The sequence below is a fragment of the Schistocerca nitens genome, chromosome 1 (genome assembly GCF_023898315.1).
Source record: "Schistocerca nitens isolate TAMUIC-IGC-003100 chromosome 1, iqSchNite1.1, whole genome shotgun sequence".
NCBI classification, from domain to species: domain Eukaryota; kingdom Metazoa; phylum Arthropoda; class Insecta; order Orthoptera; family Acrididae; genus Schistocerca; species Schistocerca nitens.
Genome location: NC_064614.1, coordinates 955511964 through 956088679, shown reverse-complemented (window position 1 = coordinate 956088679; position 576716 = coordinate 955511964). Strand labels below are relative to the sequence as shown.

The 576716-nt window shown below is 42.5% G+C and overlaps 2 protein-coding genes and 1 non-coding gene across 5 annotated transcripts; 1 reads left to right on the top strand and 2 right to left on the bottom strand.

The window, feature by feature from the left end:
• The first annotated feature begins 149720 nt into the window (after nt 1-149720).
• Nucleotides 149721-469711, top strand: LOC126194729 (protein scarlet-like). 2 transcript variants are annotated; one of them, XM_049932994.1, is made up of 16 exons: nt 149721-149846; nt 319659-319720; nt 406211-406360; nt 413234-413282; nt 416499-416548; nt 416643-416776; nt 425101-425253; nt 447455-447693; nt 449349-449610; nt 449792-449823; nt 449907-450012; nt 456734-456958; nt 457319-457454; nt 457527-457632; nt 469254-469354; nt 469459-469711. In XM_049932994.1, exons 3-16 carry the CDS (start codon nt 406219-406221, stop codon nt 469638-469640), a joined length of 1917 nt encoding a protein of 638 aa, XP_049788951.1. In that variant the 5' UTR covers nt 149721-149846; nt 319659-319720; nt 406211-406218; the 3' UTR covers nt 469641-469711. The 2 variants fall into 2 exon arrangements, with proteins under 2 accessions (XP_049788951.1, XP_049788942.1); XM_049932985.1 differs by having other exon boundaries at nt 149722-149846; nt 406207-406360.
• On the bottom strand, nt 343170-343242 carry Trnas-aga (transfer RNA serine (anticodon AGA)). The gene has a single exon. It is a non-coding gene; the product is annotated as a tRNA-Ser (tRNA).
• A 29184-nt stretch (nt 469712-498895) lies between the features above and the next one.
• On the bottom strand, nt 498896-576470 carry LOC126194716 (fibrous sheath CABYR-binding protein-like). Of its 2 annotated transcripts, XM_049932973.1 has the most exons (6): nt 575166-576470; nt 574674-575132; nt 513143-513350; nt 510134-510315; nt 499961-500104; nt 498896-499843 (listed from the first exon to the last, which is right to left on the bottom strand). In XM_049932973.1, the coding sequence occupies exons 1-6, from the start codon at nt 576372-576374 to the stop codon at nt 499733-499735; spliced, it is 2313 nt and encodes a 770-aa protein (XP_049788930.1). In that variant the 5' UTR covers nt 576375-576470; the 3' UTR covers nt 498896-499732. The 2 variants fall into 2 exon arrangements, with proteins under 2 accessions (XP_049788930.1, XP_049788922.1); XM_049932965.1 differs by having other exon boundaries at nt 574674-576469.
• Between the last annotated feature and the right edge of the window lie 246 nt (nt 576471-576716).

Below are 576716 nucleotides of genomic sequence, written 5' to 3'. Positions count from 1 at the left end.
CACTACTTCTTCAAGACTGCATGGAAATCCACTACTTCTGTGTGCAATTTCTTTTACTAATGAGACTTTGTGAAAAAAAACTGTAATTACTATTATGATGAATGATCAGAACTATCTTTATGGACTGTGAGAAAATTTTAGCTTTTGACCAACATTGTATCAATAAGTGTGTGCATTTGATTTCTTTGTTATTGTAATTACGATTATGAAAAATTTTAACAAATATGTATTGCCCAGTGCCCAAAACAATTTGTAAAATTTTTTGTGGGGAGCATGGGGGCTATGTAAGTAGGTTGTTTAGGTTTTTTTATTGGTAACGCCACCTCTGTATAAAAATCACTGGCTGTGCTGTGTGCAGTCTGTGGCTAGTTTGCATTGTTGTCTGCCATTGTAGTGTTAGGCAGCTGGCTGTGAACAGCGCGTAGCGTTGCGCAGTTGGAGGTGAGCCGCCAGCAGTGGTGGATGTGGGGAGAGAGATGGCGGAGTTTTGAAATTTGTCATGAACTGCTATATATATTATGACTATTGAGGTAAATACATTGGTTGTTCTCTATCAAAATCTTTCATTTGCTAACTATGCCTATCAGTAGTTAGTGCCTTCAGTACTTTGAATCTTTTATTTAGCTGGCAGTAGTGGCGCTCGCTGTATTGCAGTAGCTTGAGTAGCGAAGATTTTTGTGAGGTAAGTGATTTGTGAAAGGTATAGTTTAATGTTAGTCAGGGCCCATTCTTTTGTAGGGATTATTGAAAGTCAGATTGCGTTACGCTAACAAAATATTGTGTGTCAGTTTAAGCACAGTCCTGTATAAATTGTTAAAAGGGGACGTTTCACGTTGTACATTACTGTGGGACAGCGCATTTGTGATCTATTGAACAAACAAACAATTAAACATCTTCTGTAATAACTTTACGGAATGCTGACCGGTAACATCGAAAACCACAGATAACTCGACTGGTAACCTCCCTTTCATTTTAAGGTATTTTCCAATTCGTGCCTTGAAATGACTGGAGTTTACTTGTCGAAGTATTGGAGTTTTTTAAGAATTTATCTGACCGCGTTCTCGCGAGTAATTAGAGCATACAACACGCTGAGGAAAGCTTAACTTCTTCTTGGGAAATGGATTGCATATTATAGTCTGAATACTTCACAGGCTACATGTTCCTAATCAACAAAAGGTAGGAAGTCCTCATGTACTATGTATGCAATTGGTATATTGACAAAAACATTTTTAAACCATTAAAGATGATTACTTTACTTTGTTTCAAAATCTACATTTTCATACCATCTGCTATCCGTGCGCATGTCCGAACCATCTGATCGTAAATTTAGGATAAGTCTAAGGCTTGTATCTATCTTCACCTCCCTGTTAAAGTCTTATTTCTGAAACTTTTCAGCGTGCCGAACATAGTGAGGCCACGCTGAAGGGGATGCTGTCCATTGCTTCAGGCACAAGCGTTTCAGTGTCTGTTATCTCGAACGTTTTCTTTTTTTCCCCACAGAACGTGTAACCTGCACTCAAATTAGTTCTATCGGATTATAAAGACAGTGGTACGTGGGTAAACGCAAAACTGTGTGACAACAGTCACATTCAAGAAAGTCAAATTTGTACATCCTATCGGCCGACTTTTATAAATTAACGAGGTTCAGGAGTTCATCACGAGTCTGGTTTATTTGTCCGGAATATTTTTATTTTTCAGCCAGAGCACAAGATCCCCTTTCCTGGAGTTCGTACTTGGACTTTTCTCCGTAACAGCTGAATGATAACTGGCATGGTACTTAGAATGCCCAGTGTGGCAAGAATTGTTTCAGTGAAACACTTCTTGAAAGTTACAGTGTTAATTTCCGAACGGTAGTCACTACCGTTTTTCTTAGACCTAAATACAAGTTTACTCTCAGAAACCAAATCAGAAGAAGCTCCAGCATGCAGTACACGTATCAGTGAACCTTCTCCTATGGGAACTTTAAAACCGACAGTATCATCACTGATTTTCAGTAGGTAATCATGGAATGATTCTGGTTCACCCATGTTTCATCTGGGTAATACACTGTAGAACTATCTCCTCCTCTCCTATCATGCATCTTTATAAGGTACGTGGTTCGTGCTGCTTCAATGTCACTTCTTTCAATTAAAAACTCGCGTCTTAATATTTTTGAAACCAATATCTTTTAAAACTCTTTGCATTGACAAAGCGCTACTTTTGAAGCCAATTTGCTCAAGCATAATTGTAACAAGATTTTGCGACGTCAGGTATCCTCTTGTTATATACATTTCAAACACGGAGCGCTTTAAATTGTCGTTGTCAAAAACATTTATTTATGTTACAGGTATCTTTCGATTTCGATGCTTTCCAGGCGACACGAAAACAAATTTTCCTGAGGTTTCTACAGCTACGACACTTTTGTTTACTATTCTCTGTCCTGTTCTCGTGCCGACTGGTGTTTCTACAGTTCGTTCTTGAGTCTTCAAAATGTCAAAAATACGCGTCTCGCTTTCAGGTTCACATTTGAAAACGTTATAAATGCGGGATGTGAACCTCCACAACTACTTGTTAAGCATCTACATCTAGATGATTAGTCTGCAATTCACAATTAAGCGTCTGGCACAGGGTCATCGAATTACTCTTAAGCCACTTCTCTACCTTACCATTCTCGAACAGCGCTCGGAAAACACGAGCACTTTAATCTTTCTGTATGAGCTCTAATTTCTCTTATTTTATTATGGCGATAGTTCCTCCCTGTGTAGGTGGACGCCAGCAAAGCATTTTCACGCTCTGAGGAGAATGCCGTCGACTGAAATTTCATGAGAAGAACCTGCCATAATGATAAACGCCTTTGTATTGATGATTGGCACCCCAATTCGCGTATCATATCCTTGGTAGTCTGCCCATTTCGAGAATACAAAACGAGCTGCCCTTCTTTGAAGTTTTTCGATCAGTCCTGTCTGCTATGAATCTGACACTAGACATCAATACTCCAGAAGAGGGTGGAAAAAATGGTTCAAATGGCTCTAAGCACTGTGGGATTTAACATCTGAGGTCATCGGGCCCCTAGACTTAGAACTAATTAAACCTAACTAACCTAAGGACATCACACACATCCATGCCCAAGGCAGGATTCGAACCTGCGATCGTAGCAGCAGCGTGGTTCCGGACTGAAGCTCCTAGACCCGCTCTGTGACAGCGGCCGGCAAGAGGGTGGAAAAGCGTGGTATATGTAATATTTAGCAGACCTGTTGCATTTTCTAAGTGTTCTACCAATAAATCGCAGTGTTTGGCTTGCTTTCCACGCAGCATTATCCACGTGATCGTTGTAATTCAAGTTATTCATAATTGCAATCCCTAACCATTTACTTGAATTAGCAGCCTTTTGTGTATTTTATCCTGCAAACCGAAATTTAGCGGATTCCTTTTAGTACTCATGTGGATGACTTCAGACTTTTCACTATTTAGAGTTAACTGACACTTTTCCCATCATACAGTTATCTTGTCTAAACCGTTTTGTAATTTGTTTTAATCATCTGATGATTTTATAAGACGGTAAGACACAGCATCATCTGCAAACCCTCTAAGAGAGCTGCTCAGATTTGTCTCCTAATCCGTTGATTAGGTCAGGAACAGAAGAAGGCCTACAACACTTTCTCGCATACGCCAGACATCATTCCTGTTTCACTTGATGATTTTCCGTCGATAATACTGTGACTTTTCTGACCGGAAATCACGGACCCAGTCGCACAACTAAGGTGATACTGCATAGGCACACAATTTAATTGAAATTGCTTGCGTGGAACTTCACGTTTATTGCCTGCACGTGACATATTCATTTGGAAATAACACTAAATCGTTTACTGATACATATTCGCAGATGTACTGATACAAGAAGGTAACATAGACATCTGATAGAATAATTCGCTCTCTCTGTGAATGAAAGTGCATTGTCACGAAATACGGCAACAGCGCAGGATGAGGGAGGGAAAGTCTCGCAGTCTAGTTTGTATCTCGCGGCTAGCCGCTCGGAGACAGAATCAATCTTGTTGGCTGCTAGCAGTTAAGGGTGGGCGATGCGCAGAACGGCTGAAAACAAGGCCACCTTCCTATACGATGCGAAATTTAGCTGTTAAATTGTAAGTTGAAGTGAAAAGCAGTAGAGCACTGGGAGGAATCGATAGCTTCTCATCCACCACATCAACACTCTGTCCTTGTAGTAACACTAGAATGTTCTGGGATAGCGCATACGTCCGACCCACACTGTGTAGTGCAGGGCCCCCTGCACAGTTCTTCTGACAGTCGGGGACTTGCTAGGTGTTTAAATCCATGAGCGGGATGGATAATAGCAGCTCACTGTCGTGCTCCTGCATGCTGGTCAGGTGCGTTACAGGATCCAACGGTTCTGCCACCGCTGCTGTTCCTGACAGGCCAGAGTTCGCTGCAAGTCCCAACGACGCGATGGTGGCTGCTGCTGGCTCAGACAGCCCAGAGGTCACTGAACAAAGAAGAAGAAGAAGAAACTATAAGAATCCAAAGGCGCGACATAGAGGTGAACAAAGAAAGGGGACTGCTTCATGCAGTAATAGTAGCAACGACATGTAATGAGTACTTACTTTTACGTTTCTTCTGCGATGGAGAGGCTGATGAGGATCTCGACTGCTGGTGAAGCTTCACGGTTCTTCTTCCTCTAGAGACTGACTGCGACTGGGAGTGGTGAGCTATCGCTCTCGCCTTATATCCCCTACATCATGATCACGTGACCAGAAATTCATTATTTATTGACTTCATCAGTATTTCTGGAAAAAATCCCAATCAGTTATTTGCCTTGGAAGGAGTTTCCACGTGCATAGGTATTGGCTCTGAGCACTATGGGACTCAACTGCTGAGGTCATTAGTCCCCTAGAACTTAGAACTAGTTAAACCTAACTAACCTAAGGACATCACAAACATCCATGCCCAAGGCAGGATTCGAACCTGCGACCGTAGCGGTCTTGCGGTTCCAGACTGCAGCGCCTTTAACCGCACGGCCACTTCTGCCGGCTGCATAGGTATTCTGCAGCAGTTTACCAGGTAAAGGCAGGTTTGTTTACTGTTCAGTCCGACCACGACCGACGGCGAGTGCAGACCCAGCAGTGGGGAACTACATGAGGAGATAGAGCGAGAGAGCTCTTCTTTCTACAGGAACTTCTCAGGTGCCCTTGGGCCAGGATTAGCATGACTTCCGGTCTGTCAGACGTGTGGCCTGAGTGGCCACCTCTTGGACACTGGTGTGTGGCACTGCCACTGATGGACACTTCGTTGCACTGGGGCTCCTGGTGCACCCCAACTCTGGGCAGTCTGCACAGGTGGTGTGAGCTGACTCTGGGTGCGGAACAGTGGATCGTGCATGCTTTGCGACGAAAGATTTTTAACAGTGTAAGTACATGTGATGGGTTTTTATGACGGTATTCCTTCCACAGTCAGGATAATGAAAGCGATCAATTTAATTACTTCTTTTTGATAACTTTTACAAGACCTGCTTCTTCCCAAACAGCACAGAATGATGAACAAGAGAACCCAATCCCTGGATTTTTTATAAATAATCAATATGCCCTCTGCTACGTAACTGAATTTCCTGTCGTGAGATCCTTCCTCTCCAGCACAGAACCGCTAATTTCCAGATATGGGAGGGGTAGACGGGAGGGCAGGATTGGGGGTTTACCAAGGGATTAATTAATTGATCAGTTTAATTAAGTAGTTAATCAAATTGATAGATTGGGAGTGGACTATTCGAATAACTCAGGCCTGAACGTGTACCTGTCGCAGTGAGGGGAAGGACGGGAGTTGGAGCCGGCCGGTGTGGCCGAGCGGTTCTAGGCGCTTCAGTCTGGAACCGCGCGACCGTTACGGTCGCAGGTTCGAATCCTGCCTCGGGCATGAATGTGTGTGATGTCCTTAGGTTAGTTAGGTTTAAGTAGTTCTAAGTTCTAGGGGACTGATGACCTCCGATGTTAAGTCCCATAGTGCTCAGAACCATTTGAATCATTTTGAGGGGAGTTGGAGGTTTCCTGTGGGGTTGGGAGGAGGAGGGAGAGGGGTGGGGGAACAATAGTTTAAGGACCTGTCAATCAAAAGGGAGGATTATTTCTAGGGGATCATAATCCTCTAAGCAAAACAAAAGGTTGAGGACCTGTCAGTCAAAGGAGAACAATAGGTTTGCCCATGAATGTATACTTGCCTCCGATGTAGGCAACTTGCACCAACAAAATGCACTGATGCCCCAGCTAATGCCATTTGGGTTCAACTTTACTAGGCACCTATCACTACTACAATGCTGTTTGTATCATTTGGCAGTTACTTCCCATATCCTTACCATGATAATTACAGTTGTATACCTTTTCATAGTACACTCAACAAGTATACTTACATACAAATACTACAGTACAACTTCACTAACAGGTTATCACACTTTATGAGCGTGGAATCACGGATCAATCCGAATGAGCACTACTGTTATGCAGCTCACTGTCCCCGTCATCTTCGAAAGTTCTTTGTTAGTCTCTAACAGATTACTGATTCCTTCTTCTAAGCCCCTTTTACTAGATTAAACACTCAGTTTCTCATTTATCTCGTGAATCTATTTGTGTCCGAGGTTCTCTTTTTGAGATGTTCACTTCGACCTTTGCCAGCGCTGATTGATCTCGCACCATTTTGTCCATTTTTATGCGCATCTCGTACTACTAGTCTGGCTGTTCTAGCCTCATGTCTGGACTCTACGACCACTTCTCGCGTCTCGTCTGACGTTTTGCTAATGTCTTCAACCTCTGGTTTTACGTCCTTAACTTCATTCCTGACCTGATTTACGTTTCTGACAACTCGGAAGTCCTCCTTCGAATTTCCGAAATTTCTTTCATTACTTCGTTCTGTCTCTTTTCCTCCTTGTCTTGCTCCTTCTGAATTTCCCCAATTTCCTTATTGAGGATCTCCTGTCTCTGGTCTTCTCTCTGCCGTCTCTTTTCTTCCCATTCCTTCCTCTGTCTTTCCTCCTCCTGTCGTCACTTTTCTTCCCATTCCTTGCTCTGTCTTTCCTCCTCCTGTCGTCTCTTTTCTTCCCATTCCTTCCTCTGTCTTTCCTCCTCCTGTCGTCTCTTTTCTTCCCATTCCTTCCTCTGTCTTTCCTCCTCCTGTCGTCTCTTTTCTTCCCATTCCTTCCTCTGTCTTTCCTCTTCCTGTCGTCTCTTTTCTTCCCATTCCTTCTTATGTTTTTCCTCCTCCTGTTGCCTCTTCTGTGCTTCTTACATAAACTGAATGATCGAGTCTAACTGCGTACTTCAATAACGTATCCTGGACTAGAAGCACGCGATTCAACTGCTTTATGACGCCTTGCCCGCGATATCGGAGCGTTACTTTGCCGTTCTGTGTTTACAGAACCCAAATGATCTGCCTCGACATCGTTTTCGCTTTCATTTCCTGAGTGAACCGAAACATCATCGCCGGAGTCTTCCGCATTTGACATTTGTTCTGTGTTTTCAGAGTGATTTAAATGAGCTTCTTCCGCCTTTATATCTTGTTGAGCAGCAATGGCTGCCTCGTGTTCCATTTAGGTCTTCATGAGTGCACAGCCTTTCTCACAACACGCACGAGCTTTGCTTCTCGTAAGAAATCAAATCTATTGCTACTTCCGCAAGTTTCCAACTCTAATGCATCACGCACTACGTCTCTGCTCCGGCCTTCTTTCAAATAACGCACACATTTATGTCGAAGCAGATGAAAGATATTCTAAAATGACGTACACATCCCCATAAACAAGTTAGCTCCACAAAAGCTTGCACAACACTGTTAGCAAGGCGCTTAAGTCTGGAACTGCGAAACCGCTACGGTCGCAGGTTCGAATCCTGCCTCAGGCATGGATATGTGTGATGTCCTTAGGTTGGTTAGGTTTAAATAATTCTAAGTTCTAGGGGACTGATGACCTCAGATGTTAAGTTCCATAGTGCTCAGAGCCATTTGAACCATTTGTTAGCAACGGCGCAAGATCAGACAAGAAGTGACACAGAGGTCACTGACAAGACACAATGAGAAACAAAAATAGATGACACAGACAATACATACACTTAATTAAAATGACTATAATATACTACAAAAAAAACGCTTAGAGCCAAACTGAAAAAACAAGCCTGTTCCGCAAGTTAACGCACTAACTACCTGACAAAAGTGCTGTGATTCGAGATCCTGGCCAAGGGGCGCCAATTGCAAGCCATCGCTTGCTTTAATGTCCGAGTGATACTAAATGTTATCATCTTTATATAGAATAGTATTATCTTTTCCATAACCGTCGAAACGTGAGCTACACCCTCAATTTTTGTATATGACATTAACGAATTTACTCACGGCACTTTTGTTGCCTAGGTCTGTGGTCACTTTCAGAACTCAAATTAATATTCATATTAACTAATTTAATAAGACTGAACCTTGAATTGCTGATGTACCTATGTATCACCACAGTGAAATAAAAACAGTGAATGGTTGGGAGAGCATGAATGAGAACAGTGGCGTATTTAAGTTTACAAAAATAATAAGTTTTTATTAATTCTTTTATAACGAAACGAGCTGATAAATTTACAAAAAAAAAGACATATCAGGAAAGGTATGGTGCTTGAGCGGCAAAGCATTCATTGGGGCAGAAGCTATGCAAATTCTCCCCTGCATTAATCCATTTTACAACGCAATCACACTTTGTTTACATAAATCCACTGTGAAGCCCAATTCTGTTCAAATGGAATCAACTATGACCAAGTACGCCACAATCCATGATTCACAGAGGAGGGAGAGCCGTGAGTATCATTTAATAATCCTACACCGGTGCAGCAATACTTTATCCTTTCACCTCAACTCAGGCGGCAGCAGAAATCGGGACGCTGTGGGCGAGGAGCGACGCGCTGCAGCAGCTGTAATGTTCTGACGCGTCCACGAAAATTTGCGAACTACGGGGACTGACGTTCTGATTATTAGAACGCAGGAAACTTCCCTTTCAGAGCCCTTGAAATTACGGCAAATTTCAGTGTGAGTTGCACCCACTCGCTGGTCTGGCCAAACCAATTTGTCTCACAGGCACAACGGTGCGTGCTGGTATTGTCAAACGTGAGAAGGTCAACTCAGGACGAATAAGTTCACAGTATGTCCGGGGTGATATGCAGTTCCACTGTCGGTACAGTTCGAAACTGTCACTGGCTCTCAGTCCACCACAAGTTGCAGACCACAAGTCCCACCCACCAGGGAAAGACGTGAAGTTCTCACCAGGGGAGGACAGAGGACGAAGAAGGCAAAGAATCACAACCACTTTCCACCAAGCCTCGGTACAGGAGCCGAATTACCAAAAACGAAACCGCCTCCACATTACACAAACCAATAGAAGTGTCCTTTACTCATCGAATATCCTCCGTGACTGTTTTGTTGGCCTGGTAGCCAATCAAGACACAGCACCGAGGTTCCCACGCAGGTGGAGCAATCCTTTATTTTGCTTTTCGTGAGATGAGACAATCAGCGACTCCAAATCTCTCTTGTCTGAAAAAAGATTTTAGACTAGGGAGGCGTCGTTCTCAAATTAAGCGTGGCCATATTTTGGCAAAAAACGTCTAACTGAACAGGACCACAGTCCCCCATTTATGGAGTGATGTAATCTTTCCGAACCCACCATTTCCAATTTCTGAAAGAAGACTGTTAAGCTTCGACTTTCTGACGTCAGGGGAGTTAGAGTCTCGCCTCCCTAAACACATACACTAGCTGCTCTCTCCATATCATCCAAACTTTTAACATGAGAATGCTCAGAGTTTATGACATGCCCACCGTTGGCTCAAAAGCTCAGATTACAGCAGTCTCTCTTCAATGGCTTCCTCCACCCGCTTTCCGTCAACTGGAAACCTTAGTTATGGACTGTAGCCTGGCCCAGGTAAAATGTTCACAAACCGTCATCCACCTGCTCCAACCCTAAGTGGAAACATAGTACAGTGGAACACCGAGATCATGATCTAAAATGTGAATATTAATCTGACTGACAGTGTTTTAAACTGAGAGAGTGGCGTTCCACCTCTCAGCTGCCGTTGTCAGAGAATATACGTCACCTTAGAATATCAGAAGCTTGAGTGAAATGGTGGCAGAAACTGCTTGACTCAGCGAGTATACTTCACATGAGAACAGTATCATCTGATGCAGAATGTTCTAAGCTTGGGTAATAGCATGACAGATGCTGCTTGAGTTGGAGTTTTGCCGAGAATAATCTCAGGTTGAGTAAAAGTGTGGGAGTAATTGGTCAAGCGGGTGAATATACTTCACCTGAGAATAATGTCACCATGAATATAAGGATGAGAGAACCTACAAACCAACAGCTCAATTCATGGAATCAATACTAGAAATAAGAATAATCTTCACAAGGATTTAAAGTCACTTAGTCTTGTACAAAAAGGTGTGCATTATTCAGGAACACACATTTTCAATAACTTGCCAGCAGCCACAAAAAGCTTAACAACCAATGAAATTCAGTTTAAGAGAAGCCTAAAGGATTTATTGGTGGCCAACTCCTTCTACTCCATTGATGAATTTCTTAGTAAAACCAACTGATTTGTATATAAGTACAACATAACTTCTGCACAATTTCAGTGCAGTAATGTGTTCATTGAAAATTTGTGTGTGTGTGTGTGTGTGTGTGTGTGTGTGTTAGTATAATCTAACTTCTGCACCATTTCAGTGCAGTAATGTGTTCATTGTAAATAAGTATTACAGTAGTTGTATTACCTTATAAATAAATAAAAAACTTTTTTATTTTAAATTCAGTCCATTAGTATTTGTAAAATGACTCTTAGTGTTCATTAAAAAATGACGATCATTCCACTTGGGACCTGTGGAATGGTACATTAGCTTATTTGTTTTAGTTGTAAATATTTGTCATGTATTGTTATTTTTCTGACATGTTCCACATCCTGGAGGACCTCCTCACTACGGATCAATTGGAATGAAAGTAAATCTAATCTAATCTAATCTAAACAATGCCGGCCGGAGTGGACGTGCGGTTCTAGGCGCTAGAGTCTGGAGCCGAGCGACCGCTACGGTCGCAGGTTCGAATCCTGCCTCGGTCACGGATGTGTGTGATGTCCTTAGGTTAGTTAGGTTTAATTAGTTCTAAGTTCTAGGCGACTGATGACCTCAGAAGTTAAGCCGCATAGTGCTCAGAGCCATTTGAACCATTTTTAGAACCTACAATAGTCTGAGAATATACTACACCAGAGTATATTCTCAGCTTGATGAACAAGGAAGGAGAAGCTGGTTGGGTCAAAGAATATACTTCACATGAGGATATCTTCAGCTTGACTAAAGGTGTGGGAGAAGTTACTCGATTTGGAGAATATACTTCTCCTGAGATTGTTCTCAGTTTGAGTAAAAGTGTGGTCGAAACTGCTCCATTCAGAGAATACAGTTCACCTGGGTGTATTCTCAGCTTGAGTAAAGTGTTGAGGGAAGTAGCTCGATTCGGAGGATGTACTTTATCTGAGAATGTTCTCAGCTTGAATCGAAGGGTGGAAGAAGCTGCTCAACTCAGTGAATATATCTTGCCTGCGAAAACAATCAGCGTGGGTAAAAGCATAGGAGAACTCGCCTGAAGAGCGGAATTTAAGTTATCAGAGAATTTTCTCAGGACTGAGTTCGGAGTGCTTCTTTGTATGTCTCAAATTTCAGCTGCTCAGTTGCCACTATGCTTAAGACAGAGAAACACAAATAGTTGTGGCAGTTATTAAATTACGATGTTCATTTTGCAGTCAATGCTCTAGTTCCTAAACGTAGTTACAGAAATAAAAACAAGACTCACTGACACATACTTTGGGTGTTCCAGCACTTGAAGGCGAAAGCTGTAGTCACTTCCTAGCTCACTCAAGGAACTCATAGACTTGTTGAGAGATGGCATGCCACTCTCTCACTTTAACAACAATGTCAGTCAGATGAACACTAATATTTTAGGCCATGATCTCACTGTCCCTCAGAATTATGTATGGTCTGTGACATTTTTACATGAGGAAATTGTGGGCAGTATGTTCTTATAGCTGCATCTGTAACCTGTAGAAAACGTGTACCCAAATTACCATAATGGAGGCGACAGGAACCGGGAGAGAGATGAATTGGGGCCATAAATGCTGAGTTCAGCGACCTGGCTGTGTGAGTGACTCTGGGCAGCAGCGCTCAGTGGATCTTCTTTGCAGAGGGACTTCTGGCCGGAACCCTCTCCTCCTTCCGCTTAGGGTTGGACAGAAGGGCGCCAGATCGCAAAACATATTATCTGGGGCAGGCGGCAGTCCATCGCAAAGGTGGCTGGATGGCGAAAAGTGGGTGGAGGAAGCCACTTAAGCGAGACTGTTGTAATCAGCTTTCGTGCAAATGGTGGGAAGGTCGTAAGACCGTGTGAATTCTCAAGCTAGAAGCTGGGATAATACGGACAGAGCAGCTGGTGTAGGTATTTAGTGGAAGCGAGACTGTATCTCCAGGAAGCCGCCAGGTTCTTTTAGCGAGCGCCAAAAACGAATATTTCATGGCAACGATTGTCTGGGAAAATTAATAGCCTTCCTTTAGAAACTGGAAATGGTCACATTTCTCCATTAAAGGGATCATGGACCTGATCAATTACATTTTTTTGCCAAAATATGCCCATGCTTATCGTGAGAACGACGCCTCCATAGTCTAAAATCTTCTTTTTTCAGACAGGGGAGATCTGGAGTCGCTGATTGGCTCCTGTCAGGATAAGCAAAGTAGAGGATTGCTCCCCCTGCGTGGGAACCCCGGTACTGTGTCTTGATTGGCTACCAGGCCAACGAATCTGTCAGAAGACGAGATTCAATGAGCAAAGGATAGTTCGATTGGTTTGTGCAATGTGGAGGCGGTTTCGTTTTTGATAATTCGGCTCCCGTACCGAGGCTTGGTGGAAAGTGATTGTGATTCTTTGCCGTCTTCGTCTTCTGGTCCTCCCCTGGGGTCTTTCCCTGGTGGGTGTGACTTGTGGTCTGCAGCTTGTGGTGGTCTAAGAACCAGTGACAGTTTCGAACTGTACCGACGGTGGAACTGCAAATGATCCCGGATATGAGAACTTATTCGTCCTGAGTCGGCCTTCTCACTTTTGACAAAACCAGCATGCGCCGTCGTGCCTGTGAGACGAATTGGTTTTCCCAGACCAGCGAGTGGGTGAAACTGAAATCTGCTGGGATCTCAAGGGCTCTGATACGGAAGTTTCCCGTGTTCTAATAATCAGAACGCCGGTCCCCGTAGTTCGAAAATTTTCGTGGACGCATCAGAACATTACAGCTGCTGCAACGCGTCGCTCCTCGCCCACAGCGTCCGATTTCTGATGCCGCCTGAATCGAGGTGAAAGCGTAAAAGTATTGCTGCACCGGCGTACGGTTGTTAAATGGTATTCAAAGCTCCCTGTTCTCGGGTAAACCATAGTTCGTGGTATAGTTGATGGCAGTTGATTCCATTTCAGTTGAGTTGGGAGTCACAGTGGTGCCATGTAAACAAAGTCAGATTGCTTTATAAAAGGGATTAATGCAGTGAATTAGTATAGCTTCCACCCCAATGTATGCTTTGGCTCTCAAACAGCATTCAGTAACTGTTTTGTGCTTGTTATTTTTGTGTAAGATTTATCAGCTGGTTCTCCAGAACTACTATTCGCTGTTTTTATTGTATTGTGGTGGTACAGGGGTACACCAACAATTCAAGATTCAATCTTATTAAATTACTTAATTTTATTATTAATTTCAGTTCTGAAAGAGTGCACAGGCAACAAATGTGCCATGAGTAAATTCACCAACTGATATAAATTAAGGATGTAGCTCACTATTTGAAAGTTACTGACAAGATAATATTTTTCTTTATGTTAAGATAATAATAACATTAGCTTCACTCAGTCATATATTTATGATTAAAGGAAGCAAGAGCTTGCATGGTATTCTTCCTGCTGGTAGAATAATTAAATCTTGGCAACAACGTCGGATAATACTGGCAATTCTTTGGGTGACAACTTACTTCTTGGATGACACAGAGTTACCCTGCTAAATTCATTTGATTTTTAGGGACATTTCCATTGAGTAAACGGAGAGATTTTAAATTAAAGTATAACAAAAGGTTATCAGTTCATGATTTCGAATATATGAAACTCATTCCTTGCGGAAATTGTAAATAATCTCGATTTGTCATTGCAGTTTATCTGTCCTAGCCGTCACGTGGAATAACAGAGGGACATATTCCGCAGTCCAACATTAACTTTGAGGTAATGTGGACCCTTGTAAAGTGAAGGCTGCTTTGGATCGGGGTTCCAGTCTCGTTGAAGACCAGATTTTTAGTCTTTCTGTGACAAAGATACAAGCAGCCATGTCTAAAATCAATAAGGAAGAACTAAGAACACTTCTCCATCAAAAGTCTTCTCGCTAATCCCAGCACACCGTAATGTAAGGGTGAAAACTCATAATGTTGCACAGTTGATAATGCCTGTTTCCGCTTCTACCGACATTACGTTTGGTAACTGTGATTACACAATTTTATTTATGGATTGCTACATTTCCATGCTACTTACGTATGACGCAGGACATCGAGTATATATAGACTGTCTCGAAGTCTAATGTGGGTAATATCTTCCTAAATCGTGCGGATATAGGCACACTCGTCATACAAATATTTTAAGTTTTATTGAAATAGCCTTTCGTTATATGGTTATCTAACTGGTTTTCAATTAAAGATGCCGGCCGCGGTGGTCTAGCGGTTCTGGCGCTGCAGTCCGGAGCCGCGGGACTGCTACGGTCGCGGGTTCGAATCCCGCCTCGGGCATGGGTGTGTGTGATGTCCTTAGGTTAGTTAGATTTAAGTAGTTCTAAGTTCTAGGGGACTTATGACCTAAGATGTTGAGTCCCATAGTGCTCAGAGCCATTTGAGCCATTTTTCAATTAAAGATGTCTCAAATCAAGTTTGAACTGGATTTTTGTCCAGAAAGGAGTTTTCTTGACTGTTGTTCGACAAGGAATGGGAAAGGTAAACATCTAACAAGGGGAGGCCGCCAATTGTGAAATTCAGATTCGATTCATACTGCGCATAATAAAAGCTCATGGCCAGAGGTGTAATGTGGCAAAGCACCAAGATGCACTTCTCAGCAGTTGTCGAGAAAATCGACAGTAAAAAGAAACCGTTGCGTGAAATACTCTCTACGATTAATAATTTTCTACAGCGTCGTGGCGCAGCGGTAAGCGCTCGGGTTCGTAATCCGAAGGTCGCCGGATCGAATCTCGCGCCATGCAACATTTTTTTATTATTAGTTTTTTTGTAATTCAAATATATATATATATATATATATATATATATATATATATATATACTATTACTGAATTGCTTATGCATGTTGGTGAAGGCGGATCGCTCTCCAATTGTACCGCCTCCATTTTTGCGTTTGTTTAACAGGGTGTACCAAAGCTCTCACGTCCGCACTGATTTTCGACGATGTTATAAGTTGCGCTAGGGACCGCATCTACCTTCTTTCGAAGTTAGCAGGCAACTACGCTGTTATGCGGCGGCTCGTTTCGGCCCATTCAACATCTGTCCTTCAAGTGTAACGAGCGAGTAACGGAGTTCATATTTCATACCTGCCACAGCAAATTTGTGTTCGTGGGGTTTCTATTCTAATTCGAACGTTTGACTTACGTTATACGTATTCGTTTCGGAATATCGTTTCTACGTCTTCCGTTAACTATACGTGGTTAACATTATGAAGACAATTAATAACATTTGTGAAATACAACTTTGTTTGCGGAAAACATAATGATGTTCGAAGACGCCAGTTTTTCCACGACAAACGACTTTCAACAACTTATTATATGCATAATTGTTGCAACTGATTGCCGGGAATTATATATATATATATATATATATATATATATATATGTGTGTGTGTGTGTGTGTGTGTGTGTGTGTGTGTGTGTATACACAAATTTGAATTGCAAAAAACAAATACTAAAAAAGAAAAAAGGTTGCATGGCGCGAGATTCGATCCGGCGACCTTCGGATTACGAACCCGAGCGCTTACCGCTGCGCCACGACGCTGTGGAAAATTATTAATCGTAGAGAGTATTTCACCGCAACGGTTTTTTTTAACCGTCGATTTTCTCGACAACGGCTGAGAAGTGCATCTTGGTGCTTTGCCACATTACACCTCTGGCCATGAGCTTTTATTATGCGCAGTATGAATTGAATCTGAATTTCACGATTGGCGGCCTCCCCTTGTAAGAAGAATAAGTGCGTGAGGAATGACTTCCCAAACAAGGTCCTGGACAGGTTTGTTTGTGAGCTCAGTAGACTACGCTATAGTATAGTAGCAACAAGTGATGCTGTTTTGTTCGTTGTTTCCTTACACTGTGACCGAACGGTGTGTCTGTTGTTGGCAACAAATACCAGCTGCGATGGACACACCCTTGAGGACTAATTCGTAGCCCAGAGCACCCTTTTTGAGGAACCGAATGTAAAATATTATTTTCGCTCTGCCCTTTGTCGGAGTATATGTCTTCTTTTGGGTTCAGCTTAAGAGGTGTGAACGCATCATAACCCGTCACCAGCAACTGTACAGTAAAGGGATGCTCAATGAGCGAACTGATGACGTTCAAGCAAATATACAGCAATATTCACCCAGTCAGTTTTTTGTTGCTTTGAGTTAGAGCATGCAGTACCCCTAAATCCTGCTTCTGAAACTTGCCTAATGAACACAAATGTCGCAGGAGGGTCAGATGGCCGTAGTTCATCACATATGGCAATTACCGAGGCTTCTTAAACGTTGAAAATCATTCGTGCCAAAACTATCTTTCTCGAAACAAGAAAATCCTTTTCTGACGTGTTTTGCCCAAGAGATCTCGAACCATACACAACAGAAAGGATTCGGCCTGTCACCTCTGCCTTCACCTCTCTGTTGAACTCGAAAGAAGAAATGTCGAAACTGCCGTAATTTTTTTTTTGACTTGTGACTATTTTACAACTACAAAAACGTTCATAAATTTGAAGTATGCAAAATCCGATACGTAAGTACAAGATAAATACCAGAACTTCAAACAAGAAAATGAGAGTTATTAAATAAACTTATAGCTCTGCGTCTCGTCCAGCTGTTCGGACGACTCTTGACATTCGTGCTGCCGGTAGCCGAGAGCCGATAATCGCAATAGGACGATCTTAACTCCCGAGAGCAAAATGTTCCGAACTTGACGCCGCTACGAGCTGGTTTGCAAGTTTTTGCTATTACTGAGGGATTAGAAGGTGAAATGTATTATCTTTGAAGTTTCACCAAATAACTTTACGAGACAGCCGAGGTTTAAAAAGTAGGGAAAGAAGAGGACTGGAAGTCATGACGCTGTGTCTAAACTACGCAACGTTTACCACTACCACGAACTAATACATCACTGTGACAGTTTGAGAACAAGACGACACTTGCTCCAGGCACTTCTGCATCCTGCGGTGTTGCCAGATCGTGCATATGGCTCGACTCAGAACTCTAAGGGTTGGCTGGGTTTATTGGGCGCCTTGAGTTAACGACTCTGACTTACTCTGCGGCGGCTATCTGGCGGTCAGGTTTTATGTCTAAGACTGTGAACTCTCAGAAATTTCTTCATCACATTGAAACCAACGTCTGACAGCAGCAGATTGCCCTGTTTGCCTAGGCTGTTCTGCCTTTTATGTTCTTGCTTTGTCTGTCGTGTGATATTTTGCTTCTGAAGTAGGAGAAGTCTTTCATCTTACCTAGTTTTTAGTCAATAACTATGATATTAATGCTAATCGCATTTCCGCTATTGTTCAATATTTTTGTCGTTGTTTAGTTTACCCTGAATCCATATTCACCTAAGCAGCCAAAATGCTACCGGAGATAGGCTACAACCCTGTCTCACTGCCTTCCCAACCCCTGCTTCCCTTTCATGCCCCTTGACTCTTACGACTGCCATCTGGTTTTGTACAAATTGTAAATAGCCTCTCGCTCCCTGTATTTTATCCCTGCCACCTTCATAATCTGAAACAGAGTACTCCAGTCAACGTTGTCAACAGCCTTCATAAGTTGAAAATGGCTCTGAGCACTATGGGACTTAACTTCTTATGTCATCAGTCCCCTAGAACTTAGAACTACTTAAACCTAACTAACCTAAGGACATCACACACATCCATGCCCGAGGCAGGATTCGAACCTGCGACCGTAGCGGTCGCGCGTTTCCAGACTGTAGCGCCTACAACCGCTCGACCACTCCGCCCAGCTGCTTTCATAAGTCTACAAATGCTTGAAAGATAGGTTTACCTTTCCTTATCCTATCTTCTAAGATATTTCGCAGGGTCAGTATTGCCTCACGTGTTCCATTTCTACGGAATCCAAACTGATCTTCCCTGAAGTCGGATTCTACCAGTTTTTGCATTCGTCTGCCATTGGGTAAGCAAGTCATCTTTGGTTCGCATATCGGGTAATCTGGACAATGAGCATTTACATTTCTGACGTTTTAAGGGAATATGGAAGTTTGGGTCTGGCAGTGAGTCGTGCTCGGATAGTCTAAGATCAGACGACCGCTCGCGATAAGCGGGAAATCCAGTTTCGAGCTCCGGTCTTGTACAAATTTTCACTGTCGTAATTCCATTACACAACTGATGGTTGTCCTTATTCGCCATTGCGAATACATTCCATGTATTTCATAAAGGCTGCGGTCACCGCAGTGCCTGTTCCTTTGGGCATGTATGCCCAAATGAACATTGCATCGTAATTCGGAATAACAAAGGCACTGCAATATCGCACGAAACGAAAACTCGTCGTGCGAGTCAAAGTACGGAAAGCAATAAGTCCGAACCCTCGTAGAGACCTGCTCGGGGGTAACTCACCACATCGCTGGCGCGGGCGGCTGTTGACTGAGATCTCGTTAGCAACAGTGGGCACGATGCGTAAGGCGAGGTCCGCTTCGGTTGAACTCTGCATAAGTATTGGCCCGTTCGGCTTCCCGCTGTCCGCAGGTAAACACCTCACACCACGCGCCACGTGTGCTCTCCGTGGCAGGCCTCTGCACTGTTCCACGGCGCTATGCTGGCCATTCCTCTGCCTCCAACGTGGTGTCCGCTGTCGGGGATTAATCTGTAACTTGTTCGGTGTGAGATGCCTTCTCGAGTTAATTCATCTCATTTAATCTCCTTTCTAATCTCCCTAAATCATTTGCCGGAAAGATTATGTCTGCTGTCAAGTATCTTGAAAATCTATTTTGTCAGCCTCTTATCATCCTTCTTTCCATAAATGTTTTGCGTGCTTTTTGTAGTCGACTCCGTTAATGTCACTTTCCTGGAACACTTCTCCTCGTAATCTGTACTGTCCATCTACGTTCTTTGACCAGTAACAATGGCAGTGATTTTGCGGAGGATTTTTCTCTATAATTTCTCGGCTTAATCCCGATTTACCTGTCATTCTGAGGCATTCACTACCATGCAGAAACCGGTTTTATCGAAGTGTTGTTACGGCTTAGTTTAGATAGTTTTGAGGTGAATTTTCTCTTGGATAAAGGAAGAGTCCTGCGAAAGGCATTGGCTATCTTCACTCATCTGGTGTTGTTTGCATCTCTTTCGTTAGTTTTCAATCTTCCGCGAAATATTTAAAGTTACTCTGCTCTGTCATCGCGTGATCAGGTACCTTTTTTCCAGTATAAATTTACATCTACAGAAGTTGTTCTGGAGCTTTCTCTCTCTTTCCTGTTGTTATTCCCGTATTTCTGCATATGATGGTTACTCACCAGTCTGATTCGTCGCCCTGCTAGCGTGATAGTACACTAAATTGCAACAGTTTATAAATAATATAAGAGGGTCGTCCATAAAGTAAGTTCCGTTTAGTTACATAAAACGTGTACAGATGCAGTAAAAATACTTATTGTACAAAAATCTGCAACTGTTAAACTACTTTTCTACATAGCTTCCGAAATTTTGTAGGCACTTGTCATATCGTGCCATAAGTTGTTTTAAGCCTCCTTCATAGAAGGTTGCTGCCTGTGTATTCAACCATGTGGCAACATGTTCTTTCAGCTCATCACCATAGTTGAGGTGTTGACCACCAAGGACAGATTTTAGGTGTAAGAAGAGTTGAAAGTCGCTAGGAGCGAGGTCAGGGCTGTACGGGGGATGAACAAACGAGTCCCAGTGAAATGCATGTAAGAGTTGTTTGGTCACATTCGTCGTGTGAGGTCGGGCAAAGTTTTCGAAATTTCAGTTTTTCAGTAACAATTTCATGAATTAGTGAGCGTGAGATTTGCGGAACTTCCATAGCAAGGGCACTAAGTGTAAACTTACGGTTGTGCTTAATCTTCAATTGTGTGAACCAGTTCATCAGTAACCACAGACGGGTGTCCTCTTCGTTCTTCATCGTGCACTAGATCACGTTATTCATTGAACAGTATGACCCACCTTCTAACCATTGAATCACTCATATAATTTTGTCCGTAAACCTCGCAGATTTTCCGGTGAAATTCCTTTGGTTTAACTTTCTTTGCATTTAGAAAACGAATCACAGATCTGATTTCACACGCAGCGACATTTTCAATTAAGGCTGACATTATAAAGAAGCACTACGAAGAACATATCGCCAGCAGCGATCTGAAAATGGCGCACATGCCTTTCCTTGAGTCAGAGTAACTGCCGCGCATGCTCGGAACTGCGATCGTAGCGCTGCCGCGGATAGAAATAGACCCTCGTAAATAATAATATTGCATCTGCGTGCGAGGATGAGAATACAGATCAGATAATTAATAATATTTCAAAGTATTAAGATTAAACAATATTATTCGCTCACACATTGTCTGGCGTGCGAACAATGGCATTGGTGTTTGAGGTCGTGCGTTAACAAAGTATTTTTGCATTACCGTGTGCCTTGCAAGTTCCCAAAACAAGATAGTGGACTTCTTGCAGTAAATTTGCCGTGAAGATTGACTTACGGTTCTTTTGTGCTAGGACTTTATAATTTTACATCAGATTTGCACACAAACCTCTCCCATGTTTCAGCCGCTTACATCATTGTTAAAACTACTAAAATGAATAAAAAAGACATAGAGATTAATGAAATATGTATTCAAGATCTCACATATGCACATAAATTATGAACAGACGCTTACATGTAAATAATAATTGTTGCCTGGCATTATATTAATATAAATGAGTATATCGATGCGCCTCTTTAAATCTGCCTATGTTCGGTATGTAGCAAAATGTCTGGAGTTACGGAGCAATCACAAAATGCGTCCATACAGAAACAGATTATTTCACCATTCTAAGTAGCGTGAGAAGAGTAAAGGCTGCAGTACTATATTAAAACATTTGTTGTTTTTTCACCGCAACTACATATTGTTTATCGATAGGGCTTCATATCATGTCTTTGACAGCGCGAAAAAAATTACATTATCGCTTTCGCGTGCAGATGAGCCCTTAAAAACTTCACTCGAATTTTCAGCCAAAAATGTAATGATGTGGCTTGGAGCATCGCAGCTGGACGTGTAAACGGTAGGTACACGTCGTTTAAGTTCTTTCCACTCACCTTGCGCCTCCTACAGCAGAAAATATCGCACTTTCGTAGGTCCGTTGATAGCACTCACCTTGACTGCTCTGAGGATCGCTGTACGTTTAATATGCTGCTTGGCTGTTGGCAAAGCGTATTTGAATATTCTTTAGTGATACTTTGATACTTATTATATATCACGAGCATTATCATTGTGCAATGTGTAGTTGTACTCAGAATCACATTGAGAAAAAACTCACCTTCATCTAAAGCACAATAACATCTGTACTGTTTCCAGCAAGCGTTCACACTATGTTGTTGTCCACGCACGTTCACTCCTACGCATCAGGCAATCATGGAATCTCTGCTCTCAAAAACTAGCCAATCAGAGACGAGGAAAAGTAACACTTCCTCATAACAGCTTGCACTGGATAGCCCTTGTGTAATGGGAAAATGTGTTTCTGAGTCGCATCAAGAAATCGACCGTGCACCCAGTGTCTGATCGCAATGCAATAATCATCTGTTGGCTGTTGTAGTTCTTGTTTTCTGTACTTGGTAAGAGAAACTGGAAAGCAATTGTGTCTTACGCAAGACACCATTTTATAGTTTTGTTGTTACCTAAACATGTTTCAGCATTTTATGTGCTATCTTCAGTGGGAATTTTTTGTTTACTTCTTTTCTCACACTATGGCGTTAGTTGCGTATAATGGTCGCTTTATATCTACCACACATTATAGTGCTTGTCATGGTTTATCTGATGCTGCAGTCGGGGTTCTCTCGTTTATGAGGCATTAAAGCATTTATTTCTTTTGCTGTTGCATTCCTTTCTGTTACACAAGCATTTCATATAATTTATCACCAAAACACAAGATTTCCATCACCATTTCACGTGTTGTTATAGCTACGCGAGTCGCACAGTTCAGTTTATCCCACATTCAACAATATTAATGCTGCCAAATACGCCATTATTTGCCTCGAAAAACAGTCTTACAATAAACAAACATCATATATCAAACTGGAAAATTTTCAGTACAGGGTCAATTATGCAAAAGAATTACGAAGTGTTAAGCCATGAGAATAGGTCACATGTCGTCCTGGAAAGGTTGGACAATTCGACGATAGATATCATCAGAAGCAAAGTTCAATGCACCGTTCATCACCTGCAAACTTATGGACAATTCCTGTGAACAGTTTTAGCATCAATGAAGGTAGCCACCTGATTAACATTTGTTCGGCTTTAAAAGTAATTAAAACGTGGAATTAAAATTGCCTTTTATGTGTTGTAGAGATCTGAAATCAAATGTATAAACTAAGTCGAATCATTTAGTGAGTTTGCTTGCACCACTGAAGATAATGTGTTTAAAAATATATTTTTACGCTTACACTTTATTGCAGCCCATATAGCATATGTTGTACAGTATGTCAGGCTGTAAACGTGGCAAAATGACGTTCAGGTAAAAACTAGAATTTACTTCGTATTAGTTTACGTAGGTAATACAGTCTCCTTTCATGTTGTAAAGTGTATGAGATGGCTAGTTGTCACCTCAGAGCTGTTATTAACAGTGATAAAAATTTTAAAACACCAAGTGAAACGTAAAAGATTGCAAGAAATTATATGACAAATAGATAATACAAATAGTAACATTCTATATAGTATGAAGCTTACCGAAACAATTGCTCTTGAAGTAAGGGAAAATAGCGCTTTACATTCACAGTATGTCACATTCTGGCGTGTCCTAACGTAGTATATAGGGAACTACGGGGTTACAGGTCAGCCTGAAATTCCCGAGCGATTAGGAGCAAATACAGAAACACAGACTTCCAGTGATGGCAGGTTGATTGCTCGGATCAGCGCCGCACACTGTGTCAGGGCACCTACAAGACGCACGGACATAGGACTCTATAGAATACTTGCAGCAGACCCAAGGGACTGGATAAACTTATTGATTCCTTTCCGATTAATCACTGCACTGTAGGCTAATTCTATGCACTAGAAGAGCAAAGGATGCAAATGGTTGGACAATAAAGATCAATGTCTGATTCCGCGGGGCGAAAGCTAACAGAAGTAGCAATTACTAGCAGTATTCTAAAGAACGAAAATTGAGTGCAGTACTCCAACTGAGAAAACAGACTTAATCAGAGCTTACCCAAGGCTAGCAACGAGCGACACGTAGTGTGTGTTCCAATGATCAGACTGAAACTATTGAACACAAAAATCATGGGTTTTAAAAGAGGGATGTAACGGAAAATGTCAACATTTATTTAAAAAATCATTGCAGCCATATTTGTTAATGTACAAATCTAAGATTTTGCATGTGTAAAGCTGTGTTTTAACGGGAAAATATAATAAAATATGCAGGGTTAATATTTTGCCAGAAATTTGGATTTTTAATTTTTTATTGTCTTTTTTTTATAAAAAGCCTTAACTCAAATTCTAATCATGCAATTAATCTGAAAATTATATTATAGTGTCCTGAGAAGGTTATAAAACTACTGAACTACATTTATTAATTTATGGTACAAACTGTATCATCAATAGAGTTTTTAATTTTGCACATCCAAAATTAACATTTTTTTCAACATACAATCACCTAAAAATCAGAATGTAATCGTAGGATTTCGTATTTTTTGGTTCCGGGGAGACAGAAACATGTTGCGAACAGTTCCTGAAAATTTCATAGCATTAGCGCACATACTTTTTGAGAAAAGACATCTAATAACGTAAAAAATGTAAAAATGAGAAAATGAGTGTTGTGTACATAGTTTCGCGTAGTCAGCGCGTACACAACTTTCCCATTAGAGCGCGTCCCGCTAAGCACAACAGCGCAGGCGCAGCGCTCGTCCGTCTCCGCACTACGAGATGGCGCTGCCATAGAGACGGACCAAATTCTGCTTCCGCCGATCTGCGTATTAATATGTAACGCAGCCAATGAGATTGCTGCTAATGTAGAACCTTTTCTCCTCGAGGATCACACTCGCGCAGTGATACATGAATGCGCGATGTATTATAACGAGTGTACAGACCTCCAATTAGTCAGTCTGCCTTTGTCTGCACCAGTCTGCATTAGGCTGTACCAGTCTGCACCAATCTGTACGAGTTCTACATTTGTCTGTACCAGTCTATAGTCAAGGTTCAGTCTGCGCCTAATAAGATTACCACATTCCTGTACATAGCCATGAAGATAAATGTATAGACACTTTTGTCAAGTATCAGAGATATATGTGACAATAAGATTAATGTACCAATACCAAAGGAACTTCAGATTGTCAATTGTAAATAGCAAACCAGAACCAAGTTAAGTAATTTTTAAGCTCGTTATTATTTTAATAAATGTGTGTGAAAATTAATCAAGTTCTGTTTAAAGTTGGTCGCCATCAATCTGCTACTCTAAGCGTGCAAGTGTCATTTCTATCTTCTGACCTAACGGCAGAAGATAAACACGCCACGATAAAACCACGAAACATATTGCTGACAGTCGCCTACTTTGTTAGAGCGACAAGTCAAATAATCTGATGGTGTGTGTACTGAAGGTCTTACAGTACGCACACCACAATGAGGTTCAAAGATTTTCTTCTCATGCTTCTACATGTGATGAACTTACTTCAATTTCAAAATCCTCCATACTGATACTCCTCATCCTCCAGGTTTCTCTTCTCTCCTCTTCGAATGTGCCTGGCCCGTATTTGCAGGTAAGACACTGATCTGTTAGCTTTCTTGACCTACTGGTGTACAATGCTTTTGTTGTAAACACACAAGGATCTATACCAACTCTCTTCAGCACTTCAATTCTGCCATTATTTCCGTTATTATAGCATGAAACTGCATCATAGACACCTATTTTGAGCACTTCAAGCTCACAGAATGTCCTTTTTGAGCATATATTTCAAATTAAATTATTGAGGCTTTCATTTGAATTTTGTGTGTTTTCGTGAAGACACTTCCTCAATAAATTAGGGTTTGCAAGAAACCTGAATGTGGGCTTAATTGCATTCATAACAAGTTCCGGTAATGAGTTTTATGTTACAATAACGGAAATAATGGGAGAATTGAAGCGTTGATATAGATCCTGGTGTGTTTACAACAAAAGCATTTTACACCATCGATGAGAGCAGGGTCAAGAAAGTTAACAGATCAGTGTCTTACCTGCAAATACAGGCCAGGCAGATTCGAAGAGGAGAGAAGAGAAACCTGGAGGATGAGTATCATGGAAGATTTTAAAATTGAGGTAAGCTTATTAGATGCAGAAGTATGAGAAGAAAATCTTTTGGACCTCATTTTCTCTGTTTCGAATCTTTTACGTTATTAGAAGCTAGAGATACATGTGTCAGCCAAAGATATCGAAAGAAAATAGCCTTCACACTGACAAAAATTCCGCTGAAGCAAGCAGTTTCCCAAAGGTCGGAAAAGGGTAGGAGTGACGGCAGTGCAGAGTTAATCAGGTTAACAATTTGATGGCATTTCTAAGGCTGCTATCACGATAAAATTCACACACAGCATGGATTAAACTGTGTGAATCAAGAAAATAATATTTTTGAAAAATCGATTTTTTTGACCAAAATCCATTACAGCCCCCCTTAAGGGACTGTGGCAGCACACTGTTTCTCCATATCTATGGTTAACCCGCCAATCCATCATCACTTACAGGCATCGTCCAATCGTCCGCTCCGATAGCCGAGTGCTCAGCGTGACGGATTGCCGTCCTACGGGCCCGGGTTCGATTCCCAGCTGGGTCGGAGATTTTCTCCGCTCAGGGACTGGGTGTTGTGTTGTCTTCATCATCATTTCATCCCCATCGGCGCGCAGGTCGCCAAATGTGGCGTCGAATGTAATAGGACCTGCACCAAGTCGGTCGGACCTGGCACGCACGGGGACTCCTGGTCAATGACGCCAAACGCTCATTTCCATTTCCATCGTCCAATGTGACATGTGGCTCTGCACCTCCCTGGTGCCTCAGGCCGACCATATTCTGGTCATTTCCCATCTAGTACTCTGCAGGTAGGAACGCTCCATGTCTCGTTCTAAATGGCTCTGAGAACTATGGGATTAACTTCTGAGGTCATCAGTCCCCTAGAACTTAGAACTACTTAAGCCTAACTAACTTAAAGACATCACAAACACCCATGCCCGAGGCAGTATTCGAACCTGTGACCGTAGCGGTCGCGCGGTTCCAGACTGAAGCGCCTAGAACCGCTCGGCCACATCGGCCGGCCCATGTCTGGTAGCAACAGCGTCCCGCTGAAAACTAAACGTCACCGTCTTCCCTATAACGGCCGGCAACAACAGCGTTTTGCGTCAACTGGTCCGCCCTGAGGGCTCTCGTAAGTGGCTGTTCCAGCAGTTTTACTCACTTCCTACTTCACTCTAACCTGTATGAATCCACTGGCGTTGTTGTTGTTTGGTGCAATTATCAGGCTTGCTGCCTGTGCTGAGATGTGCCTGCGTCCACCATCCATTGTGACACATTACAACAGCTTATAGACCGTGTTCGAAGTTACCAGTTAATTCTCTGAACTGAAATTACTATCCTGGAACAGGCGCCAGTAGCGTCTACAAGTTCGCAGAGCTCCACCGTTACTGTTTACCTCTGGTAGCTTAAATGTGACCACCGCTTCTGCTCTCTGCATTGTGTATCTCGTTACCTACCTTGGAGCGTCCTTACTGGCTTCCAACAGCCTTAAGCTTAACAATACATAAATCAACAACTCGTTAATACATGACCCCTCCATCCCATGGAAAAAAATCTGCAATCTGGCTTCTATTATGTTTGAAACATGTTGGTGCTAAAAATGACATTTTATACGTTCGTGGTTAATGACTTTAGTTCTCTCGACATTTTGCACTTTACATCCTGTATTTTAGTTCTAAAAAATGAGTTTAAAGGTTAAATCCATTTTATAGTTCCATCGCAGAACCAGTAACAAGCTACTGGAGTGAGTGCCGGGAACTCAGAGAACGAAACAAAAAGACGTATACAGGGTGGTACTTTGATAGTGACTGGGCCAAATATCTCACGAAATAAGCAGCAAACGAAAAAACTACAAAGAACGAAACTCGTCCAGCTCCAAGGGGGAAACCAGATGGCGCTATGGTTGGCCCGCTAGACGGCGCTGCCATAGGTCAAACGGATATCAATTGCGTTTTTTTAAATAGCAACCCCCATTTTTATTACATATTCGTGTACTACGTAAAGAAATATGAATGTTTTTGTTGGATCACTTTTTTCTCTTTGTGATAGATGGCGCTGCAATAGTCACAAACGTGTAAGTACGTGGTATCACGTAACATTCCGCCAGTGCGGACGGTATTTGCTTCGTGATACATTACCCGTGTTAAAATGGACCGTTTACCAGTTGCGGAAAAGGTCGATATTGTGTTGATGTACGGCTATTGTGATCAAAATGTCGAACGGGCGTGTGCTATGTATGCTGCTCGGTATCCTAGACGACATCATCCAAGTGTCCGGACCGTTCGCCGGATAGTTACGTTATTTAAGGAAACAGGAAATGTTCAGCCACATGTGAAACGTCAACCACGACCTGCAACAAATGATGATGCCAAAGTAGGTGTTTTAGCTGCTGTCGCGGCTAATCCGCACATCAGTAGCAGACAAATTGTGCGAGAATCGATGATCTCAAAAACACGAACATCGATTGCACCTGTACCATATTTCTATGCATCAGGAATTGCATGGCGACGACTTTGAACGGCGTGTACAGTTCTCAGTTCTGCCACTGGGCACTCGCGAAATTACAGGACGTTGACAGAACAACTATTAGGCAACGGAAAATCCACGATGGCTGCGACAAGTGGAACATCAGCGACCTTGGCGGGTTAATGTATGGTGCGGCATTATGGGAGGAAGGATAACTGGCCCCCATTTTATGGATAACAATCTAAATGGTGCAGTGTATGCTGATTTCCTACGTAATGTTATACCGATGTTACTACAAGATTTTTCACTGCATGACGGAATGGCGATGTCCTTCCAACATGTTGGATGTCCGGCACATAGCTCGCGTGCGGTTGAAACGGTATTTAATAGCATATTTCAAGACAGGTGGATTGGTCGTCGAAGCACCATACCATGAGCCGCACGTTCACAGGATCTGACGTCCCCGTATTTCTTTCTGTGGGGAAAGCTGAAGGATATTTGCTATCGTGATCCACCGACAACACCTGACAACATGCGTCAGCGCATTGTCAATGCATGTGCGAACATTGCGGAAGGCGAACTACTCGCTGTTGAGAGGAATGTCGTTACACGTACTGCCAAATGCATTGAGGTTGACGGAGATAATTTTGAGCATTTATTGCATTAATGTGGTATTTACAGGTAATCACGCTGTAACAGCATGTGTTCTCAGAAATGATAAGTTCACAAAGGTACATGTATCACATTGGAACAACCGAAATAAAATGTTCAAACGTACCTACGTTGTATATTTTAATTTAACAAACCTACCTGTTACCAACTGTTCGTCTAAAATTGTGAGCCATATGTTTGTGACTATTACAGCGCCATCTATCACAAAGCAAAAAAGTGGTACAACTAAAACATTAATATTTCTTTATATACTACACGAATATGCAATAAAAATGGGGGTTCCTATTTTAAAAAACGCAGTTGATATCCGTTTGACCTATGGCAGCGCCATCTAGTGGGCCAACCATAGCGCCATCTGGTTTGCCCCTTCAAGCTAGACAAGTTTCGTTCCTTGTAGTTTTTTCGTTTGACGCTTATTTCGTGAGACTTTTGTCCCGGTCACGATCAATGGACCACCCTGTATATGCAGACTGAAGAGACGAATGAAAATTCCTACTGAGGCTGGTATCGAACCCAGGTCTCCTGCTCACGTGACAGATCCCCTAGCCACTACGGCATCCTGGCTCAGCTGCTTTGCAAGAATTGCATGGACTAGTCGATCACGCATCCCTCCCCAGTTCATATTCCCAGTGACGCTTGGATTCGTCAGTTAACAAATAATATTGCCCTCTTGTATATAGATGAATAAATTTAAACTTCCGTCCATTTCGGAAGGTAGGGTAATATTCTGTACAAATTAAACAGTTCATTTTCCACTAATGGTACATTCAATACATAACTTAATACATGGCCAAGCATAACTGCAACATTGGTTATGCTTAGTAACTCATATCTGCTCTGTTCTGTGACAGAAATTGGAGACTTCTTGCCCTTAATATCATCTCGAATTCAATGCAAGTATTTAACTATTTGCACCGGATAAAATATTTGAGGTTCCAGTTTTCCTTTCTGTGCGTTTACTATGGCAGAAATTAACATCTCATTTTCGCTTTCTAACTCAGCGTGTATCGATACCAACTGTATTAAATATTCATTAACAACAGTGATCACAGCTAAGTGCTGTATTTTCTGATCAGTGCTGTTAGCATATTCATTCATGTAGCTATCTTAATAATCACGTCGTCATTACATGCAAGGCTAGTTACTGCGTGACTGATTGGTTAACGTTGCCTCGACTACTGATACTTGCTCGTTGGTCAGCTTAAGCAATTGCCCTCTTTCATTTTCAATAAAATCGATCTTTGATTTGAAACATGAGGCATCTTGTCCACCTAATGCCCCAAATAATATTTCAGTAATTTCTTTCACGAAATTTAAGACATCTCATTTCCTACGGGTCTCGTCTCATGTTAGTTATCCAATTACACCTAGCAACTTCTTAATCTATTTTACGTGCCATTGTAAGTCTTATTTTACAGTTGTACTTCTTCATTATTCTCAAACTTGTTAACTTTTTAAAAAAATATCCTTCAGATAAATGTGCCAGTCTCTCTGTCTCGTCAGCTTTTTCCTGAAATTCTCTAAAATGTATACAGCTAACAATTTTCCAAGTCACAATTTAGATTTGTACCTTACCAATACTATCACAATATAATTCCGGCTATAGAGGAAATTTCTCTATACTAAAATCTTGATAATTTTCAAGGGTGTACGGCTGCAATACAGCCCATCAGGAACAACATTCCCGCCAGTTTCCTTAGATAAATTTCAAGAAAACATTCTGTTTTAGTAGAACTCCTTTAACCTACTGGCACGCATCATTAAATTATGTTCGTCTTTGAACGAATGACCACATTTGGGCCTTTTGTTCTGACTGCAGTGTATGGACCACGCCACTGTATTTCTTGCTTATGGTTTCCGCCTCTTGTAACGCTTTCGTCTTATAATAGGACTCGATCACCAGTTTTAAAGTCTTTTGAGTCGTGGTTTCTGTCATAGTACTCCTTACTTTTTATTATAAACTCTGGCGCATTGGTCTGTCTCATTTTCTCTTGTAATTCGAGTACATAGACATCATAACTATAAGTACCAGCTGTGGAATCGCTTTGCAATATAGCCGGTATGTTGCATTCTCTCTAAAAAAACAACTCATGTGGTGTATAATTCCTGGGGCCATGGTGTGTATTATGCTCCACAAACGCCGTGAATTGAAGCTCTATTGAATCAGTGCCTCAGGAACTCCGTTATAGTGTGATCTCTCCAATTGTTGCCGCGCGGGTTAGCCGTGTGTTCTAGGGGCCTTGCTACGGTTCGCGTGGCTTCCCCCATCAGAAGTTCGAGCACTCCTTTGGGCATGGGTGTGTGTGTTGTCCTTAGTGTACAGTTAGTTTAAGATAGATTAAGTAGTGTGTAAGCCTAGGGACCGATGACTTCAGCAGTTTGGTCCCATAGGAACTTACCACCACCACCGTCCAATTGTCCATTTGAATGGGGATTGTAACAGGAGTTTTGCACCCTACCAATCCTTAACAATCGGCATGCTCTCTTTGATGTGTTACTCAAAAAATTGCTACCATTGTTACTCCGTACTACTAATGGTATTCCAAATTCCAGAATTATTCTTTACACCAGGACGCGAGCTATCTGCAACTTCCTGGCGCATTGGTGAATCTGTCTCATTTTCTCTTGTAATTCGAGTACATAGATGTCATAACTATAAGTATAGCTAAAAGTATAACTATAAGTAAGTATAATTCTGAAATATTAACATATACTTCTTATTTCTGTTATTGTCAAGGGACCGATGATATCAATATCACGCCTGTCAAAACACCCCTTCTGGTGTTTGTGCTATAATTAACGCCATTTTTGTCTTACTTACGTTATCTTGTTTTTTTGGCAACTAACACACTTCCCGGTATAGTTCTGAATATCTTTCTTCATACTGGAGCATGTTTGATACTTCCTGATTCGATCGTATTTGCTCACAATCCCTTGATGACCACCGATGGGTCGCGTCATGGAACAACCATAAAATTTCGTCTTTTTCTTCAGCAGTTATCTCCTGCCCTTGCTCGACTACTGGCTTTTCCTCATATTCATTTGCCCAGTTCTGCTATCCGTTGACTGTAGTTCCTTTATTCTCGACAGTCCTCAGCCACCTGGTTGTTTTTGCCCTCGTATACAATTTCGGAATCACACTCCTCTAATTTCAGTCTGAACTTCATTAAATGTGAGGACCGATTCCAAACATTTTCGATTCACTGTAGCAATTTGTGATCTGTACAAATAGTAAACTTACAGCCAAACAAATTCTGTCTGAAATGCTTTACCGCCATAACTACAGCCAGTAACTGTCCCTCAACTGTACAATCTACATTGTTCACAGTTCTGGACGTGTTACCGACCTCCCATTGGCTAAGAAACACGTCAATCGCATCCTGACTAGCGTCAGTCGTAATTATAGACTTTTTGGAAAAATTCTGGACCCTGTATTATAGAGGAATTGGACAGTTTTTATGTTAAAACTTGCAACACATTCTCTTGCTTGATGCCCTAGTCATATTTGTCACCTTGTTTCAATAAATCACGTAGTGGTTTTGCTACGTTACTTAAGGCACTAAGAAAACTTCTATAATACCAACAATTTGAGGGCTGGGGATATTCTACCACTGTTCTTTGGTTGCTTAGATCTAGCTTTAACCCATCTTCGGATAACACGTGTGCCGTGTACGTGACCTCTTTCTTTAAAAATTCACGTTTAACCACCTACAACTTGCCAGTAACTACTACATTATCCAAATAAATAATCTTTTTTTAACTGTAAACCCATTATTACTGAATTCATAAATTTTTCGAATGTGGAGGATGCAGGGCGGAGTTCCATTGCCATTCCTTTATCCATATAATGGGTGTACGGTCTACTAAAAGCTGTAGGCTCTCGCTCCTTTTCATCTAATAACACCTGATAGTACCCTTTAGCCAAGTCCAGCCTTGAAAAATATTTTGATTCGCAGAGTCCATCCAAAATTTCATCGATATGTGGGAGTGATAAGACTGTATTGACTTCAGTGTCATTTAGTTTCCTTTAATCAGCTACCACTCTCCATTTCTTTTTACCAGAAGCATCCATCTTTTCGAGAAACAGTATTAATGTAAAATTGCAGGGGCTAGTTGAGGGCACTGTTATATCAACCTGTAACATTTATCTCCTGTTGCAACGCTTCATCCTGCACTTCTGATACTCTGAAGAGCGAGAGCAAGTTACTCATTCATCTGCTTCGCGAAATAATCTCATTTGATGCCGAATTGTATCTGCATATGTAAACTTATCTCCTGGCAGATGACATATATTATTTTACGCAAAACATACCTCTATTATGGACAACTTCTCTACGGCATTTAAATGATCTGACTGTAACAAACCGATTATCGATTTTTTTCAACACTCAAGGTTTTTTTCCATCTTACAAGGGGAGGCCGCCAATTGTGAAATTCAGATTCGATTCATACTGCGCATAATAAAAGCTCATGGCCAGAGGTGTAATGTGGCAAAGCACCAAGATGCACTTCTCAGCCGTTGTCGAGAAAATCGACAGTTAAAAAAAACCGTTGCGGTGAAATACTCTCTACTATTAATAATTTTCTATAGTGTCGTGGCGCAGCGGTAAGCGCTCGGGTTCGAAATCCGAAGGTCGCCGGATCGAATCTCGCGCCATCCAATTTTTTTTATTATTAGTTTTTTGTAATTCAAATATATATATATATATATATATATATATATATATATATATATATATATATATATATATATATATATATATACTATTAATGAATTGCTTATGCATGTTGGTGAAGGCGGATCGCTCTCCAATTGTACCGACTCCATTTTTCCGTTTTTTTTAACAGGGTGTACCAAAGCTCTCCCGTCCGCACTGATTTTCGACGATGTTATAAGTTGCGCTAGGGACCGCATCTACCTTCTTTCGAAGTTAGCAGGCAACTACGCTGTTATGCGGCGGCTCGTTTCGGCCCATTCAACATCTGTCCTTCAAGTGTAACGAGCGAGTAACGGAGTTTATATTTCATACCTGCCGCAGCAAATTTGTGTTCGTGTGGTCTCTATTCTAATTCGAACGTTTGACTTGCGCTATACGTATTCGTTTCGGAATACCGTTTCTACGTCTTCCGTTAACTATACGTGGTTAACATTATGAAGACAATTAATAACGTTTGTGAAATACAACTTTGTTTGCAGAAAACATAATGATGTTCGAAGTCGCCAGTTTTTCCACGACAAACGACTTTCAACAACTTATTATATGCATAATTGTTGCAACTGATTGCCGGGAATTTATATATATATATATATATATATATATATATATATATATATATATATATTTGAATTACAAAAAACAAATACTAAAAAAAAGGTTGCATGGCGCGAGATTCGATCCGGCGACCTTCGGATTACGAACCCGAGTGCTTACCGCTGCCCCACGACGCTTTATCGTAGAGAGTATTTCACCGCAACGGTTTCATTTAACTGTCGATTTTCTCGACAACGGCTGAGAAGTGCACCTTGGTGCTTTGCCACATTACACCTCTGGCCATGAGCTTTTATTATGCGCAGTATGAATCGAATCTGAATTTCACAATTGGCGGCCTCCCCTTGTTACACACAGTCTGCTTTGGACTTGTTCCAAATTGCGGAGCTTCTTCCAATTTCATTTATGTAACTCATTAACTAAACAAGAGCTTCTCATACCCGCCGTCCTGAAACTCTTGTTTCTCAACAATGCTTTCTCTCAGATTAGTGTCTGCTACCTTTATCCTTAAAATCCTCTCCTCGCGAGGACCAAGCTTTATTTTGGTCACCTTGTCTGCCATAGGAGCTGTAGTTTCCTTTTGCCGTGGGTGACACATCTGGCTACCGGTGACATAGCCGTCTGCCAGTACCTTGTTTACGTCACCTTTTCTTCGGCTTACCTTAGTTTACTGGCTCCTCCGAGCATCTCAAAGAACTATGACCTCCACTGCACTCACACTTCACAGTTTCAGAACCTGTTTGTGGCTTTCTAGGCCTTTGCAACTGTGTATTTGGGTCTTGCACTTCTGTCTCCATGTACAGTTTAACTGGCCCACCCGCGATCCGCATGATTTTCTCTCGTAGTCAATTACTACACCATGCTTCGTAAATAAATATCTACCAATTAAACCTGCATAGTGAATATCCCATTCCTGTCCTGCCAGATGAAACTTAAGTGGATTCAGGGACAAGTTGACAACGTTTAGTGCTATTTTATGTCGATATAAAACAAAGTCAGTGATACTGACATTTTCTCAATAACAGGGAAACCACTTATTAGAGGTCTCCAGAATAAGATTTTCATTCTGCAGCGGAGTGTGCGATGATATGAAACTTTCTGGTAGATTAAAACTGTGTGCCGGACCGAGACTCTGACTCGAGACCTTTGCCTTTCGCGGGCAAGTACTCTACCATCTTTTTTTAATTTTATTTTTCTTATTTTTTTAAATCCCATTTTGTTTGCTTTCGTTCGTTGTATCTGCTCGGGGCGGACTTCGTAAGACACCTGTTTTAGTTCATTGTTGATCGGTGAACTCCGTTTTTTTTTTATTACAGAGGGCAGCTAACCCTCTGACCCAACACGCTGAGTTACTGTGCCGGCAACCATCTGAGCTACCCAAGCACGACTCACGCCCCGTTCTCACAGCTTTAATTCCACCAGTACCTCGTCTCCTACCTTCCAAACTTCACAGAAGCTCTCCTCCGAACCTGGTCCGGCACACAGTTCTACTCTGCCAGGAAGTTTCACTTATTAGAGGTTTCTTCTGACACAGAGCAGCTTTTCTGAAAATGAGAAATGGTTGACGTGGTTGTTCATACGAAATATACCGCACTTCGCAAATGAACATAATGTGAACGGATGTATCATATATCATAGAAAGGATCGCTAGAGGGTATGCTTATGGGGATCATCAACGGCAGTATGAGGCGGAACCTCCTCGCGAACACGAGTACAATCTTGTATTCGTTGTGAATGGAGGTAAACAGCCTCCAGATATCATTTTGAGAAATTTACTGTTACACCTGAAATACATGCTGTGTTAGTTGAAGATTTCTGGCTGGAGACTTGTATGAAAGCATACCTCTTCCCATCATGCCTCAGATGGCAATCTTTGGTGTGACGTCATAAGCGAGTGACTGCGTGTGAGATCGCTCTCTAAGTTTTTATCTATTTTTACGTTTCAGATACATATTTTAACGGTTTTTGTGATAATATTTACTATATAAGTGACTTATTAGTGGTTTCTTCATTCGCCTCTGCCTTTCTTGTGTTGTGACGTGATATTTGTGAGTGTTTCGTATCGAGCAACGTAACATCTTAGCTGTGTTTACATTCCGCGCTAACCAGTTGCAGCTGTAGCGGCGCATCGAAAGCTAAGTACTGATTAATTGTTTGTGTATAGTGGTTTATTTAGGAACTTAAGTAGTCTTGAACCAGTGTTTTTTGTGTTTTCTGGTGAAATAATTTCAGAAGAACCTTTTGGGAACTGGTTATCACTGTTAGCATTCAACGGCGATTCTTATACATATATTTTAACAACGCGTTTCGAGACAATGCTCTCATCATCAGGTTGTAAAGTCTATGTCATGAAATTAAACGGACTAAAAAGACAAAATACCATCACAAATAGTTGGAAAGTCCATAGAGTAAAACAGAATTAAAAGTATATTGGACTGTGGGTCCTCGTCTTACATTGAAGTTGTTGACACAAGTCGATGGCCGTCCCATAGCTACCAAATATGCTGTCGCACTGTGCCGGCTCGGGAGCTGTTGTGGACTGACGTGACTAGGTGTTGTGGCGTGGTTACAGCCGTGTGCTTGACGGTAACGCTATGCTATTGGGCGCCTTATTACCTTATTGTATTATTAGCTTCTCGCAACTCCGTCAGTGACATGCTACAAGTTTAAAATCCCATACCTACCCTTAAATAATTTTTAAAACCCCCTAAAAAATCTCATTTCTTTAAAATTATCTTGTGCATTTAGAATATTGCTTTGTTTCTTTTCATGGATAGCTATCTCGAATTCCTCTAGTAAATCAAGTTTCCTCCCTTTCTTTTCTACATGCAATATTTCTACGTTATCTTCTATGCTATTAAGGGGGTGGCCTGTTTCATATATATGGTTCGCAACAGCTGATTTGTTATAATTTCCTAACCTGAACGCATCTTTATGTTCTTTATACCGGATCGCGAATGATCTTCCTGTCTGCCCTATATATTTTGCATCACAAGTTCTGCACTGAATCTTATAAACTCCCGATCTTTCAAACTTTTTCTCTTCTCGACAATATCGTGCTTAAGGCTATACCTCACTAGGTTATTAGTCTGAAAAGCTATTTTAACATCGTATGGCTTAAAAATATTTGCTATCTTTTGTGAGACTGTTTCGTAGTATGGCATCGTGATAATTTTCACTTTCTCTCCATCAGGTTTTTTCTTTTTGCGATTATTACTTTTCCGCAACAGTTTTTTAACCATATCTATTCTGTAACCGTTATTCATCGCTATTCTCTTAACGGTATTAATGTCAGTCTCCCTATCTTTTTCGCTCATAGGTATATTGACTGCCCTATGCACGAGACTACGGAAAGCAGCTTTTTTATAAGCCTACGGATGGCATGAATCATTCGGGATCACGGCATCAGTCGTAGTTTGTTTTCTATAAACGGAGAACGCATGTTTGTTGCCCTGCTTTTTTATATTCAGGTCCGGGAACTGTAAACAATTGACAGTTTCATACTCCACAGTAAATTCTATTTTATTATGTGCGTCGTTGAACTTTTTTACTATTTCCTCAATGTCCTCACGGGAACCATCGACAAGTAACAGAGTGTCGTCAACATAACGTTTGTAATAAACAATTTTATCCATAATTTTATCGTCAGAATTTAGAACTTTATCTTCAAGGTCGTTGATAAAAATGTCCGCCATAGTTCCTGAAACACTGGACCCCATGGCTAACCCATCGTCCTGAATATAAAATTTGTTATTAAACATAAAATAATTAAAACTTGTAATGAGCTGTAGGAGTTCAATAAATTCAATTGTCTCTTGCGTTGAAATTTTACCGTATTTAAGGAAATTTCTCTTGATGATTTCTATAGTTTCGTTAACCGGAACACTGGAGTATAAGTTCTTAACATCCAACGAAACCAAACGGGAAGTGTCAGTGACTGGCGTATCTTTAATTTCACCTATCATGGTCATACTACCACGCACCGAATAGTTATTTTTATACACGTAAGTCTTTTTCAGAATTTGGTTCAACAATTTCGTTATTTTATATGCTGGACTATTTCGACCGTTAACAATCGGACGAACCGGATGCAGATCTTTATGTATCTTCACCTGTGATCTTAATTTGGGGGCCGTTGGATTCATGATAACACATCTTCTTTTTTCGGCTTCTGTCAGCAGGAAGTGTGTGCGTTCAAGAACATTTTTCAGTTTAATTTGGAAATTGGCTGTTATGTCTTTCGGAATTTCCGTAATGCTATTTTCGACAAAAAACGCTAAGGTCTTCGAAACGTACTCCTCCTCTTTTAATATTACGACCGTATTCCCCTTATCCGCTTTCGTGGCAATAGCTTTCACTTCATTAAGTTTTTTATTAATAGAATCGACAGTTAGTCGGTCTGCTCTAGTCTTATGATTAACACTATTTCGCTTATTTAGTTCATTTTTTACTATTTTATGTAGCTTATGACCGACATGCCCGGTTTCATTATTATTTAATTTGGCAATTTCTGTTGTCATTTTAGTGAGGGCAATTACTTCTGTCGCGATCTTCTTGTTAAATGACGGCTCAATATTAAGCTTTAATGCCTTATTTAACATTTCTACTTCTGTATTATCAAATACAATATCCGTTTTGTTAACCACCCGTGGATAAAAGTCTAAAGACGAAAGGCTTTGTTGTTGATCTTTTCCATCTTCGCGCGTGTTATTACTTAATGTACGAAGTTTTTTATCTTGTTTTCTTTTTTCTTTATAAACTCCTTCTGTAGTATTTTGTGAAGTCTACATGTAACCTCTTCCCATACGTTCACCGGTAATATTTCCTTGACCTTAGTCTCTGCTTGAACTATTTGTTTTTTAATTAAGTCTTTCTTTTTATACAGATATTTGATTTCTGCGCGTATCCAAAGCTTTTTTGCTTTTTCAACAGCTAGTCGTCCCGCCCATGACTTGCAATCACAAAGTTTCAACTTCACGTAATTCGGGATAACATGATTCGTCACACATTCTTTGTTAAAGTTTATGTTTGTGGCAGTTTTTAATAACTTACGTCTTAAATTTTTGTATTTATACACTAACCTCAATGTCTCGCCTGACACTAACGATTTAATATAATCCATTATGGATTATGGAAACGCGTTGTTAAAATATATGTATAAGAATCGCGGTTGAATGCTAACAGTGATAACCAGTATAACGACAACTGCTACCTCGACTCCATAATGGATTATATCAAATCTTTTGGGAACTGTTTTCAGCTTCGTTAATGTGTCATTAGACGTTTGATTCTCTTTCTGTAATAGTCTTTTTTTATATTCACATTTGTTGTTTATTAATACTGTTAATAATAGTAGTTACTTCCCTTGTAGAGTAAGTTTGTGATTATTGTAGTCAGGTTTTAACATCTTCTTATTGTAGTAGCGGAACTTAAAAAAAGTAAAATTTTACCATGAGTGAGAAGTGTGGGCTTTGCCGTAGGTTCCTGAGTAGTGGATTGCGGTGTGAGACTTGTTCGAAGTATTTTCACTGGGGGGAATGCAGTGGGGAAGCCAGTGGGCATTCTGGTGAGATCCTCTCCTGGAACTGCAGGTTATTTGTCAGAGTCTAGTGGAGAGGAATCTCTAGTAGCTGTAGATGCAGGAAGTATGCAGCAGACCTCAGTAGTTACGGTGGCTAGAACAGTTGCTAAGTCGAAGAGGAAGAAGAAGGTTCTGCTGTTAGGTAGTTCTCATGGCAGAGGTGTAGGCCAGCAGTTGCAGGAAGTGCTGGGGAGTGAGTACCAGGTCACCAGCATTGTGAAGCCTAATGCAGGATTGGCTCAGGTGACTGTTAACATAGGGGGGTTATGTAGGGATTTTAGTAAAGAGGATCAGGTAGTGATTGTGGGTGGGGCTGGTAATAGTATTGATAGGGATGGGGAGTATGACATAGATGGTGACCTGGAAAAGATAGCCACTCACACTGGCAACACGAATGTGCATTTCGTGGAACTGTTTCAGCGTCACGATCGGCCTCATCTTAATACAGCCGTCAGGCGTAATAACATGAGACTTGGGAGTGCGCTGATGACAGAAAGCATGGGTCACATTTCAGTGGTGTCGGTGGAGTCTATCAGCAGGACGGGTTTCACTAGACGTGGCCTGCACTTCAACTGGTATGGGAAGGGAAGGTTAGCAAAGCTTATAGGTGACAGCATAGGTGGGGTTGGTGGGATCACTCATGGGAAAATTCCTGCAGTAGTGGGTGTTAGAGCTGCACCTTATTTAGAATGAAGTCAGCTGATAGGTATTCCTGCTTAAGGGAAGTGTCTCTAACAAAGGAACCACTTTCGACAAAGCTTAGGTATCCGAGCAATGAGGGAATTAGTATATTTCATCAAAATATACAAGGTATTAGAGATAAAGTTAGTGAATTGCTTATAGATGTTGACTCTGAAATTATTGGTGTATCTGAACACTTCTTAAATAAGGAGATAATTCAGAGAGGCTTCCTTTACCAGGATACAGGTTGGCTGGCAGCTTTTCGAGGAGCTCTTTGCGGTGTGGGGGAGTAGCCATGTATGTGAAAAACGGAATCCCATTTGAGTCAATTGATGTTTCAAAGTACTGCACTGAAAAGGTGTTTGAATGTTGTGCAGGTGTGGTTAAATTTAGTGGATCTAAACTTACTGTTGTTATTTATAGATCCCCAGACTCCGATTTCACAATATTTTTACTAAAGCTAGAGGAGGTTCTTGGTTCACTTTATAGGAAATACAAAAAGTTAGTTATATGTGGTGACTTCAATATTAATTGTATAAGTGATTGTGCAAGGAAGAGAATGCTGGTAGACCTCTTTAATTCATATCATCTTATGCAAACCGTATTCTTTCCAACAAGAGTGCAACCACAGACAACATTTCTGTTCATTCCTCATTACTAGAAGGACATTCTGTTAGCAAAATGATTAATGGCCTTTCAGATCATGATGCACAAATTTTAACTCTAAAAGATTTTTGTGCTGCAACACGTGTTAAATATAGTCATCAGCTGTTTAGGAAAGCTGATCCAGTTGCTGTAGAGACCTTTGTAAACCTTATAAAGGAACAAGAGTGGCAAGATGTTTATAGCGCTGATACAGTAGACGATAAATGTAATGCTTTTCTCAAGACTTTTCTCGTGCTCTTTGAAAGTTGCTTTCCGTTAGAACGTTCAAAACAGGGTACTAGCACAAACAGGCAGCCTGGGTGGCTGACTAGAGGGATAAGAATATCTTGTAGAACAAAGTGGCAATTATATCAATACGTTAGAAACAGTCAAAATCTAAATGCAGCAGCCCATTACAAACAGTATTGTAAGGTGCTTAAAAATGTTGTTAGGAAGGCAAAAAGTATGTAGTATGCAGATAGAATAGCTAAGTCTCAGGATAAAATTAAAACCATATGGTCAGTCGTAAAGGAAGTGGCTGGTCTGCAGAGACAGGTCGAGGATATAGAATCAGTGCGTAGTGGGAATGTCCGTGTTACTGATAAGTCGCATATATGTACAGTATTTAATAATCACTTTCTGAATATAGCAGGTGAACTAAATAGAAACCTAGTCCCAACAGGGAATCATATAGCGCTCTTAGAAAAATGTGTTCCGTGACTGTTACCTGAAATGCTCCTCCATGATACTGACAAGAGGGAGACTGAGTTAATAATTAAATCACTAAAGACCAAGAACTCTTATGGATATGACAGGGTATCTAGCAGAATACTGAAGTATTGTTCTATGTATGTTAGCCCAGTACTTAGCCATATCTGTAACTTTTCCTTTAGGAGTGATCGGTTTCCTGACCGATTAAAGTACTCGGTAGTGAAGCCACTTTATAAAAAGGGAGACAGGGATAATATTGACAATTATAGACCTATTTCTATGCCATCGGTGTTTGCTAAAGTTATCGAGAAGGTTGTATATACAAGGTTACTGGAGCATTTAAAATCACATAATTTGCTGTCAAATGTTCAGTTTGGTTTTAGAAATGGTTTAACAACTGAAAATGCTATATTCTCTTTTCTCTGTGAGGTTTTGGACGGATTAAATAAAAGGTTGCGAACGCTAGGAGTTTTCTTTGATTTAACGAAGGCTTTTGACTGTGTTGATCACAAAATATTACTGCAGAAGTTGGACCATTATGGAGTAAGGGTAGTAGCTTACAATTAGTTCGCCTCTTACTTTAAGAACAGAAAGCAGAAGGTAATTCTCCGCAATATTGAGAGTGGTAGTGATGTTCAGTCTCAATGGGGCACTGTTAAGTGGGGCGTTCCCCAAGGGTCGGTGCTGGGGCCACTGCTGTTTCTTATTTATATAAATGATATGTCTTCTAGTATTACAGGTGATTCAAAAATATTTCTGTTTGCTGATGACACCAGCTTGATAGTGAAGGATCTTGTGTGTAATATTGTAACTGTATCAAATAATGTAGTTCATAAAATAAGTTCGTGGCTTGTGGAAAATAATTTGATGTTAAATCACAGTAAGACTCAGTTTTTACAGTTTCTAACTCACAATTCAACAAGAACCGATATTCTGATGAGACAGAATGGGCATATTATAAGCGAGACGGAACAGTTCAAGTTCCTAGGCGTTCGGATAGATAGTAAGCTGTTGTGGAAAGCCCATGTCCAGGATCTTGTTCAGAAACTAAATGCTGCTTTATTTACCATTAGAACAGTATCTGAAATAAGTGACACTTCAACACGAAAAGTAGTCTACTTCGCATATTTTCATACGCTTATGTCGTATGGTATTATTTTCTGGGGTAATTCTTCTGATTCAAAAAGGGTATTTTTGGCTCAAAAACGGGCTGTTAGAGCTATATGTGGTGTAAGTTCGAGAACGTCTTGTCGACCCCTATTCAATAGTCTGGGAATTCTGACATTGCCCTCACAGTATATATTTTTTTTAATGTCGTTTGTTGTTAGCAATATTAGCCTATTCCCAAGAGTTAGCAGCTTTCACTCAGTTAATACTAGGCATAAATCCAATCTGTATGTGGAATGCACTTCCTTGACTCTTGTGCAGAAAGGAGTGCAGTATTCTGCTGCATCCACTTTCAATAAGCTACCACAAGAACTCAAAAATCTTAGCAGTAGCCCAAACTCTTTTAAGTCTAAACTGAAGAGTTTCCTCATGGCTCACTCCTTCTATTCTGTCGAGGAGCTCCTGGAAGATCTAAAAAATTAAGCAAATTCCAGTGTTACATTGTTGATTTTCTTTATTTAAACTTACTTGTCACCTGAATATGTTTTTTATATCTCATTTTATCTGTTTCTACAATCGTGTTATAATTTCATGTATTGACTTGTTCCATGACCATGGAGACTTCTCCTTAATTTGGTCCCACGGAACAATAAATAAATAAATAAATAAAAATAAATGTGTTGTATGGGTGAGTAGTCAGGGGAGTAGACAAGCAAGTCAGGGATTCGTACATTCCGCAAGGCGGATTGTGGTGAGAACTGCAATGTGAGTGCATTACCCTATTGGTATATGCCATTTGGTGCCTCCGTCATAGAGGGTATGACGACAGGGTTTAACTTTCTTTTCACATACTAGTGAACAATCAACTACCCTTCAAAAATTACCCAATAAAGCATGTTGTCATATCCAATAGCTCTCCAAACCATGATTCTAGGCGTTTGAAAGGTGTATGTGTCGACAGTCGCTGCTTCCTTTGACCTTTCACAAAGTCGTCTGCGGGCACGTTGGCGTCGATCTGGACGCCACACACAGAATCGTCACTCATCGCCACAGAGTCCCATTCAATGTCGCACTTGACTCTGGATATACACAGTGTTAAGTGTACTAGCTGTGATATGGTGTCAGCGGTAAAGAACACATGGCAGCTCGAAATCTCAACCCAGTTCCAGTTGTCTGTTCCAGGCGGTTCGTGACGACACTCTGCCTTTAAACTCTGCCTGGATGTCAGCTGTGGCCATCCTTCTATTCGTCAGAGCCAGCCGGACAATCCTATGATCTCCTCGTGGTGTAGTCGTTATGGAAGACCTGTGCTTAATGTACTCGCCAAATTGTCAACTGAGGCCATCTCGTCACCACTCATTCTGCAGTCAGCTGTCTGTGTGATCTGTCGGTGTGATGCTCCCGTGTCTCTCTTGCCAGTGCTTCTCTCTCGCAGCGTCTCAAAGATGATGATAAGCTGAACTTTCACGTCCCTTAGGCATGCTGTGTTGCGATCTCCACCTATGAAGTTCGCGTCATGTGAGACACACGTAATGGCCACCGTGTACTCACAGCATTCTTCAACTGTTTGAAAAGTTTTTATGTGTAGTGAAAATAAGTTTGCATAAGGGTTAAATTTTAGCCAACGTATTTCACAGGCACTGTAGTTCTGGCATATAAGTTTGGTAGCGTTCGGTCAAGGTGTCCGCCGTGTAACACTATCGATTTCCGTCAGTGTAGTAACTCTCAAATGTAAAAAAAAAAGTGGTTAGGTGGACAAACTACCCCGATACTGTGTCAAAATGCCTCCTACTCCGCAGCCAGTAATTGAAGAAACATATCGAATATTTCATTGAATTCGAAAATTTGTACATCCATCTTTTCATTGCTAAAATTGAGAGCAGATATTTGCTGATAGAGTAGCCATTCTCGCGTTCAGTCAATTAAAACGCAGGATAATGATGTACACCAAAGCACCCTCTCCCCCACAGGAGGCGGTCTGCTATCTGCAAGTGGGTGAGAGGGACCTAATCTCGTCTCAGAGGCTGAAGGAAGCCACACGGTGGCCGAGCTTATGACTTCACCCACCGCAGCTTATTGTCCACCACCCAAACACTTTTTCTCAACTGTGCATCACTATATTCCTCAAAGGTGAGCTGATGGATTGTATGGGGCCTGCACGTAGAGCTACGGGACTTTTGGTAGTTGCTACCTTGGCTGCCACGTCAGTTAGTTCGAGCCGCTGAAGGCCAATGTCACCAGGTACCCGGAAGAATAACTTTCTCTCCCCATACTTTGTAGACAGAGATCAGTACCCTTTGCGCTATTTCATTATCACTACCTATTAAAATATGGAAAATATTCGCCCTTCCTTCTGCATACTTAATTTTATCGCGATGCACAGTTTACTCCAGTCATAGCTCAAAAGTACAGGTGTGTTTCGTGTTTTCCTTAAACAGCTATCAAGGCCTAAGCGTACCATTGTGCAATCACTGCTGTACAAGGATACACAATTTGCTAGAAATTGTCACACGTGGAACTATGCGATGCCTTGAAATTAGAGCAGTCAGTATCCGTTCTTCATCATGTAAAGCACCATGTCATTAACGTGCAGCACAGCTGCATTGCCCTTCTAGTTTATTACGCGTAATGCTAAAAAATCTAATGCTCTCCGTGTGCATAAAAGTGTTGAGAAGTGAGTCTCTCGTCACGTATGAACAATGTATTCCCTTTTATGCAAAACTGAAGTACCTACGGCAGAACAGATTACAGTGATTCATGTAATGCTACACAAAAAGTAGCTGGGACGGCGAGGAGGCAAAGCATGCTTTGAGAACTAACGACTTTCTGAATATAAAACATGCAGTATGAATAAAAGCAGTGAACAGCGTGTAAAGAATAACTTAACGCTGCCAGAGAGCCTCATTAACATTGTCGCATGATATGTCTCACTCGACGTAACAGCTGATGGTCTGATCTATGCCTATATTAACATAAATATTCCGGAATCTGCTGTACAGTGAATGCGATTCGGGTACAGGGCCACGGATGAATGACTGTCTGTATGACTCTGTATTTATCCAATTCTCTCTCAATCTTCCCTTCTAGAACCTACGCGAGATGTATGTCAGTGACAGCATAACTGTCGCACATTTACTTTCGAACATGAGTTCTCTAAGATTACGCAACAGGGTCTCAGGAGTGCGTTGTCTTTCCTCAAAGGATGTTCTCCGAGCATTTATGGTACATTATACTGACCTGTAACAATCCTAGCTGAAGGTCTCGGATTTCATCCGATGTCTGTTTCCATGCCTACTCGATAAGGACTCCAACCACTGGAACACTATTCTAGAATTGGTCGGACGACCGTGTTCTATGCGGTTTCCCTTACAGATCCACCGAACTTTCACAGAACCCTTCCAAGAAAACTACTATTTCATTCTCCATCTTATAACGATGTTATTTGATCGTTCCATTTCATGTCGCTTCTGAGTATTGCCTGTAAACACTTTTACTATGTGACGGGCTCAAGATGTTAACCACCAATTATATACTCATACGATGTTTATATGGTTCTTTCAGTTTGTTGTTGGCATTATCTTACATTTATCCACATTTGAAGACAACTTCCATTCACTAAATGACGTGGAAATTTTATTCTAATCTTCCTCCAATTCCTTACCATCGTCCAACGGTGATAGCTTCCTGTAGGTAAATTCAGCGTTAATGAACAATGTCTGTAGTGCTGCCGATATTGGCTGATAAATCGTCTATGCACTCGTATACTGAAAACGTTCTAGGTCCTATTACGATTCCTTGGAGCACACCCGATAGGACTTCCGTTTCTGTGTACCGCATTGGGTTCATTTGCCGTGGTCTTTAGTTCGAAAACTGATTTGATGCAGATCTCCATTCTGTTCTACCATGTGTAAACCTCTTCATCTCTGTACAACCATGTCAACATACATCCATTTAAATCTGCTTTCTATATTAAAACCGTGGTCTTCCTCTTCAGTTTTTAAGTCCTCAGTCGGCGGAGTGGCCGAGCGGTTCTAGGCACTACAGTCTGGAACCGCGCGACCGCTACGGTCACAGGTCCGAATCCTGCCTCGGGCATGGATGTGTGTGATGTCCTTAGGTTAGTTAGGTTTAAGTAGTTCTAAGTTCTAGGGGACTGATGACCTCAGAAGTTAAGTCCCATAGTACTCAGAGCCATTTGAACCACTTTTTTTTTAAATCCTCCCCTGAAACTTTTTTCCGTTGCTTTCTCTATTCTATGCTGTTGCCCAAGATGCGTTGGTTCATCCACCTGTAATGGCGATTTCTCGGCCCAAAGACAAAAGAATTTGACAGTTCCTTGATGCCTCACGATGTGTCCTATCAGCTGATCGCTTCTTTTACTCAAGTTGTGCTATAAATTCCTTTTTTCCCCAATTTTATTCAGTTCATCCACATTCCTCATTCGACCCAGCAGTCTAATTTTGAGCGTTCTTCTACACCACCAAATTACGAAAGCTTCTATTCTCTTCTTGTCTGAATTGCGTATCGGCCACTTTTCACTTCCATACAAGTCAACAGTCGATACAAATTCAAATCGGAATTCCTAGCACTTAATTTTTTTACAAGCTAACAAATTCCTCTCTTTCAGTAAAGCTTTTCTTACTATTCCCAGTCTGCATTTTATGTCTTCCTTACTGCGGCCTTCATCAGTTATCTTTCTGCCCAGAAAACAAAACTACTTTTATTGTATCATTTCCTAAACAAACGCCATCAGCTTCGCCTGATTTAATTCTACTACGTTCAATTACTATTGCCTTACTTTTGTTCATGGTTATCTTCTATTCTATTTTCAAGACTTATTAGGCAAGTGGTCGTCGAGGCAATCACAAATTTTCGGAGACACTTCGTATGATCATATCTTGGTGAGTACTCACGTACTCTCTAAGACAAAAAAGTACAGACAAATAAATTATTACAATCTCAGAAAAATTGGATGATTTATTCAGGGGAAAGAGATTCACAAACTGAGTAAGCCAATAACGCGTTGGTTCACCTCTGCCCGTCATGCAGGAATTTATTCCGCTTGGCGCTGATTGAACAGTTGTTGGGTGTCCTCCTGAGGGCTATCGTGCCAAATTCTGTCCAATTGGCGCCTTAAATAAATCCCGAGATGGTTGGACAAATCTGCCCATAATGCAATAAGGGCAGTTTCTGAAGCAGTTTCTCTTGAATAAATCATCCAAGTTCTTCTGAAATTGTAGTAACTTATTTGTCTGTATGTCTGCATCACATCTATCGATTTCCGCACCATTCGAATAATTCCTTCGTTGTGCGTTTTTTATTTAGATTGTATGTGATACAGTCGAGAGCCTTTTAGAAATCTATGAAGATAAAATCTACTTGCTCACCAACGATGATTGTTCACAACACTCACATGATACCCAGCTTGCGTTATTCATACACGACACCTTCTGAAACGACTTTCAGAAGATGTCGCGTATGAATAACTCAAGCGGGGTATCATATGAGTATTCTTTTTTTCTTTTACTGGAGCGCTGCTGATTCCTTGAAATAAGCTTGTTTTTCTCCACGAAAGTCATACTTACTTAGTTTAGAATATGCTCTAGTATTCTGCAATAGACGGAAGTCAGCGATATGAGGATCAGGATTGTTAACATATTAACATTTTGAAATCGTCACGGAACAAACTACAGGATTTTGAGAATATCCGTTTATAAGAAAACTAAATTAGATTCATTGTTACTTGCACTTATTTATGGGAGTTAAAACATATCAACATAACAAAAGTTCTTGAAATCAACGATTTATTTTGCAACTAATGGCCTCACACCGCAACCTATTTTCGGAAGACTGCTTTTATTTTTTTGCCGATAACGTGTAACTACGCGGTCCAAAATAAAAGAAAAATGAGGAATCAAAACGACTGAATATATTGCCAATGGTGGTAAGTTCCTACGGGACCAAACTGCTGGGGGCATCGGTCCCTAGGCTTACACACTACTTAATCTAACTTAAACTGTCATGCGCTAAAGACAACACACACACCCATGCGCGAGGGAGCACTCGAACCTCTGACGGTGGGCGGGAGCCGCGCGAACCGCGGCAAGGCGCCAACGACCGCGCGGCTACCCTGCGCGCCGAAAATATTACCAGTAGCGTATGCATTTTTCACGGAGATACGTGACAGCACATGAATTTGTCGAACGGTTAGATAAACATATTGCCTGAACAGTAACGGTATTCACTGGTATTTGGCTGCGTAGCAGTCCTAGATATACTGCCCATTGTTTCAACAAACTGACTGCCCGATGGAATAGGAAAACAGAAAGAACTGTCTTAATATCCAGTGGAGACATGATGCGCAGTTCTCATAAAAACCACGAATACACAACATTAAGGCATCTGTTGGTGAGAAATTGGATTATAGGGACAGTAACTTCATTATGATGTTTGAGGTTTTCCCGACATGATAACTGCTTAAATGGTTCACAGTCGTTATTTCAGATGGTGTTGTGTAAACTACACCATATTTCTACGCCACAGCTGCTCGTCATCTTCTGGTGCTATTGACGCACAATTTATGCGCTGGCTTGCTAGAAAAGCGCGATAACTGGGGAGCAGGGCTATAACGGGCCATAGTCTTTGCATGTGCGGCACGGTAAAGTAGGTCATAGTGTGTCAAACTAGCTTGTTCCATCGCCTTAAAACTATCACCTCAAGAAGATAAACTACTGTTTTTGATTTCACGGAAAAACCACTGAGTGGCGCTGGAATATCAGTGTTCGAAAAGGGACTAAAGTTTACGCCCACTCCAAAGACTGTGCCCATCAAAGATTTTATCAGCTCCGCTGAGCAGGGTGACTGCTGAAGAAATAAGGCAAGAGACTTGCAGGGCCATATCTAGAATGCTCGCACCGAAGCAAAAGATGAGCACCGAGAAAAGAAAAACACTGTGGTCTTTAATAGAAGACACAGAAACATTAAATTTACCCGCAGCCAGGGGAAAGCTTCCGTTTTACGGGCTGCAATGTCATATTTTGGGCCGGCCAGAGTGGCCGAGCGGTTCTAGGCGCTATAGTCTGGAACCGCGCGACCGCTGCGGTCGCAAGTTCGAATCTTGCCTCGGGCATGGATGTGTGTGAAGTCCTTAGGTTAGTTAGGTTTAAGTAGTTCTACGTTCTAGGGGACTGATGACCTCAGATGTTGAGTCCCATAGTGCTCAGAGCCATTTTTTGTCATATTTTGGCAAATGGATGGATTTACCGCAGGACTCAAATTCAGCCAATTTCCTGAGCGTCTCAAAAAGAACTTAAGCGTTCGAGCACCTGTTCTACCACGACTTTACGTTCTGCCAAAGTTGCATAACGGAGGAGTTCCGTCTCGTTCCATCGTGAGCAATATAGGAGCTCCAACATACTACCTAGAAAACATCTGGCTTCTCTTTTGAGCCGGTTGCTGGGGAAATATAAACATCATTTACGAAAGTCAGAAGATTTTGTACGGCGACTGAAAAACCTGCACCGTGAACCGACCGACGTGTTAGTGAATTTCGACGTGGTGTCTTTTTTCACACGAGTGCCTCTGGTAGATTAACTACAAGCCATAGGAGCTAAGCTGGAAGAGGACGTCTTATGTCTTTTCATACATGTTCTCACCTTGACTTACGTTTTATTTAACTACTAATATTTTGAGCAAACATACGGTGTTGCTATGTTGCTATGGCTAGCCCCCTGCCTCCCAAAACAGCAAACTTTTTTTTTTTTTTTTTTACCAAAGTCTTCACGACCAAGCACTTCATTCACCGGCTTTGGAAGTATACAGACCATAATTTTGTGGTGTGGTCAATCGCAAAGCAATGCTTCCTTCATTCTTGGAACATCTTAACTGTCTAAAACCGAGCATCTGTTTCACCTTGGGGGGGGGGGGGGGGAAATGGAAATGGAGACTTCTCGTTTCTGGAGGTCGTGGTTCGTAGAAAAAGACGCGTCTCAGTGAATTACAGTGCTTCGTATAACTACATGCACCGACCTGTATCTACGAGGTATAAACTGTATCATTCTTTCCAACGCAGTAATGTGATACAGACTCTTTTTCGTAGGACCTCAAATCCAGCTACCTCAGATCTAGAGAGCTTATCAACAGAGAGCTTAGTCACCTCCACTCTCTGTTTACACCGATTCGCAATGCGTTTCGACTAGCTCGCACTAAGCCTCAAGAGCAGCCAGAGGGAACGGAAAACCCCACGAGGATGGTTTTTCTAATTTATGTTGGTGGTGTGCCCTTTAAGTTCGACAGAATTTTCATGCAACTTCGAATAAAGTGTGTCTTCCGCCCTCTAGCGCGAGTGCAAACGGTGCTGGGCTCTGTCGGAGACGACCTAGGTATAAGGTGGCCAGGAAAATGTAAAATCCGGTCCCAGTGTGGGAAATCGTACATTGCCCAGGCGTGCCGCGCTGTTGAAGTCAGATGTAATAAACGTAGACTTCACAGCAGACTGCGTCAGCGAGGAAAATCAGCGGCTGCTAAACACTGTCTTGACATGGGACACGACGTGAAGTACGGAGAGACTAAGACCTTCTCATCCGCCTCCACCTAATGAGACGCTGTTACTAAAGAAGCAATCGAAATACGTAAAAGAAACGATCTGATTAACAGAGGTACGGGATTTCAGCTGAGCAATGCACGGGAACCAGCATTGTCGGCACTAAGACATCATCGGCCGCAGACGAACGAATGGTTCAAATGGCTCTGAGCACTATGGGACTTAAGATCAGAGGTCATCAGTCCCCTAGAACTTAGAACTACTTAAACCTAACTAAGCAAAGGACATAACACACATCCATGCCCGAGGCAGGATTCGAACCTGCGACCATAGCGATCGCGCGATTCCAGACTGAAGGGCCTAGAACCGCTCGGCCACAACGGCCGGCGACGAACAAATGCTGCGAGGCAATACAGATGCGGTATCGAAGGCAGGAGAGTTAAGACGTGCACCAACACTTCGCCCGCGCGCATGCGTTGGGGTCATCGGCTTGCGTTCGTGCTTTCCTGAGACGCGCCTGTGGAGATCGTGGCCTGTTTCTCCGACAGGGGGCTCTGGATGTCGGTGTCCTCTACGGTAACTTTGTAGCTCCACCCCTTGCCACCTATGCTTTTCTAGCAAACTAGTGCATAAATTGGCGAGCTACAACAGCAGTGCGGAAGCAACAACTGAAGATGGCGAGCAGCTGCCTCGTAGAATTATTATGCAATTTACTCAACACCATGCGACCTTACATCAGTGAAGGACTCAAGCTGTAATTTTATTGATTATTAAAAAACCCCGTGGCTATCAGAGCATTACTTTGAAAACCATTTCATGGTGGACTACATTTATAATAATCTTTCATGTGTTTTGTTTGCTAGTTGGACTATAAAGTGTGATGATGGCTCCAAGTTTTGATCCATGCCCACGAATCTAAGCATAACCTTTTTTGTTTAATTTGAAAATCGCCATATTATGTGTTGAAACGTCCTTCGTGCGTCAGGCTTTGATAAAATGTCAGCAACCTCGACTACCAACGGCGCATAGATTTTTTTAGAATGTTTCATGCAACAGCTAGTATATTCTTCTAATTGAGATACACAAGATACTAACAATCTCGCACTCGTTCGTTACTCGATCCTCCGCATTAGGAACTCCTACAGTTGTATCCTGAATCGTATCCTAAAACGGTTAGCCGAAATAAGTTTTATGTTCTATGATTCTCCAGCCACACTAATCTTCAGGCAAAACTCATGGGAAGGCAAGGGATGTTGCAGTGTTCGTCTACTGTTAGTACATTTATCTATGTACGCTCCCGACAGAAAAGGGATAGTGACAGCTGACACCCAATAAGGCGATTGCCCCGTATGGCTCTTCGGAGGTGACGTGGCGTCCGTTCGTAAAACAGATGTTGTCGTCCTGCGCGATTGTTTCCGGATGCGGAAACGTAGTCTCTGCGATACGTAACTTCCATCCTACTCTGCTGACCCCGGAAACTCGAATACTTACACAATTCTTAAATGCTATGACCTATGCATCTTGAACCGACTGCCGGCCGGGGTGGCCGAGCGGTTCTAGGCGCTACAGTCTGGAACCGCGCGACCGCTACGGTCGCAGGTTCGAATCCTGCCTCGGGCACGGATATGTGTGATGTCCTTAGGCTAGTTAGGTTTAAGTAGTTCTAAGTTCTAGCGGACTGATGACCTCAGAAGTTAAGTCCCACAGTGCTCAGAGCCATTTGAACAATTTTTGAACCGATTACCATCCCACATTCCAAGTCGATTGACTACCGGCGTTCTGCCACGTTCACTACAATCCTCTTTGTAAAGCGGTCCTCACACGGGACGTTTGTCTCATCACGAAACACGCCACATGTGGCTTCATTCCAGGTTGGTGCTCGCTGCGTGATGCGAACAGTCACGTCTCACGGAACGTAACGTGCTCCTCATCGTGATTTGCGGCCGCAGCATTCACGAGCGGCAGTTGGCTGCATCTAACGCAGTAGACAAAAAAATGGCTCTGAGCACTATGGGACTTAACTTCTAAGGTCATCAGTCCCCTAGAACTTAGAACTAAGTAAACCTAACTAACCTAAGGACATCACACACATTCATGCCCGAGGCAGGATTCGAACCTGGGACCGTAGCGATCGCGCGGTTCCAGACTGTAGCGCCTAGAACCGCTCGGCCACCCCGGCCGGCGCAGTAGACACACGGTACAAAAATGGACTCGCGTAAAATGGTTGAATTAGCTCTTTTAGCGACCGGCGGAGAAGAGCGAAGAAAACCGCGAAGAAGATTATGGACGCGCCGATGGTTTGAACAGCAAACGATCTGAGATACGTAGTAGCACAGTTTATTTTTCCGCATGCGTCATACTCACATTCTCGATATTGTATTGACTACCATCAGTATGGTGTAACGTACTCATCAGATAGGTTTCAAGATCGAGATTCGGTTCGTATCTTCATTCGAATGGAGGAGGAGATCTTTCCGAAGCTACTAGCCGTCGCTGAAAAAGACGTGGCAGTATATAAAACCAAGGGATCGGAATAAGTCTTTTACATAAAGTATATCAACAGAAACTTACAGCGTGCAACTTGTGTCTACTTTATGACACAGACTGGCAGACACGTTAAGATTTCTGGCCACTGGGGAAACATTCCAGTCGTTGGCCTATGTAACAGGAACTGTGGTAGGTACATTGTTTATAACACATAACCTCAATTATTACAGATAATACTTCCATTACGTTAGTAAAAAAAGTCTCATATTCCTTTAGAAAACAGCCGCCGGAGTGGCCGAGCGGTTCTAGGCGCTGGAGTCTGGAGCCGCGCGACCGCTACGGTCGCAGGTTCGAATCCTGCCTCGGGCATGGATGTGTGTGATATCCTTAGGTTAGTTAGGTTTAAGTAGTTCTAAGTTCTAGGGGACTGATGACCTCAGAAGTTAAGTCCCATAGTTCTTAGAGCCATTTGAACCTTAAGAAAACATAAGGTCAAATAATGGAAATTCAATAGGACAGTGAGTTTGAAGCGACTTTTGTGTCCGTTATGACGATACGAATGTAAGGACACACAACGCCCAGTCCCAAAGCGGAGGAGGGAATATCTCAGAGTCGGCCGAGGGCTCAGACTCGGCCGAGGGTAGAATCCCGGCCTCTTGAGTTAGCAATATGCTGTGCTGACTCCGCAGCTAGCGAGGAGGACATTCTCAACGTTCGCGACGCTATCTACACTCCTGGAAATTGAAATAAGAACACCGTGAATTCATTGTCCCAGGAAGGGGAAACTTTATTGACACATTCCTGGGGTCAGATACATCACATGATCACACTGACAGAACCACAGGCACATAGACACAGGCAACAGAGCATGCACAATGTCGGCACTAGTACAGTGTATATCCACCTTTCGCAGCAATGCAGGCTGCTATTCTCCCATGGAGACGATCGTAGAGATGCTGGATGTAGTCCTATGGAACGGCTTGCCATGCCATTTCCACCTGGCGCCTCAGTTGGACCAGCGGTCGTGCTGGACGTGCAGACCGCGTGAGACGACGCTTCATCCAGTCCCAAACATGCTCAATGGGGGACAGATCCGGAGATCTTGCTGGCCAGGGTAGTTGACTTACACCTTCTAGAGCACGTTGGGTGGCACGGGATACATGCGGACGTGCATTGTCCTGTTGGAACAGCAAGTTCCCTTGCCGGTCTAGGAATGATAGAACGATGGGTTCGATGACGGTTTGGATGTACCGTGCACTATTCAGTGTCCCCTCGACGATCACCAGTGGTGTACGGCCAGTGTAGGAGATCGCTCCCCACACCATGATGCCGGGTGTTGGCCCTGTGTGCCTCGGTCGTATGCAGTCCTGATTGTGGCGCTCACCTGCACGGCGCCAAACACGCATACGACCATCATTGGCACCAAGGCAGAAGCGACTCTCATCGCTGAAGACGACACGTCTCCATTCGTCCCTCCATTCACGCCTGTCGCGACACCACTGGAGGCGGGCTGCACGATGTTGGGGCGTGAGCGGAAGACGGCCTAACGGTGTGCGGGACAGTAGCCCAGCTTCATGGAGACGGTTGCGAATGGTCCTCGCCGATACCCCAGGAGCAACAGTGTCCCTAATTTGCTGGGCAGTGGCGGTGCGGTCCCCTGCGGCACTGCGTAGGATCCTACGGTCTTGGCGTGCATCCGTGCGTCGCTGCGGTCCGGTTCCAGGTTGACGGGCACGTGCACCTTCCGCCGACCACTGGCGACAACATCGATGTACTGTGGAGACCTCACGCCCCACGTGTTGAGCAATTCGGCGGTACGTCCACCCGGCCTCCCGCATGCCCACTATACGCCCTCGCTCAAAGTCCGTCAACTGCACATACGGTTCACGTCCACGCTGTCGCGGCATGCTACCAGTGTTAAAGACTGCGATGGAGCTCCGTATGCCACGGCAAACTGGCTGACACTGACGGCGGCGGTGCACAAATGCTGCGCAGCTAGCGCCATTCGACGGCCAACACCGCGGTTCCTGGTGTGTCCGCTGTGCCGTGCGTGTGATCATTGCTTGTACAGCCCTCTCGCAGTGTCCGGAGCAAGTATGGTGGGTCTGACACACCGGTGTCAATGTGTTCTTTTTTCCATTTCCAGGAGTGTATTACGCTACAGTATGTGCGAGCATAACGGCAGCGTCTTGGTTGCATGGTGTACAATTTCTATAAATGTCTGAAGGCTGTAGCCACACATGTCTTTATGTTATATTTAACTATGAAAAGATGCACCAAAAACGACGTTTTTGATAAGTCATCATTTTGCCTTGGAACTGAAACATCATATTCTCATAACATGCAAGTTATAATATGTAAATCATCAAATATGAGAAGCCTTTAACGACCAATAGACTGTTTCCTGTCATTTTAGTATTAGCAAAAACTACACGTTTTCGAGGGATCCTCAATGTGATCGTACTTTGAAACAGTTTATATTCATACCAAGTTCGCTGCAATTAAGTGTGGCTTAATGCAATACGGCTGCTTCTCATTGGTTGCTCAGATATCATGTCTACGCTCGCGTCGTACGCCGTATCTAACTGCAACATTCGACCGCCACTTAAATCACATTTTCAAATGAGACGAACGCTCTGAAGACACATCCCTGGCAGATTAAAAACTGTGTACCGAACCGAGACTAGAAAACGGGACCTTTGCCTTTCGTGTGCAAGTGCTCTACCATCTGAGCTACCCAAGTACGACTCACGCCCCGTCCTCACAGCCGTACTTCCGCCAGGACCTCGTCTCCTACCTTCCAAACTTCACAGAAGCTCTCCTGCGAGTCGTGCTTGGGTAGCTCAGATGGTAGAGCTCTCGCCGGCGAAAGGCAAAGGTCCCGAGTTTGAGTCTCAACTCGTCACACAGTTTTAATCTGCCAGTAAAGTTTCATAACAGCGCACACTTCGCTGCAGAGTGAAAATCTAATTCTAGAAACATCCCCCACGCTGTGGCTAAGGCATGTCTCCGCAATATCCTTTGTTCCCGGAGTGCTAGTTCTGCAACGCTTTGCAGGAGTGCTTCTGTGAAGTTTGGAGGGTAGGAGACGAGGTACTGGCGCAAGTACGGCTGTGAGGACGGGGCGTGAGTCGTACTTGGGTAGCTCAGATGGTAGAGCACTTGCCTCCGAAAGGCAAAGGTCCCGAGTTTGAATCTCGGTCTACATACAGTTTTTGTCTGCCAGGAAAGTTTCATAATAGCGCACACTCTGCTGCAGAGTGAAAATCTCATTCTGGCGTTCTCATGACGTTTGGCCATTCAGTCTAACATTCAATGCAGATGAAGAGCACAGACGAACTTAACTTACTTGATGATACAATGAATCTATCTCTATCGGAAATTTTGTGCAGTTACTGAAATGCCAGAATTAAATCGATCTTTTTACATAAATTACAGTATATACCTGTAATTCTTATCTGTAGATGTACGTATAGAGTTCCGACTGTCAAATACAATTTTTTGTCAATATATTTTGATTAATTATATATCGCTATATTAACAGGTCCGCAGCTCGTGGTCTTGCGGTAGCGTTCTCGTTTCGCCCGCACGGAGTCCCGGGTTCGTTTCCCGGCGAGTCAGGGATTTTTCCTACATCGAGATGACTAGGTGTTGTTGTGTCGTCTTCATCATCATCATTCATCCCCACTACGGTCGGAGGAAGGCAATGGCAAACCACCTCCACTAGGACCTTGTGTAGTACGGCGGTGCGGGTCTCCCGCATCGTCTCCTACGCTCCTCGGAGTATGGGACCTCATCATCATCATATTATCAGGTATTGATCTTACACCATGAAAATTAGTAGCTTCAGTTTTAAAACTAAATGAGCTGGAAAGAAGTCTACATTAAATATAACAATGTTTATTCTTCAATGTTATATGCAAACAAAATATCTATCTGCAATTATAACTTCATTAATTTCACTATAGATAATGAAGTTGGTTTAAAAAAAATAAAAGGACGTTTCTATTTTTCATATTTTCAAAATTTATAACCTTTGTAACTAACATTAGGCCTGCAAATCTTCATGTACACTCTTTGACATAAAACTTGACCGGCGGCCGGCCGCTTCAGAGGCTAAGTCCGCGCCGATCGCGACATGGGACAAAAAAACTGGCCAACTCGCTAATTCTCTAAGTCCGGTTATCTGCACAATCTGGCAACACTGTAGACTGCGGCACTTCCTGGAGGAAAACTTGTCCCATGATAGAGAAACTCTAGGCTGATTACGCCTGTGGTCTAGCGGTAGCGTGCGTTGTTTCTGTTCATAATGTCAGTGGATCGAGAGCAGCTGGCATAAAATATTTTTATAGCCTCTTCTGTCTGAATGCTGAAGACGTGAATGTAATGGTAGCGCAGATTCAATCTATTTCGCTTTGTGACACACCGATATCAAAATTTTATCCAGTAACGATTTTGCGGCAGATTTCCTGCAGACTGTCCTCCTCTGGACGCCGTATGCGGCAAAGCTCCGGGATCCATTTGCTGGCTACTGGCAGCGGCCGTGGCGGCAGCAGCGGCGCTGCACTCCACCGTTCTTTATCGAAAGCGCCTGCTACCGCTCATCGCTTTTGATGATTAAAAACGCTTTATTATTAAATGTTGCTCCACAGAAAATTTCTACAATTTCCATTCACGCTCAAAAGCAACGGAGACAGACGCCCTGATTAGTAGGCGGGTATTATATTACATTAATCGGCAAGAGCTGAGTATGGCCCGAAATTAATTTTATAGACTGGGACGAAATTAAACCACCTCACTACATTCGATGAATTTATAAATGCTTCATACCTCGTTTCTTTTCCTTTCAAACTCAATTATTTGTGCAACTTTTGGTCAATGTTTGGATGTTTTCGTCAAGCCAGAGTGAGCGTCTGTGGTGTAAAGTGTATTACAGTTCTTGTTTCATTCCTTATGGTAAGTCTATGCGATAAACTGTGTGAATACCTTGCAATGCATGCTCTGTAGCAGTGCAGGAACACTGCACATTTGGAGTTCCATGTATGGGTTCATGAAGTATTTATTGTTGATCGGAAGTGATAGTTAAGGTCATCAGATTTAAACCAGAAAAATTTGTCGTTTTGAAGGTTTCAGAGAACGGAAAGGAATTGCTAACGCCGGTGTTAGAAAACGTCTACAGTTAAATGCTATTGCAAAAATTTAGAAGAAGGGAACTATATTAATGAACATGTGCACCTCATAAACAACCTTCTGACATGTTAGACCTATATGACGAACAAAGCTCAAATTTATATCGTTGACAGTCGGTTTGAATCTTTTCAGGGTCTATTTTACAGTGAAGCACCTTGGAATTTGCAAAGCAGAAATCCATGATATTAACTTAATTTACTAAGTCGAAATCGGACGAAGATTGATGTTTAAAGGCATTCTTCAGATTTCGCATAAGAAATTTTTACTAGCAGTTTGCAACTCCATTAATTAAAATGGAAAATAAAAGGTTGTAGTCAGCGGCTTCTACCGTGATTCGAACTGCTATGTCTTATAGTACAAGCACTCCAACGCACAAGCGAACCTCTGAGCTAACGACACACTGGCGGCCAGAGGCGGAATATAGTCACTGCGATGTTGCCTGAGCCTCAAAACGCAACCTTAAACACACGAACAGAGGAGGTGGAGATTACTGTTTTAACGTCCCGTCGACAACGATGTCATTAGAGACGGAGCACAAGCTCGGATTAGGGAAGGATGGGGAAGGAAATCGGCCGTGCCCTTCCTAAGGAACCATCCCGGCATTTGCCTGAAGCGATTTAGGGAAATCATTGAAAACCTAAATCAGGATGGCCGGGCGCGGGATTGCACCGTCGTCCTCCCGAATGCACACACAAACAGGTGTTACTCATGTGAAGAACGCCGTTCTTGGAGTCCAGAAATTAAATATACTTTCTAATTGTGTCATCTTGCAGTGGATTATTTCGTACGAGTCTTCGATGTGGAAAACGAATGTCAAGTGAATTTAGCGAGGTAACGCTGACCTACACCCGGAAGTAATTGCACTATCAGAGTGTTGACAAATACTTGCTACGACGCTGCCATTTCTAGGCTCTCTGACGAGGCAGCTCTTCAGCGAAATGCTTGCCGTGATTCTCTGATACGGTTCTTCAGAGTGGAGACGCGCGCGCACGTTTGGTTTTTATGCGGCGTTCTCCCCTGACGGTTTCTGACGTCGCCTTGTGGGCTATGTATACATGTGAGACATTCAATTATCATTAATCCAGAATCATACAAGTTTCAGCTTCCGGCGTGGAAGAAGGCTGTTGACGCCGACATTATATCATTTCAACGTAGGGAAAGCAAAACGGATCATTCAATGTTTCTCATTCAACATAAAGCATGTGAGATAATTTTCCGTAACGTTCATAATCATCTAAAAATACAAACGAAGTAAAAATACACCGGAAGCTTATTCGAATTGAATAAAACGCTTTGCACCTCGATGTCGAATTTGTCCACTTGCAATCTTTTGCAGCATACACATAGAATGTCATGATTACCACGAGAATGAAGAAATATGTTGGTAAGGATGGAAGCAAGAAGAGACGCAGTCAACAAATATTCTATTCCTCATGGCATTCATTTCATTTGACACGTAAGAAGAGGTAAAGCGGGAATTTACTTTCGTTAACACGAAAGATATGCCGCACATATTGATAACGAGGAAGTCTGCGTCTTCATACGTTTCCTCCTTGAAATCTGTATGCTCTATTATATACTAAGTAGCCTGATCATTGTTTCATTAATGTTACCCTCTTGTTTGACCCCGTAACGATGAACAGATTCCAAATGCATGTCTCCCTTCCTGGGTTGTTTTTTGTGTTTTATTGCTTGGAATTCCTGAAGCAGACCACTGTGCCTTCCCCCCTCGTGGGTTAGGTCTCAAAACTAAACCGCTTTGTATCCAATGGTATAATTTATTCAGACAGCATCAGCATAAGACTATCAAACAAAGCCTTCCATTTACAGTTGCAGCACTCTAACCAGCACTGACCAAAGTGTAATCCACGGCCATGGTCCTAAATTACCAGCTGTCTGCTACTGTGGCAAAGTCCGTACTACACTTTCGATTCCGCAGCACCATTTTATCTGGTAACACTGTGTAGTTGCACAGTTGTGCTACCAGGTCTGTCCTCACACTGTCAACTTTATGTATCGCACTTCTCCTGTAGCGTAGATCACGAGGAGCCGAAGTAAATGAGTGTATTCTGCATGACGTAACATTCAGTATTCCCTTCTTTCATAGCCACTCTTCATGTGCATCGATACCAAATAGGAATGCGAAAACTCTTGCGAGTGAGAGAATGACAATAACAATCGTAACAAGAACAAGCAAATAATGAATGATGTTTATTCCAACGCAGAACGAGAATGGCTTTAAATATAAAAATCTGTATCTATATCTATATCCATATCTATTGATCTTTGAGTTGGCACAATGCAAATATATTCTTAGCATTTAGTTACTGAATTTAGTTCTGGATGTTTGCAGAGAAAAGGAAAAGTCGGTACTTCTCGCTAGTGTAATATAATGTGAACCAGCAACTACCCTTTCCTTAGAACACGACTCAAGCAGGTCCTCAAGTAGGTAGCAAGGTACTGCTGCATTCTGTTCCCTGACATTGCTCTGATGACGGTTAATGCAGATAGTTGCGATTATGAAATACAAAACGTATTGCAGGTTAGTTCCTAGGATAGTAACATTAAATTTGCGTTGTAGACGGCACATGAACGTGACGACTATCCATATTACTCATCAATATAAAAAGACAATATTTTGGGAATTTAGCAGGATTACTCAAAATGAATTCTGAAATTGGGTGACTGACTGCACAGGTGCTAAACGTCGTCAAGAGTATACGATGTCCTAATCGCATTAGGAATATGAAGATCGTCTTCGACAGCTCGCAACTTTCACATTGCTATCTCCACCCTACTCCAGACAGCCCTCGGTGGAGTTGCACTACGTTGCCGATGTTATGGAAGGCCTTCAAACCGACAACAGACCACATATTGAAAAATACAAGCGAATTCTCTTGCAGCGTTAGCTTATTGTAACTAATCTAAAAGTTATTGGAGAGGAACATTGTCCTATTCAAAGAAAGTAAAATGTTACACACTGTTGACGTCAAACGGACATTATCTATGTCCTGTCTTGTGCCCTACTCATCTATAATATCAAGTGTACTATGAAAATGATTATATATAATGGATGATAGGGTAATGCATTGATACCAGATGGCGGGGGCCGGCCGGTGTGGCCGTGCTGTTCTAGGCGCTTCAGTCTGGAACCGCGTGACCGCTACGGTCGCAGGTTCGAATCCTGCCTCGGACATGGATGTGAGTGATGTCCTTAGGTTAGTTAGGTTTAAGTAGTTCTAAGTTCTAGGGGACTGATGACCTTAGAAGTTAAGTCCCATAGTGCTCAGAGCCATTTGAACCATTTGAACTATTTAACACAAAATGACATTAAAAATTAAAGTTATTCACGAGCAGCTAGTTGAGAATATGTATGAACATTAAATGACACGACGAACTGAAATAATATGACGAAGAGTTCAGCGCTCACTGGGAATAGAGCCCCACACATATCGTTGTTGACTACACACAAAGAGACGTCAGCTACCGAATTTTTATCCACCAGCTGCTCAGAATAGCATCTTGAACTTACAGTCATCTCGCAAATAGTTCTGTGTCTCACTGGGAGTTAAAAACGTCAGATATCGTTAGTGTTGACAACGAATGAAAATACATTAAAAATCAAAATTATTATCCACCATCAGATAGGTGTTCTCGTGATAGAGCTTGATAATACATAATAAAACCTTTAGTGCCGGGCCAGGATTCGATCCCATTCACGCGTAATATGTGAAGGTGTTGAGGAATCTGCAGTTTTGAACAAACAACAAATTGTAGCCGAGCTGTATTGCCACGAAGGGATCAAATTCCGCGTTAAGGGCGGTCTGAGTTGCATTCCCAGTTTAGAACCAATTTTATCGACATACAGAAGCTCAAATAAAAGATGGAATAAGTGTCCTGTGACCATACATAGCGTTTGTGTCGTCACTTGAAATAAATAACTAGTATAAGAAAGGTTACTGGTGATAGAGTTTCTACATGTCGCCACTCCAGACTTTATTGTGGTTCAACCTACCGTCTACTTGGTAAAGAAGGAATATCATCTTTAATGTGAATTTTCAGACCACGCAGCCATTATATCTCCTTCACTTGGTGTAGCCAGGAGAGAATGGAATCTCTCTCTCCCTATCTAAAATCATTGACGGAAGTGGGAATCGAACCCAGGCCATAGGTATAACAACCTACCATCCGTCCAACAGACCACGAAATCCTCTTCTCTGCGAGTCATTTTTCAATCGTAACGCAGTTGCGCCACACTGGATGAGAATTCTGACACACAGGCTCCCTGTAGTAATTTGCAGCATGTTCAGTAAATTCATTTACTTGGTTGACCGAATCACCATGAACTAGCTGCCTCGGCTACCCAGTGCATACATTCGACTATTTTGTAATCACAGAAATAAAATCACGTAACTGCCACCTACACACAACTGCCAACAGTGTAGGATGCAGAAGTTTAAATAGGAAGTGTTCCTTTCCACTTGAGCTATTCTATTGCGCTATCTGTTACTAGAAAACGTCGTTCAGTCCAAAAGAAAAGCTGTAACTGTTTGTCTCTCAGAAGTCAAGACCTGGCCATATGCATAATCTCACAGTGCTGTGGAATCCAGAAGTTCTGGAGGAACAGTTGCCGAGCTCTGGAGCTGCTGTAGCTACGTGTCAGCTTGTAGCATAGATAAGATGTCGCGAGTTCGAATACATTCAGTGCTACATTTTTTAAAACGCAATTCTGCTCTCTGCTGAAGGTATCAATCTAATGGAACTTTGAACATAATTCCCTTCACTTCTCAACCCAAAGTAGTCGCATGTGGAAAAAGGGCTAACTACTGTGACATTTTGTTCTATTCAGGTTTAATAGACAGCAGGCAGCAGATGCATCTCGAAGATGTGCAGGGAGAGCGCATCGTGCCATAATATGTCAGAAAAGTATTTTCTACATTAGCCGTCGTGTGGTAGTGATATTTTATTCTTCTTCAAACTTTGTTTGACAGCTTTAACTCAGAACAAGTTTTCTACATGCATGTAATCAATAAACTGCATGTGCATTGTCAGACTGTCATAGGTAACATCAGAGAATTCGCATATATCGTTGATGCTTAATTTCTCTCTCATGTTTACTATTGTTTTAACAACACTAAAGGAAACCTTACGAAAATTGTGCACTGTATTATAAGAAATGAAATAAAACTAACCATGATAACCTTACGACGAAAGTATCTGTACACAAGCATGCCTCTATCGACACGAATTAGTAAAATACTACTCACTTAGATTTTGATTGGGTCTGTGTTTAATTGGTATGCTGTGTCATACTCAAGAGGTATGCAAATGTGGCATTTCATAAATATAGTTACGTATTTCTAGAAACCCAAAATTCGCTTGGCAGCAGCGGAAAGAGGCTTTACCTGTTGTGCAGCATTGTAAGTTTTTCAACATTGCACTATGAGCTGAAAGCATTTTCTTGCGATTTCCTTATTGATGTTTGATCTGACTGCTTGTAGCTCTTTCACAGAAGGGATAAAAACGTTTCAGTCAGTGATACTGGAACTGCGAACCGTAACAGACGCTTTTTCACAGGTCAGCACGTTACCACAGAGCTGGCGAGGAGGTATGGGTCTTAGCTTCCTATTACGAGAGCAATAGTAACTAGAACTCATAAACCGCTATTTGAAGGTCGAGATTAGTTGCGGTTTCCACCTGCAACGACTTTCCTGGGCTGAAAACCGTAAATTTTCAATCGTTTGTTACCCTTCAAGCGATAATAACTCAGATTATTCAATGGAAATGACAGGTAAAATCAAGTGAACTTTGAGGCTTAATTCCGTGCACACCAGGAAGTAACTCGTCGATCACAGAGTTGCCAAACATACGTTGCCTTGTTGCCAAATCTCAGTTACAGTACCAGCAGGAAGAAGACGAACCGATGTGATCCTACAGCGGTCTGGGAAGTGACCATAGCTGGTGTCTCCAAGTCGCGGCTGCTACGGCCTGGAATACGTAATGCGTCTGATTCGCTTTCTGTAACTAGGTTTAGGGACTGGAGCGTAGTTACTAATAATACTCAGAACTGACTGCAAACTGAGCATCATAAATCAGTAACTCTCATTGTTGTTTTTATATTTCTTTCGTAAGTGTACTCAAAACTAAGAAAGTCATTCACAGGCGTTTTCGTGCCTCGCCGATAGTCGAGCACAACATACAAATAAAAATAAAAAAGAATGTATGTGTGTGTGTGTGTGTGTGTGTGTTTGTGAGAGAGAGAGAGAGAGAGAGATAAATAAAAAGCAATGAGAGAGAGTGTAAAAAATTGTTGTAAAGAAATTGAATCATGGTATTTAAAGGAATCTTTCATTAAAATGACACGTTCCACATCATTACGAAATGTCGTATTCATGATCTATGGAACAAGAGTTAATCTAATGTAATCTAATCTAATCTACTCACATCATATTGATGATTAGCCATGAAGAGTTATGAATTACCGAAATTTTGGCCAATACCAGTAACCAAATCTAAACTTGAAAATAAAAGACGACAATTTTTGTAATAAACCGTGACTCCTATCAAGACCCTTTCGTCCCTGTTATCTAACCACGAAAGATGTCTGATATACCTCCATTCTGAAGTAACAAAGTGTGCATGCATTTAAAGATGAAGTGCATGATGTGAAGTTCTGTGACGGAGATACGAACCCAACACGTAATCCGATTGTTAACTAAGAAAAATCAAATGTTACGTATCGGTTTTTCTTACGAGCCGCTAGGTGTCTGAATCTAAAATAAGGATACAAACTTTTGTGCCTAAGCGACAATCGAACTGCACACCTACCGTGCATCCACGAATATAGCTTAAGTATCAGTTGCTTACTCATGAACAGTAAGATGTGTGCGTGTTTGACCAGAAATAACGACACCTGTTGCGATTGTTGGAAACACATGAACTGACATTGAAATTGCGCGTTAATTTTCACTAGCAGGTGGGTGTGCACTTGATAAAGCTAGAAATGAAATTATGAATATTTTTGTACTGGATCAGGTTTCAGACCCACATACTTGCCTTTGGAGGAGACCTAGAGAAGATTGCAGTCTTGGGAAAAGGAACGAAATGACTGAACTATACTGTTCCGAGAGATTCAGATCCTTGAAAGAGGAGATACGAATTCGAATCACAGTCCAGCACCAAATTTTTAAACGTCTCTAGTTCAATCAAGTACAAGTAAAATAAGAGCCCTGTCCCTTTAAATGGCTATCGGTTCATCAAATAAAATAAAATTTCCTAATGTAAGTAAGCTTACTGGCGACTGTATTTCTGTTTACCATGACTTCCGCTGTGTCATTTCCCAACGTAAACCGGCTCTGCCCAGTTGGTAATGAAGGAACGTGATGTTTAATGCGGATTCTGAATTATAACGTCTTTCTCTTGAGGTTACCAGAGGTAAAATAAATCTGTTTGTGCCTCTTAAAAGTAAATCCCTGAACCCACGCATTGCACCTGTGATAGCTCGTTCCACCAGACCATTGTGGCCACATTTCCCAGCCCCAAGAGTGTGCTGTAACGGATGATGTGCTTAGCTTACAAAATTAGTCACGGTGGAAAAAATGCGAGTCTATTAAATGGTCAAGTAGAAGCAAGCTTCTGTCGCAGAGATTATGCTATTCTCATGTCAGCAGGATGTAAAGACTCTTCTAGGCATCATAGGCTGGATGTGAAGCCATTTTGATTTTTCACAAATTCAGCAAATTTCTTAGTTCGAGAAAATCCACTGTGAAGTGTGAAGTCGCCGGATAATTCGATTATTACTGTTATTATTAATATCATTCTATTCATACCGCTGCTGTAACACAAGTGCTTGAACATCATTTAATGCCTTTTGGTTACTATAGATGTAGTTTCCCAAGAACAGGTTCTTTCCCTGTCTACGGAATCCTTTTCATTTTAATATCAAACACCAGCAATTACTCGTAGATTACTTTAAAACTAAAGTAATTGACGAAGACGTTACTTGGTAACAAAAACGCACTGCCTTTCTTCATTTACTTTCGCCTAGAAATGGCTATCGAGTACTGGCAAACCAAAAGGCAAGAGATCTTACTACCTTCCGATATACGTTGCTGTTAGTTCTTCCACATGATTTGGTCGACATGACCTGTTTCAAGTTGTGTATGACAGATAGTGTTTTAGAAAATCTATTGTTTCCCTTTGAAATAAACAGAAGTATTTTCTTTCTAAGCTGTCCAAGTACAAAATTTTCGCAAAAATTAGTTCAAATTTAATATTCGCTTCTATAATGTAGGAAAGTATTTCATAGTCGCAAAATTCGCATCCGAAACGTTGACCTTATACTTAGTCGCTGACCATACATTATAGCTCAGAGTGACACCAGTTTAAATAACCTAATGTAGCGAAGACTGTTCGCCAGTGCTCTTTCTCACCGGAAAATACGCAATTCACTCATTTGGCTCCATAAGTACACTGTAACAGTAATTTCTGTGTGAAATTTGTCAGTAAGCTTTTGCCTTCCAACCGGCAAAATACGGCAGAGTACGGCCGGTAAACAATTCACAAACCACGATTTAGTGCCAATAAGACGATTTCTTTAAACATTGTCGAAGCTGAGGGAATTTAGTTTCTGCTTAAATCGTCTTAAGCAGCAACGTTCACAGATATCTCAAATAGGAAAAAGCTGAATATCCAGGTACGAAGGTTGTAAAACAAACTTCCCACAGTTTGTGTCAGGTTGATCTTTTCGTCTGATAACACTGCTTAAGTATTTTGTCTAAGAGGTATCACAAGTAGTATCCCTGTAGCTGTGGGAATCATTGGTTGAAAACGAGTTTAACACCAATGGGTACAGTGCTGCTAAATTTTCACAATTATTATCAACCTAAGTCTGAGTTCATCCACAAACTGAGGCGTATTTATAATATTGGAGCTAGACTGTGTATCCTTGTCTTTCTTGAGTGGTCATTGGAAGGCGTTTACACACACGTATACAATACTATGAATACTTCGAACGCTATGGTTAACGTTGCTCTCATAAACTACTTTTCTTTAAAATTCTTCTGGGTCTTCAGCGTGCAATATGTGTTGTAGATACAGTCTCAGACCAAAAAATTGACCGCCGAGTCGTTCACGTAAGGTGGACAATACAGTCGTGCTCCTCTCAGAATTCTATGTCTGGCAGTATGCTCGATCTAGCAACATGTAGACTGCGGCACTTCCCAGAGGAAGTCTTGACTCCAGTCTTAGTACATTACTCTTGACTACGACCGTAGTCTTGAGGTAAAACGCGAGACCAGCTAATATGATATTGTAGATTCGCTTGAATTACACTCATAGCTTCAGCACCGAGAGGAAAGGGGCGATAAAAATTTTGTCGATATGTGCTTTCGGTCGCCAGACGTCATATTAGCTGGTCTCGCGTTTTACCTGAAGACTACGGTCGTGTTCCAGCAGCGGTATGAATAAAATGATAGTAATAATAACAGTAATAATCGAATTATCCGGCGACTTCACACTTCACAGTGGATTTTCTCGAACTAAGAAATTTGCTGAATTTGTGAAAAATCAAAATGGCTTCACATCCAGCCTATGATGCCTAGAAGAGTCTTTACATCCTGCTGACATGAGAATAGCATAATCTCTGCGTCAGAAGCTTGCTTCTACTTGACCATTTAATAGACTCGCATTTTTTCCACCGTGACTAATTTTGTAAGCTAAGCACATCATCCGTTACAGCACACTCTTGGGGCTGGGAAATGTGGCCACAATGGTCTGGTGGAACGAGCTATCACAGGTGCAATGCGTGGGTTCAGGGATTTACTTTTAAGAGGCACAAACAGATTTATTTTATCTCTGGTAACCTCAAGAGAAAGACGTTATAATCCAGAATCCGCATTAAACATCACGTTCCTTCATTACCAACTGGGCAGAGCCGGTTTACGTTGGGAAATGACACAGCGGAAGTCATGGTAAACAGAAATACAGTCGCCAGTAAGCTTACTTACATTAGGAAATTTTATTTTATTTGATGAACCGATAGCCATTTAAAGGGACAGGGCTCTTATTTTACTTGTACTTGATTGAACTAGAGACGTTTAAAAATTTGGTGCTGGACTGTGATTCGAATTCGTATCTCCTCTTTCAAGGATCTGAATCTCTCGGAACAGTATAGTTCAGTCATTTCGTTCCTTTTCCCAAGACTGCAATCTTCTCTAGGTCTCCTCCAAAGGCAAGTATGTGGGTCTGAAACCTGATCCAGTACAAAAATATTCATAATTTCATTTCTAGCTTTATCAAGTGCACACCCACCTGCTAGTGAAAATTAACGCGCAATTTCAATGTCAGTTCATGTGTTTCCAACAATCGCAACAGGTGTCGTTATTTCTGGTCAAACACGCACACATCTTACTGTTCATGAGTAAGCAACTGATACTTAAGCTATATTCGTGGATGCACGGTAGGTGTGCAGTTCGATTGTCGCTTAGGCACAAAAGTTTGTATCCTTATTTTAGATTCAGACACCTAGCGGCTCGTAAGAAAAACCGATACGTAACATTTGATTTTTCTTAGTTAACAATCGGATTACGTGTTGGGTTCGTATCTCCGTCACAGAACTTCACATCATGCACTTCATCTTTAAATGCATGCACACTTTGTTACTTCAGAATGGAGGTATATCAGACATCTTTCGTGGTTAGATAACAGGGACGAAAGGGTCTTGATAGGAGTCACGGTTTATTACAAAAATTGTCGTCTTTTATTTTCAAGTTTAGATTTGGTTACTGGTATTGGCCAAAATTTCGGTAATTCATGACTCTTCATGGCTAATCATCAATATGATGTGAGTAGATTAGATTAGATTACATTAGATTAACTCTTGTTCCATAGATCATGAATACGACATTTCGTAATGATGTGGAACGTGTCATTTTAATGAAAGATTCCTTTAAATACCATGATTCAATTTCTTTACAACAATTTTTTACACTCTCTCTCATTGCTTTTTATTTATCTCTCTCTCTCTCTCTCTCTCTCACAAACACACACACACACACACATTCTTTTTTATTTTTATTTGTATGTTGTGCTCGACTATCGGCGAGGCACGAAAACGCCTGTGAATGACTTTCTTAGTTTTGAGTACACTTACGAAAGAAATATAAAAACAACAATGAGAGTTACTGATTTATGATGCTCAGTTTGCAGTCAGTTCTGAGTATTATTAGTAACTACGCTCCAGTCCCTAAACCTAGTTACAGAAAGCGAATCAGACGCATTACGTATTCCAGGCCGTAGCAGCCGCGACTTGGAGACACCAGCTATGGTCACTTCCCAGACCGCTGTAGGATCACATCGGTTCGTCTTCTTCCTGCTGGTACTGTAACTGAGATTTGGCAACAAGGCAACGTATGTTTGGCAACTCTGTGATCGACGAGTTACTTCCTGGTGTGCACGGAATTAAGCCTCAAAGTTCACTTGATTTTACCTGTCATTTCCATTGAATAATCTGAGTTATTATCGCTTGAAGGGTAACAAACGATTGAAAATTTACGGTTTTCAGCCCAGTAAAGTCGTTGCAGGTGGAAACCGCAACTAATCTCGACCTTCAAATAGCGGTTTACGAGTTCTAGTTACTATTGCTTTCGTAATAGGAAGCTAAGACCCATACCTCCTCGCCAGCTCTGTGGTAACGTGCTGACCTGTGAAAAAGCGTCTGTTACGGTTCGCAGTTCCAGTATCACTGACTGAAACGTTTTTATCCCTTCTGTGAAAGAGCTACAAGCAGTCAGATCAAACATCAATAAGGAAATCGCAAGAAAATGCTTTCAGCTCATAGTGCAATGTTGAAAAACTTACAATGCTGCACAACAGGTAAAGCCTCTTTCCGCTGCTGCCAAGCGAATTTTGGGTTTCTAGAAATACGTAACTATATTTATGAAATGCCACATTTGCATACCTCTTGAGTATGACACAGCATACCAATTAAACACAGACCCAATCAAAATCTAAGTGAGTAGTATTTTACTAATTCGTGTCGATAGAGGCATGCTTGTGTACAGATACTTTCGTCGTAAGGTTATCATGGTTAGTTTTATTTCATTTCTTATAATACAGTGCACAATTTTCGTAAGGTTTCCTTTAGTGTTGTTAAAACAATAGTAAACATGAGAGAGAAATTAAACATCAACGATATATGCGAATTCTCTGATGTTACCTATGACAGTCTGACAATGCACATGCAGTTTATTGATTACATGCATGTAGAAAACTTGTTCTGAGTTAAAGCTGTCAAACAAAGTTTGAAGAAGAATAAAATATCACTACCACACGACGGCTAATGTAGAAAATACTTTTCTGACATATTATGGCACGATGCGCTCTCCCTGCACATCTTCGAGATGCATCTGCTGCCTGCTGTCTATTAAACCTGAATAGAACAAAATGTCACAGTAGTTAGCCCTTTTTCCACATGCGACTACTTTGGGTTGAGAAGTGAAGGGAATTATGTTCAAAGTTCCATTAGATTGATACCTTCAGCAGAGAGCAGAATTGCGTTTTAAAAAATGTAGCACTGAATGTATTCGAACTCGCGACATCTTATCTATGCTACAAGCTGACACGTAGCTACAGCAGCTCCAGAGCTCGGCAACTGTTCCTCCAGAACTTCTGGATTCCACAGCACTGTGAGATTATGCATATGGCCAGGTCTTGACTTCTGAGAGACAAACAGTTACAGCTTTTCTTTTGGACTGAACGACGTTTTCTAGTAACAGATAGCGCAATAGAATAGCTCAAGTGGAAAGGAACACTTCCTATTTAAACTTCTGCATCCTACACTGTTGGCAGTTGTGTGTAGGTGGCAGTTACGTGATTTTATTTCTGTGATTACAAAATAGTCGAATGTATGCACTGGGTAGCCGAGGCAGCTAGTTCATGGTGATTCGGTCAACCAAGTAAATGAATTTACTGAACATGCTGCAAATTACTACAGGGAGCCTGTGTGTCAGAATTCTCATCCAGTGTGGCGCAACTGCGTTACGATTGAAAAATGACTCGCAGAGAAGAGGATTTCGTGGTCTGTTGGACGGATGGTAGGTTGTTATACCTATGGCCTGGGTTCGATTCCCACTTCCGTCAATGATTTTAGATAGGGAGAGAGAGATTCCATTCTCTCCTGGCTACACCAAGTGAAGGAGATATAATGGCTGCGTGGTCTGAAAATTCACATTAAAGATGATATTCCTTCTTTACCAAGTAGACGGTAGGTTGAACCACAATAAAGTCTGGAGTGGCGACATGTAGAAACTCTATCACCAGTAACCTTTCTTATACTAGTTATTTATTTCAAGTGACGACACAAACGCTATGTATGGTCACAGGACACTTATTCCATCTTTTATTTGAGCTTCTGTATGTCGATAAAATTGGTTCTAAACTGGGAATGCAACTCAGACCGCCCTTAACGCGGAATTTGATCCCTTCGTGGCAATACAGCTCGGCTACAATTTGTTGTTTGTTCAAAACTGCAGATTCCTCAACACCTTCACATATTACGCGTGAATGGGATCGAATCCTGGCCCGGCACTAAAGGTTTTATTATGTATTATCAAGCTCTATCACGAGAACACCTATCTGATGGTGGATAATAATTTTGATTTTTAATGTATTTTCATTCGTTGTCAACACTAACGATATCTGACGTTTTTAACTCCCAGTGAGACACAGAACTATTTGCGAGATGACTGTAAGTTCAAGATGCTATTCTGAGCAGCTGGTGGATAAAAATTCGGTAGCTGACGTCTCTTTGTGTGTAGTCAACAACGATATGTGTGGGGCTCTATTCCCAGTGAGCGCTGAACTCTTCGTCATATTATTTCAGTTCGTCGTGTCATTTAATGTTCATACATATTCTCAACTAGCTGCTCGTGAATAACTTTAATTTTTAATGTCATTTTGTGTTAAATAGTTCAAATGGTTCAAATGGCTCTGAGCACTATGGGACTTAACTTCTAAGGTCATCAGTCCCCTAGAACTTAGAACTACTTAAACCTAACTAACCTAAGGACATCACTCACATCCATGTCCGAGGCAGGATTCGAACCTGCGACCGTAGCGGTCACGCGGTTCCAGACTGAAGCGCCTAGAACAGCACGGCCACACCGGCCGGCCCCCGCCATCTGGTATCAATGCATTACCCTATCATCCATTATATATAATCATTTTCATAGTACACTTGATATTATAGATGAGTAGGGCACAAGACAGGACATAGATAATGTCCGTTTGACGTCAACAGTGTGTAACATTTTACTTTCTTTGAATAGGACAATGTTCCCCTCCAATAACTTTTAGATTAGTTACAATAAGCTTACGCTGCAAGAGAATTCGCTTGTATTTTTCAATATGTGGTCTGTTGTCGGTTTGAAGGCCTTCCATAACATCGGCAACGTAGTGCAACTCCACCGAGGGCTGTCTGGAGTAGGGTGGAGATAGCAATGTGAAAGTTGCGAGCTGTCGAAGACGATCTTCATATTCCTAATGCGATTAGGACATCGTATACTCTTGACGACGTTTAGCACCTGTGCAGTCAGTCACCCAATTTCAGAATTCATTTTGAGTAATCCTGCTAAATTCCCAAAATATTGTCTTTTTATATTGATGAGTAATATGGATAGTCGTCACGTTCATGTGCCGTCTACAACGCAAATTTAATGTTACTATCCTAGGAACTAACCTGCAATACGTTTTGTATTTCATAATCGCAACTATCTGCATTAACCGTCATCAGAGCAATGTCAGGGAACAGAATGCAGCAGTGCCTTGCTACCTACTTGAGGACCTGCTTGAGTCGTGTTCTAAGGAAAGGGTAGTTGCTGGTTCACATTATATTACACTAGCGAGAAGTACCGACTTTTCCTTTTCTCTGCAAACATCCAGAACTAAATTCAGTAACTAAATGCTAAGAATATATTTGCATTGTGCCAACTCAAAGATCAATAGATATGGATATAGATATAGATACAGATTTTTATATTTAAAGCCATTCTCGTTCTGCGTTGGAATAAACATCATTCATTATTTGCTTGTTCTTGTTACGATTGTTATTGTCATTCTCTCACTCGCAAGAGTTTTCGCATTCCTATTTGGTATCGATGCACATGAAGAGTGGCTATGAAAGAATGGAATACTGAATGTTACGTCATGCAGAATACACTCATTTACTTCGGCTCCTCGTGATCTACGCTACAGGAGAAGTGCGATACATAAAGTTGACAGTGTGAGGACAGACCTGGTAGCACAACTGTGCAACTACACAGTGTTACCAGATAAAATGGTGCTGCGGAATCGAAAGTGTAGTACGGACTTTGCCACAGTAGCAGACAGTTGGTAATTTAGGACCACGGCCGTGGATTACACTTTGGTCAGTGCTGGTTAGAGTGCTGCAACTGTAAATGGAAGGCTTTGTTTGATAGTCTTATGCTGATGCTGTCTGAATAAATTATGCCATTGGATACAAAGCGGTTTAGTTTTGAGACCTAACCCACGAGGGGGGAAGGCACAGTGGTCTGCTTCAGGAATTCCAAGCAATAAAACACAAAAAACAACCCAGGAAGGGAGACATGCATTTGGAATCTGTTCATCGTTACGGGGTCAAACAAGAGGGTAACATTAATGAAACAATGATCAGGCTACTTAGTATATAATAGAGCATACAGATTTCAAGGAGGAAACGTATGAAGACGCAGACTTCCTCGTTATCAATATGTGCGGCATATCTTTCGTGTTAACGAAAGTAAATTCCCGCTTTACCTCTTCTTACGTGTCAAATGAAATGAATGCCATGAGGAATAGAATATTTGTTGACTGCGTCTCTTCTTGCTTCCATCCTTACCAACATATTTCTTCATTCTCGTGGTAATCATGACATTCTATGTGTATGCTGCAAAAGATTGCAAGTGGACAAATTCGACATCGAGGTGCAAAGCGTTTTATTCAATTCGAATAAGCTTCCGGTGTATTTTTACTTCGTTTGTATTTTTAGATGATTATGAACGTTACGGAAAATTATCTCACATGCTTTATGTTGAATGAGAAACATTGAATGATCCGTTTTGCTTTCCCTACGTTGAAATGATATAATGTCGGCGTCAACAGCCTTCTTCCACGCCGGAAGCTGAAACTTGTATGATTCTGGATTAATGATAATTGAATGTCTCACATGTATACATAGCCCACAAGGCGACGTCAGAAACCGTCAGGGGAGAACGCCGCATAAAAACCAAACGTGCGCGCGCGTCTCCACTCTGAAGAACCGTATCAGAGAATCACGGCAAGCATTTCGCTGAAGAGCTGCCTCGTCAGAGAGCCTAGAAATGGCAGCGTCGTAGCAAGTATTTGTCAACACTCTGATAGTGCAATTACTTCCGGGTGTAGGTCAGCGTTACCTCGCTAAATTCACTTGACATTCGTTTTCCACATCGAAGACTCGTACGAAATAATCCACTGCAAGATGACACAATTAGAAAGTATATTTAATTTCTGGACTCCAAGAACGGCGTTCTTCACATGAGTAACACCTGTTTGTGTGTGCATTCGGGAGGACGACGGTGCAATCCCGCGCCCGGCCATCCTGATTTAGGTTTTCAATGATTTCCCTAAATCGCTTCAGGCAAATGCCGGGATGGTTCCTTAGGAAGGGCACGGCCGATTTCCTTCCCCATCCTTCCCTAATCCGAGCTTGTGCTCCGTCTCTAATGACATCGTTGTCGACGGGACGTTAAAACAGTAATCTCCACCTCCTCTGTTCGTGTGTTTAAGGTTGCGTTTTGAGGCTCTGGCAACATCGCAGTGACTATATTCCGCCTCTGGCCGCCAGTGTGTCGTTAGCTCAGAGGTTCGCTTGTGCGTTGGAGTGCTTGTACTATAAGACATAGCAGTTCGAATCACGGTAGAAGCCGCTGACTACAACCTTTTATTTTCCATTTTAATTAATGGAGTTGCAAACTGCTAGTAAAAATTTCTTATGCGAAATCTGAAGAATGCCTTTAAACATCAATCTTCGTCCGATTTCGACTTAGTAAATTAAGTTAATATCATGGATTTCTGCTTTGCAAATTCCAAGGTGCTTCACTGTAAAATAGACCCTGAAAAGATTCAAACCGACTGTCAACGATATAAATTTGAGCTTTGTTCGTCATATAGGTCTAACATGTCAGAAGGTTGTTTATGAGGTGCACATGTTCATTAATATAGTTCCCTTCTTCTAAATTTTTGCAATAGCATTTAACTGTAGACGTTTTCTAACACCGGCGTTAGCAATTCCTTTCCGTTCTCTGAAACCTTCAAAACGACAAATTTTTCTGGTTTAAATCTGATGACCTTAACTATCACTTCCGATCAACAATAAATACTTCATGAACCCATACATGGAACTCCAAATGTGCAGTGTTCCTGCACTGCTACAGAGCATGCATTGCAAGGTATTCACACAGTTTATCGCATAGACTTACCATAAGGAATGAAACAAGAACTGTAATACACTTTACACCACAGACGCTCACTCTGGCTTGACGAAAACATCCAAACATTGACCAAAAGTTGCACAAATAATTGAGTTTGAAAGGAAAAGAAACGAGGTATGAAGCATTTATAAATTCATCGAATGTAGTGAGGTGGTTTAATTTCGTCCCAGTCTATAAAATTAATTTCGGGCCATACTCAGCTCTTGCCGATTAATGTAATATAATACCCGCCTACTAATCAGGGCGTCTGTCTCCGTTGCTTTTGAGCGTGAATGGAAATTGTAGAAATTTTCTGTGGAGCAACATTTAATAATAAAGCGTTTTTAATCATCAAAAGCGATGAGCGGTAGCAGGCGCTTTCGATAAAGAACGGTGGAGTGCAGCGCCGCTGCTGCCGCCACGGCCGCTGCCAGTAGCCAGCAAATGGATCCCGGAGCTTTGCCGCATACGGCGTCCAGAGGAGGACAGTCTGCAGGAAATCTGCCGCAAAATCGTTACTGGATAAAATTTTGATATCGGTGTGTCACAAAGCGAAATAGATTGAATCTGCGCTACCATTACATTCACGTCTTCAGCATTCAGACAGAAGAGGCTATAAAAATATTTTATGCCAGCTGCTCTCGATCCACTGACATTATGAACAGAAACAACGCACGCTACCGCTAGACCACAGGCGTAATCAGCCTAGAGTTTCTCTATCATGGGACAAGTTTTCCTCCAGGAAGTGCCGCAGTCTACAGTGTTGCCAGATTGTGCAGATAACCGGACTTAGAGAATTAGCGAGTTGGCCAGTTTTTTTGTCCCATGTCGCGATCGGCGCGGACTTAGCCTCTGAAGCGGCCGGCCGCCGGTCAAGTTTTATGTCAAAGAGTGTACATAATTATTTTCAGAAAACAATATGTAAATTAAAATTGATAGACAATTTCAATAACGAAAGTTATCTCAATATTAATTTGATTTACTACCAGTCCCAGAAGGTTCTCCAACATATATTCAGTATTTCTGGCCCCAAGTGCGTCAGAGTTGTGTTGGAGTTCACCAGAATGGGATTAGCATGCGTAGAGATTGTTCTGGATTTTGAAAGCCATTTTATTGTACGGAACATATACATTTTCTACGTTTTGTATTTGAAAAAGTGTGTTCAAAATGCTAAGACTCAATGTAGGTGCAATAGGGATCAATGAAGTGAAATAGAAAGAAGAAGATGATTTGTGGTAGGATGAGTATAGTGTAAAATCAGCAGCAGCAGAAAGGTCTATAATGGAGTATGAATCATTATGAATAGAAAGGTAGGGCAGAGAGTGAAGATTTTTCTCATCAGAATCGACAACAAACCATCACCAAGAACTATAGTTCCGGTATATATGCCAACGTCAAAAGCCAAAGCTGAAGATTCAGTACTTAAAGGGAGGTAAAAATCTAAAAGTCATGGGGTATTGGAAAGCGGTAGCAGGAGAAGGAGTAGAAGAAAGGGTTACGAGGCATTATGGGCTTGGTACTAGGAATGAGAGAGGACAGAGATTGAGTTCTGCAACAAATTTCAGCTAGTAACAGCGAATAATCTGTCCAAGAACCGCAATAGGAGGATATGTACTTGGAAAAGGCCAAGAGATACGGGAAGATTTCAATTAAATTACTTCATGGTCACACAGAAATTCAGAAATCAGATACTGGACTGCAAGGCATACCTAGAAGCAGATATAGACTCAGATCACAATTTAGTAATGATTAAGAGTAGGGTGAAGTTTAAGATATTAGTCAGGGAGAACCAGTGCACAAAGAAGTGGGTTACAGATGTACAGAGAAATGAAGAGATATGCTTAAAGTTCTCTGAGGCTATACGTACTGCGGAAATGAATAGCTCAGTAGGCAGTGCAGTTGAAGAGGAATGGAAAACGCTAGAAAGGGCAGTCACTGAAGTTGGGAAGAAAAACGTAGGTACAAGGAAGGCAACTGCGAAGGAACCATGGATAACAGAAGAAATACTAAAGTTGATCCACGAAAGAAGGAAGTACAAAAATGTTCAGGGAAATTCAGGAATACAGAAAAACAAGTCACTTAGGAATGAAATAAATAGGAAGTGCATGGAAGCTAAGGCGATATGGATGCATTGAGAAATGCGGAGAAATCGAAGAAGGAGTGATTGCTGGAAGAACTGACTCAGCATATAGAAAACTCAAAACAACCTTTGGTGAAATTAAAGGACTGTAGCATTAAGAGTGAAATCGGAATTCTGGTGTTAAACGCAGAGGAAAGAGCAGGTAGGTGGATAGAGTACACTGAACGCCTCTATGAGGTGGAAGACTTGTCTGATGACGTGATAGAGGAAGGAATAGGAGTCAATATAGAAGAGATAGGGGATCCAGTATTAAAATCAGGATTTAAAAGAGCTTTGGAAGACTTAACATTGAATAAGACAGAAGAGATAGATAAAATTTCACCAGAATTTCTAAAATAATTGGGGTAAGTGATAACAAAATCACTATTCACGTTGGTGCGTAGACTGTATCAGCCTGGTGATATACCATCTGACTTCTATAAAACAGCATCCACACAGTTCCGGAGATTAAAGAACCGACAAGTGCGAGAAAATCACACAATCAGTTTAACAGCTCATATATGCAAGTTGCTGACAAGAATAATATAAAAAAGAACAGAAAAGAAAATTGAGGATGTTTCAGATGATGAACAGTTCAGATTTAGGAAAGGTAAAGTCACCAGGGAGACAATTCTGATATACCTGTCACTGCCAAATGCAGATGTTGGCGTGCGGTGGAGGAATGTTGGACGTGGATGGTGGACGGAAACTGTCGGGATGCGCCGTATTAGAACTCGGGCGTGATCTTCAAGTGTTTTATTATTCCCAGCTACAGTGCCGCACTCCTCTCTGTGTGCGTCACAGGGTCCTGCGATGCCGAAGACGTCACTTCGCTGTCTGCAAAACAGCTTGGCATGGAAGGGCTACTTCAGCGACCCATACAACTTACTGCTGCGAGCTGGCCGTGTACAGCCGCGGTGTTTTGACGACGTCAGGATGCGCTGGCAGCCTATTCAGCGGCCTTTGTCCCTGTTGCCTCAGCGCCACTCACTGGAAGCCGCAGGGCAGCCTTCTGTGTGCTTCTTCGCCATTGTGGTTAAGATCACAGGCGACAACAAGCACCTGCGATCTGACAGCCAAATCTGCGTCCCTCACCTAGGGATGCCTCCGGCGTATGTTGGGAGCCAACAAGACTGCCCACGGAAGCGAGTCATCGAGTAGCCCGCCACTGTCTGACTACAGACCCTGCACTGGCCTCAGACAGTCGAACCAGCGGCCCACCGTGGACTGGAATGCTGGCGTCCCATCTGTTGCTGCATGTAGCCGGTGGTGTGACACGCCCCGCCATCCAGGAGAGCTGCCACACTTGAATCCCCCTCATTATAAAAACGGCATCTATTTATACGCGACTCTGCGCCTGTGTTTTGCTAACGTGCCGCTTCGAGCCATGTACTCATAACACCTAGGTTGGGCCAGATGGCCCCTGCTGCCTGTAACTTGCGCCATGCAAACCGCTGCGTTTACCCTTTCCAGCAGATCTATGGCCCTGTGGCCTCCATTCTACTTCGCAACCGCTGGTAAGCGTAACTTACTGTCAACAGGCCCGTGGCTGGTTGTAACTTGTGCGTTCAGAAATATTGCACTGAATCTAGCTTTTTCCTATCTTAAACAGTGGTGCCACTACACTGACGTTGCAGTTGATAATGGAAGCAAGGGTAAAGAAAAATCAAGACACGTCCATAGGATTTGTCGACCTGGAAAAAGGTTAGGCAATGTCAAATGGCGCAAGATATTCGAAATTCTGAGAAAAATAGGGGCAAGCAGTAGGGAAGGATGGGTGATACACAATATGTATAAGAGCTAAGGAGGGACAATAAGAGTGGAAGACAAAGTACAAAGTGCTCGGATTAATAAGGATGTAAGACAGTGATGCAGTCTTTCGCCCCTACTATTCAATCTATATATCGAAGAAATAATGATGGAAATAAAAGAAAGGTTCTGAGAACAGCGAGAAAATTAACATAAGTATTGTTGATCATGAAGTAGATGAAGTTAAGGATTTCTGCAACCTAGACAGTAAAATAACCTATGACAGATGGAGAAAGGAGGACATAAAAAACAGACTACAACTGGCAAAAAGGGCATTCCTGGTCGAGAGAAGTCTACAAGCATCAAACATAGGCCTTAATTTGAGGAAGAAGTCTCTGAGAATGTGCGTATGGAGTCCAACATTGTATGGTACTGAACACAGACTGTGCGAAAACCAGAAAAGAAGAGAATAGAAGCATTTGAGATGTGGTGCTACAAAAGACTGTTGAAAATTGAGTGGACTGATAAAATAAGGAATGAGGAGATCCTCTGGAGAATCGGCGAGGAAAGGAATATATGGAAAACACTGACAGTGAGAAGGGACAAGATGATAGGACATATGTTAATAAATCACAGAATAACGTCCATGATACTAGAGGGTCCTGTAAAGGGTAAAAACTGTAGAGGGAAACAGCGATTGGAATACATTCACCAAGAAGTTGAGGGTGTAGGTTGCAAGTGCTGCTCTAAGATGAAGAGATTGGCACAGGAGAAGAATTCGAATCATGAAAGCATGTGTTTTCAAATGGGAAGATACAAGTAAACAGTTATTGTGACCTGAAATTGTTTATTCTTCAGACGAAGTCAATGGTGACATCCAGGACCCATTTGTATAGAACACAATGTAGTAGGAGTAGAGACATAGATGTTGAAACCATACTAAAAAGATAAGTACAATTTCTCAAGTTAATGTAATGCAACCTGCATTTAACCGAGGAAATCATTACTACAACATGAGAGACATTACGCAGCAATGTGATTATGAAGAAATTGTGTTTGTGTAAGCTGATGCCAGCACACTATGCTGCATAACGGTTGCGGGAAGATATATCGAGACCAATGACACACTCTCAGGAAACGGGCCGCCAACGCCCTCACGGTCGCCAGTATTTAAGTAGTCGCCATGGACCGGAGGGCCAGTTAGTTCCAGTCCGTCGCAGTCTGTCACATAGAGTGAGTTCGAGTCTATCGTCAGTCAGCCGGCCGCTGTGGCCTAGCGGTTCTAGGCGCTTCAGTCAGGAAGGGGTCGACGAAGGGTCCGCTGATCCTCCTGCCCAGAAGGTAGAAGACCTGAGGGTCACCTCCTAGAGGGCTCGTATTTAGAAGCCATACCATACAGAATGCTGTGAAAAAATGGTTCAAATGGCTCTGAGCACTATGGGACTTAACTTCTGAGGTCATCAGTCCCCTAGAACTTAGAACTACTTAAACCTAGCTAACCTTGGGACATCACACACATCCATGCCCGAGGCAGGATTCGAACCTGCGACCGTAGCAGTCGCACGGTTCCGGACTGCGCGCCTAGAACCGCGAGACCACCGCGGCCGGCAGAATGCTGTGAACTGAGACGATCAGTGTTAAGAGTGCACAAGAAATAGATACACGTTGCAAAACCATGGAACGTGTATTAGATGTCGTTTCAGAACCATTTGATTATACATCAGAAACGAAACTTCCCACGATTATACAAAAATCAGTTAAAATTATCATAAGATTCCGTACACAAACTTCACGACTAAGAAGACTTTTTCCGAAAGAGTTCCCAACTTTATCATCGCTAAGATTAACTTCGTGTGTTTCGATAGCGTTATGTAAGACAATACTTCCTCCTTTTTCCAAAAGTTAAATTAATGAAGTATTATGTTGGGTTCCCTATGAGTCAGACACGATTGTCTAATTTACCAGTTAGTCAGTAAAAAATGGGCTGGCTAAAATATCGTTACTGATGAGACAATTTCAACATTTGCAGCCGAAAAATAAATAAAAAATTCTAAGCTACGTGCTAGTCACCTGCAACTGAGGAAATCTTCGGTTACTTGTTCTGCTTTCTTAATAATCAGTTAACTAGGTGTGTGTGTGTTTTACTTATTAGTTTTCATCCATAAAAAACTGTTTACGAAGTATCTAACATTATACTTGGATTATTTAATGACGCATACGAAAAAACTCATACATACAAATGTTGAATTTTATGCTTTTGTGAAGCTGGCAATTCGGGGGGATGGGGTGAAAAGTTAAATCTGAACCGGATACCAAACAACCTAGCTACGCCACTGCGTAAACGTCAGTCTGAACCGGAGTAAAATATTGGATGTGTAGGTAACCAAACAGGGAATTCTTTGTTCGGTTCTGCACAAGTTCGAAATTGATCGCAGCAAATATCGCCAAGACAGTTAAAAACATTTAAATAGCTCATGAGCCTTATCTCTACGTCATTCAAGTATGTGTGTGTTTTTTGGGGGCTTTATAACGTGAATGCCAATTTCACTCACAGAAACAAATATTACAGTCCACTGATTTTAGCACAGTATATCTTCACTCATCGTCATAAAAACTTAGCGAAGGCACATTTTGAGTATGGTGTTTCACTATCACGTCGACTGTTATTATTGTTAGAGATGTAGCTTTCAAACACATGTGAATTTTTTGTCTCACTTCTTCATTTTCTTTGTATTTATGAATAAGTCCTAGATCTCGCACTTTCTTCCAGAGTCTTTTCAGGTGGAAATAACATCCATGCACTTCGGCTGCCGGTAACATAACTTTCGTCGCTGAAATCGCCGCTTATTCAAAATCCACGGTCATTCTATTCAGGCATATTTTCCACCAAATTCCAGATAATACGGATGTATGTCTCTTTTCTTTTATTGGGCAATAATGCAAAGGCTACTGGGTTAATCCAGAATGAAATTTAACTCTGCAGCGGAGTTTGTACTGATATGAATCTTCCTGGCAGATTAAAACATTCATTCTGGAAACATCCCCCAGTCTGTGGCAAATCTGTCTCCACAATGTCCTTTCTTCCGTCAGCCTTCAGCGGCACAGCGTTTCGGACTGTGTTTACTTCAATGCTGCACCTGTGCGTGAGAGGGGTTTACATTAAATGTATAGCGGTGTGCCGCGGTAACATATACAACGAATCATGGCCTTTTTGTTTCGCAAATCAACACTGACATTTAGTTCTGATAACGAATATGCTCGACCGAAGGCTTACGAGATAGAACGTTATTTACGGAACCTGACTTTCTAGTTGGAATACACTTATCTATAGTCAGCAGCGTGGTCTGTGTCAAGCTCATCAGTGAAGCGGCATGTGACGCACTACCGCTGCGACTCTGACAAGGACTTAATTTCTGTCAATCGGACGGGAATGTTGGAGCGGTTACAGCCGAAAACGCCGGCATGGGACTACGCACGATCCGCGTCTTTGAGCTTCCATTCGAAGTGCCAGAAGAACTGGTGAGAGCCGGCCAGGGTGGCCGAGCGGTTCTAAACGCTACAGTCTGGAACCGCGCGACCGCTACGGTCGCAGGTTCGAATCCTGCCTCGGGCATGGATGTGTGTGATGTCCCTAGGTTAGCTAGGTTTAAGTAGTTCTAAGTTCTAGGGGATTGATGACCTCAGAAATTAAGTCCCATAGTGCTCAGAGCCATTCGAACCATTTGAACCTTATGGTACGGTCCTATCCCATGCGGCTGAAAAATGGGCGAGTTTCAAAACGTATCCTGTCCTCAATGTTGGAGCGGCTACAGCCGAAAACGCCGGCATGGGACTACGCACTATCCGCGTCTTTGAGCTTCCATTCGAAGTGCCAGAAGAACTGGTGAGAGCCGGCCAGGGTGGCCGAGCGGGCATGGATGGGTGTGATGTCCCTAGGTTAGCTAGATTTAAGTAGTTCTAAGTTCTAGGGGACTGATGACCTCAGAAATTAAGTCCCATAGTGCTCAGAGCCATTCGAACCATTTGAACCTTATGGTACGGTCCTATCCCATGCGGCTGAAAAATGGGAGAGTTTCAAAACGTATCCTGTCCTCAATGGCGTCAGAAAAATACGGATCGAACTCCGAAAGCATTTTCCGTCAAACTTGAACATCGCTGTTTGTAGGGCAATCGTCATCTACGACGGACAACCAAGGACGTTTCCAGAATGAGATTTTCACTCTGCAGCGGAGTGTGCGCTGATATGAAACTTCCTGGCAGATTAAAACTGTGTGCCCGACCGAGACTCGAACTCGGGACCTTTGCCTTTCGCGGGCAAGTGCTCTACCAACTGAGCTACCGAAGCACGACTCACGCCCGGTACTCACAGCTGTACTTCTGCCAGTACCTCGTCTCCTACCAGGAGAGCTTCTGTAAAGTTTGGAAGGTAGGAGACGAGGTACTGGCAGAAGTAAAGCTGTGAGTACCGGGCGTGAGTCGTGCTTCGGTAGCTCAGTTGGTAGAGCACTTGCCCGCGAAAGGCAAAGGTCCCGAGTTCGAGTCTCGGTCGGGCACACAGTTTTAATCTGCCAGGAAGTTTCAACCAAGGACGTGTTCTGGGTGTGGGAAGGAGGGATACGCACGTTGTGAGCGTACTCAACGAAGGTCGTTGCAGCTGCCATGGGATGACCCACCACTCACACCGCATCCTATTATGGTCCCCATGACCTACGTCGCCGCATTACGCGATGACGTAGGCCGCGCGACAGAAACGTACCGGGAAGTACAGACAGGCAGATCGTGGCGAGCCACGGGAGGACGACGTTTCGCTGGACCGCCTGCAGCTTGCGGTCCCTTCAGATAAGGCACTTACAGACGTCGATAATTCGACGGCGCACGATTCCGACGTCGCCTTCGAGCATCCAGAGGCCATGCTGCGATTCCTAGGCTCGGCAACGAAAACAGCGATCACCGAAATTTTCACCAACTGCGACATAATCGCGTACACACAGTGATCCAATACTGTCAAATGTTTTTTATTCCAGTCTCTTATCACAATATCAGTTCTTTAGACGATGACCGGTTTCAGTCCGTAATGACCATCCTCAGAACTTTTTTACACCATGTCCTAAAGCCATTACGGCATTATCACTTTAGGACATGGTGTAAAAAAGATCTGAGGATGGTCATTACGGACTGAAACCGGTCATCGTCTAAAGAATTGATATTGTGATCAGAGACTGGAATAAAAAACATTTGATCACCAAATTGCCGGAAGAGGCGCCGCCTCACGATGGAGAACGACCAACCACACCCAGCAGGCAGTGCTGACGCGTATTCGGTTATAGAACAAACGACCATGGGTATGGCAAGCGGGAAGGCGACACGATATTCCGATGACGATTCTCCAGAAAAAGTGGAGGAGTTCGATCGACGGCAACAGGCTGCTGAGGAGCCTACGGCGCCTACAATTCACGACAACCATGGGAAGCTAGGGCACTGGTGAGAAGACCCACCCCCATGGGGAACAGACGATGCTGGAGGAACTACTCCCACACACTCTCCCGGTATAAGATCGGAAGAGTGCACGGAATAACGGCAGACCATATGAGGGGACGGCGGGGGACGTGAGATAGAAAACAGCCTGTGAACGGAAGGATTACCGACCGTAAGATGTCCTGTCTACGTTGACAGCCATGCAACAAGCTTATCGGATAGGGTCTGTTAACATCAGTAACATTGGGACGCTGGTAAAAAGCAAGATCCTCAGTGACATGATAAAGGCGGCAGATTTAGACATAGCGCTGTTACAGGAAGTTCGGGTGCTTCCCACCTCGGACTTTTACTGTTACGATATTTACTGTTCCCCGTGTCAAGAGAGAGGCGTTGGCACTGCGGTACTATTGAAACAAGGGATACATGCAGACGAAGTAGAGTATTTGCCTTCTTCCATTGGTATGACCGTGACCATAGGTGGAATACGTTTGATCAGCTTATACGCACCGACAGGCTCGGATAAGAGAAGGTTAGAGCAGAGTTTTGCGCCCATGAGGTTACACCGTTGTTCCGGGGACGATACGATGCTTGCATACTCGGCGGAGACTTTAATTCTGTGCTCGACAGAAAGGACCAACATCCCAACTATACTCCTAGCCAAGAACTTCGGGAGCTGGTCAATGGAATGGAATTAGTCGATACATGGGACCTGGAGTATCGCAACCAACCAGGATATACACTACTGGCCATTAAAATTGCTACACCACGAAGATGACGTGCTACAGACGCGAAATTTAACCGACAGGAAGATGTTGTGATACGCAAATGATTAGCTTTTCAGAGCATTCACACAAGTTTGGCGACAGTGGCGACACCTACAACGTGCTGACGCGAAGAACGTTTCCAACCGATTTCTCATACACAAACAGCAGTTGACCGGCGTTCCCATTGAAACGTTGTTGTGGTGCCTTGTGTAAGGAGGAGAAATGCGTACCATCACGTTTCCGACTTTGATAAAGGTAGGATTGTAGCCTATCGCTATTGCGGTTCATCGTATCGCGACAATGCTGCTCGCGTTGGTCGAGATCCAATGACTATTAGTAGAATATGGAATCGGTGGGTTCAGGAGGGTCATATGGAACGCCGTCCTGGATCCCAACGGCCTCGTATGACTAGCAGTCGAGATGACAGGCATCTTATCCGCATGGCTGTAACGGATCGTGCAGCCGCGTCTCGATCCCTGAGTCAACAAATGGGGACGTTTGCAAGACAAGAACCATCTGCACGAACAGTTCGACGACGTTTGCAGCAGCATGGACTATCAGCTCGGAGACCATGGCTGCGGTTACCCTTGACGCTGCATCACAGACAGGAGCTCCTGCGATGGTGTACTCGACGACGAACCTGGGTGCACGAATGGCAAAACGTCACTTTTTCGGATGAATCCAGGTTCTGTTTACAGCATCATGATGGTCGCATCCGTGTTTGGCGACATCGCGGTGAACGCACATTGGAACCCTACTGGCGTATCACCCGGCGTGGTGGTATGGGTTGCCGTTGGTTACACGTCTCGGTCACCTCTTGTTCGCATTGACGGCACTTTGAAAAGTGGACGTTACATTTCAGATGTGTTACGACTCGTGGTTCAAAAAATGGTTCAAATGGCTCTGTGCACTATGGGACTTAACATCTGTGGTCATCAGTCCCCTAGAACTTAGAACTACTTAAACCTAACTAACCTAAGGACATCACACACATCCATGCCCGAGGCAGGATTCGAACCTGCGACCGTAGCGGTCACACGGTTCCACACTGAAGCGCCTAGAACCGCACGGAAACACCGGCCGGCACGACTCGTGGCTCTACCCTTCATTCGATCCCTGCCAAACCCTACATTTCAGCAGGATAATGCACGACCGCATGTTGTAGGTCCTGTACGGGCCTTTCTGGATACAGAAAATGTTCGATTGCTGCCCTGGCCAGCACTTTCTCCAGATCTCTCACCAAGTGAAAACGTCTGGTCAATGGTGGCCGAGCAACTGCCTCGTCAAAATACGCCAGTCACTACTCTTGATGAACTTTGGTATCGTGTTGAAGCTGCATTGGCAGCTGTACCTGTACACGCCTTCCGAGCTCTGTTTTACTCAATGCCCAGGCGTATGAAGGCCGTTATTACGGCCAGAGCTGGTTGTTCTGGGTACTGATTTCTCAGGATCTATCCACCCAAACTGCGAGAAAATGTAATCACATGTCAGTTCTAGTATAATATATTTGTTTTGTCCAATGAATAGCCGTTTATCATCTGCATTTCTTCTTGGTGTAGCAATTTTAATGGCCAGTAGTGTACATTTGTAACGAGCCACTCCACGAGCCGTTTTGACCAGATCTACGTTTCGAGGGCGTTAGCGATGTCGATGGTGGACGCAGAAACCTGGCCGATCGCGTTTACAGACCATGAGTTATCATTGCTAGACAGCAGGTATGGAGACGAAGGGGTAATTGGAAGATGAACACGTACGTGATGCAGAATGCCGACGCATGGTGGAGGACGCGTTGCATGGCTGCCCCCGTCGACGAAATTCTTGCGGTTCTGTCCTACAGTGGTGGATCGAGTGTGCGAAGCCAGTTTTACGGAGGACGTTAACAGGTTATGGGAAGGAGGTTTCTCGTTGGCAGCGCACGACCTCTGACTTTCACTTTACGGCCCTCCAGGAACTGTTCGCTCAACCACTTACACCAGAACGCCAGACGGCCGTCCACCGAGTTAGGGCAAAGCTGGTCCAACTTGCGACGCTAAAGATGGTGGGTACGACGATACACGAGAGGTCGCAAGACTGCCTGCCCAACGAAGTTCCCTCGATGCATTATGTGATAAAGGAAAGAAGAAGAAGACGAAGGACGATAATTCATGAGATCGATCTCGGCGATGGCTGTCGCTTTTCAACACAAAGGGGCATAGCACAGGTGCTCAAGGATCATTTTAGCAAATTCCATGCAATCGACGGGGACGAACAAAGGGAGCTGAGGAACGTCCTGGAAGAGACCCCAGACGCGACGCGTGTGAACGGGGAAGCGAAGGTGTTATCTGAAATTACGTGCGAGGAGCTGGAGGAAGCTTAAACGTAACAGCCCATTAAGATCCACTTAAAGCGAACATTTTCTAGTCTAATGCAGGATAGCACACGTAAACAAAGTATGTAGTTTGCATAAAAAAATTATTGTTACTAAACTAATTATTACACCCTAATTACCTTAAAGTATAGAAACTCTGTAAATGAAGGGAATTTTTTCCATGAAGGGAACCTCTAGTAATTAATAAAATATGAAAACGTATTATTGTAATTTCATATTTCAGAAGTTATACTCTAATAAAATAACGGACACAAAACTAAAACAGAATTGTACTTGCTGCTCTGGAGCAAACATAAGTTTATATATGTATATTCAGTTTTTATATGTTAATTTTAATTGTTACTTAATTAAAAAATCATTTTAAACAATGCCGAGAATTGTTCGGGATTGTTAAGAAAGTATAAATAGTTACAGCCATGTTGGCATAGTCAGTCAGTCTGGTTTTGGTTTTTGAGCAGTGACCATTGCATGGGGGCTTAATTAAAATAAAATGCAAATAATTTTAATTTTTGGTAGCTGTATGTCCGATTACGCTATGTCTCGTAAACGGTTGGCCCTGACTAGTATTATTACGCAATCTGACTGCATAGAACAACAACAAAGAATGAAATGGAAATTTTCATTAACAAAATTAATTAATTAAGTCCCCAGCAATTATAAAACCTACGAAACCAAAGCACAAGTATAACTGTTCTGTGTGTGGAAGTGTGATTCAACGTACGCATCTGGCACGGTTCTTCTTCAATAACGCAAGAAATTTTAAATATCATTTATACTGAATTAATTAAAGAAAATAGAAATACCATAATTACTCAAGAAAACCAGAATTACACTCTAATACAAGAACATAAGCCAGATGCTTTGTTGACTGAACCTGTAATGACGCATTATTCAGGACATTGAAATAATGAGAAAGAAAAGAAAAGTAGTTTGTTACCTTAATTTATATTGATGAAAAGCACTCTTGACATTACAATCTCTCCACACCGACTCGCTACTATCACATCTCAACAAGAACTTTTCAGTATCACATCTCAGCAAGCACTGCCTACTAGCTCATCTCAACAAACACTCCTCACTACGACATCTCAGCACTGACTACCACGAGTTCTCCCAAAGCACTGCCCACTACGACATCTCAATAATCACTGCCAGTGGAGGCGGCGGAACAATACTCTCTAGCGCGATCTCTGGCGCTGTGGCTCAGTGTAGCCACCTTTCACCATGTAGCTGCTCCTTTTGTATTGTAAGTATTGTAGGCTAATGTCGTAATACTTCGATTTTGTTTTGAAATTATAATAAATATGATGAAACTTTACAAAAGATTAAATTAATTTAACTCTCCAGTAGTTAATTTACAGTGACCGTTAATGGATTCAGGACGACGACTGCGGCAGGTCTTGAGTAACTATGAGTAACCCCGTCATTAAGAGTAGTTAAGTGTGGTTTCAAAGCGATTACACAAGGTGCCTCCAACAAGTCCCCAGGTCCAGACGAAATCCCGTTGGATTTTTACCTTGCCTTAGTGACAATTATGACACCGATGTGCTTATGCATGTTTGAACTCCTGTGGCAAGAAGTATCGGTTCCCATAAAATTCACGGAAGGGCTCATGATCCCGATACCCAAGCCACGTGGTGGCAAACGGCCTTGTGATTATCACCCCTTGACCCTCCTTAAAAGTGTCTACAAAATATTTATTCACATACTGGGCAGTCGTATCAAAACGTCGCTGGCGGATCGAATACATGCCGATCACAATTAACTTGGCGGCATCAGTAATATCCACTACCGTGACGTCGTCGCCCTCGCGGCTGCGTGCTGGTTGCTGTAGATTTCGATCATACTTTTGATCGAGTGGATCATGTGTACTTCGCGGCGGTGATGATTAGGATGGGTGTCCCGCCATTATTGACCACTGCAGTGACGCGGCTTTTGCACGGCGCCAGATCAGCGATGGTGATCAACGGAGGGAGAACTGAGTATTTTAAGATCTTAAGATCAGTCAGATATGGTTGCCCCCTGTCAATCCTCCTATTTGCGATCGCCTTAGAACCGTGCCTCGCAGGGCTTCGCCGCCGTCTTACCGGGATCTCCTTGCGGCATCTATCATTTAAATGTAGAGCATACGCGGATGACATTGCGCTCCTCATCCGGAATGAGGAAGAAACTCGATCAACACTAGACTGGCTACAGACTATGGTATGGCAGCTGGCAGTGAGGCCAACTTCCTAAAATCACAATTCATGCATGTAGGGCGTGGACTAGAACAAGGAACGGAAACACCCTTACCTGTGGTACAAAAACCCTCCGATGTTTGGGCACCACCTTTGATAAAGAGACGGCGGTCAACTACCGACGGCTGTTGCTGAGAGTCCGCGCGTCAGCACGACTAAACGCCCTATGGTCCATGGATTTGCTGCAGCGAGTGTCACTCGTCAACCTTTATCTCTTTCCCATGATGTGCCACAGTGGCTATGAGGATTCAGCCGCCTTTTGGGTTCTGTGTAAGCCTGGGACAGCTCTTTAAGGTACAGCGCGAGAAGGGGGCGTTTGTTTAGTGAACGTGCACGAGAAGGCGCGCGCCATATACAGGGTGTTACAAAAAGGTACGGCCAAAGTTTCAGGAAACATTCCTCACACACAAACAAAGAAAAAATGTTACGTGGACACGTGTCCGGAAACGCTTAATTTCCATGTTAGAGCTCATTTTAGTTTCGTCAGTATGTACTCTACTTCCTGGATTCACAGCCATGATTTCATACGGGATACTCTACCTGTGCTGCTAGAACATGTGCCTTTACAAGTACGACACAACATGTGGTTCATGCACGATGGAGCTCCTGCACATTTCAGTCGAAGTGTTCGTACGTTTCTCAACAACAGATTCGGTGACCGATGGATTGGCAGAGGCGGACCAATTCCATGGCCTCCACGCTCTCCTGACCTCAACCCTCTTCACTTTCATTTATGGGGGCATTTGGAAGCTCTTGTCTACGCAACCCCGGTACCATATGTAGAGACTCTTCGTGCTCGTATTGTGGACGGCTGTGATACAATACGCCATTCTCCAGGGCTGCATCAGCGCATCAGGGATTCCATGCGACGGAGGGTGGATGCATGTATCCTCGCTAACGGAGGACATTTTGAACATTTCCTGTAACAAAGTGTTTGAAGTCACGCTGGTACGTTCTGTTGCTGTGTGTTTCCATTCCATGATTAATGTGATTTGAAGAGAAGTAATAAAATGAGCTCTAACATGGAAAGTAAGCGTTTCCGGACACATGTCCACATAGCATATTTTCTTTCTTTATGTGTTAGGAATGTTTCCTGAAAGTTTAGCCGTACCTTTTTGTAACACCCTGTATGTTAATACTATGCTAAAACGGTGGCGCTTACGGAGACGATCATCGAAGAACTAGTACCAATATCGCATCTTCGCCCGGTCAGTGTCGGCCATATATCGCCCCATTAACGTATGTGCGGACGTTCATCCTTGAACACAGTTACGTTCGAGAGCGATTAATCTGCTTCTTCGACAGATCGCCCGGAACAAGGTGTAACGGAAAAATCCTGCCGTTAATTGGCACATGGAGTGGCGCACGGTACACCATCCCCACCTACGTACAAGAGTCAGTCAACATGATAAATTGTAGTGAACCGGAAATACCCAACGAGTAACGAAAAGTACGCCCATGTGTCAGCAATGTGGCATGCTGGGTACGGACGACCACCGGCTGGTCTGCGGCGAGGCGTTGGCTGCCTGGACTATAACAAGGAAGATAACAGCATTCATGCGGGGCACTATATATACAGCAATATCTTCCGACGTAGTATTTTGTTCAGAGGAAACGCATTTTCCGCGCCATAAGACGAATGCAGTGGCGTGGATCACAGGTATGACGGTCCATTACATATATAGAGACACACGTGTGAATGTACTGAACGTACAGGATTACTGGCAATACTTGCAAGATGGCCACACGAAACGTTACGGCTACGAAAGTACAGGGACTGGTATGCAAATTTTCTAGGACGGTTTTTGCGGACTCGCCGTATACTTGGGGTGTGCCGGGTGCGCAAAGATGAGCGGCGGTGCTGTCGTTGTGTAACCGACCAAGTAAAGTGATCAGCAAAGGAAAACTACGCGAGTATGCGACCCAGGAAGAACTAGCGATTGCACAAATAGCACTGGAATGTTTCTTTGAATTTTATTTTGATATATATAAATATTTTTTTTAAGAGTGCCGGAGATGGCCCCACTTTGACCTTGCTATTTCATGCTGCATGGTAGGACGGCAGCGAGGTTCCTTGCAGGAACAGCACAGGTGCTCAAGGATCATTTTAGCAAATTCCATGCAATCGACGGGGACGAACAAAGGGAGCTGAGGAACGTCCTGGAAGAGACCCCAGACGCGACGCGTGTGAACGGGGAAGCGAAGGTGTTATCTGAAATTACGTGCGAGGAGCTGGAGGAAGCTTAAACGTAACAGCCCATTAAGATCCACTTAAAGCGAACATTTTCTAGTCTAATGCAGGATAGCACACGTAAACAAAGTATGTAATTTGCATAAAAAATTATTGTTACTAAACTAATTATTACACCCTAATTACCTTAAAGTATAGAAACTCTGTAAATGAAGGGATTTTTTTCCATGAAGGGAACCTCTAGTAATTAATAAAATATGAAAATGTATTATTGTAATTTCATATTTCAGAAGTTATACTCTAATAAAATAACGGACACAAAACTAAAACAGAATTGTACTTGCTGCTCTGGAGCAAACATAAGTTTATATATGTATATTCAGTTTTTATATGTTAATTTTAATTGTTACTTAATTAAAAAATCATTTTAAACAATGCCGAGAATTGTTCGGGATTGTTAAGAAAGTATAAATAGTTACAGCCATGTTGGCATAGTCAGTCAGTCTGGTTTTGGTTTTTGAGCAGTGACCATTGCATGGGGGCTTAATTAAAATAAAATGCAAATAATTTTAATTTTTGGTAGCTGTATGTCCGATTACGCTATGTCTCGTAAACGGTTGGCCCTGACTAGTATTATTACGCAATCTGACTGCATAGAACAACAACAAAGAATGAAATGGAAATTTTCATTAACACAATTAATTAATTAAGTCCCCAGCAATTATAAAACCTACGAAACCAAAGCACAAGTATAACTGTTCTGTGTGTGGAAGTGTGATTCAACGTACGCATTTGGCACGGTTCTTCTTCAATAACGCAAGAAATTTTAAATATCATTTATACTGAATTAATTAAAGAAAATAGAAATACCATAATTACTCAAGAAAACCAGAATTACACTCTAATACAAGAACATAAGCCAGATGCTTTGTTGACTGAACCTGTAATGACGCATTATTCAGGACATTGAAATAATGAGAAAGAAAAGAAAAGTAGTTTGTTACCTTAATTTATATTGATGAAAAGCACTCTTGACATTACAATCTCTCCACACCGACTCACTACTATCACATCTCAACAAGAACTTTTCAGTATCACATCTCAGCAAGCACTGCCTACTAGCTCATCTCAACAAACACTCCTCACTACGACATCTCAGCACTGACTACCACGAGTTCTCCCAAAGCACTGCCCACTACGACATCTCAATAATCACTGCCAGTGGAGGCGGCGGAACAATACTCTCTAGCGCGATCTCTGGCGCTGTGGCTCAGTGTAGCCACCTTTCACCATGTAGCTGCTCCTTTTGTATTGTAAGTATTGTAGGCTAATGTCGTAATACTTCGATTTTGTTTTGAAATTATAATAAATATGATGAAACTTTACAAAAGATTAAATTAATTTAACTCTCCAGTAGTTAATTTACAGTGACCGTTAATGGATTCAGGACGACGACTGCGGCAGATCTTGAGTAACTATGAGTAACCCCGTCATTAAGAGTAGTTAAGTGTGGTTTCAAAGCGATTACACGAGGTGCCTCCAACAAGTCCCCAGGTCCAGACGAATTCCCGTTGGATTTTTACCTTGCCTTAGTGACAATTATGACACCGATGTGCTTATGCATGTTTGAACTCCTGTGGCAAGAAGTATCGGTTCCCATAAAATTCACGGAAGGGCTCATGATCCCGATACCCAAGCCACGTGGTGGCAAACGGCCTTGTGATTATCACCCCTTGACCCTCCTTAAAAGTGTCTACAAAATATTTATTCACATACTGGGCAGTCGTATCAAAACGTCGCTGGCGGATCGAATACATGCCGATCACAATTAACTTGGCGGCATCAGTAATATCCACTACCGTGACGTCGTCGCCCTCGCGGCTGCGTGCTGGTTGCTGTAGATTTCGATCATACTTTTGATCGAGTGGATCATGTGTACTTCGCGGCGGTGATGATTAGGATGGGTGTCCCGCCATTATTGACCACTGCAGTGACGCGGCTTTTGCACGGCGCCAGATCAGCGATGGTGATCAACGGAGGGAGAACTGAGTATTTTAAGATCTTAAGATCAGTCAGATATGGTTGCCCCCTGTCAATCCTCCTATTTGCGATCGCCTTAGAACCGTGCCTCGCAGGGCTTCGCCGCCGTCTTACCGGGATCTCCTTGCGGCATCTATCATTTAAATGTAGAGCATACGCGGATGACATTGCGCTCCTCATCCGGAATGAGGAAGAAACTCGATCAACACTAGACTGGCTACAGACTATGGTATGGCAGCTGGCAGTGAGGCCAACTTCCTAAAATCACAATTCATGCATGTAGGGCGTGGACTAGAACAAGGAACGGAAACACCCTTACCTGTGGTACAAAAACCCTCCGATGTTTGGGCACCACCTTTGATAAAGAGACGGCGGTCAACTACCGACGGCTGTTGCTGAGAGTCCGCGCGTCAGCACGACTAAACGCCCTATGGTCCATGGATTTGCTGCAGCGAGTGTCACTCGTCAACCTTTATCTCTTTCCCATGATGTGCCACAGTGGCTATGAGGATTCAGCCGCCTTTTGGGTTCTGTGTAAGCCTGGGACAGCTCTTTAAGGTACAGCGCGAGAAGGGGGCGTTTGTTTAGTGAACGTGCACGAGAAGGCGCGCGCCATATACAGGGTGTTACAAAAAGGTACGGCCAAAGTTTCAGGAAACATTCCTCACACACAAACAAAGAAAAAATGTTACGTGGACACGTGTCCGGAAACGCTTAATTTCCATGTTAGAGCTCATTTTAGTTTCGTCAGTATGTACTCTACTTCCTGGATTCACAGCCATGATTTCATACGGGATACTCTACCTGTGCTGCTAGAACATGTGCCTTTACAAGTACGACACAACATGTGGTTCATGCACGATGGAGCTCCTGCACATTTCAGTCGAAGTGTTCGTACGTTTCTCAACAACAGATTCGGTGACCGATGGATTGGCAGAGGCGGACCAATTCCATGGCCTCCACGCTCTCCTGACCTCAACCCTCTTCACTTTCATTTATGGGGGCATTTGGAAGCTCTTGTCTACGCAACCCCGGTACCATATGTAGAGACTCTTCGTGCTCGTATTGTGGACGGCTGTGATACAATACGCCATTCTCCAGGGCTGCATCAGCGCATCAGGGATTCCATGCGACGGAGGGTGGATGCATGTATCCTCGCTAACGGAGGACATTTTGAACATTTCCTGTAACAAAGTGTTTGAAGTCACGCTGGTACGTTCTGTTGCTGTGTGTTTCCATTCCATGATTAATGTGATTTGAAGAGAAGTAATAAAATGAGCTCTAACATGGAAAGTAAGCGTTTCCGGACACATGTCCACATAGCATATTTTCTTTCTTTATGTGTTAGGAATGTTTCCTGAAAGTTTAGCCGTACCTTTTTGTAACACCCTGTATGTTAATACTATGCTAAAACGGTGGCGCTTACGGAGACGATTATCGAAGAACTAGTACCAATATCGCATCTTCGCCCGGTCAGTGTCGGCCATATATCGCCCCATTAACGTATGTGCGGACGTTCATCCTTGAACACAGTTACGTTCGAGAGCGATTAATCTGCTTCTTCGACAGATCGCCCGGAACAAGGTGTAACGGAAAAATCCTGCCGTTAATTGGCACGTGGAGTGGCGCACGGTACACCATCCCCACCTACGTACAAGAGTCAGTCAACATGATAAATTGTAGTGAACCGGAAATACCCAACGAGTAACGAAAAGTACGCCCATGTGTCAGCAATGTGGCATGCTGGGTACGGACGACCACCGGCTGGTCTGCGGCGAGGCGTTGGCTGCCTGGACTATAACAAGGAAGATAACAGCATTCATGCGGGGCACTATATATACAGCAATATCTTCCGACGTAGTATTTTGTTCAGAGGAAACGCATTTTCCGCGCCATAAGACGAATGCAGTGGCGTGGATCACAGGTATGACGGTCCATTACATATATAGAGACACACGTGTGAATGTACTGAACGTACAGGATTACTGGCAATACTTGCAAGATGGCCACACGAAACGTTACGGCTACGAAAGTACAGGGACTGGTATGCAAATTTTCTAGGACGGTTTTTGCGGACTCGCCGTATACTTGGGGTGTGCCGGGTGCGCAAAGATGAGCGGCGGTGCTGTCGTTGTGTAACCGACCAAGTAAAGTGATCAGCAAAGGAAAACTACGCGAGTATGCGACCCAGGAAGAACTAGCGATTGCACAAATAGCACTGGAATGTTTCTTTGAATTTTATTTTGATATATATAAATATTTTTTTTAAGAGTGCCGGAGATGGCCCCACTTTGACCTTCCTATTTCATGCTGCATGGTAGGACGGCAGCGAGGTTCCTTGCAGGACAGTTATAATGTATAAGGATGTACTACGGTTTTGTGAATAATAAAGGTTTCTGTTTCTCCTATCTCCATTAAAAAAACAAAGCAAAATGGTAGAGCACTTGCCCACGAAAGGCAAAGGTCCCGAGTTAAAAACACTTGCCCGCAAAAGGCAAAGATCCAGAGTTCGAGTCTCGGTCCGGCACACAGTTTTAATCTGTCAGGAAGTTTCAGGTGGGTGTATCTTTGTCTCATTATTTATGCACCCAAAGTCGGTGTGAATGGTGTATACTTGCGAAAATTTTTTGCTACACCACTTGAACGTAGCGTTCGTAAAGAAGTCTTGTTTACTTCTTAGAACCTCTTTCCCTGCTCTTCTGCTAAAAACTACTATCCTTTTTCCTAATTTGTCGTCGCTTATCAGAAAATTGTCATCATTCATAGCTAGTAACTCTGTTTTGAGATTAGTTTCTTATCTTATCTGCGAATCTCTCTCTTTTTCCTGTAATTTTGCCTACTGATAGTTCTTTTCTTTGCTCGCTGTTCTGGCATGACAGAGACAAAATCATATCCTCGATTATGCAGGCAACCCAGCTCTTATGAATATATTTTGTATATAGACGTCTCTTCCTCTCGTGCCCTTTTTTTGTATGGTTCCAGGTCTTCCTTACTTTTAAACGAACGTCATTCGGAGCTCCACACTGATGGTCGAGTGAAAAAAGTACCGTCGGGTCTCTGGTTTTAAATTCGTAGCTCGTGGTGTAGTGGCTAGCGTTGTTGCCTCTGGATCGCGGGGTCTTGGGCTCGATTCCCGGCCGGATTGAGGATTTTCTCGGGGGGGAGGGGGGGGGGTACTAGGTGTTTGTGTTATCCTCATAATTTCATAATTATCATTCATGACAGTGGGTAGATTGGACTGTATAAAAATTGGGACTTTGTACGGGCGCTGATGACCGCGCAATTGAGCGCTCCACAATCCAGACACCATCATTATCTTGATTTTAAGGATTCCTCGGCAGCGGATTGCTTTCTGTCTTGAACAGCGCCACGTGACAGTCCCTTCTTCTTTCGTTCTCCTCGCTATGTAACAATAACTTTCATAGCGGCAACATAGCTTATCGCGAATGGCCGTTGAAACTTCCTTACTGGAATTATTGCGACAGAAATACACAAGTTGCACGATGTCAGCTATAGAACAGCTTGAGTTGTTTGTTCAGACAGTCGGCTACTATTGGGGAGCACGTCGGACGCGTATGGAGAGCAGATAGTTTAGAGTAATTACAACGATGCTGGCGCAGGTAAGCCGCGACAGAAAGCGAGCAGGTATGGGGCGCAGGTTTCACAGATTTCTGGTTGGGCGCAAATTTCACTGGTCGCGGCACTCATGGATTCGACACCAACGCTCATACCAGAACATCAGCGCTACATTCATCTGCAACAGCACAGAAAGTCTGCAGTGGCCGAAAACAGGCAGGGCTGCGGCAAAGTAATCAAATTTGATACTGGCCGAGCAGGTGGGTTTGACGTTGAGAGAAGCCATCCTAACGACATGAACAGAGAGGATGCTTACAGGCTTGTCCCGTCCTGGCTCCCAGCCCACAGAATCCAACAGGCCGCACCCAGCAATGGGTGACGCGAGCGCTCCGGCGAGCCACTGCCGCCGCGAGGCCTGTGTCCAGCAGGAGGAAAGCTGCAGCCCACGCCTTATTCGCCGGTGAGCACCAGTCAGAGAAAACAATGCAAGAGGTAACAGAACAGCAGGTCTCCAAACACACCACAGTAGCAATCTGCTATAATAAAGTCCCCGCTCCTTCAGCCTCAAGTGACCAATCATAACAACGACAGCCTAAATTTAGGACGTAAGGGCATGCTCAGTGAGTAGCAATGAGAAAGTACACTACTGGCTATTAAAATTGCTACACCACGAAGATGACGTGCTACTGACGCGAAATTTAACCGACAGGAAGAAGATGCTGTGATATGCAATTGATTAGTTTTTCAGAGCATCCACACAAGGCTGGCGCCGGTGGCGACACCTACAACGTGCTGACATGAGGAAAGTTTCCAACCGATTTCTCATACACAAACAGCAGCTGACCGGCGTTGCCTAGTGAAACGTTGTTGTGATGCCTCGTGTAAGGAGGAGAAATTCGTACCATCACGTTTCCGACTTTGATAAAGGTCGGATTGTAGCCTATCGCGATTGCGGTTTATCGTATCGCGACATTTCTGCTCGCGTTGGTCGAGATCCAATGTCTGTTAGCAGAATATGGAATCGGTGGGTTCAGGAGGGTAATACGAAACGCCGTGCTGGATCCCAACGGCCTCATATGACTAGCAGTCGAGATGACAGGCATCTTATCCGCATGGCTGTAACGGATCCTGCAGCCACGTCTCAATCCCTGAGTCAACAGATGGGGACGTTTTTGCAAGACAACAACCAACTGCACAAACAGTTCGACGACGTTTGCAGCAGCATGAGCTATCAGCTCGGAGACCACGGCTGCGGTTACCCTTGACGCTGCATGAGATACAGGAGTGCCTGCGATGGTGTACTCAACGACGAACCTGGGTGCACGAATGGCAAAACGTCATTTTTTCGGATCAATTCATGTTCTGTTAACTGTATGATGATGGTCGCATCCGTGTTTCGCGACATCGCGGTGAACGCACATTGGAAGCGTGTATTCGTCATCAACATACTGGCGTATCACCCGGCGTGATGGTTTGGGGTGCCATTGGTTACACGTCTTCGTCACCTCTTGTTCGCATTGACGGCACTTTGAACAGTGGACGTTACATTTCGGATATGTTACGACCCGTGTCTCTACCCTTCATTCGATCCCTGCCAAACCCTACATTTCAGCAGGATAATGCACGACCGCATGTTGTAGGTCCTGTACGGGCCTTTCTGGATACAGAAAATGTTTGACTGCTGCCCTGGCCAGCACATTTTCCAGATCTCTCACCAATTGAAAACGTCTGGTCAATGGTGGCCGAGCAAAAAATGGTTCAAATGGCTCTGAGCACTATGGGACTGAACATCTGAGGTCATCAGTCCCCTAGAACTTAGAAGTACTTAAACATAACTAACCTAAGGACATCGCACACATCCATGCCCGAGGCAGGATTCGACCCTGAGACCGTAGCGGTCACGCGGTTCCACACTGAAGCGCCTAGAACCGCACGGCCACACCGGCCGACTGGTGGCCGAGCAACTGGCTCGTCACAATACGCCAGTCACTACTGTTGATGAACTGTGGTATCGTGTTGAAGCTGCATGGGCAGCTGTACCAGTACACGCCATCCATGCTCTGTTTGACTCAATGACCAGGTGTATCAAGGACGTTATTTCGGCCAGAGCTGGTTGTTCTGGGTACTAATTTCTCAGCTTCTATGCACCCAGACTGCGTGAAAATGTAATCACATGTCAGTTCTAGTATAATATATTTGTCCAATGAATACCCTTTTATCATCTGCATATCTTCTTGTTGGAGCAATTTTAATGGCCAGTAGTGTATAAAAGACTCCGCACAGCTGTAAAGCGTCAGCAGGTTTTGGAACTGGGTTGAGCACAGCAGTAGTACTGCAGTGTGTTCGGGGACGCTACGCACAAGAGAGTGGTTCGGAGCGAGCGCGCGGCTGAGGCAGTCAGCTGCTCACTGTCTGGCGGTGCTTGCGCCGTCTCATGCCCCATCGGCCGCTCCATCTAAAAGTTGACAACGGCCATGCACGAAGGAAATTTGGCGACGACGACCAAGGCTGCGAACACGGCAAACTTCTGGAATGGCGCGAACGGACAACAGCGCAGGTCCTGGGCCCCGGCCGCGGCCGATAAGCCCACGTTCTCCACGTCGACGATCGAAGTCTGGAACCCGCCACTGCTCTACGGGAAGGATAGTCACACTAGGAACATACACCCCATTCCACACACACCTCACTGTATAACAACATTACACAGCCAACAACAAACGACGCTCGAAGAAGACGAGACTAACTGGCGCGTGATATGGTCGCTAGACGCGGCGAAATCACGCCGAGGCGCCACACACCAATATCTACCACCGAATCTGATTCGGAACATCCCCGTTGGGCAACCTCGAAGACGAAGGTTTTCAGTTTATGCGAAACAAACGAACCAAACAAAAGAGGAGGAACTCACAGAAGACACCTGATAACGCTAAGCGACAAATTCCACTGCCAGCCTCCAACCAATTCGCTGCCTTGCAAGTGGAGGGCGAATAAACGGAATTGACGCCTCACCAGGAACGGCAGACGCACAACAACCTTCCACCTCTGGTGTAAGGCAGCCACCTTGTAAGAGGTTCATGATTAAGGAATTTGTTGCTAGCGCACTCGAGGAGATGTAATGTCGATGGATTGCTCACGCTCTGCCTGCGATATGTAAGCTGTAAGAGAATCTCAGACCAGAGAGCAGTGTTTATGCAGTAAGAACAGTGTCTGTAGCAGTAGGAGTTTGTAGTAGCTGGCAGTCTGGTGTATGGAGTTGGCTGGGCCGGTCGTGTGGAGCGATGGCGGTGCCTGAGCGTTGTAAAATGGTTCAAATGGCTCTGAGCACTATGGCACTTAACATCTATGCTCATCAGTCCCCTAGAATTTAGAACTAATTAAACTCAACTAACCTAAGGACAGCACACAACACCCAGTCATCACGAGGTAGAGAAAATCCCTGACCCCGCCGGGAATCGAACCCGGGAACCCGAGCGTGGGAAGCGAGAACGCTACCGCACGACCACGAGCTGCGGACCCTGAGCGTTGTAGTATACAGTAAAAGCAGCCTCGCGCATATGTAGTATTGTTATATCAAGTCCCATGTAAATGTTTTAAAAAGATCTATTAATAATTATCTTTCTCATAAAAAGTAACTTTTGACAATCAATCATCTCCATTTAAAGAATCTACTAATTTCTCCAATCCATGGTCATCCAGATTATTGTAAAGAAAAATCAGTTGTTTCTTTTTATACATGACAAATCCATCGCCCAGCATTGAACTGCGCTGTGCCAGAAAAATTTCTTGTAGTAGCAGACATTGAAACGTCCCCTTAGAAAAATTGTACATGACTGTGCTTAAACTGACACACAATATTTTAAGTGCAACGCAATCTGACTTTCAAAAACCCCTACAAAAGAATGGCCCTGACTAACATTAACCTATACCTTTCACAAATCACTTACCTCACAAAAATCTTCGTTACTCGAACTACTGCAATACAGCGAGCGCCACTACTGCCAGCTAAATAAAAGATTCAAACTACTGAAGGCACTAACTACTGACAGGCATAGTTAGCAAATGAAAGATTTTAATACAGAACAAACAATGTATTTACCTTAATAGTCATGAAAAATCATAATACACATAGCAGTTCATGACATCCAGTCTTACAAATTTCAAAACTCCGCCATTTCTCTCCCCACATCCACCACTGCTGGCGGCTCACCTCCAACTGCGCAACGCTATGCGCTGTTAACATCCAGCTGCCCAACACTACAATGTCAGACAACAATGCAAACTAGCCACAGACTGCACACAGCACAGCCAGTGATTTTCATACAGGGCGCTACGTAACGTTGCCAATAAGAAAACATAAACAGCCTATTTACGTAGCCCCCATGCTCCCCACAAAAAATTTTACAAATTGTTTTGGGCAGTGGCCAATAATGATTTGATAAAATTTTTCATAATTACGATAACAAAGATATCAAATGCACACATTTATTGATACAATGTTGGTCAAAAGCTAAAATTTTCTCACAGTCCATAAAGACAGTCCTGATCGTTCATCACAGTAAAATATCAGTGTTTTTCTAAAAGTCTGAGCAGTAAAAGAAAATGCACACAGAAGTAGTGGATTTCCATGCAGTCTTGAAGAAGTGGTGTTGTCCTTCCAACGGAAAGACAGTGCTGACTCTTGACATGCAGACAGGTAATGGGTAACAACAGAGGAAACCCACAGCAGAGTCAGTCGAAGTTTTGAAGAATATTGGTAGGTAGGTCATCACAGAGTAGACCCACTGTAGTCCTGGTAGAGATTATGGTATTGCCGGCCGAAGTGGCCGTGCGGTTAAAGGCGCTGCAGTCTGGAACCACAGAACCGCTACGGTCGCAGGTTCGAATCCTGCCTTGGGCATGGATGTTTGTGATGTCCTTAGGTTAGTTAGGTTTAACTAGTTCTAAGTTCTAGGGGACTAATGACCTCAGCAGTTGAGTCCCATAGTGAAAAAAAAAAAAAAGATTATGGTATTGGTGGGCCACCAGAGGTGCAGACCCACTGCAGTCCTTGTAGAAATAATGGTACTGGTGAGTCAGCAAAGGTGTAGACCCACTGTAGTCCTTGTAGAGATGGCCAGCAGCCATCTGCTGCGACTGTGCAGGTGCACAATTACCATCGAAGAGTCTTACATACAATATCGTAAGTCCATAACCACCACTTGTGCACTCACAAAGTTTTTGGAATTGTCCTTAGAACCAGCAATGCTGTTATCCAGTCCCTTGCTGAATTTTTAACACACGTGCAAACACTAACAGTCCCTACTTCTCACATATTGTCCATATACTATGACCAACAGAAACGTGTGCAGTGAAATGGAACTTACAAGTTACTTAATTTGATGACCTGGTGTCAATTACAATTTTATAACATAAGAATACAATTACAAAGGTACAAAATACATCATTAAAGAACATAACAATACAGAGAACATTTGTAGTACAGGCTTTACAAAAGAATCGAAATAACATATACTTCAGTGTTACAGGAATTATGACATGAGTACATACATAAAAGATCAGAATAACTTTCGAAACATCAACTTCACACATGAGCATTAAAACAAAACAGAATAAATAATGTCTAAACATCTTTACAAAGAAAATAACATAGTATTTGAAAAATTCTACAACATATCTCTTATCAGATAAACACATAAAGACAGGAAAAACACAAATACACAAGAGTGCACAAACACATACCAGAATAACACAGGAGGAAAGGACAGGGTTTGTTTTCAGTGTAACATTTGGTACTGCAGTCCAACCCAAAACTTCATTCCATAGATCTTTCGTCTTAATTCAACATTTGTTTCCACCAAAAAAATCCTATCCAAGCATGCATTCTGTATTTATATGTTCACATATTTCTTACCTCATTATTTATTTCCAAGAAAATCCTACCTAAACCTGTTGTCCCCAAACCCTACTTTTTTGGTTCATATTCTCTTTCAAAATACTTTTTTTGCCCAAACCATTTTCTTACAGCTTCTCAATGCATTTCTTCCAATTCATCACAACTCGTTCTCTCATATAACCTACCCCATCTTAAGCTAACTTAAATCTACTGAGCTCAGATGCTAAACTAAGGGACGAGGCAATGCAGCAGTACAAAACAATTAACACAAACAGCAATGACAAAATATTCAAATTGGCCAAGCAAGCAGCAACATTACAACTAATATTACGCAATGAGCAGCAAACAAGAAAAATAAATCAGTAGTAAAACTGGCTTAACAGAGGAATGTAAAGTGAAATTTAGTAGTACTATGCCTGGCAAACAGCAGAAGCAAATGCAATAAATTATATCTAAACATGACAGAGCTCAAGCAGAAAAATATTACAGTAAAGACAACAATGCAGATAAGGGAAATGTCTATTCACATCTTAATATCTATGTCATTAAAGTGGTGCACCACAACTTATTCTACAAAATAAATTACCAAGTACTTGAAAAGAAAATTATGAATGCAGTTCCTGTGAAGGTAAATGTATTTTTGTGCTCCCTCATTTTTTTGAAAAAATTATTATTTACTCGATCTGTAGACAGAAAATATTTATATTAGTACATCTATAAAATTTTATTTTAACCAATGCTGCAGTGCAGCTAGAAACTAGATATTAAACAAAATGAGTAAATAAATACATAAAGCAAGCCATATGGCATTTCTCTCAATTAGCAAGACAATAGCCGTGAAATGTTTCTCATCATTTCATTAGGCATTTTAGTAAATATCATAAATTAAGAGCTCCAAAGTATAATCATATGTTTTCAAGTTCGACCATGTCGTTTTTTGCGATGCTTTCTACAAAGGAATGTCAATAGTGAGGATAATGGCCTCTCTTTTTTTTCACCTGTGCCTCTGAAAGGCACTCACTAATGACTTCTTTCCAGGCGACTGTCGCCCATCTGGGTGCCCACGACGCATTACGTGCAGGTGGTCACTTAACTTTTTTACAGAAATATTTACGACAGCAGTTTCCGCTACAGTGACAGTCTCATATAAAAATATTTCACAGGTCAAGAATTTGCGTTACAAGTGTGTAGAAACTAAATCCTATTGATATAACAGAGTTCAAAAAATTTTCGTCGGCATTGTAATACATTCACGCATTTACATACATTTCATAACTCTTAAAGTACGATTCTTGGTTTCCAACAACCTGTTTCACAAACCAGAGTCCCTAACCACTACTCATTATTCCTTACCTTATTCGTCAATACTTCTTCAATATTTCATCATAACAGATACGTAGCATACTCAAATAACGCATATAGCATCAGCTTATTGATCATAAACATACCGCAACAGCATAATACACATAGTCATCGTAATAATAACATCATAACACCTCAGTCATCTCTCAAAATCGTCGTAGCTTCCTCCAATAATTTCAAAACCTAAAAAAAATTCTCTGCTCATGTCAAAAGTGTCATCTGCCTCAACCGTACTTTAAAAATCGTGATCCCATACCAAATATATCATTCAAAGTTCTCATAATATCGCAATGGGTCCGAAAAAATATGAACAGTTCACAAAATACAGACAAAATACAATTTCGTAAGTGTGAAGTTACCCAACTGTGTAATTGTGTAAACATGTGTTACTGATGTAGTAAAAAAAAGTTTATCTCTCAGTTAAATGATCAGATAGATGTATAATTTGTGTGTTAGAGAAATATGGTACCGATGTGTAAAGTTGTATAAGCAAATACCATATTAGCTAGGGCTCCTTGTGCTTGCCAAACACATGGTACACAAAGTAAGCGTGTACCCCCCTGAGGATTAATGTAATTATACCCTCAGGTGTTACAGATTACAGCAATGGAATGAAATGTATCACGGAAAACTTTCTTTGTAATTCAAAAATCTTGAAAAATAAATGGTTTAAGTACAAAATTAATCATTCAAATGAGGGTCCTGTAGCGCAAAATGTGCGTCTTGCTGTAGATAATTCTGTGGAAGTGTCGTAGTTATCGTCCTCTGTAAGCAAAGTTCTGCTGAAGTCAATGTACTTACCTCATCATAAGCGAAAGTGAAATGCTTTGCATATAGATATCGTAGTTATTACGTACCTTACCGTGATCAAGAAAGTACTATAATGTAACGTATTGTTGTGCTACGAAAAAGGCTGTCTCATTGTAGCTATACCACCAAAGTTACTACTAAAACTTGTTTTACTTTCCAGAATAATACAGAAAAAGTGTGCAGATATAAAACAGATACAGCACAAGAGCAACAATGTAAATTGTGTCACACATTAGTAGCGTCGTGATATAATCGTGTAGTTGTCACATAAACTAACCACTGTGTCATCTGGTATCTTACAGAAAGTACTTTAAATCCAGAATGTATCTTCAAGTAAACCAAAATGTTGCATTAAAATTTCATTAGCAGTACCAGTATATGTCCTAAGTATGTAAGCCTGATAGTCGTTACGTAATCGTGCAACTAACAAGCAAGAATGTACAAATACAACACTGTGTCGTCTGTTCACTATAACAATGCATTCGTAATTTCTGTTTAAATAAGTTCTCTTGGTTCTTGATTGGATATTTAACTTCAAACATTGTTGCATGTTAACAGATTCTAAGTCTGACAAAGAGTACTAGTAACGTGAAGTGAAAAATTTTGTAGCAAAGACTAAATTAAAAAACAAATTATCTCTCAATAAACGGTTTTACATGTGAAATGTGGTGTAAACCTTTACCCTTTCTAGTACGCAGAGTTTCAACTTCAAAGTAATTATCATGTTGTATACGTCGGTAAAGAATGCTGTTATTTTTCTCAAGGTTAGCGTGTATGCTATTTTTCCCTGAGCCAGCCGGCGCAGGTGGATGCCTGCGGTGTGAGTCATTGTCTGTTTCTTTGTTGGCGTGCGTCGTTATTGGGATTTGGAGACCTAACTTCTACAAATTCACCTTGTCGAGAGGGCCCTGCTCTGTTTGAATCCCGCCAGTTCTGATGCACTTCAGGTCTGTCGTTACGATCATATCGTCTGTCGTCATGTCGGTAGATCCCATAGTTTCTTTCTTGTCGGTCACGAGTTGCAGAATTTCTCCCTGAATCGTAACTGCGCGCTGGACCGTTGCGTCTAAAGTTATTCTGTCTCCCGTGATAATAATAGTTCTGGTTGCCATATTGTCTGTTTCTATGATTGTCTCTGTTATAGTCACTACCGCGGAGAGGTGATCTTTCCCTGTAATTATTACTACTCTGCCACCGGTTGTCATACGGGTGGTGTCTGTTTTGGTCACGATATGTGTTGTGAGAATAGCCTTGTCGTGTCCAGTTATTATTTCTTTCATCGCGGAATTGTGACAGATGTGACCTGTAATTGTTGTGCTCCTGTTTTCGCGTTCCGCGATTGTCAGTGTCAATTTCCAGTTCGTGTAACAGTCCCTGAAAAGCTTCAATGTCGTCTTTGCAACGTCCTGCCAAAATAATATGTCGTAAATGTTCAGGCAATTTGATTAAGCAAATGCGGATGAGTTCTGAGGGGCTGTATGGGTTTGAAAGATACTGATTCTTATGCAACATGTCTTCAAAATATTTGACAAGACTGGAAAATTCAGATTGTTCAAAGTGTTTCATCATCATGATGCTATGTTTTACTTGGTCTTGTGTAGCTTGAGACCAATATGCTGAGAGGAAGGCATGGTAAAATTCTCCTTCACTGTGACAATCGTGAATGACCGATCGCATTCTTACAGCTGGTTCATTCTCTAAATAGCCACACATAAATTCTAATCTGTGCTCTAATGACCAGTTGGGAGGAAAACAATGAGAGAATTGATGGAGCCACGCTTGTGGATGAATGTCGTTGCCAGAATTCTTAAATGTTTTAAATTTACGTGTAGTAATGAACAGCTTATAGTCTAAATCATCATGTCGGCGAGTCGCATATCGGTCTTTGTTACGTCGTTTCGGCGGTTCCATTTCAAAATTCGGTGCACCTTGCCAATTTCTTTCATAATTTCCGAAATGCGCTGTGTTATTATTTTGTGGCTGTTCCGTATTTCTATGTCCCTCTTCCCGTATTGGAGCGCGAGTGGCCTCTGAAATACGTAATTCTTGTATTACCTGAGTCAGCTGATCTTGTACTTCCCGGATTTCTCTTTGGTGTTGCGTATTAATTTGATTCTGATTTTGTTTGAATTTCCTAATTTGTTCGCACTCTTCTGTGTTATTAAAGACTACCGGTATTGTGTCGTTCGGATTATCATCTACCTTCGTAGATAAGTTAGTGAACTGATCCGAAAGTTCGGCTACTTTCTCCGATAGTGAACACATTTCCTCAGTGTGTTTTTCTGAACCAAGTTTCAGAGTGTCCATTTGTGTTGAAGTCGAATCTACTGTGTCCTTCAAGTTTTCTTGAGTTTTTGCAAGTTGCGTAACCGAATCGGTAGATGCAACTGAGTCAATTTTAGCCGACAAGGTCTCATGATTTTCATGAACAATGGTTTGCAGTTCTTTTATGGCTGCTTCGTGATTCTGTAATGCATTTTCATGCCGCGAAAAAATAGGCTGAAAATGCTCACAAATTTGTGTTTTTACGTCATTACAGGCTTTTTGACATTTCGATTCAATGTTATGTAACTCAGTAGTTAAATCTTCACGTGTTTGTTCAAGAGTTTGTTCCAATGAGTCTAACTTTTGAAGCTGTTGCTGTGTTTGTCTCTGGTGTTGTTCCATTGTGTCTAACTTTTGAAGATTTTGTTCCATTGTGTCTAACTGTTGCTGTGTTTGTCTCTGATTTTGTTTCATTTGCTGCATTAATTGCAATAATAATGTATTATTGTCTGGAATCTGTTCCTCTATGCTTTTCGGCAGTGCATTTGCACTGGTAACATTTACATTTTGACGAGCAGAAAATGTGTCTTGACTTATTTGAGAAAACGGTGGGGACCCGAGACCTGAGTCTACAGTATTTACAATATTGTGTTCTGTCATTTCGGATTCCTGAGGCGAGCTGTTGCCGACCGATCGATCGATAATGCTTCCCTGTTCACTAATTGTTCCACTGTCTACGCCATTATTTGCCGCCCGCTCCATTTCCCTATGCACAATTACCAAATTACCACTTTGAATGTCTGTTAATTCATTACACAGTGGTGCTGATAAGCTACGCTCGTCATCACTATTATTTCTCAGTTTAGTTTGTAGCCTAGTCTTACGTTTTTCACACGCTATTATTGTCACAATATTTCACACGATAACACAGAAAAGCACAATTTGAAGAGCAAAAATAAGAGAACACATTAACATAGCACTGAAAATAATATCTAGTTAATTGCAGCTGCGAAATACTTGGTGCAAATCTACATGCATGCCACAACTGTTTTACTGTACAACAATGAAAAACTACAACTACAAAGGAAATTCTCTCTATGATTACGCGCTAGCAATAAACAATAGCTACACTAATTACACAAACTACAAGAAAAAATCAGAAGATTCCAGTGAGGTATCCTCGGCGAAGGGTCGACATATGAAACGTCCCCTTTGAACAATTGTACATGACTGTGCTTAAACTGACACACAATATTTTTAGCGCAACGCAATCTGACTTTCAAAAACCCCTACAAAAGAATGGTCCTGACTAACATTAACCTATACCTTTCACAAATCACTTACCTCACAAAAATCTTCGTTACTCGAACTACTGCAATACAGCGAGCGCCACTACTGCCAGCTAAATAAAAGATTCAAACTACCGAAGGCACTAACTACTGACAGGCATAGTTAGCAAATGAAAGATTTTAATACAGAACAAACAATGTATTTACCTTAATAGTCATGAAAAATCATAATATACATAGCAGTTCATGACATCCAGTCTTACAAATTTCAAAACTCCGCCATTTCTCTCCCCACATCCACCACTGCTGGCGGCTCACCTCCAACTGCACAACGCTATGCGCTGTTAACATCCAGCTGCCCAACACTACAATGGCAGACAATAATGCAAACTAGCCGCAGACTACACACAGCACAGCCAGTGATTTTCATACAGAGCGCTACGTAACGTTGCCAATAAGAAAACATAAACAGCCTATTTACAATACATACGCGTTATCCGGCGACCTTATTGAGGTATGAATTTTTAATTTATGCAGTATGATCTTTCAGGGGCATGACGCAGCACTGCTGACGTCCAAAATTTACCAGATTACATTCACAGTCAATTACTGAAAGGTTATAAGTGAGCCACAATTTTATTGAGAGGTTAGTCTCATTATATTACTGGTAGGTTACGGAAGTTTTCTGTTGGGGAGGTTACACTAAATGTCAATGCGATACATATTTTCACTGTTGGGTAGTTACGCTGAATGTGAATACTGTTTAATATTATTTTACTGTTGGGAGGTTACTGTTGGGATAACCTCCCAACAGAATTATTCCGTAACCTCTGACGAAAATCCGTCCAATAACCATACAGTACGCGGCAAACATCTTTCGCTAAACACCGAACTGAAGAGACCAATCAGGGCCATCCATAAAGAGGAATCAATCAATTGCCACTTCGAAACGGTACAGGACCAACAGACAGCACTGCAGTTCTTCCAAAACGCAAAAATTCCGTTGTATACACAAGAACCTCCAAGTGAGAAGATGCTCAAGGCCGTCATAAAATATCTCCCGGACGAAATTACGGCGAAGGAAGTTGAGACTGCCGGCCGCTGGTGGCCGAGCGGTTCTGGCGCTACAGTCTGGAACCGCGCGACCGCTACGGTCGCAGGTTCGAATCCTGCATCGGGCATGGATGTGTGTGTTGTCCTTAGGTTAGTTAGGTTTAAGTAGTTCTAAGTTCTAGGGGACTTATGACCTCAGCAGTTGAGTCCCATAGTGCTCAGAGCCATTTGAACCATTTTTTTGAAGTTGAGACTGAAAGGAAAGACGAAGGCCGTGATGTTTACACGACAATGCTCCGGTCTCCATAATCGCATGATTATGCACAGTCTCGACCACTGAACTGGACTCACAGAGTTAAATATATCGGTGTTATCTTGGAGAAGGAACTAACACATGTACGAGAGAAACGAATAGAGTTGCTACACCTTCTGCAATAGATCTACCATATACTGGCCAGTATGGAACTACGGACCAGGACCAATCTCCACCTTTTTTCTGCTAGTCATCCCGGTGCTAATTTACGGTTACTCGAAATGAGGCGCTGTTTGCCCCCCATCCTTACGCCTCCTCCAGGCAGTCCAGAATCGGCGCTTTCGGGCCATACTCCGTCCACCTGGTTGGGTCCGGATCCAGGACTTCAACAGTGAACTTGACATGCCGCTCCTGAGGGAACACATTAGGATATCCACTATGAAACTCCTCAACAAGGTTGAAGCATTTCGTGCGACACCCAGGCACCTCGAGTACGTCGGCTCTGTGGCACCTGCACAGTGGCACAGGGTCACGGTACCGCGAGCTCTCGTACAAGATCTTCCGTAATGACGACGATTTGAAGCCGAATGAACACACATACATAAACACGTATATATCTCTGTCAGAGACAGCAAAGGACTTGGAAGAGCAGTTGAACGGAATGGACAGTATCTTCAAATGAGGATATAAGATGAACATCAACGAATTAAGTCAGGTGATGCTGAGGGAATTAGATTAGGAAATGAGACACTTAAAGTAGTAAAGGAGTTCTGATGTTTGGGGTGCAAAATAACTGATGATGGTCGAAGTAGAGAGGATATAAAATGTAGACTGGCAATGGCAAGGAAAGCGTTTCTGAAGAAGAGAAGTTTGTTGACATCGAGTATAGATTTAAGTGTCAGGAAGTCGTTTCTGAAAGTATTTGTATGGAGTGTATCCATGTATGGAAGTGAAACATGGACGATAAATAGTTTGAACAAGAAGAGAATAGAAGCTTTTGAAATGTGGTGCTACAGAAGAATGCTGAAGATTAGATGGGTAGGTCACATAACTAATGACGAGGTATTGAATAGAATTGGGGAGAAGAGAAATTTGTGACACAACTTGACTAGAAGAAGGGATCCGTTGGTAGGACATGTTCTGAGGCATCAAGGGATCACCAATTTAGTATTGGAGGGCAGCGTGGAGGGTAAAAATCGTAGATTGAGACCAAGAGATGAATACACTAAACAGATTCAGAAGGATGTAGGCTGCAGTAGGTACTGGGAGATGAAGCAGCTTGCACAGGATAGAGTAGCATGGAGAGCAGCATCAAACCAGTCCCAGGACTGAAGACCACAACAAGTTACAGTAAATGTATCAGGAACAGCAGAGTCTACGAACCCAAAGCCTAAGACCCTGTTCATGATTAATGAAGATAAACTTGACCCATTTATCTCCACCCCCCGTGTCCAGCTACACAGGTGGCAGTACTTACGAAACACTGCACAATAACAATAATAATAATAATAATAACTAAAGCACATAAGTAGACTCAGAAGAAGGCACTGTAACTGTGACCGAAACGATTGTTTCTACACTATAGTTTTTTACATTATGACGCGGAACGATACTCAGAAAGCTTTGGAAGGACGCAATTATAAATGCATATAAATTGTTTAATTACCAGACGTATTTAGGAATAGAGCCCGTCGTCACTGACATATCAGACTAATGCCTACCTTAAGGTCGCGACCGACAACCTGTCCCATTCTTGGAACACTACACTTGTATGTGTGTAAATGCCTGTTTAAGAATTACATCATCACTTTTGGAAGTTTTTTTAGTGTTTGCTCACCATGTTAGTTTGTCTGAACACCTGCGATGATAATAATAGTTAAACAATTTCTAGGATATGTTGCAAAATCTAGTAGCAGGTACTAGTTAGGAGCTACAAGTCTTCCAAATGAAATATAAGGCGCCGGGAAAAAATCTTATTGGCCTACATGTTGGTTTCTTTATGTTTCTTAATGGACGATCGTTGTATGATCGCCAAAATTTCCAGACTGTGATGCACATTCAAGGCACCAACCGGTCTGTTGGAGTGCGGGTGCCCTTGGCATGCAAATTTTTGGTAGCCAGATGCAGGAAGATAGCAGACATGTGAGCAGAAAGTTGAGGCAAGTAGCCCTCTGCAGCTGGTGCTTATTCACCACTTCTGGAAGAACTGAAAGTCTAATATGTGACTGTACTGACAGGAAGTCAAGTAACTGTGGTTAACTGCGAACATTGTCGACGTCCAACCAACTTGTAGGTAGCGACGAAAGCATGGTTCCCCGTCGGATTTTTTTTTTTAAAGCCTAATAATTCAAAATGTAGTTTACGTCATTCTGCTACTTTCTGGGTATGGAATTACATTCCACACAGCCTTTGAAGATTCATTTGTAATCAGCATAGAAAGTTTGGGCTTTTTATACAAAACTTAAAAGATTATAGCTAACCTCTCTGCTCGTAATTTTGTTATTGCAAATATCAGGTCATTTTTCCCACTTCTTAAAAAAATCCTGAAAGAAACACAGTCCCTTTCAGTAATTTGTAACGAAAGTATGCGATTCCTAAATATTGTATGGTTCCTATTAAAGCGGGGTGTACGGTATTCTTCAAAGGCTAACGACAAACTCTGTAAGATGCAGTGTAGATGTTCAAACGCATCGTGTTGGACTCTTCCCGAAGTCTTTTTCCAGACGTGTAATATTCTTTGAAGTACACAGACGGTTTTCATTTGAAACATAAAAGAACTTGTAATTTAAAAGACTCTTCTTTAATATTTAACCAGTTTCGCCGAAATTACATTCATTGCCTAATAAGGAGGAACTGGATTGTTATGTTGGAGAGCAAATGCACTGATTTCTCATACGTGTCACTGTTTCGTAAGAAGCTTTCACAGAGAAAACCAAATGCTCATTGACCACTCCATCGACTCCCTAAAACGCTAAAGCTTAAGATTGCGGACGGCAGAACTCCTTGTCATTACATTTCGTTTTCGAGTGTACCTAGATCGCCATTTTCACTGCCGTATAGTGTATATGAAAATGCTCATAACAGTGATATATTTCAAGGTAACCCATGCACGAGAAAGAATGAAGTGATTTGTTTTCAGAATTATCAACTGAAGGAAATCTACGTTCCGTAGATAACCAATAATATTGATGATTTGTGTGAATGCGATCTCTGTGTTTTCCTTAAGACACAAATTACCCAACTGATAGAAATGTTTGTAATTTTTGTGATGAGAGAATTTTGTAATTGTGCACTACTGGCCATTAAAATTGCTACACCAAGAAGAATTGCAGATGATAAAGGGGTATTCATTGGACAAATATATTATACTAGAACTGACATGTGATTACATTTCCATGCAATTTGGGTGCATATATCCTGAGAAATCAGTACCCAGAACAACCACATCTGGCCGTAATAACGGCCTTGATACGCCTGGGCATTGAGTCAAACAGAGCTTGGATGGCGTGTACAGGTACAGCTGCCCATGCAGCTTCAACACGATACCACAGTTAATGAAAAGTAGTGCCTGGCGTATTGTGACGAGCTAGCTGCTCGGCCACCATTGACCAGACGTTTTCAGTTGGTGAGAGATCTGGAGAATGTGCTGGCTAGGGCAGCAGTCGAACATTTTCTATATCCAGAAAGGCCAGTACAGGACCTAGAACATGAGGTCGTGCATTATCCTGCTGATCGAATGAAGGGTAGAGCCACGAGTCGTGCCGGCCGGTGTGGCCGTGCGGTTTTAGGCGCTTCAGTGTGGAACCGCGTGACCGCTACGGTCGCAGGTTCGAATCCTGCCTCGGGCATTGATGTGTGTGATGTCCTTAGGTTAGTTAGGTTTAAGTAATTCTAAGTTCTAGGGGACTGATGACCACAGATGTTAAGTCCCATAGTGCTCAGAGCCATTTGAAACATTTTTTGAACCACGAGTCGTAACACATCTGAAATGTAACGTCCACTGTTCAAAGTGCCGTCAATGCGAACAAGAGGTGACCGAGACGTGTAACCAACGGCAACCCATACCATCACGCCGGGTGATACGCCAGTAGGGTTCCAATGTGCGTTCACCGCGATGTCGCCAATCACGGATGCGACCATCATGATGCTGTAAACAGAACCTGGATTCATCCGAAAACATGACGTTTTGCCATTCGTGCACCCAGGTTCGTCGTTGAGTACAGCATCGCAGGCGCTCCTGTCTGTGATGCAGCGTCAAGGGTAACCGCAGCCATGGTCTCCGAGCTGATAGTCCATGCTGCTGCTAACGTCGTCCAACTGTTCGTGCAGATGGTGGTTGTCTTGCAAACGCACCCATCTGTTGACTCAAGTATCGAGACGTGGCTGCAGGATCCGTTACAGCCATGCGGGTAAGATACCTGTCATCTCGACTGCTAGTCATACGAGGCCGTTGGGATCCAGCACGGCGTTCCGTATTACTCTCCTGAACCCACCGATTCCATATTCTCCTAACAGTCATTGGATCTCGACCAACGCGAACAGCAATGTCGCGATACGATAAACCGCAATCGCGATAGGCTACAATCCGACCTTTATCAAAGTCGGAAACGTGATGGTACGGATTTCTCCTCCTTACACGAGGCATCACAACAACGTTTCACCAGGCAACGCCGGTCAACTGCTGTTTGTGTATGAGAAATCGGTTGGAAACTTTTCCTCATGTCAGCACGTTGTAGGTGTCGCCACCGGAGCCAGCCTTGTGTGAATACTATGAAAAGCTAATCATTTGCATCTCACAGCATAATTTTCCTGTCGGTTAAATTTTGCGTCTGTAGCACGTCGTCTTCGTCGTGTAGCAATTTTAATGGTCAGTGGTGTATGAATCTTCTTATGTTGTACAGTTGTTTTTTGACAATAATCAGACTTTAATTTTTTAACAACGATTTTCTTTGAAGTCTCCTCCAACATTCTTAGTAAAAGTTTAAAATATCTTGTTGTGTATGTATTGCACCTTACGCCAAACGCAGCCAGAGATTTTTTCCGAAAAGCAAAGAGAATCAGAGATCATTTTTCTTTAACTGCTGAATTTCCTGACTGCAACGTGCTTTCGAGAACGTCAGCATAGCAGATACAAAATAGCATGCTGAGCAAGAGGTAAGTTGCTTTTATTTCTAGGGAGATCTCGCTTTGCATTCTTTTGAGCAAACATTACGTGGTCAAAATCTGCAGGTGTTGTGCTAAGTTAGCAAATTAATTTACAGTGAACAATATTGGTTGTATGAAACAGTTATTATTTTATCGTGTTGAGTAGCATTTTGTTTTGTGGATACTTCAAGTCAGACATTGCACTTCATGTTACGTGACTTTTACAACGTACTGGGTGGTTAAAATTAAACTTTCCCTTTTTAACACTTTATAAGACAGAAACTAATTACCGATTGAGCACCAAACTTGATAGCGTTAATGTCCAGAGTATGTGGTGCATGATTTCCAAGCGTGAAAGCGCTGCCGTCCAGTTCCAACTATGGCCACCAGGTGCCGTGATCAGTCAGGTGTGTGACGCACCGTCGGCCCAGTCGCAGTTCACTTGTTGACGTGTCAACATTAGCTTGAAGAAAAGGCGCAGGGCATTATTGGTGCACCTCTATTACCAAAACAACATTAATGTTGCAGCTGCACTTCGAGAATATCGCATGTGAAGGGATTACGGAAGGGTCATCTTTCTCCACCTGATGTGTGCAGCATGATGAAGAAGTTCATATCATCTGGAGATCTGGGTGTCGCTCCGGGAAGAGACCTACGAGCGGTTACACCACAGGTGGTTGATAAAATCGTTGTTGCTATTGTAGACAACGCTGTGCACAATTCGCGATCGTCAGGCAGTACGCTACTGTGTCACGACAGTTGAACATCCGTGGTCCACAGTACGGAAGGTACTTCGAACCATTCTCAAATGGTATCCGTACAAGAGCCATATCGTACAGCAGCTTGCACCACAGGACGCACAACGACGTATAGACTTCGCTTTCCACTTTCTTGCAAGGATTGGAGCTGATGAGAGCTGACCCTGGCCTATCCTACAGGGTTTGTATAAAAAGTAATGAGACTGAGCTTGTGAATCAAAATTAATTGCAGGTATTGCTGCAGCCACTTAGTACTCTTCAATGTATCACACTTGGGAGTCAACAACCCGCTGCATGAGAGATTTCCACGCTACAAATGCTGCCGCGAATGCTGAGTCTGGGATGGCCTTCTAAGCCCTCGTCGTGGCTGCTAGGACCTCCTCTAGGGTCCCATGACGGTGTACTTTCAGGGAAGTTGTTAGATTTTGGAACAAAAAAAAAAGTCTGGCAGGACCACATCGGGACTGTAGGAGGGCTGGGGAATCGTTGGAATCCCTTTCTTGGCCGGGCAGCTGGCCACCATGTAGCAGGTGTGACTTAGAACATTGTCATGATGCAGCTTCCAATCATTGGCAATGGCTGGCCTCATGTGATGATCCCTGACCTTCAGCCTCATGAGCACTTCGCGATAAAAAGCACCGGTGACAGTTTGACCTTGTGGCACAAACTCATGATGAACCACTCCCTGACGTTGGAAAACACAGTCAACATGGCTTTCACCTTCGATTTTCTCATTCGAACCTTTTTTGGAGGTGTGGACGCTGCAGTACGCCATTCGGCACTCACTCTCTTTGTCTCCGGGTCGTACTGAAACATCCACGTTTCATCTCTTGTGAGAACGTTATCTAAAAATTCCGAGTCAGCTTCAAAGCTCTGGAGATTGTCTTCGCAGGCGTCCACACATGCTTGCTTTTGAACGTCTGACAAAATCTTCGGGACCATCTTGGCACAGATCTTCCTCATCGATAATTCTTTGGTGATGACGTTGTGCACTGTCATTTTATCAAGTACGAGGTCGTCTGCTATCATCCTGACGTACGCAACACTGTCCCGGCCCTCTTTAAAGCTGGAGAGGCTAGGTTGGGCCCACATGAAAACTTGGGCTTTTGACAGGCAATCATCGTCGTAGGCTTGCCGACATATATCCAACATTTCCGTACCCGATTGTCGTAGTTTCACACAAAACTTAATGGCGTAACGTTGCTCGATCGTTTGCTGCATGTTGCGTCACGACCGACGACTTCGCGACGTGTCCACTCAACGCAGTCGGTCAGAGGGTTAGCTGCCCTCTTTAATGAAAAACTGCGTCAGCGGCTCAACACTGAACATGAACGGGTTTCATGGTACATCCGCACCGAAAAAGTGCAACGATCAAAATGAGAACAATAATAATAATACACACGATGCTGACGAGACAAGAGCCCGCACGTGAGTGGCACGCTGAGCGTTTACGGCCAGGCACCCCGCAACACCAAACCCCCGGGCGAGCGCGCGCTGCGAAGTACAGTCGTGTTAGCAAAAAGTCGGTCTCATTACTTTTTATACAAACCTTGTACGGACAGACGAAGCTCATTTTTCTCTGACGGGTGAGGTGAACACACAGAATTGCCGAATTTGGGGATGTTCACCTCCAGTCACTGTGAATGAAGTTCTTCTCTATGGTGAACATGTCACCGTATGGTGCAGCTTGAGGGCTACGTTCATTATTGACCCATTCTTATTTGAACAGGCAGTGTGACTGGTCGGCGCTCTACAGGAGAGAGAGACGCACTGAACTCTAGTCTTCATGCAAGATGGGGCCCCACCGTACATCGCGCTTCAAGTTCACCTGCTTCTCCGAAACACGTTTGGAAACGATCGAATTATCAGCCGGTGTTTGGCCGGCACCGTCACCTGATCTCACTCCCTGTGATTTCTGGTTGTGGGCTACCTCTAGGACAGGGTTTACCAGGGGAACATTCTCACACATGTTTTGATTTGAAGCGTAGCATATAAAGAGAGGTAGCTGGCATACCTACGGACATGTTTCCTTCTGAATGCAATTCTGCTTTCAGAATGTTCTGGGTACGATGGGTGCATATTGAGCCCCTTTTGTAGCAGTAATTGTACCGGTATGTAATGGTACGATGTACGGAAGCAGCACACTAAAAATGTTTCAATTGATTGCTCTTCCCATGTCCTTGACATTAATGCTACCAAGTACGGTAATTAATTTCCGTGTTATAACATGTTAAATAGGGAAAGGTTACTTACAATCCCCGGTACTTCAGCATTCAGTTTCAGTTGATTAGGTTTCACTGTATACACGATTAGTTTCTTTTGGGATTTAATTAAAATCATTTTCATTATTTCAAATTTAGCGTTTCGTTTCATTAAATTTAAAGTTTTGTTTCAAGACACTGTTCGCATGCGCATCACAGGGCCACCCAACAGTTAGTTTTGCTCAGCAGTTGAATACTTTATTTAAAGCACACGTTAAACGAGGGGAAACTATGAAAAAAGAATATTCAGTGCTTCTCACAAAGATAAGTTACATAGAAACCTTGCAATATGTTGAGATATCGAGCAACAACTTTCAAGCAACTAGATGGGCATTCGGGAGGACGACGGTTCAATCCCGCGTTCGGCCACCCTGATGTAGGTTTTTCCGTGATTTCCCTAAATCGCTCCAGGCAGATGCCGGGATGATTCCTTTGAAAGGGCACGGCCGACTTCCTTCCCCGTCCTTCCCTAATCCGATGAGACCGATGACATCGCTGTCTGGTCTCCTCCCCCAAAAACAACAACTAGATGGAACCGTAGAAGGTCTGAGATCCTCTCAAAGAATGAGTTCGCATTCGAGAAAAACCGCTCATGTGAACCGCGTCTTGCTTTTGTGACCCACGCCGTCTTGCAAACAGTAGATGGTGAACAGGTAATTCCGTCTCTTCCTAGGTTTTCGAAAGGCGCTCGACTCCGTACCACGCTGACTAATACTTACCAAGATACGATAATAAATTTGCCAAAGATAATAAGAAGGTAAAGAATCCATTTTCTGTTTTCACTCCGTGGTTGTGTGAGTTATCTTGGCGCAGGGTGCTGTGGAAGGTGACAGTCGCAGGCAGGGTAGCCTAATGTGCGGAGGTAGCGGTTTCGTGTCTAGCAACATTAACATTTTTTGAGTGCTGAAACTGTGCACATTCGAGTGAAAGTTGATGTGGCAGCGGTATCTGTGTCGTAAAGTCATCTCTGCAAATTGCAAATTTTGGAAAGTAAGATTATCCAGCATTTATCTATGATGGAATTTGGAACCAACGCTACAGCAAGAAAAATGACTGCCGCAAGCAATGTGGTAGTAATACATCAATTACATCGCAAAGAAGGGGTGAAGAGCTTACCAAATTATCATTCTGCTATCTTCAATTACAACACCACAACAAAAATTCAAATGGCTCTGAGCACTATAGGACTTAACTTCTGAGGTCATCAGTCCCCTAGAACTTAGAACTACTTCAACATAACTAACCTAAGGACATCACACACATCCATGCCCGAGGCAGGATTCGAACTTGCGACCGTAGCGGTCGCGCGGCTCCAGTCTGTAGGGCCTAGAACCACTCGGCTACTCCGGCCGGCGGGACTGCTACGGTCGCAGGTTCGAATCCTGCCTCGGGCATGGGTGTGTGTGTGATGTCCTTAGGTTAGTTAGGTTTAAGTAGTTCTAAGTTCTAGGGGACTTATGACCTCAGATGTTGAGTCCCATAGTGCTCAGAGCCATTTGAACCATACTCCGGCCGGCCAACACAACAACAGCTACCATAAACAAATATGTAGAACAGTACTGAATATTACGCTACAAACTTCATGCTCCATTATTGAATTCTTTATCCTAAAATCACAAACAGTATCCTTCTTTAAATAATTTTGTCTAAATTTAAATGACCAAAAGACATTTGCCAGGCAAGATGGTCATAACGGCAAATAACGTTAATGAAGTTACAAAAGACAGCGTCAGATCTATTTATATTTTATGTAAATTGAAGGGGGGATCACTGTTATCAACTGCGGCGGGCCATGAAGCGAAATTGGCGGCGACGAGCGAAAATGTAAACCGGACTGGGATTCGAACCCGCCGCAGCTGATAGCAGTGATCCCTCTTCATTTTAGAACAGTGTTTCACAACTGCTGTATCTACGTAATGTCTGTTCTTTGAAGGAACAGACACCGTGCATTGGAATAAGTGATAAACCTGGCTGAATAATGGATCCACTTCCTTCGGTGCGAATGCACATGTACGCCCGACCTCCTGTGGGAATGTCTAAGTAGCGAACAGGAGTATAATGGACAGGGACTGCGGATGGGTGGCGCTCGATGGGAGTGTGTATCGGCCGTGAGGCGTACCGAGACAGTCCGTGCAGGTGAGGTAGCGTTGTGTACCGGCTAGCGCAGTCGTTACTGCACCTGTTTACTACGCAGGAGATCCCGGGTTCGAATCCCGGGGCTGTACACATTTTCGCACGTCGCCGCTGGTTCCGCTTAATCAAACACTGTTTTTTGCCTCATTTCACAAATTTTATTAGCGTTACTACACAACCTAGGTTTCGGGTTATAAGTCCATTTTCAAGTAGATAACTGATTCTAAAGAATCAGATTCCGAAGAATCAGTAACATACTTGAAAATGGGCTGATAACCCGAAACCTAGATTGTGCAGTAACCACAACAGAATTTGTGAAACAAGGGAAAAACAGTGTTTGTTTAGTTAATTCACAATGTTTCATCAAGAACCCATAGTTGATTCAACTGAAAATGTAAAGGTTCGTTTGTTCAAAATCGTGTACTTCTGAAAGTCCTTCACCGACTGCTTTGAAATTTTAACACACGCTACGCACCAACTGAATCGCTATATCGTATGTAAATGTATATATTACGTATGTAATAAATAAAAATGTTTTATGTATACAATACATTTTATACACTATATGACCCTCGTATCAGTGTATAAAAACATACACGTATTGAAATGCAACATAGTGTCCAAATGTTAAAGGAATCGATTAAGAACTTCGAAGATTTAAGATTTTGAACAAACGAACTAGAGGCTATCTAGTGGGTAATATAGAAACATACACATATTTAAATGTAAATGAGTCAGAATTTAAAAGCAATCGGCGAATAAGTTTCGGAAATTTAAGATTTTGAATAAACGAACATTAACATCTGTTTAAATAAAAATATGAATGTTCATTTGTTCAAAATCTTACGTCTATGAAAGTTCTTCACTGATTGCTTTTAAATTTCGATGCAACATTGCATTTGATTACGCAAATGTTTTTATATACCTACTAGGGTGCCACGTGTAATACATAAATATATATGTAATTATCGTAGGGGAACTCTATATAAAAATATAAATGTTTGTTAGTTCAAAACCTTCAATCTCCGAAAGTTCTTCACCAATTGCTTCGAAAGTTTTATGCAACACTGAATTCGAAAATATGTGTGTTTTTGTAAACTTATTTTGTAAATATATGTTATATTAAATAAACATCTAGTATAATCTCGAAAAGTTCTTGTCTTGTGTACCAAAATTTTTACTAAATGCTATAACGAATATTCAAGTGGACATATGTATAACATAAAGAGGAAACATTGTTACGAAAAATCTCTGTTAGCAAACAGGAAAGTTTTGCGGCTTATTGGCTTATGATTACGATTCTGCTACAGTATCTTAATTTGCAATAACACTAAACAAGACTAAAGATCAGAGAAAGGCAGGAAGGGTAGATGGGACAGAGATATTGGAGGAAATCGACGAAGAAAGCGGAAAAGGGGAGATGGACAGAGAAAGGGAACAGATGGAGGTGGAGTGAGGTGAGGAGAAGGTGGACATAGAAATCGGTGAGGAGGTGACAGAGAGAGAGAGAGAGAGAAAGAGAGAGAGAGAGGGGGGGGGGAGGTAGAGAGAGGCAAGAGGATATGATGAGAGAGAGGGGAGAAGAAAGATGGAGAAAGGGGGGAGGCATGAGGGACAGAGAGAGGAGGAGAGAGAGGGGACAGGAAAAGATGGACAGAGAGAGGGGAGAGGAGGTGATGAATAGAGAGAATGAGAAGGAGGAGGAGATAGACAAAGGGAAGGAAGAGATGGACAGATGTAGTGGAGAGCAGAAAACCTCGGTCAAGCCCCACTGAAGTCAGTTAAACTACCGAACATGAAAATTGCTGAAATTCTTAATTTTAACTTTTATACTTACATGATACATAAAATCACACAAATTTTCCGAGAAATATTGTGCTGTTATCAGTTTTCTTTTATATGGCATAGCCCATTTACGAGGATAATCCCAAAAGTAATGTCTCCTATTTTTTTTATAAGTATAGAACTCTGTGTGGCAATTGGTCACACTGTTATGAAGAGTGCTTCACGCGCTGTGTGTGAACATGTGCACGCCGCGCTGAGGCGATCAGTCTTGGCTTGGCAGCCGTTGAGAATGGAGCTGCCGTCGAATGTTACCGCCAAGAGCGAATTGCGCGCAGTTATTCGGTTTTTGAACGCAAAGGGCACTGCGCCGTCTGAAATCCATCGCCAATTGATGGAAGTGTATGGTGAGTCGTGCATGGATGTCAAAAATTTTCATAAGTCGTGTAGAGAGTTTACAGCTGGTCGGACCGATATTAACGACGAACAAAGGAGCGGGAGACCGTCAATTTCTGAGAAGACAGCGTTGAAGGTTGAGCAAAGCATGCGCGAAGATCGTCAGATCACCCTGGATAATCTCTGCACGTTGGTTCCTGAGGTTTCGCGAAGCACCGCTCACAGAATTTTAACAGAAACATTGAACTACCGGAAGGTGTGCGCAAGATGGGTGCCACGCATGCTGACTGAGGACCACATGCGGCAATGTGTTGATGATTGCCGCGCATTTCTTCGCCGCCTTGCAGCCGAACAGGATAACTTTCTGGACTCAATTGCCACGTGTGACGAAACCTGGGCATACCACTTTACACCTGAGACCAAGCACCAACCACACCAGTGGCGGCGTCCTTCTTCGCCAAAGCTGCGGAAATTCAAACAAACACAGTCTGCCGGTAACGTCATGACAACCGTTTTTTGGGATCGAAAAGGGGTATTGTTGGTCGACTTTATGCCCACTGGGATCACAATTAACGCTGACAGGTACTGTGAGACTCTGAAAAAACTCAAACGGGCAATTCAGAACCGGAGAAGAGGAATGTTGAACAAGGGTGTACACATTCCCCATGGCAACGCTCGGCGGCGAGCTGGTATGACATGGGCATACAAAAACTGCCACAACGTCTACAAAAATGCATCGAAAAAAGTGGTGATTATGCCGAAAAATAGCTAAATGTTCAAGCTATAAACTAATGTAAGCCATTGTAGAAATAAACACGTCTATGTACTTATAAAAAATAGGAGACCTTACTTTTGGGATTACCCTTGTATAAACAATAATTCTATGGTTTTCCTCCATTTTTGGATTTATAAGTGTAAATATTCACGAACAGTTTCAATTATACATTAATTAAATAATTTCCTATATACCTAAAGCTTACAGGAGTGCCGCTACTTTTAATGTTTCTCTGTTTATTTTTTAAGAAAAGCTGTTTTTAATTGCGAAAATCCACTTTTCGGCCTCTCATTTAAATATGAGAATAATTCCTGTAAATCTACTACCAAAGCCCGATGAACTTCTATGAGATGTATCCGTAAACACCACGTCTATTGCAATCGCGTAATACGTTACCGAGGAATTCATTTTTACAGTTTAGGAATTATTTATAACAATAAACTTACAATAATTATAAACTGATGCGGATGTCGAAGGCGGGTGTTCGCAGGTGTAATCGTCCATCCTTTCCAGACTACTGGCTCTTCAGTGATACATGCTCCCGTCACAGCCGACCAAATAGCCCACCAGCTTCTCAAGAATGGGAAACCCGACACCAAAATCAGGAAGTCGGAGACCAAAATAGACAGGATTGAACACCAAGAAAATTCAACTCCGGCCACCCCTCTCACAATGGCAGATCTGGACAAAGCCATAGCGAAATGCAAGCTAAGGAAGGCCCCGGACCTGGACGGGATTTTTGTTGAACAGATTAAACACTTTGGTCCCAACGTTAAACAATGGCTACTGAAACTGTTTAACAATTGCATGGAAACAGGTCAGATTCCCACAATCTGGAGGAAGGCTAAAGTTATTGCCATTTTAAAACCAGGCAAAAATGCTGATGACCCCAGAAATTTCCGACCCGTATCACTTCTCTGCCGTATCTTTAAAATCTTTGAAAGAATACTCCAGGATCGCCTCTCCAGTGCCATAGAACCCTACCTAATCCCCCAACAAGTAGGTTTCCGCCCAGAGAAAAGCACTACATCTCAGGTAATTAACCTCACGCAGCTGATTGAAGACGGCTATGAGAACCGGAAAATAACCGGTGTCGCCTTTATAGACTTGACAGCCGCATATGACACCGTCAACTTACGTCTGCTAATGAAGAAGCTGTATGCCATTACCAGGGACTTTAAATTCACATCCACAGTTAGAAGTCTGTTAGAGAACCGTAGGTTCTCTGTGGAATTCCAAGGGATGCACAGCAGGTGGCGGGCCCAGAAAAATGGTCTCCCTCAGGACAGCGTACTGGCACCCTTACTTTTTAACATATACACAAGCGATCAACCGCTGCCAGCTGGTACGGAAAACTATATCTACGCCGATGACCGTGCTATGGCCGTACAGGGTGACTCCTTTGAGGATGTTGAGACAAAGCTCACGGATGCGCTAGACATGCTCTGTCAGTACTACGCCGACAATCAACTGAAGCCGAACCCTAGCAAAACACAAGTTTGCGCTTTCCATCTCTGTAACAAGCAGGCATCCCGTAAGCTGCGTGTGTTCTGGAAGGACACACTCCTCGAACACTGCGTTAACCCCAAATACCTAGGAGTAACCCTAGACAGGGCTCTGACGTATAAACAGCACTGTATTAACACCAAAATGAAGGTGAGCGGCAGAAATAATATTCTTAGGAAAATAACGAACTCCTCCTGGGGCGCAAAGCCAGAGGTAGTGAGGACCACAGCACTAGCAGTTTGCTTCCCAGCAGGCGAATATGCAAGCAGTGTCTGGTACAACTCTACCCACGCTAAACAGGTCGACATCGCTCTGAACGATACCTGCAGGCTCGTCACTGGATGTCTGAAACCGACGCCAACAGACAAGCTCTACCATCTTGCTGGGATTGCACCTCCTGCAGTGCGAAGAGAAGCGGCAGCCTATAGTGAAAGAGCGAGGGCTGAGATGGCAGAGAGCCACCCCTTCCACAAAACTCAGCCAGCCACCAAACGCTTAAAATCTAGACGCAGTTTTCTCAGAACAACCGAAGCTTTTAGCGACCAACCTGGATCTAGGGTGGAGAGGTGGAAGCGGTCGGGAGAAGGGCACTGGATGGAACCAAAGGAAGAATTGGCACCAGGTTACGATGAGGACTGGGTGGTCTGGAGATCACTAAACAGGCTACGCACCAACAATGCACGGTCAAGAGATATCCTTCTGAAGTGGGGATATTCTACTACATCTAATCTCTGCGACTGTGGAGAGGTGCAGACGACCCAGCACATGTATAACTGCCCTGAATGTCCTTCACACTACACTTTAGAGGATCTGATGTTGGCAACCCCAGATGCTGTCGACGTAACCCGCTTATGGGCCAAATGCGTATAACATTTTGTTTCTGTGCACACATATTTGTATATATATTTTCATATGCCTGTAATTAATTTTTTTTCTGTGTGCTATTCATTTTTTTTATATTCCTGTATCCATGGTGCTTCTGACACGAATAAAAAAAAGTGATACATAAGGTTCAATATTTATTAATTTTGGGGTAAACTTTGATATTACTCTGGACGCGAAAAGGGGCGATGAGAAACAAAGCGCCTGTGCTATCCGACGGACGGATTTTCCCGGTCACGCGGTCACGTTATCGGCCGGTGGAAGTCCAGAGACAACACCATGTGTGGAGCATAGCATGAAACTGGCAGATTTCAGATTTCAGCTGTCAACACGATTATGACCCGATCTTGGCCGCCGCCTGTGCGTCCGCGGTCCCGTGTTTGTGACTGAATAAAGTGTCTCTTCGCTTTACAATAAGCTGCCGTGTACAGGAGGAGAAGATGGACAGAGAGAGAGAGAGAGGGGGGGGGGGGGGGCAGGAGGTGATGAACAGAGAGAGTAGGAAGGAGCAGGAGATGATCAAAGAGAGAGGGAGGACGAGATGGACAGATACGGGGGCAAAAGGAGATTAAAACCTGTGATTTCTCTTTTCTGTCTTTTCCATGTGACCACACTGAGCCATAGCAATTCGTGGCTGGGAACAGCTAGTTAATTATAAATTGGATATTTGTGGTAAGCTCTGTGGGACGAAACTGGTGAGGTCTTCGGTCCCTAAGCTTACACACTACTTAATCTAACTTAGCTAAGGACAACACACATATCCATCCCCGAGGGAGGACTCGAACCTCCGACGGGGGCCGCCGCGCGAACCGTGACAAGGCGACTGAGACAGCGCGGCTACCCCGCGCGGCAGTTAATTATAACAAAGTAAATTCGTTTCTGTTATATTTGAATAGCTTCTGAAAGAATAAAGCTTATTTCTCCTCGTGATCTGGTGACAGTGAATCTTCGTTCAGTTAGTACCTATCTCAGAGGAAATGTTGTATTGTAAGATTATAGCCGGCCGCGGTGGTCTCGCGGTTCTAGGCGCGCAGTCCGGAACCGTGCGACTGCTACGGTCGCAGGTTCGAATCCTGCCTCGGGCATGGATGTTTGTGATGTCCTTAGGTTAGTTAGGTTTATGTAGTTCTAAGTTCTAGGGGACTAATGACAACAGCAGATGAGTCCCATAGTGCTCAGAGCCATTTGAACCATTTTTTTTTGTAAGATTATAGCAGTCTATAATCTGTTTCACTACTACGGTGAAGATAAAACTACAAGGTAAGCAGTGAAGTGAATGTTCAGTGAAATATCCTTTGTTGTGGGTTGAAATTATTGCAGATCAAGCTCTGGTATCCTCGTCGAGCTTTGGCGAGAGGTCCGAGATAAACTTAGCTGCTTGAAAAATAACAATGTATTCCCATAGGTTATGCATGGTCAAAAAGAAATTAAATATTTTCAGGGTCAGGAGAAAGTTGCATTTATAAAATGCAGATTAAGTACCAATACTCAACTCAGCAACAAGAGGTGTCCGTTAACAGTGAAGAGAGCAGGTGTCGGTTTTTTTCTTTTTTTTTACTACTTGAGGCAGCGTCTGTCTCTCGTGCCGCGCTGTCATATGTAGGGGCGATGCAGCGGCCTGTTTTCTCAGAGCGTCATAGTCGTTGAAACACCGGCTTTCCAATAACATAATATCGTATTCTGCACCGCATTCAACGCCTCTGTAAGCAAACACAGCTACTATACCAGCTAACAATTGCTATTTTTGTAGTTAAAAGGAAATACTTTGCTAGCTACGAGAACATTATAAAGCTTTTCGTGTACTTTCAAATTTTGGACGAATCGGTCACATGCGAAATTGGTGCCGATGCTATAGTGCATAAAAAAATGTCGCTGTTTGACCGTCATAAGAGAATGCAGAAAGAGTTGGACAAAATTTGCGGATGGTATAAGGAGTGGAAACTCTTTTTAAGTATCGATAAATGTAAGATAATGTCTATAAGAAAGACGAAGAACCTAATAGAATACAATTATATGCAATGAATGTTATAAACACATCACACCGTGTAAGTGTTGGAGGGTAGTACTAAGAAGATGTATGAAATGGACTGATCACACAAAATCAGTAATAGGGAAAGCGAATGGAAGGCTTAGATTTGTTGCTAGGCATCTGAGAAAGAGCAGTGTGTGTGTAAGGAAAATTACGTATAAGGCGCTTGTATGATCAAGTCCAGAGTACTGTAACATTGAACTCTTTATGAAGCAGGCGTGGTAGCGAAAATTGGCGAAATTCAGAGACGTACTACTAGGATCGTAAATACAGTTCATGCGGTAGTCCAACAGAAAAGCTTAAATGAGAATCCTTGGAAGAAAGACTATCTAGCTCTCGCGAAATCCCATTGGGTTAATTTAGAGAAGCTGGCTTCGAAGAAGATGCTGTAGTCATTACACTGCCGCCATTGTGTATCTCGCTTATGAATCATGAGAGTAAGATAAAAGCGATTATGGCTCGTACGGAGGTACTGTATATAGACTTTCCTCCGGCAATACACGAACGGATTTTCGAATTGATAATATTGGAACGGAGTACAGTCCACCATACGCTGTACAACAGATTATGCTGTATTTAACAGTAAATGTTCCATGACAAAGAACTACCCAGCAGTATTACCCCAATTTAATCTTCGCGATGTTAAAAAGATGAATGCAACAGATATTTTGTCAGTGGAGTTGAAAAACAGCTCAAATCGTTAAGCCGGCCGGAGTGGCCGAGCGGTTCTAGGCGCTTCAGTCTGGAACCGCGCGACCGCTACGCTCGCAAGTTCGAATCCTGCCTCGGGTATGGATGTGTGTGATATCCTTAGGTTAGTTAGGTTTAAGTAGTTCTAAGTTCTAGCGGACTGATGACCTCAGATGTTAAGTCCCATAGTGCTCAGAGCCATTTGAACCATTTGAAATCGTTAAAAGTGAACACAGCACTAAGGTCCGATGGAATCACGATCTGATTTTATACCCATTTTGCAACTGAGTTAGCCCCTCTGTTAACTACAATCTGCCACAGATCTCTCGAACAAGAAACCGTGCCGAGTGGATGGAAGAAAGCACAGGTCACACCCACCTACAAGAAGGGTAGCAGAAGTGATCCGCAAATTTACCGTCCAATATTTTTGACATCCGTTTGTTGTAGAATCTTAGAACTTATTCTGAGCTCAAACGTAATGATGTATTCGAACAGAATGGCTTTCTTCATGCCAGTCTGCATGGATTTCGAACACATCGATCATGTGAACTCAACTCGCAATTTTCTCGTATGACAACGTCGAAGTATTTCACTCAGTATCACACTTACGCATATTATCAGAGGTGTGAACGTATGGGGTGTCTTGCGAAATTTGTGACTGAATTGAGGATCTCTTGATCGAGAGCTCGCAGCAAGTTATCTCGAATGGAGAACCAGTGACAGATGTAGAAGTAACTTCGGATGAACCACAGGGATGTGTGACGGGTCCCTTACTGTTCTTGTGTATTACTTATCTTACAGCCAATATTAATAGCAACCTTAGATTTTTCGCATATGATGTAGTTATCTACGATGAAGTACAGTCTGAATGAAGCTGCACAAATATTCACTAAGACCTTGAAATGACGACAAAGTGGTCCAAAGACTGACTACTCGCTTTGAATGTTCAGTTATGTAGAACTGTGCACTTCACAAAACGAATAAATATTAACCTATGACTATGATGGAGGTTCAATAAGTAGTGCAACACATTTTTTTCTGAAAGCAGGTTGTTTCTTTTTAGGATTCCAGTACACCATATTATGCCTCACCCATTAGGCTAGAAAACCCTATATTTGAACATAATCTCCGTCAATGCGTCAACCTGACGCCGCCTGGCTGTGAGAGCCTGTTTGTCTGCATTGTACTGCTGTACTGTTTGATATCGCGCTGCATCAATAATCGCCCCATCATGACACATACTGCTTCCCAGAGAGTGCCTCCTCCATTGGGCGAAAGAGATGGAAGTCGGAAGCTGCTAGATTCCGGCTGTAGGGTGTATAGTACTACCGGCTCCTCAGAATCAACCACTGTCTTCCTCAAATGTGAGATTTTGTTTCTGTATTTGTTAACCATTTCTACACTCACGCTCATAAATTAAGGATAATTGCAGAATGTGGTGCCACACAACGTGGCACTACACAAATCTGGCCCTAATAGCATAGGCACAGAGGGAACACACACGATACAGATCTTTAAGTCCGCGGTATTGGTGATAAATTGAGAAAACCGTACCTAAATACATGTGCTACAAAACGGCACTGTTTCCTGCGTACGTACACCGACATCAATATGGGATATGATCACAATGCTCACGTACACAGGCCGCACAACTGGTTCGCACACTCTGGATCAGGTGGTCGAGCAGCTGCTGGCATATAGCCTCCCATAGCACCAGTGCCTGTCGGAGCTCCTGAGGTGTCGTAGGGGTTTGAGACGTGCAGCGATACGGCGACCGAGAGCATCCCAGACGTACTCGATAGGGTTTAGGTCTGTAGAACAGGCAGGCCACTCCATTCAACTGATATCTTCTGTTTCAAGGTACTCCTCCACGGTAGCAGCTCGGTGGGGCCGTGCGTTTTCATCCATGAAAAGGAAGATGGGACCCACTGCACCCCTGAAAAGGCGGACATACTGGTGCAAAATGACGTCTCGATGCATCTGACCTGTTACAGTTCCTCTGTCAAAGACATACAGGGGTGTATGTATACCAATCATAATCCCACCTCACACCATCAAACCACGACCTCCATACCGGTCCCTTTCAAGGACATTAATGGGTTGGTATCTGGTCCCTGGTTCACGCCAGATGAAAACGCGGCGAGAATCACTGTTCAGACTATACCTGGACTCGTCCGTGAACATAACCTGGGACTACCGTTCCAATGACCATGTACTGTGTTCTTGACACCAGGGTTTACGGGCTCTCCTGTACCCATGAGTCGGTGGGATGCACCTTGCTGGTCTCCGGGCGAATAAACCATGTCTGTTCAGTCGTCTGTAGACTGTGTGTCTGGAGACAACTGTTCCAGTGGCTGCGGTAAGGTTCCGAGCAAGGCTACGTCCCGTACTCCGTGCCGTCTGCGGGCACTGATGGTGAGATATCGGTCTTCTTGTGGTGTTGTACACTGTGGACGTCCCGTACTGTAGCGCCTGGACACGTTATCTGTCTGATGGAATCGTTGCCATAATCTTGAGATCACACTTCGTGGCACACGGAGGGCCTGTGCTACGACCCGCTGTGTTTGACCAGCCTCCAGCCGCCCTAGTATTCTACCCCTCATAACGTCATCAATATGTGTTCTTTGAGCCGTTTTCAACACACAGTCACAATTAGCACATCTGAAAACGTCTGCAAACTTGGTCGGTCCACCATACTCTGACATGCACCAACACACTTCTGTGTACGTGGACTTCTGCCAGCGCCACCGTGCAACGACCGCAGGTCAGATGCACCGCATGGTCATACAACGAGGTGATTTAAACCCGCAAACCGTCCACCAGAGCGTTGTTTCACCACGTATCAGCATATCAGCATTATCCTTAATTTATGAGCATGAGTATACTTTTCAGACCGAAAACTTTTTCGTCCACTTTCGTTACTACTAAAGGTTCTACCATTTCTTGGATCTCTATAATTTCTAAATCAAACCCTTCGTTGACATCATTGGTTGCCCCTGCAGAGTGGTCACATTGGTATTTATGATACTTATTTCAAGTTTTGTATCTTTGACTACAATACTCAAAACGCCTAATTTTTGTCTACTTTTTCAGTCTGTTTACAATCTTTACGCACCGTTTTTTAAGTTGGTTATCAAGACCACTAACTTGTGCCTTAATTTGACGTTAATGCTGCTACCTTCTACTTTAATTTCTGTAGATAAAATTTTTAACATGTCATTCGTGCTCAACGGTTTTTCACTGTCGTCCTCTACCTTGATGTTCTGATTCTAAATCATGTTTCTCTACCGGTTCTTTTTCTATTTGTGGTGGACTGCACATATCAACCGCCTCATTCGCATTACCACCATCTTCCACGTGATCTTTTACGTTTGTTCCGTCTTTTAGTTCCTGTTTTCCTTGTGACGGGCTCATCATCTCAATCTGATCATTTACATACACGTGGGATGCTACGTAAGCCAATTGCCGTTTGTGATGTCACCTGTGTACTCATTTCGGCAACTGCTATCGGGCTCCATGTTGTTTCTCGGTACGCCCCGTACTGTTTCCTTCTGCTCACTTTTATTTAGTACTGTTTTTGTATTCATTTAATACTGAATATGATTTACAATTTACTTTCTAAACTCCCGTAATATTTACTATTTTTGTTTTATTGTATTTACTGCAGGTTAGTCCCGCTGGAGATTCAGTGATTGTAATACTTTCGTTTTGCGCTCAAATGAACATGCTATGGTCTGTATTTGACTGTGTAGCAAAGAAGGTCCTGTCACGCAGCGCCACGTATAACACTACCGGACCCTAGTAAATTTGCAGTATACCGACAATGTTATATCTGTGAGAGAAGTTTTGTGAGTGTGACTGTGTGTAATGGAAACGTGTCGAACCAGTTTTCTATTCTGGAAATATTGTTACTGTGAGGAAACAATAGTAAAACGAACGGGAATCTAACCCAGGTTTATTGGTAATCAAGCAGACTGTCATTGCGGAACAAGAAACGGTCGCCAGCCTAATTAGGCAAAGTTGTCCTCAGTACTAGCATGATTCATGAAGAAAGTTAACTATGTGGACTGACTTTACTTGATAATAAAGTTCTGTTTCGCTGATAAGATACTGGACAGTAGTACAGTTTAGCAAGTAATGTTCCAATGAATTGACCTGGACTACACTGGAGAAGTATTAATGTGTTCAGGCGACAGCTGGCTTTCAATAACACTTACTATCTGTAGATTACTGTAGGAAAATGATGATAAATGTTGGTAAATGATTGCTAATGGTTGAGCACTATTAACATGGACAAGATGTTATTTTGCCAGTTTAAATACGGGAAATTATTACTGAAATGGTTATGAAATAATAGTATCTTTTGCGCTGATAATTATTTGCATTCTCTACGAATATTCACTACCTTACATTATTTAGCTCAAATGGAATACGTGGCACCTAGATCTAGCATAGTTTGAATAATTGTTGCCAGTTGCTTATTTTTGATTGCTGTTATTGTAATATGACATTTAAATTTGCTCAACGACCAGCATGGCAACCCACAAACTTAGTTATCGGTAGATTCAGATCGTGGCTGTACACTTTAGTTACAACACAAAATGAGAAACACTGTCGACTATAGTACACGTGAAATTGTGAACAATATTATTTCAACTAAAAAAAAAACTTTGAAATGTATGCTTTATTGTCCATTCTTGAAAACTACATGAAGTATTTTAAAACTTAGGCTCAGTAAATAATTAGTATATACTTTTCAGCTCCACAAGGTTTGTTAGCTTTTGTTAAGGAAAGTAATTGCTTTTCAGTTCAGTAAAACAGGATACTCGGATTCAAATGGTTCAAATGGCTCTGAGCACTATGGGACTTAACTTCTAAGGTCAGCAGTCCCCTAGAACTTAGAACTACGTAAACCTAACTAACCTAAGGACATCACACACATCCATGCCCGAGGTAGGATTCGAACCTGCGACCGTAGCGGTCGCGCAGTTCCAGACTGTAGCGCCTAGAACCGCTCGGTCACCCCGGCCGGCTGATACTCGGATTCATCGTAGTATTTGGATAGGACCCTGTCTGGGTAAATGACTAAGGATCAAACATGGTGGCTCAACACAAAGTTTACAGAACACAAAGTTATTACTGAAAACGAAACCATATAACTGGCCCATGCATTCATACAGTACTCAACTGCTAACGTGAGATAAAGGTGGTGGCAGCGTCGATCTCCTGTGCTATTCAAAGAAGGGCGGCAAAAGTAACCGCGGCTCTTCTTGTCTAACGAGGTCTGAAAATTCTCTTCTTGGCGTCGGATTTTTCATAGTACAGAGCTAACCAAAGTATGCCGTGAATAACAACAAATTTGAAGTGAAAGTGTGTAAATTGCATGATTTTGAGTTAGTTACGTTTATTTCAGTATAAAATGATACAAAATTATCATCTTCATAAATATTTAGCTCTAGTTTTTTTACAAAAGTAATTTACATTTTTGTATACATAACTCACTAACTAAATAAGCATTCATGTTCCAAGATTCAGCATAACAAATTTTAAGCGAATAATTACTTGAATTATATTATGTGTTACGCATCGACAACTTTCAGTGTCATTCTGGAAGTACAAAAGTAAAATATTAAGAAAAATTAAGACAATATTGCATGAATGAAAAGATTTTGTAAGTCTACTTTGTAGCAGAACTATGTAAAGCACAAAAGAAAATATATAAATTTACTGGTCACAAATGTATAGAAAGGATTACAAATAGTAGTTGTCCATATGGACAGTATATACAGTTACATATTTTGTTCAGAGGTAAATTCGGAAGATGACCGTTTTCGCTTCGCTTGACGTTTATATACATACTCGGGAACATCCCTTATGACAGTCGGTGGTTCAGTTATTGGTAATTCTTGCCCATGTAGAACTGGGCGTATGGCAGATGGAATGTTAGGATAGATCACTGTCCACTTCTTCTTCATAGATATTCCCTTCTTGATAGCAGGAACCATACAAAAGTAGCAGTCACTGACATGGTCTGTTGGTTCATGCCAGATCATGGGCACTGCAAAGGGCATTGAACGTCCTTTCCCATGCATCTATTTCCTGAGGTTGCAGTCACAAGTGTTGCAGATCACATGTGGAGCCCAGGGTTTATCCCATTCATCTGTTTTGCACCCAAAATAACAACTGTAAGCTTTTACAATCAATTGAGTTATTTGCTGTATTTGCAAAGCAAATGTCACTTCTCCAGACATCTAGCAAAATGTGTCAGCACTGTTAACACAAACTCGTGGCATTTTTGTTCACTTCAGTGGCAGTCAACTTGAACAACTGGTAGTTAATCTGGAAACAAATGTGCAAAAATTATTACATGCATTAATAAAGTCACTGAAGTTAAAGAGGAGTGAGACAAAAAGATCACTAAAATTGGTATCAAAATGTTTATATCCAAAATATTGCACATAAGTAAGACCAGGGACAATAATATAATCCATTGTTACTAGTTATTATGACTTTGACAAACGATTATAATATTTGATTTTAAACTTAACATAAAAATTCGTATATAATTATCTCGCCGTAATAAAAAAGTGTAAAATGAAAAGTAGAGGTAATTTTGAATAGTCTTTGTAACATTCACGATCAGCTCACTAGAACTGAGAGGAATTGGCTCTTTTCATTTGATTTACATTTTGATTGTTACACAGTGTAATAAGCCACACTACTTCCGCATTAGAAGCTGTATTATACTGTATAATCTTACAGTTCTTCTCGCCTATCGCCTGCTAGCCACCGACTACCTTTTTACAAGACATTACTTTTGACATTATACTCATAGATTAATTACAATTACATAAATTATCATAAATAAAGAATGAAACATTTCCATCGATGTTACATCAAAGATAATAGTTATACAGAAGTCACATTAAGTAAAAACAGAAATATAATTTAGCTAACACCACTATAGGTAACATCGATAATTGTGTTACAGGTGACTGGGGAAGAACAGTCCAATGACGTTTTGTGAGCACTACCAACAGAGACGTCCAATTGAGCAGCGAGGTGTTTGATTCTGATTCGTCGATCACCTCGAATGAGAGGGTCCGGACGTTCCAATATAGCAGGAGCAACAGCTGTGCAGCCAGCCGGCACTCTGGAGATAGGACAGGTTGATGAGACTTTGTTGCGCCGATGTCATATACCTCGCCCGACGACGACCCCTGCTTTTGTTCGTTACCAGGTCTTCGTAGACATTTTGTAAGCACCTATGAATATCTGCGGTGCTCTTGTTTTCCGCCAAAAGAGATTCAAATGGCTTTGAACACTATGGGACTTAACTTCTGAGGTCATCAGTCCCCTAGAACTTAGAACTACTTAAACCTAACTAACCTAAGGACACCACACACATCCATGCCCAAGGCAGGATTCGAACCTGCGACCGTAGCGGTCGCGTGGTTCCAGACTGTAGCGCCCAGAACAGCTCGGCCACCCGGCCGGCACCAATGACAGGTCTCTGCTTGGAAGCACTTCCATTTTGAAGGCTACTTATAGGGCCGCTACCTATCAGAGCTCCATGAAACTATAGGGGAATATTGCATGATCTCCCACCACAAAACTCATATTTTTTAAACCAAATTGTTCGAGAAGAAAATGTGTTGCTTTACTTATTGAACACCCCTCGTATAATATCAATGAGTCACAACTGGAATCGGGTAACTCACACAGATACCTGTCTGTAACACTTTATAGGGATATGAAATGGTATGATCACATAGGCTACGTCCTGACTACAGCAGATAGCAGACTTCGGCTTATAGGTAAAATACTAGGGAAATGCAATCAGTCTACAATGGTTATTGCTTACAGATCGCTCGTGCCACCCATCCTAGAATATTGCTCAACTGTGTGGGGTCCGCATGAAGTAGCACTACCACACTACCAGGTGATATTGAACATGTACAGGAAAGGGCAGCACGAATAGTCACAGGTTTATTTGACACGCGGGAGAGTGTCACAGAGACGCTGAAAGAACTGATCCGGCAGACTCTTAAAGATAGATGGAAACTACCCCGAGAAGGCTTACTAAAATGTTTCGAGAATCGGCTTTAAATGATGGCTAGAAGTATACTACAACCCTCTACCTACCATTTCCATAGGGTTCGTCAGGACAGGAATAGATTTAATATAGCACGCATTGAGGTATTGAAACAGTCATTCTTACCACGCTTCATACGCGAATGGAACGGGAAAATGCCCTAATAATTGATACAATGCACCATACCCTCTGCGTGCACTTCTGCACTTGCCCTCCCTCCTCTCCCTCCTCCCCCCCCTCTCTCTCTCACACACACACACACACACACACACACACACACACACGCACACACACAGGCGCACGCGCGTGCGCTCACACACAAACAAAACTAAAAACCAGTTCGTCACAAAACCAGTATGGGGAGTGATAGGTAGAATAAGGAAGATTAGGGTTTATCGTGCCGCCGACAACGAGCAACGAGGTCGTTAGTGACAGACAAAGATGGCGGAGGGAAATGGCCGTACCCTTTCAAAGTAACTATCCTGGCATTTTCCTGGAACATTAAAGGAAAATCATGGAAAGCCTAAATCTGGATGACCGCTCGCGGATTGGAACCGTCGTCATTCCGAATGAGAGTCGCATATGCTGACGAAATCTACTTGTCACCTTGTCAGTACTGCGGTGAGCCAGACAGTAACTAGTGAGGATAACAAACAAGTTGCAGAAATGGTGTCCAGTAGAGACTTACCCACTTCAGTTAAGGACACATTTCCTGATCTAATTCCCTCTACGTCACATGATTTAATTTTTACCACATCCAATGACGCTTGTTTTAATTTTGTTGATGTTGGTCTTATAACCATTTTTCGAAACACTAGCCAATTCGTTCACATGATATTGCCAGTCTTTGATGTCGCTGGTAGAGTTAGGATGTCATCAGGAACTTCAAAGGTCTTATTTTCTTATTCCTGAACTTGAATTCCCTTTCCAAAATTCGTCCTTGGTTTCCTTTATTACTTGCTCAATATACAGACTGAATAGTATTGGGGAGAGGCTTCAATCGTTTCTCACTCCATTGTCACTATTTCCATTTTATGTCTTTCGACTCTTATAACTGTAGTACAGTTACTGTAGAAGTTGTTAATAGCCTTTCGCTCCTCATATTTTATCCTTGTACCTTAAGAATTTCAAAGAGCATATTCCAGTCAACATCCTCAATACTCCCTCTGAATTTACAAATGCTATAAACCTAGGTCTGCCTTTCTTAACTATATCTTGTAAAATTAGTCGTAGAGCCAGTATTGTGTTCCTACATTTCTCCTTAACTCAAACTGATCTTCTCTGATATAGGTCTCTGGCAGTTTTACCATTTACTGCAAATAACTCGTGTCAGTATTTTGCAACAATGACTTATTAAACAGATAGTTCGGTAACACTCTTGTCAGCACCTGCTTTCAGTGAAATTTGACTATAATTAGTATTTTGGATTGCATCTTTATGTTTTCGCGGCGTAAAGACTGTTCCATAAAATTTCTGGTGCGCAGCCGCATAAATGCAGCTAGCTTCTTCTTCTAACATTTCGGGTGAATACCGTCCAGCCATTATCAGAGTGTCTGGCGCTGCAGTCCGGAACCGCGGGATTTCTACGGTCGCAGGTTCGAATCCTGCCTCGGGCATGGGTGTGTGTAATGTCCTTAGGTTAGTTAGGTTTAAGTAGTTCTAAGTTCTAGGGGACTTATGACCTAAGATGTTGAGTCCCATAGTGCTCAGAGCCATTATCAGAGTGAGCAGAAGTGACTAACGCTCCAGCACTTGCTCCGTCCTTTTAAACTCGACGACCGGACCACTACGTATGCGGCCAAAGATACACAAGACGCCAGAGACGTTGATAGGCGGCAAAGAGGTGTAAACATGCTTGGAAATTAAATCTATGGCTGCACAGTCGACCCGCACTGTGATACCGATGTGTCACGGAGAGCTGCACCGTCGCGACGTCTTTGCGATTTAATTACAGAAATTGCCAGATTCCATTATTTGTCCAAGCTGAAGGCGCTATATCTATTAATTAAATTAATTCTTAAGGTACAAGGATAAAATATGGGGAGCGAAAGCTATTCAAAACTTCTACAGTAACCGTACTACAGTTATAAGAGGTCGAAAGACATAAAATGGCAATAGTGAGAATCGAGTGAGAAACGATTGAAGCCTCTCCCGAATACTATTCAGTCTGTATATTGAACAAGAAGTTAAGGAAACCAAGGAAGAATTTTAGAAAGGGAATTCAAGGTCAGGAAGAAGAAATAAGACCTTTGAGATTACTGATGACATGGTAATGTCGAAATTTTAACCTCGACTTCATCTTTCTGGGACTCAGTAGTGAAAGAAGCACAGCTCCCGTGACACATCGGTATCACAGTGTGGGTCGACTGCGCAGCCATGCATTGAATTTCGATGCATATGTTACACCTCTTTGCCGCCTATCAACGTCTCTGGCACCTTGCGTATCTTTGGCCGCATACGCAGTGGTTCGGTCCTCGAGTTTAAAAGGACGGAGCAAGTGCTGGAGCATTAGTCATCTCGGCTCACTCTGAAGGTGGTTGGACGGCATTGAGCCGAAATATTAGAAGAGGAAGCTGAATTTATGCGGCTGCACGCCCGAAATTTTATAGAACAGTATTTTGCATGTTTTGAGTCATATATTCTCAGCCTCTGATCGCAGACATCTTTGTTGTGGAATTATAAGATTTCGGCACATTTTGACTGACTCACATGTGTGTCTGAGATGCCTCTGTTCAAGCACTTCATCTCATCAGAGTCGACTACTATTAGCTCAGAAATACCACCTATTACTGTTGTTTTTCTATTTCATCTCTTTGTTAGACTCCCTTTCTTACGACTCGGCCCCGTTCTGTTCATTATCTGCTGCTTTGTGAAAAATCATAACGAGGACAATAATCCGCGAACGGTTCTGCTATTTACTTCTTACATTTCCTTCTCGTCTAAGAGAATTTCATCACGTTGATTCGTGTGTAGAAGAAATGTTAGATCTTAAAGAGGGTAGAGGTCAATCCCGCTTCTCGTAGCACGACCTGTAAATGCACTAACAAATATGTACCTCGAATGCGATACAAATTATTAAACAGTAATGACCGATATCACGGACATGCGTCACAAAACGAATACAAATATCCTTCAGCAGTGGAAGGAGCACTAGACCTGGAGCAAAGCCAATGGAATCATGTAGTCCAAAACATGTTTATTGTTTAGGAGTAAATTATCACTTTTCACCCCAAGCAGATATCTTGTCTATATGTTTTTGTAATTCGTTTTGATATTGTGATGAATTTACTAGACAGTAAACCATATCATCTGCAAACAATCCAGAAAAGGAGCTCAGATTGTCTCCTAAATCATTTATACGAAGTAAAAACAAGAGAGGGCCTGTAAAACGTCCTTGTGGAGTCCAAGATAGAACCTCGGTTACTCCAGCTGACTTTCCGTCAACTACTGCTAACTGTGACCCTTCTGGCAGAAAAAGTCGCTTGTGAGGAAGGGTGCCGAAAGCCTTATGGAAATCTAGAACAGGAGATGCTCTGTCGGTAGCACGTATTGCTTTGTATGAATAATGAGATAGTTCTGTTAATGAAGAATGACATTTTCTGAACACTTGCTGATTATGTGTCAATAAACCGTTTGCCTCGATGTTTTTCACCATGATGGAGTGCAGTATATGTTCCAAAATGTAATACAAGTCAATATCATTGTTATGGGTGCATGATTCAGAGGGTAACTTCCATTTTATTTCTGGTGCGTTGGTGTAATCTGTGCAATTGACTCGTCTTTGGATACGAGCCAACTGTTTATATGATTGCTAAAAATGGAGCTATTTCGCCGTCATACTCAGAAACGAACGTAACTGGTATACGGTCTTGACAAGAAGATCTGCCTTTATTAAGTTACTTATGTTGCTTCGTTACACAGAGGGCGTCTTCTTCCAAATTACACAGTTCGTTTGAAAAGGGCACGGCTGATTTCCTTCCCCCTGCTTTCGTAATTCGAGCTTGTGCTCCGTCTCTAATGAACACGATGTCGACAGGATGTTAACCTCTAATCTTAATTTATTTCTGCTTCCACATTACTCATGTTGGCAGCTGCTTTCGATCAACACTCTGAAATATTTATCACATCTTCTTTGGTGGAAAAAATTCGGGAAGCAGCTTTCAGTAACTCTGCTTTTGTGGTGCTGTTATCAGTAAGAATACCATTGGTATCATGCAGCAAAGGTATTGATTGCGCCTTGCCAGTGTTATGCCCTGAATACGGCCAGGAGCTCTTTTTTTGGACTTTCTGTCACATTTCGAGACAGAGTTTCTGATCCGTGAACTCCGTTTTTGTAGCGGCCGTATCCTCTGGCCAGATATTTTGTCCCATGCGTGTGGTATGTCACTGGACTCGTTCGTCTGGTAGGGTCTTAAGAGGGCATCATCGGGTGAGTTGAATAAATATCGAATAAATAAAATACGTAATCATGTGTTCTGGAAAAAAAAATCGCGTTTATTAAAGAACAACTGAGCAGACTAATCAACTAGTAACACACAACACGCTCGGCTGAATTACAAAATTAGATTAGCTATGGAAGTGTCAGAGGAATCTTTCAACGACGATATTCAAGCAAGTATACACACATAACAGATATTAAGGACAAATATAAGAATAAAGAAAAACTTCACCATTATGCACGTGGTTGGCAAACGGTCGTTTCCTTGGCTTGAGTGCATGAAAAAAGTGAACAAGAATTCCTCGATAAGAATAAACTGTTAATAGCTGCACCATAGAAGCAATTCTAAAACTAATTTGAAAGTTTTACACCGAGAATCAGTAACTGTGACATGTAACGATTCTCACCATCGGCGGACACGTGGTCGCCACAAACAAAAATTCTGCATAAAGTGAGTGGTAAAATTCAGAATAGCTGACAAATTTGGACAGGATACGTTACTGTGAGTCACGATCTGCGAACTTAAGGCTCTCAGATACGTACTTAACACGTGCTGAGACAACAAAGACATGTGGAAACTAGATTTCGAACTGAAATCGAAATTAGCGACGTTTCAGAAATCTGTTCACTTATACTATACTCGTGAGATCACCTACGAATTAAGTCAGACTGAACTGGGAAGATACATAACGAATCTACATGTCTGAACAGAGGTAGGGTAGAACAATGGCTAGCATGCGTGGCGAAGTGCGACTGGTTATAATGTTCCGAAATCAACCAGAAACATTCCGTATACGGCTCAACGAGCAATGACCAATGAGAGAAAGACGTTAATTTTGACTAGAGCTGAAATCTACAAAAATGAGATAATGAATTAACTATGAATAGGCACACGCACACTTAGCCGGTGCCGCCCGTCTCGCACCTCCCGGAGTACTGCTGACAAGGGAACCTCCCAATCGCACCCCCCTCATATTTAGTTATAAGTTGGCACAGTGGATAGGCCTTGAAAAACTGAACACAGATCAATCGAGAAAACAGGAAGAAGTTCTGTGGAACTATGAAAAAATAAGCAAAATATACAAACCGAGTAGTCCATGTGCAAGATATGCAATATCAAGGAGAGTGCGAGCTCAGCAGCGCCGTGGTCCCGTGGTTAGCGTAACGAGCTGCGGAAAGAAAGGTCTTTGGTTCAAGTCTTCCCTCGAGTGAAAAATATAACTTTTTGTTTTCAGTTTATGTGACAAACTCTTATGTTTTCATCACTTTTTTGGGAGTGATTATCACATCCACAAGAAAACCTAAATCGGGCAAGGTAGAAGAATCATTTTACCCATTCGCCAAGTGTACTAGTTAGGTGGGTCGACAACATATTCCTGTCATGTGACGCAGATGCTGTCACCAGTGTCGTATAGAATATATCAAACGTGTTTTCCTGTGGAGGAATCGGTTGACCTATGACCTTGCGATCAAATGTTTTCGGTTCCCATTGGAGAGGCACGTCCTTTCGTCAACTAATCGCACGGTTTTGCGGTGCGGTCGCCAAATACAGACACTAAACTTATTACAGTGAACAGAGACGTCAATGAACGAACGGACAGATCATAACTTTGCGAAAATAAAGAAAGTAAAATTTTCAATCGAGGGAAGATTTGAACCAAAGACATCTCGTTCCGCAGCTGCTCACGCTAACCACGGGACCACGGCGCTCCTGAGCTCACACTCTCCTTAATATTGCTTATCTTAAGCATGAACTACTCAGTATGTATATTTTGTTTATTTTTTCATAGTTCCACAGAACTTCTTCCTGTTTTCTCGATTGATCTGTGTTCAGTTTTTCAAGGCCTATCCACTGTGCCAACTTATAACTGAATCTGAGGGGGGTGCGATGGGGATGTTCCCTTGTGAGTAAACCCTTTTGGAACCCATGAGTCCCGTTCCTCCGGAAGTGCCCAGATAGCTCCCTATTGTGTGCTGCCAACCTGTACAAGAGCTTCGTCCAAGGCGAACAGAAACCTATTTGATTCCTGGTACATCTTTTATAGGATTGGCTATTATGCCGCAGTTGCAGACTACACTCCCATAGATCTAGATAGGTACTGAAATTAACCTTTTACACTCTCATTCATGCTTTTCATTCATCAGGTGAAGGAGAAAACGATGTAAGTACTGACATGCTGCACATAGATGTATTGAATGTACGTGTGGGGCTCCGATAACTATCAAAAATCTTAGTGAAGGTGAAATAAAGTTAATATGCATTGTGGCCACTATACGCATACTCAGATGCTCAGTCTTTTTTTTATGTAGTTTACTGTCTGTGCCCGGAATTGAGGAGCCAGAAGGGCATACATTAAATTAATTGCTAAACAAAATGATGATGATGCTCATGTAGACACCCTTGTGGGGTCATGGCGAAGCGTCGCGGCAAGCAGTCAGCCCAGCCTGTGGTGGTCGCTTGGGGCAGTCAGTCGGTTAAAAAAAAAGAGATGGGGCCTCTCCACGCCCGCACCAACGTGGTGACAAAACCAAAAGTTCTACTGTCACCACCGTCAACATGTTAGTTATCTAGTAAATAGATCACAGGATGCTGGGCTGTGATGTTATCCGTGCTTCTGGGCAAGACTACGCATTAATACGGTCCATCAGGTTATAGATAGTGGACGAAACGCGAGTGAGGGTAGCAATTTGAAGAGCAGAGGGAAAAAGTGCCAAGGCTCGTGCCGTGGGGAAAAAAACCTCTGCGACAGTGGGATGGGCAGTAAGAGCAGTAGTGGCTTACTAGCTGCGAAAGTTCATGCAAGGTTGGATTTGTTAGTATGGGTATCATGCATCATTACCGTGGCAAGCGATGGCGATTTATCCCAGATGCCGCAGCCGCTACATTCCTGAAACAATCAAGATCGTTATACAGTAGTGGGAGATCGGCCATAGATCATCTCACTGTGTGGGGGATGCGTGGAGCTTGTCTGCATGCAGTGTACAGTCAGTTGGTGTCGGAAGTGCAGCGCAGGAGGAGCGGGCCGAATGGCTGAACTGGATTTCGTCGTGGTAATCCGAGGTGTACCTCAGCCTTCGGTGCTGAGTCCGTGTGAGCTGCCGTGACTCCTGTTGAGACGTTTGTTATGTCGCCCAGTCTCGCTTGGGTTTCGTTCACCGTGCTGCCGGTCATTATTGTTTCTTTGTGAGCTGCTTTATTTGAACGTTTTTGTTCCGGAGGTTGTTCTTCAGTTCCGACCATTAGCGGTGACCGTTAAAGTCCCCCTGCATGCAGTGCACTGCATTCTTATATCTCACGTCGGTGTATCATATTATCTAGTTTGGCTTCGCTGTGCCCGGATTGTTAGTCCCAATCAGCGTGCCATGTTCTACGGAACTCCCTGCTTACTAATTGATAATTTGGTGTTTTTAATTGTGCAACTTTTGCCCTTGAGCTAAGGACGACCCTTTAAAAAGGTTTTACTCGCTGTCCAACCCATTGATTTATACTGCTAGCTCACAGCCGGCCGCATGTTTCAGAAGTCCGTTATTACATTTCCGGCTGTGAGACCGGCATCTTCTAGATGGAATGAAATGTTATATACAATTGGAAAACTGGGAAATCGGTCTATTTGATGATGTATAACATACTCGATTTCTTTCGATACATTGCGAGTTACAAGAAATCGTTTTCATTTTTATTAGGTTTATCCCCACTGAGTCCCATCAAGCAAACACCCTTCAGAAACTACGTGTTGTGCATAGTAAGGAAGAAGAAAAGTAATACACGATGTGAGTGTGAGAAAAGTCTAAAGTTGTTGTACTGCCTGTTTTTTTTTAGATTTATCGCTCAAACAAAAAACTTCTAAAACTGTGTTATCCTCACAGCTCCTCACTTCAATAAATAGTACGGATAGATTTATAAAGAACTCCTATCAAAAAATTGCATAATTTTCAGAAAAGTTTGCAAGACAAAATATGCTGACTTTCACAAATTTAAAGACTATGGGGAAACATATTAGTAAGTCAATAGTTTAAAGTTGTTCAATATTGAATATTTGCCTTAAATTTGAAAAGTTTTAATTTACCTCTTAAAGATGGGTCGGTATAATTTTTTTCTTGTTGTGATCATTGGCTCAAAGTTAAGATTTAAAGTTTCCCTTTATGCTCTTATTAGTGGTTGTGTTAAAATTAAGCGTAAGTGTTGAGTACTTTGTTCACACTAATCCGCTGGTTAGCAGAATTAACGGTATGTATAATAATTGCAATTTGGTGTATTTAAATGAACTTAATCTATTTTTTAATTCTGATGGTAGTTACTCCACGTGTAGTTGCGAGCTTAGAACAGTTATGAAGCCGAAAGCCTCATGACAATGTCGCACATTGTTCCTGAGGTATCAAGGGTGCCACTGTAAGAAAATTAATTTCATCTAATAATTGAAGAAATAATTTATGGACATCTGTAGTTTATTCAGAGCAAGTTAAGTCGCGCGGGTAGGAAAGGTTGGTTCTGTAAATGTGCCACATACTGCTATATGTTTTGCAGAACCTTAAGTCTTGTTATTGACCTTACGTGGAAGTATATTTTTAAGTATCTATATTTATTACACAGATTTTTTTTTTTTTTGCATTTTTGAATTTAGGTCCAGTGGACTGTTGCCTTTAATTACAATCTGTCTAACCATTTATTCTGGTTCTTTATTTTAAGGTTGTGTTATCTGAGAGTGATTCAGATTGCTGAGCCTGTTCTGCAGAACCTTTTAGTTAATTGTTCTATGCGTGTTACCACTGCATGTTTGGAATATTTTGCCAAAATAAAAATTATATTTTTGGTATATCTTCAGCTTGTGATCAGTCCTTCCATGCCAGCAGCCGTATCCTGCTGTCATCCACATCATTTTCCTTGTGGAAACTAGTACAAGGTTGGAAGTGGTTATAAAGGGATGGTTGTTGATGACGTGTCTGCAACGATTTTAAGTTATTACGTGAAGCACAGCAGTTCTGCCGTGTTTCATATTAGTCCCTGTTCACTAGGGATGGTCCCACAGACATTTTTTTAAATATTTTATTCTCCTTTGTAAAAAGTCAGTATAAATTTGGAAACTGAATAAATCACGGAATAATGTAGGTACAGAGGTACAAATTGACACACATTCTTGGAATGACATGGGGTTTTATTAGAACAAAAAAAATAAAAAAATAAAATAAAAATAAAAAATACAAAATAAAAAAAATACAAAAATACAAAAGTTCAAAAAATGTCCGAAAGATAGCGCTTCATCTGATCAGAATAGCAATAATTAGCATAACAAAGTAAGACAAAGCAAAGATGATGTTCTTTAGAGGAAATGCTCAATATGTCCACCATCATTCCTCAACAATAGCTGTAGTCGAAGAATAATGTTGTGAACAGCACTGTAAAGCATGTCCGGAGTTATGGTGAGGCATTGGCGTCGGATGTTTTTTCAGCATCCCGGGAGATGTCGGTCGATCACGATACACTTGCGACTTCAGGTAACCCCAAAGCCAATAATCGCACGGACTGAGGTCTGGGGATGACGAAAGAGGCGTCTGAGCACACGATCATCACCAAACGACGCGCGCAAGAGATCTTTCACGCGTCTAGCAATATGGGGTGGAGCGCCATCCTGCATAAACATCATACGTTCCAGCAGGTGTTTATCAGCCAGGCTGGGAATGATGCGATTCTGTAACATATCGGCATACCTCTCACCCGTCACGGTAGCAGTTACAAAACCAGAATCACGCATTTCCTCGAAGAAACAAGGCCCGATAACGGTAGATGTGGTAAATCCAACCCATACCGCTACTTTCTCGTCGTGTAATGGAGTTTCCACGACAGTTCTAGGATTTTCGGTAGCCCAAGTTCTGCAGTTGTGGGCGTTGACAGTCCCTCGGAGCATGAAATCAGCTTCGTCGCTCCCCAACACGTTACTCAACCAATCGTCATCTTCCGCCATCTTTTGAAACGCCCACACCGCAAATGTCCTCCACTTCACTAAATCACCAGTAACAGTTCATGATGCCGATGGATTTTGTATGGATAGTATCGGAGGGTACGCCTAAGTGCCAACCAAACAGTAGTGTATGGAACGCCGGTGCGACGTGCGACTGCACGAGCGCTGACTTCCCCGTGCGTAGACGAACCCGCTACAGTCTCCATTTCTTCCTGAACTGTCTCAGCAGCATTACGCCTTATGCTCGGTCGGCCACTACAGGGTCTATCGTCTAAACAACCTGCTGCATTTGTCAACGGACCTTTACCCGTTCGAATCCTCTTCCTATGGCGATAGGATCGCAACGCTGAACTAGCACATTCCCCATTCTGATAATACAGCTTCACTAAAAGCACCTTTTCATGTAATGTCAACAAGCTGCGACTGCTGGCGCATCTGATTCTCTTTCTCATTACAGTTCCTTTTATACACGATTGTCATGCGTAGTCACTGACGTTTTGCTGTTCAGCGCCATCTGTCGGACATTTTGTGAACTTTGTTTTTTTTTTTTGTTCTAATAAAACCCCATGTCATTCCAAGCATGTGTGTCAATTTTTACCTCTCTATCTACATTATTCCGTGGTTTATTACGTTTTCAAATTTATACTGACTTTTTGATCACCCGGTGTATATATGTATGAACCTTGCTCAATTAAAAACAAATTATGAGCGACAATAAATCTGAAACAGATGGAAGATACGTGCCACTCACTGGCTGTACGTGTATGCCTATAGTAGCCAAGGATACCGCGGCCAACCTGTCCTTGAGGCCTCGTTGTGCGGACGCGCCGCTGCAGCGCTACGTGAAGTTGCCGGCAGGTCCTGTTGGCGGCGCTGGCATCGTGGCCGCTGCATGCGCGAGGTGCCGTTGCGGCTTCCAGCGCTGGAACCAGTGCCACACCGTCCAGGCAGCTGTCGTGTGTGCACGACGTCCTGCAATTGTCACTTTGAAACAGGTACGCCGCTCGCACAAGCCTCTCTGTTCGCTTACGCACTTACGCGACCTATACTCCGCCTTCCGGAGCTGGATATCTTTTCGGGTGTTGCGATCGAGCTCTGTTAGAGTCAGTTTGTGAGCCCGCGTTACGTAACAATGGAAGTTGATGACTTACATAAATGCATTGCAAACGCTACTCATATATGTCGGTTCGTGAATATCGCCTGAGTTTTGCAAGTGTCCAATTCAGGTGGCAATTGCAAACCACTTCCTCTGATACTCCGATGTGCGTTGCGCTGTACTAGAAAATACCAATCGATGTAGGTGTCGGTGGGTGTTATATAACATTTGCGAGCTTCCTGCCTGCCAAGAAGTCAATTGTGAAATTTCAACTGTTTTGCATGGGTAGTGGAGTGAAGTGACTATGTGCTTTGGTGAATGAAGAACAAACCGTGTTTTATCGAGAGGGTGAATGACCTGGATGTAATTTCGGTTTAGTCACATGGAGTGATGAGCCAAACTCGCCGCTACTGCCAATCTCCATGTTCCTTCATAGATGCCAAATGTTTCCCTGAAGCAGAGAGAAGGAAGTAAAAAAAAAAGGAAGCTGCAAATTCTCGGTGCAATTTGTTTCCTCGGTGCCTTTGTGTTCCTGTAACTCTTAGGAAAGTGATGCTGTGTTATACGCTGATGATGTCACTCTTGTCTTGCAGATTTGCCTAAAGAACGTAGTGCAAAGCACGTAGCACTTAGGGACCTGATTTTCCTCTTCTATTACGAATATTGCATACTTGATATTTTTGAATAATGAAAGTCACATTCTGTTGCGGAACAGAGCCGATTCGTTAATGCTGGTAATGATTATGGTTGCATGCGCAATACATTTTCGATTTTTCATCAACTTGTCTGTAATGAGATATCTATCAATCTATAAAGTAGGACGAAGACTGTGTGTCAAGACAAGCCGGGAAGTATCAGCATCGACACTTTTTAAGTATTTTTTATATACTGATTCTGTTCGTCATGAATTTCTTATTTGTTATTCTATGTTATATTTTTAATGGTTTATTTTACGTTCTTAGTCAAAATGCTCTACAGTTTCAAACATGTTGATATTCGAATATATTCTGCAAGCAATTGCAGTGTTTTCCACGTCCACACTAACAACTATACAGTAGTTTAATTAAGTTTTTATGAGGTTTTTTGTGCAAGCTTTTGAATCACCATTTCAATGTTAAAGACAAACTTAAGCAAACTACAGACAGAATAAAGTACTTATATTTACTGAATAGAGACCCTCTGATGCGCAACGTGATTCTGAGCCAATAGGTGACACACTGTATGGGTTTAGGCTACAACTTTTACGCTTAAATGTACTACTTCGAGAATTTGGACAACTTATTACGTTCGGGGTACACTGACGTACTCGAGTTTACGAAAGATATATAAACAGAAGACTACGACCTTCACTGGGGGCTGTGCGCCACTCGAAATACGTATCTTAGACCTGCTCTTTCTGTGCATTTTATAAAGAACGTTTCGCACTAAAATTTAAACTCTATGTCAGTAGCTTACGCCTCCTCCTCTAAAGATTATTTGCCGTTAGAAAGTGCAATGAAGTGGCGTGATGGCCAATAGAGTACATCATACAAATTTATGTACTTTTCTGACTCATTGTCGTCTACGATATTTGCCATTATCATTGGTACTTGAAATATATAGTACGAAATAAGAACCGGGGAGAAAAAAGAAAAAAAATCTGAATCATGGTTAGTAAAATTATCATGGTCTAGAGGTAAGTAGGTTTGAAATCATCGTCAGCGTATTTTAAGGAGGGAGTATTAAAATATTTCGTGGACTTGAATAAAAAATAGGCAGATCACGCCTCTTGTGGTTGGATATTCAACTATTTCGCCTACAAAATTTACTTTTTGTGGAATAACACATCTCCATACTTACCAACTCATTTACATAAAATATGGCAGTTTTAGAATCTTCCCCTCCCCCCGCCCCCCTTGCATAGATGTGTGCGGACTCCCATGATCATGTGTAACTGAAGAAATAAATAAGTTCTAAAGTAATATCGGCGGCAAGAATCAGGGAGAACGCCGAATAAAGCTGTGTGAAATGTGGCTGCATTCAAATCCGCGCTGCTGGGCGAGCATGGTGACGGAAACATCTTTAACTAATCTGAGGAGGATTCTCCAGACCGAGCGAGGTGGCGCAGTGGTTAGCACACTGGACTCGCATTCGGGAGGACGACGGTTCAATCCCGCGTCCGGCCATCCTGATTTAGGTTTTCCGTGATTTTCCTAAATCGCTCCAGGGAAATGCCGGGATGGTTCCTCTGAAAGGGCACGGCCGACTTCCTTCCCTAATCCGATGAGACCGATGACCTCGCTGTTTGGTCTCTTCCCCCAAAAACCAACCAACGATTCTCCAGACAGCACTTTCACGGTAAATCAAGTTGGCACATATATTTCTGAAACTAATATTGACAGTACAATTCGCTTTCCTTTTTTATTATAGGCGACTTGGACTATTTTAAAAGTTGTTGTTGTTTTTGTGGTCTTCAGTCCAGAGACTGGTTTGATGCAGCTCTCCATGCTACTCTATCCTGTGCAAGGATCTTCATCTCCCAGTACCTACTGCTACCTACATCCTTCTGAATCTGCTTGGTGTATTCATCTCTTGGTCTCCCTCTACGATTTTTACCCTCCACGCTGCCCTCCAGTACTAAATTGGTGATCCCTTGATGCCTCAGAATATGCACTACCAACTGATCCCTTCTTTTAGTCAAGTTGTGCCACAAACTCCTCTTTTCCTTAATTCTATTCAATACCTCCTCATTAGTTATGGGATTTACTCATATAATCTTCAGCATTCTTCTGTAGCACCACATTTCGAAAGCTTCTATTCTCTTTGATAATCAGTCACTGTAATTCCATAGGTTCTATGTCTAGAATTATGAATATTTTGGCTGACCCGCCTTAAGGAGTTCAAAAACTGAAGCATTATCTTTATTCCACAAATGTTTTACATCTTTAATTCGGCCAGTGGACATCGTGGCCAGTGTGACTAAGTTACCAGTGGTAAGCTTGTCAGTAGTCTTGTGGTGTTGGGGGAAAAGACGAAAAGACTTTACGAGCAGCACACTGTTCCTCTGCTGTCAGTGATCAGTGAGTAGAGCAGAGGGCAAGGGGAGCATAGCTCACACCTAGAGTATGTTAGTGAGCCAAGTGCCTGGGTGGGGGAGGGTACATCACGTCCCTTAGTGTTACCGGCAACAGCATTTTGTGTCCCTTGTAGAGCGTTCGTTAACATCTCCGCCTACATTTGACCGGGCAAAATGAAATTGTAGTTGCAGATAATTCCAAACCAAGGGCAACCACCCAGGTAAAATACTTATACACAGTTTACAGAACTTTCAAGCAGTAAAATCCAGATGTTAAAATCGGCTAAAGTGATGAACATAAAGCTGATTGAAAGCTCGTTACTCCACTTCACAGTATGTATTAAAGTTCTTGTAGACTGCTGTACCGGTTTCGCAACCTTTTGAGTAGTATCTTCTGGAGCATCTACTCATGTTACACGTAGCTATTGTAGTTTACAACTGATCGGATGTGATGGTACGTGTAGTTACCATAGTTTACAACTGATCGGGTGTAACGGTCGATGCCGACCAGTGTGTCTGTACGACACACACCAGAGGTGGACGCATGTTTTAATTTTGAGTTGCTGAGGATATTGCGACTCGGCATCGCCATTACAACCCGGTCAGTCGTAAACTATAGTAACTACATGTAACATCAATAGATGCACCAGGAGATGCAACTAAAAATGTTGCGAAACTTGCAGTGATATTCTGCAAGCGTGTCAATAGACAGAGCTATGGTGGATTAACGAGCTTTCATTCAGCTACGTGTTCATCAGTGTTACCCATTTTACCATCTGGATTTTATTCCTTGAATGTTCTGCAAACTGCGTATAAATTGTAATTACTTTATACGCAGGGTGTGGACAAAGTGAAATTTTTAAAATGAATATCTACACACTGTAATCGTGAATATGAAGACGATGAACAGCGTTTCATTCAAGATTAAGCTTTTACATAAAATATTCATATCAAACAAGCAACTGGGCATTAAGTATAAACTTAAAGTATCATTACATATTCTCTTAGCAAAGCCTAACGAAATTATCTATTAATTTACAAGTCTGATAATTCAAAGAGCTTAGAACTTATCGGAATGGGAACTAATAAACAGTGTCAGCTTCTTTGTGTAATTATTGAAACGTCCCCTTAGAAAAATTTATGAGTTACTGTGCTGATAAACATCTTACATTATTTGATCTTCAAACAGCTGAGCAGAACTGAACGTACTCAGACATTTCTCTCTTTACTTATTCTGATCAACACTAAACTGACACACAATATTTTTAGCGCAACGCAATCTGACTTTCAATAATCTCTACAAAAGAATGGCCCTGACTAACAATAACCTATACCTTTCATGAATCACTTACCTCACAAAAATCTTCGTTACTCGAACTACTGCAATACAGCGAGCGCCAATACTGCCAGCTAAATAAAAGATTCTAACTACTGACGGCACTAACTACTGATAGGTATACTTAGCAAATGAAAGATTTTGATAGAGAACAAACAATGTATTTACCGTAATAGTGGAGGACTTGCATTGAGCGTGGGGGAGATTATGTTGAAAAGTGATACAGCTTTGTACCACTTGTGCACAATAAATAATATTTTAAAACATATTTAAGATATTCATTTGACTCACCCCCATATATTGGCCACAATGTATTTATATAAAACCAGATAGATCTAAAATAAAAGAGACAGCGGGGCCTATGTTCGGTTCCTCTAATGCTAATATAGAATGTAAAGGACGACCAAAAAGCTTTTGTTCGTAGGCTGTACAGTCCAGAATTGGTAAGCCAATCAGGAAAAATCGCCGTGAGCATTGAGATAATCATGCCACCGACGCTCCACTTTGAAGGTACCCGTTTGGTAAAACACGGTATCCTGCTGTGAGAAATTGTCCCTGGCTGCTGCACATCTTCGTCCGACAGGGATCGTCAACCCTGTCAAGACTCTTCCACACACCAGCCTCATCACACAACATTTCAAGCCATTTTATGCGTTTGTATGATCATGGCTCCTTTCAGACAGACGATCGTGCATGGGGATGGCGGAATTTGCGTGCGCCAGATTTGGAGGACTGAGTTCCACAGGATATTGAGGCGAATCCTTATCCCATCTCTGGGCGAGTGTCCCGCCAACGTGGTGTAAGACGAAGTAAGATTACGTGTAAACTGAATGACAACCGCTACTATCCCTATCTCGTGCAATGACACCAATGATCATCAGCAGTGGATTTCGCTCTACCGGAAAATTTTGTCGACGGTTTTTGCACCAGGCCATCATAATCGTGGGATTTCTGTCGTCAGTCCTTATTACCGACGTAGCTACCTTTTTACCAGAACTGGTACCATCAGGCTGCGTAATCGTCATTTGTGGGCTACGGACATCGCACATGGTCAGAGGCTATTTCATTCGTCAGTGCCATATACCGTGGCAACGGTGCATTCCCGCACACATATTCGTAGCAACTTTTTTCCTCCATTTGCAGTCAAGAACCCGTCCGTGCAGTTTGTCGGTTTTATAAATGTCCACCCTGTATACCCGCATCAGACTCGCGCTACGTTGCGTCTATGCCGCTGCAACGTCCTCAGAGGGAAACTTGTTGATCCCACCTTGTAATTGTAATTGCACTTTCACGTGAAACCTCTATCTAAACAGCAGAGTTACTGGACATTATGGAGGCTATTTTTTTTTGGACTACTGGCAGTTATGCTCATATTTATGCACTCCCAAAGCGTTTTACAGAAGTTATAAATTACATAATTCGACAAGCACACTATCAGATACGTCTTGGAAATATTGGACACCATCACAGAATCAGGGAACAAAGACTTAGACGACCAGCCGCTTCGGATGAAAGAATTTCATGGAATTTTCTATAAAGGAATAGTCCACCTAGAAATGAAGGACAGTTCCGTGTAACATCAATCCCTCATTATGATATCAAACCTACAGTCAAGAAGGCTACTTATCTTGACGGCAACCGTGAGTGTCAAGAATCTCGGAACAAAGTACATCTACATCTACATCTACATCTATACTCCGCGAGCCACCTTACGGTGTGTGGCGGAGGGTACTTATTGTACCACTATCTGATCCCCCCTTCCCTGTTCCATTCACGAATTGTGCGTGGGAAGAACGACTGCTTGTAAGTCTCCGTATTTGCTCTAATTTCTCGGATCTTTTCGTTGTGATCATTACGCGAGATATATGTGGGCGGTAGTAATATGTTGCCCATCTCTTCCCGGAATGTGCTCTCTCGTAATTTCGATAATAAACCTCTCCGTATTGCGTAACGCCTTTCTTGAAGTGTCCGCCACTGGAGCTTGTTCAGCATCTCCGTAACGCTCTCGCGCTGACTAAATGTCCCCATGACGAATCGCGCTGCTTTTCGCTGGATCATGTCTATCTCTTCTATTAATCCAACCACATACATTAAGATCTTATTTTTGTATATGAAGACTCAAACTACTATACCTATGCATATTGTTTTAAAAAGTACTTACATATATATGCGAGGGCTCAAAGTGCCTTGAATAAGGTACTCGGTATGAAGCTATTCTGAGTAGACTTGTACGTTATCTGTGACTTACTAAATCTCTCTAATATATTGCATTAAGCACAATGCTATGCTAATGCTGTGAGGCTACTTTAACTCGAAATCTCTGTTACTTCTGTATAGTTATAGTAATTGCCTTGCGTATTGCCTATAGCCAAAATAAATAAAGAAAAAGTCACACATAATATGGACCTGAGAGCACCGGGCTAATGACCTTGAAAGAGGCCTTTCTCGATTGAAACTTCTTGGTTTATTGCCCTCTGAACTGGTATGCAACATGATTCTAGTACTCTAAGGTGCCATCATGTCTTTCAAGATTCAAATTGTTGCTCATACGCCTTGTAGAGTTAGAGAATTTAATCGTGAAAGATGTGGGATGTAACACCTATAAAGAAATGAAGAGAAAAGCTGAAAGACGCACAGAATGGAGACAAGCTGCCATTGTAGCTGTTGCAAACCAATCCTTGGATTGACCACTACAGAAGAAGAACCATTGGGCACTGAATCATATGGTTACGGGTAGTCTGTGTACGCTACTACAATTGGTATCTGGTGGCATTACCAGGGTATAGCGAGTGCTCTGGCTGCTGTTTCCATGAGCGCGCTGTTTTGTGAAGGGAGAAAATCAGCCGGCCGCTGTGGACGAGCGATTCTAGGCGCTTCAGACCGGAACCGCGCTGCTGCTACGGTCACAGGTTCGAATCCTGCCTCGGGTTAGGTTTAAGTAGTTCTAAGTCCAGGGGACTGATGACGTCAGATGTTTAGTCCCATAGTGCTTAGAGCCATTTGAACCATTTTTGAGAAAATTGATGAGAAACAGCAAAAGAAAAAGGGAAGAGAGGACGAAGTAAAAGCAGGCGTAGTAGAAGAAGAACAAGAAGAAGAAGAATCGAAGGACTGGAAGTCTCTACAATGGGAGGGGGCGGAGATATTTGGCAGAAAATCATGAGAAGAATCGTATTGGACTGTGTTAATCAACAGTTCCATAAGACCTACCTATTCGTGGTATGGAGAAGCTTGTGCCTTGTTTTCGGCTATTATTGTAGATGGGGCCACTCTGGTTAGGCCAAGTGAACTACCGCAACGATAGTCTGACGAGCATATTTTGCATTTTTTGTTTTGTCACGGCTTAGCATTGATCGGGAATGAAACAGTGAAAAATGAGTTTTCATATTGTTTAAATCAAAGCGATTTTGGACTGTTGTTCTTCCGTGTCTTTAATTGTATCATTCAAAAAATAATTATCAGAATGTGTTCTTTTTAATTCATTGTAAAGTCTGTTCATCTCCATAATCGAATAAGGATTTTTTAAAAGGAGGGAGCTGTCGACAGACAGGGGAGGATGGGAAGCGGGGACAGGAGGGAGGTAAGGACGAGGCTTCCCCGGTCGCCAGTTACCCTCGTTACGATCAGTGTCATCATTGTAATTTCTGATTTCTGAGGTAGATACCCAGCCGCTCAGTTTGGTTAACACATTGATCATTGCTGTTACAAATATCGAAGACGCTGGTAATATATGAACTTATAATAAACACAGCTGGAGTAGGAAAACACTCAGCTGGTGGCTACTTGTTGCAACATTTATTCCTGCTAGCAATGTGCCTGCCGCCTAACGTGTGGGAACAAAGACATAAGAGGAGCGATTCGGAAGCATCGAGATGTGAGGCGCGTATTACACTGCAGTACTACCCTGTTTGGTGGTAATGCCGCACGTCGTAGTGCAATACAGCCTTTAAATTAACGTTCATGCTTATTTGAGCTGTTGGCCATCACCCATTGCCGCTTTTTCATAACTTAAATTACTTTCCTTTCATTAGGGTGGTTAGCCAGGAAGATGGCTTATCAAGGGTTGTGTCTGATAGTATCAACACAATTAACGTGCAAACGGTAATTATTGTTCCAGATACTATATATTAAAGTCATCACACACAACAGTCTACTACTATTATTGTTTGAACTTTCACGTTAAAATTCTATTTTGAATTACGGCAACTGTTTCCATTATACATCCATCGTTAATTTTCTATAGATTTCGACGCCTAATATGACACTGAGAAAAATTGTTCCTACAGCACATCCACGAATACTGTGGTATACACAACACGCAGACTGCCCCCTGGCTACCCTCTGCTCAAACGCTCCAACGTCTCTATAATCGCTAGCAACAGAGGTTTATTTATTTCTTTTACTGAGATGAAAGAAAAAGTAAACTTCTACGTATGGGAGATGCTAAATAAATGGCCAGACTACGTCTTCATTTACACGTATAGATGAAAGCGCACTTTAAACGCCTATGTAGGCTGCGCCGTTTACTGCCAACAGTGGGGAAAATACAGAAAATATGAGTTACCGGAAAACACATCGGTTTTTACTGCGGAATCAGTTGCTGTCTTCGAAGCACTAAAGTACGCTATACATATAGTTAGAAACAGAAATTTTGATAGTCACTGATTATCTGACTGTTTTAAATTCAGACTCAACAAGAAACTGGAGAGCCTTAGAATAGCTGCACCATCTGTGTAACAGTGCGGTCCATATAACTATAAAGGACATACGCTACTATACAGATGACTTGGATGAAAGGACACTGTGGAATCAGAAATAATGAGAAAGTAGATGAAATTGGAAAGAAAGCAATAAAAAGAGGGATACATTTTGGTGTAAAATTACCACATACAGAACTTTATAAAACTGTCATATCCAACATTACTTCTCTTTTCTAAGAAGACTGAGATTCATCAAGGCAATTAAAGGGTAATCACAAAATAGCAGCTGAAGAGAAGGACCCATCGAAACCTCGTTTGCACAAAACAAACTACAGCAGTAGAAGCATCTCCAGTTTAATAAGGACGAGGTTAAACTTGACAATTTTCCCGGTAATGAGAGATTATAAGCCTTTTGGGGCTTCTCTCCTCTCCCTTATTTGATTTGATATCATTTTATTAATGTGTCTCTCGCGGTCGCGTTCTCGCTTCCCGAGCACGGGGTCCAGGGTTCGATTCCCAGCGGGGTCAGGGATTTTCACCTGTCTCGAGATGACTGGGTGTTTGTGTTGTCCTCATCATTTCATCATCATTCATGACAGTGGCGAGATTTGGCTGAGAAAAGGTTGGGAATTTGTACGGGTGCTGATAACCGCGCAGTTGAGCGCCCCACAAACCAAACATCATCATCATCATCATCATCATCATCATTGGTGTGTCTCAGTGGGGGCGGGCCGACGAAGGTCGGTGCTATAAATGATAAACTGTAATGAGGACTCTGATTTTTGTTTGTTATATTCCAACTGATGTTGGGACATTGCTTGCGCTTTTGTCCTCCTTATGTGAGCTAGGGCTGGACAAGGGCCAACTGCGTTGAGTGTGGCAGGAAAACGTCCAGTCGCACCAGGCCGGCTTCTCTGCAGATACTACGGGGAGTGGACATAGCGTGTGCCAGCTCCTCAGGCGGCCGAGTTGCTACGGCTCTCGGCCACTGTATTAGCCAGGAAGCGACGGCGAGCGCAGCTCTCTGGAGCCAGCGTTAAACGTTTTGCTATCGTTTGCCGTCTGGGTTTCGCTTGGCCGACGCCGGGTCTCCTTGGTATAGTTTTTAGTGGTTCTCAGAATCTGAAGTCTGAAGACACGGCACGCCCTACACACCGGCACCTAGCGTCCAGGCGATATTTTGTTCGTTTCTGGCGGCGGTCTCCACGGCTGCTTTTGCGCGTCCCACGAAACGCAGCGAGTTGACTGGACAACTCAATAAGACTTACTGTGACGTCGGATAATTAGCGACAATGACCACGATTGGCACAAAAAATGGTGCTGGGATTTTGCGGAGTTTACTGAACACAGATAACTGGAGCATTTGCCCGCGGCCCCCCACGACTGGAAACACTGGAGAATGGTAGGGTCGCGAAGCACTAGTTTTCTGTGTAGGTGCGCAGTGCGTGAGACGGAGAGTGTCCTCTGGAACACAAAAGAGGATAGGTGTATTGATACTGTTTCCTCCTGGAGTTACTCTTGCGCAGACTTACGAGTTACACTGCCTCGGTGATTCGGACAGAAGTTCATAGTCTTCCCGGAATTTGTCTTCGGGTTTTACCCGCAGTCATCGATCATCAGAAAGCAGTGTAGAAGTCAGTGGCTGCACCATCGACTGCTGTTTGCTATCTGTACAATGACTGAGATCTTGGTGGTGAAGTATTTGCAGCACCGGCGTTATAGGGAACTGCAATTCTTCTGACGCCCTCAACAACATATGCTCTCGTTTTGGCGCTACAATACCCACAATTTTGCATGTGGATTTTTCTCAGAGTTCCCATTTCCGCGCAGCATTCTGTCGCACAGTAAGCGCTTATCATTATCTTTGTTGATTGAGCCACTCATAATAGATTACTGTATTCAGTATTTCAAAGTAGGTGCCCATTTAAAGCAAACCTACCAACTACTTAATCTCAACACCATTATTTTGTGATCTTGTTCTATTAAAGAATTGTTCAGTGAATCGCATATTCATATATTTATTAGATAAAATAAATCTCTTTGTGGTAATTAATTTGTCATTTAGTACTTTGATGATAAATTTCACTTCCTGCCCATTTTTTACAACTATTGGGCATAGAGATTGACCAATAACTTCATTAAATTATAGCGTGTGTGCAATCCTTTTTACTACTCATTTACAGGGTCGTTTCATTAATTCTCTTAGCGTTCATTTCTCTTAGCGTTAAGTTAAGCTGGTAGTTAAAAAAGGGACGGGGTGGAGTGTACGAGCAGCTCTCATACAAATTCCGATGAATGTAAGTGTTGCATACACTTTCCATCCCGGCATCTCGCAAACTACGGGAATTTTCAAAATTAAATAGTTCAAATGGCTCTGAGCACCATGGGACTTCTGAGGTCATCAGTCCCCTATAACTTAGAACTGCTTAAACCTAAATAACCTAAGGACATCACACACATCCATGCCCGAGGCAGGATTCGAACCTGCGACCGTAGCGGTCGCGAGGTTCTGGATTGTAGCGCCTAGAACCGCTTGGCCACACCGGCCGGCACGGAAATTTTCCAAGCCATCTGTAGCGCCTCGGTCTTCATGAGTGCAGAAATGAAGTAGTTGCTGATTTGAACCTCCTCCTATTTGCTTCTGCCCTAATAAGCATTCGCCAAGAACAAAATTGGTACGCAAAAATGTACGTCTTCCTGTGTCCTGTAGCACTGCCTTGCGATCAGTGATCTGCAACAGTGATAAAATACCTAAACAAAAGTATTTCATTTATACGCATGTTCACAATAATGAAAATACAAATATATATTCATAGAAAAAAAACACCAATGAATGAAAAATTATTATTGCAGAGTTTATGATTTGTTAGCAATAATTATTGTATCGCTTTTTTAAAACAAGAATTAACGCTCTCACTGTTATTATATGACCTGTTCAGTACCTTAACTAATTATCTTTCTTAGTGTGTATTGTATCAAGTTGGTGTGTAAGTTGGTAGCGTTTTTCTATAAGTTTAATAAGCACAGCAGGCATACATAACAGACTTTAGTTATCAATAATATATTCTCCTGCACTATTTACACCAGTCTGCTAACGTTACGTAACTTTACGATTCCGCGGGTGTAGAAATCACACGGTTCAAAGGCGACGAACTCGTCGAGCCATGTTCGGAGCACATTTTCATCCGGAAAAGAAATTCCTCCAAGATTGTTCGTCAGAGAGCGTAAAAGATGAAAATATGAGGGCACAAGATCAGGTGAATAGCGTTTTTTGTCAGTGTAGCAGAATTTAGGCGGCTGTTGTTATAGAATAGTGTCACTTGGTGCAATCTTCCTGGTCGATGTTCTTGGATTACGTCTGCAAGACGTCTCAGTTCTTGACAGTAAATGTCAGCACTGACGGTTACACACAATCACTGTTCCACCAGATGCGTATAATTATCTTTTGTGTATGCGCGCTGGTCCTTGTAGAGGGAGTTGCTGCTAAGTCTGGCCTCAAACGTTCCTTCATTTTCCTAATGCTAGCATAAAGACACCGTTTACCGTCACCAGTGACCATTCAGGATAGGAATGGTAGATGTTAGTCACGAACCAATTGATGACGAGAACGCAAAAAAAAAAAAGTTCAAATGGCTCTGAGCGCTATGGGACTTAACATCTGAGGTCATCAGTCCCCTAGAACTTGGAACTATTTAAACCTAACTAACCTAAGGACATCACACACATCCATGCCCAAGGCAGAATTCGAACCTGCGACCGTAGCAGTCGCGCGGTTCCGGACTGAAGCGTCTAGAACCGCTCGGCGCCGCGGCCGGCTCGAGCAAGCATAGATGCACATATAGCCACCCGTTGATTTTTGTGACTTTGGCTAAGACCATGCGGCACCCACACACTCGATTTTTGAGACTTCCGCATTGCAAGCAAATGTCGCACGATGGTGGAATGATCACAGATCACATTTTTGCCATTTCCCGAGTACACTAACATGGGTCGTTGTGGATTAATGCGTTTAAACGATCTTCATCAATCGCCGAAGGCCTTCCTGAACGTAGATTCACTAACGTGAAAAGATGCTCCTTAAGACGAGGAAACCGTTTTCTTGCTGTGCTATGTCCAATGGCATTATCCACACACACGGCGCAAATGTTTCTGGATCCCTCCGCTGCTGTCACCTCTGTATTGAACTCAAATAGAATAATACGTCGGAACCGTTCCGATTTCTCCACTAGACACTCAATTTTCTAGCGTCCACGGTTCCACTCACTATCTCCAAGTGACAAAATGACAACATGTAAACTCAACTCAAATAGCATCAATGAACCACAAATCACAAATAAAAACTGACAGTCGATAGGTAGACCCATACTAATCGGAATAAAAAAAAAACAAAAACAAAAAAAAGGCTACGAACTTGTGCACCCACCTAGTGTTGTATACAGAGCATGTTCACAATAAGAAAAGTACGTATTTAGATTCACAGGAAAATATAACTCCAATGAATGAAAAATTGTTATGTAGAGTTTATGATATGTTAGCAGTAATTGTAGAACAGCTATTGTAAGAAAAGAATCTACGCACTGATTGTTATTATATGACCTGTTCAGTGCCCGCCCCCTGTAGCTGAGTGGTGGTGCGACAGACTGTCACTCCTAAGGACCTGGGTTCGATTCCCGGCTGGGTCGGAAATTTTCTCCTCCCAGGGAGTAGGTGTTATGTTGTCCTAATCATCATCATTTCATCCCCGTCGACGCGCAAGTCTCCGAAGTGGCGTCAAATCGAAAGACTTGCACCCGGCGAACGGCCTACCAGACGGAAGGCACTAGTCACAAAAAAATGGTTCAAATGGCTCTGAGCACTATGGGACTTAACATCTCAGGTCATCAGTCCCCTAGAACTTAAAACTATTTAAACCTAACTAACCTAAGGATATCACACACATCCATGCCCCAGGCAGGATTCGAACCTGCGACAGTAGCTGACCCTAGTCATACGACGGCCACCTGTTCAGTACATTAACTAATATTGATGTTCTTATTGCGTATTTTATATAAATGTGTACAAGGTGCATGGTTGTGTGGCGGGAAGAACGAAAACAAGAAAAGGACCCGTGATAATAATAAACGGCTTTCTGTGAAGTGATAGAAAATGCCAGGTGTAAGTCTCCTCTCAGAGAGAGGTTTCGCGCTCTGGCGTCGCTCGCGTTGCATAACTGGGAGGCGCGCCCCTGCGTGGCTTGTGGCGCGCGCGGCGTGACCACGTACATGGGCAGTTACGAGCATTCACGTGATCCGTGCGACATAATTGCTACCTCTCGCTACGAGGTGGAACGTGGTAGCCTGTTTACAAACCTAATACACTCAATCAGTGAAATACTTGGCAACTCGCCGACTTTTTACATGACTGTCTTATACGTCACTCTCAAGCTATCCTTAATTTTTTTTCCTTTTACTTGTGACTGTTCATACTTAAAGCTACGTGCCATTTTTCTCTCTCTGTCCCGTCTCAGCCATTACACTATTACACTTTCAGAAATACTTCTGCAGGGAAGTGCAAGATGACGTGATTTCAGTTTGTGTTTGAAGCTAATCTGATTATCTTCCAGATTGCTCAAATGACTGGTTTCGAACAGACGGTTTCATCACCATATGTCTCTCTATTTTTGTTATACAAATTACCATCTGATAAAACAGGCATTAGAAAAGAGGAGAAAAAATGAACTGTGTTTTTAGTGTAATATCGAAAGGATTTCATTTCCCTGTATTCGTAAAAGCACCTTCGAAATTGTGAAACAGTCGTACAAAGAAATAGCCTATGCACAATGCGCAAATGTGTAAGTACAGTATTCAATTTTTTTTAAAAAAAAAGTAGTGTGTGAAATACAATTTCTCTGTAATGTTTATTTAACTCAGAACTTGATTATAAATAATATTTCAAATGAAACTTACTAGGAGATTATAACTGTGTGCTGGAGCGAGACTTGAACTCGGGACTTTTTCCTTTCGCGGGCAAGTGCTCTACCAACTGAGCTACCCAAGTACGACTCACGACCCGTCCTCACAGCTGTACTTCCTGCAGTACCTCGTCTCCTACCTTCCAAACTTCACAGAAGCTTCGCAGGAAATACAGCTGTGAGGACGGGTCGTAAGTCGTCCTTGGGTAGCTCAGTTGGTAGAGCACTTGCCCGCGAAAGGCAAAGTTCCCGAGTTCGGGTCTCGGTCTGGCACAAAGTTTTAATCTGCCATGTCAGCGCACACACGGCTGCAGAGTGAAAATCTCATTATGGGAATATTTTATATGTCCAGGCAGCGCCGGCCGGAGTGGCCGAGCGGTTCTAGGCGCTACAGTCTGGAACCGTGCGACCGCTACGGTCGCAGGTTCGAATCCTGCCTCGGGCATGGATTTGTGTGATGTCCTTAGGTTAGTTAGGTTTAAGTACTTCAAAGTTCTAGGGGACTGATGACCTCGGAAGTTAAGTCCCATAGTGCTCAGAGCTATTTGAATTTGTCCAGGCAGCTGGGCGCAGCTTTTTGGCACGTCTGCAATGCGATTTTGTAAACGTGTATGGCTACGCCTCTCCGTAGATCTGTAGAAGGCTATTGTTTTCGGCTACAGCCGTTTGCGACTCGCGGTTGAAAGCTGTCAAAAGCGCTGTCAGGTGTCGAGGATTTCCTTAAGTTGACACGACTGCAGGAGTGTCTTGGTAGTGAAGAGTAAATGTATTATGATTAGGCATTTTTCAAGCATCTCATTGCTTATGACGTCATATCTCCTGAACTAGGATAGGTAGTTGGTTCTTGCCCCCACAGTGATTATTTCCTGAAGGAGAGGGGTATGTGTACCTAATTTGGTTGAAATTGGTCGAGTGATTTAGGAGGGGATGTGGAACATACATACACACCCATACATTCCTTTCTTTCTTTCATGGGGCCTTTGTCCCGCTCCAACGCGAGATCATCCTTGTTACTATTGATTTGGCAGTGTTAGTTGCAGAGGGTGGCCGGATGCCCTTTCTGCGACCAGTCCGAACCCCACGGGACGGAATTGATGTACCCCAGCTGTCTGCGTCTAATGGAAGCCATGGAATAGTGCGAAAGTTTTCCAATGTCTGCGAGTCGTGTAACTGAGGCGGAATGTGGGGACCAGCCCGGTATTTACCTAGCGGGATGTGGAAAACCGCCTATAAACCATTTCGGGCTGGTCGGCATACCGGTCCTGCAACACACATGGTAAATCATTACAGTTTCTCACACTCAAATTAAATATTGTACTTGGTTGAGAGTTAAGTAATACAGTGTGGCATATAAAAGTGACCTGGAAAACAGAGTTCCTGGGTGGGAAAAAAAAACCAGCACTAATCTGACTATAGCAGATGTTGAAAGTGTCCACCATTCATCTCTTGGCACTTTTGTCCCTGATCAGCAAGTTTCTGAAGTCGAATCCAAGCTGCTCTGCTGGAATTGCTGCAGTCTCGTCCGTCATGTTCTGCTGCAGTTCTTGAAGACCATGAGGGCTGTTGAGATACACCTTAGAACTGAGGGCTCCCCACACTAAGTAACCGCACACTGACAGGTCAGGTGAGCTGGGTGGCCAGCTAGGGCAGCGATTAGATTGATCTCTGCTAATAACTCCGTCAGGCGTGAAGTAAATGTGGTCTTCGGCCGGCTGTATGGGCAGTTGTTCTATCCTGTTGGGGTGTGACTATATGCATGTATTCATGTCCCATCGTATCCACTCATCTGGGCCACTTTTATTTGCCCCACCCTGTATTTCTTGAGGAAAAACATGTAGGTCTCCGTCATTTTTTCTTAAAAAGTAGCACAAATGTCTGTATATCCGTACTTATCGTTACTGTACAGGAGTCCTTAGTGCAAATTTGTTCAAATACAAAAGGGTTTGTAAGATGCTGGAATGTAATGCTATTTCCTCGTACGTTTCACGAAACTGTCAAATTTGAAGGAGAGCTGTGGCTTCTTGTTATGGCTAGTCGCAGTTTTTCACGTAGGCCTTTATATTGCAGTCGCGTTGCACTAGTCAAATGTCACTTGCTTGTTAGAGCAGGTTCGTACCGTATCGAATTTTGCGGCGCACTGCGAAACCTCGATCCCTTTCGAACGCGAGTATCGTTCCCCAGGCCTGAGATCAAGTAAATGACGATCGCGAAGAAATAAAAATCAGTGAAGTAGCTTGCACACGAGGAATCCTACCAGAATTTATTTTCGTCACATAAGTACAGAGGTTGTATGTAGACGCAATGGAAACTTCAAATCCACAAAGCTCCACGCCTTACAATACTCAGCCATCTCTACACTTGCCACCAATAGCTATCCCTTACTTAACATCTGTACATGGGACCTCCAGGTTGGAAAATTAACAAATTAAAGAAAAGGGTTACTCACCATAAAGATGGCACGTTGGGTTGCAGACAGGCAGAACGAAAAGACTATTACACATTTAGTTTTCGGTAAAAGCCCTCTTCAAAAAAAGGAAAGACACACACACATTAATTCTCACAAGCAAGCGCACCTCACGTACACAGGGCCGCCATGTACAAGAGGTCGGACCAGAATCCTTTCCGGATGATTTATTCAGTCCAGCGAACTTGCTGGCGAAGATCAGATTTAAGAAGCAGTAGTCTCTCGTCGTATGCGGGGGACAATATTTTGCTGAAATGTAAGCCAAGGATGGCTTACCTTGAAGAGCAACAAAACGGGCCGTAGAATATCTTTAGCGTACGGCTGTGCTGCAAGGCTGCCGCGGATGACAACCAAAGGGATCCTGCCTTGAAAAGAAATGGCAGCCGAGACCATCAGTTCTGGCTGTCGGTCGGTAAGGCGGGCGACAGGTTCGTATCCGACCGCTGTCCAGGGCGTCTCCAGACATGTGGAATCTCATTGACCTGTAGAACTGTATTCAGTGGTAATTTCTGCTTCGAACCGGGCCCCGTGACCAGCGAGAAGGTGTCACGAGACGCACCGGACAGTGGTAGGATACTAAATTGACTGTCACTCACCATACGGCCCGACAACCAAGAGTGGTGTTCTGAGGTGACATTTCCTTTCATAGCAGGACGAATTTAGTTGTCATCCGTGGAACCCTTACAGCGGAGCGATACTTCTGCGATATTCTACGCCCCGTTTTGTTGGGATTCATGAGAAGCCGTACATTTCAGCAAGATACTGCCCGCCCGCACACAGTGAGTGCTTCTTTCTACTACTTGCTTTCGTGATTGCCCAAAGCTACGTTGACCAGCAAGGTCGCCGGATCTCTCCCCAACAGAGAACGTTTGGAGCATTACGGGCAGGGCCCTCCAATCAGTTCGGGATTTTGACGGTCTACGCTCCAATTGAACAGAATTTGGCACGATATCCCTGAGAAGGAAATCCAACAAATATCAGTCAATACCAAGCCGACAGCCGGCCGCGGTGGTCTCGCAGTTCTAGGCGCGCAGTCCGGAACCGTGCGACTGCTGCGGTCGCAGGTTCGAATCCTGCCTCAGGCATGGAAGTGTGTGATGTCCTTAGGTTAGTTAGGTTTAAGTAGTTATAAGTTCTAGGGGACTGATGACCACAGCAGTAGAGTCCCATAGTGCTCAGAGCCATTTGAACCAGCCAAGCCGATAACTGCTTGCATTAGGATCAGAAGTCGAACAACGCCTTACTGACTTGCTCAATTTGTGGAGCTCTTTCTGCTGAATAAGTTATCCAAATCTTCTGAAGGTGTAATAGTTCGTCTGTCCGTACATGTACATCACATCTACCATTTTCGGCCAGTTCTTATAATTCCTTCGTGGTGCGTCATTTTTATTTTGTCTTACAGTGTATTTTCATGTGGGCTATACAGGCCTGTTACGATCTTAACAGCTCGTTTTCGAATTCGTTGAATGTCTGTTGTAGTGAGTAGTTGATAAGGACTTCAAACACTGGAACAGTACCATGGAATTTGTCGCACTAGCATGGAGAGCTGCATCAAACCAGTCTCGGGACTGAAGACAACAACAACAACAACGTTTTCTACGCGATTTGCCTTACAGATGCACTGCAGTTTCCCAGAACCTTTCCAATAAATCTAAGTCTTGGCTGGTTCAAATGGCTCTGAGCACTATGGGACTCAACTGCTGTGGTCATCAGTCCCCTAGAACTGAGAACTACTTAAACCTAGCTAACCTAAGGACATCACACACATCCATGCCCGAGGCAGGATTCGAACCTGCGACCGTAGCAGTCGCACGGTTCCGGACTGCGCGCCTAGAACGGCGAGACCACCGCGGCCGGCTCTAAGTCTTCCATTCGCCTTCCCTCACATTCATTTTGCTGATAATCCCATTTCCGTATTGCTTCTTGATATCAGCCCCAAATACTGGTACCCAGCAATATGCTCAAACTGTTCGCCTGTAACCTTGTAATCGCTTGGTATCGAATTCTTTTGCTTAGTTGTAGGAATATGTTCCATCTGTCCACATTTAAAGAGAGCTACCATTCATCACACCGAAAGGAAATTTTGTGGAAGTCTTTCTTTAATCTCATATTATTGTCCGACGACTGTCAGTCTTGTATTGCTACCGACCCTACCTGATAAATCATTTGTGTATACTGAGAACGCAGGAGGCTTTATTACGTTTCATGGCTCCACGCGTAATGTTACGAAAGGTTGAATAAAATTACGTAATTACTTTTTTGTTGGTTTGCAGTTGCGTGTGTGCAGTCCTAGCACTCATTGGCAGCCCCACTTCACAGACCACTTCACAGAGAAGCTTACAACATATAAAGAGATGAAACAGAGAAGTTTTTGTAGAAATCTCTTGAATACTTTCTGAGAAAAAGGAATATACATTATTTTTTGAAAATAAAACTTCAAATTTAATTTTAAAAAAGTTGAATATATATAATCAAAGGATTTTATATGAAAATGTGTTTTTTTTCATGTAAAGCGTGGTACGAAATTTCATTGCCATATCTCCAAAAGTGTGGATTTGGTGCATTTTTGAAATAGTATGTGTTTTTCATCAACTTCCCCAATTGTCATTTGAGAATCGTGAGTAAATCTGCAGTAGTAGATTGTGTTCCAGGACCAGAAGACCACTAAGTCTGTTTCTCCGACGTTACCGTTTATCAAGATCGTTACTATGCTAGAATGTAGAGATAGCCCATCCAAATTCAAAAGAGACTGAAATTAGTCAAACTGTGGGCAAAGAAAACAGCGTCAGATCGTCCCCACTACAAACACACGTTACAGCCACTCCTCCATCTTAGGCACTGATCTGATGGCGTCACGGACTTACCGTTGTGTGGGTACGTACAAAGAACTCGTCTGGTTGAGCTCGGATAAGTTTGTAAAAGCGATTTGAATCTTTATAGCTCCTGATGATGTCACCAGGATTAGAAGACCGGTGAAAGCGTGCGTTGTATGAGCCACTATGGGATCCATCAGGCTTACCACTACACCACTCTAACTTCTAGGGGATCTACTAGGAAATCCAGAAGCCTGGCAGCAGTGACAGAGCTTACAAGCATTATTCATGAAGAAACACGGGCGACCCTCATTGAACACTCAGGTGAAAGGCGTCAGATCGGTCTTCTACTTCGGAGATATGCTGCTGACGTGATGTGGAAGGACCTGTTGCTTCTTTTTCGCGAATAGGCGCTTGTATACGTGGCTGCAGCACTTACGCGAAAAACCGTACTTCGAATCAGACAGTACATTAATTTAACACGTTCCTTTCACGTGATTTTTTCTCGCCTCCTATTGTATGTCACACGTGACGAGAAACCACAAATAGTTGGGAATAAAAAGGAGTCGGCCACACCTAGAATGACTACATTCCCGTAGGGCATAATATTGTAATAGGAAAATGGCACGGTGCAATTGATGGCTGTTAGTAGCGCTGGCAGACAGCGAAGGTGCATTCGAGAATACGGCGGTTCAAATCACCGTCCAGCCAGATTTAGGCTTCACGTGATTTCTTTTAATCACCTAGGGCAAATGCTAGTATGATTGCTTTGAAAGAGAAACGTCCGGTTTCCTCCCCTAGTCCAAGATAGTACTTCGTTTCCTCCTTGCAATGATGTTACGCACTACTACTTCTTTCTGTTCTGTGAGGTTGTTTCAATCTCCTCAAGTGACTAACTTAGAATATGACAACGGCTCATATCTGCTTTATTCTGCTCAATTCGATACGTGGTCTAGTTCGGGTGGCTATTCGCAACGAAAATAGACCGATATTAAAACCTACCGCAATCTCGAGTACAGGCTACGAAATCTCTCTCTAATTTCAACATTAGTTTCATTGGTTACGAATTTTATTAATAATCTCCTCTAACTACAACAATATGAGATATATTTATCACCCAGTTACCAGCTTTTGTGCAGATGAACACTTCCCGACGCAAAAAAAAGTGAAGACGCTCGGTTGATGTTGATAAAAGCGAATCGGAGGGAACAAACTCCAACCTCCCGAAGAAGCGCCCAACTACTACGTGTTCAGTTTGTGGTTCGCAGCAAGCAGCTTCTGGAGTAGAAGTGAAATGGTGCTTATCGTCACAGATTACGTCATAAAAAACAAATCATTTACTAATGACTCCTAAAGTGGTACCCATGCTCCATTACAGCGGCACCAGTTCGAATCCGCCTGGCGGATTAACGACGAGGGCCAGCCTGCCCGTCAGTTTGGATGTGGGTTTTAGGAGGTTTCCATCATCCCACTTGGTGAATACCGGGTTGGTACCCACATCCCGCCTTAGAAACGTTATGCAAACGTTTAGAAAACTTTCTCACAATTGCACATAGAATTTGCTCTAGATGCAGACTGATGGGTTACACTTTCAAGGCGGGGTGAGGGAGGAGGTGAATAGTAGATTGATGATTTCAGACATTTCGTCTCTTTAACCCCATATCAGCAGCAACATCACCCTACGCAACATTGTTTGATGGCTGCGACTATCACTGGCCAGACACAAAAAACTAGGGTCCTTGAGACTTCAACAGTACTAAACAGTTCAGAACAAGAGAGCCAAGCACTCAAGAAACACTTTGCAGTCAGCAGATACTGCGGCACAACATGATAGTTGTGACAAAGTTTAATTCTCCCCGTCGATATATTTCAGGCGCATATCTAAGAATTTAAAATGGCATTATTTACCAAACCGCAAAAGTTTCACACATGTGAGCGACCCTCAGATACTATCATAGGTCAGTAACAGCCATCCTCGATGATAAATGATAATGACGTCTCAAACAGGTTGCGCAATGGTAGCTTTCTTAAATACGTTTGCGAAAGTAATACACACGCAAGTGTGAGACGGTTGATAGTTTTATGTTGCTATTTTCATGTTTTTGTTTTGAATTGTCACATTTACTTACATTGTAGTAGTGTGACTTCAGAAGCGTATAGTGATTACGTACGTCAAGCAAACAGATTTTCGTGACAGCGCAGGTCGTAGATATTGAATGATGTGGTTCCGCAAATCCTTTTAATATGTCTCTGGCTAGTCAATAGCTTCAATTAATTTCTATCGCCACGCAAGACTGTAAACGCACGATATAGTCGGACAGGCTATTGTCCGCAGGCATTGTTTAGACGTTTCGTCATGTTTTGGATTATTATTTTCTGATACACAATGATGTGACTCTTCAATATGATCACTGTTACGGCATCTGACATTCATTATTCTTAAAATAATCTATTTTTGTGATACACACTAAAAAATTCAACCAAAAAGCGCCTCAGATTAATAGTTACAAGCATCCTAAGGTGTGGATGACATAAAATCTTACTCTCAAATTTGAGACAAGTCGAAAACCATGTTATTTCCTTCCATATGCGTTTCGCGTGGCAGTAGAAAGTTATATAACTCGGGTTTATATTGAGATGGACCGATAACTGTTCTCTCTGCACGCCATCTGTGAATGGAATATGAAAAAGGAAGAATGATAGTGACGCACATACATACGTCTCTTTTACAACATAACGTATGGTGGCATGCCACAGGCAACGAAATTCAGTATATGTAAATCGAATAAAGACATTTCCTGACGGAGCGTGTATTTGAACGCACGTTCTTGAGAACGAGTGGAACTACTATCTAAGCCTGTTTCTTGCCCGGCGGCAACTACCTGTCACGCATATTTTCTGCTCAGGGAACTGTAATTTCCATGAGGAATGAGCACAGGTAATCTGACATAGTATGACGAATGGTGACAGGGTGCACTTCCCAGCCCACCTGCAGTTTTGTCTGACGCAACTGGACTGTAACAGCGATGTTAAGAAATAATGGACTGCTGAACGACAGGACTAGGGTTCAGATTCTTTCCCTCACCCGTATGTAAACTTCATATTTTTTCTTCCTGTAAAAACTGTGCAAGATATTGTGGTGCACGAAGAATGATGTACTGAACGTAAAAAGGTAGGATAAGATTTAACGTCTCCCGATGACTAGATCATTACAGAAGCAGTAGACGATCGAAATGTCCAAGGTTGGGGGAGTAAATACGCCGTAATCTTTTCAAAATGTTCATATAGCCCCTGTTACATGTACACTAATAACGAAAAAAAGCAAACCAAGCAGGCTGTAATCTATTTTTTGTCTGTGCTATTAGCTAATTTCGACCCTCGGTCATTCTCAAGCATTTATCAGACTTCATGTCATATTTGACTAAATAGCGAGTACATATATAACGGCACACATCGCGTTCATGTTTGTGAATAGCACAACTGCAATTCAGTAATGCCGTTACATTAGCTAATAGCACACACAAATACACTCCTGGAAATTGAAATAACAACACCGTGAATTCATTGTCCCAGGAAGGGGAAACTTTATTGACACATTCCTGGGGTCAGATACATCACATGATCACACTGACAGAACCACAGGCACATAGACACAGGCAACAGAGCATGCACAATGTCGGCACTAGTACAGTGTATATCCACCTTTCGCAGCAATGCAGGCTGCTATTCTCCCATGGAGACGATCGTAGAGATGCTGGATGTAGCCCTGTGGAACGGCTTGCCATGCCATTTCCACCTGGCGCCTCAGTTGGACCAGCGTTCGTGCTGGACGTGCAGACCGCGTGAGACAATGCTTCATCCAGTCCCAAACATGCTCAATGGGGGACAGATCCGGAGATCTTGCTGGCCAGGGTAGTTGACTTACACCTTCTAGAGCACGTTGGGTGGCACGGGATACATGCGGACGTGCATTGTCCTGTTGGAACAGCAAGTTCCCTTGCCGGTCTAGGAATGGTAGAACGATGGGTTCGATGACGGTTTGGATGTACCGTGCACTATTCAGTGTCCCCTCGACGATCACCAGTGGTGTACGGCCAGTGTAGGAGATCGCTCCCCACACCATGATGCCGGGTGTTGGCCCTGTGTGCCTCGGTCGTATGCAGTCCTGATTGTGGCGCTCACCTGCACGGCGCCAAACACGCATACGACCATCATTGGCACCAAGGCAGAAGCGACTCTCATCTCTGAAGACGACACGTCTCCATTCGTCCCTCCATTCACGCCTGTCGCGACACCACTGGAGGCGGGCTGCACGATGTTGGGGCGTGAGCGGAAGACGGCCTAACGCGGTGCGGGACCGTAGCCCAGCTTCATGGAGACGGTTGCGAATGGTCCTCGCCGATACCCCAGGAGCAACAGTGTCCCTAATTTGCTGGGAAGTGGCGGTGCGGTCCCCTACGGCACTGCGTAGGATCCTACGGTCTTGGCGTGCATCCGTGCGTCGCTGCGGTCCGGTCCCAGGTCGACGGGCACGTGCACCTTCCGCCGACCACTGGCGACAACATCGATGTACTGTGGAGACCTCACGCCCCACGTGTTGAGCAATTCGGCGGTACGTCCACCCGGCCTCCCGCATGCCCACTATACGCCCTCGCTCAAAGTCCGTCAACTGCACATACGGGTCACGTCCACGCTGTCGCGGCATGCTACCAGTGTTAAAGACTACGATGGAGCTCCGTATGCCACGGCAAACTGGCTGACACTGACGGCGGCGGTGCACAAATGATGCGCAGCTAGCGCCATTCGACGGCCAACACCGCGGTTCCTGGTGTGTCCGCTGTGCCGTGCGTGTGATCATTGCTTGTACAGCCCTCTCGCAGTGTCCGGAGCAAGTATGGTGGGTCTGACACACCGGTGTCAATGTGTTCTTTTTTCCATTTCCAGGAGTGTAGATTGCAGCCTGATTGTGCCATATTCTCGTTCTTAAAACTTATTGAGGCTATGGATCCATACAACAAAAATTTCTAAAAACTTGTAAAATTGTTGTACGTATTCTTAATATTCTTTTATTTGAATAATATGATTGTGGTAAAGTAAGAAAAAGTTTGTTACTTGTTTCCTCAAATAAAGACTATTTGTGCACGTCAGCGATTATCACTTGATGCAGCTTACTGTTCCAAGCCTACTGTGATCCAATTCAAACCTATGGAGTTTGCCACAGTATATTTCAAAGAAATTTGTGGTAGTTTGTGGTGCTGCGACAGGTTTGTCTGTTAGAGTTATGCTTAATTTGTTTTATAATGTCTCATGATATAACACATAATGTTTACGGTGAGAGTATTTTACCTCGTGTCTGTGCCTACCACGGATGTAGAGTCATGGATCACGAAGTCTATCGACCTTATCAGTTTCATGAGTTTTGCGACTCCGGCAGACGTGGTGGTAAATGCACAGACGACAGCCTGAATCCCATTCAGCGGCCTACAGTATACCGCCACTGCAACGCCGACACGGGTCGTATTGCAAAACACAACGTGTGGAGATTATACGGCCTGGACGATCGTCATACGCTTCCCCCGGCGACACACAAAGATCCCTCCGCTGCAAGTGGGCAACGAAATTATTGGACGAAAAGGCGAATACTCTAATGGAAGCCGGCCGCTGTGGCCGAGCGTTTCTAGGCGCTACAGTTCGGGAACGCGCTGCTGCTAAGGTCGCAGGTTTGAATCCTGCCTCGGGCATGAATGTGTGTGATGTCCTTAGGTTAGTTAGGTTTAAGTAGTTCTAAGTCTATGGGACTGATGACCTCAGTGTTAAGTCCCATAGCGCTTAGAGCCATTTTGAACCCTAATGGAGGTGACTGCTGAAAGCTGGGAGTAGGATCGCATCTGCCTCAAAGACGTCGGGATCTATGAAAATCGGCTCCTGCAATTCCTGGAGGCGACGGCTGAAGACATTATCTCAGCAGACTGTCATAAATCTGAACAGCTGGAAGGTCCGAAGTTCGGAACATGCGACAAAGCACCTGCTGGAGCACATATCGGCGGACACTAGCGACAGCCTTCAACGACGTGTTCAAATCTGGCAATGTTGCCATCATATTCTGGAAACACACGGAAACCAACGCACTGTGTCAAGTGGCCAAGGGACGATAGATCGATTAGCCACATCCCGTCGATGCCTGGTGCACTACGTCAACAGTGATGAGTTCCTCCCACACCGGCTGTTCGGTTTCCGTAAGGAACTGAGGCGCTAGGAGTCGTGGATCGTCTCTTTGCTGGTAAATGTCATGCGCTCATTCAGTCTCTTGCATAAGTTACCTGTACGAAGGCCCTTTAAAAAAGTAAGTTTCACAGTACTATGGCAGACCAACCAACTTTTATTCAGTGTTGCGTGAAACGCCCTGCTATACCTGCAGAACAGGACAGGTAGTTTAAGTTGTGGAAAGGGGCCAAAATAAGCGGCTGTCAGTTACACTCGAACATATAACCTTTTATTTGATCAAACATTACAAGAGCCAAGAAAAATTTAAAAAAAAGGACACAGCTTTAGTTTTGGAACTTAATTAGTGGCTGAATGCGCCGTACAATCTCATGCGTTAAGGGCAAGAGCACTTTAATTTAAAAACAGCTGAAAGCCAATAACTTAAAGCTCAACCAAAATCAGAAATTTAAAAGGAAAAGCGTTATCTTAAAACGGTTCCTTAATTAGGCTGAAGGCCCAAAGAATCTGACACTTTAAGATAAAACAACTTAAATTCAAAATCGGCTGAAGGCCCAACACTTAAGACTCAATAACATTAATTTATAAAAAAAGCCAAAGGCTTCACGCAAAACAGTTCTTAAATTAGGCTGAAGGCCCAAACAATCTGATGCCTTAAGGGTAAAACAACTTTAATCCAAAAATCGGCTAGAAGCCATACAAGTACAAACAACAAGAACAAACAAGAAAAGGCAGTACATCCAAGGGCGCTCAGAAGTTCCGAGGGTCGGCCAGGAATTCTAACGCTCGCTTAGGTGAGACAGGCAGTCGGCCCAACCATTGTCGACCCCACGACAACCCAACCGACAGACAGTCAATAGACCCACCAACAAGCTAACCTCTGCTTCACCCGACCAGCACATAACAGGGAGTTCAATGGAACGACGTAGAAAGTATTGGCGCCCACAACCAATCATACATTGAGTAATCAAACTACATACCATGCTGGACAGCGACAACACAATGAGGAAAACACACTGCCTGAATTTACGTCAATTGCCAGGGCATGTAACTGGAACGTTAACGACCACAAGGCAGAATATTGCGCTGTTGCACTTCAATTCAAATAACCAAGTACAGTTAAACTCTACCAGAAGATGGCTAAAATTTGCCAACTTGAAAACACATGTTGTTGCTCTCGGGAATATCCCAACAGCCGACAATGGAATCCAAACGACACAATGTGGACAGTCGTGACTTGCTGGTAGATTAAGTCAAAACTCAACTTCCATGTCCAGGATCGGTGAGCCACGAACCTCGTAGCAATGGGAACAGCACCACACACTCCGACACCGCATAGAGGCCGCCAGCGGGCCCAGCCAAACTAAGCGCCGCGGAGATTTCCTCCCAACTCCATGCCAACCGACCAACTGCCCAGGCCCGGAAACGGTGAAAGGACCAAATATAGGTACGCTGATGAGACGACCAACCGAACGACCAACCAACGGTCGTCCCGCCCCAATCTCCCTCCGTCGGACAGTTCATGTGTGTCGCCAGCGGTCGGCGAGCACTGGCTGTCGGCGCCTCACCGGCTCTCCGTTCCTCGACTTCACTGCTGCTGCGTCCCGACTGCACCGTTGGTCCATCCCGAACGGACTCCCAGACACACAACGACCCGGAAATACTATCGGCCGCTCCAGAGATGGTACGACAGTGCACTTATCGATACGCGCTGCTACTGCCGCTCACGGACAAGTAAGGCAGGAAGTTAGTGACGCCAGTAAATAGAATAAGAGAACGAGGCGGCAGTACCGTAAGAGAACATGACAAACAAGCAACGGCATGAACACGAGCCGTGCATGGCTCAATGCGTTACACTTGAAAGTCACGTGGATACATGACACTATTTTTCAGCAAACGCCAAATCTCCGCACACAATATTCTAAACGTTCTACCAATCGACCAGTTCCTGAACGATAGAAATCCACTCCTTGGTCACGAAGCCATTAGAAAACCGCTGTATGAACGTCCTCATCGTTGGATAATCTCTTCAATCCCAGATATTCTTTTAGCTTGCCGACAAGAAATTACAAGGTGTAGGAAGTCTCCTCCTCGATCAGAAACACCCTCGTATGTACGGCCTTGGTCAAATTGTTGTCACCATTCCACTACGGCTACATGCGGCATTGAATCCAGTCCACATACCGCCAGCATTCCACGGTGAATATATGTGTAGTTTACACGTCTTGCCCCGCACCCTTCAGCGTCGGAGTACGTTTCCAGTTGCTGCAGTATTTCAATCTCCACTGTGCTACACAGTTTACCCACAGCGCAGCAGAACCGTTTGTACAGGAAACGCGGAACATGTCATCTCTTCTGACGATACGTCAAATGGTTCAAATGGCTCTGAGCACTATGGGACTCAACTGCTGAGGTCATTAGTGCCCTAGAACTTAGAACTAGTTAAACCTAACTAACCTAAGGACATCACAAACATCCATGCCCGAGGCAGGATTCGAACCTGCGACCGTAGCGGTCTTGCGGTTCCAGACTGCAGCGCCTTTAACCGCACGGCCACTTCGGCCGGCCCGACGATACGTCACTCTTACCATGCAGGGTCTTACTGTGGAACGATATGTGTAACTTACTGTCAGAAGTCCCTATGAAAGGGGGTTTCCCCATGTCAGAAATGAGATTTATCTTCTCGTTCCTGGCACGTCGGGCGTTCCGGGTGAGAACAGATAATCGGACGACAGTACATCACTTGGCTAAATCATACGAGATTCAAGCATCAGTACCGAGACAGATTCCCTACCCACAAAGAATTGTTGGTAAACGGTTTCAATAACTTATTTTAATTTTAAACGCCACTTCACGTTTCCGTGTTCGTGCTGTCATCTCCAGGTAGAGGACCATATTTTTTTTACATTCTTGACCTTGTTTGCGATTTACAAAGTTTTTGTACACGTGTGTTGCCTGTTTGGCACACAGCGCTGTGGCGAGGACTCCGAAGGACGACGGTTCAAATACCCGTCTGGCTATTCAGACTTGTGTTTTCCGTGATTTCCCTAATTCGCTTAAGGCAAATGACGGAATGGTTTCTTTGAAAGGGCAAGACCTATTTCGCTCCCCATCTTTTCGTATGCTGAGCTTGTGCTCCGTCTCTGATTACCTCGTTGTCGATGGAACGTTAAAAAGTTATCTTCTTTCTTCTGTGGCAAGGAGGTTATGTGTCGTCTTGCACTGGCGATGAGTTATTTACAGTGAAGTGACGTATCACGTTACACAGTGTGTCGATACGTTGGCGAGGTATGGGTATGGCGAATGCCCGGTGAACGTCATCTGCCAGCGTCTGTAGTGCGGAGGCGGTGGTGTTATGGTGCGGTCGTGTTTTTCATGGAGGGGGCTTGCACCCCTTGTTTTGCGTGGCACTACCACAGCACAGACCTACACTGATGTTTTAAGCACCTTCTTGCTTCCCACTGTTGAGGAGCAATTCGGAGATGCCGATTGCATCTTTCAACACGATCGAGCACCTGTTCGTAATGCACGGCCTGTGGCGGAGTGGTTACACGGCAATAACATCGCTGTAATGGTCTTGGCTGCACAGCGTCCTGGCCTGAATCCTATAGCACACTTTTGGGAAGTTTTGGAGCGCCGACTTCGTGCCAGGCCTCACCGACCGACATCGGTACGTCTCCTCAGTGCAGTGCTCCGTCAAGAATGGACTGCCATTCCCCAAGGAACCTTCCGGCACCTGATTGAACGTATGCCTGCGAGAGTGGAAGCTGTCATCAAGGCTAAATACTGAATTCCAGCATTACCGATGGAGGGCACCGCGAACTTGTAAGTCATTTTCAGTTAGGTGTCCGGATACTTTTGATCACATAGTGTATATCCCACGAGAAGACCATGCAGGGAAAATTAGAGACATTTGTGCTCACACGGAGGCGTGCCAGCAATTGTTCTTCAAGCGAACTGTTCTCGATAGGAACAGAAAAAGTGCAGGAGTGACGGCGGTACATAACGTACCTTCCGTCTCACACGTTAAGATGACTTGCGCAGTATAGCTGTAGGTGTAGATACAGAAAGGTTGCCAACCTTTGCTATAGATCACCCGATACACCGGCGTTCCCTACAATTTTTATGACTAATCTGTATTCGTGTATTCACATTCCTACATTTTTTTGAAGATACTGACTCGTGTTGTGATTCAGTGGTGTAGTTAATGCCTTTTAAACCTTCAATTTTAGAGAAGTGCATAACATAGCTTTACTCTTACTGCCAGTTTTCAAATATTTTGACCCAGCTGGCATCCTCTCGAGCTGTGAGTACAAATCACACAATTTTTGTTGAATGCGGATAGTCAAGTAGTCTCAAAATAGTGGTTGTTCCAAGGGGTTATGAGCTTTTTGCCTGTGCCCTAGAAACATACCTTATTTTTCACCCATGAGATATTGTGAATTCAGTTTTTCTGTACCAGAATGTATTACCGGGCATTCGACGTTATAAATGGCTACCTTTGTATTGTATGCACAATCTAATCGTGTGTGCAGCGCCGTTTTAAGTATGATAGCTCTACACGCATCCGCTAGCATGTCTGATGAACAACTGGAAAAATTTATTGGTAAAATGCTACCAGCATGCATACCGCCCTGTTGGCAATGGCTGCTGTGTTGTGACGCAAGACGCTGCTGAGTCCTGAATAGAGCGCGACAAGGCTGCAGTCTCCCATTCAGGCGACGCCTGTGGCCGTTCTACTTACGTAAGCGTCTGATTCACTGATCTCTCAGTGATCTCTGCTGAGGCCAGGCAAAGCGACACATTTCAGGTGCTTCATTAGCTGCCGATTTTTCCAGTAGGTGTCGCTGCCGTACAAAGGTCTACACTGAGTCCACTCCAAGCAAAAATGATGTACTTGAATTGTCTCTCAGCACCACAGACTTCATAGGTCCGGTCTTTATTATTTAATTTATCGGACTATTTTTGTCTTTGGAATCAACATCTTACCTCCTCAGAAAGTGCCACATTAGTGATAATCTGATTAAAATAACAGGCAGGATAATAGTGAACACCTGTCATACATTGCCGGCCGCTGGTGGCCGAGCGGTTCTGGCGCTACAGTCTGGAACCGCGTGACCGCTATGGTCGCAGGTTCGAATCCTGCCTCGGGCATGGATGTGTGTGTTGTCCTTAGGTTAGTTAGGTTTAAGTAGTTCTAAGTTCTAGGGGACTTATGACCTCAGCAGTTGAGTCCCATAGTGCTCAGAGCCAAGCCTGTCATACATTATCACAAGCCTTTTACCCACAGCTTGGCCCCCGTACACGTATGGTACATATATTGCTCATGACTTCTCCTCCCCCACCTCTCAGCCCATCATCTCTTTCCGCTCTTCCTCTTTCACCTTCTCACCACTCCCGTCTTCCAGCTGGTTCCTGCACTTCCCCCTCCCTCTGTCCATCTCAGCATTCACCTCTGTGCATTTCCTCCTCCCCAACCTCTGTCTGTCCGTCTCATACTCTCACCTTTCCCTGTCAGTTTCATCCACCCCCCTCTCATTATCCATTTCCTCGTCCCCCCCCCCACCCCGCCTCCTCTCGCTGCTCTGTCATGCCTGTATGCACGTATATCGTCTGGAGTGTTTTCCGATACTACCCACGCAGCCTAGATATCAGCCATCACCAGCCCTACTAACCCCTTTTCCACCATTGAGGAGCTAAATGGCCCTTACCCCCACAAAACTTCTTCCCATATAATAAATAGTATGTTTATCAAATTTGGTTAAAATTGATCTAGTGGTTTAGGAGGAGATGTGGAAAAACACATACACACACACGCACACAAGCATATATTTATATGGGTATGTTTGTTATCACTATTGTCACACTTGAACTGCCAGAAGCGTTAGTTAACTTGGTTTTCTTGTTATTCCTATCTTCCCAAAATTTCATTTTTTCACTATAGATCTACCGTCATTCTTTTGTGCACGCCTTTAAAAGTTTACGACACTTTTCTGTCACTTTTTTGGATGAGAACTTGTGTGCATTGATCTTCCGTCTGTACGTAGCTGTAGTTGCCCGGAGGTCAACAGCTATCGTTGTTATTTCTTTTTCGTTCCTGTTTAGAGTGTCTTCTTTATTTCTTGTGAGGCGCTCATTCGTGAAAAAGTGCTTGTAAGAGTTCATGCGTAATTCCCGTGCAACAGAACTACCGGAATACAACCTTTTTCAGGTTTTGCGCATCAGATACCGTCGTGTAACTTGCGTCCGAGTATTTTATTCGATATCTGGCGTTCCGTTTTCTCGATGACATTGATGGGAGGCAGAGTAAGGCGCAACGTTTCACTGACAATGACGTCATTAGAGACGGAGCACAAGATCACATTGAGAAATGTAGAGAAGGAAATCCGCTGTGAACTTTTCAATGGAAACATCCCACTGTTTGTCTTGGGCGATTTGGAGAAACCGTGGAGAACTAAAGTCCGGATGCTCAGACAGAGATCTGACCTGCCGTCTCCACGAATGTGGGTCTGCTTTCCCCAGTGCTACCTCACTGGGTCGACGATATTGATATTGTTGTTAATTATGTGTAATGCGTTGCTCCATATTCGCTATAAATTTCTTGAAAGCAGTCATTTTCATGTCTAGGATTTTTAAGCTGAAATAAAAAAAAACACATTTAATAATTAGTGAATGGCTTATTTCGCTCTTTAGCTCGACATTGCCGAAGGTGGTAGAATTAGCTAATCATTGATAACGAAGTAAAGTGCTTACTTTAAATAATAAATACGTAGGAAAAGTTATATACACACACACAGTGGAGCCAAATCACTACACCCACTGCCCACGCCGAGACTGAATGGAGTTACGGGCACGTGACATGGAAAGCGAAGTGTACAGGGTGGTCAAAAACAATCTTAAATGCTTGAAAGGATGTTGCAGCGGATTTTAGCTGAGAAATAACTGCTAAGAAAAAAATGGATACGCTGAGTCGTTTCCGAGTTATTTAGCATTGAAGTTAGCCAATCAGGTCGTTGCGCGTGCAAATTCAGGCACCTGCAGTCGCTAAAATGCGTTAATGCACGGACATCTGTAGGTCCCTGAGATAACACATGCTGAAATGCTCACTATGAGTTAAAATGTGTTTTGTAAGTAAATGTCGTGTGACTAGGGCCTCCCGTCGGGTAGACCGTTCGCCGGGAGCAAGTCTTTCGATTTGAAGCCACTTCGGCGACTTGCGCGCCGATGGGGACGAAATGATTATAATTAAGATAACACAACACCAAGTCCCTGAGCGGAGAAAATCTCTGACCTAACCGTGAATCGTACCCGGGTCCTTAGGATTGACATTCTGCCGCGCTGACCACTCTCTCTTTTTGCATTTTGTTCGTTGTTGATCGTTGTGTTTGGTCGTTGCGGACGTCACATGACATCCGTTCAAGTTCGTTGTTCGTTGTTCCTTTCACTCAGTTTTTTATTTCAGAGGCCAACCAGCTCTCTGACCGAACACGCTGAGCTACCGTGTCGGCGAACACTCAGCTACCGGGGCCGCACTGTTTTGGAAGTGATAAATTTAAGCTAGATGAGCAAGAGCTATTTCTGTACGGTTTGAGGAAATCAAACCAGGAAACCACTGCTGGCAGGCTGCTTGAATTTGTACGCGCGAATGTCTGATTGGCTAACATTAATGCTAAATAACTCGGACACGACGCAGCGTATCGAATTTTTTTCGTAACAACTATTACTCAGCACAATCCGTCTGCAACAATCTTACAAGCTATTCAGACTATTTCTGGCCACCCTGCATAAGCAGGACCAAGACGAAAGGGGAATCACTCTATCGATGGCGTGGCAACGAACAACTCGGAAGCGGTGAAGATGGTCGGCCGATCGCGTGCTATTGTGGTGAGCACCTATGGAAAATGGTTGAAGGATGGTGAAGCCATAAATAGGCCACAAAGTAATGTAGGTCTGCGCTTCATTACCGAACCTGGAGGTTGAGGACTCCCCGATCGGTAAGCAGCCATCTGTGGCAAACCTGGCGACAGGGTAAAATGCTCGTACAGGCACAAGAGTTGGTTACGCCAGCTCGATGGTCGTGTCTGGATGCGCCGTCATCAAGGCCTGCCCTGCCCAAACGTTCACAGAAAATCTGTGTTGGTGAAGTGATTGTACAATTGCGTGCGGATTCTCGTCAGCCCACACATGTTGATTGAGAAAATTTACAATTTGATCACGTTGGAATGAAGCCTCATCCGTAAAGAGAACATTTGCACTGAAATGAGGATTGACACATTGTTGGATGAAGTGTACCCGTGGAGGCCAATCAGCTGCTGATAGTGCCTGCACACGCTGTACATGGTACGGAAACATCTGGTTCTCCCGTAGCACTCTCCATACAGTGACGTGGTCAACGTTACCTTGTACAGCAGCAACTTCTCTGACGCTGACATTAGGGTTATCGTCAACTGCACGAAGAATTGCCTCGTCCATTGCAGGTGTCCTCGTCGTTCTAGGTCTTCCCCAGTCGCGAGTCATAGGCTGGAATGTTCCGTGCTCCCTAAGACGCCGATCAATTGCTTCGAACGTCTTCCTGTCGGGACACCTTCGTTCTGGAAATCTGTCTCGATACAAACGCACCGCGCCACGGCTATTGCCCCGTGCTAATCCATACGTCAAATGGGCATCTGCCAACTCCGCATTTGTAAACATTGCACTGACTGCAAAACCACGTTCGTGATGAACACTAACCTGTTGATGATACGTACTGATGTGCTTGATGCTAGTACTGTAGAGCAATGAGTCGCATGTCAACACAAGCACCGAAGTCAACATTACGTTCCATCAATTGGGCCAACTGGCGGTGAATCGAGGAAGTACAGTACATACTGACGAAACTAAAATGAGCTCTAACATGGAAATTAAGCGTTTCCGGACACATGTCCACATAACATCTTTTCTTTATATGTGTGTGGGGAATGTTCCCTGAAAGTTTGGCCGTACCTTTTTGTAACACCCTGTATAGTTCTGGACTTGGAAGAATGTCTTCCACTAGTAATGATTGTGTTGGGGTGGGAGAATAAGAATGTAGTGTGTGGACATACAAGGTGAGAATGTGGGTCACGCGGGAGGCGTGCGCGAGATAATCCCTGCAGTCGCACTATCATGTGTGCCCTCGATGGCTCAGATGGATAGAGCGTCTGCCATGTAACCAGGAGATCCCGGATTCGAGTCCTGGTCGGGGCACACATTTTCACCTGTCCTCGTTGATCTATGTCAACGCCCGTGCGCAGCTGAGGGTATTAATATAATTCTAATTTCACTAAAATACTGTTTGGGCAGTATAGTGGTAAAGCAAACAAATTGCGGTAATGAAGAACAGAGACAAGATAAACAACAGTAAAGTGAAGAACAAAACTAAATAAGGTACCAAATAAGTGGAAGACACTACATCTACGTCCATACTCTGCAAATCACCGCGAAGTGCGTGGCAGAAGGTAGGTCCCATTGTACCAATTACTAGTGTTCCTCCCCGTTCCATTCACGTATGGAGCACGTGAAGAATAATTTGAGTGCCTCCGTGCGTGCTGTAATTAATCTAATCTTGTCCTCACGATGCCAATGTGAGTGGTTAGTAGGGAGTTGTAGTAAATTCCTAGAGTCTTCATTTAAAGCCGGAATTTGAAACTATCTTAGTAAACTTTCTCGGAATAGAATCCGCCACTTCAGTTTCATCGGCACACTCTCACACGGCCGAACAAACCTGTAGCCATTCGTGCTGCCCTTCTCTGTACGCGTTCAGTATCCCCTGTTAGTCCTGTTTGGTAAAATAATTCGAATTCAGACTAAACATTAAGTTTCCGTAAATCCGTGAATCGTTAGAACATCGCTGGCTCCCGATAGCGTTCCAGGTGTGCTCCATCCGTTACAGATCAAGCGAATTTGGTGTCCAAAACATCATCGTGAGTTGGCCATCATAATCCTCGAACCACTGTAGAGTGATTCTGGTCTTCGAACACGCGCAGTTATCCCGCTGAATGCTGCCGTTGCCATCATGTTCAAATGGCTCTGAGCACTGTGGGACTTAACTTCTGAGGTCATCAGTCATCTAGAACTTAGAGCTACTTAAACCTAACTAACCTAAGGACATTACACACACCCATGCCCGAGGCAGGATTCGAACCTGCGAGCGTAGCGGTCGCGCGGTTCCAGACTGTAGCGCCTAGAACCGCTCGGCCAACCCGGCCGGCTCGCCATCGGGGAAGACATCAAGCACGATGAGATGCAGGTGGTACACAATAAAGTACAGGCGGTCCACTGCTGTCATGGTGCCTTCAATAACTACCACTAGCCCTAAGGAAACGCAGATGAATGTCCCCATAGCATACTACTTCCCCAACAGCCAACGTCCGTGGCGCCGTGCACCATATCCATATAAGTATACAGTATTTTAGTGTCTTCAACGGTCTTAATGATTGGTTCCTATGCTCTTTTCACTTAATTACCCTTCTAATTATTTTTTTTTCGTTCATCCCCTCTTTGTCATACAAGCATTGGTGATGGAATGTCATACCGTTTTTTGCATTTTCTACAATGAGCCAATGTTCTTGACTTCTCATCCTTAGTGTTGTTATTTTTTAGTAAATATGTAAAGTTGGTAAGCATGCCGCTACTTTCTTGCTGCACGTGTGGTTATTATTCTTCTCTCAATTTCCTTACAATGTTTCATCTTACAGTCAGATGCATATTATACTCTGGACAACGGAGTATTTTTTGTTATTTCTCAATCGCCGTGTGTGCCACATCACCACATCTGTCCGGTCCACACCTTACAAAGGTGAGGTACCTGTGCTGTCCGGTGTTCACGTGCTCTAGATGCAAAGCGCTCGATTAAACGTCAGTTACAAAGAAACTGAAAGCAAAATTTCTCTGCGCTTCAATGAGAACAGGTGGTGGCAATCCAGGGAGCTAGTTTCTCGTACGCGGCGTGACACGTAATCGTCACAATTATTTCCGTGTTGCTGGCAAAAAATTCTTCGAGATTTTAATCACTTGCTTGTAATCGTGAGTATGTTGTAACAATCCTACCTACTGTTAGTTCCGTCTATTATTCTTGGCAAGATATCAGTCTCGACTTTTAACCTTACATTCACCATCTCCTCCTATTAGAATAAAGCGTTGTAGCATTAATCGGAAAATTGAGACCGTAAACTAGGAAGTGTCTTATAACGTCCGTTTTTATACTTGATTCTTGTTGTCCGTACAGTTTCTGTTATTTACTTGTTTGAGGCCATCTCCAGATCCATGGATGATACGAAGGTGTCATGGTTTCTTTTCCTTCAAAAAATATATATTTCCATACCGGTTAATTTTTACAAACGGTGAAAAAATAGGAACCCATCGCTGTTAATAATTCTATTTATTAAAACAATAGTTTTGTTAACAGTTTATAACCGACTGTTTTATCATCAGACGGTTCACATTTATGTTTGTAATTTAAATTACGTTGCACATCAGACGTCGACTATTTATGACTGTAGTGAAATTTGCCTTGGTGTTTCTGTACATCAAAAACTTATTCTAAGAAAAGAGCTATTTTAACAACTTAATTATATACTAAAACAATACAAACAAGTTTCAAAGATGAGAACTGAGATCTTTTTGTGGTACTCGTGTGGAACGGCTATTCCTGGGTCATTTTTACGGCTCGACTGTTGTTAGAGTGCTTCATAGGCTCACAGGGCCAAATTTAGTGACCATCTTGAAGTATCTTGGAAACGCTGTAGATAGTGTAGGACTGCTACGAGACCGAGCGACGTGGCTCTCCAGTACTGGCGTAAGTCACGGCAGAAACGTGGTTCATTTGATATCAGCGTGGTAAGACGTGTTCATCTGGAGACGTAATAGAATAACAGAAAGGATTCATCGTGTTTGGGATTGCAAATGATCGCACAGTCAATGAAGTTGTCTGTTCAAAAAATTCCGAAACTTTGTCCACAAAACTTTTCTACGCCTACCTTTTACATATTGTGCATGGTCTCCGAAATACTCTGCTCCACAGTTGATACACCTTTCCCGACGCCGTTTCCGCTTCGGAAGCAGTCTTCGTACCCCTCTTGTTGATCGCGCGAAGCACCGTCTGCGAATTTTCTGTTATCTCGTCTATCGTTTAAAATCTTCGTCCTTTCAATGAGATTTTCAACTCTGGAAAATAAGAAAAGTCCGCAAGTACCAGGTCTGGAGACTACGGTGGATAAGGTAGCACAATGATTTCCTTTTTAGTGCAATAGTCACGCACCAACAGGGATGAATGTACGGGTGCGTTATCGTGATGAATTGTCTCGCCACATTTCAGGTAGTTTCCTTCTCGCATTTTCTCGCAGACGTCGCAACATGTCCCGATAGTACCATCGATAAACAGTTTGTCCCTGTGGCACTAATCCTTCAACGTCAAAGAAAACTATCAGCATAGCTTTGACATGACCTGACGAGCTTTCTTTTTTTTGTCTTGGAGAACCTTTTCCGACCCATTGTGAAGACTGAATCTTGGTCTCAACAGCATAACAGTAGACTCGCGTCTCGTCGCCAGTTACGATACTCTTAAGGAGCATCTCGTTCTCATTTGCGCGGCTCAAAAGCTCTTCACAGATTGCGAGGCGAAGGTCTCTCTGGTCTCGACTCATGAGCCGTGGGATGAAACTGGCGGCAGCACGATGCATTCCAAGATGCTGTGTCAGGATTTCATGATATGATCGAAATGAAATGTTACCTTCTCTTGCAATTTCTAGGACAGTCAGATTGTCACGCGCAGTTTTGTTGACGTTCCTGACATGTGCGTCGTTAGTTGACATCGGAGGGCGTCCTGAACCAGGGTCATCTTTAACTTCCGTCCGGCCATTTTTAAATCGTGCGAACCATACGTAACACCGAGTACGGCTTAACCGCTCAACACCGTAGCCCTCCTGCCTTATTTGGTGTGTCTCTGTAAAGGTTTTCTTGAGTTCCAGGCAAAATTTAATTCAGACGCGTTGCTCCTCGAACTCTTCCGTCTCGAATTCGCAGACTGTACAACACAAAGTTCTACTCAATACAGCACTGAACCATAACGAACAAACATACAAGAAAAACTTCCGGCAGTTACACACTAAAGACAGGCGTATGCAGGGATGCCAACTGCATTCTGCTCCAATAAACCATTGGCGCGAAATTACGAATGTTCCGATATTTTTTGTTCAGTCCTCAAAAAATGGTTCAAATGGCTCTGAGCACTACCGGACTTAACGTCTGAGGTCATCAGTCCCCTAGAACTTAGAACTACTTGAACCTAACTAACCTACATGACTCACATCCATGCCCGAGACAGAATTCAAATCTGCGACCGTAGCGGTCGCGCGGTTCCAGACTGTAGTGCCTAGAACCGCTCGGCCACCCCGGCCGACTGTTCAGTCCTCGAACGCTGATGTATCAACGTGAAGTTTCTGCAAGAAGGCATTTGACACGGTGTACGAAAAATGGTCGTAAAAATACCCTTACCGAAGGAACCGGAGATGGTTCCTCGCGTTGTCGAGTACAGTCGGTTTCAAACCCGATAGGAGTTGTTGATGTCGGTAAATGCATATCCATCACAACCAGTTTCCGAGCGAACATTGCGAAGCGAATTGCATGAAATGAGTATTTGGAATCGGATACCTCGCTGTTGTTCGTAGCGGCGCATATAGCTTCACTGGACAGAACGGCACAGGAACTTGACGGTAATGTAGCGTCGCGTGCTCTGATGTCTCGCGGTTTTTCACTCTTTTTTTGACGTAACTTCTCGAGTGCAAACGACCCAGCGAGGCGATTAACCCGCAGTGTGTCGATGAGGCTCATTCATTCAGGTTACCGTGATGTTTATTTCAACATCTTGATGTTGCCTTATCTTCTGCGTCTTCATGATGAGTAGGTTGTGGGCACCTACGTCTTCCAGGATCATGACAGTCCTGTTCACTGTGCAGCACATATACGACCCTGATTGGATGCACAATAAGGCTGCCTATCAACTCTATGAAAACCGGTAATGCCGGCCGCGGTGGCCGTGCGGTTCTAGGCGCTGCAGTCCGAAACCGCGGGACTGCTACGGTCGCAGGTTCGAATCCTGCCTCGGGCATGGATGTGTGTGATGTCCTTAGGTTAGTTAGGTTTAAGTAGTTCCAAGTTCTAGGGGACTGAAGACCTCTGATGTTAAGTCCCATAGTGCTCAGAGCCATTTGAACCATTTGAACCAAAACCGGTAATGGCGCTATTTCTTTTTAATGTATAGCATTATTAGTAGCGGCTGATCGTTCTTTTATTATTGTGTTTCGTAATAAGCGCGTACAACTTAACCTTTAGCTTTACACAGTCATCACAAAGTAGCCTTTTTGTCGTTAGCAACTGTAAAGTTAGATTTATTTCTTGGATGCTCTCGTTTTTCTCGGTACAGCCGATTGTTACGAAACAAACTTTTAGGGGACGCGCGCGGCCTTGGCAGCTGCAGCCGAGCGGGTTTCCTGCGGCAGTGGGCAGGCGGGGTGGCTACTAGACAGCCAGCCCAGCTAGCTGCCTACGGATGCGGCCAACCGCCTCGGCGAGGCGGCGGCGTTGCGTTACGTAAGCTTCCGCCACGGGGCCAACCAATGGCAAGACTGCGAACGACCGTCACCTTCCAACTGCAGAAACGTCCTCTACAGATGCTGATGACTGCCAAGCAGCGATGTCTAGAAAACGGTGTTGCGAAAAGCACCTCCGCCTTCGACTTTAGGGGAAGTACAGGGAAACTATGTGGCCAGTTGGTGTTATGTAACAGCGGTAGGCAGTTTCAGTTCCTTGGGAAGGGGAGACCGTGTCGCCGTAACTGTTCATCCACTCAATACGCTACAAAAGTCGCTCACGTGTTTAGTATGTACCTGAACGTTCGCTGATCGAGAGTCAACCAGAAGGAGCAGTAAGTACTGTGAATACATTGATATATCATCAACGCAGACCGTTTTGTATAACCACAGGTGGTCGGAATTCTTTTTCGATGCTTTCCTGAAACTCGTTCATCACGCACACGAAACTGCACTGTAGGGGTCAACAGGGGCAGCTTCAGGGTTCGGTTCTGGGATGGGGACACAGTTTTTTTACAGCCTCTCTTCTCACCCTCTAAATATAACTCGCCGTCATCCCCACTTTTAGTGTGCCATAGATATTTACGATTTTAATAATAAAAATTATAAAATGTGTAAAACGTTTAAAAGCAGTAATAATAAATGTTTACTTACCAAAAAATACTGTATATCTTCTTCCTTTACTGGACGTTATTCGCGTCTAGTAGGCGGTCGGGTGTACTCGGTATTTGACAAATGTATTTTATTCAACTTTGCAGCCGTGTCTCATTCCTGAACACACAGTGAAATGGTTTAAATGGCTATGGGACTTAACATCTGAGGTCATCAGTCCCCTGGAACTTAGAACTGCTTAAACCTAAGGACATCACACACATCCATGCCCGAGGCAGGATTCGAACCTGAGACCGTAGCGGTCGCGCGGTTCCAGAATGAAGCGCTCGGCCACTTCGACCGGCAAGCCGCAGTCATCAGTTACCTACGGCATGTGAACTGTATAAACTTTGTTATGTGTAGGGTCGTACTTCAGTCGTTTCTGTGTCTTATTTTCTGAGTCTAAAATTGGGGACCAGCCCATCATTCGCCTGAAAGAGAGTGGGAATTAGCCTAAAATCAACCTCAGGCTGGCTAACGCACGAACGTTAATTCGCCGCACTGATTCGCTCCTGGTCTGATTGACCTTCCTGTCTCATAGGACAGCGCACTGCCCCTTACGCAATACCAACAGATAACTACGTACTATAACGTACTGGCTGATTCAGTTGCCCTTACCAATGTTTTATGCAGCTCGCAAAATTAGTATATCTAGCCTTCAAAAACCGGGCGGGAAATTTTCATATACTCTCGTTTGCAAAGCGAGAACTATTAATCCTAAAAAATAAAAAAAATAAATAAAAATATAAAATAAAAAAGCGAACAGAACCTCTTTGCAGAGGTTTAATTAGTTAAATTTTGTACTGGTATACGTGTTCGCTGGACGCCACGATTTTCGAGTTATTCAAAAATGACGTACCAAGGTTACTTTCAAGAGCACCTCTACCCACACATTCATCACTCACCAATCGGGATTTCTTGTACTGTTCCCGATATTCGACCTTTTTTGGTCTCTATTGATTAGGCTATCACGCCACAAACGTAGTGGGCTCCTTCGTTAAGATTATTAATGTAATTCACCCGTGAGGACAATGAAAGAAGAATGGCCTTTGTAAATGATACGCTAAAATTAATTACTTTGATAATTAGGTCCATTTTTACCACCGGCCGCCCTCCCTAAAAAGCATAGTAGTTTCGTTCTCAGAAGGACTAAGGAATAAAATGATGTAATTGCTTATTTTATGCTGTTAAAATTCACAAAAAATTTGTAAGTGATCGACGAAGCCGGTGGCGTAGTAGGTCCAGACAAAGAAGACCAAAAAATGCCGAATCTTGGAAATAATTCGTGGAGTCATAGATTTTTGTACAGTGGTCGGAGAGAAGGTCATGCACAACGTACTAGAAATCCTGACCCAGTGGAATCTGGGAGTGGGGACGGGGGGGAGGGGGGCGGTTTGAAGGTCAATTTTGTACGTTTTCTTTAATAACTCGAAAAATCACGACCTCTAGCGAAAACGTACCCCAATACAAGCAATACAAGATTTAAATGCATTAAATTTCCTACAAAAAGGTCATGTCAATTTTTTCTGTAGGACTAAAAACAGCTTGTACGTGATATATGAAGGCTAGATGTAACAATGCAGGTTGTGTAAAACGAAATCGGTAGGCGCGGCTGAATCACACTGCATATAAAATACACTGATACCGAGCGGGGTAGCGTGGTGGTTAGCACACTGGACTCGCATTCGGCAGCACGACGGTTCAAACCCGCGCCCGGCCATCCTGATTTATGTTTTCCATGATTTTTCTAATCGCTTAAGGCAAATGCTGGGACAGTCCCTTCGGAAGGACACGGCCGCTTGCTTTCTCCGTCCTTTCATAATATGAGGTCGTGCTCTGTCTCCAATGACGTCGATGTCGACGGGACGTTCAACACTAATCTTCTCCTTCCTCCGCCTTAAAATACACTGACGGAAAAATGTAGTAAAATTAAAAGAGTAATGAAATATCGGGAATACATTTTTATTTGAGTGATTAACACTGAAAATCACAGATTAATGTAAGCGCGACATAAGCCATTGCAAATGCGTAATGTTGGTACATTAATAATCGGTGTAACCGCCAGAGAGTCGAATGCAAGCATGTAAACGCGCATGCATTTTGTTGTACAGGTGCCGAATGTCGATTTGTGGGATAGACTTCCGCTACGGTCGCAGGTTCGAATCCTGCCTCGGGCATGGATGTGTGTGATGTCCTTAGGTTAGTTAGGTTTAAGTAGTTCTAAGTTCTAGGGGACTGATGACCTAAGATGTTAAGTCCCATAGTGCTCAGAGCCATTTGAACCATTTTTTTGGGATAGACTTCCATGCCTGTTGCACTTGGTCAGCCAATATAAGGACAGTTAGTGCTCATTGTGAATGGCACTGTAGTTGTCGGCCGATAATGTTCATAAGTGTTCGATTGGAGACAGATCTGGTGATCGAGAAGGCCAAGGCGACATGTCGACACTGTGTAGAACATGTTTGGCTACAACAGCGATATGTGGGCGAGCGCTATCAAATTGGAGAACAGCCCCTAGAATACTGTTCATGCCTGGCAGAACAGCAGGTCGAATCACCAGTCTGACCTGCAATAGCCACGAGAGTTCTCCTGGTGTTACGCGAAAGCTCACCCCAGACCATAGCTCCAGGTGTAGGTGCAGGGTGTCTAGCACACAGACAGGTTGCTTGCAAGCCCTCAGTCAGCCTCCTTGTAGTCAACACACGGCCATCCCTGACACCGAGGCACAGCCAGGTTTCATCACAAAACACACGTCCACACTGCTATCCAATGAGCTCTCGCTTTACACCACAGAAATCGCAACCGGTGGTGGTTTGGGGTCAGTGAAATGCATGGTACAGGGCGTCCGTCTCTTAACTGTCCTTGAAGTAATCGATTTGTAACAGTTCGTTGTGTCACTCTGGTGCCAACTGCGGCTCAGATTGCCGCTGCAGATGTACTACGCGCCAGAGCCATATACCGAACACAGCGGTCTTGCCCCTCGGTAGTGTCAATGTCTGTCCGGAGCTCGGTCTTCTGACGACCGACATTCCCGTGACCACCACTGCCAGCAATCGCGTACAGCGGCCACATTCCTGCAGTATCGCAGGAAGTTCATCTAGCTTCTCGTAGACCTTATACGAGACCTACTTCAATGTCAGTGAGTTGTTGATAATGGCGTCGTAGTCACCTCAAAGCCATTCTTGAAAACCATCAACTCACCACGTCCGTTCTCAAAGGTGGCTACGCTCACTACCGTCACAGCAAATCTGATGCGCATCCTCATAGTGGTGCTACTAGCGCCACTCTTGCGACTGGCGCGAAAACTGAATACACATCATCTTTCAGATGTCGAAACACGCCTACCAGCTTTCGTTTATGTCGCACAACCCCTCCTTGGTGTTCCGATTTTTTTCCGTCAATTTATTTTAAAACAAAGATAATTTGCTTACTCCAGTGAATAGTCCACTGCTTTTGCAAAAAAACTCCAGTTCAGAGAATTACAGCCAGTGAAAAGCATTCGTCCTCAAATTTGAATAGTACATGTGTCATGCAATTAATTTAAGAACATTGGTAGCGAAAAACCCTTAGAACTCCGATAAAATCATAATTTAAACAAAGTGAAACGCAGGTACCAGTATTTCACTGAGCACTACGATTGCAAATTCTGGTCTGTCAACTGTGGTTATAAGCTTACGAGCGAGCAAGTAAGAAGAATGCTGCCCTGTAAAATTTAGGGAGTGCAGCTGTATAAATTGCACTTCTTCTAATATTTAGGGCGTATAAGGTGCGACATTACAGTAATGAGACTGATTTTCTTTACAAGATGTGGCAACCCTGCAGGCTTGCGTAGGCACAATATCTTTCACCTTGGTCTATAAGCCGCTTCTAGCCCAAGCAGCACATCGATGCAACTGCTCAGTCGTGAGTTGTGCTGTAATAAGTTAACATGTGTTTATGTCTCTTGTCACGGAAATGAAATCGCATAATATTGCGAAACGGTATGCCATTTATTTTGGTGTTAAATTGGGTGAAAACGCGACGACAACTTATGGTAAGCTTCAGAAGGCTTTTGGAGAGGACGTTATGTCAAGAGCTCAAGTTTTTCGTTGCATTAAATGTTTAGAGAAGGCACAACGAATGTTAAAGATGAAGACCGCAGTGGACGACCATCAACCTCACAGACGGATGTCAACTTGGCCAGGGTGCGTGAACTTGTACGATCTGATCGAAAATTATCCGTGAAAATGATTGCAGAAGAACTGAACATCAATCGAGAAACGGTTCGTCTAATAATAACTGAAGATCTTGGTATGAGAAAGATTTGTGCAATGCGCCATCCCATAGTGCTCTGTCAGTAGAGCAATTTTTAACCTCAAAACAAATTTCAGTACTACCACAGCCACCTTATTCACCAGATATCGCTCCACGCGACTTTTTTCTGTTTTCAGGAGTCAAAACGGCGGAAGGGACACCATTTTCGAACAACACAATACGTCCAAAAAGCTGTGACGAGGGTCTTGGAGGATATTACAGAAGATGAGTTCCAGAAGTGTTACCATCAATGGCAGAAGCACTGGAAAAAGTGTGTGCAATCAGAAGGGAACTAAACTTGACTAAAACGTTAAGCAACATTTTTTTTTCACATCAGTCTCATTACTTTATTGTCGCACCTCGTATACCGTTCAGCAGTCTCGAGAGTGGGCCAAAAGCCTGATGCTACAGCACTCGCTTCGACCTTTTAAACTCGCGGACCACACCACTGCCCATGCGGCCACAGATATTTAAGCGCCTGAGACGTTGATCGCCAGCAAAGAAGCACACTTTTCCATGAACTACGAGGCCTATTGGGAAAGTAACGCCCGATCGGTAGCAAAATGGAAACCACTGTGAAAATCAAAAATGTTTTATTTGCAACAATTAACTACATCTTCTAGCTACTTCTCTACATAGTCGCCGCTCCGATTTAGACATTTGTCTTACCGTTGTACCAACTTTGCAATACCCTCGTCAAAGAAGGCAGCCGCCTGTGCTTCCTGCCAATTCTCTACGCTGGTCTACAGCTCGATGTCTGTGCCAGAACACTGTCTTCATAGGCAGCGGTTCATGTGAGCAGGAATGAAACTCAGGGAGAGTCAATTACGGGCTACATACTGGGTGATCAAACACTTCCCATCGAAAACAACGCAGGAGCAGCTTCATTGTCGCTGCAGAGCGTGGCCAAGAATTGTCATGCAGAGGGAAATGCGTGACAGCTATGCTATGTGGGTTGCCTGATCTCACACCAGGCCGTCATACTTGCCGGGAGACACTATTGTTCTAAGCTTAGATTCATATTTAGTTTCATTTGCAGCTTCTTACGTATCTGCTCTACCTGTTGGCTTCAAAAACACTATCTGTAGGAGCTCGTCCTGCAGACCGCTCTCGTCAGCAATGACGTGTGTTCCGGTAACCAAAGTTCTGCGAACACTCGTCAGCCGTCTTTCGGCTCACTTTCAATATGAGTCAAGGTTGAATTTATTTATAAATAAAATTCCTGTTAACAGTTACGATTTTTCTTCTATTTTTACAGGGTGAACATTAATAAAACCGACAAACTGCAGGACCGATTCCTGACTGGAAATGAAGGAAAAAAGGTCCTACGAACATGTGTCTGAAAATGGAGGGTGTGCGTGCAAGGACAACAAATCGTCCCAGAACACGGTACAGAGCTGCAGCGCATCCATGCATCATGGATTCCCGCACTCATTCGCACATTCCAGCCTCTCCGAAGTAGCGTCAGACCTGTCACATCAGGAACTGGTTCACTATACACAACGCTTTTCAGATGCTCCCAGATGTAAACACCCAAGGGGCCATGTAGGAAGTAGGATACACATAATCGTACTTTGGTTTACACTATGTTTGCGGGCCACGTGCCTGAAGCTTGTACTAGCATTCGTCTCAGTATCCTGTAGAACCCGATCCTATAAATCTGGAGTAGACACAGTCCACCGCCTTCCTACATGTTCACTTGTCTCAAAAGACCTATGGTCACACAAACGCCCAGAAATGGCTTGAAAATGTGTGATGTGGTTGGTGTCTGTGAGGACACTTGTTTTGGTATAGCCGTGCTGCCTCTCAACCGTTTCCATCTTCTTGGCCGTACCTAAGATTGGCCTGGTCCTCTCTTCAGTTAGTCACCATTATGACCGACAGGGGTGCACCTCGCAGAGTCGAAGTTCCCTCCACAGCCAGATGGCTGTGAACTGCTAGCAGTGGACTCGCAGGTGGCGGCAGCTCTTGACATTTTGTTTTATTCACGAGGTATCTTGCAATAGTAGAGCTGATCTTCCATCGGTACCAGTAATGAAAATAGAGTGGCCTAACTCTGAGAATGAGTGGAAGGAAGGCGAGCGTTATATAACACTCGATAGCGTTATTCTTATCCTCCGCCTGTCTCCCCACCCCCCCCCCCCCCCGCCCCCAACCGGTCTCCGATGTTTGGGTGACCAGATGTGTGACCGCAGCCGGCTTGATATTCAACATCAGAGATTCAAAGCATTCCTTTATGTGAAGTTTGCAGCCTGAAAAGCATCTTGTCTCATCCCTACGTGAAGTTACTACACTAGCCTCGTTGTATCTGTTCTGCATTGTTGTCTAAGTCCTGAATCAGGTGTTTCTGATGTTCTCCCTCTCTCACTCTGAGACAATAAGCTCCTTCTCTGTTCGCAGTTCATTACTTTCTAGTGTTGACATTGGTTATTCCACCGTTGCGTACCCGGCGGACGTGTTCCACTTAGTGACGTCACAGCCGGTTCCATTATCAGTACGTATAATTATTCTGTTGTGCAATACATAGACGACGACGACAGTAGCCCCTTCTGAGACATTCGTTCTCAGACGCTGGGCCATAATAATCTGCACTTCGTCAAAGTCGCTCCTGCCAGTCCTCAGTTTGGGATCCTTATGGTCGTTAGAATGATTTGCCGTTCGTCTTTGCTCCACCCATGCATTTTTCCTACCGCGTAAAGTGCCTGCAGCCTCATCAGGCACCATTCGATCTTCAATTATTCAAAAACAGTATTAATCGCATTTATTATTATTATACCGCCAACCGGTTGCAACACGACGTAGGGGTCATCTTCGGGGCGTTTACACCATTGGTTGACTGCTGGTGGTGTCACTCCTGTCTACATAACGGCAGGAAACTATGTAGACAGGAGTGACACCACCAGCAGTCAACCAATGGTGTAAACGCCCCGAAGATGACCCCTACGTCGTGTTGCAACCGGTTGGCGGTATAATAATAATAAATGCGATTAATACTGTTTTTGAATAACTGATTAATCATACTAATCTCCACAAGCATGTTGTCGAAAAACCATTCGATCTTGCCGTGGAAAGCTGACATAATGATTTTGCTCACGAAAATGAATTTCTGTCAGAATTACTCGTTATACATTTTTCTTAAAGTTTAAGGTAAGTACAAGGTATTTATTATCTCTCAGAGCGTTAAATGTGTAGCACATACATAAATAAATGAATTCATAAATATGACAATAGTGTGATTCATAGTTAATTCCCTGACCATTTTATTTAGTTACACGTATCTCCTAACATCGTGTCGGAGCTCCTGTTGTCCGGCGTAATGCAGTAACTGGACGTGGCAAGGACTCAACAAGTCATTAGAAGTCCCCTGCAGAAATACTAACCCATGCTGCACCTATAAGCATCCATAATTGCGAAAGTGTTGCCGGTGAAGGATTTTGCGTACGAACTGACATCTCGATTATGTCCCATAGGATTCATTCGGGCGGTATGCGTAGCCAAATCAAAGAAAGTGGGTTACAGTACACTTGTTCGCCCACTGCTTGAATATTGCTCACCAGTGTGGGATCCGTACCAGATAGGGTTGATAGAAGAGATAGAGAAGATCCAACGGAGAGCAGCGCTTTTCTTTACAGGATCATTTAGTAGTCGCGAAAGCGTTACGGAGATGATAGATAAACTCCAGTGGAAGACTCTGGAGGAGAGACGCTCAGTAGTTCGGTACGGGCTTTTGTTGAAGTTTCGAGAACATACCTTCACCGATGAGTCAAGCAGTATATTGCTCCCTCCTACGCTCGCGAAGAGACCATGAGGATAAAATTAGAGAGATTAGAGCCCACACAGAGGTATACCGATAATCTTTCTTTCCACGAACAATACGAGACTGGAATAGAAGGGAGAACCGATAGAGGTACTCAGGGTACCCTCCGCCACACACCGTCAGGTGGCTTGCGGAGTATGGATGTAGATGTAGATTGGCTGAAAGTGTCCAGAATGCTATTCAAACCAAGCACGAACGATTGTGGCCTGGTGACACGGCGCATGGTCATGCATAAAAAGTCCACCGTTGTTTGTGAATATGAAGTCCATGAATGGCTGCAATGATATCCAAGTAGTCGAACATAACCATTTCCAGTCAAAGATCCATGTAAACATTGTGGTGTCACCGCCAGACACCACACTTGCTAGGTGGTAGCCTTTAAATCGGCCGCGGTCCGCTAGTATACGTCGGACCCGCGTGTCGCCACTATCAGTGATTGCAGACCGAGCGCCGCCACACGGCAGGTCTAGAGAGATGTCCTAGCACTCGCCCCAGTTGTACAGCCGACTTTGCTAGCGATGGTTCACTGACGAAATACGCTCTCATTTGCCGAGACGGTAGTTAGCATAGCCTTCAGCTACGTCATTTGCTACGACCTAGCAAGGCGCCATTATCATTTGCTATTTATCTTGTGATGCATGTACCGTCAGACAGATGTTCACCAATTATGGATTAAAGTTAAGTATTCCAGAAGCTACGTACTATTTTTGCTACTATAAAGACCTTGTCATTTTCCAGACCTCACGCCAGCCTGCGTGAGCTTTAACGCGTGCCTTTCGGCTTCACCTGATAGTGGCTTGGCTGTCTTGCCAAGTCACAACAGTTGGATCCCATCCTCGTCGCCAACTGTTGTGACTTGGCAAGACAGCCAAGCCACTATGAGGTGAAGCCGAAAGGCACGCGTTAAAGCTCACGCAGGCTGGCGTGAGGTCTGGAAAATGACAAGGTCTTTATAGTAGCAAAAATAGTACGTAGCTTCTGGAATACTTAACTTTAATCCATAATTGGTGAACATCTGTCTGACGGTACATGCATCACAAGATAAATAGCAAATGATAATGGCACCTTGCTAGGTCGTAGCAAATGACGTAGCTGAAGGCTATGCTAACTATCGTCTCGGCAAATGAGAGCGTATTTTGTTAGTGAACCATCGCTAGCAAAGTCGGCTGTACAACTGGGGCGAGTGCTAGGAAATCTCTCTAGACCTGCCGTGTGGCGGCGCTCGATCTGCAATCACTGATAGTGGCGACACGCGGGTCCGACGTATACTAGCGGACCGCGGCCGATTTAAAGGCTACCACCTAGCAAGTGTGGTGTCTGGCGGTGACACCACAATCATAGCCCACATCATTACGGAGCCACCACCACCTTGCACAGTGCGTTGTTGACAATTTGGGTCCATGACTTCGTGGAGCCTGAGTCACTCTCGGACCCTACCGTCAGCTCTTACCAAGTGAAATCGGGACTCGTCTGACCAGGCCACGGTTTCCCCGTCGCCTAGGGTCCAACCGATATGGTCACTACTCCAGGTGAGGCGCTGCAGGCGGTGTGCTGTCAGCAAAACCACTCGCGTCGCTCGTCTACTGCCATGGCCTACTGTCCTCGCAGGTACTTTCGTCGTACGCCCCACATTGATTTCTTTGATTATTTCACGCAGTGTTGCTTGTCTGTTAGCACTGACTACGCAAGCGCCGCTGCTCTCTGCCATTGTGTGCATGACGTCGGCCACTGCGTTGTCCGTCGTGAGAGATAATGTCCGAAACTTGGTATTGTCGGCACGCTCTTGACACTGTGGATCTCGGAATATTGAATTATCTAATGATTTCCGAAATAGAATGTCCCATGCGTCTAGCTCCGATTATCATTCCGCATTCAGAGCCTGTTAATTCCCATCGTACGGTCATAATCAGGTCGGAAACCTTTTCACGTGAATCACGTGAGTACGGATGACAGCTTCGCCAACGTACTGCGCTTTTATACATTCTGTACGCAACACTAGCGACATCTGTATAAGAGCATATCGCTATCCCATGACTTTTGTCATCTCATTCTAATAATAATAATAATAATAAAAAGGTTCAGATGGCTCGGAGCACTATGGGACTTAACATCTGATGTCATCAGTTCCCTAGACTTAGAACTACTAAAACCTAACTAACCTAAGGACATCACACACATCCATGCCCGAGGCAGGATTCGAACCTGCGACTGTAGCGGTCGCGCGGTTCCAGACTGAAGCGCCTGGAACCGCTCGGCCACTGCGGCTGGCTCTTATTGTAATCGTGCAAGTATATCTCAAGTATGAGAAAGAAGACACATACGCGTTCGTTTGTCTCCTCGTATCCAGTTTGTCTGTCAGAAAATTTCACAACATCGTGCACTTTCCTACATACCGGAAGATTCTGTGTAGTGGCAACAGAAATGGGTGTCAAGTAAATATTGTATGCTGTACCCTTTCTTCAGACGTATTTATTACGAGTCGTCGTATTTTTCCACTAGTGCTTGTTCCAGATAATTACACCAAAGTGGTCCCTGTTTTAATGACGAGACGCACCTGCGTATAGTGTTTTTAACAACTTCGACTCAGGTCGGCGTAAATGGTAAGAATACGTAACGACCAATCTGAGATTGCATGCGTCAAGAAAAGCTAAGCAGGAGGTTTTCTGTTTCTCTAATGTTGCCAATGCAAATACAGCGCGACCGGCTTGCATACTCGTACAGCCATCAGCAGATCCTTAACATGGTGACAGCATTGTCTGTCTCATTCGCTCGTTACATAATCCTAACCACTCAGGATGATTCTTCTCTCTCAAAAAGTAAGTAAAGACAGAGAAATATTACATGTACAGAACTGCTTGTCCCTACGACCAAACTTGTTAAGGGAAAGTAATAAGTCAACTTGCAGACTGGTACGAAGGGTGAGGATATATGTCAGATGACGGCTCATGAAGTGGCAGGAGTGTGTTTATACACTCCTGGAAATTGAAATAAGAACACCGTGAATTCATTGTCCCAGGAAGGGGAAACTTTATTGACACATTCCTGGGGTCTGATACATCACATGATCACACTGACAGAACCACAGGCACATAGACACAGGCAACAGAGCATGCACAATGTCGGCACTAGTACAGTGTATATCCACCTTTCGCAGCAATGCAGGCTGCTATTCTCCCATGGAGACGATCGTAGAGATGCTGGATGTAGTCCTGTGGAACGGCTTGCCATGCCATTTCCACCTGGCGCCTCAGTTGGACCAGCGTTCGTGCTGGACGTGCAGACCGCGTGAGACGACGCTTCATCCAGTCCCAAACATGCTCAATGGGGGACAGATCCGGAGATCTTGCTGGCCAGGGTAGTTGACTTACACCTTCTAGAGCACGTTGGGTGGCACGGGATACATGCGGACGTGCATTGTCCTGTTGGAACAGCAAGTTCCCTTGCCGGTCTAGGAATGGTAGAACGATGGGTTCGATGACGGTTTGGATGTACCGTGCACTATTCAGTGTCCCCTCGACGATCACCAGTGGTGTACGGCCAGTGTAGGAGATCGCTCCCCACACCATGATGCCGGGTGTCGGCCCTGTGTGCCTCGGTCGTATGCAGTCCTGATTGTGGCGCTCACCTGCACGGCGCCAAACACGCATACGACCATCATTGGCACCAAGGCAGAAGCGACTCTCATCGCTGAAGACGACACGTCTCCATTCGTCCCTCCATTCACGCCTGTCGCGACACCACTGGAGGCGGGCTGCACGATGTTGGGGCGTCAGCGGAAGACGGCCTAACGGTGTGCGGGACCGTAGCCCAGCTTCATGGAGACGGTTGCGAATGGTCCCCGCCGATACCCCAGGAGCAACAGTGTCCCTAATTTGCTGGGAAGTGGCAGTGCGGTCCCCTACGGCACTGCGTAGGATCCTACGGTCTTGGCGTGCATCCGTGCGTCGCTGCGGTCCGGTCCCAGGTCGACGGGCATGTGCACCTTCCGCCGACCACTGGCGACAACATCGATGTACTGTGGAGACCTGACGCCCCACGTGTTGAGCAATTCGGCGGTACGTCCACCCGGCCTCCCGCATGCCCACTATACGCCCTCGCTCGAAGTCCGTCAACTGCACATACGGTTCACGTCCACGCTGTCGCGGCATGCTACCAGTGTTAAAGACTGCGATGGAGCTCCGTATGCCACGGCAAACTGGCTGACACTGACGGCGGCGGTGCACAAATGCTGCGCAGCTAGCGCCATTCGACGGCCAACACCGCGGTTCCTGGTGTGTCCGCTGTGCCGTGCGTGTGATCATTGCTTGTACAGCCCTCTCGCAGTGTCCGGAGCAAGTATGGTGGGTCTGACACACCGGTGTCAATGTGTTCTTTTTTCCATTTCCAGGAGTGTATGTTCTGTATCGTCAGGATAGAAATGTGTTGCCGAAAATATGTAATACTAATACAACACTTTGATATCTCATAGACCCCCTACAATACATGCAAAATCACCTCTATTTTACCTCAGGGTGTCCGATGTACTGATTACGTAATCGTGATTCGGTCCACGTGAACCCCTAGCGAACACGCAAACCACAAGCACAGCTCAAGAAAATATTTGAAGTATTGTTTGTGCGCTCTCAACTTACAATTATTTCAAGTCCGTAACCGCAGCGTCTGAAGGGATGCATGAAACGTTGGATTGTATTACGGAAGGTTCTAATGCGCCATGGTTCATTTTATTTCAACGCAATGGTGTATCTTATGTACATACGAGCACTCGCCCAACCATTATTCGATTGAGAGTTGCCGTTGGCTTCCTTATTGTGTAATCATCTGTTGGGACGACGTTTCAAAATAGCTGGAGAAGTGAATCACTCTTTTAAAGATTTCTTTGGTTAACTCCGCACTTTCTTTCCTCACAGTAAGATCAGCAGTTTCCCAGAACGTTTGAGACTGAATTTTGCAGGTGAGGGGAAGCTGTTTCTAATTTCCCGGTACATATTTCAGAATGTTTTGCTGGGATATCATCAAAGAAAAAGAAACATGGCAAGTCATAAATGATATTTCCTCGACTAATAAATGAACAGGGTGGAAAGAAAAGGGATTCATTAACATTTAAGGGGTAAACTTAGTCCTAGTTCTTAAAGGTAACGGGGAATCGATGTACCAAAGTTATGTAATATTTTGAAGGTACGAAGTAAATTATCTACGTCATTTAGACTTATAACATCGAGAATCAGGTAAGGTTCATCACTATTTACATCATGTTGCCCTATAGTAAATAATTTATTTCAATTAATCATTGTTAATATGAAAACAGTTTTGATGTTAATATTTATCCACCTGATACTGAAGGGCATATACGTGCGAGGACTGTCACCCTATCGGCTTAAAAACCCACAAATCCAAGTTGTTGACAAGAATAATACACGGAAGAATGGAAATGAAAATTGAGTATCTATTAGATGACGATTAGTTTGGCTTCAGATATAGGCGAAGACACCAGAGAGGCAATTCTGAAGCTGTGCTTGATAATGGAAGCAAGACTTAAGAAAAATCATGACGTGTTTCTAGTGTTTGTCAGCCTAAAAATTAGTGCAAGATTTTCAAAATTCTAAGGAAAATCCGTTTAAGCTATAGAGAAAAACGGGTGGTATACAGTATATACAAGAACCAAGAGGGGAAGACCCTCGAATGGTGCTTGGATCAGAAAGGGTGTAAGACAGAGACAGTCTTTTACACCTCCTGTTCAATCTATACATGGAAGAAGCAATTAATGAAATAAAAGAAGGGTTCAAGAGTAGTATTAAAATTCAATTTAAAAGAAATCAATGATAAAATTCTCTGATGACATTCTTTTGCCCAGTGAAAGTGAGGAAGAGAAGCAGGACCTGTTGGACAGAAACGAACACTCTAACGAGCACATATTATAAATTGAAAGTAAGCTGAAGAAACACGAAAGTAATGAAGAGGAACAGAAGTGCGATTACGATAAACTTAACACCAAAATAAAACATGATGGGCGAAGGAAGGACATTAAAGTCAAAGAGAGCATTCCTGGCCAAACAACGTCTATTAGCATGAAACATGGTCATTCAGTTTTTCTCCGTCCTTTGATGGTCTTGACTGCTGCCGATCAGAAACACGCGAAAAATCTACGTTGGTATGTTACAGGAACACGATGTTACACTAGCAGATGTGCCCATCTGGTGGCGTCGTGGCGCTACACACTGGTGCCCACTTTGTGAGTCAGTCGGCTCTGCGATGTTTTACATTTCTCTTAGAAGTCACCGGCCCACCGATCAAACCTCTCCCGTGGATAAGGTATCCGGCTCTGTGATGGATTTCGGGGAAATCTCAAGATATGTAGGTGCAAAGTTGAATTTTAGAGCTCGGCTTAGCCTATCTCCGTAGACAGTAGATATTGTTATCGGCCGCGTTTTTCTAGACAACAGTTCCGTACTGTAAAACTGGGTGTACTAGTGGCCTGTGCAGAATAATTCCAATGTCCTGTGGGAGTGTGAGCGTCGGGTTTAAGCGGAGGGTATTGATGACGCAGCCGTCCTACCGCTTTTCCCATCAGATCTTGGACGTGTTGGCGCCATGGTTCCTGTTAAGAGTAGTACCCAGGTAGCTGGCCGTGATTCCCCAACGCATTGATCCACCCAGGATGTTCATCTAACTCAGGTCCACGGGGACTGCGTCTCGCAACGACGAGGGCTTGGATAATCGGATGCATTGAAGGCCAGCTTCCATTTCGCCGCCCGTGAAAATCAGTCGTCATAGGCCGGATGGAGTATGCGCCGCATAAGTTGAACGCTCATGCTGCGAGCGCCTTTTCGTCGCTGTAAAGAGCGAACTACACGCTTGTATACGAAGGCAGGTGCCCTAAGCACATAGATTGTAGAGTTGTGGCGATTCGTGAGTAAGAATCGAATCGTGATACGGACGAATCGTCGTTCGAAAGAATCGTAAGAACGCATGTGTGTTTCCGAGTCGTGACGATTCCAAGTTCCAACGATTCATCGATTCTTAGTACCCTATGCTTCGAAGGCAACTTCCGAATCTTGCCGAGTCGTGCCGAATGATTACGACCGCCACATGGCAGTCAAGTGGAGGATGTGTGTGAACAAAGGAAGCTCGGAACGAGCAAACGAAGTTCGTGGGCCGTAATATTACTCGTGAAAACCAAGCTGACACTAGGCGGTGTCGTCTTCTCACGTAAATAGTAGTGACAGCGGCAAGTTCTCAGACAAATTAAAAGCAAAATACCTATGCTTTGTATTTAGAAGAAATGAAAGTTAAGCTAAATTTGCCTTGTGGGAGGGCTGTCAGCTGCGTTATGAATTACAAGGGTGGTGTGGATTTGGAAAGACATCTTAGCACAGAAAAACATAGGATGATATGAGCCAAACCACGTCTGCCTCACTGCTAGATTTTGTTACTATAAAACAGACGTCTGTAGTTAGATACGTTCAAGAAACACAACCAAACTGGCATACCACGTAATTTTGCACCACTTTTAGCACAAATTGACTCCTCTTTCCTGGCATACTGAAATAAAACAATAGATGCAATCAAATCAAACGTGACCTTTCATCAATTAAGGCATTACACGTATAAATCGAGAATCACACTTGTAACGTCATACGCATGTAACGTCAAGAAACGTCATTTGAAGTGACAAGCTGAAGAACAAGTTGATGGCAAGATAAGACTTCGCCAATAAGGCCCTGTTAAAGAAGGTGGTGGATGTTTTCTCGTCTGCGAGTAATTTACACTGTAGAGCCAAAGAAACTGATACATTTGCGTAATATCACGTAGGGCTGGCGCGAGCACGCAGACGTGGCATGGACTCGACTAATGTCTGATGTAATGCTGGAGGGAACTGAAACCATGAATCCTGCAGGACTGTCAATAAATCCGTAACATTGCGAGGGATGGAGGTCTCTTCTGAACAGCACGTTGCAAGGCACCCCATATATGCTCAATAATGTTCATGTCTGGGCAGTTTGGTGGCCAGCGGAAGTGTTTAAACTCAGAAGAGTGTTCCTGGAGCCACTCTGTAGCAATTATGGAAGTGTGGGGTGTTGCATTGTCCTGCTGGAATTGCCCAAGTCCGTCGGAATGCACAATGGACATGAATGGATGCAGGTAATCAAACAGGATGCTTCAGCAAGTGTCACCTATGAGAGTCGTATACAGACGTATCACGGGTCCCATATCACTCCAACTGCACACGCCCCACACCGTTACAGAGCCTCCACCATCTTGAACAGTCCCCTGCTGACATGCTGGGTCGATGGATTAATGAGGTTGTCTCCATCCGCTCGATACAATTTGAAAGGAGACCCGTCCGACCGGGCAACATGTTTCCAGTCATCAACAGTCCAGTGTCGTTGCTGATGGGCGTAGGCGAGGCGTAAAGCGTTGTCGTGGGGTCATCAAGGGTATCTGAGTGAGCTTTCGGCTCCGAAACCCCACATCGATGATGTTTCGTTGAGTGGTTTGCAAGCTGACACTTGTTGATGGCCCAGTACTGAAATCTGCAACAATTTGCGAAAGGTTGCACTTCTGTCACGTTGAACGATTCTCTTCAGTCGGAGCCTCTTGGAACCCATGCCCTCCTAGGGACGAAAGATGTTTAACGCCCGATTTACACAGGTGACGTTCTGACAAAAATCGACTACTCGTTGTGGATGCGCTTCACGAGCTTGCGTGCAAATCAAATGGTTCAAATGGCTCTGAGCACTATGAGACTTAACTGCTGAGGTCATCAGTCCCGCAGAACTTAGAACTACTTAAACCTAACTAACCTAAGGACATCACACACATCCATGCCCAAGGCAGGATTCGAACCTGCGACCGTAGCGGTCGCGCGGTTCCAAACTGTAGCGCCTAGAACCGCTCGGCCACTCCGGCCGGCTTCGTGCAAATCACGTCGCGAATGGGTGACCTCGGTATACCAATATCGATAATTTTTAAGAGGTGAATAAGGTGCCTGAAGATGGCACATTGAATTGCCGAAAGTGAAAGCGAAAACAAAATAAAATAACTTCTCATTTTGCGCAGCTGTTTGGCGAATTTCTTAGTTAGATATTTGACCTGCTGGCGTCCCAAGTCCACAATGGATCAACAGAGACTAAATAGATAAATATTTTTAAGGACAACTTTTCAACAGTGAAAAAAAAAATCAGAATCATGTAACGAGAAAAAAATTTTCGTTGTTATTTGGCAATTGGAAAGAGAACAAGGTACAGAGAATATAGTGTAAAGGAGCTATCTGCAGTCTTCTAAATTTAGTTTAATTTCTTTGTAAGCTAATTTTGTATCGAAAAAATAAATGTAGGTATTGTTACACGTTTGGACAGCACCTTTCTTATTCTATCAGTTCTCCAGAGTGTGAGTAGTTTACGATAAGACATTAGTCAAGAACATTCAGTATGAATTTGGCTTCGGTCATTAACAAGCTCTGCTGTCAGTGAAAGAAATGTATTCGCAACGGCGAACACGTTGAGACTTCAGCTGCACAATTGATTAGTGACAATGAAAATTTGTGTCGGACTGGGACTCGAACCCAGATTTCCCACTTATTGCGAGCGGTCGCCTTAAACACTTGGCTATCCGAGCACTCTTTTAGGAGCGACTCAAAGTTCCATACGTCACCGTGTGTCGACGTCCTGCACTCGCACAGTTGCTGTGATTCCAGCACAGGGAGAAGCTTTTTTTACTATTGCGGTGACGTTGTGTAGGCTTGAAATAGTATTTGCAGTGTCTGTGTCGTACAGTGCACCATGCAATGTCGTATAACACAGACAATGCAAACACTCCCTGTTGTCATTGTTTGTACTCACTTTTGGTTAATGTATTTCCATTTTTTCGAAAAGTTTGGTCCCTCATAACTCAATTTCACCGATGAGGTGCCAAACTGCACAGCAGACACCTTTCGCAATGCCCGCAGTTATGGTACTGACACAGAAACGATCACTTGTGACATTGGAGATTCAGTACAGGAATATAACGCTAGGGGAGCTGTATTACGTAGATTCCCTCGTCGCGACTAGTCCACTGCGACAAGAAAAACGCTCGTTAAAAGGGGGGTTAGGCGCTGCTTGGCAGGTGTGTGTAAGTCAATCGCTCATGCTTTAGAACAGGGCCGACCAGAAACTGCACGCGTGCGGTGCTCCTGCACATGTGCAACTTCCGGGTCACAGCGTGCACGCCGCAGCCGTCAGCGTTCATGTAGTGCATGTTTCTACCCACAGATGTCGCTTTATCTACTTGCTGCGATACTCTGTACCGGCGCATTCTAGTGCTCTTTCCACAGCTTGCGAGCCAACCATGGGAAGGTATTTCGCGTATTAAACATTTAAAATACTGTCACAGTCTACTCATTGAGACGTCTACTTTTATGTTAACAGTTTAACCCAGTAAGACAAGTAATACAGTTAACAACCGTGGGTTTTTATTAAGGCAGCTTGACTGACGGCACGTAAATACGAGTAATGTTTTTGATCTAGTATTTAAGAAAGAGAGCACTTAACGACTTCCAACGAACCTTATTCATGATTTCAAATAACATTAAACTAATGCAAGGTTTCCTATAACTAATTATCGGTGCCCTCAGTTACACCCACATAATTTCTGTCTCACTGACCTCTGAACAGAATGATAACCGCAGACTTCTCGATGATCACCTGTTATTTAAATGCCATTATTGCTACATCTTTCATGAGCTCAGTCTGAAATCTGCATAATAACCGACAATTAGATGAATGTTACGTTTTATCGACTTCAGCTGAGTGTAGCCCTTCACACATTAAAAAAAAAAACCCTAAATGTAAGTATACATTGGAACAATAGGTTTAATGACCAACTTTCCTGATAATAATGTAACATGGAGCAGAATGAGACAATAATACACAGTTAGTAAACAATAATTTTTAATTATGAAATCAATGAATCCAAACACGTTTATCACTGGTCATGAGAAATGATAATCGAGTTGATGTGTCTCATCCATTTTCTTAAGGACATTTAATTTTGCTTGCCGTTCTTCACTGTTGAGTACACTACATTTGTCTTTGTGATATGTATTGTTGTGTCTTTCAATTGAAAACGTACGCTGGCCACCTATTATTCGGCGGCATAGCAAACACTGCGAGTTTTCACCAACGGCTACAAAATAGAATTGCGGTTCCCAGTCATTTTTAAACGACTGAGAACATAGATATCCCGTCCTTTGCTTTTTCACAGTACCTGCCATTTCTCAGTACTTCTCTGTTAAGGTTACGGTTACCAGGGGTGAACGAGACTGTGTATGTTGCGCTCTTGCTTGTACCACATAAACAGGGAAGTGGAGCCACCGCCGTTCATTTAGGACACATGTCTAATAACAGATGTCGCTGTCGCTCGCTGTCGCACACGTGCGCAAATGTGCAGCACTTGCGCACGTCTGCACACTGTGCAGCGTTTGGCCGGCCCTGCTTTAGAACGATAGCAGACATTGGATGTACAGGCACATTGGTTGCAGCCTCTGGATAAGATACTCATAATATTCACTCGGAGCCATTTTTGACATAGCTATCCAAAGGTCCTTTGTTGTTTTACTCTTGACCTTAGGCGAATACGAATATGATTTAAGAAGGAAAATAAGTCCTTGACTAATTCTTCTCTCTCTCTCTCTCTCTCTCTCTCTCTCTCTCTCTCTCTCTCTCTCTCTCTCTCTCTCTCTCTCCCCCTCCCTCCCTCCATCCCTCCCTCCCTCCTCCGCCTGGTCCATGTGACCTATTTTCCATCTCTTATGGGTGGATATTGTTAAACTGTAATCTTCATTGCGTTTCGGCTGTCAAGCTGCAACATCGTACCAGCAATTACGATGCAGGTCGGCTACACCATATACAGGGTGCACCCAAAAACATCGACACCGCTCAGTATGTTGTGCGGGAAGGGAAACACATCGGTTTTCAAGAAGGAACCCATAACCGGAAATGCAGGGCTCGGGCGCTGGAGAGTGGCGAAGCCTGAGAACGAGCGGTTGCGACAGTTTGCTCCTATTCGTTCTGATTTCTGAATACAAAAGATATACAATCATTTAGTCATATCTGAACTGCCTAAGAGCATTCCTGCACGTGTGCTACATCCCTCCACACAGCCCTTGTGTGTATCCTTCCGCGGACCTTGTGTGGTCGGCCAGTGCAGTAACGTTGTCGACAGCAGAGCGACATGTACCAGCTAACAGCTGCGGAAGTGACCGACATGGTACTTGCATACGCCAAAGCGAATTGTGACGGGAGAGCTTATGCAAGACTGTACGCAGAACGTTTTCAAAACAGAGGCACCTCACATCATTCTACACGTTAGCGGCCAAGGAGAGACGCCTTAGAGAAGCCGGAAACTTAGACGTCGGTATTTTCCGCTTGAATTGTCTCCATTTAACACTAAACTAGTAGCACTTGGTGGTTGGTACTTTCTAATACTATCCCCTGTCTACTGTTTGTCTTTTGCTAGGTGCCAAAACGTGTCGCAGGTCGTCCACGCTCAACTCTACCACTACAGCTGGAGAAGAACATGCTGACAATGTTCTAAGAGAACCCAGTCACCAGTTCTCGGCAGGTGCCACAGGCGCTGCAACGTGTAGATGTGCCATGTGGCGTGTTGTCCATGTACGACGACTCCATGCATGACACCTGGAGAATGTCCAGGCGTTACGGGAGAACAACTACCCACGACGGCTATAGTTTGTGCAATTACATGGAAGAATACAATCTATTGGCACAGTAAACACGGGTTTAGAAAACATCGTTCTCGTGAAACACAACTACCTCTTTACTCACACGAAGTGCTGAGTGCTATCGACAAGGCATTTCAAATTGATTCCGTAGTTATAGATTTCCAGAAGTATTTAGACATCGTATCTCAAGAGCTGCTTGTAACCAAACTGTGTGCTTATGCGACTGGATTCATGATTTCCTGTCAGAGGCGTCACATTTCGTAGTAATTGACGGAATGTCATAGAGTAAAACATAAGTGATTTTTTGACGTTCTCAAAGTTAGTGTTGTAGGCCCTCTGCTGTTCCTTATCTGTAAAAACGACAATCTGAGCAGCCGTCTTAGGGTGTTTTTAGACGATGCTGACGTTTATCGTCTAGTACACTCGTCAGAAATCAAAACCAATTGAAAAACGACGCGGAAATTGCTAACTGACGCTAGGTAACGGAAAGTGAGTGCTAAAAAGAATCCGTTAAACTTCAGTTACACGATAAATCAATCAAATCCAAACGCCGTAAATTCAACTAAATACCTAGGCGTTACAGTTTCGAACAATTTAGATTGAAAAACACATAGAAAATTTTGTGGGGAAGGCGAACCAAAGACAGCGTTTTAATGGCAGAACGCTTATAAGATGCAACAGATCTACGAAAGAGACTGCATAAACTACGTTTGTCTGTCCTCTTTTGGAATGGTGCTGCGCGGCATGGTATCATTACCAGATAGGATTAACGGAGTACATCGAGAAAGTTCAAAAAGGGCAGCGCGTAATGTATTATCGAGAAATAACGGAGAGAGTATCACAGACATGAACAAGGTTTGGGGTGGAAATCTTAAAGCAAAGGCGTTTTTCGCTGAGGCTGGATCTTCTCAGGAAATTTCAATCAACGACTTTCTCCTCTAAATGGGAAAATATTTTGTTGACGCCGACCTACATAGGGAGAAACGATCATCATAATAAAATAAGGGAAGTCAGGGCTCGCACGGAAAGATACAGGTGTTCGTTTTCTCCGCGCGCTGTTCGAAATGGAAGAATATAGAATTAATGTGAAGCTGGTTGAATAAATCCTCTGCCAGATGCTGAAGTATGATTTGCAGGGTAGCTATATAGATGAAGACATAGATGCAGATGATATTTACGGCGTTGCATACTCCAGCCACAATTCCCAAGCTTGGCGCTATTCACAGATGAATGCACGTTTACTACACGGTATGTTAAACATGCACAACATGCATATTTGGATGGACGAAAAACCGCGTGCGCTAGTGAATCAAAAGCACCAACACAGCGTCGGTATTTACATCTGGGCAGGGATAATTGGTATCCATATCATTGAACCATATCTACTGCCAAACAGACTTGTTGTTGTTGTTGTGGTCTTCAGTCCTGAGACTGATTTGATGCAGCTCTCCATGCTACTCTATCCTGTGCAACCTTCTTCATCTCCCAGTACCTACTGCAACCTACATCCTTCTGAATCTGCTTAGTGTATTCATCTCTTGGTCTCCCTCTACGATTTTTACCCTCCACGCTGCCCTCCAATGCTAAATTTGTGATCCCTTGATGCCTCAAAACATGTCCTACCAACCGATCCCTTCTTCTAGTCAAGTTGTGCCACAAACTTCTCTTCTCCCCAATCTTATTCAATACCTCCTCATTAGTTACGTGATCTACCCACCTTATCTTCAGCATTCTTCTGTAGCACCACATTTCGAAAGCTTCTATTCTCTTTTTGTCCAAATTAGTTATCGTCCATGTTTCACTTCCATACATGGCTACACTCCATACAAATACTTTCAGAAACGACTTCCCGACACTTAAATCTATACTCGACGTTAACAAATTTCTCTTCTTCAGAAACGATTTCCTTGCCATTGCCAGTCTACATTTTATATCCTCTCTGCTTCGACCATCATCAGTTATTTTACTCCCTAAATAGCAAAACTCCTTTACTACTTTAAGTGTCTCATTTCCTAATTTAATTCCCTCAGCATCACCCGATTTAATTTGACTACATTCCATTATCCTCGTTTTGCTTTTGTTGATGTTCATCTTATATCCTCCTTTCAAGACACTGTCCATTCCGTTCAACTGCTCTTCCAAGTCCTTTGCTGTCTCTGACAGAATTACAATGTCATCGGCGAACCTCAAAGTTTTTACTTCTTCTCCATTAATTTTAATACCTACTCCAAATTTTTCTTTTCTTTCCTTTACTGCTTGCTCAATATACAGATTGAATAACATCGGGGAGAGGCTACAACCCTGTCTCACTCCTTTCCCAACCACTGCTTCCATTTCATGCCCCTCGACTCTTATAACTGCCACCTGGTTTCTGTACAAATTGAAAATAGCCTTTCGCTCCCTGTATTTTACCCCTGCCACCTTCAGAATTTGAAAGAGAGTATTCCAGTTAACATTGTCAAAAGCTTTCACTAAGTCTACAAATGCTAGAAACGTAGGTTTGCCTTTTCTTAATCTTTCTTCTAAGATAAGTCGTAAGGTTAGTATTGCCTCACGTGTTCCAACATTTCTACGGAATCCAAACTGATCTTCCCCGAGGTCGGCTTCTGCCAGTTTTTCCATTCGTCTGTAAAGAATTCGCGTTAGTATTTTGCAGCCATGATTTATTAAACTGATAGTTCGGTAATTTTCACATCTGTCAACACCTGCTTTCTTTGGGATTGGAATTATTATATTCTTCTTGAAGTCTGAGGGTATTTCGCCTGTCTCATACATCTTGCACACCAGATGGTAGAGTTTTGTTATGACTGGCTCTCCCAAGGCCATCAGTAGTTCTAATGGAATGTTGTCTACTCCCGGGGCCTTGTTTCGACTCAGGTCTTTCAGTGCTCTGTCAAATCTTCACGCAGTATCTTATCTCCCATTTCGTCTTCATCTACATCCTTTTCCCTTTCCATAATATTGTCCTCAAGTACATCGCCCTTGTATAAACCCTGTATATACTCCTTCCACCTTTCTACCTTCCCTTCTTTGCTTAGAACTGGGTTGCCATCTGAGCTCTTGATATTCATACAAGTGGTTCTCTTCTCTCCAAAGATCTCTTTAATTTTCCTGTAGGCAGTATCTATCTTACCCCTAGTGAGACAAGCCTCTACATCCTTACATTTGTCCTCTAGCCATCCCTGCTTAGCCATTTTGCACTTCCTGTCAATCTCATTTTTGAGACGTTTGTATTCCTTTTTGCCTGCTTCATTTACTGCATTTTTATATTTTCTCCTTTCATCAATTAAATTCAATATTTCTTCTGTTACCCAAGGATTTCTATTAGCCCTCGTCTTTTTACCTACTTGATCGTCTGCTGCCTTCACTACTTCATCCCTCAGAGCTACCCATTCTTCTTCTACTGTATTTCTCTCCCCCATTCCTGTCAATTGTTCCCTTATGCTCTCCCTGAAAATCTCTGCAACCTCTGGTTCTTTCAGTTTATCCAGGTCCCATCTCCTTAAATTCCCACCTTTTTGCAATTTCTTCAGTTTCAATCTGCAGTTCATAACCAATAGTTTGCGGTCAGAGTCCACATCTGCCCCTGGAAATGTCTTACAATTTAAAACCTGGTTCCTAAATCTCTGTCTTACCATTATATAATCTATCTGATACCTTTTAGTGTCTCCAGGATTCTTCCAGATATACAACCTTCTTTTATGATTCTTGAACCAAGTGTTAGCTATGATTAAGTCATGCTCTGCGCAAAATTCTACAAGGCGGCTTCCTCTTTCATTTCTTCCCCCCAATCCATATTCACCTACTATGTTTCCTTCTCTCCCTTTTCCTACCGACGAATTCCAGTCACCCATGACTATTAAATTTTCGTCTCCCTTCACTACCTGAATAATTTCTTTTATCTCGTCATACATTTCATCTATTTCTTCATCATCTGCAGAGCTAGTTGGCATATAAACTTGTACTACTGTAGTAGGCATGGGCTTTGTGTCTATCTTGGCCACAATAATGCGTTCACTATGCTGTTTGTAGTAGCTAACCCGCACTCCTGCATTACCCCTATTTGATTTTGTATTTATAACCCTGTATTCACCTGACCAAAAGTCTTGTTCCTCCTGCCAACGAACTTCACTAATTCCCACTATATCTAACTTTAACCTATCCATTTCCCTTTTTAAATTTTCTAACCTACCTGCCCGATTAAGGGATCTGACATTCCACGCTCCGATCCGTAGAACGCCAGTTTTCTTTCTCCTGATAACGACGTCCTCTTGAGTAGTCGCCGCCCGGAGATCCGAATGGGGGACTATTTTACCTCAGGAATATTTTACCCAAGAGGACGCCATCATTATTTAATCATACAGTAAAGCTGCATGTCCTCGGGAAAAAAAAGGCTGTAGTTTCCCCTTGCTTTCAGCCGTTCGCAGTACCAGCACAGCAAGGCCGTTTTGGTTATTGTTACAAGGCCAGATCAGTCAATCATCCAGACTGTTGCCCCTGCAACTACTGAAAAGACTGCTGCCCCTCTTCAGGAACCACATGTTTGTCTGGCCTCTCAACAGATATCCCTCCGTTGTGGTTGCACCTACGGTACGGCCATCTGTATCGCTGAGGCACGCAAGCTTCCCCACCAACGGCAAGGTCCATGGTTCATGGAGGGCAAACAGACTTAACAGGACCAATCTACTTGACATTTATTAGAGATATATGGCACACCGTGTTGGATGCAGTGCCGCTAAATGTTCGGATGGACATGTAACTGTAACACGACGGAGCTCCAGTACATTTTGATGTCAATATGCGGATTCACCTCGACGTTGCATATATCATTCGATGGACTGGCAGAACTGGACCAGTTCCACGGCTAGCACGGTCGCCAGATCTGAGACCTCTCGACTATTTTCTGTAGCGTACTATGAAGCGTAATAAAAGCGTTCGAAATGTGGTGCTACAGAAGAATGCTGAAGATTAGACGGGTAGATCACATAACTAACGACAAGGTATCGAATAGAATTGGTCACCAATTTAGTATTGGAGGGCAGTGTGGAGGGTAAAAATCTTAGAGGGAGACCAAGAGATGAATACAGTAAGCAAATTCAGAAGGATGTAGGTTGCAATAGGTACTGGGAGATGAAGAAGCTTGCACAGGATAGATTAGCATGGAGAGCTGCATCAAACCAGTCTGTGGACTGAAGACACCGACAATAGTGTGATGAGTATGGTGTATGGCACATCGGTAACGTCAGTGGAGGACTTTACTGCTCGAGTCCAGGGAGCGATTGAAATACTTTAAAACAACTGCACGTATTGGATCATAGGAGCGAGGCTCAGCATCCTGTATATAAATATAAAGACGTTGACTGTTGCATGCATTGTGATGGATGCTTCGTCTCAAGGAAGGAGGGCGCACGGCACCAGACGGCCTCGTGGCGGTCAACGTGTTAAAATTCATACGAGAACAAACCCACCTGACAACTGGTGACGAGAATGCGTAGTTCGCTTCTGTTTCCTCGGGAACTCTTCGACCTTATGGTCGGGCAACATGTGCCACGTCAGTCGTTCATACTCTTTCAGGAACGTGCCTTCCGGGGTTTCAAGGGCAGGTCTTCGGGCCACACTGTGCCCTTGCTGAGCACACAGAGTCAGTTTTACAAGGAACTGCTTTTACGATCTTTAAGTGCAGAGGTTCGTGCCATCATCTACGCTAAAAATGTTTTGCTTGTCTAGATTCTTATCGTAGTCAGCCTGAAAGCTCTACCATTTCCGTCAGCTTCTTTGGCTTGACGACAAAAGATTGTTGCTGAGCTTGTTCTCCGCAGTAAATTTATGCTTAATGTTCTTAATAACATGTGTTGAGGGCTGTCTTTAAGTTCACCTTTGCTTTCTACGTTGCATAGTCAGCGTTCTTGCATCTATTACGGCTCTAATAAAAGGGAATAGAATGTGTGCAACAGTGACTTTAATGAAAGTAGGTTCCGATACGACGACAAAAAGTCAAATTCGGATATTAAGTAATAGCTACAATAACTGCTGTATTCTCCACTGAGGTGACAAAAGTCATGGGGTACCTCCTAATATCGCGTCGGAGTTCCACTTGTCCGGCGTAGTGAACCAACTCGACGTGGTATGGACTTCACAACTCGCTGAAAGTCACCTCTAGAAATACTGAACCATGTTGTCCCTATTGCGAAAGTGCTGCAGGTGCAAAATTTTGTGCACGGGCTGACCTCTCGATTATGTCACATAAATGTTCGATGGGATTCATGTCGGCAGATCTGGATGGCCAACTCAATCGCTCTAATTGTCCACAATGTTCATGAAACAAATCGCGAACAATTGCGGTCCGATGACAGGGGGCATCGCTGTTTGGGAACATGAAGTTCACGAATGGCTGCAAATGATCTCCAAGTAGTCGAAAATAATCATTTTCACTCAATTAACTGTTCAGTTGGATCAGAGGACCCAGTCCATTTGATGTAAAACCGGCGCACACCATTACGGAGTCACCACCAGCTTGCACAGCGCCTTGTTAACAACTTGGGTCCATGGCTTCGTGGGGTCTATGCCTCACTCGAACCCTCCCATCAGCTCTTACCAGCTGAAATCGGGATTCATCTCACCAGGCCACGGTTTTCTAACTCTAAGCAAACGCCGCTGTTATCGGTCGTCGGTCAGCGCGTTGTCCGTGGTGAGGGGTAATGCCAGAAATTTGGCATTCTCGGTACACTGTCGACACTGAGGATCTCTGAATATTGAATTCTTTAACGATTTCTGAAATGGAATGTACCATGTATTTAGCTCCAACTACCATTCCGCGTTCGAAGCCTGTTAATTACCGCCGTGCGGCCATAATCACGTCTGAAAGCTTTTCACATGCATTACCTGAATACAAATGACTGCTCTGCCAATGCACTGTCGTTTTACACATTGTGAACGTGATAATACCGCCGTTTGTATACATGCATTCGGCATCCCATGACTTTGTCAACCCCACGTATATGCAAATACATACGGTCTTCGACAGCAAATACTGTTGTTAAGACACTGTTCAAATCGAGGAACAATTTCTGTTTACTCTCCTTAATATTTGTGCCTCCGATAATAACTAGTTTGCGTGACAGTTTTGTATTTACTTTTTCAACGCCTTGGAAACACAAGTGCCGTTATTGTGAAATGTCTCTACTCTCTGATCACCACATCAGCCCACCCAGCAATGCCTGTAACTTGTTACATCCGCTTTGTCCTTGCTCGTAAATGTTGTCACGTAGTGGGCTGAAAAGTTTCAGTCACCTACAAAACATTTAGTGATTCAGAGCCTTATATGTTTGCCATAGGTTGGCGCCCATATACACGCATTGGTGGCACGTCGACTCTTTCTCCGCTTGTTCCCGAAGTCAGTTCGTATGGGATCATGGCTTGGACGTGCAGAAAAAAGCGGATCTCTACCGAACTCACTTGCAGAATCAGCGTCTGTGATTGCGTATATTCTTAGAAATGTTTACGATTTACTTTATTTATTTATTTAGTGCAGTCATAAAACCTGCCCGTCTGTGCGTCTAAAGCAGGTGGCACCGTACCTCAGTGCACAGCAGATCCTTTAAGAATAATTTATATTTTTCCCTTAAACTATAATGATGCAGTATTAAGATACTAACTTAAACACAAAACTTAGTAACTATATAAATAAAGAAGTTAGGAAACAAAAGCAAAAAAGTTTATGATTCGCACACAAGTCACAAATAAATGGAAACAATTTGTTTTTCTAACTAACAAAGTAATCCTACTGTGCCAAGTGCGCAAAATGGCAGCCGTATTCGAATGTTACCACGAGTCTTCGACGGATCTCACTTTCCAGATGACCTATCGCAATTAACTCCAACATTCGAAAGAGCAATATTCGCTTGATAAGCGATATCCACTATTTTGCATACTAACCTATTCTTCAATCTCAGAGGATGCAACACCAAAGTTTGTGTAAGGCAAAAATGTGATCGATACTTTTTATAATTTTTGTACACATTTTATTATTGAATGTGTAAACTACGAACCATATGGCGAATTTACGTGATCAGTTATGTCACCTGACATTTCTGTAGAATGCCTCAGAGACGTTGCGTAGTGATGTTACGTATTCAGCTCCAACGCTATGATTCCTTTGACCGTAATGCTGAGGAAATATTCGCATCTTGACGTTTAAAAGCATTTCTTCGTGAATTCATTCGTTGAACCGCAAACGGTATCCATATTTCATTAGGTAATCATCGCTTTTCATCAATTTTCGTATTACAGCTAGGTGAATTCTTACCGCTCTGATCGGTATTATGTAACATGTCGTACAAAATTGCTTGGTGATACTAATATTGAAGTCCACTGCGTACATATCTCTCAGAATCTACGAATATGTAGACTAAATTTTGTACTGTACGAAGATCATTCAAATAGTCTATGCACAATAAGAGCGTGTCATCTCCGACAGTTTGTGCTCATATTGTCAGACTTAGCCAAAATCAGGACAGTGTAAAAATGAACCTTCTGATTTATATACGAGTTTCACTTTTCCAGTTCTTTGTTATGACAAACCCTCTGACAAGTTAGCATGGTGGTGAAGGTAAAAATGCAAGACCCATCATCACGAAAGTGCAAAATGAGCGTACTTTGTAGCGTCATAACAGCGAATATGCCACATTCATGAGCCCTCAGCGCTTTGAGCCAAAATGAATGAATTACATGCACTGATTGGATATCCTGACAAATTTTCTTACGTGCATTTAAAATCACTTATTTCGTCATTATTAACGTCACTTCGCGACTAAGAATGTGACTGATAACACTTCAGTTGTTCATTTAACATCTCGGTTCATTATATTCAGCATGATTGCTGGACAAAATGTATTTCAGTCGTGTAGCTAGCAATAAGACCGTGCAAAGGCTGCGCAAAAAGCTGTGGAGTTACGTGCCTGGCAAGGCAAACATGGCCTACATAATCTACGTAACAAACTGTCGTATAAAGCAGCAAGTCTTGATTTAACCTTTCGTCAGGTCACGTTGTCTGGACAGAAGTCTTTAAGAATGTACCTTGATTTCAATCTGAGTGTTACATTAAGGTGTACAGCCAAATGTCAAGTGAACACTTGCAAGGTAGCGTCTCTTCTAAAACACCGGCAAATATTCCTTGAGTACAATTTAAGATTCTGCAGACCGAAGAAAGATCAGTGTCGCAAATGCACCGCATTTAATTCGCTGGCCGAGAACTGGAATCTGTTGAAGGGACATCATGACAAACGTTCGTAGACAAGAGGTTTGGCTCGAAAAAAATGGTTCAATTGGCTCTGAGCACTATGGGACTTAACATCTAAGGTCATCAGTCCCCTAGAACTTAGAACTGCTTAAAACTAACTAACCTAAGGACATCACACACATCCATGCCCGAGGCAGGATTCGAACCTGCGACCATAGCAGTCGCGCGGTTCCAGACTGAAGCGCCTAGAACCGCAAGACCACCGCGGCCGGCCCTGCTCGAAAGAAGCATAATGAACACAAAATGCTAGCAAAACGTGACACAACGTTGTGGCTGTAAATTTTGCTCTCCAAGCTATGTGAAACACTCAAAAGAAATCTTGTGGGGAAATATTCTACAGGAAAAAACTGGAAGTGTATAATTTGAGAATATACGATACGGGAAATCAAGATCGCAATTCTTTGTAGTGGAATAATACACACTATGAAAGTGAATCGATTGAAATCACCACAAATGGATATGATTGCATCATCGTGCTATTAGAAACTAGACAAGTGAGGACGATAACAGATGGGTGTGGATGGTCAGCGGAAGAACTCTACGTTTGTGAAATGATAATTAAATCGACACTCTAGCTGCAATCAGGCGTTGATATACATCACTGCGGACATGTTGAAAATTGTGCCCCGACCGGGACTCGAACGCGGGATCTCCTGCTTACATGGCAGCCACCGAGGGCACAGAGAATAGTGCACCTGCAGGGACTTATTCCATGTACGCTCCACGTGCGACCCACTGTTTGCCGGCCGAAGTGGCCGTGCGGTTAAAGGCGCTGCAGTCTGGAACCGCAAGACCGCTGCGGTCGCAGGTTCGAATCCTGCCTCGGGCATGGATGTTTGTGATGTCCTTAGGTTAGTTAGGTTTAACTAGTTCTAAGTTCTAGGGGACTAATGACCTCAGCAGTTGAGTCCCATAGTGCTCAGAGCCATTTGAGCCGACCCACTGTTTGTGCTTACGCATATCGCCCTGTGTGACAACCATCCAAACTCACAGTCAACTGATCACGCACATTTTGAAACGAATCACATTGATATAGAGTGCATGGCTATTCATTCCAAGGTAGGAAATAATAGTAAGTATATAACAGTATACACCACGATGGATGAGCACAAATAATTCGTAGTTTCAGGGGAAATGCTCGTCCTTTCGTCGTCCGCACTGTACTTCATGATAATTATCTGCACTTCAAAAATGACCAGAAAGACATCCCATAAATCTCAATGTTTGCCTAATTCACTATGAAAGAAACGAACCTCATTCAGTGGTTTTTTACTCATCAGTCTTCTGACTGGTTTGAGGCGGCCCGCCACCAATCCCTCATCTCAGAGTAGCACTTGCAAACTCTGTCTTCCTCTACCGTTTTTGCCCTCTACAACCATGGATGTCCTACCATCATGTCCCCTTTTCTTATCAGTGTACTTTCCTTTCTTCGCCGATTCTGTTGAGAACATCCCCATTCCTTACCAAAGTCCACCTAACTTTCAACATTCATCTGTAGGATCACATCTCAAATGCTTCGATTCTCTTCTCTTCAGCTTTCCCGGTCCATGCTTCTCTATCATACAAAGCTGTGCTCCAAACGTACTTTCTCAGAATTTAGTCCTCAAACTGAGGAATGTTTGATACTAGTGAACTACTCTTGGCGAGGAATGCTCTTTTGCCAGTACTATCTGCTCTTTATGCCCTCCTTACTCTGTCCGTCACGGATTATTTTACAGCCTAGTTCGAAAAATTCCTTAACTTCACCTACTTCGTGATCAATTCTGATGTGAAGTTTCTGTCCGTTGTCATTTCTGCTACTTCTCACTACTTTCGTCTTTCTTATATTTACTCTCACCCTTCTGAAATGAAATGATCGTACGGCATTGTTGGCCGGGAGACCCCATGCGGGCTGTTCGGCCGCCGAAATTGCAAGTCCTTTTTAGCTGACGCCACTTCAGCGACTTGCGAGTCAAAGATGATGAAATGATGATGAAAGACACACATCACCCAGTCATCACGAGGCAGAGAAAATCCCTGACTCCGCCGGGAATGAACCCGGGACCCCGTGCGCGGGAAGCGAGAACGCTACCGCAAGACCACGAGCTGCGGACCTCACCATTCTGTCCTCCTTAGACTGTTCATTCCGTTAAACAGCTACCGTAATTCTTCTTCACTTTCACTGAGGATAGCTATGACGTTGGCGAAACTTATCATTGATATCTTTTCACCCTTAATTTTAATAGCGCTCTTAAACCTCTCTTTTATTTCCATCATTCCTTCTTCGATGTAGAGGTTGAAAAGTATAGGCCAATTTCCAATGTTGTTGTTGTTGTGGTCTTCAGTCCTGAGATTGGTTTGATGCAGCTCTCCATGCTACCCTATCCTGTGCAAGCTTCTTCATCTCCCAGTACCTACTGCAGCCTACATCCTTTTGAATCTGCTTAGTGTATTCACCTCTTGGTCTCCCTCTACGATTTTTACCCTCCACGCTGCCCTCCAATACTAAATTGGTGATCCCTCGATGTCTCAGAACATGTCCTACCAACCGATCCTTTCTTTTTGTCAAGTTGTGACACATACTCCTGTTCTCCCCAATTCCATTCAATACTTCATCATTAGTTATGTGATCTACCCATCTAATCTTCAGTATTCTTCTGTAGCACCACATTTCGAAAGCTTCTATTCTGTTACTGTCCAAACTATTTATTGTCCATCTTTCACTTCCATACATGGCTACTCTCCATACAAATACTTTCAGAAACGACTTCCTGACACTTAAATCCATACTCGATGTTAACAAATTTCTCTTCTTCAGAAACTATTTCCTTGCCATTGCCAGTCTACATTTTATATCTTCTCTACTTCGACCATCATGTTATTTTGCTCCCCAAATAGCAAAACTCCTTTACTACTTTAAGTGTCTCATTTCCTAATCTAATTCCCTCAGCATCACCTGACTTAATTCGACCACATTCCATTATCCTCGTTTTGCTTTTGTTGATGTTCATCTTATATCCTCCTTTCAAGACACTGTCCATTCCGTTCAACTGCTCTTCCAAGTCCTTTGCTGTCTCTGATAGAATTACAATGTCATCGGCGAACCTCAAAGTTTTTATTTCTTCTCCATGGATGTTAATTCCTACTCCGAATTTTTCTTTTGTTTCCTTTACTGCTTGCTCAATATACAGGTTAAATAACATCGGGGAGAGGCTACTACCCTGTCTCACTCCCTTCCCAACCACTGCTTCCCTTTCATGCCCCTCGACTCTTATAACTGCCATCTGGTTCCTGTACAAATTGTAAATAGTCGTAAGGTCAGTATTGCCTCACGTGTTCCAACATTTCTACGGAATCCAAACTGATCTTCCCCGAGGTCGGCTTCTACCAGTATTTCCATTCGTCTGTAAGTAATTCCCTTTAGTATTTTGCAGCTGTGACTTATTAAACTGATAGTTCGGTAATTTTCACATCTGTCAACACCTGCTTTATTTGGGATTGGAATTATTATATTCTTCTTGAAGTCTGAGGGTATTTCGCCTGTCTCATACATCTTGCTCACCGGATGGTAGAGTTTTGTCAGGACTGGCTCTCCCAAGGCCGTCAGTAGTTCTAATGGAATGTTGTCTACTTCCGGGGCATTGTTTCGACTCAGGTCTTTCAGTGCGCTGTCAAACTCTTCATGCAGTATCGTATCTCCCATTTCATCTTCATCTTCATCCTCTTCCATTTCCATAATTTCCAATAGCTGCAGCAAAACTTAAGGATCTGCTTATAAAGTGTCACAAACAAATTATCATGCAAGAATATTAACTAAATTTGTCTAATGATGAACCTGTATGGGACGCACTGCTGGGACCATGTACAGAACACATATTACACTTTTGTGGGGATTAGATTGTTTGTTTACAGTTTTATTGTTAATTTAGTGTGTGGTTTACAGTTTCCCTTGTTTATTTTGAACCAATAACATTAAAATTTACTCGCACATGCGATACATCTGGTTTACTGAATAGTGCGTATACAAAAATTCTAAAATCAGTGTAACTTGAGAATTCCAGAAGAAAAAAAGTCACCAACTGCGACATAATCGCTTGTACAAACAGTGATCTAATACTGTAAAATGCTTTATTATTCCAGTCTCTGATCACAAATGAATAGATGATGACCGGTTTCAGTCTGTAATGACCATGCTCAGAACTAAAATATATAAATATATACATCCAGTGAGCAGTGTGTCTTTTAACATAAAACAGCAATATTTATCAGAATATACTGTCATACACCAGGGAAATGTACAGATAAAATATGGTATAACGTACCTTGTTTACACCACATCCTAAAGTGATACGGCCATAATGGCATCGTCAAAACATATAAATATAATCATCGTAGCATCGTCACATAGATTTAAAATATGGTGTAGGATAGACCACATCGTCCACATAGTGATTATTGCCAACTAGCTACTGAGGTACAGTAGCATCCAGTAACCTGTTTGCCTACACCTTCCCTAGATGTCGCTACTGTGGGCTTGCTTATATGTAGTCATCATTTACGCAAAAACATAATCTGATAAAAGTACATTAGATAAAATGTATGTAGCAGACTTATTAAAATTGATGACTATCATAGAAACCAATTGTGACACATTAAAAGATGAATGCAGTTACCTATTTAAAATTATTAAAAGAAAATATATGAAGAGTATAGGTCCGACCCTATTTTATGGAGAATTTATGGTCAACAATTAATATAGCGTAATACATTACCTGTGGCAACCTATAATTACTTATGAAAGATAAAATGTCTATATGATAGCTGAAAAAGAGACAGCGCCGTCTGTTGGTTCGGCCGCTAGGAGCTTATGTAGGCGCGCACCGATCGTAAGAACTTAACCAATTGAGGGCTTTACATGCATCGTGACATGTCTCCCACAGAAAACTTTTAAACAACATATAAGCATTCAATAAACAAAATTATATAGTTTGGCTATACATTCCATGAGTAGGTAGGAGATAATCAGTTACAAGATTAGAGCGACTACTGTGCGGAAGTAAGGAAAATGTCTTCTGTTCTCAACATAACTCATCAAGTAAGGCTAGGTATAAATACGCGAGGCATTATTTGGCTATCCCCCCTCCTTTCCTGTGTCCTTTTCCTGGGCTCCCTTTCCCCCCCCCCCCCCACTTCCATCCTCTTTCTTCCCCACCTCCCCTCTCTTTGCCCCCTTCTCTCCCCTGTGTCCTTTTACATTTCCCTCCTCTGCCTCCTCTCATTCCCTCTCGCATCTGCCCTTCTCCCCCTTTATTAGTCCTCTCCCTCCTTGGTTCCCCCCCCCCCCGTTTTTCGTTTTTTTCCTCTCCTCCCTCCTTGTTTTTCCCCCTCCTGCAGGTCTCCCCCCCCCCCCCCCCCCATCTGCCTTTGGCTCGGGAGTGTCGTCTTTGTGCTGCCACTTTCGTGCAGTGTTCTACAGTGAGTGTTCCGTGTTGTGTTTTTTGGGACTTGTTGCGAACGGCCATCATACTGTCGCTGTGTGCCTTTTATCTCTTGCAAACAGAAACCAGACTGTCGCCATGTTTTTTTAATTGTGTTTCTACTATGTTACTTGTCTGATTCCTGTGTCTTTTATCTACATTGCCAACCCCTTTTGCTTTCTGTTTTAACTTTCCGCAATTTTACGCCATTTTACACTTTAAATCACCATTTTATCGCCTGTTTTTCCTTGTTTCTTTCTTCTTCCTTTATTTAAAAAAAGTCTGTAGGCTGTAGAGTAGCGTAGTAAGCTGCTGCCAGCCCGCCCCCTTCGGGGGGAATTGAAAATCAATAAAGAAAAAAAAATATTTGGCTATCAGTCTTACCTCTCAGACAAGGTCAAGGAGAAGGCACGAACCTTATTTCGGAAGTTGGACATGATACGTGACAGTACACCACAACTCACCACAGTAGGTGCGGTAGAATCCTTATGCAACCACAAATATAAAGTACTGAAGGCGATAGTATCTGAGCCTCCATAAATGATATCCCTACGTAATTCTCCATAATTTAAGGACAAATCGTCCTTTAGCACTTCTACACACATGTTTTCAAACACACACCAAAAGCAGCGAGTTAAAGGACCCTTCTGTGTGCCCAAACTAAAGCTGAAAGAAGAATAAATAAATAAAGAGAAAATTTTTACCCCTTCCATTCCCTACAGAAGTAAAAATCAACGAAGTTGATCAGACTGCAGCACCACCACCATAAAAAAAAAGGCTATCGCAGTATGTTATCAAACAAAGCAAAAAGAGTCATGCCTCCAAAGGGCAGGGAGGTATGACTGACTCACATGTCCTAATATTTGTAAATGTTATACGCGCTGTGTGAAATCAAACGCAAATCGATTTCTTTAAATACAATAATTAAATTTTAATATTCTTTGAAACATGTATGCCAAAACAAGTATGAGACACATTCGTTATTTTGGCATAAAGAAGACGATATCTGGTTCACTTCACAAATAAAGGCGTTAGTTGCAGTACTTGTTTGCAGCACCATCGACTTTGCCAAATGCAGTTGCGTTTCATAGAGTCTTGTGGAGGACAGCAGAAATTTGGAGGTCATTTTACAACCGTGTAAGTAGGCATGTGAAACTGCATCAGACGGGTGAACACCTTTGCAACACTTCCACAACCTGCTGTGTGAAGCGTTGTGTGTCTGATAACCTATACTTACGTTAGAGCGTGCTCATTTTCGAGTCGTGTTACATAAGAAGCTCCATCTAAAGACATCAACACTCAAAAACTGGTTCTAGGAAATATACTTTTTCTCCAATACCTAAATACCTCTTCTGACCATTAACTAAAGTGGAACAGCAGGTACGCATTGTGTTTCAGCGTATCTGCTACATCCATACATATTGCAATAATGGATGAAAATATGTATATATATCTGCATGCAAGTTCGACATCTCCTCCCAAACCACTGGACAGATTTCAACCAGACTCTGTACAGGTAAGAACCACTTACGTATCGCAGGGGGTAGGCGAGAGACGGGAGTGAAAAAGGAGTGCAGCCCCAGAAGAGCGAGTACCCTTACTTCGGTCATCCAGTATTTGAGAATGAGGCACTTAGTGACCTGCAACAATCTTACACATACTTTCAAACTTTCACCATACTTTTTATTGCTGCTAACCTCCACAAAATGATGAATGGAAAAAAGTTTATCGAATACTACATTTTCGTTGTTCATGCTTAAAACTGTCACATGTATCATGACGTTTTAATTTATTACTTCTTTACAACTAACCGTATTCGCGACACATTTTGCAGACAGTATTCGCATATACCACCGAATGTACCAACGAAATTATATCACTGTTCGACAAATAGTTCAGAAGAAATGACGTCATAAACACTGAGATGTGTGGAAAAATGCCGCATCGTGGATAACGTTTTAATTTGTTACTTCTTCGCTAGTAACTGTATTAACAACAAATTTTGCAGACAGTAGCCACATATATCGCTGGATACACTTGCAAAATTATATCATTGTACACCACATAGCCCAGGAGACAGTGTCATAAATTATAAGCTGCAGGAAAATCGAACTACAGGGTGAAATTCGCTGTAGATACAGTTGAGAAGCGTGTAAAAATACGTCTGAAATACGTTAAATGTATTTAACAAACGTGGGCAAAGCCACCTATAAAAAGCTGACCCTAAAACCTTGGAACGATGTTAGTCAAATTTGGTGCAATCTGGGAAATACTGTAGGAGGTAAGAACCACCAGCCTCCTGTTGGGATGAGTGTGATAAACTTAAGAGAAAAGGGGGACAGACAGCGAGGGAAGACAGGAACACAGATGGCGGGTAGGAGATGGACAGACAAAGGAAAGAGACAGTGGAAGGAAGAGACAGGCAGGGGGGAGGAGGAGGAGCAGGAGGAGGAGGAGGAGCAGGAGGAGGAGGAGGAGGAGGAGATGAACAGAGAGAGGGGGAGGAAATGGACAGAGAAAGGGAAGAGGGGGAGGTGGACAGAGAGAGGCGGAATTCCACAGAAAAAGGAAAGACATGGAGATGTACACAGAGAGAGGCGAGGAGGAAATGGACGTAGGGAGCTGGGAAGAGGAGATGGATAGAGAGGGGGATGAGAAGATGGACGAAGAGAGGTGGAGCAGGAGGTGGAATTATAGGGGGGAGTGGGAGGTGGACAGAGAGGGGGCACGAGGAAATGGGCGGAGTGGGTGGATAGAGGAAGTAGATAACGAGAGGATATGAGGGAGATGTATCCAGAGAGAGGGTGAAAGAAAGAGAGGAGATGTACAGTGGAAGGGGGAAGAAGAAGATGAACTAACACAAAATCGGATTAAATACATACCTGTGGAATGCCGGGTACTCAGATAGTACTATTTAAAACGAAACTTTGCATAATCGAAGTCACAAACGTATGATATTGCCGTGGTATGGTCGGTCAGGAGAGGTAGTCGGGTTGAAGACTTGTAATTGTGAAGTATACGGGTGCCTATTCACTCCTCCCCCTCATCTCCCTTCTCTGTGTGGGACCTACGAAAGTTCCTTCCTCCTTTCCTACAAATGCCTGACCCCTGCGAGACATGCCTCACAGACTGATTGTTTCTGGTCCACGCTAGTAACTTAAAAGCTACACTCAAACTTCGAAAATGGAAGATGAATACATGCGTGAAGAAAGAAAGTATTTCCAGTTAGGCAGCTGTATCTATCTGCTCATCAGGGTCTCTAGCTGATACCGTAACACAACTTTAGATTGTTTGATACAAGTAACATGTGACTGTTTCTTGTATAGCTATACAATTTAAAAGGTAAAAATTGACAACAGGACTTTGTAAGGTATTGATTAATCGTACTTCATTAATACAACCAAAAAAACCAAATTTTTAATGATGGCTGTTGTAGAGAGACGCATGAAATATGTTCTATGAAAAAAATGTTGCTCCATGACCATCTCTCTATCTGATCTGGCCTGAGTAACTTCTCTGTTTGCGTTGCTTTTAACTGTCATTAAATGCACGGTGTTGAAATACCAAAAGAAATACCTGAGGGATAGCTGGAGCCACTTCCCCGTCTGTAATGATCACGCTATCGACGGAACCTTAACCTCTAATCTTCCTTCCTTCCTCTTTGTAACCACTGGGAACGAAGTAAATGTTTGGAAAGTGTATTAGTAAATACTTAACAAATAATGATTGTAATGAACTTACAGGTAATTCAGGGAGATGAATCATGAGGCTACGCGGCCGAACCAAATTTAAAGAAGAATCAAGACAATTTTATTTGAAATACCCGTATCACATCATTAAAGAATATCAGAAATAAAAGTTTTATTAACACTGGTGGGGGAGAAATCACAGCAGTAAAGAGTATGCTATCATAGCACGTGCATTGCGACAGTACAGCGCGATGTCTAGGGGGGCCACACGCCACATCACATTAAAAAAAATCATGTGAAAATTATCTGTGTCGTAGCATTAGAGGAAGGTAGCACAAAAGCAGAAGCTTAGGTGAGCCCAACATTCACCTAGAAAAATGGATGGAAAGCCGCTTCTCCCCCTCTCTTACACAAGAAACAAAATACCTAACAACTTTGCCGACCTAAGATTCCAAGTCGTTCGAATAAATAAATTCTGCAAAGTGACCGAAACCATGAGACGCAAATAATCGAACATGACACGCTAGCATTCTGGACTAAAATGCACAACGCATAAGGTTGTCGAAATAAATAAACATAACGAAATTCCCTACCAACCACATGCTCATTGACGCCCGCCTGAAACATGGGTCACAGCGTGACTCTGACGCCTCAGAGATATTAGTACGCTCGTGCTCAGTATACTCAAGAAGCATCGAAACTAAAAGTTATGTATGTGACGAAATAATGCGCGAGTTTATGAAAGGAGTTGAACGTGGGGCATGCTACCGAAATCTGAGGAACTGGACCGGTCTATTATACAGTCCTACAGGCACTGCCGTAGCACCATGTCTGCATACGTGGACACTTTGAAGTCCTGAAGTAGAAGGTGTGCTATTACCGCCAACACACTATAGACAGCAAGTAGAGAATATACGGAAATAGGCTGACACAAATGACGAGTCCAAATCGTCGTCATGTTCAGATTTGTAAGTATTTCTTGAGATCTCCAATGCAGGTAGCCCTCGCCGCCTCAATGAGCCTCGATTGGTGGCAGTAAAATGCTTTCGCACCTTTCGCGTCTGACTTTTCATCATCATTATGCGCCTCGTCAGTGACTCAATTGGTCGCAGAAAAGCCTGCGCTTTGTTTCCTGTGACGTTTACTGCTTCAACGTTGTGCCAGTAGTTTTCGCTTCACACTCTGACAACGAAGTGTTTTGGCACTGATTTATTGTGTATTGTGTCAGAGACAGTGCAAGCTGTGATAATACGTGACGACATGAACGTCAATTTATTATCCCTCGCGCTTCAGTAAACGTTTATACCAAATATACATCATAAAGAGTTACTCCAGAATGTCATTTTGAATGCGTGTTTCCCAAGTCATATCAACTTGTTGCCCGTCTGATCAGTGAAATGAACCAAGGGCAGTAGAGTGATCATAGGCCAGAACTTGCATGTGGGGAAACTATGTGGTAAGTCCCGAGGTACATGTGCAAGTTACTGCTAATTGCCGGCCGTTCATAGAACCTGAAGGGCGACTGCTTGTCTCGACAACTTTCGCCGGAGTTGATGATGGTTTAGAGCTCTTCTTCTTGACCCGTAGTGCTTTGTGAGATGTTAAACACTACATGTTCTTAAATACGTCTCTGAACGGATGTGCTACACGATCGTAGTCATACATCGGTGTCCTCTTGTTAATCACCAAACGTCCGCAGCTCGTGGTCGTGCGGTAGCGTTCTCGCTTCCCACGCCCGGGTTCCCGGGTTCAATTCCCGGCGGGGTCAGGGATTTTCTCCGCCTCGTGGTGACTGGGTGTTGTGTGATGTCCTTAGGTTAGTTAGGTATAAGTAGTTCTAAGTTCTAGGGGACTGATGACCATAGATGTTAAGTCCCATAGTGCTCAGAGCCATTTGAACCATTTTAATCACCAAACTGTGTATTTGACGGAGTTGCGAATCAAATTTTGCCCGTTGTGTACTATGTCGTCGATGTGAATTCTGTTAACGACAGGTTGGTTGCTGAGTGCGATGTGTAACTAATGGGTTTTTCAGCAGTGAGCCATGTGAAACTGGATCCCTCACAACCAACTCCGTCGCCTTTTCCACTCCTCTGCGTCACTATGCATTCTGTTTTGGTTTCAAGCGCTTTCAGAACTACACTAAAACAACAAGACACTGAACATGGATTAGGCAACTAGCGTTATTGACCATTGGCGCTGAGGTTTTTCATCTGTTTCGCAACGTGCACCTTAGATTTCTCAAGTGCTTAGGTTGCTGTCCACTCAACGATTTCAGGTCCAAAGTTCAGTTTGAATACAGAAGTAACTACAATAACGCACAAATCGCCGAGGTAGCTGCTAATGAAACGTGAAACGACCAAAAACTTATCAATTTTCTCATTTTGAGACGGCAGCAGGAGCGACCTGTTTTACTTGCTAAAAATATTCTACAGCTACGATCGCACGGCTGTGAGCACTGTGGGACTTAACATCGGAGGTCATCAGTCCCCTAGAACTTAGAACTACTTAAATCTAACTAACCTAAGGACATCACACACATAGAACTACTTAAACCTAACTAACCTAAGGACATCACACACATAGAACTACTTAAACCTAACTAACCTAAGGACATCACACACATCCATGCCCGAGGCAGGATTCGAACCAGCGACCGTAGCGGTCGCGCGGTTCCAGACTGTAGCGCCTAGAACCGCTTGGGAACCCCGGCCGGCTGCGCTATTTCGTTTTGTGTCACTTTCTGTCTTCAAATTGCAGGAGCTTTGGAATGTATCAGCTACGTCCTTGTCAGTATAATGTCTTTTCTGAGATAAAAATACAGTCTTGGTTGAGGTGGGTTTTGTTTTCAAACTTTAACTAGGCGTTTCGCCTGTGGTAGGCATCTTCAGATTATCTACAAAGCAAAAAATTGTAAAAATAAGAATAAGGAAACGTCCTGATCCAACCTTGTGCAAAAACGTATTCTACGGGAAAAGTTCTCATCAAACTTACAGAAACTGGTCATGGCGCACGTCGTCCGTAAAATGATTACACGATGCGAATAAATCGGCTAAACTCAGTTGGGACATAAAAAAGTTGAAAATTCCAGTGTCTGTCAACTGGGTCTTGGAGCGATGAAAAATTATAGCAAAAAATTTTTAAGGTTTGATAAACTGGAAATTATTAGTTTTGAAAAAGGCGGCTAAGGAGACCGTGAAATAAGTAACAAAAAATCCTTTACATCTACATGGATACTCTGCAGATCACACTGAAGTGCCTGGCACGCCTGTATCTTACCGTGCGAGCTCTAATTTCCCTTATGTTATCATTACCTTACCTGTTGCCATGCGTAAAGGATTGCACACAAGTTAGGAACAGATGCACAGCAGAGCTTCACGCAGCGGGAGCACAACATGTATGAGAGTCCCCGCCGAGAAACATAGAACGCGGAAAAGCATGGTAATCGGGCCTCGGAGCCTCGGTGTTTGTCATTGGTGGAGATTTGAAAGTAAAAATCTCCGCAACCAAGGCCGTATTTTATCACAAAATTTACACTGGTTGCTTTATCAGTCGAGATGATAGAATAGAAGAAATTTCAATGTGTTTTCTGTATTGACAGTTTTTAATGGTTCAAATCGGTCTGAGCACTAGGGGACTAAACTTCTGAGGTCATCAGTCCCCTAGGACTGAGATCTACTTAAACCTAACTAACCTAAGGACATCACAGACATCCATGCCCGAGGCAGGATTCGAATCTGCTACCCTAGCAGTCGCGCGGTTCCGGACTGAAGCGCCTAGCCACTGCGGCTGGCAACAGTTTTTAAATGTATACGTAAGTTAAGTAATAGATGTACATTATTAATGAGTGTTATATAAAAGTGATGACTCCTGTCGTAGGCATTACTGTCACTAACGCCACCTACTGGGAAAACTGCTTACCTTGTACCTTGTCGAACTGCTTATGTCAGTTTGGTCACTGATAGTGTTACAAAACAAAGTAAGAAGTGACGAGACACTTAATGCTCATTTCAAAATGTACGTCCCTCATTTTCACTGCGTTGTAGCACTGTATTTCATTTAACATCGTGTCTTATATTATACGTCTCATCCAATAGATCTGATGATGTGGTTCTCCAGAAACGCTTTATGAGGAGACAAATAAAATTATTTTGGCAAGCAAGACAAGTGTATTGTTATTTAGGCCTCATTACGTTACATATTAGGGTTGAATTTCAACTGAAATTGGCTAACTATCGGCAGGAACGTATTTAAAAAGTTATTAATGTGATCGAGAAGGTCAATAAGTACCGAATAAGATGGTGGAGTATTCCTCAACACTCCTTTTGAGATAAGATTTTTCGACATTGCAGTATCTAGCAGAATTACCGTAATTTAATGACATCACATCATTCTCTGCAAAAAAAAATAATAATAATGGTAGAGGATATTAGTCAATCCACTCCACTCTAAAAGAAGACCATTTCCTCCGAGTCACATCGTAGCATTACGTCGCCATAAAGTTACCTTTCATGTACCTCGTTTGCTACATGATCTAAAAATTGTAGAGTTAATTCGTCCGGCACATATGACCAGTCGACGAAACTTGGTCGCAGATGAAAACTGTATGCCTGACCGACACACGAACGTGGAAACTTTCCTTTCTTTCGCATGTGCTCCAACGACTGAGCTGTCTGAGGGTTCCCGAGTCGTGCTTGGATAGCTCAGTCGGTAGAATACCGTGGGAGACAAAGGTCCCAGATTCGACATTCAGTCTGGAACACGGATTTTGTCCGATAAGAAGTTTCAAACCGGTGCAAACTTCACAGCAGAGTGAAAATTCATTCTGGAAACATTCCACTACGCAGTGGCTAAGCCTTACCGACCCAGTATCCTTTACCCAGGAATGTTAGTTCGGCAAGGTTTGCAGGAGAACTCCTGTAAATTTTGGAACGTAGGATAAGAGCTCCTGATGGAAGTGAACCTATGAGGGCGGGTCGTGAGTCACTGGGTAGCTTATTCGGTAGAGCATTTGCCTTGGAAAGCAAACGGTCCTGGTTCGTGTGTCGCTCAGGCATCCAATTTTAATCTGCCAGAAAGTCTTAAATCCAGCATCCTTGAAAGAATTTAATGTTTGTGATCTCTTGAAACACACAGTTTTGTGGCTTTTTGTGCAGTCCAGCACTGTGGCTCGTCAATGTTTCAGCAGGCGTGTAGAAACTACGGAACAATAAATAGTCCGTATCGTTGCCATCTGTTATAATATACAGAATTGAGCTGCCCTCATGGATGAAGGTCATCGTTTTCCGTTAATGCATATTCACTCGGTTTACTTTTCCCTTATCAGCAGAACGAAAATCTTGGACTATCAGTGTATGGTCCTTTATTTGCGTGGCATGTTTTAATTTTTTCCTTGTATTGATAGTTGGCCCTACTGTGCACACAGCAACTTAAAATTGATAGAAAATAAGTGTGGACATTTTCTTTAATATCTATCCTTTGTGTGCTACAGTAGGTGAGGTCGTTAACTCGTACTGCGGTCCATATCCGAAAGGAGGTAGCAGGAACAAATACCTGGGGTTCGAAGACGTTTTCATCAGTATTAGCCTGAATATGGGAACCCACGTGACGTCATAAATGTTTTGGTCATCTGCTGATAGTGATTCTTTTGTCGAGCGTGGACGTAAAAGACGCGGCCTTCTTGGCGGCATTCGAGAGGGTCTGCTCGGGATTCCACAGCTTCCCTTCTTTCTCTCTTCGTACGAACAACACAAACGCTTTTCTTCTTACCGAGCGAGGTGACGCAATGGTTAGTACACTGGACTCGCATTTTGGAGGACGACAGCTCAAACCCGGGCCAGACTATCCAGATTTAGGTTTTCCGTGATTTCCCTAAATCGCTCCAGACAAATGCTGGGATGGTTCCTTCGAAAGGGCACGGCTGATTTCCTTCCCCTTCCCTGACACAAGCCAAGCTTTTCCTCCGTCTATAATGACCTCTATGTCGACGGGACGTTAAACCCAATCTTTCTTCCTTCCTTTTCGCTTCTCTCCTCTTTTTCCTCTCTCTCGTATCATCATAAACAACACAAAAGCGAAATGATGCAAGCTCTTACACGAAATAGTTACGCAACCCTCACACGCCGCCACTGCATGGTTGTGGGTAGACGTGATCAGAGGACATTTCCTATTTGCTCTTTTCAGTTTAGGGCAAATCTAAGCCAAGTATATCATACGACATTTAGATTTACAAGCCAGCCTAATACACACTTGCTTTGCTGGTCCCATTCTTGGAGGTGAACACATTACGTTCCAATAGACTGGTACCTTACGGAAATCATAATGACAAGGAATTTACGTTCAGCCGCCAAATATAATTGACGTCTACTCGTCACAGTGGCCAGTAAATCATTAGTAATCTCGCTGTGCCGAGGCCACAGTGTCCTACTCGTGAACTGCCGATCAGCGTTGCAGCGACTAGGTGCTCTACCACACGCTCTGCCAAGGAAAACTTCTCAAGGTGACCTACCCATCGACGGGGCCTGAAATTCTCTAGCCACTCGACGTTCAGAAGGGGACGTGCTCATCTGAGTCCAGGGACTTTGGAAAGATGGCGTCATTTCATTGGAATATCTCTTGCTCATTATTGCGACAGTGCAGACGCTTTTTTCTTCATAAGACTCTATTTAGAAACAGTTTACTACTGCCTTTCGTGGGTCTGTAGAGTGCGTAACAGTACAGGGTGTAAACTATAACTGTTAACAATGTACCACAGTCATGTAAGCAAAGACGAGAAGAACAGTTTAATACGAGACACTTGTGGTCTATTGAGTCGCGAAACAGCCTCAATCCGGCCTACAAAAGCCAGCTAAGCTAGAGTGTAGGCGCACCGTGGGAGATTTTCCGTATCCTCTCGCTCTCTAATGCCACTGGCTTACTCTGCTGTTTCGTCAACATCATCGGTTTAAACTTTCCCGTCAGGGCAATGAATGAAAAAAAAACAAAGACTCTTGTAAACGTTATGTACAACGGATTACCTTTATAATTAGATAGAAATTTAACTCGTAAAAATATAACAGTTTCGCAGTAAGAAACAAAGCGTTTTAGTTGTCAATATTATGCTGTTAAAACCAAATGTTTTGAAATAAAATTTACATAGATGTCAATTATACATTTTGTAAGTGCTATAACAACGGGTTTTTAATAATCAAAGACGATTTTATCCAAAATCTTCCGCTACGTGAGTGCGGTCTTTCGTAGTTCTAGGTAGTACATCTGCAAAGTGGCTACCGCTAGGGAAATAGCGTACAGGTAACACTCTTAGTATCATGATATTAACTGCACAGCATTCGAGCATCAGTCAGCCCTGGTAAAATCAGTTCACGTGTGTGGTTTTCTTCAGAGGACGCAAGCAGAAAGGTGGAAGGAGTGTATAGAGAGTCTATACGAGGGTGATGTAATTTAGGGCAATATTATGCAAATGGAAGAGGACGTAGATGAAGATGAAATGGGAGATATGATACCGTGTGAAGAATTTGACAGAGAACTGAAAGGCCTAAGTCGAAACAAGGATCCAGGAGTACAGAACATTCCATTAGAGCTACTGCTACCCTTGGGAGGGCCAGCCCTGATAAAACTCTACCATCTGGTGAGCAAGATATATGAGAGAGGAGAAATACCCTCAGACTTCAAGAAGAATATAATAATTCCAATACCAAAGAAAGTAGGTGCTGACAGGTTTGAAACTGACTGAACTATCAGTTTAGTAAGTCACAGCTGCAAAATGTTGACACGAATTCTTTACAGACGAATGGGAAAACTGGTAGAAGCCGAACTCAAGGAGGATCAGTTTGGATTCCGTAGAAATGTTGGGATACGTGAGGCAATACTGACCCTACAACTTATCTTAGAAGATAGATTAAGGAAAGGCAAACCTACGTTTCTGTCATTTGTAGCCTTAGAGAAGGCTTTTGACAATATTGGTTGGAATACTCTCTTTCAAATTCTGAAGGTGGCAGGGATCAAATAGAGGGAGCTAAAGGCTATTTACAATTTGTACAAAAACCAGATGACAGTTATAAGAGTCGAGGGGCATGAAAGGTTCAAATGGTTCAAACGGCTCTGAGCACTATGGGACTTAACTTCTGAGGTCATCAGTCCCCTAGAACTTAGAACTACTTAAATCTAACTAACCTAAGGACATCACACACATCCATGCCCGAGGAAGGATTCGAACCTGCGGCCGTAGCGGTCGCGCGGTTCCAGACTGTAGCGCCTAGAACCGCTCGGCCACCCCGGCCGGCGGCATGAAAGGGAACCAGTGGTTTGGAAGGGAGAGAGACAGGGTTGTATTCTATCCCCGATATTATTCAATCCGTATATTGAGCAAGCAGTAAAGGAAACAAAAGAAAAATTCGGTATAGGAATTAAATTCAGGGAGTAGAAATACAAACTTTGAGGTTTGCCGATGACATTGAACGGAGTGGACAGAGTCTTGAAAGGAGGATATAAGATGAACATCAACAAAAGCAAAACGAGGATAATGGAATGTAATCTAATTAAATCGGGTGATGCTGAGGGAATTAGATTTGGAAATGAGACACTTAAAGTAGTAGATGACTTTTACTATCTGGGGAGCAAAATAACAGATGATGGTCGCAGAGAGGATATAAAATGTAGACTGGCAATGGGAAGAAAAGTGTTTTTGGAGAAATTTGTTAACATTGAGTATAGATTTAAGTATATATTTCTGAAAGTATTTGAATGGAGTGCAGCCATGTATGGAAGTGAAGCATGGGCGAATAAACAATAATACACTCATGCTCATAAATTAAGGAGAATTGCCGAATGTGGTGCCACACAACGTGGCACTACACAAAACTGGCGCTAATAGCGTAGGCACATAGGGAACACACAAGACACAGATCTGTAAGTCCACGGTATTGGTGATAAGTTGAGAAAACCGTCCCGAAACACATGTGCTACAAAACGCCACTGTTTCCTGCGCATGTAGCCCGACATCAGTATGGGATATGATCACCATGCACACGTACACAGGCCGCACAACTGGTTGGCATACTCTGGACCAGGTGGTCGAGCAGCTGCTGAGGTATAGCCTCCAATTCTTGCACCGGTGCCTGTCGGAGCTCCTGAAGTGTCGTAGGGTTTTAGGACTGGAGAACAGTTAGGCCACTCCATTCGCCTGAAATCTCCTGCTTCAAGGTACTCCTCCACGATGGCAGCTCGATGGGGCCATGCGTTATCATCCATCAGGGGGAAGGTGGGACCCATTGCACCAATGAAAAGGCGGACATACTGTTGCAAAATGACGTCTCGATACACCTGACCTGTGACAGTTCCAATGTCAAAGACATACAGAGGTGTACGTGGACCAATCATAATCCCACCCCACACCATCAAACCATGACCTCCACACAGGTCCCTTTCAAGGACATTAAGCGGTTCGTGTCTGGTTCCTGGTTCACTCCAGATGAAAATTCGGCGAGAATCACCGTTCAGACTATACCTGGACTTGTCCGTGAACCTAGGACCACTGTTCCAATGACCATGTACTGTGTTCTTGACACCAGGCTTTACGGGCTCTCCTGTACCCATGAGTCAGTGGAATGCACCTTGCAGGTCTCCGGGCGAATAAACCATGTCTCTTCAGTCGTCTGTAGACTATGTGTCTGGAGACAACTGTTCCAGTGGCTGCAGTAAGGCTCCGAGCAAGGCTGCCTCCCGTACTCCGTGGCCGTCTCCGGACACTAATGGTGAGATATCGGTGTTCTTGTGGTGTTGTACACTGTGGACGTCCCGTACAGTAGCGCCTGGACACGTTTCCTGTCTGCTGGAATCGTTGCCACAATCTTGAGATCACACTTTGTGGCACACGGAAGGTCTGTGCTACGACCTGCTGTGTTTGAGCAGCCTCCAGCGCCCTCGTATTCTACCCCGTCATAACGTCATCAATATGTGTTCTTTGAGTCATTTTCAACACACAGTCACCATTAGCACGTCTGAAAACATCTGCACAGTTACTCTCTGCGTCGTACTCTGACATGCACCAACACACCTCTGCGTATGTGGACTGCTGCCAGCGCCACCGTGCGACGACCGCACGTCAAATGCACCGCATGGTCATACCCCGAGGTGATTTAAACCCGCAAACCGCCCACCAGAGCGTTGTTTCGCCATGTATCAGCATTATTCTTAATTTATGAGCATTAGTGTAATTAACATTAGATGTTGCATAATCTGATACGGTCTAACGTCACGTGTTGCGTGCAGTGGGGGCAACTTAGTATTATGTAAATGGGACGTTAGGCCCTAATCTTCCTTCCTTCCTTCCATTGTACGATGGATTGGCAGGGGAGGAGGAATTTCCTTCTTCCTTGTTTTGTTTGGTGAAGTTCAAATCTACTGGTGTTCTCCTCTCCTTTTTCCTAGCCTTAAACCCCTGTCTTCTCGCTGTCGGTATGTTAATTATTCAAGTTGGTAATGTTAATAGTAGAATGTGGCCGAATGACCTTTCTGTCGTCACTCCCCTACCTCTTATACCCCTCCCTCCCCACCTTACCAAACACCATATGGACGGAAAACCGCCCAAAATCCACATCCAGGCTGGACAGCTCACCTGCCTTCGTCGTTAATCCGCTGTGCGGACACGATCCGGGCAAGTTCACCAAGCCTCCCCGAATCCCGGAAGCAGGGTGCCATCGCGCATGCCTTCCCGGCGGATCCTGCTATCTACTGCTGTTGCCTTTCATTAATCTTGCTACCGGCTCGTCGCATTTGAATGTCTTCCAGAGGTAGCGTGCTTAAAGGTACACAGAGGGCATAGGAATTCAAAAGCGCTATAAGAAATTCCCCCTCCCCCCATGAACCATGGACCTTGCCGTTGGTGGGGAGGCTTGCGTGCCTCAGCGATACAGATAGCCGTACCGTAGGTGCAACCACAGCGGAGGAGTATCTGTTGAGAGGCCAGAGAAACGCGTGGTTCCTGAAGAGGGGCAGCAGCCTTTTCAGTAGTTGCAGGGGCAACAATGATTGACTAATCTGGCCTTGTAACACTAACCAAAACGGCCTTGCTGTGCTGGTACTGCGAACGGTTGAAAGCAAGGGGAAACTACAGCCGTAATTTTTCCCGAGGGCATGCAGCTTTACTGTATGGTTAATGATGATGGCGTTCTCTTGCGTAAAATATTCCGGAGGTAAAATAGTCCCCCATTCGGATCTCCGGGCGGGGACTACTCAAGAGGACGTCGTTATCAGGGGAAAGAAAACTGGCGTTCTACGGATCGGAGCGAGGAATGTCAGATCCCTTAATCGGGCAGGTAGGTTAGAAAATTTAAAAAGGGAAATGGATAGGTTAAAGTTAGATATAGTGGGAATTAGTGAAGTTCGTTGGCAGGAGGAACAAGACTTTTGGTCAGGCGAATACAGGGTTATAAATACAAAGTCAAATAGAGGTAATGCAGGAGTAGGTTTAATAATGAATAAAAAAAAAATAGAAATGCGGGTAAGCTACTACAAACAGCATAGTGAACGCATTGTTGTGGCCAAGATAGACACGAAGCCCACGCCTACTACAGTAGTACAAGTTTATATGCCAACTAGCTCTGCAAATGATGAAAAAAGTGATGAAATGTATGATGAGATAAAAGAAATTATTCAGGTAGTGAAGGGAGGTGAAAATTTAATAGTCATGGGTGACTGGAATTCGTCGGTAGGAAAAGGGAGAGAAGGAAACATAGTAGGTGAATATGGATTGGGGGGAAGAAATGAAAGAGGAAGCCGCCTTGTAGAATTTTGCGCAGAGCATGACTTAATCATAGCTAACACTTGGTTCAAGAATCATAAAAGAAGGTTGTATACCTGGAAGAATCCTGGAGATACTAAAAGGTATCAGATAGATTATACAATGGTAAGACAGAGATTTAGGAACCAGGTTTTAAATTGTAAGACATTTCCAGGGGCAGATGTGGACTCTGACCACAATCTATTGGTTATGAACTGCAGATTGAAACTGAAGAAATTGCAAAAAGGTGGGAATTTAAGGAGATGGGACCTGGATAAACTGAAAGAACCAGAGGTTGTAGAGAGTTTCAGGGAGAGCATAGGGCAACAATTGACAGGAATGGGGGAAAGAAATACAGTAGAAGAAGAATGGGTAGCTCTGAGGGATGAAGTAGTGAAGGCAGCAGACGATCAAGTAGGTAAAAAGACGGGGGCTAGTAGAAATCCTTGGGTAACAGAAGAAATATTGAATTTAATTGATGAAAGGAGAAAATATAAAAATGCAGTAAATGAAGCAGGCAAAAAGGAATACAAACGTCTTAAAAAATAGATCGACAGGAAGTGCAAAATGGCTAAGCAGGGATGGCTAGAGGATAAATGTAAGGATGTAGAAGCTTATCTCACCAGGGGTAAGATAGATACTGCCTACAGGAAAATTAAAGAGACCTTTGGAGCAAAGAGAACCACTGGTATGAATATCAAGAGCTCAGATGGAAACCCAGTTCTAAGCAAAGAAGGGAAAGCAGAAAGGTGGAAGGAGTATATAGAGGGTCTATACAAGGGCGATGTACTTCAATATTATGGAAATGGAAGAGGAGGTAGATGAAGATGAAATGGGAGATATGATACTGCGTGAAGAATTTGACAGAATACTGAAAGACCTGGGTCGAAACAATGCCCCGGGAGTAGACAACGTTCCATTAGAACTACTGACGGCCTTGGGAGAGCCAGTCCTGACAAACTCTACCATCTGGTGACCAAGATGTATGAGACAGGCGAAATACCCTCAGACTTCAAGAAGAATATAATAATTCCAATCCCAAAGAAAGCAGGTGTTGACAGATGTGAAAATTACCGAACTATCAGTTTAATAAGTCACAGCTGCAAAATACTAACGCGAATTCTTTATAGACGAATGGAAAAACTAGTAGAAGCCGACCCTGGGGAATATCAGTTTGGATTCCGTAGAAATATTGGAACACGTGAGGCAATACTGACCCTACGGCTTATCTTAGAAGCTAGATTAAGGAAAGGGAAACCTACGTTTCTAGCATTTGTAGACTTAGAGAAAGCTTTTGACAATGTTGACTGGATTACTCTCTTTCAAATTCTGAAGGTGGCAGGGGTGAAATATAGGGAGCGAAAGGCTGTTTACAATTTGTGTGGAAACCAAATGGCAGTTATAAGAGTTGAGGGGCATGAAAGGTAAGCAGTGGTTGGGAAGGGAGTGAGACAGGGTTGTAGCCTCTCCCCGATGTTATTCAATCTGTATATTGAGCAAGCAGTGAAGGAAACAAAAGAAAAATTCGGAGTAGGTATTAAAGTCCATGGAGAAGAAATAAAAACTTTGAGGTTCGCCGATGACATTGTAATTCTGTCAGAGACAGCAAAGGACTTGGAAGAGCAGTTGAACGGAATGGATAGTGTCTTGAAGGGAGGATATAAGACGAACATCAACAAAAGCAAAACGAGGATAATGGAATGTAGTCGAGTTAAGTCGGGTGATGCTGAGGGAATTAGATTAGGAAATGAGACACTTAAAGTAGTAAAGGAGTTTTGCTATTTGGGGAGCAAAATAGCTGATGATGGTCGAAGTAGAGAAGATATAAAAAGTAGACTGGCAATGGGAAGGAAATCGTTTCTGAAGAAGAGAAATTTGTTAACATCGAGTATAGATTTAAGTGTCAGGAAGTCGTTTCTGAAAGTATTTGTATGGAGTGCAGCCATGTATGGAAGTGAAACATGGACGATAAATAGTTTAGACAAGAAGAGAATAGAAGCTTTCGAAATGTGGTGCTACAGAAGAATGCTGAAGATTAGATGGGTAGATCACATAACTAATGAGGAGGTGCTGAATAGGATTGGGGAGAAGAGAAGTTTGTGGCACAACTTGACTAGAAGAAGGGACCGGTTGGTAGGACATGTTCAAATGGTTCAAATGGCTCTGAGCACTATGGGACTTAACATGTTAGGTCATCAGTCCCCTAGAACTTAGAACTACTTAAACCTAACTAACCTAAGGACATCACACACATCCATGCCCGAGGCAGGATTCGAACCTGCGATCGTACCAGTCCCACGGTTCCGGACTGCAGCGCTTAGAACCGCAAGACCACCGCGGCCGGCTCAGAAGTAGGACATGTTCTGAGGCGTCAAGGGATCACCAATTTAGTATTGGAGGGCAGCGTGGAGGGTAAATATCGTAGAGGGAGACCAAGAGATGAATACACCAAGCAGATTCAGAAGGATGTAGGTTGCAGTAGGTACTGGGAGATGAAGAAGCTTGTGCAGGGTAGAGTAGCATGGAGAGCTGCATCAAACCAGTCTCAGGACTGAAGACCACAACAACAACAGCATAAGAAATTCAACAGAAAAGAAGAAGGCTTTAATGTAGGGAAATTGCGGACCTTAGTGCTTCATGAAGCAAACGGCACCAACTCTTCCACAGTAGAAGCTCTGTGAAACAAGTCAGCGTAACTCCGCGATGTCGGGTAGTGGTATGAGGACGACACGATCCGACCGTTGCGTGGATGCGTATAAACAATTCGGCTTGCCGAGCTCGTTTAAGTTTCAACCTGCTATTTGAGTGTTTATAGACTCGGACTATGTCTCCAGCCTTAGGAGAAAAAACGTTTGGCACAGGAAATGCCTTGGACAACGACCTAATGATTATAAAACTAAATTCATTAGTGATGTCTGTCAGTGCAATCAGACGAGCGGCGTGGCGCAGTGATCAGCACACTGAACTCGTATGCGGGAGGAATATGGTTGCCACCTAGGTCCAGCCATCCTGATTTACTTTTCCGTTCAAAAATGTTCAAATGTGTGTGAAATCTTTGGGACTGAACTGCTAAGGTCATCAGTCCCTAAGCTTACACACTACTTAACCTAAATTATCCTAAGGACAGACAAACACACCCATGCCCGAATGAGGACTTGAACCTCCGCCCTTTGAAAGGGCACGGCCGATATCGTTCCTCAGCTCTGAAGCGTTCTGAACTTGTGATCCGTCTAACGACTGTTATGTAAATGGGACGTTAGACCCTGATCTTCCTTCCTTCCTTTCCCATGACCCACCGCTCGTTTTAGCTAGTCCCCATCATACCATGCTCGTTTCAGCTAGCTCCTATCACCCAGTAGTCGCTTCGGGCTAGCCCCATCGTCCACCACTTCTCTATCACCCACTGCTCGTTTCAGCTAGCTCCCTATCACTCACCGCTCGTTTTAGCTAGCCCCGCATCACCTACCACGCCGAGTGTCTTCAAGGAGAGCGCGAATAGCAAACGTCATGATTCTGCTACCAAACCACTGGTAGTTAGTCAACATAGAAAAGGTTGTTTTGCATGGTAATCACTGGTAAACAAAGAGTTAATCAGCTGAACTCCAGTTCGAATGTAGTTTAAAGCCCCATCCAGATTTAATCGTTCCATAGTTACTCTAAATCAGTTAAAGGGGAATGTGGGTTGGTTGCTCGGAAAAGGCCACGGTCTATATCCTCCTCCACTACTTTTCTTCCCGAGCTTGTAGTCTTACGTATTATCGCCTAGTCGTCGACGAGAAGTTGACCCTAATATTGCTTTCTGGTACAGCGCCAGAAAAACAGGATCCGTTGGGATGACTTAGCTCGTGACGCAACGCTAGCCGCTGGCGCTACACCGCAGAGGCGACCCTCACTACCCACAGCAGGCGGCCTGGCTGGCCGGCTGGCTAGTCCGCTGCTATAAAGCCATCTAGGGCTTCCTCAGCGCCCCACCTCGAATTGCGCCGCCGGCTGCTGCCTTCTGGCCAGTGGCGCACTGGAAGAGCCCCGCTCACATACCACACGCGCCGCACGTTTAATTGAAGCTGTTGGACACCCATGCCGCTTCCACATCCTTGGTCGTTGCATCGTCCCTTATACGGCAACGTGAGTTAATGCAAAGAAAAAAACATCAGAGGTATGCATTATTCGTAAATATGACACTAATAAAGTATTCGAAAAAACAAATAATTAGTAATGGAAGATTGCAAATCTTTGTAGAGGTAAGCGAACATACGCTACCGTCCATTAAAATTGATACACCCCGAAGAGGTGTTACAGACGCGAAATTTTACCGACAGGAAAGAGATGCTGTGATATGCAAATGATTAGCTTTTCAGAGCATTCACACGTACAACGTGCTGACATGAGGAAAGTTTCCAACCGATTTCTCATACACAAACAGCAATTGACCGGCGTTGCCTGGTGAAACGTTGTTGTGATGCCTCGTGTAAGGAGGAGAAATGCGTACCATCACGTTTCCCACTTTGATAAAGGTCGGATTGTAGCGTATCGCGATTGCGGTTTATCGAACCGCGACATTGCTGCTCGCGTTGGTCGAGATCCAATGACTGTTAGCAGAATATGGAATCGGTGGGTTCAGGAGGGTAATACGGAACGCCGTGCTGGATCCCAACGGCCTCGTATCACTAGCAGTCCAGCTGACAGACATCTTATCCGCATGGCTGTAACGGATCGTGCAGCCACGTCTCGATCGCTGAGTCAACAGATGGATACGTTTGCAAGACAACAACCATCTGCACGAACAGTTGGACGACGTTTGCAGCAGCATGGACTATCAGCTCGGAGACCATGACTGCAGTTACCCTTGACGCTGCATCACAGACAGGAGCGCCTGCGATGGTGTACTCAACGACGAACCTGGGTGCACGAATGGCAAAACGTCATTTTTTTCGGATGAATCCAGGTTCTGTTTACAGCATCATGATGGTCGCATCCGTGTTAGTGACATCGCGGTGAACGCACATTGGAAGAGTGTATTCGTCATCACCATACTGGGGTATAACCCAGCGTGATGGTATGGGGTGCCATTGGTTACACGTCTCGGTCACCTCTTGTTCGCATTGACGGCACTTTGAACAGTGGACGTTACATTTCCGATGTGTTACGACCCATGGCTCTATACCCTTCATTCTATCCCTGCGAAACCCTACATTTCAGCATGACAATGCCCGACCGCATGTTGCAGGTTCTGTACGAGCCTTTCTGGATACAGAAAATGTTCGACTGCTGCCCTGGCCAGCACATTCTCCAGATCTCTCACCAACTGAAAAGTCTGGTGAATGGTGGCCGAGCAACTGGCTCGTCACAATACGCCAGTCACTACTGTTGATGAACTGTGGTATCGTGTTGAATATGCATGGGCAGCTGTACCTGTACACGCCATGCAAGCTCTGTTTGGCTCAATGCCCAGGCGAATCAAGGCCGTTATTGCGGCCAGAGGTGGTTGTTCTGGGTACTGATTTCTCAGGATGTATGCACCCAAACTGCGTGAAAATGTAATCACATGTCAGTTATAGTATAATATATTTGTCCAATAAATACCCGTTTATCATCTGCATTTCTTCTTGGTGTAGCAATTTTAATGACCAGCAATGTGTTTATGCACTTATACACAAAACGTTTCTTTCTAGATCGCACTTCATTATTTCTGATTACACGTTTCGTCTCCCAACCACGCTCGGATACAAACCTTTTAAGAATCAGATACAATACGGCAAACAGCACGTGAGAGTACCAAGTATACGCGCTTATGCTCGGTACGATCAAGTACTATTTGACGTAATACGTTGTATTTATTCTTTAAGCGTTTGATATGAGGGTGGCTGAGAGCCGAAACGCGCAATTAGAAATATACTGCCGGAAAAAATTGTGTACCCTTCTAGAGGTTTCCAGTTCACTCAAAATTTATTTACGAAGTTGCAGCATGCTGCAGGTAAAAAGTAGTTCCGCTGCTTGGCTTATAATTAAAATAAATGGTTGCAGCTCCGTCGTAAGTTACACTGACAAGAACTTTTTATTTCAAGATTTATTACTGCAACGATGCATATTGAGTACATGAAATGATTAGATTTACAGATCAGTAGCACAAGTGGTTCTGCGGTACCAGGTATCGACCCACGCTGAAACACCCACATTAATAAGTGGTTTAGCCTCCATGGAGGCAATGGAGGTGCCGGCTCTGGTACCCAGTAGATCATACAGATGGCGAATACTGTCTTGGGATATGTTATGCCACACCTGCTCGACATGTTGACGTAGTTCTGCAAGAGCTATTGGTTGACAAGACGCACGAGATACACGGCTCGTCCCATCATATTCGACACATGGTCAACTGGAAACAGGTCGGGAGATTATGATGGCCAGGGAATTGCTACATGTCTTGCAGGGCACGCTAAGTTTCACAGGCAGTGTCTGGGCGAGCATTATCCTGTTGGAATAACGGATCACCTTCTTGTTACAAGAACGAAACTTAAACGGGTCTAACATCATTCTGTGCCCGAGAGGTGGAGCCAGTGGTCTTGGAAGAATGCACTGTACGAGAGAGCACTCACTAGGTCTGTTTCGTACGCAAACGACCATCACTTGCCTACAGGCAGAATCTGCTTTCATCGCTGAAGGCCACGGCGCACCATTCCATGTTCCAAGTGACCCTCTGACGGCACTAGTCGATCTGTGCATGTCAGTTCTGTGGCTTGAGTGAAGATGGGCTAAAGGTGTGCATGCCCGAAGCCTGATTGCTAATAATCGGTTCGCAACACTTCGTGTTGACACGTCTGGACTCACGAGCCAACCTCTGTGCTTTTTTTAGCTCTACGATCTGCCACTGCTCCCCTAACAAAACGACGGACTTGGGCAATTCCAGCAGGACAATGAGACACATCACACGTTCAGAATTCCTACAGACTAGCTCCAGGAACACTCTTCTGAGTTTAAACACTTCTGATGACCACCAAACTCCCCAGTCTGTGCTGCGTTGACGCCCGGACCCTCGTCTACAGGTGTGAGAATGTTCACGTGACCTGTGATGCCAGCATCGTTGCACAACCGACACAGCACCTCCAATTCCGAAAGGACCATCCCGCCACTCGGAAGGCTACAATTTGACTCGTTTCAAACTCGCTCAATTGGCTGTAGGAAGCACGAGTGCATCCCCGTGGCATGGTTGCCTGTTTGCTAGGCACGTTTGCGCCGTACTGAGGCTTCTGCTGTGAGCATTCCATATTAAAAGGCAGATGGCGCTGAGGTAGCTATGACACTACGCTATCTGTTGGCAGACGACGTTGAAACCATTGTCGGTACTATCCCCCACGTTGTATACGCCGTCACCGGATCAACATCGACTCCTTCTTTCCAGTTGTGCAAATTTTTTCCGACAGTGTAATAAAGTGAGACCTAGACAGAAAAAGTATGTATAAGTAAAAAAATGATTCATTAATTTTTATTCACTAATAAATTGTTCGCAGATTAATGGATTACTCCTCTCTGCGAATACAAAAAAGTGTTGTTTATCATTCGGAATTTTAACAAACGATTAATGCTGACTGACGGCGACTGCATTTTGGCTGTCGATCAGCTCTCTCTCGCGCATAACCAGTCTTTTACGACGTTTTCCATTTGTTGAATAATGTTCAAGTGCCATATACAACAACCATAAAAATGCTTCGCTAGTAAAAACATATAAAGCAAAATCGTGATTGTTGCTAGTAATTGTTATTTTTTATCAAACAGAATCACAGTATAAATACACTGGAGAGCCAACGAACCTGGTACACTTGCCTAATTCGTGTAGGGCCCCCGCGAGCATGAAGAGGTGCCGCAACACGACGTGGCATGGACTCGACTAATGTCTGAAGTAGTACCGGAGGGAACTGACACTATGAATCCCGTAAGGCTGTCCACAAATCCATAAGAGTACGAGGGGTGGAGATCTCTTCTGAACAGCACGCATCCCAGATATGCTCAATAATGTTCATGTCTGGGGAGTCTGGTGGCCAGCGGAAGTGGTTAAACTCAGAAGAGGCACTCTGCGGCAATTCTGGACATGTGGGGTGTCGCATTGTCCTGCTTGAATTGCCCTAGTGAGGAGTGCATAATGGACATGAATCGATGCAGGTGATCAGATACGATGCTTACGTAAGTGTCACCTGTTAGAATCGTATCTAGACGTATCAGGGTTCCCGTATCACTCCAACTGCACACGTCCCACGCCAATATAGAGTACCACCAGCTGGAGCAGTCCTCTGCTGATATTCAGGGTCCATAGATTCATGAGATTGTCTCTATATCCGCTCGATAGAATTTGAAACGAGACTCGTCCGACCACGCAACATGTTCCCAATCATCAACAGCCCAATGTCGGTGTCGACGGGCCCAGGCGAGGCGTAACGATTTGTGTCGTGCAGTCATCAGAGGTACACGAGTGGGCCTTCGTCTCCGAAAGCCCATGTCGATGATGTTTCGTTGAATGGTTGAAACGCTGACACTTGTTGATGGCTCAGCATTGAAATCTGCAGCAATTTGCGAAAAGGTTGCACTTGTGTCAGGTTGAACGGCTATCTTCGGTCGTCTTTAGTCCCGTTCTTGCAGGTTTTTTCTGGCCGCAGCGATGTCGGAGATTTGATGTTTTGCCCGATTTCTGATATTCACCGTAAGCTCTTGAAATGCTCGTACAGAAAATTCCCCACTTCATCGCTACCTCGGAGGTGCTGTGTCCCATCGTTCGTGCCAGACTGTCACACTACGTTCAAACTCACTTAATTCTTGATAACCTGCCATCGTAGCAGCAGTAACCCATCTAACAACTCCGCCAGACTCTTGTCTTCTATAGGCGATGCCGATCACAGCGCCGTATTCTGTCTGTTTGCATATCTCTGTACAATACGCATGCCGCCTGTACCAGTTTCTTTTGCGCTCCAGTGTAACATAGAAGTATCGAAACTACAGTTGCCCTTGTTCCATTTGTCAGTTGTTGCTTCATGTGGTTGCCAGCAATTGACTGCCTGGTACATCTAGGTCGCTTTGTCTGTCGTTCATTGGCCGATATGCTTCGACTTGGGATGACGATAGTGTAGTAGCATACGGCGTCTCTCGACCTTTCGGTAGATACAATTCAGTTATACCTGTGTCGTGTGATTTTCGTCAATACTGCGGAACTGATTCACCTACAACTTAAAGCCCTTCGACGATGACTCAATCACTTGTCTGTTTATGTACAGGAAACTGGACATCCTGTCCGCATGTGCTCGCTCCAAACGCAGAGCTCATTCAACAGGTTTTTACACTTCAGAGAAGTTTACTCATCATTCTAGCTGAGGGTTAGTCATTCCTCATGTGTCTATCTGGCGACTTTGTTTTTTCTAAACACGCTCAATTCAATAGGTACAAAACCTTCATAAAGTGATAAACAACGAAGTGTACAGTGTTGTGGATTCTTTCTGGGTATGGGTATGAACAATTTCCTTTCAAGCTTAGTGTTCGATGACTAGCCTACACACCATCTCGAATTAGGAGCGGATGGACAAGGAAATCGACCTTATCGACCTTGCCCCCTTTTGAGAGGAACCATCAGCGCATTTGCCTTAAGGGATTTAGGAAAATTACGGTAAAGCTACATCTGGGCGGCCGGATAGGATGTGAACCGTCGTCCTCCTGAAGGTGAATCCGGCGTGCTGATCACTGCGCCAACTCGCTCAATCCCGAGAGAAGATTTAGGCCCTTCCTGTTTTAGGAAAAGACGGTCACATGATCACGTAACTGGAAATACTGAGACCTGAGTTTTTCCACAATTGCGAGAACATACGGAAAACTTCATTTTTCAGGATGACGGTAGACCACACAGCACAACACAATTAGGGAGCGATGGACCGTGAAAGTAACTCTAGGAACCACGTCGAGGTTGTGTGTACGTACATGTAAAACACGTTGAATCGGAAGATGCTTTTGGAAAGAAAAGCTTTATACTCCTATATGTAAATTAAAATGTACTCCAAGGTTATATCTTCGCTGATGTAGATGATATAGTCTTGTGTAATCGGATGTATCTTTTTCAGACAGCCTTTACTCTCTTCATGTTGCAGTGAAAATACATAGGTAACGTATTCATCACCAGCACACGCATAGATAATAGAGGGATTATCTTTGTTCATAATTTCTAAAGTTTCTCATGATTCTTATGTCAATTATCTACGTGTTTCGTTAGGTCTGCGGAATATAAGGGGATTGTTACACCTGTGACAGTTTTGTGGGAGTGTGATCCACCACAAATTTAATTGTAGCTTGTCCTTAGTATCGACTTTATGATCATATCGCAAGTAGGGAACCATCCTAAAGTTTTTTGGAAAGTCTGTTATGGAAACACTGACGCTTAACTTCCTCCACAAAAAACTGGCACATTGTACTTTTATTCTGTTACGTGTATAACTGTAGTTTTATGGAACTTGCCACCCAGCATCACATCGGCGATGTGGGGCCCTGCTATACTGCATATAATGTAGATCGTCCATTGTGTCGGCCGTGCATTAGGGATTTCAGCCATTGACAAGGCGGCTTGATCGTCATTCTACGCTCTCACAGGTGGCTCTGTGCCCAACCAAATCACATATCTCAAACATCCAGGCTTCTCTGACTGCATTCAACTCCATTTCTCTCTCTCTCTCTCTCTCTCTCTCTCTCTCTCCTTCTTCTCACCCTCCCTCTCCCTCTCCCCTCTCTCTCTCTCTCCTTATTACCGGCGTTCCTCCCCTTTTGTGTATTCCCGTTGGTTCCCTTGTGAAATAACTTATACAGTTGTAGACGGGAGTAATAAACTATAATTTTTTGCAACTGTGCTCTGAAACAGGTTTCGTAAGTCAGGCAGATTGGACTGTCAGTTCATTCTGTTCTTGATATTAGTCACTCTGGATGTAGGTAAAGCTGTAGCTATCTTTATTAATCATCAGATACCTGACCAGAGGCAAGTGACGTTAGAGTTACTATTTTTTGCTACCTCGTGCCTGTGAACGACAAGCATTTCTCTTTTGTATATCCATACTTCCGACTGGAGGCTTGAGGGTCATCGGCTGTTCACTTATGTAATACCATGTAACACCTACAGCCGCCATTACGATGTTATTTATTATGTGGCTATCAGTTTGGGTGCTTCAGTACACCACATTAATGCCTTAACAGACTCAACGCCAGTTTAGGATCGAGGATGGTGTACTGAAGCACCGAAACTGATAGCCACATAATAAATAACATCGCAAGGGCGGTTGTCGTTGTTACATTTTATTGCAGAAGCATTTCTAATCTGGTAGCTCACTACAAACTGTAACATCGATAGTGATGATGGAAGTTTCCGTCTCCTTTATTATGAACTTTTTCAGTAAATTTCGTCTTTCAAAAATCTAGTGGAAAAAAAATCTCGTTTGTGTTCTGGTTTACACTACTACTGGCAACACTCGTATGCATATGTCAGGACCAGAAGCTTCTCATAACGTTACCTAAAACAGAAACAGTACAACAATAAGCTACTACTCGTACTGTTGATACTGATTTTGGTATTGCAAGTCAAAGTGTACTGCTATTTCTGACAGTTTACGTGTATGTATGATTAAAGAAATAAATAAAAAATAAACAATATAATTAGAGTCAAGAAGAAGGTTAAAAGAAGACAGCATAGCAATAATTACTGTGTGAGTTTCTCATTGCGTAAGGAAAAGTCTACTATGCCTCCATTCAATCTCTCCTATTAATAATTTTTATCATCTGGCCATCCTTAATACACTAACAAGGAGACCTCGCCTACTCATCGTCACCGATTTCTTGCAAATTTATGGTGCTTGTATATGCAGGACTTGACCAGAAATGAAAGCAACAGAAGTGGGAGCTCGAGACGAGTAAGCGTTTAGAAAAAATAGAATTTTTGGCGCGGATGGGGAGGGACATGAAAATTTAGGTTGGAATAATTATCCGGCAGAGGCTGGTGCAGCGGCAAGAACACAGAACTGTACACCGAGGTTCGTGGGTTCGAGGCCCTGTACAGAAAATTATTTTAATTTCAGTATTTACGTTACTTTCACAGCAAATAAACGTAAATAATGCTCTTTAAATTCCATTTATTATTATTTTCATAAAAGGTATGAAAATAAAACGCAAACGAAAACTTTCGATTGTAAACAAATTTCCAGGAAGGGGTTGTAAGATTTAAACGTGAACTTCGGAATTTTTTGGAAATTTGTGGTAAGGTTCTGTGGGACCAAACAGCTGAGGTCATCGGCCCCTGCGCTTACACACTAATTAATGTAACTTAAACTAACTTACGCTAAGGAAAACACACACTCCCATGGCCGAGGGAGGACTCGAACCTCCGACGGGGGAGCCGCGCATACCGTGACAAGACGCCTCAGACCGCGCGGCTACCCGGCGTGGCACGTGAACTTGGTTTATAATTAATGTAACTTAAACTAACTTACGCTAAGGAAAACACACACTCCCATGGCCGAGGGAGGACTCGAACCTCCGACGGGGGAGCCGCGCATACCGTGACAAGACGCCTCAGACCGCGCGGCTACCCGGCGTGGCACGTGAACTTCGTTTATCACTCAAGGAACAGCGCAAGCTTCTTTAGAAAATCGTTCGTTTTATGATGAGGGGCTATAGCGGCCACTTGTACACCACCTGGAAAGACGCCGTGGATTTTGATGCGATAACGGCATATGCCACCTGCGAGATAGTAAATGTACTGATAATAGTTTCAACGTCGTTCGCCAACAGCGTAGTGGCATATTTGTCATAGCGTCATCTGTATTTAAGCGTTTATAGAAAACGCTCAGAGGTCCCCCCACCCCCTGGTTTCCTCCATCCTATCCACCCCCCCCCCCCGCCCCCGTTACTGCGTCTCTATCGCTGTATCCCTCCATCTCTCCACCTCCACACCCTCCGTCTGCTTCATCAGGGCAATTTGTAGCACCTCCCCTCCCGGATATTGAACTTCGCTGTGACATCTACCCTCCCTTCCAACTATAACCAGGTCTTGTTTCCCCCCACACCCCTCCCCAGGGCCCCCTTTTTTCCTTTCCCCTCCTTATCCCAGAGCGGATTTTTCTCCTTCCCTCCCTGAGTCCCTACACCCCACCCTCGACTGCTTCCCTCCCACGTCCTTCCCACCCATGCCCCCTTCGGTGCACCCCCCTCCCGTCTCACCACATCTTCTTCCCTACTATCTCCCTTGTTCCCTTCTCCCACCCTCTCCTCCCCTCCCTCCCTTCTTCCATCCTCCCCCTTCTCCGCCCTCTCCTCCCCTCACTCCCTTCTTCCCTCCTCCCCCATCTGTATGCACCTGGCAGATCCTCTCTGTTTGCTTATCGTCATCAGTGTACTACATCAGTGTTGTTTGGTGATGTTCTCCTGTGCGTCAGGTGCTGTGATTTTGTGTGCTGGACTTTTACATAGTGTTATTGTCAGTGATTGTTATGTGCTACGCCGTCAGTCGATATTTTTATGATCCAGTGTGTGGTGTTGTTTTGTGTGCCCCCAGTCCCCCCTTTTGTCTGTTCTCTTCCGTACTGTTCCCCATTTTTTATATCTATGTAAGCGATATTTTCTCCATTCTGTTATTTTAAATGTCTTTTTTGTATAATCACTGTCTTTCGGCTGAAGAGCAGCGCATATGCCGCTGCCAGCCCGCCCCAGATGGGGCATTGAAACACAATAAAGGAAAAAAGAAATGCTCAGAGGGAGTTGGGTTGTGTGGGGGAGGAGACCAGACAGCGAGGTCATCGGCCTCATCGGATTAGGAAAGGAAGTCGGCCGTGCCCTTTAAAAGGAACCATCCCGGCATTTGCCTGGAGCGATTTAGGGAAATCACGGAAAACCTAAATCAGGGTGGCCAGACGCGGGATTGAACTGGCGTCCTCCCGAATGCGAGTCGAATGTGCTAGCCACTGCACCATCTCGCTCGGTAGAACGCTCAGAACCACATGGCTCAGTGCGGTGTAAACGTGTGTAGTGAGCGGGCAAACCATGTCACGGAGACGCACTCGTGCTTTTTACAGCCAACTGAGCCAGTTTGAAAGGAGTCAAATTACGGCCTTCCGAACTGTAGGATGGTCCTTTCGGAGAATTGCCACGTAAATTGGACGAATACGTCAGTTGTGGACCGATGCTGGTATAAGTGGTCACGTGAACATTTTCACATCTGTGGACGAGATTCTGAACGTCCACGCAGCACAGATAGCCTCCAGGATCATTGTGTTGCAAGGGCAGCAGTAGCAGATCGTAGGGCTACTGCAGCACAGGTAAGCGCGCTTGTGAGACCAGACGTGTCAACAGGAACTGTTGCGAACCAATTATTAGCAGCGGTAATACGGGCAGCACACCTCTAGCCCGTCCTCCACTCACGCCACAGCAACGACGTGACCGGCTCGACTGGTGCCATCACAGGATCACTTGGAATGGTGCGCCGTGGTCTTCAGCGGTGGAAGCAGATTCTGCCTGCACGCAAGTTATGGCCGTTTACCCGTACGACTTAGACTTGGTGATCGCTGTCTAGTAGAGTACATTTGTCCAAGACGAACTGGGCTCACGCCAGGTCTTATGGTCTAGGATCTGAGAAGCTGCAACTCTCGTTCAGTTTTGGTGTCTCCGAAAGGGACATTAGCCACCGCTCGGTACGCGCAGAATGTTGTTAGACCCGTTCTTTTGCCGTTCTTGAAACAGGAAGGTGGCGTGTTGTTCCAGCAGGATAATGTTCGTCCATATACTGCCAGTGAAATTCAACGTGCGCTGCAAGACATGCAGCAACTTCCCTTGCCAGCGCCATCTTCTGACTTGTATCTAAACGAGCGCTTGTAGGATATGATGGGACTAGAAGAGACTCGTGCGGTTCGTCAACCGAAAACTCGTATAGACCTACGTGGATAGCTCGGGGCGTGGCATAACGTATCACAGGACAGTATTCGGCATGTCTACGACCGACTGGATGCTGGAATCAGAGCCTGCATTGCTGGCAGTGGAGACAACACCACGTAGTAATATGGGTGTTTCAGCATCGGTCGATACCTGGTAGCCGGCAGGGGTGGCCGAGCGGTTCTAGGCGCTATAGTCTGGAACCGCGCCCGCTACGGTCGCAGGTTCGAATCCTGCCTCGGGCATGGATGTGTGTGATGTCCTTAGGTTAGTTAGGTTTAAGTAGTTTTAAGTGCAAGAGGACTGATGATCTCAAAAGTTAAGTTTCATAGTGCTCAGAGCCATTTGAACCATTTTTTTGATACCTGGTACCTTAAAACCGCTGTGCTATTGTTCTGTAAATCTAAGCATTTCATGTACTCCATATGCACTGTTGTAACAATAAATCCTGAGTGAACTGGAAACCTCTAAATTGGTGTAATATTTTTTTTCCAGCAGTGTATTTTGCTTCCGATAAACCGCTAGACAGCGAGCTGCACTGAAAAAAAAAAAATAGTTCAAATGCCTCAGAGCACTATGGGACTTAACATCTGTGGTCATCAGTCCCCTAGAACTTAGAACTACTTAAACCTAACTAACCTAAGGACATCACACACATCCACGCCCGAAGCAGGATTCGAACCTGCGACCGTAGAGGTCACGCGGTTCCAGACTGAAGCGCCTAGAACCGCACGGCCACACCGGCCTGCAGCTGCACTGAAGACATAGTTCGTTGCACCACAACCATATAGGCACGGGGTCAGTGTTGGTGTTAGTGATATATACGACGCATTGCACAGGACTGACGGCTTAGGCGTCCTCGGTGAGGGACGGCAGGGGCTGGAAGTCGGGGGTAGTGGCACCTGGGGGCTGTAGACTTTATTATGATTACAATATTGTCGCGCAATTTTAGAAAGACCTGTCTGCTATCTTACTAAATAGCAGATTTAACTTTCAGCGGTAGGAAATATGAAATATTGCTGTTTTTGGAGTCTGTTTACGCTTCCTCTTTTCGGGCAGTAAGACTTTACTTTTTTTCTGTTTATTTTTTGCATTGCAACAGAAATTTTCTTGATCGTTCTGACTTTTGTTCATTTAAGATTTTTAAATTTCAGTGGCAATGTAAAATTTTTGGCGTATTAATGAAAAATATTTCTTGTACATAACTCATTGAACACCCTGGAATTAATCATAAAAATTACGTAATTTCAGATGGTTAAATAAATATCGTGACTTAGTTTCTAACATTAATAACATAGTGTTATTTACTTAACTTATATTAATTAAATACGCTTACCATTTTCCTGTCAAATTGTTGTTGTTGTGGTCTTCAGTCCAGAGACTGGTTTGATGCAGCTCTCCATGCTACTCTATCCTGTGCAAGCTTCTTCATCTCCCAGTACCTACTGCAACCTACATCCTTCTGTATCTGTTTAGTGTATTCATCTCTTGGTCTCCCTCTACGATTTTTACCCTCCGCGCTGCCCTCCAATACCAAATTGGTCATCCCTTGATGCCTCAGAACATCTCCTACCAAACGATCCCTTCTTCTAGTCAAGTTTTGCCACAAATATATTGAGTACCTCCTCATTACTTATGTAATCTACCCATCTGATCTTCAGCATTCTTCTGTAGCACCATAGTTCGAAAGATTCTATTCTATTCTTGACTCAACTATTTATCGTCCATGTTTCAATTCCATACATGGCTACAATCCATACAAATACTTTCAGAAAAGACTTCCTGACACTTAAATCTATACTCGATGTTAACAAATTTCTTTTCTTCAGAATTACTTTCCTTGCCATTGCCAGTCTGCAACTTATATCCTCTCTACTTCGACCATCATCAATTATTTTGCTCCCAAAATAACAAAACTCATCTACTACTGTAAGTGTCTCATTTGCTAATCTAATTCCCTCAGCATTTAATTCGTCTGTCAAATTACTCTACCTAAATGTTCATTGATACGATATTCCTATTTCCCGTTTAAGATGCAGTATGTTTTATGTAATTCCTGTCAAATGTAGTTCTTGGGGCAATATAATTTCTCATACTAATTGTGTCAGTGACATAAAAATTAGCAATTTTAGAACATTGCCCTCTAGGAAAAATTTCTGCGGACGCCCGTGATTGACTGCTAGCCTCAATCGATTTAGAAAGTATCGTCTAAAGGCGACAGGTGATTTACACCGACAGTCAAGAAAATATTCACTTACAGTTGTTACTTACACTGCAGTACACGACGCTGATTAAGGGCCTACTGTCCTCTGGATGCCTGCCTGCATGCGTTAGGTAACGGGCTGTGAGGGAGCAGAGGCGGTCTGCAACCCGCGCTCCGCATTCCGCTGAGAGCCTTGTGCGGCGCTACTCAAGGCCAGAAGCATCGCTGCTGCTACAAGGTGACAGGGTACACGCTCGCTTTGAAGCTATCTCCACTGATAGGCATTGGCTGTAAAGCGGAAAAAGAGGAGCGCAAATCACTAGCGTGCACCCCGTTTGTCGGCAATACTTCCAGCAAAGTCAGCAGGATCTTGGAACGACACAAATTAAAAAATTGTGCTATTGTTTTACCTCTTTATTGGAAAGCTGATAAGAAAGCCTTAAGTAATTACTGTCCAGTTTCCTTACTACGGCTTTTTCCTAATTATTCGAAAAACTAATATATTCAAGAGAAATCTCACTTTTAATGAGAAACAGCTTATATGTCAGAATTTAAATTCCGGAAGGACTGCCCGACTGAAACTGCTATTTATACATTCACTCGCCTATTATTAAAGCCTTAAATAATAAAATATCGCAAGCTGTATTGTTATGCTCTTCCGAAGGCGTTTAGTTGCGTGGATAATGTTACTCTCTCCGAAAAACTTTAGCTTTATGAAACTGACGGATTTGCACATAACTGGTTTGAATCAAGAAACAGAATGAGGAAAGTTGTGTTCGTTAATTCAAGAATTTTAAAAGGAGAGAAAATTTTAGTGAGTGAAGAGAAATCATAAAGGGACTCCGACAGGACTCAATTTTGGGTCCATTCCTATTTCTTCTTTGTGTGAATGACCTGTCATTTAATATTTATCACGCAGAATTGATACTTTTTTACACGATACTAGTGCAATAATATACCCCATTACAGAGAAAGCAACAGAAGACATTGGTAATGATGTTTTTCAAGGAATTATTAGGTGGTACCTTGAAAACGCTATCTCGCTTGGTTTTGGGAAAACACACTATATTCAGTTCTTTACAACTAATAGTCATACCAACATTTGATGTAACACGTCAAAAGGAGTCAGTAAACAGGTTAGAATGCTCCAAATTTTTGGGTGAACACATTAATGAAAACTTGAACTGGAAGAAGCATATTACTGAGCAGCTCAAACAATTACATTCAGCTACTTCTGCTTTTCGTGTAACTCATCGTTTCGAAGTATTACTGGTACAAAGTATTAATGGTACAAAAGCGAAAATAACAACAGTATGTGGTATTCACTTTGGTCAGCACTTAGGCATCTCTTCAAGAAATTAGTAATTTTAACTGCACGATCGCATTACATATATTCCCTACTGAAATTAATCATAAATACTGCATCGCAATTTGAGAAGAATAGTGACATCCATACCTACAACACTTCACGAAAACTTGACCTTTATTACCCCTTATTAAAGCTGTCTGTGGCTCAGAAAAGAGTTAAATACGGAGTAACAAAAGGTGTTGATAATTCTCCCAGTATCATAAAATGTCTGACAGGTAGAAAAGCAAGTTATAAAAATATAAAGCATTTCTTTTCGGCAACTTCTGTTCTTTAGACGAATTTTTGTTTATGAACTGGTACATTGTAAAAGACGAAAAGCACACGTGGCTCTTAAGTGTGTTTGCATGATTAGGACTAAAATATATGTTCATTAATGTTGACACTAATTAAGTATACATATTCTGTCGCCCACCTCTTAGATCTTGAAGGTCTTAAGGTGCAGAAGAGGAAGATCAAAGCTTTCGCAAACCGGGTGTGTACCAAATCCCCTGCGTATGGGCAAGGCACACGCTGGGGAAACTGTTCACGTGAAAGAAGAGATTTGCTATAAATTACTCCAGACCACCAGATCCTCCGTGGCCGACCATAGTATAAAAGCTGGTCGTTCTAAAGATTACTACAAAATCACATGACTTAGGCAAGCTTCCTCCTCCTGGATTGCGTAAGTAAAGAGGCCGTTGCAATTAGAGTCCAAGGTGGTCTAGTTAACAAAGATAGCGATCTACAACTAACAACGGAATACCCTCAGGTGTCAATAAACGATCTTGATGAAACTTGGTGGGTGTGTAGAGAGGGAAACACAATGCAGTACAGGACGTATTTTTTTGTTTGTGCCCAATTTCATTTTTGGGGGGTAATACACACCTTGAAAGGTAATTTGCATGTTAGGTTTGGAGGGAATATCTTCGAAACGATGACATACAAAAAATGTTACTCGTATAAAAGTTGATATCTGATAACGTTCTTGGAAACTACGTAATCGAATTTTGTAATAATTTGAAATTTTGCAAAATGCCCCACCTTAATTAATTATGAAAAATGAAAACTTCTATTACAACATACATTTAAGAAACTTTCAAGCTACATACATCAAACTGAAATAGAGCTGGTTTTTGAAGTAGGGCCTACCATTTTTTAGAAAATAACTTTCTTACAGACACTGAGATAGAGAAAAAAGTCACTTGACGCCAGGTCTGGCCTGTATGGTGAGCAGCGTATCTTATAATGCTTTTTCTGGTTAGAATCTCTATCATACTTCGGACAATATGAAGCCTGCCATTATCTTCTTGAAGCAACCGCCGCCTAACAAGTTTCTTTCCACCTTCTTTGTAATGTGATCCCTATCAATTTGTTCAGGAGCTTTCTGTAGCATGCTTCAGTTACTGCAACATCTCTTTGAATAGTATGTGTGTATACAGTCCCTCTGTAATAGATGAATGTGATGATGATGGCCTTATTCACAAACATCTGCACAGGTGCTTTCTTTGGTGGTGGTTGACCATGTTGCTGCCACGCTGTGCTACTCCATTTTATTTTTGGGCAATAACAACGCACCAACGTTTCATCAGTATTGATGATGTTTTTCCACCATGCGTCACCACCATCTTCAACTAAGTGTTTCTAATAGCGATGTGCATCGAGCACTTCCAGACGGTTCTCCAGAATGCGTACAAGCTGTCTGATCATGAGACGTGGATCAGTGTCGAATAATGGCTGCCCCAGTTGTGACTGTTGTCATTTTCAAGACCGTAACAGGCGCGCCTTCTTCTCCTTGATTTTCGCAACCTTTCTGGCCGTCTTGTTCCGCAAGGCACTAACCAGGTGCGGGAAGTGCCACAACGCGGTTTCAAAGGAAAACGGTAATTAATTGAAAAGACCGAGTGGGCGACGGCAAACCGTACACAATTCCGAAATGACGAACCGAGAGTAGTTGAATCGTAAAGCCTAGAATCGTCAGCATCGTGCAAGCAAAAATCTGAATGCTCCAAATTTTTGGGTGAACACATTAATGAAAACTTGAACTGGAAGAAGCATATTACTGAGCAGCTCATACAATTACATTCAGCTACTTCTGCTTTTCGTGTAACTCATCATTACGAAGTATTAATGGTACAAAGTATTAATGGTACAAAAGCGAAAATAACAACAATATGTGGTATTCACTTTGGTCAGCACTTAGGCATCTCTTCAAGAAATTAGTAATTTTAACTGCACGATCACATTACATATATTCCCTACTGAAATTAATCATAAATACTGCATCGCAATTTGAGAAGAATAGTGACATCCATACCTACAACACTTCACGAAAACTTGACCATTATTACTCCTTATTAAAGCTGTCTGTGGCTCAGAAAAGAGTTAAATACGGAGTTACAAAAGGTGTTGATAATTCGCCCATTATCATAAAATGTCTGACAGGTAGAAAAGCAAGTTATAAAAATATAAAGCATTTCTTTTCGACAACTTCTGTTCCTTAGTGTGTGACGGTGTGCGAATAGTAACGTCGGCTACCGGAAAGCTTCGGATACACCAACACAACTGATCGAACAAAGTAACTTTCCTCGTTAGTTGAGCTGCCAGCAGAAGGTCTTGCCAACTTAACGCTTAGCTCTCGCCGCCCGCGGTGCAGCCGTAAGAACCATACAACTCTTGAACTGCCAACTTCCGAATCCTGTGACTATACTAAACCTTGTACAAATGGAAACACGCTCGGTAGTGCACTAGGGTTTTCCGTCCACCGTAAATCAACGCCGTCAGATACGGTAATAATGGCAGATTCTAATCATCCTTCGCAGCATAAAGAAGCATTTTCCCATGCAATGATAGCACGTCTTTGTAAATTACCTCTGAAAGACGCAGGAATACAGCGAGAACTTAGTATTCTCGAAGAATTGGCAGTAGCTAATGATTATAAGAGTAAAATTTGTAAACAAACTCTTCGAAAACACAAACGTACCATATCACCAAAGAAAGAAAAGGAATTTATTACTTTACAGCTGCATGGTCCGCTTACCAAGAAATTAGCACCTGCCTTCCCTAAGAATTTCAGAATAGCTTTTCAGACGGCACGAAATTTGGCATACAGGTTGAAACATAATATTAACAAAAAGGATAAGGTAAGTAACGATAAGAAATAAGATGTGTCATTTATGTAAAAACAGAAATGTGGTTCATGTGGTCGGTTTTGTATTGGCCAAACAGGGCGCAACTTCGCGACAAGATTTAAGGAACATATAGACCCTAACAAGACCACAGCTTTTGGTCATCACCTACTGTACGTCATACGAATCATGTTGCCGGCAGCATCGAGAAATATGTGAAAATATTACATATAGCTTTCAAAGGTTTGAAGTTTGATATTCCGGAGGAATAAGAAAATTACAGGAGTGTAGTTAAGGAACCTGATAAGAATTTAATAAGCAGTCTGAGTTTAAATATACTGGTTACTTTCTCTAAAAATGAAATTTGATGAAACCTACATATTGTGGATGCATATGTTCATTTATGCTGAATTATTACCTTTATATATATAGGAAATCGACTGAGTATTTTTATATATTAATTATGTTGCACATCATTAATTCTAAATTTAAAAGAAAAAATTTAAATAGTGAACGCTAAATTGTCATTCCTCCACAAGCGTGATGTGCCTTTAGCAACATGTATTGCAGCCCACCAGTTATTCATTACTGATGATGTGCTATTTAAAATTTGTTATTTTGTATTTTCGGAGTTGTTATTTGACTACACCTCGTTTTGTAATTTTAATATTTTTTTACTTTGAACAGTTTTAATGGTGCGTTAATTGTTTAGTAGACTGTATTAGATGCCACGTAATTTGTACTTGGATTCGCAGTATTTGATTCAGCTGATGATTATCATTGCAGAAACTTCAAGCATGTAAGGCTTCGCTGCGCGTAAGAACATTGCATGTAGTCGCTAGCGCCTTCCATCGAGTTCAGTTCAACACGGTCATGTACAGTTGGAGGGAGCTGGCGTTTCTTGTCTTTGTGAAGCCATTGGATCTTGTATAAGCATTACTATTTTATACAAGTATAAAAGTACCAGTTACCGTTATTGCTTATGAGTGCACTGATGGAAATATCAATCAACTATTACGACGAAGGTATATGGTATTACAATAAGAGTACCAGTTACCGTTATTGCTTATGAGTGCACTGATGGAAATATCAATCAACTATTACGACGAAGGTATATGGTATTACAATAAGAGCTGCTTAATTTCCTGTTTTTAAAAATCTTTTTAAAAAATAAAAAGAAATTAAAAAGTATATTAACAGCTATGTATTGTTTGTGGGCTACTGTTTGAGAATGGACACTGTAGTCCGAAACTAGTTACCACAAATAAAGTTTTTTGACTGTAACTGTGACAGGAATTGGAAAAAACAAAATTTAATAATCCAAGTTGTTGATTCTCGGTCCTATGTTATGTTGGAACGTCATAAATAAACAGCAATCGCTGTTGACCCTTTCAACTACGAGTATCAACCTCGGTGAGACCACAGTACACTTACAACATGACTGATTGTGACATGAGTAAATAAAACATATTTGACTGAATACCTGCCACAAAGGAACTAGCAGTGCACACTAAGGCCTTTCGTTGTGGGAGGGTATCTGTTTAGCGCAGATTCCTATGGAGAATGTCAACAAAACCAGTGTTATATTTGTGTTGTTGATGACAATGGCAATGGATGACACGCTGCGCCAGAATATGTCCAAAGACGCAGTATATATATCGGAAACACAAGGAAAGTCCATCCACTGGTGTTACGCAGATTAATATTTGAAGAAGACTTTTCACTATTTTTGCGGACAATAAAGGCAGAATGCAGCACGATAAAGAAAAGCGAATCATGTTGCTCTCGACAGATCGTTTTGTAGCTGACTTCTGAACGTTTTGTGCGACGGACGTCGTCTCCAATAACTGACAAGGACGTATAGAGGGACCCACCCTCTATTTTAGGTGACGTTACACAAAGCTCGATACGTCTTCGATTATTTTATTCACCTTCCCAGCCATCGCATGAAGTGTTAAGATGAAGCACATTGTTTCTTCATTAGGCTGATTCAAACGACTGATACTTTTTTATAGTTTGAGGTTACTTGTATCTTTTGTCACCTTCTTTCCACTTTATATACCAACGTAGTTGCACTTTTTTATTAATTTTAACAGTCCTGAACATTTCTGTTAACATCAGCTGTGAGTAATCTTTAATTAATAAAATAAACAGCCACTTAGTCGCCGGAAGTTTATTTATTTAAACATGGCCTGGGTTTCAATACTAGTGTGAGCATCTTCTTCAGAAGTGCATGACGTTACTCTGTTTTATTATTGAAGACGTGTTACTTGAATCAAGGGCTAACTAGCTCAAGTCATAAGCAGTAATTAAAATTAAAATGTTGATAAAAACTTACAGTGAAACACGTGAGGGTGTTGAGCAAAGAGATTAATTTTAATTTTTTAACTGCTCTATAACGCAGATATCGACCTACCTAATAACAGCGTCGTAGAACGCCCCCAACCCAATCAAAACCAACAATCTGTGGTATAAGTTCGTAATCGGGACCTGTAACCAAACAGCTTTTCTTCCATCATCTACAGAATATGGACGATAGAAATGGAAGGTGAACAAGCTATCTCACAGTCTTACGCTATTGCACTGCCTTTTGAAAGATTAATTATAATCACCCAGTACACGTCGATATAAGACATTATGGAAATGAATACTCAAAGCCAGCTGCAATAAGCTAATTTTTTTATACGAAATAACATTAGTAAGATTATCTGTACATAAATTGTGGCTGTTTTACGTTTACATTAGTGCTGGTACTTTCCCATTGTGTTGTTTTGTATCAAATGACCCTTAATTTTTTAAGTATGGACAATTGGTATAACGTCATGTCGTCAGTGATCGAAATTTATAGAATCTCATTCCCAAAAACTAAACTGCTTGAAAAAAAATTATATTAACAACTATTTTTGGCTGTAGTTTGAGAACGGACAATTTAAACCGAAACTAGTCATCACAAATAAAAAATGTTGAATGCTACTCCGACAGAAATTAGAAAAAATAAAATCTGTTCACTAGAGAAAGTTGCGTGTGGGTGCGCGAAAGGGTGGTTGCAACCAAGATGTGCTCCGTGTGTATTCTTGATAAAAAGTGATGGTAATTAAAATAAGTTGTTGTCGTGAAATTAGTTTGCTTCACCACGCGGTATCTTGAGTCGTCTGTGTATAGAAATACATTTTCGAGACTTTTGTAGCCGCCTCGTGAAGCTTACGAGAGAGAAACACTGATACTCGCGTCCAAAGCTCTGAACTGGCAGGGAACTGTGTGAACTGGAAGGAATAAGAGACTCCGGTGATTTTTGAGTGGACTCTGATTACTTGCTGACAAGTAGAAAAACACCTGTACGGAAACAGTGTGTTCAGTAGGAGGTTATATTTCTGGCTTCTGTGTGTGTAATTGTTTGACTGTGTTAGCAACCATGAATACAGAAAATGTGAATAGTACAGCTAAATTTTGGCTTATATCAGAATGTATTAGTTACTCTGTACAATGACTGATGTGTCTGGAGTATGGACCTCGCCTAAATTATTTTTTTACAAACACTTCCGCACATCAGTGGGCAGTGGATGGAGATATAGGGCTCGTGTCTCAAGCAGAAGCCACGGTCTGTAAGAGTAACACTGGGTGGACAACGTTGACATTATTACGATTCTGAACTATGCGTGTTATATAAACCTCCACAACAACGAGCTAAAAATTGTAACTATTTCGCTTCCAAAATATGGCATCATTTTCATGCTCTTCCGATTTTTGCTTGAGGAGCTCTGGACATTACAACTCACTGCACAGAAAAATAATGTTAACTATTTTCCTAAACTTGCAGTCGAAATGCGTCATCTCCAACATTTCCATGCGTTATTAAAAATGTGTAATTTAGCGTCAGGTATTTAATGCTACAGTTTACATGTAGTACTTCAGTGCCACAAAAATGATGCAGTGCTAGCTTTTTTCTGGCTTTCAGCCCTGAAAGTACTTTGACAGTTGCAGCTGTATTTCCCTCTGCTTGTTATCGTACACCATTACGTATTAACGCACTCTCATAGCTCTCCTGTGTTGCTACACTGCCCTCAATCTGCGCCGTATTTCTTGCAAAGGCGACTGGCACGAGCCCAGCAGTGGAGCCATTTCAGCCTTGAAATCTCATCTGAAATTCAAAGTCGCTGTTTCTTGTCTTTTCGGCCACTGGGAGTTTTACGATCTCAGGCTGAAGTTATCCGATAGGCCTTACTCTCACTACCTTGCGGAAAAAAAGAAGGAATGAGTTTGCGAGCCAATGGGACTTGTTGCTGAGGCAAAGCATCGTTCTCAGCATTTTAAAATGGATAGTTCTGTTTTCTTATTTCCTTTTTGGGGGTCGTCAGTCTTCTAAGAGTTTTGACGCGACTTCCAGCGACTTTCAATCCATTGCCAACTTCATCACCATTCTCAATTATTTGTTGGTTATATTCCAATCTCCGTTTTCACACTATGGTTCTATCTAATACCAGGGAAGGTCCTTCCATCCTGTAACTTCTTTTATTAAGTGTTTTCCACATATTTCTTTATTCGGCAGTTTTTTGCGGAGAACCGTTGATTTCTTAACGTATCAGTCCACATACTTCTATTCTTTACCAGTTTTATTACAGTTCATGATTAACTTCCCCACTGTGTTGTGCTCCAGATGTATATTTTCAGGAATTTGAAGTCTATGAGTCTATGACTGATACAAACGGCGTTCTCTTGACCAGAGGGTACTTTTTTCGCATGTGTTCCTGCTTTTTCTTTTGTTAGTTAGTTTGTTTCCAAGGTAACAAAATTTCACCACTTCATCTACTGCGTGGCCCCTTGTTAATGTTAAATTACTTGATAATATCATTTGACCTATTCACAATTACTTTCGGCTTTGGTGTATCCTAAACCCATATTTTGCCCTCATTAGACTGTCCATTCCATTCAAGAGGTCTTATAATTTTGTCTCACTTTATCAGAGGATAGGAATGTTATCAGCGGATCTTGTCATCCACACATTTTCACCCAGAATTTTAATCCCACTCCTGACCTTTCTTTCACTTCCGTCATTGCTTCTTCGATGTACAATTTCAACAATATGGGAGAAAGACTACATCCCTATGTTACACCCTTTTTAATCCCAGCACTTATCTCTTTGTCTTCCATTCGTAGTGTTTTCCCTTGCTTATTGTACGTATTGCTTACTACGCGTGTTTCCCTATAGCTTATGCCAATTTTTCTTAGAATTTCAGTCACCTTGCACCATGTTCCGTTGTAGGACGCTTTATCTACGTGGATCAATTCTATGAAAATTTCTTTTCTACATCATATAGCACAACATCAGAACTGATTCTCTTAAGTTCAAATGGTTCAAATGACTCTAAGCACTATAGGACTTAACATCTGAGGTCATCAGTCCCTTAGACTTACAACTACTTAAACCTAACTGAACCTAAGGACATCACATACATCCATGCCCGAGGCAGGATTCGAACCTGCGACCGCAGCAGCAGCGCGGTTCCGGACTGAAGCGCCTAGAACCGCTCGGTCACAGTGGCCCGCTTTTTTTAAGTCTTCGCTTTTCTTAAAACCAAACTTTTTGTCATGTGAAACTTCTCTGAACAGGCCTCGAAAGATCCAACGGTACCGACCGACCACCGTGTCATCCTCAGGCGATAGGCGTCACTGATTGCTGACGTGGAGGGGCATGTGGTCAGCACACAACTCTCCTGGCCACTACGTCTCAATCAAATAGCTCCTCAATTGGCCTCACACGATATGAATGCACCCCCCTGCCAACAGCGCTCGGTAGACCCAGACGGTCACACATGCACGACAGCACTTAACTTCGGTGATCTGAAGGGAACTGGTGTTACCACAGCGGCGAGGACGTTGTCGTTTGTCATACAACAGACCATACATTTTCTTTTCCGTTGTTCTGTGTATCATTCTTGTCAACAAGTGCGATTCATAACGGGTCATTCCAAAATGCAGTAATTTTACGGATGTTCCTCACTCGTCATCTCGGATTTTAATCAGATTTTAGGTGAAGGTCTTCTAAGTGATCAAAGGAAGATGTACAGATTTCTAGCTCACAGATTTAATTACTTTGTGAGTAGAAGCCTGTTGCGTGAGTGGCTACAAATGTCGTGGCGACATTTCAAATTATTTTTTGCCTACTATGAACTGCTGCATTTCAATGCATACTTGTCAGAAAGCTGTAAAACATGGCAAAATGGTTGAAAAACACGCATTTTGCGTTGTTTTGTGTCATTCTGATTCACTATTTTCGTTATTAGCGCAATTCAACGCCATCAATAAAATTTTTCATGGAAGAAGTTCTCACATACTCAAGTAGCTTGGTCTCTTCTCGTATTTATCTCAGGAAACACTCCTTCTGGGACCCTATTGTGTAGCTGATTGTTTATAACACCTGACAGTGTTATATCGTTTCGACGTATAGTTTCTTTTAGGCATATGAAGTTGAAATTTCCACAAAAATGACTTTTAAGACTTTGCATCTCAAGAGAGATGCCTGAAGCATGTTTGTGGTAACCACTATTTGAAAGAGTATTCATTTCACTATAAAATATCAGATTTTCACGACTGCGTGTTTTCCCCTGATGATCTATAACCAGCCAGTAAAGTTTCCGATGCAAATCATTATTTTGGAGCATCATCTTCTAAGAACAAAGTATTATCTTTATGAAATTCGTAGTAAATGTGTGCACAAATTCAGTATGCCTTGAACTTGAATATGAGTCATGAGAGTTATCCTGCATTTTATACTTCTTTGGAATTGTCTTACAGAAAGAAAAAGATATTGACTATGAAAAAATTTGATCATATTTAATTGTTGTAGGTGAGTTTTCGTATTTTTGCTTTCAGACTCATAGATTCAGCTAGTGAAGAAAACCTGCCATAGGGTACTTTTTGGTAATACGGATGATTCAAGCTGCTATTTGCTGACCTGTTATTCCAGTAATAGGGTGAAAAATGTTGGGTACTTTCCCCTGACCAAAGGAGCTATTAGTAAGTCGTTTTGTGTAAGGTTAAGTGATGGATTTTTCTTCAACATAGAACTATTTCTCTGACAAAATTTAAATCTCTCCTAAAATCATGTTGTAATCCATTTTTAAAGATGGAGCTCCACATTGAAAAAATAGGTGAATTAATTAGACTCTGGAAAGACGGCTAAAAAAATTCTGCAAGCATGGAGAGTCGGACAAAAGACTGTTAAGCTGACTGTGCGATAGGGGGCTGTCGTATTTACTTGCTTTTTCTAACTTTGGAATTATGTTGATTTTCTTTCGGAAGTCGGACTGTATTTCTCCAATCTCATGGATTCTATGCACTAATTTTTAATGATCGTTTGATCGGTACTTCTCCCAGTGCTTCTAATGTTATCTATTGCTTCTACTTTGTTTGACCGAAAGTTTCCCAGGTGTGTCAGACTGACTCTAATACTAGATCCACTGCATCCTCCAAATCGATGGCCATTTCTCCGCCTATCACGTCAATAGACATACCTCTCACTTGTCGAGTCATCAGTGTACTCTTTCCACTTATCCGTTAACTCCAGTGTTTTTACAATATACTGCCTTCTTCACTCTTATTTTCGATGATTTTGCTTTTATTTTCACCGAGTATTGTATCAAAAAGTTGATTAACATCAACCAAAGCAGTGTTAGCATTAGCGCATGATTTTGTGGACTGTCAGAGGTTTTCCGATGATTCAGTATTGAGATGATGCCAAACTTTTAAGTGCGCTACATTTTTCCGTGGTATTCGCTGTTTTCAGTTACGAGAATGAAAATTAATTACGTGATTTCACCTCAAGCATAGATCTGAATATTATCTTAGAAGACAAAAGGTGCAAGGTTTTAGATAATAAATGGTGAGCAACCCTGTTTCGTGACATGAGAAGAAAGAAGAAAAGAAATTTACAGTTTACCATCCCGTTGAAGACGAGGTGCACCACGATCACGAATTGGATAATGGTGGCGAATGAGTCTCGTCACAGGAATCACTCCGGTATTGGCTCCAAACGACTTAAAACACCTGCACCTGTACGGCCTGAGGGGAATATGAATCACGCCCCTGCCAGGTTTTAGTCCATTGTCTTGAGCAATGCACCGTATCCTTAAAGTTGACATCTGGGGTCGTTGAACTAAAAAGAAGTACGGCTCTGGTCACAAAAACTGACAACAGCCAGGAGGGCGATGTGCTGAGCACATGCTCCTCCATATCCTCATTCAGTGACGCCTATCATCTGAGGATGACATGGCGGTCGGTTGGTGCCGCTGGGTCCTCCGAGGCCTGTTCGGCCGGAGTTTAGTTTTTATCAGTATAGTGGTAATGTTTACGAACACATATTTTTAGTATACGTATTTTTAGTATACAATATGAACAAAAATTAACGCACTAATGCCACAGGGCGATTCCTTGCATGCTAACAGCTCAAAAACGTCTAAGAAAAATTTTGTCCCGCGCACATTTTCAGTAGAAAATGGACGTCAGGCATAAGCAGTTTGGCAACACTGAAATCACATGCACCTTCCTTCTACACTATTTAGCTCGCTATCCTATTAATGCAGTAGAGTTTTTTTCACTTTTATTGTCCTTTGTCCAATTTTGTCCTCAATTAAATTGTTATAGACTAAAATACTATCAGGTGAATCATTTTGGATGTAGATGGTATTTTAGAGGAAGTAAATGAGACAGCATGTGGGATGAGTATTACTGTCAGGAGGGAATGGAGGTGGGTGGAGGCGGGTGGGATAGCATTTATACAGACTGTTAGTTGCGTTCGTTTGGAATGAAACAGGTAAGGTAGGTCATATTTGGCAGTATGAATACAGCTCAGGAATGATTTCATGGTATTCGAGGGAAAGACGGTTTGAATTATCCTGGCAAATGACATGGAGTGCGTTGAGAGGTACGGAAGATGGATCGTGGTGATACAGCTACGACAGGAGACCAGGTCGTTGGGATACGACATTGTGGGAGACGTAAGACTGGTAAAGGTGTTCCATATGCTTAATCGAACTTGGAAACTGTATTAGTTACAAGAGAATATGAGTGTGGGACGGTATATAGATACGGAAAGAGAGACGGAGAGCGACACTTTCAAGGATTTGGAGAGAGTGGTGACTCTTGGGGGAGATGCAGACCCATGCATTCGGATAGATGAGGACAGGACGGATGAGGGACTTGTAGATACGAATGTATACGACAATCGTGAGATCTAGTTCGCCAACGGTATGCTTTCTTGTGGACGAGTTGTGGTTCCACGTTAGCTATTAATCGAGCGTAAGTCCGAGGTATTTTAATGATTTAGATGGTGAACTGAACGGTTAAGGACTGTGAAGCAGATGCCTCTGAAGGGAAATGGCGGCTGATTTTTAATGTAATTACTACCAGTATTTTTGTAGAATTGATGTACAGGTACCAGTGGTTACACTAGGAGGTGCAGTTATTGAGGAGGTGTCAGAGGGAGCGTTCGGACGAATGGAAGGCGGGATGAAAAGGAAGGAAAGCGGTGTCGTCGGAAGAATGAAGTAGATGTACGGCAAAGGTAATTCAGAACGTCGTTCGTGTACTGGAGATAAAGCAGCTTCATAGGATTGACCCTTGAATGTAAAATGGGAAAGTGGGCGTTGTTTATCGTCACATACGATAGAAGTTTTTTTTAGAAACTGTGCAATTAGGGTGATGTAATGAAATTGTTTGCTTAAACTGAAATGTATTTAACAGAATCGACATAGTCTTGTGTGGCATCACAATATGCATGGGCTTGTAATCGGTGAGCAGTACTACTAACATATTTGCAGCGCCGATGGGAGATAAGTATAATGGGAAATTCGCTATAAATCGCGTAAGCAGTTTTATTTAATGGCCTGCGACCGGTTACGATACTTGTACGACAATACAGTATTCACTCGTTTGTTCTTGCAACGTGCTTTGTGTATGCAAACTACTATCTGGTGGTGATTGCAACAGCTCACAAACCGTATTGGATGCTAAACGAAAACGACGTTAGTGACTGACAGCGCCTATTTTTACGTGGTTATATTCAGCTAATTCCAAGAATCACCAGACGTTCGAGAAATAAATGGTGATTTTTCCTCTCCTCTAGTCCTCGATGGAGCGGGTTCGCGCTAAGAAAAGACACTGGACTCACATTCGGAAGCAAGGCGTTTCAAGTTCTCGTCCGGTCGTGAAAATTAGGGATTTCCTTGTTACGTAAACCGCTTAAGGCGAAAGCTGGGCTGTTTCCTTTGAAAATGTCACGGCCATTTTCATTCCCCTTGCTTGACTGACCCAAGCTTGTGCTCCTTGCCTGGTAGCCTTTTCGTTGACGGGAAGTTAAACCCTGATTTTCCATCCCTTGTTCACAACATTAAAAGGCTGTAAACAACGGGCAAAGGCTCCGTAATAGCTGGGTTGTGGTAACTGTTGAATTCAGCGGCTGTATAGTGTGGGGAGAGACAGTCTGATCGCAGCAGGGTGCGGGATATCGAGGAAAATAGATAGGTGTTGAGCTAGAGACATAAAACGACAGACAGCCAAGGACGAGCGCACGTAATTTTCTGCGGTATGCGCTCGGCTAAGCTGCTGCTATGTTATCCGAGAGGATCGTCGACAATTTCTTAATCGACGTCAGCTTTACAGGAAAGTAGCATTTTTCCACGTAGACTGCATTTTTGTTATTGTTACACAACTACGTTCAGCGTTTTAAGCATTTATCCAGTATTTATTAAAAATTATCAAGTGTATAAAAAGGTCAGCGTATTCAAATTACGTGCTTCCGTTCGTTTTCTTTTACAAATCTGTTCTTGGTGGTTTCGCAATAGTTGGTTCACATACGGCAGGAAATGCGCTCAGATAAAATGCCGCGATCATTCAATAACTGTACGGTTGTGGTACCCGTTACGAAGAAAACTGATGTCTACAACTACATCTATGCTCCGCAAGACACCTGTCGGTGTGAGGCGGACTATACTTCTGGTATCACTAACTGATCCCCCTTTCCCCGTTCCATTCGCAAATGACGTGTGGGAAGAATCACTGTGGCTAAATCTATGTATTAGCTCAAATTTCTCGAATTTTTTCGTTGTGCTCATTTCACGATAGGTATGTGGCAGGAAATAATATGTTCGCATGCTAAAATTTTTGAGAAAGATATGAGGATGCTGGGAAAGGTGGAATGAGGCAACTGGTGCCCCACTTTTCAGTCAGAGACTTTTAAACAGGAGCATAATCGCCATTTTTGTGCTCCGATACAAGCATTTCTCAGCTGGTTAAGTATATTTAACAAAAAAAAAAAAAATTCACGTCTAATGTAAACAGCCGTGCACAGTAATTTAAAGTTTGCGTAGCTCTGACTGTTCATCAGCTAACTTAACACTGCGCAACAAGAAGGATCACTTTTTCGATACTCCATAATATCTTCCATTGCGACGTAGAAGGTTGACTTTTGGTTCGAAGGTACGTACAACCTTCCACTGTAATGGTACAAAAGCTTGATACTCAGTGACTTCACCCTCTGGTTCGGCAACGCCTCAAACAGCTAGACAGATAGGTGCGAAAAAAAATCACACCTTAGAAATTCATGTGAGCTGCAAGGTGGGTTAATAATGATTCCACACTGGCATAAAATTTCACCGTAAAATTCTGCTCAATGTCGCCGGGGACGTGTCACACTATGAGAAATGCGTCACCCCCTCTCTTAACCACATTCACCTCTTTTATTCGAAGCCTCTGCGACGGAGGTCAGAACCACGACACCCAGTGTTGCAATAACCCAGTTTTCTTCTGGGTGGTCGGGTATAACATTTCAGACTCACCACCACTCAGAATCGACCGAAATGCCTCAGGGGGTAGCATAAAGGTCGTCAATAAAACCACCCCTTCACCTGGGGCGTTTACTCACATACATTTCACGGTCGGAAACGACAATTCGCAGTGCGCCGAGCAACACGATGACATTCTTCACAAATTTGGCCACTGATGGCACCCCTCGGTCATTTCAACCCTAATCTATGGAAATCGCGGGGTTACAACCCTACTGAACGTGATGGCACCCCTTTGGAGTGTAGCGTGACAGCAGTTTTTACTGTGCCGTACAGGATTGATCTACTAGGGACTGTTCAAAACAATTCAACTAAATGTGAACGAGTTCCGAATTATAAAAGTGTTTTTAGGCTTTTTCATCCCTCCTTTCTCGCACCCTCCTGTGGCGTGATCACAGGAGGGTTCGACATTAACACATGCGTGAATAAAATGACAGTGTCCCTCTAATACTATCCAGTTCCATTACATCCATGGTGTCACGCATGAACCTTTGTTGAGCACGTTAAAAATCTACCTGTAACAGACTTCAGCACCGATTTAGCCACGAAACTGTTCTAGTGCCTGAGGGTTAGGCAACTCCTTAGACGCATTTAGGTACAGTTTGCTTACCTTCAGGCGCCACGGCAAAGTTTGCGACACATACACTGCTGTGTACAGACGTCTGTGACATGTGCTTCCTGCCAGAATCAGTAGCCAGAGTAGCCGCCATTGTTGGAGATCACCGCTGCCACACGTCTCGGCATTGAGTCAAATTGACGTTGGATGTGTTCCTGGGGTACAGCAGCCCAAGCAGCTTCCACACGTTGCCAAAGATCATCTGGTGTGGCAGCTGGGGATGTAATCTGGGTCACTCGTTGAGCAACCATGGACCACATGTTTTCTATCGGCGAAAGATCCGGAGAGCGAGCCGGCCAGGGAAGCAATTCAATCTGGTTATTGACGAAGAACCTTTGGACAATGCGTGCCACGTGTGGTCGCGCATTATCCTGTTGAAATATGGCTGTGGCCGAGCCCTGAAGGTACGGAAGGACAACTGGCTCCAGCACCTCGGATATGTAGCGCCGGCTATTTAAAGTACCGGCAATGCGTACTAGAGGCGTGCGAGAGTAATATCCAATACCGCCCCATACCATAATACCCGGTGGAAGACCAGTGTGGCGGTGCATAATGCAGCTGTCCAGCATCCTCTCTCCACGGTGTCTCCACACTCGAATCCGACCATCGTGGTGCTGCAGACAGAAGCGTGCCTCGTCAGTAAAGACAACGTCATTCCATTCTGCCGTCCACATCCGTCTGTCATCACACCATTGGCGACGGAGACGTCTGTGGTTCTGCGTCAATGGTAGACGAAGCAATGGACGTCTTGCGGACAGACCACTCTGCTGTAAACGGCGTCGAATGGTACGCGCAGACACTGGATGATGCGTTACAGACGCAATGTGCTGTGCTATGGTTCGGGATGTCACTGAGCGATCCGTCACTGCCATGCGGACAATTTGCCTATCAGCACGTGCAGTGGTGCACCGAGGTGAATGCGATCGACCACGTTGGTCCGTCGTACCCTCCTGCATCCAACGGTCACATATCCGCATTACAGTTGTTTGGTTTCGTCCAACACGACTAGCGATTTCTCTGTATGATAATCCACAATCTCGGTAAGCCACTATCCTTCCTCTGTCGAACTCGGATACTTGATCAAAAGATGTTCGCTGTTGTCTACGAGGCATAACTGATCGTCTTGTGAAACAACCACAAGGTAAACACACGTGCCGAACGTACACTCGTCGAAATCGCCAAGTCTTAAATGGCGCTATGAGGTGGCGCCACAGGCGCGCGTGATGTGCGTCTGCGCTGAAATTCTAATCAGTTGCATATCTCATCGCTGCAAACCCATGGTGTAAATTTCACTTGATTCGGATGCTTCCTTCAGGGTGTTGCATTTACGGTGGCCAGCAGTGTACATTTTTAACATGCTCGACAAAGGTGCAGGGGTGGCACCAAGAGTGTTTGCGACCTGGGTGGTCTTAGAAGAACACTTTGCCCTTTTATTCACGCTTGTATCAATATTGAACCCTCCCGTGATCACGCCACAGGAAAGCGCGAGATATGAGGAATGAAAAAGCACAAAAACAATTTTCTACTTTGGATCACGTTCATATTTCGTCGAACTGTTTTGAAAGGTCCCTAGTGGTTCCACACTGTGTGGCATAGCAAAAACTAATGTCACGCTACACTGCAAAGTGGTGCGACGGCGTTCAATAGGGTTGCAGCTTCGGAATATCCGTAGATTGAAATGCTCAGGGGGTGGCACCAGCGGACAGAGTTGCCAACAACGTCGTCGTGTTACTCACCGCACAGCGACCTGTAGCTTCGACCGCGAAATGTATTGGAATCGCTGCGCCAAGCTAATGGGTGGTTGCATTGACACCGTTGACGCCACGCCCAGAGGCCTATTCGTGTCGATTCTGAGCGTCAGTGTGTTTGAAAAGTTTTCCTCCGCCATCGACACTATTAACTACGTGATTTCAACGCTGGGTGTCGCGGTTCTGACCTCCACCGCAGAGGCACCAAAAAAAGAAAAAAAGGGGGTGAAATATGGGTGTGGGTTAAGAGGGGGTGCGACGACCTACCTATCGTGTGACATGGCCACGGTGGCGTTCCGCAGAATTATGGACAAGTCTGGTGCCATTAACCCACTGTGGTTATACACTGAAACGCTTTCTCAGTGACAAGTCAAGAAGCATAATAATTCTTCCAACATACACTGATTAACCAAAGCAAGACGATCACTACCCACCGCGAGACTGAAAGCTGACTGGTGAGGTTTACAGGCTCATGATGTAGTAGGGATGGTGTATAAGCGGAGCAGAGACGATTAGGGATCATTCTACCGACGATACGGACAGCAAATAGAGAAATACACTGAAAATTGCTATGGGCTATTGCCTGGGAACGAGCGTATTGAAAACAGCAAAAATGGTTGGCTGTTCACAGGCTACTGTTGTGGCAAGTGGTTGAAGGATGGTGAAACGACGACTATGCGGCAATGCGTGAGCGTGGGCACCTCATCACAGGAAGTTAGGGTCCGATGTTTCTCCACTCTGTGAAGCAAAATAAGAGGCGATCTGTAACAGATCTGATGACAGAGCACAGTGTTGGTGCAGGCACAAGTGTTTCGGCACACAATGTTGCTGCAGGCACAAGTGTTTCGGCGCACAATGTTGATGCAGGCACAAGTGTTTCGGCGCACAATGTTGATGCATGAACAAGTGTTTCGGCGCACAATGTTGATGCAGGCACAAGTGTTTCGTCGCACAATGTTGATGCAGGCACAAGTGTTTCGGCGCACAATGTTGATGCATGAACAAGTGTTTCGGCGCACAATGTTGATGCAGGCACAAGTGTTTCGGCGCACAATGTTGGTGCAGCCACAAGTGTTTCGGAGCACACCATTCGGCACACAATGTAGACCATGAGACTCTGCAGCAGACCCCTATGTGTTCCCATGTCGACCCAACGACATCGTAAATTACGATTGCTGTGGGCACAGGATCATCGATATTGGACCATGGACCTGTGGAAATGTGTCACCTAGTGCTCCGCACCACACAGAGTTGTTCGGACTGCAATAGCTCCTAAACTTTTCACGCTAATTAAGGCCATAGAAGCATAGACTTTTCCGAATATACTTCTGACCAATAAGCAAATGTTGTAGCTGGAGTCCAGGGTTTTTCTTCATCATGCCTTTTGGTTTCTTATGGAGATATTTCCTTAGAATCTCTCATCCTCTAACACATATTTCTTTATATCTAACGAAGGACTGAAATAGCAGTTTTACTTTAAAATCTTTTTAGTGCAACGAAATGTTTTTATGAAATATTCATCCCCTATTTCGCCCTCTTAGGGACTGAATATCCAGAACATTGAAACTCACTTTCTTTATTTTTAACCGAGAAGCCAAACACAAATTTTCATAGGTATAGCTTTAAAAATGCTTTAGTAGTTATTTAATAATGAGATATTTCTTTAAAAAATTTCACCCACCATTTTACCCCCAGAGTCTTTCAATTTACAAAAATGGTTCAAATTGCTCTGAGAACTATGGGACTTAACATCTGAGGTCATCAGTCCCCTAGGCTTAGAACTACTTAAACCTAACTAACCTAAGGACATCACACGCATCCATGCCCGAGGCAGAATTCGAACCTGCGACTGTAACAGCAGCGCGGTTCCGGACTGAAGCGCCTAGAACCACTCGGTCACAACGGCTGGCTTTACAGAAATGCTGATCAAGCACTTTTTTATTTCTAGTCTGAGAAACCAAGTACCCGTTTCATATTTCTAGCTTCAAAATTACGTTACTACCGAAATACTTTCAAAAAATCTTTCATTCACTATTTCATCCTCTTAAGAGTGGAATTCTGAACGATCCCTTCTTAAACGATGCCTGCAGTATAATATCCACACCCTCGTTAAATGTCAAGTTTCTGTCACCGGTTATGGCTAGGCGATGAGAACTCAGTGAATCAGTCTGGCCCTACTCCCCCCCCCCTCCTCCCCCGCCTCTCCTCCAATGGGCTGAATGTCAAAAAACAATAAAACACGTATTTCTTAATTTCTTTCATTTCTCGCCGAGAAGCAAAACAGCAATTTTGAAAGATTTAGCTTTAAAGATGCTTTCACAGTGAAATATTTTCATCAAACGTTTCACTGCAATTTCACCCCCTTAGGGATTGAATTTCCAAAAACAGTGAGGTACTTATGTTTAATTTCTAACAGAGAAGCGAAACACAAATTTTCATAGCTTTAGTTTCAAAAGTGCTCGCACAATTAATTATTTCCATAATAGCTTTCTCCCTTATTTCAGCCCTATGAATTTCCAAGAACACTGAAACACGTGTTTTTTTATTTGTAACCAAGAAGTCAAATACCAATGTTCATAGATGTAGCTTTAAAAATGTTTCAGTAGTTCTTTAATAATGGTATTTTTTTAAAAAGAGCTTTCACCCAATATTTCACCCCCACAGTGAGTAAATTCCCAAAAATGCTGAAATAAGCATGTCTTTATTTCTGATTGAGAAATTCAAATACCAATTTTGGTAGATCTAGCTTCAAAATTGTCTTAATTCCAACATTTTTCAAAAAACCTTCATCCCTTATTTCACCCCCTTAGGGATGAAATATCAAAAAATCCCTTCTTAAACAACGGCCGCAGTATAAGATCAGGGCCCTCTGCAAATTTCAAGTTTCTATCCGTTGTGGTCCGGTCTGAGTGACGATGAGTCCGTGAGTGCGTCAGTCAGTCAGGACATTGTCTTCTACATAGAGAGATTTATTTAACAATATCACAATGCCGTTATTTATTTACTATGCATAGAAATTCTTTATAAAGGTAAAATGTTTTTTGAACACAATATTCATACAAAAAGACTATTCTGAACCACATACAATTTTATCAAAAAACTATGTTTTAAAAAAACAATAAAAACTTCACTGTGAGAAAGTTTACAAATCCTAAAACTTTCAAATCTTTTAAAACAAGAGTAGATTTACAGATGGTTCTGCATCTCAGACAGGGGCTCAACATTAATCCAATTACACAGATTCCACCCTAGCCCAGGGCATGGCCACTGAGTGCATGTCTTCACCTAAAGCAAGTCAAATTAAGCTTAGGTGGAATCTGCAACACAACACTTGTTAACATCACGCAGTCATAATATTAACCATCACAGCCGGCCGGTGAAGCCGAGCGGTTCTAGGCGCTACAGTCTGGAACCGCGCGACCGCCACGGTCGCAGGTTCGAATCCTGCCTCGGGCACAGATGTGTGTGATGTCCTTAGGTTAGTTAGGTTTAAGTAGTTCTAAGTTTTAGGGGACTGACGACCTCAGATGTTAAGTCCCATAGTGCTCAGAGCCATTTGAACCATTTAACCATCACAAGAAGTAACTTCGATACTCATGTGGCACATTAATAACTTAACAAGTAGATTCAGTTAAATGAATAGTTTACTAAATAAACATACAGTAGTTCAGCTACAACTGTCCTACGGGCTTTCCTTCTTTGCCAAATAACCCTTTTGCCCACAACCATTCAGTCCAGCCAATAACACGTTCATGGCATTAGCTAAACTAAAATGACAAGGTACCAGCACACTTCAAACATGCAACACAGTATAAGGACGGTGTCTCGGTCACTGTAACGGCCCACTGTACATTGCTAAGGGGGCGATGAATTAAGTTCAAATTGCAGGTGGTAAGTCAAACCGACACAACTAACCTTATTCAAAACATAACCTCAGTCGAAGTGCAATTCTATCACAGGATACACCACACCAAGAGCAGAGTGTAGTCACAGTGTACTTCCCCCAAAATAAACACCGGAAGATAGACAAAAGACTCTGAACCGAAGTATGGTGGGAGGTAATTACCGACATCCGGCAGCCGCCCCCCCCCCCCCCCTTCCGAAATTTCATGGACCGATCCGTAAGCTGGAAATGTTTCAACGCTTATGATTTGTTTCTATTTTGAAATGACTCTAGTTGCTTGTTCCTTAATTAATGTTCGCTATTTTACTTCCCTTCTTTGGTCGTGGCTGACATGATGTGATGTTCCAATTCAACGGATACATGTTTTATGTTTTCTTTTTGCTGAATGAGCGATCATTCCTTGTTCCTTTCTTCCCCTCCTCTCTCTCCTCCCACACCACTCCATTTCTTGAACGAGGCGTTTTCTTGCTACATGGAAAACATCGAATTCCTCCTTGGCGAGGCGGTTTGTGGTTTGTGAGAGTCAGGTCTGACAGCTTCCAGAAGCGAGGAATTTCGTATCTAATTTCTGGAAAGCTTTACGTAATGTGGGCATTTTGTCGCCCTACGTTTTGTTTTAGCAGTGTTTTCAATATTCATGTGGCGTCACTGTTTGTTACACTAGAATTGTTCGGGGAGAGGCCTCAGTCAGAATCGGGAAAATGAAAGAACTAATGAGTAACCAAAGGCTGTGCTGTTTATAGACTTCGCCGAGACAGCGTGTGTAAAATTCCAAGTGGACTCCTTGATGATACATGAGCAGAAATGATATAAAAGGAAAGGAAAAGCTTTGATTATTGTGTCGATAGTCTTACTGCGGTAGTCACGTGGTGGCAATGGCTGTCGATTTTGAAACATACTTGTAAAAAATATCACAGTTGACGTTACATGTCACCCCTGTGCCAGAACGTGAATGGTCACTCGGCAAGAATGAAGTCGCTTTACTGGAGTTACAGCACCTGGAAACCCAACGGTAGTTACTCCCTGTTCTGTCGTACCAGGTTCGTGCTTGGACGTACTTTTCTCGTATCACCACCTTCCCCTCAGCTTTAACACAGTTCTCCCTCTTGAAAGAGCCTAGAAGAGAATTCTCTTTGCAGTTATTGTCTGTGCCATTTGCAAAACACTTTTTCTCTTTTAAAGTTTTTTATGCATTTTCTTTTTTTTTTCATTATCGGTTCCATTCCTGGTTCTATCTTTATACAATCGTTTGTGATTTGATTCGCTCTGCTTCAGCATTTTACATACCTGAGGATCCCCATTTCACATTCTTCTGTGCCTCACCTACTTCATTCAAAGCACACGTATTGATACAACGTTAAACCAGGCTAGCCTTGTGACGCTTTAGGATATCTTTTGTTCCGGATTTCTCTTTGAGATTTGTTCCAGTCGTACCGCGTAAGCTCTAGAACGTACAAGAATGTAAGGCCAGACTGCGGAAGAAATCCGCTGTAATTGTAGTTTCGAAGTTTCAACAACTACAACAAGGACCTTGTTGGGGAAAAGAGCTATCAAAAATCGTCATCTATGCTCTGTCACTGAAGCAAACATCATGTTCTTGTATCCTTGATTCGACATAGCTTACGAGGAGGACAAAGGTATAACTGATCAATAGCATGTAAGTGTTTACGGAATACAATACTGCGTCAAGTTCTAAAATAAAACGTCAGTTTTATCCATTTGTTGATAGCTGTTTCTTTACACCATGGCGAGACTCTACATCCAAAAAAGGTTTATATTAAACGACTCTGGCTGTGAAAGCGTACGAAATTACGTAAACCGATCGGTAGGTTGTTAAATGTTTTCGCTCATTTAGTCATATTGCAACTAGTCCGAAGACTATTTACATAACAGTCTGGTTTGTGTACACACTGATCAGTCCGAATTTTGTGACTGGTCTTCTTGCAATGACAGCGACATGTTTAAGTCAGACGGAGGACGTGTGATGCGGTCTAAAGTTACGTAACGCGTACCGGGCATACCGATACGTAATTCGATGGGCTCTGTCTGCGGAGAATGGGGAAGGCTGCACACTTTTCCAGATTTGCCAACCGTCAGTCAAGATGGCTCTAACTCTATAAACAAATAACATTGGTAAGGCCAAGATCACTGGATGTTGGCTATCTGGCATCAACAGTGCCTATCGCAAGTGGACGGCTCGCCGTGTAGCAGAGAGTAGACGACAAGGCGTTAGACGTCCACAAATCATTTCACAGGAAACTTTACAACTAACGCAGTTTTTTTGTAAGGAATCGATTTTATTAACTGTTCAGCCCTGCTACGGCCTCAGACACAAAAGAATAAACAAGCATTTTCGAAGCCGAATTGCGAGTTTTGACAACAAATAGTGTGTACTTTCGTGTGTCACTTTTCTCTCTCAAGGAGACCTTACGGAATGGTTCCTTTCGATTTCCTTCATTGGATTTAAAGTTCAGTGCCCAGACACAAGCTCCTTAATTAAAGCAGTGCGACGCAAGACTTTTAAAAAACTCGGCAAAAATCACCTTCGAAGATTAGATGACTTCCGAGCGCTGAGCTTATTTTAGCATATGTTAAAGCGTGGCGTAACAGGATTCTAATGTTAAAATCACTGGTTCGAATATTGCTGACAGCAGTTTTTCTTACTTTTATTACCTCCATATATATTAACAAAATCAAATATTAACTAGCAAATAGTGAACCATATTTTTTAATAAAAACATCTTTTTCGTTTTAATTACTAGTTGTATAAAAATAAATAATTAATTTAATGCAAACATTCGTAATGTCTTTTCGTCAAATAAAAAAATTATGTATCAACAATACCGTTCAATCTCTAGAAATAAAAAAAGAAAAAGTTTTATTTCTTATTTGATGCTTCGTATTTTTGTACCCAGTTTTAATGTATCGTGAATACTCGCATTTTTATCCGAATACTAATTAAAAACAATAAAATTTTACTTTTCTTAAAAATTACGTTTTATTATTTGTGAAGTGAAATTTCCACTCGTTAGTAAATATGGAATTCAGCTAAAAGTAAAAAAAAAAAGAGGGAACATACGTTATGTACTTTCTTAAAGTAATTTTTATTGTTATCTTTTACACTCTGCATAGTTAATCCGATACTGCAATGGAATTTTTTTTCGCTCTTGACACAGTAATGGTATAAAATGAATAACCCACGAAGACAAAATTATTTAAACCGATAGAATGTATTAGATTTAACAAAAAGTGTGGAGCTAATCATGTGGTTTCTAATTACACACACGTGAAGACCAAACGACGTCACAAGCAGCGAAACGAACAATTGGGTTCATCTTTGCACTAATGGTTGTAAAGCTGAAACCGTGACAGTGTGAAATAAACAAACATTAAAATATACGGTCAAATGGCAGAAATTTCATTCAGTAAGCTCTTTATGAATGTGGTCCCAACGAAGGAAAAATCAGTAAAGAGACGATAAAAAATAAACATACAAAATACCAGGTGTACCGGTATGAAATGAGCGTTTTTTGGTGAAAATGAAACACTAATTTTGAATTGAAAAGTAAAAACATTTTATTCAAAGTACTGACCATTGCTTTTTATACATTTTGACCACCTTTCTAGCAATTTGTGGAAACCACGCCAATAGAAATGTTCGTCTTTTGAAGCAAACCAATCAGACACCCAATTTTCGACTTCTTCGTAGTAATCGAAGTGTTCCTCAGCCAATGCGTGACGGTAGTCGGAAGGGGCCAAGTCTAGTGAATACGGCGGGTGGGGTAGCAGCTCCCAGCGAAGTGTTTTGATTGTATCCTGAACCAGTTTTGCTTTGTGTGCAGGTGCATTGTCGTGTAAAAAAATTACTTTGCCATGTCTTCTGGCCCATTCTGGTCTTCTTTCGATCAAAGAATAGTTCAGATTGATCATTTATTGTCTGTAGCGATTAGTATTCACAGTTTCACCGGGTTTTAGAAGCTCATGATACACTACACCTTACTGATCCCACCAAACACCGAGCATTGTCTTCTTGCCGAATCGATCTGGTTGTGCAGTCGATGTTGATGGTTGTCCCGGATTAACCCATGATTTTTCTCGTTTAGGATTCTTAAAATAAATCCATTTTTCATCGCCAGTAACAATTCGATGCAAAATTGATTTTCTTTCATATCTTTGAAGAAAAATTTGAAAAATGGTTTTTCGGTTTTCCATCTGTCTTTCATTCAATTCGTGTGGCATCCATTTTCCACACTTTTGTATCTTTCCCATAGCTTTCAAACCGTCAGAAATTGTTTGTTGTGCAACATTTAGCATTGTTGCCATTTGCTTCTGACTCACCACTCTCGATTCGCTGCCAACCTCACATATTAAACACCGAACGGGACGTTCCCTGTCAGCCCTCGAAGCACTCTCTCTCCCACACGCACAGCGCTTTGCCCCGAGTTCCTCGCACTATTGACCGCCGCTATGGGTGATGGAAAATTCTATCGTCAGCAGGCTCACATGAACTGTGTGGAATGTTCTTTTCCGTCCTAGCGATTTTTCCGTGGTTACTTTGTTTCACTTTTGTGGTATCACGAATCGGCAGTTATATGCTTAAACTTTGTGAGAAGAGGTCCTTCCTGCCGCCATAGTTGTCACTTAATCTAGTTTTATTCGATTTTTTCTGGAAACAATACTTACACATTACGGCTCAAAGCAGCCTCGTCACGTTCCCAGATACGCACACCAGTGATTGAGCACTGGCCATTAAAATTGCTACACCAAAAAGAAATGCAGGTGATAAACGGGTATTCATTGGACAAATATATTATACTAGAACTCACATGTGATTACATTTTCGCGCAATTTGGGTGCATAGATCCTGAGAAATCCCACAGCCACCACCTCTGACCGTAATAACGGCCTTGATACACCTGGGCATTGAGACACACAGCTTGGATGGCGTGTACAGGTACAGCTGCCCGTGCAGCTACAACACAATACTACAGCTCATCAAGAGTAGTGGCTGGCGTATAGTGACGAGACAGTTGCTCGGCCACAATTGACCAGACGTTTTCAATTGGTGAGAGATACGAAGAATGTGCTGGCCAGGGCAGAAGTCGAACATTTTCTGTATCCAGAAAGGCCTGTACAGGATCTGCAACATGCGGTCGTGCATTATCCTGCTGAAATGTAGGGTTTCCCAGGGATCGAATGAAGGGTAGAGCACGGGTCGTAACACATATGAAATGTAACGTCCACTGTTCAAAGTGTCGTCAATGCGAACAAGAGGTGACCGAGACGTGTAACTATTGGCACCCCATACCATCACGCCGGGTGATACACCAGTATGGCGATGGCGAATACACGCTTCCAATGTGCGTTCACCGCGATGTCGCCAGACACGGGTGCGACCATCATGATGCTGTAAATATAACCTGGATTCATCCGAAAAAATGACGTTTTGCCATTCGTGCACCCAGGTTCGTCGTTGAGTACACCATCGCAGGCGCTCCTGTCTGTGATGCAGCGTCAAGGGTAACCGCAGCCATGGTCTCCGAGCTGATAGTCCATGCTGCTGCAAACGTCGTCGAACTGTTCGTGTAGATGGTTGTTGTCTTGCAAACGTCCCCATCCGTTGACTCAGGGATCGAGACGTGGCTGCCTGATCCGTTATATCCAAGCGGATAAGATGCTTCTCATCTCGACTGCTAATGATACGAGGCCGTTGGGATCCAGCACGGCATTCCGTATTACCCTCCTGAACCCATCGATTCCATATTCTGCTAACAGTCATTGGATCTCTACCAACGCGAGCAGTATTTAATGTCGCGATACGATAAACCGCAATCGCGATAGACTATAATCCGACCTTTATCAAAGTCGGAAACGTGATGGTACGCATTTCTCCTCCTTACTCGAGGCATCCCAACAACGTTTCACCAGGTAACGCCGGTCAACTGCTGTTTGTGTATGAGAAATCGGTTGTAAACTTTCCTCATGTCAGCACGTTGTAGGTGTCGCCACCGGCGCCAACCTTGTCTGAACACTCTGAAAAGCTAATCATTTGCTTATCACAGCATCTACTTCCTGTCGGTTAAATTTCGCGTCTGTAGCATCTTCGTGGAATAGCAATTTTAATGGCCAGTAGTGTAATAATGAAAGAGCCACCAGTTAATTAGTCAGATTCATATCCCTACGGAATACTAATCTCTCATTACGTTGATCTCTCCGGTGTATTTCACTTTTTAACATTAATTTTATTTCAATCTCTCTATAACTTAGTATCTAGATTTCCCAATCAAAGGAAAATCGAAAAGGCTATCATAACCAGACTCCTTACATATTGCTGAAGAGCATCCGGGAATCTGGTCTATGATACGATCATCATGAGAGAAAAAAGTAAAGTCTATAGCATGTTCATGATAAATAAATTCGTCACAGCCGCAAAATGGTTTTATTGATCGATTTTTTACGCTACTGAAGTCGCTACACACTACCACGGCCCCATCGTCAGGTATACACTGATGAACCAAAACTTTATGACCACCTGCTTAATAGCTCGTTTGTCCGTCTTTGGAACAAACTACATCACCGATTCTGCGTATCAGGGATCCGACAGTTCATCTGTAGGTTTGTGGAAGTATATGGCATTAGATGTCTTCGCACAGTTCTTCGCGTAAAGAAAGGGTAGCTGATACGTGTACGCTGTGATGGTGCCCGATAGCGACCCAGATGGGTTCCATAGGATTTACATCAGACGAATTTGCTCACTGAGACATCAACGTGAGTTCACTATAATGCTCCTTAAACCACCATAGCACTGTTCTGGCTCCAGTACGCGGGCTGTTACACTGCTAAAAGATGGCATAGCCGTTAGGGAAGCGATGCAGGTGATTCGCAGCTGTCAGCGTGTCTTCGATTGCTACCACAGGTCCCAAACAAGCGCAGGAGAATGTCTCCCATAACATAATACTGCTCCCAGCAGCCTACTTACGTGGCGGGCTGCACGTTTCGAGCCGCCGTTTACCTCGATGACGGCATTTGTGGAGATGACCAGAGACATACTGTAGCAAGAACGTGATTCACCCGAAGAACCGACACGTTTCCATTGATCGCGGTTGAATCCCGATCGTCCCTTTCCCACCGCAATCATAATAGACAACGTCGTTGGGCCAGCATGTGAACACGTAGGAGTGGTCTGCTGCGGAGCTCCATGTTCAACAATTTACGATGAACGGTGTGCCCCGAAACGTTTGTGCGTGAACCAGAATTGTGCTCTTTTGACAGAGATGCGAGAGATCACGATGTACCTACTTTACAGAGAAGATAAGACTCCGAAACTCAAGTTCTATGAAGAGTCGTGAATGTCCAACTGTTTAGCGCCTAGTGGTATTTTCACTGTCGTACCTCTTTCCGTAGATGCTCGCGATAGAAACGCGAAAACATTCGAGCAGCTTCGCCGTTCTCGTGATGCCTGTTCACAGGCTCTGTGTAATAATGATCTACCTTTTGTCAAAGTCGTTATGTCAATGGATTTCCCCTCTCACAGCCCATATCTTCGCTCCGGTGCTCCCCCGTCCGTGTCTACTCCGCTTAGATAGCAGGCGGCATTCATCGTCACGGCGTGCAGTCTTCATAATGTTTTGGCGTATCAGTCTATCTTAAAACTAAAGAAAAACAACGGTTTTAACCTACTCCTGTAACCAAGTAAAATTTAAAAAAAAATTAAAATTTAGAAACTAAAAAATCAGGTGAAATGATTAAAAAATAGCCTACCTAGGAAAAGAAGGACGTCATGTCCATGCCCAGACAACTCGTAGTCAAACGTCTACAATAGGTGGGATGTCATGACAACATCGCAAACAGTGGCTGCAAAGTTACAAGCGCAGCTTGCGAAAATGTCTTTGTCCCCAAATTGCTACTGGAAACACATGCAGTATACACACAGGTTACACAGCCACTGTATGTCAGTTCGGCAAGTGTTGGCGTCTAAAGTTACAGTTCACCATCGTTATTCAGTTTTATGTCCAAGACACACGCTCTCGACTGAATTGACTAATTGTTTGCCGGCCGGAGTGGCCGAGCGGTTCTTGGTGCTACAGTCTGGAACCGTGTGACCGCTACGGTCGCAGGTTCGAATCCTGCCTCGGGCATGGATGTGTGCGATGCCCTTCGGTTAGTTAGGTTTAAGTAGCTCTAAGTTCTAGTGGACTGATGATCTCAGAAGTTAAGTCCCATAGAGCTCAGAGCCATTTGAACCAAGTAATTGTTTATTCGCATAGTTCTGACTGTTAGAACAACAACTTGAAAGCACTTGGAGAGTCTTCGAGATTAAACAGCAAATAAACTCTTCTTCAATAATTTTTACATGGCGTAAATGCTATTCTTGCTACTGCCAAGATCTGAATCACTTGCTAGACTATATAGTGGAAACAAAAGTTAGGTTTTGAAACGCTGTTAGTCCACTAGTCTCGAATGCTCTTTTACGAGTACGAGCGATGTCAAGTTAAATTTCCTCACTGCAATCCCCGAGATGGTGTCCTAGTCCAGGCCCGCCTAGATGATAATGTCTGGTCCTCGGTAGCGCGACGTCTTGTGCAGCAGACCGTCGGTGAACGGAGTATTGGACTATTACAGCTGCAGTGGCGGCGGCTCTGGCTATAATCATCAGTTCCGGGCAGGCGATGTCAGTGCCTTCTGCTGCTTCGGTGACAGATTAAATGCTCGCTTCGCGGGGACTTACTTCGTTTGACTGGCTGCAAATCTGGGCAGCGGAAGCAGAACATACTGCCGATCTGCACACTTCGATTCTACTGAGCGTGACGATTGCACTATCGGCGCTGCAGCCGGAGTCTCCCTGCTGACTTCTTCGCCCTGCCGTGATACGAGTGGAGCCGTGGGCGTTTGAATATTGTGGCCACTCGCGCTCCATGGTACGCACGCCACAGCACTTAGTTTAACTTTGGTGTAATGTCTGACTTCCACCTAATGACCTATGATAGGATTAATTATGTAGAGTGCATGCGCACCCGGTGGCATTTTCCCAGGACGCGCTTGAAATTTGGGGTTCTTTCCAGCAACAATTTGCGATGTTGTTATGACGGTCCACATACGGTAGATTTTTGCCTACTAGTTGTTTGAGTAGGCTGAAATTTAAAAGATTAGTCAGGAAGAATCAATACGCAAAGAAATGGGATACGGAAGTACTAAGGAATGACGAGGTACGCTTGAAGTTCTCTAAGGATATAGATACAGCAATAAGGAATAGCTCAGGAGGCAGTACAGTTGAAGAGGAATGGACGTCTCTAAAAAGGGCCATCACAGAAGTTGGAAAGAAAAACATTGGTACAAAAAAGGTAAATACAAAGAAACCATAGGTAACAAAAGAAATACTTGGAGTGCTAGATGAGAGAAGGAAGTACAAAAATGTTGAGGAAATTCAGGCTTGAAGAAGTCGAAAAAGAAATGATTGTCGGAAGGACTGACTCAGATTAAGAGTGCAACCGGAATTTCATTGTTAAATGCAGAGGGGAGAGCGGATAGGTGGAAAGAGTACATTGAAGGCCTATATGAGGGGGAATATCTGTCTGATGTGATAGAAGAAGAAACAGGATTTAGTAGAGATAGAGGATCCAGTATTAGAATCAGAATTTAAGAGAGCTTTGGGCAACTTAAGATGAAATAAGGCAGAAGAGATCGATAAAAATCCATCAGAATTTTTAAAATCATTAGGGGAAGTGGCAACAAAACGACTATTCACGTTAGTGTGTAGAATGTATGAATCTGGCAGTATACCGTCCGACTTTCCGAAAAATATCATCCACACAATTCCGAAAACAGCAAGAGCTGACAAGTGCGAGAATTATCGCACAATCAGCATAACAGCTCATGCATACAAGTTGCCGAGAAGAATAATATACAGAAGGATGGAAAAGAAAATTGAGGATGTGTTAGATCAAGATCAGTTTGGCTTTAGGAAAGGTAAAGGCACCAGATTGGCAATTCTGAAGTTGAGGTTGATAATGGAGGCAAGACTAAAGAAAAATCTAGACACGTTCATAGTATTTGCCGACCTGGAAAAAGCGTAGAATGGTGCAAGATGTTCGAAATTCTGAAAAAAGTGGGGGTAATTATAGGGAGGACGGGTCATGTACAATATGTACAATAGCCAAAAGGGAATAATAAGAGTGGACGATCAAGAATGAAGTGCTCGTAGGAAAAAGGGTGCAAGACAAGAATGTAACATTTCGCCCATACTGTTCAATCTGTACATCGAAGAAGCAATGATGGAAATAAAAGAAAGGTTCAGGAGTGGAATTAAAATTCAAGGTGAAAGGATATTAATGATACGAATCACTGATGACATTGCTATCCTGAGTGAAAGTGAAAAAGAATACATGATCTGCTGAACGGAATGAACACTCTAATGAGTACAGAGTATGGATTGAGAGTAAATCGAAGAAAGATGAAGGTAATGAGAAGTAGGCAGCAAAATAACCAATGGCAGACGGAACAAGGAGGACATCAAAAGCAGATTAGCACTGGCAAAAGGGCATTCCTGGCCAAGAGAAGTCAACTAGTATCAAACATAGGCCTTAACTGAGGGAGAAATTTCTGAGAATGTAAGTTTGGAGCACAGCATTGTATGGTAGTGAAACATGGGCTATGAATAGAATCGAATCATTTGAGATGCTGTGCTACAGACGAATTTTGAAGATTAGACGGACTGAATAAGGTAAGGAATGAAGAGGTTCTGCGCAGAATCGGAGAGGAAAGAAATATGTGGAAAACACTGACAAGAAGGGGCCACAGGATGATAGGAGTCTGTTAAGACATCAGGGACTGACTTCCACGGTACTAGAGGGAGCTGTGGAGGGCGAAAGCTGTAGAGGAAGACAGAGACTGGAATACATCTAGCAGATAATTAAGGACGTAGGTTGCAAGTGCTACTCTGACATGAAGAGGCTCGCACAGGAGAAAAATTGGTAGCGGGCCCCATCAAACTAGTCAGAAAACTTAAGGAAGCTACTTTTTAATAATTTCATCTGACTTCTTAGTTTCTGAATTTTAATTTTTTAAATTGTTTAAATTTCAGATACACCTGGTGGTGGGTAGCAACTTCTCTCACGTGAAAATTCGATCTATAGAAGCATCTTAAACTGTGGCAGATTTGTTTACTACGAGCATGTTGCAGGACAGTTGTGGATGTTCCACAAATAAATATATAAAGTCTGTGGCGCTCAATCCGTGAAAGGGCATCTGGCAGGACTGCATATAAAGTTCAGCCTTCCGTTTGTCATGGCACTAGGAGGGAGAGGGTGGCAACCTCATCGCCCAGTCAATTTGATTATAACATTTAATTGACAACAAGGAATAATAAATGAAAAGCACCAGTTTGCTTTTGTTCTACAATATTACTTTTATTGTAAATCGGTTTATGGCTTACAAGGCCACCTTCAGATGTCTGAAGATGGCCGGTTTACAATAAAAGTAATATTGTAGAACAAAAGCAAACTGGTGCTTTTCATTTATTATAATGTTGTTCTACCAAGAACCGACGGAAGATTCTGTTAATATGACAACAAGGAATATCATAAACCACAGTACTAGTGATTGTTGGTAATTGACTAATGCACCACTACCCTTAATTTGCTTTTTGTTCAGGTTTTCATGCCTTATGTAAATGAGAGGACATTGACAGCATTTTGGGTGATGCAGAAGCACACAGGCTACCAGGTGGGTTAAAGTTGGCCACCACACTCAGTCATTTCGCAGAAGGATGCCCGATGGAGGTGCAGGTCAATAGCCCATGGGCCAGACGACCCTTTGTATTGCCGCACTGAGGCCTCGAAAGCAGCATGGATGAAACAGATAAGATTTTCTGTGGCGAAACCCCCCTGCTGCAAACCACTTTACAACCCAGCAAAGAGGAATATTTTTAGCAGATGGCACTATTGCGCACAGAAGTAGGAAGCTAAGTTTTTCTCAGTAAGGCACCGGACGACACAGATAAACATCACAAAAATGGAATAGAGGCCCTCAATTTTTGAGCTTTTGAAGGTATTAGACGCCATTGGACGTGTTGAATTCACAAAAACCCAATGTTTGTATGATGTATGAATTACAAGGATTGGCTAACACAAATAAACAAGCGGTTAGACAGAGAACCTCTGCTGCGCTGACAAGAATTGCCTAATTAGTCACAGAGCGAGACTATGTGTGAAATGGTAGAACTCGCATTACTAGTAAACTGAATAGAGGATAGCCTTAGGAAGAGGACTAGTGTGTTCTAAGGAGCAATTTTATTGGTCGGCGATCGGAAGATCCGAAGCCCAGACAATCTGAATACAGTACGAGACGTGAAAAGCGGCAGTCTGGGGTTTCCTTATAGAAAGCATTCGATCAGATATCACTTCATCTTAGACTTGTTCATTATGGACTCCAGGGTCTGCCGAGAGCCAGTGATAACCTTCCTCTGCCTTGCTGATGTATCGAGAGTCTTAGAGAGATTTCAGGCTGATTTGCCCTTTGCCAGTGGCGCGTCTCGTAGGCGCCACCAATGGCTCATTCTGCAGACACTTTAGCCTGCACCTGAGTACTATGGTGAGATCGAGCATAGGGAGATTAAATCCATTCCAAGCTTCACTATGAAGTCTTATATTTTGATCCAATTAATAGTCTGCTTTCAATTCCAGTCACAGATGCGACGTATTCCCTTTTGTAGTACTATTTGCCTTTCAATTAACGTCATGACAATGACGGTGCACATCGCTACTGCAATTTATTCCCTTACACACTTATTAACAGCCTTCCCCCTGATCCTTTTGTCAGATGTGTCAAGGTCTTATTGTATTATTACTGCCCACTGTTTGTAAATTTTTATGAGTGATTTTATCGGAATAAACCAAAGAAATTGTGATTGTCTCATTTAGTAGTCGTAGGACTCCTAATTCATTATTTTGAAGGTTGTATAATTAACATTTGTCAGAAACAGTGGTCCCTTTCACATTTTCACTTAAATTAACAACCTCGAAGCGGTATCCAATTGCACAATCAGCCACCATTAGTAATGTTATTTACAAGGGCGTGCTGAAAAGCAGTGCATCCGAATTCTTTATTCCGTTCTCAATATCGGTTGAGGTATTACATGTCCGTGCATATTACTCGGTCAAATTGTAGCAAGCCGCTCCAAATTGTAGCGTGTGACTTGGCGATGTGTAACATAATTACGTCGGTGTGTGAGAAAGAGCGTTCTGTAATCGAGTTTTTAACCGAAGAAAACTTCGTCCACAAAAGGAGCACCCTGTTCTTCAACAAGGCAACACGAGAGTTGCACATCTACAACAATACGACGCCTTGGGTTCACTGTCATCGATCATTCTCCACACACCCCCGACTTCGCATCATCCGATATTCGTCTGTTTCCAAAACTCAACGAATACCTTCGAGGGCTTAACAGTGATGCTGCGGTGCAAGCAGAGATGAGGAAGCGGCACCGTCAACAATGTAAACATTGTACACTGGCGCCATCAACAAACTCGTCTGTCTTTGGGAGAAATGCGTTTGTCGCCTGAGGGACTTTGTTGAGAACTAGATATGTAGATATGAAGAATAGAGATGCAGAATGTTATAAAGTTTGTTTTATTTAAAAAGCCTTAAGAGTTTTCACGTATAAAATTCGGAGGCAATACTTTCCGGCAAGCCCTCAAACTCTCATTTACACAAATAGCGTCGCTAACGGTTTGGAACCGACAGGTTCACCTCCAGACGGCTGTACAATTTTATATTACACTTGCTGTTGTTTGAATTAGATGTTGGCTGTTTTCTTTTTCACAACTAATGTAAAAGAAAAGATGAAATGAAAGCGTGAACAGTCAACTGAAAATGAATCCATCCGGTCGACACCGGTAAAGGCGCTATTTGTGTAAATAAACAGCACTATCAACAGTAGCCGGCTGCTGCTCCCTTCTCTGCAAGAATCAACTTATATTTTGTACACAGCCATGCGTTTCAGAAATGTTAGTTTTCGACAAAATAGTAGCATGAAAGTTTCTGTTCTAAGTGACAAGCAAGAGAGTACCTAGAATACAGTAGCAATGAAAACGCGATACGTGAAAAAATGGCGCTTATAACGTTCTCCATTTTTCCTCTTCAACTGAGGTAAACGTAGTTTCACTGGGACTGTTACGCTGGCAGCGACAGAAGTCGTCCGCTTCCCAACCCATAGTCTACGATAGGTTTTGTATCCCGCCTGGAAGGCGGCGCGTGTGTCTGCTCCTGTAAACTGAATGGTAGGCCGAATGTAAGGAAGTGAGTAGGAACAGGAAAAGGTGAAAATCTCTCGGTATTGCTCTTAGAAATGGTTTTACTACATCACAATATTAACTGAATACATAACTTTGCACTGACATGCGAAGCCTTAGACCCGTCGTAAGTAGTACAAAGTCTCAATAGCAAGCGAAGTGACCCGGCCGTCTGCTCTTAATGAAATGGGCAGAATCTGGAGCGGAGCTCGTAGATCTCTCCCGCTCCGGCTAGAGTGCGCTGTCGTCGATGTCTGTCGTAGTGCCAACCTAGCAGAGCCATCCTACGTTGTGGCATCGTAGCTGTCGGTACCACAATAAGAAAACCGTACCGACCATGAATGCTAAACCAAACTTAATAAAGCAATGGTCAGTATGTACCTACCTGATTAGAATAGGAGAAAAACAAGGAATAAAGAAAGACAGGTAGTATTTATAATTTCTCAAAACTTGATTCTATAAAATACCGCCGATTTCAAATTCGCACCAAAATGTGTGACCTACAAATGCTACAAATTTGTTACTACAATCTACAACATTTTCATTCAATAAAATAAAGTACACTTTTCCAGTTCGAAGTAATTTATTATTAAACGCCATTATGATCTCCAGGACATATTCTATGTGATACTAAAGAATGGCACATGCCGCGAATTTTTAGTGTGTACGTGTAACCACGTGCTACCTACTGACATTTGTTTTAAAGACGTTCTCTGTGGTTTGGCACCTTGATCAAGTACCGTGAATACAGTAGCAATGAAAACGTGATACATGAAAATATGGCGCTTAGAACGTTGTCCACTTTTCAACTGAGGTAAACGTAGTTTCACTGGGACTGTACGCTGGCAGCGGCAGAAGTCGTCGGCTTCCCAACGCATAGTCTACGATAAGAAACCCGTACTGACCATGAACGCTAAACCAAACTTAATAACGCAATGGTCAGTATTTACCTACCTGATTAGAATAGGAGAAAAACAAGGAATAAAGAAAAACAGGTCGTATTTATGATATCTCACAAATTGATTCTATAACATACCGCCGATTTCAAATTCGCAACAAAATGTGTGATTTACAGATGCTACAAATTTGGCTACTACAATCTACAACATTTTCATTCAATAAAATAAAATACACTTTTCCAGTTCGAGGTAATTTATTATTAAACGCCACTATGATCTCCAGGAAATATTCCATATGATACTAGAGAATGGCACATGCCGCGAATTTTTAGTGTGTACGTGTAACCACTAGTCATTCGACTGGTAGAAAGCTGTCGATCGGGTCTTGGTATACCATGCAGTTTCTCCACATCGGTGTACCTGCTATACCCTACGTTCCTATCGATCTATGTATGTGTTCCGATCTCAGTTAAGTCCTATCACTTGTCTCCAGCTGCTATTTCTTTCTTTGTGTCTTGTCTGGTCCAAGCGTTCTGTCCTGTGGTAATCGTTCTCCTATACTACATCCGTTAATATTCTTTTTGCTACAACAGTATTCAGTAATATAATTTATGTATTGCGTGAAGCTGTCCCGATGAATATATTGTTTCAACATCTATGGGGAGCTATACAATTATTTTCTAATTTTGTATTAGATGGCTTAATTTTTTGATTCGGGGAGGCACAGTGATGATATGATTTTTTCTTTAATCTTATATTTATCCAGTCATACCACAAATGCTTTTACTATATCGAATACCTTCAAATCAAATGACGCAGTACAAGGAGCCTCAGTACACTGAAATGCTTAGTAAGAAATCGTTTACTGTATAACTGAAACATCTAACCGTTGACTGCAAGAGAAACAACGAAAGTACTTTATTCTACTGATATTTCGGCAACAAATCGTATTGTTTGAAAACAACGGTTACTCCATTTTATCAGTGACGTATTTGTTTAGTCATAAGGCATTTCATGGAATGAACTGGCTTAGTAGCACACTCAGAAGTTATTCAACGGATTCAATCATGACACTTTTCCTACTCATCCTAATAAGCTAAAAGTAAAGGACGTCGATTCCTGTGGCTGTGACAGTAGTTCACTTAGAGACGCGAAATAATATAATTGATCAGGTGTGTGGACAATGTACTGACTTTATGGACCTGCACCACTAGACAGTAAATTACATTGCTAAAACATTTAAACTCCCAAAATAAGAACATTCGTTCCGCAGTGAAGCTGGGAGGTCTTCTATGAATTTCCCGGACCTTAATATAGACATTAGGGCAAGAAGACAATTATTTAGCATTTAAATAAAAACTGTAGCAACAGATGAGGCAGTCCTATCAAGCTCCCATCTCCTGCATAGCCACAAACACGAACCTTATAATTCGATGGTGCATCGCCTCATATCTGTTCCATTTTATGAATTTGCCTTTTAAACAGAACTACAGACCACAGCACTTACCGCATTCAGTGATAGTTATAGCCCTGCTCTGATGTGTAATATACTATGAATAAAGAAAATTCGTAAAATTGTATTACTTCTGCACGTTGAGCAACAGGAACCAGTTAGTAGTTGCAAACACTGGTACATCATCCCATATGTTGATAAAATTCCAATTATGTTGCAAAATAGTTAGTCTCACAACTGCAACCCTGCGTTTTATAATAACACCAGCAAATTAAAAATTTTATTCAGTAGTAAAGACAAACAGTTAGAGCTGTGACAGGTTATCTGAACAGGAAAAAAAGCTGGAGGTTAAGAAAGAAAGATTCAACCTTTGTCGAACATCTTTTGGGACGAAACCACCCATATGATGCAAACTGTGAGTTTTACATTATGTTAAAGAAAGCAGAAAGATGACCCTACTAGAAATACTGGAAATCAATAAAATACACATAACACAGAAAGTCGACTTATGACCAAACTCAGTTACCCCTCTGTTAAATTAAGTTCTACTTAAACAAAAATTAGATTAAAATCGTAAATTCAGATTTATTTATTTTTAATCTGTTATTAAATGTTGTTGTTGTCTTCAATTCGAAGACTAGTTTGCTGCAGTTCACCATGCTAGTCTATACTGTGCATGCCTATTCCTCTCCAAATGACTGCTGCAGCTCACATTCTTAATCTGCGTACTGCATTAATCTCTTGGTCTCCCTCTACGATCCCCCCCCCCTTCCCCCTCCACACACAGACACACACACACGCACACACACACACACACACACAGACACACACACACACACACACACACACATTTCCCTCCAATACTAAATTTGTGATCTCTTGATGTCTCAGACTGTGTGTGTCCTATGGTTCACATGGCTCTGCCGAGGTCATTAGTCCCCTAGAACTTAGAACTACTTAAACCTAACTAACCTAAGGACAACACACACATCCATACTCGAGGCAGGATTCGAACCTTCGACCGTAGCGGTAGCGCGGCTTCAGACTGTAGCGCCTAGAACCGCTCGGCCACTCCGGCCGGCAGACTGTGTCCTAGCAACCAATCTCTTCTTTTAGTGAGATTGTGACACAAATTTCTTTTCTCCCCTACTGTATTCAGTATCTCCTTATTAGGTACGAGATCTACCCAACTAATCTCCAGCCTTCTTCTGTAACACCACATTTCGAAAGCTTCTATTCTCTTCTTGTTTACGCTGTTTATCGTCAATGTTTCACTTCGATGCAAGGCTACACTCCATACAAATACTGACGGAAAAAACCGTAATACCTACAAAAGATTAATGTACAGTAATCAAATTTGGGGAATGCATTTGTCTAGGTAACATATAAGTGATTAACATTGTAATATCACACGTTAATGTAAGCGCGAAATAAGCCACTGCAAATGTGAAATGCTGGAACATTAATAACCTGTGTAACCGTCAGATTGTTGAATGCAAACGTACATGCATTATAATCATCTTGGGGTTGAAGCTCTTTTTTCCGTGTTTGCTTTAACAATACGTATGTTTTTGGATAGGATACGCCTTTAGCAAAACACAATTTTGTTTTTTAACCCAAACATGTTTCACTGCAGTTGCAGCATCTTCAGTGGGCTTTTATTTTTCATCTGTTAAAGATAAACATTGTTCTGTACTGTTTGTATAAATGTAACTATTAGTTTTAGTGTTTTTCAAATATCTGTAATTACGATTTAAAAACTAATAGTTACATGTATACAAACAGCATAGAACAATGTTCATCTTTAACAGATGAAAAATAAAAGCCCACTGAAGATGCTGCAACTGCAGTGAAACATGTTTGGGTTAAAAAACAAAATAGTGTTTTGCTAAAGGCGGATCCTATCCAAAAACATACGTACCTGCATTACGTTGTACAGCTGCTGGATGTCAGTTTGTGGAGCAGAGTTCCTTGCCTGTTGCACTTCGTCGGTCAGTACAGGGACCGTTAATGCTGCCTGTGGATGAAGCTAGAGTTTTCGTCCGATGACGTCCCATGTGTGCTCGATCTGAAACAAATATGGTGATAGAGCATGCCAAGGTAACATGTCGATGCTCTGTAGATTATGCTGAGTTGCAACAGCGATATGTGGGTGAGCGTTATCCTGTTGGAAAATACTTCCCGGGATGCTGTTCATGAATGACAACAAGACAGGTCGAATCGCCAGATTGACTTACAAATTTGCAGCCAGTATGTGTGAGATAACCACGGGAGTGCTTCGGCTGTCATAAAAAATCTCACTCCATGCCATAACTCCAGGTCTAACGTACAGACAGGTTGTTTGCAGACCCTCAACGGACCTCCTTATAACCGACACACGACCATAATTGGCACCGAGGCAGAATCATCACCTTTCATGAGGAGACACAACAGACCTCCACCCTGCTCTCCAATGAGCTCTCGCTTGACGCCACTGAAGCCGCAAACGGCGGTAGTTTGGGGTCGGTTTAACGCACGCTATAGGGCGTCTGGCTTGGATTTGTCATCGACGTAACCGATTTATAACAGTTCGTTGTGTCCCTGTAGTTTCAATTGCTTCTGCAGATGCAGTACGATGCAGCAGAGCCATACGCCGAACACCATGGACTTCCCTCAGCATACTGCCATCTGACCTTCAGAGCCCGGTCTTCTTGCGACTGTACATTCTCGTGACCACTGCTGACAGCATCCATGTACAGTGGCTACATTCCTGCCAAGCGTTTTTGCAGTATCGCAGAAGGAACATCCAGCTTCTCGTAGTCCTATTGCACGACCTCGTTCAAACTCAGTGAAATGTTGATAATGACGTATTTGTCACCTTAAAGGCATTCTTGACCAACGTAACCTCACAACGTCCAGTCTCAAAGGTAACTACCCATCACGACCATTACAACGTGTTTTTAAAGCAAACCTGATTTGTATCCTCAAAGTGGCTAATAGCGCTGTTCTTATGCGATTGCGCGAAATTTGGATCGGCTTCATCTTTCAGATATAGAAAGACGCCTACTGACTTTCACTTACGTCGAACAGCTGCTTTTTGGTGTTGCAATCTTTTTCCGTCAATGTACTTTCAGAAAATACTTACAAACATTTAAATCTACATTCTGTGTTAACAAATTTCTCTTCTTCAGAAACACTTTATTCCCATTGCCAGTCTACGTTTTATATCCTTTCTACTTCGGCCATCATCAGTTATTTTGCCACCGAAATAACATAATTCAGTACTATTAAAGTGTCTCGTTTCTTAATCTGATTCCCTTAGGATCACCTGACTTAATTTGATTGAATTCCTCTATCCTTGTTATGCTGTTGATGTTCATTTTATGTCCTCCTTTCAAGACACTGTCCATTCTTTTCAAATGTTCTTCCCGGTCATTTGCCGTCTCTGACAGAATTACAATGTCATCGCCAAATCTCAAAGTTTTTGTTTCTTCTCCCTGCCCGATCGGGGCACACATTTTCAGCTGTCCCCATCGAGGTATATCAACAACACCTGTCGGCAGCTGAGGGTTTTAATTAATTATCATTTATTCTACAGAAGCTGCACTGTCATCAATGGTATCTGTTCTTTCGAGAACAGTTATTTTCTTCATACCCTGTATCTATATTTGTGCTACTCAGGCAGGTTATTCGTTAAAGTTCGACCTCGGTATACTTAAATTTTCTGCAGTTTGAAACGTTCTTCCGTGAGAGCATATTCAGGATCGCATGCTTCGTACTTGAAGTAGATTTCTACGAAAAGAGTAGCTAGTGAAAAGAGCTTACTTGCATCTAAACAGTCACTGTAACGGTTCATAAAAGTAGATATTGTTTGTTTTAAACATTTCGCCGACGTCTAGACTTACAGCTACGGAGCACAATATTTGATCTAGGGTTAATGCATTCACTGTGATGCCGGTTCGGTTGGCGCCACATACGTATTACTCGAAAAATTGTGAAATTATATCCACTGCAACAATTTTGCTTGACATTTAAGATACCTTTTGTGACATTTCAGACATCTTGTGCCAAGATTAGACAATCCTGTACTCAGATTACGCCTCCTCTGAACATCGCGTGTCCACTAGTAATCAATATGCACGAGTCATTTCTCGTGGCAGCGTCCAAATCGATGCACTCAGAACTTTGCAGCAGCACAACCACGCCTTCCACCTCCGCGCCCGCGTGTTGAAGGTTTTGGAGGGAGGGGGGGGGGGGGGGGGTGAGGGAGGGGGCGTGGACACGTGCCAAGAAAAGAATTGTGGCCTGGCGGCAACTACATTCACGCTATGTGCTCATTAAAACAGAAGTCTACATAATATTGACACATTACTAGAATCCAGCCTTCTGCCGCGTAACAGCGACGAACATTTTACATTCTTCTGCGTTGCGGCTTTAAACATATATCAAATAAAAAAAGAAGTGATAGACAATCGCGTGTGAGAGTGGGTGATGTTGTCGGCTCGGCTCTTCTGCACACAATATTGGCTGTGGTAGCAGCAAGCAGCCTTTACATTCTGGATACATTCACACATTGCCCGTTAACGAATTGTGTTTGCTTAGTAGGGTAGTAAGAGTCTTATCACTTTTCTGCACACTTTCGCAGTAAGTTTAGGACACTCTCACTATTAAAAAAAACACGCTGCACAGAGAAACTACGCAAACAACGAAAAGGAATCACAAGTGTTAAGTTACCGACTGATAGCATCGTTTGCAACTGACGATGGGAACGGCGCCTGAGACAGCAGAGTGGCATGACAAAGGTGACTAGAATGGAAGGCGTAAGCAATCTCATTATCTGATTGGTTTTTACTATTTTGGGTGTCCTGTAAACAAGCAGCCTATTCCGGCTGAGGTATAGAAGGACCTATAGAAACTAATTGCACACTTTTGATAAAGTTACTCATCTATTGACAAAGGAATGGTGCGATCCGACATGTTGAATTTACTCCAATGTTTTTCGCCCCGCAAGAACATAACCAATGAAATTCAGTCTCAAATATTTTTAAAAATACGTCGAAGATAATCATGTTTCTTGGGCGCAGAAATTTGTACAGCCTTTCCTTGGAAGGGTTCTTGGAGCTGTCAGAAATCCGCGAAGGACCAGCGCGAGCTAAGCCTCACTTTCAGCGTCGCTTACCCACAATTAAAGAGTTACCTTGTTTATGCTTTATAAATGTCGCTAACGGTCCTCCACCTGCACAATCAGGCTCCAACTGAAGGTTCGAATTTTGGTACTGGGAAAAAATTTTTAAATGCAAAGTTAGTCAGCGTATAAGAGATGTACAGGGTGTATCAAAAAGAATCATTCGATTTGGCACATTTCTATTTCTGAAACTAATAGACATATACAATAAATTTTGTTTTTTGATGAGCGGAAAACTCAAGAAGTTTTTTTCGTACCTTTTCATAAGTGTTCAAATGCCCCCCTGGAGACTTAAGAAATATATGAAAGCGGTATTGAAACTGTTACCACACTGCAGCGAGCATATCTTAAGTTACAGCTTCCACAGCTGCTGTCATGCGATGTCTCAGTTCACTCACTGTTACTGGTAAGGAGGCACACAAACAGAGTCTTTTATAAACCTCCACGAGAAACAATTACATACAGTCAGGTCCGGTGACCTTGGAGGCCAGTAATGTAAGGCTCCATCATTTGGTCCAGTGCGACCGATCGATCGTTCAGTAATACTTTGATTTAAAATTCCCGCACTTCCAGCTGTCAGTGTGGCGGTGCCCCATTCAGTTGGTAAATGAAGTCGTTCGAATCAGTCTCCAACTGTGGGAAAAGAAAGTTATCAGGCATATCGAGGCATGTGCTTCCTGTAATAGTGATCTCGGCAAAGAAGAAAGGACCATGAATCTTTTCCCGTGAAACTGCACAGATTACATTAAATTTTGGAGAGCCCCTGTCATGTTGTACAACTTCATGTGGTTGTTCCGACCCCATATTCTCACATTAAGATGCTTCACCTTTCCATTTCAATGGAATGTTGCGTCGTCACTAAACGCTAAGCGTGGAAGAAAACTGTCATTCACCACCTTGCCAAGAACGAAATTACATTACTCCACACATTGTTGTTTGCCAACTTCACGAAGAGCTACCAGTAGCTGAATTTTGTGCGGTTTCATGTATAAACGTAACACACGTCAGACGGACATCGGGGCGAATGTTGAGCTATCGAGCTGCACGGTGAACGGATTTCTGGCGGATGCGTTCAACGTCTATGTAAAATGTCTCCCTACTACTTCTTAACGGGACCAGTTGGCTTCACTAGAATCACAGGGTGCGTAACCGCATAATGCCCCCAGTTTCGGTGTGGGCAACAGTCGGCTAAGATGATTGTTGGTTTTGTCTCCCTGCGTTAATCAAATCAGATCAATGTAGAAGATAAAAATCTACTCAAGAAAGAAATCCCACTCAAATGGCACATTCAAGGACACGGTTATACCCACAGCTTCATAGGTTAGCAAGAAAGTATTTATTGTAATGACTACATCAGTAATGACGTCCAGTTACGAAAGTAATGAGCAACGAATACTTAGTAAAGGCAATCCCGAATATGTACGGTACAGAATTTAGTCGTTACTTTACTGCCCTACTCATCACAATATCTCACAGGTTACAGATACCCTCCTGACAGTTTATAAAAGGAATGTGGAAGGCAATAGCAAACCTAGGACTCTGTCCAAGGCAACTATATGGGAGTCCTGTACTGTTTCCAATGCTCACTAAACGGGTATCGAACAGGGTGATGCCAAGTCGTCATAAACATGAATAAATGTCTTTATCGATGAAAAGTATAAACTATGGATGTTAAATAATATTACTAATACTATAGAACATTCACAGTTTGAGTTTTACAACGATGAATATGAACTTTTTAACCACGCTGCGCTGGAAGACCCTCGCCTATTTTGAAGCATTGCTCCACCTGTTACCATGTGCTTATCGCTCTATTTATCAATACCTCCAACATTCAGCGTTCTGTAGAGTCTATTTTATGTCCTAATTTTAGCATGCCTATACATGTTTTTCTCGTCTACAATGTCTTCCTATGTCAGTTTAGTTAATCCTGAATTACATAGCACACTTTACAACAATCTTTCCCTATTTTGACGAAGATCTTTCACAGACATTTTCCACTCATGTTTATATATTCTACCTCTGTACTTAATTTACTACGGTTCCTTGTTGCACCACATTCTGAGTACCGCTATTTTCTCCGTATGGAATTTGGGAACGTTGCACTACTGAGTGATTCCGTTCATTAGACGCGTACTTTGAGCCTGATAAGCCGCTGGATGCTTTTAGAAAGTACCGAGCTGTGTTTTATCTCCGTTTTCAGCGTCTCTATTTTTTTGCCTCCAGCGACCATTTCCACCAACTCGAACTCTTTAACACTGTCAACAGATCAGAACACTTAATTTAGCGTACGCTGCATAGAAAACGAGCCACTGAACTGTAATTAAGAATGCCTTTCCGAATAAGAAGATTGAACTAGCCATCTGATTCCCCTAGCCGGTTATTCTATTCAGTCTTAATCTCTGGTTGGGACCTCGGAACCTGCATTTTCGATCTCCGCGGAAACCGGTTCCTGAGTTGCTGGCCCCATGTCTGTTTTTATTGGTCGACGCTTGCTCTCCAGCTCAGAGGCAATTAAAATAAAGAAACTACAATTATCTAGTTCCACTGTAATTAAATACTGTATATTTGTTTTAGAAACTGTGCGATAAGTTAATTTGATACTTTATCTTGACTAAATATTAGTTCGCGCAAACGTTTTGCGCATTAATGGACGACTATTAAAGTTTACAAAGAACTGTCAAACATAATGAATTTATGTTAAAATTACTAATATGTCACTATTAGTAGCTTGCCGAAAGACACACTAAAAGTATTACGTGTTGTTGTTGTTGTGGTCTTCAGTCCCGAGACTGGTTTGATGCAGCTCTCCATGCTACTCTATCCTGTGCAAGCTTCTTCATCTCCCAGTACCTACTGCAACCTACATCCTTCTGTATCTGTTCAGTGTATTCATCTCTTGCTCTCTCTCTACGATTTTACCCTCCATGCTGCCCTCCAATACCAAATTGGTGATCCCTTGATGCCTCAGAAGATGTCCTACTAACCGATCCCTTCTTCTAGTCAAGTTGTGCCACAAACTTCTCCCCAATCCTATTCAATACCTCCTCATTAGTTATATGATCTACCCATCTAATCTTCAGCATTCTTCTGTAGCACCACATTTCGAAAGCTTCTATTCTCTTCTTGTCTAAACTATTTATCGTCCATGTTTCACTTCCATACATGGCTACACTCCAAACAAATACTTTCAGAAACGACTTCCTGACACTTAAATCTATACTCGATATTAACAAATTTCTCTTCTTCAGAAACGCTTTCCTTTCCATTGCCAGTTTACATTTTATATCCTCCCTACTTCGACCATCATCGGTTATTTTGCTCCCCAAACAGCAAAACTCCTTTACTACTGTAAGTGTCTCATTTCCTAATCTAATTCCATCAGCATCAGCCGACTTAATTCGACTACATTCCATTATCCTCGTTTTGCTTTTGTCGATGTTCATCTTATATCCTCCTTTCAAGACACTGTCCATTCCGTTCAACTGCTCTTCCAAGTCCTTTGCTGTCTCTGACAGAATTACAATGTCATTGGCGAGCATCAAAGTTTTTATTTCTTCTCCATATATTTTTATACCTACTCCGAATTTTTCTTTTGTTTCCTTCACTGCTTGCTCAATATACAGATTGAATAACATCGGGGAGAGGCTACAACCCTGTCTCACTCCCTTCCCAACCGCTGCTTCCCTTTCATGTCCCTCGACTCTTATAACTGCCATGTAATACATATTGTTGGGACTGGATCTAGGCCGCGAAGTGGATGTGGAAATATATGGATACAGTCAAGGCAAAGAATCTCCATACTGAGGGAATGTGTTCAGCGGAGCAGATGCAGAAATCCTGCATAACAGCTCTTGGCAAGGTCCTAGTGGAGGTTATTTGCTACTGTCTTCCTCCGACCTGTTAGGAAGTGTCCAGTGGTAGGCCTATCTGCTTCTTGTGGATGACCATAATGAATGCTTGGACAGTGCAGTGATGGGTTTGTGTTGTTATGAGAGAAGGGAAGGGACGTGGTTAAATATGGTGCCGGCACACAGCCCTCGCCTCTTGAATGGCACCGCCGTGCTCCTCTGAGGAATGTATCACCACCAACAGTGTCGCCTGCCCTGACTTCACGAGACACTACAGGGAGGTTGGGAACTAAATCCAGGACATTAGCGCAAAGACTGGTGGCAATCAGGAACTTTACATCACTACCTCTCCTCGCCTTGCGGGACAAATACGGGCAGTGAAAATGTACCGCCACCAGGATTCGAACCAACTTACCTCCGAGCCGAAAGCCACTGCACACGCCTGCGAGCGACCTGGGCAACAAAGGCGGGTATATGTATATTAATCTTGTTGAATGTAAATGTCGTGTGACTAGGGCCTCCCATCGGGTACACCGTTCGCCGGGTGCAAGTCTTCGATTTGACGCCACTTCGGCGACTTGCGCGTCGATGGGGATGAAATGATGATGATTAGGACAACACAACACTCAGTCCCTGAGCGGAGAAAATCTCTGACTCAGCCGGGAATGAAACCCGGGCCCTTAGAATTGACCTTCTGTCGCGCTGACCACTCAGCTACCGGGGGCGGACTATTAATCTTGTTGAATTGCCTTTGTTTTGCCGCCGTGAGAGCAGGGGAGTAGACATGGCGGAACAAGATTCCGTATAGGAACATCTTTTCTGTCTCTCCGCGAATCCTTCGGAAAGATTAATACGGCAAAAGAAACAGAACTGATCGCATTGGTATGGAACTGTTTACTGTGGTGCATCATTATGCGAATTTTTTCGCCCTTCAACTGGGTGCTCACCCTACGAAAGTTTGACTACATCTATCAACTCAGTGACAGCGGACGCGCAATTTGCTGGCGACGTGTTATTACACGCCCTTGGAAAAGTCGTGACGTAGTCTATCACAAGAAATAAATAATAAAATCTCTGTCACCTACGTCTTATCATAACCACTCTGCATTCAAGAGGAGATAATGGCTTTCTTGTCATCGGCGTAGCTTCCCTCTCGGTTTATCCCACCCATTTTCTTTCTGCCCAACAATGAACCAGTATCTCCGACGTATTAACGACGAGCCATACTTTTCTCGCCTTTATCTATTTCTATTTCTTTCCACCTAATCTGCTGATATTACTCCATTATTTCTCGCTCTTCCTGTGTCAAGTGAACTTCTCTTCATTTGATTCCTTCTGTGCTCGTGATATACATTTCTGCTAGTTTTCACTATCTTTGACAAAATTGCAGTGAGAAAAATTGCTTTTCACATCTTTGATAACACAGAAATTTTTTAAATTCCGTGTATTCCTCGTTATATGTATTATTGTCTTTATTTTTCCCAACAATGTTTATGTTACTGGATTCAGTCAAGTTTAGTACAGGTTTCTTCCAGCTTCCTCAGGAATAGGCCTGGTGACTTAAGTGTTTTACAATAATTTACGCAACAGATGAGGGTTATGAATAATTGAGTCTTGTGTATTTCGTTGGTTCAAATGGCTCTGAGCACTATGGGACTTAACTGCTGAGGTCATCAGTCCCCTAGAACTTATAACTACTTAAACCTAACTAACCTAAGGACATCACACACATCCATGCCCGAGGCAGGATTCGACCCTGCGACCGTAGCGGTCGCGGGGTTCCAGACTGTAGCGCCAAGAACAGCTCGGCCACTCCGGCCGGCGTATTTCAAGCTCTTCAGGTTATGTGCTCTCAGGGTGTCGATAATAAAGTGGATGACATCGATTTTAACATTCCACATTCGAACGATCTCGATAATCAGATCTTTACATCTCTTTTTCTTCTAACCTGGTATACCATTAATATTCCCATTACATAGGACTGATGCATTGATAGCGAGACACAAATTTTTATCTAGGTGACACACAAAATTGTCAGAGTTATTAGCTGCAACCGTTTGGTCAGTAATTAATTGTTGGTCATATTGGATGCCAATTGCATCCAAAGTTGTTGTGACCAGTTTAACCACCTGGTTATATTATTTTCTGGAGAGATCTGGTGCTCCTAGAGCACTGCATATTTTCCAATGATGGTATGAGCGTTTTTATTGGGAGACATACATTTTTTGCCAATATAAGAGAGCTTGATATTATATGTCCTTTGGTCTTAGAGTGCAGTCAGAAAAGCTGACTTCTGTCGTCTTGAGTGGTTCCCATTACAACTTTTTCATAGTTCTTCATCCTCTAGACTTAATCTTGGGCACATACTATTAGAGTTTCTGATTCAACTCTCGCTCTACCCCTTCTAAGCCACAGAGATTGGCACAGGAGAGGAATTCGTGGTGGCCCGCAACAAGTGTCAGAAGACACAAAAAAGAGCTACAGGTGTGTCTGTAAATACACTACTGGCCATTAAAATTGCCACACCACGAAGATGTGCTACAGACGCGAAATTTAACCGACACGAAGAAGATGCTGTGATATGCAAATGATTAGCTTTTCAGAGCATTCACGCAAGGTTGGCGCCGGTGGCGACACCTACAACGTGCTCATATGAGGAAAGTTTCCAACCGATTTCTCATACACAAACAGCAGTTGACCGGCGTTTCCTGGTGAAACGTTATTGCGATGCCTCGTGTAAGGAGGAGAAATGCGTACCATCACGTTTCCGACTTTGATATCGTATCGCGACATTGCTGCTCGCGTTAGTCGATATCCAACGACTGTTAGCAGAAAATGGAATCGGTGGGTTCAGGAGCGTAATACGGAACGCAGTGCGGGATCCCAACGGCCTCGTATCACTAGCAGTCGAGATGACAAGCTTATTATCCGCATGTCTCTAACGTATCGTGCAGCGACGTCTCGATCCCTGAGTCAACAGATGGGAAAATTTGCAAGACAACAACCATCTGCACGAACAGTTCGACGACGTTTGCAGCAGCATGGGCTATCAGCTCGGAGACCACGGCTGCGGTTACCCCTGACGCTGCATCACAGACAGGAGCGCCTGCGATGGTGTACTCAACGACGAACCTGGGTGCACGAATGGCAAAACGTCAGTTTTTCGGATGAATCCAGGTTCTGTTTACAGCATCATGATGTTCGCATCCGTGTTTGGCGACATCGCGGTGAACGCACATTGGAAGCGTGTATTCGTCATCGCCATACTGGCGTATCACCCGGCGTGATGGTATGGAGTGCCACTGGTTACACGTCTCGGTCACCTCTTGTTCGCATTGACGACACTTTGAACAGTGGACGTTACATTTCAGATGTGTTAAGACCCGTGGCTCTACTCTTCATTCGATCCCTGTGAAACCCTACATTTCAGCAGGATAATGCACGACCGCATGTTGCAGGCCTTTCTGGATACAGAAAATGTTCGACTGCTGCCCTGGCCAGTACATTCTCCAGATCTCTCACCAATTGAAAACGTCTGGTCAATGGTGGCCGAGCAACTGGCTCGTCACAATACGCCAGTCACTACTCTTGATGAACTGTGGTATCGTGTTGAAGCTGCATGGGCAGCTGCACCTGTACACGCCATCCAAGCTCTGTTTGACTCAATTCACAGGCGAATCAAGGCCGTTAATAAGGCCAGAGGTGGTTGTTCTGGGTACTGATTTCTCAGGATCTGCCGGCCGGAGTGGCCGTGGGGTTCTAGGCGCTACAGTCTGGAACCGAGCGACCGCTGCGGTCGCAGGTTCGAATCCTGCCTCGGGCATGGATGTGTTTGATGTCCTTAGGTTAGTTAGGTTTAATTAGTTCTAAGTTCTAGGCGACTGATGTCCTCAGAAGTTAAGTCGCATAGTGCTCAGAGGCATTTTTTTTTTCAGGATCTATTCACCCAAATTACGTGAAAATGTAATCACATGTCAGTTCCAATATAATATATTTGTGCAATGAAACCCCATTTATCATCTGCATTTCTTCTTGGTGTAGCAATTTTAATGGCCAGTAGTGTATTAGCCCTACAGAAAAAAATGTACAGGACGTTTTTGTAGGAAATTTAATGAAGTTAATTTTTTTACTGGGATACGGCACCCATTCGGTGAAGGCCACGGTTTTAGAGTTATTCAAGAAAAGCGTGTTTGAAGGTCACTTTTGTACGTTTTTCTTGAATAATTCGAAAACCACTGCCTCCAGCCGAAACGTATCCCAGAACAACATTTAACTATATTAAATTTCCTACAAACAGATCCCGTTCATTTTTTCTGTAGGACTAACAGTTAGTGCATAGCGAGTGCGTGGTACTGAAAGGCGTTGCGGGTTGCATATAACCCATTGGTTGAGGCAGTTGAATCCTCCTGCATATAATCACGCACAAATTTAATCACGTAATGGTTTTGCCAAACTGTACGTGAGCAATAAATAATATTTATTTGTGGGCTTACACTCTTGGTGTTGCACTGTTAATGAGCAGCAGTGTAATATTCTATTTTTTAAATCATTTCTGCTACATTTTGTGTCAAAAGCAAACAATGTTTTGATGAAATGCCATGTATAGAGGATATCACTAATATTCAGCAGGTCAGTGGAGACAGTGGACGATGTATAGAAACCTGTGGCAGACCTGTTGTCCCCGGCCCCCTTCCGTCACAGTTTGTTTTACAGAATACTGATTATTATTATTTTCCAAAGTTCTTAAGTTCCTATCAGCAATTAGCGCATCACATGCATTCCCTACTTCTCATCAGTTCTTCCTTAACAGTAGAAAAATCGTTTTTTTTTTTTTTGTTGGGAAGATTTTCGAAGAAATTTTTCTCCCCACGGCGTTTCTCTGCTACTGCAAGTACTTACTGTACGTGGTGCAGCGGCTGCGACGCGCGGCAGCCACCGCCTCAGTTGGAGAGCCGGTCCCACCACTTGGGAAGGCGGACGACCTCCAAGCCAGGCAGTAGGCGCTAGTCGCCCGCCACCGGTGCCAGCCGTCTTACCTTTCTCCCGCTAACGTTTTTTGTATACTTATAGCCATGTACATAACTAATATAAGCGGCTGAAAGGTTTCGGGTTTGATACTAGCGACCGGCGGCTATACGTAGGAGTAGCTCCGTGGCTCATAGGGTCCTTATGTGTTTCGGTCTTTCTAGTGCTACATTTTGCATCGATGTAAAGTCCAACCGTTTATAACACTACTGTCCGCTACTGCTATACCATAACCCTACAGTTGGGGGCAGTTCGTACAATGAAATTATTTTTATTCAAGCAATTATAGTGTAAAGAAGCAGAGCAGTGTTACCCTCTGAGAGGAATTTCGTTATATTGACCGTGTTGTACTTAACGGAGGTGGCTTATCGGGAGTGAAAGTCAAAATTACATAAATATTTAAACAGTACCAAACAATAATTTACTTATCCACACTGTTCAAAGAGTAAAGAAAATGATCGCCAGCCTAATTAGGCAGGAGAATGATTAACATTCTTCTTTAAGAAGGCAGGAATGAGTAACTTTAACGGTCAAACACAACCTATATTTTGCCACACGCGAGTGCAATGAACTCTAATACCTGCATATGTTAACGTTAAGTTTGGAGTTGACAGCTAGAGCAGAACAAAGTATTTGCATAAATATAACAGATAACGATACACACTACTACCTTTAGGGCGTAGTCAAACTGAGTGGTTTCAATAATATTACTATTACAATGCACTTTAGAATCAAGAACTGGACATAGGTTTAATATGACTTTTCAAACACATTCCTATCTGACATGAAATACAGATATGGTGTACAGCAAAATTAGTTATTGTGCATAGATTAAGTCTCTCACTACTAAACACCTTTTTATTTAGAATGAAAATTAAATGGAATTCACTAACAGATTACTTCTCAATGTCTTTTGAATAAAGAAGTTACTGTTTTCATAGATAGTTGTCTTTCTATTAATTTTTATGTAGCATGAGCATAATAGACAAACTGTGCATCCTGTTACAGCATTAATATGCACTTTTAATACACAAGAGGAACCCAATATTGTACAGGATTTGACTTGAATAGCAAGAGTAATTTAAACTTTCTATAATTACGTAACTATGTGCCTTTGAACTAATTTCAGTGGAGGGGGGCCCTTAATCTTGACCACTGTAGCAGAGCAAACTAAACACACTTTCATTACATCAGTGAAACACTTAGCAAGCATGAACATATAACTCTCAACAGTTGCAGTTCTGAACTTTTACTGTAGCGAAACACAAATTTGAGATATTTGTAATATCCTTTCAACAAACAATATTAATTTTAGCACACTCTATTGCCATATTAATTTTAATATGCCTTCAATAAAGGACACTCGGGAAACACATTAGCGTGAAAGAGACCCTAAGAGGATATGTGACTGAGGATAAACCACGGTAGGTGCAAGAGTTCAGTCAAATTTTACCTTATATTTGGGTACACTGTAACATCCTATGAGCTGATCCTTCACTGTACATTACTATAGTGTTCCATTACAGTGATTGCGCAATGTGGTGGCGACTGAATGTTGATAGGTGGATTTGCAGTTAGAATTGCTGGACTCTGTCATTTCTTGGTGGCGATGATAGATACCAATTCCAGAATAGTTCCAGCTCTTTTCCATCAATCCGAGTTATTGGAAAGCGTCAGGAAAAGCCTCTCTCTCGGAACCAGCACAATACACAACTTTTACATGAGCAGTTGATAGTTTGGTGGCTCGTCCCCGACTGACTCTTGGTTCCACCTTTTCTACCTAGGCCAACCACAATTTGCCCGCACTACACAGTTCCGTTCCCGAGGGGAACCACAACATCTTTCACATACAAAATAACTAATAACCGCAAGTGAGGATCAGCAATTACATAATAACAAACAAACATATTAATTAAAACAGAACATTTGCACATATTGACATTTCTACAAAAAATTGTTTAAGCAAAATTGATCAACCTCAAAGATAATCGAAGAGATTATGTGAGGAAGACAAAACATCATTTGCTCATATTGTGCATATTACAGTATCGAATTAATCATTTGCTAATTACAGAAGTTCAACGATGGGATGTTGAACAAAATAAAAAAAAAATGAATCAACAAAAGGTATGTAGTGTCTAAGCTATGGTGTTACACGTTGCCAGCTGAAAGGGCCACGACAGTACCCGCCAGGAAGGAATTACTTCTATTTTGCAGGAGATAAAATTTTTCTCAACTTTCAAGAAACCTGCAGTTTTTATTGTCAGCTTCGATAAAGGGACATTTTTCTCCTTAAAAGAAATGAACACCAGTGTTTGAAAAAAGAAAAAAATGTTTTTACCGCAGTAGAAGTTTAGCTTGCAAGGTATTTGATTTGCAAATGAAGGTGAAAATGGATAACGAGACCAAGCCCGAAGAAAAAGTGTGCACAGAGCAGGGATGTACAGAAGGAAGGAGCGAGGAAACGTAGGCAATTGGGAGACTACGAATCTAAGCTCCGAGATTCGACCCGCAATCGGTCGTAGGACGTTGTCTGACACTCATCGCCTCATCTATTGACTGCGAGAATCCACCGACAGTTCACGTTCTTCCTCTTACAGGTTTGCATTTTTGCTTATGTCTCTGAGAGACTTGATTAGGGCTAACATTCTAGCAATAGTGAAAATGCAACACGAAGGAGGACATGTGGATGAAATAAACTGTACAAGATATGTCAAACAAATGACAATACACAAATTATAACAATTTCGGAACCGTAAGGATCTCTATAAAAACAAGCGTCTTCTGAAATCTGAAAATATAAACCTCGAGGCCCGATAATGGTTCATGGAAATCTACATTCCTTTCTTTTCCTGACATTTATCCCGTGACTTCAGGAAGTCGGCATCTCAGTTTTCGGATTTGGCAATGTTATTGGTAACAGGGTGCCTTGATGCCCTTCCTGCCGCCATCCCTCCTCCCCCCCTCCCTCCACCCGTGACGGAATAAACGCAACCCAACTGTCTACGTCTAGCGTTAACTTTTGTGAAAGTGTGTTGGCATTTTCTAAATGTGTGTGTACCGTGTTGCTGAGGCAGGGCGTGCACACCAGACCAGTATTTACCAAGTCGGATGTGGAAAACATTATAGCCTATGTCAGGTTCGACAAAGCAAAATTTGATCCCCAGGCTGATTGTAACGACTTATTGATGAAAACTTAAAAACTTCTCCTGTACCTCTTTGGAGCTTAATTCTACAAAAACGAGAAAAAGTTCTCAATCAAGTCGCTGTCTTGAAGTAGGTGAGAGCCGCTAAGTCGGATGTACTGTCAGCCATGGAAGACTGAATCATAATTACTAGAATCACATGGTGCGCTAACTGTCTCTCATTGCACGGACACTACGACCCGTCACCATACTCAAGTCCTACAGGTTCCGCTGTGGTGTAGGCCACAATGACTGCTGGCAGCTGCACGTAGCACCGGACGCGCAGCTCCGATGAGGATGGACTCTCTGGCGTCGGAAAGCAGGCCGCTGTGATTCTGACAGACGGACTGTTATTTCTTAATCTTTTAACATTGCTAAAGCCTTACACAGCAGCAAGAAACCTAATTTCAGCTGCCTGGATCTTACGAATGGTTCAAATGGCTCTAAGCACTATGAGATTTAACATCTGAGGTCATCAGTCCCATAGACTTAGAACTACTTAAACCTAACCAACCTAAGGACATCATACACATCCATGCCCGAGGCAGCATTCGAACCTGCGACCGTAGCAGCCGCGTTGTTCCTGACTTAAGCGCCTAGAACCGCTCGGTCATTGCGGCCGGCTCTGGATCTTACGTTCTTGTCGGTTGTAAATGATTTTAGAACTGAATTAAAACAGTGTTGAACACAATTAAAAAAAATTCATTGGCAGTGGTAAGCAGTTTCGGTCAAAATGTGATCATCCTCTGACCTATTACACCACGATGAGAGGCGTTGGCGGTGAACGGAGCAGATTGTGGATACATGACGCCAACTGCTCATTAGCTGATTTTAGCAGTTGTTGTTCGTGGATCCACGATACCCGCTCCTTTCACCACACCGCCTGTCATTATGGTGATCGTCGCATTTTGACCGAAACCGGTTATTGTTGCCAGCTTATTTTTTCCGTCAAGACTGTTTTTAATTCAACTTAAAAATATTTTATGGAGACCGCTAATATTGTCCACGAGAAATGTACTCAATAATTACTGTTTATTAATGACGCACGACTTACTTCCTTAGCGCAATGTTCGAGCTTGCTGTATTTTAAATTTCATTCTTGTTCCTTTTTTTGTCTTATTGTTCCACACATGTGTCCAGTTTTGCTCCTTTCTGATATACCTCTTTGTCATATTCGTACGTGATATTACATCGCACATAATTAAAATGACTCACCTCTTGTACTACTGTATTTTCCACCACTATTTTTGTTAAATGATAGTTAATTGAAACCCTCAGCTGCCGACAGGTGTTGTTGATATACCTCGATGGGGACAGCTGGAAATATGTGTCTCGACCGGGACTCGAACCCTGGATCTCCTGCTTACATGGCAGACGCTCTATCCATCTGAGCCACCGAGGACCCAGATGAAGAGCACGACTGCAGGGACTTATCCCTAGCACGCTTCCCGTGAGACCCACATTCCCAACTGTGCACAATCTACATACGTAACTGTACCTAATAGATATTTGCCCATCCACTCATTACTCGCGCACACTAAGGTGACGATTCCCGTATAAGTTCGGGCAACCCGTGCGCATTCAATTAATTATCATTTATTCTAGAGAAGCTGCACGGTCATCAATGGTGTCTGTTCTTTCGATAACAGTTACTATTTTCAGATATGCTATTTTTGTTTGTCGTCCATCTCGGCATAAGACGTGATTACTACTGTGATAACTGTCAAACACTTAAATCTAGTTTGAGGAAATTGCGCTGAACTGTCATATAATGCCTGATATGCGCCATCGGCAAATTATTCTTGTATTATGATAATCTTCGGTCCAAGGCTGAACGCGTCGCATGTGGAAAGTTGCGACAGCTCAGCAGGAGTTTCAAAGCGGGTCAGAGTCCATATGTCACCGCCACGAGACATGTTAAAGAGTATTACAGATCCTGTGTCCTTCATTCAGGCAACTATTACGATTATCGTTCTAACAGGCAGTCATCTGAGTTCGCACAGAGCCACAGAAAACCGAACTGCGGTTCCGTATGACCAAAATGATTCGATGTTTCATGAATTAGAAAGAGCGAGGTGAGGTGATAACGACAAAGGACTAGTATTCATAAGGAAAATAGCTCAAATCCCCGTCCAGTTCACGAGACTTCGGTTTATTCTTCTTTCAGACGATTTTTCAATGCCAAGTTTAATATTCTTTATGACAGCTGTTTTGGGTTTATTGCAATTTTCAAGTAACATCTAGTTTGATTTGACATCCAAATTGCATTTATAATAACTATCGTGTTTAATTCGGAATTATTACATGACATGTAGTAGTGATAAAACGTGTGTACTACATTTTGACACTTATTTTATAATTCGTTGGCTATTAAGTACTATTTGACATTCATAATAAAAGATCTATCAAATAAGTGTCAATATGTATTCCATACGTTTACAATCACTACATGCCATGTAATAACTACGACTTAGATAGTGACAGTTTACTGTAGATGCAATATGGACGTCAAATCAATCTAGACGTTACTTGAGAATGGCAATAAAGCCGAAACAGCTGTTGTAAAGAATATTAAACTTACTGCAGCCTGTTTGGATCTTCCCTTTCAAAATGTCGTGTTACGGCGTATACTATGCTGCGGACTCTACTGAACGAAAAAAGTTTCCTTCTTTGCCCATATGATCGTGTATTCCGTCTCTAATACTCTTATTCTCGACTCGATTGTCTAATATACTTCCCGTGTTGATAGCTTACGGAGTCACTACAGTATATCCTATTACACCCAATTAAATAACGTATCTATAATTATTTATGTACCCTGTATGTTTTTAAACCTTTTCATTTCTTTTCACCAACGTGGAATATGTACTGCGTATCAAATGTCTTCCCTCAAAATGAAGCAGGCTCCAATTTGGAGCTTTTGAGCTGGAGTGTTTGCAGATGCAATAACTGAGCTGTAGCACTCTCATTTGCAACGGACTGAAATACTAAAATATATTTTGTGAATAATTACATTTACAGTTTTTACCATCACTGACTACAACGATTATCCCGCAGCCGGCCGCGGTGGTCTAGCGGTTCTAGGCGCTCAGTCCGGAACCGCGCGACTGCTACGATCGCAGGTTCGAATCCTGCCTCGGGCATGGATGTGTGTGATGTCCTTAGGTTAGTTAGGTTTAAGTAGTTCTAAGTTCTAGGGGACTGATGACCACAGATATTAAGTCCCATAGTGCTCAGAGCCATTTTTTTTATTATCTCGCATGGCAACATAAAGTTTTTCATTGTTGCAGGTGGAAACAATACGTAAAGGAACTGCCGCCACAGGTGTCCACGTGAAAATTTACGTCAGAGTGTAAGTAACGCATGACTGGTTTCTTCTAAAAGTAAGGTAGTTTGCAATATAGCTCCTCTGTCTCGTGTTCAGCGAATGAATACTGTCCTCCTTCTAAAAGAGATTCGTGTGGTCAACCACAAATCTCATAATTCAGTGGCTTTACTTCAAAGTCAGGATATGAATTTCTGTCTTGTTAAATAATCAACTTGAGCTTCGTCGATTAACGTCACGCATGTTCCTGAAGGCTAGTTTTTGTTTTAAACAAATTTCTCCTGCACGGAATGACTTCTTGCAAAATATTATCACATATGACGTGTTTGTGACGTCTGAGAAGTTAGCTGGCAGAGCTTCTTATCGTTTGATAGAAGACGTTTGTTGACCAGACATGGCATACAGCCCACCACGAGTGGCATACAATGTCCATGTCTATATTTTCAATCATCATAAAGATTTTAAACTTGAAAGACAAGTCATTTGATGCAGACGTGGACAGTATACACTATGAGAGCAAAACTATCCGTACAACCCAAAAAACATACGTTTTTCATATTAGATGCATTGTGCTGCCCATTACAGGGATGTTATTGTCGTGTAACCACTCCACCATAGGCCGTGCATTATGAACAGGTGCTCGATCTTGTTGAAACATGCAATCGCCATCCCCGAATTGCTCTTCAAAAGTAAACACTGTGAGAGCAAAAGTATCCGGACCCCCAAAAACATACGTTTTCATTGTAGGTGCATTGTGCTGCCCCTACGCCAGGTAATCCATATCAGCGATCTCAGTGGTCATTAGCCATCGTGAGAGAGCAGAATGAGGCACTCCGCGGAACTCACGGACTTCGAACGTGGTCAGGTGATTGGGTGTCACTTATGTTGCACGTCTGTATGCGAGATTTCCACACGCCTAAACATCCATAGGTCCACTGTTTCCGATGTGATAGTGAAGTGGAAACGTGAAGCGACACGTACAGCACAAAAGCGTACAGGCCACCTCGTCTGTTGACAATTGAAGAGTGTCGTAATGTGTAATAGGCAGACATCTATCAACGCCAACACACAGGAATTCCAACTGCATCACGATCCACTGCAAGTACTATGACGGGTGGGAGGTGAGAAAACTTTGATTTCATGGTCGAGCGGCTGCTCGTAAGCCACACATCACGCCGATAAATGTTAAACGCCGCCTCGCTTGGTGTACGGAGCATAAACACCGAGCGATTGAACAGTGGAAAAACGTTGTGTGGAGTGGAGAATCACGATACACAATGTGGCGATCCGATGGCAGGGTGTGGGTATGGCGAATGAATGATGGACGTCATCTGTCAGCGAGTGTATTGACAACAGTAAAACCCGGTCGAACAGAAGTATCCGGAGATACAGTGGCAGAGAATATGGAGAGCTGTCCATTTTCCCTCTCTCCCTATGGCGGCCGTAGACTTCCGGAATAAGAAGTCAACCCTCATTCTGCCAACGAACTTGTCAAAGAGAGCGGAGGAGCGGACAGAGCTTCAGGGCGCCATCTTGTCCTTGGGGTGGGAAACTGCCCCTAAAGGATCAAATGGCTCTGAGCACTATGGGACTCAACTGCTGAGGTCATTAGACCCCTAGAACTTAGAACTAGTTAAACCTAACTAACCTAAGGACATCACAAACATCCATGCCCGAGGCAGGATTCGAACCTGCGACCGTAGCGGTCTTGCGGTTCCAGACTGCAGCGCCTTTAACCGCACGGCCACTTCGGCCGGCCCCTAAAGGATCAGCAATGATCAGCGACATGAGGATGCAGAAGGCAGTGGAAACCACTGCATTAAAGACACGTAACGTGTATCCACAGGACATGTGGCCTGTAATTGAAGAAGTGTCATGATGATCTCTCCATTGGCAAAAGATTCCGGAATAGTCCCCCATTCGGATCTCTGGGAGGGGACTGCCAAGGGGGAGGTTACCATGAGAAAAAGATTGAATAATCAACGACAGGATAACGTTCTAAGAATCGGGGCGTGAAATGTCAGAAGCTTGAACGTGGTAGGGAAACTAGAAAATCTGAAAAGTGACATGCAAAGGCTCAATCTAGATATAGTAGGGGTCAGTGAAGTGAAGTGGAAAGAAGACAAGGATTTCTGGTCAGATGAGTATAGGTTAATATCAACAGCAGCAGAAAATGGTATAACGGGAGTAGGATTCGTTAGGAATAGGAAGGTGGGGTACAGAATGTGTTACTGTGAACCCTTCAGTGTTAGGGTTGTTCCTATCACAAACGACAGCAAACCAATACTGACAACGATAGTTCAGGTATACATGCCGACGTCGCAAGCTGAAGATGAAGAGATAGAGAAAGTGTATGAGGGTATTTAAAGCGTAATACAGTATCTAAGGGGATATGAAAATCTAATAGTTGTGGGAGACTGGAGTGCAATGGTAGGGGAAAGAGTAGAAGAAAAGGTTACAGGACAAAATGGGCCTGGGACAAAGAGAGAGACTAATTGAGTTCTGTTACAAGTTTCAGCTAGTAATACCGAATACTCTGTTCAGGAATCACAAGAGTAGGAGGTATACTCGGAAGAGGCCGGGTGATACGGGAAGATTTCAGTTAGATTACATCATGGTCAGGCAGAGATTCCGAAATCAGGTACTGGATTGTAAGGCGTACCCAGGAGCAGATATAGCCTCACGTCACAATATAGTAGTGGTGAAGAGTAGACTGAAGTTTAAGACATTAGTCAGGAAGAATCAGTACGCAAAGAAATGGGATACGGTAGTTCTAAGGAATGACGAGATATGGTTGAAGTTTTCTAAAGCTATTGATACAGCAATAAGGAATAGTTAAGTAGACAGCACAGTTGAAGAAAAAAGGACATCTGTACATCTGTAAAAAGGGCCATCACAGAAGTTGGGAAGGAAACATACGTACAAAGAAGGTAACTGCGAAGAAACCATGGGTAACATAAGAAATACTTCAATTGATCGATGAAAGGATAAAGTAAAAAAATGTTCCGGGAAACTCAGGAATACAGAAATACAAATCGCTGAGGAATGAAATAAATAGGAAGTGCAGGGGTGCTAAGAAGAAATGGCTACAGGAAAAATGTGAAGACATCGAAAAAGAAATGATTGTCGGAAGGACAGACTTAGCAAACAGGAAAGTCAAAACAACCTTCCGTGACATTAAAAGCAAGAGTGGTAATATTAAGAGTTCAACTGGAATTCCACTGTTAAATGCAAAGGAGAGAGCGGATAGGTGGAAAGAATACATTGGAAGCCTGTATGAGGGAGGAGGTCTCTCTGATGTAATAGAAGAAGAAACAGGAGTCGATTTATAAGAGATAGGTGATCCACTATTAGAATCAGAATTTAAAAGAGCTTTGGAGAACTTACGATCAAAAAAGGCAGAAGGGATAGATAATATTCCATCAGAATTTCTAAAATCATTGGGGGAAGTGACAACAAAACGACTATTCACGTTGGTGTGTAGAATGTATGAGTCTGGCGACATACCATTTGACGTTCGGAAAAGCATCATCCACACAATTCCGAAGACGGCCGGAGCTGGCAAGTGCGAGAATTATCGCAGATCAAAAGCTCATGCACCCAAGTTGCTGACAAAAATAATATAAAGAAGAATGGAAAAGAAAATTGAGGATGTGTTAGATCACGATCAGTTTGGCTTTAGGAGAGTTAAAGGCACGAGAGAGGCAATTCTGACGTTGCGATTTTAATGGAAGCAAGACTAAAGAAAAATCAAGACACGTTCATAGGATTTGTCGAACTGGAAGCGTTCGACAATGTAAAATGGTGCAAGAACGAAATTCTGAGAAAAATAGGGGTGAGCTAGAGGGAGAGACCAATAATACACAATATGTACACGAGCCAAGAGGAAATAATAAGAGTGGACGACCACGAACGAAGTTTTCGTATTAAAAAGGTGCAGACAAGGATGTAGCCTTTCGCCCCTACTGTTCAATCTGTACTTCGAGGAAGCAATGATGGAAATAAAAGAAAGGTTCAGGGGTGGAATTAATATTCTACGTGAAAGGATATCAATGATACGATTCGCTGATGACATTTCTGTCCTGAGTGAAAGTAAAGAAGAATTACATGCTCTGTTAAACGGAATGAACACTCTAATGAGTACGAAGTAGGGATTGAGAGTAAAGCGATGAAAGACGAAGGTAATGAGAGGTAGTAGAAATAAAAACAGCGAGAAACTTAACATCAGGATCGATGTTCACGAAGTATATGAAGTTAAGAAAGTCTGCTATCTAGGCAGTAAAATAACCAATGACGGATGGAGCAAGGAGGACATCAAAAGCAGACTAGCAATGGCAAAAAGGGCATTCCTAGCCAAGAGAAGTCCACTGGTATCAGACACAGGCCTTACTTTGGGGAAGAAATCTCTGAGAATATAAGTTTGGAGCACAGCATTGTATGGTAGTGAAACATGGGCTATGAGGAGAGTCGAAGCATTTGAGATGTGGTGCTACAGACGAATGTTGAAAACTGGGTGGACTGATAAGATAAGGAATGAGGAGGTTCTGCGCAGAATCAGAGAAGAAAGGAATATGTGGAAAACACTGAGAAAGAGAAGGGGCAGGATGATAGGACATCTGTTAAGACAGGAGGGAATGACTTCCACGATACTACAGGGAGCTGTAGAGGGCAAAAACTGTAGAGATTGCAGTACATCCAGCAAATAATTGAGAACGTAGGTTGCAAGTGCTACTCTGAGATGAAGAGGTTAGCACAGGAGAAGAATTCGTAGCGGGCCGCATCAAACCAGTCAGAAGACTGATGACCAAAAGAAAAAAGTACACTACTGGCCATTACAATTGCTACACCTAGAAGAAATGCAGATGATAAACGGGTTTTCATTGGACAAATATATTATACTATAACTGACATGTGATTACATTTTCACACAATTTGGGTGCATAGATCCTGAGAAATCAGTACCCAGAACAACCACCTCTGGCCGTAATAACGGCCATGATACACCCGGGCATTGAGTCAAACAGAGCTTGGATGGCGTGTACAGGTACAGCTGCCCATGCAGCTTCAACACGATACCACAGTTCATCAAGAGTAGTGACTGGCGTATTGTGACGAGCCAGTTGCTCGGCCACCATTGACTAGACGTTTTCAGTTGGTGAGAGATCTGGAGAATGTGCTGGCCAGGGCAGCAGTCGAATATTTTCCGTATCCAGAAAGGCCCGTACAGCACCTGCAACATGCGGTCGTGCATTATCCTGCTGAAATGTAGGGTTTCGCAGGAATCGAATGAAGGGTAGAGCCACGGGCCGTAACACATCTGAAATGTAACGTCGACTGTTCAAAGTGCCGTCAATGCGAACAAGAGGTGACCGAGACGTGTAACCAATGGGACCCCATACTATCACGCCGGGTGATACGCCAGTATGGCGATGAAGAATACACGCTTCCAATGTGCGTTCTCCGCGATGTCGCCAAACGCGGATGCGAGCATCATGATGCTGTAAATAGAACCTGCATTCATCCGAAAAAATGAAGGTTTGCCATTCCGACACCCAGGTTCGTCGTTGAGTACACCATCGCAGGCGCTCCTGTCTGTACAGCGTCAACCGCAGCCATGGTCTCCGAGCTGACAGTCCATGCTGCTGCAAACGTCGTCGAACTGTTCGTGCAGATGATTGTTGTCTTGCAAACGTCCCCATCTGTTGACTCAGGGATCGAGACGTGGCTGCACGACCGTTACAGCCATGCGGATAAGATGCCTGTCCTCTCGACTGCTGGTGATACGAGGCCGTTGGGATCCAGCACGGCGTTCCGTATTACCCTCCTGAACCCACCGATTCCATATTCTGCTAACAGTCATTGGATCTCGACCAACGCGAGCATCAATGTCGCGATGGGATAAACCACAATCGCGATAGGCTAAAATGCGACGTTTATCAAAGTCGGAAACGTGATGGTACGCATTTCTGCTCGTTACACGAGGCATCACAACGACGTTTCACCAAGCAACGCCGGTCAACTGCTGTTTGTGTATGAGAAATCGGTTTGATACTTTCCTCATGTCAGCACGTTGTAGGTATCGCCACCGGCGTCAACCTTGTGCGAATGCTCTGAAAAGCTGATCATTTGCATACCACAGCATCTTCTTCCTGTCGGTTAAATTTCGCGTCTGTAGGACGTCATCTTCGTGGTGTAGCAATTTTAATGGCCATTAGTGTATGTAAAAAGAAACAAACCATAGCTCTCCCTCGACACTGGGCGTTGCATGAATGTCGTTATGAGCACTGTTTTTTGGGGGGTTACCTCAGACACACAGTGCAAAAACGAAATTGCAAATATCTACTGAAATGCCAGAGAAAATGCGCTTGACGCCTTTTAGGAGAGACGCCCTGTAGAGAGGCTAGGAACCGGTTTTCCACAGTTGCTTCGTTCTTGTGGTTGATTGGTTCTCTCTGAAACAGTAACACGTCTTAGCGTGTGGAGTGTGTCTTCCTCTCTGAAAAAGGTATAAGAAAAGCGACTGAATGTGGCAGACCTGTCTGCCAAAGACCTGTTTAAGGCGGCCGTCAGCGAGGCCGCTCAGCCATCTTTTTAATCTCCAAGATACTCACAGTTATCTTTCTTTTTTGAAAAATGTTGTAGTTATTCAGGAAGGTTATTTTGCGAAACTGTTTCCTTGAAATCCCAGATATGATTGTAACCGTAACTTGTCGAAACTGCGTTTGGCATCCGCTATAAATTGATATGGTGTATCCCACCGATACCTGCTAACCCCACTTGCTGATGTTTTAGACTGTCTGGCGCACACTGAAGTAGCCGAAATAAATTACAGTCAATTTTACGCCGCTGTTTCCCATGAGAAGGTAATCGAGATTCTTCCGATAATTATGATTAATATTGATAGATCGTTGGTTTTAAAGTACTAAACTTCGTGGACATCTGCCCCTTCGAATCCTTTCAGGTTTTCAATCACCAGTGCCTACTTTTGCGTCGTTATAAATTACGGCTAGTGGTAAGAATCAGGGTACACTAAATAGTGCTTAGCTGTCGTCTTGTTTAACTTTGGAGGATTTTTACACTGTTTCTACAAGGGGTTGAAGAGGCAAGTCAGTACATGCATACACTAGTGAACTACTGATAATTATTTAGGTCGAACATAGCTCGAGATAAGCGAAAATGGGATACGTGAACAAGTATGTTCCACACGTCTTTTGCTGCAGTGTTAGTATTCTGTTCTTCGATCCGTGTACAACTAGCTAGTCCTCCGCGTCTTATTATACTCGTATGTCTCGCCAAATATGATTTTCCTTTCTCACCTACATATCTCTTTTTAGAATTCAGCTTGTACTCCGTCTCTAATGACCTCGTTGTCGACGGGACGTTAAATACTAATTCCACCTCCTATAGCATTCACGCCTCATGAGAACATTTGCTGCCCGGAATAGGGAAAGAAAAACTACAGTTAACTCACTAAGCCAAGAGGACATTATAATAAGACTGTTACATCCAACTAGAAGAGTAAGCCCGCGTACGCGAGCTTACAGAGACAACAGTGTCGACGAAAGGAGTGTGATGGTAACTGCGTAGAGAAAATATTCATGGCTCAGCAACTGTTGGTAGAATTCTTGTACATCAAGTGAATGCATGGAAGACGCTTCGTAGAATAAGGCCATACTCCCAATTAACGTCCAATGTAAACGTGTAATGTCGACCAAAGAGTCTACTTTTGCGTCTTGCTTATCCCATATGAAGAATATAGGCAAAGTGTACAACGCACATAAATTTGTTCTGGTCTCATCTAGGTTGTCCGCATCTGTATCTCAGTGGTCAGCGAATCTGGCTGCAATGCGGAGGACCCGGGTTCGATTTCCAGTGCTGCCAGGGACTTTTCCTCGGTGGTAGGACTTTAACGGGATGCACTCAGTCTCGTGATGCCAACCGAGGAGATACTTGAGAGAGGAGTAGCAGCTCCAACGTCAAAAAAGCCGAAAACGACCGGGAGAGCGGTGTGCTCACCCCAAGCTCCACCGCACCACATTTGAATGACGCCATTCGCAGAGGATGACACGGCGGTCGGTCGAGCTCGATTGGACCGTGTGAGCCAGAACGCGAAGCTTTGCTTTTTCCACATCTAGATCAATGATGCGTGAGACTGTTCAAGATAGCGAGCCCCACAAATCTGAATAGTGTAAGATTCGAGCAGATGGCCAAGCGAATATCTACAAATGAGGCCACTTGGCAACTGGAGCCCTTCGCACAAGTCACCCCGAAAAGATTTTGCTGCTAGTCAGGTATCAGATTCTCGTAAATTATACAATAACAACTGGGCAGATGCCATCTATGCCACCCTGTTCTATTCCACAATTTACTTGGACCATTCCAGAGCTAGTTGACCAACCGAAGTTCGACTGGAGTTACTGAGGAATGACTTTTAATTTTCCCTACTCGATTGTTTGTACAGATCCTCTCTTCATACTCCTCCATTGTGTGTAGCTCGCTAGGTCTTGATGCTGTGGAACTAATATATTAATATATCCTGTATAAAGGTTATGTTCGAGAACTTGGCTCCTGCTTTCTCAGGAATGTAACTGTAATATATATATATATATATATATATATATATATATATATATATATATATATATATATATATATATATAAAGCCAGTTCTTGTGATGTGATCTGGTTCGAGTCCCTTACCGACAGGAAGTCTTAGCTCCTCACGTACAAACCATACTGTATGCAGTACCTCCACGGATAGAAGTAGTACGTCACGATGTATGATTATTCCTTATGAGCCGGAATATTTAGTTATTTATTTATTTACCTTTCCTCTGCTGCAGCCGGCCTGGCGGCGGACAAATCGCCACTCTTCAGCAAAAGCAGAATATAATTTTACGACTTAAGTATAAAATATTTTAGAGGTAAAACAGGTGATGATGATTGAATGTACTTTCATCTTGTTATGAGCATGATAGGAGGTCTTCTGGTAACTACGGATAGGGATTCCGTTGTGGAATAATATTTCGCGGATATTGTATGGAAAGGGATGTGTTATGTATACGTGGAAAGAAACTGATCAGTGGGGTGTGGATGTTAGCAGATGAGTGAGATGGCAGCTTCACAAGGAAAGGATGGACTGGAACTTTCATTTACCGAGTGAAGTGGCGCCGTGGTTAGCACACTCCACACAAGTTCAGGAGAACGATGGTACAAATCTTCCACTCACCCTGATTTAAATTTTCCTGATTTTCCTAAATCGCTCAAGGTAAATACCGGGATGATTTCTTTGGACAGGGCACGTCCGCTTCCCATGTCCATCCTTTCCTAATGCGACCTAGTGCTCCCTCTCTAACAACCTCGTTATTGACTGAACGCTAAACTTTAATTTACCTGTCTACCTACTACCTTGGAACCTTCATTTGGTACGGAAAGATATTGGTAGGGTAAGTTACTGTTGTAAGGAAGGGTACATCAAAGGAATGAATTCATGATCTGGTAGGGAGACGCAATTCTATTGGGAAAGAATATGGAGAATATAGAGATGAAGGGAACATGGGATGTGCTAATAGAGGCGGGGCTGCGGTTCTCAGAGATGAGGGAAGCTGTAGTTTGCTGGAAATAAGGTTGCGGAAGGTGTAGGAGAGACGTCGATGTTTTATGTATTTGGGAGGGAATGTAAAGTAAGTAAACTGGTGCAGGATACGAATGGGAGAAAGCTGTCGGGCACAAAAAGCGAGGCGGACATCACGGTGTTCCAGGACTACAAGGAAGGGATAAAACTTTGAGGAAACAGGGGTTCATGGTACACTGACACTGGTAAGGACGGGGTGAATCATGGTTTTATAAGTACTGACGAAGGTTATGGGGTTTAATTCCTATTTTCGACCGGTTAGAGGTTATAGTCTGCTGAGGGCTTTGTTTTGGATGATTAGTGGGTGAGGTTTACAGGATAGTTTCTGGTCCAGTGCTAGTCCAATGTATTTCAGTGTTTTTCTTTGGTAGACTAAACAGTTGTGGATTTTCAGAGAATGACAAAATTCGAGCGTACGGAATATCAGACCAGCTGTGTAACGGGACTGAAGAATTTGTCACAAACAGAATTCATCATTTCATTCACAACCGAGAAAAGCTTCAGAAGTAACAATAGCTTCAGGCGTACCGCAAGAGTGTGTTATAGTACCATCCCTTCTCGCGGTACGTATAAATGACCTAGTAGATAACATCGAAAGTTAAATGAGGCTTTTCACGGATCTACGTCTACACACACATTGCAAGCCATCGTGAGGTACATGGCGGCAGCTACCTTATACCACTACTGATTTCCTTCCCTGACCTACTTTCAAAGGAGCGACGGGAAAACGATTGTCTATATGCCTCCATAAGAGCGCTAATTTCCCTTATATTGTCTTCGCGGTCCCTACGCGAAATGTAAGTTGGAGGCAGTCGAATCGTTCTGCAATCAGCTGCAAATGCCGGTTCTCTAAATTTTCTTAATAGCGGTTCGCGAAGAGAATGTCCACTTCGCTCCAGGGACTGCTGTCTGAGTTCACGAAGTAATAAAGTTGATCGAACACATCGGTAACAAATCTAGCAGCACGCCTCTGAATTTGTTTCAATGTCTTCCTTTAATCCGACTCGGATGCGTTTCCATACACTCGAGCAGTACTCAAGAATGGGGCGTACTAGTGATCTGCACGCGGTCTCCTTTAATGTGAGCTACGTTTTCCTAAAATTCTCCCAATAAACCAAAGTCGGCTGTTCGCCTTTCCTATCATTGTCGTTATCTGCTCGTTACATATCATATTCCTTTGCAGCGTTACGCCTACATTATTAATCGATTTAACTGTGTCTAGCAGTAGACCACATATACTTTATTCAGATTGTTTTTCCTGCTAATCTGTATGAACTTACATTTGCTACATTCAGAGCTAGCTGCCACTCATCACACCACATAGAACGTCTATCTAAGTCTTCCTCTACCCTTCCTGTATCGGCGGAAGCAGTTACATCCTTAAAATATCTTGGAGTATGCATACAGAACGATTTTAGAGGAGCGAGAACATAAAACTAATCGCAGGCAGATGGCAAACACGGATTCATTGGAAGAATCCACAGGAAATGCAGTCCGCTCAAAAAGGAAGTAGCTTACAAAACTCTCGGGCGACCAATAACTGAATATTGTTCGTCAATCTGGAATCCGCACCAGATAGAATTGATAGAGGAAATGGAGAGGAACCGAAGAAGAGCAGCGCATTACAGGTTCATTTAGTAAGCGCGAAAGCGTGACGGACATGCTGAGGTAACTCTAGTGGCAGACGAGACAAGAGAGGCGTTCTGAACCACGATGTAATTTATCGTTGAAGTTCCGAGTGCGTAACTTTTTAGAACAATCAACCAATATTTTGCTTCATCCTACGTACATCTCGCGATAAGTCCATGAAAGTAGGACTGACGGTGTTACACAAAGTACCCTCCACTACACACCGTAAGGTGGCTTGCGGAGTATAAACGCCCTCTGGGCGTGAACGCTCAGGTGATTTTTCCTACAACTATTGGTCAGCTTTTGAAGGCTTGATGGACAGATACCACTGACTGTACCAGAAGGTGAAGTTGTGGAGTTGGACTTGAATTGGTCGTTGAGATCAGTGAATGGTGAGTGAATTGAAAGGATGACAATGTCGTTAGGAGGTACACAGGTGGTGGTGGTTTTGTATGTTGGCTCTGGGCCATGTTGTACTAAAGAACACCACCACAGTGCACCGTAACTTGTTGCTGATTGAGACACATTGTCTTCTCCAGTTCTTTCGACTGCCTCGTACTGTGGTGCCACCTGCATTCGGTGTTAGAGTCACGCTTACCTCCCGTCATGTGACGTCTAACTAAATAGTCCAGAGTAGAAGGAAAGAGATGCTTTTGAATTGTGGTGCTGCAGAGTGACGGAGGAGGTTAGTTGAGCAGATCGATTAACCTATGAAGTATTACTGAATCGAATCGGAGACAGAAACATTCATGGCATAACTTGATTAAATTAAATAACAGCTTGACAGGACACACGGAGCGTTGATAGGACGGATCCTGGAGTACACAGGATGGAAGATACGGTAGTGGGTGTTGTTCATTGTTACGTATGATGGACAGTTAGATAGAATGCAGTTAGATGGGTTTAATTAATAGCAAGCGCGTACCAGTGGCGATTGTAGAGGGGACCCGAATGCCAGATACGGGAGCAGGCTTTTTCGATACACGAGAGCTGATCAACAAAGACTGAGATTGATTCCTTTTCACAGACGTTCATTATTCCATTTCTATGTTTCCATGATTTTTTTCAGAATACTCCGCTCCTACTTGAATGCAATTTTTGTAGCGTCTCTGCGGTTCTTGAACAGATGGTTCAGGCTATTTTTTGTCAGGTCCTTGAGAATCGCCTCACTTTTCTTGAGCACTGCTTCTGAGTTCTCAAATCGAATGCCCCGAAGCTTTAAAAGAAATGGTTCAAATGGCTCTCAGGACTATGGGATTTAACATCTGAGGTCATCAGTGCCCTAGACTTATAACTATTTAAACCTAAGTAACCTAAGGGCATCACACACATCCATGCCCGAGGCAGGATTCGAACCTGCGACCGTAGCAGCAACGCGGTTCCGGACTGAAGCGCCTAGAACCGCTCGGCCACAGAGACGGTCCCCGAAGCTTTACCTTAAGTAATGGGAATAAAAGAAATTCACAAGGTGAAAGATCGGGACTATAAGGCGTATGCGGTTCGCAAGTAATGTTCAAATGGGCCAGAAACTTCATGACTTGATATGCGACGTATGTGTCATGATGAAGTCGCCGTCCAGTCGTTTCCTTCCAATGTACTTCCTCAGTTTACCAAATACTAACGTGTGGTATGCTGCTGTAACGGAAGTGTGCGGGAGAATTGCGTTCTGGTAAATAATTCCATGACAGTCAGAAAATGTGATCACCATCAGTTTACCTGCAGATGGAACGCTTTTCCCTTTTTTGTGTCGGAGGACCTGGTGATTTCCACTCTGTGCTGGCTCATTTTTCTGTTCAGGATCGTAATGATGCAGCCGTGACTCGTCACCGGTGATAACAGATTCCAGAAACGCATCCCCTATATCAGTATAGAGACGCAGCACCTCACAGCTTGTCTTTACACACACGGCCTTTTGTTTGGGAGTCAACAGACCTGTCACCCAACAGACACGATCACGGGTTATACGTAGATGATCGAGGATAATGATGAAGACGCTGCTATATGAAATTATCAGCGCTTTACTGAGGATACATGATGTTATCCGCCGATCCTCACGGACAATCGAAGCAGCTGTGTTGATGTTTACTTCAGCCACAGCAGAAGCAGGAGCACCAGGCCCACCTTGCTGAGCACATACAAGTCGCCCTTCTTTGGAGTTCTTGAACCACCTAAACATGTTAAACGAGGTAATCTATCTTCACCACACACTCGCTGCAAACTCTTCGTAAGTTTGAGTTAAGTGAATACAAAATTTTATTGCGCCGTACTTGTCCCTCGCGTCAGTTCCATTGTTAGGTATGCGAAATGCAAAGAGCGTCTACAAAACAGAGCGTTACTATCAACCTAGCGATACGAGAGGGTTGCCGCCTGTGGACATAACATTTAAGGTCCACCTCTTTTCAAATATTCATGGTACATCACGGAAGCTACAAGAAGAAATCAGTCTCCGTCTTTGTTGATCAGACCTCAAAGAAGCTGTGAAGAATGCAGCATTGTTTATAGCAGCGATGTACAGTCGACACGTTCGGGACAGGTGGACAGGGCATTACTGATAAGGGACAACGAGCGGCGGTTGCTACAGACAGACAGAGTCCTTTACGTTTCCATTGTCCCGGCCACGTGTGGCTGACAGCTGATCCGCTTAGCGCCGCCTGTAATCAACAGAACGGATGCCACGGCGGCTTCCTCTCTGGGTTGCGAGTAGCAGTCCTTTGTGTCACGCCGCGGGCTGCGCTACTCAGGTACGTGTGCCGCCCTGCTGGCCTCTTTCGTTGTCTCTGTAGTGAGATTGTACGTAGTAAGGCCCTTAACCTTGCTCTCACTCGAGCGAAATACTACACATCACTGTTCCAGTCACAGTCTTTCACTGGCCTGATGCTCGATCCCGTAGAAGGCGAAGACATTTGGACGGAGAACATCGCTTTTGGATTCTGTCCACATTAGAGCTGTTGCATATTGTGTTCACTCGTTACTAAGTGATAAGTATAGCACGAGACTGCAAGTACGTTTCGTTACTGCCTGAAACGTTTCGTTAATACCATGATTCCTCCACTGCAAGCAATTCGCCTTGCGGCTGCCCCCGTCGGAGGTTAGAGTCCTTCCTCGAGCACGGGTGTGTGTGTGTCGTCCTCAGTGTAAGTTACTTTAAGTTAGATTTAAGTAGTGTGTAAGCTGAGGGACCGATGACCTCAGCAGTTTGGTCCCTTATGGGACCAAACTTCCAAATTTCCATGCAACTCGTGCCCCACTGGGGCCGAGTCGGTAGTTTTCGTATTCCTCCAATTTCTTAGTCTCGGCGGAGCGATTCGATAGTGACACGAAAAGGTAGGAGACGAGGTACTGGCAGAAGTAAAGCTGTGAGGACGGGGCGTGAGTCGTGCTTGGGTAGCTCAGCTGGTAGAGTACTTGCCTGCGAAAGGCAAAAGTCCCGAGTTCGAGCCTCGGTCGGTCACACAGTTTTAATCTGCCAGGAAGTTTCAAAAACCGAATACATTTTATGAAGTTACTCGCAATTCGTGTCCGACTTTGGCGGGGTCGCCAGTATTGTTACTCTTATTCCATAGTTTCACACGCTAAGGCTGATGCGGCTCTCCATTCCAACGTATCCTGTATGAGTCTTGTAGGGAGCACATTGTGCTCATGTGGGAGCGATCTAGATGCTTGTAAAACAATAAACTGGTAGCCAAGATCGCAGGAATTCTATTCCATGATTGTCGGTTTCGGTGAAACTAAAGCCGCCATCATCGTATCTTAGCACACATACGGGTTACAACATCAAGGCAAAAAATGGTGCAACTATTAATATCACCATTGTTTGCCTTGATGTCATAACCTGTATGTGTTCTAAGACCCGATGATGGCGACTTTAGTTTCGCCGAAACCGGTAATCGTGGAAGTAAAAGAATTCCTGTGATCTTGGCTACCAGTTTGTTGTTCTGTGTGAGTCACTCCATCTCTCCATTATTGCTTCAACATACGCCCGCTTGAACCTGCTTGCTGAAGTCAAGCCTTGGTCTTCCTCTACAATTTTTGCCCCTATCACTTTCCTCCATTTCCAGATTAACAATTCTTTGAGTCTTCAGGGTGTGCCCTGTCAAGCTATTACTTAATTTAATCGCGTTATGCCATAAATGTTTCTGTCTCCGATTCTATTCAGTAATTATTCACAGGTTAATCGATCTGCTCCACCGTCCCTCTGCAGCACCACAATTCAAAAGCATCTCTTTCCTTCTGTTCTGGACTATTTAGTGTCCACCATTCACTTCCTTATAAAACTACATTCCAAGGCAACTACTTCCAGAAAAGACTTCCTTACCTTTAGATTCACTGATGAGTCAAAACACATCGCTCTGCAAAAGATAAAGACGAGCTAGATAAACCAACATAACGAATTAACTACTTGGTGGAAATGAACGAAAATGCAGGGGCTTGTTTCCAGAAGTCTCTCAGTCGTGCACAGAGTTAGACGTCACATGACGCTAGGTAAGCGCGACTCTAGCCCCGAATGCAGGTGGAACCGCAGTACGAGACAGTCGAAGGAACTGTAGAAGACAGTGTGTCTCAATCAGCAACAAGTTACGGTGCTCTCTGGTGGAGTTCTTTAGTACAACATGGCCCAGAGCCAACATTTCATTGACCTCACGCAGAAAGAATTATCGTGAAAGTGAAAGAAGGATGAAGTGTGATGAGTGTGGCCCAGGAGGTTGGTATTGCTCACAATATTGTTTCACGTTCATGGAGATCGTTCCTAACCATAGGCGCTGTTGCCCGAAGGAGAGGAAGTGGTCCACCATGGTCAGCTGCAGCAGCAGATGACTGTTACCTTGTGCGACAGGCAAGAAGAGCACCACTTAGCGGTTGAAACTGCAGTCACATTTAACGGGACTGCGAGGCACACAGTGCACGGCGATTGTATGTGGTCAGTCTCCTTGCCCGACGACCAGTACGTTTGATCTATTGACACCCGTGCGTAGGCGATACCGTGTGACATGATGACAGGTTCATAGGACTGGACCAAATAGGAATAGAATCGCGTGCCATCCTCGGATGAGAGGAAATTCAATCTCAGTACTGAGTTTGGAAGTATATTCATATGGCGAGAGACGGGAACACGTGATACACCCAAGAACATTGTCGAACATGTTCGTTTTGGTGATCCAAGTGTTATGGTGTGGGGATGGCTAGAGATGGAAACACGTGAGACATCCACGAACGTTGTAGAACATGTTCCTTTTGGCGATCAAAGTGTTATGATGTGGTGAGGCATATTGTTGCAGTGGAGTGCTGACCTCCGAATCTCTTAACACGCTACACTCAGCATTCAATGTTATTGTGAAGCTGTCCTCCTTTCCCAAAGGCGTCTTCTCAGAGTTGCATTCGGCCATGACTTAATATTTATGGATGGCAACGCGCGACCATATCGAACAGCACAGGAGGAGGAGTTCTTGGGAGAAGAGGATATTCGGCGAATATCCCAACTTAAATCCCATCGAGCACGTTCCCCCAACTTAAATCCCATCGAGCACGTTCCCCAAACTTATATCCCATCGAGCACGTCCCCCCCCCCCCCACTTAAATCCCATTGAGCATGTTACCCCAACTTAAATCCCATTGAGCACGTTGCCCCCAACTTAAATCCAATCGAGCACGTTCCCCCCAACTTAAATCCCATCGAGCACATTCCCCCAACTTAAATCCCATCGAGCACGTTCCCCCCAACTCAAATCCCATCGAGCACATTCCCCCAACTTAAATCCCATCGAGCACGTTCCCACCAACCTAAATCCCATCGAGCACGTTCCCCCTAACTTAAATCCCATCGAGCACGTTCCCCCCAACTTAAATCCCATCGAGCACGTTCCCCCCAACTTAAATCCCATCTAGCACGTTCCCCCAACTTAAATCTTATCGAGCACGTTCCCCCCAACTTAAATCCCATCGAGCATGTGTGGGATGCACTGGGGAGGCGTACTGCAGCACCCCTACATGCACTAACGACCATCCAGCAGTTGTCAAATGCGCTGGTGGATTAATGGATCGCCCTCCCACAAGAACTTCTTACCAACCATGTGGTCAGCATGGAATTACGCAGAGCATCTATTGCCACCTGTAGTGAAGACACACGCTTGCATTTGCAACCAAGTCAACGCAACAGGCGTTTGCTCTGGCAATGATGCAACCAACAACAGACACGGACAACCAAGTGGAACGACATTGTCTTTACCCAATTCTGCCTGTGCCACCACGATGGAAGGATTAGAGTCTGGAGACGCCGTGCCTTATGCATCGCTTTACTGGTCTTGCACCCGATATTATGATTTGGGGTGGTACTGAATTTGGATTCCATCCCCCCACCCCTCCCCGCCCAGTGCTGATTTCCGGTACACTAACCAGCCAGCGTTACATCTCACAAGTGATGGAGCCTGCTGTCCTTCCATACCTTCAGAGCTTACCGACAGCCACATTGCAACAGGATAATACGCGATCACGCTTGGCAAGCAGCGCTCAAACTTCTTCGCCGCCCATCGCAATGCCTTGCTGCCTTGGCCTCCTTGTTCTCCCGATCTACTACCTACTGTTGAAAACGTCTGGTCATGATTGCGGGACGACTGGCCCATGATACATCACCCGCTGTTACACCAGATCGGTTTTGGCAATATGTACAATCATCATGGACTGCTATATCCGAACAACACATGCAAAGCCTCTTTGATTCAGTGCCGGGGTATTTAGCAGCGCTTATAGCCAGCAATGGCTGCAACACTTAGTAGTGACTGTATCGTCTTCCTCATTTCACACGGGACTGTATTTTCAATCACGTGATCTTTGTACAACGTGTAGCCTCCCACATCAATCTGGCTGTGATTATACATGCAGGAGAGAGGTAACGCAGGAGAAGGTTCAATAACGAATAAGAAAATAGAAAAGCAGATAAGCTACTATGAACTGCACAGTGAACGCATTGTTGTGACCAATAAAAACACAAAGCCAACACCCTCAACATTACAGCAAGTAGCTCCGCATATGATGAAGAGATTGAAGAAATGCATGTTGTGATAAAATGAATTATTCCGTATATAATATTTAAAAGAAATTGTGGTGCTAATCTAATAAAGAAACTGGTAATGTGAAAGACAATACATAATCAAACACAGAAATTCAAGTAACTCCACACTGTTCAGGGATTAATGACAGTAAGTGAATAGAGGATCAACCCTACTTTGCTGGGATCTTACAAGGGGAAGGCCTCAGACACGGCCAACCGATTTGGCTCAAATTTGGCAGGTCGCTTGTGTACAGCCTAAAACGAAGGAATCTAAGATATTTTGGGTCAACACCCCCGAAATTTTGAGAAACTCGCCGCTAAAGGTTATGACAAGCAATCGACTGAAAATTGGCGGGATCGATAGATAATTGTAAATAGAGCATTTTTCATCATCAGGTATAGGGTCCGAAAATGCATACTTTTCCAGAAATCGAAGTAAGAAACTTTTACAACTGCTGCTTCTGTACCCACATGGTAAATGCTTTTCGCCGACAGCACCGATAGCGCAACGGCCAAGGTAACTGGGTGGGACTCGGAGAACCCGGGTTCGAATCTCGAAGGAACTTAGTGGAAGTTGTTCTTTTCGTTTGTATTTTTCCATATCTCAGTTAATAGGGATAGGAGGGTTAATAAGGTAAGTATTATTATCATTCCTTATTGATTTACTTACCTTGTTAACCTTCCTATCCCTATCAACTGAGATATGGAAAAATACAAACGAAAAGCATAACATCCGCTACGTTCCTTCGAGATTCGAACCCGGGTTTTCCGATTCCCAGCCAATTACCTTGGCCATTGCGTTATCGGCGCTGTCGGAAAAAGGCGTTTACCGTGTGAGTACAGAAGCAGCAGTTGTAAAAGTTTCTTTCCTCTATTTCTGGAAAATTTTGCGTTTGCGGACTCCATACCTGATGATGAAAAATTCTCTATTTACAATTATCTATCGATCCCTCCAATTTTCAGTCGATTGCTCTTCACAACTTTTGGGGTGATTTTCTCAAAATTACGGGGGTGTTGACCCAAAATATCTTAGAGTCCTTCGTTTTAGGTTGTACACAAGCGACCTGCCAAATTTGAGCCGAATCAGTTTGGCCGTGTCTGAGGCCTTCCCCTTGTTAGATGCGTAATCAAAAATGCAACAACCAAATATGTAAGATATAATTATAAATTAGTTTTCATTATTTTCATCTATCCGTTTCCTGTACCTTGCTCATAATTCGATTTCAGAATAGGCATATACGATCAGCGCGATATATGTAATTACGCACAAGAATTTTTCCTATCTCCCTCACAAGGAGGGATTGGACTTATTGTGCCATCATTCCTTTTTCTGTCTGTGCTACGTTTCCGTGCTTCACTTGCCTATGTTATATCTGAGACGTAACCAAGGCAGAGGACTACCTCTGTCTAAACGATGCAAATGCTGTGTTTGACCACATTTATGTCACAGTTGAGTACTTCATCCAAAACTGCGCTCTGTTAACTCCAATTAAGACATTTTAGCTGATCAGTTTCCCATTTATTGATGTGACGTTAACAAACGAATAGAAACTTCAAGTCAATTTAGCGTATGTGTCGACGGCTGGGTCAACGGGAAGCTAATGTAAAAGTAGGTTGGGAGATGCCAGTGGTAACTCGCATTTCAAACCTGATTTCTGACGTAAACACAAGACGGTTTTTCCATCGATTTCTGCATCGAATGCGCTTTTACTAAACGATTATCCGTTTTTTTAAAAAAAAACTTAAATAACTTTTATATTATGATTTAGCATTTGCTAGATGGATTGCCAAACGACAAATTATAGGTATTCTGCTCTGTTCACATTCACAAGCTACGTTTATTCTGCAACTTGAGTAGTCCTGTCTTGATTTAATCATAGTTTGATCTGTAATTAAAATGCAAGCCTGCAAAGTGATGAATTCATTTCGCTGCTCGTGCACTCAAGGTGAAAAAATAATTTGCACAAGTTTCCGCGGTAAAAGCGTTGCGCGGTGAACCGGGACAACCACGGGGCTTTCGATATCTGGCTCCGGTTACCGGGCAAAGCGCCCCGGGGAAGAACCGGTTTGCGGGCACATCCGTCGCCTTTTCTGATGCAACAGGGTCACTGAGAAAGTGGGCGGAAGTAGAGCAGAGTGACTTCCAGGAGTCTGTGGACTCGTGCTGCCGGCTTTCAGAAACTAGCGCGAGGGAGTAGTGGCAGACAGAGCCCGTACACACCTGTGTACATCTGAAATCCCCTGTGAGTGGGTAACGGCTTCTGGTCCAGCGTTGTAGCATCATGCACAATAAAGACTTCTGATCTACAGGTTTTCTCCACACGATTGATTAGTAGTGTGTTTCCCGGTGTTCTGGCGAGCCTGGTTGGAGTTCAGGAAGCGAGTACACATGACAGCAAAACTGGCAGCACTTGAAGAAGACAACTGGTTCCGACGTCGAAATGTTGTGCATAAAATGGAAACAGTAACTAGCAGAATAACAGGAAGAACACTCTTAATGGAAACATAGCTCCGCACAATGAGGAGTATTAATAAAGTTTTAATTGTTGTTGTTGCGGTCTTCAGTCCGTAGAGTGGTTTGGTGCAGCTCTCCACGCTAGTCTAGCCTGAGCAAGCTCTTCATCTCATTAGGGAAGACGACGGTTCAATCCTGCGTCCGGCCATCCAGATTTAGGTTTTCTGTAACTTCCCTAAATCGCTCGAGGCAAATGCGCGGGACGGTTCCTTTGAAAGGATACGGCCGATTTCCGCCCCCGTCCTTGGCACAATCCGATCCCGTGCTTCGCCTCCAATGAATTCGATGTCGTCGGTACGTTAAACCCAATCTTCCTTTCTTCCTTCTTCCTCTTCATCTCTACATAACTTCTGCAAGCTAAGTCCATTTGAACCTCGTTACTCTATTCGTAACTCACATACACACACACACTCACACACACACACAGATTTTCTCTCTCTCTCTCTCTCTCTCACACACACACACACACGCACGCACACACACACACACACACACACACACACACACACACACACACACACACACACATTTGAGCCCACACACGCACACGCGCGCGCGCTCACACACGCACGCACACACACACACACACACACACATTCTCTCTCTCTCTCTCTCACACACACACACACACACACATACACATACATTCTCCATCAGATTCTGTTAAGGGAAAACTGAAAGATACAAGGAATACATTGAGTGCCTGTATAATGGGAACAAATTTAAGGACAATATTACAGAAAGAGAAGAAGTAGGTGAATGTGAGACGGGAGATAAGGTTCTAGGAGAAGAACATGACAAAGCGGTGCAAGAGCTGTGAGGAAACAAGGACCCTGTCGCAGTCGACATTCCGTCAGTAACATTCTGATTCTTGGGAGAGCCAGCATCACAAAATCGTTCCACATGATGCTCAAGATTCACTCTAAGCCGAAAATAAAAAGAAGACGCACCACGAAGGAAGTATCCGAATGGGACGAAAATCAATAGGTGTCATGTACATGTACACACAAACAAATAATTACAATTCCAGAAAAATTGGATGATTTATTCAACAGAAAGAGCGTCACAAATAGAGCAAGTCAATAACGCGTTGATCTACCTATGGCCCTCATGCAGGCAGTAATTCGGCTTGGCACTGGTTGAAAGAGTTTTATGATGTCCTCCTGAGGGATTTTGTGCCACATTCAGTCCAATTGGCATGTTACATGGTCAAAATCGCGAGCTGTGTAGAGGGCCTGCCCATAATGCTCGAAACATTCTCAATTGGGGAAAGGTCCGGTGACATTTCTGGTCAAGTTAAGGTTTTGAAAGCACGAAGACAAGCGGTGGAAGCTCTCCTCGTGTGCAGGCGAGCATTATCATGCTGAAATGTAAGTCCAGGAAGGCTTGCCGCTAAGGGCAAGCAAACGGGGCACTGAATATCGTCGCCGCACCTCTGTGCTGTAAGGATGACACGGATGAACACCGAAGGAGTCCTCCTATGAAAATAAATGGCTCCCCAAACCATCGCTCCTGGCTGTCGGGCCCTATGAAGGGCGACAGTAGAGTTGGTTTCTCACCGCTGTCTGGGGCTTCTCCAGACACGTCTTCTCTGGTCATCAAAGTTCAGTTGCAAGCAGGACTCATCACTGAAGACAAATCTACTCCAGTCAATGAGATTGAAGGCCGAAGACGTGTCTCGAGAAACCGTGGGAAGCAATCGGATAACAACCCGAATGTGTCCGCCATACGGCCCAACAATCATGAGTGATACTGTGGGATGCCATTTCTTCTCACAGCATGACGTCATTGGTTGTCATCCGCCACACCCTTACGGCACAGCGGTCTGTCGACGATATTCAACGCCCCGTTTCGTTGCTCTTTATGGCAAGCCATCCTGGGCTTTCATTTCCGCAAGATAATGCCTGCCCGCACACGAAGAGAGCTTCTGTCGCTTTCCTTCCTGCTTTCCAAATCCTAACTTTCCCAGCGAGGCCACCGGATCTTTCCCGAGAACGTCTTGAGCGGTAAAGGCAGGACCCTTCATCCAGCTAGTGATTTCGATGATCTGACGCCATAATTGGACAGAATTTCGTACGATTTCCCTCAGGATGTCATTCAACAATTTTGCCAGTCAATACGGATCCGTGTAACTGCTTGGATAAGGGCCAGAGGCGGACAAACGCGTCACTGAGTTGCTCCATCTGCGAAGCTCTTTCTCTTGAATAAACACCAATTTTTTCTGAAATTGTAATCATTTTCTTGCCCATACGTGTGCATCATATCTACCGATTCCCATGCCATTCGGATATTCTTTCGTGGTGCGTCGTTTTTTTCCTTAGAGTGTACAAAAAATTGTGTATTTTACTGTTCTGAGACTTGAGTATAGCTTCCTGTGGTTGTCAAAGGTCACTTCTATGCTATATGTGCTTATTATCATTAAAGTTCGGTCGTTTTTGGAACAAATACATCAGTGAAGCTACTGATGAATCTGTAACCTTTGTTAATAAGCAGCCTGTTCCGAAAAAACATTCTTTCTGTAAAACTATCGTGAAATACTTTTGGACAAACAACAGTCAGCATTTTTGATCCGATAGCCATTGAGTAAAAGGTCAACGGAATTACAGGCATTGGCTTGAGTATTGACTGAAATCAGTGGGGAAAGTTGAAAATATGTGCCGGGCCGGGATTCGAACCCGGGTCTCCTGCTTTCTAGGCAGATGCTCTGACCACTAAGCCATCCGGACGTCATTTGTCATTGTAACTGATCATACTACCCTAGTACGCCTCCCGTCAGACCCAAATTCTCATCTGACCTACACGCTACTGATGTAGTCCCCCTTGCCCACGCCGGCCGCGGTGGTCTAGCGGTTCTAGGCGCGCAGTCCGGAACCGCGCGACTGCTACGGTCGCAGGTTCGAATCCTGCCTCGGGCATGGATGTGTGTGATGTCCTTAGGTTAGTTAGGTTTAAGTAGTTCTAAGTTCTAGGCGACTGATGACCACAGATGTTAAGTCCCATAGTGCTCAGAACCATTTGAACCATTTTTGAACCCCTTGCCCACCATCCTCATTACTCGCATGAGGATAGTGTGCAAGGGGCACCACATCTGTAGTGTGTGTGTACGTTGAGAAGTTTGGTCTGACCGGGAGGCGTGTTAGGGTAGTACGATCAGGTAAAATGACCACTGACTTCCGGATGGCTTAGTGGTCAGAGCATCTGCGTAGTAAGCAGGAGACCCGGGCTCGAATCCCGGCACGGCACACATTTTCAACTTTCCCCACTGATTTCAGTCAATGCTCCCAGCTAATGCCTGTAATTCCATTGCGTCTTAATTCTTAATGGCTGCTGGGATAAGAAATAGTGTCTGTTCTTTTGGATATGTCCGAAAGTACAGACACCATACACACGCACATGCACACTCACTCATCCTCTGGTGATCCAGTACATTATGACCGTTGTCCGTTGTACACTAAGAGCCTGAATGCCGCTTGGTGCTGCTGCGGGCTTGCGACGCCGTAAGGGAAGTTTATAAGCGGAGCAGCGGCGAACAGGGAATCATTCTAGCGACGATGCGGTCCTCAAATTGGGAACTCAACTGACGTAAAAGACTTTGACAAAGGGCAGACTGTTATGGCTCGGCATTGAGGGGCGGGGGGGGGGGGGGGGAGAGACGGGGGAGAGGAGCAACTTGGAGACAGTAAAGCTAGTCGAGTGCACATGCTGCTGCCGTAAAAAACTGCGGAAACTGATTGATGGACGGTGAAACAGCAAGTAGGCAACAAGCTGTTGCAGACCACGCATCATCACAGAAGGAGAAGGTCGGATGCTTGCCCGCTCTCTAAAGCAGGCTAAGGGCGATCTGTGGAAGATCTGAAGACAGTGTACAATGGTGATGCAGGCACGCAAGTTTTTCGAGTACACCGTTCAGTGCACATTGCTGAACATGGAGATCCACAGCAGACGACACCTACTTGTTCTCATGTCTACCTGAAGACATCGTCAATTACAGATACAGCACGGGCGGGGGATCATCGTGTCGCCTAGTCGAGTGACTCCTCTTTCCTTGTTACACCGGGTAGTTGGTTGTGTCCGGATGCACCGTCATTCAGTCGAACGACTGCTCGAAACGTGCACCGCGTCACGGAAGTTTGCTAGTGGGATCAGTATTATGCCAGGGAGACATTCCAAGGGACCTCTAGTGGCAGCTGTGCATTATGTGAACGTTACTGCGAACCATCTGCATCCCTCCATTCTTGACATGTTCCCCGACGGCGATGGCAGGATAATTGCCGCGTCACAAGGCCAAAATCTTACTTCAGTGGTTTGAGGAGCACTGCACTTAACTCACACAGATATCTTGGCCACCATATGTACATGATGTGTGCCCAATGGAACACATCTGGGACGCTGCGCGGCCATAAACTACCGGCCCATAATTTACGGGGATCGTGTGGCCTGTTCGCAGGCATCTGGTGCTTCATACCTTCGGAACTTCGGACTTATCGAATTCACGACACACACAACAGCCACTGTATTGCTTTCCAAAGATGGACCATCACGCTATTTGGTGGTCACAATGTTTTGGCCTTCAGCTCCTGTCTGTTTCCTATTATCATCTACCCATCATCCATTAGACGGTTGTCTTGGTCGTTTATTATCTCCCGGAATCCAGCAAACAATTTCCTCGGTATGTCTACCGTCCATTCGCCACGCTGTATGTTTCGCTCACCTGAAAACTCTTATTACAGTTTGTTCAGTTCCTTATGATTCGGTTTGTTATTCTGTCTGACCTAGCAGTCCCCGATATGCATCTCTAAATAGCTCCTTGAGTAACTTTCAGTTGTATTGAAAGTCCATAACTTGTAATACGTAGTGACTGTAAACTTCCAGCCACAGCCCACAGACTATGTCTCTAACATAGGCACCGAGCGTGTGGCGCAGTGGTTATCACACTACATTCGCATTCGGAATGACGATGGTTCAAACCCGCGTCCGGCCATCCTGATTTAGGTTTTCCCTGATTTCCCTAAATCGCTTCAGGCAAATTCCGCGATCGTTCCTTTGAAAGGGCGCGGTCGACTCTCTTCCCCATCCTTCCCTAATTCAATCGGACCGATGACCTTACTGTCTGGTCCCCATCCTCGATTCAACCAACCAAACATACGCTCTTTAACTAAAAACACAGGTTCATAACGAAACATTAGCAACCCACTTGATACCGTAGCTTGATATAAGTCTCGCAAGAATATGATGCTAAAGTTTTCTTCAAGTAGTTTAAAGGTACTAGAAAACAGGCAGCACCGTATTGTCCGTGAGGATGAAAACGCAATATACAGGGTGTTACAAAAAGGTACGGAGAAACTTTCAGGAAACATTCCTCACACACAAAGAAAGAAAATATGTTATGTGGACATGTGTCCGGAAACGGTTACTTTCCATGTTATAGCTCATTTTATTACTTCTCTTCAAATCACATTAATCATGGAATGGAAACACACAGTAACAGAACGTACCAGCGTGACTTCAAACACTTTGTTACAGGAAATGTTCAAGATGTCCTCCTTTAGCGAGGATACATGCATCCACGCTCCGTCGCATGGAATCCCTGATGCGCTAATGCAGCCCTGGAGAATGGCGTATTGTATCACAGCCGTCCACAATACGAGCACGAAGAGTCTCTACATTTGGTACCGGGGTTGCGTAGACAAGAGCTTTCAAATGAAACTTCCTGGCAGATTAAAACTGTGTGCCCGACCGAGACTCGAACTCGGGACCTTTGCCTTTCGTGGGCAAGTGCTCTACCAACTGAGCTACCGAAGCACGACTCACGCCCGGTACTCACAGCTTTACTTCTGCCAGTACCTCGTCTCCTACCTTCCAAACTTTGCAGATGCTCTCCTGCGAACCTGCAGAACTAGCACTCCTGAAAGAAAGGATATTGCGGAGACATGGCTTAGCCACAGCCTGGGGGAGGTTTCCAGAATGAGATTTTCACTCTGCAGCGGAGTGTGCGCTGATATGAAACTTCCTGGCAGATTAAAACTGTGTGCCCGACCGAGACTCGAACTCGGGACCTTTGCCTTTCGTGGGCAAGTGCTCTACCAACTGAGCTACCGAAGCACGACTCACGCCCGGTACTCACAGCTTTACTTCTGCCAGTACCTCGTCTCCTACCTTCCAAACTTTGCAGAAGCTCTCCTGCGAACCTGCCCACGAAAGGCAAAGGTCCCGAGTTCGAGTCTCGGTCGGGCACACAGTTTTAATCTGCCAGGAAGTTTCATATCAGCGCACACTCCGCTGCAGAGTGAAAATCTCATTCTGGAAACCTCCCCCAGGCTGTGGCTAAGCCATGTCTCCGCAATATCCTTTCTTTCAGGAGTGCTAGTTCTGCAGGTTCGCAGGAGAGCTTCTGCAAAGTTTGGAAGGTAGGAGACGAGGTACTGGCAGAAGTAAAGCTGTGAGTACCGGGCGTGAGTCGTGCTTCAGTAGCTCAGTTGGTAGAGCACTTGCCCACGAAAGGCAAAGGTCCCGAGTTCGAGTCTCGGTCGGGCACACAGTTTTAATCTGCCAGGAAGTTTCATATCAGCGCACACTCCGCTGCAGAGTGAAAATCTCATTCAAGAGCTTTCAAATGCCTCCATAAATGAAAGTCAAGATGGTTGAGGTCAGGAGAGCGTGGAGGCCATGGAATTGGTCCGCCTCTACCAATCCATCGGTCACCGAATCTGTTGTTCAGAAGCGTACGAACACTTCGACTGAAATGTGCAGGAGCTCCATCGTGCATGAACCACATGTTGTGTCGTACTTGCAAGGGCACATGTTCTAGCAGCACAGGTAGAGTATCCCGTATGAAATCATGATAACGTGCTCCAGTGAGCGTAGGTGGAAGAACATGGGGCCCAATCAAGGAAGAACATGGGGCCCAATCAAGACATCACCAACAATGCCTGCCCAAACGTTCACAGAAAATCTGTGTTGATGACGTGATTGCACAATTGCGTCAGCCCACACATGTTGATTGAGAAAATTTACAGTTTGATCACGTTGGAATGAAGCCTCATCCGTAAAGAGAACATTTGCACTGAAATGAGAATTGACACATTGTTGGATGAACCATTCGCAGAAGTGTACCCGTGGAGGCCAATCAGCTGCTGATAGTGCATGCACACGCTGTACATGGTACGGAAACAACTGGTTCTCCCGTAGCACTCTCCATACAGTGACGTGGTCAACGTTACCTTGTACAGCAGCAACTTCTCTGACGCCGACATTAGGACTATCGTCCACTGCACGAAGAATTGCCGCGTCCATTGCAGGTGTCCTCGTCGTTGTAGGTCTTCCCCAGTCGCGAGTCATAGGCTGGAATGTTCCGTGCTCCCTAAGACGCCGATCAATTGCTTCGAACGTCTTCCTGTCGGGACACCTTCGTTCTGGAAATCTGTCTCGATACAAACGTACCGCGCCACGGCTATTGCCCCGTGCTAATCCATACATCAAATGGGCATCTGCCAACTCCGCATTTGTAAACATTGCACTGACTGCAAAACCATGTTCGTGATGAACACTAACCTGTTGATGCTACGCACTGATGTGCTTGATGCTAGTACTGTAGAGCAATGAGTCGCATGTCAACACAAGCGCCGAAGTCAGCATTACCTTCCTTCAATTGGGCCAACTGGCGGTGAATCGAGGAAGTACAGTACATACTGACGAAACTAAAATAAGCTCTAACATGGAAATTAAGCGTTTCCGGACACATGTCCACATAACATCTTTTCTTTATTTGTGTGTGAGGAATGTTTCCTGAAACTTTGGCCGTACCTTTTTGTTAACACCCTGTATAAGCGATTCCTTTCGGGAATGCCAATAAGGCTCAGTCTACGCCCACTACTCAAAATGGTTCAAGTGGCTCTAAGCACTATGGGACTTAACATCTGAGGTCATCAGTCTCCTAGACTTAGAACTACTTAAACCTAACTAACCTAAGGACATCACACACATCCATGTCCGAGGCAGGATTCGAACCTGCGACCGTAGCAGCAGCACGGTTCCGGACTGCAGAGCCTAGAACCGCTCGGTCACAACGGCCGGCCGTAGGCCCACTACTGTTCTCCTACTATGTCTCGTCGATATTATCTTCCTGTAAGCACTAACCACGATATTGTTGCACTTGGCGTTATCGCGACCACATGGTGAAGCTAAAGTAAGCAAGTACAGTGGTGACTAAGTAAAACGAATATTCGTTTCACTTTTGCATGTACGCGCTGACTTATGGTATACCGACCGAAGCGTTCTCAATCCCAGGTGCAACAATATTATGGACGACTAATGCCTACGATCTACAGCCAAAACATATGATGTCGTCACTCACATTAATGACGTCTTCTGTTCAAACTCTGGTTGGTCGCAGAATCGGGCATAAAATTAAAAGAGAGGAAGCCCCAGGTTATTAAATTTCCTTTAATTTACGTCTATGGTCACAAACTTTTTGTTCACAGATTACCGGTTTCGGCCTATAATCACCATCTTCAGATCTGTGTTTTATAAAAACAGTGTCCTATAAAACACAGATCTGAAGATGGTCATTATAGACCGAAACCGGTAATCTGTGAACAAAACGTCTGTGGCCATAGACGTAAATTAAAGGAAATTTATTCTATATACGGGCCACTGTTTTATTCGCGACAATGTCGCAACTTGTGACCCCAGGTAATTTTTGTCTCCTCTCAAAAACACATCGAATCTGTACATATTGCGGACGTTGGTAAAACTTACGAACCGCAACCCCAGTAATGTGCTAGTGTAGCGTTTTGGCCTAAGGGCTGGCGCTGGCGCGTAAATTATAATCGAAACAAACGATCATTGAATCTATGGAATCTTAGCTTCAGTACATGCCTCGAACTGAGATGGAGCAAGTCAGGGGAAAAATTGATGCTGACACAAGGTAAGCCTCTGAAAACAAATATATTGAGAAAAAGTGCAATATCGTCGTCATTAAAGTAGACAATAGCGTAGTCTATGTTTTTATGGACTTGATGGATTATAACTGGAAAACGTCATATTTACTCAGCGACCACTTATGTAACGTAGCTAATGGAGGTCCCACGGATAATACGACAGTAAAAACATAAATAACAAAAAACATTGCTTAAAGAACCTAGAACAGATTTTAACACCCAGTAGAGTAATTGCCGAAGTCCCAAGCGAATCTGGAATCTATAGGGAGCTGAAGACACGAGCTATGCTTATACACCTTCCCATAAAACTGCAAACAGTACATTGCAAATGAGTTGTTTTTGTTGGCAGATGTGCCGACCACGATAATAGTCTTTCAGATCCCACCCGTCTTTCGAAAAAGGGGAAATCTTAAGAGTGAGCATCTCGTAGGCACCGACTTCTATACGAGAGCGTAACATAGAGCGTAACTGCCAGACGACGAGGTAGACGTGGGAAGCGATGATCTGTAGTCTTTTTAAAGAGACCGCTCCAGCATTCGAACTAAATTGTTTAATCCAAATGACTGGGCGGTCATTCACATTCGTAGAAGGAACTAGCGAATTTTGACTTCCAGTATAAAGCATTCACATAGTGTTTCTCCTTGTGTCAGCTCAATCGTTAATCTTGCCTCGTGCGAGTCAGAGACGCAAAGTTGCGCTGTAAGAATCTACTCTCACGTCCCTGAATGCGAACAAGCGAATGCGGTTATAACTGCTTATTCGAGGCTGCACTAGAAACTATACCCAGAAGTTGTCAAACCGGTATAGAGACGTGTACCGTATAATGACGCACCAGAGCTTCGTCCACATTAGTTGTGATTTAAGTTTACGTCGATAAACTATTCTTGCCAGATTTTCCAGCATACCCTAAGTTAATAGAAACAATGAAGAGAGATTATCAATTAATGTTCGTCATGGACGAGTTCGGAGCGAAGTGAAAACCTACTGATAAGTAACAGTGTGCTTCGTCGGCGTTAGGGGGCGCAATATTAACTCTTGAACGAGTTCCAGCGAGGCAGGATAATACGTCTCTAGAAAATTAGTTTCTTAGACAGTGACGATATAGTACATGCAACTACGGTGGCGATGCGTGTTTGGATCGAATGGATGTAAGTGTCGTACCGTACACAGCGACAGGTGGGTACTGAAGCGTACTATGACCGTAGCACGGGATAAAAGCCATCTTGTTCACATGACTTAACGGATTGGTAGGTTTTTTGCAAGGTGTTGATCTCACGATAGATCACTGCAGCGGTTGTGGACCTGCGTGCGATGACAATGAAGATGAGAATGATGATTATGGGTTGAAAGAAAAACTAAAGATCTTTGTTCATCAGTTCCTCACCTGCGTGCCTCGATGGTACTACCCCATCTGCCGTGGACTGGACTGAGGCCACGCAAGCAATCAGCCCTAAGTGACGCACGGTCATGTGTTAGATGCTAGGGAGATGACCGTGGTCTGGCAGCGTGCTGTGTTGGGAAGCACAGCAGGCAAATGCCAGGCTTGGACAGCTGTTGCGGCACTACTACTGGATACTCAGAGAAATCCGAACAGCAACTGCTACAGTGGATATGTTTTATAAGAGTTTAAGGTACTACCTCTCATTCAGGCATCTCAATGTGCTGTACTTCAGCAAACTACGCCGGGCCGTTTGCGACAAGGAATGTGTAAGCCTCTTGAAACCAACTGCGCAACTTTTATCTGCTCAACATTCTAACTCCACAACTGGCCCAGTACTGTCCACACCGCCAGTATCCGAACTCAACAACTAGCAGAAGACCTGCGGTTTTTTATTGGCCAATTCCCCGTATCGCATCTGTAAGCTACGAGTGCAGCAAAGTTGAACTGAAGAACAGCAATGTTAAACTAAAGGGTAGCAATGTTAAGCTAAAGAGTACTAAAACATTTTATTACAGAATTTACAAAAGGTAATTTATTATCTTAAATATTCTGCCAGACAGAAAGTTGACGAAAATGTGTTTAAGCGAAAGCGTAATAATGAGCTGAAGTGGCAGTTACTTTTATTCTGAATGTATTTCGAATCTAATGATAACACTTTAGCTTGGTGCGAAAACACTTCTGAAAGGGCCATTTGTTCATTTCATTATTATGCCATTTATTAGTTTTGTCTTCATCACTATTTTTATGGTTTTCTTGTCTCTTTCTGGTGCGCAAATTTGAGCGAAGAATTAAAATCGGTATGATAACTCTCGCAAACATTCCAAAGCATAGATGACTCGTATGCCCAAACATTGGGTGGGGAAGATGTATTATCCTCATCGTTGTACACTGAGAAGACAAAAGCCATGGGATAGCAATATACACATATACAGACGCTGGTAGAATCGCGTACACAAAGTATGAATGGGCAGTGCGTTGGCGGAGCTGTCATTTGCACTCAGTTGATTCATGTGAAAAGGTTTCCGAAGTCATTATGGCCGCACGACGAGAATTAACAGACTTCGAAACCGGAGTGATAGGTGGAGGTAGGCACATGGGACATTCTATTTCGTAAAACGTTAGGGAATTCAGTATTCCAAGGTCCACAGTGTCAAGAGTACGCCGACAATACCAAATTTCGGGCATTACCTGGTACCGAGGACCAGGCAGTGGCCGACGACCTTCACTTAACGACCGAGAGCAGCGGCGTATGCGAAGAGTTGTCAGTGCTAGCAGACGAGCAACACTGCATGAAATAACCGCAGAAACCAATGTGGAACGTACGACGAACATAACTGTCAGAACAGTTCGACGAAATGACAGACGCGAGCGCCTTTGCTATCAGCACGACATCGCCTGCAGCGCCTCTCCTGGACTCGTGACCATATCAGTTAGACCCCAGACGACTGCAAAACCATGGCCTTGTCAGATAGGTTCTGATTCCAGCTAGTTAAGAGTTGATAGTAGGGTTCGAGTGTGACGCAGACCCAACGAAGGACCTAACGAAGCCGTGGACCTAAGTTGTCAAGAAGGCACTGAGCAAGCTGGCGTGGCTCCATAATGATGTGGGCTGAGCCGATCATTGACTGGAAATGGTTATGTTCGGCTGCTTGGAGACCATTTGCAGCCATTCATGGAGTTCATGTTCCCAAACAACGATGGAAGTTTTGTGGATAACATTACGCCATGTCATCGGGCCAAATTCTTCCCGATTGGTTTGTAGAACAAAAAATGGTTCAAATGGCTCTGAGCACTATGGGACTCAACTGCTGTGGTTATCAGTCCCCTAGAACTTAGAACTACTTAAACCTAACTAACCTAAGGACATCACACACATCCATGCCCGAGGCAGGATTCGAACCTGCGACCGTAGCAGTCGCACGGTTCCGGACTGCGCGCCTAGAACCGCGAGACCACCGCGGCCGGCGGTTTGTAGAACATTCTGGACGGTTCGAGCGAATGATTTCAGATCTCCCGACATGAGGCTTATCGAACATTATGCACAATATCCTACAGCGGCAACATTTTCGCAGTTGTGGAAGGCTACAGGACAGCATAGCTCATTATTTCTGCAGGGGACTTCCAACGACTTGTTAACATCATGCCACGTCGAGTTGATGTACTACGCGGGGTGAAACGAGGTCCGAAATGATATAGGAGGTACCCCATGACTTCTGTCTCTCTGAACGCTTGTCTTGATACTAAATGGAGATATATCCGTGACACGTGAATTATTGTTCTAATGTATTTATTACAGTCTAGTGTCACGTTTCTCTTTGCAGTGACAACCGGTTTCGTGCATATCAAATCTGTTAAATCACCTAAAATACATGCTAAGTTTTATCTTACGTAACTAATATGAAACACGCTTACGATAAATACAATAGCTTATACCTTACCCATTACTTTTTTTTTTTTTTTACATAGTGCAGACAGATTGGAAAATCCTTGCTCGATTTAAGTACCACATTGTAACCTGCCAACAACAAATTTCCCAATAAAAAATTTCTTTCCAATAATAAAATTTCAAGTTATAATGTGACCTTCCATTAAAGACTGACCGCATATCGAGATTAATAAGTCTTGACGTCAGCAGCGCTGCGTCATGGCCCTGTGAAATCATCCTGAATAAACTGAAAAATTCTTACCTCACAATGATGTCGCCGGATAACGCTATCTATGTATCTGTTCCTATAAGAAAGTTTTGGCACAGCCCAACGCAATGCTGATCACTAGATTTTCATTTGTAGGAAAGCAACTGATTTTCTTTTGCTTAATCAACGTGAGTATGCACAGAAAAAAATTCGTAAAAACTTTAAACTCAGATAAATGACTGGCAAAAGTTTTCTTCAGAACAAAACTTATTATTGAAACATTTCTGAAAGGAATTACATGGGACAGTTGTGGCAATTAACATATGCGCGTGGCAACAAAGAACAAGTTTTTTTTTGTTTTTTTTTTTTTTTTACGACATCGCTCAGGCACCCCTATCGTTCTGCACGACCGGCCCAACACAAGTCAACCGTTACACTGCTCTGTCCGAACTCCATAACTCAAGCGCTCTGTGCGAGATACAAAACACGACTGCTCTCTGCGAGCTACTAAAATCGACTTACTGCCAACACTGCTCTGACCTTTGACTCTATTGTAGCATAGCTATTCCATATCGCAGGCAGCGCGTGAGCAGTCCATCGAAATTACATCTGCAGAAGTGCGCTAGCGAAAAGTAATGAACCCCCAATGAACCCCTTACAACATAGGTATAAACAATAAAACTGTGTGTCAGTACACACATGAACAATACGAATCATAAATCATGTAATACAGAACAGCACAAGGACTGGACTCACATTGTGGAAGACGACGGTTCGAACTCCCGTTCTGTCATCCATATTTAGGTTTCCTGTCATCTCGCAGTCGACGGAACGCTAAATTCTAAATTTTCTTCCAACCGCCCTTCCTTTCTTTTAGCGCAAGGAAGTAATACATACACTGCCACGAGCCGTTTCCCTGACATACACTGTGAGACAGAAGAACGATGCTCGACGAAGGAATTACCTGAATGGGACTGAAATCGGTAGATGTGACGTACATGTTCAGAAAAACAAATGGTTACATTTTCAGAAAAATTTGGTGATTTATTCAAGAGAAAAAGCTTTACAAGTTGAGCAAGTAAATAGGTCCATCTCTGACCCTTATGCAGGCATTGATTGACAGTGTTTTTGGATGTCGCCCTGAGGGATATCGTGCCAAATTACACTACTGGCCATGAAAAGTGCTACACCAAGAAGAAATGCAGATGATAAACGGGTAATCATTGGACAAATATATTATACTAGAACTGACATGTGATTACATTTTCACGCAATTTGGGTGCATAGATCCTGAGAAATCAGTACCCAGAACAACCACCTCTGGCCGTAATAACGACTTCTATACGCCTAAGCATTGAGTCAAACAGAGCTTGGACGGCGTGTACAGGTACAGCTGCCCATGCAACTTCAACACGATTCCACAGTTCATCAAGAGTAGTGACTGGCGTATTGTGACGAGCCAGTTGCTCGGCCACCATTGACTAGACGTTTTCTATTGGTGAGAGATCTGGAGAATGTGCTGGCCAGGGCAGCAGTCGAATATTTTCCGTATCCAGAAAGGCCCGTACAGGACCTGTAACATGCGGTCGTGCATTATCCTGCTGAAATGTAGGGTTTCGCAGGAATCGAATGAAGGGTAGAGCCACGGGTCGTAACACATCTGAAATGTAACGTCGACTGTTCAAAGTGCCGTCAATGCGAACAAGAGGTGACCGAGACGTGTAACCAATGGCACCCCATACTATCACGCCGGGTGATACGCCAGTATGGCTATGACGAATACACGCTTCCAATGTGCGTTCTTCGCGATGTCGCCAAACGCGGATGCGAGCATCATGATGCTGTAAATAGAACCTGCATTCATCCGAAAAAATGACGGTTTGCCATTCGTGCACCCAGGTTCGTCGTTGAGTACACCATCGCAGGCGCTCCTGTCTATGATGCAGCGTCAAGGGTAACCGCAGCCATGGTCTCCGTGCTGATAGTCCATGTTACTGCAAACGTCGTCGAACTCTTCGTGCAGATGGTTGTTGTCTTGCAAACGTCTCAATCTGTTGGCTCAGGGATCGAGACGTGGCTGCACGATCCGTTACAGCCACGCGGATAAGATGCCTGTCATCTCGACTGCTAGTGATACGAGGCCGTTGGGATCCAGCACGGCGTTCCGTATTACCATCCTGAACCCACCGATTCCATATTGTGCTAACAGTAATTGGATCTCGACTAACGCGAGCAGAAATGTTGCTGTAAGATAAACCGCAATCGCGATGGGCTACAATCCGACCTTTATCAAAGTCGGAAACGTGGGTACCATACATTTCTCCTCCTTACACGAGGCATCGCAACAACGTTTCACCAGACAACGCCGGTCAACTGCTGTTTGTGTATGAGAAATCTGTTTGAAACTTTCCTCATGTCAACAGGTTGTAGGTGTCGTCACTGGCGCCAACCTTGTGTGAATGCTCTGAAAAGCTAATCATTTGCATATCATAGCATCTTCTTCCTGTCGGTTAAATTTCGCGTCTGTAGCACGTCATCTTCGTGGTGCAGCAATTTTAATGGCCAGTAGTGTATTTCCAAGCGACGCGTTAGCTCGTCAAAATCCCGATCTGGTTGAGGAGCCCTGCCCATAATGCTCCTAATGTTCTCAATTGGGAAGATATGCATGGTCTGACAAGCACGAAGAAAAGCAGTAGAAACTTTCACCGTGTGCGGGAGGCCATTATCTTGCTGAAATGTAAGCCCAGGATGACTTGCCATGAAGGGCAACAAAACGGGGTGTGAAATATCGTCGACGTACCGCTGTGCTGTAAGATAGCCGCGGACGACAACCAAAAGCGTCCTGTTGTGAAAAGAAAAGGCATCCCAGACATCTCTTGTGGTTGTCGGGCCTTACGGTGGGTGACAGTTGGTTGGTACCTCACCGCTGTTGCCCTCAGGGCACGTCCAGCTGCGGTACTAGAGTGCCAATTCCAGCTTTCGACGCCGGTGATCAACCGTTAGCATGGGCGCGTTGAACGAAGCACCTGCTGCAGAGTCCCATATGAGCTGAGCGGTCCCTGAGGACCTGAGCTGTCCTCGGTTCATCTGAGCGGTCAGTTAAGGGGAGGTTTACTATTTTTGGACCGAAAAAGCATGTTCTTTGAGAATTTTTTTTCTCTGGATGTGTTATAGATATCAAAGTCAAATTTGGTCAAAATGTTTATTGATATTTCCTCTACAAACTGGAATTTTTTCGACCGGAAATGTCGAAGAGCAAAGGCGGAAGTGCCGTCGCAGCGAAACAAAATTTCGATGTAGACCTCCACGCGTGGTATGTCCCAGGTCAGACGGCTAGTCTGAAATCAAAATTGAGTTGACGTTATCGAAGTGTATAAGATTCTTTAGGAGTAGTACCTCGCCTAAGTTATTTGGTCCATAGGAAACAAAATGGAGCCATCTGAAAAAATGGGGTTCTTTTCATCTATTTTTCGAATTCATCGGCCAAGTAAAAATATTTATAGTCGATGGACCGGAATAAAAGTGGTACAACTCCTAGACAATTTAGTTAGCTTCGTCGGGAACAAAGAATCATGCCAATCGGTTCAGTAGATTTGAAGTTACCACACCGCGCGATAAAAAAAAAAAAAAGTCATTTCGAGAAAAACGCGTTTGAAGTTTTGAACATATAAACACAATGTTATGCAACTAACGTTCAAACTGGTCTTCCGAGTCCATAAATTAGTCCTTCCTCTTCCTCATAGAGGGCGTTCTGCTCGATCTGGGCCATCCTGCGCTGCCCCAGAGCGGCTTGTACGGCCGGTGAGAAGCGGTTTTCGGCCGCTTGAATCCGGTGGTCGTCCGAATGCTTGGCGAACAGCGTCGAATAGAGTCCCAGGGTGACGTCTATCGTTGTCATGGTCTTCAGAATTGCTGAATACCCTTCGTTGAAGCTGCTCACTGCCAGGAAAGTCGGAGTCTCCGCAGTCTTCGCACCAGAATGGAAATGTTTGGGGGCTAACTTCCAAACACACGCGTTCAAACTTTCATTTGAATTTTGTGTGTTTCCTCCCAAGCACCGCTACAATAACTCGTCCTTCGAAAGAAAGAAACTGGTGCGTGAAAAAGGCCGATTTCAGTCAGCAGCATTTGTTCGTTGAACCGCGAATAACAAACATTTCCGTTCCGTATTCGGGAAAACGGTTTCAGAGATGGATTCTAAACACTTTTATGGATCCAAAAATGCAATTTTAAAATGTCGATTTTTTGAACCAAAAGATAGTAAACCTCCCCTTAATCAACAGCTACTCGTCTATTCGCTCCTATGCATCTCCGCAGCCATCGTTGACGCCTATCATCTTTGGCCTGTGGTACACCAGAGTTGCCTCGGCTCTGGCTTTGGATAGCGCCATTTCACCATGCACGGTACGCTCTGACCATGGCGCCACGCGAGGAGTTTGCAAAACTCGCAGTTTCGGAAATGCTTCCACCATTTCCCGGAAAACCTTTTGGACGTCAGATGAATCGCTTCGTTTCCACTTTACGACGACGACTGCACTGTTCTGCATCCCCCCCCCCCCCCCGACGCACTTTATATACTCTCCACTGCTAGTGCTGCCACATATCGGCTGTCAGTGGTTAGTACACTATACATCGAACATAGGCGGTGATCGAGTCAAAGTGACTGAACCGTGTAGAAACAGCATAATTTGTCGATTAGGAGAGCTCAGTGACCTGGATCGTGAACTAGCCATTGGATGTCACCTGAATAACAAATCCATCAGGGACATTTCAGCTCTTCTACAGCTTCGCAAGTTGGCTGTTTGTGATGTCATTGTGAAGTGAAAACACGAACAACCACCGCTAAACCGATACCAAGCAGATATGGCGTACTGACGGACGCTGCGGAGGGTGGTTGTAAAAAACGCGTGACATCAGTGGAAATAATCACTCGTGAATTCCAAACTGCTACATGATACTAGCAGTTCAGCTAGCACAATGGTTGTGCACATGGAGTTAAAAAATGTAAATGTCGTGTGACTAGGGCCTCCCGTCGGGTAGACCGTTCGCCGGGTGCAAGTCTTTCGATGTGACGCCACTTCGGCGACTTGCGCGTCGATGGGGATGAAATGATGATGAGTAGGACAACACAAAACCGAGTCCCTAAGCGAAGAAAATCTCCGACCCAGCCGGGAATCGAACCTGGGCCCTTAGGATTGACCATCTGTCGCGCTGACCACTCAACTACCGGAGGCGGACCATATGGAGAAGCCCCTAATAAGCCACAGATTTCCACAGTCACTGCTAAGCGACGCCTCGGGTGGAGTTAAGAGCGTTGTCATTGTACACTGGATGACTTTAAACGTCTGATTTGGGGTGATGAATCACGCTGTACCGTGTGGCAGTCGGATGGAGGGTTTTGGGATTTGGGAGAGCCTGAAGAATGTTACCTTCTATCACGCATAGCGCCAACAGTGAAGTACGGAGGAGGTGGAGATGCTGTACTGGGGTGTTCTTCGTGATTAGGGTGTGGTTCCAGTCGAACATAAAAAAACGCAGAATGCGGAAGCGTATGAACACATTTTAAAGCATTTTGCACTGTGTGTAGTAGAGGAACAGTTAGAAGACGATGACTGTTTGTGCCAGCATGACAATGCACCCTGTCATAAATCAGCATCTACGAGGCAATGGTTTGTGAACAATAACACTCCTGGAAGAGACTGGTCTGACCACACTCCCGATCTGAACTCAATGTAAGATCTTTGGCACGAGTTATAATGTCGGCTTCGGTCAAGATCCCTGCGTACAACATCATTAGCTTCTCTGGTTTCGGCTTTTGAGGAAGAATGGGGTGCCATTCCTCCATAGACACTCAGAAACCTCACTGAAAGTGTTCTCAACAGAGCTCAAGCCGTCCTAATCGCGAATTGTGAACACACTCCACATTAATGTTCACCAACAGCCGTCCGGAGACTTTTGTTCAGATAGTGATTTCCTTTGCACACACGTGGCGTGGATTTGATACGGTTGGAAAAATATTTTGAACCGTATTAAGATCATTTTTCAGTAGAAACTCTTCGCTTATTATCGTGTTTGTTTTAACATTGACGGCCAAGTGTAAAAAAAAAAAATGGCTCTGAGCACTATGGCACTTAACTTCTGAGGTCATCAGTCCCCTAGAACTTAGAACTAGGTAAACCTAACTAACCTAAGGACATCACACACATCCATGCCCGAGGCAGGATTCGAACCTGCGACCGTAGCGGTCGCGCGGTTCCAGACTGTAGCGCCTAGAATGGCTCGGCCATCCCGGCCGGCGCCAAGTGTATCTCATGTGTTAATTTATGCACTTGCGGACGGTACCGAAATCTTGATTTGTAATATGTCGATGAGAGGATATAGTGACCATGTTGCTCTGTTTCTCTAGCCTCTTATGTATTTGTTTTGACTTTTGCTCGTCCGTATCAGAGTCATCTTTGTTTTTCAGGCGGTCGTTCTAAGTTATAGGGGACTGATGACCTCAGCAGTTAAGTCCCATAGTGCTCAGAGCCATTTGAACCATTTTTGTTTTGTTTTTTATTGCACTTCTTACCGATTACTTGCCTGTCTCTTGTAGTTAAGATGGATTATGAATTTGATTTCCCATGTGCCTAGACAAATCATGATAACTTCCTACTGTAATTATTTTAAGAATGTTGTAATTATAGTTAATCTTGTTGGAGCCTCTCCAGTCCTGTTCACCAGTGGACTTTCGTTTCCTATAATGTCTGACTGTAAAGTTTTTATAAAGTAGGATTGACTGGCTATTTTCATTGTGTGTTCTTTTTACACAGCTCTCCATTTTCAGTATCACTATTCTACGTAACTAACAGCACTGTTCAGTAAGTACTATGCTCACCTCTGCCACCAGCTAAGAACTTCCTTGCCTTGAGACAACTTTACCGGACAAACATTTTTGGTGTGCTCTTCCACCGGAAGGGCAAGTAGCGAAATTCGCGTATGGGGATTAGTGGATCCTTTCTCGACCTTTTCTGTGTTGCGTGGTTCGTGTTGGTCCGCGTAAGCATTCCTTGAAGATCTGTAGATGCCACTCCTTCTCTGCTCTCCAAGTTCTCCCGGCGTATCACCCGTCAAACATTGTAGGGTATGGTAAGTCAATAACTTATTCATCAAGGTACTCAACATACTATTGATGTTTTGTAGACTCGTATAGAAACCACGCAGCGAGAGAGAGAGAGATTCCGTAGGAGCACATTGCGTAAGGACTTTACCGCGCAATTCTGAATGTTGGAAGTCAGGAGTAAAGTACAATCCTGCAATCACAGTCAGCTGCATATTCCCCCAGGCTTAATTTGTGGAATACAGCTAGTCTTAGACATATCCTTACTGGTGATGCGTGTTACACAAACGCTAGTACTTTTTGTTCTGTCAGTGCCTGTTAACTGATGCCGAGAAAAGGAAGATTAACGTAAACATTATATTGACGGCGAGGTCATTAGAAGTGCAGACGTTCGAATTGGTGAACGGGGGAGGTAATCGGCCGTGCCCTTTCAAAAAAACCATTCCGGCATTTGCCTTAAGAAAGTTAGGGAAACAAATTAAAATGTGGATGGCCGGCCGGGTATTTGAACCCCCTTCCTCTGGAATACAAGTCCAGTGCCATAACTACTGACCATGTCGCTCGCCTTTACGTTAATAAACCTCTCAAAAAAAGTTTTTTTTTTTTTTTTGTAATCCGAATCATCTTTACCAATACTCTTTCTACCACGTGAAACAGGTGGATAATGGAGGTAAAAGTAAGTCAGCACTATCAGCGTAGTTCGGTAGAGGACAGTGTCTCAAATACTGAATGGACAATGCGGCTTGTGTACATTATCTGATCCGAAGCATTCGGGCACCTGTTGGAGGACAGTAGTTTGGAGTACGTCCAATCTTCGCCTTTGTGACGACTTCAACTCTGCCGGCAACACTTTCAATGAGGTGTCTGAGTTTCTGCAGAGGAATGGCAGGCCACTCTTCCTCAAGAGCCCAAAACGAGATAAGGAAGTGATGTCGGAAGCTGGGATCTGGAGAGAAATCGACCTTCCAGCTCATCGAAAAGCGTTCCATTGGGTGTAGGTCGGGACTCTAGGCAAGCCACTCCATTTCAGGAATGTTACTACACCCAAACCATTGCCTCACGGATGCTGCTTTATGAAAGAGGAATCTGTCATGCTGATGCAAACAGCCATCGTCCCCGAAGCACGCCTCAACTGTAGGTACTACACAACATCGTAAAATGTCGTCATATTCTTCCACATTTAGCGATCTCTTAAGCGCAACGCCCTAACGACGAAAAATACCCCTTACAGTAACACCACCTCCTACATACTTCACTGTTAGGAAAGCACATGGTGGCAGGTGACATTCTCCAGACATTCATCAAACCCAAACCCTTTTATCTGTGAACGCTTGTCTTGATATCACGTGGAGATAAATCCGCGACAGCTGAATTCTTGTTCTAATACTCATTTTCACAGATATACATTTTTCGAACAGACTGCATTTATCACTTAACATTTCCGGGCTGAGATGCCGTGGTCCATACATAAAACTCTCCCCTGACGTTTCGCCTTCGACTGCGGAAGGCATCCTCCGAGGACAATCGGCGAACTGCAACGAGAGCGCGAGTAAGTGCCGTATATATAAGCCATCCAAAGGGCGCCGCTGTCAATCACGTGACGTCGGCTGTGCTATGATCTCTGATATTGCCAACTTTCTCAACTGAAATTAATCGATTGTCACGCTGTTGCTGCACTGTTGACATCCATATCTTATCCAGCTTAATGCCTTCATCTTTTCTATTAAAATTATTGCAGTGTTTGGCAATCTCAATGGCCTCTCTGTACATTCGCGCATAATAATGCGACGTCTTTGCTATGACGGTCGTCTCACTAAACTTTATTTCAAGATCACCTTCCTGAAACACATGTTCCGCTACAGCCGATGTGTCAATATGTCCGAGGCGGCAGTTCCTTTTATGTTCACCCATACAGGTGTTGACGCTTCTTTTTGTTGTGCCTATGTAGACCTTTCCACAACTGCACGGAACTGCACTGGTGTAGCTAGAGGATGTCGTTCATCTTTTGCGGACCTTAAACATTATTTTATTTTCGTGGTGTGTCTGAAAACAGTTTCCATGGAAACCAGGTTTTAATAGAAAAGATGAAGGCATTAAGCTGCAAAAGACATGGATGTCAACATTGCAGCAACAGCGTGACAATCGATTAATTTCAATTGAGAAAGTTGGCAATACCAGATATCATAGCACAGCCGACGTCACGTGATTGACAGCGGCGCCCTCTGGATGGCTTATATATACGGCGCTTACTCGCGCTCTCGTTGCAGTTCGCCGATTGTCCTCGGAGGATGCCTTCCGCAGTCGAAGGAGAAACGTCAGGGGAGAATTTTATATATGGACCCCGGCATCTCAGCCCGGAAATGTTAAGTGATGACAACACCTGACAACACCTGCCGTGAAAGCCTTCATTCTATGATCAGACTGCATTTATTTTGGTTGTTGTTTGTTTTCGTTTCTCACTATTTTTTTCTTTATTCGTTTCTGAAGCTATATTTTTTCCTATTGAATATTGCTTTATACAGGGATCCCCACCATACGGGATGGATAGAGGAAATAGAGTAGATCCAAAGAAGAACGGCACGTTTCGTTACAGATTCGTTTAGTAAGCATGAAAACGTCACGGAGATGCTCAAGTAAATTCCAGCGGCAGACGCTGTAAGAGAGGCGTTCTGCAACACAGTATGGCCAGTTGTTAAAATTCCGAGAGTGTATTTTCCTAGAAGAGACAATCGACACATTGCCTCCTCCTTCGTGTATCTCCCGAAAAGACCATGAAGACAAAAATTAGAGAGATTAGCGCCCAGACGAACGCTGCCAGCAATAGTTCTTCCGCCGAACCATACGCGACTGGAGGGAAACGACATCAGAGTGGGCTTTTTTTTTTCCGGGCGCATCCTATGTAAGAAATGGGAAGCTGCACAAAAACAAGGTCGAGAGGATTAAGAGTATATTGTAGACACATAATAATTCGGTGTGCAGAACAAAAGCATAATGAAATGTCGCTTCATTAGGCATCATACGAACCAGTGCCGGTGCGTGTCAGTTTTGGCAACTAATTGTGACACACACTGTACACACATCTTATATTTCGATGTCCCCGGGGCCGCTCTCGGCTTGACACCTCAAGCGGCCGCTACTGATTGTGGTATGCCCAGTACAGAAATCTTAAAATTGTTGCGCTTCTTGCGCCCCAGGCTGCGGCTTGTATCACTTGGGCCTTAAACAGGCCCTGATGAGAACACTGGTGTGCTGCGCCTTGTGTTATTCTGTACACCCGCCAGGAACTGACCCTTGGCAATGAACTTCATAACAGCTGAGGCCAGTCTTAGAACACGATCCATCAGCGGGGTGGGGCCCGTTCCAACCAACCCGTTGGCTGTTCGCTTCAGCTACTTGCGAATGGCAGCTTGTTTTGTTGCTCAGACGAAAAATACGAAAGCGGATACCGCAGTGAAATGTGAGAACTTCTGCGCCTCTGAAACCTGAACCCAGGATCAGTACACCTTGGGCTTGGCTTGCGACTCCACATCTGACGGACCATCAAGGCTGCCAGTAGACACGTAACACACGACGGACGAGAAAAGAAGGGGAAAAAAGTCTATCGCAGGCAAAGAGGGCTTTTCTGGCCAAAAGAACTCTGCCTGTGTCAAACATAGGCCTCAATTTGTGGAAGAAATTTTGAATCATGGACTGTGGGAACACCGGATGAGAAGGGAATGCAAGCGTTTGAGTTGTGGTGCTATGGAAAGATGCTGAAAATTAGATGGACTGATAAGATACGGAATAAGGAGTTTCTCTGTAGAACCGACGCAGAAAGGAACACGTGGAAAAAATCGACGAGAACACGGAACAGGACGACAGAACAGGTGTCAAGACACCATGGTACTAGAGGAAGATGTAGAGAGTAAAAACTGTAGGGCGAGACAGAGCCTAGAATACATCCGAGAGATGAAGAGATGAAGAGGTTGGCACAAGAGAAGAATTAGTGGCGGGCTGCATAAAACTAATCAAAAGGATTTGACTCAAATAACAGAATAATTAAACAATACTGCCCCGTGGTCTAAGCAGAGGGTTCTAGCCACTTACGTTACTAGTTACCTTACCCCATCCTCCACCTCGCACTCCGACCCCTTCCCCTTCCACTTTTACTTGATTCACAGGCGCCGTGCGTAAAATGATGTCCTCTACGTTTCAGCTTTATCAGCAAAGTACTACGATCTTAGGATCTCTTGTGAAGCCAAGTCATCCGCCTCTTGAAACTAGCCCTTCAGGTAGTCAAGGACGCACTTCTAGTGGAACCTGACAGCGGAGTTAGACAAGTACTCTAGTCACGTTTCTTGAGCTGCTGCACATTCCTCAGAAGCGGCGGAACTCTTTGAAAGCTTTTGCCCGCTATTAAATCGTTGCAGACTGACAAGAATTCTAATGAGACATAGAGACCTGTCACAGTGGGAAAGTACATCGCGTTTCCTAGGACGGCGGTTCAAATCCCCGTCCGGCCATCATAGGCTTCGATATGCCGTGCTGTCCCTACATAACTTAAGGCAAATGCCACGATGGTTTCTGTGAAGATGACGTTTTATTTCCTACCCGTCCTTCCCCAAACGGAGCTCGTCCTGTGTTCCTAACGACGCCGTCGATGGCGAGACAAGAAGCCCTTATCTTTCTTCCATCCTTTTTTAATGAGGAGGTTAGAATACGTCAGTCCTCTGACGTAAAGCAACGAGACCTTGACAGAACAGTTAAATTGAATGCACAGGCGGCTCACCACGGAAATTAGATTAACAATAAACGAAGCTGACATGAAAGTGTCGAAACGTAAATAGGAGTAAGAAGACTGTAAATGTTAGAATTTAGCGTCCAGTTAACGCCGCAGTATTACAGACGAAACTTTATCATGCAGTGTATAAGAGTAAGGTAATCAACCGTGGCCTCGTTGAATAAATCATTCCGGCCTTCAACTCTGGTGTCTTGGGGGAACACTGAAAACCGAAACTGGATTGGTCGTACACGATTTAGACCTCACTCTTTCAGAATACGAGTCGAGTGCGAATTACGGCATCTCCTACGGCACTATCGCTTCAAGTATTCTATTCAGCTATGACTAATGCCACAATACTGTCGTAGTCTGCAGCCCGAAGACTGGTTTGATACAGCGCTCTACCTTAGTCTATTCTATGCAAGTTTCTTCATCTTCAACACTCAGTATACATCTCATTGGACCTATTGATTGTAATCAAGCCTTGATCTCTCTCTACAATCCTCATCTCCCCCTCCTCCGCCCCCCCCCCCCCCATCGGTCCGACGTTTCTCTCAATCATCAAACTGGCAAACCTTTCATGCCTGAAGATGGGTCCTATCAATCGATCCTTTCCTTTAGTCACGTTGTATCAGGAATTGCGTTTCTTTCTGTCCAGTTCGATTCAGTAAGACTTGTCCAACTGTTTTATCCCTTCGTTTCACTATATTCTTTAGTAGTCTTTTTCTCGTCGTATTGTTGCAAAACATCTTTATTCGTTATTCTATCACATGTTTCATCTGTTTTCTCTCTAACTTCTTAAATTTCAATAGGCATTTCATTAATACTAGGTTATTGTCATTATCAGTGTCAGCATCAGGATTATTATGCTGTCCTTGATTCCTAAATCTCGACGTGGTAGCTTTTTTTCATCTCGTCATCTTACTAGTGCATTTTCTTCACGAGGGATTCTTAAAAAGTGTGTTCGCGATGACTAGTTCGTGCCCAACATGTAATTCGTTAATCTTTTACCCTTCCATTTCGCTTGCCGATATAAAACTATCCCATTATTTCCCGTCTCTATCTTCGTCCATAACCAGATTCCAGTATCCCAATTCTTATCCCCTTTGACCCACATTACGAGCCTACTAACATTGTAATCCAGTTTTTCACTTTACCTTCCATTCAGTTTTGTGACTGGTATATACAGGGTGTTACAAAAAGGTACGGCCAAACTTTCAGGAAACATTCCTCACACACAAAGAAAGAAAATATGTTATGTGGACATGTGTCCGGAAACGCTTACTTTCCATGTTAGAGCTCATTTTATTATTTCTCTTCAAATCACATTAATCATGGAATGGAAACAAACAGCAACAGAACGTACCAGCGTGACTTCAAACACTTTGTTACAGGAAATGTTCAAAATGTCCTCCGTTAGCGAGGATACATGCATCCACCCTCCGTCGCATGGAATCCCTGGTGCGCTGATGCAGCCCTGGAGAATGGCGTATTGTATCACAGCCGTCCACAATACGAGCACGAAGAGTTTCTACATTTGGTACCGGGGTTGCGTAGACATGAGTTTTCAAATGCCCCCATAAATGAAAGTCAAGAGGGTTGAGGTCAGGAGAGCGTGGAGGCCATGGAATTGGTCCGCCTCTACCAATCCATCGGTCACCGAATCTGTTGTTCAGAAGCGTACGAACACTTCGACTAAAATGTGCAGGAGCTCCATCGTGCATGAACCACATGTTGTGTCGTACTTGTAAAGGCACATGTTCTAGCAGCACAGGTAGAGTATCCCGTATGAAACCATGATAACGTGCTCCATTGAGCGTAAGTGGAAGAACATGGGGCCCAGTCAAGACATCACCAACAATGCTTGCCCAAACGTTCACAGAAAATCTGTGTTGATGACGTGATTGCACAATTGCGTGCGGATTCTCGTCAGCCCACACATGTTGATTGTGAAAATTTACAATTTGATCACGTTGGAATGAAGCCTCATCCGTAAAGAGAACATTTGCACTGAAATGAGGATTGACACATTGTTGGATGAACCATTCGCAGAAATGTACCCGTGGAGGCCAATCAGCTGCTGATAGTGCCTGCACACGCTGTACATGGTACGGAAACAACTGGTTCTCCCGTGGCACGTACAGCAGCACTTCTCTGACGCTGACATTAGGACTATCGTCAACTGCACGAAGAATTGCCTCGTTCATTGCAGGTGTCCTCGTCGTTCTAGGTCTTCCCCAGTCGCGAGTCATAGGCTGGAATGTTCCGTGCTCCCTAAGACGCCGATCAATTGCTTCGAACGTCTTCCTGTCGGGACACCTTCGTTCTGGAAATCTGTCTCGATACAAACGTACCGCGCCACGGCTATTGCCCCATGCTAATCCATACATCAAATGGGCATCTGCCAACTCCGCATTTGTAAACATTGCACTGACTGCAAACCCACGTTCGTGATGAACACTAACCTGTTGATGCTACGTACTGATGTGCTTGATGCTAGTACTGTAGAGCAATGAGTCCGCATTTGTAAACATTGCACTGACTGCAAAACCACGTTCGTGATGAACACTAACCTGTTGATGCTACGTACTGATGTGCTTGATGCTAGCACTGTAGAGCAATGAGTCGCATGTCAACACAAGCACCGAAGTCAACATTACCTTCCTTCAACTGGGCCAACTGGCGGTGAATCGAGGAAGTACAGTACATACTGACGAAACTAAAATGAGCTCTAACATGGAAATTAAGCGTTTCCGGACACATGTCCACATAACATCTTTTCTTTATTTGTGTGTGAGGAATATTTCCTGAAAGTTTGGCCGTACCTTTTTGTAACATCCTGTACACTTGTGTGACTACAGCGTCTGTTGGATACCCATTCAATTCGAAGATCAAATTTATTTCTGTTTTTGCTGTTGATATATCTTTACTCTATTTCCCATTTCCCTAATCATTACTGCTTACACTCCTGTTTTACCGGTTTAGCCGAGCGGTCTAGGGCGCTGCAGTCATGGACTGTGCGGCTGGTCCTGGCGGAGGTTCGAGTCCTCCCTCGGGCGTGGGTGTGTGTGTTTGTCCTTAGGATAATTTAGGTTAAGCAGTGTGTAAGCTTAGGGACTGATGACCTTAGCAGTTAAGTCCCGTAAGATTTCACACACGCACTCCTGTTTTACCATTATTCGACCCAGTGTCAATAATCAAATGGCCCCCACCCAACAAATGTCTCTCTTCTGGCCATCGCATCTCAGCGATTCCTAGAGTATTTACCTGTGTCCTTTTAATTTCTTTCTGGTCTCTCATACTGCCTTAACGTTCTAATATTCCACGTGACTGCTCTCTTTTCGCTGCTCAATAGTCACCACCTGGAGATCCGAATGGTAAACCATTTTGCTTGCAGTGCAGTTTACCTAGGAGAAAGCTATCAGGACATTCTGGCAGAGACGTGATTGTGCAACTACAGATCGGAAAAGAAGCTTTGAGTAACGACGTTAACTGCTGGTTGTTCTGTCGTCCTCAGTTGCGTGTAATATTATGTTGACAACTTTTACCTTAGATCCTCTAATCACAACTGAATAAAACAAATTTCTCTTGTTATACGTCTTTATTACTTGCAAGACATCTTCAGTGGCTTTGAACACTTACATATTTGTGTTTGAACTATATTGCTTCACATTTTGGACATTATATATTGAGGTTATAAACTGTTCTGGCACTATCTGCTTATCTATTGTTTACAAATTTAATAGATGCAGATCTCCATGTGTAATTTTTCCTGTTTTATAGCTGTCCCTCTTACGCTTACCGCCATACAAAGTTTAGTTTTCACAGTAAAATGGTTCAAATGGCTCTAAGCACCAAGGGACTTAACACCTGCCATCATCAGTCCCCTGAACTTAGAACTACTTAAACTTAACTAACCTAAGGGCATCACACACATCCATGCCCGAGGCAGGATTCGGACCTGCGACCGCAGCAGCCGCGTGGTTCCGGACTGAAGCGCCTAGAACCGCTCGGCCATAGTTTGCACAGCACTAGAAAACGAACGCTTGTTTAGTTGAAGTTATATTTTGAACGGTGTTGCTAACTGTTGAATGTTATTACTAACTCTTGAACGTGTGGTTGTAGTCAGTGATGTATTCCCCTCCCCCCCCCCCCCTCTCTCTCTCTCTCTCTCTCTCTCTCTCTCTCTCTATATATATATATATATATATATATATATATATATGTGTGTGTGTGTGTGTGTATTTATACAATGTATATATGAAAGGATTTTCTTAAAATTAATTTCTCATTTCTTTTATCAAGTTCAGCAGATAGTTTGTGTTGATGTGTGTCTGGCCGTCTATTACATGTTTTGTTCTCTGGTTTCGGGATATGATAGTGATCCTGCATTGATATAAGGAATTTGTTGTGGTTGTTTGCCCTAATGACTTCCATATATAGTTCTATACACATGTGTATATATTCCAGGCCAGTGAAGATGCGTTACAAATAATAAAGGCGAAACGCACATGGCAAGAAAAGATTGTTTCAGTCAACTGTGATGAGACGGATCTAAAGTAACGGATGTCAACATAATTATTGGTGTTTTTAGTTTTACAGCATAATGACGCCTTTCTTTTCGAACGGATTGTCCAGGCTGTTGTGTATAGTGGATACAGAGAGACAAAAAGATGACCAAAAGATAGGGAGATACAGAGGACGGCATCGTACATGTGGAAAGACTGACTTAAACAATAAAATTTACATACAGGTGTGCAAAGAGGAATTACGCAAGAGTTATGCACGGAACTCATAGAATATTTCAAAAAGATTCATTCGATTTCACAACACTATATATCTTTTACATCAGTGACAGAAACTTGGAGTAAATTTCAACTTACACATGTGACCACAAAGTTTTTATTTGCATTGAAATATCAGATTTTATAAGGATATTAATTTTGCATGCAAGCATATATTACCTTGGGGTATTTTTTCTACAATTGCATTGAGGAGCGAAATTTTTATTTACTTTTACAAATTTTCAATCTACCCGCCACCGGACGCACGACATCCAGATGGATAATTACACTCGTCTCATACTTCTGCGAGCATATTACGTCTTATTTACACGATTCGCAAACATTTAGAAAACTTCCGCTCGCTTTCACAGGAATAAACACGCCAGGCAGACAGTTGGAATACACATATTCCGTCGCGGAGGGTGACGGGTTGGCAACAGGAAGAATATCCGGTCATCGCTTAAAACTATGAAAAATCCGTTAATAAGCATGACGACCTTGCGGCGGTGCGGTACAAAGAGATAAGAAAGAGAAGAAACGATGTAGAGCTACTGCAGTCAGTGCGGTTGCTATGCTGTGCTGCAGTACACCCAAAGATGTTGATATGGGATGCACAGACGCAGTCTTTCACAAACCTCCACAAATATACCGTGAGATCAAACGACCTTGAAAGTCAGTGATGCACTGCGAGGTTAGTACGCAGTAGGAGGTGCAGCGCCGTACTCTCGGCGAATCACACCGCACGGTTGTAAGAGAATGGCAGGTGCTGAAACGGAGAACACAAAAGTCATCTGTTGCTGTGTTGTCTGCATCTCGATCAAACGTATATTGGGTAACCAACGACCGAGTCAGCGAGCTAACCTGCTCCAGGAACAGCTAGCTACAAAGTACGAGGGTGAGTCAAATGAAAACCTTAAATATTTTTTAAAATATTATTTATTGTGCAGAAGTGGTACAAAGCTGTATCACATTTCAACATAATCTCCCCCACGCTCGATGCAAGTCCTCCAGCGCTTACAAAGTGCATAAATTCCTTTAGAAAAAAATTCTTTTGGTAGTCCGCGAAACCACTCATGCACCGCGTGGCGTATCTCTTTATCAGAACGGAACTTCTTTCCTCCCATTGCGTCTTTGAGTAGTCCAAACATATGGAAATCACTCGGGGCAAGGTCCAGTGAGTATGGTGGATGAAGAAAACACTCAAAATGCAGGTCTGTGATTGTTGCAACTGTTCTACGGGCAGTGTGGGGCCTTGCATTGTCATGTTGCAAAAGGACACCTGCTGACAGCAATCCACGTCGGTTTGATTTGATTGCAGGCCGCAGATGATTTTTTAGGAGATCTGTGTATGATGCACTGGTGACAATGGTTCCTCTAGGCATGTAATGCCCCAAAATGACGCCTTTTTCGACCCAAAGGAGAGTCAGCATAACCTTCCCTGCTGATGGTTCTGTTCGAAACTTCTTTGGTTTTGGTGATGAGGAATGGCGCCATTCCTTGCTCGCTCTCTTCGTTTCCGGGTGGTGGAAGTGAACCCAGGTTTCGTCCCCAGTAACGATTCTTGCAAGGAAGCCATCACCTTCTCGTTCAAAGTCCCGAAAAAGTTCTTCACAAGCATCAACACGTCGTTCTCTCGTTTCAGGAGTCATCTGCCGTGGCACCCATGTTGCAGACACGTTTTGAAACTGGAGCACATCATGCACAATGTGGTGTGCTGACCCAAGACTAGTCTGTAAACATGCTGCAATGTCATTCAGTGTCACTCGGCGGTTTCCCTTCACTATGGCTTCAACTGATGCAATGTTCTGTGCAGTCACAGCTCGTTGTGCCAGACCTGGACGAGGAGCATCTTCCACTGAAGTCACACCATTTGCGAACTTCCTACTCCATTCGTAGACTTGCTGCTGTGACAAACATGCATCACCGTACTGTACCTTCATTCGTCGATGAATTTCAATAGGTTTCACACCTTCACTACGCAAAAACCGAATAAGAACGCTGTTCTACCCTGGTGCAAGTCGCAAGTGGGGCGGCCATCTTTATAGTGATACTGCGACGGTATGTGTGCATCTGCACTATGCTGCCACCTACAGGCCATTCTGAGCGCTGTTTGTAGCACGCTTACCAACTCACAGGATAACGGCGCGAAATTTCGATTTGGTATCAAAAATTTAAGGTTTTCATTTGACTCACCCTCGTAAATATTTAGTTTTAACGCACAAATTTAAATTTGCTCCAAGATTTTATCTTCTTTCATGTACAGGGGCGTTTAATAAGTAATCCAACACTCTTTTTCTGAAAGCAGGTTGGTTTATCCAGGGTTCAAATACACCATATTATTCCCTACTCTTCTGCCTACAAAAACCTATTTTTCAACACAATCTCCTTTCAGTGCGACGACCTCCCGCCTCCATATTGGCATGTATGCCCACGTGGTACCACTCTATTGGTCGATGTCAGAGCCAACGTTTTGCTGCCTCAATAACCTCCACATCATCCACGTACTCCACACGAGTGCATCATTCATAGGGCCGAACAGATAGAAGTCGGAAGGTGCGAGATCCGGGTTGTAGGGCGGATGAGGAAGGACTGTCCAATGATGCTGTGTGAGTTCCTCTCGGGTGCGCAGACTTGTGTTGAGGCTTTGCGTTGTCATGGAGGAGAAGTTCGTTTGCATTTTTATGGCGACGAACATGCTGAGGTTGTTTCTTCAGGGTGGCATTACACTTTAGAGTTAATCGTTGCCCCATGAAGAAGGACATCAAACAAATAACTCCTTCAGAGTACCAGAAGACCATTGTCAAGACTTTACAGCTAAGGAGGTGGCTTTGAACTTTTTGTACAGAGGAGAGGTGGTGTAGCGCCACTCCATGGATTGCCGTTTCGTTCTCGGTTTGAAGTGATGAACGCATGTTTCATCGCCTGTGGCGATGTTCGACAAAAAATTGTCACGATTAGCCTCGTAACGCGCAAGCAGTGCCGTGCAGATACACTCCTGGAAATGGAAAAAAGAACACATTGACACCGGTGTGTCAGACCCACCATACTTGCTCCGGACACTGCGAGAGGGCTGTACAAGCAATGATCACACGCACGGCACAGCGGACACACCAGGAACCGCGGTGTTGGCCGTCGAATGGCGCTAGCTGCGCAGCATTTGTGCACCGCCGCCGTCAGTGTCAGCCAGTTTGCCGTGGCATACGGAGCTCCATCGCAGTCTTTAACACTGGTAGCATGCCGCGACAGCGTGGACGTGAACCGTATGTGCAGTTGACGGACTTTGAGCGAGGGCGTATAGTGGGCATGCGGGAGGCCGGGTGGACGTACCGCCGAATTGCTCAACACGTGGGGCGTGAGGTCTCCACAGTACATCGATGTTGTCGCCAGTGGTCGGCGGAAGGTGCACGTGCCCGTCGACCTGGGACCGGACCGCAGCGACGCACGGATGCACGCCAAGACCGTAGGATCCTACGCAGTGCCGTAGGGGACCGCACCGCCACTTCCCAGCAAATTAGGGACACTGTTGCTCCTGGGGTATCGGCGAGGACCATTCGCAACCGTCTCCATGAAGCTGGGCTACGGTCCCGCACACCGTTAGGCCGTCTTCCGCTCACGCCCCAACATCGTGCAGCCCGCCTCCAGTGGTGTCGCGACAGGCGTGAATGGAGGGACGAATGGAGACGTGTCGTCTTCAGCGATGAGAGTCGCTTCTGCCTTGGTGCCAATGATGGTCGTATGCGTGTTTGGCGCCGTGCAGGTGAGCGCCACAATCAGGACTGCATACGACCGAGGCACACAGGGCCAACACCCGGCATCATGGTGTGGGGAGCGATCTCCTACACTGGCCGTACACCACTGGTGATCGTCGAGGGCACACTGAATAGTGCACGGTACATCCAAACCGTCATCGAACCCATCGTTCTACCATTCCTAGACCGACAAGGGAACTTGCTGCTCCAACAGGACAATGCACGTCCGCATGTATCCCGTGCCACCCAACGTGCTCTAGAAGGTGTAAGTCAACTACCCTGGCCAGCAAGATCTCCGGATCTGTCCCCCATTGAGCATGTTTGGGACTGGATGAAGCGTCGTCTCACGCGGTCTGCACGTCCAGCACGAACGCTGGTCCAACTGAGGCGCCAGGTGGAAATGGCATGGCAAGCCGTTCCACAGGACTACATCCAGCATCTCTACGATCGTCTCCATGGGAGAATAGCAGCCTGCATTGCTGCGAAAGGTGGATATACACTGTACTAGTGCCAACATTGTGCATGCTCTGTTGCCTGTGTCTATGTGCCTATGGTTCTGTCAGTGTGATCATGTGATGTATCTGACCCCACGAATGTGTCAATAAAGTTTCCCCTTCCTGGGACAATGAATTCACGGTGTTCTTATTTCAATTTCCAGGAGTGTAGTTCTGCGTTGCTCTTTATGGCCTTCTGTGACATGGTGAGGAATCCAGTGGACACACATCGACTGGTGGACGAGTGTCTCAGCACTACCAACAGAGACGTCCAGTTGAGAAGCGAGGTATTTGGTTTGACCCGTCGATCACCTAAAATGAGAGTACCAGCACGTTCCAACACTGCAGTAGTCACAGATGTGTGCGGCCGTCCGGAACACGGGAAATCGGACATGTTTGCGAGACCTTGTTGCGATGACGACGGACGTCTCACACAACGACTCATCGTGCTTTTTTTCACTGCGACGTCTCCGTAGGCATTCCGTAAGCGCTTAAAAATATCTGCGATGCTCCGGTCTTACGCCAAAAAGAAACTCAATGAAGCCTCTCTGCTTGGAACACACCTCCGTTAAGACGCCATTTTGAAGGCTATGAATACCGCTGCCATCTATCGGAACTTCACAAAACTATAAAGGCTGAAGCGGGAATATTCTACGATGTCCCACAACAAATTCCACATTTTTTTCCACCGAAATTGGTCGAGAAAGGAAATTACTAATTCACCGCCGCATGTAGATGTAACGGCCTCGTGAAACTGGGCAAATTTATTCTAAAATAACTACACATTTCCAGAAATCTTACAGTGCATGAAAGCATTGCATTAGCGTTGTCCGCTACATTTTTCGCTAGACTGCTTCATGTTTTGTCGTATTTAAAAATCACACCATGCTGTTTAAACGCTGCTGCCGTGTGCAGTAGTTTGTCACTACATTCAGACAAAGGTGAGTACACTGCTTGACAATGGCTAAGGAACAGAGACATTGTTGGACAGCAATAATCACAGACAACGATGAACGACTTTTTTGGAGTGGTTTATTTATATCGAAAAATGGTACAGATTTCACAATATGAGAAAGCGGGCTAACATATAAATAACGTTCATATTTCACACAGGTCAGACTCCCAACATAAAGGTCGATAACGGACTCTCAGTAAGGAATATGCCCTCCTCGGGCGGTGATGCAGGTTTTGCACCTGTTACTAATGCTGGGTACCAAAATGTTGAAGAGTCCTTGGCGGATATTGCCTCATTCCTCTCTCAAGGCGGTTTTTGTTCTTTCATGGTTCGGGGAGGCGTTGTTGGTTGAGAAATGCGTCTGCCAAGAGCATCCCAAGCCTGCCCTTTAGGGTTTATGTCCATACATTCAATATCTTCACTTACCAAAGTGTCAGACACCTCAGCTGTCCTGTGTGGGACATGATCCAGGATAATCTCCATGCAATACCGCTGTTCTGTAACGGCATCTCGCGCAAAGATGTGCAGCGTTTTTCGGCCCTTGTTGATAATGCCTGCCCACAACGTAACGCCTACGCCACACCAATGACGTTCATGAACATTTTTTCGTGTGTAACCTGTTCCCATCTTTCTCCACACTAGCTGGTGGACAGAATTACTTGCCACAGTGAAGCGAGATTCCTCGGAGAACATCATTCTGGACCACTGCTGCTGACCCCAATCAACATGCTCCCTACACCAATGAATGTTTTCTTGACGATGGCATCTCTGAAGTGGGATACATTTAACAGGTTTCCGAGCATACAAACCAGCCAGATTTAATCGCCGCGACATGATTCAGGCGGAGAAACGTGAAACGGTAGCGGTTCAAAGATCAGCAGCAATCTACCTAGGAGTGAGATGTCTGGTCCTTTTCGTCACTAGCGTTACACATCGATTTTCTTACAGTGTGGTAGTGCGTGTACGACAACCGGCGAGCTTTAGCATAGCATTTCCAACTGCACGGCCTTTTTTAACAGCGAGATGACACTTTTGGACACACCCATTACTGTGGCCACAGTAGTGACACTTCGACCGGCTGCGAGCCGTCCAACTGTTTGCACACGTTCGTAAGCACTCAAATGATATGTTGCAGACATGCCGTACCACAGGGAATAGCGTACGAATCGGTTCCACAACAATCTACGCCAAACATCGTACTACATAAACTGTTAAAATGCATACATAGTGCCGGCCGCGGTGGTCTACCGGTTCTAGGCGCGCAGTCCGGAACCGCGCGACTGCTACGGTCGCAGGTTCGAATCCTGCCTCGGGCATGGATATGTGTGATGTCATTAGGTTAGTTAGGTTTAAGTAGTTCTAAGTTCTAGGGGACTGATGACCACAGATGTTAAGTCCCATAGTGCTCGGAGCCCTTTGAATCCTTTTGCATACATAGTACAATTCTCAAAGCTGTCAAGTGTCAGCGTCAAAACAAGTGTTCAGTTCCTAGTGATGTCAAGTTTGGAAAACAAAAGGAGGGTAGTAGGAGTAATCCATCTAACTACAGACCTATATCATTGACGTCGGTTTGCAGTAGGGTTTTGGAGCATATACTGTATTCAAACATTATGAATCACCTCGAAGGGAACGATCTATTGATACGTAATCAGCATGGTTTCAGAAAACATCGTTCTTGTGCAACGCAGCTAGCTCTTTATTCGCACGAAGTAATGGCCTCTATCGACAGGGGATCTCAAGTTGATTCCGTATTTCTAGATTTCCGGAAAGCTTTTGACACCGTTCCTCACAAGCGACTTCTAATCAAGCTGCGGGGCTATGGGGTATCGTCTCAGTTGTGCGACTGGATTCGTGATTTCCTGTCAGGAAGGTCGCAGTTCGTAGTAATAGACGGCAAATCATCGAGTAAAACTGAAGTGATATCAGGTGTTCCCCAGGGAAGCGTCCTGGGACCTCTGCTGTTCCTGATCTATATAAATGACCTGGGTGAAAATCTGAGCAGTTCTCTTAGGTTGTTCGCAGATGATGCTGTAATTTCCCGTCTAGTAAGGTCATCCGAAGACCAGTATCAGTTGCAAAGCGATTTAGAAAAGATTGCTGTATGGTGTGGCAGGTGGCAGTTGACGCTAAATAACGAAAAGTGTGAGGTGATCCACATGAGTTCCAAAAGAAATCCGTTGGAATTCGATTACTCGATAAATAGTACAATTCTCAAGGCTGTCAATTCAACTAAGTACCTGGGTGTTAAAATTACGAACAACTTCAGTTGGAAAGACCACATAGATAATATTGTGGGGAAGGCGAGCCAAAGGTTGCGTTTCATTGGCAGGACACTTAGAAGACGCAACAAGTCCACTAAAGAGACAGCTTACACTACACTCGTTCGTCCTCTGTTAGAATATTGCTGCGCGGTGTGGGATCCTTACCAGGTGGGATTGACGGAGGACATCGAAAGGGGGAAAAAAAGGGCAGCTCGTTTTGTATTATCACGTAGTAGGGGAGAGAGTGTGGCAGATATGATACGCGAATTGGGATGGAAGTCATTACAGCAAAGATGTTTTTCGTCGCGGCGAGATCTATTTACGAAATTTCTGTCACCAACTTTCTCTTCCGAATGCGAAAATATTTTGTTGAGCCCAACCTACATAGGTAGGAATGATCATCAAAATAAAATAAGAGAAATCAGAGCTCGAACAGAAAGGTTTAGGTGTTCGTTTTTCCCGCGCGCTGTTCGGGAGTGGAATAGTAGAGAGATAGTAAGATTGTGGTTTGACGAACCCTCTGCCAAGCACTTAAATGTGAATTGCAGAGTAGTCATGTAGATGTAGATGTAGATGTACTACCCATCGCTCATGTGTTCCTCAACAGTTGCCGGTTGTTCCGTAGCAAATGACAGTTGTTCCTTAGCAAGTGTCAGCGTCAAAGCAAGTGTTCAGTTCCTAGTGATGTCAAGTTTGGAAAACAAAAGAAGAAACTTGTATTGATTGGCGACCCCATGGAGTTTTGTGTGTACCACGACCAAATAGTGGATAGAATTCGAAGGAAAATCAGCATTGGCCGTATTTTGTTGTTTTATTGTCAGCACAATCGATTTTCAGTCACTTAGTGACCATCCTCAGTGCTGTAATATACAATTAAAATTGGTAGGCACTGGTATCAAGCTATAACCACAAGCTTAGAGCTTTATGTTATGTGATCGCTCTAAGCTTGTGGTTATAGCTTGATACCAGTGCCTACCAATTTTAATTGTATATTACAGCACTGAGGATGGTCACTAAGTGACTGAAAATCGATTGTGCTGACAATAAAACAACAAAATACGGCCAATGCTGATTTTCCATCCAAAAGAAGAAAAACAGCGCCAAAAATGGAGCAAAAACGCAACATGTAGAATATCATCCACGGAATCTGCCACCGAAGAAGCGTTGCAGAGAATAAAGGCGAAACGCTTATAGCATAAAAATTGTTTCATTCAGTTGTAGTTAGACAGTCCAAAAGTAAAAATTATTAATATACCGTAACAAGTGTCAGTTGCTCCTATGCAACTGTCAAGCAGTGTATTGTGCAGTGAAGAGCGTCTGCTTATCTTTACAATCAGTTCCCAATCGCGCCTAACTCGTGTGGCATTGTTGGCTACCAGGCCTCGATGTGTGAGTTCAGCATCCATGACGTAAAAATTTTGTTTCTGTTTTTGCTCATAATGATCTGTTTCCATCTCGAAGGTTGGGAGCTGTGTCTGGGGTGTGTCTGTTGTATGTAGGTGATTGTGATGACTGCGTGTGGAATTTAGAGCAATGATTGTGTTCTTGATGAAGATGAGAGAGAACGCAGTGGATTAAACCAAAAGCCGGCCCAGAGGCTACTTCTCTTACGCACGTGTCACCGTCAACATTTTCACGTTCTGTCCGCAAAGTTTCGGTCTTTGCCCAGAACACTAACGCGAAGTCAGCTAATCAAGATTCAACCTTCTCGCACTTTACTCTCGTTACTCAAATGTTGTTAGTTCCGCGACAAGGAGATTAGCTTACAAATGATTCGGTATGAGTAACATCCATGTACAGACGTGTCCATTCATGCTTTTCCTACGGACCAACAACACGTTACTCTTTTTCTTTTTTTGTGGACGATGTAACACACGCCGTTCATCACGAAGTTGCGTATCAGCGGGTTGTCTTTCTAAGCAACAATCAGAAAATCTTTACCTTAACGAATAGCAGAGCAATTTATCAGTAGTAGGGTAATAAATATAGGAAATGTCAGCGCTTGGAATTGTTAGAATCCACCTGCTATAAACTAATTTCATAGCCAGGTAGGCTTGGGTACCAAGAGTAAAGGCGAATGAGTTCGTTATATAAAATGTTTGACTCAGACAGGTTACGTAACACTGTAGTTAATGGCTATTCATTCAGCCGCTGCGTCAGAGGACGGCAGCCTGTAACTGCCTTAACTTTGAATTGCGCTTGCCTTTTACAAGTCGTTTGCGTATTTATTTTGCAGAAATTGGCTTTGAGCAAACATCAACATGCAAACATTTTGCTTAACATGTACAAACGCCTTAAATTTGATTCAGTTTGTGTACTGACAGGAAACGTTTTGAGATTAGTACAAGAAGAGACTTGCTGTGCGACGGAAGGGGAGGTCGAGTTCTTCGCTGTGTGAATTCTGCGACTGCTAACAACGACGCACAATGCACTGCGAAAAATAAGTGATACTTCGCAAGCAGTTTCATATTATTTTATACATGCTGACATACGGAGAAGTCTCTAATGGAGCACCACAGTCTAGATAATGGCCTCCCCTACTGTTTTACGTGTTTCAGTACAGAAGTCATACTGGGGCTTAAAATATTTGATCCGACTGCGTTTAAACACTCCAACTTCCTACGACAATTATGTTCCACTGTTACGTACGCGAGAAAGCAATGCGTTAATTCTGAGACTAAACAACTCTTCCAACTTCAGATGGTAGTCATTAAATAAAAACGAAAACTGTGCTCGGTTGAAAAAGTTCATTACACTATCTCGTACATCTCTCAGTAAAATAAAAGTCCTAGCACTGAACTAAACATGCTGCATACACTATTCAAGAACAAAACACCGTAATCTTGCATCAATTGAATTTCATCTACTCTTTTCCCTCAAAACACTCTTCATTCCATTGCTTTGTGTTTACTATTTAATTGTCTTCCCCTCTCCCCCTCCCTGTCCCCCCAACCCTCCCACCCCCCAAACTTCACACCAACTATCTATCATTTAAATCTGCAACTTCATCACTACACCTTCATTTCTCTTACACATTAATATCATAATTAAACTACATAACACAAACACACATAACCTCGGTTCCGAGAGTTCCGGAACATGTACAGAAAACTGGAATAGAGATCAACATAATCATCATTTCCGCCCTTTTTATTGCTCATCAAAACCACACATTGCATTTTGTACCACCATACAGAGAGACCTTTAGAGGTGGTGGTCCAGATTGCTGTACACACTGGTACTTATAATACCCAGCAGCACGTCCTCCTGCATTGATGCATGCCTGTATTTGTCGTTCCATACTGTCCACAAGTTCATCAAGGCACTGTTGGTCCAGATTATCCCACCCCTCAGCGGCGATTCGGCGTAGATCCCTCAGAGTGGTTGGTGGGTCACGTCGTCCATAAACGGCCTGTCCAGTCTATCACAGGCATGTCCAATAGGGCTCATGTCAGGAGTACATGCTGGCCACTCTAGTCGAGCGATGTCGTTATCCTGAAAGAAGTCATTCAAAAGATGAGCACGACTGGGTCGCGATTTGTCGTCCATGAAGACGAATGTCTCGCCAATATGCTGCCGATATGGTTGCACTATCGATCTGAGGATGGCATTCACGTATCGTACAGCCGTTAAGGTTCCTTCCATGACCACCAGCTGCGAATGTCGGCACAACATAATGCCCAAAACATAAGGGAACCTTCACCTTGCTGCACTCGCTAGACAATGTGATTAAGGCGTTCAGCCTGACCAGGATGCCTCCAAACACGTTTAAGACAATTGTCTGCTTGAAGGCACATGCGACCCTCATCAGTAAAGATAACGTGATGTCAGTCCTGAGCGGTCCATTCGGCATGTTGTTGGGCCCATCTGTACCGCGCTGCATGGCGTCGTGGTTGCAAAGATGGACCTCGCCACGGGCGTCGGGAGTGAAGTTGCTCATCATGCATCCTACTACGCACAGTTTGAGTTGTAATTCGACGTCCCGTGGCTGCACTAAAAGCATTATTCAACATGGTGGCGTTGCTATCAGGGTTCCTCCGAGCCACAATCCGTAGCGGTCATCCACTGCAATAGTTGCCCTTCGGCGGCCAGAGCGAGGCATGTCATTGACAGTTCCTCTCTCTCTCTATCTCCTCCATGTCCGGATAACATCGGTTTGGTTCACTCAGAGACGCCTGGATACTTCCCTTGTTGAGAGCCCTTCCTGGCACAAAGTAACAATGCGGACGCGATCGAACAGCGGTATTGACCGTCTAGGCATGGTTGAACTACAGACAACACGAGCCATGTACCTCTTTCCTGGTGGAATGACGAACTGATCGGCTGTCGGACCCCCTCCGTCTAATAGGTGCTACTCATGCGTGGTTGTTTACATCTTTGGGCGAGTTTAGTGACATCTCTGAACAGTCAAAGGGACTCTGTCTGTTATACAATATCCAAAGTCAATGTCTATCTTCCAGAGTTCTGGGAACCGGGGTGATGCAAAACTTTTTTTGATGTGTGTACATACGACTAATCACAAAGGAAGATAATATTTTTAGATCAAAGAAGAAACTAGTCGCAAATATGGCAAAAATAGACAAAGCACCGAGGAATAGGTAGCCAGAAAGGTACAGACAGACAGTAGTTTGCTACACTGCAGCCTGCTTCAATAAAAAAAATGCATAATTCTGCAAAACAATGTGGAATTAGGCCAGAATCAACAGTGCCAAGCGAAGAATAACTCAGAAACATCGAATCGGACGGCGTTTCCTGAAGTGAGCGGAAACCAGGCACCAAATACTGCTAAATAAAATCGACATCATTTGTAACAAATTGTTTTTCGATAGAGAAAGAAAGTCAATTTGTAATACTTCTATTACAGATGTTTTATTTCAACAAAACAAAACGCGTTTGATGATAAAAAGACGCATTTTCTTGTAGTTGCAAAGACGGAATTAAAATACCGATAATAATCAATCAACAACGAACAACGTGGCCACATAAATGAATACTATAACTGTGCCTCGTATTATCTGCTTACTAATGTTCATTAAATATTATTCATTCAATGTTAACATCGATTATCCTCGCCTGGCGCAAATAAAATCTGCACTAGTCAGTAGCGAACACAAAACAAAGACTGACGTGTACACAGTGTACATTAAATCTTCTTTAGACGCGGCAACAGCATCTGTCGACCTCTGGCTAGTTGTTCGTCTCTTCCACTGCTGACGCGTCCTCTGTTGAGGTACAGCCTGCCCTGGAGCTTGCATCTCAGTGATGACTAGGGCGTTCTCAACGTCTAACAGGTTTTACAAAAACAAGTAATAACAGGATTGTACACCACTTGTAGCCTTCATTCCATCACTCAGCAAACCTTTTCAGCACATTTCTCTGTCCTTTCAGTTTCACTTACTACTTTAGGATCGAATAAAAATTCTAACGTAGCCAGACTGTTATCGAATGTAACACCGTAGTCAAGTCCACCAAGAAGACAGAACAGGAGAAAACATGAAAGCAATATCCAATAAAAAAATGCTTCATTAGTTTCCCGTAAACTGGCTATTACATTAAAGAATTACACAGGTTATACACTGCAGAATGCGATTTTGAAGAGAACTGTTGAGGGAAGGGAATGTTCGAACATCTACATATATACTGCCAAGCTACTGTACAGTGCATGGCGTAGGATATCTTGTACCATTATTAGTGATCGGCTTTCGTATCGCATTTACGTAATGAGTGAGGGGAAAATGATAGTCCCTATGCCTCCGCCAGCGCCATAATCTCCCTTATCTTTTGCTAGTGGTAACCACGCGAAATGTGATGTAAGCAGAATATTCGCGCTGTCTTCCTCGCCTACATGTTCTCTGAATCTATCCAACAGCGTTTCGCGAGGAATCCGTTGTCCCATATACGTTCCTCGGACATTTCGTAAGGGCTATACCGACCTCTTATTATCCTAGTAACACGTCCCTGAATTCATTCGGTGTCTGTTGCCGTGCCTAAGGACTCCAAATGCTTGCACAATACTCTAGAATCGGTAGCAGTAGCGTCATGTATGCAATTTCCTCTGCTGGTACAGTGCACTTTTCCAGAAACCATCCAACAAATATACGAGGGATGTTTGAAAAGTCCGAGATATGGCACCACCGGCGCGTATCGAGGTCATGTTTAGTTAGTAGAATCTTTAGAAAGAACGCACACCAAGTTTCAGCCATACTGATCTATTTCTTTGTGTTTGGAATTCGTATGACTCAAGGAAGTCGAGTGATTGTCAAAAAATGGACGAAAAAGGATTTCGTGTGGTGACTAAACTTTACTTTATGAAAGAAAAAACGCCTCGGGAGACTAAAGAGTAGCTTAATAAACATTACGGTGACTCTGCACCTTTGATTAGAACAGTTTATAAGTGGTTTCAAAATTTTCGGAGTGGCCATATGGGCACAAGTGATGCTGAACGTTCTGGACGCCCTGTGGAGGTTACGTCTTCAGAAATCATTTATAAAATCCGTGATACAATGATGGATGACTGAAGAGTTAAGATGCGTGAGATTGCTAGTGCTGTGGGCATCTCGAATGAAAGGGTACATAATATTTTGCATAAACATTTGAACATGAGAAAGCTATCCGCAAGATGGGTTCCACGATTGCTCACGCTTGACCAAAAACGGAATCGTATGAAGTGTTGCAAGGATGGTTTGCAGCTATTCAGGAAGAATCCGCAGGACTTTGAGCATCGTTTCGTCACTGTGGATGAAACATGGATACATTACTCTATTCCTGAGACCAAAGAGCAATCTAAACAATGGGTTACCAAGGGAGAATCTGCACCAAAAAAGGCGAAGATCATTCCTTCAGCCGGAAAGGTTACGGCGACTGTCTTTTGGGATTCGCAAGGGACAATCCTCATCGACTATCTGGAAAAGGGTAAAACTATTACAGGTGCATATTATTCATCGTTATTGGAGCATTTGAAAACCGAGCTGCAAGAAAAACCCCGGCGATTGGACCGTAAAAAGGCCCTTTTCCATTACGACAATGCACCAGTACACACCTCAGCAGTTGTGTTCGCAAAATTAATGGAAATAGGATTCCAGCTCGTTTTACATACCCCATATTCTCCAGACTTGGCTCCCTCGGACTACAATTTGTTCCCAAATTTGAAGAAATGGCTGGCGGGAGAAATATTTTATCAAACGAGGAGGTGATTGCAGCAACTAATAGCTATTTTACAGACTTGGACAATTCCTATTATTCGAAAGGGATAGACAAATTAGAACAGCGTTGGACGAAATGTATAAGCCTAAAAGAAGACTATGTCGAAAAATAAAAGAGGTTTACCCCAAACACGTAAGTAGTTTTTATTTTTGCACGGATTTTTCAAACGCCCCTCGTATGTCTTCCATTCGTCCTTCCTAATACTGGTTTCACGAAATCGTCCTTGCCATCACGCTCTTTTGGTATTACCCATAAACATTTATACCACGTGACTTGTTCAAGGTGTCCAGCACTAATCATACGAAGTGAACTCAGGGTTGATGGGCCACTTCTGTGCAAGACTGGGCAATAGCTGTGAGTCGGAGCAGGGAGCAGGCCTACGGCAGCTTGGTAAAACTATATTAGAAGTCAATTACTTTATTATAACCCATGTGCCTACACTCATAGGCAGCGGTGTAATAGCCCCGCCCCTCAGGGCAACGCACTGTTCGTTGTTTGCTAGCGCCCGATCGGTAGGCCGTAACGTATGTGCCCAAGAATGCCGACGCCCGATGGTCAGCTAGTAGTATGTAACCAGTAAAGAGTGCCACTGCTGCTTGCGGGTGGTGTGAACGCCGCGGAGGACGGCCGGCTGGTACACTTGAAGAGAAGGCTAGCCTCCAGGGGTGTCGGCGCCCGCACTCGCGTAAAAGGGAGAGCAGCTGCACCGGCCCGATAAGGTGCCGCTGTCCGCTGGGCTGGAGCCGAGCTGCTGCTGGAGAGGTGGCGCAGAGGTTAGCACACTGGACTCGCATTCGGGAGGACGACGGTTCAAACCTGCTTCCTGTTATTCTGATTTAGGTTTCCTGTGATTTCCCTAGATCGCCCCAGGCAAATGCCGGGATGGTGCCTTTGAAAGGGCACAGCCGATTTCCTTCTCCATCCTTTCCTAATCCGAGCTTGTACTCCCTCTCTAATGATCTCGTTGTCCTCCTCCACCTCCTGGAATGAGCATCGAGTTCGCACACCAGTGGAGAGGCATCAAGTCAAAGGAGTTCAAAAATGGTTCAGATGGCTCTGAGCACTATGGGACTTAACATCTGAGGTCATCAGTGCCCTAGAACTTAGAACTACTTAAACCTAACTAACCTAAGGATATCACACACATCCATGCCCGAGGCAGGATTCGAACCTGCGACCGTAGCGGTCGCGCGGTTCCAGACTGAAGCGCCTAGAACCGCTCGGCCACGCAGCCGGCGTCAAAGGAGTGATCGATGCTAGAAGATGGTGTAGCCGTTGCGGCTGACAAAACTCGTAGTGGCTGCTTCTAGCTGACAAACAGTACGGCAGTGGCTGATGTAGTAGCATCCCCCGCCCCCCCCCCCCCCCGTCCCCCCGTCCCACCCAACATAGTAGGTCTCCTGGACTGAGAATGTATCTGCTAAAACGTGGCGGTTATACATACGGGATAGTGGCTCACTCCTTGTTGTTGTGCCTATTTACCATTTCCAGTCACGTTCTAAACAAACGAAGAAACCGCTTGGCCCGTAAGAATCCAGTCTTACCGCTACACAGGCAGGATTGCGGTGCTGGGCCTGGTCCGTCTCGCAATGTATAAACAGTCCTGTTGCTGTAATTGGCATGCCGACACCCTTTGCTCACTTGCTGCCTATGGCTTCCGCAAGTGCTGCACTGCTATTCTCCCAAAGCGACGCCCAAAAAACAGTGGCAGCACTACACATGTAATAAGGTACTGTCGGGCTATTTGTCTTCCTTTTAACCATTAACTTGCGTCTATCCACATTCAAAGCGTGCTGCCACTCATTACAGCAAGCGATAATTTTGTCCACGTTTACTTTTAATCGTCCAAAGACGGTACTTTACTGTGGACTACAGCATCATTATCGAACAGTCTGACAATGCTGTTGATGATATCTGATAAATATTTTGTGTGTGTTATAGAGATCTTATTACGTTTCCTTCGGACAGACTCGACGTTTACCTTCCTTCCTGTTTAATATTAGTCGAATAGCATGAAGTGCTAGGTTTTATTAATCAAATATCGACCAAGTCAATCACAAATCTGAGAAGGTACTCCGTATGGTCGTCTCTCGGTTAGTACTCGTACTAAACGTTGTGGAACGCCCGGAAATGTTGGCTCCAACTTGTTAGTCCATTCAATAACCTCATTGTATTACGCTCCTCATATTTACATCTGTACTCAAAAAAGAAGGTTCAAATGGTCCTGAGCACTATGGGACGTAACTGCTGAGGTCATCAGTTCCCTTAGAACTTAGAGCTACTTAAACTTAACTAACGTAAGGACAGCACTCACATCCATGCCCGAGGCAGGATTCGAACCTGCGACCGTAGCGGTCGCGCGGTTCGAGACTGTAGCGCCTAGAACCGCTCGGCCACACCGGCCGGCAGTACTCAACAAAACTGTTAATTGTGAGGCAGAGGTACGTCTATCAACTGAAACACTTTCTCTAAGCTTTAATAGAGTCAGTATGGAAGAAACCAATTAAGCTGCAATTACACGGAGTGATATCAGTGAAAAATCGTTCGGAAATGCTGAATCTGCAGTGTAAGAAATATGTTTCGACAAATGAAAATTTGTGCCAGACCGGGACTAGAACCGGAATTTCCAGCTTGTCCCAAGCAGCCTTTCGTATTCGACAGTCGAGCAGTTTCAACAACAGTAGCCCCAGCTCCATTCCCAATTAAAACGGGTAGGAATCTACTTTTGTTAGTAGCAGCTAATGCCCAATTCACATCTGGAGACCATTCGTACCCGTTTCCCTAAATAACGCCATGTGACATCGTTGTATGGTATAATTTTTATAAAATGAATTTCATATCCGAGCACGGCTTGATTCGCAACGAAAATCACTTTCTGTATTCATCTGGGCCCGCTGCGTCTTTTATGTCACATAAGGACACTGTATACAATGCCCTTATGTGACCACCTGATGTAACCTGAAGATGGCAATCATACAGACATAGGCCTATTGTAATAAACAATATAATCGAACACAGCAACGTCTTGGACTCATAGCACATGTAATGAAAAATACTTTTTTTCATGGATCGGTTAAAAATTGATTTCGCCCATCTTTTTCCTTCCTGAACACTTTTATGCAAATCCAAACGACATATAATTACCCGAATGTTTTGGCCTATTGACGAAGAACGGTAACATAAAGAAGAGAAACACGTTGCTGGGAACTCGCACAGTCCTTCTACTTCGGTTGGGAGAGAGGTAACTGACTCAGTTCTCCGAGAAAACAACCGTGGGAGCACGATAGTGTGGGATAGGGTGCAATAGGCTATGTCTTACCTAGCTTCACTCGTGCGGACAGCTTATGAACTCGAGTGAGATGAATCGGTTGGGAACACTGGTTGACAAACCTGAAAGTAATAATTTCCCACTCGCACACCTCGGCTGTGATGGGAATGGGTCATTAGTTAATGGTATCATAGTTACCCTCACCTTCACACCATCAGGTTGCTGCCGGCCGCAGTGGCCGAGCCGTTCTAGGCGCTTCAGTCCGGAACCGCGCAACTGCTACGGCCGCAGGTTCGAATCCTGCCTCAGGCATGAATGTGTGTGATGTCCTTAGGTTAGTTAGGTTTAAGTAGTTCTAAGTTCTTGGGGACTGATGACCTCAGATGTTAAGTCCCATAGTGCTCAGAGCCATTTGAACCATCAGGTTGCTTGCGGATGATGTAGATGTAGATTAAAGCAGTAAATGCTGTGATAATAGGGTACGCGTTTTCCGTGCCACCGTGTTTTTTAGAGATAAAGTGTGCAATATATTCTATCAGTTACTACACTCCTGGAAATGGATAAAAGAACACATTGACACCGGTGTGTCAGACCCACCATACTTGCTCCGGACACTGCGAGAGGGCTGTACAAGCAATGATCACACGCACGGCACAGCGGACACACCAGGAACCGCGGTGTTGGCCGTCGAATGGCGCTAGCTGCGCAGCATTTGTGCACCGCCGCCGTCAGTGTCAGCCAGTTTGCCGTGGCATACGGAGCTCCATCGCAGTCTTTAACACTGGTAGCATGCAGCGACAGCGTGGACGTGAACCGTATGTGCAGTTGACGGACTTTGAGCGAGGGCGTATAGTGGGCATGCGGGAGGCCGGGTGGACGTACCGCCGAATTGCTCAACACGTGGGGCGTGAGGTCTCCACAGTACATCGATGTTGTCGCCAGTGGTCGGCGGAAGGTGCACGTGCCCGTCGACCTGGGACCAGACCGCAGCGACGCACGGATGCACGCCAAGACCGTAGGATCCTACGCAGTGCCGTAGGGGACCGCACCGCCACTTCCCAGCAAATTAGGGACACTGTTGCTCCTGGGGTATCGGCGAGGACCATTCGCAACCGTCTCCATGAAGCTGGGCTACGGTCCCGCACACCGTTAGGCCGTCTTCCGCTCACGCCCCAACATCGTGCAGCCCGCCTCCAGTGGTGTCGCGACAGGCGTGAATGGAGGGACGAATGGAGACGTGTCGTCTTCAGCGATGAGAGTCGCTTCTGCCTTGGTGCCAATGATGGTCGTATGCGTGTTTGGCGCCGTGCAGGTGAGCGCCACAATCAGGACTGCATACGACCGAGGCACACAGGGCCAACACCCGGCATCATGGTGTGGGGAGCGAACTCCTACACTGGCCGTACGCCACTGGTGATCGTCGAGGGGACACTGAATAGTGCACGGTACATCCAAACCGTCATCGAACTCATCGTTCTACCATTCCTAGACCGGCAAGGGAACTTGCTGTTCCAACAGGACAATGCACGTCCGCATGTATCCCGTGCCACCCAACGTGCTCTAGAAGGTGTAAGTCAACTACCCTGGCCGGCAAGATCTCCGGATCAGTCCCCCATTGAGCATGTTTGGGACTGGATGAAGCGTCGTCTCACGCGGTCTGCACGTCCAGCACGAACGCTGGTCCAACTGAGGCGCCAGGTGGAAATGGCATGGCAAGCCGTTCCACAGGACTACATCCAGCATCTCTACGATCGTCTCCATGGGAGAATAGCAGCCTGCATTGCTGCGAAAGGTGGATATACACTGTACTAGTGCCGACATTGTGCATGCTCTGTTGCCTGTGTCTATGTGCCTGTGGTTCTGTCAGTGTGATCATGTGATGTATCTGACCCCAGGAATGTGTCAATAAAGTTTCCCCTTCCTGGGACAATGAATTCACGGTGTTCTTATTTCAATTTCCAGGAGTGTATATTTAAAAATTGTGTTCATGTACACATTTCACCACACGTAAATGGAAACGACGCAGAAATAGCGTTTTCGGAAACATGCATACTTTTAACAGTTGTATGCCTGAAATCTGCAACGGTAGCACAAAAATATGGAAACATTACGATAAATGCTTGTATTGCGTATTGTGGGTATTAAACCAGGGACCTAAAAACGATGGAGAGGCTTTGTCTCACCGTAGCCCTCAGTGGTTCACATCCCCACAACAGACAACAGCAGTCCACCCACGTCACCGCCGCCCCACACCAAGTCCAGGGTTATTGTGTGATTCGGCTTCCAGTGGACCGCCGGGCGGATTCGTGCCGGGACCGGCACGCCTTCCCGTTCGGGAAGCAGCGCGTTGGACGGTGCGGCTAGCTGGGTGGGCACCATAAATGCTTGCTTGAACATAAATGCCGATGCCAGCCAAGTCTGGAGGTTGCGCTTCTGTATTTGGCACCAAGCGGCACCTGTACAATGTCCTCAGTACTTTGCGTCGGTCATGATCAGAACAGTGTTCTGTATAGTTGTGAGTGTATTATGTTGGAGTTACGTGAATCCGAACGTTGGCAAATTCTTGATGTCGTATGGTGGCTGTTCCCGTATCCGACGGAGCCGAAGAGTTTGGTATTTCAAGAGCCACTGTTTCGAAGATATACGCCGCATATAGGAAAGCGGAAAAACATCCACTAAGTCACAACGCGGAGGAAGTGTGAAGGACGGTCGCTGAAGAGGATTGTGACAAAAAATAAAAGAACGACAGCTGCAGAAGTTACTCCAGAACTGAATGTCGCACTTGCAAACCCTTTAGGTATCAAAACAACACAATGAGAGCTCCATAAGCTGGGAATGCAGGGCGACTTGGAATTACAAAACCCCACGTCAGTGATGCAAATGCCCAAAAATGAAACGCGGTGCCGAAGCAACAAAACCTGGAATATGGAACAATGGAAGGAAGTCGTTTGTTCAAAAAATGGTTCAAATGGCTCTGAGCACTATGGGACTCAACTGCTGAGGTCATAAGTCCCCTAGAACTTAGAACTACTTAAACCTAACTAACCTAAGGACAACACACACATCCATGCCCGAGGCAGGATTCGAACCTGCGATCGTAGCGGTCGCGCGGTTCCAGACTGTAGCGCCAGAACCGCTCGGCCACCAGCGGCCGGCGAAGTCGTTTGTTCATATGAATTTTTTGTGCACTCTTTCCAACTTCTGGCCTAGTTAATGTCCCAAGGGTGAAAGATGGCGGGGGTTCGGTAGTAATTTGTGCAACTATATCGTGATATTCCATGGGCCCAGTGATTACACTGAAAGGTCGCAAAACTGCGAACTGTGATCAAGCTGTGTTCCAAGAAGACAGGACTGCTGTTCCCGCAGCTCGCTTCGTCCAGGATTGGTTTTGTGAGCACAAAGATGGATTCTCACATCTCCCGTGGCCACCAAAGTCACTAGATCTGAATATTATTGAGCCTTTCGGGTCTACCTTGGAGAGAAGGGTGAAGGATCGCTATCCACCTTTTTATTGTTCTGTATTTATCCATACAGAGGCGACTGGAAGCTGTTCTCAATGCAAAGGGTTTCCTACACCGTATTAGGCACGGCGAAGGCATGTGTCTTGGTGTTTGCACATTTTTGTCCAACCCCTGTATGTCTGTACGTGTAGCGATCAGGCTGAGAGATCCTTCTCAATACTGAACACGATGAAGAAAATTTAGAAGCACAGTGATCGAGACTATAATGAGTGCATTAACGATGCTCACTGAATTTTTTTCTTCAAAGATTGACAAAAAAAAATACTTCATGTACAAGAATTACACTTTGTCTCTGTAGTGCACAGGTGACACGGATATTATTTTACACCAACTGATTTCATTTTCTGTTCCATTTTGTAGTTAAAATTGTTTGTGTTTCATATGAACTTCGTGAATAATTTCATATGCAAGGATGATTTCGAATTGCTGTGTGACCACCAGTTGTACAAGTCACGAGCCGATACTAACAGCAGTATCTTAGATTATTGAGGATGTTGGCTTAGCAGGTATAAGTAGTGTAATGTCCCTACGTAATATAATACAGGGTGTACACAAAGTCTGGGAACACTTTCAATTATTTAGGCCTATTGCACAAGAACTAAACATTGTACAGATGTCATACATATTGCATTTTGATGAGAAATGCAAACCATGAGTGACCCGACCCGGCAGACGTCAATACAGTAATCGAATTCTTTGCCATACCCGTCCCAGCACGGCATCTCCGACTGTGGCAGTCGCTTCCTGTATTCTCCCCCGGAGCTCTGCTACATCACATGGTAACGTGGTAGAGGCGGTACGTACACCAGATCTTTAATGTGCCCCCTCACAAAAAAAGTCACATGGAGTGACATCTGGTGATCGGGGAGGCCATTCTATGAAACAGCTGTCCCCTTCTGTAGCACTGCCGATCCATCAATGCGGCAGCTCCGTGTTCAGGTACCCACGAACTTCACGATGAAAATGGGATGGAGCCCCATCCTGCTGAAAGATGAACGGAGAGTCCGATTGCATTTGAGGCATCAGTCATTGCTGCAAAATGTCCAAGTAGGAATATCCAGTGACATGCTCTCGCCGAAAAAGAATTACCCGTACAGTTATCGACGTGACAAGTCACACAAAACATTAACCTTTGGGGAATCACGCTCAAATTCAGTGCATTCGTGTGGATGCTTTGTACCCCAGATTCGACAATTATGCCTGTTGACTTTCATTAGTGTGAAAAGTGGCTTCGTCGCTAAAAATTAATCGATCAACAATGCCATCCCCATCCTCATCCAATTGTTGCAACTGTGAATAAAACTCAAAACGCTTGTCTTTATCGTTGTCATTGAGCTTCTGCACTAGTTCCAATTTGAATGGTTTCATAGACAGCTTCTGTCGCAGGATTTTCCACACTGTCACTGGAGCCATTTCGAGTTCATGGGATGCACGACGCACTGATTTCTTTGGCCTCCTTATGAATGTCTCTCGTACGCGCTCCACATTCACTTCACTCACACTGGGACGTCCCTTCTCTTTGCCGGGCACAAGCAACCTGTCGTAACGAATTTGTTGTGCCATTGGTAAATGGCCTTCTTTGTTGGTGGCTTCTTACCGTACCAGGTTCTAAACATTCGTTGAACAGCTGTAGCACACTTGTTTTTGTCGACCTCCAATACGCAGAAAGAACGCTCCGCACCTGAACTCCCCATGTCTTGCGACTAGCGCTGACTATCGGCAAATTACCAAACTAAGTTGTGGCGGTATTCACGAAAAAAAAAAAAAAACTTTCAGGGTTTCTCTTCAAAATGACGTATGTATATCTGTACAATGTTTGGATCCTGTGTCGGACTTTATGTACACTCTTTATTACCGTAATATTCCGGCTGCGAGTACCAGCGATGATGCGCTGCCGTAATTGAGGCGGCAACGCTCTTTGCTGTGAAAAAAGAGTATCTATGCTGTTTGCAAGTGTTTGGAGGTATGGAGTGGCTATTGGAGATTTTTTTTTGGGGGGGGGGGGGAGGAGCCAGATAAGTTTGCATATAGACGTAATTTGAAGTGCAGAGGAGATACAACTTGTAATCCCAATTATCAAGAATAAAAAATTTCTCTTATGAAAAAGAAGGTAAATATCGTCTACGAACTTTTATTCGATGGTGGATCACCGGACCTACATAAAAACTGTTAGTGTATTTAGCAACACAGTGCATAGTGATTTCTTCGCGAATTAACAATACTGGGCGAATCTGCTACTATCACGGTCCGTACGACGCGCAATATTTCGCCGTCAGCTTGAGTGTTGAAGACGTTCCCTAAGCGATCAGTTTGTTGGGCACAAGATACCACATTACCACTGTTGTTCTACCTTGTCATTCTGAAAGTTTTTCCAGAAAATATTACGGAGACTGTGAGTACTTTAGCTGCCAAGAGAGACGGAGTCTTCATCGCGTGTTCTAGCAGTTTTCTCAGACTTTGCCTGGCGTTCTCTGAGAACCAGAGAAACGGAACTCTACAAGCGCCAACTCATCATATACTTAACCCATTCTCTCCTTACAGCAGCCACGAAGAAAACATAATCATCGATAGTCTAATTTTTTTCCACAGATCTTTATCTTAGAAAAGTAAAAAATTTTAAAATGTATGCATCAAGGCAAAAAAAATAAATAAATAAATAAAATAAAAGAGAGTTTAAATGTAGTACCTGTCTTATCTGTGCCAAAGTCAGAGGTGAAGTTTTTTTTTTTTTTTTTTTTTTTTTTTTTTTACGTAGCAGTTCATTTCAGTTGGTGAACAGGTCGGCAAAGGACAGGAATAGCTACTCGATCAAATCGATAGAAAACCGATATAAAACAATAACAAAGTGCGAAAGACATTTCGAGCCAACTTCGGTCTCAGACATAAAGCCGTTATTTTCCGTCTGATCCATATTTGTTAGTGGTCAGAACTCCACAGACTCTCAACTGTCTTTAGCAGTGCATTTGGAAACCCCGACATACCTGTCAGCTATCGCATATTCATCAGACTGAGGAAGCGAACGCGGCTTTGAAATGAAAGAATGAATATCAGTTATCCTCTTACTTAAGAGGATGTGGTGTTAGGAGATGGTAACTGCATAGAGTGTTCAGGCGATTAGACCTGTATGTTAGGGACAGACAAGGGAAGAGAATGTTCAAATGTGTGTGAATTCCTAAGGGACGAAACTACTGAGGTCATCGGTACCTAGACTTACACACTACTTAAACTAACTTATGCTAAGAACAAAGGACACACACACACACACAAACACACACACACACACTATGCCCGAGGGAGAACTCGAACCTCCGGTGGGATGGGCCCCGCAATCTGTGACAGGACGCCTCAAACTGCACGGCCACTCCGTGCAGCTAGGGGAGGAGAATACGAGTGCCACAACGGTGTTTCGTAAGCAGGTGTCAGCTGCCTCCGCGCGTGCATGTGAGGCTGTTCGTGTCGCCAGCCAAGCAAACAACTCAACGCTCGCTGTTGGCGGTTCGGGTGACAAGGTATCGTGCACGCGACCAGCCCATCCCCTGCAGTTCTCAAACCCTTTCATCGCTGGTGGAATCACCGTGAGTAATCCATGCTCGAACATAAATGCAGATGCTAGCCAAACGTGCAGGTTGCACTGTTGTATTTGACCTCGAACGGCACCTGTGCAATATCCTCAATGTGTTTCAAGTATCAATCGGGGTTAGGAACATTGGTTCAAAATGGTTCAAATGGCTCTGAGCACTATGGGACTTAACATCTGAGGTCATCACTCCCCTAGAACTTAGAACTACTTAAACCTTACTAACCTAAGGACATCACACACATCCATGCCCGAGGCAGGATTCGAACCTGCGACCGTAGCAGTCGCGCGGTTCCGGACTAAGCGCCTAGAACCGCTCGGCCACCGCGACCGGCCTTAGAACAGTGTCCTGTGTAGTTGTGAGTGAATTACATCGAACATAAGTGAATTCGAACGTGGACAAGATACTGGAAGAGAACTCCATGAGCACAAAATTGCAGGGCGAGCCGAAATTCTAAAGCCAGTCATCAGTGATGCAAATGCCCGAACAGGAAACATGGTGCCGAAGCCATGAAACCTGGACTATGGAAGAAAGTCATTTGTTCGTCGCACACTGTTTGCAATTTCTGGCCGAGCTTACGTCACAAGAGTGAAATATAGCTGGTGTTCGGTGATAATTTACGCAGTAATATCGCGGTATTCCATGGGCCCCACGGTTTCCCTGCAATGTCGCATTACTGCGAATGATTACGTGACAATTTTGGCTGATCAGGTCTATCCCATAGTGCAATGTTTGTTCCCCAATGGTGATGCTGTGTTCCAAGACGACACGTCCCCTGTTCACGCACCTAACATCGTCCAAGAGTAGTTTTGTGATCACGAGAATGAATTTTCGCATCTCTCCTGGCTACCCCAGTCGCCATTTCTCACTGTTATCGAGCTTTTATAGTCTACTTTCGAGAGAAGGGGTGCTATCCACCTCCGTCATCGTTACCTGAACTATTTGGTACTGTTCTGCACGAAGAATGGTGTAAGATGCCCTTGAAACCATCTAGAACAAAATGACTTCCAAATTTCTTGCCGAACTTTCGCAGATGATGTGACAATACTAGCAAAAAAGACGATGGCAATTAAACCGATCGAAACTCTCAAGGAATGCACTGAAAGAGATGGGCTCCTAATTTCCTTCCAAAAACACCAAGTACCTTGTTCGGAACAACCTGCTCAAAAACTGATCACAAAAAACGTAAAAATCGAGAGAGTTCCATTATCAAGCACTTCGGCGAAGTCTTTGAACCTACAGGAGGAAAGAAAATGGCACTGAAAATTGGATCGCAGAACTTAGGAGAGCTTCCGGTAAAATCTACATCTACAACAAAAAATGTATGCCCATACACAGAAAAATGAACCACTATAACATAGTTATCAAGTCTTAAGTCTTGTACGTCTTGTACGCTAGCGAAACGCTTATAATCTACGAAAAAGGTTATGAGGAACATATACTAAGAGAAGAAAGCAAAGTTCTAAGAAAGATGCTCGGTCCCAAGAGAACAGAAGATGGACACAGACTATAATCACGAAAACAACTGAAGAACTGTCGAATCTCGTGACGGAGATAAGAAAATAAAGATTGAAATTTTATTGGCATATCCACAGACCTCCAGCAACAATACTGACACACAAAATTGCGTCGAAATCATAGCTTGAACTTAGCAGGTCACATAGAATTTAGAAAAGGTTCATATAACCCCATCAGACATTAACAGAAACTGAAAAAAATTGCCAATGGAAGTATTTTCAGAGAATGAAGTCAACACCACACCAGGAACAAAATGGACTGAAGAAAGAAAAGCACGGAGAGAAAATGAGAGACGCTTGGAAACTCCGAAGATTGAAATATAATAGTTTTCCGTGCTCCGATAGCGTTCAATCGCCCATAACAATAATAATAATAATAATAATAATAATAATAATAATAATAATAATAATAATGAAGTTCCTAAGCTAAAAGCTTGAGCATGGATGACCAACGGAACCCTGTAGAAGGAAAGTGAAGGACTGGTTTGTGCTGCACAGGAGCCAGTCATCAGAACTAATACCATCCAATACAGAATCGAGAAATCAGCATAAGATACAAAGTGCAGATGACACAAGGAAACTAAGTAAACAGTGGGCGGCATCTAGAGCTGTTGCAAAAACATCGCTCAGACTCACTACAAGCAGACGCCCAAGGCCGTGACTCAAATGATTCACTGGAACTTATGCTAAAAGTACGAGGGGCGTTTGAAAAGTCCGTGCGAAGCCCGAGAGATGGCACCACCGGCGCGTATCGAGGTCACGTTTAGTTAGTAGCATCTTTGGAAAGAAATAACACGAAGTTTCAGCCACATTGGTCTATTTCTTTGTGTTTGGCATTCGTGTGACTCAAGGAAGTCGAGTGATTGTCAAAAAATGGACGACAAAGAATTTCGTGTGGTGATTAAACTTTACTTTATGAAAGGCAAAACGCCGCAGGAGACTAAAGAGAAGCTTGATAAACATTCACGGTGACTCTGCACCTTCGATTATAACAGTTTATAAGTGGTTTCAAAATTTTCGGAGTGGCCATATGGGCACAAGTGATGCTGAACGTTCTGGACGACCTGTGGAAGTCACGACTCCAGAAGTCTTTGATAAAATCCATGATACGATGATGGATGACAGAAGAGTTAAGGTGCGTGAGATTGCTAGTGCTGTGGGCATCTCGAATGAAGGGTACATTTGAACATGAGAAAGCTATCCGCAAGATGGGTTCCTCCATAGCTCACGCTTGACCAAAAACGGAATCGTGTGAAGTGTTGCAAGGATGGTTTTCAGCTGTTCAGGAAGTATCCACAGGACTTTAAGCGTCGTTTCGTCACTGTGGATGAAACATGGATACATTACTATACTCTTGAGACCAAACAACAATCTAAACAATGGGTTATCAAGGGAGAATCTGCACCAAAAAAGGCGAAGACCATTCCTTCAGCCGGAAAGGTTGTGGCGACTGTCTTTTGGGATTCGCAAGTGATAATCCACTATCTGGAAAAGGGTAAAACTATTACAGATGCATATTATTCATCGTTATTGGACCGTTTGAAAACCGAGCTGCAAGAAAAACGCCAGCGATTAGACCACAAAAAGTCCTTTTCCAACACGACAATGCACGAGCACATACCTCAGCAGTTGTGGTGGCAAAATTATTGGAAACAGGATTCCAACTCGTTTCGCAGCCCCCTATTCTCCAGACTTGGCTCCCCCACCTACTATTTGTCCCCCAATTTGAAGAAATGGCTGGCGAGACAAAGATTTAATTCAGACGAGCAGGTGATTGCAGCAACTCATAGCTGTGTAACAGACTTTGACAATTCCTATTATTCGGAAGGTATCAACAAATTAGAACAGCGTTGGGCGAAGTGTATAAGTCTAAAAGGAGACTATAAAAAAGGTTTACCTCAAAGACGTAAGTAGTTTTTTATTTTTGCACGGACTTTTCAAACGGCCCTCGTACTATCTGCCGGTGGCAAAGAAGTAGTGGGAGCACAGTCCAGAGAAAATTATCGAAAACGAAACTGGCAAATTATTGTGGCACTTCCGACTTCAGATAAATACAATGCTGGAGTACAGTCGCTAAACATCACATCTGTGGAGGAGAAGAAAATGTGGATTATTGACGTTGTCGTCCCAGGTGACTACAGAATCGACGAGAAAAACTAGAAAAACATACCAGGTACAAAATCGGAGTACAGTGACTGTGGCGTTAAGCCAGAGGAAGCGGCCCTAGTCTTTGTGGGAAGTTGAAAATCATTGCCACTTATGAAATAGCCGTTTGTAAACTGTAAAAAGCTATATTACTTCTGTCTGAACGAATTATTTGCTGCTACGCAAAGCATTCCAAGACGCATGGGAAGAATCCAATTAGAGATAAGATATGAACAACATAGTGATCCCATTTGTTGTGTTGACTGTTATAAAAAATAAATAATAACAGTAATAACGATAATATATAGAGTATCTTATCAAAAGTATGTGGACACGCTTATGTAATGCGGGAAGTGACCACCAGATGTCACGAGAGACAGATCCGTCAGTATGAAAGGAGGCGGGGTGTATTGTGTTGTCAGCAGAGAAACAGTAACAGCATAACTGGTCGGTCAGGAAAGGACATGCCATTCGATTGGTAAATTTCTAGTAAGAACTGATGCTTCTACAACCATGCTAGAACCGTGTGGAGGCGCGAATGAATTGTGCATGCTTCAGCAGAACGCTTTGTCCAGCTTCCTTCTTTCTCTCTCTCTCTCATACACACACACACACACACACACACACACATACACACACAAGAAAAACCAACGCTGACGGGATTTGACTAACAGAATTTTTTTTTATCCTTTCAGTGCTTCCAGTCAATATAACCCGAAAGTGTTGCATGTTGAAAAATAAGAATTGGCTTCAAACGTTCAGCATCGAATAAGTTGTGGCGTTCGCTGTTTTATTCAGTGGTTTGGTATTTAACTCATTTGTAAATGAAAATAATAATCTTATTTTATTACATTGAGTAATTACTAAATAATTTTTGTCCCGGCTAAAGATTTGGTCAAGTTGCTAACTCCAAGTAAACGTCGTGTTAAAGTGTTGTCTGTAAGTTGTGTAAGTGTCACTAAATCTCAGTTCATACAACAGATTCTATACAACTATTGATTATGATGGAAACAGTTATCTTCAGCAAAATCATCATTAAAACCACCGAATATCAGCTGCGCACAACACTGACGTATGTTACCTGAAACAATATTCTTCGCAACTCGTGCTTAATTAATTTCGGCTCCGTGCATCAGCTAGAAAAGTTTGTTATAACAGTCGTACAATGAGCACTGTTTTTAAAGAACCAATCTGATTCGAATTATTTTCATTAAAATGAGTTCGGGACCACCGGCGCACATTTATTTTTACACATTTGTATTACGTTCGGCATTTTGTGTCTGCAGAGTTGGGTAATTTGAATTTGCCGCTGGGATAATTGTTGAGATGGCGGCAGACAATTGATAGAGACTTTCTATTGTTAGAGCAAATAAGATAAGTATTTGAAATGGTTATTAAACTTTACTTTCGTATTGTGCACTATTTAGACTTCATCAAGCAAACATTTGATTTTTTTCTAAGGAAAACACAGACAAAAAACACGATACAAATCGCTATCATCAATGGCTGCTCTCCTTGCAGCGGAAAAAAATAATTAACACAGATAATCCTTATTGAGTGAGGAATTAAAGTTACAAATAATTATTCACTCATATTTATAATAATAATGAACTCTATTCTCAAGTAATAATTAACAAATAATTACAATTTCTTAACAGACCTCAGTTTGATATGCGTTCGCAACCTACAAAAGCCATCCAACAAAAGGTAAAAACAAAAGAAGACAAACGCAGATCATAAAATGAATTTACAATTATCATTGTCTTTGTATGATACACATCGATATGTCCAATTACATCATAAAATATTATATAAATAATTAATATTTATCATCGTTTTCACTGTTTTCTTATATGTCGAATAGATAATGTTTATAACTGTTAGAGGCATAATTTCCTCTCGTCGCACTGTAGCTAAAATTTATCTCGTGGATGTTACAAAGTGTTGCGTTATCCAGAGAAAGAAATGTTAAATGGTCATCAACTTAATGTAGTTTTTGAGGGTTTTCATGAGAGGCCGGGGAACTTCTTTGAATATGTTCGATTTCGATGCTGTAGATACTTTGAACTGGAACTTCGGACTGGAGTCATTATCTCCGATAGCAAGAATTCGAAGCCAACCTTGCCGCCTCTTATGTAGCGTCTCTGTATTTTGCATGTTCCTTCGGAGTGGGTGGCCCAACAGGATGAGGTATTGCTTCGGAATCACGAGTACATCTATTAAACAAAATACTCCCTATCATATTTAACTTTAAACCACATAAACACATACCAAAGATATTAATTATCCCAGTACTTGCACTTATTTCTACAATTCGTCTTTGTCTCAGAATATACCGGCTGCGGCGACAGTTGCTGCTAGCAGAGAAGACATCTTGACCACTAGAATGGCGTGTGTGGTTGTGTCTAGCTGGGTGTGAAATCACGCTTGTGCACATATCGAGGAAGAAATGTATACGTGCACGGGTGCCTCTTCTTACGCATGAGGCAAACACAGGCGCAAGGCGCACCGGTGTAAACGCATCTTTTAGCTGAGTCTTTATTTCTTAACCATTGTTGCACAGTAGCCCCTTTTCTAACAATTTTTCTTCGAAAGGTCAGAGAAAAATGTAGCTGTATCGTTGGTGTCGAACAAACTTGATACAGTTATCACTGAAATGGGCGACCACCTTTCATGTATAGCTTAACGCATAGTGTGAACCAGAAACAGGTCGAGTGCGTGCACCGACTTAACCGTTAGACGGCAAAACTGCCCAGCCTGGGTGTGGCCTACAAGCTGCTTTGCACACCTGTTTGGGATATTGCCGCTATCGTGCCGCGTCCCCACACTAGGAACACATCGCAGAAGCATTAAGCGAGAAAACACGCGGGACAGAGTTTATACGATTAGCAGATAGATAATAATCCCCTACTTACACAACAATGGCGATCTGCTGTCAGCAAGGGCATCCGGCAACGAGAAAATAATGGACGAGTTGACGATGAGCGGATGCTGCAAAATGAGACAACAGCATAAGAAGAGGAATGACGAAAGGGAAACAGAATTACCGAACCGAGAGAGGCCTTAGGAGTCATCTCGTTAGAATTTTCCGATGCAGTCTCATTTCGGCTTATATAATTGTCGGTGTGACATTCGTCAACGGTTTAAAGGTAAGGATTATGAAAATATGATTACTAACTTTTACATTTTTCGATCATGTCCTTTTTCGTGTATGTGTCACTTGTCCACATATCTGAAATCTGTTGCTGACTATAAGCCGTACCCTATCGTCCGATTTATACTTTAACAATGCACAGTAAGTAAATATATGAAAATATGTGAACTTTTACAGCAACCATTCTTAGTATCCTGAACCGAAACAGCTAAGGTACTGAAATGTATTACTTCAGAGTAGAAGGTTCCACTCCTATCACGAAAAGAGACAAAATTTTGCCTTCTTAGACTATTCTGCCCTTTCTCGTCCAAATGACTTATCAGTGAAAAGTCATTCCTCTGAGACACAATACACACATTTTAATGTCGAAACCTGAATTGATTCGATTCTCAAATAATGTCCAACTGTTGACATAGGTGTGCAGTGTTTCATGCAACCATCACGGCGCTAACCACTGTATTTATGATAATTTTAAGACTCGTTTTCTCTCGCACAGAAACATCCGTGCAAATGATTGGCAAAAGGCCACTTGAAGCTCAGACTCACAAGACGTTTTCGCCTTCGACAACGAAACCAAACGCTCGTTGGCGAAGGCACGCTGCGGTCTGCCAATCTGAAGACCGGCGCCTGCGAGTATACAACACCCACGGGCATGTGCTTTGCGTGTAACATGACCACCAGTCGCGGCCTTCGTCACCTGGATTCCTCCGAAAATGGAAGCTCAGTTTTTTATACGAATGAACATCTTACGCCTTGCCAAGTCTCTGTGCAATCCTCTAGCGGTGCAAAGGCATGTTATTTGTCTGAATCACAGAGAATTTCCAGAACTTGACAATAACGTCGGAATGGTCCCTCCCAAAATGGACGAATGCCTATGCCTTCCCTATACTCGTATCTTGAGCCGATGCTCCGTCGTTAACGATTTGAGTAACGATAGGACAAAGTCTAATCTTTCTTCATTCTATTTTGTTAATACCAAGGAAGACACTGCTTTAAACGGTGACACTAGCTCTTTCGTGACGAACATATGTGCTTTATACCATATTACAAATATATGTCGAGGGTTTGTTTTTTCTTATGATTTACGTGTTTCACTAATGTAGAACTACAGAAGAACAGCGTAGCAGATTCAGTTGCACGTTTATTTGATAACAAGCTTTTTTCAGTTATTACATAATCATCTTTAGTAGAAAGTATTAATAAGGTATACTTTCAGTGCAAACGCGAGAAACGTAATTTTGAGCATTACTGTGGTGATAATAACGGCTCACATTAAAAAAAAAATTGTGTTCTTGAGGATGTTTAAAAGAGAAAGTCCGAAAGAGGAAGTCTAAAAGCATATTTATTTTGTCGAGCACTGCACTGTCGATGTTTGATCTCTACTGCTGAAATGTTCAGAATTTACCATGTGCAGACAACAGCTTATCATCGCATTTTAGTGACATCTGCTCTTTATACATGTCATCCAGGAAGCAATTTATTTGTCGGCGAGACGCGCATTAGAAAAACAATAAATAATCCCCAATGTCAGCAGAATAAATTATAGCAAAAATACAATGGGTGTCGTTCCTCTACCTCCGAGAACAATTTCTCATGTTGTTGGTACGCGTATTCCTGCCAATGTTGTTTTCTGTTCGTAATATCAATCCATCGTTGTAGTATTTATATTTATTTTATTTATGGGAGAGAGAAAGCAGCAATGAAAGAGAAAAGGAGATGGATGAAGCCAATAGCAGTGGGAGCAAACGAGAGAGGTGGTATTGACGGCCTATGAGAGACAGTGGCAGTAAAATGGAAACAGAGATGGATGGATACAGTAGCAGAGGGAGCAAAAGAGAGAGGAGACAGTGGAAATTACAGATGGGTGGAGACCCTATATAGGCTTGGGCGGTCCGGACCTCCCAGACCAGCGAACTTTAACATATAGGTATAGGGGGAGGACAGAATATGGACCGAAATTTTAAACTTGTGGGTATAGGACAAAAAATATGTTGGGCCCCCACAAATTTTGAGGTGCTGAGGTATAGTGGAGACAATGGCAGTGGGTAAAAAGACAAAAGGAGACAGTGTAAGTGAGAGTGGAGAGAGTGGTGGTGGGAGATACTGCAAATCAATGGGACTAAAAGGAGATAGCGGGGGAGAGATGTATATAGTGGAAGTGAGAGGGAGATGCTGAGTATAAAGGCTTAACTACAAAGAGAAACTGGCTAAAAGGATTTAGAATGTTGTGTTAAAAGAGCGCGAACGCCAAAATTTTTGGTAAGGAATGTGGAGAGAGGGTTCAGGCTGCCGGTTCCCCACTTTTCTGTCAGAGTCTTTTAAAGAGGAATATATTTGCTTTTTTGTGCTCCAACAGGAGAATTTTTCCGCTGATATAATTGTACTTTAATTGAAAAAACATGCAAAACCAATGGTGTGTTCTGATTGTACTATACTCACATTTTTACTTGATTTAATAAAACATGGTGAGGCTGTGACGTGATCAAACTGCATCTTAATGAATCTTTTTCCAGTCCATGTACCTTCATAGATGATTGCACTTTAGTGTGCTGTGTCAGTGAAGATTCTACTGTTTACACGTTTCGTCTGTCTGATGTGTGATTAAAGTTTTGGTGGTATGCATAATTATGTGCTGTTATATCTGGTGAGCTTTGTTATTGCCGCGGAATTATTTGTGCCCCCTTTGCAAAATTAGTTTCAGTGGGGCGTAGCAATATTTCTTATGAATGATATGCACATATACATCTTACGTTATGTTTTCTTCTGTTGTATGTTCTTTGATGCACCTTTCAAATTATAGGTTTGTTATTATTGTAAAACGAGTAATTAGTTTTATCAAATTTATATCGATATATTACAAGTTTAGAAATTTGCGAGACCGGGCGCAAGTGGTTGGCTAGTTTCATTGTGCATCCCTTCTGGAATTATTAAGTGCTGTTAATAAAACACGGTACTTGGTTAAGGGCCCACGTTTACACAACCCCGTACCAAATTCCATTTCCACTGAAATCCTGCGCCAAATCTTGGTTTTCGATACCCGTGCTTTGTTTTATAATATTTTCTGATGTATGGTCTTTGGAGGTTTTACACTGTCACTTGCATTCAGCGTTTTTGCCGCGGTTTTTACCTTAGTTTGTTCGAGGACTGTGTTGTCTCTTGTTCTAGTGCCATGTCTTACAGCTGTTTGAAGGCTCCCTTTTCCTGTATAAAACTCCATTCTGAAACTTTGAGAGGGATGCATAGTCTATATAGAAATTATTTCTACTTCTAGTATTTCGGTTGAGAATTGCTGAGTTCATCCTAAGCTGACTCTTGTTATTAGCCACAAATACCATTAAGGTGTACATGTTTCGGCAAGTGGTCGTGGTGGCCGAGCGGTTCTAGGCGCTGCAGTCCGGAACCGCGCGACTGCTACGGTCGCAGGTTCGAATCCTGCCTCGAGCATAGAGGAGTGTGATGTCCTCAGGTTTAAGTAGTTCTAAGTTCTAGGGGACTGATGACCTCATATGTTGAGTCCCATAGTGCTCAGAGCCATTTGAACCATTTTTCGGCAAGTAAGTGAAAGTTACGTCCCTGAAGAGGCCCCTGATACATTTTCAGTTGTCATCATTACATAATATTGTTATTGCACGCTTCTGTAGAACAAATACTTCTCTCACTTTAGCTGTAGTGCCCCAGAAGATTATACCATTGGATAAAACGTAGTGAAAGCATGTGGTGTGCTAGTACTCCCGCCTGCATGTCTACTCGGTAAGAGACATTTTTGAGTGCAAAGCAGGCAGAACTGAGCCTTTTGGTTACCTTAATCTCGTGCTGGTTTCACCAGAGTCTGTCATCAGTCTGGATGCCCAGGAACTTCAAAATGGCTCAAATGGCTCTAAGCACTATGGGACTTAACATCTGAGGTAATCAGTCCCCTAGACCTAGAACTACTTAAACCTAACTAACCTAAGGACATCACACACAACCATGTCCGAGGCAGGATTCGAACCTGCGACCGTGGCAGCAGCACGGTTCTAGACTGAATCGCCTAGAACCGCTCGGCCGCAGCGGCCGGTCCAGGAACTTCACACATAGAGTGTCATCCACTATATGCCCGTTGATCTCTACTTTTGGTACATGCAAATCGCTTTTTATTGCTTCAAATACTGCACGAATGCCACTAATGGCTGCCGCTTCCTCTGTTGCAGGCAGCGCGCCACATGGAACTGTCGATGGGGTTCAACAAGGTGAGCGGAGTGACCTTGTCGTGGGAGGAGCTGTCGGTGTGGGTGCGCCGGCGCCGTCAGAAGCAGCCCTTCTGGAAGGGCCTCCAGTATGACCGCGTGCAGATCCTCAACAATGGTGAGCTATCTGCAGACCTCTCTTACAGTGCGCTTCACGTCAGAAGGCGGCCCAACTATGACGCGTCCTGCGAATCCTCCTTCACTAACCGCTGACAGCCAATGTCATTTACTCTTCTTCCGCCTGCCTTGCTGTGAGTTATGCGGGGCGGCGATAACTGCTGTCTTCCAGACTCCAACTTACCCGTTCATTAGCAGAGACTGGACTACAGATGGTACCCTTAGATGTCTCTCCATTGAAGTGCGCACAAAAAATGTAGCCTGTGCTGCATAGGCCAGATGGTAAAGGGGGGGGGGGGGGAGCAATGGTATCAGAGGGGGTTAGGTCGCTTGCGGCTGTGGCGCGGTAGGGGAGGTGCTAGTGACGGCAACAACTGAATGAAAACAGACGATACAGTCGCTTGCTGGAAAACATTCGACTACTTCAGTTGCAGTTTTAAGGTCTCTGTGAACGATCAACCGAGTGAGGTGTCGCAGTGGTTAGCACAATGGACTCGCATTCGGGAGGACGACGGTTCAAACCCGCGTCCGGCCGTCTAAATTTAGGTTTCCTGTGATTTCCTTAAATCGATTCAGGCAAATGTCAGGATGATTCCTTTGAAAGGGTACGGCCAACTTCCTTCCCCAACCTTCCCCAATCCGATGGGACCGATGACCTCACCGTTTGCCCCCCCCCCCCTCCCCCCAAATCAACCAACCAACGATCAAACTTATTTGTCAAATTTGCTATCCCTACCCACGGTTTCTCAAAGAAGCATGCTCAGATACCAACTAAGTTTAATAACAGAGACTGAAAATACCGCTTCAGTTGTAAGCACTCCGTCTCCAGGCCACAAGTGGCCCATCTGGACCATCCGACCGCCGTGTCATCCTCAGATGAGGATGCTGATAGGAGGGGCGTGTGGTCAGCACACCGCTCTCCCGGTCGTTCTGATGGTTTTCTTTGACAGGAGCCGCTACTATTCGGTCGAGTAGCTCCTCAATTGGCATCACGAGGCTGAGTGCACCCCGAAAAATGGCAACAGCGCATGGCGGCTGGGATGGTCACCCATCCAAGTGCCGGCCACGCCCGACAGCGCTTAACTTTGGTGATCTGACGGGAACCGGTGTTTCCACTGTGGCAAGGCCGTTCTACTTCAGTTGTAAAATGCTTTTTATTTAAAAGACGACCAGTTTCCGGTTCTTACATGCCCATAAGCAGGTGTTATACTGAAAATAAACAAGAGATCGGGGCTAATAATAGTTATTACAGGCAGTAGTAAACATAAAAAAAACTGAGTTCCATATAATATTTTTGACACCTTGCAAGTGAATCGATATTTTCAACCTCTGCTATAATACTCAGGTGCAGACGTTTCTCCAACGGGATTGTTTGTAAGTTTAATAAATGTAACCTCACTTTTAAAGCAACTCTCGTGCTGTGTGTATCGTGTCATGGAGTATTTTGACACTATTGGAAATAGTTATCAGTTTCGACAAAGCATTTCTTGCAATGAATTTAGCACTGTGGATTAAGAAGAAAAAGAAAACAACACACTGGTCCAGGGAATGGCTGAAATTGACAGAAAATCTGCTAAAGGAAATGTTACCGAGATTTCATTGCACTCCCAATTTTATGTTGTGTGTGGAATACTGATTTATTTCTTAACGCCTTTCAGTATAATATATGGCTAGGAAACACGCAGCACTTCTACCATTTCGATGACTTCTAGTGCTCTATTGTTTTGATCCATATTCTGAATAGTGGAAATCCACACTGTACTGAGGTAAACTGAAATGAAATCACTTTCTTGCTAAACATGCGTGGCGAAATATCAATACGAACAACATCCAACATCTTACCAATCAGCCATTAAACAAAATTTTTCTTAGACACATCAAGCAAACACTAACTGCCAACTAATTTAACAAACTTTTGAAATTTGACAAATTGATTGTGTCAACAGGGGCCTTTAAGTATCAGCTGAATTATTCATTCATTCTTTTCAGTGAAGAAACAATCGATTCAGTCAATTCATTTATATTCATTTATTTATGTCAAGAGAAAGCAATCTGTAGGAGCAACCGAATCAAAATAATCGATTCAGTTTTGTGTAGTAATTCTTCCTTTTCAAAATAAATCAGTCTTATCTGTTGGTTCAACCACGTATTTGTTCTCCCTTTGGGTGACAGGAAAGTTCCTTTTTTTAAAAAAAGAAAAAAGAAATAGTTCAGTCGGTAGAGCAATTGCCCCCGAAAGGCAAAGGTCACGAGTTTGAGACTTCGTCCTGCACCCAGTTTTAACCTGCCCGGAAATTTAATAGATTGAGTACAATAAGACTTTAAAAAACAAAACAAAAAAAAAAACTGTCGACAGCGCCCTTCAAAAACTTCTAGATCCTGAAAAGGAGCGCCGTTACAATGTTACCGAAAGGGTTATACAGGTGAGTTAATTTTTGAGTCACAAATTTGGCGTTTCGCGGAAAGAAAATAATGTAACCTGAACAATGGCAGTTTTCTGAAATGCATTGAAATGTTACGAAAATTTGATCCAAGTATCACCGAAGACACAAGAAATTTTGATGAATGATGCAGAAGTGTCACGAATATGCCGACATATCTCGGAGACAAAATTCAAAATGAAATAATTTCTGTACTTGCACCCCAAAATGAAAGTCACATTTTAAACTTATGCCGAACATTTTTCAATTTTAGTTGAATGTACTCCCGATTATTCACGTATGGAACAATCGGTATAATCATTAGATTCGTTAGTTTCAAGAAACACTACGACAGTTGGAAATAAGAGGGCACTTCTTAGCTTTTTGTCCAATTTTTTATGCTACTGGCGCCGGTTTGATTTCTTTTATTACAGAAAGGCAAACAAAACATAATCTGAATATAAATAATTTAAACACGCGCTGTAAAAACAATAGGTTGCAAAAACGACTGTTGAAGCTAAATCCATGGGCTTGTTACGTACCATGTGCTGCCCATTGTTTAAATATAATTGTTAACGACGCAGCTAATATAAATTACTAGGTACACTACATATGTTTTCAGTATAGTGCAAGAGTCGTACAATTATTTATGGATTTATTTAAAAAATGCATTACTTATTTAACTTTAAAACCATTGTCTGGGACAAGTAGAATAGATGCCATAAGACAGTTGCATAATAATTTACCAGAGATTTATTATACTTAATACGAAATAACTAACGCTTCTTCTTTTGATCAAAAAGCAAATGGTGACGCGCAATGTCTAGCAGCCAAAGCATGTATGTTTTGATTTATTAGCCCAATTTATGTATCACGATGTATTGACGTAAGTAAACTTCGTTAGTAAAATGCTTCGGTCAAAAAACGTGAATATGCAGGTCGCCTTTGAAGCTATACCAGATTTATGAAACTTTTTGATCGGCTGTCGAACGGTCTTAAGATTTGAAATAGCTGTAAATAATGCAAAAGAAATTACTGTAAAATTAGTAACAGAAACTGGACGAGCTTGAAACTTACAGACCCAAAAGGCTCCGAAAAACTCTATAAACTTTTGATTATCAACATAGAGGCAGGCACCTCAAATGGACTCTAAAACATCTTTCAAAGTTAACATTTATTTTTACCTTTTAAGGCAGGCTAAAGATTTTATTTGTTATTTAGTCACAACAAAGTATTTAGTTTTTTTGTTTAAATTCAGCGATGTTCAAGATTAAAGCCGGTTTACGACTACTTGTAATCATTTATGGAAAAGACTTTCTATGTCAGACATCGATGCCGAATATTTGTGCGAAGAAATTCTGTCACGTCGGTCCCTGTCTAAAAATTTAGACAATGACGTAACAAAAATTCTGAGATTTATATTTTTAAATAATAAGACAGTCATATGTCCTAATTTCACGTTTTCATTACGAATTTTAATAATGATGCCAATCGTAGCAAGCGCAGAAAGATTAATAAAAAATTACTTGCACTCAACATAGTAAGGAAAGTTCAACTTTGCCCTTTTGTAGAAGGGAAAATTTTAGATACCGCTTTAACTAGATACTCACGAGTTTATTAAGTACTTCGCAAGAAGAAAAACTAGGAGGAGTTGATACTGTGTAACTGTGTTCAGATTTTGTAAAAGCTTGAGATTCTTCAGTTTTAGTTTTTACTCACGTTAAATATTGAAATATAGATACATGATAGTAAGCGAAAAGAATAAAAACGCAAGAAAGACAGCAAGGGACGTTTTGCTCTTTACATATAGAACATAACTTTTTTATTACTTTCTGCTAAAAATCAATTGAGATTTATAATATTTGTCATGGTTCTATTAATACGTAACACTGTGAAACATTACAGGTATGGCTAAAAAAGCAAAGTCCAATTAATATACAAAAAATTAAATCCTTAATCTCCTATAATTTGTATGTAAGATAGGCCTATATTAGCAGGACATAATAAATAATTGTTACGTAATATGGATTTTCTTTTTGACATCTTTTTCCAAATGGTAGTCAACTGGTTCAGTCATTTACAAAATTGAAGAGGTGAATCCTCGGTGTTGCACACATTGTTGACCATCATTGGCTTGCCACTGATTTCCTTGCCGGTGCTGCTTTATGACAGAATGCTTTATCAAGCTGATACAAACCAATCATCATTCCCAGCTGTTCCTCTACTCTGCATGGTACACTGTACTGTAAAATATGTTCATATCATTCTGAATTTAGTGTTTTCTTAAGTACAATATGGGGACCACATCTGAATCATGAAAAGCACCCCCAATACCATAACACCATCTCCTCCATACTTCACTGTTAGCACTAAACGTGAAGGCAGGTAATGGTCTCCAGACATTTGCCAAACTCAAACCCTCCCGTCAGATTGCCACAGCGTATAGTACGATTCATCACTCCAAATTACTCATTTCCAGTCATCCACTGTTCAGTGGTGTCGCTCTTTACATTAACTCAAGAATCACTTAGCAATGATACTACAAAAAAATGAAATGTCATGTGGCTGTAATGTGTGTCTGATGAGGAGTTGCTCAAACATTACACAAAGTACTTTATTCTTTTTAACTTTAACAGGCATTACACTAGATGGACTGCTGGTAGCACTTTAGAACTTCTTAATAATCCCTTCTACTGATTTCATGTCATTTTCTTACAACAACCCTCCACAATGCTCGATGATCCCTGCCCATCAATACATGACATTTGCCTACCGTTGATTTAGCTGTGGATCTTTCTTTGTATTTATCATTCACATTTATCACCAACAGTTAACCTGGCTAGCTTTAGAAGGATGGATCAGGTACCAGTAGCGTATATTATTTTGGAAATATTAGAACACTGAAGATGTAAGATGATTTATGTTGTTTGAACCTCCATTTGATGTTTTTAGAATGCCACATTCTGTTCTGTCTATAGTTGGGTAATAGTTACCTGACACTTAGCAGTACTTTTGCCAGCTTTCAGATGTGTAGCACTAACAGCTGCAGGCAAAAACAATAGTCATATGTATAGCTGCAGCAACACAGGCATTACCATAGAGATGTTTACACAATCACATTACATGATAGGTTGATGTAGGTGCACAAAGCTGCCGGACCCAGCCCACTGCAACCTCCAGGGATTTTCTTATACCGACTCGACTATACGACACATCGAAGTGCACCCACTGACTCGCTACTGCACATGAGCTGTGTTCATTCTTTTCAGCTGTGAACAACAGTACAAATGAGTTAAGTAGACTACAGAAAACCTAAATCTGGATAGCCATATGTAGATTTGGACTACTGTCCTTCTGAATGTGTGTTCAGTGTTTTGAGTGGCCCTTAGATAGTCAGTATTATTGCTCAGTATTTCAGGATGCACAGTAGTATTAAATATGCATGGGTTAATTGACAGGCTCTGCAGTAATATTGAGAAGATGAAATACTTTAGAAATATATTGACCTACCTGAGAAATATTGTGCTCTCTGAGAGTAGTATTGATGATATTCTTGCCAGCTGCTCCATGTGCTTTACAGTGTGCGCTCTTCTGTTTATCTGCTACAAAGAGTTCAAAACAAAAAGAAAGATGATTCACCTTAGATTTGATTGAAACATGCAAATTCTTGGGACGTTAGGACAGATGAATACAAAAACCTGGAAAATTAAGAATTATTCTTCTAAGCTGTTGCGCATTAAATGTAGAAAGCAGTCCTCAAGCTACAAGGGAAGATATTATTTAAAATAATTATCTAAAAACAAACCTAAGGGGAACCATTTCAGTAATGAATCAGATACTCGACCATCAATGTGTAAAAAATTCTGATAATCATTTGTCCTATTCAATCTCAATTCTTTCAACAAGTTTTGAGAAGTGAATTGTTGATGCTCTTTATACAAATCTTTCTTCCACCTTCTTTTTCTCCTTCTGTTTGCAACAAAGGAGAGCAGTTACCACGGCGTCAGCATCTTGCATCATTTTGCACCAGACTAAATAATGCACATTTTAATTGAACAGTCTACGGAGAACTTCAGTAATATTGCAAAATATTATTGTAAAATAATATTGACCATCTGGGGACCACATTACTACTGAAGCATTTTGCTTGTCTGGACCACAAGAATAATACTGGAGAGAGAGGATACCTATGATTGTACACATTTTTCCCCTTTCTGTATGTAATTGCACTGTGTTCAAGGGTAGTACAGTTTTATTCATTGTTTTAAGCAGCAACACATAGTAATGCTGTTTTCTCTCTACCGCCACACTTTTAGTAGATGCCTTCCCATCCACAATTCAATATTTCATTGTGCTCGAACCGTCTTCTGACGTGAAGTGAATGATTTCATAATTATATGGAGCTATCTCTGCATGTTCCATTGACTAACAGTAGTATCTTTGTCTGTTCGCAGTCAGTGGCATTGCTAAATCTGGGACTTTGTTGGCAATAATGGGCGCCAGGTATGTATAATGAATAGCTATAACTACTCCTTTGCATTGCCAGCAAGCAGAGCATTTTCACACCCTATTTTATTTTTGTTTCATCCATCCAGATCCATATTGTTTGTGATAAGTCTAAACTGTTACAAAATAAAGGTTGCTAAGGCATGGGCCTCCTGGTGTCTTGACTGTTGATGTGGAGGCAGTCTGTCAGGTCCTAATAGACTTGTACTTATTACATAATTTTCATACATTTATAGAAATGATTGACAGTGATTTTACTAAACAACAGATTTAGAATTACTGATCGCTTTAGCAGTCATTATGCAATACAGATTTTTTGTTGTTGGGCTGTTCATGGGAAATTATACTGTTTCCTTCTTAAGGAGACAGTTTCAGCACTGTCCTACAGTCACAGCAGATGCAGAAGATTGCAGAACAATGCTGAAATAGAATTGATGATATGTCCTTTCTCACTTCCTCATGCACTCCTCATTGAGCTGCAGAAAGAGACATTGCAAGTACAGCAACACAACACAGAATTAAGTTACTCTGCTTCTTGCACAATCATGTGCTATGTTACTAAACAACAATTGTAACAATATTATGAGAAGGAAAGTTGTTACTCGCCATATAGCAGAGATGCTGAGTCACAGATAGGCACAACAAAAAGACTCTTACAATTAAAGCTTTCAGCAGCCATGGACCTTCGTCAACAGTAGAGACAGATGCATGCATGCACGCACGCAAGCACACACACACACACACACACACACACACACACACACAACTGCAGTCTCAGGCAACTGAAACCATTGTGGTGTGTGTGTGTGTGTGTGTGTGTGTGTGTGTGTGTGTGTGTGTGTGTGTCTATTATTGATGAAGGCTCGTGGCTGAAAGCTTTAATTGTAAGAGTCTTTTGGTTGTGCCTATCGGCGACTCAGCATCCCTGCTATATGGTGAGTAGCAACTTTCCTTCTCATAATATTGTTACATTCTGTCCTAGATAATCCATTGTTTGAAATCAACAATTGTGTTGGTCATCTCTGTTCTTATTCTTCATGATTGTGGAAAGAGAGGACCTAATTATAAAATTTCCAAAAAAGTGAAAGAAAAACAGAAATAATCTGAGTGAGCAAGACATGCACATTGTAGTAATATACCATAGCAAGTTACAGGATGAAAGTGAAATCACCTAAATCAGATTAATTCTCTAGGGACCATTGCATGTCTGCCCTCTGCTGACATACACTCCTGGAAATTGAAATAAGAACACCGTGAATTCATTGTCCCAGGAAGGGGAAACTTTATTGACACATTCCTGGGGTCAGATACATCACATGATCACACTGACAGAACCACAGGCACATAGACACAGGCAACAGAGCATGCACAATGTCGGCACTAGTACAGTGTATATCCACCTTTCGCAGCAATGCAGGCTGCTATTCTCCAATGGAGACGATCGTAGAGATGCTGGATGTAGTCCTGTGGAACGGCTTGCCATGCCATTTCCACCTGGCGCCTCAGTTGGACCAGCGTTCGTGCTGGACGTGCAGACCGCGTGAGACGACGCTTCATCCAGTCCCAAACATGCTCAATGGGGGACAGATCCGGAGATCTTGCTGGCCAGGGTAGTTGACTTACACCTTCTAGAGCACGTTGGGTGGCACGGGATACATGCGGACGTGCATTGTCCTGCTGGAACAGCAAGTTCCCTTGCCGGTCTAGGAATGGTAGAACGATGGGTTCGATGACGGTTTGGATGTACCGTGCACTATTCAGTGTCCCGTCGACGATCACCAGTGGTGTACGGCCAGTGTAGGAGATCGCTCCCCACACCATGATGCCGGGTGTTGGCCCTGTGTGCCTCGGTCGTATGCAGTCCTGATTGTGGCGCTCACCTGCACGGCGCCAAACACGCATACGACCATCATTGGCACCAAGGCAGAAGCGACTCTCATCGCTGAAGACGACACGTCTCCACTCGTCCCTCCATTCACGCCTGTCGCGACACCACTGGAGGCGGGCTGCACGATGTTGGGGCGTGAGCGGAAGACGGCCTAACGGTGTGCGGGTCCGTAGCCCAGCTTCATGGAGACGGTTGCGAATGGTCCTCGCCGATACCCCAGGAGCAACAGTGTCCCTAATTTGCTGGGAAGTGGCGGTGCGGTCCCCTACGGCACTGCGTAGGATCCTACGGTCTTGGCGTGCATCCGTGCGTCGCTGCGGTCCGGTCCCAGGTCGACGGGCACGTGCACCTTCCGCCGACCACTGGCGACAACATCGATGTACTGTGGAGACCTCACGCCCCACGTGTTGAGCAATTCGGCGGTACGTCCACCCGGCCTCCCGCATGCCCACTATACGCCCTCGCTCAAAGTCCGTCAACTGCACATACGGTTCACGTCCACGCTGTCGCGTCATGCTACCAGTGTTAAAGACTGCGATGGAGCTCCGTATGCCACGGCAAACTGGCTGACACTGACGGCGGCGGTGCACAAATGCTGCGCAACTAGCTCCATTCGACGGCTAACACCGCGGTTCCTGGTGTGTCCGCTGTGCCGTGCGTGTGATCATTGCTTGTACAGCCCTCTCGCAGTGTCCGGAGCAAGTATGGTGGGTCTGACACACCAGTGTCAATGTGTTCTTTTTTCCATTTCCAGGAGTGTAGTATCTCCAAAAATTTGGTGCTCTGCTATGTACAAAAACATACATAAAACGCCATGAGATCAGATGCAACCTGATGTTATTAGTGAAACGATTCAGTGCATTGTGTTAAGCAACCAAGAAGATATTTTTGCAAGATCGCAGTTAGTGGGGAAGAATTTCAAAATGGAGAAAGTAGTTTTATAAGTCTTGCAGGTTATAGTTTGGAACCTATTCTGAGTTAAATACTCCTCAGTTGCGTTAAGAGAAACACTGAAAATGTTCGTCACATTAAATAGAAGCACTTCATCAAATTGTGAACAACATTGTAAGGAATGGGTTAAATATTCTGTTGAGTGTGTAATGTTGAAACTTTTGGAAACATTGAAGGTAGTAATGAAGCTACATATACATTCAGTTTTTTTGTACTATACCTCATTCAATTTAATTATGTGCATTACGTGTGCCTTATGTTACTATTTGGACAATAACACTTTCAGATTACTCCAAACTAGTATTTGTTAAATCTCAAAGTAACAGCACTTGAATTAGAAGTGTTTCAGTTTCTCACTGTTTCCTTTCTTATAGTGGTGCCGGAAAAACAACACTTCTGGCAACAATCAGTCAGCGGATTAAAGGTAGGCAATCAACTACAGTACTACTTTTTTCAGGTAATCCCATGTGTGTTTGCAGTGTTAATAATCTAAGCTTATTTGATTTATCCCAAAACAGGTGAGACTAAGGGAGACATTCTAGTAAATGGCAGACCTGTAGACCAAGCAATAATGAGCAGTATATCTGGATTTGTTCCTCAACAAGATCTCACTATTGATTCTCTTACAGTGTCAGAGCACATGGAGTTCATGGTAAAGTATATAAAATAAAAATCCTCAGTAACTTTTTTGATAATGCTACTAAGTCAGGTTTCTAGCTATCAGATTAAAAGTTAATTAAATTCACACTGGGACAGAGAAATGAAAGTGTGTTCCAGGCTGTCACAATCAAGTGTTTCTTTACCAAGAGGAACAGAGTTTAGAGCAAAAGCTTTGGAGAGCTTTCAAAAGAAATGCATGGTCACCTGTCATGATGTATGGAACAAGAGAGCAATGGGCAAATAGGCAGGGTGGTAGGATGCGAGCATGTATGAGATGGATTCTGGATCATGGAAACATCTATAAATTGCACCTAATTATAAATATCTCATCATTTCTTGTGTATCTCTCTTACCTTGCCTCTTGGGTAGCAGTCTTGTCTAATTCACTAAAAAGAAGCACCTGAGTTACCATGTACACTATTTGAGTAAGTCTGTTGTAGTAAAACTACTGTCTAAATATAAAACACACATACAAATTATTCACTTTTGCTATACAACAGCAAAAATTCATGATGTGAACACATTATCAAGTTAAAAAGAACAGAAAAATCAAAGAGCATAAAGAATTTGAAGAAATAGTGCACTTTCCACTTGTTGATTACTTGACTATGTCACTTGCACATAGCCTCCCCCCCCCCCCCCCCCCCTACAGTGTTGAGCACTGGGAATAAATGGGAATTTGAACTTGACTGCACACCCAGCATGTGTGTCCCAATGGTTGTCTCATCAGACATGTCCTTGGTTGGAACAACCTCTGCCCACTGTAAGCATATGTCCACTGTCACGAATATGTACCTGTAGCATTCAGATGGGGGGAAAGAGGACTGACTAAGTCAATGTGGGCAAGTCCAGACCTCATTGTTGACATGTGAATGTGTCCCAGATTTGTATGCACATGCCTCTGATCATGATGCTTTGGCACTGTATGCAGGTGGGAGGCCAGGCACGAGCAAGTTTCCTGAGTGAAGGCCGCATGAATCGATCACTCATCTGTTTGCCTGTGGCAAGTGCTAGGCTGTGGATGCTGTGTCAAAACAGGTGTGAAGCAAAGTCTCTGTTTCTAGATACACCACACCTTACACTTGCCATGCCACTGGGTACATCCAACACTTGGAGGCACAGGCCAGTGGAGGAATTATTCAGTAACAGTTGAAGACTGAGCAGTGGTGAGGTCGTCGTAGTTCTAAACAGGTGTTAGGCTGCTGTTACAAGAAAAGTAGTTGGCTATGATGTTATCAGTATCATGAATGAAGTGGTAGACATATCTGATGTTCCTGAATTGGCATGAAGAGTACTTATTGCTCATCTTTCAAAATGCTGACACAATAGATTTGTGTTCAGTGTAGATGGTAACAGGTTGGGCCTCAACAAGGAGACAGAAATATTAGATGCTCTCTTAGGTCACTAAAGCACTCCAACATTTTTAGCCAGTTTGCAGTTTTTTGGTCTTTTCCAATATCCATCCACCTTTTGGTGTAGTGCTACGTATCGGCTAGCATCAAAAACTGGTTGAGGCGCTTGCCTGTTGCCCTGTGGCCTGCCAATGTGTTTGTGAGAGACTTTCATGTTAAGTGGATTCGTGGGAGGTTGTGTTGGTAAATATTAACCATGTTGAGGAAACACCTCAATTGTTGATAATTCTATGGTCAGAGTAGGAGCCGCAAAGTATCTAACTTCCCATGTAAGGATGTGACGCCATGTGCAGACATTTTATAGCCAAGGAAGATTACTACAAGTTCACTGACAACACACTTATTTTCACTGAGCATAATCTCATGGTCAATTAATCTCTGCTGCACTGCCCTTAAAAGATGTCTGAGTAACTGGACATATTTATAAAATACTAGTATGTCATGAGGTAAGTAAAGCAAAATGGAAGCCCCTTAAAACCTCAGCAAAATAGGTAGCCATGCCTGCGCTGCATTTTTCAGCCCAAAAGGGATAGCCAAAAACTCAAACAGTCCAAATAGTGTTATCACTGCAGTTTTAAGTATGTCTTTGATTGCCATTGGAATCTGATTATACACTTTTTGCGCATCTGACACACTAAAAACCTCTACATTTACATCTACGGCTTCGTAGATACTCCACAAGCCTCTGTACAGTACATGGCAGACGGCATCCTGTACCACTACTAGTCATTTCCTTTCCTGTTCCACTCGCAAACAGAGTGAGGGAAAAATGTCCTATATATGGTCTCCTTTACATGTGAACCATTCTTTTCTAAAATTCTCCCAATAAACAGAAATCAGCCATTCACCTTCACTACCACAGTTCTCACATGCTCATTCCATTTCATATTGCTTTCCAACATTATGCCAAGACATTTGAACAACTTGACTGTGTCAAGCGGGACACTAGTAATACTGTATCTGAACATTACAGCTTTGTTCTTCCTACTCATCCACATTAACTTAAATTTTTTCACATTTATAGTTGCCATTCATCACATCAACCAGAAATATTGTCCAAGTCATCTTGTATCTTCCTACAGTCATTCAACTTTCACACCTTACTGCACATCACAGTATCATCAGCAAACAACTGCAGATTGCTACCCACCCCATGTGCCAAATTATTTACCGTATTTACTCGAATCTAAGCCGCACTCGAATCTAAGCCACACCTGAAAAATGAGACTCGAAATAAAGGGAAAAAAAAATTCCCGAATCTAAGCCGCACGTGAAGTTTGAGACTCGAAATTCAAGGGGAGAGAAAAGTTTTAGGCCGCAACTCCAAATCGAAACAAAGTTGGTCCATTGTAATATGAGACACGATTTAGGTCGAATGAATGACGATACAGCTACAGTAGTTTGGTTCGAGTCGTAAGCTTAGCAGTTAAGCTTTACCAGGTAGCCATTGCTATGCATCAGGCGCTCCGTCCGTATTTATACGGGTACCCTTCCTTTTTCACGTGCTTCGTCTGGTTTGAATCGATTGCTTATTTTGCTTTGATCTGATAAGTGCCGTTTTCTTTGTTGTAGGTGTTTATGTCACTCTAAGCTGAAAATGCATTACTGTACTGTGTCATGCATTGTTTGTCGCATTCTGATAGTGAGTGTTTACGGCCTGTCGCCGCTCGCGGCATGGCTTTCTTTTGTGTGCGCTACTGCCGCTTTTTTTTTAAAAAAAAGGAGAGAGAAAAAAATCGTCTCATTAGCGAAACAATGGCAAGGGACTGCTATTTGTTGTTACTTACACTGCTGCTTTCTTTGATAATGATCAACAAGAACCAAATAATAGACTGCGTATGATAGAACATGTTCGGAACGAGAGTTAGGCGAAAATTTTTCTCCGTTTGAAAATCTTTTCGGCAGCTTCTTTAGTACATCAAATTCTGCACAGAAATTAGAGTCATCTTAGATTTAAAAATCTAGTCAGTTGCCGTGCTTAATTTCTGACTGTATCACTATTAGGCATAAGAATAATACGAATATAAACATGACACGATACGTACATTCTTCCGCGTTTGCTGTTGTCTCACTCTAGTTTCGTAGTTTATTAGGCAGACAGGATTTAAACGAGATAGCAGCAAACACGAAAGAATACAGGGCAAAATGTTTATATTCGTATTATTCTGATGGTGAAAAGAATAATGCATGTGATTCACATTTCATCAGGTTCCTATTAGCAACCATCTCTTCTCACAGGTAGGAAAAAATTCAGAACGTAGAGTTAACCATATTGACAAACATCTCAAGCAGTCTTGCCAGTCGGATTTTCGTAGTACATTGAAATTCTGCTACATTCGAAGATGAGCAATACGGAATTTGTTTTTACTTCGTTGGATAATGTATGAAAATGCAGTGGTCGAAACTCGGGACGGAGAAAAAAAAACTCGTCTTCAACCTTTTTTTTTTAAATTTATTTACTGACGCAGAGGTTTCGGCGCCAGTATTTGTCTTTGTGCCTACAAAGCATGTCTGTGTAGCGCTACATGTATTCGACGGCAGAAGTTAGTTGTGGCGGCACCTATCGACATTTTTCAGAACTTCCGCTTGCTTTGTACTCTATTCTAAGCCGCAGGCGGTTTTTTGGATTACAAAAACCGGAAAAAAAGTGCGGCTTAGATTCGAGTAAATACGGTGTATATAGAGAATAGCAGCAATCCTATCACACATACCTGGGGCACTTATGACAATACCCTTGTCTCTGATGAGCACTTGCAGCTGAGAACAATGTACTCAATTCTATTACTTAAGAAGTCTTCAAGCCACAAACTGATCTGTGAACTTACTCCATATGTTTGTACCTTTATTAACAACCTGCAATGGGGCACTATATCAAATGCTTTCTGGAAAGCTGGAAATATGGAATCTACCTGTTGCCCTTCATCAATAGTTCACAGTATATCACGAGAGAAAAGGGCAAGCTGAGTTTTGCATGAGTGATGCTTTCGAAAACCATGCTGATTGCTGCTTCATGGACACAAGCTTCTTTAATGTATTCAAACTAAGAATATGTTCAAGGGTTCTGCAGCAAACCAAAGTTAGGGATATTGGTCTGTAATTTTGCGGGTCCATTCTTGTACCTTCTTATACACTGGAGTCACCTGCACTTTTTTTCCAGTCACTTAAGACTTCAAGCTGGGGGAGAAGCTACGTAAGGGGTCAATGCCATAAAACACTCTTTTTAAAATCAAATTGGGATTTCATTAAGACTGGGTGACTTATTTGCTTTCAGATCTTTCACTTATCTCTTTATGCCAGGGATGATTGTTACTATACCATCCATATGGGAGTCTGTGCAGTGGTCAAATGATGGTATGTTTGCATGATTTTCCTGTGTGAATGATTTCTGCAATGTGAAAAATAGTCACATGCACCAGAGCACAAGTGAAATCCTGGATGTTTGGCATCAGGTATCTATCCAAGATTGTTCAGGCATTCGATGCATGATAATCACTACACAGATGCCATGAACCATCTTTCTTGTGTACTAGATGGACTGGTGAGGCTCAAGAACTGTCCAAATGGTGTGTGACTCCATCCTGAAGCATCTCATCAAAAAACTTTGATCTCATGTAGTTGTCCAGCATGATCTGGTGGGTGCATAAGGAAACAGCTGGACCACATTGGGTACAAATATGGTACACCATTGTGTGTGTGGCCATGCCCTGTGGCTTCACGATTTGCTGTGTTTCTGAAGATACCACTGTATTAGCGGCAAGGTCACTGTGAAGATGTTCTAAGTATCTACAATGTTTTGCAAGCTGCTTATAGCTTGCATTTTGTGGCCTTCAGAGTATCTTCTAACTCTAACATACTGTTTTCTGTATGTGATTTGGTAATTTCATGACTGATTGTTGCATAATCATTATCAATGTTATGGAGTTCATCATTCAGTAAGAAGTATTTAAGTTGTCTACCCTGTGAGCATGTGAACAACCTTTTACGTTGGGAACAGTGTGACCATCAACAGAATGTGTCAGGCAAGCATTCAGTATATCCACAGTGACAGTAGCTTGCTTGAGGAAACCTAATCCAAAATGAATGTCCACTTCCAGACAACAGTCTGCTGGCAAACAGCAAAGTCTTGTAACCATACTTGTGTATTACGGAATTGTTGGCTACCATTAAAGGGACCATATTGGTTTTCTTGGCATCAGGAGAGTATGTGGCTGGCAGATGCTGACACCCAATCCCGTGTCAATCAAAAACACTAAGCCTGAAGACCAGTCAGTGATGATTAGCCTTGGTGATGTGGTAGAGTGTAGTCATGCTACAGTGACAGTGTTGCTGTCATACTACAGTTGGATGCACAATGAGTAGTGCTACATGGCACACATATTGCAGAATATCAATGGGTCCTTTCAGTAGGCACTGAAGATGGATGTCATGATCTGTTACACCTAAATCAAATCATGTTTTGTGTTCAGGTGCAAAAATGAATTCATGCAATTCATATTCTTACAACCAAAATGTCTATGAAAGCACCAAATGTCTACCAAGGTAGCTCATAAATGCATGACTGGGGCGTAAGGGCATGGTGTGTGTGGGTGCTACCTGCAGCCACAGTTCATAGTTGCAATGTCTCTTAAATTCTTAGTCAGCTTCTTGACAGAGAGTTTGTAGGTCCCCAGGTAAGCCTGATGGTTGTCAGGTGGAGACGCCATCATGGTGAAGCATTGACTCACAGGACTGGTCCACCAAGTAATGGCTGTCTTTGGTAGAAATGATAATTCTCCCAGTGCCCCGCAGCACACGAGTTGAGCATAATGTGTGCTCTGTCAGCAACTTCAAGCAACTTGGATAATGATTGTCCTTCGTGAGCAATTAAGGTTAGTCACACTTGTAGTAGCAATTGTTGTCAGATGCGTGGTGGCGTATTGTCCAAAATGATACTGGCATCAATCGTACATACAAATGCTTCCATAATTTAGATTGTGTCTTGTCACCACACATCTCAAGGTAAAGAGTCTGCATAAGCATCTAATCCATTGGTTTTGTGCAATGTAAGATCAGCAGCATTTTGAGGGCATTATAAGGATGTTGGAGAAGGAGTGTAAGATATTACCCATCACCAATGAAGTTACTCATTGACCAATATTACTGATCACTTAAGCGAACTGTTCAAGGTTGTAACAGATTTCTTGCTGGGTGAAAATGTTTCAACTATTGCAAACCATACAGCTGGTTGGCTGGGTACAAATGGCAGAGCCAGCATTGTAAACATGGTATGGAAGAGCCACAAGAGCTGAAAGTTTGTTGTTCTTGTATGTGGTACTGGAGCAGGTGGAGGGACCGGAACTGGTAGCATGTTTACATTGGGTTCAATGTCACTTGACCCTGCAGTGTGGCTGGATAAAGCATTGATCTGTGGTTGCATCACTGTACATGCTGATGATATAACTGGCACAGATTTTAGCATTATTTTCAAAGCCAATTTGGCAAGTGGTGCAGAATCCAGTGATTGAAATATGGGAGATGAGTGTTGCAGAATCTCAATCTCATGTTTAAATTTCTGGATGGTGCCATCATTGGTGTGCAAACACATTGACCAAAACCAGGATCTATCCATGTGAATTGCAGCGGATAACCTATCCACAAGAATGCAATTTCTTCTTCAGGATCACCAATTATTTAGGAATGCTATTGTCTACATGTGAAACACATACAAAAATTATTGGTGTGGTAATATTCACTTGTATTATAGACAGCCAAAAATCATGATGCAAACATATTAGCAAGCTAAGAAGAACAGAAATATCAAAGAACATAAGAAGTTTAAGAAACACTGCACTTTTCACGTATCGATTAGTTGATCATGCCATTCCCATATATTATACTACATTCTATTATCATACCATGAATTTCAGTTATTCTTGCCTGATGAGTTGCAACCAAAAATATATGATTTTACTTTCATCTCATTGTGTTCCAAAATTTTATGTGATTTCCTTGTAAGCTGTATGTTTCTTAAAATTGTGATCCATGCCCACTGCACTGTACTGATTCATTAAGTCAAGTGACTGCATTAAACTTATTATCAGCTACCATTTGCTGGCTTGTATTACTTTCAATCTCTTTATTAACATGTTGCCATACCGTGTTGGTCCTAGTAAACAGTATGGCCAACACATTTACACTGTTTGTAATAATCACAATTTGACCATACGAACAGCAACAAACTGCTTGACAAATGAGGAATGAAAAATGTTGTTAATCTGGAATAGGTGCACTGTTTTATTTAAAATAGATAACTATTCCAAACTCTGTATTTTTTGTTTTAATTAGTTTGTATAATTGTTTTTTTAAATCTGTAGAACGATTCTTTAGCTTTTACTGTTATTGCAGTTCTGTTAGTTACTAGCTATAGAAAGAGTTATATCAGGGGAGTCATCACAAAATTTAATGTAATCCATTACCAGATACTTCCAAAATGTTGTATTTTAAATTAAGAATTTGAAGCACTTCCCACCTGTTACTGCAGTTTTTTTAATTATTAATAGTGTTTACATAAAATTAGCACTGGGAAACAGTAAAGATGAAGAAAGTTCATATCACATCTGTTGCCAAAATAATACTGTCATTGTTGCTGCTTAAACACAAAATATAGAACCTCTGTACTGAAAGAGTCATCTTCCAAGCATGGGAGATCAGAACTGTTTGTGAAATTATACAAAACAATGTTTTAATGACTGATTACATTTGGTGAAGAATTCCCCACAATTTATTCAGTCTGAATATGTTTCAGACATAAATTGACTATACTTTTGTTTTAACTTCCTCTTTTTGTTTTCAAAATGGTAAGTGTGACTTGTATAAAAACACTTACATCAAATAAAAAATATTTTCTTTTCTGTGTTCATGACAGGCTTGCATGAAAATGGATGCCCAAGTGAGATTTCTACAAAGACAGCGACGGATATCTTCATTGATCTCTGAACTTGGTCTTGTCAAGTGCAAGAACACTAAACTATCGGCACTGTCAGGAGGGGAGAGAAAGAGATTATCTTTAGCTGTTCAGGTATGTGCAATTAAAATATAGTAATAGGCAATTTCTAAAAGTTGCAGTTTTATATAAAAGCAACTGTTTGATGAATGGTCACTAATTAAATTTCCAATAAAAATGATTAGGACGTACAGCATTTGTGTTATCTTCCAGAGTTAACTGTAATATGATAGCTACAGAAAATATTGATGTTCTAAGCATCTGATGTTCTGTTTCGACTTAAGACTTCACTTGCAGAGTTTAGCCTTCTAGATGTAACTGTTATTATAACTATAGAGTGTACATTCAATTTCCATCCTTGAATAAAGTTATGCAGGTTGTTTCTTGCATTGTTTATTATTAGGATCAGCATTTCTGCTCTGACGATATAAGAGCACTGAGGAATTTCAGAAGCAAGCCTTAAAATACTGCAAATTTTTTGAATCAAAACAGTGATAATTCTTATGTTTACTTCTCTCAAGAACCAGAAAACATAAGAGCTTACAGGGCAGTTACCATTTTATCTATAATTTGTCAAAGGCAAAATTCAAATAACAGGAAGCACCAGCCTTGTGCCACACAGGTAGTTGTGTAACCCAAATTTCTTTGAACTGATATTCTTCTCCTAGTTTTTGTTCCTATTATAACAACAAGAAACCATTTTTCATGATGAAAAATTATTTCACTCAGATGGGAGACAGTTATATAAATGAAAAAACAAGTATACATTGTTGGTCCGCAGCAGGCAACAGCTATTATACACTTACAGGAACAGAAAGTGTAATACCATCAAGCATCAGTCCCATGTTTATCAAATGTGGAGATGGTCCTCATATAAGTAAATAATTTTTCATTCCATGAGGAACTAATGCAAATTATTCATCAGTGATCCCCATGAGCATTATGCTGTGCTGCAATCATTGTGATGTGGCAGCAAACAGCTTTCTGATATCATCTTAAGAAATTTCTCACCATGCCTAAAACATGCTCTGTTAGTTCATGAAGATTGGTGGCTGGAGGATGGTACAAGTATATGTCTTCACATCAATTCCCAGACATGCTGTGCAGGTGGAAAGGTGACAGCCACATATTGTGGTTTAAAATCCATGAGCTTTCAGGCAAGTTCTCCTTGGCCACTGTCAAGTGGTGAATGTTGAATGATTGCTGCTGTGCTGTCTTCAGTGATGCCTCTGGTGCTTGCTCCAGTGCCATATATGGTAATGTTTTCATTGCACACTTACCATGCTCACTTAAGCTTTCTGAAGGCCAGGTTCCAAGCTGTGCTTAGCTGCAGGCTGCCATCTTTGTTGTGGGAGTTGTCAGAAATTTTTAACTCAATCGCTTATTTTATAACACTGTTGCGTGGACTACCGGTTTTTGGAATAGTGTTATCTGATAGAGTTAGAAATTTCTGACAACACTCTCAATAAAGACTGTGGCCTGAAGCTGAGCGCAACATGGAATCCATTCATCAGAAAGTTGTACCTGATGTAGTGCAATGAAAACATTACCATATATATTGTGCTACAGTGAGCATGAATGACATCACTGATGACAGTGCGGCCAAATAAGGATAGCAGCAGCAATCATTTGACAGTCACCACTGGACGATTGCTGAGGAGAACTTGGTCAAAAGCTCATGGATTTTAAACTACTGGATGTGGCTGGAAGGCCGATTAAATTTTATTAGTATATATCACAGTGAAACCATGCTCTCCTTTACGGGGAGGAAACCTGACACAGCATCAAACGCCCAGGGAATCTGTGTGTTAAGAAGGCTAATTTATCAAGCTCTCTAGCCTTCTATTATGCTGCTGTGGAAAGAAATGATGATTCCATGTTTTGCCGCTGTGAGCCACTATATCAACAATACTGCAGCCAGGAGAATATTTCGTCATGACAGCTTCGCCCTGGTGCGAGGGAGGATACATCATACCAGTTGAATACAAATGGCCATGAACTAAAAGCTGCCCACCAGCAGCTGATGGGATGCTCTCAGCTTTGGATTGGGACTGGGTTGATGTAGACACAGTAGCACAACAGATGCCATCACAGAGGGAAGCCACAGAAAGGCAGAAAGGGAAATTTAGTCGGCTTTCACAGGAACAACCTGGGACATAGGGTAAAAGAACAGAACACACTGTTATAAGAATGACAACAAGGAATATTGATGTGGGTGCCATATCAGCTCTCAAGAAGGGACTAAACTTCGTACCATCTCCAAGAAGCATCCCTTTCGTTGACATCATAAATGGTGTGGAGCAAGCAGTTCGTGAGTTTCCCAGTGAAACTGCAGAAGAAATCCGTCTTTCAAAATCCAAGCCACCAACCTCAAACTTAAACAAGAGCTGAGTGTAATGGTCTTCACATGCTTTGCAATGATCCTCTCATGGTAGTATTACCAGCAGACAAGAGCAATACAGCCATCATTATGGATCGATCTATGTCGCAGAGATTCGGTTGATGCTGGAGAAGGAGGTGTATCAAAAACTTTCAAGGAACCCAACATCCAGAATAATGAGGAAAATGTCAGAGCTTCTAAAGCTATCTTCACTGGAAGAGAATGTTCTTAAAAAACTCACCCCTAATTCACTTCATCCACCTACTTCATATGGTGTTCCCAAGGTTCATAAGGAGCACACTCATCTATGCCCCGTCATAAGCACCACTGGATCTCCAATGTAAAGACCAGCTAAACATCTGGCCAGCGTCCTTACTCTGCACGTAGGTCATTGTGAGCACCACACCAAGAATACAAGTGACTGCCAGAGTCAAATTAAATGCTTATATCTCATAGAAGTAGGTATGGTTGTTAGCTTTGATGAGGTTTCATTGTTCATGTGGGTTCCCATCAAAGACTCTTTAGATCTGCTTTCCCAGTTATTTGACAACAATGCTGTGGATTTATTTAAGCTCACTCTGACATCATTGTGTTTTTTGTGTGATGAAGATTATTTTAACCAGATGAACAGCATTGCAATGGGAAGCCCATCAGCTCCAGTTATAGCCAACCTCTTGATGGAGTACTTTGAGAATATCAGCCTGGACATTGCTCCTGAAAAGCCTATTTGCTTTTATCATTATGTCAACAACACATTTGTTATGTGGCCATATGGGCATGAAAACCTGCGAGAATTTTTCAACCACAGCAACAGCATCTATGATAACATCAGATTCATGATGGAAGTAGAGACAGATGGTGCCTTGCCTTTTCTAGATGTCCTCATCCACTGGAAAGTGTTTAACATATGTTTTGAGTGGGGTCCGCCTTTAGCAAAACACAATTTTGTCTTTTGTCTCAGACATGTTTCACTGCAGTTGCAGCATCATCAGTGGTTTTTTTATTACTATGTCTGTTAAACATAAGGAATATCCTTACTGTTTAAATACATATAAATATTAGTTTCTAAATTGTAATTACAGGTTTCTGAAGAGCACACAAAATTGTGAATTCATATATGGTGTGGTTTTCCTGCTGTATTACATTTTTACAGTGACTGTTTTTCTGTACAGTTTGTCACCTGCAACTATACACAACTTAAAGTAGGCAAAAAATTTACGCAAAAATTATGATTTCTAATCTGTTATGGCTATATCAAAAATTAATAATTCATGTGAAATGTGTGTGTGTGTGTGTGTGTGTGTGTGTGTGCATCTATTTACAGTGTGTTTCACTTATGGTTTCTTTACTTGCTCTTGGCGGCTCGTGGTCTTGCGGTAGTGTTCTCGCTTCCCGCGAACAGGATCCTGGGTTCGGTGTCTGGCAGGGTCAGGGATTTTCTCTGCCTCGAGATGACTGGGTGTTGTGTGTCTTTCATCATCATTTCATCCTCATTCACTCGCAAGTCGCTGTAGTGGCGTTATAGAACTTGTGGAGCGGTGGCCGAACCGCCCCGTGAGGAGTCTCTCAGCCACCAATGCCATATGTTCATTATTATTATTCTTTACTTTCTCAGACGTTAAGTCTGGTTAAAAATGGAAAGTGACGCGGACCTTGATCAGGCGTCACTTCCTTTTAACTGTATGGTATGTGTTATATTGCATTTAGGAACTTTCGGGTAATTGAACATGTATCAATAATTACTGATTTCTGTAGTTGTATATATATGTTTGGATGTAGCTCTATTGCATTGATGTACTGGTGGATATTGTGTGGTATGACTCCTGTAGTTGATAGTATAATTGGTATGATGTCAACTTTATCCTGATGCCACATGTCTTTGACTTCCTCAGCCAGTTGGATGTATTTTTCAATTTTTTCTCCTGTTTTCTTTTGTATATTTGTTGTATTGGGTATGGATATTTCGATTAGTTGTGTTAATTTCTTCTTTTTATTGGTGAGTATGATGTCAGGTTTGTTATGTGGCGTTGTTTTATCTGTTATAATGGTTCTGTTCCAGTATAATTTGTATTCATCATTCTCCAGTACATTTTGTGGTGCATACTTGTATGTAGGAACGTGTTGTTTTATAAGTTTATGTTGTAAGGCAAGCTGTTGATGTATTATTTTTGCGACATTGTCATGTCTTCTGGGGTATTCTGTATTTGCTAGTATTGTACATCCGGTTGTGATGTGATCTACTGTTTCTATTTGTTGTTTACAAAGTCTGCATTTATCTGTTGTGGTATTGGGATCTTTAATAATATGCTTGCTGTAATACCTGGTGTTTATTGTTTGATCCTGTATTGCAATCATGAATCCTTCTGTCTCACTGTATATATTGCCTTTTCTTAGCCATGTGTTGGATGCGTCTTGATCGATGTGTGGCTGTGTTAGATGATACGGGTGCTTGCCATGAAGTGTTTTCTTTTTCCAATTTACTTTCTTCGTATCTGTTGATGTTATGTGATCTAAAGGGTTGTAGAAGTGGTTATGAAATTGCAGTGGTGTAGCTGATGTATTTATATGAGTAAGTGCTTTGTGTATTTTGCTAGTTTCTGCGCGTTCTAGAAAGAATTTTCTTAAATTGTCTACCTGTCCATAATGTAGGTTTTTTATGTCGATGAATCCCCTTCCTCCTTCCTTTCTGCTTAATGTGAATCTTTCTGTTGCTGAATGTATGTGATGTATTCTATATTTGTGGCATTGTGAACGTGTGAGTGTATTTAGTGCTTCTAGGTCTGTGTTACTCCATTTCACTACTCCAAATGAGTAGGTCAATATTGGTATAGCATAAGTATTTATAGCTTTTGTCTTGTTTCTTGCTGTAAATTCTGTTTTCAGTATTTTTGTTAATCTTTGTCTATATTTTTCTTTTAGTTCTTCCCTAATATTTGTATTATCTATTATTATTATTATTATTACTTGCTTTCCTTCAATTATAGCTTTTTGTATTTGATAATTTTCTTCCTTCATTTAAGAATGTTCATATCAGTGTTGATGTCTGTTGGGCTATGTTTATTGTCCATAAGGTGTTCAGCAAATGTGGAATGACAGCTGTTACCTTTTAATGCTCTTCTGTGTTCTGTGTATCTGGTATTAAAGTTTCTGCTTGTCTGTCCTATACAAACTGATTCACACTCCTGACACATTAGTTGGTAAATACCAGATGTGTTGTGTTTGTCTGTGCTTACGTTGGTCGTCCTTAGTTTCCTCTGTGTTGAGTTGTCTGTCCTGTAGGCTATTTTTAGCCCTTGTTTTTTGAGTGTGTTGCCTATAATGTGGGCTGCTTTGTTGTTGTAGATGAGAATGAACCATTTGTTTGTTGTTGTGGGTGTTTCTTATTCATGTGTGTTCTGTGTGTTTGTAAGTTGGCCAGAAGGCGTTTGTGTGTTGGGTGTCTTTTTTAATTTTGTTTTAATTTTTTGGTTCAGTTTACCTATAGTGTTTGTGTCATATCCATTTTTTACAGCTATTTGTCTGATTGTCTGTAATTTGTTGTTATTGTTGCTTTCAGTGAGTACAGTTTTGTTCAGTCTGTGTAGCATATATTGGAAACCAGCTAGTTTGTTGTGTAGTCGGAAGATTTTAATGTTTGTGAATGGCTGTGCTGGTGGTGGTTACTTTTCGGAATATGGAAATTGGTGTTGGTTGTTGTGTCGGTGTATTGTGAGGTCAAGGAAATTTAACATTTTGTTGTTTTCTGTTTCTAAAGTGAATTTTATTTTTAGCTGGACTTTGTTCATATCACTGTGGAGTTGTTGGATGCAACTGGGTGTTTCATCTAGAAGGCATATGACGTCATCTACATAATAATACCAATATATATTCCGGTATTGTTTGGGTTCTACTATTGTTTCAGATATTTTATTTCCAATGTGATTAACATAAATGTTGGCTAGAAGTCCACTGATCGATGACCCCATTGGTAGTCCATCTTCTTGCGAGTAGAACTGATTGTCAGATGAGAAATAGTTTTGCTCTGTGATTACTTTTAGAATGCTAGCTATTGCTTTTATGTGGGATTTGGGAATTTCTGCCTGTTCTTCTAATTGTTGTTTGATGATACTGATGGTTTCTGTGGTGGGGATATTGGTGTACATGGATGTGATGTCAAATGATGTGAGTGTGGCTGTTGTGGGTACATTGATGTTGGGTACATTGATGTCTTTGATTTTTTGTGTCAGTTCTTTGGTGTTGTGTATGCTTCTGTTATTTGTGTATGTGTAATGTTTCTGTATGTGTGGATTTCTCTGGCTAAGTGATATGTGGGTGCACTTCTGAAACTGACAACCGGGCATATCGGAATGCCCTCCTTGTAGAGCTATATTGGGCTGTTCAGTGTGGGTACTTGGGGGTTCTTTTGTTTCAGCCATTTCGTCTTCTGTTTTGTGAATATGTGTTAGACATTTTTTAGAAGTGTTTGTGTGTTTTTCTGGTATCTTTGTGTTGGATCACTGGTTACCTTTATTATATTGTTGTCTTCCAGAAATTTTAAGGTTTTATCTTTGTATTCATCCTTTTTATTATTATCATTGTGTTGCCCATGTCTGATCTCGTAATGAGTGCCTCATTCTTTTTAAGTTTGTGTTTTATTTTTCTGCATGTTTTTCTTCTTCAGTTTTTGTTCCTGTCAATATGTTGTTCTTGTTTTTCTTTATTATGTGTTTTATTTTTTCTGCAACTAACTTCCTCATCAGACCTGCATTGACACTCTCTCTCTCTCTCTCTCTCTCTCTCTCTCTCTCTTCTCTCAGAAATTCAAAACAACCGCCAATTACACCTTCAACTGTTCCACTGTCTGCCATTTTGTTTTCACATCTTCTACTGTTCCACTGTCTGCCATCTTGTTAATACAGCTGGTAAACAGTGACAGTGACAACTCAATATATAGAACATGACAATGAAGAAGATGATGAAAAAAAAAAAAAAAACCATAAGTGAAACATAATGTAAATAAATTCACACACACACACACACACACACGCGCATACATACACACATACACACACTCCTTTCATGTGAATTATTAATTTGAGGCGTAGCCATAACAGATTAGAAATCATACTTTTTGCGTAAATGTTTTGCCTACATTAAGTTGTATATAGTTGCAGGTGACAAACTGTAAAGAAAAAGTCACTGTAAAAAAGTATTACAGCAGGAAAACCAAACCATGTGATAAGACGGTATGAATACACAATTTTATGTGCTCTTCAGAAACCTGTAATTACGATTTAGAAACTAATATTTATATGTATTTAAACAATAAAGAACATTCCTTACATTTAACAGCCATAATAATAAAAAAAACCACTGATGATGCTGCAACTGCAGTGAATCATGTCTGGGACAAAAAACAAAATTGTTTTGCTAAAGGCAGACTCCACTCAAAACATATGTTATTGTTAAAGCAAACACAGACAAAAGAGCTTCAACATCAAGATGACTACCACAATGTTTATCGGAAACCCACCCACACATACCGATATCTGCATGCTACCAGCTATCACCACCCTTTGCAGAAAAGTTCTGTTCTAAGGACACTCCAAAACAACTGACCCACTTATGGAAAGTCTTCAAAGAAAACGGCTACAACAACCACCAGACTTCACAAGCCATCTTGCCAAAGAAACATAAACAGAAAGCCACCGAGCAGGGCACAAAGAAGCTTGCATTCTTGCCGTTCTGTGGTTCAATAACAGGAAAGATTAGACAGCTTCTAAAGAAGTATAAAATCAACATGGTTTTTAGGGCACCAACTAAAATTTGACAGCTAATGAGGCCTGTGAAGGACTATGCTGGGCTCAGAATACCAGGAGTATATAAAATACCATGTGGGTGTGGACAGTTCTATATCAGACAGACTATACATACTATTGAACAGTGCTGTGTGGAACACAAAAAATGTTTTCGCCTGTGGTATCCTGATAAATCAGCAGTGGCAGAACATGCTTTAGAAAACGAGCACCGTATTGCATTTGCCGAGACATATGTTGTTACATGGACTACTAATTGTTGGGACAGCGTTATAAAAGTAGCGATTGAGTTAAAAATTTCTGACAACTCCCTCAATAAAGATGGCAGCCCGCAGGTAAGCACAGCTTGGAACCCGGCCATCGGAAAGCTGAAGCTGGCATGGCAAGTGCGCCATGAAAACATTACCATATACGGCTCTGGAGCAAGCACCAGTGACATCACTGAAGACAGTGTGGCTACATAAGGATGGCAGCAGAAATCAATAGACAGTCACCACTTGACAATGGCTGAGAACTCAACAGAAAGTTCATGGATTTTAAACCACTGGATGCAGCTGGAAGCTTGAAAAAATTTTGTAGATAACAAGTAGGCCAGTGAAGAGTCCATACATTCCTCAAGGTGTTTGCAGTGTGGGAGCTTACATTGTCCTGATTGTCCTGCTGGAATTTGCCATTTGCTATGTTGATCATGAATGGTAGGGCAACAGGGCTTACTATTCTTGCCACATATTGGCAAGCATTCAGCCTCTCTTCTGCAATTATCTAATTAGTCCTCTAGTAATATTCAATAGCTTCCCACTCCTCAATTACAGGAGGTAGTTCACACATTGTTGCTATCTGTGATCTTTCACTGGGTCATCTACAAACACTTTGGCATTTATCTGGTAGCCAAGAACAGAAGTGAGACTCATTGCTTATCACTACAGAAAGTCACTCAATGTCCCAGTTGATGCTGGCTCTACATCATGCAAGTCACTGTTGTTGTTGGTGTGGTGTCATTGGCAGATAACAAATGTCAACAACTGCTTTGTTAGGCATCTCAAACAGATGTACTTTGTTAATGCTCCATGATTTTTATTGTGTTGAGTGGGATAAACTGATGTTACAGTATTCATCTCAGGCATGCTGTGAAATAGTTGTCATTAAATCAGCTAAATGCAGGATCTCTGCATTTCGCAAATTTATTTACATTTATAAGCTGACTTCTAGCATTTCCTTTGTATAAGAGTGAAAATGCCTGTGTCAGATAAATTCACTTAAAAATTCTTGGTCCACATATTTTACCTACAGACTAAACTTACTGGCAATGTTAATTCTTTTACTTTTCATTGATTGTATCAAAATTTGTGTAGGTTATGATATGTAGGAGAACAGTGGAAATAACAATATTGCAGACATCACTAAAACTTGCAAGTGCCACTAAACTTGGGTATTGTATTGATGAAGAAGCTATTGTACAAGTGGTGGTTAGTTACAGGTTCAGCTTTAATGGATGCTTTAATGGATCTGCAGCTGTAGAAATGTTGAAATATGTGTACTTACAGTAAAATCAAACAGTGGAAAATCCAGGATGGAATGTAACAATACTATGAAAATGGTAGTTGCTAGCCACCATATAGCGGAGATGCTGAGTCGCAGATAGGCCAACAGAAAGACTTACAAAAAGAGCTTTTGACCAACAAGGCCTATGTCAAAAATAGACCACACACACACACACACACACACACACACATGTATATATACAGGCTGAGTCGCATAAGACGTAACACCCCCTTTATTCCGGGGGTGATTGCACGTATCAGAATGCGGTTTTCGGCAAATCATTGCGGGATATGAGGCACATACATTGGTACATGCACGATAATCACAACGTTTTATTGACCAAGATAATGAGGCAAGTACATGTTTTTTAAATGGGACGCTATACTTTTTTTACCATCATTTGAACGCTCTGGAAAAGACGCATATAGTGATGTAATGCATGTTGCTATTGTGATTCAAACTTTGCTTAAAAGAGGGCAGATGAGAATTTACCTATGTAGCGTAGGCCGTGTATGCTGCATAGAGCACAGCAACTCAGCCTGCGGGTCGCGCCAGGCGTGTTTATGGTCTGCAGCCGCCTCCGCCCCCTCGACCTTCAATCGTACAATATTTCCCAGCGTCTTTTAAGCAAAGTTTGAATCACAGTAGCAATATGCGTTACATCACTATACGCGTGATGTGTGACAGATGTGTGGGGACTATCTGAGTTGTCTCGCACATGTGCAGTGTTGATGACCTTGCTCTCACTTTTGCTGGAAACGGCCAGCCCTAACCCATGCCTGCACAAAGTTAATGCCTGGACTTATTTCTGCCATCAGCATGCAGTGTGTTGAAAACTCAAAATAAAGCAACTGCAACTAAGCAATTGCTAGCAAAATAACATGAACACTTGTACAGTTTTTATTAAACACCACTGTGAGTGGCTGTAACTACAGCGTAATGAGGCTTGCAGTCTGCCTTTACTCTTCCTGCTGCCATTCTTTTTCATGCCATAAAGCCATAAAATATGTTCTGCTTCTTCTTCCATGGAACATATTTGGTATTTTAGAAATGGTTGTAAATTTTGTGTCTTGTTCGGGCTCCCAATGCCATCTTCTTTTCCTTCTTCTTTCTTTACCAAAACTTCCTCTGTTTACTTTCTTTTTCTAGTGTTTTGGTCTGTTTTATTCTATTTTGCTATCATTTTCTGTGATTTCCCTGATAATCTCCTCTTCTTCAATTGTGCTTTCTTCTTCTTTTTTTCTCCTTATTTCTCTTCAACTATGTGCTTTTCCTCTTTCAGATGTGATCTCAAATTGCTGTACTTTACACGAGCTATCTGTTCCCATTTCCAAGGGTCTTCTTCTATGGCAGTGCAATTGTTGTTGTGTTGTGGCCTTCAGTCCTGAGACCGGTTTGATGCAGCTCTCCATGCTACTCTATCCTGTGCAAGCTTCTTCATCTCCCAGTACCTACTGCAACCTACATCCTTCTGAATCTGCTTAGTGTATTCATCTCTTGGTCTCCCTCTACGATTTTTACCCTCCATGCTGCCCTCCAATGCTAAATTTGTGATCCCTTGATGCCTCAAAACATGTCCTACCAACCGATCCCTTCTTCTAGTCAAGTTGTGCCACAAACTTCTCTTCTCCCCAATCCTATTCAATACCTCCTCATTAGTTACGTGATCTACCCGCCTTATCTTCAGCATTCTTCTGTAGCACCACATTTCGAAAGCTTCTATCTCTTCTTGCCCATACTAGTTATCGTCCATGTTTCACTTCCATACATGGCTACACTCCATACAAATACTTTCAGAAACGACTTCCTGACACTTAAATCTATACTCGATGTTAACAAATTTCTCTTCTTCAGAAACGATTTCCTTGCCATTGCCACTCTACATTTTATATCCTCTCTACTTCGACCATCATCAGTTATTTTACTCCCTAAATAGCAAAACTCCTTTACTACTTTAAGTGTCTCATTTCCTAATCTAATTCCCTCAGCATCACCCGATTTAATTTGACTACATTCCATTATCCTCGTTTTGCTTTTGTTGATGTTCATCTTATATCCTCCTTTCAAGACACTGTCCATTCTGTTCAACTGCTCTTCCAAGTCCTTTGCTGTCTCTGACAGAATTACAATGTCATCGGCGAACCTCAAAGTTTTTACTTCTTCTCCATGAATTTTAATACCTACTCCGAATTTTTCTTTTGTTTCCTTTACTGCTAGCTCAATATATAGATTAAATAACATCAGGTAGAGGCTACAACCCTGCCTCACTCCTTTCCCAACCACTGCTTCCTTTTCATGCCCCTCGACTCTTATAACTGCCATCTGGTTTCTGTGCAAATTGTAAATAGCCTTTTGCTCCCTGTATTTTACCCCTGCCACCTTTAGAATGTGAAAGAGAGTATTCCAGTCAACATTGTCAAAAGCTTTCTCTAAGTCTACAAATGCTAGAAATGTAGGTTTGCCTTTTCTTAATCTTTCTTCTAAGATAAGTCGTAAGGTTAGTATTGCCTCACGTGTTCCAACATTTCTACGGAATCCAAACTGATCTTCCCCGAGGTCCGCTTCTACCAGTTTTTCCATTCGTCTGTAAAGAATTCACGTTAGTATTTTACAGCTGTGACTTATTAAACTGATAGTTCGGTAATTTTCACATCTGTCAACACCTGCTTTCTTTGGTATTAGAATTATTATATTCTTCTTGAAGTCTGAGGGTATTTCACCTGTCTCATACATCTTGCTCACCAGATGGTAGAGTTATGTCAGGACTGGCTCTCCCAAGGCCGTCAGTAGTTCTAATGGAATGTTGTCTACTCCCGGGGCCTTGTTTCGACTCAGGTCTTTCAGTGCTCTGTCAAACTCTTCACGCAGTATCGTATCTCCCATTTCAACTTCATCTGCCTCCTCTTCCATTACCATAATATTGTCCTCAAGAACATCGCCCCTCTATAGACCCTCTATATACTCCTTCAACCTTTCTGCCTTCCCTTTTTTGCTTAGAACTGGGTTGCCATCTGAGCTCTTGATATTCATACAAGTGGTTCTCTTCTCTCCAAAGGTCTCTTTAATTTTCCCGTAGGCAGTATCTATCTTACCCCTAGTGAGACAAGCCTCTACATCCTTACATTTGTCCTCTAGCCATCCCTGCTTAGCCATTTTGCACTTCCTGTCGATCTCATTTTTGAGACGTTTGTATTCCTTTTTGCGTGCTTCATTTACTGCATTTTTATATTTTCTCCTTTCATCAATTAAATTCAATATTTCTTCTGTTACCCAAGGATTTCTACTAGCCCTCGTCTTTTTACCTACTAGATCCTCTGCTGCCTTCACTATTTCATCCCTCAAAGCTAACCATTCTTCATCTAATGTATTTCTTTCCCCCATTCCTGTCAATTGTTCCCTTATGCTCTCCCTGAAACTCTGTACAACCTCTGGTTTAGTCAGTTTATCCACGTCCCATCTCCTTAAATTCCCACCTTTTTGTAATTTCTTCAGTTTTAATCTACAGTTCATAACCAATAGATTGTGGTCAGAGTCCACATCTGCTCCTGGAAATGTCTTACAATTTAAAACCTGGTTCCTCAATTTCTGTCTTACCATTATATAATCTATCTGAGACCTTCCAACATCTCCAGGCTTCTTCCATGTATACAACCTTCTTTTATGATTCTTGAACCAAGTGTTAGCTATGATTAAGTTGTGCTCTGTGCAAATTTCTATCAGGCAGCTTCCTCTTTCATTTCTTAGCCCCAATCCATATTCACCTACTACGTTTCCTTCTCTCCCTTTTCCTACTACCGAATTCCAGTCACCCATGACTATTAAATTTTCGTCTCCCTTCACAATCTGAATAATTTCTTTTATTTCATCATACATTTCTTCAATTTCTTCGTCATCTGCAGAGCTAGTTGGCATATAAACTTGTACTACTGTGGTAGGCGTGGGCTTCGTGTCTATCTTGGCCACAATAATGCGTTCACTATGCTGTTTGTAGTAGCTAACCCGCACTCCTATTTTTTTATTCATTATTAAACCTACTCCTGCATTACCTCTATTTGATTTTGTATTTATAACCCTGTAATCACCTGACCAAAAGTCTTGTTCCTCCTGCCACCGAACTTCACTAATTCCCACTATATCTAACTTTAACCTATCCATTTCCCTTTTTAAATTTTCTAACCTACCTGCCCGATTAAGGGATCTGACATTCCACGCTCCGATCTGTAGAACGCCAGTTTTCTTTCTCCTGATAACGACGTCCTCTTGAGTAGTCCCCACCTGGAGATCCGAATGGGGGACTATTGTACCTCCGGAATATTTTACCCAAGAGGACGCCATCATCATTTAATCATACAGTAAAGCTGCATGTCCTCGGGAAAAATTACGGCTGTAGTTTCCCTTGCTTTCAGCCGTTCGCAGTACCAGCACAGCAAGGCCGTTTTGGTTAATGTTACAAGGCCAGATCAGTCAATCATCCAGACTGTAGCCCCTGCAACTACTGAAAAGGCTGCTGCCCCTTTTCAGGAACCACATGTTTGTCTGGCCTCTCAACAGATACCCCTCCGTTGTGGTTGCACCTACGGTACGGCCATCTGTATCGCTGAGGCACGCAAGCCTCCCCACCAACGGCAAAGTCCATGGTTCATGGGGAGGGGTGGGGTGGGGGGGGGGGGGGTGCAATATATCCTTGTAAACGCTACTGTATCCACTATAGTCTTCTCTTTTGATGTAAGCATTTGCTTTGTTCCACCCTTCCTAATCTTCACAGCGTTTTCTCAAAATTAGCCTCTATTTGTTGTCCTGTCATCCAGTCCACTCCAAATATGAAATCCACACCATAAATTTAGTTCTAGCAAAGCCTTCATTCTGTCTCCATTTCGATTACACTGCTGTCCCCTGCTTGAATGACACTCTTTTCTTTCAAACCTTCTTCCTGACCTTAATCTATACTCAGTCATATTTATTCACCTGTATATGCAACTTTTTCAGTTTAGTTTTGTTTTTGTGGCGCTCTATGAAGTTTGGCAGGACTTTCCTTATTGTCAGTTTCTAATTCCTCATAACTCACTATATCTTCTGCTGGCTTACTAGACAATGGCAGTGAAACTCCTTCAAGTTCTTTTGTTGTTTTTTTTTGTGATATTCTTCTCCTGTTTTACGCAACTATCCTTCTTGTTCATCCTATTCCCTCCCAAATGCCTTCGATTGTGCTTGTCGTGCTGCCTCCTTTGGGCATTGTTCTCCTTTCTCTGTCTCGTTCCTTTTAACTATTGCCTCTTCCATTCTTCCATGAATTTCTTCAGCAAATTTAATTTCTGTAATGCAGTTCTACACCTTTCACCATGTTCTCTCTGTTTTTCTCCCAAATGATTTCATGTTTGACCTGTACTGGGTTTATAATAGTCCATACTTAACAATTTGAATAAACACATAAGGTACAATTCTAACACAGTTCACACTGAATCATCACATGATATTCCACACTCCAAAAATATAACTGTTCTAATCAAAATTCTACTGTAGCACTGCTTGACAAAATTAAGATTTTTGGCATACAGACTTACTTCTTGCTATTTTGAAAACTTCTAACTATTTTGAAACTGTTGCTGTAGTGCTGTTGTGTGGCATTGCATCCTCTGCACTGCTGAAGAGTGCTCCCTGGTGTTCTTGTAGTTACTTCTGTCATTCCAATCTTGAGAATATATTCACTTACCTAAGTCATATAAGGGGCAATGGAAAAGTTTCTGTTTGAATGCTGTACAGTCCAGAATTGGTATGCCAAACAGGCAAAACTGCCATGAGCACTCAGGCATCCAGAACTGTTATACCAAACAAGCAAAACCACCATGAACATCGAGGCAATCATCCCAGGATGAAGGTAGCTGTAAAACACCATGTTCTACTGTGTGAAGAAGTCCATAACTGCCTGCTACATATCCTCATCTAACTGGAGTTGTTGATCCTTCAAGGATTTTTTTTTTAAAGAGACCATGAATGTGATAATCACATGCGGGGAGATGAGGATTATAGGGCTCAAGTGTCTCCCACTTGAGTTCATGTGAGTTCTGTGTTACAACATTTGCGATATGGAAAATGTGTTATCGTGAAACAGAAGCACTCCTTGTTGCAATGTTTCAAAATAGTGTTTTTTCAACAACATGCCGCCCCATACACATTCTTCATTCTGGACTGGATGTCTGTTGGTGTTTGTCTTTCAGCAGCCAAGGAAGGAATAACAGGCACATTGTTCCTGTTTTGACACATATGGTAATAATGTTGCCATAGTTCATGTTTCCATATTTATTACATGGACGTTGGAAAGACACAAATGGCACTATGAACCCTTGCCTCCATTGCTTATATACTCACACTGGAGTGACGCTGTGTTGCGTATACACTGCAGCAACACTGTCAAAGGAAACTTTTTGATTCCCCTTATAGTTTATTAGAAACACTGTGATCTGTCTCTGTGGTCCACTATGCTGCTCCTCCACTCAACAATGGGCATCATTCCAGCTGTAACTGGCATGTTGCACCAGTTCTGTCATAATCACTTTTTAATTTTGATTTTGTTCTCTCGAATTATTCTCTCCACACACCTCTTCACCGAAGATTGTCCAGTCATTCATCAAAAATTTTAAGGTATCATTGCCAGGTAATAAATACTAAACAGTTATTTACTGAGTCACACAGTATGTTGGCTATGAGGGGAGGATCACACCACATAACTGAAAACTGTACTACAAATTGTTCTTTACCACAGAATGGATACAACCACACAACACACATTCTTTTGCTTACTTCACTTATTATACAGATTCTGTTTTTGTCTTTGCCATTTGATATGCCTACTAGTCTCTGCAGCAGTGCACCAACTAACTGTGAACAGAACATCATTAACATACACACATACTTTTCTGTTTATTTGTTCAGCACTCAGGCTATTTGCGTACTTCAAAGCTACTCCATTACCTAACTCAGCAATCCAGCTGCATTCCTGTTTGCCAATCTAGCTGCCACTTGACTACTTACACCAAAGATAACTGCAGGAACAAAATACCTTACATTTAGTATCTTTCTGTGCCAGTGATAGATTTTTTGATTGGCAGTATATATCATTCATATCTCTAGTTTCATGCATGTAGACTGCTGAGTTGCTTTCAAAGGGAGTTGGATTGTTCACAATGAAGCACATAAGAGAAAAAATGTATTGGGACGTAGTAACAAGTATTTCAGTTGGCTAAAAATTTTGTGACAGATTGGTTCTTGGAAGATTTTTTAAGAATAGAAGATTTCCCCTAGAAGAACATATGCAAAATAAGCTACCTATGTGACTGTTTGGTCTCTAGTATGCAAGAGCACTCTCAGTACAAAACAGCTGATCCCACATTTTCACAGTTTGAAGTATGTGATGTTCCCAGTTTAGTTTACAGTCTAAGTGAAGGCCTAGGAACTTGGTGGCATCAACTCTTTGTGAATGCTGGTTATTGAAGTGACTGTGTATTCTTCTGGATTTTTGTAATTTCTTAAAAGTTGTGTAAAATTTGTTTTGCTTATACGAGGTGCATTCAAGTTCTAAGGCCTCCGATTTTTTTTCTAATTAACTACTCACCCGAAATCGATGAAACGCGTTACTTCTCGATGTAATCACCCTGCAGACGTACACATTTTTCACAACGCTGACGCCATGATTCTATGGCAGCGGCGAAGCCTTCTTTAGGAGTCTGTTTTGACCACTGGAAAATCGCTGAGGCAATAGCAGCACGGCTGGTGAATGTGCGGCCACGGAGAGTGTCTTTCATTGTTGGAAAAAGCCAAAAGTCACTAGGAGCCAGGTCAGGTAAGTAGGGAGCATGAGGAATCACTTCAAAGTTGTTATCACGAAGAAACTGTTGCGTAACATTAGCTCGATGTGCAGGTGCGTTGTCTTGGTGAAACAGCACACGTGCAGCTCTTCCCGGACATTTTTGTTGCAGTGCAGGAAGGAATTTGTTCTTCAAAACATTTTCGTAGGATGCACCTGTTACCGTAGTGCCCTTTGGAATGCAACGGGTAAGGATTACGCCCTCGCTGTCCCAGAGCATGGACACCATCATTTTTTCAGCACTGGCGGTTACCCGAAATTTTTTTGGTGGCGGTGAATCTGTGTGCTTCCATTGAGCTGACTGGCGCTTTGTTTCTGGATTGAAAAATGGCATCCATGTCTCATCCATTGTCACAACCGACGAAAAGAAAGTCCCATTCATGCTGTCATTGCGCGTCAACATTGCTTGGCAACATGCCACACGGGCAGCCATGTGGTCATCCGTCAGCATTCGTGACACCCACCTGGATGACACTTTTCGCATTTTCAGGTCGTCATGAAGGATTGTGTGCACAGAACCCACAGAAATGCCAACTCTGGAGGCGATCTGTTCAACAGTCATTCGGCGATCCCCCAAAACAATTCTCTCCACTTTCTCGATCATGTCATCAGACCAGCTTGTGCGAGCCCGAGGTTGTTTCGGTTTGTTGTCACACGATGTTCTGCCTTCATTAAACAGTCGCACCCACGAACGCACTTTCGACACATCCATAACTCCATCACCACTTGTCTCCTTCAACTGTCAAATGAATTTCAATTGGTTTCACACCACGCACATTCAGAAAATGAATGATTGCACGCTGTTCAAGTAAGGAAAACGTCGCCATTTTAAGTATTTAAAACAGTTCTCATTCTTGCTGCTGGCGGTAAAATTCCATCTGCCGTACGGTGCTGCCATCTCTGGGACGTATTGACAATGAACGCCGCCTCATTTTAAAACAATGCGCATGTTTCTATCTCTTTCCAGTCTGGAGAAAAAAAATCGGATGCCTTTGAACTTGAATGCACCTCATATTGGCAAAAATGAACTTAACTGAGAGACAGTTAAATTCTGTTGATAAAATTTTGTTGGTGACAGTGGTTTCCAAATTTTCCATTACAATGTCGGTGTTGTCTGAAAACAGTAGATTTGAACTCATCACTATTCCTAGCTGCAGGCAGATTTTTAGCAAAAATCAAAAACAACATGAACCTAGGACAGATTCCTGTTGGACTGTATGAGAAGGTGCAACAAATACTCCCTATTTGCAGTCCACAGCTTCCAAAATGACTTTCTGCTTCCTGTTGGTGAGACAGCATTTCAGCAGGTTACCTAATGTGCCCATGCTGCTGTACTGCTGGACATTTTCTTACAGTAGTATTGCCTATTTAGATGATTTTCTTCTGGAAGCCAATTTGCCTTTTGTTTAAAATGCTGAAGTGTTCAAAGTATTTTTAAGTGTGTGACAAATTTTTGATTGCTTTTGATATAGCAGTATTGTAAGAAAAGAAATCAGTCTGTAAAGGCTCACATTTTAGATTTTGCTGTGGTACACTGCTGAGTTATGGATATTGCCCAGTAGTTTACATATTTTGGCAGATCAGTGTTTTAGTAGGTTAACTGAGATACTGTCAAAGCGAGATGAATTGTTTTAATGGTACAGTAGTATTCCCGAATTCTGTGGTGGTTATAGGAGCTGACAATACTTCATCAAAATTTGTTTTGTACTTGCAGCTTGAGCATATCCATAACCTTCAATAGATATGACCTACAGCCTAATTGCCCAGTGACACTCCAGAATTGTTCATTGGAAAATGCTTCTTAAGGAAAGCAGTTCACTTGCAAAGCATATCAGAATCCTCAGAATTCGAAAACTATAGAACTGTTGCATGGTTTTGATTTTCATATAAGATTTTTGACATAGGTTTTAACCAGGAGCATAATTAAAAATGCTTTAACTTGACTCCTCTCTGACTGGTAAATGTCACATGACTTCATGCTACCCCTGAATGTTTACACTTACTGCCAACCTTAGCTAACAAGGGAACATTCCCATTGCACCCCCTTCAGATTTAGTGGTAATATGGCCCAATAGATAGCCTGTCAAGAATTGAACAAAGATCAAGCATGAAAACAGGAAGAAGGTGGAAAAAAAGAAAGAGAAGCAAAATGCAAACAGTCAATGGTCCAAACTTAGCAAGTGCAGTATTGAGTGGAATGTAAGAGCCATGGTATCAGAGTTAAGTGGTCATGATGATGGACTGCAAAGTGGGTGAATCGGGTTCTAAATCCTCTCATGCCATTTTCTTTTTTTTTTTGTTTTCCCACAACTCTATGAACTGTCTGCCCAGTCATTGAAACATTTATTCTCTTTCTGTAGCCTTGGCAGTTGTCATATTATACACTGGTTACAGAATATAAGTTATGTGGTAAGAATACATTACCAATGCAAATAAATGTGATGAGTAGTGAGAGCAGGCAAGATACCAACTAGATGTCTCACAGAAATGAAAACAACAACTAAATGGACATGAACTGTGTTTCAACAAAGGAATTCAAGAGTCAAAACTTCCAAAATGGAATGCAAATTCAAAACTGTTAAAAAAATGTTACCAAAATGAAACACAATTTCAAAACCATTAAAAAAATACATTTTGACAGAACACAGAGAAAGTGTTTGATTGTGAAACTGTTGCATTCATTTGTTGCAGCTTATGTGACAAACTATTATGTTTTCAACATTTCCTTGGGAGTGAACATATTCACATCCATATGAACACCTCACTTCCTTTCAGGTGCTACTAGAGTAGTTGTGCAGAATCAATTTTCATTATAGGTCCCTTCCTTACACCTCGCTGTTGCAAATGGACTTTACACCACTACACAGACACAAATTTGAATACAGCGAACAGTGAAATAATAATAATAAAACAAAGGCACTTGGGAATTTGAACATGGCTTGCCTGCATGTTAATCGAACAAAATGGCTCTGAGCACTATGGGACTTAACGTCTGAGGTCATCAGTCCCCTAGAACTTAGAACTACTTAAACCTAACTAACCTAAGGACATCACACACATCTATGCCCGAGGCAGGATTCGAACCTGCGACTGTAGCGGTCGCGCGGTTCCAGACTGAAGCGCCTAGAACCGCGCAGCCAACACTGTGACCACTTAACCACAATGCTGTTGCTCATTTTCTGAGCTCAGTGTTGCACTTGTTGTGTTGGACAATTGACTGTTTCTATTTTATTTTTATTTTTCACTGTTCAGTGCACCTTCTTCTTGTTTTCATCCTTGATCTATATTCAATTTCTGATGGGATGTCCACTGGGCCCTCTTACCACTAAATCTGAGGCAAGTGTGATGGTGAGTTTCCCTTGTAAGTAACAGTATTGTGTGCTATAGCAGGAAGCAGCCATTGTGAGTTTAGTGTTGATTCACATGTGCAGTGATTGTTGATATTATTTTTAAAAATGAGCAAATAGGCTACACTTGGTCCTTCTAGCAACTTGATTGTGTGTCCAGCCAGCATGATGTAGGGGGTCTGCAGCTAGTGGTGTAGTGGCTAGCATTGCTGCCTCTGGATCAAGGGGTCCCGGGTTCAATTCCTGACAGGGTTGGGGATTTTCTCTGCCTGGGGAGTGGGTGTTTGTGTTGTCCTCATCATTTCATCATCATCATCATCATCATCATCATCATTCATCACAGTGGCTAGCTTGGACTGTGAAAAAAATTAGACTGTGTAAAAATTGGGACTTTGTATGGGCACTGTTGACCACATGGATGACCATCCCAAAAACCAAACATTATCATCATGATGAATGGGCATAAATGTATCTGTGTGTGTGTGTTTTTGTATGTGTTTGTGCTTGTTTTCTAGCTAGACAAAGGAATTATTCCCAGAGCCAGGTAGTTTTCTTTCTCTTTTGTGTGTGCCTATCACTGACTCAACACTTCTGCTATTCAGCAAGTGGTCTCCTTTACTCCTAAATTATTTAAATCCTGCCAGAAATTTTCTACGTACTTATACTGCCTAGTCAAAAAAACAGTTATGCAGGCAACCTTTCTACTAAGAAAATTAAAATACATTATCTTTCCTCAATTTTTCTCATATTATACAAAAATACATATTGTATAACAGCAGTTTCCATCTGCTTTGACCCATTTAAGGAGAAAGAGAACTTAAATAGCTATAGGAAATGCTTATTTGTTCATCCACTTATGTAGATACAATTATGAGGGAGGACCCTCATATTATCTGGAACAATTAAAAATATACATTGTCGCACAGGTGAATTCATGTATTTATAGCAATCTGTAATTAAGAATATATTGTCGTCTGATTTATCAAAAGCATTTGCCACTTTTATTTACACATAAGTTGGCTAAAAATCAAGGTCCACCAAATCAGCAGAAAATATACCACTTTCAGAAATTCAACTACTCTTGTAATACCACAATTCAGAAGCTTTAATCTACTACTATATACTTATCAATTATGTGACAGTACTAACTCATATTGAAGAAAAACAGCTAATATACATTGTGTGATGCAGGCTTGTTAACAATGTTTATTGTTTTCTATAGTCCTACAATATTGCTTTTTTTCAAAAGCTTCCTTTTATAATAAGAGTAAATCTTAGTTGTCATTGTCAGTTACTGTGCTAGATGTACAGGTTAGCTTTATTATACAATATGAGGAAAAATTGTTTGCAGCTGCTGACAGACCCACTCCTTCTGTTCTGTGATGAGCCAACAACTGGGTTAGACAGCTATAGTGCTGGAGTTGTGGTGGAAAAACTGCGGCAGTTTGCTGAGATGGGCAAAGCTGTCATTTGTACAATACACCAGCCTGCATCTGGGCTCTTTGATTTATTTAATGAAGTCCTTTTGCTGGCTGGTGGCCGTGTTGCTTTCCATGGTGATGTCGGAGAGGCAGCAAAGCATTTTAAAAGGTGACTTTTATTTAATCTCACAATGATATAAGACTTTTAATTGTAATACAATAAAAATAAATAGCTCTAATGTAGACACTGTGACGTGCTTCTTCAGTGCTGTGTGTTCAATAATTTTTCTTCAGACCAAACAATAGTCATTAATTTAAAGTGAGTTGCATAGAAGAACACATCCACACATGAAAAGGTGAAATTTTACTTACATGTTTATCTTGATGATGGCTTCATCATCTTCTTTAGAGGCATGATAAAACCTGCTGGTCATCTTTTAGTAAGGAGAAACTTAATTGGTGAAAATATTGTGGAAGTTGGGTAATTCTCAGTATACCGAATGAAATAAAGTATGTGATCTTTGAAGCATTTGTATTGTGCAACATTTCACATATTGTGATGACACAATTTTACAAATACAACCAATACATCTGCTTTCTGTAGTGTCACAAATGACTCAACTTCCTTTTACAACCCATCCCCACCAAGTCCACCACAAAAAAGAAGAAAAAAGATTCCATTTAAAACAAAGAGTTTATATCTTTGCCAGAGAAAATTGCTGATACATATTCAGCAAAATTAACAAATATGAAGTTATATAATTTTATGTAAAGTAATACAACATGGTTAAAGTACATAGAACATACATAAATATTTAAGAATGAAATAATTAACTTTTATAATTGTGGACTTATATGAATTTATTTTTACATAAACAAAACTATCAATACCCACTGGTATCAGAAGATTTCAAATTTATCATTGAGCTGGTTATATTACAGTAGACACAAAATATGTAAGTAAGTTTTATTTGGATAGGACAGGTGGTCAGTTGTGGCTTTGCTGAAGAAACCACATTGACATTTGCTTGAAATGATTTAGGAAAGCCATGGGAAACCTAAATGAGGATGGATCAACATAGTAAACAACATCCTCTTGAATATGAGGTCAATATCTTAACAACTGCACTGTTTCATTAAGTTTGTCCCTTTTGCAAAATATTCCTCTGAGCATACACAATTCGCATCAGATAACTCATAATACATATAAAACAATGTTTTGCACAGCCCCACAGCACACACAGGTGACTCCGGGGGTATCCATGCCCCCCCCCCTGCCCCCCCCCTCCCTCCACTCTCATACCCCAGTGAGTAAGATATTGTGCTCAGAATGGCATTACTATCATTCACTACAGATCTTGGTGGCACATTTCCTTGTGACAGCATTACACTGTGACCATGTATTGTAGTGTGACAGGGTGTTGTAATCGACCCCTTTCATTATTAACTCCTACTGTGAGTCTTCTAAGTGATCTTTAATTGTTTAGTATACATTACTTATGAAGTATGTTTTGGCTGAAACTTCTGGCAGATTAAAACTGTGTGACAGACCAAGACTCAAACTCAGGATTTTTGTCTTTTGCAGGCAAGTATTCTACCATCTGAGCTATCCAAGCACAACTCATGACCTCTTCTCACAGCTTTAATTCTGCCAGTACCTCACCTTCTCTGATTTGGTTGTTTCTTTTCCTTTTTTCCATTGATGCATATGGCCATTACAGTGATACCTTTTATGAAAGTGCTTATAATTGTTATTAAGTTTAAAAGATTCATACCAGATAGTATATGATGTAAGGTCTGATGTTAATTATTTCCTGTTTACAGTTTAGGTCTCGTGTGTCCAACTACATTTAACAAGGCAGAATTTTACGTCTCTCAGTTGGCAATAGTTCCTGGCAAAGAAGCTGAATGTTCAAGAAAAATAGAATGGCTTTGTGATGAATTTGAAAAATCTCACTACAGCAAGTATATAGCAGATCAAATAGCTTCTAGCTATCAAAACCAGAAATATTTGTTACCGAATCAAGAATTATTTGAAAACAAAACTGTCTCATACACAAATGGTGGTCTTAAATTTTATCATGAGGTTTGTTTTATATCACTTGCCATTTACAAAGTGTATTACTAAGTGAATACTCATAAAAATAATTTATTAGAAGAATAATAGGCCTAATTATATTTAAGGGTCTTTATTTTTAGAGAACTATTGTTTAAATAAACAATAGCAGCATGAGAGATGCATTAATTGCACAATATTGTTTTTCCAGCAAGACCATGAATTTGGCAACTACATGTCACTGTAAGTATGAACAGATTGTTAAAAACTGCAGAATACTCACTTTTCACTTGTATCCTAACTTGGAATCTTTTACTCCTTTACAGGCGTAAGCCACACCATTTAACACAAGTTTATTGGTTGACAAGAAGAACTTTTATTGACCTGATCCGCCATTCGACTGATGTTTCCATAAGAATAGGCTTATACATGGTAATTATCTTTTCTTACATTTAATGTGTGATGTAATGACAACAGCATTTCTAAAAATAATGATGCTCTGTAGCAACCTTGTCTTTGTGCAAAATATTAATATCTCCTTTCAATATACATGCACAAACCAATTTGAATATGCAGGTAACATCAACTTCTATTGTCTTTTTCACAGTGGTGGCTATAATCAGAAACTATTACATGTCACAAAAAGTTCTTTATAAGCTGCAAAATAGTCACAAATGGAGACAGTCATTTAGGGAGTACAGTATCTCTTTCTTTAATTAAAGTTGATGAACACAGGAAATTGTCATTAGACTACCAACTTCAGTTCATAGTGACTATCTTCAGATCTGTAAAAAATATTCAAAGCCTTACATTGTCTTAATACAATAAAGCCAAAGTGGCATCATCAAGAGAGATGAACAAAATTAGCTGGGCATCATCGAACAGAACTAATAATGCAGGGCACACTAGGTCACAGTGCCAGAATTACACAGTGCAATACATCTGCCCCAGTGTAAGACTTCTCATACTGGGATAGAATCTCATATATGCCAAATTTTCAAGTTCAAAATTGTCTCTGACCATACATAACAGATTCCTCAATTTTGGCAGTGGATGTAAAATACACTTGTTCTCATAAGAGTATGTTTGTGAATCCTTTTGATTCTTGAAGACACACCTCCAAAATAAGAAGACAATGCCATTTCAGGCAGTGCCTTTACATCTTGATTTACATCCCTAGAGTGAACTCACTTTGACTGAAGAGTGCTACATACCTCTTTTTCAGAATAACCAACATGTTTTAACGCTGTACTTAGATGTTGCATATCACCTCTATGTATCAGGTAATGTAAGATAGTGCTGAATTGTTCAGGGTCATGACAGTGTTTAGCCTCCAGATATAACTAGATATGAGTAGGTTTGTGGTAGATATTATGTCTCAGGATTCCATTGGCCTTTATTCTGACTGTAACATCTAGAAATGGTTAGTAGCCATTCTTTTCCACTTCCATCGTGAACTGAACATTCAAGTGGAGTGAGTTTAGTAGCTGGAGAAACATAGGTAGTGTTTATGCTCCATCAGACCACAGTGTATCATCAACATACTGCCAAAGGAGGAAGATATGAGAGGTGCTGATAGTGCTTTCTCCCAAAAACCCTCCATAAAACAGGTGGACACCATGAGAGACATCATGGAGATATCATCCAGGTATTCAAACTACTGGATATTAAATAAGGAATACTTTAATTAAAGAAGTGCCACAATGTCTTCCTCAGACTTGCCTCTATTAAGTTCTAAAAATCATGTGGAGGCACTTTTGTAAATACGTACACAGTACCAAAGCTAACCAGAAGATCTGGTGGTTGTAGTCTAACCACCTTCAAGTGACTCACGAAGTCCTCTGAATCCTAAATGTGATAGTCATATTTACCTGTGGGAGTTTCCAATTGACAAAGAATACATAGGCAGTCTAATATTAACTACAGTGGGGTAAAAGAGCACCCTTCTGTGTGAATGTGGTCTTTGTGGTGTCTGTGGGAGTGATATGTAGGGGGCTAAAGAATGAGTTTGTAGATTCTTAACTTAATACTGATTCTTGAAACTTTTGCAGAAAAATTGTTACCTACCCTCAAGGGTTTGCTAATTCAAGATTTTCTGCATTTCGGTGATGCTCTCGTATCAGCCAAAACAAACTTGTACCAATTCATGCTGCCACTCTTCAAATACATTGAGTATTCCCTCTTAGTCCTATTTAGTATGCACCCTGAACACTCAAGAAATATTCTAAGATGTGGCACACAGGTATTTTGTAGGCAATCTCCTATGTAGTATGACAGTATGTTCCTAGTGTCCTGCCAATTCATTGAAGTCCGCTGCCTGCTTTATCTACAGCCAAACCTAGTTGGTCTTCCAATTTATATCCCTACAGATTGTTGCACTCACATAATTGTAATAGTTGAGTGATTGCAGTTGTTACAGAATGATGTTGCAGGCATAAGATACTACTAGTCTGCATTCTGTGAAGTGCATAATTTCACATTTGTGAACATTTAAGGCAAGCTGTTAATCTTTGCACCACTTTGAAATCTTGTTAAGATCTGATTTAATATTTGTAAAGCCTTTTTTTTCAACAATACTTCCTTATGGATAACTACATCATATGTAGAAATGTTTTACTTACCATTAATATTGTTTGATAGGTCACTAATTATAACATGTACAGCAAGGTTCCCATTAAATTTCCTTGGGGCACATCTGAAGTTACTTCTTCTTCTATCAGTGACTCTCTATCCAAGATAACATGTGATATACTTCCATCCTCAGTCTACTCACAAATTTGGTTTGATATCATATATGATCATACTTTTGTTAATAAACATTTTTCAAGCCACTTTACAAGCAAAGCAGCAATATTAGATGATGCCTTTTGGTTACTTTGTAAATGTAGGAAAAGGATGAAAAATAACTGCATAGTTTCACAAGTAGATTTTTACAAAATTAAGCTGAAACATATGTGAAGAAACTGAAGACAAACAAATGACCTTTCGTTACAGACCCATCCCTCTCCTTTCTGTGTTCTCAAACATACTGAGAAGGTATCCTGCAACTGAATATTGAACCACTTTTCTGATAATAATCTTTTAACCGTTGCTCAGTTTGGCTTCCATAAAGGATACTGTGTAGAGAAAGCACAATTTAACCTCACGAACATAGTTCCAGCAGAACTAAACAAGAAAAATTATCTTATTGACAATTTTTTGACCTTGTAAGTGTGTTTGATGATGTAGATAATAAATTGTACTAGGCAGACTAAAACAATGAGGCCTGAAAGGCAGCTCCCTTATGTTGATAGAATCATAAATAAACAACTGGTAGCATTAAATATGGTCTCCCTGCAAGGTCAGGTACTTAGCTCCCTCCTGTAGTTGACATACTTAATCTCTCAGAAAATTGTCTTATGCAGTTCCAGACAAATGAGTAGGTCATACACGTGCCAGAAGTAGAGATTTAATTAACACACAGTACTGAAACCCCGCATGAAAATTCCTAGGCTTCCAGATGGATGACTAACTGAGGTAGGTGTATTATGAAAAGAATAGTTGCTACTTAGATTAGATTAGATTTACTTTCATTCCAATTGATCCGTAGTGAGGAGGTCTTCCAGGATGTGGAACATGTCAGAAAAACAACAATACATGACAAATATTTACAACTAAAACAAATAAGCTAATGTACCATTCCACAGGTCCCAAGTGGAATGATCGTCATTTTTTAATGAACACTAAGGGTCATTTTACAAATACTAATGCACTGAATTTAAAATAAAAAAGTTTTTTATTTATTTATAAGGTAATACAACTACTGTAATACTTATTTACAATGAACACATTACTGCACTGAAATGGTGCAGAAGTTAGATTATACTAACACACACACACACACACACACACACACACACACACACACAAATTTTCAATGAACACATTACTGCACTGAAATTGTGCAGAAGTTACGTTGTACTTATATACAAATCAGTTGGTTTTACTAAGAAATTCATCAATGGAGTAGAAGGAGTTGGCCAGCAATAAATCCTTTAGGCTTCTCTTAAACTGAATTTCATTGGTTGTTAAGCTTTTTATGGCTGCTGGCAAGTTATTGAAAATGTGTGTTCCTGAATAATGCACACCTTTTTGTACAAGACTAAGGGACTTTAAATCCTTGTGAAGATTATTCTTATTTCTAGTATTGATTCCATGAATTGAGCTATTGGTTTGAAAAAGTGATATATTTTAATGACAAATTTCATTAAGGAATAAATATATTGGGAAGCAGTAGTTAGTATCCCTAGTTCCCTAAACAGGCTTCTGCGGGATGTTCTTGAGTTCACACCACATATAACTCTCACTGCACGTTTTTGTGCCCGGAAAACTTTAGCTTGGCTTGACGAATTACCCCAAAAAATAATCCCATATGACATTATGGAATGAAAGTAAGCATAGTATGCCATCTTTTTCATTTTTATATCCCCTATGTCTGACAAAATTCGCATTGCAAACAGAGATTTGTTAAGATGCTTCAGCAGTTCTGTGGTGTGCTCCTCCCAGTTGAATTTATTATCAAGCTGTAATCCCAAGAATTTAACACTGTCCACTTCTTCTATCTTCTTGTCATCGTATGTTAGACATATACTCTTGGGACACCCCTTACAAGTTCTGAACTGCATGTAGTGTGTTTCACCATATAGTGGAGATGGTGTGTTGCAGATAGCCTCAAAAAGAAGACTGTGAGAAAGTGAGCTTTCAGCCAACAAGATCTTTATCAAAAATAGACAAAGCACGCACGCACACACACACACACACACACACACACACACACATGTGTACACGGGCAAACACAACTCACAAACACATGACCACAGTCTCTCAATTGTTTGAATTTAACTGAGATAGCTCCAGAACATGGCTGAATTAATCAGAAAGCTCCTGTCTGTGACATACAACTTAATTTCTAACACATCTCTGAAATCTCTCTATTGTTTTGGGATTTATGAAGTATGACTTGTAATCTCCCAACATAATGATATGTAGTCTACATTGTCTCTTCGGTAACATGTCAGTCTGGGATATTGAAGATCAAAATCTTATTCAGTATTTGATGCTGTTTGCTAAAAAGAAAATATATCCAACACCACAATTTAGGTTGCATTTTTTACCCGTTTATTAGCGTCAAAGTCATATTGTTAGAATGATGACCAGTTTTCTCTTCTTTGCGAAATTACTAGTACTCACAATCAGGTCAGCAATCAAAAACCACCAAGAGTCCAGGGCAGTATTATTGACATAAATTCTAAAGTCATTGAAGCACAAGTTAATACAACATTGTCCAATAATCAGTGGCAATTACAAGTCACTAAAAAAATTAAGAGTGGCACAGAACATAGCTCATTTTTACACTAATTATCGCAGTTTGCCTACTGTCTTGTAATAATCCAGCAGATGAAATTACACTGCAGTAGTTCACTTAGTTCAGTCATTCATGAAAGTTGCAACACTCAACAACAACTTGTTTAAGTCACAGAAACAGTGTAAGCCGCCTACCAACCACAACACTTTTCAGTCAAAATATTTGTCAAGTTGAGTTACAGAAATCACTTTAGTTTTTAAACATTGCCATTATGGTGTTATTGTAGCTACTGACAGACAAATTTTCATGAATAACTTGTGAATAACTGTTGCATGAATAAATACCATAAGCATGCTTGACATAGGTGTTACATGCTTGTTTGCTCAACTGAGACTGTGCACATACTGTAGACTTTGAGTGACAGCCAACTACTGTAACTAAGGACATAGGTGTTACATGCTTGTTTGCTCAACTGAGACTGTGCACATACTGTAGACTTTGAGTGACATCCAACTACTGTAACTAGGGACTGGCATATGAACAAAGAATACGAAGAAAGTCCACAACCATTTGAAAATAGCTAGGTTAAATTATGCTTCTCAGAATGGACTATAATTATTGATAAAATTTTGGTTTATGAAAAATGTAGAAATCTAGGAATTTAGAAAAGTTTATGGAATCACTTTATACATCCACATTGGGACTACCCAAATATGATTGGCATTTTTAGAATTATTCTACCTAAAGATAAATTATTCAAATTGATAATTAGTGGCTTAATTAATTAGTGAAAGATGTCACCTGATTTAAAAAAAAAAGAAAAATTAAAAGAAAGATAAAGAAATAGAGCAGCAAAGTACAATCTCAAAGTTCAGAATCTAATGAGCTTTGAGGAAAAATCTCCATAGATAATATAAATACTTCAGGAATTGAATATAAATAATTTTGTAAAGTAATTAGTTTCATGGAAATGGGTATAGGTTAAAAGTTGAACTACCAGTCTTTATAACTAGTAGTGCCATGCTCCCTAGAAATATGTATTAGCTAACAATGTTTTTCTTATTATGTCATGTACTAGAATTGAAGAATTAGGTGTAATTTCTAACTAACTAATTTCCCAATAAAATTATGGGCAGCAATAGAATAATCATATCAAAACTTCACGTTGAATAATGAATCTATATGAGGAAAGTTTTGAGAAATGAGCAAAGGGGGAAAAATTAGTTATTCACAGGAGTTGAAGTCATTTAACAGATGGTACAGTTCCAGATTGCCATGTCAGAACTGGATGAATGAGTCAACAAATGAATAACATTTTCAGAATTAAAAGAGAAAAGAACATAACATCAAGATTTGGCATTATAAGTGTGATTCACACGTAACTTCTACAGTGGTTTAGATGTCTGTCTAAAGTGGGAACAAGAGCACAGTCCTCAGTATCAATGATGTAAAAGAGTGACAAAAGTGATTATGAAAAGGGATTGACATAATGCAAAAAAAGATTATTGTAACAGATATTTTCTTGAAGATATTGTAATAATTTATTCAGCAATTTCTGAATGATGTTGCCATCTGTTAGATATTAGTTGGCAGTGTTGCAGACAGTGCATTTGAATTTGAGGGAACTGTGTTCTAATTCTAATGTGTATATTCTACAATGTTCAAAAATCTTTTACCATTGCTTGTCTGACTAAAGTAACACTTCAGTCCCAGTCACCAGGTTGCAGTATGATGTTATATTCAAATTGTTTGAAAATATTTGAACACACTGTTCAGAAACATGTTATAGTTATATGTCTTTTTTTACAGATGATTGCTCTGCTGCTTGCTTTGCCATATGTGGGCATTAAACTTGATCAAAGAGGAATCCAGAATGTTCAAGGTCTAATGTACTTGATCATTACAGAAACTATATTCACTTTTTCGTATGGTGTTTTTCATACATTTCCAAGTGAAATACCAATTTTGCTCCGTGAAATAAGCAGTGGATTGTACAAACCTGGACCATATTATATATCAAAAATGCTTATACTGGTAATCATTTTAGTTTGTTTTGAATTCTTAACTGAGTCACACATGTAATGTAATGTAATCCTTGTAAAGTAATTAGCTTGCTAATAACGAACCTGTGATTTTTGCTCTATAAATTAACAACTTGTGTTGTACACTTAAGAAGCTTTTAAACTTTCTCTCTCTCTCTCTCTCTCTCTCTCTCCCTCTCCGTGTGTGTGTGTGTGTGTGTGTGTGTGTGTGTGTGTGTGTGGTGGGGGGACACGCATATGCCTGTATGTGTGCATGCATGCAAGTGTATATGTGAATACTGAAAGGAAACTAAATGTTTAGTTGATTTGTCTGTGAAGTATAATGAATTCATGTTTGTACATTAATTTCCAGCTTCCACGTACAATAATAGAGCCATTTATGTACACAACACTTATATTTTGGATTGTTGGATTACAAGGAGGGCTGAGAGGATTTCTTTTATTCTGTGTACCAGTTATTCTGAGTGCCATATCAGCAACAGCTCTTGGTAGGTGTGATTACTACATAGTAATGATATATAGTACATTTAGAGATTTTTAACTAATGTATATTTTTACAGGATGTGTGATGTCAGCAGCATTTGAATCTGTTTCTACAGCATCACTTGTCTCAGTTCCTATAGATTTTCTGACTCTAACATTCTCAGGAATTTATCTTCATCTTGGGTAAGTTAAGTAATTTCTCTTTGAAGTGTTGATGTCAGTTCAGCAACTCTTGCTGTCATGTAATTTGAAAATGTGTTATTTAAGGTAATTAGACATGAGGAAGAAGAATATATTTCATCAACTAACATTCTGTTCTATAATTATTTTTGCAGTGTTTTTGTCAGTTTATGGAAAACAGTTTGGATACAAGGAAACAAAAATAAATGGGTGCACTTATACAGGCTGATTTTTTCCCCTGTGCACAAACTCAAGGGATTCATTGACGAGAGGATAAAAAATAATAATAATCTAATGAACTTATGTCCAGAAATCCATGGTTCCCATGCTGGAGACCATTTGTTCAGTCTTACATTGTAACAGATATTGCGGTCTAATATGTACTGAACCATACAGCCACCGTTACAGTTCTGTACTGTGCCACGAGTAAGTACAGGGGGGAATTCTTGTAAATTTCATGCAGCTATGGGTGGGAGGTAGTGGTTAAAGAACCAGTTGGCACATTGGATGGCTGGTGCGTGTGATGTTGATATTTTGCAAACGATTCTGCGAAGCAGGTTTATAGCACCACTTGCGGGCTAGAAGACATGGCACAGCAGGCACTGTATAAAAATGTGCAGTAATCAGGGTAGCACAGGGCACCAACATGCTATAAAGAACCCATTTGTTGCAGTTACAACAATGCACAGTAACCTGTGTGTAGGGGCCAAAGTGGGCTGAGGAAAGCTGACATTGTAATTAGCAAAGAGCATTCCACTTGTCCCCTCCAGGGGAACTATGTCACAGGCATAGGGAAAAGGCGAATAAATAAGTGAGTTTGGAGGCACAAAGCAGGCAGTTGTGTTGTCATATTGTCTGTGTCTAGAAATTGAGAGAATGACAATTGTTTAAGTTGCAGGCCAACCATGATGACCTTTTGGTGATGGATATCGGTGGCCAACTGGCCCGCTGAAGCTACCTTCAACCTCTGCTGCACGGATGTGTCATTACTGTGGCAGGGCTTGTGCTCCTTGTAGCTACACTGAGGGCTGCTAGTCTCCACTCTCTGGATGGCATTGTCCAGTGGACTGCAAGCTTCTGTCTGCAAGGGTGGGTCCAGGGCACAAACTAGTGGCCTCCTGGTGCAGAGCCATCTACAAGCACTGAACAATGTGGCCTGGGCAGATGGACAGAGCTGCTAAGCATCACTATAATGATGGAAGTCAACTGCTTCCCTTCAGCTCTCTACATGGGGTCCTCGAGTCACTCTTGAGGGAGCAGTCAGCCATGTTCCGGGCCATGGGCACAGTCAACACATGCAGCCATGGCGCAAGTAGGATCGCTATGCCCGCAAGGCTGGAAGACTGGATATTGATGCTGCAGATTACAGCAGTTCATGTTGGCGCTGACCCATGCATGGTTCTTGATGTGATTGCCAAGTTTAGTGCAGGGCCAGCTCTGTACCTTCAGTGTAATGAAGTTCAGTGAGACACTTGCATGTGTTTCTCTGCACATTTCGGCGTGAGTCACTCCTCTCTCCCAAACCATACATCTTGGTCGTTCTAACATATTGCAGTCCCTGAGCTTGGGGGGTTATAAAAAATTGGGTTCAGGATATGATAGTTTTGCTTTCCAACACAATACGTTGCATCAGAAAGTGTCTGTCTGCATCCAACACTAAGTTTTGGTGAGAGAGTTGGTTTTGGTGAGTGGTGAATGATGCAGTGGCATTTGACATAGGTACCAGCTCAGCAAAATGTGGTGCAGTGAGTCTAAGTTTTACTTACATTGTTTTTTATGTTTGCTCTCATTGTCAGAGTTAGTTGTGTGAGCTAGATTTACTTTTGTGAAGCTACAGGAACTGTGGACTTACCTTTGTTTAGAGGTGATGGTAGACATGATAATTTAGTGCCAGTGAAGTGTCCCTTTTTCAATTTGTCTAGGCACGAGTTGCCATGTACTAATGCAGTAGCAGCTACTTATTCTGTATGTAGGCATACTGATCATCTGTCTAGCAGTTGTACTGAGTGTAGATGGGCGATGATTTGCCAAAGGAATTAATTTGTGTTTTCATTTCTTTTGTGTGTATGTAGAGATGAATGGGAGTTTGTCTTTTCTCTTGTTTTAAAAATATAACTTGCTTGAAGGTGGAACTAGAGTACGCAAAAAGGTGGAAACACATGATACTATTTCAGATGCAGCGGCTACTTTAACTCGGCAGGTGCAGTTGTTAACAGAGCAGTTTGAAAGCATGAAGGGGAGAAATTTCAAACTTAATCATGAGTTAGAGGCTCGTAAGGAGAGTCATGATTAGATGCAATCAGAGCTCAGGAATGTAAGTCCAGATTGAGAGTGCCTTCTATTCCATATGACCCGGCAGTGGTTGCGCTGATTAATCGTTTCTTGGGCAAGGCAACAGAGGACACAACAATTTTCATTAGAGGAATTATGGATGCTGTGGAAGCACATGGGTGGGCAGATGAAGTAACCCTATATGGTGCTAATATGTGTTTGACAGTGGATGTCAAAGCATATGTTGCATATCATGTTGCAGGATTTTTTTTTTTTTGCACATGTTGTAATGTCACAAGGGTATGGATGGAGAATCCAGAGGACTTGGAGTCAGTTCTTAGGATCGCAACACTTATAGAGGAGGTGGATATGACCACAAAGCAGAGAGTAGACCATCGCGTGTTTGCTTGTGGATGCAAGTGTTATGGATGTGGTTGGGAGGGTGTGTAAGGAATAAGTGTAAGCAACCAGAGTGCTATGTGTGTGGCATAGTGGGCCACCAGGGATTTGAGTGTAGAGGTAGGAAGGGTGGAAAGCACCGGCAAGGAAAGCAGCCATTAAACGTAAACGGGATTGCTTCAACTGTAGGAAGGCAGTCCCGATTGACCATAACATGGGACAAGTTAGTGCACAGACGGAATGTAGCTTGGTGGTCTTAGCTGGTGGCAGAAAACAAAGATTTGTGGTGGACACAGGTGTGAATGTGTCTGTTATCATTCTGGACCTCATGCGAAAGAGGAGACTGGGGCCACCATGATATAGGTTATGTGGGAAAGGTGATAATAGGATGGAATCATTGAGTATAGCAGTACTGGAGCTTTCAGTCAGGAAAACTAAGTTCAGCAAACACATGGATGTGTTGTCATGCATAGGTGAAAATTATTCAGTGATTCTCAGGTCAGACTTTTTTGACAAACATCACGCTAAGATTGATATTTGGCAGCACACAGTGGAACTCAGTGAGACTTTGTTTCAATTGGGGGAAACAGTTGCAACTGAGACAATGATGCATGATTCACCTATCATGGAAGTGAGACAAACTATCCTGCATACATTTGAAAAAAAATTGATTAGCAGGATAAAGTACCACCAGGTACGGGAAAGATAGTGTGGGATTCAGAGGATAACATTTTGCTGAGGGAAACATAGTATGTGTTTGCACTGCTCTTAAGCAATGAAGAGTTGGATAGTTCACATTGTTTTATCCACAAGAGTTTAGCACATGTGAGTGACATTTTGGGGGAACAGATGATTGAGGTTAGTGTGGATAACTTTGGCAGAGCGAAAGTGGCCCTGTCAAAGGGTGAAAATAGCCACTCTGGAAGTCTTGGAAGAGCAGAGCTTTTGATAGGTCAAGCTTAGAGGAAAGGCACAAGCAAACTTTTGATAAGGAAGTGTCATGAGGGAAAGTAGATCATTTGAAGGACAGTTATCAAATGGCTATGGAGAACAGCAATCCCGCTGATGCAACATCTCATAATGACAGAGGATAGTACACCAATTTATAGGAAGCCATACTGTACAGCGAAGCAGCTGCAATCATTGTTAGAAGAATTTATTGATCAACTACATTCATGCTCATAAATTAAGGATAATTGCAGAATGTAGTGCTACACAATGTGGCACTACACAAAACTGGAGCTAATAACATGGGCACATAGGGAACACACACGACACGGATCTGTAAGCCCACGGTATTGATGATAAGTTGAGGAAACCGTCCCAAAACACACATGCTACAAAACGCCTCTGTTTCCTCACATGTACCCCAACATCAGTATGGGATATGATCACCATGCACACGTACACAGACTGCACAATGGGTTGGCATACTCTGGATCAGGTGGTCGAGCGGCTGCTGGGCTATAGCCTCCCATTCTTGCACCAGTGCCTGTCGGAGCTCCTGAAGTGTCCTAGGGGTTTGAAGATGTGCAGCAATACATTGACTGAGAGCATTCCAGATGTGCTCAATGGGGTTTAGGTCTGGAGAACAGGCAGACCACTCCATTTGCCTGATATCTTCTGTTTCTAGGTACTCCTCCACAATGGCAGCTTGGTGGGGCTGTATGTTATCATCCATCAGGAGGAAGGTGGAACCCACTACACCCCTGAAAAGGTGGACATAATGGTGCAAAATGATGTCCCGATACACCTGACCTGTTACAGTTCCTCTGTCAAAGACATGCAGGGGTGTATGTGCACCAATCATAATCCCACCCCACACCATCAAACCACAACCTCCATACAGGTCCCTTTCAAGGACATTAAAGGGTTGGTATCTGGTTCCTGGTTCATGCCAGATGAAAACCTGGTGAGAATCACTGTTCAGACAATACCTGGACTCGTCTGTGAACATAACCTGGAACCACTGTTCCAATGACCATGTACTCTGTTCTTGACACCAGGCTTTACGGGCTGTCCTGGGACCAGGGGTCAGTGGAATGCACTTTACAGGTCTCTGGGCAAATAAACCATGTCTGTTCGGTCATCTATAGACTGTGTGTCTGGAGACAACTGTTCCAGTGGCTGCGGTAAGGTCCCGAGCAAGGCTACCTGCAGTACTCCGTGGCCATCTGCGGGCACTGATGATGAGATATCGGTCTTCTTGTGGTGTTATACACTGTGGAAGTCCCTTACTGTAGCGCCTGGACACATTTCCTGTCTGCTGGAAACATTGCCATAATCTTGAGATCACACTTTGTGGCACACGGAGGACCTGTGCTACGACCTGCTGTGTTTGACCAGTCTCCAGTCGCCCTAGTATTCTATCCCTCATAATGCCATCAATATGTGTTCTTTGAGTCATTTTCAACACACAGCCACCATCAGCATGTCTGAAAACGTCTGCACCATACTCGGACATGCACCAACAGATCTCTGTGTGCGTGGACTGCTGCCAGCGCCATCGTGCGATGACCGCAGGTCAAATGCACAGCGTGGTCATACCCCGAGGTGATTTAAACCCACAAATTGCCCAACAGAGCATTAATTTATGAGCATGAATGTACTATGGGATGGGATCATAGAAGCGAGTGATAGTCACTGGAGTGCAAATATTGTCATCATGCCAAAAAAAGTCAGCGGATCGGACACAGAATAACAGATTTTGCTGTGACTACAGATATCTAAATGCAAGAACCATTTTGGGTGCTTAATCAACTCCAAACATCTTGGAAACAATGGATAATCTGGGTAGTATTGGTTCTTTACAACTATGGACCTCAGGAGTGGATACCATCATTGGAGGTGGCACCTGAAGATATACCAAAAACAGTGTTTTCCATCCAAGAAGGACATTTTCATTGTAAATGCTTGCCCGTTGGACTAAAGTATGCACTGACAACTTTTCAACAGTTGTTAGATGGGATACTGAGAAGATTAAAGCCAAAAACTTTTCTAGTCTATCTCAATGGCATAATTGCGTATTCAAAGTATTTACCAGAGCATGTGAGACATTTGGAGGATGTGTTTAGTAGACTATGATTGTCACATTTAACGTTAAGTGTGGACAAGTGCCATTTTGCACAAACTTATGGAAACTATCTGGGGCACTCGATTAGTGAGTGTGGCATACAGACTGATCCTTGTCTTACATGTGCAGTTCTGAATTATCTGATACCACAAACAACTAAGAAAGTACAGTTGTTCATTGGCCTCTGTAATTATTATAGACAGTTTGTGAAAGACTTTGAAAAAATAGCCAGACCCTTGGACAAGCTAATGAAAAAGGGGATGTCAGGAAACATTTGAGAAATTGAAAGAAATATCATTTTCAGATCCAGTATCACTTTCTCTGGATTTCAAGCAAGAGTTTATCCTTCTGTATGATGCTTCAAATGAGGCAGTCGGTTGTGTTTTGGCACATATGGTAGATGGTTAGTAACATCCAATAGCTCGTGCTTCAAGTCAGTTAAACAACACAGAGTGTAACTACTCAGCTAAAGAGACAGAGATGTTTGCAGTCATGTTTAGTATTACATATTTTTGGTGTTATCTGTATGGTAGTTAGTTTAAGGTCATGACAGATTATATCTCACTCAAATGGTTGCTGGGTTTGAAATAGCTATCTAGTAGATAAACTCAGTGGGCACTTAAGCTTAGTGAATTTGAGTAAGAGGTGATCCATAAGCCAGGGAGACCGTATGAAAATGCAGATTTGTTAAGCCACAGGGTAGCAATATTAAGTACACTCTGGAAGAGCACTGAAGAGTGGCAGTGGGCACAGGCAAGGAATATGGAGTGCCAGGCATTTAAGTCACAGCCACATTTCATTATGGACAAGGGTTTGTTGTGTAGAACGATGAAGTGTGGGCCACATGTAGTGGTTACAGAGAGTTTTCAGAAGGAAGATTTGCAACAAGCTCACAACCATATGTCATCAGGACATGGTGGGCAATGTGCAACAGACAGCTGTGTAGCAGAGCAGTTTTGATGGAGGAACAGGAAGCATGATGTGGAGCAACATGTTAAGGACTGTGCAGCCATGAGTGCAGAGGGCCGACATTATGCATCAGAGAGTGCCATTGCAAAGGTTATCAGAGGCATCCAGTCCATTTAATATGTTGGGGTTGGATGTCCTCTGGCCATTTAATAAAACACTTGTAGGAAATAGGTATGTTTTCATGGTCATCAGTCATTTTTTTCAGTTTTTGGAAATAGTACCAATGCCAGACCAATGGGCTAGTACTATGGCACAGATATAAGTAAACAACTGGATATTAATATTCCAGGTGCCTGAGACCATACTTATGGGCCAAGGTACAAATTTTGTCTCAGACTTAATGAAAGAAGTATGCCGTGTGTTGTGTATTAGGAAGCTATAGACGAGTTCAATTCATTCACAGACCAATGGGAGAACAGAACATGTGCACATGACAATTGCAAAGATGTTGAGCTACTGCGTAGATTCCAAGCATGGTGATAGGGACACCTGTTTACCACATGTACAGTGTGCCTATAATTCGAAGGTTCATGTTGCAATGGGCTTGTTGTCATTTGAGGTGGTGTATGGCAGGAAAATGCCATCTTCCTTTGACACTTTGATTCCTAAATTGGGACCAGATGGTGAGTCAGTGAGGAAGTTTTCCAGAAGAATTAGGGAGGTTTGGAGGAATGTGCAAAAAGCAAATGTGAAGGTGCTAGAATGCCAGGAACAGTCAAACAAACACGTGGGCAAATTTCCACAATACTGCTTAGGGCACTGGGTAATGGTCACTAGTCCCTATATGTCAAAAGGGGGGAAAAATGAAGAAATTTTTAAAAAAATACCAGGCACCATACCAGGTTGTGGAAATGACCTCACCAGTCAACGTGAAGATACCGTTCCCCACAAAAATGTTTGTTGTACATGTCAGTCACATAAAACCATTTAAAGGAATGGTGGAGGAAATACCTCAGTTATTGGCAACCAACCAAGAGAGGGAAGTTACAAAGAGTAAAGGAAGAAACCTGGAATTGGTGAGCAACGTAAGGTGCGTGATGTGCCATATGGTTATGGTTGCATAAATAAGTTGTATAATTTAATTTGTTATTATTATTATTATTATTGTTATTAATATTTTGGTTTAGTATATCAGGGAGTATATATTCTTTTTTTGCCTTAGGGATATTTGCTGTTTTTCTTATTTTTGCAGAGTTTTTAGTTTTTCATGCTGTTCTTTTTGTTTGTTTTTTTCGTGGGTTGTGCACGCAAGGGAGGGGATGATAGAGTAATTTGTGATCTGTCCAGGTGGCCAAGTATGGACTAATATGCAGACATCTGAAGGCAATTTGTTTCTGTGGGAGTAAATGTGACACATTGTGGGAAGGAACTTCTGCCAGCTCGAACATCTTCCAAAGGGTGGTACTCATTGGTTATGCTCTGTATTCATGCCAGAAAATGTATGGTTGTACTGCTACGAAGGAGGCAGACTTGTAGGTAGGGATGCTATGCTTACAGGCTCACCCATTATAACATAGTTGCAAAATACATTGTATTGGCCAGAAGGATCTCTGAGGGCATTTAACATCCAGAATTTAATGTATTTAAATGAACACTTAATCCAGAACTTTTGCAGGCCTTGGATAGATTAATAGTGTCCAAGCAAGGGGGAATTTCAATGGAACAAATGTGGCAGCATGTACACCATTTCCGGGAAGAGCAAGAGCACAAGGTATTAGTGGTGAGCATATCAACGACCAGTTGTGGCGTGTTTCTAGCAGGCTTTTGTGTATTGTATTTCTGGATAAGAAGCAAGAGAGCACAGTCTATGGACTGCCACTAGAATGGTTGTCCATCATTGATAAAGGAAACAATTAGTTTTAAGGTCTTATTTAGCGTATAAGGGTATGATAAGGGGTACATGGTAGCAGTAAAATGCGAGCAGAAGTCCTCTATCAAGAATCTGGGAGATTGTCCTCAATGGGTAAATTATTAAAGGTAATTAAGTGGGAGCACGGTGTTAAAGACTTGGGATGAATCTTCTTGGAAGGGAGGAGTATGCTACACCATGAATAAATACAGGCATGAATTTGGGGAATTCTTGTAAATTTCTCACAGCTATTGTTGGAAGGCAGTGGTTAAGAGACCAATTGGTACATGGGATGGCAGGCATGGGCGACATTGATATTTTGCAAGTGATTCTGCGAGGCAGTTTTATGACACCACTTGCAGGCTAAAATGCACAGCCCACGGGGCATTGTACACAAATGTGCAGTTATCCGGGCAGCACAGGGCATTGATGTGCTGTGAAGAACCCATATGTTGCAGTTATAAAAGTGCCCAGTGAGCTGTGTGTAGGGGCAAAAGCTGACTTTGTAATTAGCAAAGAGCACGCCACTTGTCCCCTCCAGAGGAAATACATCAGAGGCGTAGGGAAAAGACATATAAATAAGCAAGCCCGAAGGCACAGAGCTATTTTGTCTACATGTTGACTGTTTAAGTTGCAGACCAATCATGATGACCTTTTGGTGATGGATATCGGTGGCCAATTGGCCCGCTGAAGCTCCCACCAACCTCCACCGCATGGATATGTCATTGCTGCGGTGTGGCTTGTCACACGTTGGAGCTACACTGGCACAAGGAGCAAGAGGACTGCCAGCCTACACTCTCTAGTTGGTATTGTCTGGTGGACTGCAAACTGCTGTCCACAGGGGCAGGTCCAGGGCATGAACTCATGGTCACCCAGGTGTGGAGCTTTCTACAGGCACTGAACGAGCTGCCCTGTATGGATGGCCAGAGATGCTAAGGCTCACTACAATGACAGTGGTCAGCTACTTCCCTCAAGCGCTTTTCGTGGGGTCTATGAGCTGTGCTTGAGGGAGCAGTCAGCCATGTTTTGGGCCACCGGCACAGTTAACGCACGCATCAACCACTTAGCCATGGCCTGAGTAGTGTCGCTATGTCCACAAGGCTTGGCAACCAGATGTCGATGCTGCAGATTCCAGCATTTGTCTTTGGAACTGACCCATGCATGCTGCATGGCACCATCGCCGAGTTCAGTGCAGGGACAGCTGTGTATGATTGCTGCAATAAAGTCAGTGACGCACTTGCCTGTGTTTCTCTGTATACTTTAGTGTGAGTCATCCTTCTCTCCCAAACCATCCTCTTAGCTGTTCTGAAATATTACAATCCCTGAGCTTGGGGGGTTGTAACAAAGTGTTGAAAATGATTTTTCTGTGCCTCAACATATGCATGTACATGCCGTAACACGTTCTGTCTCACACATTCCCATCAGCCAGGCTGCATCTGAACAGTGTCAAAGGCAGCATGAGTACACTGCTCCAGTGTTTCATGGGCTCTGCAAACATGACACTTTTTAGATGGCCCCATGACCATAAATCACATGGACCAACTGGACCCCCTTGGCTGATCATTGACCAGGGAAGACATGATTGAGATGTGTCTGGACAGCACCATCATGTAGCAGCCTCATAACCCTTTGAATCATCAGTGGCACTTCTTCCAACAGATCCAACAGGGGAGGCAAAGTCACCTGCAAGAAATGCTGATAGTTCCAGCCTGTTAGGCGATATGGAAGGAAGACTGGTCCCAAACGATGGTCGCTAATTATCCCAGCCCACATGTTCCAACTGCACTGATGCTAATGATTTGCTTTCACCACACCATGGGGGTTCTGTATACTATCTGAGGATTGAGTTGATTTGGTGGAAGAGACCAAACAGAGGGGTCATCGGTCTCATCGCATTAGGGAAGGATGGGGAAGGAAGTCGGTCATGCCCTGTCGAAGGAACCATCCCAGCATTTGCCTGAAGCTATTTAGGGAAATCATGGAAAACCTAAATCAGGATGGCCAGATGCGGGATTGAACCGTCATCCTCCTGAATGTGAGTCCAATGTGCTAACCACTGCACCACCTCACTCAGTACTATCCAGCAGATGACTGTTATGGGAGTTGAAGATATTATTCCACAAAAAGGTGGCCTCATCTTTAAACAGGATGGATGACAAATATCCCAAAATTTTGGTTGCCTGGAGAAGAAACCAGTGACAAAACTGCTCCCGATGTGGAAAGTCTGTTACTAGTAAGCCCTGCAGATGCTGTAAGTAGTAAGGGTAGTAACAATTGTCTTGGAGAATGTTCCACATGGTCATTTGGCTTACCCTGTAATGGTGGGCCAACTGCCTGGTACTGACACAGCAGCCACCTTCCACAATGTTAATCACATTTTTGTCCAAGTCTGATGTCTGGACTTTTTGGGCACATACTTCATGATTTTGTGCTTTCTGAAATAGTCATGTCTCAGACAAATGGTAAAACTTTATTGGAAACATTGAATGCTGTGGTTATTGTCTGCAGAGACAGATCTCTGATACAACCTTGTTGCCCACCGCCCATTGCCATTTGCCTTTCCATAAGTAAACACCATGTCGACAAGCTCTCGATTCAAATACAGAACCATTGTGTACAACGCTGTATCACATTCACTACAAGGTGAGACAGTAATAGAAGTGAATCAGATACTTCATTACCAATTACTATGTCAGGAGAGGGTGCTAGGGCATGAGGTGTGAGGGACAGTACCATCCTCTAGGAGGAAACCATGGATACTGTAACTACGGGCTGCGTGGTACAGTGCATATTAACCTGCAGTCTCTGTAACAATGTATGATTGAATAAATGGTCTCTAGCATGGAAACCATGCATTTCTGGACCATTTGTGTTACACATCCTCTCATCGATCAATCTCTGGAGTTTGTAAATGGTAGAAAAAATCACCTTGTATATCTGCTTTCTTTTTTTTTTTTTTTTTCTTCTTCCCTTCCAGCACTGATGGTGATGTGTTACAATTTGTTGCACATTTCTGTTTGGTACAAAAAATTATAGTTAATAGACTATGTTTCTTGATTACAGTAATCTGCCAGCACACTTATCGTGGATCCGTTATACATCAAATTTTTACTATGGTACTGAGGCAGTATCTATTCTACAGTGGGAAAAAATCCATCACATTCGTAAGTATATTCACATGTGATTCTAATCCAAGTTATTTGACATATAAGTTGAAGGAAAACATTTTAATACAATTATTAATACTTAATTTTTTCTTGTTCTATAGCTTGCTATGAAGATCCAAAACTGCCCTGCATATCTACAGGATACGGTGTACTAGAAAAGTACGGTTATGGACCAAATAATTTTGATTTGGACTTACTGGGATTGTTTCTCATCTACACTCTTTCTCATGTAATTGGTTTTATTGCAATTTGCATTCGTAGTAGGAAAGAACCTGTTTATTAACACACAACTGAAAAGAATAACCATATGTTCATTTTGTATAGTAAAATATTATTTAAATACTTTTTGAAGAACTTTGTGTGTGTTCTTTAATCCTCTCAAACAAAGACCTCCAAATCAATACATTCTGTGTGTATCAAAACCTGATTTTTGTTTTAAAAGTACTATTACTTTTTTTCTTGTCAAGTAATAAATGGAACTTTGTCTCCAAACCCCTCATAGAAATAGACCTGGGTGTATTGGATGCATGCATGCTCAATTATACAGATAGTTGTACAATAGGTACAACTACAGTATATCAGAGAGGTATCAGTAGAGAACACATACTATAAAAAAGTGTGACAGCAGGAAGAACATGATTTATGGTCAATTGAGTACAAGGTTAAAGATAGTAAGGAAATTTCTAGCTGAATATAAATAATTCAGGAGAGAAGAAGACCACTCACCAACAGCACAGTGAATGTATTGTTCTTGTAAAGGTACACATAAAGCAAAGACTTACCACAGTAATAGAAATATATGTGCTCATCTCACAAAATATTAATCACCATCTTGAAAGAGCACGCTTGTCAGCCTTCAGTACTGTAGTTCATGTAAAGCTGGTAGCAGACAGCCATATGACGCACCACACTGATGTAAGTAATGAAAGTGAAATGATGTGTATGTGCCAGTCAGTTGTATGGAACCAGTATAGTAAGATTGGCTGGCGTGCAGTCATAACAAAATGGCAGAAGGAGTTATCACCATGGACAAAGTTTCCCAATTTTTTAGTGTATTAATGCAGATTGCAAAGTCTGTGATGCTGATGAAATTAAATTAGGAAATGAGGCACCAAAGTAGTAGATGAATTTTCATATGTGGAAAGCAAAATAACTGACAGTTACTGAAGCACAGATGATATGAAATCCTTAATTATGACAGGAAAAAAGTGTTTGTGAAAAAGAGAAATATTTTAAAATCTAATATAAATTTGAGTATTAGAAAATATTTTCTGAAAGTGCTTTTCTGGAGTGTTACCCTGTATGGAAGTGAAGTATGGGCAATATGCAGTACAGACAAGAAGAAAACAGAAGCTTTTCAAATGTGATACTACAGATGAATCTGAAGATTAAGTGGGTGTATTAGATACCTAATGAAAAGGTAATGAATCAAATTGGGGAGAGAAGAAGGAATTAGTTGATGAAACACATTCTGAAGTATCAAGAAATGGCCATCCTAGTACTGCAGGGAAATGTGGGGGTAAAAATTGTAGAGGAAGTCCAAGGATTGACTACAGTAACCAGATTCACATGGATGTAGCCTACAAAGAGAAGTTATGTAGAGATGAAGAGGCTTGCTCAAGACAGACTCGTGCAGAGAGCTGTATGAAACCAGTCTTCAGCCTAAAGACCTTCACAATACATCTTCAAAATCTGCATTCCAGTAAGAAGTTAATAACAGCAGTGACAGGATAAACATTTTCCATCTCATAGTGTAGTTACAATGGTGTTCTGCTCTGGAAGTTTTTCTTAATAAAATGGAAGACTCTTTGGTTAAGATCTGCTCCATAGTTTCAGAAACAAACATGAACCATTCAATAAGTGGTAGTACTGTAAAAATAGCTCATGTTTGTTGCTAATGCATTGACTGGCATTTGTGTTTGAGGTATTAAGAGACTAATTTTATGAATTTAATTTTATCCATATTTTGCAGCTTAAAACGTGACTGTATTCAAAACATTGGAGGTATGAATTAAACAACAAGTGTAGTTAATAAAACATGAAAAGTTGTGACTGAAGGCATTGTTTAATTCATACCTTCAATGTTTTGAATACAGTCATGTTTTAAGCTGCAAAAAATGGATAAAATTAAATTGAATTTGCCCAGCCAGGCATTGAAAGCAGTATAACCATACAGGAATTACAAAATAAAACTCATTACTACCAGTGCTAATATTAAGTTCACCAAAGAATGTCTATCATGTGATTTTCATCCTAATTATGTCAAAGTGAAGATAAAAAATAAGTCTACTGCATCCCAGATTGCGGTGTAGTTAATAAAACACGAAAACGTTGCGACAGGAGGTGTTGTTTAATTCATGCCTCCAATAATTTTATGAAGTCATTAACGCTTGGTACTGTCACTTATGTGCAAATTTTGAAGGAGATCAGTTGTTCTTACTATATTTTGTACTTACTACTGAATACAACTGATCAAGAAGATCTTTTATCTGAACCAATTAAATGAAAGAAATAGTTAAGTACATTTTACATACAGAACTTTATTTATTGTCTCCATTCTGGAGTTTCTTTTGCTGTAATAAAACTTAATGAAATTTTATATATCTAAAAACAAAGATGATGTGACTTACCAAACGAAAGCGGTGGCACGTCGATAGACACACAAACAAACACAAACATACACACAAAATTCAAGCTTTTGCAACAAACTGTTGCCTCATCAGGAAAGAGGGAAGGAGAGGGAAATACGAAAGGATGTGGGTTTTAAGGGAGAGGGTAAGGAGTCATTCCAATGTGTGGATGGATATGTGTGTGTGTGCGATTGTTTACCCGTCCTTTTTTCCCCCTAAGGTAAGTCTTTACGCTCCCGGGATTGGAATGACTCCTTACCTTCTCCCTTAAAACCCACATCCTTTCGTCTTTCCCTCTCCTTCCCTCTTTCCTGATGAGGCAACAGTTTGTTGCGAAAGCTTGAATTTTGTGTGTATGTTTGTGTTTGTTTGTGTGTCTATCGACGTGCCAGCGCTTTCGTTTGGTAAGTCACATCATCTTTGTTTTTAGATATATTTTTCCCACGTGGAATGTTTCCCTCTATTAATTTAATGAAATTTTGTTTGAAATACTGAATAGTCATCTGCTACACAATGACAGAAAACATCTAGTGCTGTTTCAAGGAAAACATTGCTCAGGTTGATGATCACCTTCATTAAACCAAAGAAAATATCAACATTATAACACCATATAAAGAATTATCCAAACACTTAAACAAATAGAATACATTTATGTATAGATTTTTTAGTGTTTGCGGAGTACTGACTGGTTGGTGGTACAGTCAAATATGACTGTACTGCATAACTGAACTCGGCAGCCACCTAGTGTTCAATGCTAAATTTTAGATGAAAACCCAGACTCCAAAAAATCAACAAATTGTGTTTTTTGTCTATTTCTGTTTTAATGGTAATTCCAATTAATCAGCATACATGCAGCAGTGTAGTGTGTGATTCAACAATACAGTAATATCGTCTGGTATGCACATAGCAGCTCACTGCTATGTATGACACTGAGTAAACTTGTGTTCTGACCTTGTACTAAGAAGAGTGCAAAATTTAAAGAAAAGATGACAGATATTCTAAACATGAGGATTGGCATACTCTGACACACCTTCTTATTCTCTCCCTGTCTCCATTGCCCTTCTGGCGAATATATGAAATATGTGCATTCTCACAAGTGAACCTTCTCCAATTCTATTCACTCATACAGAGATATAAACGGGTAATCTGGAAGCCATATGAGAAAATTTTTGTGGTGAAAGTATCTATTATTCTGCATCAGTGTAAATCTCCTAACTAAAGCATGATGGTTCACCACAGTGTATTAGGAAAGAATAAGTGTTATGAGATCTACTCACCAAGTGGTGGCAGATCACACACATAAGAGGTTACAATTAGGCAAGCTTCCGGAGCCAGTGGTTCCTTCTTCAGGCAGAATGGTTGAAGGGGAAGGAAGAGGGGTGAAGAAAAAGGGCTGGAGAGGTCTAGGAAAAGGGGTAGACTTCAGGAAAGTCACCCAGAACTGAGTGTCAGGGGAAACTTTCCGGACAGGATGAAAAGGAGCCACTGGCTCTGAAAGCTTACCTAATTATAATCTCTTTTATGTGTGTGTTCTGCCGCTGCTTTGTGAGTAGATTTTTTATCTATCAAATTACATTATTTTGTTATAAATTTAGGTATAGCTTCACTGTGAAATAAGAGCAAAACAGGAACCAAAAGTAAAGACAGTATGTCCTAAAGTGTACATCTTTGTACATCAGTAAAATCAACATTTGCCATGGATAACATTCAAAGCTGTGTGCCTCCATCCCATGCACTGTAACATGAATAAATTGTTTTTTAGGATACTGTCCACATGGCAGTATAGATGTCACTGCTCAAGTCTACCTTACTCTTCCATGTCGTCCATCATAAGATCACCCAGTGTGAGGAGCGGGTTTCTGAAATGATACATTGCAAGTTTCAACTGGTCCCAGACATGCGTAACTGAGTTCATATCAGCAGATATATTCTGATGATTCCTATCTCCTAGAGGAAGGTAACCATGAGCTGGGCTCAATGAGTAAATGCAAACTCATTGCCAAAATGTTAATGCTGGATAAGTATCAGAGAAGATTTGCAACTGGATTCAAGACTTCATTGTAGATAGAACATAACATCTTGTTCTTAATGGATTAAAATGAATAGACAGAAAGGTAATTTCTGGAGTACCCCAAAAAAGTGTGATACGATTTTTACTTTTGCAATGTATATAAATGATCTAATAGAAAGCATCGGATGCTCTTTGAGACTGTTCATAGATGATGTGGTTGTATATAAGAAAGTAACAATGCTAGAAGGCAGTATCACTGAATGACCTAAAGATGTTCGATGAATGGTACAGACTCTGTCAGCTGACCATGAATGTAAATGAGTATAACATATTGTGCATACACAGGAAAAGAAATCTGTTACTGTACAACTACACTATTGATGACAAATTGCTGGAATAAGTATCTATCTTAAAATATCTGGGAGCAATTATCCAGAACGACCACATAAAACAAGTAGTAGGAAAAGCAGATACCATACATGTTCATAGGAAGAGCCTTAAGGAAATGTAACTCATTCATAAAATAAGTGACTTCAAAGACTTTTTTGACCAATTCTTGATATTGTTCATCAGTCTGGGACCCTTACTACCTTAGACTAATACAAGAGATAGAGAAGATCCAACAAAGAATTGCACATTTTATCACACAATCATTTGGTGAACACGAGTGCGTTACAAAGATGCTCAACAAACTCCAGTGGCAGATGCTACAAGATAGACATTGTGCATCACGGAGAGGTTTACAGCTGAAATTCTAAGAGAAGTGATCACTATGAGAAAATTCTTCCCACATGCCTTTAGCGAGTGGAACAGGGAAAGGGGGATCTGTTAGTACCTTCCACCACATACCAACATGTGTGGCAGATTATTGATATATATCTAAAAACAAAGATGATTTGACTTACCAAATGAAAGTGCTGGCAGGTCGATAGACACACAAACAAACACAAACACACACACAAAATTCAAGCTTTCGCAACAAACTGTAGCCTCATCAGGAAAGAGGGGAAGGAGAGGGAAAGACGGAAGGATGTGGGTTTTAAGGGAGAGGTTAAGGAGTCATTCCAATCCCAGGAGCGGAAAGACTTACCTTAGGGGGAAAAAAGGACAGGTATACACTCGCACACACACACATATCCATCCACACATATATGTATATGTGTGGATGGATATGTGTGTGTGTGCGAGTGTATACCTGTCCTTTTTTCCCCCTACGGTAAGTCTTTCCGCTCCTGGGATTGGAATGACTCCTTACCCTCTCCCTTAAAACCCACATCCTTCCGTCTTTCCTTCTCCTTCCCCTCTTTCCTGATGAGGCAACAGTTTGTAGCGAAAGCTTGAATTTTGTGTGTGTGTTTATGTTTGTTTGTGTGTCTATCGCCCTGCCAGCACTTTCATTTGGTAAGTCACATCATCTTTGTTTTTAGATATATTTTTCCCACGTGGAATGTTTCCCTCTATTATATTGATATCAGATTATTGATATAGACATAAATAATAAGTTGGAGAGTACTGTTCTGTTCCAAATCCCTGGATAGTGATGAGAGATATATAACGCTGAACACTGTACTGGTCCAAAACATTTCCTTTCTGCATCACTGAAACTCTATGCCTCTTATTTGAATTGTTACCTTGCGGCCTCCACACTCTTCCAAGATGATCATTATGTACTATATGGGTCTACATAGCTCTCCCAATTTGCTCAAGAAAAGCTGTACTCAGACCTGTTGCAGTATCGTTGGGTTATCTATGAGGCATACTTTGTAGATAGCAGTCATTTGCTGGTGTTGTTGGCTATTGGATGACTACTAAAGAAATTGTCAAGTTTTTATCTGGCACAACAGTGGCAGAATTTTGAATATTGCTGTGATGTATGCCAAGTCAGCCAACTTACCATACTGACATCTCTTCTTGCTGTCAGGCAACAATATGTACATTCTGTAAACTTGGAATGACCTTTTGAGGCATGTTGGGAGGCTACACAGTTGAGGTTACAAAACTCACACCATCCCATTCAAGGCTGGAGGCACAGTGCCCTCTACGGGATGTCACTGAAAATGTAGCTGTTGCAGTGATATACTGCCATTGAAATACTATTGAGAGAAAGGTTTCTGACCAAAAGCCACAAGTTATGCAAAACTGTTTTGTTTCAAAATTTCTTACTCCCAGAACAGCTACCACTTTTCAGGTTATAATATATAGTACATGTTTTCCTTGCACTGCAATGTACTTTACATACGTCTGTAAATAGAGGTAATTGGTTGTTGTTGTTTTCATCTTCAGTCTGAATAGTGTTTCAATCAAGAACCAAGAATGTTTATTCACCATTGATAATTTTACAGGGAAATAGTCTTCCATCATGGGAATATACTGGAGGCTATTATAATATGTAATTAATAATGAAATAAATGAATGTCAATAAACTGTAGTACTACCCCACTATGATATTATTGCACTTTGCCTCCTGTGGTCATTATTGGTAACACAATGTGACTATACATTAAATAAGTACAGTGGTGACTAAGTGCATGGGATTGTGAATGATTTCAAACAGTTGTGCATATACAAAAAGTGTTTCAGCATGTCCTCATGAAAATATCATTATGAAAACTTGTGATTGGCTGACCAATGTACCTTGCTTCCAGATTCAATAATTGATTAATATAAGTAGTAAGTGCAACAATAATAAAATATGAAAAAAGAATATTTGTAAGAGCTAGTATTAATAGGCTATACTATAATATAATGTGGTATGAACTTTGAGCACATGAATTGGATGGAGTATTTGGGATATAGTCATACAGGGCTCAATTACACTAGATATAACCACAGCCCATTATAATACAATAAACTGTAGGAAAATTTGTTAGGTGCTAATAGGTTGCTCAGACATCTGTTGAAAATTTTGAATGGGTTCATTTTGTGAGAACATCCAGTTTTGGATTGGTGTATGTAAATTAGCCTTTGCTGTGGTGTTGTGTTCATGAATCCCCCCACCCAGCAGTAGATTCTGAAATATTATTTCTAGTATAGAGTATGGACACACAGGTGTATAAACTTGTAATTGTGAGTATTCTGAACCTGGTGAAAAGAGGACAACAGATGATATGACCTGTTTTACACATTATGATCAAGACTTTTTTGTGTTTTTAAAATATTCTTGAGGTAAGGGGAGTGTCTCAGTACAATCATACCATGTGACATTTGACATTTTCAACTGGAATAGACCAAAGCATATCATCCCTAGGTAATCCAAGCTCACTACATACCTAAGTTTCAAAATTAGGTATGACACATGAGATACTTTTTCACCTATGTGATTCATATGTTCCATCCAATGGAGTTTGGTGTCGCAATGGTAAGTACCTAAAAGTTTTGCTGACTTATTTTGTACTTCATTTGACATTCCCATTAGGAACAGTTGGGTCTTATGAGAATCAGACAGGGGTTCATTAACTGTAAACCAGTCCAAGGCCATATCAAGAGTTTCTTCTGTTGTCCTATATAGATATGAAATTCTCTGATGTATGGTACAAAGTGCTACATCTTCAGCCTACCCTATGACAGTATGAGCTATGTTATTAGGCAAATCGTTGAATGCTGTAATGAAGAAGAAGGGTCCAACAGTAGATCTTTGCAGAACACTTGTACTGTTTTCCATTAAGGAGGAATTTGTGTTTCTGTTGCATAAATAAGAACTCATCACAGCTAATGTGGTTCCACACACCCTATAAAACTTCATTTTCCATTGTAGAATGTCAACAGGAATGCAACTGAATACTTTGCTTTGATCACATAATACCAGTGATACCATGCTTTGTCTTCAAGAGCTGTTAAAATTTGATTCATTATTTTCAAAATGGCGACTTTTGTGGTTCTGCTGTTGCGAAAGCCAAACTGATTGCTACAGAGGAGATTGAGTTTTTCAAAGTAGCTACTGTAGCAGTGCTTCAGATATCGTTGAAAATATTGGCAAAAATTGAGATTGCTTTTTAGCTTTGGGGAAGTTGTTTGTCACCTTTTTTAAGAACTGAGGTAACTTTCAATACCTTGAGTGAATCCAGAAATAGTCCAAATTGAACATATTTATTAAAAATAAAGGCTAATGGCATACAGACTATGTGTGTTGCCTTTTTAATGGCATAATTCATAATCAATAGTAGTCCATACTTTGAGAATTTGAAAATTTGGTAACAGCTTTTATAATATCAACAAATGTGATAGTACTCAGCTGAAATCCATGGTCCTCTGGCAGCAGTGCTCCATTCAGGTCCATTGCAGATGAACTTGTTGCTTTAATATGGTTTTCAATTTCTTTAATCAAGTTTAAAAAGTAATGATTTAATTCCTGAGGATCAAGCAGAGCTGCTTGTGTGCATTTTGGTGTATCTCCTTGGTTTATTATTTGTCATGCAGCCTTGCATTTATTGGGAGCCCTTTCTATATAGTTTTTCACTGCTACGTTTTTTCTAGAAGGAGCATAGCTTTGTAAAATTTTTGCATTTAACATATGATCTGTAAAGGTTCTCTCTCTGCTTTGTCCTTTGGGTACAGGCATACTCATGTATTTGGTACAGAAGGAGCACCTAATTTTTGTTACTGGTGAACAAGAATACTATAAATCTGTGTATTTATAAAAAAGTTATCAAGGGCCATTTCAGCTCCCCTTTTCCCCAAACTGACAATTACATATAAAGTCTCAATTTGCCTGACCTAGTCTATCAATAAACACTGTTATGTACACTTCATTTTGCCCTCTTGCTATTACCAGTTTGGGTTCTTTCCCTATGAAAATTCATGATAATATTATCTATGAAGGCATTCTTACATGTTGCAGAGTTATTTGTACAATATAGGCCCAATGATCTTAGCACATTCAGAAATGTTCTTGTAACTTTTCAATCCATGTTTGCCATCTCTATGTAAAAACTGCCACATATAGCAATTCTTGGCTTAATCTTCAAGATTTTTTAAATTGTTAACTCACATTTTTCATAAACAAATTTACATCTCCATCCAGATACCTACACAGACTAACTACATTTTCTTTCTCTAGTTTTACACTACTAAACCCCCCATTGAATTCTGAACATCATGTAGCTAAAACAGTTGTGCAAAATTTTACTCCTCCTTTCTGTGTTGTCTATACATCATGTCGACAACAACATACCCTTGGTGGAAAATGTATTTACTTGATCTTGGGTTAACCAGAACTCAGATACACATATAATATTAACAAGCTGAATGTTACATAGATGTTCTAGTTCTGAAAGCTTATTTCTAATGCAACTTATGTTACTTAGTAGAAATCTGAGTAGTTCATCTCCCTCTATACTCTCCTAAGAGCTATTTGTCTCTCTACTTGAAGCTGTAGGCTCAGTTAATGTCTTTAATCCCAGTGCATTATGACAGTATGTGTTATGATAGTCACATGCCCATTCTTCTGTTTATTCAGTCACTTTGTTAACTGATTTCTCTAGTGAAACAGCCTCTGATCCCACTAAAAATCCTGGCCACACAATAGCGGTTTCATTCATCAGGTTGACCACTGTATACTGCCTGTTAGTACTTCCACTGCTTGAGCTTGAGTTCTCTTTATTCTTGTTTCTGCAACTTGGTCTGTCTGCTTATAAGATGTCTTCTTTTATGCCCACTTGCTGCTGGATTATTTTCTTCTGATTCTCCTTTTACCTTTTGAATTGATCTATTGGGTAGGATTTTTTTTCTTGAGTAATTGTATTACCTACAGTTTTATTACTTGCTTTTAAGAATTTTATTGTTCTTTGTCTGGGAGTTGTGCCAATCATTGGTTTCATTGACTATATGCCTGTGGGATACTCCAACAACAATCATATTCATATTATGTATGGTTGACAAGGCTTTTTGCAGAGAATGAAGTGCAATGTTGGCTTCATTTTTTGACACAGCTTTGGTGCCTTCCCAAATAACAGCAGAGACTTTGTCAGCTTGTATAGATCACTGCAATTTTTGTAATATTATATTAATGGGGACTTACCTTTAGTTTCATGTGTATTTGAAGCTAAATTTAAAATATTTTCAGCACAGTTTCTGCCATAGCTGTCAGAGGCAATAAATATTTTAGACACGCTACTCAGTAATTGTTTTTTTTTATAAATGATGGTTTGCTTTTTCATTGATGCACTCAAAAAGTGCTTCCCTTTTTCACTTGTGTTCTCTGATACCTCCTGCATTATGATATGCACACTGTGTGGAAAATCATGCTTCTTGTCAGATGCCTCGATTCTATTGTTTTTATCCATTTCCCTATTCAATGTTTTTGCCCTTCAGTTATTAGTTAGTGGACATACAATTGTTTTCATATTCATAAGTTTCTTTTTTACTACTCTGAGTTCATTCTTTAAGTTTTTGCATTAAAGCATGTGTTCTGATTTTATCCAGGTTTGGATTCAGTACAAAAATAATCACTGCACTTCCAGCTTTTTTGCTCTGTCAGTTGCATTTATGCAAGAATAGTGGAATTTCTGCTTACACTTTATACAACTCCCACCTTTTCCTGATTTTTTATTGTATGAACATGGTTTATTCCATGTCTCCTTATTTATTTCATAAATATTATTCAAATTTTCAGAAATGGTGCTGGCCATTGTGCATGAGTTAGTCATAAAACACAGTATGTCCATAGTCTTTCAATAAATGACAGAACTTATAGTTACATGCAAAGAACAATTAATAATCTGTATGTGTACAGCATAATATGTTTAGTTTAAGTTCTTTAAACTATAAAAAAACTACTTTTATGCACAAGACTATCAGTACACTACCATTCCAAAGACATGCAATGTAGCTCTCCAGGCTAGTCTGTCCTGTACAACTCTCTTGATGTATATATAACTACTGCAACATGTGTTCATTTGAACCTGCTTGTTGTATTTGTTATGCCTCAATATCCCATACACTTTTTATATGTCCACACTGCCTTTCACAAACATATTAGCTATTATTTAATGTCAGATGATACGTTTGAATGATTAATCACTTACTATCTTTGTTGTTGTAAGTATGCAGATGTACAAGATTATCTAGACCGAGAGGTTTGTGCATGATGATAAAATGTAACAACATCCAAGTAAGTTATGTAGGAGGAGTGTTAGTAGTATAGCTTATAAATTTTTTAACTTATTGTTACCTGCATTTATAACCAAAGAATAAATTTATCTCCAGTCAGAAATGAAGATACTAGGGTCCTTAAAGTCCTTCAGTTATCACTTTTGAACAAGATGCATCATATTTCTCTCTTTTTTATGAAAGAGAAGATGGTGACCAATCAAATCTCCAACAAGTTTTAACTGATGACATGACAGGTGCCTACGAAGGCTCAAGAAGCTCTAATGCGCAAGGACACTTACAATCATATATGGATGGGCATTATCATCTTTTCCAGATGCTATGAGCAATTATCGTACATGTTATAAGCACTATTTCCTTATTTTGTAGCTGTAGATAGTTTACATAACATATCTGGATGTTCTTTATCTGTTTAATTTATTATTCTACTGTTAGTTAGTACCCTGTGTATTATCCTTTCAGTTAATTGTTTGGCACTGTTATGGTGCTGTTTTCAGTCATAAGGTGTTCTGAGTGGAAAAATATGGCTGGAAAATGATGCAAACCAGTGTGATTCTGAAGAGATTCCACAGGGGGAATTTTCTTTTTTTGTTTTGATGTCTGTTTTATTTGGGGAGTGATGTGATATGAGACTCTGGAAAAGGAAGGCATAATTCTTTTTCAAAATTGTTACAACATTTGGAAAGGGGCAATAGAGAAGAGAATATAAAGTTTTATATATTTTTATTCTGTTAAATTATTGTACCTTTTGGGAATCTTAATTCATATCATCAGCAATTTTACATCTACTGCTTATAAAGACCTCACTCGTTCTCCTAAACTGACCTACGTGCCTACCATTAGGTAAATGACTATTTTCTTACTTTTTTTGGAATCCGAAAAATAACTTTCTTCGCCAGTCTACCAATTTTTCACCCATTTACATGTCCCATTAAGTTCTATTAAATTTCTTTCTTGTGATTATATTTTCAGCTCATCTCTACTCTCTCATGTTTTCCTTTCCCAACATACAGTGATGAGCTGAAACATTGACATTGCCTACCAGAAGATTGAATGCCACCTGGTGGTGTTGCAGACACTTGATACAGTAAGGAAAATGATAAACTGAGTAGGGAAATCATTCTAGTGACAATAGGGCTGAAAATGGGGTGTTTCATGCCCACACCTCATCACAAAACATCAAAACATGAAAGTCTGAGGCCTGTCATCTTGGTATAGTAGGATAAGAGTTGATCTGTGACGGATGTGATGGCAGAGTACCTTGTTGGTGCAAGCCCAAGTGTTTCACAGCACACCATTAAGCACACATTGTTGAACTTGGATCTCCACAGCAGTCAACCCCATTGTGTTCCCATCAGTGGCAACATGTTTCCTGTTGAGGGGAATTGCAATGTCACCCAGGTGAACAGCTGCTCAAAACATGCACCTTTCTGCTTGTGGAACCCAGTGGGATCAGTATTATGGTGTACAGGATGTTCACTTGTGCTTCCATGGGATCTGTGGTAACAACTGAAGTCACCATGACAGCTGTGGACTATTTGAACATTATTGTAGACCATCTGCATCCCTTCTTGCATGACATCTTCTCAAGTGGCAATGGCATCTATGTCTACATCCATACTGTACAAACCACTGTTAAATGCATGGCAAAGGGTACTTCCCATTGTACCAGTTATTAGAAATTCTTCCTGTTTTATTCACATATGGAGCAGAGGAAGAATGATTGCTTCAAGGTCTCTGTGCATGTTCTAACTAGTCTAATTTTGTCTTGCAATTACAATGGGAATGGTAAGTAGATGGTTGTAGTATATTCCCTGATTTTTCTAGTTACTGAAACTTTGTAGGCAGGCTTTTGGGAAAAATAAGAGTAAGTTATAGGATAAAAGCATAATACACAACAACCAAGAAGCAGTTGCAGCTGGTAGATATACATTCTAGGTATTCACAAATTTTTAAATTCAGATAAATGTGAGACTGCAAAATTAGTAACATCTGTTACACTCATCAATGCATTTATACAACTTCAGCTGCTGTCAATAATAATAACAATAATAATAATATGCATAACTTGTATGAAAAAAGGAAGAATTGTTTTGCAGAATTTTGTTGTTTTGCACATAATTCAGTAAATTTTATGGCAAGAACAAAATAATGTTTAAGTTTTCACTACTCTCCATTTCGCATTTTATGTAAGTTGAAGTTTGTGCTTTTATTTCTTTTTGGACAAATTTGCAAGATCCATAATTCGTAAACTTGTTAATGAATTAACTTCTGGGCTGAAAATCAGGCATCCTTACATTGCACCTACATTGTGACTTAACACTTATTAAACCCTTCTTTGTTAAATGTTTGCGTGTTGTCATCCTTATTTAATTTTGTCACTTTCTCAGACAACAAATCTGGTTTGGAATGCCCTCACTTCTTTGTGGCTAACTTTTCCTGGTAATTTTCTATTCTGTTAGTGCTTAATACAGGTTCAACAGAGTTTATTTATTTATTTATTTATTCCATGTGATCTGATGGTACACAGTGTGTTGCAGATGTCGGAAAATATCATTTAACATTGTTAACATATATTAACATAAGCCTATAGTATCCTAAAGTATTATATTGCTCAATGTTTTCAATTTAACACAAACAGCAAGATTACTGTGCGAAGTATTCATTTACAGAGTAAAAACAGTGACACAACAGATATGACTTCACGGCTTTGCTAAATTTTATGTTGTCTTTGATGGACTTAATACTAGTGGGAAGATTGTTGAACAGTTGGAGGCCCATGTGGAAAACTCCCTTTTTACACAGTTGAGTGTTTGTACGTATAACATGCAGGTTTGCATTTTTCCTGGTGTTGTGTTCATGTATTTTATTATTTTTTTCGACTCTGGGGTCAGTTGGCACTATGTGTTTTCTGAAGAATTTTAGAGTCTCAAGAATGTAGAGGCAAGGGAGTGTAAGGATTTCCAACTTTCTGAAGAAGGGTTTGCAGGAGTCTCTGGGTTTTCTCCCAGTAATAATCCTCATTGCTCTCTTCTGGATTCTGGATGTGCTCAGAGCAGTTGGAGCATTTCCCCAGAATATTACACCATATTTTAGGTGGGCTTGTATGCAAGCGTAGTATGCACTAGTTAATGTTTTCAGGCTAGCTCATGTTTTCAGTACACTCAATGCATAACAGCCAGTACAAATCCTGGCATTTACCTTTCCTGTATGTGTATTCCATTTCAGGTTATCTTGAACCCACAGACCAAGGAATTTGAAAACAGTGTCGGTATCTATTGACTGGTTATTTATAGTGACAGATGGCTGAGAGGAATTTGCATTTTGTGTTGTGTGGAAGTTCATGGAAGCTGTCTTTTTGGTGTTGATAGTTAATCTGTCGATTTTTGCCCAGTTGCTGAGTTGATCAGTAGCCAAGTTCACAGCTTTTTGCACAGCCTCTGTATTCTACCCTTTGAGGAGTACAGTTGTGTCATCAGCAAATATTATTGTTTTGTGTGCATCAACATTCAGGCTCAAGTCATTAATATACAGGAGGAAAAGTAGGGGTCCCAATACTGAGCCCTGTGGAACACCTTGCTTTACAGTTTTATTACTTGATAGTATTTCAGTTATTGAGTTGCTTTGTCTATTAGTATATTTCATGCTGACTCTCTGCATCCGATTGGTTAGGAATGTAGCAATCCAGTTGTTTGCAATTCCTCTGATACCATAGTGTTCTAATTTTTCCAGTAATATTTTGTGGTCAACAGTGTCAAAAGCCTTTGACAGATCCAGAAATATGCCTGTTATGGGTTGTTTTGTATCTAACAGTTCTAAAAGCGTATTTATGCAATCATATACTGCAGTTTCAGTAGATTTGTTGCTTCTGAACCCATTTTGAGCTAAACTTAGTAACTTAGTAAATCTTTTTTTTCAATGAAGTCCATCATTTTTTTGGACATTATTTTTTCAAAAACTTTAGAAAAGCAGGATGAGATTGAGATAGGCCTGTAGTTATTAATATCTTTGTTATCACCTTTTTTGAAGACAGGAATTACTTTAGAAAGTTTCAGAGCTTCAGGGAAGATACCTGCCTGGAAAGAACAGTCACAGAGGTGAGTTAATGGTTTAGCAATTGTGTGTTCACAATTTTTGATTACAGCTGTTGGGATACCATCAATTCCAGCTGAATATGAATTTTTTAACTCTCTGAGGGCTTTTGCAACATCATTTTCAGTGACTTTGGTAATGAAAATTGATTCTGCACATGTGTGATATTTTTGGTTTGCTGGTTGGTAATTTGTGTTAGGATTATTTTGGACCAGTTTTTCAGCTATGCTTGTAAAGAAATTGTTGAATGAGTTCACTACAACTTCGGGATTAGATATAGATTCATTGTGGAGTTTGATTTCTATGTTCGTGTGTGAAGCTTTCATTTCCCCTCTTTCCCTTTTTATGACATTCCACATTGCTTTTACTTTATTGCTGGATTTGTCAATGTACTCATCATTCTGCATCCTTTTTGCTTGTCTTATCACTCTTCTTAGGATACATGTGTAGTTTCTATAGTATTCTGTTAGTTGGGGGGAGTCACTACACTGTTTACATAGCACGTGGAGTATTCTTTTATGTTTGCAGGAGATTTTTATAGCTGGTGTAATCCAACTCTTGTTTCTATTATTATTATTTCTTTACTTTCTCAGACGTTAAGTCTGGTTAAGAATGGAAAGTGATGCGGACCTTGATCAAGCGTCACTTCCTATTAACTGTACGGTATGTGTTATATTGCATTTAGGAACTTTCGGGTAATTGAACATGTATCAATAATTACGGATTTCTGTAGTTGTATATATATGTTTGGATGTAGCTGTATTGCATTGATGTACTGGTGGATATTGTGTGGTATGACTCCTGTAGTTGATAGTATAATTGGTATGATGTCAACTTTATCCTGATGCCACATGTCTTTGACTTCCTCAGCCAGTTGGATGTATTTTTCAATTTTTTCTCCTGTTTTCTTTTGTATATTTGTTGTATTGGGTATGGATATTTCGATTAGTTGTGTTAATTTCTTCTTTTTATTGGTGAGTATGATGTCAGGTTTGTTATGTGGCGTTGTTTTATCTGTTATAATGGTTCTGTTCCAGTATAATTTGTATTCATCATTCTCCAGTACATTCTGTGGTGCATACTTGTATGTAGGAATGTGTTGTTTTAAAAGTTTATGTTGTAAGGCAAGCTGTTGATGTATTATTTTTGCGACATTGTCATGTCTTCTGGGGTATTCTGTATTTGCTAGTATTGTACATCCGGTTGTGATGTGATCTACTGTTTCTATTTGTTGTTTACAAAGTCTGCATTTATCTGTTGTGGTATTGGGATCTTTAATAATATGCTTGCTGTAATACCTGGTGTTTATTGTTTGATCCTGTATTGCAATCATGAATCCTTCTGTCTCACTGTATATATTGCCTTTTCTTAGCCATGTGTTGGATGCGTCTTGATCGATGTGTGGCTGTGTTAGATGATACGGGTGCTTGCCATGAAGTGTTTCCTTTTTCCAATTTACTTTCTTCGTATCTGTGGATGTTATGTGATCTAAAGGGTTGTAGAAGTGGTTATGAAATTGCAGTGGTGTAGCCGATGTATTTATATGAGTGATTGCCTTGTGTATTTTGCTAGTTTCTGCTTGTTCTAGAAATATTTTGCTAGTTTCTGCTCGTTCTAGAAAGAATTTTCTTAAATTGTCTACCTGTCCATAATGTAGGTTTTTTATGTCGATAAATCCCCTTCCTCCTTCCTTTCTGCTTAATGTGAATCTTTCTGTTGCTGAATGTGTGTGATGTATTCTATATTTGTGGCATTGTGATCATGTAAGTGTATTGAGTGCTTCTAGGTCTGTGTTACTCCATTTCACTACTCCAAATGAGTAGGTCAATATTGGTATGGCATAAGTATTTATAGCTTTTGTCTTGTTTCTTGCTGTCAATTCTGTTTTCAGTATTTTTGTTAGTCTTTGTCTATATTTTTCTTTTAGTTCTTCTTTAATATTTATATTATCTATTCCTATTTTTTGTCTGTATCCTAGATATTTATAGGCATCCATTTTTTCCATCGCTTCTATGCAGTCGCTGTGGTTATCCAATATGTAATCTTCTTGTTTAGTGTGTTTTCCCTTGACTATGCTATTTTTCTTACATTTGTCTGTTCCAAAAGCCATACTTATATCATTGTTGAATCCTTCTGTTATCTTTAGTAATTGGTTGGGTTGTTGATTTGTTGCTGCCAGTAGTTTTAGATCATCCATGTATAGCAAATGTGTGATTTTGTGTGGGTATGTTCCATTAATATTGTATCCATAATTTGTATTATTTAGCGTGTTGGATAGTGGGTTCAGAGCAAGGCAGAACCAGAAAGGACTTAATGAGTCTCCTTGGTATATTCCACGCTTAATCTGTATTGGCTGTGATGTGATATTATTTGAATTTGTTTGGATATTAAGTGTGGTTTTCCAATTTTTCATTACTATGTTTAGGAACTGTATCAATTTAGGATCTACTTTGAATATTTCCAATATTTGTAGTAACCATGAGTGGGGTACACTATCAAAAGCTTTTTGGTAATCAATGTATGTGTAGTGTAGTGACCTTTGTTTAGTTTGAGCTTGATATGTCACCTCTGCATCTATTATCAGTTGCTCTTTACATCCTCGTGCTCCTTTGCAACAGCCTTTTTGTTCTTCATTTATAATTTTGTTCTGTGTTGTATGTGTCATTAATTTCTGTTTAATGACTGAAGTTAATATTTTGTATATTGTTGGTAGGCATGTTATGGGGCGATATTTAGCTGGGTTCGCTGTGTCTGCTTGATCTTTAGGTTTCAGATAAGTTATTCCATGTGTAAGTGTATCAGGGAATGTGTATGGGTCTGCAATGTAACTGTTAAATAATTTAGTTAGATGTGAATGTGTCGAGGTGAACTTCTTTAACCGGAAATTTGCTATTTTATCATTTCCAGGGGCTTTCCAATTGTGAGTAGAATTAATTGCTTGGGTGACTTCATGTTGCAAAATTATCACTTCAGGCATTTGTGGTATCATCTTGTATGTGTCTGTTTCTGCTTGTATCCACCGTGCATGCCTGTTATGTTGTACCGGGTTTGACCATATGTTGCTCCAGAAGTGTTCCATGTCTGTTATGTTTGGTGGATTGTTTATTTTAATGTGTGTGTTATCTATTGTCTGGTAAAATTTCTTTTGGTTTGTGTTGAATGTTTGGTTTTGTTTCCTTCTATTTTCACTTTTTTTGTATCTTCTGAGTCGTTTGGCTAATGCTTGTAATTTCTGCTTCTTTTCGTCTAATTGCTCTGCCGCTTCTTGTTGTGAGATTTTACCTAACCTTTTTCGTTTTTTTTTCCGAGATTTCATTTCTTATAAATTGTGTTAGCTGTCCGATGTCTTTTCTCAGTTTTTCTATTTTGATCTGTAGCCTGTGTTGCCATGCTGGTTTTGTGGGTTTCTTCTGTGTGTTGGTTGGTTCTGATCTCTGCCTAGTGTGTATATTTAGTGTAGTGAGTGCTCCTATATAAACCAGTAGTTGTAACTCTTCCATAGTTGTGTTTTCATTTATTTTGTTGCGTATGATTGTGTTGATAGTTTTTATTGTTGTTTCGACTTGTGGGTTATTTGGTGGTCTATGCAAGAATGGTCTAATGTCTGTATTTGTGTCTTTGTATTCTATATATGTTAGCTGAAATTTTTCTTCTATATCTAACATCTGTGCCACTTCGTGTTCTATTTGTGCTTGTTCTGGTGGCTGTCTTAAGATTTCGTTTTCCTCTGATTGTTTAATTGGTGCGTGTTGTTCTTTGTTTGTTTGCTCTGGGATGTTTGAGTCCATTACTGTATTTTCTTCTCTTCTGATTGCACATTATTTTGTTCCAGTATTTGTTGTACTTGTTGTTTGATGTTTTCTAATTCTGACTGTGGTATCCTGTTATTTTTGATTATTACACGGATCTGATCAGCTAGTCGTTGTTCTGTTAAAAATTTTAATTCTGGGTATCTGGTAATAAATGTTGTGTATACTTGTGATCTGTATCCAGTTATGTTGGTTCCTAGGTTTGTTGCTTGGTAATAACAGAACATGAGGTGTCGATTAACTTCATCTGACCATCTCATCCTCTGTCTTTGTTTTCCTTCTAGGGTGGTTGCAGGAAGCATATCCTGCAAAACACCTCTATTTGGGTTTAAATCATTTTCCAGTTGGCTAGCAGTGTCGTTACCATTGTGGGCAGGCACAGGGTTCAAGCGTCATCCCCGACCATGACGGCGCTTGTCCGAGGCTTCTTTAGTTCTGTCCTGAACTAACTAATCACACTAAAAGGGGGGTTAGCCCTATTAGTGGTTTGTTCTTTTCGTCGCCTTTTATGACTGGCAGAACATTATTATTATTGTTATTATTATTATTATTATTATTATTATTATTATTTATTCTTACTGGTTTTTGCGGAAAGGCCTCTTCAAAGTGGTGGATCATTTTGTCAAGAAATATGTTGAATTTCTTGTTGACATTATTGGCTGTGTACATCTCTGTCCACTTTTCTTTACTAAGGAGGGCATTTAGCTTGTTCAAGTTCTCTTGGGTGAAAAACCTTCATAAAGTTTTAGGTGGGACTGGGTTGAGGTATCTTTGCTAACATCGACCTTTAGAATGACAGCTTGGTGGTCGCTGATTCCTGCATTGTATACTTCTAGAGTTGGGTTAAGTTTATTTCTATTTGCAAAAATTTGATCTAGAGCTGTCTTGGATGTGGGTGTTATTCTAGTGGGCTCGTTTACAAGGCCATGCAGATTATAAGTTTTTGCAATGTTAATCAATGTTTCCCTGTTTCTGTTGTGGGTGAGAAAGTCTACATTAAAGTCACGACATATAATCACATCCTGTTTCCCCTGACTTATTTTGGATAGAAACAAGTCCATTTGTAACAGAAAATCATTAATACTACTGGAGGGGGGACGGTAGATTGTAGCTACAATTAGATTTAGATCTGTAAGCTTTATGCTGCACATTCAAAGATCTTATCTGTTCCTGTTTCCTTTAGGGTAGGAAGTGGGCTATATTCAATGTGTTGTTTGATGAAGATGGCAACCCCACCATGTCCATCATTTGATCTAGAGTAGTGTTCACACAATTTGAAGTTAGGTAGTGAGATTAGCTTAACCACATCAGTGCAGAGCCAGTGCTCTGCTAGGCATACTACTGAGATATCACTGAGTTCACTGGTCAGCAAAATGCTTAAGTCATCAGTTTTGTTGCTCAAGGATTGGACATTGTGATAATAGATTTTCAGGTCTGAGTGGGGTTTACTCAGGGGGCTCGAAGTCATATTTACTGTATCACTGACGTTTAGTTTAAATTGTGCTGTATTCCAGGTATGTTGACTTCTGAGCAGTTGTGCTGGTTCTGTTGGTCGTCCTTGGCAGCCATCTCATCTTCCAGGTGGGCCTGAAAAGTATCCACATGCACTTCACACTGTTGAGGCATCACATTGACGTTTTGGAGGGGTGTCTCGATAATGTTCACCATCACATTATTGTTCCTTTCAGGTTCCTGACCTTTTTGAGAGGTCAGGGGGTTTGTGTTTTGTCTCTGTGACTTCGTGACCCATTTGTCTAGTGTAGTTTGCACAGTATGGCCACTATTACTCTTTTTATGTTGACACTCCTCTGGAAAGCCAATTCCTGCACAGTAGACAACCAACTCCAAACACAAACTGCCATTTGCAGAAATGATTAAATTCAAGTAGTACTATTTACCAAGGTCACTTTACTAAAATACAAATGAGATGCTGAGGGCCATAAGGGCCAAAAGCACATCCTCTTTGATCCTCCTATTTAAGTGAATATCAGAAACCTGAGACAGCTTTTCATGAAAATTTAAATATATGCACAATGTAGGACTCCAGTTCAGATAAACTATAAGTTCAACAAATGTGAAACATGAATAAATGCTACAGTCTCACAACTGACTATGTGCTTTATGGTTCTCAGTGCTTCAAATGGATTACACTATGATAAATACAAATCACTATGTACCATATCTCATTCAGAATCTCTCACTGATGTCCAGTCTAATTCTAATATATGGAGTTAATTTGCATATCTGGTGTGTGCTACCACCTAGCAGGATTTATGGCAAATGTAGATCAAAGTCTGGTGCAGTGTGCTACCACCTGGTGACATTGACAAACTAGTAGTTGAGTGGTAAGGGCTAGCAGTGCATGACATGAACCGTGACATTGTTTATCAGATCTGTACGTATTTGGCCAATAAGGCAATTATGTCACACCAGTTGTGCATGTGCAGAAGCTCCTTAAAAAAATGCACACGTTAAGATATGCTCTTGACCCTGATGCCAAGTTTCACCAAGTCTACTGGTGCAATATGTAGCACAGCACTGTAAATTTAGTGCCATGTATTTCAGATTACCACATCTACATTATGTTTTACATCAATCAAAGAAAAATAACCAATACACCCACAAGGTGACAAAAGTTGGGGTGTTCATGTGCTCTTACACAGCAGACACTACTGTCAAGAAGGAACTATAGGATTGGAAGACCAAGAATGAAGTGCTCAATTCAGAGAGGGTGTAAGACAGGGATACACTGATGTGTCCAGAATATGGATTGAGGGTAAACCGGAAGAAGACAAAGATAGTGAGAAACTTTTCAAAACTGGTGATCAAGAAGTAGATGAAGTTAAGGAATTCACCTAGCTTGGGAACAAAATAACCCACAATGGATTAAGCAAGAATGACATGAAAAGCAGACTAGCACAGACAAAAAGGACATGCCTGGTCAATAGAAGTCTACTGATATTAATCATAGGTCTTATTGTGAGGAAGATATTTCTGAGAATGTGTTTGGAGCACAGAATTGTATGGTAGTAAATAATGGACAATGGGAAAACAAACAGAAGAGAACTGAAGCATTTGAGATGTTCTGCTACACAAGAATGTTGAAAATTGGGTGGACTGATAATATAAAGAATGAAGCAGCTTTCCACACAATCGGTGAAGAAACACATGGAAGACACCAACAAGAATAAGGGATAGGATGATAGGATATGTGTTACAACATCAGGGAACGATCTTTATGGTACTAGAGGAAGCTGTGAAGAGTAATGACTGTGGAGGAAGACAGATTTGAACACATCCAACAAATAATAAAGGACATAGTATGCAAGCACTACTCTGAAATGAAGAGGTTAGTGCAGGAAAGGAAATTGTGATCAGGATTGTTTGGGTTGTTTGCATCTATCCAAGCTTTTTTTTTTTTTAGCATTCCACGACACACTTCTGAGAATTAAAGAAACCTGTGATCATTCATGCTGCCTTCGTTTACATTCAATATACTCTACTAAACCTATTTGATAGGAGTTTCACACTAGTAATATTCTAGGATGTGACATACAAATGTTTTGTAGGTATCTTCTTTGTAGAATAATTGTATTTCCCTAACATTCTACCAATGAACCACCGTCTGCCACCTACTTTACCTACAGCTGAGCATTTGCAACTGTTCCATTTTGTATTCCTAAGAGGTGTTACGCCAAGGTATTTGGGTTGATCTATTCCAACTGTGGCTTATTGGTTTTATAGTCAGAACAATACTTTTCTTCATTTTGTGAAGTTTACAGGTTTTCATTTCTGAGCATTTAAAGCAAGTTACTAATCCCATTACCACTTTGAAATCTTAACAAAATCTGACTGAATCTGCGTGCAGGTTTTTCCAAACAGTGCTTCATTACAGATTACTATATCATCTTTGAAAAACCTGAGATTACTATTAATATCACCTGCCAGGTACCTAATGTGTACTATTAACCATAAGGGTACCAACACATTCCCCTTGGGCACACCCTATGTTCCTTCTAAATCTGGCAGTATTTCTATACATTTGATAAGGATAGATGTACTGAATCAAATGCTTTTTGGAAGTGGAGAAAAACTCCACCTACCTGAATGCCTTGTCATGAGAGAAAAGTGCGAGTGGGGTTTCATATGATCTATGTTTTTGAAATCCATGCTGGTCGACATGGAGATTGTTCTGTTCAAGACACCTCATTATGTTTGAGCTCAGAATGTTATAAAATTCTGCAACAAATGGCTGTGCCGAATATTGTACTGTAGTTTTGTGGATCACCTCTGCTACCCAAATTGTAGATATGGTGTGACCTATGCTTTCTCCCAAATACTGGGCATCAAGGAGAAAAAGAGGGTCAAAATCCCAACTGCAGGGATTCCATTGGGCCATTGAGCTTTAGTCAATGTTTGCACTTTCATCTGTTTCAACTCCACTGACACTAATATCTATGTTATTTATGTAAGAAATGGTTTGAGAATTAAATTTGAACAAAATTACTGTTTTTTTTTTTTTTTGTTTTAAAGGAGCATTTGAAAATTTCTTATTTCTGCTTTTGTTTTATTACTCTCAATTTTAGTTCCTGACCCTTCCTCAAGTGCATTTAGTAACTATGGTACGTAACAGTACTGCCAAATGTAACTTTTGCATGATGTATCACCGTCAAGTAACATAACTTGATTAAATTTAGACTATATATAGAATTACTATAGCTACTGTTTGGTAGTCTCCAGTTACAGAAATATATACACAATGTGATGAATAAAAATTAGTTTTATTCAAATTAAAGTCACCCCAATTTATGATTGTCCTGGACATTGCAAAGGTTGGGATATGGTTCTTAATAGAGTGTGTGATGATCACACAAGGCATTGCATGCAGCAACTGAAAATGGCAAAAGTAATACCCTTTTATAATAAAGGGTATCAATGTATGAGTAACTATAGACCCATGTCACTACTATCCGAGTTTTCAAAAATGATCGAAAAAGTGTTCCTATCGCAACAAACTACATTCTTCAACAAGCATAACATTTCTATAAAAATAAATGATTATTGATAATATAATGTAAATGGATAGATGAAACATTTGCTACATCTGCTCACCAAGCTGTGGCTGTGGCAGGGGGGGAAAAAAAAAACCACACACACACACACACACACACACACACACACACACACACACACACACACGTGTGAAGGAGGAAGGGGGGGGGATTTGAAGGGGAAGGGGTACACTTCAGAAAGGTCACCCAGAACTCTTGGTCAGTGGGGCCATACCAGAGGGGATGAAAAGGAAATACTGACTGTTGAGGACTGCATTCAACAAGATTTTAAAACCTGAGATTAACAGTGGAAGACAGGTTACTGCTAAACATCATTCACAAGTTAGAATGAAAAACTAAGTGACTTTTGTGACAGAGGTGGGAGGGGCACAGCAAAAATAGACAAGTCAGAATATGAAAGATGTAGAAAACTAAAATGGAGTGAAGAAAGGAGTCATTACTGATAATATATGCTGAAACCGAAGGAATTTATATAAATTAAGGCCAGGTGTGTGTTAAAAGGGCCTGTTTCAGTGCTAGTTCCCACCTGCAGTGTTCTGAGAAACTCGTGTCTGGCAGGAGAATCCAGATGGTGCATGTGACAGGCACCGAGATCATGACTGTAGTGTTTTACATCATACTCTGTAGCAGAATATTGTTCGTTGCCTGTATACACCCTCTGTCTATGCCTGTTCACTCTGCCATCAAGATTCCATCCCTATGATTCAAACTGACCTGCAGCCCTCCTAAAAATCTCGGACCCTGGACTTACACCTCAATCCCTAGAAGTTCTTACTGCACCCAAACCACACACCCACCTTTTACCTTCTTCCTAAGATCCACAAACCCAATCCTGGCCGTCCTATAGTCACTGGCTTCAAAGCACCCACTGAACAACATCTGCAACCCGTAGTACAAAAACTCCCCTCCTATATTAAATATATCAACCATTTCCTAGATCATCTAAAATCCATGCATGTTCCACTCCCACCACACACCTTGCTTGTAACCATTGATCCTATCTCCCTCTACACCAACATCCCCACATACATTGTGTGTTGAACATTTCCTCAGTCAACACCCATCTGATTCCAAGCCTATGACATCCTACTTGCTCACCTTAATCAACTCTATACTTTGCAACAATTACTTCACCTTTGTGGGGGCAGACATACAAATAGATCAGGGTAGAGCCATGGGAACCAGGATGGCTCCTTCCTAAGCCAAACTTTTCATGGGGCACTGGGCTGGGGCTTTCCTGAGATCCATAAGGCTTCAGCTCCCAGTTTGGTTTTGATACATTGATGACATCTTTGCTGTATGGCCTTGCGGTGAGGCTGACATGTTGAAATTCCTGGAAATCTAAACGCTTTCTCCCAATTAAGTTTCACAAGGTCCTTTTCTGAATCCCATGACACTTTCCTTGATGTTGATCTCATCCTCAACGAAGACCAGTTGCCATCCTTTCCATGTGAGGCAACAGGCGAATTGTGGTGCCCTGAAAATATTCCGAGTTCTGAGTTGGCATGGCCACATGGGACCCTCTGTGGGGGCAGGCCGCTTGGCAGGCCGACCACATGGTGCTGGAAGTTGGTCAAATCTAGAGGGGTCCAGCGGCCATGTGGCTGGGAATTCCATGGTGACGCTGTGTCAACGAGAGACACTTGCATGCTGAGAGTGCCAAAGATGGTGGACTGTGAAACCATCATGGCAGACATTTCACTGTTTGTATAGAAATTAATAGTAGCCAGATAAATCGTGATACCTCAAAAAGAAACATGTACATTACTATTATTTGCACGATAATTCTGATGGTGTAATCAAATTTTCAATATTGTTATTAAAGTTTAGTATCTGACCGTAAATTATACAAGTAACACCCAGCAACGAATTCCCAAAATCTAAACGGTTCATCTGATTTTGTCAATCTATGTCTTTAGAAAGCTATTAGTGTAAACCTATATTGGTATTAATTACAGGCATTTAACTAATAGTATGTGAGTTATTGGAGGCCAAAGTGGCCGATTACTACTAATCGCATCAGGCCATAAGTACTCAACAGCGACACGAAAAAAAAACTGTAGCAGCAAGCTTATAAATATATTTGTCTGTTTACATCCAATTTATATTATTCATGAATAAATTGGTTATGGTTAAATATTTACTGTGTTTTAGAAAGGCTACTGGCCTACCTTTTGTTCTATTTCTTCGATGTATGTTTAATTTTTCTATGTATCTAATAATGTGTGTGAGAGCATGTTTATGGTCCAGCTGTAGGAATATATTTAATTTCCAGTTATTTAAACGTAAATACAGTATTTTGAATGTGTTTCAATATGTTTGTGAGTGCATGTTGGCTTGGAGACATGGAGGGAGTGCTCTAGCCAATCACAGCACTCTTTACTGAGACATACAGAGGTTGGGGAGGAGCATCATTTCTGGGCAGTGTGGTGCGAGGGAAGTTCACACAGGACTCTTGAGGTGCTGGATGCGACGGCGAGATGGAGTCACAGGAAAGACTTGGAGAGCATGGAGCGGTTAGCTCATGGTCGTCGCAGACAGAAATACTTCTTAGTGCCGACTTTTGCACTTTTGAGATTTCCGTGGCTTTTACAGTGAAGACGTAGTGTGCAAAATTGTTTCCCTGTTGTTCAACTTTTATTCTATTTAACTGCTGGACCATCGACACCAGTAAGTGTTTTGCAGAAATATACCACATTCTCAAAAGTACTATCATACTCTTGAAGTCGTTAAGATAGTACCTGCATATTTTATTTAATTGCAATATTTCATTTATAAATTTCTACATTATATTTGCAATTGCTGAGTGATAACGATCTTTGACCTTTTGATCCATATTACTTGGCATTATCTGGCTTGTAATGTGGCAACTACGTATCCCAGCCCCTTGACAATGAAACCAGCCAAAACATTTAATAGTTCAACTCAGTCAGAGGGTACATAGTTGAGTGCCACCACTCACAGTCATTACAATTTCATATTTTTTGAAAGCCTGCAATGTCAACTGTTGCCCCCTATCCATCCTTGGCATTTGTATGGATGCAGACACTTTACAGCAATACACCATCTTCCTTACTTCAGCCTTCACTGGACAATTATCCCCAAAGCCTAGTTCGAAAGCAGATTTCCTAGGCCATCAAATCGAATCCTGGTACTGCTTATACCTAAAAACTTTGGTGCACACCACTTTTCAACTGGTATTTTCCTGGTCTTGAATGTACCAGTCAGCTACTTCAACAAATCCTAAAGTCATGCGCTGAAATGAAATCCATTCTGTCTAGATTTTGCTCACCACACCTAGAAAAGCTTTTTGTCACCATCCCAATCTCTGCAATATCTTTGTCAGACCCTATGCTGCTCCTGGACCCATCTCCCTACCCCATCGCTCCTACCCTGCTGCAAGACTTGCCCTATGCACCCTCCTACCACCACTTATTCCAGCCCTGTAACTGGTAAAAAATACTGTCAAAGGGAGAACCACTTGCAAAACAACATGACATACCAGCTATTGTCTAAACACTGTTCAGCATTTTACATTGGCATGACTAAAACCCAGTTATCAGTCAGGGTGAATGGGCATAGGCAGAGGGTGTATACAGGCAACACATAGTATCCTGTTGCAGAGCATGCTGTACAACATTGTCATGACCTTAGTGCCCATTTCATCACACTCCCCCCCATCTGGATTCTACTCCAAGACATCTACTTGATAGAATTTGTCATCCATTTTTGTATTGGATTGAGTGGTTGCAGTCTGTAGTGTGTAGTGTTTTTCACATAATTAGGTAAAGCCCCTACTGAACAGTTTGTGAAGGTATTTTACTGGGAGTAAATGTGACTAAAATAAACCTGTCAATTACATTAATGGTAAACTGTCCACAATTCACTGCTTTGTCACTATCACCACCTCTAGACCACTGTGGCTCTGGTTCAATTCCCAGCCTGGTTGGAGATTTTTCCAGTCGTGGACTAGGTGCTTAGAGAAACAATCATTTCATCACAAAGATGTGAAAGTATCTCAATACCCCACACAAGGTATCTCAGTCAATAAAACTATGATCGTTTCATTTCCCTGTGAACTGTGCAACAGCTGTATTTCTTATATTATGAAGGCATAAGATAGCAGCACATGTACAGGTACAAATGAAGTTTTGTCATACACCTTTTGGCAAAGTAGCTTAACAAGTATTAGATAATATTGGCCCAATGTGATAAACACAATAGATCGTGGGTGGTGTATTATTTCTGAAACTACCATTTACATTATGCTGTAACTGCACATTTTCCACCTTTCACATGTTTTACACAGCATACCATCTTTTCATTTCAATCAAAGTGTGGGTTACATTGAACAGTGGAGCAATTTAGAGTAAAATTCCACTGTGACTATGAAGAATGACACACTCAGGATACAGATGTCTCAATATTTGGATAGCACTCTGAATTTACTTACTGGAGATCATTTCTTACCCTGCTGTTCCTGTATGTGGTATGGAAGTCCCTTGTTTCATTTAATTCTGTGGTTCTCTCCCTTCTTTCTGTAATAGTTTACTAGTCAGACACTTATGACTGTATTCTGATCATACACAGAAGAGGCCTGTTTTGTTGCTTTGTAACACCCCATGTCCCCATCCAGTTTTATTCATTAACTGCTCTTTTAGATCAATGTGCAACATTTCTGGTTTATTGGTAATCACATCTATTTACTTAACATATCCACAAGTGGTAACTAAGTATCTCTCAATAGAGAAGGCTGTGTTTAAAACTCCAGTGAGGAGTATTAAAACTAACTGCAATAAGTATTTAAAAGAACACAGTTTGCAGTTTACCAAAGTTTTATTTCAAAATAATGCAAAATATTTATACTCAAAGAGTATATTGTACAAATTTAATACTATAACATGAATATACTGTACAGAAGTTGTGTGTAGAACAACACTGAGGTAATAGAAATCTGATTCTGTGTTTAAGTTTACAATCTGCTACATATTCTAAAAATCCAATAATTAAAATAACTGTGCCAAAATTCTGGCATTTGAATAACTTGTGTATTTACAGTCTTTAAAATTTTTTTTACAATAAATTAGAAGTTTCAAAATTGCATCCATAACCCAGAATGGAAGTACATGCAAAGCATGCAGCTGTTCTAAACAAATGCAGAAAATTTATAGTGTATAATAAATATGGCACACTTACAAAATTTTTATGTAAGTTTCATTATGCATTGTTTTTGTAATCTGTTTACAACAGGCAAGTCATTTCAGTAACAATTGGTAATTGCAATTTTTTGCTTGTTTGACAAGACCAGTCTTGATATGTTCATTGTATTTTTTGTATAGTTTGGATTTTTACAAAAGTCTGGCTGAATGAGTGACATGCACAACACTTTAAACAATATATGATATTACATAAAATTCAAACGTACTACACACATACACATATGAACCACTCACACTAATATTCCTCATGAAATGCAAAAAAAGATGCATGATAAAAGGATGCAGCATATAAAACAAGTATCTTGGCTCTCACAGATACTTTAAGCTGTTAGATGCTTTGCACTCTTAGCTGTTAAGTATCCAAAATGAGGCAAGACATTTATTCTGTTTATCTTTGTGGTTGATAAAATACTTCAAAAGCTTCTATCAACTTTGTCAGCATGAACACCGACCACTCTTTGCTTCACTTGCTTTACCATCGAGAGCAATTTTTTCTGTGTCTTTTGCTGTGTCATTCTGGTGTATTAATTGATCATTTTGCAGAATCTGTAATTAGAAAAATGTACAAAAATATGATTCTCAATATCAAGTTAACTTTTTGAATCCCATTTAGTAATGATAAATGGATGGCCAAAACCAGTAAAATTAAGTTTTGAGGCTTACCTTCTTGACAAGAGTCCTTGCTGCTTCATCAATGTTAATATTCTCCTTGGCAGAAGTTTCATACCAGGCTGTGAAACCTTTTTCTTTGCAATATTCTTCCATTTTAGCAGGATTATTGACAAGGCCTTCTTTTGGTTGATCACACTACAAAACAATGGAAACATGGTAACATTTTTCATGAAAGAGGTTATTTTCTTAAAGAACAGAATATTTGAAGCAGATTCCACCTTTTAAGCAGAAAGTATTTCCATATTTTGTTCTACAAGTGTTCTGTGTAGGACCAACTTAATTGTTTTAAGGTTCAACCTTAAAGCAGTTAATTTTGCTTAACACTTTCAACCAGTTACTGTTAGTATAAGAGAAATCCATTGTAAAGAATTTTGAAGTGAATATATTAAGTGCTGCTTTTAAGGTTTGTTAACAGGTAATATGCCATAACTAGCCCTGGTAAGGGCCAGTAGTACACTGTTTCTTTGATCAGGTTTCAGTTTAATTCAAAAGGTAGAGACAGCATCCTAGAAATTGAACCATTAACATTGCCCTCTTAAAAGCTTTTCACTTAACTCCCATGACATTCCAGTAAAGAAACTGACTTAAATTTGTCATGTTAGAACTGACATTTTCTGGGAAATGTGTGGGAACACTCTTCAAATTTCAACATCATGTGTGTGTAAAGTTTAATCTCAATTTCAGTGATTACACAGAAAAGGGACATTTCTCTTTCACTCTAGTAGTGAGCAGGAAGCAGGTCTTTGCACCTGAACATTAACAATTTTTAACTCAAGGTGTCCAAGCTATTAAGGACTACAAGAACTCACTGCAAATTTTCAAGTGAGAAAACCGAGTTTATCCTAATTAAAATATTAACCAGTATTATGAATATTTCACTTCAACAGTTATAAACAAAATTATTGAAAATAGGACAAAATCATCCCTAGCATCCACATTGGACCTAGCAGACGACATACTTGCAATTCGTAAATTGCTCTCAGTTTGTATTATTTGATAGAAAGTTTCTGTGTCACTGACCACTGAGTACACACTATGAAACAATTGACTTCTATTTCACATGTTTTTGAGGCTTGTTTTATTGAAGTAATTACTGTAACTCAGCTGATTGTGGTCTATCACTTTGTGAGCTTTAATCCATAATGGGTAACTTTTCCAAGATATTCACACCTTTTACAGTAGGTGTGTATTGCAAAGTTCAAAGAATTTAAGATCCTTTTGCTACTGGGACTTAAGATCTTTTGGAAGTAACTAATTGGATACTGAGTAATTTCTCATTGAAGTGCTTTATTAGTTCAAAATTTCTTGCAACACTGTATTGCCTCATACCAGCAATGTTGAAGCAGAAGTTTGCCACTTTTATGGAGACACTGCTCATCAGAACTGCACTCTTAGTGTTACTGTAGAAAGCATCCCTTAGGTTCAAACAAACTTTATGGACTGCAGCAGTTTATGGGTAACTGCTCATCTACATCCTGTCATACTCAACTAGGGTCTGCATGTTTCTAGACACTAGCAGACACACAATATTCCTAAAATGCTCTTAGGGTGGCAGCAGTTGGCCCCTGTAAGTCTTAGCTGAGAGACCAGTTTAGATTTAGGATATTGCTACTTCATATATTGTGGACTAACTTACTACTTTAATTTACAAATAGAGCCACAGTACCATCTTTCTTCCTTTGATTGATTCCTAACTGTCTGCTTATTTGGGATTACTGAATATGAAATATTTAATTTTAAGATGAAATATTTAATTTTAAGATGAAATTTCCCCCAGTTTCCAGCACTGGAAGCTTTCAATATTTTCTCAAATCATATTTTGCCTCTTCCAGCCAGTTTGTGGTGTTTAAGACACGTTTGTGTAGGGCATTTGAAGTTTAGCTTTTAGCTTATTCTGTTTGTTTTTCTGTTTCTATACAAATCTGTTTTTTGGTTTAATTTGTGTGTGATGAAACGTACCAACATTATCTTTGTGGAGATGCAGAAACAATATAAAGGAATATCACAATAGAAAGAATATGTGCAGGAACTTACAAGGGGTTTCTGTAAAATAATCTAAACAAGCTTTAAGAATCAACAGTTTTACTGCACTCTGAACAGTAAGGGTTTATATTCCACCCTCCTTGAAACATTCAGAGATAAGCCTCAGTTCTAGTGTAAGTGGGAAGTAGTTTTACAGTAGTTATTGTAAATTTAGCAGTTATCTGCTCAGCCAGAATTTTCAAAGCCAGGGAAGGTTTTTAATTGCAGTTTGAATTGTAGACTACTAAAGAACTTTAAAGCAAATCAATAGGCATCAATACTCTAATTCCTCACTGATTAATTCCAATAAGCAAACTTTGAACTAAGATGGTAAATATGTCTGTTACAGACCCAAACACTGGCCTCCTATAACTGGTCCATCTTGTCATTGCAGAGCACAACTATGAACTTTGAGTTCATAGGAATGAGACTGATACACCACTTTTGTTCTGTAGCTTCTCTTAATATTTACAGAATACAGAATTGCATCATAGTGTCCAACTTCAGGCTGTTTGTAGTTTTCATGACATCAAATCTAATGGTATAATTAGGTTCTGGAGCATAGAATGCTAACCAAGTTTGACTGCCTCTTATTACCACTTCTACAATGATCAGTGTGGGAACAGTGAAGACTGCTTGCAGTACTATTGTTTTGAGGCAAAGAAAGCACTACCAAACATCGTAATTACTTAGAGTGCATAGTAAATACTTGTTCAGACTGTAAACAAAGATTATTGTTGTTGTTGTTGTCGTCGTCGTCGTCTTCAGTCCTGAGACTGGTTTGATGCAGCTCTCCATGCTACTATATCCTGTGCAAGCTTCTTCATCTCCCAGTACCTACTGCAACCTACATCCTTCTGAATCTGCTTAGTGTATTCATCTCTGTCTCCCTCTACGATTTTTACCCTCCACGATGCCCTCCAATACTAAATTGGTGATCCCTTGATGCCTCAGAACATGTCCTACCAACCGATCGCTTCTGGTCAAGTTCTGCCACAAACTCCTCTTATCCCCAATCCTATTCAGTACCTCATTAGTTATGTGATCTACCCATCTAATCTTCAGCATTCTTCTGTAGCACCACATTTTGAAAGCTTCTATTCTCTTCTTGTCCAAACTATTTACCGTCCATGTTTCACTTCCATACATGGCTACACTCCATACAAATACTTTCAGAAATGACTTCCCGACACAAATCTATACTCGATGTTAACAAATTTCTCTTCTTCAGAAACACTTTCCTTGCCATTGCCAGTCTACATTTTATATCCTCGCTACTTTGACCATCATCACTTATTTTGCTCCCCAAATAGCGAAACTCCTTTACTACTGTAAGTATCTCATTTCCTAATCTAATACCCTCAACATCACCCAACTTAATTCGACTACATTCCATTATCCTAGTTTTGCTTTTGTTGATGTTCATCTTATATCCTCCCTTCAAGACACCATCCATTCCATTCAACTGCTCTTCCAGGTCCTTTGCTGTCTGACAGAATTACAATGTCATCGGTGAACCTCAAAGTTTTTACTTCTCCATGAATTTTAATACCTACTCCGAATTTTTCTTTTGCTTCCTTTACTGCTTGCTCAATATACAGATTGAATAACATCGGGGAGAGGCTACAACCCTGTCTCACTCCTTTCCCAACCACTGCTTCCATTTCATGCCCCTCGACTCTTATAACTGCCATCTGGTTTCTGTACAAATTGTAAATAGCCTTTCGCTCCCTGTATTTTACCCCTGCCACCTTCAGAATTTGAAAGAGAGTATTCCAGTTAACATTGTCAAAAGCTTTCTCTAAGTCTACAAATGCTAGAAACGTAGGTTTGCCTTTTCTTAATCTTTCTTCTAAGATAAGTCAAAAGGTCAGTATTGCCTCACGTGTTCCAGTATTTCTACGGAATCCAAACTGATCTTCCCCAAGGTCGGCTTCTACTAGTTTTTCCATTCGTCTGTAAAGAATTCGTGTTAGTATTTTGCAGCTGTGACTTATTAAACTGATAGTTCGGTAATTTTCACATATGTCAACACCTGCTTTCTTTGGGATTGGAATTATTATATTCTTCTTGAAGTCTGAGGGTATTTCACCTGTTTCATACATCTTGCTCACCAGATGGTAGAGTTATGTCAGGACTGGCTCTCCCAAGGCCGTCAGCAGTTCCAATGGAATGTTGTCTACTCCGGGGGCCTTGTTTCGACTCAGGTCTTTCAGTGCTCTGTCAAACTCTTCACGCAGTATCGTATCTCCCATTTCATCTTCATCTACATCCTCTTCCATTTCCATAATATTGTCCTCAAGTACATCGCCCTTGTATAGACCCGCTATATACTCCTTCCACCTTTCTGCTTTCTGCTTTCCCTTCTTTGCTTAGAACTGGGTTTCCATCTGAGCTCTTTGTGTCCACACAAGTGGTTCTCTTATCTCCAAAGGTGTCTCATTTTCCTGTAGGCAGTATCTATCTTACCCCTAGTAAGATAAGCCTCTACTGCCTTACATTTGTCCTCTAGCCATCCCTGCTTAGCCATTTTGCACTTCCTGTCGATCTCATTTGAGACGTTTGTATTCCGTTTTGCCTGCTTCATTTACTGCATTTTTATATTTTCTCCTTTAATCAATTAAATTCAATATTTCTTCTGTTACCCAAGGATTTCTACTAGCCCTCGTCTTTTTACCTACTTGATCCTCTGCTGCCTTCACTACTTCATCCCTCAAAGCTACCCATTCTTCTTCTACTGCATTTCTTTCCCCCATTCCTGTCAATTGTTCCCTTATGCTCTCCCTGAAACTCTCTACAACCTCTGGTTCTTTCAGTTTATCCAGGTCCCATCTCCTTAAATTCCCACCTTTTTGCAGTTTCTTCAGTTTTAATCTACAGGTCATAACCAATAGATTGTGGTCAGAGTCCACATCTGCCCCTGGAAATGTCTTACAATTTAAAACCTGGTTTCTAAATCTGTCTTACCATTATATAATCTGATATCTTTTAATATCTCCAGGGTTCTTCCATGTATACAACCTTCTTTCATGATTCTTGAACCAAGTGTTAGCTATGATTAAGTTGTGCTCTGTGCAGAATTCTACCAGGCAGCTTCCTCTTTCATTTCTTAGCCCCAATCCATATTCACCTACTATGTTTCCTTCTCTCCCTTTTCCTACACTCTAATTCCAGTCACCCATGACTATTAAATTTTCGTCTCCCTTCACTATCTGAATAATTTCTTTTATTTCATCATACATTTCTTCAATTTCTTCGTCATCTGCAGAGCTAGTTGGCATATAAACTTGTACCACTGTAGTAGGTGTGGGCTTCGTATCTATCTTGGCCACAATGTGTTCACTAAGCTGTTTGTAGTAGCTTACCCGCATTCCTATTTTCCTATTCATTATTAAACCTACTCCTGCATTACCCCTATTTGACTTTGTATTTATAACCCTGTAGTCACCTGACCAGAAGTCTTGTTCCTCCTGCCACCGAACTTCACTAATTCCCACTATATCTAACTTTAACCTATCCATTTTCCTTTTTAAATTTTCTAACCTACCTGCCCGATTAAGGGATCTGACATTCCACGCTCCGACCCGTAGAACGCCAGTTTTCTTTCTCCTGATAACGACATCCTCTTGAGTAGTCCCCACCCGGAGATCCGAATGGGGGACTATTTTACCTCCGGAATATTTTACCCAAGAGGACGCCATCATCATTTAATCATACAATAAAGCTGCATGCCCTCTGGAAAAATTACGGCCGTAGTTTCCCCTTGCTTTCAGCCGTTCGCAATACCAGCACAGCAAAGCCGTTTTGGTTATTGTTACAAGACCAGATCAGTTAATCATCCAGACTGTTGCCCTTGCAACTACTGAAAAGGCTGCTGCCCTTCTTCAGGAACCACACGTTTGTCTGGCCTCTCAACAGATACCCATCCGTTGTGGTTGTACCTTGGTACGGCTATCTGTATCGCTGAGGCACGCAAGCCTCCCCACCAACGGCAAGGTCCATGGTTCATTTGATGTCAATTGTGCTGAAATTATTCTTGTTAAAACCTTCATAAATATTGGTTTGCCAGCTGATACCTGAATTTATTCCCAAAAGGGATGTGTGACCATACAGTTGTGTTTAAGGGTCAAAGATATTCACTGAGGTCTGTGCACTCACCCATAGAGGGCTAAGATTATTCATTTCCTATGTAGACAGTTGTATTTATAGGATTATACTAGTTTGCTAAATTTGATGTTCTCTCACCTAGTACTCTTACCTAATAGTGAAGGTTCAGTAGTCGCTACTAGTAAAGTGCCCAGGTTTACACATCAGGATGTAACTGCAAGTGTTGGTTTTGTAGAGCTAAGTTCCTAAAGTGTGCATTTGGCAGCATTGTGCTGTATGAATCATCCACAACTTTTGACTCTGCAGTAAAGGCAGGTTCCAGCAATGTTCTTTGTATTAACATTATTTTCAGTTTTCTTTATAAAGGTCAGAGACTACTATATTTAATATTCCTCTAACTGTGCTTTGGTTACTTGAGGGAGGGAAAACCCACCTAATCCTAAGGGAATGTTTAGAGTCAATCAATCATTAAGTGACTTAAGTGAATGCAGAAGATTTTGCAGCTTAAAATTTTTAAATGATAAATAGGAACAAGTGTGCAAATGATCCTGTATCAAACCAGACAGGGAGCCTGGTGTGTCGAGAATAAGGATAAATCTGCACACTGGTGTATTTTAACACTTGAGGAAAGATAACCGTATTTGAAGGTTTATTAAGAATGTTTGTGTTTAGTGTGATCTGCAATGTCATCAGTGACCAAGGTCGAAAAAATGTGACCAAGGTCGAAAAAATGTGACCAAGGTCGAAAAAATGTGAACAAGGTCGAAAAAATGTGAACAAGGTCGAAAAAATGTGAACAAGGTCGAAAAAATGTGAACAAGGTCGAAAAAATGTGAACAAGGTCGAAAAAATGTGAACAAGATTGAATAATTTCAAAACCAAGCTGTATTGACAACTCATGTAAACAAGGATTTGTAACAAAATATTGAGAGATGAAGGGTCATAAAAGAATCCCTGAATTATATGCGACACAGCAGAGTAACTAGAGAAAAGCAGTTAATATGGCTGGATGGTTACTTAAAAATGAGTGACAGCCACAGCAGCACAATCTCAATATTTTTTTTTGGAAAGGAATGTGGACACACACAACCCTTAAGCACACACCACACACTTATCATTTGAAATATAGGGAAAGTTTTGTGGGGGAGAGAGCTGCCCTCATAGCATTAAAATTATGAAATATGCTCTGTCACTACCTGCATTCACATATTACACTTTCAAATCCTATCGCCATAAGAGAAGGCCATATATAAAAGTGTGATGTCCCACTTTTAGTTTTGTAAAATATACTTCAACCCTGTGGCCTGAAGGAAGCAGTGGTTGCACCATAGGTTTCATTGACCTGAGGTTACTGTATCATTCTCAGCCACTGAGCCTTCCACAAAAAAGACTGACAGGGTTATGTACAAGGTGACTGCCTGAACAGCAAGCACAAGATTGGAGGGAGCAACCCTCCTTGGCAGTTGCATTAATACATTAATTTCCCAGATCCCTGTGCACCCCAGAAAAATTTCTCTTCCTCCTGCCTTTGCAATGGAAAGAGCACTTCCAGCATCATGGCTCAGCTATCCACTAGACATTTCGGTACAACAGCACGATTAGCACTTTGGGAATCAGTGCACATGTCATCTTTCACACCAGTGTACTTAGTATAGCAAGCAGTTCTGCTTAACAAATGGGAAATTGTCATGTGATACCTACACTGAGGACAATCTGGGAACACTTAACATTAAGCCTTGATAGAGGTTTAAAATGTCAAAATATAGTTTAAAATGTAGCTGGGATGCAGTTCTTCATGCATTCCTCAAATTCTGGAATCAACATAGGTCTGTAGTAGACAGAGGTATTCCCTGCTTCACTTTTGGCTTTGGATCTTTATGCCATCCAACTACAATATCTCAGGGCTCTCCCTTGCACATATACCAAATCACATCATTGCTCACTTTCAGATACTGAATTCATGTTCCTCAGGTAGCCAGTTAGAGTTTGAAACAGATATAGCCCTGTACACTATGTACAACAACAAACTGACCATTGCTGAAAGCCTCTGCACACTGGCTGCAAATATAGGGTTGTGCAATAATTCCCTGTTGATATCGATACTACAATGGTGTATTGCATCCAGTAATTTGAAGTACAGAGGCCTTACTGATGCATAAATCTGACGAGATGCTAAAAGCTGGACCTTAGAACAGTTTTTTATGCTTTCCAATGAGCAATATCCAAGTCACAGGTGAGTGACTTCATGCAGCCATCATGCACTAATGCAAATTCAAAGATTGTCATGAGGGCTTAATCCACATTTAGATCCAGCATAAGAAGTTGACATCCTTTCAGTCTGGAATATCAAACCAGTTTGAAGCAGGTTTCAGAAATGCAAGCTGCAGATATATTCTGCATTTTGAATTCTCTTAGCAGGCTCTACTGGTAATGGGTGAAGGAACATTCTAGTGACTTTTCAAGATTGTTATTCAAAATAATGCTTTTAATTCTGTTCTTCATGTCTTATGTCTGATTATTTTCTTGTCAGAACTGTTCCACTGTTAATATCAGGCTCCAGATAGCTATAAACTTATCAATATATTTCACATCACAGGAAATTTTTAGATGGTATAGAATTTCCAATGCATTGGAAACATCAGAGTGGAAATTAGGTCTACTGAACTGTCTACTAAACATTCTCCGAGTAAGTTTCTTACCCGTGAGGTCAGACTCACTTGTTATCTGCATTTGTTACTTTCAGGAGTTAACTGGGAAGTCCTTTGTATTTTTTTCTGTGGGGGAAGTGTTAAGCAGAAATTGATAAGAAGGGAATGATTTGTAAGTCAGTACATAGAAAACATTAATTTGAGTGATAACAATATACATGATTCAGCTACTAAAATGAGCATCTGCTGCCATACTTGCTGAATTATTTTCACTCAGTTTGAGGCATCTAACCTTCTGACTGTATGGCAAATTTTACACTTTTGAGAATTAGATAAGTCTTTTCCATAGATATAGCTTTCTAAGCAAGGCTAACACAAACAAGCATTAGATGCTAATTTATGGATGAGTACAGCCACATTTAACACAGCTCATGACTGCAGTGCTGAATTCTGCAGTACCAGAATCCGGATCATTTATATTATCAAAGAGAGGAATTGTGTATGTTTGCCCTTTTCATGTAGTCCCATGCAGATTAACTTTGGGATAATTTGTGACTCAAGTTCAACATGTTCTGAGTAATCAGTGAAAGAAATCCATCTATTTTGTGAATTGTCATGTTAACACTAACAGGAGATTTCAGAACATTCCTGCTCTTCAAACTTAAAAGCTTAATTCTTTGTTCAGTTTATGTTTGTGGTGGCACCAAACTTTTTTGAGCAATTTCTTTTATTTTCAAGGTCTTCCTGTTCACCTACAAGTGCGTGCAGTGTAGGGTATTCCAACCTCCTCCAGTATGTATGTTTGCTGCTGTAGCATTTCCTCACTTAAGCTACAAAATTGATATGATTGGATCACTCTCCAAAGCACATTTTTCCACTTGTCATGTGATGCAAGTCTGCCTACATTGTACAGATTTTTCTGATGAATTCTAATTTATCAATAGACTATGGAACTCTAAGACAACTGTTTCAAAAATTGTGTGAAATCTCTTCAGAATTAGTGTGGAGGAGATCAACAGTATTTTAGCCTACATTCCTTCACAAGAGCTTATGGTGGCACATGACTACTGGAATTCCTCCTCCAAACACCTAGAAAGTGTACTGTGTTTACACACACACACACACACACACACACACACACACACACACACACACACACACACACACACACACACACACACACCCTACAATCTCTGGCTTACATTGACTGCTATGCAGTTTAAAAATAGATATATAGGTTTTTAATATTCATAGTGTACATGACAAATATAAACTGGAGAATGCAGAGAATTTTATGTATTGAGAAATAGAAGACAACACACAGATAATACAAATAATAGCCATATTTCATGTTTTTTACCATCATTTGGTATGAATAGCATCTTACCTTATTTGCAAGAAGAACACAAGGAATGGGTGAGCCATCTTGTAATGTCACTTTGCTGTCTAGGTCCTGCTTCCATTTCATGACAGCATCAAATGTCGCAACACGGGTAACATCGAACACAATGAAAGCACCCACTGCCTCTTTGTAGTAAACCCTTGTCATGTTACCAAACCTCTCCTGGCCTGCAACAAAGCCATCAGATCCAATGAAATAACCATGTGAAGCTAATTATATCAAACCAACCATTTCTGATGCTGCAGACAGCATTGTGCATTTTAAACAGAGCTCTCATGTACACAGGAGACAGAATGATAAATTTTAGGACACCTAAATGATTGTACAAATAAAAATGCCAAGATAAACTTTTCTAAATAAGGAAAGCAATGGGCATAGGTGTGTGGCAGTACCACAACCAGAATTAAAATGATCTTACCTATTGTGGTTCAGTGACTTAAGGTCTGACTCAGACTTCAGTGGGTACTGGGATTGTTTTGTCACTACTTCCTCCAACTCCACCAATATCTTTATGTGGAAAATGTTGCGTAATATTTTGGTGTCCTAATTAGGTACATCAGTTTTAAGACTGAAGGATGGCAAGGGCATACCATTTCTAACAGCACCATACTTTTAAAGCCAATGTGTTTGAACATTCAGTTTAAGGACAGCTTTACATTACAAGTTATTCATTGTTTTTCTTAGTAATGTAAGTACCTTCATGAGTCATGCAGTTTCACTTACAAGGGCATTTTAAGAGTCTGTGCAAAAAGAAACTACTTAGGTGTTTGGGGTAAACCTTTATTTTTGAACAGTCCTTTTAGACTTTTACACTTCATCCAATGCTCCTCTAATTTGTTGATCCCTCCCAAATAATAGAAATTCTCCAAGTCTGCAAAATAGCTATTAGTTGCTGCAATCACCTATTCATTTGAATAAAATCTTCGTCCCACCAGCCATTTCTTCAAATTGGGAAACAAATAGTAGTCCGAGGGAGCCAAGTCAGAAGACTAGGGGGGGATGTGAAATGATTTTGAATCTTATTTCCATTAATTTTGCGACCACAACTGCTGAGGTGTATGCTGGTGCATTGTTGTGATGGAAGAGGGCTTTTTCTTGCAGCTCTGTCTTGAAACAGTCCAAAACGATGAATAATATGCACCTGTAATAGTTTCACACTTTTCCAGATAGTATATGAGGCTTATCCCTTGCGAATACCGAACGACAGTCGCCATAACCTTTCTGGCCAAAGCAATGGTCTTCCTTTTTTGGTGCAGATTCTGCCTTGGTAACCCATTGTTAAGATTGTTGTTTGGTCTCAGGAGTGTAGTGATGTATCCACATTTCATCCACAGTGATGAAATTACACTTAAAGTCCTGCAGATTCTTCCTGAACAGCTGCTAACCATCCTTGCAGCACTTCACTCGATTCCGGTTTTGGTCAAGTGTGAGCAATTGCAGAACCCATCTTGCAGATAGTTTTCCCACATTCAAATGTTTATGCAAAATATTATGTACCTGTTCATTCGAGATGCCCACAGCACTAGCAATCTCACACACCTTAACTATTCTGTCATTCATCACCATTTCATGGATTTTATCAATGACTTCTGGAGTCATAACCTCCACAGCGCGTCCAGAACATTCAGCGTCACTTGTGCCCATATGGCCACTCCGAAAATTGTTAAACCACTTATAAACTGTTCCAATCGAAGGTGCAGAGTCACCGTAATGTTTATCAAGCTTCTCTTTAGTCTCCTGAGGTGTTTTGCCTTTCATGAAGTGGTGTTTAATCGTCACACTAAATTCTTCTTCGTTCATTTTTCAACAATCACTGGACTTGCTTGATTCACACGAATGCCAAACACAAAGAAATAGACCAATATGGCTGAAATTGTGTGTTGTTTCCGAAGATGCTACTAATAAATATGGTGCCATCTCTAGGACTTTGCAATGACTTTTCAAACGCCCCCGTAACAGAGGCAATAGGGCATAAGCATTAGGTATGAAGTCTAAATAATATTTGTAGTGTGAGGTTTTGTTGGTCTCATTACAGTCTTCAGACATCCAAAAAACCCAGAAAACTGAAAAGCTAGCCCAAGGATCTCCAGATGAATCTTTATGCTCTGAAGTGACAGTCATGAAGACTTACCACTGCTACCAACACCACCATAAAATGGACTAATTCAAATTAAAGGAAGCTTTGAATCAACAGCATCTAGAAAGTAATTTCCAATTTAAATTCCCACCTTACAACCAAAGAACAGACCTAGACTACAAATTTGGGTACATTTTCATCGTAATGCCAGTATTTCTTTTTTAGAAGTGTTGCCATGTGTGTACTTTGAAGTCTGTCTTCATTAAAATATAAATGTGCGCCTGTAGTTCTTACCTTTATTATTGTGCTTCCCATTCATTGCCGCATTTGAAAGGAGAGACTGTTTTAAGTTAGTACTATTTTAGAACTGTGTTTGAGGCAAAGCAAATGGAGGAGTTAGCTTCTTTTGGGAACAATTTGAATTGGACTTCCACATTCAGCTTTAGACTTACAGTTATGGAAAAACCTCAAACTTTAGCTGGAACCAAAGACGCCAGAATTTTTAGATGTGTGACAATATTACCCAATAATGAAATACCAAATATGAATGATTATTTATAAACTTTCTTAACACTCAATATTTTGGCCTACCCGCTGCTGTTCCTTTCAGTGTAATGTCTTACATGTATGGGGTTGAGTCAGCTGTGATTGCAACAGTTACTTCCCTAACCATTGTTCAGTCCGGTCACGTATTAAAATTGACAGTTTGCAAGTGAGATCTAATCATAGAATGTAGAATTACTTTGCACCATGTGAGCCCAGTGGTCAGATCATTCTTTTTGGCTTTGTTAGAAAAGAGGAAATCCCAATTTTCTATATAAAGATATTACTGGGCGATGCAATGAACCACTAGGGAAGCATATTTTGCCCTACACCCCAGTTTACAGAACACACTGTGCTGAATATACATGACTCACCGGCAATGTCCCACATCTGCAGGCGGATTATGGTGTTTGAGTCCCAGTTGAGGACTTTGAGCGCGAAGTCGACGCCGATGGTGGCGCGATAGTGCTGCGAGAAGAACTGGTGCACATAACGCTTGATGATGGACGTCTTGCCCGTGCCCAGCTCACCGATCACCAGGATCTTGTACAAATGCTCGCGCTTCTCAGGCAGCTGCTGCGCCTGAAACACGAAATGGGTCGACAGTCAGCTCAAATCCTTATAACAAAGACACATTTAGACTACCGGCTTAGCAGCCATTTGAGAAACTTCTATTTTCAGTAATAATTGGGTTCATCGAACAAATGAGTTTGACAGGTCTCCTGTCGTAATTTGTAGTTTTCCTTTTAGTTTATTATTACTGCTGTTACCGTACCTGAAATACATGGATTTCTATGTATTTAAATGTTTAATGTGTGTATTATGTTTAGTTTCAGTGCTATTCTCAGAAAGGAAAGTGTTTTAAATCAAATTAACGGAAGGTGGAAAGAACCAGAATGAGATTTTCACTCTGCAGTGTAGTGTGCGCTGATATGAAACTTCCTGGCAGATTAAAACTGTGTGCCGCACCGAGACTCGAACTCGGGACCTTTGCCTTTCTCGGGCAAGTAGATTAGATTAATACTTGTTCCATTTATCATGAATTCGACACTTCGTAATGACGTGGAACGTGCCAGGTTAATAAAAGATGTCTGTACAAGATATTACATTACACAAAATATTGCATGACACTAATGTTTAAGTTTTTCCCCCTTAGTTTATATCTAAAAATTCAGCCAATGAGTAGGAGTTACATAGAAATTCTTTTAATTTATTTTTAAATGTTAGTTGGCTATCTGTCAGGCTTTTGATGCTGTTTGGTAGATGACCAAAGACTTCTGTGGCAGCATAATTTACCCCTTTGTGCCAAAGTCAGATTTAACCCTGCATAGTGAAGATCATCCTTTCTCCTGGTGTTATAGCTATGCACACTGCTATTAGTTTTGAACTGGGTTGGATTATTTACAACAAATTTCCTAAGTGAATATATATACTGTGAGGATCCCTAGATCCTTAAATAGATGTCTGCAGATGACTGTGGGTGGGCTCCAGCAATTATTCTGATTACACGTTTTTGAGCAATGAATACTTTTCTACTCAACGATGAATTACCCCAGAATATGATGGCATACGAAAGCAGTGAATGAAAGTAGGCATAGTAAACCACTTTACTGAGATTCTTATCACCGAAATTTGCAATAACCCTAATACCATACATAGCTGAACTCAGACGTTTCAGCAGACCAATATGTTGCTTCCAGTTTAACTTCTCATCAATGGACACCTAAAAATTTTGAAAATTTTACCTTAGCTACAGACTTCTGTTCAAAGTCTATTACTGGAGTTGTGCCATTTACTGTACGGAACTGTATACACTGCGTTTTATCAAAATTTGAAGAGTCTGCTGAGAACCACTTAATTTTGTGAAAAACCATTTACAATTACACCACTTAGTTCTTGGTTTTTGGATGTTATTACTATACTTGTATCATCAGCAAAAAGAACTAACTTTGCATCTTCATCAATGTGGAATGGTAAGTCAATGTATATCAAGAGTAAAGGACCTAAGACCGAACCCTGTGGGACCCTGTACTTGATAGCCCCCAGTTTGAGGAATCAGCTCTACCAAGAAGGCAGTCTAGAGTAGTGGCATTAGCTTTTATGAGCATTCAACTTACGAAAATGTGAATTATAACGACTCGAGGGACGACAAAAAGGTGTAGAAGTGAAAGAATGTGAGTCAAAGTGGTTAAAGTGAGATGTCGAAAGCAGTCCTTTAGCATAGATGAGGTGATTTGTAAACTATTAATGACGTAAGAATTGACTTTTTCGCTAAATCACTGAGGAACAAATGATTACTGAAGTGATTTTTGTGAAAGCATAGCACTTCTCATTTGTGTGTCTTCTGCCCAATAAAGGATCATGCTCGTACAACGTGCGTTTATATCGAATATGCAAGGTCAGACACTGCAAATAAATTGAAAATTTTAGTCCCACTTCGAAGTTCCTTCAGCTACTGTTCTGAGTCTGTACTTTTCAGTTAAGATGTGTAATTCAAATCAGTTTCTCGCACAAGTGAATCATTTTAGTATATATCCATACAAGATCAAGTGAGGCGCCACACTATCTTAGCAAAATCAATGGAAGCAGAGATTGCACCATCTCTCCCATGGAGCCGAAAGTCGATAGCTATTTCCAAAAGTTCTAAACTTGGCATGAGAACGCCAGTGACGTCACAGTACAGCGTCACCACTGTAGACCATGGCGGTATAAATGCGTTGAAACCATGGACGTCGGAAAAGGGAATTATTACGTCACGAACTTTAAACCCTTGTCTGTCATCTTATGTAGCCCAAAGCATTAGGTTCACCTCTCACATCCCTAGTTCACCGCAGATACATCTCTGGGATATCACACTGACGTGCCCATGCCCTGTTTTGCCCGTTGGGGATATGTATCGAGTTATGTGATCGTATCCCAGATACAAACTTCTACCGTGTGGAGCCTTAATTGTTTCATTAAAAATGCCAACTTGCGTCCCTTCAAGTGTAGTAATCGATCGGATTGTAATTAACGTTAAAGGAATCACGTTAATTCATAAGCGAAGCCATTCAAGGAATATTTTCTTTTGTATACATGAATTATGACTGGGCTGGTTACTTTTATTCTATACCATCTTTCATCGGCTTCCAAACCGCAAATGCTCCAACATCCGAGCCAAGTGCATCGACGGTCTCGTCCCCACACAACGAACGTATAAACGCGCAAACGAAGTTGACACTGAGCGTTGGCTGATGGGAGCGGCTGTAGATGGAAAATGCCTTTGCAGTCGCTCCCATCAGCAACCGCGTCGAGTGTCAACTTTGTTTGCGCGTACAATACATGACCACGCAGATTGGTGGTGCATAATCTCATTCCCTAAATTCCTCCCGCCACTATTTGTTGTTCACATTCCTCCTCCTCCCCTTTCTAAAAAGTTCCTAGCTAGACTAGCCGGATACAGTGATCACGTGTGTACGAGTTGGGTGTAAGAATGTGTGTCCTTTGCTTCCTATCTGAGTAAGACTGGCCGAAAACTTATGTGAACACTCATTTTGTCGTGCTTGGTTGCCCCTGCGTGAGTAGCAGTCTAAACGCTTCACGTTATACTTATTCTGTTAAAGTTTGTTGTAAATAATCTACCGACTTCAACGAGAATATTTAAGTGTGATATGGACTTCCATACTTTGAAATCAAAGAGATTCAAAAGTCTAATGAAGCAGATCAAAATAGACGTACATTCCGATTGCGGTATGTTTGGTTAGTCCTGAAAACTAAGTTATTGGCGAGAAATATTCCGGGGAAGAAGCAAACGGGATACTGTTTGAGAGATAGCTTATGCTGGATAGCATATAGGCCTATCAGTACTAAATAAATGACTGACAGTTAAAGCAAAATTTCCATTTTACAAGATCTAAGCGTTTGAGACCACTCCCTGTAGCACATTTATAGTATTGCATAGTGCTAGAACATCTTTAAATAATTTTATCTTTTGACCCTGTAAACTTATTACTGGTCACACAAAGTTAAGATTTCGAAGTGAGAAGACGTAAACTACAGTGGAACGAATGCATTGAAACTAATAAAGCAAGATTTCTATTCTGCATGTAGGTACACCTCTATGCTGTTCTGTATCTGACATTTCAGTGATCGTTCACTTTGTTGGCACGCACAATGTACGATAGCCTGCCTTGCGGCAAACAAGCATTGGTTTCGGAGTTCCTACTTCGTTTGTTATCGATACAAATACAGTAAATGTATAACTAAATGGATTATGAAAGGATACTTTTCAGATTATTTCCTTTTCTTGATTTGAAATTTATCAACAAGAAACAAATGACATTAACAATGCCAAATGTCTCCTACTACAGCAAATACGCATATAAGAACCGAAGAAAGTTCTAAATCGCCTTCCTGACAATGTTATTCATATAGGCATAATAATTTTTATTATTTAACATCTGTTGCGTGTGTATGACAAGCAATGAACAAGACGCAATCGTAAACAGTCTGCTAATGTTTGGGCCTGTTTGAAACTGCAGCAGGCCCACCCACTATGGCTTCAAAACTTACACCGTAGACCTATAGCGCCATCTTCCTGTTATTACCTCCACTGCTGAAACTAACGTTTTTGGGCTACGTAACGTTGCGGCCGTCGGCTTTAAGTTTGTGACGTAGTGCCGACTACTCTTACCTCCATGCATACTTCAGTCTTAATTCGCTCGCTATCTTCACAGTTGGTAGCTAAAAGAAGAGATATTTTGGAATCAGTGAAATTTATTGACATGCAAATTCAATTTTAGTTATTACGAACTATCATTTTGTCAAAGTGTTCACTGTTGTGTATACGCATGAAATTTGTATCTGAGTTGTGAGCGTAATTTTGCTTTAGAAGTTAATTAACGGGCGAACGTTAGTAATGAAGCAAATTAGGATTCGACATCGTACTGTTAAGAAGTGCATGTGATCTTTCAGAAATGTCGCCGCTTTTAGCCAAAGTTAAAACATTTTTCCGAGCGGTAGCTGCGACGGTGAATACGTATCTCTGAACACCTGCGCCAGTATGTTACATGTTTTTATAAGTACATAGACCTGTTTATTTCTACCATGGTTTACATCCATTTACAGCTTGAACATTTAGCTATTTTCCGACAGTCACCATTTCTGCCCATGCATTTTTGTAGACGCTGTGGCAGTTTTGTATGACCATGTCATACCAGCTCGCCGCCATGCTGCTCAGAAAGTTATGAACCTCTTCTTTCACCTCGTCGTTTGAGCTGAATCGCTTTCCGGCCAAATGTTCTTTTAACCTAAGGAACAGGTGATAGTCACTGGGCGCCAAGTCAGGACTTTAGGGTGAGTGGGTGATTATGTCCCACTGAAACTGTTGCAGGAGAGCAACGGTTTGCCGAGCTATGTGTGGGCGACCGTTATGGACAATGTGTACGCCCTTGCTCAACATTCCTATTCTCCGGTTCTGAATTGCCCGTTTGAGTTTTTTCAGAGTCTCACAGTACCTGTCAGCGTTGATTGTGGTCCCAGTGGGCATAAAGTCTACCAACAATACCACTTTCCAATCCCAAAAAACAGTTGTCATGGCTTTACCGGCAGATTGCAAACACACTACACTACTAACGAACATTCGACATCCATACACGACTCGCCATACACTTCGGTCAATTGGCGATGGATTTCAATCGGCGCAGTGCGCTTTGCGTTCAAAAACCGAATAACTGAGCGCAATTCGCATTTGGTAACATCCAATGGGAGCTCCATTCTCAAACAGCTGCCAAGCCAAGACTGAGCGCCTCAACGCGGCGTGCGCATGTTTACAGGCAGCGCGTGAAGCACTCTTCATAATCGTGTGACCAACTGCCACACAGTTCTGTACTTATAACAAAAAAGGAAACCTTTCTTTTGGCACGCACACGCACACACACACACACACACACACACACACACACACACACACACACACACACACACACACACACACACACACACAATGATTACACGACTATAGAAATACCACTTTGCCGTGTATGACTAACCATCGCGAACAAGTGGTAAGTGCTAATCGTGGTTATAGACTCCAAATGTAAACATTTTTAAAGCCAACTTCACAGCTGGAGGACATGGAAGAGTAGTTAGTGTTACGGCAAGATTTTCGTTTTTGACTTGTGAATAACACCTTTAAAATTGCATTTTCACTTATTACTGATAAAATCGCCATTTCAAGCACCAGTGTCGAAAACTGTGGACTATGTGACTTATGAACTAACCTGACCTCGACTGAAGATTTTCTGGAATAAATTCGAACGGCCAAACGTGAGTTCTGTAATCTAATAAAGTTTATTTTGCAGGCCCTCTGAGTATTTTGCAGCCTAACACTGTTTACAGACGTTTCACACAATGCCATAGGAACTGTACAGCTGAGGCTTTTACGAATGAAAATACAGCGGTGTTAAGCAATGTTGTATCCGTGCGAAAGATTATCGTCCCTTGCAACAGATACTAAGTATTTTAACATTCCACTACCTCCTCTGCGTTCACTTTAGCAGCCTTCACTCTTAACGACTACTTACGAGCCTTCATTATGACAACAGGTAGTTTTGACGCCCCAGTAGACATTAACCTGGATGAAAGCCAATAACAGCAGCATGTAAGCACTCTTAGAAATGCTTTGGAAACATTTCAGTATCAAATGCTTAAAATTTAATTTGGCTACACCAGAAATCCAACTTACGAGTGTTAAACAACTTGTCAGACACCGTGAATGAAGTTGATGAGGCTATTACCAGTTCTTTTTAGAAGCTTACCTTTTTCCAATTTTGTTAGAAATGAAGTTACAAATTTAGTCACCATCGAAGAAAAGGACCAGAAATTTTTATATGGACACTATTCATCTTCATTCAGCGTGTCCAGTTCTAAGATGGCGCATATCGTGACCATTATGATTTTACTGGAGTATTCGGAAGCCCATTTTATTTAATCTAGTCGATATGTAACAGATGATACCAAGTGAAAAATTCTCGTGCAATGATACAAGTGCTTCTTTCATTGGAAACCGTACGTCTCCCACACCTCGAGAAGTAGCAGTATCAGGAAACTAAATTAGGAGGCATAAAAGTCTACTGCCATTCCTGCTGCTTTAGAATACACAATCGGCTGACAAGGGAACCTCCCAATCGCACCCCCCTCAGATTTAGTTATAAGTTGGCACAGTGGATAGGCCTTGATAAACTGAACACAGATCAATTGAGAAAACAGGAAGAAGTTGTGTGGAACTGTGAAAAAATAAGCAAAATATACAAACTGAGTAGTCCATGGGGCACATAGGCAACATCATGGAGAACGTGAGCTCAGGAGCGCCGTGGTCCCGTGGTAGGGTGAGCAGCTGCTGAACGAGAGGTCCTTGGTTCAAGTCTTCCCTCGAGTGAAAATTTTACTTTATTTTTGCATAGTTATCTGTCCGTTCGTTCATTCATTGACGTCTCTGTTCACTGTAATAAGTTTAGTGTGCGTTTTGCGACCGCATCGCAAAATCGTGCGATTAGTAGACGAAAGGACGTGCCTCTCCAATGGGAACCGAAAACATTTGATCGCAAGGTCATAGGTCAACCGATTCCTCCACAGGAAAACACATCTGATATATTCTATACGACACTGGTGACGGCATGTGCGTCACATGACAGGAATATGTTGTCGACCCATCTAACTTGTACACTTGGCGAATGGGTAAAAAGATTCTTCTACCTTGCCCGATTTAGGTTTTCTTGTGGATGTGATAATCACTCCCAAAAAAGTGATGAAAACATAAGAGTTTGTCACAAACTGAAAATAATAAAAATTAAATTTTTCACTCGTTGAAAGATTTGAACCAAGGACCTTTCGTTCCCGAGTTGCTCACGTTACCACGAGACCACGGCGCTCCTTCGGTTCCAGTGTCCTTGATGCTGCATATCTTCTCATAAACTACTCAGTTTGTATATTTTGCTTATTTTTTCACAGTTCCACACAACTTCCTGTTTTCTCAATTGATCTGTGTTCAGTTTTTCAAGGCCTGTCCACTGTGCCAACTTATAACTAAATCTGAGGGGGGTGCGATGGGGAGGTTCCCTTGTTCGGGAACTAAAATATTTCGCTTTCAATGACTTAAAATTGTCTATTCTTAAAGTTTAGATATATTTAAAGTAGTACTATCTACATCAGTTATTGCAATTTTCAACTGACAATATTCGAGCAAGAATAATCTTCAGTGAACCATTAATTCTAATAATTTGGTACTGAAAGTTGTCAGTAATATCTGATCATCGCTCAAATATGCTTTCTAGTTATCTGTGTCGTTTACGAAGTGTCACGAAATTCTTGTCTCAGAAAGCTGTCAGTGTTAAACTGAGAAGCTTTATTTCTCAGTGTAGCTGCCTTTACGTCCGCCGTGGGAGAAACTGGCTGCAAATACTAACTCCATCATATTCATGTTTCAATAAAGTACTTTATTTCCACAATAGATTTGAGCAGGCCAGGAAAAGCTGAGTCTAATTGTCCTAAAAGTGTTTCCTTTTTAAACTTAATTAATCTTAAGTTTTTTCCGATCAATTTTCTTGGTAACATTTGAGCGTAGCACCACGTTAGTAGCACATGTTTTACATGGTGTGATAAAAGGATAGGGAGCACAATTTTGAAATTTAATTGCCAGATTCGATAAACTGAAATCTGGAAACGAAAGATTGTTCGAATCACTTAAGGAACTCTTATCTTAAGTGGTTCAGACATATTTCGCCTACCCCTCTTGCGCAGCCAGTCCCAAAAATGGGAAGTATTCTGTACACAGCGTGTTAGTGCATAATTCTGTGACTGTTGCTGTGTCAGATTGGAGCCGTTTGCAGATGTCTGGGAACAAGTATCAGCTAGTAAGTTACAACATGACAATTAACTGCATTAAACAATCAGTACAGAGTACGAACACTTTGCCATGTTTTAGTTAATTCGTGCATTTCAGGAATGCTGTTTCCACTAGGAGTACATGTAACGCATGTTACATATTCATTACAAGACACTTTTTCAAAATGGAACTAGTGATATTTTCTGGGTATCTTCACAAATATGATCATTAAAAAGCTAAGGTAATTGGCGATATCTGAGATGGATGGCTGCACTCTTAACAGCGCCGCAATCCTTTTGCTGATCATATCCGACGCTTTTTCCAGCTCAACACAGGGATTACTTTAATGTCAATCGCCGGCCGAAGTGGCCGTGCGGTTAAAGGCGCTGCAGTCTGGAACCGCAAGACCGCTACGGTCGCAGGTTCGAATCCTGCCTCGGGCATCGATGTTTGTGATGTCCTTAGGTTTGTTAGGTTTAACTAGTTCTAAGTTCTAGGGGACTAATGACCACAGCAGTTGAGTCCCATAGTGCTCAGAGCCATTTGAACCATTTTTTTAATGTCAATCACGTAGTTTGTGTGCATACTATGGACTGCTGGACTAGCAGCAGCTCAATTCATTAGCAAGAGCTGTAATTTTAACGAAGTATACCGAGGAGAGCAGCACAGGTGAATAAATTATTCTCTGACGCGAATCTTTAAGAAAGCCACAGCTGCTAATGTGCCACTGGCTCCAAATCTTAGACAACGCAACTGTCACCCCACCTCATGGCATATTCGACTAACTAGTCTCACCCAATTAAATTTTAACCTTCAATGGCAGTGTACGTTTCAGGTCGAAAACTACGTTGGATCCTTACCGGCTCCACCCTTGTTCCACAGGTTGAAGGTAATTTCATCGTTTTTATCATTTGTTTTGTTGCCGAAGCAGAATTATTTCCAAATCGAGGTATGGAAACAGTTGTTTGAACATATCCTCATTTTGAGAAAGCTCCCACTTATTTCAGATATCCCCTTCTAAGACGTATTCACTTGTTTCATCGGGAAGCTATGGTAACGGGCCATGCAAAGAAAATGATTGAAATGACATTGTCTTAAGCTCGACGGCAGCTTTGAGCAAAGCAGCCTTGAACAAGTTAACCTTCAGCAACGTGTCGCCTCAGAACGAGTTTAGCAGCAGCCTTCCTTCGATGGTATCGCGATCCTGTCAGCTTTGGTTAACAAATCTGAGCCTTTTCTGGCTGATACCTCTTATCGGACAGAGAAAGCTATTATATTCTAGCTCCTAGATAATGGCAAAGATATTTCCTTTAGTGCGAAATTACACTCAATACCGTTCTGTAACAGCTTAGACAATCACCGTTCCCCATTGCTTTCCAACTTTCAATTCCTATATTCGTGCAGAAAAATGGGTTAAGCGTGCAGGTAATGATTGAGCCAGGTGTTACTGCACGTCACCGTGAAACCTTGTTCTCTCGGCACTTTATAACATTCCACTAAATGGAAGATTTGATAGAGAAATATAGTTTTAGTTTGCATGTTAGAAACATCTGAGCGTTTCAATAGTTAGTGTTTAAGTGGATACTTTTGGACAAAAGTTTACGACCATCCACTGACTTCATTTTTAGTTTTATCGTGGCTCCGTAGCTATTTTTCTTTACCAGTAATCAAACTTAACGATCTAGTTCAATGTCAGCTGAAGTTTAACAAGTACCAATTTGGCAGGATCTGCGCGTGACATCTTTATTTTAGTTTCTCAGTGTCATTCTACGTTTAGTACTCTTAACAAAACAGACGCAGTGCGCACTCCAACGTGTGTAAAAATTCTTACCCAATCTCCTTAACGTCTATCTTCCCTTTATTCCCACGTGGTACCTAGTGAAATTCCGGTATCTTAACGATGTGTAGAAGAAACTAATTACAATTAAAACAGCTACAAATCCGCCTTAACTGTTGATGTGTACGCGGGATTTCTCCCCATTACCGCTGTCTATTGACGTCCTAAACGTAGATTCGCTTCATAACCGACTTTTAAGAAACTAGCACAAGGAACGAGCAGAAGGAATGAACTTCCAAGGCATGTAGAACGTGAAGACGACCGAAGTATGGGCGTGGTGCCACGTAAATCTTTGAAAGTAGTATCACCAATACCTGACGTGATACCTTTACATTCTGTGTAGCTGTGAAATTTCTAAGCAACGGAAGTGGAAATACAGTGCAGCTTCTATTCCAGCCAGTTTCGAAACTGTCAAATTCCAGAGAACAGGGCAAATCCGAAGAGTTCATTCGGAACAGAGGCACTTTCGTTGCATGAGTAAATTTAGCAGTGTGTTGCAACAGTATAAGTAAGCAGAAACTGTATTTTCTATCTAGTATCACCTGCCTGTAATCTCATCCTGTGAGCAAAGTTTCCCCATGCAGTGTACCACCAACGAAATAAGTCCTAACATCCTATCACTGAATCAGTGCTTACTTTTGATTTGGTATATCAGTTCAGTCTACGTGCAAAATACCATTTTAACATGGAATAATATAGCACGGCAGCTTTGATTTAGATTTTTCTGCCTGAAAACCTGTAACAATTTTCTGCACGAATGTTATGCTGTAATGATATCGGCAAATACCAGTTGTTGCTTACTTTCCGATTAAGTTTTAGATCACGCTAAATTAGTCCGGCCAATTCTAATACACGTGTAGCGTACTTTAAAACTACGAACAGGTTACTTTTTCTATGTAATCTTTAAATTCACTTCCCTCTTTTTACCTACACCAGCGATGTGATAGGGAGAGCTTATGGTGTCAATGAAAGGATAATCGTTTGCACGTAGCATCCGCTAATTCACAAAACAATTAACAGCATTTTAATTGCTTCCAAACAAAACGTTGGCTACGTTTGTACGTAGTCAACTCAGGGAAAGGCTTCCTGTCTTCAATAAAGTTCTAGGAAATTGTTTTCTAATGTGGAAACAATCACGATTTGCATAACGAGAGATACTCTTAGTTCCCTTTTGTGTTGCTACTGAAAATACAATAAAAATGCAGCTCAAACGCAAGCAGTATTGCAGAATGATGGAATGCTGACGCGTTTCTGTATCCTTTTATTTAATGTCACGGATTGTAGCCAGCATTATGTATTAAAATTTACCACAAAAAATTTTCAGGAATTAACGTAATACTGCACTTTTTCAATATTATTATGTTTTATCTTTGTTGTCAGGAACAGCAGAGCTAACCTACAGCAGTTAGATTTTCGTAGCACACACACTGAACATATCGTATCGGTGCTGATGTTCGATTACCACAACTCATGCGTAATTTATCTGTACACTATTTTCCCTATCGAGCTTAGTTTCACAATATGAAAACTATTAATATTCAAAGAATTTACTACATATGACCTACGTTTCGAGGTAGGTTGCTCTAACGCCAGAACCCTACTGTTAGCTTGCAGTCCTGGGGTATGCTTACAGCCAAGTACCTGGAGTATGAAAGGTTAATTTGGTGTCTCAACCATTAGTTGTTCAGAATGTTTCAATCTTCGTCATTCCCAGAATTCCTTTTAATACGTAACATTTGCGACTGACTCGGTCATGCCACCTGAAGCCGTGCGAGTACTGGGCTTTCCAAATACCAACTTGTTTAGGACGTGTCGTCAGCTTGTAGTTTCGGGGAAAACCGCTTCCCCTGAAATCAACAGGCTCTGGCAACAACGTTTCCACAGTTACACCCGTCGAGTATAGAGGCTTGTATTAGCGGACAGATGGGCTACTGTGCATCCAATTATTTCTGTAGAAAAGTAGATTCTTACAAAGAAAAAGCAGCCAGCCACTTAAATGCTAATTATTTCCACAAATAGCGACATTACCGTTTGGAACCGACAGATCGTCAGACGGTTGGTAACTGCTATTTATTGTTCACATTAGGTATCAAATGTAATCTGAACGTCTACCCTTCTACGGTTACAATTTAGTTTGCATATATTTAAAAAATGGCTCAAAACTGATGAATAAACGTACTTTCACTACCAAAAAATTTACAATGATTGATTTGAAAATTGGTGAAGTGGGAAACATGTTCCACGAACCTAATTAGAGCCAGTCACGTTTTCATGTGATTCTAGGATTTTATGAGTTAAATTAATTTTAGATTTTATCAGGATGGAAACTATGGAAAAAATTAACGAATCAGTATCTGAACATTTACTCTCTCGTCAGTGGAAAAACAAATCACACAAGTTTTTACCATAATATTTGAAAACTGGTTTGACATACCACACGAATTATTTGTACATTTCATGAAGTTTTCTGTGACCTTTGCGTCCCGTTTCACACAAATTATGTACAAACGATAAGAATTAATGAGGTGCGTAGTAATGTTTCCAAACCAATTATGTATGAATATAAGTAAACTTAAGACATTCTTGGAACGAAGAAGATGGTGATTTGATGTGATTTTATTGGAAGACGCGGTGTGCCATCTATACATGGCGCCCCATTTGATCGCTCAGAGCCTTCTGTATACCGCAGAGAATGGGTCTGCAGGCTTGTTCTCCAAGTCTGCAAAGCATCTCGCAACGTGCTAGCACTGGACATAAGCGTTGGGCCGTCTATATTACTTTAGTGGCGACGTGTGTCCCATCAACCAAGAAATGGTTGATACCCATCTGAGGAGGAGTCCTGTCTCTCCGAAACCGGTAACGGCACTATTTTTGTAAATAAATAGCAATATTGATTATTTTGTTTTTCTTTATAGGAGTAAACATTTTGTACACATCCACGGTCTCAAAACGTAAGTTTTCGGAAACATTACGTTAGCGCTGAGGAGTAATTGTTGAGCAATCCTATCAGTCAGAAGCTATGGGGCAAGGAAGCCACTTATTAGGTACACCCTCTGTTCACAATACGTAAAGTGTCCTAGGCCACAGTAACGAATGCAAGATCATCGCCATTGAACGGTCCAAGGACGGTCCACTCCATGGGCAGCCTCACCACGTTTTTATCTAAAGGCTTTTCCCTTACATGTAAGAATGGTGTGTCAAAAGGACAGGCATTTATAACAGAACGCTGGGTTGGGTCCCTAGGGCTGCATAGTTAAGTGAAGGAAACTTTTCTTACGTTTTGGGAATTCTGTGGTATTAAAAGTGAGAGTGAACGAGTGGTTCAATCACATTGACATCCGCCTTTTTCATAATATTCTACCCGTCTACAACGTCGTCTTGGGCCCATTCAACTGTCAGGCCTTTGGGGATGTGCAGGTTCCTGCATGTCAACACCTTTACTGTATGTTAATCTTCATGTTTTGGCGGCGCAAAGACTGTTCCATTAAGTTTCGGGTGTGCAGCCGCAAGAAATCTAATATTTCGGCTGTATAACGTTCAGCCATCTTCAGAGTGAGCCGCAAGACTGCCGCTCCAGTGCTCGCTTCGTCCCTTTATACTATTGTACCGCGCGACTGCGCATGCGGCCAAAGATGCAAATGCGCCAGAGACGTTGGTCGGCGGCATAGTGCGCGAGTTTTATCTATGACTCCGCAGTGTTGCCATATCGATATATCATTGTGAGCTGCACTGTGACTACGTCTTTGCGAGTTTATTACAGCAAGTGCCGGATTCCATGATTTATCAAGATTGAAACCACTATCTCAAATTCTTCGTCAAGCGAATTTCAATTGGCTCCTCCACTATCGAGTCCCAAAAGGATGATGATGTTGCTTTCTGACGAAAGCCGTCTGCAAGATGAACTTTCCCAGTTACAAAGAGTGTTTGAAGACCATGGGTATTCTCCACGACAAATACAATGAGATTGAATGGTTTCTTTCAGAGATTTTTACCATCCTGACGATCCAGATTGTCAAGCACAGATCCTGTTCCCTGTGTCATACAACGTTCGACTGCCACGCCATATAGTGGTCGCTGAAGCGTGCCCAGAGATTAGAGCAACAAGGAACTGGTGGTGCCTACCAGTCCCCAGTTCAGGAACTCCGATCTCCAAACCCGTACACAGCAAATGAATGCTGAGCCCCTGAGGGCAGAGGAAATTTTGCACACGATAGCACTGGCCTTCGCTGTCTGTACTCAAGGTTTGATGTCTGTGGCACCCAGGAAGATGTCAGTCTAATTTCACATTTCATCTCCATGTTCCCACTTAGTCGTCGGATTAAGTGACTTATCACGCTGCCTGGGCTAACTGGGTACATCGCAGCTCTAACCCTTTCACGAGTATGTGCTTCCGTGGTTAAATTTGTAATCAACCCAGTTGGGAGGCTGAAAAATGTAAAATCAAGTTTTAAACCGGTCACCATCTGCAGTGTATGTAACTGAACACTGACAGTGACCAGGGGGCAGGAATCCGCGCTAAATATGGAGAAGCAGGACGTGCCGGGTCGATGCACGAGCGCTGCAGTAAATCCGTGGGCGCTCCGGACGGCGGCGGCGGCGGCGGCGGCTGAAGCGGCACGCAAACCCGTCGTGGCTGGCACCGCAGCGTGCACGCCCCACACAGCCAGCCGGCGCTCTGCGGCACCTGCGGCGCGCGGTGCTAAGAGCACGCCACGCTACGGCGCCATCTGTTCCTCAACCGTGACTGACAAGGGGAGCCCACAACGTTTGGAACGCGGATTTACTGCGAACTTCGTACACTCTTACAAGGAAACCTCCCCATCGCACCCCCCTCAGATTTAGTTATAAGTTGGCACAGTGGCTAGGCCTTGAAAAACTGAACACAGATCAATCGAGAGAACAGGAAGTTGTGTGGAACTACGAAAAAATAAGCGAAATATACAAACTGAGTAATCCATGCGAAGATAGGCAACATCAAGGAAGATTTGAACTCAGGAGCGCCGTGGTCCCGTGGTTAGCGTGAGCAGCTGCGGAACGAGGTCCTTGGTTCAAGTCTCCCCTCAAGTGAAAAGTTTTTCTTTATTTTCGCAAAGTTATGATCTGTCCATTCAATCACTGACGTCTCTGTTCACTGTAATAAGTTTAGTGTGTTTTGCGACCGCACCGCAAAACCGTGCGATTAGTAGACGAAAGGACATGCCTCTCCAATGGGAACCGGAAACATTTATCACAAGGTCATAGGTCAACCGATTCCTCCACAGGAAAACACATCATATATTCTATACGACACTGGTGAGGGCATGTGCATCACATGACAGGAATATGTTGTCGACCCACCTAACTTACACTTTACGAATGGGTAAAAAGATTCTATATTGCCCGATTTAAGTTTTCTTGTGGATGTGAAAATTACTCCCAAAACAGTGATGAAAACATAAGAGTTTGTCACAAACCGCAATAAATTAATCTAACAGTTTCACAGTCTCACTTTTCCCTGTGCTCTGTCGAAACATGTTTTTAACATGTAAGCAAAATCTGCAAACTGTACACCGTCAAATCCTGCATATGCCCAAGCAAATCTGAACGTGTTCTGGAATTTTGGAGAGCGAAGTTCATTGTGTGTAACTCAACTTTAATTTTTCATTTTCAGACAATTATCAAACTTTTCGCTCGAGGGAAGACTCGAACCGAGGACCTCGTTTCGCAGCTACCCACACTAACCACGGGACCACGGCGCTCTTGAGCTTGCACTCTCCTTGATGTTGCCTATGTTGCGCATAGACTACTCAGTTTGTATATTTTGCTTTTTTTCATAGTTCCACACAACTTCTTCCTGTTTTCTCGATTGATCTATGTTCAGTTTTTCAAGGCCTATCCACTGTGCCAACTTATATCTAAATATGAGGGGGGGGGGGGTGCGATGGGGAGGTTCCCTAGTTAGTACTCCATGAGGACAACAAAATGTGTCAGCAGTAGCGCGTACTTCTCAAGCGTTATTGAGAAAATTGCAAGGCAATTTCGGTCGTCAAATATATATCTGTGAGTGGGCATTTTTACCCTGAAGCAGCCGCAGCCGAGTGGTGCCGGCACAGTAGCTCAGCGTGTTCGGTCAGAACTTTAGCTACTCTTTGGAATAAAATTAACTGAGCGAACGGATCAACGAACAAACTGAACGGCTGTCACCGGAAGTCCGCCCTGAACAAATTCAACGAACAATATGGAACAAAATGAAATTTGAAGAGTGGTTGGCGTTAAGCTCCGTAATCGCTGGATCGAGCTCCGTCAGTTTTTTTTAATTTTCAACACAGTCATTTTATTTACTATTTACATTACAATTGATATAATTTGAAAATACGTGTAATTGGATGATCTTTTATTAAATTTACAATGTTATTTGGCAGTATACTAATTTTTATCATCACAAATAATATTCATAACTATCTACTAGTAAACGACCTAACGCATGAAGTGATAGTGAAACTGTATGCTTGTCCGTGTCTTCAAAATTGTTCGTATTTAATCGAAAGAAAACGAGAAATTGCTTCTCTGAAGACTATTAAAATACACTCCATACTGCATAACCAATTATCAGCGCCGATTTTTAAGGAAATACTGCGTTATGCATGGTTTGCTTCCTAATTATCGTCTGAAAGAGGTTTTTGAAAATGTTAACGAGTTTTTTTTTTTCCACGGAAAACCTCAAAAGACCTTGCGTATGCGGAAACATAGCATTTATTCAATGCAGCTGCTGCCATTTAACTTCATGTTTTCCATGTTTTTACGAAAAAAACCATCCCGCAACTTGTAATGTCGAAAGCGACGATTAATTTTACATCTTTCGAAAGCCGTCTGTGCCGGTCAAAACTTGGAGGTAAGTCGATTCGGGCTCCTTCCAGCTATAAGGGATTTTTCAAATCACGGACAAGCATACATTTTCAGTATCACTTTATGCGTTAGGTCGTTTACTAGTCGATACTTATGAATATCATATTTGTGATAAAAATTAGATTGCCAAATAACATTGTAAATTCAATAAAAGTTCACCCGATTACACGTGTTTTTCCATTATATCAATTGTAATGTAAACAGTAAAGAAAATGACTAAAATAAACAGACGAACGGGACTCGATCCAGTAATTACGGGGCTTGAACGCTAACCACGCGGCTTCCGCCGCTTCGTGGAAAAAATGGCCACGCACAGGTATATGTTTTACGACCGAAATTATCTTGCGATTTTCTCAGTAACGCTTGCGAAGTACGCGCTACTGCTCACACATTTTGTTGTCCTGATGGAGTACTACGAGTGTACAAAGTTTACAGTAAATCCGCGTTCCAAACGTCGTGGCCTCTCCTTGTGAGTTCGGGTCGAATTATGTGGGCAGAACTCAACGGCTGCGGTTCTCGCACAAAACGGAAAGTACGTACAATTGCAAGCATGTATTGTGCCTGACAAGTCGAACATAATCCAACTACACTGACGAAAAAATCTCAACAGCAAAAAATAATCTAGAGTAATGGAACTTCGGCAATAACTGTCTAGGTAATCTAAGTGATTATCACTGAAAGGTCGCAGGTTAACGTAAGCGCGAGGTAAGCCATTGCAAATGTGAAATTCTGGTACATTTGTAACCAGAGTGACCGCCAGAACATTGAATGCAAGTGTGCAGACCTGTGTTGTACAAGTGCCCCATGTCGGTTTGTGGGTTTCAGTTCCATGGCTGTGGCACTTTGCCAATACAGGGGCGGTTAATGTTTGTGGATGCTGTGTGTGCCCGATAATGTCCCATACGTGCTCGATTAGAGGCGTATCTGGTGATGGATCAGGCCAAGGAAACATGTCTAGAACAGTATGTGGCCGAGAGTTACGCTGTTTGAAAACCACCTGGAATGATGTTCATGAATGGCAGCACCACAGGTGTAATCATCAGATTGACGTTCAAATTTGCAGTTAAGGTGCGTGGGATAACCAAGGCTAGTGCTCCTGCTGTCACGAAATCGCAGGCCAGATAATTCCAGATGTGGGTCCAGTGTGTGTAGCAAGCAGACAGGTTGGTTGCAGGCCCTCAACGTTTTTTTTTTTTTTTGGTTTTAGGGCGCAAAACTGCTATGGTCATTAGCGCCCAGCCCGTAACTTAGGAAACAGTAAAAAAACCGAAATTGGAAACAAGCAGCAATGGGAACAAAGTCATAAAATTGGAGAAACTAAAAGCAGAAGGAAGGCTTAAAAATCCACTACAGAAAGGGGTTGGTTGTCCCCAAAAAAAGCGTCAAATGACTGACGTCATTTCACTAGCACTAATAAACTGGAGAACGCGGTCGGCTGAGCGCGTGTCATCGGCTAAAATCGACGATAGATCAGGCGATAGCTGTAGACGGGCGCGTAACGGATTAAAAAGGGGCATTCAATTAAAAGGTGTCTTACCGTCCACAGCTGAGAGCAGTGGGGACAGATTGGGGGAGGATCGCCGCTTAAAAGATGTCGATGGCTAAAAAGACAGTGCCCTATCCGGAGTCTAGTTAAAATTACCTCCTCCCGACGACGCGTTCGGGAGGAAGAGGTCCAAGCGCAAGGAAGGGCTTTCACTTCCCGCAATTTATTATGGGGAAGTGTGGACCAATGCGCATGCCATAAATGAGCAACTTTGCGACATAAACCGCTCCGTAGATCGGTGAAGGGAAGCGACTGAATAGCTGGCCGAGGAAGAGAGACTGCAGCCTTGGCCGCTATATCGGCCGCCTCATTCCCACAGATACCAGCGTGTCCCGGGAGCCAGAGGAACGCCACCGAGACGCCCCCCAGGTGGAGCAAGCGCAGACAGTCCTGAATCCGGTGGACCAGAGGGTGCACAGGATAAAGAGCTTGGAGACTGAGGAGAGAGCTGAGAGAATCCGAGCAGATAACGTACTGTATCCGCCGATGGCGGCGGATGTAGTGGACAGCCTGGAGAACAGCGTAAAGCTCCGCAGTATACACCGAACACTGGTCGGGAAGCCGAAATTCATTTGGGGTGTCGCCAACAATAGAGGCACTCCCTACACCTAACGATGTTTTTGAGCCGTCGGTGTAAATAAATGTGGCGTCAGTCATTTGTGCACGTAGAGCAGCAAATGCCCGACGATAAACAAGTCTAGGGGTACCATCCTTGGGAAATCGACAAAGGTCACGGAGCAGGCAGATCCGGGGAGGCCCTCAACGTGCCAACAACACACGGCCATCACTAGCACAGAGGCAGAACCTGCTTTCTTCAGGAAACGCAACCTACCTCCACCCTGTCCTCCAATGAGCTCTCGCTTGACCCAAGTCGTAAATGACTGGTTTGAGGTCAGTGGAAGGTCCGCTACAGGGCGTCTGGTTCGGACCTGTTCTTCAGGTAAACAGTTTGTAACAGTTCGTTGTGTCACTAGTGCCAACTGCTGCTACAGACGCAGTACGATGCCTCAGAGCCATACGCCGAACACTATGGTCTTCGTTCTCTGAAGTGCTACGTGGACGTCCGGAGCCTCTTGCGACCGCGCATTCCCGTATCCACCGTTGCCAGCAGTCATGTGTAGTGCCTACATTCCTGCCAAATCTCTGCAGTGTCGCAGATGGAACACCCAGCTTCTCTCCCCCGTATTACAAGACCTCTTTCAACCTCAGTGACGCGTTGTGTTGACCAGCCTCTACTCAATACGTCCAGTCTCAAAGGTAACTAACGCTCACGAAAGTTTTAGCGTTTATTTAAAGCAACCACGATTTGCATCCTCGTAACGACGCTGCTAGCCCAATTTTCATGCTACTGGTGCCAAATTTGAATACAAATCTTACAGAGGTGTAAACACGCCTACCAACTTTCATATATGTCAACTTCCAGGGGTTGCGACTTTTTCATCGGTGTAATTTCAGGAGACTTCTCACAACAGCTGCCAATGTCAGAATTGGTCAGGACACTAGATGCTTTGGGGATGGGTGGTAATTTAGGCCGACCCCGCTACTCTGTCTGCTAGAAAAAGCGGTCGACGACGTAAAACATCTTAAGACAAAGGTTCTCAAAGAAACAGATGCATGCTTTAGGGAATGACGTAATATACAAGATCTACAAGAGTGAAGAGAATAGTAATTGACGCCAAAAAAAGAAGTGTTCTGATTGGAATGTCAGTTTGGGACACGATTGTAGTCCTTCGCAGCTGCATGTGTACACTGGAATGACAAAAAGCGTCAGGAGTGGGATTAAAACCAAGGGTGGAAAAGAATGCTAAGATTCGTTTATGACACTGCTATCCACAGTGAATATTATGAACTGTAGGAGATATCTAATGGAACGAGCAGAGAGTACGTATTATATATCGGCAGTGAATCGGTGGTGAAAATAGAAATGAAATTGACGAATTTTAAAAATTAGGGACAACGACGTAGATAAAGTGGAGGAATTGTACCACCTTGGAAGCGAAACATAACGGGAAAAGTAAGGACAAAAAACGGACTGCCACGAGAGGTGGTAATTCCTGGACGAAAGAAGACTGCCAATATAAATACCGACATCAATGATTAAGAAGTTTGTGAATTAACATTTGGAGCACATCACAGTGTGACTGAATAGGACTGGGAGAAACAGAATCTAAGCGTTTGAGGTACGGTGTTATACAATGTTTAAAAGCAGGTGGACTCTAGTGATTCCATGTAGAATCAGCGAGGAGAGCAACATATGGCGACATTCACAAGGAGGAACAGGAAGGTAGGACATGGGTTAAACATCAGTAAATAACTTAGTACTTGGAGCTGTTTAAGTCAAACTTTAGGGAAATAAAAAGTGGAATATATCTTACATATTGGGGTTGTTGGGTATAAATCTTACTCTAAGAGGTTGGCGCAATGCAAATTCGTGGCAGACCGCATCGGATCGGGAAACCGATTACACAGAACTACTTCCAGAGCAACAATTTTACTACCAACAATCTGTGACTAAGGTATTTCATCTCTCCAATGGCGCAAGTGAGGAAACATTTAGTATCAGAAGATGAAGAGGAAAGACCTCAGTAGAAAAGGATCCATACACTATTTTACCAGCGATTTTGGTCATAGCTTAGCTACAGTCCTGTGAGGTGGCTCCATGCATCCTCTAATAGTGATTTGCCGACTTGCTCCTCATCGAGACGAGTTGCCGGTGGTCCAATGACAAATTTACGATGGTGGATCCCAGCCAGATGGACTATGGGGGATGTCCGCAGGTATAGACACTGTTTTCGCTAGGGGCCATTTCTCAGCTGTCTGAAGATTCGTAAGGTATCAGTTGCAATCAGAGGTTTGACGTGCAATTTATATTCCAGCTGTTCGAAGCGCAACAAGATTTACGGGTCAGTTTTATAATTGTAAATACTGACGAGTTTAAAGTATATGGTTCCTACGAGTCTCTTCCTTTCACGTAATCTGTTCCTATCTCAATCTGCTCGTTCATTTACTTTCAATACTCTAGTAACCGCCAGTCATCTGAACTAATAGTGACAATCTTGTTCGACGTCCTGCGTGATATCTCCACAAGTTGCCACTAACTTTTCAGTACACACCCTGATCAGCTAGAACATAATGACGATACACCTACAAACGAACCAACCGTCGAGGTGATTGCAGCGTCACCTGGCGGGGAAAGGCTGCTAGTGGGAGAGACGCACGATGCATATAGTTTCAGCTGCAATTTGCCTGAAAATGCGGCTATTTGGATGCCCTTTTGAAAACTTTTCTTATGTCTTGACCACACTTATTTTTTGACCACCACCTTACGCGTTTCGACTTTTCGTCATTTTCGAAGGCTGCAAAATGCAATACAAAACTGGTATCAGAAGATATGGAAATGTGATGCATTTCACCATTGATAGAGTACAACGGCTAGAATAATTGCTTCCTAGATTACCGGTATGTCACAAAACTGTTCATTAGATACATTTTAACGTCAGTGTTCTGAATCACGTGCCAAGTGCAAACTTGCTACCAATGGAAAATTTTGGAAACCAACCGCTAGGTGGCGCTGGGTACGTAGTACACGCTGCAATTTTGTTTACAACCGCAATTTTATTGTTACATCGGGTAAAAATTTCATCAGTAAACGTGGAAATCACTTTATAATATTTTTACAAAAAGATATTGCTTTACAAAACAACGAATAACAGTGGTCGAATATGAGTAAAAGTAATTGTTTACTACATATTTAGTGTTATTCGCGCAGTTTGGTCATAGGCCGGTAGAGTAATCGTAAGCGGTTGCTCAGCGCTTCATACTGCGTGGCCTAAGTTGAAAATTTAACAACGCTACTATAGCTGAAATTACAATGAAATACAAACCTTTAGCTGCTTACAGGCTTTGATAAATATCAACGGGATCAGTTGAAAATGTGTGCCCCGACCAGGACTCGAACCCGGGATCTGTTTCTTATATGGCAGACTCTCCATCAGACAGCCATCGAGGACACACAGTGGAGCTCGTGCAAGGCACTCTGACAAGGATGATCGTAAACTAGTTGCAAAGCACGTACACTCCTTCAGGACGATCATGTTTCCTGACGCCAGTGGTATTTTTCAAGACCATGATGCGGCATGTCATAAGGATAGTAGTGCGATGGAGTGGTTCGAGGACGCAATGGCGAGCTCCAATTGATATTCTGGCCCCCAACTCGCCATATCTGAAGCCGACGGAACACATCAGATGTGATTGCACGTGATGTCAGAGGTCATCGCTCGCTCCCCGGTATTTACGGGAATTATGTTACTTGTGCGTGCAGATGCGGTGCCAACTCCATGGCACGACGCGTCTCCGCCGTTATCCGTGCCAAAGGTGGACGTACCGGCTATTATGTGGGTCGTCAATGTTCTGGCTGATCACAGTATATCTTTAGTAACCAGTAAACGACTGGTTTTTTAGAAAATAGCGTGTGCATTAATTTCTAGGGTATTTTCCTACACCTACTTCGCAAATCTTAACTGCATAGCAGAAGACTTGTGCTTGCAATGTTCAGGTTGTACATTACTTACATGGGGGCCATATAATACTTCAAACATTGATAAGTAAGTTCTCTATGATGAGACTTACGAAACTTTTGAATGCCATTTTAGTATTGCAATGTTTTCCAGTTAATTCATCGCAATAAGGATCCCGCGTATCCTGTAACACCATTTACTTTGCTTCCACAAAGTACAGTGAATCAGGAAGCTACCTCCGTTTACCGGTTCAACACTACCAGTCACCGCTGATATGGCTACGGCTTGTTACTAAGCGCATGGAAGTAACAGACATTAGCTACCAGTTCCACACGACCACTCCCGGAAATCTGCCCATTTCCAGCTGGACCCGTTCGCGGCTGATAAATACGGTCGTCGACCCGCCGAAAGAAGCAGGCGTTGGCGCCCATCCGCTGCGGTGGCGTCTGTCAGAAGAACTGAACCCTGTCTTGCTGTGTGAGTAAGCTGATCTGTTCTTACACTGCATATACTACGGATGAATGCATTGTGGTCTCAGTCCTCCATAATTTGGAACCTAGCCAGCTGAGGATCACAGACCATTGCTGAAGTTACCGCCGCGACAGCGTAAAAGTGTCAGAATTGCTGCCAAGGATTCACAGACGTTCTAATCCCCACGCATTTCGTCTCGCCTATGTCAGACTGGCCATCATGGCATTACTGCTTGTAAGGCCCATTGGCAGCTGCAGACTTCCGGCATAAGAAGTCGCCATCATTCTGCCAAGAACGGATAAGTGGTTCAGGGTACTTTCTTTTCCTTGGGGATGGGAAACTGCCCCTAGCGGCCCGAAGAACCATCGGTGGTTAACGGCATGGGGCTGCAGAAGGCAATGGAAACCACTGCATTAAAGACATAACGTGTATCCGGAATAGTCCTCCACTCGGATCTCTGGGAGAGGACTGCAGAGGGGGGGGGGGGGGGGCGAAGACGATGAGAAAGATTTAAGAGCCAATCAAAGGATAACGTTCTACGAGTCGGGCCGTGGCATGCCATAAGTTTGAACGCAGTAGGGAAGTTAGAAAACCTGGAAAGGGAAATTTAAAGGATCAATCTACATATAGGTCAGTGAAGTGAAACGGAAAGAATTTCTGGTCAGATGAGCATAGGGTAATGGCAGCAGAAAACGCTATAACGGGAGTGGAATTCGTTATGAATAGAAAGGCAGGGCAGAGAGTATTACTGAGAGCAGTTCAGTGATAGAGATGTTATCAGAATCGACAACAAGCCAAGGCCGACAACGATAGATCAGGTATAAATGCCGACGACGCAGGTTTCAGGTGAAGACAGAAAAAGAGGTAGTATATGAGTATATTGAAAGGGTTATACAGAACGTAAATGGAGATGAAATCTAACAGTTATGGGGAAGTGGAATGCAGTTATAGGGGAAGGAACAGAAAAGTTAGAGTAATATGGGCTTGGAGAAAGGAATCAGAAGAGAAGGATTTGACAAATTTCAGCTAGTAATAGTGAGTACTGTGTTCAAAAATCAGAAGAGGAGGTATGTTTGGAAAATGTCTGGTAATACCCGAAGATTACAGTTAGATTACATCGTCAGGCAGAGGATCCGAAATCAAATACTGGATTGTAAGGTGTACCCAGGAGCAGATAGACTCAGATCATAATATAGTAGTAATGAGTACAATGAAGTTTAAGACAGTCAGGAAGAATCAATAAGCAAAGAAGTGGGATACGGAAGTACTAAGGACTGACTAGATACGCTTTAAGTTCTCTGAAAATATAGACACGGCAATTAGGAATAGCTCAACAGGCAGTACAGTTGGAGAGAAATGAGTATCTCTCAAAGAAGTAAAGGACAGTAGTTTGAAGGGAAAACATAGGTACAAAGAAAGTAACTGAATAAACCATGGCTGCCAGAAGATATACTTCAGTTGATCGATGATAGTACAAAAATGTTCAAGAAAATTTAGGAATACAGAAATACAAGTCGCTGAGGAATGAAATAGGAAGTGCAGGGAAGCTAAGACAAAATGGCTGCTTGAAAAATGTGAAGAAACTGAAAAAGAAATTCTTGTCACAAGGACTCAGCATACAGGAAAGTCAAAACAACCTTTGGTGACAAAAGCAAGGGTGATAATACTAAGAGTGCAACGTGAATTCCACTGAAATGCAGAGGAGAGTAGATAGATGCAAAGAATACATTGAAAGCCTCTATGAGGGGGAGATTTGATGTGATAGAAGAAACAAGTCTATTTGGAAGAGATAGGGGATCCGCTACTAGAATCAGAATTTAAGAGTTTTGGAGGACTTATGATCAAATAAGGCAAAGGGGATAGTTAACATTCCATCAGAGTTCCTAAAATCATGCGGAGAATGGCAACGAAACTACTATTCACGTTCGTGTGTACAATAAGTGAGTGGCGACATACCCTCCGACTCTCGCAAAAAAAAATCCACAGTTGCGAATCCTGCAAGAGCCGACAAGCGCGAGAATTTTCGCACAGTCTGCTTAACAGCTCATGCAACCAAGTTGCTATCACGAATAATGTACGGAATAACGTAAAAGAAAATGTAGTGTTATGTGATAGTTTGACTTTAGGAAAGGTAAAGGCACCAGAGAAGCAATTTTGACGTTGTGGTTGATAATAGAATCAAGCCCTAAGATAAATCAAGACACGTTCATAGGATTTGTCGAACTGGAAAAAGCGTTCGAAGATGTAAAATGGTGCAAGATCCAAATTCTAAGAAAAGTTGTGTTAAGCTATGGGGAGAGTGGTAAAATACGTTAGGTACAAGAGCGAAGAGGGAATAACAAGGTGACGACGAAGAACAAAGTGCTCTGATTAAGAAGGGTGTAAGACTGGGATGTAGTCTGTCGCCCCCGCTCTTCGGTCTGTACATCGAAGGAGCGATGATGGAAATAAGAGTTTCAGGAATGGAATTAAAATTCAAGGTGAAAGGATATCAATGATACGACTCGCTGATATTGCTATCCAGAGTGAAAGTTAAGAATTATATGATCTCCTGAATGGGATGAACATTAATGAGCACAGAATATGGATTGAGTGTAAATTGAAGGAAGACTGAAGGAATGAGAAGTAAAATGAGAAGTAAAATGAGAACAGCGAGAAATTATCAGGATTGATGGTCATGAAATAGATTAAGGAATTCTAGCTAGCCAGCGAAATAACCTCTGACGCAGAAAGCAAGGACATCAAAAGCATACGAGCACACGCAAAAATGGTATTCCCGGTTAAGAAGTCTTAATATGAAACATAGGCCTCGATTTGAGGAAGAAATTTCTGACTGTTTTGAGCACAGCATTGTATGGGTGCTAAACATGGACTATTGGGAAACAGTTACAGAAGAGAATCGAAACATCTGAGATGAGGTGCTACAGGCGAATATTGAAAATTAGGCGGATTGGTAAGGTAATGGATGTGGTGGTTAGGCACAGAATCTGAGAGGAAAGGCTTATGTGGAAAACACTGAAAAGGAGACGGGACAGGATGATAGGACGTCTATTAAGACATCAGGAAATGACTTCCATGGGGCTAGGAGCTGTAGAGAGCAAAAACTGGAGGAAGACAGATTGGGATAGATCCAGCAAAGAATTGAGGACATAGGTTGCAATAGCTACTCTGAGATGAAACTGGCGCAGGAGACATTTCAGGTGCTCCGATATTAAGCGGCACAGCTGAAGCCCTGCATCATTCGGTAGTTTGTGCTACGTGCTACGGCTGGTGGTCTTCGGGCGAGTACCGGGTCCAAGCGGCCTAGGGTAGCGCCACCTCGAGTCCACCAGCGAGAGGCAGCTACAGCAAACGAGGCCTTTTGTATGAAAGGGAAGCAGTCAACTTTGAACCATCACCGGCGTCGCGGACGGCAGCTGACGTGAGCGATGTCTGACGCATGGAGGGTGCGACGTCCAGTGTTTTCGTCCCCAAGTGGTTGGTTCCTAATTTGTCGGTGAGAGGAGTAGCCGCCGAGTCTGAGCTTGTGCTTGGGGAGACGGGCCGCGGTTGGCGCCAGACAGCACAAGTCGCCCCGTGTGCGAGGAACATGGGCGCGATCATGTGCGCTAGGACGGAGAGGCTGCTATCACTGGGTCTGGAGTGTTGGGACACACGGGTGCAGCCCTGTCTGGGAACTGGGCCTGCGGAGCCGAGTGGCAGCTGGCGGCTGTCGACACAGACCGGCTCCTAACTGAGTGGGCCGGACAGCGTTTTGCTGGTCCCCGCGAACATTTCCCAGAGTGCACGGACTTGGCTGTGGTTAGTGCTGTGTGTCCTGCACACAGCACTGCTGAAAGAAGCGTAGTAGTGTGCAAATAGCGATCTCTGCTTACTATCGTGGATTGGTTTAGTTGTGTGCCTTTCATTTTGAAAACTGTGTGGCTGTTTGCCGAGCGTCTGTTACAGACAATTGCAGAAGCAATATCGTTAGCAAAGTGATCTTTCTCACACTCATTGTTACTGTTTTTGGCAAGTCCTTGGGTTTAACTATATTAAGGTCTTGTCATAGTATGCTATTTGTGTTGTATAAAGTGTGTTAAGTATTTGGTTTAAGCACGTAAGCTAGAAAGTTTAGGAAAGGTCTGGATCAAGATTTGAAGTTTGTTCGAAGTCGCTAAACGCTGTCATTCAAAAATACTGGCTGAAGTCCAGACATTTGCAGGCCGGATGTGACATTGCCTGTAACTGTGATAAACTTCGTTTAAGATTATATCTACGTTTGAAATTTTGAAATGCTGTCAACGTATTTTGAAGATCAAATTTTTGTTGCTCCTGCAGGTCTTTAGACAAGCAACCTGCAAACGGGACTCCGCACCGCATCCTGGGTTCCAGCATCGTCTTGTGATATACTGTAGATGTTGGCCGCAGACAGCGTTGCTGTGTGAACTGTTCTGTTTAGGTTTCATTCTTTCATGCTTCTTAAATTAAGCTTTTAGTGTTAATCTGCGTGATTCGGATATTGAGTTAGAACCCTACGAATTGCGAGGTGTTTACAGTGATTTAGCGCCACCGTTAGGAAACACTTCTTAATGCTCGACTTGTTTTGGGGATTTTTAATTATCTTTTAACCAGTTGGAGTTTGCTTGTATTACTGCGATCTTCTAGAGTAATTGCTTTGACAATAAGTTACTGTCCAGTAGAAGCGTTAATAAATAATTTCACTGCTAGTTTATTAAAGTTTCACAACCCCAGCCACTTCCACTGCACAGTTTATGTTGCTGGTAATGTCAGCTACATCGCACAAGCGTGCTCTATCTCCGACTAATTTCATAAATTGTGGTATTTGAAAAAGACGCATAAGTTTACCCTCCCATTTTCTTGAGCCACTTGCGTCTCATTCTCAGTCAGTTTGTCTAAAGACTACTTTTTCACTTGAGTCACCGTTTCCAACGTCCAAAGACTTCTCTGAGCGATGTTCATTTGTTTCTGGCCGCTGCCAACCTTTTCTTGGACATCATCTCCTGGTTAACTTCGTCGTGCATGTTTTTGACCTTTGAAACTGTTCACTGATTATTTTGAAAGTGAGCGATTCCGCATCATCGAGGGCGACACGAACTCCCACTACTGTTCGTGGAAAGCTGTGATTCGGATAAAAGCTCGCGAAATCCAATATCGTAAATTTCTGCAACATTGAAAAACCAGCACAACGAAATGCTGCACTCACTTGCTCAGTCTGTAAAGTGAGCTGCTGCCTACATAGCAAAAAGCTTTGTCAGCCTATAGAGCATCCTGTAGTTTAATACTCCCCTTGGCCCATTTTTTGCAGCAACTTTTACGTATTTTCTAGAAAGTAGTTTCATTGTACATTCCAAATTTAAAGCATTTACAAGTCCAATATATTTAACATTTCTGGTATCTTTAACCTCATGCGTTGCTTTTATTCATGAGTACTAAGAGCCGCTGAACACGTTCTGCTAACTACGGTTGGTTGCACCGAAACTGCTGTCGGTACAGGCAGAGGCATTCGATCTATCTAAAGAGTCATTTCAAGCAATCGCCACGCTGCGATTCTTTACAGATCGACCAAGTATGTAGCCTTCCGCAGCCGGTACCTCATTTCTGCTGGGTGTACTGCTGACTTAACACCGAAAATTTTAAAATTGCCATCCCAGGAAAACGGCCTCTGCAGTACGGCAGAGACGTCTTTTAGTATATACATCCAAAAGGATTTTTGATGTTAGTCTCTTACTTTCCTGATTAACGTCGCTGCCATAATTTGCATTCAAACAATGCCAAACTTTATAGCTGACACAGTGCTTAAGATATTCCTGTCCCATCAGGGTCACCTACAATTCCCATTTGAACTATTCACGGTATTTCTCATTGACAACTCGAGACTGCCCCGTGTTAGTAGCAACGTCTAACTTCCTCGTCTGAAGTACCACCTTCACGACTGTTCTGGGAAAGAACGAAATCCAAAGTTAGTGCAGAAAAAGGATGGGTGTTTCGCTAGTGGTGGAAGCAAATCAATATGGCTCCTCCCCTGAAAGTGCGTAGGGCACTTCTTGTTTACTCAGTTTCATTCTCCATTCGTCCCCTCTCCCTCCGAGAAAGGGGACTTTCTGGGGAGAGTTCTTACATACTGCGTTGCTGAAGTGTCACGGTGTTCCAGATTAATGCTGGCTACATTCTATAAAACCCGATTTCTTTCCTGTGGACGCTGCCAAGTGATTAAACATTTCTAGTGCGTTCCACTTACGTTATACGAGCTGTGCGGCGGTGAGTGGATGAGAAACTAGGCGTGTTAACTACTGGTGACGACAGCTGACCTGCAAAACCAGTTCTTAGAACGAGTCAATCAGTAACTTTTTGCTTACTTTATGTTACAATTCTGGTCTGAAGCACCACAATCAACATTTGACCGCTGCAGCCAAGCAGCCAATTATCACTTGATCCTGACTTACATTTCAGGTCACTGGTGTGTTAAAATCAGAATGGATCACACCTGTGATTTCATAACCGAACAGATTTCCATCACTGCTATAGCTATTAACGCCTGTCTCCAATAATTAGCCGTTACCGTTTAGTAGTAGTAATTTACGCAATATTGTAGAAGATGCTGTACATCTTTAACCTCAGGTGCTGCTTTATCTACTTACTACCTCATCTCTAGCTTAATATCTGTGTACTAACACCTCGAACTCCACCACTATCAGAGTTTGGTCTCGAGGATCATTTATTGCCTGTTATCTGCAGACTTACGAGGGTTCATAAATGAATTTCATTAAAGATACTTATGACTTTCGCCAACAACACAATCATTAGCAATGACTTTCGTAACACCGAAATTGAGTAGTTTAAAAATTTCATTATCTTTCTGTAAAATCTTAGCATTGGGATCTGACTAGCAACTTAGCATTAATTCGACAACCTTCATAAATTTAATATTAAAATGAGAAAATACGAAAAGAATCCAAAGTCACGAAAATTGCACGTGCTCTTTTACTCTGGGTACAGTTCCAGTCGCTAATTTCAAGCATCACGTAGTTGCTAATGAGGCGTAACTTCACGCGAAATTATCAGTTGCGTGTGCTGCTTACACCCTCAATTTAGCTCCTAATTTTACAACACATTAACGCTTCACTTATCTAATTAACTCTTCCAGTATGGTGGAGTCAAAATATATCGGTAGTGTCACTACAGTGACGTAATACGTGCATTTCACATGCTGCAACTTTACAGAAAACTTCGGCGTTCGATACGATATCCTACCTTAGCCTGACGGATGTGAAGGATTTAACAATTGACGACTCCAGGTACGCACGTGACAACGATAAATCTGAATATGAACAGAACAGACTTTAAACTGCGCTCCGCCAAATTATTGCTTTATTCATTAATTGAAAGGGGTTATGGCACCAAAAGGCGAGGTCATCAGTTCCGCGATTCCGAAGTCGCAGAAGGAAGAGTGTCTGTTTAAAGTGGACAGATCCAGTCAGGGGCGTCACATTAAATAATAAACATTAAAGACAGTAGAAGCATAATAGGTGAGACCAAATCTATAAACTGGAAAACAGGGGTTTAGGCCATTGAGTCACAGACCGAGAAGACTAAAAGAAGTCCCAGCCACAACCAACCTGTCCCAAGATGAAAGTAGAACCTTACATCTGGAAATGAAAACCACTTTCACGGAGGAAACTAAGAACCAGTTCAACCATCCGCGGATCGTCTGCTAGCATTAAATTTAAGGAATCGGGGAGATTATACTTAGCACGAAGGGCCGAAAGAAGGGAACATTCCACCAATATGAGCGATCAGTATGGCTCGACAACCGGATTGTGGTGGTGGGTCGTTACTTAGGAGTAACGAATGGGTGAGCCGGTTATGACCAATGCGTAAACGGCATAAAACAGTGGACTCCTTCAGAGAGGAGCGGAAGGAAGAGCGCCAAATTGCAGTAGACTCCTTGATTGTGCTGAGTTTATTACTATGTGCAGTACCGCTCCAGATGGCGTTCCACTTTTGGGCAGAGAGATTTGACGTAGATCCGTATATCCGCAGCTGGAATCATGAGTGTAAATGGCGGGTAAGTATCTGCTTCTGTAGCCAAACGGTCAGCCAGTCCATTCCCTGGGATGACCACATGGCTTGGGACCCAGAGAAAGACTGCTGAACAGGCGCTTCGCCAGAATGAGTCATTTCGTTAACCATGTGCCACCTTTCTTCGGATTTGTTAGATTTCACGTAACAGGCTTAATGTTATTACAGGAAGGTTCCGGTGATCAGTGACTATTCAAGATAATGCCGAAGGGAAATGGAATCAACAAACCGTTAATTTGATGGCACGCGAAATACTGACTGTAGAATTCACAGTACTAGACTTCGAATTGAAGGTGTTACCTCAGATTACTTTTGTCGCTAAAAATCTGCTTTCATGTCAGCTGGTTGCATCACAGCGTGACGTAATGACAACGTAGCATCACGTCATCAGGTACATGTTCTGCACATGTTCAAGTATTTAATAGCGTTGTGGCGAGAAAGGTTACGTTGTTACAAAGTGGTCGTACTTGTAAAAGCTTGAAAGTGTCAATTTTACACACAGTAGACCTTAAAATATTAAAATCCTGGATGTCTGCCGGATACCAGTGGGAAGTTTAATGTTATTACTATTTGGACTTCAATGTGGCTACATAGAGCTATGATTCCTGTGGGAGCTGTACAACCGTGTTAGGGACAATACAGTAAAGTTGACGGAAGGGTCATTAATGCCTGGAATGAACATTTTAAGAAACAGTGAGCCCTAGTAAGCTCCTGGCACTACACATGAAATTGGGTCTTACGAACTTTAAGCTTTAAATGGCTGTGCATTCACTTGTATAGATAATTCAGTTCCCATTATTGGAAACAATTTATCACTGCTCAGATCAGAATGAAAGAGTAAATTAGTGGCGAATAAGATAATGTCGCAATCTTTCACAAATTCTTCTAACAGTTGAGAAACGTCCAAGCAGAACACTGTTCCTTCAGTGAAACAACAGTTCAAAGGTACGAAATCGAACTCAGTGCCGCCGTGTCGAGTGATTGATGGTGAGAAGGGACGATCCTGCAATATACAAAGCTACCCTAACACCATCTGCCATAATACGGTTTTATGGGTGTATATTTATGGACAATTTTGAGTGTTAGAACTTCGGCATTTTTGTGGGCGCCATTATGTGACCAGCAACGGTACAGAGACTGAGCGCGGTTGGCGTTCAAGGATATATGTGCGCCCGCATGTTTATTATGCGATCATTAAGTCCTTTGATGTAGTTAAAGTTGAATGTGTGGCATCAACAATTATTTAAGTTTAGTAGCTATAGGAACTGTATTTTCCTTGTGTACTGCAGACCAGAAAAACGAGAGAGAATATTCGCGTGTGGACCCCACTTTAGAAGTATTCGTGACGTAAGCTGGAGCTCACGAATATTTTATTCCACATGTGATGTTTTTAACAGCAACAGATAGTAATGTCACGCCCCCAAGTACAGTTCCTGAAGCATCAGAAGACAGCATTAACGCTTCATCTTTTCCAAATAGTGCAGGGCAAGAGGACAGTACAACTGAAACAGGTCTTTTGGAATGGAATGTGAAAAAGATCAGGCGATATTCAGTCGTTTAAAACATCATTGCGTACGGCGTAGGTGTATAGTAAACAAGCTACAGTGAAACAAGTTGCTTGCTCTGAAGTTTATCTTTCGGAGGTGAAGTGGGATATCCAAGTTGGACCGTATACCTAATACTAGCATATTAACGTACGGGGTGATCAAAAAGTCAGTATAAATTTGAAAACTTAATAAACCACGGAATAATGTAGATAGAGGTAAAAATTGACATGCTTGGAATTACATGGGGGCTTTATTAGAACCAAAAAGTTCACAAAATGACGCGTGAAAGATCTCTTGCGGGCGTAGTTTGTTGATAGTGTGCTCAGCCGCCACTTCCGTCATGCTTGGCCTCCCAGGTCCCCAGACCTCAGTCCTCAGTCCCTGCGATTATTGGCTTTGGGGTTACCTGAAGTCTCAAGTGTATCGTGATCGACATCTCTAGGGATGCTGAAAGACAACATTCGACGCCAATGCCTCAACATAACTCGGGACATGCTTTACAATGCTGTTCACAACCTTATTCCTCGACTACAGCTATTGTTGAGGAATGGACATATTGAGCATTTCCTGTAAAGAACATCATCTTTGCTTTGTCTTACTTTTTTATGCTAATTATTGCTATTCTGATCAGATGAAGCGCCATCTGTCTGACATTTTTTGAAGTTTTGTATTTCTTGGTTCTAATAAAACCCCATGTCATTCCAAGCATGTGTGTCGATTTGTACCTCTACCTACATTATTCCGTGATTTATTCAGTTTTCAAATTTATACTGACTTTTTGATCACCCCGTATAACACTAAGATGAAACGTCTAAAATGGTATGGACATCCAAGAGGTATGGACATCCAAGAGGTATGGACATCCAAGAGGTATGGACATCCAAGAGGTATGGACATCCAAGACGTATGGACATCCAAGACGTATGGACATCCAAGACGTATGGACATCCAAGACGTATGGACATCCAAGACGTATGGACATCCAAGACGTATGGACATCCAAGACGTATGGACATCCAAGACGTATGGACATCCAAGACGTATGGACATCCAAGACGTATGGACATCCAAGACGTATGGACATCCAAGACGTATGGACATCCAAGACGTATGGACATCCAAGACGTATGGACATCCAAGACGTATGGACGAACGAAGGAAGTGTGGCAGTGGACCCCAGCGAAAAGGACGCGTCGGAGCGATCTAGGAAGAGCTGCGGTCGAGATGCCCGGGACGCGATGGGTTTCCAGGACTACAAAGAGACCGGCATGATCGGAAGACGGGATACGATAAGCGGCGCCAGTCGTGGAATACCCGCAATATGTTCGTTTATTCTTGCAATATAATTTTATCTTAAAAACGGAAGCTTATCAGGACCTCTAAAAGTCTTTCTTATTGAGACAAGGAGTGGTATCTTCAAATTCACGTTCTGAACAATGTAATCCGTGACGTGTAGCGAAGTGTGGAGCGTCTGTGGGGCAAAGTGTTTGGGACCTCGGCCGGTGCGAGACGCGCGCCTGCTTCCGCCGATCTCGCGTTTCGCGGGAAGCCGGGCCTGGCGCCTTACGTAACGACGACGACCACACGACACGCCGCGCCGCCTCGAGCCCGGTACACCTTTGTCTGCCTGCTCTGTAGCACGCCACGGTACGCCGCGCACACCGTTGTGAGACACGCGGCCAATTCCCTTTATCTTAGAAAATACGTCTCTGCAGACCGTATGCAATTGTGTAGTTCCTGCTTTGTATATTTTAATGTCCCAAATAGCTTACGTACTTATTACATTGTTGCGTGGCGCATATAATGGTCGTTGGCGTTTATGGCACATTTTTTGTGGACCTGTGTGGAACACATACGAATGTTGCTGCAATTTGTGATTAATTTTACGTGGAACTTGCTTACGTCTTTGTTAGCAGAGCTAAAATTACCAGGCTTTGTTGGTTTGGAGATGGATATTTAGCGTTTACTTTGAAACTAGAAGCAAATAAAACCACAAAGCTTTTAGTTGCGCAGAAGTTCTACACGAAATTAAGGTACTTTTTCCTTATGAGACAAGGGTGCTCATACCAGGGAGCAAAGGGAACCGCACCCCACCCACGGTCCACAAGCCCCACCTACATAGCTCAGAGAAAGGAGAAAGTATACTGCAGTCATGTGTCAAGAAAAATTTGAAAGTTTGTATCACGCAGGTTTTTGACAGGGCTCTAACATTGTGGTTTTTTACAAGTCGGCATTCGTCTTCCGAAATATAAAGATACTCTTACTCCAAGCAGTAAAGGAAACAATTTGGAGTAGGAATTAAAATCCATGGAGAAGAAATAAAAGCTTTGAAGTTGCCGACGACGTAATACAGTCAGAGAAACAAAAGACCTGGAAGAGCAGCTGAATGGAATGGACAGTGTCTTATCATAGCTGCATCTAGCCCCCCCCCCCCTCTTACAAACTATCATATGGACACCGTCCTAATTAGAGAAGACTAAGTAGTAGTGCCTTGCATAGCCTGAGGTCAAATACGTACAGGACTGGAATGGCCTTACAAATACTCGAGGAACAGAGCGTCCAGGGACTATCGCGAGACAACGTTCATCCTGACTCCAAGAGTTGGAAATGACTTTCTGGACTAACAAATGCCACTCACATAAGCTAAGATTGTGTTTCTAGAATAAAAATTATGAAATGCGTATTAGAGTCAGTCACGTTATGTTTCAATCTAAGAAAGACAAGCTCGACCTTACAAGTGTTATTAATTTACAGTACTAAACGGCAGTAAGTGGCATAATCCCATTATATTATTAATACATATATGGTCATCAGTAAGCAACTACCAGATGAAAAATAGTATCTGGTTCTGGGGCAAAAATAAGTTAAGCTAGTCAACTAAAGATTTGATCAGCAAATATTGCCACGATTTTTGGAGCACGTCTTCAGTTCTGCGCAGGTATGGTGCCCGCCATAAGGATGTCGAGGTATGTCGCTGCATACCCGGACAACACTGGGGACAGTGTGGGCAAGCTTCCTACCGAGTGGCTTAAGCCAGGCGTAATGCGATTACAGCCTCTGAGTGGCTTCTATTCTCTGTAAGCATTCACCTGCCGCCGAGGACAAACTTCATCCGTATGAGCTCGCCTTTGGAGAAATATGCCTGGACAAATATTTTGCAAGAAGGAACTACCCGTTAGAGACTAAATTTTATATATAGTGCTTAGACTGCTTGACTATTTCAGAATACAACTGCACTTAAAATTTTACTTGTTTCCATTACAAAAGGAGGGAAGTAATTCCCTTTTTATGAGTTGCTGTATCTTCGGATTAACCCTACGATTAAGAAAATTTGAAAGTGTTTCGGGTTAATGGTTACAAATTTAAGATTGCCTATTTCTGACAGCAACAGCTATCTTAGGTGGAGAAAACCGAGCCATGGCCATTTATGCAAAGGGAACTCACAAACAGTACCTAAATGAGAGTGCGCATATATAAAGTGCTAGCAGAGGGTCCAATTTAACGAAAAAAATATAAAATCAAGAAATTAAGTACCAGCAGTATACTACACAGTTCTCGGTTTATTGCCATGTTTAGAGCATCCAATTGTGCTGTTATTTGAGGCCTTGTTAGGACGTGTTACTAGACATTTACTTTTTCAGGTATCTACAAACAATGTCTAGACTGCCGTGAGTAATATCCGATAGGTTTCAGGATTCGTGTGGCCGGAACACAAGAGGATATTCCTCTTTCTTTTTAGACAATGGTTACTGCCGAAACGCGTCACAAGGAACAAAAAAAAAAAAAACATTTCAGTCAGGAAAAGTTGCACGTGTAAGCGCCAAAAATAATCGCTGACGTCTTTTAGACTTATCCTGTGCAACGTTATCCGAAAAATCATTCTTTCGTAGTTTAGTTCCTCCAGCAGCGCTTTAAATTTACACGTTCTATTATTTGTGCTAACTTCCGGAAAATTTACAAGACCCGTTGTTAGCTTGTCTTTCACTAAGATACGAAGATATGAAGATATGAAGATATGAAGATATGAAGATTGTCACTGTAAACTTAAACCTGGACTATAAGGATATTTACTTGCGATCATTGACTGGAAACCAGGAGAAAATTTGATGTCATATTTAGTTACGAATGTGATAGACGACACTGAGGACACGTGTTAGATGTGTTCCTTAGACATTTTAAACGTCAGAGAATGTACAATGTGGCATCACTGTACTTTATTAAGAGACGTGCGAAATGGTATCTAAAAATGGGTAGTATACTTTTAAGTTTATCTGAAGCACATTTGCAAAGGGTGTTATGGTAAAATACGAATTTAAAGTTCTGGAAGTTTCATCCTACAAAAATTATACCTGGTATCGAAGTCACGTACACCAAGTGGTCAGAACTGAAGCTACTGCGACGAGTATGTCGTCTGCTGCTTATATCTAAGCGATGCATTCTTCTCCGAACAATGCTGGTGGAAGTGGGTCTGACATTTCACATTCAAACCGACATCGATCTCAAACTGGAGTCCTGCGAAGGCAACGTGACAGCCATCAAACCCTTCAGACGTCCACTGCGATGGTTTACGGGCGTGCAATTATTGTCTCGAGTACTGAGAGTATACCATCTAGACACTGTACCTTTGAACTATTATTCTGCACTCATGTATGCTATGCAGCGATCATCCCACATCTGAAGCCCGTTAACTGGCGACGTACTGCTACGTTCCCTACTCTATCTGATCTGTGAGTGCTCAGCCGTCTCTACACTCGCGCCATACGCAACTTCTACCCGCAGTACTCCATCATACACAATCAGCTGAATTGCAAATAACATTTAGAATATTTAGCCCTTTTTCAATTCTTAATTGGAATAGAAAGAGGTGGGTGAAAAGGGGAACGCCAACAATTATCACAATATACGAGGGCTATTCCGAAAGTAAGGTCCGATCGGTCACGAAATGGAAACGACTATGAAAATCCGATAAAGCTTCGCACAGATGTGTTGGGTAGTGTCTCTAGTATAACCCCAGTTAGCATCACGTCGCTCTTATTTCTGAGCTCGCAGTGAGTGCGTAAAGATGTCTAGAAAATAGTGTCTGCCGCCAAGTACGGGGGCCTGGTGAGAAATTTCCCCTGAAGCTATGCAGCTAACATTACATAACTGTCGTGCTGTTTCGTCTTCAAGACAATTCTCAGCCGCATTCTGCAGGGGCAATGAAGATGCTCCTGCATCGTTTTCAAATGGAAATGTGAGATTACCCACAATACAGCCCGTAATTGTCTCCCTCTGAGTTTCAGCTCAGGTCACATGAACCGCTGGTTATGAAGACAACATTTCGGCACAAGACAACGAGCCGTAGGCCAGCGTAGAGAATTGGCGGAGAGCACTGGCGGCTGCCTTCTATAGCGAGGGTATGGGAAAGTTGGTACAACGCTACGATACACGTCTAAGTCGGGTCGGCGACTATGGAGATAAGTAGCTGCAAGGTGTATCTAACTGTTGCAAATAAAACATTTTTGATTTTTACCGTGGTTTCCATTTCGCGACCTATCGGACCTTACTTTCGGAATAGCCCTCGTATTACTGTTATAATTCATGCTCTAGCCATTAGCAACCATGAACTTTTTACTTTACATGAATGCCATGAAAAACACGCAATAATTTTCAGAACGAACCTCTTACTGTCTACTGGCGTTTGGTCTATATACAACGCAACACGGTGATACGTTTGATTATAAGCCAATTCATTTCAGATCGAAGGGAGAACTTCGGAACCTTACAAATACCCTAATTTTTCGTCAGCTGAAACTGCTACAGAACCGTCTGTTTACATTACGACTTCTATAGCGACTAAGGAATGCTTTTCATACACTGCCACCAGTCAGCTCGCCCATGTAGTGGTGCATAAGTTCCCTTAACAAATGTGTTCAGCTTAGATTCTCTTGAAATTCGTATTTGTGAATTTTATTTTTTAAATCTAAATTACTAGTGCGAAAAGTGACATTTCTAAGACAACAGGAAAACTAGTGGATACGTGAATATTAGCTGCAGCTGTTCGTAAATCCGAATTGGTATCTTAAATGCACGCAATGTGATAGGATGACAACTTACGGCCGTGTAGGAAATTAAGACACTAATAAACGCAATAAACCTTGCGCTTTAAAACGCATTGCCGTAGCTATTATAAGGATTTGTGTTCCTCTCGAAGTGGCACATCACAGAAATTGCTGTGCGGTCCTGTTTGCCTTTCCTCTACTGTGTGAAGAACGCCGAGAAGCCGTTCTTTACAGAGATTTGCTTTTAGTGTTTCGACTTCCACACGTTAAGAAAGTAGCAACAGCACTATCCACTGCCGCCAGAGAATGCAGGGAAAATGAAATCTGGCGGAAAAGTCATTTGCACCCGTTGACAGTGTCTCTGAAAATTTTAGCCATATTAAGGATTAGGATTGGGCTTTGCGCCTGATGCTAGGGGTGGTCTCTGAAGGACAAAAATTTATGATGCATAAGTACAAGCGAGTAAAATCTATGAAAGCTGAAGGAACGTGACATTCTACAGTTGTAAAGGAATCTCTCATTCCCATCTGTACTCTAGGTGCGGCGGTCTCCTAGGATGACAGATTTGAGCCACCTTAAGCGCAGTGCAAGATTTGTTTGATACAGGTTAGCGTCTGAGTAACGCAACCGCATTACAGTCTGAACAGTCAGCAAGGTTAACAGTGATGGTTCTCTATGGTTGAGGCGCGCAGTTTTATCCAGCTCCCGTAAAATACGGATGATTTTTTCGTTAGTTTTATTACATAATGTATGACTGGTGGAACAATGTGCAATTGCTATGACGAAAATTCTTAGATAAAAATGCATCCACAACACTGAACGCAAAATTTTGGTAAACAAAAATGTTTTACAAACGGCTGAATGTAGCGGCGCCTGTTTCATTGCACTCATATGATTCAGAATTTTTCTTTGCTTCTACGGGTCTAGCCGAGAAAGAAATGCTTCGTTGCTGACAATATTTCCGCACAGTAGAACGATGTCAAAACTCCGGGGCATGACCTTTCCCTAATAAATGATACATTAGACTAGGATGCGCTCTGTTACAGTAGATATAGGTTGTTTTAGTGCGGGACCACTAATTTCAGTTCGACGTACATCAGAGGAGAGATTCCGATTGTGTAACTTTTCGAAGGGTTACAACCGAAGTCCCAGCAAAGTGATCTAATAAGTGGACGCCACGAACTTGGGTTCACAGATTTACTTAGAAGTTTGTACACCTTTTGTAGGCCTTTAAAGCAATGAGCAAGTAGGTAGGTGCAATACTCTGGCAAATCCGAGAAAATCCCAAGAGAAGTTTTAGACGTTCCTTATGTAACGGATGTATGAGTAGGTGCTGGATGTTAGATTTCATGGTGGTCAAACTGGTTAGCATTCGAGCTTCGTAAGATGAACGTGTATGAGGCGACGGTTCGATTACCGCTGAAACAATTTGTAATCTATACCTTTTCATCACTGGTCGTGTTACTTTGACATTTGAGAGGTAATATAATTCAGAAACCACAAGTATTTCAGTCACTTTCAGGTTATCTAACTATTTTTAATTAAATTTAATTATTAGAACCATACTTCTATCGACAAGTAAATAAACGCGTAAGGCTTTCCTGAAAATGTATGAGTGTCGTGACTTGAGAAATCACTCATACATGCTATATGGTAAGTAGATTAACATGTGAAAACGCGTAGAAAATCAGTTTCTAACTATTGCTGAAACCTTTTAATAACCATGGAAAGTATTGCTTTGATTTCGCCTCTGATTACTGAAACAGTACGTAATATGCGACAGCACTGAACGTCAAGAAACTAGTACTTTATATATGTTTTACACACCATAATATACTCAGTTCAAGCCCCTCTACACAGAAAATATACGATCTGTCAATGACAAGTGACATAAGTATTTAGGAAGCAAGATTTTTGCTAGCACTAGTATCTTCAGTCTTGCCTTCATGGTCTTCTCGCGAAATTTACGTAGGTTGTAGCGAGACGACTTCTAGCAACTTAGGATCTGAAATTTAACAAACCATATCGTGATTTAGAACATCTGTGGTACAGCCTACAACTGGCGTTTTATGAGCTCTGTGACGCTGTCACGCTTACTAAATGCACCTTGAACGAAACTCTCTTCTATCTTCTCTACTTTTTCTTCATCCGATATAGTACGGATCCCGGAATGATGAATGATGAATGATTTTCTAATTTTTGTGGAACGAGGGTATTTTAAGCTTCATCGTTTGAGTGCACCGCACTCCCTGGTGAATCTTTCAGTTGGGCTCAGTTGTGGCACCTGACTTTCCTACAGTTAGTTCCACTTAAAACTGCTTCGCATGCGTGCTTCCAGGTATTTCATGTGACTGCTTCCAGTGAGTGTTCGGCAATTGTGTAATCTCATAATAACAGCCTTCTGCCTGTTCGTTTAACGTTATTTATATCGCTACTTGGCAGTAAGGCCTTATTCAGGTTGACTGTTGCCGGAAGCAACCGAACATGCTTATCGCGGTGTTTTCTGCGTTACTAAGCGCTTTTGGAGTGCCCGCCACCATCTCCTGCAGTGCTGAGGCAGGAGTTACTTTTTCGTTTTGCCTCTCTCTGCGTGGCCGCCTTGCTTTTATCTGATAAGCGCGTTCCTCGTGATGCTGTAACACCTGCTCTTGAGGCTCTCTGCGTTGTGAACTGCATCCCTGTGGTTGTTATCGTGTAAGTTTCATCCGTTGTCTACACGACCTTGGCATTTCCTACAAATTTTTACTGGAGGCGTCTATCGAGCTTTTTCGGTCAGCACTATTCTAGAGAATATTTACATCTTTGGTTTCTTGTGTATATCGCTAACAAGCGCAGGTACACGCCAACGTTAGGAGCAGGAACTGATGAGCAACTTAAGTTGCTACGACAGTACGTCCAAAAAATTAGTTTCAGACACCGTGGGAAACTTTAAATGGCATCGAATACTAGTTGTACGTAGAAATTTTATTGCTGACAGACGTATCCTGTCTATTATGTTGTAAGTTACAGAATTTTCAAATTTTTGTTAAACTACTAGAAAACCTTTTTACCGTAAGTGCCCTGTGATTTAAAGAAGAGTTGCTTGGCATAGCAGCTAGCTAGAAAGACTTTTACTCATTTGCTCCCAGAATGTTAGGTTTAATATGGACAATTAGCAGGTTGTTACATCTACATCAATATTTCAAAGACAGAACGACGTTTCTGAATCTAGTTCGTAGTTAACTGGATGAGGCATCTTGAAAAATTTAAATAAGAGGAACAATGGCAGCTACCAGAAACTTTACATTATATTACATGCTCAGATAGCACACTGATTGCTGGTACTCAATTTACTTGGTTAAACTTCATTTCATAAGCTCTTTTTCCCAACCGTGTTAACATATAACTGCAATTAACATTCACCTGTGTTTGACAACGCTGATTGCTGAAGTTTTGTTGAAGTTAACCACTACTTGTGAACTTGCGGTAATTTTTGGAGATTCCGTTAGATAAAGCTAATGTTATTTCTTTGTTTCTTCCGGTGTAATTCACGACGAAATAGTTAACAGGTGAACGGCCGGTTGGCAGTGTCCAAAGGGCACAATATTTCGGTAAGCGACCACACCGCCATCAGTTGCACTGACTGTAGGAGCTGGAGTAGGGCAATAGTGTGCTCTTTGAACACTGCCATCCGCCTTTTCGCCTGTGAGCTTTTCTGTAAAAGCTCGTTTAACGACACTGCGCGGCATTTCACATCTAGCGGTAGTGATACTAGGTCATCTATAACGCTTTGTTCGACTGGAAGGCGGAAGAGATTAAGAAAACCCACGGGTACACTTCATAGTGATGTAGAAAATCACATTAACTTTCTGCTCTTCCAGCAAGGCAATTTTTTTTTTTTACAATAAGAAAGTTTAACCGTTTTTAGGTTGGATATGGACAGTTACCAGGTTGTCCCACGCACGTCAACATTTCAGTGAAACTACATTTTTTCATCTAGTTCCGAGTTACCTGAACGAGGCATGCTCCATTAATGGCGAAGCTCCGTCTTTAATAGAAATTTGATGTCAATTTTCTAATAAAAGTTCAAACCTTTATTGGTTCAAATGGCTCTGAGCACTATGGGACTCAACTGCTGAGGTCATTAGTCCCCTAGAACTTAGAACTAGTTAAACCTAACTAACCTAAGGACAACACAAACATCCATACCCGAGGCAGGATTCGAACCTGCGACCGTAGCGGTCTTGCGGTTCCAGACTGCAGCGCATTTAACCGCACGGCCACTTCGGCCGGCCAAACCTTTATTTTTAGAGTTTTAATCTACTGCACTAATCTGTCACATTATAATCTACTTTATAGATTCTGGTACCAGATTTAAAGCATTCGCCTATTCCAGGCAGCTAGCCCAGCCACTTTACTATGCGTTTCACAATTCACGAGTTTTTGAAACATTCTCCCTTCATGAAAATTCGGTTTTACAAGAACTTTTGGAATCTCCAAACAATACGAAGGAAAAGTAGTGCCGTCATGAGAAGTGGTGCTGTATCAATGCTTATACCACTCTTACTGTAACGTAGAGGCAGACTTAACTAATTTAGAATGTTTGAAATGTTTACTAATTCTTTTCAATGTTTTAGACCACTGTACACTTTGAATTTCAATACTAAATTATCGAAGATTTGCTACAGAATAGAGTTGTTCAGTTCTTTGGCGATTTCAGCAGCTCTAACAATATCTCACTTTATGTTACCTAAAGTATTCCCATGTAGGTATGAACTGTGGCAATGTCCTGATTTACTCTGAGACAATATTCAACAGCAATCTTACTATACAGTTTCCAACTGCTTTGATATTTAAAGAGGTTTGTTTGCTACCTGTTTAACATCGGCATGTGACAGGGCTGTCTTACTCGCCAATACAGATTCGAGTTTTCTATCTATGATGGCGGGCCAGTTTTGGATCAGAAAAAACGAGCCAAGCATTCAACCCTGAGGTATGCCTGCTGTAGTCTTCTGCCATTAGGTAATTAGGATTTTTTTTCGGATAAACTGTTTCTGGTTCTTTTATTGTGCCGCTAACGATGACATTGGCCACGGCCGCGGAGGAGAACGCGCTCTCTGAAAAAGCCGGCAAAGTGCTGGAAGGAGCGACTGCGGCTGCGGCGGCCGCGTTACGTAAAGCTGACAGTGACCCCCAACCGCTACCTGCTCCGGCGGACGAACCTCGCGAGAACAGGCCGCCGGCCTTCTGGTCTGCTGGCTGAGGAAGCCCCAGTCTCTGCACAGTTCCGTGTAAATACTCTCATGCTGCTCATGTTCTGTTTGAAGACTCACGTTTAACGAACGTGAAAACACTCGTGAAACAGTTGGTAGGAAAACTTAGAACAAATTTTCGCGTACATCTGAGATACAGTTTACAGATTCGTAGAGAACGGTGTGCGCGGCGCGTGTGCACTCCACTAACAACTTTATAATCACTATCTTAGTTTGAAATCGAAAACTATTTCATATGATATTTTACAGTTCAGTAGCTGTGCTAATTGTGTGTTTTTGCAAGGTATTTGGCATTAGAAGCATAGACCTTGCTAAGGTGGGGTGGCTTGCATGCTTTAACGATGCTCATACTGGTAGGTGCAACCTCAGTGAAGGCGTTTCTCTAGAGGCCACTCAAACATGTGATTCCTGAAGAGGGATAGCAGCATTTCAGTAGTTGCAGGGGCCCAAATCTGAATGATATCTGGGATTTTAAGATCAATTCCCGTAGATAGAAGTTTTACCTCAGTTTCTTTGCTATCCTGGAAGTCCAATTTTCCTCTTCAGGAATCGTACGTTTGGCACAGGGACAAAGGTTCAAATTTATTAAATAACGGTAAGTCAGATTTTTAAACCAGATTTTCAACTAAAATTACCGGAAGCGGATGTTAACTATTAGTTATGAACCGAAAATTAAAAACTTGCGAAAAGCAGAAAATTAAGGAGGTGGAACCTGAGTAAGTTTGAAGACAGTTTCAAATTGAGTATCTTAACGTTTGACGAGCGGGGAGGGGAATACAGCGGCAGAGAATCCATTAGGAAAAAGACAAGGTAAACTAGATTAGCTGATTTTACCTGTCGAAGGTAGAAAATATGGCAAATAAAGCAAGCTGATGAAAAGGCTTCTAAACAAATGAAATTGGCGGAAATTGCCAAATGGCTAATGAGGTACGGTTAGGGGTCAAAGGGAGACCAACTAGAGGAAACAAAACCTATAGGGAGATTAAAGAGACTGAAAACGAGAAGCAATTGCACGAATATTAAGACCTCAGATGGCAAGCCAGCACTAGGTTGGAAAGCTAACAGACGAAATATCCTCAGACTTCAAGAACAATGTAATATTTCCAATTCCAAAAAAGCAGATGCTGTCAAGTGTGAGCACTGCCTATCAGTTTAAAATGCCGTGATTAAAAATTTGATACGAATTTACAGAAGAATGAAGAAACTGGTAGAAGTCGCATACGGGGATGAAAGGTGAGTTCCAGAGAAATATTGAAACAGTAGAAACAATACTGACACTACGACTTCTTAGAAGGTGGGTTAAGGAAAGGTGAACCTATTTGTTTAGCATTTTCAGACTAATTGACGAATAAAGTCTGAAGATACCTGCTCGACATTTTAAGAATGATTGGGAGTGCGGAACATTCACTGGTGTTAAGATATAGCAAAAAATGCATAATATGTAGAAAAATCTAATTTTTAGCAATATTTTGTGCATTTCCCCTAAATGTCGTCTTCCCTTGCCCCCCCCCCAAGTTAATTTCGCTTGTATTTGCTATGGTTACCTGGTATCTCCGAATGACGCAATGGGAAAAGCGACTACCTTCACCGAGAGAGAATGTCTAACGGCACTGAAGGAAACTAGGATAGCGCTGCTTCAATGATCGATCGGGGAGCAATGATTTTGACGTCACAGTGGGTTGCTGCGCCGTGCACGTGGCATGGAGATGTGCACAAGCTGTCGTGTCTTGACAGACTTCGCATATGTCCCGCTGATGGGAAGTGTTTAATGCCGGATGACGTCAATACTAATCCCTACACACTTGTGTATCCAGATCTGTCGCTCCATAAATGTTGTCAGGACACCTGTACATTTGCTGAATCTGATTCAGAACGGTATGACTTACCATCTGCCGTCAAATTCGATATTCCAAGATTTTTCCAGAATGATAACGCGCAAACTTACGCCTATGGATACCAGAGAAAAATTTTAATAGCTAGAGAGCACAGGTGCGTTATCCATATATTACGACTAATTTTCTTCATTATTGAATCAATTTTCTGTTTTCTCATGCATAGCATTATATGCATTTCAGGAATTTATTCCTATTTTCAAGTGCAGCTTTTTAATTTGGTATTTCATACGTCTGCACAATGATGGCTGTACAATAACCAAGTAGGAAAAAACTTTAACCGTGTGAAAACAGATTTATAATTCCCGAATGCACGAAAAATCACGACAGCCGCGTAAGAGCGGCTGAACAATTGAAGGAACTATTGTCTGTACGTGTGAGCGGATTAAAGATAAAGAAAAGGGAAGAATGACCAGTTCTTCCATCTATTTCGAAAACGATGAGGTTTTCCTGATGCCATTATTAGTAAAAACTGAATTAAAAGACTTCGTGACGTAAGAGCGACTTTTCGTAACAACTCGTTGGCCGAAATTCTCCCGCTAGCTGATACACTACATGAAATTCTGCAAATATTTCATGGTCTTCCTCAGATTCAGGCTCCAGTGAGTGACTGCTCTGCGCTGAATGGCGTCGCGGGCTAGAAAATTATTCAGATGCTGAATGTGGCCTATTCGTGATTCATAATGAACTTAGCCACCTGAATACGGGGCAGAGGTTACATTTTAGCTTAACACTAACTTACAAATGCGCTGTTCCCGTCCTTAAGTTATGATTCCAAAATAAATACTGAAACAAGGTTTATAGCAAATTTATTAATCTAGACCGAATTTTAGTTACTGATATAGCCGTTTCGTTTTTACATCTACGTTAAACAGTATGTTTAGAAGAGTGCAATGTACTGGCCTATCTCTGCGTTTTGCCGGCGACGTTTTCCTAGATATTACATTGATCACAGATGCGTGCATTGCTGTATTGAAATCTGGTTACTAAATAACATTTCGCTCATGTTGTGTAAACCATGCTTGGCAAATTTCCTAGTAATTCTTGAACATACGAATATTCGCTCTTCTATGTTTTATAATTTGCAAGGAAGTTTAGAAAACAGTTCGTGAAATAGTAGTATCCTCCTCTGCTTAACACTTAATTTTTTAAAATAAAGACACCGCATAGTAGTTTGAATCAACCAATCTTATTGCACGTTAAGACATCCATTCCCATCTTGCTGATGTTATTAATGCACGCAGTGCCTTATCACAAAAATAATAGTATTCAGTTGTGTATGTAACTACGTTTTACTTTAAATGTTGGATGTGACGGTTCAGTCTTTCTGCTGTCATTTCACTATTTTACTTTTACACAGTTTACCAAACATGTGAATCACAACGCACTTACAGCCTGGGTTGTGTGCGTCTTCAATACGACTAGCATGTATTTACAATTTTTTAGATTTCCTCTGGTCGGGGCAGCAGATGTAAACGTTTTCCATGGAATTTATCGCAGTAATTCCACAACCTGTTTTCTCGTCTTTATTGCGTCTTCCATGCTTTATGATTTAGGTGTCCGGTCAGTCCGGAAGTTCCTTAGTTACTCTTAACCCAGAAGTCGCGTTGCAAGACAGCTTTAGTGTGAGGATGACCTCAGATGGTTAAGTGATTATTTGTAAGTAACGTTCCGTTATTTTATTTTAGAAGTTTTAACTGTATAGTTTATCAGACTTAAGAAGCGTTATTGTCTCCTATTGCCTTAATATTTTCATTATTTCAGTTTATGCCAGACGTTTGAACTTTGAGCGTTGCGAAACCGGTTGCATATGTAATAAAATATTGTAGGGTTCAGCAGCTGTTGTGCTGTTTCTTCATTTTACAAAATTTACTTACTGTTGCGGCTGCCCCGCAGTAAGCTCTTTTATAATATCCTTACGTCAAGCCTTTGATTTTTTATTGTTAAAAAGTCTCTTCGTCGCTGCAGATGTTGAAGCGCATTACGAGATCTCAACAGCGCTGCCACAACACTACGAACAAGAAGATTCTTGGTCCTATTGTTTAGCTTTATATGTAAGTATCAATATACATTGAGGACGTTTTCGGATAAGAAATCGCTTCATTATCTTTGACCAGAGAGCGCTAGCGGGTTCTGGTCAATGCCCCTACCGCATTGAAGGAAACTGGTGAGACGACTTTTTCCCCGATTGCTGCCGGAGCGCGCTGGACACCGCAGCTGGAGAGCTTAACCCAACGAACTGACGACGCCTCGACTCAACTCCTGGCGAAAATACTGGAACAATTAAAAAGTATTTTCTTTCAGGATCACCTTTCATAGTATGAGAGGACCTTACTAGTAAACCAGTTCAAGGCTTAAAATTTGTGTGAAACAGCGATTGAAAATGGCGCGCAAGTAAATGTTCATCTACCGCAAAACCATATGTTAGAGCACTTTCTTAGTGTCTTACGTGTCATTTTTAGAAAGCAGTTCTTGTGCAAACTGCCTCGGCTGATCCACAAGACCCTTTTCGAACTAATACCGACATCGTTGCTCGCTTGATTGTAGCGTACAAAAGAGAAAAAGGCGTTTGGCATCTACTAGGCACCTGCCCAACCACCGACCTATGCAAGTCGTTTATTCTCTACAGTCATTCTATCTTCCTATTGACAACAGACTGCCAACGCTCCAGTTACATCAGTCTTACAGTTTTGCAGTATTTCCTTTCCATACCTTGTTTGAAGTACGCATCATTCTTCCAGTTTCATTCTAAAGAACAAAGTTGGCTACTCGCGGTGTAACTGCAGCTTGTAATGGGACGCCATTTTTAACCTTTATAGAAGTATCCGATACCAGGATTAATCCCGAATCTGGTATAGGTGAAAATTCTCGGCTGTTTCACGGAAATTTCATACGATTTTGTACAAAAAACTAATTTGTTACACTATGTGCAGTTAAAATTTTTGTTCTGTTTAAGATTAAACTACGAAATGTTTGGCATACTTAATTCTTATTAATTGCACACTAATGCGAATTATTAAATGTCTGGATTCACTCAAAATATTTTAGCGAAAATTATTTTGCTTTGTAAACTCTTGCTTTGTAAAGACACTGGAATATTGTGAGTACTGCAGAATGTGAGTTTCAGTGGGAATGCCTGTGATGGAATCAGACGATTTCGATCCTGTCACTGATAATGTAATTTGTGGTGTTATAGAAGTGGAAATTGGTGTGATATTGAAAAATCTGACAAAATTCAAGAATACGGGCAAATTTTCATCGTTATTTAGCTATCAAGAACCCACTACGTTGAAAATTAAAATTTCAGTCTCAATAATATATCCCTAGACGTAATAACTGCAACTAACAAGAGGAGAAAATTAGCAATAAGAACTTTGTTATGTATCTTACGCCTCTCTAAGCTTTTTGAAATAATGAAGAGACTAAGAAATTTAATGGTGATGTGTGGGAAGGTAAGGTTATAAGGTGCACTGACGTGTTCCACTTGGCCGAAATTCGGAAAACTGGTTAGTTACGCGATATTGTTCATTCAACGACAGTACACTACAACTGAAAATGTGCTACAGGCCTATCAGTTTAACAGCTTTTGATACCGGAGTAAATATCACCAGCGGGTGATTTCGCTCGGTACGAAATGTTTTGCGGCCGAGCTAGTGCCTCTGATTCGCCCCCGCCCATCGTAATTTGCAGTGTTTGCTTAACCGCGAACCTGCGAGCCGTGAACACCGGCCCTTCGACAAGACAGCAGGCGGGTTGTCTGGGGTATGTGTGACAACCACGCCAGCACAGAGGACGGAGGCGCCTGTTTCTCTGCCCTTCTCAGGACGTCGTAGCACACAGCCAGATGGAGCAAGCAGATGCACCCGTTATTTGATTTCTGTTGCCCCTCTCGCAGTTACAGTAACTGTCAATGTTTTTAATCATCTCACCTATTCAAACGCACACAAAGAGAGCGGTTAAATGAATAGTTAGCTAATCATTGTAAAATTTTGAAACACATTTGAAAATAATTTGGGAGTATTGTAAATGAGTAAGAACAAGAGTTGAGCACCCTCGTATAAAAGTGCGTGGTACGCGGTATGATGCGACCTGCACGCTCTTGCAGCATTGTCTGCGTTCATGTGAGGGAGCTAGCGTAACGTACCAAGAGCGCGAACTCTTCTTTAACCGTGAGAAGACAGTTCCAGTTCGCTGAACACAGTAGTTGGGCGCATAAGACGATTTCAGAACTATTGCATAGAAGCTGTGCCTCAAAATGGCCAGTCAAGGAAGGCAAATGAGGAGATTAAGCACAGTTTTCTATTAAAACTGCCATCTAGCTGCTGCAAGAATCTGGTAAACAAGTAAGTGATTTGTCCGGAGCGTTAGCGGTGAATGGTACAACGGAAGAACGTCATGAATAGTCGAATGATTTTGAGTTTTGATTTTGGTGATGTGAGCGACTTCAACAGCTTTTCATCAGAGTTAAGAACTACCGTGTGGCGAAACCAAAAATACGAGCTGCAGGATAGATAACGGCAAACTACTGAAACTACTGAAAACGGCACCGAGGGTGGAGAGGTGTGTGTGTCGGTACGGTGCTGCTTTTATCCATCGAATGTGTAGAGCACTTTCATCGACAGTAATTTAAGAAAGGAGTAATAAATGCGAGAGTAAATGTGCATAAGAATGCAGAATGTTACTACGTCTACTCCAAAATTTATCTATCATCCAAAGCACACATCAAACCTTGGAAAACATTGGCTTTTTTGTGTCTCACTGCTATTGAGACCACTCGTCAGGCCTTAACCCCATACAGAATTTAAGGGGCAAACTGGAAATGTCGTGACACCTATAACCAACTCTGAAGATCTCGAATTGTGTAGGGAGAATGGGAACTAATTGGGGCTGCGAACACTGCTGACGTCTTTGGTAACATGCAAAAGTGCTTTAACGCGATTATAAAGCAATGAGCGACATCGCACGATGTGTTGAGCACTAATATTCGCGATACTCCCGTATTCACCATAGATTGCGTTGGTCGAATATTAAACTTTTGTGTTAAGCCGGGAAATTTTTAAAAATTCTGTCTCGTGTTCCTTAAAAATTATGTGCTCTAATTTGAATGTATCTTTATTGACTATTTCATTTGTCTAGTAAACGTGAGTGAACAAAACCTACCGTTAGATGGTGGGGAGACCGAATGCAAACGACCGCCTGCGCGTGCTGACTGCTAATTAAGCCCTGTGTCTTTGATACATCATCCACGTGACACACATACCGTAATCTCTTCAATCACTTCTGCCCTTAGGGTGTAATTCCGTTCACTGATTGGAACAAACGCGAAAATGATCACACGCTAGACAAATTTCTGCAATAGTACCAAACCTCTGGAGCTTATAGTTCGGATACCAAAGGTTAACACTGAGACCAAGATGATTTAGCATGAAATGCAACCGACATTCATTAGCGCCATTCTGGGACAGGGAACTGCACCTATTAAGAAAACAATACATAATATGATGGCTGGTTGCGTTAAAGGGACCAAAATGCAAGGTCATCAGTCCATCCTGTACGCAACGTACCAGAAATCATCTTCGGAAAAAGGATACAAATGAAATCCTGGGAAGCTCGAATGTAAACTAGATACAGACAAAATCAAGGAGAAGGAGAGAGGGGTAATTTAAGATGCTAATGCAGCGTATCCTAGAGTAAGATACTGCTGAAAGGTGTTAAGCGACCGCAATGAAAACTTATCAGGAACTCGCTTAAGTAGCAAGATGGGGGGTTAGGATCTAGCGTCCAGACGAAGCACAGGGTCTGAACCGATGGGAGGCGGTCGTGATTTTTCAAAAGTAACCACCACGAATTTAGCTGAGGGAAACCACGGAAAACTAATCTTTCACAAAGATTTGAAACCATTTCCTAGCAGTGAGAATCTATACTCCGCGTCTTGCAGGAAGGCGGCCCTATTTTCAGCCGTTCTGCACATCCCTCTCCATTAGCTGCTAATAGCCAGTGAGAGGTATTCCCTTTCGGAGCGACAAGCGGCGAGTTACTTCTAGACGGTGGGAATCTCCTGCACGCTGCGCTGTTGCCGTACTTCGCGACAATACTGTTTCATTCACAGAGCAGCAGAATTATTCGGGTATTTTCTTGTAGCGGCGCAACTGTTAACCTATGTAACTAGTGCCTTAACCGCTGCGTTTTTCGCTCATCGAGTACTTCAGGGACACGCTGCTACCATCTTATTTAATCGGTGTAACCTTTACGAAAGAAAGATGCTCAACGATTTTAATTGGCAATCATTGGAACAAAGACTATTTTAGAGAAATAGTAAATTTATGGAATATGACGTAGATTGTGGAAATCTGAGTCCATGCGTGGCACAATGATCGCGAAAGTAAGAGGCTGTCGAGTATGTGTGCAGCCATTCATACACACGTCATACGCCAGTTCAAAAGGGAAGTTGATAGTTAAAATTAGGACTTACATTTCGCAACTAATTGAAGTGATGTAGGTGCCGATCTCGACTCGAGGACCCAAATAGGTTACCGATTTGCTTACTTTCCCCTCACAGTTGAAAAATTACGAAATTTGAAAAAATGCGTGTAATTTAGCCGCGAATCACTAATACGATTAGTTTTAATCGGGAATATTGTGGCCTTTATAAAGCGCCATCCGAGGAAAACATAAAATCAACAAGATGATCGAACTTGTTTGAACCCCTTTCCGGAACAACTCTTGCCTTAAACCGTTTTGGCAATTTGCTCGGTATGGAAAAATACTTGCAGTAAAGTGCACTCTAGTGACAACGAATACGATAGTGATTGCTTGATTATAGTGCCATACTTTCATAGAAAACTTTCATTCACAAAATGATTCACTTCGTAACTGCGAGGGGCAGTCGAAAAGTTTGTAGCCCAAGATAGTTGCCGCAATGTCTCACAAACACCACCAACTTTCATGGCGATCCTTTGTGGGTATGCATATCATTCGTTAGTTTTGCCGCTAGGATGCGTTGTATACAGTAGTGTACGCAAAATGGCGAATATCGCTAGAATCAAGAACCGTGACTGAATATCTTCGTTTGAAGGGAATGACGCCCAAGGAAATTGCCGAGAACACGCTGAATACACTCAAGGACAGTGCACCGTCTTACGCAAGCTCGAAAAACTGGGTGTCCGACTTCAAACGTGGAAGAAAGATTGTGGAAGATGCGTCAAGCAGCGGAAGGCCTGTCACCGTTGCCACTGATTAAACAGTGGCCAATTGACAAAGTTGCAGCACACTGAAACCACATTTGGAATCTCCAATGGACATGATCATGAAATCGTAGGGGATACTTTGGCAACGCGATATGTTTCATCTTGGTGCGTCCCGAAATTGAATGCAGATCGAGACGGGAGCGTGTGAAGTGCTGTGATAGAAATCTCCCGCCAATTTGATGAGGATGAAGACTGCATTCTTGCAAGATATGTCAATGGACAAAAGGTGGATTCACCACTTATCCTGAAATAGAACAGTCTATGGAAACATCCTTCATCCCCTAGCCCAAAGAAAATTCCGGGTGCAAAAATCAGCTGGTAAGGTAATGGCATCGGTCTTCTCGGATGCAGAAGGGGTAACTATGGTGGATTACTTGCAAAAGGGCGTACCTATCAGTGCATAATATTGCACCCTCTTGCACCTTTTGAGAAATAAAGGCGAGGAAAAATGCCGAGCGGAGTTCTTTTGCGTCAGGACAACGCACTGGCGCACGAAGGCCTCGCACCACACTAAACTGCGTAACTGCGTGTCCACATTGTTACGTCATCCGCCATATTCTCCAGACTTTGCTATATCAGAACACTTGACAAACCTAAAAAGGACGAAGATTTGAGAATGATGCAGTGAACACTTGGTTGGACTAAGTTTAAGACCTTTTATTTAAATAGTTTGCAGAAGTTATCTGAGCGTGCCCGCAAGTGTATTAGTGTAGGCTACACGGGTATTATGTTTAAAAATAAATTGGTATTACGAAATTTGTCATTTTTGTTAGACTAGAAACTTTTCGACACCCCCACCCCTCGCATCTTGAAACCTTTACAAACGTCAGTTGTTGGAACTTTCAATTGCTCTTTAATAGCTTTCGTCAAATCTGAGAAAGTTAATCGTAACCAGCTGTTTGCTGAGGTTAATTTGTTATCAACGTAATTTACTCAACAGAGCGAAACTACTTCCTTGCAGCTGCACGTGCACTTTTGTAGCCAAGAACATAATCTAAACTGGATAAAAGTCTGGTAGACAATTCCCTGCGTTCCTTTCATCCTCTAAACCATCAGATCATTAAAAATCAATTTTGAAACCGGAAATCATTCTTTGACTCTGAGCCATTAAAAAGAATGGAGTTGCCCGTCTTTAACTAGCACACTTTTCACCTCATCTATCATGAAAATTTAGGGCCATACTTAACCAGATGTTGGTTCTCTATGGCGATGGGTGTGAGTTTCAAAGAGTGGTAAATGTAGTAAGTCTGCGGAAGAGTTTATCGGCTATGAGGGGATGTCGGGTAGCCTTGGCAGTTCTTGCTATACCACAACCCTTGAATTAATGTTGACAAACCGATCTTCTCCAAAGTTAAACACAGGGGAAGGAATAATTAAGAAAAAATCAGTTTTACATCACATTTTCACACGTGACGTGTGGTCACGGTATATGCCAGACATTCACTGGTATAATAGTGAAGACATTCTCTGCTGGAAATGTTTCTAAACCCCCATCGCCAATGAATACTGGATTTCAGTATAGCACCTTCAATTAGAATAACCGGATACTTTAAGCACATTCAAGGAACTACGCGATTCGTTACTATCAAGAGCCTGTCGTATCTTTACGTTATTTCATTAATGAACTGCGCAGGAAAGAATAATATGAAGCATTTTCATTACACACTGACACGGACCAAGTAAGAATACGTGAGAAAAAACATCGTCGTATTGTTAAAGTAGGACGTGGAGGCAGCCCTCGAGTCACGCAATTTCCGCAACGCTGCGCACCCTTGCCGGATGTCAGTTTTCTAGTGTTGCCGCCGCGACTTTTCTTACAAACCGTAAGGTGGAGGTCAATCGATAGAACTTCGGAAGCTCTTCCGTTCTGCAGCTGCTTCGTTACTGCCAACAGTAGACGAGTACAACTTTGTATTCGCTTAGTTGACAACTCTTTGGAGACCGTAGCAAATCACGTGAGTGGGAGCCTCCGGTAGTCACGCGCTTAAGTCTTTAGCACAACCTTTCGTGCTGCCATCTTCTCGTTCTGGGTCAAGGGCAAAATTTACCTTATCTGACCTACAAAAGTTTCTCCCAAATAAGCAGCTAAACGGTGCAGTAGGCGGCGGCAGCAGCAGCAGCATACAAAATTTTAGAAATACGTATACTCATGTAAGAGTAGGATTAACAAATGCATGGATTATACTGAAATACTTCGTCTCTAAAGAATCAGCAACGCTTCTGTAACAATCTTACAACAATTTAACTTTCGATGTCTGACGTATTAATGCTGTAAGAGCCGTAACTGCGGATGGACCAAGTGTAGCAGCAAGTGACATTTTTAAAACTGAATACATTGCATTTCTGTCTCATACGGACGTGTACGCTCAGCACAGTACGTTTGATTACAGTTATCTCTACGCTACGAAACGTTGCCAGTTGGATCCACCTCTGCAACAGTGAAAAGATTCCATGTAGCCAATTTTGTGGCCAGACGTTCAGACAACTGACGTAACCAAAATTTAAAAGTCCAACAAGCCTACACGCGAAAAGTGCAACTAGCGAAGCAGCAAAAACTGAATGGAATGTTGGTATGTATACAACTTGAACTGTCAACGTTGAGACCTTACGTGCCTTAAAATATATATCCAAAGGTGATTTCTCGAAGAACTATGAAAAATTAATACCGTTACTGGTGTGCGCATTAAGCTTTAGTAATTTACTGATAAAATGACCTTCCTTGACAAAGATTTTATGATAGCGCCCACTAGCTTTGACGTCTTATTTAATGTTACGCAATCCACGAAATTTAACAACTTAGTTCCACAATACTAAACTACGAGAAAACCACAATGTAAGGCGGTGTGCATTCCCATACTTCATGAACGTTAAAGTCAAGCTTAGAGGTACAAGAAGAAAATTAATAACCTTTAATCACACTAATCAAAGCAAACTTCACTAGCACCCGAACTGTAGACATTATGCAGTAATATTGACCTTTAAAAATAAATTTGCCTGAATGTTGCAAGTGCAGATTCGAGTAACTATATGTGAAGGGCGTTGTGGATAGTACTAGTGTTACTTTGTATAACATCTGCAGTCGTGCTACATGATAGCGCAAACGCTAACCTCAGAGAGCCTCTCCGGTGTAGGCGCCATCGCAACGCTGTTGGGATGGAGCTGCACGAGACACTGAACAGTGGAGTGGACGCGCCAGCAGCAACAGGTGCTGTGGAAGGCCACGCCCTATCAGCTTCTAGTATCTACCCCTACCTGTACGTCAGACACGTTGCCCCTACGCGGCACTGGTTTAACTCCTCCCGCGAAACCCTCACGAGCTGCGCATTTCATGTGGTCACTAGTTGGTCAGTCTCTTCAGATTCCATGGAAATCAAATGGAACATACACGGACGCTTTGATCGGTTCAGCTCTAAACCGAAAAGTGACTTAGGAACTATTACACCAGGAATCAGCTATCAGAAGTACCGAAGAACGAACTCTTCACTTGGTTGCCCAGTAGGGCAAAGCTCTGTTACATCTTCCACTTCTCAGACTCGCTACACAGTCGCTAATACGAGGGCTTATCGTTATTCGATGAAACTGAGTGCACATTTTCTAGCAGTTCATGAGCACTAATAAACTATCTGAAGAAACATCCTCAGTCAACGTAGTGAAATAACACGGCGAAAAAATTATTCTTCCCTGTTATTCATAAACTCCTGAGCGCTGATGAGTACCGACGACTTCCGTAGCCAGTGGGTAGGTATCTGAAAACTAAGGCGAGAAATATACAAGGGAAGTAACTTCCACTTTAGTATAGATATGCATTTAGGTAATTATGCAGAGTTACAAGTTTGATGCACGAGTAACATTCAACTTCTTTCTAACTATTAACAAACAGATTTAGAATGCAATTATTTTATGGCTCGTTGAAAGATTCTATACCATCATTGTTTGTGAAACTAATCTCAAAAACTATCAGCAAACGAACTAAAAATTCGGGCATCTTTGTACAGCGCAGTTTCAATCACGTCACTAAATTGAAATGTACAGGCGGTCTATGACTACTACTATTCGGAAAAAAATTGACAGAACGGACACGAGAACTCTTGACATGCAGTAGCACAGTAGCACACGGTTTAGGTTCTCGTCCTATTTAGAAAACTTAAGAACGAGCATTTTGCCTGCACCATGAAGTAAGTATCAAAACCATTTAAAGCGCAGCAGCCTATTCAGGTAAGTCTTCCAGGCATTAACTTCACACCCATGCGTAGTCAAAACGAGATTGTCCTGCACTATTTTGCTAATATCAACTCACTTCGAAGTACTATCTCATAAATCTTCTATCGAAGTTAGTTTAGGGCGTTGGGCGTGTCCAGGTTACGTGAGCGTCTCAACACTGAAGGTTATATAACTGACCAACGTCCTAAATTAGCTTTCAATCTGGACCTCACGGTAATTACCACTTTGAACCCTCTATTCACAAGAATGCACTTTTGTCTTCGTAGTCACGTATTTTGACAATTCTAGTATCTTCTGATTTTGAAACGCGCACAGCTGCGAGGATGGTCAAGTTGTGAAATACAAACATTCCTAAGATGCACCATATTACGTAACATTCAGCCGCTCGGACTTACGAGTTTTACGTGATCAGTTTAGGGGCAAAGTAGCGGTAATGGTGTAAGCAAAATAACCAGTCCAATTTTCATTCTATCGAGAGTATGACGTGTTAAAAGACACTAATCTATTTTGGATCTCGCTGCAGAATTCTGAGCTAGTAAAGCGTCAGTGAAGCGCTGGAGGCTGTAATGTAAGTCTGTAGGAGAATGTAGACTTCTAAAGGATGTTTCAGCTAGGAGAATTGCTAGTTCTATGAAGCTCTGAAGTTAGTTCATTCAGACGAGTGCGTCTGCCGAATGTAGTAGATACTTGAGTGGGTGCGCGTTAGAGGCAACGCAGCTAGGTGTTGCGGGGCAGGTGTAAGCACTTGCTCGTGCTGCTCCAGAGGCAAACGCTTGCAGCTACGTACTTGGAGCGGAGAGCGGTGGCCCATGGCGGCTTTGGCCCTAGCGCGGGCTGCGTGGGCGTCCACGGACAGCAGGGTTGCGCCTCGCTGGAGCTGGAAGCGTTGCCGGCCTGCGCTGGAGCTTCCACCGGTGTGGGCCGCTGCGCGCCGCTTTACGTAACGAGGCGCGACGCACCCACCGCTGCTTACGTAACACGCACCGGCAGCGACACCCCCGCCCACGCCCGATCACACCCCGCCAACACGCCTCCCCCGCCAGTTGCCCCTTCATTAACCTGATCCGTGACAATACGAACCGATATGCTGGAGCCCAAGTAGGAATTATTTGTTAAAGAATCACTTAAAGCAAATAGTGCATTATTGCAGCGGAGCCAAGTTTCGTATCCTTACTAATCGTTACCCGGTACTCCGAATTACAAACTTTCAGAAACTGCGTGGCAAAATTGTAAACCTGGTAACCCGGAAGCTAAATGGGTCCGTTTTGAGTGACGGGAGGAAGATAAGTAGTTACGTAACGACCTTGTTTTCGACACGGAAGAAAACAGGCAGAGTTAATTTAGGCTTTCCCCATAGAACACTATAGAAACAGTTGATTGGCAGATAATACTTTGCAATACGATACTTCGCCAGAACCCGTCGAAACTTCGTAGGATCTCAAAACTGCCTGAGCTTATCAATTTATTCAGCAGAGGTGCTATAACCTCGACAATGCATTGATCCAACCTCCTATACTTAGAAACAGCTACTGCAGAAACAAGTCGGCGTACTGTGACTCGAACCGACAACCTGTTAGGACTGATTCAACCTCACAAACATTAGAAACTTTGAAACGCGGAATATAGAACGGGTATGGCACCATCTACGATCTCCATTTTATCAGTCTTACAGCTAAAGAATCCCATGAAAACTACATACTCAACTTTCAGTAAATAGCTTTGGAAGACAAACGCCCAAAACAAGGAACTTCAAGAGTGGCTTCTCAAACAGATGACTCACAGCTTTTTAGTTGCTTAAGCGCTGTTCAGGAAAAGTTTCCCTTATCCTTTGTCAACATGTTTTCTTTTTCCGACATTTGCTAACATTCAGAGACGCTGGACCATCCTACTCAGTTTATACTTTTAATGCAATGTGACAGTGACATAGCACATTGCACATACAAATATTCAGATATGCTGATTTTTCAATGGCGCACATCCCTTAGCTTCTGACAAGGGTCTGTGAAACTTTCACACCCTAACATTTTAACAAAAGCCTTCAGTACAGGAAGCTATTGTCTGCTATGAGCTGTACAGTATCTTTCAGACTAAAGATAGTGCTATTGGTCCTATTTTACCCGAGTTTTGTATACATCGCCTGCTCCATATAGTCTGGAAAGTGATGCCGTGAAATGAGTATGAAGACTTGTTCTATGTGATCTCATTCTGCACTGTATTACGTCTGGAATCGTGAGCAGTTGATACTAACTCCGATATCATGCATAATGTGTCTAAGATAACTCTTTCTTGCCTTATATTTAGGACACGCAATATTTCGAAACTTGCCTAATTTGTTCCATCAGGTGATGAAAACAGACGTAGGTTAGTTTAAAGTTTAGGTAAGTCATCGCGCAACCTCAAACATTTTGAAACATCTATTACAAAGTCTTTCTGGCTATACCTAGATTACGTAATACTAACCCGTCTCTACTGAAAGTGCAGGATTGCAAGCTTTTATACAATACTCTGAATTGGATAAGAGATATATGGTTGCCCTCCCACCTTATGTTTCATTTGGTCTACGCTGTATGCACATGTGAGATTTACGTAATATTTAATGTCATTTAACCCCGATTGTTTGAAGAATTTAACTGCCATGTACAAAAAGCATCAGATGTGATCACAAATCAATGTGTTTAATGTTTTACAATCACGTAACCGACTAAGTTTAGGAAAAGTCTGACATTTTTAGAGTTAGAAGACGCTAATAGGTGTAATTTACGCATAATGAGCTACGCATTCTCAATAGTTTGTAACTAACTTTTCTGTGGTGGTGGTGGTGGTGGTTAGTGTTTAACGTCGTCGACAACGAGGTCATTAGCGACGGAGCGCAAGCTCGGATTAGGGAAGGAAATCGGCCGTGCCCTTTCTAGGGACCATCCCGGCATTTGCCTGAAACGATTTAGGGAAATCACAACTTTTCTGTGTTACACCTTTAACGTAAGATTGAAGCTCTTAATGAGTGGATTGTGACAATAGCGGTGAATTACGAGGAACATTAAGTTCTTGTTGCCTCTGGAAGCCATTACATAGGCAACCTACAACTGGGATCGTGAAGCAGGAGTGGGGTTAGAATTAGTAATGTAGACAGCGTTTCTCAATATACCTTCATTTCGTTACTTTTAACTAAATGTTCTTTACATGTTGGGCCCACAACTGATTCGTAACGAAATTAGGAATGACAACTAGTTACAAAGCAGGGTTTACATCTCTGACTTATTTAATATGGAGGAAATGGAAACGATTTTTGTACGCATTGTTACGACTAATTTTTGGGAGTGGAGGGGGGCATGGGGTACGGGGTGGGTGTGCTATGACACTAACCAGATACGGGCTCCTATTCAGGTATGATTCAAGATGTGACAAAGTTACCAAAGCTCCGGGAACGAGATCATTAATACATTTATGACGCAGCGAAGAATAGTTTATCAACAGTTCATAGAGGGTAGCTGGTTCGAATCTTACCGCGGGCGAGGGCGACTGCTGCGAGGCGGCAGCTGCTGCGGCCCCCAGGCTCTCAGTGAGCTTAGAACGCGCCTCGGCTATGGCGTCGCCGATGCTGGTGGCGTCCAGGAGACTCCCTCGCTCGTCCTCCGCCTGTGCGAACTCTTCGTCGCCCGTGCCGTTGTGCAGCGCTCCGTCCGCCCTCTCTGCGTCCAGGAAGGTGTCCGAAGCGTCGCTCTCGCGCTGCTGGCGCTCCTTGTCCGCCGCCGTGGCCAGCTCCGCCTTGAGCGACGGCAGCTGCGAGTCCGGCAGGTTGTCCGGACCGTCGGCCGCCCCTGGCGACAACGCCGACGCCGCAGCCGCGCCGGACTGCCGCTTGCGGTTCCTCCTCTGCGACATGTCCCCCGTAGAATCCTCCGCCTCAGAGTCGCTAGCCGCCGGTTGCGCCTCCTGCTCCTGCTGTACCACAGCAGTGTCGACCTGCTGCTCCAGCTGTACCACAGCTGTGTCGACCTGCTCTGAACCCTCTGCAGACGAGTCCTGCGGCTGGGGCGGTTGCGGTTTCTCCTCTGCGGCTTCCAGCGGCGTTTCCTGTTCGGGCTGTGGCGGCGCGGAAGGTTGTTCTTGCTCTACTCTCTGCTCGATCGTCTCTTCACTGGAGCTCTGGACCGGCGGTGCAGCAACTGCGCTTTCGGCTGCCGGCGTCACCCGCCCGCTCTCCGTCTGCGCTGCTTCGCTCTCCACTTCGCCGAACTGGTCCAGCTCCTCCTCGTGCTCGCTTTCGAGCGGCTCTACCTGGCGCGCAGCTACGTCGCGCACGGTCGCCGACACACTGGCTACTAGCGGCGGAGCGCGCAGGTCCGCGACGTCGGCCGCTTTCGGCTCCGCTTCGGCTGCACCGCCGTCCTTCGCGGCGGGCTCACTCTGCTGCTGCTGCGGCGGCGCCGGAGGATCGGCCGCGGGCTCCGGCGTCAGGTTCCAGACGATCTCCTGCACGAGTTCCGCAGCTGTAGCGGCGGCTTCGGGCGCAGTGGGCAGCGAGTCGGCAGCGGCGCGCGGTTCCGTAACGGGTCCCTCGCCGGCAGCCGCCGCCTCACCCGATTGGTCAGCGTCGGGCGGCAGCAGCGGTTCCGGTTGGCGGACGGGCGGAGTGGGCGGTGTCCCGGGGCTGCTCAGGTCCTCTCCGTCCGGCGCCTGCCGGCTGCTCGACGCCGACGACGCGCTCGGCGAGGCCTCCGGCGTCGGCGTCTTCGAGTTCTTGCCGCCGTCGCCGCCCTTGTACCTGCCGATGCTCAGCTTGCGCACCAGCGTCGACGCCTTGCTCGTCCGCGCCGTCTTGGCCGGCGACGGCGTCGCCTCTGCCCCGTCGGCCGCGGGACTCTCCTCCGCGCTGCCCTCCCTCTTGCTCGCCTTGCTCTTGCTCTTCTCCAGCTTCTTCACTTTCTTCCTGTCCTTCTCCTTGGCTTTGACGGCGGCCGCTTCCGGGTCGGCGGGCTTCACCCGGCCCCCGACACGCTGCCCCACCTCCTTCAGGCTCGTCCTGAACGCGCCGAACTTGCTTTTGGACTTGGGCGCCGCCGAAGGCTCCGACGTGCCCTCGCTGTCGGGCGAGGACGGCCTGTTAGTGCCCCTCGGCGGCTTGCTGCTGCGACTCTCCATGTGTAGACGCTTCCTGATGCGCGGTGGTACGAATCCGGCTAGTATCTGCCTGAGCGTCCGCATCAACAGCGGTTCGGTACAGACGGGTGCGTCTCTGCGACGCGAGACGATATTGTTTGTTGTCGGGGAGTGTGTCTGTGTGTCCGGCGTGCGACTGAGGCGACGGGCCGCGGCTCGGCGGGCCCAGACGGGGGAGGGGGTAGGGGGAGCAGTCGCGCACGCCCAGTGCTGCCGCACACACGCGCCACCTGCTGACGTAACCTCGCGCCGCTGTGTAAACAAGCGGACTAGTTTCCGAAAGCAGTTCAGCACTGTCCTTGCACACGGCCAACAGGTTTCTCTCAGCACCCCCTCACATTAAGTATTCTCGACTAATAGAGAAGCTGTGTGTTCCGGAAACAGAAG

Bases quoted from the DNA above. Each gene is read 5' to 3' on its own strand.
- LOC126194729 (XM_049932994.1), top strand. From the start codon at position 406,219: ATGGAACTGTCGATGGGGTTCAACAAGGTGAGCGGAGTGACCTTGTCG. The intron at 406,361-413,233 runs GTGAGCTATCTG...GTCTGTTCGCAG, and splicing joins CGTGCAGATCCTCAACAATG to TCAGTGGCATTGCTAAATCT. The intron at 416,549-416,642 runs GTAGGCAATCAA...ATCCCAAAACAG, and splicing joins AATCAGTCAGCGGATTAAAG to GTGAGACTAAGGGAGACATT.
- LOC126194716 (XM_049932965.1), bottom strand. From the start codon at position 576,374: ATGCGGACGCTCAGGCAGATACTAGCCGGATTCGTACCACCGCGCATC. The intron at 510,316-513,142 runs GTGAGTCATGTA...GCTTTGTTGCAG, and splicing joins GCAGATGTGGGACATTGCCG to GCCAGGAGAGGTTTGGTAAC. The intron at 499,844-499,960 runs GTAAGCCTCAAA...TTCTAATTACAG, and splicing joins CAAGGACTCTTGTCAAGAAG to ATTCTGCAAAATGATCAATT.